At 56.6% G+C, this 490,077-nt stretch overlaps 15 protein-coding genes and 1 long non-coding RNA gene across 36 annotated transcripts; 9 read left to right on the plus strand and 7 right to left on the minus strand.

The window, feature by feature from the left end:
* Nucleotides 1-2,141: 2,141 nt before the first annotated feature.
* On the plus strand, nt 2,142-378,020 carry SHANK3 (SH3 and multiple ankyrin repeat domains 3). 8 transcript variants are annotated; one of them, XM_087764025.1, is made up of 25 exons: nt 2,142-2,217; nt 11,486-11,535; nt 26,768-27,094; nt 64,704-64,907; nt 68,685-68,756; nt 81,688-81,796; nt 98,417-98,568; nt 98,881-99,048; nt 100,125-100,241; nt 101,527-101,604; nt 125,083-125,149; nt 141,091-141,430; nt 184,324-184,517; nt 233,695-233,808; nt 258,788-258,863; nt 293,660-293,742; nt 305,055-305,179; nt 328,816-328,951; nt 331,804-331,884; nt 335,147-335,170; nt 339,399-339,526; nt 340,540-340,645; nt 349,926-352,251; nt 361,611-361,645; nt 376,413-376,561. In XM_087764025.1, exons 3-25 carry the CDS (start codon nt 26,837-26,839, stop codon nt 376,427-376,429), a joined length of 5,010 nt encoding a protein of 1,669 aa, XP_087620151.1. In that variant the 5' UTR covers nt 2,142-2,217; nt 11,486-11,535; nt 26,768-26,836; the 3' UTR covers nt 376,430-376,561. The 8 variants fall into 8 exon arrangements, with proteins under 8 accessions (XP_087620151.1, XP_087620153.1, XP_087620155.1 ...); XM_087764027.1 differs by lacking the exon at nt 361,611-361,645 and adding an exon at nt 357,003-357,055 and having other exon boundaries at nt 376,413-376,486; XM_087764029.1 differs by lacking the exon at nt 376,413-376,561 and adding an exon at nt 357,003-357,055 and having other exon boundaries at nt 361,611-361,626.
* A 9,041-nt stretch (nt 378,021-387,061) lies between these two features.
* On the minus strand, nt 387,062-400,951 carry MAPK8IP2 (mitogen-activated protein kinase 8 interacting protein 2). Of its 2 annotated transcripts, XM_087767488.1 has the most exons (13): nt 400,812-400,951; nt 395,766-395,871; nt 394,866-395,105; nt 392,897-392,999; nt 392,567-392,716; nt 390,263-392,443; nt 389,698-389,773; nt 389,391-389,563; nt 389,182-389,291; nt 388,974-389,093; nt 388,818-388,888; nt 388,478-388,576; nt 387,062-388,360 (listed from the first exon to the last, which is right to left on the minus strand). In XM_087767488.1, exons 1-13 carry the CDS (start codon nt 400,874-400,876, stop codon nt 388,288-388,290), a joined length of 3,567 nt encoding a protein of 1,188 aa, XP_087623614.1. In that variant the 5' UTR covers nt 400,877-400,951; the 3' UTR covers nt 387,062-388,287. The 2 variants fall into 2 exon arrangements, with proteins under 2 accessions (XP_087623614.1, XP_087623613.1); XM_087767487.1 differs by having other exon boundaries at nt 390,263-392,716.
* Nucleotides 400,952-405,651: 4,700 nt separating this feature from the next.
* LOC148054459 (uncharacterized) lies at nt 405,652-406,839 on the minus strand. The gene is made up of 4 exons (XM_087767351.1): nt 406,671-406,839; nt 406,346-406,447; nt 406,024-406,149; nt 405,652-405,951 (listed from the first exon to the last, which is right to left on the minus strand). The coding sequence occupies exons 1-4, from the start codon at nt 406,824-406,826 to the stop codon at nt 405,808-405,810; spliced, it is 528 nt and encodes a 175-aa protein (XP_087623477.1). The 5' UTR covers nt 406,827-406,839; the 3' UTR covers nt 405,652-405,807.
* A 109-nt stretch (nt 406,840-406,948) lies between these two features.
* On the plus strand, nt 406,949-411,173 carry CHKB (choline kinase beta). The gene is made up of 11 exons (XM_087767350.1): nt 406,949-407,104; nt 407,683-407,791; nt 407,901-408,014; nt 408,212-408,345; nt 408,588-408,692; nt 409,055-409,113; nt 409,302-409,389; nt 409,491-409,599; nt 409,780-409,886; nt 410,023-410,104; nt 410,242-411,173. The coding sequence occupies exons 1-11, from the start codon at nt 406,965-406,967 to the stop codon at nt 410,296-410,298; spliced, it is 1,104 nt and encodes a 367-aa protein (XP_087623476.1). The 5' UTR covers nt 406,949-406,964; the 3' UTR covers nt 410,299-411,173.
* Nucleotides 411,174-413,807: 2,634 nt separating this feature from the next.
* CPT1B (carnitine palmitoyltransferase 1B) lies at nt 413,808-423,808 on the plus strand. 3 transcript variants are annotated; one of them, XM_087764360.1, is made up of 19 exons: nt 413,808-413,934; nt 416,054-416,213; nt 416,296-416,435; nt 416,862-417,033; nt 417,562-417,663; nt 417,755-417,892; nt 418,168-418,245; nt 418,332-418,439; nt 418,653-418,737; nt 418,838-419,033; nt 419,514-419,699; nt 419,776-419,881; nt 420,472-420,588; nt 420,846-421,010; nt 421,393-421,527; nt 422,172-422,324; nt 422,891-423,004; nt 423,247-423,339; nt 423,682-423,808. In XM_087764360.1, the coding sequence occupies exons 2-19, from the start codon at nt 416,073-416,075 to the stop codon at nt 423,769-423,771; spliced, it is 2,319 nt and encodes a 772-aa protein (XP_087620486.1). In that variant the 5' UTR covers nt 413,808-413,934; nt 416,054-416,072; the 3' UTR covers nt 423,772-423,808. The 3 variants fall into 3 exon arrangements, with proteins under 3 accessions (XP_087620486.1, XP_087620487.1, XP_087620488.1); XM_087764361.1 differs by having other exon boundaries at nt 413,844-413,930; XM_087764362.1 differs by lacking the exon at nt 413,808-413,934 and adding an exon at nt 415,796-415,927.
* A 3,202-nt stretch (nt 423,809-427,010) lies between these two features.
* LOC148054460 (rheacalcin-1-like) lies at nt 427,011-428,226 on the plus strand. The gene is made up of 5 exons (XM_087766954.1): nt 427,011-427,144; nt 427,435-427,532; nt 427,617-427,775; nt 427,977-428,082; nt 428,159-428,226. Exons 1-5 carry the CDS (start codon nt 427,081-427,083, stop codon nt 428,224-428,226), a joined length of 495 nt encoding a protein of 164 aa, XP_087623080.1. The 5' UTR covers nt 427,011-427,080.
* Nucleotides 428,227-429,132: 906 nt separating this feature from the next.
* On the minus strand, nt 429,133-432,916 carry LOC148054461 (C-type lectin BpLec-like). Its single transcript, XM_087766639.1, has 7 exons — nt 432,763-432,916; nt 431,664-431,734; nt 431,289-431,365; nt 430,588-430,718; nt 430,226-430,363; nt 429,600-429,714; nt 429,133-429,342 (listed from the first exon to the last, which is right to left on the minus strand). Exons 2-7 carry the CDS (start codon nt 431,669-431,671, stop codon nt 429,275-429,277), a joined length of 537 nt encoding a protein of 178 aa, XP_087622765.1. The 5' UTR covers nt 431,672-431,734; nt 432,763-432,916; the 3' UTR covers nt 429,133-429,274.
* A 1,537-nt stretch (nt 432,917-434,453) lies between these two features.
* Nucleotides 434,454-445,772, minus strand: LOC148054462 (uncharacterized). The gene is made up of 2 exons (XR_015707079.1): nt 445,611-445,772; nt 434,454-434,672 (listed from the first exon to the last, which is right to left on the minus strand). It is a non-coding gene; the product is annotated as an uncharacterized LOC148054462 (long non-coding RNA).
* Nucleotides 439,016-440,856, plus strand: LOC148054463 (rheacalcin-2-like). Its single transcript, XM_087767457.1, has 5 exons — nt 439,016-439,082; nt 439,159-439,253; nt 439,702-439,866; nt 439,986-440,091; nt 440,789-440,856. The coding sequence occupies exons 1-5, from the start codon at nt 439,016-439,018 to the stop codon at nt 440,854-440,856; spliced, it is 501 nt and encodes a 166-aa protein (XP_087623583.1).
* Nucleotides 441,804-444,368, plus strand: CIMAP1B (ciliary microtubule associated protein 1B). Of its 2 annotated transcripts, none has more exons than XM_087766560.1 (7): nt 441,804-441,830; nt 442,590-442,706; nt 442,811-443,014; nt 443,101-443,202; nt 443,832-443,953; nt 444,024-444,164; nt 444,244-444,368. In XM_087766560.1, the coding sequence occupies exons 2-7, from the start codon at nt 442,598-442,600 to the stop codon at nt 444,322-444,324; spliced, it is 759 nt and encodes a 252-aa protein (XP_087622686.1). In that variant the 5' UTR covers nt 441,804-441,830; nt 442,590-442,597; the 3' UTR covers nt 444,325-444,368. The 2 variants fall into 2 exon arrangements, with proteins under 2 accessions (XP_087622686.1, XP_087622687.1); XM_087766561.1 differs by lacking the exon at nt 441,804-441,830 and adding an exon at nt 441,841-441,934.
* A 99-nt stretch (nt 445,773-445,871) lies between the features above and the next one.
* Nucleotides 445,872-451,076, plus strand: TYMP (thymidine phosphorylase). 2 transcript variants are annotated; one of them, XM_087767692.1, is made up of 9 exons: nt 445,872-446,050; nt 446,537-446,739; nt 446,821-446,919; nt 448,776-448,905; nt 449,013-449,131; nt 449,219-449,381; nt 449,690-449,920; nt 450,602-450,742; nt 450,819-451,067. In XM_087767692.1, exons 1-9 carry the CDS (start codon nt 445,924-445,926, stop codon nt 450,986-450,988), a joined length of 1,383 nt encoding a protein of 460 aa, XP_087623818.1. In that variant the 5' UTR covers nt 445,872-445,923; the 3' UTR covers nt 450,989-451,067. The 2 variants fall into 2 exon arrangements, with proteins under 2 accessions (XP_087623818.1, XP_087623817.1); XM_087767691.1 differs by having other exon boundaries at nt 446,537-446,919; nt 450,819-451,076.
* A 97-nt stretch (nt 451,077-451,173) lies between these two features.
* On the plus strand, nt 451,174-452,589 carry SCO2 (synthesis of cytochrome C oxidase 2). Its single transcript, XM_087767699.1, has 2 exons — nt 451,174-451,276; nt 451,801-452,589. The coding sequence occupies exon 2, from the start codon at nt 451,808-451,810 to the stop codon at nt 452,558-452,560; it is 753 nt and encodes a 250-aa protein (XP_087623825.1). The 5' UTR covers nt 451,174-451,276; nt 451,801-451,807; the 3' UTR covers nt 452,561-452,589.
* A 113-nt stretch (nt 452,590-452,702) lies between these two features.
* NCAPH2 (non-SMC condensin II complex subunit H2) lies at nt 452,703-462,279 on the minus strand. 4 transcript variants are annotated; one of them, XM_087767688.1, is made up of 21 exons: nt 462,217-462,279; nt 461,090-461,373; nt 460,782-460,883; nt 460,260-460,315; nt 458,817-458,895; nt 458,057-458,131; nt 457,829-457,908; nt 457,286-457,437; nt 456,804-456,893; nt 456,422-456,531; nt 456,226-456,297; nt 455,925-455,991; nt 455,500-455,607; nt 454,882-454,935; nt 454,212-454,282; nt 454,000-454,087; nt 453,819-453,887; nt 453,563-453,615; nt 453,229-453,330; nt 452,996-453,145; nt 452,703-452,903 (listed from the first exon to the last, which is right to left on the minus strand). In XM_087767688.1, exons 2-21 carry the CDS (start codon nt 461,195-461,197, stop codon nt 452,766-452,768), a joined length of 1,824 nt encoding a protein of 607 aa, XP_087623814.1. In that variant the 5' UTR covers nt 461,198-461,373; nt 462,217-462,279; the 3' UTR covers nt 452,703-452,765. The 4 variants fall into 4 exon arrangements, with proteins under 4 accessions (XP_087623814.1, XP_087623815.1, XP_087623813.1 ...); XM_087767689.1 differs by having other exon boundaries at nt 458,057-458,128; nt 462,217-462,278; XM_087767687.1 differs by having other exon boundaries at nt 456,422-456,543; nt 458,057-458,128; nt 462,217-462,278.
* A 25-nt stretch (nt 462,280-462,304) lies between these two features.
* LMF2 (lipase maturation factor 2) lies at nt 462,305-470,858 on the plus strand. The gene is made up of 14 exons (XM_087767685.1): nt 462,305-462,464; nt 463,264-463,517; nt 464,976-465,004; nt 465,203-465,399; nt 465,616-465,794; nt 466,023-466,161; nt 466,561-466,695; nt 466,824-466,929; nt 467,289-467,385; nt 467,529-467,711; nt 468,819-468,987; nt 469,266-469,377; nt 469,716-469,824; nt 469,909-470,858. Exons 1-14 carry the CDS (start codon nt 462,368-462,370, stop codon nt 470,257-470,259), a joined length of 2,157 nt encoding a protein of 718 aa, XP_087623811.1. The 5' UTR covers nt 462,305-462,367; the 3' UTR covers nt 470,260-470,858.
* Nucleotides 470,859-471,036: 178 nt separating this feature from the next.
* Nucleotides 471,037-474,357, minus strand: MIOX (myo-inositol oxygenase). 6 transcript variants are annotated; one of them, XM_087767693.1, is made up of 10 exons: nt 474,212-474,355; nt 473,029-473,091; nt 472,632-472,823; nt 472,367-472,529; nt 472,212-472,279; nt 472,026-472,135; nt 471,833-471,957; nt 471,570-471,619; nt 471,367-471,479; nt 471,037-471,281 (listed from the first exon to the last, which is right to left on the minus strand). In XM_087767693.1, the coding sequence occupies exons 1-10, from the start codon at nt 474,299-474,301 to the stop codon at nt 471,173-471,175; spliced, it is 1,083 nt and encodes a 360-aa protein (XP_087623819.1). In that variant the 5' UTR covers nt 474,302-474,355; the 3' UTR covers nt 471,037-471,172. The 6 variants fall into 6 exon arrangements, with proteins under 6 accessions (XP_087623819.1, XP_087623820.1, XP_087623821.1 ...); XM_087767694.1 differs by having other exon boundaries at nt 471,833-471,900; nt 474,212-474,352; XM_087767695.1 differs by having other exon boundaries at nt 472,632-472,712; nt 474,212-474,348.
* Nucleotides 474,358-475,530: 1,173 nt separating this feature from the next.
* On the minus strand, nt 475,531-481,686 carry ADM2 (adrenomedullin 2). The gene is made up of 3 exons (XM_087765807.1): nt 481,562-481,686; nt 481,294-481,429; nt 475,531-477,846 (listed from the first exon to the last, which is right to left on the minus strand). The coding sequence occupies exons 2-3, from the start codon at nt 481,398-481,400 to the stop codon at nt 477,300-477,302; spliced, it is 654 nt and encodes a 217-aa protein (XP_087621933.1). The 5' UTR covers nt 481,401-481,429; nt 481,562-481,686; the 3' UTR covers nt 475,531-477,299.
* Nucleotides 481,687-490,077: the final 8,391 nt, after the last annotated feature.

Below are 490,077 nucleotides of genomic sequence, written 5' to 3' on the forward strand. Positions count from 1 at the left end.
TGCAGCTCCCCTCAGGGAGTGGAGGAGGGATGTGCAGGAGCTCTGGCCAGCGCGGGCCCCAGGGGATGCTGGAAAGCTGTCCCATGGACGGAGAGAAGAGCCTCACGAGGTCCTGCAGCCGGCTGGACAGGTCCATCCCTCCTGCGGCTCCCCCGTCCTGGATGCGACTGCTGCAGGGTGACTCCCGCTGCCCAAAGGTGGGACAATTGTCAGGCAGGGACGGAGCTGCTGCCTGGGATGAAGCAGTAGCCTGTTCCTGGAGGGGGACATGGCATTCAGGGAGGCTGGCACATGGGGCCCTGCAGCTGCCAGGCGTGGGTCCCTGTGCAGCTCGATCAGGCTGTTGAAAGCACTCCTGACCTCCTTCCAGCTGAGCCCACTCAAGACATGCATCCCTGCCCTGCACCACAGCTGCATGCTGCTGCCGCGTGCATGGAGACCGTTGAGTGGAGCGGGGACCAGGGGCACACCAGGCTGGGCAGCCAGAGAGGGTATGGGGGCACGCCAGGGAGGGCAGTGGGGTGGGAGGGGGTGTCCCCACTGGGTGTGCAGATGGGCAGGGTCCCTCCTTCCCGCCACAGCCATGCCAAGGCTGCTGCTGCTGTGTACTGCACCGCTGTGACCTGGGCCCATGCTGGCTGGCTCTGCCCTGCACCCTGCCTTGGCTGTGCTGGCCCTGCCTGAGCCCATCCCACCCATGCCTGGCCAGGGCAGACTGTGTGCCCCAGCAAGCGCCCCAGGCCAGGGCGCCGTCTGTCCGTCCATCTTGTCTGTCTGTCCATCCGGCACTGCTGCCGGCAGTGCTGCCGGTGCTCAGCGCTCGGCCTTGCAGCGGGGTTTCCTCCTGGCCCGCAGTGCTCCCACAGGAAGGGAGAATCTCTGCTCTGGCAAGGTGTTTCCTGGCTCACCAGATAGGATGCAGAAGCACATTCTGACCCCTGCGGATGCGTGCAGACCCCAGAGCTGGGCATGCCACAGACCACTACGATGCACAGCACCCCAAACCCGTGCACATGCAGCCACGTGTGCACGCGGGACCCCGCGGCCAGGCCCTGACCCAGGACGTCCGTGCGTCCCGGGCCGTTGCCTCATCCTGGCTGCGGCAAGACGCAGGGTGCAGAGAGGGGCGGTAGCCTGGCCGGGGCCAGGGGTGTCCCCTTCCTGGCAGGAAAGGGGCTGAGCTGGCGGATGCGGGTTTCCTGTAGGCTCCAGCTCCGCGAGCCAGAGCAGCCTGTGCAGGAGCACACGGGCCTGTGCCAGGTAACAGCACTGGGGCTGGGCAGCGGGAGCCCGGCCACCCCCTGAGCAGTGTGGGGCTGGGGCTCCTCTGCTCCTCGCCGGGGCCGCGTGGCTGGGACAGCGCTGGGAAGGGCAACCTGGTAGCCCCGGTGGGGCCAGAGGGGCTGGGGCCCTTCTGGTACCTCGCCCCGAGGTCAGCGGGGTGGGCTGGCCCCGGTGCTTTGCCGTGGGCTCAGCGGGGCTGGACTGGCAGCGCAGGGCTGGCCCACGGGTCTCGGCCGGGGCTCGGGCCATGCATGGGGCAGGCCTGTGGGGCAGCACGAGGCAGGGCCGTGGGGCCGGGCCGGCAGGGTGAGGAGCCCTGCCCTCCGCTCGGGGCCTCCCGCCGACGCGGCCCGGTCCCGGGAGCGCAGGGCCCGCTTGCGCGGCCGTGGGGTGCCCCACGCTGGGGGCCAGCGCTGCCCCCGCCCGCAGGCCGCCGCCCGCCGGCTGCTCCCGGGGCTGCCGCTGGCGGGGCCGCCGGCGGGGGAAGGCCGAGCCGGGGCCGGGGCGGGCGCGGCGGGTGGAGGGTGCTGGAGGGCAGCGGGGAGCGGGGGGGACACACCAGGGTGCCGAAGCGCCGGGGAGCAGCGGGGGAGCGGAGATCCCGGGGCGCCGGCGGTCGCTGCAGGCGCGGGGCGGAGACCCCCGGGGGCGGGGGCGGGGGCCGGGGCCGGAGCAGCCGCCTCTGAAGTTTCCCTCTGCCCGCCCCTTCCCGCGCGCACCGGCTCCCCGTTGCCATGACAACTCCTTAAACTAACACCCGCTGCCGGCGGCGGGGGCCGAGTTCGCGGAGGATCCGCCGCGCGCGCCGCTCCCCGCCCCGGCCCCGCCGCCCCCGCCCGCCGCCCCGCGCCTCTCCCGCTGCCGGCGGCCGCCGCTGCCCCCGGCCGCGCCGCGGCTATGGTGGCTCGGGCCCCGCCGCCCGCCGCCCCGCAGGTAACGAGCGGCCCCGGGGCAGGGCCGGCGCCGGGCTGCCCCGCGCGGCGGGGGCGACGGCGGGGCCGGGGCGGGGAGCGCGGTGCGCGGAGCGGTGCGGAGCCGGGCGCCCGCCCGCGGCGGCGGGGGCAGCCCTGCGCGGGGGAGCGGGCGGCTGCGCTGCCCCGGGGATGGCGCCCGCGGGGGTCCGGCTCGGGGTCCGGCTCGGGGCGCGCGTTCGGGCGGAGGGAGGGCGGCTCGCCGGGGCACGGGCGGGAGGGCTCTGCCCGCCGGCGGGCTGCACCGGGGCGGCCGGGGTGGGTGCCACGGCGGCTGGGAGAGGGGCTGCAGCGGCCCCGCGGGCGGGGAGAGCCGCGGCTGGCGGGGGTTCGCCGGCCGGGGCCGGGGCCGTGCGCGGGGGGCCGCGGGGCAGCAGGGGCTGTGGTTTGCATTGGTGTGCTACCGGGTGCGGGCCGTGGTTTGCAGTGGGGCGTATTTGCTGGGCGCAGGCCCGTGGTGTGCCGTCTGGTGTGTTCCTGCTGGGGAATTTGGCCGTGGTTTGTGGCTGGGTGCCCATCCTGGGAGTTAGGGGCTGTGGCGAGCGGCTGGGTATGTGTTTTAGGGAATGGGGCTGTGGCTTGCGTTGGGAGGTTTACGTGGGGTGGCCGTAGCTGTGGCTTGCGTTGGGAGGTATACATGGGGTGGCCGTAGCTGTGGCTTGCGTTGGGAGGTATACATGGGGTGGCCGTAGCTGTGGCTTGCGTTGGGAGGTATACATGGGGTGGCCGTAGCTGTGGCTTGCGTTGGGATGTCTTGGGGGATAGGGGCCGTGGCTTGCGTTGGGATGTCCGCACTTCAGGATGGGAGCTATGGTTGGAACTGGGGTGCCTGTGCTGGGCAGTAAGGGCTGTCACGTGCTTTGGGGCACGTGGACTGGAGAGCAAGGGCTGTGGCTGTAGGGGGAGTCTGTTTTGTGGGATAAGGGCTGAGGTTTGCGGTGAGCTGAAGGTGCTTGGGGACAGACGCCGTGGTTTGCAGTGACACAAACATGCTGGGAAGTAGGGACCGTGGTTTGTGGTTGGGGTATGTGCTGGGGAACAAGAGCCCTGCTTTTGAGTAGCATGCACACAAGCAGAGCATGCATCAGAGGATGGGGACCATGACACCTGCGGTATGGTCCAGAAGCATTTAGGCAGGCAGGGGGACTTCTGGTGAAGGCATGGCATTGCTTTTGTAGTGTGTGCCATTGGTTTTGTAACTTATCTGTTTGTGGTCCTTGTGTATCTGTGCATAACGGGGTGTATCTACCCCGCAGGGCTTTGCAGATACCTATGCATGATGCTCAGCGCACCGTTTTTCTGTGTGCTCTGTTGTCTGCGTGTAAGCACGATCTGTGCAGTAAGTCATCTCCCCCCCAGGCTGTCATGGATAATGAGCTGTTCTCTGGGCTTGGGGTGTGCTGGACAGTCTTGGGTAAGGGATTTGTGTGGTTGTGTTCTTGTGTCTGGGCCTCAGCTTGCAATTTTGCCTGTCCCTGGTGTCTTGGGGAGCTGCTGGAAAGGTGAGAGTCTGCCGCTCTCCTACTCTTCCAAAACTGGGTCAAGGAAGCAGGAAACTCCAGAGCTGGGTTTGACTGCACAGGTATGGTTGGTACCCGTGAGTGCCTGCGGATGCCTGTGTAAATCAGGATGCTAGCATGAAGGGAGCAATGGATTTAAGCAAATAGGATTTAAACAGAAACCATACCTGCTGTTTGTTGCCTTGATGTGGCTTAGGGACATGGTTTAGTGGTGGACTTGGCAGTGCTGGGTTAATGGTTGGACTTGATGATCTTAAAGGTCTTTTCCAACCTAAATGATTCTATGATTCTATGACAGGGATCCTCGAAGCCTTCAGTGATGTAAGGGTTACATCTGTCAGGCTTCTGTGAGAAACAGTCAAGCATGAGGCTAGCTTTGCAACGGTACCTATAGCAAGGTATGGTGGGAAAATGTCCTGCTGTGTTAGCATACAAGGCGTTCTTTTAGCTGTTGTGTGTTTGTGCCAGAGTCTTGGGTTGTAAGGAGAGGAGCTGAGGACTTGGGCACTGACCTCTGCAGGGCTCTGGTCTCCTCTTGGTCTAGGTCTCCCAGGGGGTGCCGCTGCCCAGGATGTGCAGTTGCTCTTGGTCAGTGTCTGCTGGGCTGGCCAAGCGACGCTTGCTGCGGCCCTTGCAGATGTGGACCTTGCACAAGGCCCCACGCTCTGAGAGTGTGAGTGGGAGCTAGAGACCTTGGGACTGCGGGACTGGCGTGCGCATTGCCTGCGTGCCGGCGATGAGGCCTGGGGCTCGACTGGCCTGGGAACAGTGTGGGGGCAGGGAGGGCTCCAACCTGGGGCACGGTAGGGTCTTGTCCCCCCTCCCCCCTTTATAAACTTCACTAAAAACTTTCATTGTCATTCTGTCTCAATAGTGACATGCAAGTAATGGAGACAGAACATAACAAGTTTCCATCATTTCTTTTTATACTAACACTTAAATGCATTATAAAGTTCACGTGCATTTTGCACCTGCACAGTAGTCCTCTGTGGAAGTTTTGCTGACTATGCCAAACTTGCAAGGTATGTGGCAAAAAGGGCTGAGGGCAAAAAAGGGCAGAAAGGACAATATTACAAGGTCCTTTTTTCAGATAACTTTTTTTTCTGTTATACAGCATGTAACACCTAATATTCATATAACACCTAAGTATTCTTAATATTGTTATATTGATATGCATAATGCATATCTGTACTGTTTGTGTTTTGTACTGCATTGTTCACTGAAACCACTGTTGTGTTCTGGAGGTGCACACAAACAGACACACAAGCAGCCCACTACAGAATATTCTGTTGAGATTTCCACCAGCTAAAAATTATTACCGCTGCCTCCGCACAGGAGTGCGTAAGTGCATATGCAAACGGTGAGGCATGTGTGTGCAAGTGCTGAGGAGCAGAGCGCGCGGCGTGGGGCGTGTGTGAGGTGGGGAGGGGGCTGGGGCAGGCTGGGCTCCCCTTCCCGTCTCACAGAGCGCAGTAAAGCATGTGTGAAGCTGGGGCGTCCCAGTGAGGTGAGGCTCCCTGATGGAGGCACCCCAGGAGCCTGGGGGCGATGGCAAGCTGGTCCTGCCCTGGAGCACAGCACGGAGTGCGTGGCTGCAGTGGGGCTTTGCAGAGCTGGGCTGGAGGCTGCTGGTGGTGTTTGGGGTAGAGCTGCGCTCTCCCCTGAGAGCTGGGGCAGGGGCAGGTGTGCGGTGGGGACGTGGGAGCGGAGCTGCTCCTGGCAGCCGCTTTCAGGAGCGAGGAGTGTTCCAGGGATGGGCTGCAGCTGGGAGGTCGCCCGTCAGCGCTGCTGGCTCCTGCCCTGCTCTCCCTTTGCGCAGGAGACGAGGAGAAGCTGTGAGGGGAGCCGGAGAAGCTGAGGTGAGCAGAGCTGTGGGGCATGGAAAGGGTCCCCTCCCAGGCAGCAAGGGGGACCAGCTGTGCCCTGCCCCGCTCCAGCCTCCTCTGCCAGCCTCCTTCCCCAGCCCAGAGTCGACTGCTAGCCCGGGAGGTGGGATCTGGTGGTCCGGCTCTGCCCTTGGCACCAGGGACACAAGGAGCAGGAGCCGCGGGGTGCAGCGGGGGCTTGGCAGCCTCGTGGGGCTGGCAGTGCTGTGGGGTGGGAATCCCCTCTGCCATGGCAGACCTGGAGCAGGGGGAGGCCGTGCAGCTAAAACGAGTACAAAGAGTAAATTGCCATCCCACTCCTAAATGCAGCTGAGCTGCTGTAACTGTGACAACAGGCAAAAGCTCTGGTTCATGAAGTGTCTTGGCTCCTGTTGGCAGCGTGGGAAGGGGAGGCAGCGCTGGCTTTGTGGAAGTCTCTCAAGGATCAGCCCAAACTTTCAGGGGATGGGGTGTCTGTGCCACTACCAGCAGTCGGGCTGCCCATCTCGTTATGGGGAGCAGAACAAATGGGGACTTTCGTAACCCGAGAAGCAGGTCGATCAGGAGACTCTTCTATCATTAAATATTGAAAGAACTTCTCTGGCAGCAGCGCGTTCTCCCCTCACTGACAGCAGCTCTGTGAGTTTGTGATTCTGGATGTTGTATGGGCTCAGCTGTGACTGCACGGGTGACTTTGGGAGGGAATGGGGCTGTGCAGAGCCTGGGACAGTGCAGGGGGACCATCCGTGCCAGCTTCTCACCGCAGTGAGCCCCTCCCCAAGCAGAGCCAAGCCCCCAGGATGTGTGCAGGATGTGCGCTCCACAAACAGCCCCCTGCAGCCTCCGCTTGCCACGAGCCCGCTGTGGCGGGGCTGGGCGGTTGGGATCCAGCGCAGTCCCTGCTTTAAGGGGCTGCTCATTTGGAAGGAGCTGGTTCTTTGGGTTGCTGTTTCATGCCAACGTGGCTGACTTTGCCAGCTCCAGAACAGCAGAGAGACCTTGGTGGGCAGGGGTGGGTCTGGTGCTTGGCTGGGCCTTGTTTGCACTGAGAAACCCAAGAGTACAATTTGGTTCAGGGCTGTGCTTCTCCCCAGGACAGAACTGATGGGTCCTGGGCCATGTCCCACCTCCCTACAGCTGCTCCCCCCCTTGGGGACTGCGGGGCTCCCGCCCCCAGGAGAGGCTGGCATTCTTGGCTTATTTAAGGAGTGGTTTAGACTTCCAGGTCTGGATTCTTCTGCTTTTTATAGACGTCCTCAGGGGAGTGCAAAGAATGGCAGGAAACGCAGCGGCCCCGCAAGTTGCTCAGCCCTGGACACTATTGTTCAGCACTGGCGGAAGCTGGCCACAGGCAGGGCTGCCCGGGGGACCTTCCCCTGCTTGGAGGAAGCTCAGCGGCAGCTCAGTCATGTCCTTACAGCGTCATGTAATGTTTCCTGGCCTTGATAGAAGGGGACTACAGCTCCCGGCGTGCATGGGGATACAGGACATCGCATGCTGGGGCTTGGGGGCTGCAGGCTGTACCCCTTCCTCAATGTCTCCTGCTCCTCTGCAGGGTCGCAGATCCCTGGAGCTGTAACAGGAGCCTGCTGGGACATGATGGTCATACTTGAGCTCGCCCTGACTGTCTGCTCACCTCCAGCCTGAGCCCCACAGGCCCCTGGGGGCCATGTGGAGCAGTTGTGCTTGGCCAGGCTGTGCCAGGCAGTGCCGTGCTACAGGGGCAATTTGGCGGCGGTGTGGCCAGACCAGTGGCTGAGCTTGGTCTTGCGCAGGGATGTGCAGCGGTGTCTGCCCATGGCACCGCAGCCCTTGGCCTGGGTTTGTGGCTGCCCTATTGCCAGGGAAGGCTTCGTCTGCCTTTCTTGTCTGGAGCAGCTGGAATGGATTCCTTGGCGATGCTTGTGAGAGGGACCAAGTGGCATTGTCCCTTTGTGGGGTCAGGGCCCTGGGAGACCTCAGGAGGCAGAAATGGGTATGTCCCCTCTGTATGATCCCTGATCACAGGCATCTGTGTGTGTCCCATCTGCCCTATCATAACCCCATGGACGTCTCTCTGTGCGGCGGGGCGTTCCCACAACCCTCCTGAGACAGGAGTCTCCAGATGCTTCCCACCTCCCAGTTCTGTTTTGGGGACAGTTTTACTTCCACTGACTTGTCATTTCAGATCGTGTTGTGTTTGTTAGACTGCTGGGAACCAGCTGCTGTGGTTACTGCGAGTCTGCAGTCCTTGCCTCTTATCCTGGAAAGGGAAGAAGCTGAACGTAAAGCAGGGAATCTGGACATTAGTGATAAAAGAGTCAGGCTTACACAAGCAAAAGGCCGAATTGCCATTCATGAGAAAGAGGAATAACGGCCTCCCTGGAGCTCTCCCTGCTAGTCTGAACAAGGCCCCTCTGGCTCCACAGACAGCAGGGTCCTCAGGGACTGTGAGGGCTAGGATCCTGGTGGTGTGCAAGCTGCAGTCTAAATACATCACAGATCATCTGCATAATTTATTCTTCTGTGAAGAGTTTAATTTATCAGGTCCCATAATAAACTCATAAGTCTCCTTTGCCTGTTATCAGGGTTGGCAGAAGATGCTCATATTATAAGCACTTAATTTATCTCCTGAGCTGCTTCCCGTGCAGATCGGTGCCTTTGATGTTACTGGATGTATATTCCCATGGTTGATGTTCCACCGGCCCCTCATCACCTGAGGACAGGAAAGATGGTGCTCAAGAGGCCCCGCTCGGGAGGAGCCCAGGAGGTGGTTGTGCTGGCCCAGATCTGCTCTGGAGGTCAGGGTGGGGTGGAGACAGTGTGGACGAGAGCCAGGTGGAAGAGCCATCCTGCTGGAGATTGAGCAAGGCTGCTGCCAGTGCTGGGAGCCACCTCTGCAGTTCAGAGGCATCCTTTGGGACCGTCTTGCTGCCTGGCCCGCCTCTGGCACTGCCCCGGGGCCGCAGAGGGGCAGCGGGTGTTGCGGGAGCTGGGGAGCAGCTGCCTGCGCTGAGGGGTGATCCTGCTGGCTGTCAGCAGGCTGCAGCGGAGCCTGCAGGAGGGGGCTGCACAGCCATGCCAGATTGCCGCTGCTGGTAACTTTGGTTGGTATCCTCACGCACAGAAACCTCTAGATCTGCCCGGGAACTTGCACTGTTCTGGGCCTCAAGGGCTTCCTGTGGCAGTGAGCTACACCGTCAAGTTACAGGCGATGTGGAGAAGTATTTCCTTTTCTTAGTGCAAGATCCCATGACATTTTCCGCTGCCCTCATGCTGTGAGATGAAAAGAGCAGAAGCGTCGTCTCCTTTCTGCAGACTGTTCAGGATGTTACAGCCTTTTATCTGTGTCCCTTCTTATTTGCCTCCTTCTAAGGCAGCAATCTCCGCTCTTTCTCTTCTTATGACGGTTTTCTTGCCCTTTGGTCATTCTTGCCCCCTGTTTCTGAGTCCCCGTGGTTTTGCATTTTCCCAGGGAGCCCTGGTGCCCAGTCCTGCACTCGTTAGATGCGTGGGGCTGTGCCCAGGATGATGGCTGTGCAGGCACCTACTCCCCACGTGCTCTGTTGCCTGTTTCATTCCTGGTGCTGCCTGCGCTGCCCCAGCCCTCCCAGACCTGGGAGGACGGTGGTAAAGCGCAGCCAGGGGCTTGCAGCTCAGCTTCCCGGGGTTGTGCCATGGCTGTCCCAGCAGCCCGCACAACCTGGGGCCTTGGTGTGTATCTGGGGAAGGCTCCCACGTTCCAGATGACTGCTGCATGTGTGTGGTTTGGTTAGCTGTCCATCTGATGCCCATGCGGAAGCCCAGACAGCGTGGAGCTGGGCCACCAGGCACGATGGGGTGTTTGGGTCATGCTGACTTTGGGGACATGTAGCTGTAGCCATGCCGTATAGCTCCAGCCTAAACCCACCGCGTCCCTGGGCTGAGGCTGTCTGGAGGCGGCGGGGTGAGCTGGGAGCACGAGCTGCCCGAGACGCCTTTGGTGGACGGGGAGTTCCTGCTCTGCGGCGCCACACGACGCACCCCCTCATCCGAGCCTCCTCATTGCAGCAAACAAGTCCCCTGGCAGTGCTGACAGTGGTGGGGTGGGAGGGCTGGGGCTGGTCTGTGCCCTTGCCTGGCTTGGGACCATGCTCTGTGCTGCAGCAATGGATTCGGATGGTGCGTGGGTGGCAGGGAGGCTGTGTAGGTGTCCCAGCCTGTGCCACTCTGTCCCCAGGGGTGCTCCCCCTCAGCCCTAAGCTCTGCAAGGCTGTGCTCCTCGAAGTTTGATGTCTCTGCAGGCACAGCAGTTTCGTGCTCCACCTCCTGCACTGCTCAGTCTTTGTATTCCCAGTGCTAAGGGACAGGAGAGAGACCCAATTCACTACGGTCACTAAATGTCCAAGCAGGACACACAAATGCCCTGTACTATTTTGTTTAGGTCCTACATAAACAGCTGTGGTAGGTTTCCTCTGTTTTCATGGCACAGGTGTCCTGTGAGCTTTTTCTCAAGAGAGGAGTCAATGGGGCAGTGGCAGCTGTGTCCGGAGCATCGTGCTATGGCCCTGCTGGGACCTCAGCAGTGTCATTTTACAGAGAGGCACACAATAGCTGCTAAGTTTTCTAGGTGCATCACAGATTCTGTGATCCCTCTGCCAGTGGAAGCTGGAGTATATCTTATAAAATGTTTAAAGCCTGGTGGCACCCCAGCTGCCCACGTGGCACACCGCGAGCTCTCTGCAAAAGCGGGATCCTTGCCGCGGCCCCTTCCCCCCCGCAGCACCTTGCACTTGCTGACACCAGCTGCAGCACAACAGGCGTGCTCCAAGAAATCCCAAGTCATACATTTTTAATTTTCTACAACAGAGCAGCCATTTCAGCCACTCACCCAGAAAGGATCTTTAATGAGAAGTGAGGAGAGCGAGCATGCACATTTCCAGCACATAAGAGAGCAGAGACATTATGGATACACTTTTCTCTCTTCCTGGCTGCCCGTAGCTATTCCTGAATTTAGCCTGCGGCACTTGCCGTGTCATCTGCTGGAGATGGGCTCAGCTGGGCCTTGGTCCCCATCACTCGTCCCAAATAAGAGAACAAGAGGGTCGACCCTGTGGAGGAGCTGACCCTTAGCGTTGCTGGCATTTCAGCTCAAGCCTGCCTCTGCTCTCAGGCTGTGTCCTGCCCAGGACTCTGCCTGGGAGCGGCTGAGCCAGGGTGGGGGAGGCGCACGAGGACCCCCGCCGACCCCGGGTGGGAGAGGCGCACGAGGACCCCCGCCGACCCCGGGTGGGAGAGGCGCACGAGGACCCCCGCCGACCCCGGGTGGGAGAGGCGCACGAGGACCCCCGCTGACTCTGGGTGGGAGAGGTGCTCGAGGACCCCCGCTGACTCAGGGCGGCTGTGTCCGCCTTCCCTGGCGCTCGGGCCCGGACTGTTCCCTGGGGAAGCTGCATTGCCCTTGTCAGTGGTCTTGCTGAGCTGTGCTGCGGGGCCAGCAGGGGTAGGGGGCTGCCAGTCCTCCAGCCTGCCTGGGCAAGGGGCAGAGCCCTTGTAGCTCTCCTCGGGGGGCAGCAGACATACCTGTCCACGGGGTGAGGATGGGCAAGGAGGGCTTGGGGTGCAGTGCTTCTGCTTGTGCAGGCAGGCCGGGGACGCGCTGCTGTGGCGGGGTGGCAGGTGTTGGTGCAAGCCGTAGGCGACCTTGCCTCTCTCCCTGGTGTCCTGTAGGAGGTTTGCTCTGGGGCTGCTCTTGTTCCCAGCCGTGCGGGTTCCACACCTCCCTGCTGTCCTGAGACTGAATCTGCTGTCTACATGTGTGCAGCGTGCCTGGGGGGCAGGCATGCGGTGCACTGCACTGATGCTGTCCTTGCTCTGTTGTCCACAGGTTGATGAAGAGGGAGTGCTGTGACCCTGTGCCCGTGACAGTCATTTCAGGTAAGCATTGTTCAGTCCTTCCCTTTTCCGGGAGGTGGTGGGGAGAGAGCTCAGGCTGCTGAGGGCCCTGCAGCCTTGTCCCAGGAGGGGATGGCCTGTCTGGGGCAGTGGGGATGGGGACCCAGCTGTGGTGCTGAGGGGCAGCTGTGTGGAGAGCTGAGGGCAGAAACGGGGCTTGTGAGGGCTGGCAAAGGATGGCAGGGCTCAGGCTGCAGGGGACAGGACACATTCAGGCAGGCTGCAAGCGATGCAGAAGCAGTTATGAGTCAGGGGGTAGGTCATTACTACATGACGTGCTTTGAGGAGGCATCAAGAGGAAAGGTCCCGGGGGACACTGGCTAATCAGGTCTGCCTGGGCCCATCCAGCTGGGATCCAGGGTGTCCTCTCTGATGGGATCTCCCCAGGCCCATCCAGCTGGGATTCAGGATCTCCGTCTGGGACAAGTACCACTGGTCTCAGAGGACAAGAGGGTTCCTGGACATCACACTGGTGTGGGTGCTTCTTTCAGCCCTGGCTGTTCGGATGCTGCCTCATGCAATGGGACTTTTTACTGCTCTGCCTGAGGACACCGGACCCTTTGCAAGTGCTGCCTGTCCCCAGCACTGGTGTCACCCCACAGCTGTGCTCACAGATTGGGTGCTGCATGCACGCTGCTCTACAGACCAGGGCAAGGTCTTGATGGGAGCTGGGTGCGAATGTGCAGCATGTTGTGAAAGGCATTTTCTTTGGCCGCACTGAGTCATTTATGCTTTTGGTGCTGCCTCTGTGGCTGCTGTCAGGCTGGCATGAGGTGAATTGCAGTGCCATGGCGCGAGGCCAGCCAGCTCCGTATGTGCACAGTGAGCCCACAGCACCATTGCTGGCAGGTGCCAGAGCTTATGGCCCACAAAGGGAAGAAAAGCAACAGTGGGTGCCCCTAGCCCAGGATGTCAGGCCAAGGGCAGGGGCAGTGCGTGCTTCCTCGCAGGGCACCGAATCGATGTGGGCAGGGGAGGAATGCAGCAGCTGCTTGCTGTGACTGTAGTAGGGCCAGAGCCTGGCACAGAGGGAGGGAAGGGCAGCCAGAGCTACGCTGGGCACAGGGAAGCATGACGGACAACATGGGAGAGGGGAGCAGGGAATCTACTGCCCACAGCTGGTGGAGAAGCAGCTTAAGCTGTCAGACACAGCTGGGGAAAGGTAGAGGAGAGATGTTCTGTGGGAGTGGGAGATGGCGAATGACAAACGTCTGCCGTGATCTGGGGCTGGTCTGTCCCCTACCTGCCTTATGTTCTTTGCTTGGTGGTAGGCCCAGTCTCCTGCCCTGAGTCGTGCACTGCCCTGGCCTCTGCATGCTCCTCTGAACAGCCTTCTCTCTTCCCTCGCCGCAGGGGTTTCTTGGCGCCCAGCAAGGACCCCAGCCCCTACCTGGCATAGTACCGGCCAGTTCCTGCCAATGGAGGATCTGGCTGATGCTGTTGCTGCTCCAGGTGTGCACACCTGGACTGTGTCCCTGAGGGTGTGTTCCCACCTACCGCTTGCCGTGCACCAGTGCAACCAGTGCTGGGGCTTGCAGAGGAGCAGGACTCCAGCTTCTGCCCCTGTCCCCAGGCTGTGACCTGCCAACCCCATTCTCTGCAGCTGTTTGCCATGTCCCACCCCAGGGCAGGGACGAGCTGAGAAGCGAGGGACCCCCGTGCACATCCACACCATATGGACACCTCTGTGGGGCTGGGACTCAGAAAGTCACAGCCTCACCCAGCCCCTTCTGCCTGTGCACGAGGCAGGCTGGGCTGTGGCGTGCAGCAAGCAGTGTACGTCAAGCTTCAGGGTGAAGGCTTGGAAACCAGAGGATGAAACAAAGGAAGCGTAAAATGCTAATGCACAAGAATAGTGGGTGCTTTTTCTGGCTTCAGCAGGCTCTTTTCAGAGCCTGCAGCTTCGTTCCAGGACCCCTGAAATGCATTGCCACTTCGCCTTGTAAATCCTCCAGATAATTCAGGCTGCCCATGCAGGGCTGGCTGTGCTGCGTGGGCCGAGCCGCGTGGGCTGTGCTGCGTGTTTCCGTGCAGGGGCTGGCTGCGCTGTGTGGGCTGTGCTGCGTGGGCTCTGCTGCGTGTTTCCATACAGGGGAGTCGCTGTGCCGCGCCATGCCTTGCTGTGCCAGGCGGTTCAGGGCTGGGGAGCTGCTGCGCCGCGAGGGGTGCTTCCCTGCAGGGCTGTGCCAGTTGTCTAAGCACCGGCTGCCAATGCAGGGCAGGTGCAGTCTTGGAATATGTGCGGTGGGGATGAATTGTGTTTGTACTGAGATGTGGGCATTTATCCAAGCTATTCTACTGGCTTGTGTGTTCAATGAAGTCAGTCCTGCCTGGTCCCAGAGCACATCCATGACTTGCAGGGCCCAAATCTGATTGCTGTGGCAGCATCATTTCTGAACACTAGCAGCAGATTACTCCACAGAAGACCGTGCTCTGACCTGGTCCTCCTCGTTCTGCAGCAGAGCAGCAGAACCCAGTGGGAGCGGGGCCCCGCGGAGCTGGGCTTGGTGAAGGCAATCCCTGTTGCAGGGCTTTGTTCCTAGCCCTGAAGGGGAAAGACTGTCCTTCCCTGCTACAGCAGGAGCCCAAGTCTGTGGGACACAGGGAGGCTTCTTAGCATCTGTGGGAGGCTGTGGCTGAGCCAGGAGCCTGGCTCAGTCCTGCCCGACTCTGTCCCTGCCATGGCTGCCCAGCTGGCTGCTGCCTGGGACCTCTTCCCCAGCTCCTGCCAGTGCAGCAGCTCTGCCCTGTGTGGCCCTGTGCTGGCTCTGCAAGGTGGGACGGGGCTGGAGGCAGGGCTGGGCAGGGGTGCAGGGAGGGGAGGGGTGCCAGAGAGGCGATTAGCATCTCAGTCCCAGACAAACAGATGGAGGCAGCGTTATCCTATTACCTAAGGGCTAAGCAGGAGAAGCTGAGCGGTGCGTTCAGGCTGGCTGATCAGTGAGCGCTCTGGGCTCCTGCAGCGGCAGGATGTTTTTCTGGGGTGGCAGCCACCCCAACACCAGCTCTGGATAGTGTCTGCACCCGGGCAACACCGAGTCCCTGGGAACAGGTCAGATATACGCTCCTAGACATGGGGTCAGCACTGGCAGCCCTGGACCCTGTGCTCTGCTCCTGGGGCCTGGAGCTTTGGCAGGGAGGCCAGGGCGCCCGCAAGGCTGGGGTGCTGGGGCAGTGCAGGGGCTGTGCTGGGGCAGGGCCAAGGCCATCGCAGGTGAGGCTGAGCGAGGGGATGGTGATGGGACCTTGCTGGTGGCAATGATGAGGGGGCAGTAGGTCCTGGCAGCAGCAGGGCTGCCCAGGTTGCTTCACGGATTGTGTAATTCCTGGAGGTCCTTGGGTTTCTTGCTTCCTGCTGTGTTGTGCTCCTCCTAAGCCGGAGCCGGGAGGGCAGAGGAACGGTGCAGGATTGCAGGGGGTACAGGGCAGTCTTGAAGTCTGTGCAGCCCTACAGCTGTGCAGGATGGCAAGCTGGGTCAGCCTGGGCCATGGCATGGCCCACACGTTGAGGGGCTGGGTGTCTACCTGGCTGTGCTGCAGTGGGTCTGTGCCTGCTGCCCACTGTGCAGCAGGGACACAGAGGTGCTTGCTGAGATGAGGGTGGGAGACGTGGGAACCTAATGCTTGGATTTACTTGTCCTTGGGCTGTACCACCTTCCTGGGCTGTGCTTACCTGCAGTTGTGCCCAGCGGTGGTGTGGGGAGGTGGAGGGAGCAGATGTGCTTTCTGCCAGCCTGTCCATGGTGGAGCAGGCTCCAGGGTCTTGTTCCTCCTGGTTGTGTCCTCACACGTGTCTCACCCAGGCGTGCTCTTCTCCTGCATCGATGGACTGGGAGTGTGCGTGTGTGGGGTCCTTATGCTCCAGCTTCTCATGAGGACCTGATGGGGGTTCAGTGACTTGTGGGATGGGAGGAGATGCTAGTCCATCCAGCGCACACCTCCGGGCAGAGATGTCTGTGGCCAGGCTGGTCCACGGGGTGCTGGAAGGGTCTGACTCCCTGCTCTGGTCTTGGTGGTGAATTCCAGCTGCTCTCATGGTACTGTGGATGGTGCAGTGCCGCCAGTGAGGAGAGGTCTGTCTCTGTCCCCGTTGGTCCCGCACAGCAGCGTGGCCTGCTGACTGGGCAGGCAGAAGGCTGCAACGTGGGTGCAGGATTGGGGGACCCCGGCTGGGGGTGCACAGGGCCTCGCACGTGCTCCATGAGAGCGTGTAGCTGTGGTTACCAAGGTGACTGTGTTAAGTGATGTTCCTATGGCTACGCACCGCTTGCGCTCGGAGTTACTGTGGGGGGAGTGTGTGAAGCCCCCAGGATCCCCAGTGCCTCCCAGTGAGGCTGTTCTCATTGCAACCGTCCCCTGGCTCCCGCTCTGGAGACGCCTTCCTGGGGTGGGAGAGGCTGTATAGGCAGCTCTCGGTGCTGAGCTGCCCCACAGGCTGTGGTCACTGCTGGGCTCTGCAGACCCTGAGGGCCCGGGGCTGGACCAACCGGCCGTACACTGTCTCTGCCTGGGTCTCTGTGCCCAGCAGGGAAGGACCTGTGGTTTGCAGACACCCCTGCTGGGAAAGGCTTGGGGCAGGCCCTGCATCGTGATGGGGCTCTGGGGACACCCTCCCCACTAGAGCAGTAGTCACCATATCTGTGGAGCCCTGCATGAGTGGTGTCAGCTCCTGTGAGGTGCTCTCATGGCACACAGAGCCCATGGATCCCAGCTGCATCTCGGGGCAATAGTTCCTGCAAGCTTCAAAGTCTTCAGCCACCTCTGCCTTTCCCAGGCTCTGTTCCTCCCTTCAGCCAGGTGCACCCTGAAGTGGGGTCCTGGGGGGACAGGCTGGGGTGCTGCGTGGCCCGTGGGGCTGACTCCGAGAGCGTGCTGCACAAGGGAAGGGTTGAGGGCATCCCGGGAGGAAGGACCGTGGTCACAGATGCTTTGCTGAGATCCGGAACAGATAGGGGAGGGGGCTGCGGGGCAAGAAGCAACAGGTACTTGCCCCATCTCTGATGGAGAAGAGCTTGGGGAGGGCTGAGACGTAGTTCAGTTGGAGAGGGAGAGGGGATGTGTGGGAAGTGGCTCTCCACTCTGGATTTGTACTGGAATGAGCCCAGGCTGGAAGGCTCAAGAGACTGTCCTCACGTGGCCGGGGCAGCCGCTTGCATCTTGCTGCTGCTGTGGGAGCCTGGAGCCCCACGCAGAGATGTTCTCCCTGAGGGCAGTCAAGGATGCACAGAGCCCAAGAAATAAGGCTGGGATGCTACAAACCCAAAATTGCCTGAGAGTTAGCTGTTCCTGTGCAAGACCAGGAGCTGGCTGGCTCAAAGAGGGTGGGAAAGCAGCCAGAGTGCAAGCAGCAGACCCCGGAGAAGTGGGCGTGGGACAGAAACCTGGATTTAAGAGGCTACAGGTATGGCCAGGGCTGCGTGTGCAGTCTGATAGGGCTGGATTACAGACTTTCCACCCCAGCCCCTCATTCCTGATCTTGTGTCATTGTTCCTCGCCACTTCTGCTTTACAGGAACAGCTAGAGCTGTGAGCTGCTCCTGCTAAAAGCCATCACGACAAAATGGGCTTGGTTTTAACCTGGGCCAGCTCCCTGGGCCAGCTGGCAGCCTGGGCTACCTATATGTCTGCATGTCCAGCCCAGGGGTGGAAGTGACTGCACAGGGATGGGGGCAAGGACCAAACCACTGTGTCCCAACATTGCTGCTGAATGCCTGTGTGGTGCAGCCTCAGCATGCCCGTGCTGTCCTGCCCACCAGACCACTGTCCCACCTGCCCAGCTTGCCAAGGGAAGAGGGTACGTGGCCAAGCAGTGGGCAGGGCTGAGCCTGGCAGTGGCCATGCTGCCCGAAGCCACACTCAGGGCTGTGTGGCCAGTGCCTGGCACCGGATAGCACTATACCCTGTGTGGGGACCGCAGGGACAGAGAGGGTTTGCTGGCCTATGCTCCTTCCTCCTGGCTGGGACCTGCCAGTGGGTGCTGCTCTTCCACTGTGGGAGCTGGGGGTCCTGGCTGGGACTGTCGGGCTCCTGCTCTGCCGTGCGCAGGCTGGCAGGGAGCTCTGCTGCCCATCAGGCCACCTCCAAGGGGTCCGGCTCCTTCCCGCAAGGGGGGAGTCCTGCATCCCCCACGGGGCGATGGATGGGGCAGGCAGTGCGGCCGTGTCCTGGAGCTAGGCATGCACAACCCTGTGGGAGGCAGGCAGCCAGGAGTCTGTGCAGGGCTGTGACCTGCAGGAAGCATATGTGTTTTGGGCCAGGGATTACTGCTGTCTGTCCTGTTGACCTGAAGAGCTGGCTCCAGCTGGGACAGTGGCAGGAGTGAGCAGAAAGCCTTTGCTTTGGCCAAGTGGGGCTGCCCCGGAGCCAGGCTGGCGGGGAATCAGCTCCTGTGGTTTTGTGGTGCTACACTCGCTGGTGGCCGAGCACTGGGTTCCTCTCCTGTAGCAGTTTGCAGCAGACATAGGCAGGCAGTGAGGGACTGCAGGACAACTATTAAGGACAACTCTTGGGAACCCCTGTGCCTATTGCTCCAGAACTCTGCAGACAGGATCCCCTACAAGTCGCCACCAGCCATGCACTGCAGCTGCCTCCACATGTGCGTGTGCTAAGGGAGTTCAGGGGTGCCCCTGCCTCTTTGCTGGGCACTCAGAGACACAGATGAGCCCTGGTGTTCCCAGGCCTGCACTGCATGGGCGTAGGATGCTGCTCCTTACCGTGCTGCCCCTCACTGGGGTCAGCACTGCTCTGCTGTCACCCCAGGAGAGCCCAGCGCTGGTGCAGCGGGTTTGCTCCCAAGAGCAGTGCGTTGCGGGACTTGCCCTTTAATCATCCACACATCCCTAGTGACCCACTAACCCTGGCAAATGGAGACAGGGAAAATCAATTGGCAGGAGAATTACCCATCAGGGCCTGTAGGACGCTGCGGCCACATGCAGGCCGATCAATGAGCACTGCTCTCTCTCCCTCTCCCCATTAGCTCTGGGCATCCTGACGCTCAGTCTGGGGCCACAGTAAGCACGGTCCTGCCCCTGCCCGCATGGGTTCTGGAGGACATGGGCAGCGGTGGCAAAGGACAAGGTTGGGCTGGTACAGACTGCTTTGTGCTACCTGTCACGTGGAGCTGGGACGGAGCCATGGCAAACAGCAGGGCCGACTGACCTGCTTGTGCCCAGATAAGCAATGAGGACGGCTCCGGCATCGCGGAGCCCTAGCTCTGGGCAGGGCCCTGCCTGGCAGCCCCGGGCACAGAGCTGGCAGGATACCAAGGACCAGCCCTGGGTCGGTGGGAAGGTGGCCCGTGGGAGCCCCAGACTTCCGACACCCTGTGCGGGGCACTGAGCTCAGGCCCTGCGGTGGGGGCAGAGCAGCAGAGTCCCTCCCGCTCCCTGTCCCCCCTGCGGAGGCCACTGTGCCTGCAACCATCGACCGTGCGTTCCAGCTGCAGCCACAGCCGGCCCTGGTAAATCAGTAACGTCTGGCCTGTGCGAGAGGACGACTCTGCTTGTCCCATGGGCATTGCCAGCCAAGCGAAAGCGGACGCTCCCCGATCCTTTGAGGTGAGGGCTTGACTCCCTGCAGCGGTGTGGGAGGGCTGGGGGTTCCGGGCAGGGCTGTTAAACATGACCCAGGGCTCCCAGGTCCTGGGAGGACTCAGGGGTGACGAGGAGCTTGCATAGCACCTGCACACAGAGCCGGGGCCAGGCTCAGTGCTGTTGCAAGAGTGGAGCCTGGGGTGCCGTGGGAGCCGCTGGAGCAGGCGTCGGGTCTGGCCTCTGGAGGGGCAAGCATTGCCTGGGGCTCCATGGCCGTGTCTGCAGGGTCTGGCAGGGCAGGGGCGATGCTGGTGCAGGTGGGTGGACTTGCTGCCTTGTCCCTGGTGCAGCTGCCTCTCGTGCTGATCTGAAGTCAGGTGAAGTCTGTCCTAGTCAGTCCTTTCACTAGCAGTGAGGCAGAGACGGTACCCCAACAGCTTGTCCTGCTGCAACTGCGACAGCCCCAGCACATGGGGCTGTTCCCAGTGATCCCAGTAGTGACAGCCCCACGTGCTGCTCTCCATACCCACCCCGGCAGCGACACCGCCGCAGAATGCCGGATCTCCCCTTGGCTCCAACTTGTGACCCTGCTGTATCCACCCACAACCCCAGCGCGGCGCGAGGAGCCCTGGAGCGCAGGGACCTGGTGTGGTTTGTGGCTTGGCAGCGTGTGGCCATGGGGGAGAGCTGGGGTATGTGTGCTTCTCCCACACATAAGCATGACCCGAGTACCTGGTCCCTGCAGAGTCGGTGCTGCACTAGCTGTTGCTCCCTGCCATCTCTCCCAGGAAAGCAGCGCTTGTGCTAGAGAGCAGCTGCCTGCAGCCTCCTGTACCATGCCCGAAGCGCCAGCCCTTGCTGCGCAGGCACACCTGGGGACGTGGTCAGCCAGATGCTCCCTTGCTTGCGTGTCTCGGGAGACCCTTTGAGGAACAGGGAGTCACAGAGTCACTGGGCGTGTGAGTGGAGAGGTGAAGCCCAAGGCAGTGCCCCAGCAGGCTCGCTGTGCGTGGGAGGGCAGGTGCTGGAAAGGGGAGGGAATTTAACCCTGATTCAGACAGGGAAAACTGCCAGTCCCAGGCAGGCTGCGTTGCTTGCTGTAGTAGACTGGTGCTTGGAAGTTTCTGCAAGACAGTGTGGCTGGATGCGGGTTAACCCACTCAGGTGCTTGTGGCTATGATGCCTGGGTGGCCAACAGCCCCTGCAGAGGAAGATGCAGAGGGTATGCAGTTCTGCTTTGCCCCCACGCTAAGACTTGCAAGATCTCCCTTGATTCTGGAAAGATTGTTGCTGTTGCTGTTGAGGTGTTAGCTGCCATTGTCCTTGTTTCGTTTCCAATGCTCCCTAGCAGACTGTTAGCATCCGTGGGACTGCTGCTGGGGCGGGAGCTGATACCTGCCTGCGATGCGCACTCTGGGTGACAAGGGTTTTGAAGCCTGGAAAGGCACGACCCATGCACAGGACTCCTTTGGAAGTGCGTTATTTTGTGTCCCTACGTATGAATCCAACCTGCGACATGTCCCTGTGAGTGGGACCCCTCCCGAGTAAGCCAGTCCCTCCAACTGTGTCCCTGGGGGAAGGGGTCTGCCGTGCAAGAGGAGACCACCTAAGTGGCACTTGTTTAGCCTGCAAAGTGAAGTCTGAGTGTGGATCTAATTGCTGCCTGTGATATGTGTATAAATACTTACATAAACAAAGGAGAAGAGCTGCACAGGCTAACAGACAATGCTGACGCAAGAGTAGGGTAAACTAGCCGTGAATGTGTGGGCTAGAAATTAGGCCATTTCTAACCATCACAGCAAAGAAGGGTCTGAAACAGCTTTCCAGGAAGAGGAGAGCGAGTGAGAGGAGACCTGGAGGAAGGATTTGGGTAAGAGGATTTCGGATATGGCACCTGGGGTGCCAGCAGCCCTGCCCCTGAGGATGGAAAGAGCAACCTCCCACCCTCCCGCCGCCTGGCGCTGGCCTGCTCTGGCTCTGCACAGCACTGGGCTCTCACCCCAGGCTGCAGGACCTGGTGCCGATGCGGACAACAGCCGCCGGTCTTTGCGCCCCTCTCTGGGCTCCCTTTGGCTGCAGCAACCCGCTTTTCCCCCTGCCACAGGACGGAGTGGCAGCACCTTCCCTCCTCCCCAGCGAGGTGCCAGCTTCCCCTGTCTCAGGAGCAGTTCCAGCTGGCACCCCGCTGCAGAGTGCCTTGGTTTCTTCTTCCTGCTCTTATCGTGCCCTGGGGCTGCTTGTCGTCTTCAGATCTCACCTGTTGCACCTTTCTAGGTCCCACCACCGCAGTGCCAGCACTGCACGTTTCCCAGGATTCTCCCGGCCGGATGCCTTCCCTCCAGAGGAAGAGTAATTCAGTGATACACCGAGTGGGAGCCGGGGTTCTGCATTACCTCTTAACCCAGGGGGGACCTGGAGCCCCAGTGGAGAACTCTGAAGGTGCCAGAGCAGTGTTCAGCAGCGTAGCATGGGCTGATCCCCGTGGCATGGCTGCCCCTGTCGGGGGGCTTTGTGAGAGACGGCAGGGAAGGTGGCTTAGACTCTGTAGCACTGGGAATGGTGGAGAGTGGGGCAGGCCATCAGGGAACGCTGTTTCTCACAGCGTAAGAGGTAAAGGTGGCTAGACTTTACAATCTCTTGTGAGGGCTATTGCAAAGAGTATTTGGAAATCCAAATAAACTGCTCTACTCTGGGTTTCACTTATTGGTGCTCCTGGTGGCACGTGCAGGGAGCTCTACTAGGCTAGTGAGGCGTGACTTTCTTTGATAGAAGCATTACTGGTTTGTTCCTCTCGCTATAAAATCTTCTTGAAAGATTTTATAACTCTCTTTGATGATTTTTCATCCGTTTCTCCTGGTGTTAGAATAAGACTCATTGGATTATAATTTCTAAGATACTTGACTTGTATCTTTTTTCAAGATAAGTGATTTTTTTCCTCAGCAGAGAATTTGATTTAATAAGAGAAAATGAATGTGAATGACTCTGCAAGTCTGTAATGGAGTTCGGGGGTGGGGGTGGCCAGTGCATTTTTCCAACCGTTCACAGTTGTGTCTTTAACATTATTGGGAACTAATGAGGTACCAGAAGATTGGGAAAAAAAGCAAGAATAATCCTGACAATTGCCATCTGGAGCATTTAATTTCTCCCCCTAGTGAAATAACAAGACAGAAAAAAAAGGAAAGAAATAAAATCAATGAACGGCAATAGTTGAACAGAACTACAGGCAGCAGACTGCAGGCACGGGCTCAGATGGGTGCTGCTGCCAGGCTGGGTAGAGGGAGATTTGCCCCCGAGAGGCCACGAGCCGGAGCCACCTCTGCCTGCTGGGACACCCTGGTTGCAGGACTGGTTTAGGGGGTACCTCCTGGCCTGCTTGGTTTGTTGCTGCAGGGTGGTATCGGAGGGTGGCTGAAGCTGTGCTGACTGAGGCAGCACAAAGGGACGGTTGTGGCATTGCTCCCGCGTAATTCCTTGTGTGGCAGAGGGAGGAAGGCAGTGGGTAGGAGCCAGGCCCCTCTGCGGCAGTGCATGTTCAGAGGAAAGCTGTAGCATTTGGGGGGTCTTGTGCAGAATGGTGCCCGCTGTGAGCGAGGTGTGCCCCTGCCTGCACGGTGTGGCCTGCACGGCATGGGCATGGCTCCGGAGAGGTGATGGGCAGAGCTCGGGATCCTTCCCCAACGCCTTCGGGCAGATGGGCCCGCATCCAAAGTATTCCTCTGTGTTGGCTTCAGGCTTCCTGCAGCTCACGGGTCCTCGCCAGCTCCATGAAGGTGCAGGTGTGCGCATGTGCCCCAGCTGCAGGAGGTCTTCCTGCTCTGCTGCTTGCGAGGGCGTACACAAGTGTGCGTTGCCATTGTCCCATCTGTTCCAGGGTCTGCCCGCCTCTGTGTGGATGCATGCCCACGGGATGCAGTCAGACCACGTGTCACTTGTGTTTCTGATGATTTATCGTCTTACTACGTGCATTTTTCCAAGCAGAACTTTGTGTTCCTCCTGCTCTTGTTTCTAATCTCTTTAAGGCCTTTTCACTTGTCTACTCCCACTTTCACACTGCATCTCATTAAGGTGCTGTTTGATCCCTTCTTCTAAGTCACTAATAAAAATCAGGCCCAGTCCCAGTCCTCGCCTCGAGCCTGTGGCAGTAGCTGAAGAGCAGTGGTGACAGCTTGTTTTGCATCCAGCCTTCGGCTACTTTCAGGCCTGCCCGAGAGGCAGGCAGAGCCAGTCTCCCACACCGCCATGTCTGGTGAGGCTCTGCCCGTCCCACGGTGGCTGCCAGCCTCAGGGAGCAATCCCAGGCCAGGGACTTCTGACATGGGCCCTTCTTTGGCCCATCTCCCGCCCTTGCTGGGTGGCCAGTATGCACACAGCGTCCTCTGTACAGACCCAGCTTCCCTCTGTCCCGCTTCCTCTGCTGGAGCATCAGCTGTTGAGATTTGAGACCATGGGCTCTCAGGGTTCTGCATGGGTCGTGACGGGTCCTGCCAAGGGTCTGTTCGGTCCCTGTCCTGCCCTCAGCCCCTTCCTGCAGGGTGCTGCGCGCTCTTCAGGGCTCGGCCGTATGCTGTGCCTCCTGGTCTTGCTGTGTCTCGGTGCGTGTGCAACGACAGGCCACCCTCCCTGAACACTGTGCCACCCTCACCTGTCCCCCAGGACCCTGGTGTGCTGCCGGAGGCAGACTGGGAGAGGCCCTGTGGACCAGCACTCTCGTGACTTCAGATTTCTTCTCTTGGCCTCGAGCTGTTTGGTGTGACTCTGCCATGTGCAGGCCATGGCTGCTGGCTTCCCCGTTCAGACTTTCTGTGCTCCCCTCTCTGGCTCTTTGTTCGACAGATATTTTTGCCATCTCCCTTCCTGACCACTCTTACTCCTTTGTCTTTTGTGCTGTGAGAGACCTCAGCTGGCGGCTCCTTCTTGGCTGTTTGTGACTCATGCTCATTTCATCCACTTCTTCCTCGCACCAGCCCCACCTCGTCCCTGGTGTCCGACTCAAAGCCGCAGAGTCCAGCCTGTTCCCTGCAGCCCTCACTTTTGCCAGGTGGCCTTGTCTGCTTCGAAACCTGCATCCCTTCACCCGAGACCTGTGAGCTGCTCAGCCCCAGGATGTGCTTTGTGGAGCTGCAGTTCTGATGCACCTCTACCTGGGGCCTGGACAGACGCAGGATGGGGTACGCCGTGTGCTCTGTGGAGCAGGAGGCTTTCCAACGCCGCTGGTCTCATCTCCTCTCGCCCCAGTGCCCTGCTAGAGAGCTGTTCTCAGACCTCAGCGAGACTCATTCTTTGCTGCTAGGCAAGCATGTTTTGTCATACCTTAAAAAGGGACTGGTTGGGGATGACTGAAACTGCCATGGCACTGTGTCCTCCCGTCCGGGCACAAAGGCTTGACCCATGCCAGGGCGGCACTGAGAGACCAGGGGCGATGGGAGTCCAGGGTGCAGGGGAAGCTCCTTGCATCTGTGAAGCAGCAGCGGACAGGCAGGACCCGTGGCTCCCCGGTGCAGGAAAGGAGGAGCCCAGAGACCGGCCGGTTGCTCCTGGGCTGATCTCATTGTTTGTCATGATCGAGCCATGATTTCTGTTCTGGGGCTAGTGCCATGGAGTTGCAGTGCTTGTGCTCCAGGACCCATGGGACTCCTCCTGTGACCCCACACTTTCAGGTCTGTGGATGCAGCCTTCTCTGCCTGTCTCACCTGCTCTGCAACTGCAAGGCATTTGCAGCAGATACTGCTCCAGCTGGGAGAGTTGCTTGGGGCTGGCCACCCTGGCAGAGTCAGGTTCTCGCTGATGTGCGGTCCCTCAGCCTCACGGTGGGAGGGCCGAAGGAAGAGCCATTAGTCATTTCCTGGACAGATCCAGGCCATACTGTAAATCTCTCCAGCTCTCCGTGGTTTGGGGGCTATTTCTGTTTGAGGATTGTCACGTAGATTAAAGCCTTGAATCCCAGCCAGTGATGCACCGGACACAGTCCCATGCACAGTCCTGCAGGGCTCAGCCCAGCATCCCATCTGCTCTTGGCAGGGCAGTCGCTGGCCTGTCCCTGCCTGGGAGCAAGGGCTTGACCTGCTGGGCCGGCAGGGTCCTCCTGGCTTTAATTAGCCCTCGCTGGCAGGGGGACTGGCAGAAATAGCAGCTCGTGGTGGCGGCTGCTTGCGTCTCTGCTCTATGCTGGAGCTAACGGTAGCTGTGCCTGCCACCACTCCAGTGTGTGCGCACATGGTTTCTCTGACTGAGACAGGTCTCTGGGGTGGAAACACAGGTCAGCTGTCCTGCCACTCCCAAAACTTTGGCACAAGGGCACCGCTGCATCCTGTTGTCCAAGTACAAGCCGGTTTGGGAAACCCCTGGCAGACAGCCCCAGCTCCTGGCCCGATGGGCTGGTGGAGGTGCTGCTGGAGCCTGCAGCCCAGGGGCCAGTCTGACTGTTTGCGGGTGTGCACAAACACGTGCTGGGTGGTGACCGCCTCCAAGCAGGGGTATTGGGGACCTCACAGTGGGCAGCACTCCAGCAACTGCAGGATGAGCAGTTTACAGGGCCTGCTGAGCCCCCTGAGTCACACCTGCTTGTCCTGCTGATGTCCAGCCTCCCTCATGAGTCCCCCCTGGCAGATGCAGGAGCCAGGCAGGCCCTCCAAATGTGCTGGTGCAGATGTGGAGATGGAGGATCATGATTGCAGGTGGGGGACAGGGCCACTAGGAGAAACTGCAAGCATTGGTGGCGGTGTGGAGAAAAGACAGTTTTGATCAAAGGAGCAGAGAGGCCCCAGAAGCTGAGACAACCTGTCCTCTGCCCCAGGGCACTGTGTCCGGACCCTCTGTGATGGCTCTGGTGTGTGCACTGTGCTCTGAGCCCTCCCTGGGTGAGCAGAGGCTCTGGATGTCCATGCGCCTGGGATGGGGTAAACCTGGGGCAGGTCCATGCTTTGCTGCGAGGATGAGGAAGGGTCCCTTCTGGGTGGCCGGTGGGAGTCACTGCAATGGTCTGCGCCCACTGTGGGGGCTGAGGAGGGCATGCAGTGGCAGTTGGCCCTGGCAGGGGGCAGGGGCACTTGTGGGGATCCGTGCATGTTGTGGGGCTCCTCGGTGAGGGCTCTGACATGGGGATTCCCATGTAGGGTGGGGGTGGTCCTCTGCAAGGCCCTCAACACCAGGAGCCCTGGGGGGGTGTGTCCCCACAGGATCCCTGCCATGGGGAACCCTGTGGGGGTGCCTCTGCGAGATTCCTGCATGGTAGGTTCCTGAGTGAGGGCCCCGAGATAGGGGTCTCTGTGTGGGGCAGTCAGGGGTCCTGTACGAGGGGGTGGCCTGGGTGGAGTGCGGGGGTCCCCCACCGGACCCTGCTGGGGGTCCCTACCAGGTCCCCAAGTGGAGGCTGGGTGTCCTCCGTTGGGTCCCTGCTAGTGGATGGTCCTTGACGGGGTCCCCCCGTGGGGTCCCTGCGGCGGTGCCCGTGTGCAGTGTGGGGGTCCTCCGCCGGGCCCCCGCCAGTGGATGGTCCCTGCCGGGGGGGGTCCCGCGGGGTCCCTGCACGGATGCCCATGTGCAGTGTGGGGGTCCTCTGCCGGGCCCCTGCCGGGGGATGGTCCCTGCGGGGGATGGTCCCTGCGGGGTCCCCCCGTGGGGTCCCAGCCGCGGTGCCCCCGCGGGTCGCGGCGGCCGCGCTCACCGCCTCTCCTCACCCCGCAGGGCCCACGGGCGGGCTGTGAGCGCGGCCCCCGGAGCCGGTGCCGGCCGCCCCGCCGCGCCGCACGGAGCATGCCTCTGAGCCCCGCCGGCAGCAAACATGAGAGCCCGGAGTCGCCGCCGCCAGAGCCGCCGCCGCCGCCGGAGCGACAGCCCCGCGCCGCCGCCGCCGGGGAGCCGGGCGCCGGCCTGCGGGAGGAGACGCGGCTCGACCCGGCCCGGGGCCCCGCCGGCCCCCGCTCCCCCAAGCTGGCGGCCCCGGCGCGCATGGAGGAGCCCGCGCCCGGCGCCATCGTCGTCCGCATCGGCATCCCCGACCTCCAGCAGACGGTGAGTGCCCGCCCCGACCCGCACCCCGACCCGCACCCCGACCGGCCCCGCTCCCTGGCAGCTGCCGTCCCGGCACCGCCCTGCAAACTTCGCACCGCCGCGGGCGGGGGGGCGGCCGGCCACGGGCCCGGCAGGACGGCTCCCCGGTGCCCTGCTCCCCGGTGCTCCGCTCCCCATTGCCCCGCTCCCCGGTGCCCCGCTCTCCGGTGCCCCGGCTCCCCGGTGCCCCGCTCCCCATTGCCCCGCTCCCCTTTTCCCCGCAGAGCCCGGCGGGGACGCGGGCGGAGCGGCCCGGGCAGCCCCCGCTGCAGCGCTGCCTTTCCGGGGCACAGCCCGGCCCGGGCGCTCCGGGGCCCCCGTGCGGCCGCAGCCAGGGGCCGCTCCCGCCGCCGGGGGCCCGCACCGGCCCGGGACCGCGCCGCGCTCCGCCGGTGCCCCGAGCGCGGGGGACAGCAGGGCTGGGCGCGGGGAGCGGGCGCAGCTCAGGAGGCTCCAGCACCGGCATGGTACCGGTACCGGTACCGCTCCAGCACGGGCTCCGGCACCGCGATCGGCTCGGGCACCGGTACCGGCTGGGCCGGGCTGTGGGAGCACGGAGCCGCAGCGCAGCGCTGGGAACTGATGGCCGCCTGCTTGCTGGCGGTGTGGGCAGGCAAGACCAGGCAGGGTGTGAGGGCAGCAGGGCCGCGCCGAGCCGGGTGTGGGTGCGTGGGCTGTGCACGGACACCGATGTGACTGCAGCGGGTTCAAGGTGTCAGGCCTGGGCGCAGCGCAGCAGGTTGTGGTGTGTGCTGGGTGCGCCGCGGTGCTGGACAGCGGTACAGTGGGGTGTGCTGGTGCCACAGGTAGGGCTTGCGGGTGTGACCGGCTGGGAGCTGAGGTGTGACACAGGAAGGCAGGGGCATCATGGTGTGTGGGCTGGGGCGGCTGTGGCGTGGGGCAGCACATGTGGCACGGAGGGGCAGAGCGTGGCATGGTGGGTGGTTACCCCTGGCACAGCAGGTGTCTGGCAGGGCGCAGCGAACTGTGGTGGGTGTGGGGTGGCTGTTACAGACTGGGGCAGTGCTGGGGGTCACTTGGGGTATTGTGTGCTGGGGGGAGCAAGTGCTTGGAAACTGAGCCTGGTCAGTGCAGGGAACAAGTTCACTGAAGGCCTGCAGTAACTGCGGCCCGGACAAAGAGTGCTCCTTAGAGGTGGAGGGCTGGGGGCAGCGGCTGGCGTGGGGATGGGTGGGCTGTGAGGCACAGGGAACTTGTGCTCCAGGATGAGGTGTTGTGGGCAGGAGAGGGGGTGCCCCTTGGGGATGAGGGGAGGGGGGAGATGAGGAGACAGAGAGACTTGGGTCAAGCAGAGCATTGCTGGGGGTGGAGGGGACTAAAGGAAGCGAGGGCACTCCTCTTCGGTGGGGAAAGAGTTCTCTTTTGGAGGCTGGCGTGGGGGTCCTGCTCGGTGATGGAAGGGTAGTGGCTGAGGCCAGAGAGCTTGCTAGAGGATGGTGCCACTGGGGCTGAGGGCCAAGCACTTGGGGCTGAGGTGCTGGCACGTTAGCAGGCACAGCTCTGCAGGCTCAGCTGCTAAGCGCTGGGGAGCGGCAGAGGCAGGAGAGGCAGCACTGCCTTTGCTGTCGAAGAATCAGACAGACGCTCTGCTCTAGGGAGGACTGACCTTGTGCTGCAGGAAGGGCTTTACACCCGTTTGCTCCTGCCCCAGCCCCTGCTGGGGTTGTGAGCAAGGCCCTCGGGGACATGGTATCTGCTCTTTTTCTTCACTGCTGTATTTGCCCCGGCACATCAGCTCCTCCTCCCTCATGCCTGTGCACACCCATCCCTGAGACCCAGGTCTCATCCTGCTCCAGCCCTCACCCCGGATCCCATTGTGTGATGCAGCACGGGGCAGGGTCCAAGGACTGTCAGTGAGGACCCTTGCTCTGCACATTGCCATGGCATCCACCTCTGCTTTGCTGCTCCTTGGGCACTGCTCTGCACCACCCTTCCCTGTTTTAGTTTGTTTTGGGAGTGTGCATGGGCATTGGAGGAAACAGCAACACTGGAGTCAGTGTGATGTGTTGTAGCTCCCCACCCCCTGCCTCCTTACAAGTCCTCCATTGCAACCAGGGGATAATCCCAGAGTCGAGTGAAGCAGCTCAGCATTGCCAGACCGAAGATCATTGAGGCAGTGGAGGGAATGGGGCACTTCAGGCAAAGCAGAGCATCTTTGCATGTATAAAGTAGGAATTTCCCTCCCAGATCTCCCTTCCCCAAGGGGCAGATGCATATCAGAGAGCCGAAGAGTGGAAATGTTTCTGGTGCAGCCTCCGTGGGCTGGGGGTGGGAGCCAGCAGAGCAGGAGCCCCTGGGGAGGCCTGCGGGCTGCCTGGGGCTGGACGGCCGGGCCAGGCGGGCAGGCAGCGCTTCGGGTGCTGGCAAAGGTGCCAGGGGAGCGCTGGGGACGTGGGGCAGCGCTGCCGGCTGCAGAGGAGAGCACCACAGCGCTCGCATCCTGGCAAGCGCAGCCTGCGCACCGGGAGCCTGGGTGATGTGCAGAGGAATTGACTGCAGTCGCAGCTCAGGGCTCTGGCTTTGCGGTGCGAGTAGCGGGAGCTCCCGGGTGGTGCACGGCGCTCCTGGAGGGCCCGGCTGCCCGACCAGCCCTGTCCCTGCTGCCTGTCCCACGGGGCAGCATGCTCTGGATTTCATGGGATGCTGATGGGCGTCGGAGGCTGTGCTGTGGTACCTGCTGCTCCGGGCAGAGAGAGGCAGGATGAAAGCAGATCTGGGTGCAGGCTCCCTGCAAAGCAGTTTGCCCGGGGGAGCCGTGGGAGGCAGGACGGTGCATGGCTGCTCTGTCAGACCCTCTGCTGCCCCGCGAGCGGGGCAAGGGGAGCTAGACACCCCGTGCTGCTCCCTGCACAGTCTGGCCGCGCTGTCGCCAGCCCGCAGCCGTGCTCAGGCTGATGTCAGGGGCATCCCTTTCTTTCAAACCAAGGCAGTGCCTGCAGAGGGCTGTGGCATTTACAGCTCAGGTGGGGGCTGACTTCTCAAATAGAAACTGCCTGTTTTGCAAACTCCTCTTCTGTGCTAGCTGAGAACTCCTCTTCTGTGCTTCACTTAAATAAAAGGAGGCAGGAAAAACCCAGCTGGCTTAACAGTATGCATCCCTAAGAGCTGTATAGTGTCCCGTGACTGGCCCTGAACTTCCCTAGGCTCCTGTGCATCATCCCCATGCGTCAGCCCTCTGATCCGGGCACTCACAGTGCTCATTCCTCGTGTGGTGAGCAGACAGGCTTGGTCCCTGTCTGCAAGGTGACATCCAAGCAGGTGGGAGCCTGACCAGTGTGAAAGGGGACAAGGGGAAAACGAGCAATTGAGCCTGTCCCATCTGCCACGGCTGGGCTTGCTGCCGCACTCCCATCTCCTCCATGAGGCACTCTGGGATGTGTTGGAGGCTGTTTGCTGTGTTTTGGAGAAGCTCACAGGACAGATGCTCTAGAGCTGTGTGCGTTCCCTGCCTCCTCCTCCCCTCTTCCATGGCACGGGGTCCTTCGTCTGACCCAGCTGGAGAGCAGCGAGGATCCTAGACCTCTTCCCTGCCCCAGCTCCTGGCCTGTACAGGTCCTGCACCTCCCTGCAGTTAGTGGGCGTTGCGCTGGCACCCGTCTGACCGGAGCCAGGCTCTCCTTCCCAGGGCTGCTGTGGCTCAGCAGGGCTGTGGCACACTGTCTCTCAGGCCAGGTGGGGTCCCCTCTTCTGGTGTGGTCTCTTGCTGCTCAGACCCTTTTCCCTGGGCTGGGATAGGCCTTTGCACTTCAGAGGAGCTGCTGTCGAGCTGTTGTTCACCTGAGTCTGCATCTGCAGGGCAGGGAAGACCCTGAGGCACAGGGATCTTACTGGAGATGTCCTTCCCCTGCTTTTGCTGCTCTGCTCGTCTGGCTTTGCTGCAGTGGTGGTCCTCCCTGGAGGGTGGCCAGCAGGGAGGCTGACACTTTGGCCACTCTGTGGATCTGTGTGGGGCTCTCACTCCTGGCCAGGGCTAGCGTCTGCACCCCGGGAGGGATCTCGCAGCCTGCGGGTGCAGACTGGGGCTCAGGTGGGCTGAGGAAAGGGAAGGATGTCCGGTAGGCAGGGATAAGGCACAGGACCTGATGGCACCTGCAAGAGAGGCAATCAAATGCCTGCCTTGTAATGGGACCAATCCTCACCTCCTCTGACCTGGCTCTGCGTTTTCTTCCTGGACCTGTTGAGAGGCTGAGTTGCTCTGAGCGATGGGGCACCTGCATCAGGGATCATCCAAGAGAAGAGGCTTTCTTCCCTGCTTGCTCTAGGAAGGGCACAAACACAAGGGATGGGACCCCAACAGGGATTGCTGGCCTCTGCAGGACTGTGTGGTGCTGGCGAGGGCTTGGTGTGCCGAAGGGGTTTTGCTGACTGAGCTCCAGCCCTTACACAGCCTGAAGTGACCCCCTTCCCTCCTCCCACGGGTGCCTCTGGGGCTCTGGGTCTGGCTTGGCAGCTGCAGCACATGGCTGATGTGCCATGGGCTTTGCTATAGCAAGCTCTGCTTGAAGATGAGGATTGTCTCTTTGGGACCTTCAGGCACAGGGTGGACAGGTAGCTTTTCAGTAAGAAGTCAGACTCCATTAGCTGCCAGAGTTTCGGAGGTCAGGACTTCAGCTAGGCAAAGTTCAGTTTATTCAAGTTCAGGTCTTCGGTCGGGGTTGGAGCCTTCAGGTGGGTTTTTAGAACATGAAGCAGCTGACTTTTCAAGTCAAGTTTCCCAGCTCTCTTGGAGTTGTCTCCAAGCCTCTTTTAGGTTCCTTTGCAACTCTTCATCACTGTCTTTATTCAGCTGAAAGCCTTTGAATTCACTCTTAGTGGTTTCCATTGTTAGGAGCAAATCTCCACCCGAGGCCGTGACCTTGTCTCTGAAAAGGCAGTCCCTTCAGACACATCACTGTTTACATCCTAATGGTGGGCCAGCACTTTCAGGTTAAATAGTCTGAGCAATGTGCACTGACTCTGAGCTCAGGGAAGAGAAGCTAAGCTGCCCTGCACCCATACAAACAGCTTGAGAAATGGAACCTGGAGCGCAGGAGGAACGGGACATGTCCCTGCTCTGCACAGACACATGAGATGCAGAGAGGCAGGTGGAGATGGGACAGAAGGATGGGCCCTTCTGCAGTGCAGAAACCAGGGAGGGATGTGCTTGGATGGGAAGGGAGCACATCTTAATTACCAAAAGGAGACTCCCTTTCTCGCGGTGCAGAAGTAGCTGGTGGCATTCCCTGTTGTGTAGGTGAAGAGCTCTGCCGGTGACATAAACAGGCTATAAACCCCTCGGAGTACTGACCGACAGAGCTTGCAAATGGCCCTCCTTTCTGACAGGCAGAGTTGCCCCAGGGAGCTGCATGGTTTCCAAAGCCTATGGGCATGGGACAAGCCTTGCAGGAGATGGGGTCCACGGACTGTCCTGGGCAGGGGCAGAGGCTGGGGCTGTGGGAGACAAGCAGTGCTTGGCACGTGCTGGCACATGCTGCTCCTGTGCTGGGGAGTGCCTGGGACTGTGGTCAGGAGCCACACGATGCCCAACAGCCTGAAGGGTCCTCTGTTCTGTGTGGCCCCTGGCAGGCGACTCTACTACTTAGCTGGATATTCTTCATGGTGCCCAAAATTTTCTGTCCCCTATTGCCCTCTGTCAGCTCTCTGTGTGGCAGCTGAGGCACTCAAGGCAAGTGTTTGGGGAAAGGAAGGTGCCACAAGATGGGTACATCTTGTTGCTTCAGTTTTGGGTCCTTGCCTCCTCCCCTCCCTTCCCACTAGCAGTTTCCAAAGGACTCCAAGTAGCAGTGTCCTGTGTGTTTGGGGACTGAACTCTCTAGGAGGTACCTGGGCCTGCCCAGCCTGCCGTAGGGTCCACCACGATGGGACCCTGGCTCCTGCTCCTCCCACCCGGACTGCGGGCGCTGTGCTCCTGCAAGAAGGTTTTGGGGGACGGTGGGTGCAAGGGAGGTGGCCAGTCTGCTGGGAGCCCCGAGGTGGAGTGAAGTTGGGGCAGGTCATGTTGGTGGCCTGGCAGGAGGAGGAAGGACAATTCGTGCTGTAGTGGAGGGGAAGAGTGGTATTGAGAGCAAAGAAACCCTTTGAGGGGCAGATGCTAATTTGGGATGAGAAACAGAAAGCTGCTTGTGTTGGAGAGGCACCGAGCCATGGACGAGTTTCTTGCGACAGTGCCGTATAGGAATGTCTGGGCTGCGCAGGGAAGCTGGGTGCACGAGGACGCTGGCTGGAGGGACCATCCATCTATGGGAGGTGTGTGAGCATGGCTGCTTGGCGATGCCGGGAACGCGGGCGCTGCTCCTCAGCACCAGCAGAGTGGGCAGTGCCGAGAGGGAGCCGCCGTCTCTCGTGGCGTCTGTTTGGGTGCAGCCCTGTGGTGACAGCCTTGGCGGTTTCAGGCCAGATCGTCGGTTCCCAAGCTGGCAGGATCATAGTCAGTAAGGTGAATTTGCAGCCCTGGAGAGAATTTGGTCTCATCTGCAAAGGGGATCATGCTGAAGCACGGCCTGTTAGCTGTGTCACAGCCGGGAAAGCCCGGGTGATGCTGAAGGATCTTCATCCTGTGAAAGGATGTCCTGTGGTGTCCAGGCAGCGGGGTCTGACGTGTCTTTCCTCTGCTGGCACCTGTCCCGCAGGAGGGCTCCCCCCACGCAGGGCTTTGGTGATGTGTCAGGGACTGGCGAGGAAACGTCTCAGACCAAGGGCCTTGGAGGCGTGGGACCACCCAGCTCCATTTGAGAGAGGCTGTTTGAGGCCTCCGCTGAGGCCAGGGTCTCCCTTTGCTGCGGGATGGAGTTGCTCATTTCCCTCTGTGGCTGCAGAAAAGGCTCTGCCCTCATCCCTCTTCTCAGTCACCTGATACTTCAGGTTAATATTTTCTGGCTTGTTATCGCCTTAATGCAAATGAAAGAAGAGCCTGAAAACCAGTGCACAAAGCATTGATTTTTCGGGTAAGCTAAGGGAAGCAAAGAACTAAATTTTCCTATTACAAAAGAGAGATAGGCAAAGTTTTCCTGAACTTCCCCTCAGCCAGGACTGATGGTGGGAAGGCAGGCTGCTAATAGATGCCGTGCAGTGCCATTCATTTGGGATTTGATTTGAATTCATGGTGCCACAAGCCCAGGAGCGTGGCTGCGGTCCATCCTGCAAGTAGTACCAATGCTGTGTCTCTGCAGCCCGGTGAGGCAGGGATGTGGCGGCCGTGAGCCGTCGCGGAGCGAGCTGCGCACTGACGATGGAGGCACAGGGACCCCACGCAGCTTCGCCTCGGCTGGAGGGGAGGTGTGGTGCGGTCAGCGCGGGGCGGATGGGGAGGGGCTGTGGCACCTGTGCTGACGTGGCTCTGGGTGCTGCAGAGGGCCCGTGCGACAAGGGACACCAATTCTGACCAGGCACTTTGCAAAGGAGGGTGGTTGTGTCTGTAAATAAAAGGCCCTTTCTATAAAACACGCTACCTGCTGCACTGTTTCCTCTCCCTAAAAGAAAAGCACAGAAAAGACAGGGGGATGTAGGAAATACCAGTGGACACATCTCTTCTGAGCCAGGGAGTGCCAAAACCTCTTGCTCTGCTGCTGTGTGCTCTGTCCCCTGGTGATTGCCCGTGACACAGGACAGACTTCAACTATAAAAGCATGTGAAGAGGTACAGTCAGTTTGTCTGCACCGGCTTGGCAGCTGCAGATGCTTGGCAGCCTTGTGAAGCAGCTGGGAGGGCCACTGCAGCACCGCGCTGGCGGGCACGGCAGCAGACCTGCCCGCAGCCCGCTCTGCTTCCTGGACACGGTGCAGTCCCTCACACTGGCTGCGTTCCTGCAGCTACGGAGAGTTGATTCGGCACGGCTGTAACGTGATGCTGACTGTGGACACCTCAGCAGACAGAAATTATGAGCTCATGGAAGCAATTGATGTGAAAAGGATGAATGAAACTATTCTTAACATTTGTTGTGGCTTAAAAATCCAACAGTAAAAATTGTAGTGGAAATCTGCTGGCATGTATGCTGTATATAAATTGCTGTCCCAAATCCATGTTGCTCCCGGGGTGGCTTCAGGCGTTGGCAGAACGGGAGAGGCTTTCTGGGGCCGTGGTGGCAGCGGCCTGGGGCAGCACTGCGCTCTGGGGCGTCCTGGCTCCCCGCAGGACCCCCTGGCACCAGGGCTGATGTAGTTAACATGCAGACTTTGGGTAGATCTGCGTTACATACACTATATGTTGACAGAAATCAACACAGGGGAGCACTCAGTTGCACAGAATCCCTCCTCACCCTGAGCTGCTGCTGCACAGAAAAATAAGAGAGGCTGGTGTTGTATCAAAGGAGGAGGAAAAATTGTCTGGTCAGCGGAGAAGCGTTGGAGCAGCAGCATGTGATGGTGTAATTAAGGACGGCATGGTGCTGAGCTCAGGAGGGGGCAGAGCCGGTGTGCTCCGCGTCCAGCAACTGCCTGCAGACAGCACGCCTGGCAAGTGCCACTCTCCTCTCTGGCTCCAGGGATCATCTCCCACAGGATCTAACACTTGCTAGGAAACCCCGGACGCTCCTGGCTGCCCTCGTGTGTGTCAGTGCACTGCAGGGCTGAATTTGGGGAGTAGCCCTGCTCGATGGGCTGTGCAAACCAGAGTGGGTGGGCAGGGGTGAGCAGCGTGCTGTGACCAAACGGGGCTGAGCAGACCCCCCACAGAAGAGCAGGGCTTCAGCCCAGGGTCCGGCGTGCTGGCGATGCAGGGATCCCAAGCGTTTCACCCGTCCAGTGCAAGCCTCTGGCCACCGTCCGGCTCCCCGCTCAGCCGTGCGTGAAGCAGTGGCACAGGAGCTGGGCTTGTCGCTGGCGGCAGCAGTGTCCGGTGCGGAGCTCCACACGTCCGCTGTCAGTGCTGTGCTAGCGTTTTGCTCCACGGACCCATTCCATGCCATGGCTGTAGGGCAGGGAATTGATTTGTTTTGACGGCCCGGGCTCTGTAGCAACTCCCAAGATAGCAATTTATTTGGAGTTTGATAACCTGGGAACTTCCCCTCCTCCTTTAACCCTGGTCTGCGCGAGCTGCTGGTGCGCACTGGTGCTGGCCCTTGCACAAGGAGGGAGTGTGAGCCTTGGCAAAGGAAAGAGGAGGCCAATGTGCAAGGCCCCGAGGATCCTTCCTAATGCTGGTGGAGCTTCTCTGTCTTGCCCCCCTGCTCCTGCATTCGGCCCACGGCTACTTATCCTCCAGGAAGAGCCATTTCAGCTCCGCTTTTGGCTGTGCATTGCTCCGTGGGAGGGGGTGGTGGAGACCCAGGATAAAATTATCCAAAACACCCACAAGTTTTATGAGATTATAGTCTGTTTTTTAAGGAGACAGAAACATGGCCAAGCTAAGGTTTGTTTCTCTGAAATAGTTATGAATTGTGGGTCTGTATCATTAAAACACATTTGAAAACTGATTCCCAAAGTCTTGCGGTGGGCCTACTTTGGAAGTGAGTCACAAGCTCGTTTGGGGCCCGGTGGTAGGAAAAGGTGGCAGTACAGAAATCATCCTAGGAGAGTGAAAGAGGGCCTCCAGCAGTCATCAGAGTCCTCTCTGTCTGCAGTGTGCGCTGGCGGTAAAATCCTGCAAGGTGTCTGACCAAACCTGGGATATATCTCGTGGGAAAACACTTTCTGCAGCAGCCAGTGGGCAGCACTGGCTGCCCTCCACGTGGCCAGTTGCCACCATGGTTGTTATTACGGAGCAGCAAGGTGCAGGTTTTCTATTTACTTTTTCACTGGAAGCAGGGAAAACTTGTTCCAAGGAATCACGGCTCAGCACATCGCATAAAAAATGTATGTGTGGAGAGATAAGAGCCTCTTGCAGACGAGTGGTACTTAGGAAGCTGCTAACTATCGGAGAGCTGGAGCTTATTGAAATAGCTCAGAAAGATCTAGAGGAACAGTGATGTACAGCTGATGAGACTTCCTCCTGGAGATTTCCAAGGGCTTTTCTTCTCCATTGTGTGCTGGCAACTCTTTTTCTTTTCCCTTTTAAGTCATGTTAAAGCCAGACCGAGGAGCTGCTGTAGGTTAAAATAACATTTTTCTCCATTAGCTTTAACCTGCAGCAGCTCCCTGCGCCGGGTCAGCATGCACTGGTGGAGCCCAGGGTGGAGATGGGCCCCCTGCAGCAGCAGCAGCAGCAGCAGCAGCAGCAGCAACAGCAGCAGCAGCCTGACATTTCCGTGAGTGCCTTCTTCGTGGGGAACGCAGGCTTTTCTCCTCTTCTGGATTCTGTTAAGCTGGATCTGGTGTCAAATGGCGTCCACAGACATCACCGCTGGCAGAAACGGTGACTGCCCATTCCCGCCCTGCGCCGAGCCAGCACTGGCACTCGCGCTGCCCCGGGGCTGCGGGGTGGATCTGGTGGTGTCTAGCTTTGTTCCAGGTGTTTACAGCGAATGACACCAGGGATGTGGTGTGAGCTCCTGGCGGTGTGGATGGAGCCCGCGATTTAAATATACACCCACCCACGCTGTGCTCTACTTAGGTCCTTATCTGCTATCACAAATCAGGAATAAAAAGCTCAAAATCATGTTCTGGCATTTTATCTTCTCTGAGGTAATTTTCAACTCAAGGAGTGAAAAGCCTTGCTTTACCACAAAGGCCTTTCCCCAAGGGCTAAGGAGGACATCGCTCTGTGTCCCGAGGCCGCGCGGGAACGCCGCTTGCTGCGGCTTCCTTCAGGAGAAGGAAGAGGTGGGAGCCAGCCTGTCAGCCAGCTGTTTTCCATGCCCAGAGAGGGAAAGGAGCCCTGCAGAAGAAGAGGGGCAAGGAGAGCGGGGCTCGCGCTGTGGCCATGTGGCGTGGCGGCTTCCCGAGGGGCAGGAGCGTGGCCACCGGCCATGGCACCTGCCCTCCCCTCCTGGGCACGAGGGCTCCTCTCCTCTGTCCCAGGCTTTGCTTCTCACTGGTTTCCTAAAATCTCTTTTTCCAGGCTCTGTTTTGTCTCCGCTATGTGAGCAGTGAAAAAAAAAAAAAAGAAAATCAGCAGAACTTTATTGATGCAAAGGGAAGATCTGGAGGTCAGGGATTGACCTCTGAAATGGCCTAAACCTGTGCTGAAAACTTTGATCCTTGGCCAAAGCATCTGCTTTCTGCTGCTGTAAAAATCTCTAGCTGTCAATAGCTGTATTGGATTTTTCACCTCTTGTAGGGGAGAATCAAGCCACTTACGCACATGCTTTGAGATGCGTTTTGATTACAAGCTGCACATTGTTTTTCCATAGGAACCTGGCCTCTTTCAGATGAGATTAATAGTGCTCAATGAATGAGGCAGCTGTTCCACTTTTTTTTATCTTTCTTATTCACTGTGCAGCCTCATGCTTCATTACTGTATGCTGTTGAATGCAGCACCAAGAATGACATATTTTAAAGTCCCTTTGTAGCTTTTTTTGTGTCTGTTTTCCTAACGCAAATGTTTGAGCACTCTATCGGCATCCAGACGGCAGGATCCGTAGAAGAGTGGGCCGAGATCCTCAGTGTAACAAACCATTACATTTTATCCAGCATCCCTTACACCAGGGTCCGTAGGTTTGGGTTAGCTGCAGCGTAGCACCCGGCCAGCATGGTGTCCAGGTGCAGAGCTGGTGCGAGCTGAGGAGCCATGCACCCCCTGGGGAGCGCGTCTGCAGCAGCGTGTCAGTTTGCTCCTTGCACGAAGGGAGGTGAGGAGCAGAGAGGTGGTGGCCGACGTTAGCACACCAGTCGTTAATGTGGGTCACGTTCCTCAGCAAAGGCGCTGTGGTTTAGGCTGCAGTTTAACAGTTAATGCTAAACCCGTTGGCCGGGGTTGCTGGAGTTTACCCCTGAAGCCTACATGGGGAAAAGCATGGGGTAAAGCGTGGGGCCCCATGGCCACCCCTGCTTTGCCTGAGGTGTCAGAGCCCATGGGATGGTCGTGCCTGGCCGTGGGAGAGCTGCACAGTGCGAGGGGGATGCGGCATGAGGTGCTTGGAGGAGCCCCGGTGAGGGCCGGGCTGGGGGTGCTGCATCTGGTCACAAGGTGCAAAGCGCTGGTCCGGTGTTCAGGCGTGTGGTGGGCCGTACTGGCGGGCTCTGCAGCCCTGGGCTTTTTGCTGGCTCCGGCGCTGCCTGTCACCCAGGGATCACCAAAGACTGGCATGAGCTCTGGGCCGCGTGCCAAGAGCCGGTACTGGCACGGCTCGCCAGGCTCGCCGGGCACACAGGGCCCCTCGCCACGGGACGTCTGGGCAGCGGACCCGGGGCTGGCAGCTCCAAAGTCTGGTGTGGGGACTGAAGGCTGCGCCGCCACCTTGAGGGGCCGGGGCAGCGAAGGGCTGGGATGCTCTGCCCCTCCCTGACCTCGCCCGTGCAACGCTGCTGGTTCTTGCCTGCGGCGCGTCTGTCAGGTGTGCCATGCTGCGGACTGCGGGGACGGGCTGCGTTTGGAGTAATTCAGCTTCCCCCCAGTGACTTCAGCCGGAGGGTCCTGAGCAGGCACAGCCGGCAGGAGGGACTCGCGGAGCAGCCCCACAGTGCCGGCTCGGGGTGCCACGACCCATGGGGCCATCAGTCAGCACAAATCAAATGAGTTATCTCAAAGAATCCCTTGGTTAAGTGTGTGAAACTAGTTCAGATACTGACCCAACTGTTATCCATAAATCAGTGCGTTTCCTTCATTTCAGGCAGTTCATCTCACAGGTGAGCGGATCCAGAAGTGCGGAGCCAGGTGGAGGCTGAGGAAGCTGCAAAGAACTTGCTTTCCTCTTCCACCCCAGCCACAAAAGGGAATTTCAAGAGGGTGAGACCCACCAGCTCTAAGATCTTGATGGCTGTGCAGAAACAGTTAATTTAAGTAACTATCGATAAAAGTCCCTTTTTATGTCTGTTGCTTGTAGGTGCAAGAGGTATTTTGGTCGCTTACACGTTTCCTGTGAATCTAGCACAGGTAGTTTAGAGTAGTTGTATTTAATTTGTTAGTACTGAGAAATATTTTAACATGCTAAATGAACATAATGCCAATTTTTATCTTATTCCACTTTGACTTGAATCACAAGTCAAAAACTACTCATCCTCTGTTAAGTAAGAAATATGCTACTCACTCTTTTCTAAAATATTTGGGTAAAATTAAAAAATTGATTTTATATTTTGCATTATAATTGCTTAAATAGATGCATACAGTTACAGTGTATCTACTTAGGAAAAAGCATGTTTGGTTGTAAAGTCTATATTAAATTGCAAATTAATCTAATGTAATGGTTATGAATTGATCCGACTCAGCCTTCTTTAGGAAAATAGCTAAGGACTACCAATGCAAAACAACATCAGACTCGATTATTTATATCCAGATTTTCTGCCAGCTAATTTATCATGGTTAAAATTGGTGATCGCTTTGACTTAAATCAATCCACTTTGCTTTATTATGTGTGTGGAGGGAGGCTTTTGCCTGAAGCAGGAGAGCTGCGGGTCACTGCGCTGGATCTGTGGCTGTGGTTGATTATTTTGGGGACTGGGAAGTTTAGCTGCCAAGTGTTGTGCAACATCCTTTGGGACATTGTGGGTGAATTATTTAATGAGTTGTTTTGAATAAATGCAATTTATTTGCATAAAACTGTTCAAACTTGATTTAAAGAAAGCCACGTAAATCTGCATGTGTGCGCTAGCATAGCGGATTCAGCCCTCTGCTTATCAACAGGGCAAGGCAGGCAGCTCTGCCTAGGTCCTGCTCTGGAAGCATTTCACGGCCCTGATGGAGACTGGATGGGGAAAGGGGACTCCTTCTACACAGCAGAGAGGGTATTTCAGGATCTGAGGCCAGTTAGTTGCTGGCCCCTGATTATTGCGAAGGGTGGTGGCTGCAGTGCACAGGCTGGCTCCTGCAGCCGGGTCCTCTCCACAAGGAGGGCAGGAGGACCTCACTGTGAGGCATGATGTCGGGTTTCCTGCATTTTGTCCCCAGCAGCGGCGTGGCTGGTGTGGCTATTCGCGTATGGCGAGGGCTGGCTGGGCTCGGTCCCTGGAGCGAGAATGCCCGAGCTGGGGGTGCAGCTGCGGGTGCCCAAACCTTCCTCTGGTTTAGGGGCTGAAAAAGGACAGGCTGTCTCTGGCAGCAGGGTCTGTCTAGTCCTGGGGCAGTGGAGAGCTGAGGACCCTTCCTCAAGGTGTCTGAGACAGCTCGGGAGGAGCCTGTGGGTCCTGGGGGCTGGCTCAGGTGGCTCCCCAGCACCGTCCCTGCTGCGCACACAGGCACTGCTCTGAGCCCTCTTGCTCTCCAGTTAATTGCTTCCTCGTAGAATTGCTCTGAGAAGATTTGAACATGACACTGACTGATGAGACACGTGCCCCACCTTGTACATTTGTTCTGAGTTTGCATCCTTCCCTTTGGACAGAGCGGGACTCCCACGGGGGAACAGCACCACGGGGCCCTGGGCACCGCCATCCCAAGTGTGTTGGGCTGATGCACGGGCAGTCCTGGCGGGAGGGCGTGAGCGCGGCAGGGTGCAGGGCTGAGGAGGAGGGGGCAAAGGTGGGCGGTTGGAGCTCCCATAGCTGCACTGTTGATCAGTGCCGAGCATCGCAGGTCGTCGCGGCACCCTGTTTGTTGTGTTTTGCTGGGACAGGGTGCGGGAGCAGGAGTGAAATGTTTTCCTGGAGCTGAGCACTCACATCTCATTTCTGTTTTCAGTGATGCTGTTCAGCCTCGCAGAGAGCTTGTCTGTAAAGTGGGTCAATAGCAGTTACCTCACCCTCATGTTTAGGATGTGCCCTTCACTGTTTAAGGGCAGGTGGCAAAAGCAGCGCTGAGCATCATCAGTGCAAGAGCCGACGTGAAGAGTCACGGTTCCTCCTTGGAGGCTCAGAGACAGCGATGGTAGAGGTTTTAAGTGGTGGAGAGTAACATGAGAAGAAAGAGGTTTCACCCATGGTGACCACACATCTGAGCTAGAATTTTTCTCTCATTAACATGGGTTATGCTTTTGCTTTCCTGACTTCCAGCTGGACATGCTCATAAGTGCATTTAACATATAAATGGGACCTGCATTTCGTTCTTGCCTGTCAGGTTCACTCCAGGGCCTCCAGCATCCTTGGATAATTTGGTGATGTTTCTGTCCATCCCTGTCTGATGCCAGAGCCAGCTTTGTGGTAGGGCATGCTGGATGCGGCCTGCACGATGGACCTTGGGTCCCTGCGGGACCTTCCTCCTGCAGCATTTCTGTGTCCTGTGCTCTGGAGTAATTGTTCCTGTGCTTTCAGCTTCATGAGGTGAGCTGTAGGACACAGGGTTGTTTCTGTGGCTTCTCCTTTCCTGGCTGCCCGGCGCATGGGCTGTGAAAGCTTGCTCTCCTCAAGCCCGGCTGCAGGAAGGGAGGGTGCCTGCACGGCAGCACGAGGGGCTGGGGCGGCTGTCGGCGAGGGACTCTGCACGGGGTTGAGCTGTGCGCCTATCGCAGACTGGCTGCGCTGACCAAAGTGGAAATTTTCCTTGCTGTTGCTTTTTCTACTTAAAAAGAGAAAACCTCTTTTCTTGAGAAGTGTCTACCGCCAATCTGTCTGACGGTTGCTGCTTCTCTGGCTCCCCGTCCCACGGTCCAGCTTTCTGGGTGTCGTGGTTTAACCCCAGCCAGCAATTAAGCCCCACGCAGCCGCTCGCTCACTCCCCCCCGGTGGGATGGGGGAGAGAATCAGAAGAGTAAAAGTGAGAAAACTCATGGGTTGAGATAAAGACAGTTTAATAGGTAAAGCAAAAGCCGCGCGTGCAAGCAAAGCAAAGCGAGGAATTCATTCACTGCTTCCCATGGGCAGGCAGGTGTTCAGCCATCTCCAGGAAAGCAGGGCTCCATCACGTGTAACAGTGACTTGGGAAGACCAACACCATCACTCCAAACGTCCCCCCCTTCCTTCTTCTTCCCCCAGCTTATATACTGAGCATGGTGTCACACGGGAGGGAATAGCCCTGGGGCCGGTGTGGGCCGGCTGTCCTGGCTGTGCCCCCTCCCAGCTCCTTGTGCACCGGGCAGAGCACGGGAAGCTGAAAGGTCCTTGAGCGGTGTAAGCGCTACTTAGCGACAAACAAAATGTCAGTGCGTTACCAACATTGTTCTCATCCTAAGTCCAAACCGCAGCACTGTGCCAGCTACTAGGAAGAACCTTAACTCTCTGCCAGCCGAAAGCAGGACACTGGGCAGAAGGTGTTCAAAACAGGAGGTGCCACCACAGCCCTGTGGGGCGGCCCTGCCGTGAGGGAGGTGGTGGTGCTGGCGGTGGTGGGGCTGGGGGCCAGGAGACCGGGTGGCTCTGTGGGATGTGGGGAGTACGTAACTGCTAGTGAAATGGATGGAGGAAAACTTAGAGTGAACAAGGCATGAAGGATATAGTGGACACATTTTCTTCAGGCTAAATTGTCAAAATGGGCATTTCTGTCATCTTTCTGAGCTGTCCCCTAAGCACTTGCAGACCTGTAGTTGCCAGAGCTCTTGTAGCTCGGAGATTCAACTGTTGATCCGCTCCGGGAGCTGAAGGTTTGTTTGCTGCTGACACGGACAGCGCAGGGTGGATTTCACGGATCTTCGGAAGGAAAGCGCTCACAAAACGTACTGCACCGTGAGTGTGAGGTCCCGGTTGTGCGTGCAGTGAGGAGCTCAGGAGCAGGCACAAGCTTGTGCTATGCACTTAATTTTTTTTCGGAAAGAAGACATGAGGGCGGCCCTCCCTCTCTTTCCTTGCCTGTGCTTAGAGGGCAAAGTGAACATAATTGAGCCATAATTCACAGTTACTGGAAAGAAAGCATGGGCCACAGTATGAGAAGCAGTATTGGAGCTTTATATTACAGCTATCTCCAGGGGAGATTATTTTTATTAAAATCTGGGTTGGTGGAAAATTCTGAGATTAGTTCATTTTTAATGTATGGTGCTCTGTGGATCAGCCCAAAAAGGGGCTTCCTGCTGTCTCCAGCTGCCGAGCTGTTGGCATTCCTGTGCCTGGCAGCGCTGTGACACGACACCCGATGTGCTGAAGATGCCCAAATCGAAATAAACGTCCGAAGTTATTTCTCAGCATTTCCAAAAAAAAAGTGGATATGAAATCTTAGGTGAAAAAACCCACATAAATTATTGGAAATTTACAGTAAAAATGAACAGTGCTGCAGACCCACTTCTTCACAAAACCTCCGCCAACTCTATTTGCATGCAAGGAAATTGTGCGATGGCAGATCTGGAAGTGCGAGCAGAGGAAGGAGCATCTCTGCCTGTAGGGATTTGTTTCGATACTGTGGTGCAGTAACGAAGGTGAAAGCATTCTGCTGGACCAGCGTCATCACACACCGATGTCTGCACTCGTGCGGGCTGTGCGTGTCGTCCTGTTTGATACTTTGGTCTAAGGGGTGCTCTTTTAGTGAGATTGGTATGAACTGATGCACAAGTAAGGGCTGAAGCTGGTGCATTCCCCTGCCTGACAGCAGTGGGTTTTGGAAGAGCATCCCATGCCAGAGCTGGGGAGGGAGGAGGTCAGGGCTGGCTGCGCCACATGCTGTGGGAATAACAGCTCATGTTGATACAGCCTTGGAGGGCCAGTGCCAATGTCCTGTAATGTGATGGACGTCTGCCCCAGGGGACCCAGAGTCCCGCTGCAGGCTGCCAGCAGCGAGCTGGGCACGGTCTCCACACCCGCGAGCAGGTCTCAGTGGCTCCCCACCGCCGGGCTTCCTGGGGGGTGTGTGCTGACGATGAAGTCTGCTGACTGTCCTCGCCCTTGTCTGGCCAGGATGGAGACTTGCACCCCATCAAGGTACCGGCACTGTCCCTGAAACCTGTGCAGTGTTCTTCTGGCGGCTCCCAGGAGGAACCAGCAGTTGCACCCGTACCATGGAGCCCTTTGAGGTGCAACCACCCAGCAGCACCTGGGGACATGGTGCTCCTGGTCACACGTTGGGGTCAGGGCTGCGGCTCCGGTCCTGCCCCTGCCTTGCGTGGCTGACACGTGCTCTGGCGTGGCCGGGGCTCCCCAGCGCCCACATGGTGCCTGCAGGGACCTCAGGAGTGCCCCTGAATTTTTAAATTACGTCTGAAAAATTTCCTGATGTGCTTTCACACTTAGAGTTTTTCTCTGCTAATGGCAGAGGAGTGGATGGATCTGATCTGCTAATGTATCACTTCTGGGTTTATCTGAGTGTATGTCTGGAGTGATGGGGAGACTCTGGGGTTTGTTACTGTTGGACCAGTTCCCCGATCCCACTCATTGCCTGCAAACGCTGCGCTCGTGGGAGGAAGAAGGGGGATCGCTTCACTGATGCCGGGTTCAGCTCACCCCATAGCACAGCCTCAGCTCCCTCTGTGCTGTTCATCCCCTCCCTCAGTAAGTTAATTGAATTGTAATAATAAATTTACGAGGTAACCTTTCATAAAGTACACGCTGTTAGAGTTCTTTGTTGCCCACGTTTCGCAGAGACTCAGTGTAATACATTAGAGCGTGCTGTTCGTTTTCAGACTACAGTTCTATCAAGCATGGGTGAGGTGACTCATGATGTTTTCTCCCTGGGTTTTGGAGGAAGGCTGGGACCTGCGCATGCAGAGAGGGGCTGTCCGTGGGTTTGGTCCGAATTCACCACCCTGCCGCGCTATTCAGCATGCGCCTCGGGCTCTAAATTGTTTTTTTGCTGTCCCCAGCATTTCTCAACCTGCAGTTAGAGTTTGTGAATCATATACCTTCAAAATGAATATCTACACAAGTGCTGAAGAAACATAATTGAAATTATTTCTTTCTTAGTGTCATGCAGGGACCAAACAGTACAAAAAGTTAACAGAAAAAGGCTTTAAGGTGGAGGAACTGGAGTGTGTGTCGTGTACAGCTCTGGAGATGAGTTTGTTGCCCAACTCCACTCTGACTGTCTCTAGCTGTGTCAGGAAGTTTTTTATGCATTTAGTTAGAGAGTATATTTTTAAAAACTTGCAATGTTGTGCATGGGTGTGTGGATGAATGGGCTGCGCAAGCCAATCGTACGAAGGTCCTTCTTGCTGTAGTGGGTGATATTACCTCGAAGGTGAGAGTTTGACAGTAGGTTGTAATTGCAAATCTGAAGATGTTCAAACTTGGGCTCGCCAAATATCCCATAGAAGCTGGTTCTGCGATGGATTCCCTCCTTTTTTCCCATCTCTCATTATGTCTTGTCCCAGATATTCTTATGGGAACATGGGCTTTTTTCTAGAACTTTGGGCCACTTGTCTACTTGTCTGCCTCTTGTTGGAGACAGGAGAGGAGCAGCACTGTCCTTCGTTAGACATACCAACATATCTGGAAAAAGGGGACAAAGCTCTCCCAACCTGAGGAATGAGCGGTGGGCCTGAAACCTTGTCTGTTTTCGTTAGCTGCATCAACTGAGTTGACAGTAGACAGTACCTCTTGCTTTATACCTGGGCGGTCGTACAGCTGTAGATGGCAATGGCAGTGCTGCCTTTGCCAGAAGAGCGTGGGGTAGCAAGCCTTTGGGGAGACGTCTTTCCTCACCTTGGCCTATGGCACCTGGCCAGGATGAGGCAAGAGCTGTGGGGATCAAGCTGTGAGTGAGTTGGAAGTGTGAAAATCCAGTTTGTTTGTTAGTTATTGCCGCGGTGCAGCTGGGTGTTGGGACGGTGCCTGTGCACACCCGGGGCACACTGGCTGCCCATTCCTCGGTGGTCCTAGGTCTCCCATGATGTCTGCTGTGCCCCTGAGACCATGGGCCAGCTCGGGTGATCTCTGTACCTTGACAGCAAGCATTCCGCTGTTCCTGGGCTCCTAAATTTGCAGAGGCCCCAGAGGATTTGTTCTCAACATGGTTTATGGGGAGTCACCACTTATGAAAGAATAGAGTGGTTCTGGTTTGCCCAAATCCACTTTACACAGGAGGCAAGCTCAGAGTGAGAACATGAGCTTTACGCTAGGAAAAGGGAAAATGTTAAATCCCAGCTTACAAAGTCAGCAGTACAGTTACAAAAGAGGTAACAGAGCACACTTTTAGAATGTGTCTTGCATTTACGTTTTTTTCTTTCAGCTACAGGAAGCTGCGTTTTCTGCCTGGCAGCGTTCTGCATCCGTCGCTCATTTGGAGAAATTTCTGATGCAGAAATCTTGATCTCCAATTTATACTTTTAATTTTCAAATTAGCTTATATATACAAAATTTCAAAGCTTGTCCTACCGCCTACCCCCCCATTCTCTACCGCTGGTGGCACCTCTTGGTGTTGTGACCATGCATTTAGTTGCTTGTTTCTTTGAAGAGAAGCCCAGCAGAACATGTGAGCGTGTTTGAGAAAAAGCATTTCTTTGATATCAGAGATTCTCCCACTTTGTCTCCAGCCTGTTCATTTCTTCTTTCAAAAAGTAAATTGAATTAGATCCATAAACTTATATTGCAAACTACGTAGTAAAAAGTTTTTGCCATTGTTTTCTGTTTGGCTCTGGGCTTACTAGCAGCGTACGAAGATTTGGTATTACATGATGTTACATGCTGTTGGTCCCAGGGACAGTGCACACCATTGGCTTTGCCTCAGAGAAGTATTCCTTTCTCGGCCATTCACAAATTGAAATTTTATCTTTCATTTTCCTGCGTTTGGTCAATTGGTTGCCGGTAGGATGAGGAACGAGGCCTGCAGTGACTCTGCGGTGGTGGCTGCACTGGGAGATGGGCTGGCTGGTGGGCTGACAAGCCTGTGATGGCCTGGCCCTGGGGGAGGGATGCAGCTCACCTGTGCCCGTCACCCTGCCTGCGCCTGGGGCAAGGATCAAGGGAGTCCTGGCAGGGAGGAAAGCAGGATGGGTCACCACGAGCCGTGGGAACGGGGTTAAATACAAGTGGATGTGTGCTGTTTAGTCTCTGCTGCTGGCTCACAAACAGGATCTGGGAGTTCGCGTTGCTTTGGGATGGGGGCTGTGTACACTCGGTGTAAGTGGTTTTGTCTGGACTCCTGCGGAGCCGGCCGTGATCCCGGGGTCTCTGTGGTGGGGAGGCAGAGCTAATGGCTGCTCCAGTAGTGAATGATACATGGGACCGCGGAGTGCACACTTGCTGTTGGTAATTGAGTCCAGGGGACCGTACTAATTTTTCCTGTAGCTTTGCAACAATCTTAGTTGGTCATGGCTTATGGATTCATAACTGGTAGAGATACTGATACGTACTTATGGCAATACCCAGGTTCTCATTTGTGATTGCAGTGTCAGTATGCTAGGTGTTGTATAAGCACATACAAAGACAAATTTTCCAGCCTGCAAATGTTCTTATTTCTATTTCTGTTTTCCTGCTTAAAGTTACATTAGTATATGCTTTTTTTCCAGTTAATATGTTGCATAAAAAATGGTGTGCAGGAGCATAGATTTAGTTTTACTAACAACCATAAATTATTTGTCTGTCTTTATAACTGTACAACACTGTAGCGATCCATTAAAGTAATTGTTGTGTTTTAATATTTGTTTTACTAATCTTTCCTTCTGTCGGTTACTTCAGATTAACTATTAAGTATGAACTGTTTTCTGAATTCCGTTCATTCTTTTTGGTACTTTTCTGGTACCGAAGAGTCCTAACATTAATGCATTATCTTAAAAGCGTTTACTTCAGCCGTTCTGTGGTGTAATGCCTTTGCAATGTAGCTCCAAATCCAAGAACCAAAACAATGAAAAGATCCAGTAAGCATTTTCCCAGGTGATACTTGTCACCTTGTTACTTACTCTTCACCCAAATATCCCAAGAAAGCAGGTTATTTGCTTCTATGGGAGATGACAGCATGGTTTACTGTCCCTGGCTGTTGGGAAGACGTATTTTCTGATGCTGTCTTTTTCTCACCATCGGCTCTCTCTCTGTTTGAGGTTTTAGTGTGGTGCCAGTGACTGTGCTATGTTAGTAAGGGAAATTTGTACAGCGGTGGGTACGCAGCATTTCTCAGTCCAAGGACTGGCTAAGGAGTAGCCCCGGGATCTGGGCTCCCTGGTTCCAGCACAACAGACTGTGCAGAAATGAACTTCATTCACATCAGAGAGCATTAAGCATCATGGAGCTCAGTTTGTATTTCCTTCCAGCTCGTGTCCTTCCCTGTGATGACCTGGAAAAGCCTGTTGGCCCCGTTATCGCAATGGCTGGGACTGTGGGCGCTGAGCTGCCTTTGCCAGTGGGTAGGGTCTGCTGTCCCCCTGCCTGTCCCCGCTGGCTCGAGCCGCCCACGGTGGCCCTGGTGGGCCAGAGGCTTGGGCTGCAGACGGCGGTCCTGTGGCTGCCCGTGGAGAGCCGCTCATGGCAGTGCTGCGCCCGCAGCTCTTCAGAGAGGGCTCGCTGCGGTCTGCTCCTCCAGCTGCTGCAGTGACCTCGGGGTTGCTGCTGCAGAAGGGAGCCGTCCCGGTCCTCCAGTATTTTCTCTGGGCACTTGCAGTGTTCCTGTGGGAGAGCTGTTTCTCTCCTTGTGCGTGTGAAGTAGGGATGCTGGGCTGTGCTTGTTTATAAAAACCAACAAAGCAGAAGGAGCTGGGAAATGAGGAGCAAAAGGGCTCCATGCTACCTTCCCCCTCCTTAGGCTGCCTTGGCATCCAGACCATCCTGCAAGGCAGATTCGAGTAGCCCTGAATGTGCCCCTCTTTCCCTCTGCAGGAAAGCAGCACAGAGTAAGATCGCCAGTCCCAAGCTGTACGGGCTGGATCCCAGTCTTGGAGCCACTTATGGTTCCCGCTAGCACAGTGGTGCTTCCTGACAATGTTGGAGTGCATGTATAGAGATGTGCCTCTCTCTTGCATGCTCCGGCTCTGAGTGCCTCACGCCTCTTAGGCAGGGCAGGAGGCATGCCCTGCTCCCCTGCCCTTGGACAAAAAGGGAGCGGGGCACTTGGAAATGCCCCTTCCCTTTGATGATGCTGGGCAGGACGTTGCAGTACTGTGGTCACAGACTGCTGAGATCCTCAAGGCAGAACCTGCATGTTGACTTGTACCAGAACCAAGTGTCGTGTTGGTGGAGGGGATGAAGCAGCAGTGTCCGTTCTCCTGTGGATGTTGTCTCCCAGGGGATCATAAACCTGGAGCTGTGGTGGTGCTTTGTCTTCAAGCCTTTTGCCTTGCCCAGACCTGAGCTGGCTGCTTGTGCTCGCTGGGTTTTTCCCCGAGAACACTGCGGGTATTTACCAGCAACTAAAATTAAATGGTATTTCTTCCCACTGCTAGTGCTTGTTTATCAAGGCACAGACGAATTTAGGGACTGGTGCTCCAAATGAAGCTGAACTGGAGCTGGATAAAGGTAATTTCTCTTCCCTTTTCTGTGATCTGGCAGAGTGTATTTTTCCACAACATTTCTCCCCCCCCACGCTCCCCCCGCCCCCCCCCCCCCCTTGCTGGTAAATAAATTTCTAATTTGCTGTCTCATGTGCAGGTCATTATCAGGCACTGCAACTTGCATCGTTTCTCTCCTCTACTGAGTATGTGTGTAGGGGAAGTTGTACAAAACAGGATTAGTTTTTGCTGAGTCTCATCTCATTGTCTAGAAACATGTTGCATTTTGTGGTATAACTCACAATAGTATATACTCGATGGTATAACATCCTGCTCATTTAGGATCCAAACTTTTTTACTATCATCTTATTTCCTTTTAATAGCTTCGCTGTTTGACCCCAGATGCCATCCAACCTCATTCCTCCATTCAGGTCTGTCTTTGACATTATTTATTGTTGTTAGTATATGTTTCTTCAGCCCTCAGCTGGTATGATGGTGGCAGACCCATGACAATTTTGATTAATTAGAATCGTGCAAACCAGATGTCATGAAGCAATATTCAACAATGCCTCTAAAACATGGCATCTAGTCCATTCCCATGGTCCAGTAATTTTACAGTTCTCAATAGAAAGAAAACTTCTGTCAGTCTGTTAAAAGTCATGCTTTTCCTGATGGTGCTAGTTTTAATAGAACAGTCCATAACCACTTTTGGCTTATAGCTCAGTTTTGCTGTAGACCACTGTTTCTCTAAATGTGTCCTGACATTCACAGGTCATTGGCATCGTTAAAGGCTTGGCTGATTAATTAGACAGCCAGCTAACCTAACAAAATCCTCCTCCCTGCTTCTGATTGGCTTTTGGTTGTTACTGGTTAATCGATGGAAATTCATACTTTTTTTTTTTTTATACCCATTGTTTTACTAAATTGACTTTGTAACGAGCAGTGAGCTGTAGGAGCGGAGGAAGCCTCGAGTGGCGACCAGGGGAAGGCAGCAAGTGCCCGGAGGCAGAACGTGCCAGGCCGCAGCGCGTGCTCGGGACGGGCCGCAGCGCGTGCTCGAGCGGGCTGCGGGCTGTGGAGGGTGTCGGGAGGAGAGAGCTGATGCACGCTCGGAGACAGCGTGGGTGGGAAGGACCGGAGGGGAGAGGGTGCAGCATCCGCTGAGACGAGTGGGGTCGTAGCCCAAATGCAAAACGGGAGGTTGTTAGAGCAGCAGTGCCTGCTTCAGTACAGCAAAGGCATTTCCATTCTCTTCCTTTAGTAATGTCTTGGCGTTCATCTTCCATGTAATGAGGTGTTGTAGTTGCTGCAGGGAAAGCAGAGTCAAGGTTGTGCCACAAGCTGTCCTGGCAAACGTCAGGGTGAGCATGGCAGCTCTGGAGGCTGCGCCGGTAGCGCTTGGTGGGGTCTGGAGGCTGCGCCAGTAGCGCTTGGTGGGGTGTCCCCGGTGTGGTCGGAGGCTGAGGCCTCTGGAGTGAGGCACAGATGGTAAGTTGAACCGTGGCGGCTTAGATCACCTCCTTTTGGAGAGCACGTGTGCCTCTGCTACCACCTTTTCACTAAACTGTTTTCTCCTGGCCTAGCTCACCTGCCGGTACCACTAAGTATTTTGAGCAAAATGCTAGTATATACTAAGTAGCTGGAATTAAGGCACATGCTTCAGGATGGACTTGTCATTGTAAATCATTGATATGTGTTGCAATGTAAAATGATTTCTGAAATGTTTTATTTGATAACAAAAAACCTTAGAAATTAACTCATCTTTTTAATATTTTTTTTTCTCTGTGCTTGTTAATGTTCATACTTCTGTTGAAATCCTTCTTTTCCTTCTTAGTGATGTTGATGAAGGCTCTGCATCCTCTCCTTGGAGTTTCAACAGTGTTCACTTAATTGATATCCTTGGTTTAGTTTGCATTAGACCAAAGCGAATGCATGGATAAGATTTTTCATTGTTAGTGACCATTTTCTTCTTGCCGAGAAGCCTTTCTTAACACCAAGAAGTCGTCATTTTTATAGGATTGTTAGATCATTGTTAGTCTACCGTGTTTCCACAGATTCTTAGTGGAAGGACAGAGTCAATTGTTGTCTTTTTCTTCACTGGGTTGGTTTAGAGTTTTTCCTACTCTTTGTGCCGTTGTGACCAAAGTAATTGCATCCTGCCTCAGGGTCTTTGTTTTCTGTAGGAAGCGTGATATAAATTTCCATATAGACCCAAAGGAATCTGCAGTATTTAAATGCAGCAGCCTGCAAACTCTGCAGTTGCTAATAGCAGAAAAATGCTAATTTTTTAAACAGGGTAAAATATGGAAGTAAGGCAGTCAATATTGGCCCTCCTAATACTATTTAACTTACTATTAACTTTAGTTTATTTGACAACTTGAAATTCCTTTCTACGGCAGAATCTTTATTGAAAACACAGTGATATTGTAAAGTTGTCCTGTGTGAACCTGGAGGCTGTGGTTGCCTGGGAACAGTCAAGCTTTTGGGTTGCTGTTGGGAGGCTGCCAAGGCTCTGCCTGTTGGACAAATACTGGCTGAATTGATCATCAGAGGAGTGGTTAATAAATTTATCAACATTGTCATTATTTTTTTTTTTTAATTAAAAGCCACTGAGTAGAGGAGCATGCCTCTTCCAGCATCTCTCTTGGCTCGCCAGCTGGCACTGCTGCAGGCCTCGCTGCTCACCTGGCCCCTCTTTGTGAGGGGGGGGAAGGCAGCTGGGGGCAGCAGCCCCTTGACAGTGCAGCTCAGCCGAAGGGGTCGTGTGAGGGCACCTGCAGGGGCGCCGGCACTGGGAGCCCCGGCCACGACAGCCCCTCATCTGAGGCCTCGGTGGTGGCGGAGAGTGGGGATGTGCCAGCCTGAGCACCGCGCACCTCAGCCCGCGGGAGTACGGTCCCGTTCGAGCACCCGGAGCTCTGGGTAGAGCCACGCGAGGAGGCAGTAAGTGAGACAAAGAAACAAACCGAATTAACAGCGGGAAGTGGTGGGGAAGTTTCACAAAAGAATGGATCAGCAGGTGAGTGCTGAAGCAAACTGATTTAAAAAAACAAAACAGTAGGTAATTACTGAAGGAATTTCAAGTACGGAGCAGATGAGTAGGTAGTAATAATGTGCATTTTCTTTTCACTCAAAACAGTTATTATAACAGGGAAAAGAGATTAGCAAGAAGAAGCTGTTGAAATCATCTTTAGCAAAAGCCTTAGCGTCAATGTGGAGACCTAAAGACCAATGACCTTATATGTGGTGCAGTAGTTATACTGTTACTGGAAAGCAGGAATATTTATCAGCTGGAAAATAATTTCTGGTGAGATTTAGCCGTTGTGTTTTCAGAAGACCATGTCTCACTGGTTTATCTTAATTCTTTAATAAGAGAGAATGGATATAAGAAAGCTGACTGACGGGATTTATCAAAACTTCAAAACAGCTTGATGGAAACGCTTCTGAAGGGGCTGTAGAAGTTACGTATGGAGAGCAGAAGAGCGGCAATGCTCTGAGTGCCAGGCCAAGAGTTGGGCATGGGAAAGCATGAATAAATGAATTCCTGTCTCCAGAAGAGTTTGGCAGGGTGCTGAGGGGCGGGAGAAAAAACACCACAGAGTTTGTAACTTAGAGCATTAATAATTTTTGTAACTCAGACTATTAATAATTTGAAGAGGAACACATCAAGCAGGAAGATGTGAGTGCGGTGACACCAGGTCAGACCACGGGGGTCCAGCGGGGTCCTGTCGGGAGCGACAGGCAGAGCTGTTGCTCCTGGAGGGGGAAGGACAAACCCTGGAGGGGTGAGGCAAGGAATGGGCAGGCAGTGATGCCTCCCCAGGGAAGCCTTCCAGCCTAAATCAGCAGTTGGCTTAGGGGCATCGTGGGCTGGAGGTGGGTTACCTGATAACCTCCAACTGATGTCTTTTCCAGAAAATTGTAGTATTATATTTTGAATGTGCATCAGCTTAGTGCTTGCATCAAGGGGTGGAAAAAAGGAAGCTGCGGTGAGCTAGTGGCCTGTCAGCCTTACCTTGGTCCCTGGGAAGGTGATGGAGCAGATCCCCCTGGAAGCCCTGGCCAGGCTCATGAAAGACAGAAGGTGATTTGGAATAGCCAGCGTGGATCTATCAATCAAGGTTAAATGGTACCCAACCAACCTGATTGCTTTCTCCAGTGGGGCAGCTGGCTCTGAATGAGGGGAGCGCAGCAAAGGTTGTCTGCCCTGGTCTTGGGGAGGTGTTTGGTGTGGTCTCCCGTAGCATCCTTATTGCAAGACAGGACAGGGATGGCTTGGGCAGGTGGACGACAAGGTGGCTGGACCACCAGGCTCAAAGGGTGGCGATGGGCTGTACGAACCCAGCTGGTGGCTGGTTATGAGCCCATTCTTCAGGGATGGATATGGAGCCAGTCCCTTTTGGTACCTTCATTGACCACCAGGACGATGGTGAAGGAGATCCCTGTCACCAGCCTTGGGAGCAGGTGACAGGCAGGAGGGCAGGGCTGCTCGTCAGCATGACCTCCCCAGGCTGGAGAAATGGGCTGACGGGGGTTGGTGGGGCTCGGCTGGGACAAGCGCCAGGTCCTGCCCGTGGGCTGCAGCAGTCCCATGTGGCAAGACAAGATGAGGCGACCAGCTTCCCCAGAAAGGCCTGGGGGATCCTGGGGGCCCTCAGACCCAGCGTTGGCAGCGCCCTTGGGCAATGGAGGCCGAGCATCTCCTGGGTGGTGATGGTCCGAGGGCAGGGATTGCTGCCCTCCACTCAGCGCTAGTGAGACCTGTCGGGGTACTGGGGCCAGGCTGGGCTCACCAGCGCAGGACGGACATTGCAGTAGTGTGGTGGGTCCCACGGGGGCCTTGGGACAGTCAGGGCTGGAGCGCGGGAGGTCAGGGGAGGGGCTGAGCACGGGGTTTGCTCAGCCCGGAGAGGAGAAGGTGAAGGTGAAGGTGAAGGGGAGACCCTACTGCGGCCTGCGACTGCCTGGTGGGGTGGGGAGAGAAGACAGAGCCAGACTCCTCTCAGAGGTGCCATGACGGGCTGAGAGGCAGAAGCTGTGGCCAGGGACGTCCTCTTTCCGTGGCAGGAAAAGCCCTTCACTGGAGGGAGGTCGGACACTGACTGAGGGAGGTCGGACACTGACTGGGGCCCCCGAAAGGCCATGGGGTCTCTGGCCCTGGAGACGCTCAGCACTTGCCCAGCCGCAGCCCTGAGGAGCTGCCTGCCCGGAGCCAGACCAACTTTCTCTGGGAGCCTTCCCCTGGTGTGAGCCTGTGACTTGCTGGTGTGGAGCTCCACAGTGAACAGATGCCAGGCAGTAAGGAAATACCAATTCTTTGTCCTGCTTTGACTCTACTAGTTTCACTTAATACCCTCCCAAGTTTTGTTTTGAAAGAGACTTGATTGCTGGTGGGTAGGAGTTAGTGTAATTTAACAGAAACGATGTGATTGTAACAAGGTGTATGTGCAAAATCTTGGAGTCTTAAGTATGAAGAAAAAGGATCCAGCCACGAAATTAGACTGGTTGTTGAGACCTCGAGGCAGAAGGGCTGTAGGTTAATGTAAGATGGGAGAAGCTGTAGCTTTGAAGAAAAGAGTGGTAGTAAACTGTAACCCAAGAGTTATTGCTGCAATTAGAGTCGGATCTGGGTAGGGTGCTCTGACTGAGTTAAGCCAAATGCCCGATGATGCACACCGTGCTGATTTGTGGTTATGACTATGCAAGTGAAGGTACCTGGGAGACCAATTTGGAGCTGATTGCCAGAGCCCGGCAGCATGCTGTTGAGCAGATCAGTGCGAGTGTGTCTAATGAAGATGTCCTATCTGTCACCTTGTCTTGTGGTGTTTGCATCAGTTCCCAAGGAGATAATACCTGTTTATCTTCTCCGTGCCACTTTTGGTTTTGTCATATTCCTTCTCAGTCTTCTCTTTCCCAGACTGAAGAGTCTTGTCTATTTAGTTGAGCCTCGCATGGATGCCACTCCAGGCCACTGATCTTTTCTCCCTTGTCTGCACCTTTTCCACTTCTGGTATGGCCTTTCTGAAAGGGGAGCTGGGACTGCAGGTGGCCTTGAGGACACAGGCATACCAGGGGCTCACGCAGCGAAGGGGTGACGCTTTCTGTTCCTTTGGTCCCCGCTGTTCTGTCGGGCACCTGCTGAGCATTGCTGTGGTGGGGTCACAGGACTGCTGGCCACAGCCAGGCAGCAGCCAGCTCCGAGCCTCTCGCTGTTAGAATTTTACTTGTGTGGGGTTGATCTGCTGTACTCTTCAGCCGTTTGGCTCTGTGAGGTCCTTCTGCTGGGTTTTGCAGTTGGCTCTGAGTTTTACTATGCCAGGTACCTTAGTTGTTGGCTCACAGTACACCTCCCCTTCCCAGACCATCCCAGACCCGTGAGCAGCACGGGTGCTGGCATGAATCCTGTGGGACTCTGCCGTGAAAACTGCCCGGTTGTGCCAGCCTGTTCTCCGTGGCACAGCCCTTGATCAGCTGTCTGTGTGGGTGAGACCCTTCCCTCTCTTCCCTGGGCAGTAGAGCTACTCAGCTGCACAAAGCTGTCTGTAAGAGGTCAAGCTCAGAGAGGAGGTTCAGGGGGACCTAATCAATAACACAGGCATAAAAACCCCGATGGATAAGGAACAGTGTTGATGATGCAAAATAATGCACATTAAAGAAAGAAATATGAACTCCTTTAATGCCCGTGCAATAGGCTAAACTGAATGCACCAACACTGGAAAGGGACTCAGAGGTTAATGCAAGAAATTTAGTTCCTTATAGATCATTAGGACCATAAAGATCCATAAGGACCTAAACTTACATTAGCCCCTGAGTTCTCTCATTAACAACCTGGATCAATCCGTAAGATCTTTATGGATCAGGTTGTTAGGATGTGTTAGAAATGACTGCTTTGCAATATGCCGAGTGTAAAAATACAGAAGCAGAAGTAAATATACTACCTCTGTTGACAATTTTTTCACATAGCTAAAAGCAGTAGTGGAGTTATGAATAAAGATGTGAGCATAGGTGCCATAAATAAGAGCACAAAGAAGCCCCACTGGGCCAAAGCAGTGGCCTGTCTGACCCAGTGTCCATCTCTAGCAGTGGCCAAAGGACGTGCTGTTCAGGGAACGCTCAAAGCCTGGCCGCGTTCTGCAGTCCATTCCCCCCCTGCTACTCCCATTTCAACAACTGCTGGTTTAGGGTTGTTAGAGGCTGCATCCCCATCTTCTCTTTTTTTTTTATACACATGTAGAGCAAATTAGACCTGGGTCCATCAAAATAAATTATCTTTTAATTCATTCAAACGTGGAGTTTTGCAGGTAACTAACTAAGGACTAATGCCAGATGTAGAAAACAGGGAGCTGTATCCTGGGAAGGAGATGGCGTTTGGCCCTCTGAGAGGAATGGAGCGGTCAAAGTAAACTGAACCCGAACTGCCACATGCTTTAGTGAGAAGCGCTAATGTGATGCCTGGAGATGGAAGCAGGGGGATAGTGAGTTGAGGTGAGGACAATATTTTGTAGCTGAATATGACAGCTGGGAGACAGATGCTGGAATATTGCCTCTGGCTCTGATTCTGCACTTTAAAAAGTGTATTTAAAATTAAAGAGGGTGCTGAAAAGAGCAACAGAAATTATTTGAGATTTGGAGAAAATGCACTACAATTTATGAACATCAGCCTCTTCTACTTGCCCTAAAGGAGACTGAGAGGCGACAGTGTTAAATGGGGGCTACCAGCGTAGCAAGAAACTGAGTACGAAAGAGCTATTCAGTATCACGGAGAGAGATACAACAAGAAATAATGATTGCATTGGAACTTTAAACAAGGGAAATCAAATGAGAGCGAAGACATACCTTTTTTCATTGTGGATGAGTGTTTGCTTATTCATTTATCCAAGGAGGGAGTGTGGTTTCCGTCATGTGATGTTTTTAGGTTCAAGTTGGATGCTTTTCAGGAAACCGTTAGCCAAATTCAAGTGATTTAGTTCATTATGGGAGTTACTGGTAGGAACTTACAGGGCAGCGATACATTGCTCAGACGAGGTGATCTTACGGGCCCTCTTGGCTTTGAATTTGCTGAATCAGAGGGCATGCTGAATATCTGCTACGAAGGCAACCACAGTATGCTCTTTTCACTGGTTTCTTCCATTCTCTCGTCAAACTTGATTTCATTTCCTCCTTTGTACTGACAAGTTCTGTATCTCTTTTGCATGTGTTTATTAGGACCTAGCTATCCAACTAGCATGTCTCCGTCTTGATGCTGGATGAACAGAAGATTTTACTCCCTCTTCTCCAGAAGAAGCTTTACTCTATGTGGCTTTTTTTCAGCCCTAGCTAGAGCTAAAGCTTCCCAGGTCCTCATTTTCCAACTGATCACAAGTTAGACAGGTGGCTGTGGTTGTCGTGTTGCAATAAGCCAAGCAGAAAACATTCACAGGTCTCTGAAGGTAACAGTCATCTCTTTAACCTGTCTTGGGCTCTTTGGTGGGGTCAGCTTGATTCACAGGTCCAACACTTTTGCATTTCCCTCTGTGCTGTCTTTTCGGTATGAAGAGTTCAGCAGTTGGATGAAACTGGCTGGCGCTTTTGCTCTTCAGCAGCCCTTTCCATGCAGGTGGCTAATAATAAAGCTGTTGTAGCTCTGTGTAAAGAGGGAGGTTTTGCCTGAACCAGTCACTTAGATAATCAGGAGTTGAATCTCTTTAAACATTCATTTCAAGCTGTGTTTGTATCAGAGGCAGCTGCTCCTCTGAAAGTGCTGACTGGTGGGACGATAGGATGGGGTGAGTTGTCACTGTCAGTGCTACTGAAGAGTTGTAATAAGGGGACTCTTGGACTCTTATTTTTAAATAGAAGTAGCTGGATGGCTTCCTGTCTCAGGCAATGGATTCAGGGATGATACAACAGTCAGCAACATCCTTCCAGAGCGGCTCGTAAGCAGCAACTGGTTCACTGGAAAACCCATAGAGCCAAAATACTTTGTTATCTACAGCACGTAACTCTGCAAGAAGGGCTTGTGCACCGTGCGCTTTCCTGCTGGGAGCTGAGAACCTCCCTCCTGCTCTTTATCTTGTTTCCTTTTGGTGGAGGCAGCTTCTCCCAGTCTAGCATTGAGCACAGCGGATGGCAGGGCCAGAACTTTCCTCAGGAGATGATCTAAGCCCAGAAATTCCTGTTGTTTTGCAAGCATACACAACTAGCTGTCTAAGCTGGTCCCAGTTTACCTCTTGCCAGCATCCAATGCACAGAAAGCTTGTGCTGATTTCTCCTCCCCTTCACTAAAATGCAGAGTGGTGGTTGCTCTGCCCTGGTCCCTGCAGAGCCCAGCTCCTTCCCTGGACCATGGTCATGAAGGGAAACAAGCTGCAATGGTGATGTTCCGCCCGTCCCGTGGTCCCTGGCCAGGGGCTGTCTGCATGTGGGGGCTGCTGCTGGCTCTCCAGCCTCTGCCCCGCAGGGCTGGTGGTGGGTTTGAGGGGTTGCTGGTGGGAGTGCTCCGGGCGATTCCCAGTCAGGGCTGTCTTGTGACTCTGATCCCTTCTCCCGCCGGCGTGCGAGTGAGGCCAGGAGGATCCTGTGGGATTTCACACACTGCAGGTTCCAGTGACGTCTGCCCCACATCGCAGGAAGAGCTTGCTGCTGAAACTGCTGCTTAAGGGGATGGGCTTTTAACAAGTGATTGGGAAGAAAAAATGTATAATTGGAGACGGCCAAATATAATCTTTTAAGGAAAGGTGAAAAAGTTACCTGGGCTTGTTTGTTTTATACGTAGCGTCTGTTCCTGTAACTTCGTCCCAGTCCTGGTGTTGCAAGGAGCCGCTGCTCGCTCAGTGCAAGCACCTGGCGTGATGTTGCAGAGTGCTGCACGCTCCTCCGGGATACTCCGCTCCGGCTCCGAGTTCAGACGTGGTGCGTTTGTCCTCTGCAGACCGCTCTGTGCCTCTGGTCACCTTTGTCTGCTTTCCCTTTACCTTTTTCCTGTTTCTGTTGTTTCCTGAAAAGACAGTGCCACCAGACCTGCACGTGATATAGAAGATCTGGGTGTGCTGCCAATTCATGAGTGTCATAGCAGCCCTTTCCGCATCCCTTCAGCCCACATCCCAGCACGGGCCCCCCGTGACTCTGCTGATGAACTCCGGCATCAGGAAACCTGCCTGGCTGACCTTCACCTTTGTTGACTGTCTTCCTTGTTGGTTAGGGATTCAAAAGAGTGCTTTTCTTGCTTCTGGCACTTTAGTTTGTGGCATCAAGGGATCTTTTTGGAAATGTGCATGCGTATTGGTAAGCAGGCCAGCCTTATTCTCATAGGCGTGGGTTTCCTCCAGGCTCTCCTCATAGGTGTGAGGCATGGCTCCACAGAAAATAAGCAAATTTTTCAGCAACGTAAATGTCTGTCGCAGTTCCTGTCCATGTTCCTGGGGCAGAGGCCAGACCTTTGGGCCCAGAGCATGGCAGAATTGCAGAGCCCCTCCTGGGTGTCAGCGTCTCCTGCCTGTGCTCTGCTCCCGCGAGGGACTGCACGACGCGGTGCATGGGCAACTGGCACCGCGTGCAGCTGTGCTCTCAAATCTGCCATGCTCATGCATCTACTGGGGAGCTTTTATTTCTTGTCTGTGGGACCCTTTGCATTGGCATCTGTTGTGATGGCAACCAGTGAGGTGCCCATCCTGCAGCTGGTCCTCACCGGAGGAGCTCCAGGACTCCTCCTGGTATGACTCTCATGCCTCGGTTGCTTGCCGCCCTCACCCACTTTCCGTCAGGCTCCCCTCTTCCTCCGTGTTTGTTAGTTTTTATGACTTCAATACCACTGTCATTTTGCATGTAGCGTGGCAGGGCTGTGTTCTTTTCTGTTCCCATTCAGAGGCAGCTCCCATTTTCTAAAGGAAATCTTTTACTTTTGATAGATTCCTCTGCTCTGTTGGTTTGGCTGCTCCATCTTTCTGTAGGGGCCTCTTAGAGGCTGTTTTTTCATTTTCGCCATACATTTGCTCAGAGCTTCTAATGTGATATTATGAAATATACTCCCTGCTGCCTGCAAGCACATTACCTTTTCAGCTGCTTCTTTTAATTTCCTTTCAACTCTTTCTCATTTGTGTGTTCTTCGATGAAGAATTTTTGGCTTTTTTGCTCTTAAGGGATTGTTGAATGTAAGTTGCTTATTGTCATTATTGCAGGGTGGCTCTTGAATAGATCTTGTCTGTCATCCTGTGCATTGCCGAGGACTGAATCTGAAGCTCTGAGCTCTTTCTTCCTTCAGGAAGGAGTCATCTGTGCTGTCTAAAAGTTGAGAAGCTGTGCCATTTTCTTTCAGGAGTTCTTCCTAAGGCTTTGATTGTTGTGATCAGAGCTTATAATTGTATGGAAGAAATTATCGCTTGTAAGTGCAAACCAGAGTGAGCAACTTGTTCTAAAAGCTGCTCCCACCCTGCCCTCCTCGGAGCCTGCCTGTGGCTCTGGGACCTGCCCCGGCTGCAGGGTGGCCTCGGTGGGCGCTATGCCGTGCCTCGGTGGGCGCTATGCCGTGCAGGCCGGCACAAGGGACTGGCACTGCGGCAGTGTGCTCCCCACGCAGGTGCCTCCTTTGGCTCCCCAGGATCCTTCCTGGGTCTTCTGGGGACTGACACTGGGAACAGCGCTAAGCCTCTCGATTCAGGAGAGCATCAAGAGGAAGGGGCAGAGACCTTTCCTTCCCCAGCGGGCTTGAGACCGTACAAGGCAATTTGGTTCCTTTTAAAATTAATGTTGACTTCAGTGTCCGAACCCTCAGGGTTGGAAGTTATTCACACCCGCTGTGAGCTGCTGTGAAGTGCTGTCTCTGGGCTGGATCTCTCTGTGAAGTGGTGGCAGGTGCCCCATGCTGTCTGAGCTCAGCCCCTCTTCCTGATGGAGATGGGATCGGTGCCTGGCACGGCATCTGCAGCTCGGGCAGCCAAGCCCTGCTCTGCCCGGGATCAGCCTGGTGCCGGTGCGGGAGCTGCCGGGGCTGTCCCAGCCATGCGGGAGGCTGGAGGAGAGCAACCTGGCCCTCCGTGAGACGGGAAGCGGAGGAGCCCTCCGTGCTGTGGCCCCTGGAGCAAAGCAAGCCCGGTCCCCCTGCGCACAGAGCAGCTTTCTCCTGCACAAAGATATTCCTTGCAGCCCTTCTGGCAGCGGTTTGTGGGCTTACCCTCATGCTTTTGGATTGCTCTTGGAGTGGCTGTGCTGCATCATGGAGTGGAATAAGCAAGTTTAGTTGCAGGATCTCTGATATGAGAAAGTCATTCATATATGCGATGGTATTTGGAGAAGCAGAGCCATAAGAGTAGCTGGATTATGCCTGCAAAGGGCTGTGCAGCATTTTGACCTCATAGCTGAAGTAGACATTTTCTTCTTTCTGATTTCTGATGCAGGTTAAAGACAGAAAGAGACACACTGTGGGGTGGAAGTTGTTTTGTCTCTTAAATATGAAGTGTTAATACTTGCCAGAGTATGTCTCTGCAGTATAAAGTTTGGTGTAAAATTCAGGTTCTTTATGCCGGGACCTTCCTTCAGCCAGTGCTTGCGCTTGTGCACATGTGCATGCCTGTCAGTGCTTTTTTTCCTTTAGCCACATATTTTAATATTGAACAGCGTAATTTGACAGTGAGGAAGAGTCCTAGAGGCTAAATAAGCATGTAGGAAGGTACAGACATTTATTTTTTATTTATGGGTCCCTGAAAGAATGATGCATATTCTGCTTCTCTTTGGGGACAGAAAGAGAACAGAGCTGGTGTTTCTCAAAGGCTTTGAACTCCTGATTTCTCACACCAGCAACCGGCCGCCTCTTCCTCAGTACCTGCTGTAGGATAAGCCGTAGTTGGTAAGCATGCTGACTCACTAATACGGTCAGTGATGAAATGGATAACGCTGACCTCCGTTTGCAGTAGAAGTGCATGCTGCCAAGCGCAAGTTATCCGTGCCCGAGAAAAATGAGCTGTAACATCAGCTCGGTGGCTTTGTGTCTCACACGGTGACTTTTCTGGGTGGTGGTGCACAGGCGGGCAGGCTGGCACCGTGTGGGGCAGCACGGGTGCTCTGCTGGCTCCCGCCCTGTGCCCAGCAGGGTCATTTGCTTCTCTCTGGGCAAAGCTGTTTGATTTTTTTCAAAACAGTGCCTGTTTAATTCACAGAAGCAAAAAGATGCTATTAATGGGACAAGGGACCAAAACAGGCCCTGGGGTTAAATTTTGAAGTTGGAAGCGGGGCTGAAGGGGTGAGTCAGGACGTGCAGTTACTTCTGATGCCCCAAGTGAGTGTCCTTCTCCTGGTCCGGTGGGGACGCGGTGTGGCGGTGGCGGGAGCTCTGGTGGCTGCAGGTCCATTGCAGCTGCTGGAAGTGCTGCTGAGGACATGGAGAAGGTGGGGATCGGGTCGGTTTGTCTGTTTGGAAATCCAAATAGATGTCTGTGTTCAGGCCTCAACTCTCCAACACCTTCATGGACAAAACGTGCTTATGCTGCTGTGTGGATCCGTGCTGCGCCTATCCCTTGGGTGTGGGGACAAGTTGTTGCGAGACAGACCTCTGGTGCTGCCAGCGCAGCATCCTCTTGCCTTCCTGCTCTTTGCCCACAAGAGCGAAGAGCCCGCTGCCCCGCCACCGCGGTGGAGGGGATACGGCGACGGTGCCGCAGTGCCCACGCCGGGCTGTGCGGCTTGGCGGGCTCTGGCCGAGGCAGGTTCCTGTGACCGGCCTGCTTCTCCAGCACCACAGTCCCGGCCCCGCAGCCAGCTGGGAGTGCGGCAGCAGGGGCCGCAGCTGTAGGAAATACAGCCTGACGGTGATGGGCTATAAATATTTGATGACTTGGGTCGTGAGGAGGGAGGGAAACTGCTTACAGTACCAGAGAAACCCACTGCAGTCACGGGGTGAGATGGGGAAGTGTGACTGTCCATGCGGGGAGGCAGAGGGCTCTTCTCCCCTCCTCCCGCTGGGAAGACCTCGCTGGATGCCTCCAGCTCCTGGCAGGGCTCGCAGTGCTGCCGTTCATCCCTCCTTTGTTTGCACACCTATGAAGTCCATGGTGGAGAAGTCAATAGACTCTTTATACCCTCTTGGGGATTTTTAAGTGAGATTTTGCTATTATACTGTTATTAGGCCATAAAATATTCTTTGACACTTCTCATATTTTATAGGATGTTATAACGTACAGGGTTTGAGTCTGCCCTGAACCCCACACAATGTGTTAGGGGGGATCTGCTAAGTCTCATCCTTCTCCAATGCCTTTTTTCCCCTTCCCATAATCCACTGACACGGAAAAGATTGTGGCTTTCCCATTTTATTCTTCACCTTGTTCTTACTGTGACTGTTCCTGGGTGCAGCTGTGGGGTACAGGACCTTGGTGATGCTCAGCTCTAATCACCCTCTGTGTCTCTCCACAGAAGTGTCTACGGTTGAATCCAGATGTTCCCGTGTGGGTTTCCAAGCAGCGCATCCTCTGCACTTTGAACCACAGCCTGAAGGATGTCCTGAACTATGGGCTCTTCCAGCCTGCCTTCAATGGTAGGGCTGGGAAGTTTCTGGATGAGGAACGCCTGCTGAGGGAGTACCCCCTGAATCCAGACACTCCTGTCCCCTACTTGGAGGTAGCCATCTTCTTTTTTCTTTTTTTTTTTTTTTAAATGTGTGTATCTCTCCCCCCCCCCCCCCCCCCCTATAGATATATGTACATAACTGTAGGACTTCTTTGATCCCTTCCACTCTAGTCTCTGTAGGCACCACAGATATTAATGCCCCCTGTCCCCCTCCCCTTTTTTTTCCCATCTTCCTTCCAGGAGTGAAAGCATAGAAATTTGTGTGGGTGTATGTTTACTCATGGAGAATTCATTGAGGAAAAGCTGAGGCAAATGCCTCTGAGTTTTAATTGCTCGTGACTCCGTCTGCTCGAGAGCTCCATAACATTTGTCATAGCCCCGTGAAACAGCTTCCCTGTTTTCTGACCCTGTTGATCAAAATTTCTTTTTTTCTAGTGGCACATAACTTCCATGGTAAATTGCAGTAACAGAAGGAAAGCCAATCTCGTAGGTACAGAGCAAAAGTCATAGGGAGATCTTTGAATATGAGGCTGAAGGACCTGAGTTTGATATTTGATTTAATTTACAGTTACTACAGTAACTGTAGAGACTGGAACGCAACTGTGTGCTTTGACAGCAAATGACTGTCCCTGTATGGGCCTCATTTGTATGATGAGCGTGGAGGATAATCTATACTATTTTCTGTTCCAGAAAATTAACTAGAGCGGAAATTAACTGAATTGACTCCGTATTTACATTCACTATAAGTTTTGCCTTGGGCTGGGATTCAGGTGATCGCATGTAGGTGTTTATTCTATGGTGACCTGCAGCCTTTCTTGGGCTCCATTGACTGTCGCTGCGGACATCCCCCCGCCTGTAATGGGACTCTAGTTACCTGCACGTGGGCTTCTAAATTTAGGGATCTTGTGCTATATTTTACCCGCAAAGTCTATTTAGAAAGCATTACACGCTTAAGCTGCACGAACTCTTATAAATGCAAGTGTGAATGCTGTTATTATAACTAATCCTGACTAATTTGGAAAGAAAGTGCAGCACAATTTCTTAGCAAACTAACATTTAACGTAGACAAAAACATTTGGAACAACATTAAGAATGCTTGCAAATAAACCTATGAGGTAGTAAATTCCTTAATGTTCCTTATACAGGCTTTAATGCTTTGTTTTTGTATAATTTAGCATAATGTCCACGCTTAATGTCTTAGCACACACATCTAAATGCAGACTTGACATGGATATTTGTTGCGTGTCATTTCGATTCTTCGTAACTTGATACGAATGGCAGCTGAGCACTGGAGAATCCTATTGGAAAACCAAAAATCTGCAGTCTATTTACAAGGCATAAATCCTATGCTGATACCGCTGAGGTTTCTTGAACCCAAAAGATAAATTAGCCCTCAGGGCTACATATGAAGATAATCAGCTAAATGAGGGGTTTGTGCATATTAACAGAAAAATGACATTAAAAAGCAGGTATCTGCAGCAGTTCCCTGGAGCGGTGGGATGCCGGTTCTGTTCTATGCCAGGGAGAGCTGTAGGTACTCCAGAGTCCTTTATTGGGATACAATTGCAGCTGCAGTGCAGTCTCTTGGTGATCAAGCAATGTGCAGTGGGGTCTACCTGCCCATGTACCGAGATCCAGTTACCCTCACGTGCATTTGGGGGTATTGACTGTGTCCCATATTATCTTACTGGTTGTTAGCTACTGTCAGAAGCTTATTGTGTCCTTCTTAATGAGGCAGTTATTTTCTTTGCACGCCAAACACACCGTTGTATTCTCACCATTATTAATCATCACACATTCAGTTCATGCACCTTGTAAATTTGAATGAGATTTGGAAATTCTCGTTCCTGTTTGTCCTGCCCGGGCCAGTCCGGTCTGCGGGTGAGCTGTTGGAGCAAAACCCTTGGGATGTGACTGGCTTAGGGTCAGCTGCCCACTTCAGTTGCTTCTTCAGAAGTTTTGCTGCTCAGTTTTGAGCAGCTGACTACATGTTGTACAACTTAACTCTTCTCAGATGAGGTTTTTGCCTCGCGCCTGGGTGGCAGCGTGCATTGCTCTTGGATCAAAGCCGACGTAGCCTGGCTTCCCTCTCTGCGACCTGCCTCGCTGACGCACTGCCCTGGCCCCTGCCTGTGTCGCGTGGGGCAGCTGGGAGCCCTGCAGGACCTTCCCCAAGGTTGAGCGCTGGGAGCGCAGCAGTGGCCCATGTCCACCTGAGCCGGCCCGTTTGGGCAGGAAGCCAAAAGCGAGCGGTCCACAGAGCAGCGCTGCCCGGCTCATCCAGGGCGCTGCCCAGGGCTCGGAGGCGGAGGCCGGGAGCTGAGCTCCTTTGCAGATGCTCTAACGTGGTGCTGGGTGTGAAGAGGAGCCACTGAAGGATGCTTGCATGACTGCGTAGGGATGCACAGAGGATCCCTGACACTGGCAGCATCTGCAAAGGACCAACGTCTGTAAATCAGTGGGCAAGGCAATTTTTACCTTGGAATAATTAAAAAAGAAAAAAGTTGTGTGAGAAAACATCTGCCCAGTAGTACAAGTTTGTGATAGACTGAAAATGTGCTAATATTTTGCCAGTATTGAAAAGTAAGTGGGATGAGCTTAGTAGCTGCAGTCCAAAGATAACTTGGTGTCAGTTCCAGCTGAAATAATGAAATGTTGATGGAGGATTAAGTTCATAGCAATTCAAAATCTCAGAATACAATTCATGCATTGAAAAAAGATCTAGTCAAACAAATGCAATTTCATTCCTTAAGGAAATTGTAGTTCTGTATGATAAAGATAGCTGTACAAAGGTAGCAGCCACTTGGGGGTACTTGATTTTGTTCTACATGATATTCAGGTTCAGGATTAGCACTATAAAGCATCAACAGGACAAGTGCCACTGGCTAGCTAATCAATGATGAGAAGCAGTTGTCACTGCAGTCATCACTGCATAGATGTATTTCTAGTGGGGTGTCTTAGGGACCAGCGTCAAGCTTGATGTGATTACTCCAGGGATCTGGGTGCAAATGTAAAATCACTGCTGATAAAGTCTGATTACACAAAGTTTGGCAGAGAACATAACAATGTCAACTGCGCTGTCTCGATCATTTGGTAAGTCGGGGTCCCATCAAAGTGTGCTCTCAGTCAGCCAAATGACAAACATGCAGGGACAAGGACTGCTTGCAAAGGAAGGACTGTCAGTGTGGAAAACAAAGTTTCTGAAGAAAATTTTTGAGCCTTTTGGTCAAGAAACTGAACAGCAATTCCCAGTGTGATGCTGCGGCACAGCGTGACCCTGTAATCTTTCAGTGTGTACCCTGACAGGTAGTGAGCTGCTCTTAGGAGTGGTTGGGGTGGAAGTGGTTGGTATTGGAGCAGTGTGTGGGTGACAGTCACTGTACTTGAAAGGACATTGGAAAGAGGCACGGCACAGAAAAGAACGGCAGAAGTGATCTGAGAACAGAAGAGGAGATCCCTCGATGAGAGATTTAGAGCTCAGACTGCGTACAGGGAAGTCGGCTCTAGACCACCTATGTAACCGTCCTACCATTCTGTCGTTGGAGAGATCCTTAATTAATTGGGAAGAAGCAGAACAAAGCCCACACCGTCTGGAAGCTGAAGCCAGACAGATGCATATGAAAAACTGGTCAGAATTTCTTTAGTGAGGAAAGCAATTAACTATTAGAGCAAATTATGAAGGAGAACAGTGTATTCTGTATCTGTTGTTGTTTTCAGATCGAGACTGAATGTCTTCACGCAAGGTGACGTTTATTGGAGCTGCTTGAGAGCAGTTTGATGCTGAGTGGGTTTTGTTCATCTCATGTCTGACATTCTTCCCTCTTGCAGTTCCGGTACAAAAGGCGTGTGTACACCCAGACTTTGCTGGATGACAAGCAGTTTGCCAAGCTCCATACAAAGGTAAGGCTGGAGACTAGCTGGCAAGCTCAAAGCCCTGGTAGCATGTTCAGCACTGATGATGGCCTACCACAGAGAGGATGCCAGGTTTTGGGATGTTTCAGTCTTCCCTGCTTGCCAGACTGCAAAGCACTCAGGAGAAATGGATGGTGCTTGCCGAAGCCTGGGGTGGTTTAGGTGGGGGTCCAAGCTGAAGGAGTCCATCGAGCCATGGTGGGGTGCCCACACAGGGATAGACCTGTGCTGCTTACGTGTGCTGGCAGGCAGGTGTGTGGTTGGACTAGGCTCTGCGGGAGAACGTGGGGTCAGCTTTCCATGGGGTGGTGAGGCAGCGGAACACATGATGGGCTGGCTGAAGAGAAGCTTTATTCTCTGGCATGGAGGAGTCACTAAATGCCTGGAGAGCACAATGGTGCACATTGAGGAGCATGCCTTCCCTTCCCCCAGCAAGAGGCTGCAGCACACCTCCGCACTGCACGCAGGCTCATTGCTTTGCCTCTGGCTTTAACCCATGCATTTGGGTCAGGATTTCACTCTTAGGATCCACATGTGAAGTAGAAAGTGCTCTTGGTCTACTGCAGCCCTCACGCGTTGTGGACAGTGATCAAGGCACGTGTCAAGATTAACGATGCAGGCACTGAGCGGACTGTCTGGGTGTTTGGAGGACAGGGAGTGTGGCAGGAATGGTGCTTTTGCATGCATGGGTGTTTCCTGGGAGGAGCGATGCCCCACCAAAACCACTGGGCTCTGCGGCCAGGGATGCCCCAGTTGGCACAGACGGAGGGTCAGGGATGCTAATGGTGACCAGGCCTTGGACATGTGTTGGCTGGATGCCCTGTCACATTGCTTTTCCCCTGGACAGCTGCGGTGGTCCCATGATGTCACTTCTTGCCTAAGAAATTAAGAACAATAATTGTGGAGAGGTCTGGAACCATCAGAAGACTTCTGCTGCCACTAGTAATTGTGCCTTGAGATGGCATGTGGCCCCATGGGGACTTTGATGGTTCCTGGGAGGCTAGGGCTAGTGGCACGTGGGAACTGCGAGACAGGAGGAAGAAGGTGGACTCTGGCAGCACGGTGGCCATTGCACAGCATGGTGGCTCTAATGTACTGGGCAGCATTCGAACTGCTGGGTGGCATGAGGACACATGCGGCCCCCATCAAACTCACTTTCTGGGAGAGTCCGTGGGAAGGGCTGGGGCAGGTAGCAGTGGCGTGGAGAGGCTCCTGGGGATGGCCCATGTGTGGAGGGCACTGTGCTGGGGAAGGCCGTGCAAAGAGGCTTTGGGTGTCCTTGTTTAGGAAGGACGTGGGACTGGCCGGGACCCCAGGGCTTCCTGCTAGCTCCCTTGTTGCTGTGTATCACGAGCTCCCTCGGAAACCCCCTGTGCAGAGCGACCACTTCCCGCCAAGGGCTGGGCGGCCTCTTGGCTGTTTTCCTTTTGCCCTCTGATGAGATGCGTGCCATTGTCTGCCTTGATGCTTCTCAGCTGCTCGGCCTCTTGCCCGACAGCCAGTGGCTCCGAGACATGCGCAGGAGGTGTCCAGGGCCAGGCAACTGCGGAGGCGCACCCGGGCGCTGTGCCTCCTCCTCGGCCTCCTGGCAGCCCGCGTTGCTGCTGGCGCAGGGCGCCCGTGCCGGGCTCCTGCCATGGGTCTGCAGGGTGGTGCTTTGCTTCTGGTCACATCTGCTCTGTAAGAGACAGGCAGGCAAGGGCTGTAAACTTTCAGTAACAGGTACAACAGCAAGAGCTGAGCTAGGTGGAGCCACAGGCGTAAAGCAGAAGGGAAGAAAACTTTCTCCAAAAGGGCTTGACCTACCCCAAAGGTGAAAATCTTCTTCATGGGAAGAAGCAGGTCCTCTGTCTTCAGTTTGCAGAGCTGCGGAAACAAAACCCAAAATGCTGTTAGGGTTCAGGTTTGACTCACGAAGATTAAAGTCATGAGGCTTCTGTCTGGTGGCACAAGAATATCCAGGCAGCAAATCTGGAAAGCTCTCAGCATCTTCCTGACGCCAGGAAGCGTGAATCATGGTCCTCCTGAGCCTTGCCAGTAAAAGACCGTGCCTGCTGGAGGAAGGGCTGGAGGCGCCTGCCACAGGGAGACCCGGGCGGCCGCATCTGAGGACTTCCCCTGCAAGTGTGTAGTAGCCATAAATGCACTTTATTAAATATTCACTTAATCTCTGTGCTTTAATTTCTACTTTAAAAACAAATTTTCTTCACGTTGTTTCTTTATTTTTAAACCATCCCTTGCCGATAAACTATGGCATCTGAGCGAGATCCTGCATTTCTGCTCCCTTTTGCCTTCAGCAAGAGGATGCTGATAAGCGTTTCCTTTGGCTGGTGTTTTCCCAGAGCCCGTGGGCACTGTGGGCTGCGGTGCTTGTGGGGGCAGAAGTGGAGCCCTCACCCTGCCCCGGCGCTGCTCCTGCAGGGTAGGTGTGGGCAGCTGCAGGGGGTAGCGCCAGGTGTGAGTGAGAGGCATGCTCGTGCCGGCCAGTTGTTGGAGCGATGCTGGCGCTGAGAGCTGACGGCGGCGTGACTTACCCACCCGGCACAGATTGATGCTGTTTCGCTGAGAGAGGGTGAAAGCGGAGCATGTGTGTGCAGCCTCCCGGCAGCTGGCTTGAGGGTGAGAGGGGGATGGAGAGCAGAGGGACATGGGCTCCTCTCTGGGACGGTGGCTGGCTGAGCAGAGAGAAAACCGGCAAGCTGCTGGGGACCACAGGCCCCGAGCGAAGAGCACGGTACTGCCTGCTTCTGCCCCGTCTGCTGTGCCGCCTCTGCTGTGGCTGTGCCAGGCGCTGCTGGGTGAGGGGCCATGAGGGGACGGTCCTCCTGCCGTGCCACCGACCCCATGGAGGGATGCTGCAGGGGCTGGTGGCAGGGCAGGACCAGATGGGGGGTTCATTTCCCGCGTCGAATGCGCAGTGAGGAGGTGTCTCTGGGCCGACTTGGGGAACGGCTGGCTCCTCCACCACTGCAGGCTTGTACGGGCTTGTGCGTTGGGTCGGCTGCTGCGGGGGACTCTGCCTCTGTCTGTGCATTTAGGGGTTGGTGTTTTCTTCTGAGAAAGCAGATACACGGAGGTGATGCCTCTGTGGTGTGGTTCGGACTGTACGCGTCGCTCGAGGCGTGAGGCTTCCCTGTTATTTGTAGCAATGCTTAATTGCTCGGGCAGTGAAATACCATTTTTTCTGAGACGCAGTAATTTAAAGGGCTGTGAAGGATTAGCTTTAGGTCTAACTGGATGGTGGGACCGCTCCTGAGGCTGTGGTATGTGTGAAATCTTTAGGCCTGTGGCTAATGGTCTCATCTGGATGAGAGCAAAGTATGAAAATGTTCAGAGTTTAGAGTCTGACTTTTAGTGGCAGGATACACTACTTCAATCTTTTAATGACCTTGAAAGATGGTTCTTAACTGCCATTAAAAAAGAAAAAACAAGAAAAATAAAAATAACTCCTTTTTCTGAGTGCCAGTGGACTTGTTCTAAGAAGTGGGGAAACTGATTTCTTGTATTGCTAGCAATGACAGAGTGACTAGGGAAAATCAGTCAATCAGCCTCAGTCTCTTGCGCCTCTTGGGATCTGCAGGCAGTGACATTTCTTATAGATATTTTTCCCACTGAATTGCAGTAGACCAGTTAGAAATGGGAGTGCAAAAAAAATGCACGTTAGAAAAGGGCAATCCCATTGTGCTTATAAATGAAAATCTGTGCAGAAGAATCTTGGCATTTACCAAAATGTCCACAAGGGACATTTTGCTACCAAGAGATTTGGGATATTACCACCTTGAAGGGGAAAGAAGCAACACACTTAAAACCCACTTAAAGTAATTATTAAGAGCACGTATGCCATTATTGTTGTAGATGACTGGCGTTAGTGTAGAGCCAGGCCTGGCCACAGGCGGCAATCCTCTCGTGCTGCAAACTGTACAGCTACAGAAGAACAGCAGCCCTGGCACGGGGCTGGGGCGGGTGCGGGCAGGGGCTGCAGGCAGACTGAGGGTGACGAAGCAACGAGAAGGTGTCAGCTTGGTGGACAACACCCGCAGCAGGTCCGCAGCATGACTGTCACCACCTTTTCTGCGGGGGTTAGTGCGTGAGAGGGGTGGTTGTAGCAGGGAGGGGACAGTGGCACTGCTCTTCGGAGCAGCGGGACGCAGGGCACGTCTTCACCCGAGGCGCACCTGGCTGAGGGGAGCAAATGCCATGGCGATGCCGGGAGGAGACAGCAGAAAGGAGCCTGGGAAGGACCTCGGGAAGACGGGCCACTGGAGCTGGATGCAGGAGCGATCACGTGTGCTGGTGAGACGCGCGCCGGCAGAGGCAGCGTGGGGGGGGCTGCACCTGCCTTCGGGATGGAGGGCTTGCACTTGCCTGGGCCGGAGGAGGATTTTGCGTTAATATTGGCTGAGGGTGATCAAGGCTGGGGCAAGGATTCAAGACTTGAGGATGGAGAACAGGGTGGTGTCTTGCTGTTTTGCACTGCCATCAGTGCCATCTGCGTCCCGGGGCCCCCCTTTACAGCAAGAAACATGTTGGACCTCATTAACTGGCGTATTAAAGCTGGGCACAAACGAGGCCCATCCTGCCTCTCTGCTGCAGGAGACCTCTTGCTTGTCTCTGACTTCGCCTTCTCTGCCCAGACAAACTAATGAACGAAGGGCAGGACAGCAGGATCTAACGGCTGAGAGCATGCAAAGGCTGCCCTGGGTGACCACAGCCCATCTGCCCCACCATCCTCTTCTGGTAACAGCTGACCTGGATTTCAGTGTGTCTTTGGAGAAAAACAGAAGGGTAAAAGTGAAAAAAATGGTGGGTTGAAATAAAGGCAGTTTAACAGGTAAAGCAAAAGCTGTGCGTGCACACAAAGCAAAATGAGGAATTTCATTCCCTGCTTCCCATCGCAGGTAGGTGTTCAGCCATCCCCAGGCAGCAGGGCTCCATCACACGCGATGCTGACTTGGGAAGACAAACGCCATCACTCCACACGTCCCCCTTCCTCCTCCTTCCCCCAGCTTTTATTGCTGGGCACGACGTCCTATGGTCTGGGGCGTCCCTTGGGTTGGTGGGGTCAGCTGTCCCAGCTGTGTCCTCTCCCAGGTCCTTGTGCCCTCCCCAGCCTGCTCACTGGTGGGGCAGGGTGAGGAGCAGAAAAGCCCTTGGTGCTGTGCAAGCGCTGTGCAGCAGTGACTAACACATCCCTGCGTTATCATCACTGTTTTCAGCACAAATCCAAAACGTAGCCCCATACCAGCTACTATGAAGAAATTTAGCTCTCTCCCGGCCAAAGCCGGTATATCCCGGCAGTGTCCTGTGCAGAGGAGGTGTCCCCACTGGGCCGGCGCTGCCGGCAGGGGCTGCCCCCCGTCCTCTGCAAGGGCTCGGCCCCCTCCGCGCGTGGGCCTCTGCAGGGCCTCCGTCCTGCTCGCGTCGGGGGTGCTCCAGCCCGAGAGCCAGCCTCTGAGAGAGCTGTTAAACATTGTCGTGGTGTGTCATGAAATCGATTGTTTGACGTTTCTGTGGGAATCAATGAGGTGTCTATTTGCTGCTGCCTAATGGCCTGTGTGAGAGCTTGTCACACAGCCAGCGTGAGGGAGGAGGTCGGGCTTCTCCAGCCTCTTCCAGGGTCTGTGACCCCACGGCAGCCGCCGTGCTCTGGAAATTGGATGGTTTGTCTTAATTCCAGCTGCTGTTTGGAGCAAACTGGACCCCGAGAAAAGATTAGCCTTCCCTTGGTACTGAAATTGCTGGGAACATCAGCATGTGATTGGTGTGAAGGGGATGTGTTGTCTTTCTGCTCTTGCAGAGCACCCGAGCCGGGTGCCTGTGGTTGGCTTCCCCCAGCACCCAGCCCGCGGTGAATAGCGAGTGACAGAATAATTTCTCTGCAAGAAGAATATCTCATTTATTTTCTTTCATTTCGATTCAAGAGAGAAGCTTGTTCCCTCGCACCGGTTTCCTCTCAATGAGCTTTTCTTTTCTGGAGGGTGTTGATTTTTCTTGCGGTTTGGTGCTAACGAAGGATAATGGACTGCGGCACAGCGGCTGCCAGCTGGGTGGCTGGAGCTGCGCCCCATCCCCAGGCGCTCTCCCAGCGCGAACCTCCTTCTCGCCCTTGTAAGCAAACAAAGTGCCTCAAACTTGCTCAGGAGTCATCTGCTGAGGCGGGTGTTTCGGGTAACGATACACGAACCGAGCTGAAGCACCGGAGCCGCGGTTCGGGCAGTAGCGCAAGGGTAAGGGCAGACCCAGGCTTTGGTTCCTCTCTGTGCTTACGAGGATCCTCCTCGGGGAGCAGTGCAGCCTTACCCACAAGAAAGAAGATCCTAAAGACAAGGATTGCTTCCCAAAGGGTTTCCAGGTAGCAGGTGGGAGATACAGGACGTGTGAGCTCAGCTCTGTCGTAGTTTCCCTAAAGACCTCGTTGGTCCCGGTGTGGGGGCAAGAGGGGTCCCACCTGCCTGCAGCCCCTGGGCCCCGGCCCCTGCCCGGGCTGTGCCGCCTGCCGCTGCTTGTGCGAAGGCACCTGGGAAATCAGAGACTTCAAGCACCCCTTAAAAAAGCAAGGTGGAGCCTTACTCTGAGCTTTAATTTTATTTGCATGAGTTTTTTGCTGGGTCTTGGGGTTTTTTCCCTCCCCAGAGAAAGCTTGCTTCTCTCTGGTTAGCGTAGCCATTCAAACATATCGATTTGCAAATCACCATAATCTTCACGCTAAATACGGTCCTTTTGCCCACAGGAAGATCCGCTATGAGTGTTTGTTTAAGCACTTAGATGGCTCTATATAAATACATTTAGGTTTTAATTGTGGCATATAGGAAATGGGGTGCCATGCCTTTACTGGCTTCTGATTATTTTTTTATTCTTTTGATTTGTATCAAACTGCATTTGGATGAAAGTTGAAATTCAGTTAAAATTAAAGCAAAATAACATTTAAAATTGTGTCTTTATCACTTAAATAAATGTTGCTTGAATGTACTGGACACAGAATACGAAAAGTAAATTTATCAGTACATAGCTTTTGTATTTAAAGCTGACTGATCTTTTAAACAAAGGAAGATTTGGTTTGTACGAGTGGTTCTCATCACAAATTCTCAAAGGTATTTAAGTGCCAGAAAAAAAGCAAGTATCTAGTGAGATTTCAAAACTGCCTAAGCAGTTTAGGCATCTGCTTAGCTCCCCTTGATTTCAGTGAGAGTCTGACATTTGCTCTCCATGTCTAGTCACCTTAATACATTTGAAAACCTGGCCCCAAATCCCTCAAGTTCTTGGAATAATGAGATCTCATTCCTTTCCCACCAGGGTTTTATTCATAGATTGGGGGAGGAAAACAAGCTTCCTTACTTTCTCAGTTCTCAAATCTCCTTTCAGCTTTGAGTGAATCAGTCCAAATAATAAGGAAAATATTCTGTGTTTCTAGCTAAATTGAAATGGAAAACAATCAGATAGGAAAGCTTTTCTATGCAGCAGAAGCTGAAAAAACGACATGGAAGAATGTAAATATCAGCGTTCACTTCATTGCGAGAAGTGGATATAATGTGCCCAGCAAGGGACAAGGCTGTGGCATATTTGTAGTGTTTTCTGAGTTGATTGCAAAAGCTCAGTATGTTTTGCTTCTGATTCTGAATGAAAAAGCACACTTGAATTCATGACTGTTGGCAGAAGGGCCGTGTAACCAATACCTTTTTATAAATGCTTGTAAATACCGACATCCGCATCAGCTGTCACGCTGCAAACTCAGGTTAAGCAGGTGCTTTTTTAAGATGGGAGATACCTTTAGCGTAACTGAAATTTTACTTAAGTGAAAGCATTAAAGCTAGGATCAAATTGTTGTCAGTTTGGCAGTGCTCTGCGTGCTGCAGCGCCTGGGGCTGCTGCGATGACCACGGTCGCACCCGGGTGGGGAGTAGCTCCCCGAGAGCCCCTGTGTCCCCTCCGCGGGGAGGGGGCTGGCGGGGACGGCTGTGCCACGGGCAGGGATTGCCACGCGGCTTTGGCTGCACCGTGCAGAGCTGGTCTGATTTTGGTTAAGCTCTGTGGTCGGAGCCGTGCCCTGCCTTGGTGGTGGTGGTGGTTCAAACGCTGGGTGCCTCAGGTCTGGCTGCACCAGCTTGCTGGGAACGGGCCGCTTTGACCAAGCCAGCTGAAATGGCACCTGGGGGCTGCGGGCAGATGTCCGCGGGCAGTCGAGGGGGGACCGTGCACCCCGCCTGTTGGCAGATGCCTTGGCAGAGCTGGGGTTGCTCCGCGGAGGCTCCCCAGACCTGCCACAGCTTCTGTCCAGAGAGACGGACACCCAGGAGGTGCTGGGAGGGAGCAGGGAGCTTGATGGGGGTTTTCAGTTCTCCGGTTATTGGGCTGCAAAGGCAAGATGCACGAGAGGCCTCCAAGGAAGGGAGTCCGTGGATCTGATGCAATGGTTTCAAGTGTATAGTGACCAGGATGTCTCAATTAGCAATTTCCTCTTCTTTTACCTCACCCAGTTTCTGTTATTTCCCAAATCTGGCTATTGGTGTAGTGCCGTAGAGCTATCTGGGCAGCAGCAGACTGCCTCCCCAGAATCAGTCAATAGAAACGGTGGACTCTCATGTCTCTGTGGTCATAGAAATATTGAACTTGAATAAAAAAACATGTTTTTCTCTAACTTTATTCTGGAAAACAGCTTAATTGAGCTAATTATATACCTCTCTGTTGGTGTAGAATAAGAAACTGAAAAGTGTCTGGTAATGGGCGGCATTGGTACACGCCGCTGCTCCTGGTGCCCGCAGGCGAGTTGCTGCGGTCGCTCTGGTTGCTGCCGTGTTACCCAAACGTGTGGTTCCAAACCCACTGTCTTTCGGCAGTGAAACGCGTACGGTAACCCTGTTCCTGGCCGCTTGGCCGTGTCTCCCGCCACAGCTCACTGCCTCTGCTGTGCAAACACAGCTCTTCCTAAGGCCGGCCTGGAAGCCTGATCGGAGACACCATCTAGGTTGCGATCTTCTTTTTATTTTTCCCCTTTTTTGGGTCTCTTTCCTTCTTATGCCTTAATTCAGGCTTGTTTGTAAGTGGAGCAAGGCTGTCACCTAAATCCTGGACGTGGGACTCTTGTAATGCTGTAACATTACGCCTCTGGTGAATGGTCTTTTTGATAATCTATATTCTCGGTTTTCTTAGGCATTTTCCTTGTTCCCTGAGGTCTACGACCAAATTGGAGGAACAGAACCGGGCCAGGGAGGATCTGAAATCACTGTGCTGGTGTCCTACCCTCTCCCCATAGTGTTAAGTTTGTGAATTGCAGCAACCTCTTAACGTGGGCACCGAGCTGCATGTCTGGAGCATGCTGCAGAGCAGATAGGCAGCTACAAGCTGATGGGAAGAGAATATTTTTCTATGTAAAAATTAACAGATTAAGTCTCTGGACTTTATAAATTATTTTTGAGGCATTGCTGTGGATTTTGTCCAAGACCTTGGATAGATGAACCTTCTTTGTTCTTCATCTGGAAATGCAGGGTAGTAATTGATTTCCCCCGAAGGGAAATTCCATGCGTAGACCCATTAATGCCTGCGCAGTGCCCAGGACTGTGACGACGAACGAGCACCTGCCGCGGGAGAATGCAGACCCCAGAATCAAGTATGCCTCTCTCTGCATCCTCCTTTTGCTCATGCAGTTTCTCTTCCATTTCCTTTCTAAATATAAAAAGTACCATTAAAACTTGACATAGTGCATCAAATTCGTACTGTCAAAAAACGTTTTCAATTCCTGAACACCTAGCAAACTAGAAGTATAAACGAGCACACTGTTGCTGGGTGCTGGTGGTCTGGGTAGGATGCATTTCTGGAGTTGTAAATGAGAGTTGCTGGGAGAACCTCAGGAGCAGAACTTCAGGTTAGTGCCTGGGATGTGTCTGGTAGCAGCACAAAAGTGAAACTGCTGTGAGCTGCTATTGCATTCGCAGAGGTACGGTGTTTGCCTTGGCGGGGAGCGCACACAAGTGCCTCTGTCCCTGGAGGCCCCGGGAAGGCTGCTGCTGGTGCAGGGGCCTGCGTGGGCAGAGGCTGCCAGGGTCAAGGGGATGGGCCATGGCGGGGGGGGTCCTTTCCTCGGCTCGTGCCTCCACACGTCCCGTGACCACTGGCACGGTTCTTGGTGGGACTGGCAGTGCCTTCTTGGCCACAGGGCTTTAGTGGGGCCACACATGGAGCATCATCTGTTGGGTTAGGTTAGCATCGTCTGCTGAATGGCTGCTGGGGGGAGAAGAGGTGGACGGACAAATGGGAGTGGAAGGAAGAGGGTTAAATCTGCACCATCGGGTGATGGTTGGGAAGAGGCATTTTGGGATGGCATCCTGGAGGCGGTTGCTGGAGTTGTCAAGTCCCGTCTGTGCTATTGCTGGCAGGCAGCTGTGATTTCTTTCAGTGTTTCTGTACTTCTGCAGAAGCTGAAGGGATACTGAAGCAGGAGGTGGATTTTGCGTTCAGTTACTTGTGAGGCGAGAGGGGATCTGGGGGAGAAGTAACACCAAGCAGCGAGGGTCGGGGGAATGTCTTGCCACCCGACGAGGCAGTGCTTGTGCCCTGCTGCAGGTGATGCCAGTTGCCCTTTTGCCGCACTCATGATAAGAGTGTTGGTGCTGTGGGAATTGCTTATACTGCATGTAGACATTTCCCGCGCTTCCCGGTGCGGGTGACCCAACCCTTTTTTACCCTCCAAGTGGTTTCTCCTTGCTCGTGTGCACCGTCCCGCAGTTGCGTTGGATCTGTCCTGGAGGCCCTGCCTGGGCTGGTGCAGTCTTGAGGAATGTGAGGGAGCACCCAGGGATGGGCAAGGTGGTCGAGACAGGGACCAGGGCCGTGCTCCACACCAAGGGATCAGCTGCTGTCCCCAGTGAATCTCTGCTCTTCTTGGCTCTTGCCTTACTGCACTGTTGTCCCTGGGGCCCTAAGGGGACCGAACCTTGTAACTGAATTGCATGTTTGTGGCTTTGTGCATTATCTTGTGCGTTCCTGTGGCACTGGCATCTCTGCACGCATCTGCGTATTGCTGCAGACAGCCGGAGTGAGCAGGTCAAGTACTGGCACGGGTGCAGTGGAGCTGCGTTACCGTAGGGTTTTGCCTGAGCTAATTAGCTCTGCTGAGCTGGAGTGATGTTGCGGGGGGTAGTGCACTAAAATGACTATATAATTTTAAATATGTGACCTGGCTTGTTTATGGCATGGCTCCATGGTGCTGATTTTAAAAAAATTGTGCTATATGTTTTAGGCTTGGTTCTGCAGACTAGCCACATAGAGACTGAATTTCGTTTAAATCAGGTTCACAGCCCAGCATTAATTTGTCTCATCCTTGAAAAGGTTCATCTTGGTGATATTTTTCTGTCTGACTTCTTACCACGGTCTCCTCAGCATGTCAGAGAAATGGCACAAATGAACTTGTGGGTCCCAAGTTTTGGGATTTGCAGACTCCTTTGTAGAACTGGTTCTAAAAGTATAAAGTTTTCCCACTAGAAAATTAAATATTGACAAAATCAAAATATTATGCAAAATAGTGTGTGATGAAATTTTGTTTAGGAAGCCTTTGAAAAGAATTGGACATGTTTTTGCATCCTGTTTGGTATTTTCAGAATTTTTTTGATCTAGTTTCCAACTGGACATCTTCAAAAAGAAATTTGAAGTGAAGCACTTTGGAATGCATTTCGCTTCATAAAAGATACAATTTTTCTATATCAAATTATGGGAAAACGTTGAAGCTGGAGTCTTTTCACTGGGTGAAAAATCTGCTTTGCTCAGACGCGTTCAGCCAGCTGTGCCATGGTTCACAGGAGCAAGAGCAGTTCCCCGACCATTGGCTGCAGCTTGACCGGTTGGTTAGAGCTTTGCCCAAAGGCTTCCCTCAGCGAATTGCACGGTATTTCTGCTGTGTCAGGCACTTTCTAGAGTGCCTTTCCTAAAGCTGGCTACGGCAAGGTTTGATTAAAATAAACTCAAAAAACCCCAGCCAACCTGCAATCAAAGGTCTGAAAATCTGGAGTGGAAACATGTGTGAGATGGGTGTTTTCACACTGTAGTCTGTCCAAGTCTTGCCTGCCTGCCTGGCAGAGTTGCCATTTCTAGAGTCTAGAAATTTAATAAAATAATGTATTAATCAAATATAGCTATCCAAAAGAGAAAAAAAGGGAAAAAACCAACAACCCACGAACAACCAGGCAGACTTAAAGGAGAGTCTTTTGGACACTCGGTCCCCTGAAAAGAACAAGATTTAGTCTTTGGCCAAAGACAGAAAGTTACACCCGGAATAAAGCACAATTTCACAGCAGACTGGCAGCCGTACCTGTTGGGCCATACAATAATGGTCAGTGTTTGAGTGGCTTGGTCTTTCCTCCAAAGTGTTTTAAGTTCAGCGGGCAGATGGGTGATACGCCCTTAAAATGAGTTTGTGACGCAACACGATGTACACGGCATTGCAGTGAGACGTGGATGAAACCCCGGGCGGTACGGTTCACCGTTGGTGGGATGCTGCTTGGCTGGCACAGCACCTTCCATAGCCAGCGCCATGCTGCATCGTTGACAAATGCACGAAGTTACGTGTCTGTTGATGTGCCTGTGTCACAAGCACATGCAACGTGTGTGCCTGCCCTCACGGTGCGTACGAACAGAAAGTGCCTTAGCAGGGGACTTGCGGTGGGGGCAGAGGGTGGTGGCTGGCAGCCCCTGACGGTTTCCATGGGGTGATCCAGCAATCCCAGTCTTAAGGAGAGGGACGGAAAGACCATGTTCCGTGTAGATTAGCGGCATACCCTCATGTGCCCTGGCTTCTGGTGGGCGCAGCCCCAGTATTCTCGGTGGTTGCCTTGGGTCTCCTGAACGGGGATATTCCTCTGGTGGCTTCTTTCTTCATATTGGGGTGTTAACACTGTGTATTGTGTGTTTTCCTGGGGTGTCATGGCTGCAGGCAAATCTGAAGAAGTTCATGGAGTATGTGCAGATGCTAAATGCGGAGAAGGTCTGCAGACTGCTGGAGAAGGGACTGGACCCCAACTTTCATGATCCGGATACTGGAGGTGAGGCTGGCTTCTCCAGAGGGGGGGGGATGACAGAGCAGAGTTGGGGAACACAATGGGAATTTGGGGGAGTGGTTGTTTTTGAGGGGGTGTAGCAAATGATATATTGTCTGAAATGTAAGGTTTGGAACAGAGGGATGTAAGTTGAATTTCTCAGTAGTGTGTCTTCTTACGACGCTTGGGCCTTGGGAGCATGAAGTTACAGAAGGCTCTTGGGAGAAGACGGTGTGTGTGTGTGGGAAAGACACAGAGTCTGGGAATACAGCATAAAATGAAAGAGCTGGGGGGCCGTGCATCTTTCAGTGGTGTTCTGGGGAGGATGAGGTTGCCTCTGGGACCGGCTAGTTGGGTGAATGCAAATTGCTGCCTGAGGATCTCTTCATGAAGCAGTCAGAAGATTTAAGAAGTATTTTGGGGGTCAAGAAAATAAAATCTTGGCGTCTGGTTTCCTCGATTTTTTTTTTTTTGTCTCTTTTTTTCCTATCTATGTGAGCAAAATTCACCCCAGAGAAGTCTGGTCACTGGAGCGCTGGCTGTTGGGTTGTCTGCAGGCTCCTGGCTGTAAGAAGTGAGAATCAGACTCCAGCACGTTTTCCTTATTGATGGGGCAGTGAGGGAGGGCCTCTCCCCGTATCCCCTGCTGTGAAGCCTCGTAGTCTTGTTCCGAGAGAGGAGTTACTGCTTTTGTTGTTCCTGTTTTAAAGTAATGCAGCTTATTAGTGTTTATTATAGACTTGGACTTCTGTGTGTGAATCATGGGCACATTTCCAACCCATGAGCAGACTCCAATCTGATGATTAATTTTCTGTGTTTCTGGTTCAGTTGGATGGCTTTTCAGGTTGTTTCTGAAACACTGGCTACCTCTGTGCTTGGAAATTCAGTGTGTCCAAACCATTTTTCAGCACCGAGATCAGGTGGCAGAGCGTGGTGTCGTTCACACTATTAACCTCTCTTATCCTCTCAGATAACACAGCTGCATCCGAACTGCCCGTTGGGAATGGCCTCTGCCAGCTCCTGAACTGGGAAGGTGAAAGCTGGTGCAGCCAAACTCTGGCAAGAACCGTTTGAACAGCGCCCAGGAGTGTTTACGCTGTGTAATTTGGTGGTGTAACCACTCTGTCTGGACCTGCCACAGTGTCCTGATGAACAACTGCTCCCATGAGAAATAGCTGATAGCGTGCGAGCGCGATCACCGTCTGCTCTGGAGCATGTCCAAACAGCTCAGCTCCACGTGGTTTTCTTTTTTGCCGAAGACCTTACAAGCATTTTGAGGGATCTTTCCTTATAAAGAAAGTCCTCTGCTCTTCTAAAGCTGATTCAGCTTTCCAGAGTATATTCTATTGCAGAGTGCAGTGTGCTGCTTGAAAAGATGCTGTGAGAGTTTTGGATCTGATATGGTTTGAACCCAGATGTTACTTCACAGAAGGGTAGAGGCTTATAGGAGCAGGCTCTTGAGTACTGAAAAGGCTGTTAAATATAGAGGGGGAAGAAGGAAAAACACCCGACCCAAATAGTCATTTGGATCTGGTTCAGAACTGAGGGCAAAACCAGAGTGAATGCTATGAGATGCGAAAATAGATGGTTAGAGCAGAGGGAGTCTTGGACGCCTCACTTCTGGAGTCTAATTCTTGTGCAAAAACACTTCATTACTGCTTGCTTTACGATCTGTTTTGTGAACATGAAAGAGTGACATAAAACTGCTGTTCAGTATTCATGGGTTCCTGGAATGTAGGACCAGATGGAGCTATTGTACATCTGACCTGACCTCCTGTGTCTCGCAGGATGCTCCTCACCCTCCCCCTGTGTGTGTGCGTCTTCGCTAAGCAAAGCTTAAACATGTTTTCCAGAAAGTCATCAATCTTGATTCAGGGAACAGATCTGTGCCTTTCCTTCGTTATTTGGTTAATCACCCTCACGGTTTAAAATTCATCTCTCATTTAAATTTGTATGCTTCAGCTTCCAGCTGTCGTTATACTTTATCTTCTAGATTAAAGAGCACTTTAGTACCTGGTATGCCTTCACATGAAGGTATTTATACATGGTAATCAAGTCAACATTCAATCTTCCTTTCCTTAATTAAAGAGAGGCCAAACTCCTCCAGTCTTTCATTTGAAGGTATTTTCTCCAGTTTTCCTGTCATTTTTGTGGCTTATATGTCACTACTCCATTTTGTAGAGATTTTTAACAGCGCAGGTACCAGACGGCCTGCTGCCTGCCTGTGCCACTCGTCACGGGCAGGCACCGCTCTTCCTGCAGGTCCCGGCTCTCCAGCCTCCCAGGGCCGCGTTTGGGAGGAGAGGGGTGACCGTGTGTCTCTGGGATGGGACCCCACCTGATGTCCTGCGAGACGGAGGGGCCAGGGGGGTTTCCCTTCCCGTTCCTCCTCCTGCGCTGTGTCCTGGCCCCACCTTAACCTGGGGTTACGTGGCCCATGTTGGCTGAACGGAGTGGAAGCACTCAGCAGTTCCTTGCTTGGGAGCTTGCTTTGTTCTGGGGAGGTTGTTTTCCTTCCTGTTGACTTCCCACACAGCCCAGGCTGGATGATGGAAAGAGCACGGCGGCAGCGTGCTGCTCCTGCCCCGGGCTGCCGACTGCAGCAGCACGGCTGGGGAGGTCCGGCTTGGCCCCCTGGACAGGAGCGTTTTGCAGAGCCGTGACCGCAGGGTGCAGCTGCTGCAGCTGCCCAGGGCAGCACGTCTCCTCCCTGAGGTGTAGCGTCTCAGTCAGAGATTTGCATTTGCTTCAGGATAATTGATGAGGATCCAGAATAGAGTCAAGTCCAGCACCCTGAAGACCCTCTTCGGCACCCATGTGGTCAGCCACGTCGCCCAGTGACCGCTCTGACTGCTGCTCTTCAGCTGGATTTCTGTTCATTTGGAACGTGTCTGTCTGACATTTTATACCACTCATTTTTAATGTCATGTAGGACTCAGCCAAGCGTGAGTCTTACATCAGTACAACTATCTGCATCAATCAAACTTGTAATTTACCAAGGAAAGGAATTACGTTTGAGTGGGAAGACCTATTTACTGTAAAGCTTGATTGGGTGATATTAACAATACAGGTATTCTTTAATGCTGTGTCAATTAAATTCCAAATCAATTTTCCCAGCATTTTCCCAGGATCAGTGTTATTTCCCTGACTTGCAGTTTCACAGATCGTTTTACTTGCCCCTTTTTGAACATTGGCCTGACGCTACTTTTTCTTCTGGTCTTTTTGAACGTCCCAATATTTCAAAATGTATTAAAATGTAACTTTTTTTGGACCAGGAAGATCTTCAGGGAGAAGATAAGGAGGAGGATATACAACATTCACTAGATGTAAACAATTTATTTAGTATCAGGTAGCTCATGCCAAAAATCCTTATTTGGTAACGGAAAGGAAAAGAATGTATTTCCACAGCAGCAAAATAAAAAATAAATGATTGGTCATTTTGCTATCTGTGTTTATTAGCAATTATATGCTCTCTGCCTAGTGATGGACTGGCTTGCACCGGGGCTGGGAAGTCATTTCCATATTATCAAATTTAAACATCAACAGCAAAACCACTCTCTGATAGTCCTTTGCCAGGCCAAACGTGGATTTCTTTACTCCTGTCATTTGTTCTTGTTATTATTCTTCATTTTTTAATTTTCAGTTCATATTGACCACTATCTATTTCATCGTGTCCTGTTGTTAGAGGTGCCTGTTTGTAGCTGCCGCCGTCACTTTGCTGCTGACCTGGAGGGGCACGTGGCAGCGGTTCTCCTCTCTGATTTACGGAGTGGTAGTTCTGAGCCACACAAATTGTTCTTCAAGACTTCCCAGTCGCCTTTTACTTTCTCTTTTTAATTTTAAACCTCCCACATTTCCTGTGATTGATACCTAATCTAATTTCCCTTGGTTGATTCCCTTAGGAAGCATCAAATATTCACCTGGCTAGTTGGGACTTTCTTCTTTCCATGTCATCCCTAGTTGATTAGACAGCAGTCAAGTATTAAGCAGATTTTTCTTCATTACATTGAGATCCAAAGTAGCGTTCCCTTATGCTGGAGTGAAACAGTGTCTATAGAAAGTGATCAGTTTTCTCCTTTTTAGAAAATGAAATGATTTTTTATTGCTTGTTGGATGGGACACCCAGCATTTTCCTTCAAGTTGAAGTTGCCCTGATATAGTGCAAATGTTAATTTATACAACTTAGGGATAAACATTTAGAAGTTAATACAGTTTTCTTTAGTGATCTGTAACAAAATCTTATGAAGGACCTTTTAACTTACTACTTCAGATGCTAAGCCACGTGCATTTGAAGTCCTGTTCTGAATAATCAGTGGCCATAGAATAGATGATGGGATTTTAATGTAAACTCGTTCTCTGGTCCTCCTTGCCCTCCCAGTACGTTCTCATAACAATCCGTCATCCTTAATATTCTAAAATGGTGTAATTGTCTGTAGATTTCAGTACTGACAATTAGATCACAATCCTTCTTACCAGTAAAAGCAGTCCATATCCTTTTCTGTATTATCCAGCCTCCCAGCGTTTTGCAATGAGCAAAGAGGAAGAAAAAAAGCTTCCTCGCATTCTGTGTCAAATGGGTTTAATTACTTCTGACACAGTGCATTTGTGCTGTGTTTTCCTCTTTGGAATCATTTCACTTGTGTTCTTAGTTTAATGTCGTCCTAATTGCTCTACCTATTTCTCAGCCAAGATCATTATCTCACCTCTCGGTGAAGTGCTGGTGTCACTGAGAGTCCTCCAGAATGGGCCAGAACATCTCGGGTTTGCTCCCATCGTGTGGCTGGTGAGTCACTTCCAGTGTTTTTTGCCCGATGCCTTGTCTTGCTTGTAGGACTGAAGGGATCTCTGGGATGAGCACGTGGACTTTTCTGTCCTTCAGCTTTCCTTCCATGTCCTCGTGCCCCATTACTGGGAAATTTCTGCCCCTTAATTTCACAGGCTCATCCAGCACTAAAGGAAAATTGTGGGCTGTCCTCAGCTTCCGTGTTCAGACATGTAAATGCAAGTGCTGCTGCATGGTTCCCGTTCCCTTGGCAAGATTTCCAGATTGTGGTGAAGGGTACCCAGACACGTTTCAATCGCTGGCCCTGAGGCTGGAGTCGGTTGCCTGGACTGGTCACTTCACAACGGGGAGTCCAAGACATCAGCGTGGGCCTGGCAGGCTTGGTGTGGGGATGGCAGGAGAGCTGCCTCCGGCCATGGCTGGGAGGTTGGGTGGGATCGGCACTTGCGGTGCCGGACGGGGTCCTCGCTGGGGCGGCTGAGTCCCACCTGCGGGCTGCTGCAGGTGAGCTCAGCTGTGCTCCACCGAGTTGTCCGTCACGTCTCCATTAGCTGTGGTAGGAGCTTACGTACCCACGCTTACGCGTGCAGGCTGAACCCCATCCCTCTGGGTCTGGCTTGAGGAAGACAGTCTGCTGTTTTGGTCTCACCCTTAGTCTTTCTTGGTGATGCTTTTCGGGAACTGAGCCTCTCATGAATCTTTGTATAAAATAGGAGAAATATGAGCTGATGATCTTGCTGAAAGCAAATAGATATCATAGAAAATAAAATAAGTGTATCTTTTTTTTTTAACTGTTTCACTTCTGGCCATGATAGTAACGAATACAGAGTTAGCCTAGGAAAGAAAACAACATCTCAAACTCCCTTCTCCATCCCTCTTTGATGCACCCATTTTGCTTTGTTTTGGACGTGGGTGTTTCTGTAGTAACTGCTTGCTACTCCCAGCCGGGTTCCTCGCACAGGCACTGGTCGTGGTTGGTACTCCTGTTCTGTTGCCCATCTTGATGCTCTGCTCTCCTGCTTTCTCTGCCTTCCCAGTTCCCTCCCTGCAGATCCTTCTCCTTGGGCTGCCTCTAGGGCTGGCTCCTGAGTCTAGCTGTCCAGCTATCCTCCCATAAGTGTTGGTATTTCAGATGTTGCACAATGGTGCAATGTGCACTTCTAATCCATATCTTTCATTTGTCACCAGATCACACTTTATATGCAGGACTGGTTCTTCCCCTCTGTAGAAAGGAAAGCATAGTGCATCCAGCTTGGCACAGCTCTTCCACTCGTGCAGCTCCAATAGATCCATGCCCGAAAAGAAGAAACCATATTCCCTGTGAAATGCCTCTTTGGCAGTCCTGTTTTCAATGGACTTGTTTACTAAACTAGAATTTCCTGAATTGCTGGATGAAAGATGGAGAGGAGGCAGGGACCCTACGTGGCAGAGCGTGAGAGCATCATTATGGACCGTGTGGTCTCGTGGCAGTATCAGCAGTCAATCATGTTGGTACAGTTTGGTGCTGCATGTGTGTAGCATTGCGATGCTGCTATACTGCCAGTGCGTTGCCCAGCCCTGGGTGAAATGCAAGCAGCTTTGTTCTCTGTGGTCTCTTCATGGGTCTGCAGCTTGGTGGGTGTCACTGTTGTTGTTGCTTGCCACTTTTGCAGTGCTTGGGAGGAAATCATGCAAGTGGCCTTTCTGATAGAGGTAGGTAGGACCTCAGACTCCTTAAACAAGGACTGTTCCAGATAGACTCATCAAAGCATAGGGGCCCTGCTATAATGTGGTCATCTCTAGTTCTGTTTATTGTTTCATCACCTGTAGGGCTTCTTTGGATATATAGCTGAGACACTGAATTTGGAGGCATTGTGTGTGGTTGTACTGCCTTTCTGATGAGGTGGAGCTCAGGCAGAGAAGGCATATAGCAATTCCCATCAAGGAGAAGTTTCTGGAATTGATCGTGGGCTTCTGGTTCCAACCTGCCTCCCTTCTGTTCCTCTGCAAGAAGATAAATTAGTTCTCTCGAGTACCTAATCATTCAATTAACCCAAGTTTTGGAAAAAAAAGTGGCCCATTTTTACTGAAAAATGTTAGGCAAGACTCCTGTGAAGAGCTGAGCTAGCATGCCGGGATGGAGGCCCTCCAAGTGTTGGGTAGTGAACAAACAGTGGAGGAAGGCTGGGGGAGGCAGCATCTTCAACGAGCACAATTGCAGTTGGAAGAGGATATTTTAACAAGCCTTCAGACTGTTCCCATGTAAAATTGCACTGATGTAATTTATGGTATGAATTTTAAAGGCTGCACAAAGCAGCAAAGAGAGTTACTTTAATATGAATATCTTGAAGTTGGTTTGGAAGAGGCTTAACAAATAGCTCTTTTATCAAAATAAATATCTTTGGGCTATTTTTCTTTGGTTTAGCAATTTTTTTTCTTTTTTTAAAGTAAACATCTGCACCGTGGCAGCACATACGGAAGGAGCCTTACGTTAGAGTTCTGTGTGCAAACCCGTGTGGAAAAGCAAGATTAGAAAGGACACGTGCCTCTCTGCCTCCTGGTAAAGGTCTTAGTATTATCAGTGATACCTCTTTTGTAATGCTGATCATTACAAGAAGTCAACAGTGGTACGCTCAGTGTTAAAAACCCAACAGCAGTACATGGTGTACAAGTACGGCATCTTTGTGGTGTCTGACTCCTTTAACTAGAGGCCTCTCCCTGTTTCCTATCAGTGCTTTTTTGCTGTTGTTAAGAGCCCAATGCATTTTTATCTGAACTTTAGGGTATTGGGCAGAGAGGAAGCAAATTATTTTTCTCAGATTAATTGTTTTCTGCTACAAGTTTTCATACTGCCCTTTACGGGAGTATGTTAAGCGGTATGATTGATGTGTGTCAGTTGTGATCCTTTTTTGTACCATCTTGTCCTGGGAGAAAATAAATATACATATGTGCAGGATAGCGTTTTATTTTGGTGAATGGTAAAGTAAAAATGTAATTGTTCTGTGTCCTTCCTGCTCTGTCTTTATGTCAGCTAGTCAAGGGTGATGGATGGAAGAGTATTTTGTCTTGTAGTTTTATATTCAAGGGGCTTAACCAAGTAAGTCTTAGTCTGCAACACAGGAGGTCTGCTAAAATGAGCGTGTGCAGTCCCTGAGGTTGATCAAAGGAGGACGCTTTTGGCTTGCCCAAACTGGGAAGGACACTGGGACTTGCTGGACACAGGCACCTGGGAATGGAGGGAGTTGCTGAGGATGAAGCCAGTGAAGTCTCGTTGCAGGACCCCATCTCCTTGCCAGCCCCTGTGGAAGCAGAAAAAGGGTGCAGAGAGAAAGGAGAGCATTAATTTAATAGTTAATATCCCCTTCCAGAATGGGGAAGACCCTTGGTGATTTGGACTTCCATTATGCCAAGGCTGAGCTAGTTCAGGAACTGGCTTCTGTGCCTGCAGTTCTGGACAGAACCTGACTGGGTTGATAGGAGCTGCCTCTTTCATTATGTTTGCTTTTAAAGCTTGCTTGCACAGTGCGGGGAAGCCTCCCTGTTGAAGCACAGAAACCTTTGATACGGTTATTGCATCCAAACCCATCTGTGAATCTACAGGTGCCTGGGAATTACCCCATGTTCCCTCAAGCTGGCCAGGGAGATCACAGGTGTGGCCAAGCTTCCCATGGCAAAGCCGCGTGGCACGGGGGCCAGCGGTGTTGCAACCTGGTCTCCGAGTTGAGGAGTAATGCTGTGAATGTTGTTTTTTCCTCCTCTGTGGAGCAGGGAGCTGTTGCAGACCAGGCTGCCGAGCACCCCCTGCGTGCAGGGGAGAGCCCCGAGAGCCAGCGGGAGGCTGGACAGGCACCGTGCAACGGGGGTAAGAATCACTGCTTGACAGCCCTGCCTGCTGGCCAGCCAGCAATCGTGGAAACCATCTGTTCCCCACTGAATTCAGCACAAGCGTGCCAGGAGACATGCAGGGACAGAGGCGCAGGCTGTGCCGCCTGGCAGGCAGAGGCAGAAGAGCTCATAACGGTCCCTGGGGGGCTGGGAGGGCTCGGCAAAGCGCAGGGAGGCTGTTTGCCCCCGAAGCCTGTGGGGCAAGGAGGTCTGCTGCCTCTCTGAATGCCAGGTCAGATGATGATGTGGCCAGTGTTAAAAACTGAACTAACACTGGCTTTGCTCCATCCCTTCAGCCCATAGCCATATTTGAGCCTAACAGCCGAAGTGGCGACAGTGACCAGTAATAAATCCTCCTCTGGCTCTCCACTTTCCGACGGCAACAATGCCACAAACTTCCATACGTGTTCTCTATTCAGGAGCCATCCCTCATCGCACCATCTCCAGGAACCCAAAATCTTTTAGATCTTGTGGGTTTGTTTTTTGGCTTTGGCCTCCTTCAGCTTCTCAGGGACTTTTTGAACGTCCTTGTCCCAAGTCCTTTTGAAGAAGTGCTCCATCTTTGCCAGGAGATGCCCACTTGGCCCATCAGATGTGGGAATCTGGTAAAACCTGAAACTAGAGAGGATACAAATACAGGGAGGAAACACTCTCTTTCCAAAAGGTCTCAGAGTTTTCTTGTCTACTACTCTGTATCTGCTTTAAGGATCTGAAGGGATACTGTGCATGAAGAGAGAAAAGGCCACTTTGCTGCCAAGTCAAGCCTCCTCTCCCCTAGGTACTTTGAAAACCTTAGTCTTTCCTTAGGTCTTTTCCTTAAAAATTCTATACTGAATTTTTTTCCTTAAAAATTCTATACTGAATTTTTAACCTGGAGCTTTCAGGTTTATTGGTAAAGTGATGGGACCGTGGGCAGATGTCCAACTAAGATTTCAAGAGAAGGAATAAATAAATGATGGTATTTTCAGTGCTTGGTATTTAGCAAAGATAGGAAAAGCTGCAGTGCATAAGTGCTATTCTTAATTTCTCAGCCATCCTTTACAAAGTCACTGTAGTAAATCTACTCTCCTTCTAGGCAGAGCAGCATTGCTGTTAGCAATGCTCTTTTATCCACTGTGTCTCTAGGGATGAGTCTACCAGGGATATTGCAAATAGGCCCTGACACCAAATGCTCCTTTCTGTGTGGCAGGTCTTTGCCAACTTGGATAATTACAAACACCATTTATTTGCCTTCCTCATACAAAAGTGGAGGGGGGGAACCCAAACCCTTGAGGTTTTAGAAATTCAGCCCTTCAGCAGCTAAAGCTTTCTTTTTCATCCACTTCTGTGCAACACAAGTGTTCCCGTCATCCCCGTCCGAAGGCAGTTTGTAACTGCTGCTGATTTTTGAGGCAGCGAATGCAGTATTTCTGTCTCAAAGACTTTGCAGTATAGATCCCTAATAAAAATGATTCATCCTCTCTCAGTTTCTGTAACCTTTTCTTCTTTCCCTCTTGACCTGGGGAAAAAAATTTCCCTGCAGAAATTATCTGTGGGTCATTATCCATGATCGTATTCAACACAGGGAAATCAATAGTCTTATCTGCAGCTGGCTAGGTTTTCCAGAAAGCAGAGGTCTCCCCTTGCTCATGAACTATTTCTTTTAAAGGAGAGAAGTCATATAACCCTGCCCGAGCTTTAAATTCTAGCAGTTCAGAGAGGGATGTATCTGTGCTGTAGATGGGAAGGATGATGCACGTTTGCCCAGTTCATCTGGGCCACCAAAATACCTGCGCTTACTCTCGGTTTCTCTGTCCAGCATGTGCTGTTCCCAGCACATGTCCTCTTCCCAGGACACAAAGCAGCCACGGTCCGGGACTCGTCATCCAAGTTGTCCCCGTTAGGAGGGAAACATTTCCCTTCATCTGCTGTTAGCACAGCTCGTTTGTATTTCTAACGTCAGCGCTGGGTTTGCTGGAGAGACGGGGGGTTTGCAGCCTGGTCACAGCAGGGTCCCCTCCCGCCTCGCCTGGGCGGGTATTGCACGCTTGTCCCGTGCTGAATTCTTCTGAGCAGAGCGGTTCCCTTGCACGCAGGCGGTGTGCGTGGGGAGCCCCCAGGACGGGCTGGATGTCCCTGTTCGGAGCAGCGTTCTTCTGCAGAGTTAAATCCAGTTAATGGACTTCAAATGGCACTGGCTGCACCGTAAAATGCTCCGTGCTTTGTGGTGCCATCCTCAGAGCAGAGCCAACGGGAAGATACGGCGGCGTCCCAGCCTCTTCAGTGTGACGCCTGGTATCTTCATTGCAGCTGCTTTTGGGAGAGGTTTTAAGCTGCACCGAGGCAGCTGAAGCGCAGCACGTGTTCCGTTCCCCTGCCTGTGCTGGGGTGAGAGGGCAGGGAAGAGCCACGTCTTAAACCCTCACAGCCCAATTGGCCGTCGTTCAGGTTTCAGTGCTGCGGGATTCCTGGGAAGATAGGCTAGGAAAGACTAATGGTCTTTGGAAGAGATTAAAAGAAAAATTTCACAGTTGCTTCCTGTAGGTACATTTTAAGGGTGTAAAAAAATACTTGAGAAGTTACCATTATTCTAAAATTAGACCCAAGCCTGAGTGATAGTTTAGCACGTAGAAAAGAGAAAGGCAATCCTCAATATTTAGCATAGGATGGCAACTGGGGAACAGCGGGAGAATGAGAGGAAGTCATTGCATTTACAAAGAAGTATTCTTGACTGTGTGCAGCAATGTGGGCTGTGGCCCCAATACGATGTGGGGACAAACAGCAGCAGGAATAAGCAACTGGGGAGAAATACTTGCTGTGCGTGACAGTGCTTTCTCAACTTCTGCTTACTGTTAGGAAAAACCCTCCTGCCCGAGGCGGGAGCTTGCTCCTCTCCTGCTCTGGCTGCACCCGATCCAGACTGTGCTAGCTGGGGCATAGTGCATTCAAGGTACAATGCGCAATTACTTGATTATCAACCTGAATAACTCGCCTTCATACGTTATATATTTTCTGTTGCTTTCTATTTTAGTAGCTAAAAGTTACTCTTTGGTTCAGCCAGCAGTTGTGGTTAGCTGGGGGGAACACTGGGTGAAGCTCCAATGACTCGTGGTTTGTAAAGTTATTGTCCTCAGTTCAAAATCTGTTAATCTAGTTGCTTTAAACCTTTTTTTTTTTAAGCAAACTGGTAGCATCTCTTTGAATTGAATGTGCAACTGGAGATGAATGAAAAATGGTATGTTTGGAGATGAAATGTCACCTTGTAATGTTTTCACCTACAGCTGAAAACCACTACCATGAGGTCCTACTTATAGGTGGTATTTATCATATGCAGATATTTTCTTTTATTATGTACTCTAGGTCTGTGTAGGAACACTGTGTAGACAGTAACCCTCCTCTCCAGTAGCTTGCATGAAAACTTTTATATCAAGCCTGTTGTCATCTCAACTTGAACAGAGATCCTCCCTTTTCCTAAATCATAAATTAAGTCCTGGAGTAACACAGATTTTTAAAAAATTTTTGGTTTTGTTTTTTTAATTCTGGTATCAGAGTGGAGAGGTTGTTCCTGCTGGTGTTGGAGCCCTCTCTGGGGTTTCTCACCTTCGCTCGCCACGTGAATTCCCGTTCTCATGACACTCTCCAAATGCGAGGAGCCTCCGCAGTTTGTTTCTTCTGCGCGGCTGCGGAGGAGCACCCACGTCGTGGCACGGTGGCTGTCCTCTCCAGGTGTCTCTTTGCTGCCGGCTTCTGGGGGGTGTGTGGATAACACCTGATCCAGAGCGGAGACGGCTGCGGTCGGCAGGAACGGGGGTCTCGGTCCGGTTCTGGGTATGGGAGCTCAGACGTTTTATTCCACAACGCAGCCCTGTTTGGAGTCATTGCTTTCACAGAAGTGATCAGCTGAGGATTGCCAGAATTCCTTGTTGCCAATTAAAACATTAGCGATGCTTTTCATCCTAAGCTGCTTTTAGCAGAATGAAAACATAGCTACAAGACAAAAACACGGAGAAAACACTCCTTTAAGTGGAGCAGAAATGAAATCCTGCAAACTTTCCTGGACCTGAACCTGCTTCGTGCTCCAGCTGCCAGAGCCAAGTGCTGTCTGGGCAGCGTCCTGCCCCAGCGGTGCCCCAGTCCCGTGCTGCTCTCGCCAGTCAGGCTGCTGGATCACCAGGGTGCCCTTTGCACAAGGAAATCCTCGGAGAAGCTGTTCCAGTCCCCACCTTGGCTTCCCTACAACCCATTATTAAAGGAACAGTCCCACTAGCAGCTTTCTATACCCGGACCGTGTCGCCTGCTCCTGCCCCAGGCTCCTGTTCCTCCGAGCACAGGTGGTGCTCCCACGTACGGCTCTCATCTGCTGGCCCTGATTTGCCGCTGCAGATTTTGGCTGCAGAATTTAATCTCACCCCTGTCAGGGATCAGGTGCACTGGAGCAGCCATCATGTGCGGCTGGGTGCCGGCTTTGCCGTGCAAGCTCTTCCCATTAGAGCAGGTCAGGGGGTGTCAGAGGGAGCACTGGTGTCAAACCCACGCTGTGGAGCTCGGCTGCCGGACAGCCCACAGGCAGAATCCAACTTGCAGCTCCTTCTTACGGCCATTAATCAGCTGCTTACGCTATGCAACGTGCAATGCCTTGTGTCGCTGGTTCTCGTTTGCGGCAATGGATCTTGTGCACTTATTAGTTAATTACTTTAAGCGTATATTTGGATACGCACGTTTCCAAGAATTAGCAGAGTGTAATCACTAAAATCCTAGATTAGACAGTGATTAGACTAGGTTTAGTGAACAAATTGCTAGCTGCAGTTCATTCAGTGCACCTTGGAATGCCCTATTTGGACCTTTCTCAGTCTTTGGGATTCAAGAAAACGTGATAGATTTTTCAATTGAATTTGGCATATTAATAACTGAGACTGAAGGAATATTTGAAGCCCTGTTTTCTGTGTCTTTTGCCTCTTTGAAAAGTTTGTCTCATTTAAACTGAGATATTGAAAAAAGACTGGTGATTTAACTGCCTGTGGAAATGGAAATAGATGCCTGGAGCAGGGACTGGTGAGGATACTTCAGTTCATATGCACAACCTGAGGTTTGTAGCAGTCAGACTGCAAGGGCCAAATATGTGCTCTCAAAATAATTAAAACTAACCATAAATAAGGAAGAGATGTTATAGAAATTATGGTGAAAAAGCAGTAACTGAAAGTCAGTGACAACAACAGAAATTAAAGCAATGGTATTTGGCACAGAAGATAAGCGGTGGTCCTTAAGAGACCATACTTTCCCCAGACTCTCCTCTCGAGCTTCCCTTTGCCTTTGGCTGGCGGTGGCTCTGGCTAAAGAGCTGGGGTATGAGAGCTGGGGAGCGGCACTGCAGGTGGTTTTGGTGTTGGTGGAGAGGAGGAGAAAGGAGGGAGATGAAGAGCAGGTGACCGTGGGTGGGCTCCTGCCCAGGAGCTCACCCACGGTCACCTGCTCTTCATCTCCCTTGGTGTGCGGTGGGTGTGTGAATCAGGACTTCCCATCCCCATCTTGCTTCGGTGGAAGAGCGGACTGTGCTCCCACCATGGCTGCCCAGCTCTTCTGAACCACAGAAACCACAGCAGCGTCTCGGCGGATTCCACCGAGGTCTTCTGAGAACCGCCCCTGGCACCAGGTCAGCAGCGCATCCGTCTGTTGGTTGTGACAAGTGGTGGCGTTTTCCACCGTTTCTTGTGCTGCGTCTGGCGCTGCTCTCTCCCGGTGGCTGCACCCGGTGTGAGAAGGGTTGTAGACCGCTACCAATAACCCTCCATCAAACCTTTATCTTCACAGATACTGCTGAGCTAAGGAAATATTTCCACTGCTTTTTCTCGGGTGACGTTGCTAGTCGTGTGGCCACCATTACCTTCCCATGTAATATGTACGTTGTTACAATGGTAATGACCTTCATGCTTAAAATGCACCCTTATTTTGTAGCTATAAAGCATTGCACCTGTCCTCTGCTAAAGTTTGACATTGGGCAATGAATGCATGAAGCCATTTTATTTATTGTACCATTGACTTTGCCATACATAACAACATACTGTCTGTATGTGTGAAATTTCTTAGAGATTACTTCCTATTGTCTTCCAGATTGTTGTTAAAAATGATTGACAGTTTTGAGCTGAGGACAGGTCCTTAGAAGACCCAGCTGTAACATTCTTATTTACTGGTGATTCCTCTTATTGGCGAACCCATCTTTAATCCTCTTGACAACAGTCTTCAGTAATCTTCATTTTTTTTATATTGGTGTCTTGTAGCACAAAACCCAGAGAGCGTTAGCAAAGCCACAGAACTTCGTCTGACCTCTACCTAGCTCATCTAAAAATTTGGCTAATAGCAATGCTCTAAAATTAATATTCATATTCTTTTTTATGTGTATCTCAAACCATTTTATTAATCTCATTTAAATAGTTATTTCTACTAAATGGAGAGATTTTAATTTATGTGCAAATTAGGTACCTTTCTAAAAAATACACAACTGTATTTCTAGCTGATGGCATCTTATTTTGCTCCATTTGTGGTATGGGGGATTTTGTTGGAAAGACCTAGGGATTTGTTTGAGAAAGAAGGTGTACGTTTTTTTTTTGTAATATTGCACTTTGAAGGAAACAAATTTATTTCATTATAATCAAAATGTTCAGAAGAACATTCTGTCTCTTAAGGAGACTTTACTCATTTTATATCAAAGGTCATTCTTCTTCCTTCTTTGTGCTATCAAATCAGCCTGTGGATAGGCGAGCCCGGTCCGTTTGCAGCTCAGATCTCCCCAACGCCATCAGGGTAGGACAGAAACCCCCATCCTGTGTCAGCACCGTGGCCCCCGCCCAAGGAGAGGTCCTCCACGCTTGCCCATGCGAGGACCGCGGTGGGGACCTGGAGGTGCAGGTAGGCAAGCTGTATTGCTAGTTTGCAAATCTGTCAAGGTAGCATTCGGCCGACAGTTGGATGCTGAAATCTGGTCCTTGAGGGAAGGGTGTAGCAGCTCCTGTGGGAAGAGGCTTTGCCCGTCTGGCGCAGAGGCACCTTTCTGCATTTCGGAGCTGCACGCACCAACAGAGAGCAACAGATGTGCATCGGGGCTCCTGCTGCCACCTGCAAACCAAAAGCAGAGTGTGGCTGGGGGCCGGTGAGGGTGCACTTGGTGAGGGAGGACTGTTGAAGGGGATTTCCATAGCTCTTCTGTTGCCTGCTCAAATTATATCCCTAAGTGGAGCAAGTCCTACGTGCTGGGCAGTTCTGGGAGTCGGGACTGATCCTGGTCGGAGCTGGGACTGAACCAGCTGGCGAGTTTGTGCAGGCTCAGCTGTGCGACAAGGCAGGCTCCTCAGAGGCGAGGAGGGTGTTGCACAGATGCAGGGGCCTTCCTCCCTTTTGGGGTGAGTGTTTCATGTTTGGAGCTTGCTGCTGGTGACGTGAGGCGGTGAGGACCGGCTGCGGGACAGCCCTGTGTGGAGGAGCTCAGGACAGCTCTGCGGATGCTGGTGGTGGTGCTGGGTTGCATAGCTGTGCCTCTCCCCCCGAAACAGCAGCCCGTTCTCCATGCCTTGCTGCAGGGAGAAACTGCACGAGGATACTGATTTCCATCCCCTTCTCCCCTTTGTGTAAATGGTGTGTCCAGATATGTGCTTTCCTGCAGTGTAAGAGACAGCGACAGTCTTTCTGCCATTTGTTAAACTGCCAGTGCTTTCTTCTCCCCTCTCCTCTGCGAGGCTCTCATTCGCACCCAAGAGAAACCAATGGACAGCCTCTGACCCACTCAGACTGTGCTCGCACGGTGTTTGGGAAAACTGCCGACGTCTGAGCGGGGCTGGGAGCGGATGTGGGGTTTGGTGAAGCAACCTCGAGGGGAGTGGGGAGCACCCCGCCTTGCTGGGGCCCAGGCAGGAGACGTACCCGAGCCAGAGGCCAGCGGTTCTGCGGTGCCCATCGAGGAGGTGGGTGCCCCCGCGGTTCTCACCCCTCTCTCTCCTGGGGCTCTGCAGAGTGTCCCCTGACCGCCGCCGCTCAGCTGGAGCTCAGCGCCGAGATGATCAAGGCACTGCGCAACGGGGGAGCGCACCTGGATTTCCGGACGCGGGAGGGGATGACAGCTCTTCACAAGGCCGTCCGGTGCCGCAACCACACGGCGCTGCTGGTGAGTCGGGGGGAGCCGCCGCGGGGGCTCTCCCTCCCCTCTGCCCTGCGCCTCAGCACCGGCTCCTCGTCCCACCCTGTCTAGGCTGCCAGCAGGGTTGTGCCCTCCCTGGGCCAAAGCATCTCTCACATTGCTGTCGGGGAGCACAGCCCATTACAAAAGCGTGGCACTGATGACGCGAGCCCTGGGGGGAAGATGGGGTGAGCACTGCCTGCTGCCATGGCCAGAGCATCCCTGGACCCTCTGCGGGGCTGGTTTTCCTACTGGGAGGCCGCCTGAAGCCGCAGAGCGAGGCAGGCCCTTCTCTTGCAGACGCTGCTGGACCTGGGTGCCTCCCCGGACTACAAGGACAGCCGGGGGCTGACGCCCCTGTACCACAGTGCCATGGTGGGGGGGGATCCCTACTGCTGCGAGCTCCTGCTGCACGACTATGCCCGGCTCGGCTGCGTGGATGAGAACGGCTGGCAGGAGATCCACCAGGTGGGACGGACGGCAGGACAGGACCTGGCCGGGGTGACCACTGTCCTGCTGCTGATGGAGGGGGTCGTCCCATGCCCTTGGATGCCGCAGGCAGTGGTGGCACTGCTCGGCAGGGGTGGCAAGCATGGGGCCAGGCTCCTGTGTGGAGGACTTGCATGTGGTGTGCCAGCTCTGGCTCCCATCCTGGGCCAATGCTCAGGCTGTTTTCTTCTGGCCTTGGTCTGTAGTGTCTGGGATCTTCCCCAGATTGTGGCTGGCTCATAGGATAGTGCTTTGAGATCTCGGTCCAACACCTGAGGCATCCTGGTTCCAAACCACGGTTGTATCTGTCCCTGTTTTACACATTGACAAGTGGATTTGGCTAGGAAAGACATGCGCTAGGGGTTAGGGGACCTGAGCTGGCTTTGTGCTTCAAGACTGAGACCCTTTGGGAGAAGGGAGGATGCTCTGGCTCTGCCTAGAGTCCCCTTGTCTTGGACCATCAGGAGGACAGGTCGTCTTTGGGCCTGTGGCCTCCCGAAGCACCCAGCTCTCAGCCCCCTGCAAGGTGGACAAGTACTGGCACAGCTAAGGACGAGATTGAAAAAACAAGAGATGTGTCTTTGTGATCTCGATTTACTGGATACGACTGTCCTCCTTCCTGCCTCCATCTTACATTGCCTTGGCAGATCTTTGAGGACTGCTGGTCCCAGGATGGACCAGCCGTAGAGGAAAATACGATACCAGTTGACTAGAGATGCGGGGCCATTGTCCTCTTTGCCTGCTTGTGCTTCAGGGCTTCTTTTCACCAGATAATTATACTGAGATAGCAAACAGTCTGGAGGAGGCCCTGGTACCAGTATGATGGTGATCCAAAATTCACAATTGATCTAGAGGTAATTTGTCTGATAAGTATTCAGGTGTATATTGCTGTGTCTGCATGCACGTTAACGGGACTTTTCAAGTTACAGGTCCAGCCTGATTCAACTTCTCTAGCATGGATGAATCCAGCAGAGGATGTTATGGGATTTATCATCTTCCTGCTGCTCCCTAATTTTCTTTTTCTATTTCTTTTTTCCGTTTTGCGTTTTGAGCAGGCATGTCGCTATGGCCATGTTCAGCACCTGGAGCATCTCCTCTTCTATGGAGCTGATATGACTGCACAGAATGCCTCAGGAAACACCGCTCTTCACATTTGTGCTCTCTATAACCAGGTACATCTGTGTGATTCGGGACATGAGAACAAGAAAGTGTAGACGGGGCACCAGCCTGCCTGAAATAAAGAGAGCACAACATTGGGCTGGGGCACCTTCTCATTGCTATTACGGTTCCCAGACCCAGAAAGGTTCTTCTGAATTGTATCCACACCCTGTCCTGGGATGAGGCTGTTTCTGTTTGTAGCGCTAGCCTAATTTTGGATTTCTCAAGAGGCAGGTGGCCAGAGAAGAGTCCATGAATTAATCTGTTTCCATTCCTAAGATGTTTTTGCTGCTTTACTGCCTAATGTTCTGTGATTTTTCTTCTGGTTCCTATTCCTACTTCAGAGCAAGCCCCCGTTACTCATTGGGAGGGAGCAGTTTGCCTGGGTGGAGAGTGCTAATTTGGCCCAGGTGCTCACATTTAATTTGAGGCCGGCAGGTGGCCCAAGCAGGGCTTGTTGGGCACGTCCTGTGGCTTTCACCCTGCACTGGGGAAGGTATGCGGGCTGGGGTCCTGTCCTTCTTGCAAATGGCCCTAAATTCTTAGTACCAATCTCTGAATTTTGAAGAAGACTGTGTGGTCACTAACCTCAGTTCAGGAGAAACTGAGGGCGGTGGAAGGACCCTCTCTGATCTTACACACACCCGTTGCTCTCTTTCTGAGATGTGGAGGTCAGTAAGGATTTCTCCTGTAGGTTTTGTTCCTTCCTAGAGATTTTTGTACATTGTATTAAGTGGTTTTTAATTATAAAGGGAATTTTCAGTTTCTGAGGTGTCCATGCTTTAAAAATTGAACACTGTTGTGTTTCTCCATTGACAGTGGTACGTGGAGGCTGATTTGTGGCTTGTTAGGTGGTAGGTGCATTCTGCATATCAAGGACTCCTGTACCCAGGTGCCTGCCCGTTGGGATGGGTGGGTAGAGTGGCATTAAAGAGTACAGGGGCTCATAAACATGTTGAGTTAACATTATTTAGAAGTATAGAGCATTCAAAACCAATAAAAGGCTCTAGGAAATAGCAATACCTGGGAATGTGTGGTGGCCACTGTGCCTGTAGCTATGCTCTTGGGCTGATGCTTGGGCATGGCCATGGTGCCAGTGCCCCAGAGCCGCACACAGATGGGTGGACTTGGCCAGCTTGGGGTTGGGGATGACCAGTTCTTAGAGGTTGAGCATCTCTCCTTGCTCTTGCCAAAGGAGGCTTTCTGAGCGCAATGAAACCACGTGGTTTGCTTCTTCGTTGTCACCAGTCTGCACTGCTAATTGGTCTCTTCCCTTTTCCCCGTTGCTTGCTTTCACAGGAGAGCTGCGCTCGGGTTCTTCTCTTCCGCGGTGCGAGCAAAGAGATTCGCAACTACAACAGCCAGACAGCATTCCAGGTGAGGCAGCGAGCTCCGGGCCCCGTTCCTCCTGCAGAGCTCCTCGCGGCCCCTGACGAGGGCAGCCTCTGCAACGTGCCTTGGGCACACGTAGGGTAAAGCTTACGGGAACAAAACCATTGATTCAGGATGTCTGTTCTGACACCGGCTTAATTGCTGGAGCAGGAGGGAGGAAAGTGAACGTGTGGTACATGTGGGAAGGGCTGTGAAGGTGGTATCTTATGGTGGGAGACTGAAAGAGCTTGGCTTGTCCGGTCATGTGTAATGGAGGTGGAAAGGAGAAGCTATTGCTGTCCATAGGAATGTTGTAGTAAATGTTAGAGAAGGAGCAGAATCCTTAGAAAGAAATGAATGCACCTAAACTTGCTGTTGATAAACTTAAACTGGAAGTTAGAAGACCTCTAGCGACAAGAGGAGTGAAACTCTGGAATAGCTTTCTAGTAAATATGCTGGGTAACGCAGGTGGAAAAGGGAAACTTGGTCCTTTTGCAGTGTGACTCCTTCCATAAGTTTGCAAATTGTGGGATGTGACTGCCTGCAGGCTGTAGTCTGTGGTGTAGGAGGTCTCTTCCCATCCAAGGTCTGCTTTGCCCTTCTTTTTTAAAGTTTTTGAACCTGGAATAGCCATTCTGTCTGTGCTCTTATTGAAGCACAGTCATTTGCCTGAGGACCTTTCAGAAACATTGTGACTCAATGTCCAGCTAATACTAATCTTCAGGTGTCCCTTGAGAAGAGTTCTCTATCAGCATCTTACTCATATACCAGCTTGGGTGGCTGCAGATGAGCTCGCTAATTATTAGAAATGCTTTTTCTCGCTTCTTCAGTGTTGTTTATAGCAGCTTTAGGCCCCAGTCTCAAGTGTGACCACGATGATGTCATACAGTCCCTGCGAACATCATGCGTGGCCCCTGTGAGAAAGGAGTCTCATTACAGACACAGTCACTCTCGTTGCACTTGTGCAACTGCGGCCGCCGTTGGAGCGGCAGCACATCCTGGGGGAGGCGGGCAGGGAATTGCTGGGCAGATGCTCTGCACGTGCTGGACATCTGCCACACTGGGTCGTGCTGCACCAGCGTTGCCTCCCGTGCAGAAGAAGTGGGTATGTCTAGCAAGCCTCGTGTGTCCCGAGGGACTAACTTTACGGAAAGGCACCAAATGGCCGTGCAGTGTGTGTGCTGCGAGTGCACCGGGGAGGTGAAGCGCCCTCCGACCTGAGCCGACCGCTCACTGGCAGCCACGGTCAACTGGCTGTGGTGCTCCCTGAACCCCCTGCCGCAAGCTGCTGCAATGGTGCTCTGTTCTGCGTGAGGATATTTCATTTAAATTTTATGTATATTTTAATGCAAATTAAGCATACTGTCCTAAAAAGAGTACACAGAACTCGTGTGTATACCATGATTGTATATAGGAATCGGGCAGCCATGTGGAGATAATCAGTTATGAATCACTTGTGTGTACGGTGTGAGGAACTAGAAATGCTTATGTAGTCTCAGGAAATGAATACATAGCTTATAGTCTTGTTTAAAAGTAATTTCTTTATTAAGACTGAGACTGCGTTCCTTACAAGCTGTGCTACATGTTGGCTTGGATGCTGAGAGGAAAAAGGGCCCTGAAGGTCAAATTGAGCATCCTTATAGGTGCTCTGATATGTTGTCACGTGCAGGAACTTGAGATTTACGCCATGCAATTAATTTGCCTGTGAAGTGATGGTTGTCTGGTCGTAGCTGATGGAGCTCCGTAGCTGGGAGTACCATTTACGTGACGAAGCGTGGATACCTGTCTGCGGAGAAGGTGAGGCTTGTCCTCCCCTCCACGATGGCCTGGGGAGCACGAGGTGACGGGCTCTGGTGCGGCGCTCACGCACACGAGCGCGAGTGCCACCGCAGCTTTGCTCTGAGTGACTGGTGTGACCTTGCTAACCACAGCAAGTGCTGAAGGATGCCTGAGCTCAGGCCTTGGTGGGTAGCCCTGTTCTCCGTGAATCCACCTTAGCTCAGACCTTCCTCTCTCTGCTCCGTGTTATATCCCGCCTTGGGAGGTGGGTAGTGAAAGGGCTTGATGTGGCAAGGTCTGCTTTGCTCAGAGACTGCTGCTCTCCGGGGAGCTTTGCTCTGGGGATTGAGGATAGTCCCATCTGACTGCTCTCCGATTTAATGTAAAAATACTTATTTCCAGGGAAGGGCTTCTTGCAGGAAACTGCTGCCTCCTCTTTGAGATGAGCTGAACTTTTGGAATCAAGAGATGGAGAAAGGGCAATCTTTTTGCTTTGGGCATTTGTGGGACATGAGGTGGTGTAGCAGGTGGTGGAGGGAGGCAAATGGCTCCTGCTCTGATTTTGCTTGTGTCCTTCAGAGTCCTAGTGGGTCTTAACGAGGAAAAAACAGTGTTTGTCTTTTCCTTTTTGAAGTAGTGTGACTAATTTGAAGTTTCTGTTCCAGCGGATGAAAACTGTGCTTGGTAATCCAATCAGTTTGTTTATTGGCAGATCCAAACCAGAATTTGATATTAGTGTGATGTGCTCCCTTCAGTTCCTAGCTTTCAAAGAGAAACTCTCCAACTCCCTGCTTGGATTGCTTGCTCGAGACGTCAGCATGTCGTTAAGTCGCTGTCCAATGCAACGTCTGGCACTTTCTCCTGTGTCGTCTTTGCATGGCCATGGTAATGGGGTGCTAACTTTCTACGATGGAGTTTCAGCACAGCAGAGGAGAGCTGAGCCTGTACGAGGGAGCGTGCGCTACCCCGCAGTTCTGTGGCTGCTGGGAGCTCATGTAAATACCTCTGCTGCTGCATGGCTATTTAGTCAGTTTACTGCACATACCTCCTGTTAATTTGATTGCTACTGTTAATCAGATAGCTTGGTGTCAGTGGCCTGAGATGACTCGAGATAGCAGTGAGTAATTTAGAGGGTTTAGAAGTTGTAATCTGCTTGGTTGTCTTCCCTAAGGCAAATCAGCATGCTCACTGCCTGGGGTGGCACGCCACCTCTCGCCCTATTGCGTTCCCTGCTGCGAAGGGGCCTGGCTGCCGCTTGTGGGGTGCAGTGCACGGCCCGTGTGGCGGGGCAGGAGTGCGGGGAGCAGTCTCACCTCTTTGTGGCTGGTAGCAGGCTTCAGGGAGGAGTGCAAGAGCAGGGTGGGTTTAGTGTGAGAGTTTTCCCAGAGTTTCTTCCCAGCTTCTGGCAATCTGCATCTCTCTGTTTTCCTGGGCCGGGTTTGTACCTACATCTGTCTTCAATTGCTCTTAGCTGGCTTTTCATCCATAAATTGTCTAAGAGAGTCCCCTATGCAGATGCAGTCCTTCCCAAAGCTCCCCTGCCTCATCTAAATACATTCTTCTCACAGAAGGATGGAGACATCATTTTTCAGGTAGGTTATTGCATACTCAGAATGCACTGGATGAAAAGAAAGTTTCATTTTTTTTTTTTTTTTTTTTTTTCCCCCCTTCCTTCCAGCTGCTTTAGCAGTATCATTGATCAGGAACAAAGTGCTGCCAAAGCACTAGTTGTCTCTCAGACCTTCAGACCTCCTGTGTGCCTTGAGGTGCTCGCTGACTGGACTCGGGATGTTGGCCACTGGAGCATGCCGTGGGTCGGGAGCCTGCAACGGGAAGGTTGGGCACTCAGGCTGGGACTGTGAAAACCAGCAGTTGCTGTTGTTGATGTGGTGAACCCACCTTCTTATCTAAACAACAGAAAGGTACCCAGTACCCTGAAATCCTGTATTCATAAGTTGAAGTTCAGGATGGCAACATTAGGCAATGTTTTGTCTTTTAGAAGGGTGAAGACTTGTCTGTAAGTCTTGCTCTTCAAGAAGTGTTTTGGTTTTTGGTTTTTGGTTTTTGGTTTTTGGTTTTTGGTTTTTGGTTTTTGGTTTTTGGTTTTTTATATTGTGGTAAGGTTACCCACCCTCACTACTTCAGTCTTTTTCTTGCATGGGACTATTGATAGCTCAAAGTCCTCCAGGCCAGCCTGTCTACAGTTTCTTGTGGTTTTTTAAAAAGTATTAAGTGCTAGCTGCTGTTCAGCTGCAGTATTTTGGGTTTCTCTTTCCCTTTCCTTAATACCAGGTTGACAGATTGATTGTAAAGAGAAGACCTTTCAAATTCTGTGAATGACCATGTCCCTCTCTGAGCATGCAAATCATGAGATTTGACTTGGAAATGAAATCATGACCATAAGGTCAGGTCATCGCCTGCCTTGCACTGTGTTTTTCAGTGGCCTGTTAGAGATGCCAGCAGTTTCCTTCTAAGAAGCATCCAAGTTTTACCTTGTTCACAATGCTAAATTCCCAGTTTTCTTTCCCAAACCTCACATCTCTAACATGGAGTCTGAACTTTGTGTTCTCAATGTCAAGATGGATCTTTCTTGTCTGGAAAGTTTTGGAGGTTCCTTAATGCTGCCCCTGGAACATCTGTGGGTCAACCATGATGGCCATATGACAGACCTTGCTGTAATTGGCTGTAGTGAAGGCTCCAGCCCTAATCAGAGGAGTGCTTTCAGTGCCCAAGTGACTTCAGAATCACTTGTTGAATATCTCCACCCTTGCTATTTCTGGTGTGGACACCTGGAGCTTGGCCCCTGCCTTCCCTAGTACTGCTTACTGCGGCACCTCAGAGCTGAAGTGGTGTTGGTGGAGCAGCTTGCAGCTGGTGCGCGCAGGAAGGGCTTCAGGACCCCTCTGCAGCAAGGGTGCAGCTGCCTCAGCGTTATTCGCAGTGCGCAGGTACGTGCAGGCTGGGTGAGAAGCTGCAGTTTCTCAAGCAGCCTCATCCATGTGCTGGCTTGTTGTGCACCTGCCTTTCCCAGAGCCTGCTGAGGCACTGGCTTCTTCCTGCGGTGGAAGAGGATCTGAAATGATGATGGGCATGCTGTACCTTTGGTGTTCAGTCTTGGAAGGAGAGGGGCGATGGTGAGGAGCTTGAGCTCCTGTGGTAGTTCAAAGGGAAACGAATGCGGTATTGGGGTGTTTGTAGTTCACATCTGTGTTTACGTGGGTGTACAGTCACTGGTAAGTCATCTTTCTTTCTGCTTGTGTTCTTCCAATCCTTCTTTCCCAGCAGCGATGGAAGGTACTTTACCCCACCTTTGACATGCCTTTTCTGGATGGAGGTTTCTCATCTGTGTTTTCCAAAAACCGCATTGCTTGGCCAAAGTCAAAGGTGGCTTTTCCCTTGTCTCCTCAGCAACGTTTCTGATGTCCAGACGGTGCTGATCCATCTAAGGCCCCAGTGCCTGAGTGCTGCTTATAGTACCAAAATCATCCCATATAAGAAAAATTATCTGTAAAATGCGGCTTAGTTGTGTAGTGTAACCATACCTGTAAAACACAGCTTGGTTGTATGGTGTAACCATTTGCCTCTATTTGATTTCCACTCTGCTTTGGACCATTGACTTACCCAGGTACACACTGGAAAATTATGATAAATGTGTGAGCATGTTATAAATGTAGCTTTTACAGCCAATAAAGACGGCTATGAGGACCTATCAAAATGTGAACTCAGCACTGGAAGTTTTAATTATCAAGAGATAATAATTCAGTGTTATTTATTTGGAAAAAAAACCCAAACAACAAACTCATAGTTTTCTTTCATATCAATCTAAAGGTTTGCTTATGTATGTGAGCAGGTGACTCTGGTACCAAGCTGAAACTAAGCGTAGATCGTGATTTCTTTCCTGTCGAACTTGTATGCCAAAGGAGCTATGGGATCGCTTGTGTTAGCTCATCCCAAACATGTCTGATGTAGGTTTTAGAAGTGCAGACAAGTTTCTTAATGATCAGTAAATGTCAATTTTGTACAAATGTCTTTGTCCTCATGATACTTGTGGTTGAACTTTTCCTTTTATACATATACAGGATTATCATATGCAGACTATAAAAATAGTATGCAAGTAGTTGGTTCAAATTTCTTCTAATTTCACTGAAATTTAACAGTCAGAACTGCTACTTTCTGTCAAAAAGTTGTCTGTCCGTTCGATTGCTGCATTTTTGTGTGGTGTGGGTTGTTGTCCGTGTCCCCCCTGTGTCGTTGCCCCCACCCGGGGCTAAATTATTCTAAACCAGTTTGGGTTGGTTTTTTTGGTTTTTTTTTTTGGTAGGTAATCATGCTATAAGTAAACAAAGTTTCTTGTTATGATTAGTACAGGCTTTGTTGATGTAGAGCTGTTCTGGCTGTGGTGCACTCAGTCACTTGCGCTAGCCTCTGTAACTGGCAAGCCTGACCTTGGCCGTGAAACTCAAGCACATGACAGAGGTTTTAGTCAGCCTTTGACTTGACTATGAGCACTTCAGACAAACGTTTGGCTTGGCGTAAGGAAATAATTGCCTGAATCGGGGATACATGTAGGGAGATCGCCTCCCTGCAGAGCCGAGGTGGTGTTTGGGGTTGGTGATGGTCAGACAGGGCAGAGGATGTGCTGGCAGGCGGAGATGCCCACGGTGCCACTGGGCAGCAGCACAGGGATGGGCAGCAGCATCTCGCATGGGGAGCTGAGGTCCCCCTCTGGGCATGGGTGCAATTCATCCCTCGAATGCGTTGCAGAGCAGGATGTGTGTCTCGGTATCACAGCTTGATTCCTTTCCTGTCTCACGGGGAGTAAGGTAGCTATGATAGTTTCACATGCACAATGAACAGCACCATAAAACTGCAGAATCGGAGAGGTGGGGAGGGGCCGCCGAGGTGTCCAGTGCCAGCCCTGTGGGGAGCAGTGCCCGTCAGCACGGGCTGCTCAGGGCTGTGGCCGGACAAGTGCTGAGCATGTCCAAGGCCAGAGACCCCATGGCCTCTTGGGACCCCAAGTCGGTGTCCGACCTCCCTCCAGTGAAGGGCTTTTCCTGCCACGGAAAGAGGACGTCCCTGGCCACAGCTTCTGCCTCTCAGCCCGTCATGGCACCTCTGAGAGGAGTCTGGCTCTGTCTTCTCTCCCCACCCCACCAGGCAGTTGCAGGCCGCAGTAGGGTCTCCCCTTCACCTTCACCTTCTCCTCTCCGGGCTGAGCAAACCCCGTGCTCAGCCCCTCCCCTGACCTCCCGCGCTCCAGCCCTGACTGTCCCAAGGCCCCCGTGGGACCCACCACACTACTGCAATGTCCGTCCTGCGCTGGTGAGCCCAGCCTGGCCCCAGTACCCCGACAGGTCTCACTAGCGCTGAGTGGAGGGCAGCAATCCCTGCCCTCGGACCATCACCACCCAGGAGATGCTCGGCCTCCATTGCCCAAGGGCGCTGCCGACGCCGGGTCTGAGGGCCCCCAGGATCCCCCAGGCCTTTCTGGGGAAGCTGGTCGCCTCATCTTGTCTTGCCACATGGGACTGCTGCAGCCCACGGGCAGGACCTGGCGCTTGTCCCAGCCGAGCCCCACCAACCCCCGTCAGCCCATTTCTCCAGCCTGGGGAGGTCATGCTGACGAGCAGCCCTGCCCTCCTGCCTGTCACCTGCTCCCAAGGCTGGTGACAGGGATCTCCTTCACCATCGTCCTGGTGGTCAATGAAGGTACCAAAAGGGACTGGCTCCATATCCATCCCTGAAGAATGGGCTCGTAACCAGCCACCAGCTGGGTTCGTACAGCCCATCGCCACCCTTTGAGCCTGGTGGTCCAGCCACCTTGTCGTCCACCTGCCCAAGCCATCCCTGTCCTGTCTTGCAATAAGGATGCTACGGGAGACCACACCAAACACCTCCCCAAGACCAGGGCAGACAACCTTTGCTGCGCTCCCCTCATTCAGAGCCAGCTGCCCCACTGGAGAAGGCAGTAAGAAGCTAGGACTGAGAAGGAACCTGAAAGCTGCTTTTTTGGGCTCTTCTGCCCACATTCCAGGATCAGCTCTGTCTGAAATTTTTTTTGGCAAACTGGCATTTGCCAAAGCTGCTCGCGAGCCCCCCTGTGCTGGGTGCTGGCTGCAGCCTCCCCAGGCGGTCTGCTCCTGCGCTTACAGCTGCCTGCAGTCTCGGAAAGCGTTTTCTGACATCTAACCTGAATCCTTCTTACTGAATTTTAAGCCCATTACTTTTCCATGGTTATTGAGAACAGGTTATTTTTGTCCTCACTGCAGCTGCCTTCTTTCTGTTTTTACAGTCAGATCACCCCTTCCCCACCCAGTCTTCTGTTCTCCAGGCTGAATATCCCGGAGCGCACAGGCCTTCCTGCAGAGACCTTGAAAGCATTATCCAGTCATTACCATTGGTTTACTCTGGATTCTCCCCCTATCTTTTATTTAACTCTGCTCCTAAAGGTAGCCTTCCTCAGCTGAAACCCAACCTCTTCTGCAGTGAGTGGAGGGGTTACATCACGTGTGTTAGAGGTGAGGCTGCTAATTGTAAATCCTGGTATGCTTTCCCCTTTCTGCCACAGTGTGACTTTGTTGACTCATTTGCAGCTTGTGATCCTGCAATCCTCAGATCTTCTTCAGCAGGGCTGCTGCCTGCTGTCTCCTAGCTTGCATTTGTGCCTGGTGTTGCAGACTCGCTGAGCCATCTGGACTGGGGAGACGGGGGGGGACGTGTCTCCTCCAGCCCTCCTGCGCAGACGGGCCAGCCCCGCGCCTGCTGAGGGTGCTCAGGGCCTTTCGCGGCCAGGCCTGGAAAGCCCCCGTGCCTGGAGCACTCCCACCCTGGGCCTTGTTCCCATGCTCAGCTGTTCGCCTGGGGAAGAGCCTTTTCATTATGCCCAAAATTTCCCCCATTGCACCTTGTGCCCATTGACTCTTGTTCTTTATACACCTCGGAGAAGAGGCTGGCTTCATCTTCTGTAATCCCTGCACATAAACTGTCATTACATTTGTCTCTATTAACTAAGTCTTCCCCCCCCCCCCGCCGCCTATTTCTTGAGTTTCCAACAATCACTTCAATTCTAATCCTCTAAGGACTTTGCATCTCCTTCTAGCTTGGTCTCATCCAGGAATTTAATAAGCATATTCTGCACTCCATCATCCAGGTTGCTAATGAAAAAATTGAATACTGCTGAACCTGGGGTAGGGTCCTGTGAAATCCATTTAGCATACATTTTTAGTCTGGCAGTTAGTCACGAATTAGTTTTCTGATTAGTTTTTCATCACTTGGCAGGAGTTTCAGCTAGATTTAATTTCTGTTGTTTCTGAGAATATCACATAAGGCTGTCAAAATTTTTGCAAAGACGGCTATATGATCTTCAGTTTCTTTGCTCTTCACAAAGCCTGGCCTGCTACCCTCTCCTGGAACTGACTTAGATCCCTTAAATTTGGTTTGCTCTTTACAAATTGCTGTTGTCGGTCATCTCTGTTTACAAACTATCTGCTTTGCCCAGCGTTTTTCTGGACAATAAAATTAAGTTGCCTGGTCCATAGTGCAATGTTCCTCTCCCCGCGCTGCGTGTTTAAAGCTGGTTGTAACTTCCCTTTTTTCCCAGGTATCTGACGACCGTCACGGATGATCAGAGTTTACCACTAACGCCCGAGATTGCCCCTAGCAGGGTTTTGGCAGTGTGACTCAGCTCGTGGTCTGCAGATCTCTGGCGTTTTGTCGAAAAGTAAGGGCAATTCATAAATTGCTTGCGGAACCAGGCACAAAGACAGATAATGCCCCAAATACCGTCTGTCAGTTTTATGAGGCCCAACTGATCTGCTGATTTGGTGATATTTGCTGCATGATCGCAGCCAATTGTGGAGTAAAAAGCTCAAGCAAAAAGACAGCAAACCCTCCGGCGTTCACGGTGCTAAAGCTTTCCTGCCCCACCAACGCGCCGGTGCGCTCGGTCGGCTCTTGCTGAGAGCGCGTTGTAACGCCTTCCTGCGGCCCCGCTGTTCCTTGCACACCTTGCTGCTTGCATCCCATTTTGTACCTTGACCTTGCCCAACCTCTGTTGCATCTGTCACACGTATAATTGGGCCTTGTAACGCTTTGAATGGTCCTCCTTAAATCCTGAAAGATTTACACTTTGATGTTATCTTAACATACCATTTGTATCAGCTTTTTGGTACAATACAAACAGGTTGTTAGATGTATTTTCTTCAAAGATTTGTATCTTGTTGCTTTAAAATAGACATCGTGATCTGAACTCTGCAATTTGCAGTCATGTTGCCCGGGCAACAGAATATTCTCAAATGGAGTGATTTTGTTAAAGAATATCTTCAGTTAACTGTGATTTTTCTAATTTAAATTAAATTTTAGCTGACACTGTTTGGATTTCTAACTTATTAATGACATCATATCTTGTGATGTCAGAAATTAATAAATTTAATTCTACTTATGTAGATTATAAGTGTTCAGTGTTAAGAATACTTGGAAGGAAATGATTAAGCTGGTCGATATTTTACAGTTTAGTTAGCTTAGCTGCAAACTCTTGCTAGCTAGCTGCCATTGTTCATCAACTTGTGTAAAACACAGAAACAACATCTGCTGTTTGACGCGTTTTAAAGACTTAGTCCGAACTAATGCCAAAAATTTTACCTGATGTGAGAATGTCTATACCATTATTTTTATTAATAAGCGCCGTATTTTTCTTGTTGTCACTACAGTGGTAACCTTGTCCTCCTCCATCTGTTCTCTCTTGTCAAACGTTTGGATTGTAAGGGTTGTGGGTTTTCGTAAGTGTGCGCAGAGCCTACTGATTTTGCTTTCTAGCTCTACTGTAGTAGAAATTAAAATAATTTATAGAGGTGTGGAGTTCCTGTTGGCACTTGGAGTGGTTATCCAACCTGTCATGTATTAAAAATGCAGCACATCTTCCTCAAACTTACTGCATTTGCTATCTGAGTGGGAAAACTTCTTTTTTAGCGTTTAAAAGTATGTTTGTTAACTTTTAACGTTACAATTGTTTAAAGTTTGGGACCTCTGAGAAATCTATTACCTGTGCTTAGGCTCTTTGTCCTTAATGATTGGGTAACATAGTAACCCAGCTTCTTCTAGCCTTTCTTATACTCCAGATTAATTAAAAGCTTGCTCATAATCCAGATTTTAAAAGCGTAGTTTGTAGCAAAAATAAACTACTGGTGATCGCCATGCCTGTTCGCTCCTTTTAGACTGATGAGGTTTTCCACAGGTGAGACTGGCACCTCTGGGTTTGGCTGTGGAGCTGAGCTGGGCTCAGCACCTTTTGGGGTGCTCGGTGACTGTTCCCACCACCTTGCTTGCTTCTCCAGATACAGAAGAGGCATCGCCTCTGCAGTGCTCAGCTTTTCTGATGTGCCAAATATATAACAAGCCTTGCTTGTGTATGGGTGACTTCTCTCATTTTTTAATCGTCATGTCCCTTTAAGCCTATTGGGAATTATAGGTAAAGCAACCTCCTCCTCTTCCTCCTGAAAAGAAAAAATCATTAACCCTCTGGAATGCAAACTTGGTCTTGATTCAGGGCTGGAAATACCAACGGGGGGTGCAGGCAAGCCTGTCCCCCCGTCCCGGGGCTGGGACGCACGGCTGTGTGGGCTCAGCGGGGCTGCCGGGTGCGTGCCCCTTGCACGCACGCCGTGGTGTTTGCCACCTCTCTTTGTGAGCTGTTTAATTACCCTCACTGCTAGAGGTCATCTTTTACTTCAGTGTTACTCTGCCTAATTTAATCATCCCGTTACTAGCTCTTGTGTGTTGCAGTAATTGGAAAGCCTTGCAGTTGGACTTCTTGCCCGTACCTTAGCACCTACGCGCAGTGATCACCTCATCTCTGTTGAGAAGTAGGATAGTTTGTCCCCTAACATTCACGTTTTAAAGGCTTTTACAGCTGCTGGACCACTTCTGTGTCCATTGTGTGACTCTTCCTCTGTTCCTACGTTCTTCTTGACCTTCGCTCTAGGAGTGACCCGGTGCGTTAGCACAGGTCCCGCTACTGTGGCATACGGCTCATCACCGCATTCACGCATATTTCTACTTGATGCTTTCAATTAGTCTTTGTGGCTACAGTTATTATTCTGAAAGTTTATGCTGAAGTTTTTCCTTGCTTTCTGAGACTGTTTCACCTCCTGCAGCAGTGATCGCAGCCTGGCTGCCTCGGGCTCGGATTCTGCTGCAGCGGCGACGTGTCTGTTACCCCACCACACCTTGTGCACCTTCAGTTCTACCCTCAGCGTCGATACCTTAGGCTAGGTGGTCACGGCTTGCACACGATTGGTTTGGATCAAGAACCTGAGCAATACCATTGAGTAATGTCCTGCTTGACGATATCTCTATGTTAACAAATTTTGAGCAAGATAAATTATATGTAACGAATTGTACATACGCCCCCCACGCCCCACTGGACGCAATATAGATATACTGTCAGGGAGAAAGGTAAATGTGTCATATTGTACATTTCTGGGCACAAATGTCTTGAATGGAGGTAAGATACCACTTTTTCTACCTACCCTGAGTAGGCAATCAGCCCTGGAAACGTTTGTCAAACCCTGCATTCAGTCAAAGTAGATTTTTCTCAGTGTTCCTCTGTGCTGAGAAAGTCAGAAATTTGTTCTTAGGTTTTAATCAATTTTTTTTTTTTGGCGGAGTAAGCATATTTCTTTGTCCTTCCAACAGTGGGATAATTGATCACCAACCTTTTTGTAATACTCTTTTAAGATTTAAGGTGAGCAAACCCACTTCTGTCAGTCTTTACTCAGTGGTCAAGATTTCCAAGTATCTTTTCCAACTTACTGCTTTCCATTTGTTTACCTCATTCTTAAAGACCTTTGTCCCAAAACTGGACATATCAGTCCAGATGGATCATCGCCATCTTGTTAATACCTCCTAGAATTAAATTTGCCTTTGTGTAACGTCACCATTTTCTTGACTTGTGTTTAGTTTGGGGTTACCGCTGTTACCACACATTTTCTGCTTTACGATGCCCAGCCAGTTATTCTCCACCTTGTATTTATGCACTTGATTTCTCCAGTCCAAGTGTAACAGTTTGCACTAGACCTTACTGGATTTCATCTTTCCGATTTCAGACATCGCTGCTTCTGTCAGCCAGAGTCATAAACTTGTCAATCAAACTTCATGTATTGTGCTTTTTTCTTTTAACAAGATTTACTTTCCCCAAACTAGGAAATTATCAGTAAAACAAGAATAAAACCTAATTAGCATTGTATCGGGTTTGTGTGGCAAGGTTTTGGTAGCAGGGAGGGCTATAGGGGTGGCTTCTGTGAGAAGCTGCTAAAGCTTCTCCTATGTCCAATAGAGCCAATGCCAGCTGGCTCCAAGACGGACCCGCCGCTGGCTGAGGCCGAGCCCATCAGCAAGGCTGGTAGCACCTCTGTGGTAATATATTTAAGAAGGGGAAAAAGTTGCTGGGTGACAGCAGCCAGAGAGAGGAGTGAGAAAACGTGAGAGGCACAACCCTGCAGACACCAAGGTCAGTGAAGGAGGAGGGCAGGAGGCGCTCCAGGCACCGGAGCGGAGATTCCCCTGCAGCCCCTGGGGAAGGCCATGGTGAGGCAGGCTGTGCCCCTGCAGCCCATGGAGGTCGGCGGTGGAGCAGAGATCCACCCGCAGTCTGTGGAGGACCCCACGCCAGAGCAGGGGATGCCCGAAGGAGGCTGTGACCCCATGGGAAGCCCATGCTGGAGCAGGCTCCTGGCAGGACCTGTGGACCCATGGAGAGGGGAGCCCACACTGGAGCAGGTTTGCTGGCAGGACTGGTGACCCCGCGGGGGACCCACGCTGGAGCAGGCTGCTCCTGAAGGACTGCACCCCGTGGAAGGGACCCACGCTGGGGCAGTTCATGAAGCAGCTTGTGGGAAGGACTCACACTGGAGAAGTTTGTGGAGGACTGTCTGCCGTGGGAGGGACGCCGCGCTGGAGCAGGGAGGAGTGAGAGGAGTCCTCCCCGGCAGAGGAAGGAGCGGCAGAGACAGCGTGCGATGAACTGACCGCAACTCCCATTCCCCGTCCCCCTGCGCCGCTCAGCAGGAGAAGGCAGAGAAAATTGGGAGTAAAGTTGAGCCTGGGAAGAAGGGAGGGGTGGGGGGGAAGGTGTTCTAAGATTCAGTTTTTATTTCTCGTTAACCTACTCTGATTTGATTGGTAATAAGTTAAACTCATTTCCCCAAGTTGAGTCTGTTTTGCCCGTGATGGTAACTGGTGAGTGATCTGCCTGTCCTTATCTCGACCCACGAGCCTTTCGTTGTATTTTCCCTCCCCTGTCCAGCTGAGGAGGGGAGCGACGGAGCGGCTTTGGTGGGCACCTGCCTTCCAGCCGGGGTCCGTCACCCACAAGAGCCTATGGCGTCAGAACTGGTGTCAGGTACGCAGGTGGAGGTAACTCAGAAAAGCATTCTAAATGCTAAATATGCATCAGTATTCTTAATGGACCATACGTGGCCTCTGTGAAGACTTTACAAAACAAACTCGATATTGTGAGTATGGGTAGTGCTTCTTATGCTATATTACTTATAAAATATTGTGATACTTTTGAAAATGTTTCGAACAGCAAGAAAGCTAATCAGATGAGAAAAAGGTGCAGTAATGAATGAAAAAAATAGAAATATAAGCCCAGATGTGGGCAAACAAAGGAATTGTGAAGCAAAGAGAAGACAAGAAGACATATATGAAGACAAGTTCTGGCTTCTTGATAGAAAAAGAACCAGGAAAGAAATTAGAGGGAAACAGGAAGGGAAGAAAAAGGGGGATTCAGTTTTAACAAAGTGAAAATGGCTTTTTTTTTTTTTTTTTTTTTTTTTACAAATGAAATGAGAGCGCATGCTTTTTTCCTAGCAGTGTTTCCACTCTGTAATCTAGAATTTAGCCCTTTCTTGGATAGAATAAAACTTTTTTTTGTTTTAAGAAATAGTTTGGTGTGCTCAGGCGAAGCTGGGACACGCAGAGAAGTCCCTTCAGCGTGAGCGGCTGCCATCACGCGAGCCACGGTGCCAGAAGGACGAGCCTGGAGAGGCTGACCGTGCCGCTGAGCTGCCTCCGGAGGAGGGGCTGACCGCAACGTGCAGCCGGTGGTGGAGAAACGCTCATTTTTGTCTCCTGTCCCTGGGACTGATGCCAGGCAGCTCAGCCCTTGGTTTGTGAGGTCAATGCTTTTGATAATTTTAAGTGTTTAAAAGCATTGATGGTCCTCCTCTTCCCTGGAATTTGTCTAATTTTCCAAGACCCAATATTTTAATGGGTATGGAAAGTTCCTCTGCTCATTTTTTCAAGACTTTCTGTAACTTACCAGGACTTGCCTGTTTGAATATTACTTATGTTTAGCAAATGCTGTCTGCCATCTTCCTTTGTTATAGCTGGCAGATTTTCGCTCCATGTGCCCCATCGTTTGGGAAGGATGCGTTCCCCCATTCCTACTAAGCACCTGCCTTCTTGCCTACAGTTGTATCATCTGTGTCCGTGATGGACCAAGGACAGACCTGTGTCTCCTCTTCTTTGTGACAGATTTAAAACGTCTTCTCCTGGTAGATTACTGGTTCGTTTAGCTTCTCTTATCAATCATAATATAGTTGAACTGTGGGCTTCCCATTGCTGGAGTAAAAGATTGCAGGCTATGAGAAGGCTATCTGGCCACGAATGATTTTCTGTCATCGTGTAACGGGCTGCAAGTTGTTCCTTCTGAGAGGCCGAGTGTGGGCACGCTCACAGAGTGAGTGCGTGTGCCGAATGGGATGCATCCCAGCCTTGCCGCCCGGCACGGGACGCGCATCGCCTCTCCCACGTGCCGCCTCTGTGGGCATCGGGAGGTACCTGCCTGTGCGCTGCTCCCGGCACGGGGCAGTCTGCTTACCAAGGAGCAGCTTTCATTTCCCTGATGAATGTGTGTGTGTATGTATATATATTTTTTGTTTGTTTGTTTTTTAATGTACCTACTCTCTCAAGGCTTTCTTCTTATCCTCATTTTATTTTATTTGTTTTCTCTCTCTTTTTATTTGAAGTTTGTCTTATAAAAATTGATCAGGTTTCTGGCCTCCTGGCTCCCTCCCACTCCCCCTCCAGTCTTCAGTGTGAGACTGATCTAATTCTGAGTCAGATGCCATCTCAGCTTCGATTATCCAGATGCTGCTGCTGACTCGAAATCTTCCCTGACCCGCAGCAGTCACACTCCAGTTACAAATGTTACACAAAAGTCTCTGCTTTGCACAGGAGGCCCTGCGTTTCCCCATCCTTCAGGCTGAGTCTGGTAGCTCTGTCAGACCCACCTCTAATTCTGATGGTAAGGACTGTTCTGGACACAGACATACATGCTCTCCAGTCCCTTGAAAGCATCCTTCAGTGCTGGCTGGACCAGAGACCAGACTGACCAACTCTTCCCCGAGAAGACCAGCCTGTCCTCTCTGTCCTGTTCTGCCTGCTCTAGATAGCACCATCCATCATGACTCCATCTGAACAAGGCAGACAAGAAATATCCTCACTGATACGTCTCCCCTCTCTCCTGTGTCTGAGGTACTCTTTTCCCAGGCACTGACCACCCATGGACCTTGCATTCAGCTCCCTGTGACAAGTAACCATGACCTGATTTTTTTTTAAGGCATGCTTTGTGGCACCGGGAGGTTTCTGTGTGGATGCCATCATGGCTCTGGCCAAATCTGTCACTCTTCCCTTGTAGAATCTTTTTCTGAACTTTCAGGAGATGCCACCAACCCACCTTTGGTCTCTGCAGGAAACTGAAGCTCGTTTCCAGAGCCTTTCTGCAGCACAACAAGTTTATGGAAATTGCGACCTCCAGGACATGGCACTTGTCAGCCTGCATGGCTGCCCAGCACACCCCTGCCATGGCCTGCAAGTGTCACAGCAGGGTGTAGGGGAGGCGACGCTCCCGTGCCAAGGCTGCTGGTGGTGCTCGTACCAGTACTTCTTGGATAACACACCACTGTACTCCTTAGAGGCTGTACTGATGGTTATCAGCCCTGCTGGAAACGTCAGTCCCGAGAGAGGTGAGATTCACTCCTCATTTCTCCTCCAGTTCGAAGGCTTCCTGAGCATAATGGCTCCGAGGTGCCTTCCTAAGGTTTGTTCCTGCTTCCCAGAAGCATTCAGAGTTCACAACACCCTCTCCCCTTGATGGAGGAGATCACAGCATCGTCTGCCTCTCTTTAGGATAGTTTTGTGATGCATCTCATTAGGAGAATCATCTTGTTTTTCCAGTAGCTCCATCTGCCTCATCTGAAAAGACTGAGAAAGTTCTCTGTCTCACTTAGCCGAGAGCTGAATGGTTGCAGCTTGGGACATTTTTTGTTTCTCATATACGTTTACGTGTACCCGTTGTCTGATGCAGACCATTTGCAGGTTGTCCTTGTAGGCTTAGTGGCAGAGTGTTAGTCTAGCTGCCTGGCAAAAGTGCCCCTTCTAAATCAAGGGCTCGGGGTGTGGTCCATAGGAAAAAAGACATTCTCATTTGCTGTATAGACCATGGACTGCAAGTTGGGTGCTTGCAGGACGTATTGTATCTACTGTGCACGCCTTGCAGGCACAAAGGGCATTTGAGATGCATTTGTCCCAGATGAGCCGCGTAGCTCACGCGCAGGAGGTCTGTCTTGCTTCCAGAAAGTGTTGTGTCTACAGCGTAGTCATACAGTGCCTGACCCCAGCGACACCTCCTGAAAGCATCAGACTAGCTGCATCTGTGCAATGTAATGGCAGCACACGTTGCTGTGAACGGCTCTAGAGTTTCTGCTCATATGGCAGCCCAGATGGAGCTGCCATATGTGAGCAGTAGGATTGACCTAGTAGGACTGCCAGATTTCTGGAAATCTAGAACAAATATAGAACATGCTTGAAGTCTGCTTGGCCAAGTAAAGGTAGACAACTTTGAAAAAAAGTCCAGACATACAGCAGTGCTACCTGGTTGAATAAAGTGTGATGATTAAAAAGAATCATTCTGCTGTCTGTTATCTGGGATAACGAAGAGGTAGAAAACTATCAACAGTGGAAAGCCTCAATAATTGGAGAAGTCTTGGGTAAGGTGATACAAAAATAGTGGACAACAGAGTCTGGCATGTTTACAGATGCTTCTCAGGGTCTGAGGAGAGCTGAGTAGCTTGAATGTGTTATGACACTGATTTGGCTGCCTGCACCCCACCTAATAAGCCCTTTTACACTTCTCTTCCACAGAAGGTCTGCTCCCTTCTTGCCCAGCAGCACTGCTGATGATTGCTTCCTTCTCGCCCCATCATCTCCTAGAGCTGCTGCTGCATCTCACCTGCCTCCCTCATGGCTCTGCTCCTGCCTTTGCTCCCCACAGCCATCACTGCTCCTGTGCCTTTTGCACGCGTAGGATGATAGCAGTGATGTTCTGGACTTCTCTAATTGTTGCAGTCTGCAACTGAGAAATACCTCTGAGAGTATGGCGTGCTTTAATACGGAGCATTTGATTCAGAAAGAGTCTTTCACTTCTCAAGCTAGAGGTTCCAGTGGGTGGGTGTATGTACTTTTTCAGGTATGAAAATACCAGCGTTTTCAGAGCCACTCTGGCATCTACTCAGTGTTCTTCTGCCCTTCATCCAGGCAACTCCCTTTTTGAAGATATCATCAAAAATGTAAACTCCTGCCACTGAAGTTGATCTCTTTGCCTCCCTCTCTCCCTTTTTCCTCCCACTTCATGGAGATCCTTGTCAGCTTTTCTGTCAACTGGATGCTTCCCTCAACTCAGATGCATGTGGCTAGGAGTCTGTGACTCATGGCTAGTTGGTATGTTTTGCTACTCTTCTGTCTCCAATTCCCCAATCTCCTTCCCTTCGAGACCTTTACAAGGTGGTGTCTACAGTGGTGGCAGCCTGTCTGTGAGCTTTGCATGCCATAGGACCCGTCCCTTCCTCATCACAGGGGAACGGTGCTTTACCATGGATATTTTTAGGGATTGAAGAGCAGGTAATGGTGGAAACCCACCTTGGACCTAGCAGTGTCCATACTTGTGAGCACAAGTTCAAGGTGATTCTACCTGCTGTTGTACTATCATCGCACCAGGAAAGCGACTCCATTTTTTTTAGTCTTCAGGGTAGCTATTCTTCACATTTCCCATGTAAAATTCCGTGTTGCAGGTTGGCCAGCACTCTTGTCCCTGGAGATACTCCTACCTGAGCCCTCCACAGGACCACTGAGATCCTGGCCATGGCGGCAGGATCGTCAAAAGAGATTTCATATCCCTCTGTGCTGTGGATTTTCCTTCCTCAGAAAAACTGCAGGACTGGGAACCAGAGCTCCCGTCGGACTGTTTGAGCGAGCACGCTGGCCGGGACTTGCGTGGCGCCTGTCGAGCACAGGCAGCTGCAGGGTTTGTTACCCTTGCCAGAGAGCGCTGCCCGCCCGGGGCGGGAGCAAGCCGCGGTCTCTCCTGGAGGTGGTTTCCCTGCCTTGGGCCTCCGCAGATCCACGTCTGCGGCGTGTGGAGGGGACAGGCTGGCGATAGCAGGCGCAGAGGGGCCGCAGGGCTTGCTCTGCTCTGCAGGGCTCCTTTCCCGTCTGCTGGGAGCCCGGAGGTGCCTCCTCTGTGCTCCTGCTCTCACTGGATCAGTTTTTCATGTAATGTAAGCCGTCCTCTTCCTTGTCCGAGCACCCTACCGCTTTGAGAGCTGAAAACCGTGATGTCTTCCCATAGCAAAATACATCCATCCGAGATCCATCTTCCTTCTCCATCATACGTCACAACTTATTGCAAGGAGATAACAGCTCCTTTAATATGAATATACAGTGGCAATTCAGAACAAGAAAAATTAAATATTATTATAAAAGTAGGCCCAGGATGAAAACTCAGTTAAGGGCCATGGTTTAAAGTTGTTTAACCAGTCTCTGTGCATCTTCGATGTACGTTTGGTGGCAAACCAGTGATTGCACACCTCTCTGAGCAACCGGTGCAAGGTGGAGCGAGGAGGCAGCAGCCCTGGCCAGCTGTGCCAATGGCCTTCACAACGTGGAGATGAGTTCCTTCGGTTTCTCTTCCGTAGAGACTGGACACCCCCGTGTGGTTTGAGGGCTGGGTTCGTGGATAGCTGGTGCGATACTGCTTCCACTGACGCGGTGTGCAGCAGCAGTTTGCAGATGGCTCCTCTGTGCTATTGCGCCTTGGCACGCTGTTGCTGCGTTCATGGTGAATCCTCATCGGTTCATGGTGAATCCTCATCGGTTGTTACCCGAGCTCTGTGCCGGCCTGTGTCACCAAGAGGGCAGGAGGGGCTGGGGGACCTTCTCATGGTTTCATGCAGTGTAGTGGGCCTTTTTTTTTGGGGGGGGTGGTGTTGGTGTTTGCACAGTACTGTCATCTGTAGAACCTGGGTTAGACCTCAAAGCTATGACTCTTACCAGGAATATTTAAATGATCTTTGTGTTTTCTGCTGTTAACTTTTAAGACCTGATAAGCACACTGACATGACGTGCTGCACAACCTGTTCAGATGTCCCTCCTTCTTCTTTCTTTTAGAAATTACTGAGTTTGCCTAAAAAGATAAAAATAGGCAAATTGCTGTTAGATTAAAAAGCATTGTCACTTTGATATCATGCTATGGAATGACTCAAGGTGCTACAGCATTTCAGAAAATAACCCTGTGCCAGAGCCATGGTACGGTTGTATGTCTAGTGCAGCCTGAACGCGGATTTTCATTGTTCAGCCTGTGGTGTGCGGAAGGACAGAGCCTACATGCATTGGGGCAAGACATGATGATAAATGCCCTTTGCCCAATGTCTGCTATCTCTGGGACATCGCCAGGATAAGTAGCTTGGCTGTGATGTTAAGATGGCATTCCTATGTGGGACATCTGGCTTATTGCTTGAAATTAGATCGTTCATCTTCTGTGAGGAAGTCAGACTATTTTTTCTGATAGTCACCAATTCCTCCCACTTTTGCGTACAAGCACTGAAATTGCTAGCTGTGAAATATTTTTTTAAAAAAATCTGTTTTCTGGAGTTTCTGTCCTTGAGACTTTCTTTTCTTGTCTACCTGTCCTCAAAAAGCTATTGCTTTTAACTTAGAGGAGTTCACTGGTATGGTCTATCATGCAGTCTCTTAAACGGTTTCATCAGCACGATTGCATGCAGCAAAGTGGTGCTGGGGCAGGATCGAGCGGGCGGGCGCGGGAACGCTGTCAGTGGTTTCATAGCTGGGGAAGCCGGTGTGGCGGGAAGCACCAGCTGAGGTGGCAGTGCAAGACGTGAAATCCTTTCATCTCCTTTGCTTTTTCCAAGTTGGACTGAAAAACGTAACCAGCAGGGCTCTTCTCCCTGCCTAGGGATTTATGCAAGATTATATTCTTACCAGACTTCTTATCCAGCGTGTTTCTTCTCACCTTTCCTGGAAGTCATAATGCTTCCAAGGCAGGGAGAGAGGGAGCTTCTGTTGCCTGCAGCATCAGCTGTCCCGGCGCCGAGACCTCCGGCAGGGTGGTGGGCGCAGCGGTGGGAGACCCGCGCCTCCTGCAGCCAGACCGGGAGGGACGCCTGGGGTACGTGCAGTGGCAGAAGCTGCTCCTGGTGCAGCGCGTACGTTCACCATATGTTTTAGGAATTATTCCCGAGACATGCATCTAACGAGACTCATAATTTGTACTTTGAATTTGGATTTTTCACAGAGACAGTGGACCGTACGTTAATTGTTTGTTTGAGGAACTTCGAAGTTCAAATGCTTTTTCTAAAGTCTCCTTTCCAGTCTTCCGTCAGTTTGGTTATTTTTGCTTTCAAATTTCCGCAAATTCAGGTCATTTGCCTTGCTGTACAAAAGCTTTCTTTGCCTGCTCAAAGACTGTGACCTTTGGGAGAGCAGACCTTATAAATTTATATATATATATATATATATATATATAAGGAGAGACAGAAAAATCACAATCTGAAGCAAGCTTGGGGAAAAACAGAGATTCTTACTTGATTTTCTCTCCTACGGTGGCCTAATTTCCCGAACGCAGAAGGAAGGTTTCGTTTCTTCCAGCCATCGCTGATCGCTCGCTGCTCTGGCTGAGGAGGAGGAGCACGAATTCTGGGCCTCAGAAAACTAAAAAAATTCACATAAACATTGTTGAGCTGAGGATAGTAAGACTATTTCTGCTGATAAAGGATCATAGTAGAGAGGTGTGCATGCTGTACTGAGTCACCAAGTTAAATATATCCCTTCGTCACAAGTTAGTGGTAAAATGCAAATGAACCTCGTATTTCTAAAAGCTGTTCTTGTAGGAGGGCAGGGAAACGTTTAACAGCTGGAGCTGCCAGTATTGCTCTTGACTTTGTCAGTGTCTGGGAGGGTTTGGTTTCTACTGCCTGCCTGATCAAATATGTTCGTCTCAAATACCAACCCTAACTTAAAAAGACAAGAGGGCGCGGGGGGATGATGGTCCCAGCACGGACAGGCAAAACCAGCGGCTGTGTCTCAGCCTGTTCTCACGCACGTTTTCACGCTCTGAGCAGCAGCACTTTGTTTTCACCCAGAATCAACTTGATCTGGCTGCTTCTTGTTCCCAAGTCAGCTGTAGGTGCTGCTGAGTGAGGGCACCGTCTTAAGAGGCTCCGCAGTGACTGGGGGGACTGGGTGTGCTGGGAGGGGGGGAAGGGCAGAGGTGGCCATGGTTCACAGGGGCATCGAACACAGGACTCGAGCAGTTCAGTCCAGAGTGGTTCTTCCAGTTTATTTTCCTGAGGACCAGTGATGGAGTTCGTGTACTCCTACCCATCTCCCTGCGGTTCTTTCACATGTTAACAGAATACTTTTGGACCTTGTTCTGAAAATATTGGATTGTTCTGCCTTACTAGCTGTGATGCGGTGCTGTTCTGTTTGTTTTCCCAAATATGTAAGAAATCAGCAACGAGCTCCAGTGACGTCACTAGTCTGTTGGCTGAAGTCTTGCTTCAGGAGAGTAGTACTTCAGTCTCTCTCCTGGTACGCGTGTTAACCTCCCTTTGTACAGACTGCTGTTCTGCAGTTCCCCAGGACGTGAGCACCTGCAGAAGCAGTTGCTGGAGTAAGGCAGACCAGCTTTGTCTGTGTGTTTTGCTGGCAGACCCACGTTCAGCTTCCCTGCTTTCCTTGTTCCTTTGAATTCTCTACGATTCTTTCTGTGGAGAGAAACCACGGGATGGGTGGTGGGCAAAGCGATATTTAATGTTGGTCTAAAATGCAGCGGCCTTACTGGGGCAAGCTGCTGCTGCAGCTTTCTGAGTGGAAGCAGTTCCTCGGCCAGCGCAGCCTGGGGCAAGCACAGGTTAGTCCTGTGGACCGTTCAGGTGAGGCGTGCGGGGAGCTCGGTTGCTGGTAAGTCGCCTTTCGTCAGCTAACTAGGATTCACTGCAAAGCTTCAGGCTGGAGAACATCTTGTCAGTACCTGCAAGACCTAAAATGAATTCCTAGCTGGTGTTAGGCATATCACCACCAGACTCTGAGGAGAGGGGAACAGTTATCTCCGAGCTCTTCACCACCCTCTCGCTGCACAAGCCATCGACATACGCTCTCCCTGCGGTACTGAGAGCGTATTGTCACCTTGGGGTTACTGACTGGGTGAGCTGAGGCAGAACGATTGTTGGCTCTGCGTCCCCCACGGAAAGCAGCTGTTACTGGTCCATATGGCGTAATCCGTGCAAGCCAGCACAGGATCGGTGCTGTTCAGAGCCACTCAACTGTCTTCCCTCCCTCTCTTTTCAGGTGGCCATCATTGCAGGAAATTTTGAATTGGCTGAAATCATCAAAACCCACAAAGAGTCCGATGTTGGTGAGTTTGATCTTTCTTCTACCCCCTTTTCTCCCTTCTTAGTCTTGCTGTAGAGCCCGGGGCTGTGTTAGTGTGGGTGTGTTAACGGGGGGTTTCCTGGTGCTGCGTGCCGTGGTCGGTGGGAGCTGCAGCTTGCAGCCAGTTTTGGGTCTTGGGAGTGGCAGGACAGAGCTGCTTTCCTCCTGGGGCCATCAGTATCCAGTGTGTTTTTTCAGTCCGGCGTTTGCTTGTGACTGCTGAGATTGCCAAGCTAAAGAATTAGCCAAGCCATTAGTCTGGAGTATCTCTGAAAAGCTCTTCTGTAAAACCCCTTACCTTTTTCTCTCTCTTTGCATCCTTGAGGCTATTTCATACTAGATACCCTCTCCTGCTAAGGCTTAATAGCCACTGGGCTTGGTGCAAGGAGGAGACCACCTCTGTCTTAGCAGTGATAATGGTGGTTATGGAGCTGCCCCGCACTGAAGCTCCTGTAAGTAAAAGAAGTGAAGTAGCAGCCGTTCTGGTTGTACTTGCTTCTTTATGGAGGAATATTTTGGGATTTTTCTAGTCAGCCTTTTTCCTTGTGGCATCTCTTCTGTCCTTCTGTGGGGTAGATATTATCATGCGATATATTATATGCCACGCAAAACTGAGTTTTAGGTCAGATATAAAATCAACACTTATTGAGTTTTCTTGAATTATTCTGGGAAGTTTATTGGTCCAAAGCTCTCTAGAGCAATGGAGGAACCAGCGTGAAGAGTTAATTCTCAGCACGTGTGCCTCCACAGAAGGTACAGAGCCATCGGGTCAGCAGCTGAAAACAGACTTGTGGAGTTTGAAACAGGCAGCAAGTACTGGGCTTGGTTCTTGGAAGCGGCTGTGAATCTAGAAACCTGGGCCCCAAGACATCCTTTATCACGTCTTTTCTCAGCTAGCTGTCGCTGATGGTTACAAACAGCTGCTGAGAATTCGTAGGAAGAGTCAGAAGGGACGTGGGGAAAAGCCTGAAAATTGCTTACGGCTGTGCCAGTGAACAGTGCCCACAGGAAAGCCACCCTATTAATTCAAGAGGAAAGTGACTGCTGTGAGAGGGGGTTTGGACTAGATGACCTCCAAAGGTGTCTTCCAGCCTAAATTCTTCTATGATTGAATCTGAATCTGTGGCTGACTGGCTCAATTATTTTTATTGAAAAAGTGTAAGGAAAACGGGCATGAAAACATGTCAGGTAGAATGAATTGTTCATGTTTCAGATATGGCTCTTTGTGCGAAATAGGTCAGGTAACAGTTGCAAACTAATCACACGCAAACCAGCAGGTCCAGATGGTATCCACCTGGGGTCAAGGGAACTGCCAGATGAACTTCCCAAGCAAGGAGAAATTGGTTTTTGAAGTTCATTAAGAACGGAGGAGTGTCTGACCGGAGGAGAGCAGACTGGCATTACTTGGGATGAGGAAGGGCTAGTGCTTGGTCTGGCCTTCTCTCTGATAGTTCTGTCAGAACGGTTGAAGAAATACTGAAACCGAGAATCCGGTAGGAAAGGGCAGCGTAAGGCAGCATGGTAAGTGACAGCTCTTGGAGAAATCTTCTTCTCGAGTTCCTAATATTAGGCTGCACTTGTCTGGCTGTGAGACAAGAGTTGGTGGCCCCGCCATCAGAAATATTCGGAGAGGACCTGCTGTGTTCAGGCCGTGGGAGGGAGGACGGTTAGCAGTAGCTTTCGCTCCGTTCTGCAGGACAGCTCTTAGCATGTAGCTGTACTCCAGGCTCTCTGGATCCGGAGCGCTCTTCTGAGGTGGAGCTGGCTGTCCCCACTTGCTGTGCTTTGTCTCACAATGTGGAGCAAGCCCGGAGGGTGTGAACTGAATTTCTTTCAGGTGAAAATAAGCCAGAAACTGTGTTCCAGAAAAAAAAACTGATGTGCTCAATCTGCTGACAGGCATTCAGGTGTAGCCAGGGTCAGCACAGTTTGAAGTAGGATGCCCAGTGTGGACGCTGGGTGGTCAGTGACGGCTGTTTACAGCCCGCTGCGCTGCAGGACTTCTCGTGCAGGCTTTGCTGTGGTTCCCTGTGAGCAGGTCTCTCCCTCCAGTCGGTGCAGAGACAGAGAGCTGCTTAGTTCATCACGGCCACCAGCACTGGGGTCGAAGAAGGTCAGAGTGGAAGGCTGCAAATCTGGGGAGAGAGAACATGTTCTTACAAGTAGAAAATGTTTGCAGGGACTGTGGAATTGGGCTGTTCCATCATTTCTATTTTTTTCCTTATTCTCATGTTTTATGGATCTGCAGACAGAGAATGCCATGAATGGCAACTGCTGCGCTCTATTTTCTTTGTTGGACCTGAGAGGTTGGATCCCGAGGCTTTGCCAGTGCCACCACAGGCCTCTGTGGCATATCCTGGCGCTTGCTGGTCAGTGCAGCCTCTGCTGCTGCCCGTATGGGAATGGTTTCTGTGGAGCGGCGAGGGCAGCCCTAACCCTCTTCCTAAGCAGCGGGAGGGTCTCCTAGGGTATGGCTGCAGAGCCTTGTCTCCAACTGCTCCAGGCAGCTTTGGAGATGTTCTCAGTTGAGTGCATTTACTGGTAATGCCGTGGGGAAATACCTAGGCCACCTATTCTAGCAACCTTGAGTTGGTTTGCAGGGGCTGTAAAAGGAGAGCTTGCTCCAAGGTGGTCCTGAGCCGTGTGTCTAGTTCCCAGCACGGCCCCTGGAGATGGCAGTGGAAAAAGGCTGTGTGTTGAGCGGGAAAACCAGGAACTGGTCAACGGGAAACAATGCAAACGGGATGGTGTCTGAACCGCGGGGCCTCTCTGGAGCGCTGCTGCCAGCCTCCTGGAATGTCCATTTGCTTGTCCCGTTGGTGTTCAAGTCTTAAATCCACATCAACATTTATCAGTCAAATGTGTAATGCCACTCAATAACATCAGATGTGCACCACCTTACCTGTTTTTCATTAAAACATTTGCAGTGCTGTTAATTGCACATTGGTTTTTTATCAGTTGCATCCTGTACCAGCTGCTCAATAATTTTCATGATCCATCTTTTTGGTAAGTTTTCTTAGCCTGCAAGTTTTAAAGTATTTGTTTCAGCTAATTGGTAGCTCTCTCTGCTTTGTCATCATGATGACACAAATGCCTCTTCTCTTAGAGTATACTTCTGCATCTACAAAACAGCCCAAAAGCTTTTTCTGAAGTTTCCTCCATTCTACAAGCCACGTGTTTTTCTTAATTGTTTTTAGCTCCCCTTACTGATTTTCAGTGTACTGTAACTTCATATTGATTTCAATTATTTTTCATAATTGCAGAATAAATATATTCTGCAGTACCAATTGATGTCTTCATTTTGCCACTCTTGTTCAAACAGGCATTTAACCATAGTTGCTTTATTTCATACTTGTGGTTTTATAACTTTTCTTTGTTTGCTACTTTTCAAAAAAACTCTTAATTTTCATTCATATTTCCTTTCCCTACATGAAAGTAGATCTGGAGGAATAATACAACATTAGTCCAATACTGAGAAATTAGCTTTACGTGTTACGTATACGTAAGACTGGTTGGGGCTGTCTTCTCTTTTCTTACGCTGAACATAATCAGGTCGTGATTCATGGTCACTAAGCAACCACCAACTTCAAGTCAAAGGAATTAATTCATTGTCAGTCATAATGAGGCCAAAACCAGTTACCCCATATTACATGGAATACCTTTTTGTTGGAGAACGATGATCTGCAGCTCTGTATGAGATCACCAGCATTTGCTTGCCAAACTGAAGTGCACCATAACACTTGTTTTCCTTACGTGTACAGGCAGGGGTGGGGAGTAACTCATCCCTCAGTGACTCCACGATGGTCCCTGCTTTTGGGATGAGTTAGTCTCCTGGCCCACCTCTGCTCGAGATCCTACAGCCCTGGCGTACCATTAGCTCTGTATGGGCAGCGCTGGTGGCAGAACCTTCCTCTCTCCTGCTACTTCGGGGTGGATTTTTTTCGAGGTGTTTAGGCATATGAAGATTGGACATAGCAAAGATCAGAAAATGACCTGGTCACCGAACTCCTCACGAGGTGTTCATTCCAGGTGGAAAGATGATAAGCAGCGCATATCCAGATGCACATGGCCCCGTTCCCTAGTCCCTTCTCTGTGTGAGCTGACATCAGGGTATTAATTTAGAGCACGACATGCTAGGAAGATTACATGGGACGCTGGGCATTGAATTGTCAGTTGTTGCTGAGAAATCTCAGCTTTATGACATTTTATAGCTCAGACCAAAGAATAAGTTATTTCTCATTAATGAGGGTGTCCTGGAGCCAACCCAAGATCAGCGTCTCCTTGTCCTTCAGGTGCCCTCCTGATCTGAGGCCTGTCCCAGGTATGTCCATGCGCTGTGAAGCTATCTGTCAGAAACTGTGGGAGCTCAGTCTGGGACTACCCAGCGTGTGAAAAATCAAACACCTTCCAGTGCTACTGATTCTTCAAACTCTCCCCTGTAAAGAGGAGAAATCCTCTCCAAAGGATTTAAAAGACAGCATTTTGCTTCCTTAGGACTCTATGACTTCATATCGCTTGTTGCTAAGATCCAATAACTTGTTCATAATATTCACTGTCAGTGAAACATTTTTCCTTTTATGAGGGAAATGTGATGCCATTTCAGATCTTTGACCATCCATGTTGTCCTGGTCTGAACCTCTTTTGGCTCTACTATGTCTTTTTTTGAGATGGGGGATTTTTACAGTGGCATAAGGAGGTCTGCTTTGCTTCCTATGCTTTTGTAATGGTATCCTGTGTTTGAATAGTGTTTCTAACCACTACTAAGCTCAGAGAGAACTTTTTCTTGGAGCTATGCTGTAGAATGGCATAGAGCATCTCGGACAGATGTGTATGACAAGCAGAAGTAGAGGTTATGACAGTTCTTCTTCCTTTCTAACCTTTCCCCTTGATCCCTTCTCAGAGAAATTTTTGGAAAGTACTAAATGAGGTAGATGTTGAAAAACTTTGTATGGAAGCCATAAATGAGTTCTTGTACGATGGAAAGCTTTATTTCTTTTTGTCTATTTGTGTCCAGTTTCCTGCAGTGTGTAACAAATGTGGATGTTCTTGCAGAGCTTATTCTATCTATAAGGATAGTTGGAAATCTAAGCTGGCAGTGGCGAAGAGGTAAGATGGACAACGATAGCTTTCTATGTGCTTTTCTTTCCTGTGTGCCTTCTACAAAGACTTTTTTTGCTCACTGTTGTCAGACTGAATACTAAGCTATGTGAGGCCTTGGTCTGACCAGTCCAGCAGTTCCTAAGAAACGGTGTGGTTCTCTGCAAAAAATGCAGTAAAATATGGTGGGACAACTGTAACAGCTCCTGGGTCCTGCCAGAAGCTGGTCTTCAATTACAGCAGGGTAGAGACAGGTTTCATGCTCTTTTTGGCAGAGGAAACTCAGTGGTCTGGACTAGTGATGTTCCACAGCAGAAGTCATAGGATGGTTGTAGAACATATATATATTCTGCAGAAAATCACTGCTGGCTGGGAAGGCTGAGCTGAGTTGTGTTTGGTGGCAGTACTTGTTTGGAAACGGAGTTAGAATCTGAGCTGGGTAACCTCAAATTTTAGAGTTGATTTGTATGTTAGGCATGTAGTCGAGAACAGCAGCTCCTCAAGCTGTGGTTTCCCCTCTCTGAAGGGAAGGGACACCTGCACCTCATGGTGGTGCTCAGACATCTGCATCTCACTGGGGGACTTGTTTCTTCATGGTGAAATGCTGGCAGTTGTTGATCCTTCATTTTCACCCAAGGCTGGCCAGGGGACCTGTGCGGGGTGCTGTGAGCCTGCCCCCCAGGATGCTCCTCCTGTCCTCGTCTCTCTGAAAGCTCTTCGCCACCCCTTCTGCAGGGGACGCGGTCAGTCCACCAGTGACCGTAGGCCTGCGCAAGGGTGACCTCACAGGAGAAATCTACTTTTTTTTTCAACGTGAGTTTGAAAAATTCCTCAAAAAGCTACTGATGGAACAACAAATTTACAAAACCAGTGAAGCTTGCACAAGTCTATGCAAACTTTTGGATAAGAACTCTTTCCCACTGTACAAATATGACTGTGACTCTGTCACCTTGGCAAACCATGAATAGCTTCTGTTTCGTTATTTTCTTAATATAGATCAGGTCGACCAGCTTCTGAACCATTGCATGGCTTTATTTTGAACACTTTCTGGTTTTTAACGTTATTTTTAGAAAAGTAGATTGAATTTCGATGCATTTTTCCATAATAACCTTATGGATGAACAGACGATGCTATCCTTTCCAGGGGCTGATATATCTGTTGGTTATGCTCGCTCTTCTGCTCGCTGCGGTGGTCTTGGAGCCTCTCCTCAGGTGGTTTGCGTGAGGACTTACAGGCTCGTTTCAGTCTCACTGCTTTTCAAGGAATGGACCTATGTTGTACAACATCAATTCGTGTTTCCCAGATGCTTCATCTTGCATCAGGCTGTGATGAAGCACGTTGATATGATCCTGTCTTAACAAATGCCCGAGATTTCATTGTGTTGATACCCTTTCTTGAATCACAGAATGGTTTGGGTTGGAAGGGACCTTTAAAGATCATCTGGACCAAGGACCCTGCCATGAGCAGGGCCATCTTTCACTCGATCAGGTTGCTCAACCTTGAACACTTCCACAGCTTCTCTGGGCAACCTATTCCAGTGTCTCACCACCTTCATTGTAAAAAATTTCTTACTTATGTGCAATCTAAATCTACCCACTTTCATCAATGGTATTTGGCCGTTGTCATTGCACCAGTCCTTGAATCACCGATATTTTTATTGCTGATGATCTGTATTTTTTTTTAAGCCATTGGTAAAGACAAAAATACAAATACTGCTGTACCAAGAACTGACTTACTGGATAATATTGGAAATATTCCTGCCTGTTTTTCTCCATTAACAATTCATTATTGTGTCTGTTAAAATGTGCTCTGGTAACTTGTCCAGTGGTAGCATATAATCAGAATATCACAGGGTCAACAGTTTCACTTATGATGTCAGCAGGTATTTTTGTCAGTGAGATTTGAGCTCTTAAAGCCATCCTCACTCATATCCATTAAATTCTCATTCCTTTTTATTAATTGATAAGTGTCCTGTTTCAGTTTTTCCAAGCTTTTCCTAGAAATGATAAGAAGCTAAGCTCTTTACCGTTATCGGAATCATCCCACTGACCCTTTCAAAGCTGCCTCCCATCGCTGGAGCTTTTGAAGGAGTATTATAAATATAGGCCAGCAACTCAGTGAGCTGTAGTGCAAATTCTTTTGAACTTTGCTGCAGAAGCGTTCGACCTGCTAATTTGAATGTACATAACTGAACCAGCGTCAGTTACTGCTATCCTTGGAATTGTGGGGGAAGTTTTCAACGCTCCGTTTTGGTCTTGGGTGCATTTTTTTGCCAGTGCAGAGTATGTATGGGAGTTATTTTCAAAGACAGATCAGAAATACTCGTTAGATTTCTCCGATTTTCTGTTATCACCATTGTTAATTAATTGTGTGCTGCCTGTAACAGGCCTGAGCGGTTGTTAGGATCTCCTGGGGGGGGTTAGCAATGGCCTGATAGTCCAAGCAGGACCCTCGATGTGCTGAATGTGACAGGGTGACACAAAGGAATGAAGAATGCACCAAGCCTCTTGCAAGGGAAAATTTGCAGTGTTGAGATGCATCAGGCTGACGGATTTTATCTGAAGAGAAAGGCTGAAAAATCTCATATCAGAGTACTACTCACAGGTGAATTGTCAGCACATTTGAGAATTGCTTGTAGGGGAAAACTAGCGAGTTTAATTGACATGTATTTTTAGCAGTTTCAATTTAAGTTTTACAAATGCAGAGTAAAATCTGTTTCCAGCTCTGAAGGGCTGGCCCTGAGCAGGATGAGGCGAGAGACCTGCGTTCAGGTGAGGAGGGGTGGCTCCGAGGGGCTGTGTCCAGGGGTGCAGCATCAGCTGTGAAGATCGGTACCTGAGAGGCAAATGGAGATGGCTGGAGAAACGGTTGGAGGACGATTTTTTTTTTTTTTTAATTTAAAAAATATGATGAGGGTATAATTACTTTCGGTGGACTGCTTCTCAGTACCGAGGTAAATTGGCAGCTCCCTCTTTGGAGCCGAGAGGTTCTGGTCTGCCTCATCATCTCGTCCTTTTCCTTTAGTTTTCATTCCTAGAAAAAAAAATACCTGGAAGGTCTCTTGGAGTAGCCTCTCCCTCCTACCTGGGAGAGTAGCCTGGGCATAATCTGCCGCGTGCGGGGAGATGCTATGCACCTTCTCCAGTTTGCTTTGTAATTTTCCACTATTAAAATGTAAATGTGGCCTCTCAGCTTGGAACTGTGGAGACATTTGCACTCTGTGTGCTTTTGCTCTTTTACATGAATATTTAACATTGAGCCAGCAAATCTAAATAACCTCCGAGTGTTGATTACACTTTGGTTCATTAGACTGCAGCTCGGGGTTGTTTGGAGCGTGGTCCAGGTGCCGCCCAGGTGCCGGCGCAGCATCTCGGGGCTGGGAACTCCTTGGGGAGCCCTGGCTGCGTCCTGCTCCCACCACACCTGAGCGGTGAGAGGCGTTTGTGAGTCGAGAGCCATGCATTTCCCCTTCTGGAGGGCAGAAAGCAAACGCGAGAGCGTCAGATGAACGGGCTGACTGGGGCACAGTTGTGCTGCTTCGAGCAGCGCTGTCATGGTAACTGAAGTGATTCATTTTGCTGTGAGAAACCCAGTAAACATACTTTGATTAAACTCTTGAGAAGGTATAGAAAAGAATCTTCAAAGCTGATTGTATGAACTGCACAAAGTTTTTTTCTTTATTGCTCTCACTTCCCTCCCTTCCCCACTGGGGACAGTGGATTTGGGGGATGGGGAAACCTTCATCAGAATCGGCTACCTGGCAGCAGCCTGAAACGATCCTCTTTCTGGCCCACGGTGGCTGGGGTTCAGGCTCAACAGTTTATTGTTGTGATTACCAGCTTCTGGCAGGCTGAGAGCAGGGAGAAAGCCGGCTGTGCAGCCCACGAGGCCGGCCAAATTGTGCCTCGGGACTCGTTCTGTGGTTTGGGCCATCACGGCATGCCAGAGCACCTTGGAGGCTCCTGGTGAGGAGTTCACCTGCCAAGCCGAGGCAAATCGGCTCTTCCTGTTATAAACTGGTGTTGTGAGTAAACTGCCCGTACAAAGCCTGAGTCTCCACGCTGAGGTTTGGCACATCAGATCCTGGCTGGGGAGCAGCTCCTCGGGTCTCATGCCAGGTCCAAGGTCTCTTCCTGCTGCCCTGTGTCTGCTCCGAGGCTGGGGGAAGAGGAGCTGTGTCCTGGCTGGGCGCTCCGCTCCCCCAGCCTGTGGGGGACAGTGGCCATGTCCCCCTGCCTGCGCTGGGCTGGCTGCCCTGGTTCTGGTCGGGGACCGTGCTCCCCGCGGGGAAACCTGCCCTCTCCGAGCCTTGTTCGCAAACCTCTCGACTGCCTCTGCGAGGGGCCCGAGGGTGCAGGTAGCCAGACTGGGCCGCTTCCCTCTCTGCTGTTGGCTTGTGGGGGCTTCCTCGAACGCCCTGCTGTGCACGCCCTCTCTCGCTCTTTCCTGGCTGGCTCCTGCCCTGGTGGTCCCTGGCCCCGTGAGGATGGTGTAATGAAGCCGCTTCCCAGCCACTGCTGTAGCTCGGCCGGCTGGAGGCAGGCAGCCCTGGTGCTGCGGCCGGCTGCGGTTCCTCCTGCGCTTCCCTGGCACGAGGACAGGGCTGCGCTGGTCTCAGCTCCTGGCCTAAGGGGGGTCTTGTCCACCAGTCCACCTTGCTCCTGCGTGTTTTCCTGCCCCTAGCTCTTGCATGGTGCTGGTTTTTCACTGAGCCAGAAAACTACTGTTGCACAGTTATTCATTAGTTTTATTTTGCTGCGTGTGCTTCCCAGGCGGCTGATGAGTTGAGCTGGCGGGCTGGTCTGATGCCTGGGGCTGGCACCCAGTGCAGGTGGGAGCAGACGAGGGGGTGGGGACAGGGCAGGGGACCTCCGCCTTCTGCCGTTGGGAAGCTGTTGGATGAGACATGTCTCGTGTCCTACAGCAGATCCCCAGCCTGCCGGGAGCCCTCTCCAGCCTTCCCTTTCGGCTACCTTCTTTCTGGTGAGGAGCGTGATTTCAGTCCTTCGTACTGCTGTGACAATGGCCGGCAGGGGACAGGGCACGGTCCCATCTCAGTGACAAGCTGGGGCTCACACAGAGGATGAAGCAGGGAGAGCGGCATGAAGGAGCCTTGCTCAACGTCCTTCTGAACAGAAGAGGACTAAGCTCTCTCTAAAGCTGAGAGTGACCTAATTTTTGGCTGAATAAAGCCAGTCTGCTGTGCTGGAGGAGGACAGCCCTCAGTTAGAGCCAGCAGAGCACGTGGGACCACGGCATCCTCACTGGCACGGTGCAGGAGCTGAGCGCTGGCCGTCCTGCAGGACAGCGCGGGCAGAGGCAGGCGTTTTTAAGACATTAAATGGGCCTGGGACTGTTGCACGTTCTGGAGGCCTGGATGTAGCTACACAAATGTAATTCAGCTGTTGTGAGCACGTGGCTGGTCTGTGTGTTGTTCTCTGTCAGGGAGCCAGGGCCTCTGAAGCACGCTGCTCAAAACAAAGAGTTACGGTTAATTCAGCACTTCCAGCCCCAGTAGGAAGGTCTTGTCTTTCCCTCATCTCCCTCAGAACAGCAAAGGCTTTCCCCAAGACTTTTGCTGTTGAACACATGGTGCTCCCCCAGGGAGAGAAGTAAACAGCAAATCACGTGTTAGGGTTGTTGGACCCTTGCTTACCTCTCCTAGGAAAGGCCAATGTAAAAACAGCAATAAGAGGATGCCTAGAGGGCTTCAGCGCTGAGCCAGGCGCTGCTGTCAGAGCAGACTGCGGTCGTCCTTTGCCCGCATCACTGCCCTGTGTCTGCGGTGGCCTCGATTTTCTGGCTGCTGCAGCCCCCAGACATGTTCCTGGTGCCTTTGCTGTCCTTGTGACTGTGCCAAATGCTGATCTCCTGCCGGTCTGTCTTGTGCAAATAAGTGCATCCATCGCACCCTTCAACATCAAACTGCCTCCACCGGTTCCTCTTTTGCTTCAGGACCTGCTTTACGGATTTGCGCTAGCCCGCATCCCATGCAGTGTGGGTGTCTCCTGTCCCTTTTGCTATCTGGCTGTGGCACAGGCAATCTTCTCTTCCACATTTCTGCCATGTGCAACAGATTTTGTCTCCCTTGCTGTCTCCACCTTGTTGTGTATCATGGCCAAGAACATGGTTGTATCTCTTGAATATATCTAATTTCTCTCCAGAAAGACCCAGGCTTGCGCTGTATCTGCATGGCAGAGCTTCCAGACTGGCTGGACATAAGTCTGTGCTTAGATGAGGGCTTTGGAGCAGCTCTGGAGCATCTGGAGAGAGAAGTCCTATATCACTCACACAAGTGGTAGCTGTATTCCTCTGATTGCTCCCCTCCTGTGAAGCTGCCTGGATGTCTGCTCATCGGCGTTCTCGGTGAAAGCCAGGCTTTCCCAGGCACGTACTGTCATTTCTAGGTTTCTAACCTCTGTGTAGAAACATCTGGTCTTGGTCCAGTTGCCTTCCTGGCTGCACAGTGGCCCTGAAATGGGCCCCGAGGCAGTCCAGGTGCCAGAAATTAAGCACTGAAGTCAGGGCAGGTGAGGTTTCCATCATCTGGACCTCTGCTCTGAGGCTCCTGAGGGCTTTTCTGAGTCCCCCTGAGCTTTCGTCTGGGTGCCAGAGTAGGCAGCCTGGCTCCTTGGCTGCAGCTGCTTGGGTGAGAAGACATCAGAGCATGTTTGGACACCTGAGAGCCTAGGGAACTTTGCAATCTAAATGTATATCAGCTGAAAGCCTGTGCTCTTGTGATAGTGCTGGAGAGCAGGCTTTGCCACTCATTTTTCAGACTCGTGTGACTCCCTTGCTCCTAAATCCCACTTTGGCAAATGAAATAGTCTGTCTGAATCCCACCTCGCGTGCGGTTACTGTGCACTGGGGGCCAAATTAAAATTACACAGATTGTGCAGGTGCACCCTGTCTTTCAGGAGATTGCCTTTGCAGCTATAGTACTGTCATCTTAATATGCTTCTGGAATGGGAAAACTTTGGCTTTACAACCTGTTATGTGACCTGGATCCCTTCTCGTTTACTCCTGTAAATGCTATGTTAAGTTGTGCTTCAGGGACTCTCATACTTGATGTTATGATGAATGGATTAGCGAGTAGCAGAGCGGTCCTGGGCTGCTTTCTCCAGCCACTCTGCCCTTCCTCTCTGACGTGAATCTGAGACAGAGGTGGTGTTTTTCTTTGTTTTTAAGGCGGATGCTATAATTTTGGTGTTGGGAGGGAGCACTTTGAATATATGAGGTGATGACTGCTCTTGCATAGAGTGTGGAAATGCGTGACCAGGTGATTTATTTGACAGGCTAAATTAAAGCACTTGCCCTGACCTGTGTCAAGAATTATAAAGTACCCTCCCTTTTACCAGTCAGTCCTTGAGCAACCTGTTTGTGTCTCATTGCCCAATAATTGTTGCTTGCTGTGAACGTCTCGCCACGAACTGTGCTGATCTTCCGCCTCCAAACCTGGCCCCGACCCTTCAGCGTCTCCCTGGTGTGAAGTCTGTGCGGTGGGGAGAAGCAGGGACTGGAACAGGCTTCTGCTTTTCAGTTAAGCTAAGACAACCAGGAGCAGAGGAGATCTAGCACAGACCAAGAGCATCTCCTGCCTGGTGTGCTGCTTTCATCCCTTGCAAGACAAATCTCTGCTTTTTTTGTTTTCTCTTTCTTTTTTCTTTTTTTTCTTTTCTTTTGTCGATGTGGTAAAAGCAGCTTGCCAATAGGGTTATTTTACAGTAAGCTTGCATACGATTAGTTCAACATACAGTTATGATTTTTTCTAGGCAATTAATATCAAGAAACTAATTTATAAAACACACTAAAGCAAGCCCAGGCCAACTGCTGCTGTCTAAAGTTTTCATCATTGCACTCTTGTTTTTCTGTTTCTTTCTCTCTTGGTTTGGTGTCAAGACCACTGATGCTGAGCCCAGTCGCGCACGGAAGAACGATGAACCGGACCAGTACCTCAGCACGGGTCTGGCTCTGGTTCTGGTGCTCTGAGTGGCCCTTTTTGCCTCCTGCTGGCAATGGACGTGCACAGGGATCAGCGCAGCATGGACCCTGCCTGAGCAGCTGGTGTGGAGCACGGGTGGCACCGGTCATCTGCAAAGGGCTGACTGCTGCTCCCGCTTCTCCCAGGATGGGGGGAGGAATGGCCCAGGCAGATTTTTCTAGGTCTTCAATTTTTTCTTGCTGAATATTTCCTGTTTACCAAAATTCTCATATGGTGCGGATCCAAACCTGGCGTTTCTCCAGCTGTGACACTGCCTACTGGTGGAGCACTGCTGAGACCACCTCTCTGGGGCGTCGCTTTTCCCCACCTTAGGTGCAACAGGCTCAGATTGACGCTGTTCTGGCAGAAGGGCACTGAGCTGTGTTTGGTTGACTGACGCTGTGAGCTCATGGCCTTTCTCAGGTTACAGTCCCCTGATCATAGAATCACAGAATCATTAAGGTTGGAAAAGACCCTTAAGATCATCGAGTCCAACCGTTAACCTATCACTGCCAAGGCCATCTATACCATGTCCTCAAGCACCACGTCTGTCCGTCCTTTAAATACCTCCAGGGATGGAGACTCAACCGCTTCCCTGGGCAGCCTGTTCCAATGCTTGACCACCCTTTCGGTGAAGAAGTTTTTCCTAATATCCAACCTAAACTTCCCCAAAGATCACTCGGTTTCACCTGTGGTGGTGGTCCCTGGAAGTACACCATCTGTGTGCTCACTTGACCAGTCTGTGCCTTGGCCTTTGGTTCAAAAAGGTATTCAGGTACTGACTGATGTGCTTTTATCACCAGGCAGCGTTTGGCACTTTTACTAAAAGTAATTCTGTACTTTTTTCCAAGAGCCATGCTTAAAGTTACTGACTTGGCTTGGTTTGAAAACAGCTCTTTGGGACTAGCAAGAATCTTCCTTGCGTTTCCGGTGACTGTCTCCAATTTCTAATAATTTTTAGATCTGCCGGTTACCGTGACATGCATCCATTTAATGTTTGCTTCTCTGATTTTTTAAAGTGGTTTTCTATGAGAAGTGATGTAGTACAAAATTAAATGTCTCCTGGAGATCTGTCGTGTGTCTGGATGACACATGAACTTGGGTCGGCAGTCCTCGTCAACCAAACCTGTTCAGCATTGCCTGTGACATGATTGTAGTTAGCCCTGACTGTGCCTTCCTCTCCAGCGTGTTGTGTTGGTAGGAGAGGCATCAGCGTCCTGCGTGCTACAGTCCTGCAAGCTCCCAGGCATTGAATCCACAGCACATTTTGCCCCGGACTGCATCACATCCATGGCCCAGGCTTTGCTTCTTTCCCTCTGACATCCCTTCTTGTCTGTGGCCTCTGGGTGACCATTTTGACCCATTTTTCCTGTCGGGGTGGCCTGGACGTGGGGCGATGGCAGCACCGAGGCTGTGGGCAGGCAGCCGGCAGTAGAAGGCTGGGGAGCCGGGCTGAGCCGCTGCGGGGAGTACGGATGCTGCCGGCAGAAATTCCTCCACCGCGTGGCTGAAACTCATCAGGGAACAAATGCATTGCGTTGCTATGACAACAGGAAGATTTACAGGAGCCTGAAATCCTTGTACTTTGAATCTAAAATATTCCTTGGGAAAATATTCTGATTATGGCTGTGCAGCACAGCTGGGAAGTGCCTTCAAGGTGTTCAGTCGAGGGTGACAGGGGCCTGAGGCATCGCTCAACGTCGGGCAGCATCCTGCCCAGGCCCCTGGCTGCCCCCGTCCTCTGCAGCCCCGTGGCAGTGGCCATCGGAGCGTGTTCAGGGCTCACACGCTTTGTGCAAGTTGCAGTGGGAGAGGCGGCCTTGGAAGGACAAAGCCAGGGGAGTCTTGAATGTGGATGAGGCAGGAGGTCCCCTGTTAGCGGGATCACGCTGCTTCTGAGCATGCCTTTGCATAGGAGTGCAGGAGACCTCTGCGTGCTTTACCTGTCCCCTTGCTTTTGCCACTAGGTTTGCACCAGAAATGGGCTGGATATTGTCAACTCTGGGTTCCCCGCTGGACGTTGCCACACACGTCAGACAAACTTTAAGCATGTTAAGCTCCAGGATGGAAGTGTATTCATTAAACAAAATTTAGGAAAATATGTCTTTCCTGACCTGAGGTCTGCAGTGCTGTGGCTCCGCAGCAGAACCCTCCTCCCCTGTGACCAGGTCGGGTTCCCCGTTTCCACTCTTTCTTCCTCTGCAGAGCTGCAGGCAGAGGCAGGAGTTTGCATCTTCAGGTGGCTTTGTGAGGTCCGTTTCTTCCGCACGCTCCCGAGGGTTAGGTAGAGCGTCAGGCAGGGCAGGGAGTCGCTGGTGTTTTATTCTGTGCATTGTATTTTCCAGGCTTGCACTTGGCAAATGCCTGAAGCTATAGATTTAGGCCTTCCCTGCCTCTGAAACACAAGAGTAAGCGGTGGCTGGGGTTACTGCCAGCGTCAATGCCCTGTGCATGTGTCGCCGCCTCCAAACCGGGGTGGCAGGTGGAGATGGGCTGGCACCCTCCCTGGTTGCCCTTGCTGGTGCTGCCTTCCCCTCTGGCAGCGTTCCTCAATGCTTCCCAAGATGCCACCTCCAAATCCTCCCCACACCGGTGCGCCGTGGTCAGTCTCGCCTGCCCCGCGTGCTCCTGGGGCGGTTTCCCTGGGGTGGTGCAGGGAGAGCAGCTGGAAGCAGGCAGAGCTGTGTCCTTCTCTGTCCTGGCCATTCCTGCCCTCCCAGCCCCGCTCCGCGTGCTTTCCCAGCCCTCCTGCTTTGCCGCCACCTCCCAGCCAGCCATGGCTGGCTATCACCGGCTTCACGCTGCGCGCCCTGTAGCTAATGCTGCTCTCCCCGACTCTTTTGCAGTGCCTTTCAGAGAAACTCCTAGCTACACGAAGCGGAGACGGATCCTCGGTGCCGGCGGCCTGTCCTCCCCGCGCATCCTGCAGCGCTCGGCCAGCGACAACAACCTGAAGGCGGAGAGCCGGGCGTCCTACTCGCCGGTGCCCTCGCTCCGCAGCCTGCCCCCGCAGCTGCTGGCACAGATGCAGGAGGCGGCGGCGGGGGCCGGGGCAGGGGATGGCAGCTTGGCAAGCTCTGGCAGTGCCCGCAGTGCCCACAGCCGCTCCCCGTCCCTGCAGCGGGTGCAGGAGGAGAAGGAGGCCGACCTGCCCACGCTCCGGAGGAGCAGCCGCAGCAAGGCCAGGTAAGAGGCTGAGGGGAGGCAGAGCGAGGCTGCCCCGTGCCATGGCTGGCGCGTGCCTCGGCACCCACTGGAGCCCCCGTGCCTGCATGGGGCCAGGCACCCACAGAGACCCTGGGCGGCAGGTGGGGAGCGGGAAGGCCGGTGGAGCCCCATGCGGCCCTGTGTCTCCCTGTCCGCACGCCGCAGGGAGCAGGGCTGCCCAGGGCCCAGAGCAAGTGCCGAGGGGTTTTTTCCTCGATCTTCTCCACAGCCCTCGGTCTAATCTTGCGTCTCAGAAAAATGGTAAGTACATCAAAATGCCGCGTTGCGCTTGTCGTTGCTATGACAATGAATGCATCCTGAAAACTAATACTTTGAGGTGGCACATTGCAGATAAGCCAACACCTAATGCGTCCCAACCGACCTGTGGTTATTGCGGTTATCGGTATTCTGCTTACGGCCCGAGTGGTGGTGTTGCTCTCCTGAACCCACTGGGGCCGGGGAACGGCTGATGGACACCCTTGCCTGACCCTCTGAGTGCCGTGGGGAGGCCTTCCTCGTGCTTCGGGTGGTTTCCATGGCTCGTAGGCGTGGGAGCGACGTGGACCTGGCGTTCTCCCACTGCTCCCTGTCACTCGCTGGCCGTGTGCAATGCGAACGTTGGCTCTGCCACTGCTCGCCATAGCTGGTGCTTGTCTTCAGCTGGAAGCCAGGCGTGGGTGCCCGTTCTGATCCAGGAGGACGGCTGCTGCTCCCTTCAGACAGCAGAAGTGCTGCTGGAGAGCCTTCGTGGCTGAGGGTCCCTTTGGTGACCGCTGGGGTCAGGCTTTGCTTTCGGAAGCCCTCTGTTAGTGGAGAGGCGAGAGCGACCGCAGCCGTGGCTGATGTAAAGCAGCATCCGCTCGGAAAGGGCTGACGAGAAACTGATACCACGAGGCCAGAGCAGGAGTTTGAAGAGTGGGTACCAGGCCTGGGTTATAGCTGTGTTCACTAATGACCAAGAAATGGACTTGAGTGTTGAAGACCCAATCTGCAGATGGCAGCTATTTACGTTAACTCCATAGCAGAAACGGCTCTGAGGCCCTGTGAGGCAATCTGAAGAATCTGGGGAAAAAGAAACATGTCGGTGAATAAAAAATAATGAAAATAAATATAAAATAGCTACTAGAGGGGAAAAAGTTGAACCACTCAGGTACCAGCTAGGATTCTTAATTAATAGTTTAACTCAGGAGAAGTTGCAGGATGTTTTCTAAAGAGCTGCATGGAGGCCTCTGCTCAATGGCAACTTCAGTCCAAAATGCAGCAATATTAGATGACCTAACAGTGTGATGGCCGATCATATGGAAACCAGTCTAATGCTTTGGTCAAAATCAATGATGGCACCTCAGAGTGCCGCGTACCAGGCTGGGCACTACCGGTCAGCAAGAACAGTGCGAGTTAAAGGGTTTCGGAGATGCAGTGAAAATGATCAGGAATGAGAAAAAAAAAATCTCTACTTTGAAGAGAGATTTAGAAGAGCGGGATTGTTACCTTAGAAACGAGATGAATAGGAGGAAATATGTTAAAAATATTGAAAATACTGAATGGCTTATCAGAGGGAAATAGGGAACCTCTGCCTGTTTCACAGCACAAGGAGAAAGGAGCATGCAATGAAATTAAGGGCAAGCACACTCAAAGGCAGTACGGAACGGTGGCTTTTCTCCACCCTGCAGTTAGCTCAGGAATTCACTGCCTTGGGACTTGCTGAAGCCAGAAGCACAGTATGATTATAAAAGCATTAGGAGATTGGTGTGGATAAGAAAAATACTGTGGGCTTTTATAATCAATAAGCTTTTGAAAGTATTCTCAAAATTATCTGGAGCACCTGATGGCAAGGCAGGAGGAGGGCAGCTGGGGAAGAGTCGAGCCTTACCCAGCTGGGCAGTTCCCGGTGGGAGGAGAGCTGGGGCACGGCTGGGCTTGGAGGTGTCGGGGATTTGGGGTCTGCCGTGGGCAGCAGCGTGAGGGGGGCTTGCAAAAGCAGGTCTCTAGTGCTGCGGGAAGAGCCGGTGGCCAGCAGCTGGTGTGCTGTGCTGCCGGCTCCGACCTGCGTAGCTGCCGCCCCGTCCGGTGGCCCCGCGTTGGCCTGTTTGTTCCCTGCCGAGTGTGGGAGCGGTGGGATGCTGCCGCAGGCTTGGGGCTCCTCTTCAGCTTGGTGCACAGACCTCCGAAATACCTGCTGAGTGTTCGCACCTGGCTTCACCGGCTCTGGACTGAAGCCGGCGGGACGGCTGCTCGCTGTGCCATCCATTGCGGCTCTGCAAATGCCCGGAACGGGCAGAGGAAGGCAGCTGCCTCTTCATCCTGCTGCCAAGCGCTGCTGGAGGGAGTGTCTGCCCCATTTTCGTCTGTCTCCTGCTTGTGCAAACTTTTAAAGGATTGCTAGAGTTGACTTAATTATTCCTAGCTATATGCATTTTATAAAATGCATATAAAAGTACATTTTACTCCTTTATTTTCATATACTTGTATATTTTTGCAGGGATAGGAGGATTATGAAATCCATTACACCGAGTTTGGGGCAAGTGAAAGTCACATGCATGCAACCTGCGTGTTCAATGGCTGGTACGCACGAGCAAGTGCAGAGCTGTCAAGATTGTACAGAGGTGGTCTTAGTGATGTGAGAAAAACAGAGGTGATAATTCAGCACGGGGGAAAAGCAAAGGCTCTTGGCCAGGCAGCGAGGCTGGGGCCCGATAGCCGCTGTCCCGTGTCCCCTCCCGTCACCTGGGTGGTGGGCAGGGGTTGGCTGCCCCGGGCTGTGAGCAGGGCAGTACAAAAGGGACGTTCCAGTGTGGGGCTGGCCGTCACCAGGCAGTGCCTGTTGGAGAGCACTGCTGCGTGGGCGGCCGGGCACTCCTGGAGGAGCAGAGAGGGGCCAGAGGGCCTCCTGCCTGCCACCCCCCCGTCCTGGCCACGGGGGCTCCCAGTGGTGCCTGGGGAGGGTGTCAGCCCTTCCCGTGGCTGCCCCCGCGTCGCTGCAACCCCGTGGTGGCCGGGGGGGCTGGGTGGATGCCGCTCTCCAAGTCGCATGGGCTGATATTCTTTTAAATTACACAGATATATGCATGCACCATTGCTGTTCAGCATGAAGCTGTGTGCTAACAAGTGCTTAGAGCAGCTAATTAATAGTGGTATTTTGTTTGGCCCAGTATTTCTTTCACTTGTTGTTTGGCCTTGTTGCCCTCCCGGTCAGCTCCCAGTGTGTTTGTGTTGGTTTGACAGAGCTTTTATTTACTCCAGGGCTGGGGAAGAGTGGTGCAGTGATCCCTATCTCATCTGAATACTCAGTTCCCAGGGATGTTTTATTTTCAAACAAGAAAGCCTTCGCTTTGTGGTAAGTGACAAGGCATCCATACACATGCGGAGTCCTCTCGCATCTTCCTTGAAAAGTCTTGCAGAAGAATTTATTCTGGGTCAGATTTTTATTAGAGTAAATATCAAGAAAATTTAGTGTCTGCAATGTTTCCCCAAAATTCTTTATTCTGATTGTTTTGCAAATGTATTCAGGATGGCAAAGAGGATTTACATGAAAACTAGTTTAGCATTAGCGTTTCATTTTTCCCAGAAACGATGCGCAGAAGCACCTCGCGTGCCTGTGGGCTGGCCGGCGGTAGCCTCAGCGCTGGCGTTCGGCTGTCCTAACGGCAGGAGCAGTTGTTTGTCCGTGTTGCTCTCATGACTTCAGCCACGCCAGTGGTTCTGAGTCCTCCCGTGGTCTGCAGCTCTCCGACCTCCGCGGAGGCTGAGCAGCGGTTCCGGCTGGCCAGGAGGCTGGGCGTGGGAGCGCAGGTCTGACCCTGGAGCAGGGGTGGGGGGCGTGAGCCTGGGGTCGACCATCCCCGTGGCGAGGGATGGACCATGGCCAGGAGCCTCTCTTGAGTGGGATGGGCAGGGCTGCAAGGAGCCTGGAGCAAAGGACCTGGGTGATGCCGAAGGTTAATCCACCCTAGCGTGGCTTGGGTGAGCCTCGCGTGGCGTGTCCCCAAATGTCTTTTGGTGGTTGGCTGCATTTGTGCTAATAAACCGCTCCTGGGAGCGAGCCTGGGGGAGGCTACTGCCGATGCAGTTGGCTCTGAACCCCCCAGTTGTGCTGTGGATCGTCGGGGGTCCAGGGAGGACCAGTGGGAAGGGTCTAACCTACAGAACGCCGACTGTGCTCATCCTGCCTGTTCTTGGGAAGCCCCGGTGATGGATGTGCTCTGGCGTTTTCCTCACTCCTGCCTCCCTCCCTCCTCACCACTAGGAAGTTTTCTAATGTCTGATCTGAATATTTCTTCCACTGGTTTGTTATGCCATGTTTACTCTGAATAGGCACGGTGACGAGCTCGCTCGCTTCCCCCTCACCGCAGTCTTGCGCACGCTGAAGACTGCTTGCCGTGTTTTCCTCGGTGTCATCTCTTCTGTTGGCTGTTAGCCCCCATTGCCTTGCCCTTCCCAAAGGTCTTTTTTCTGCGAGCTCCTGCCGTGGCTCTTCTCCAGGCTCCCGCTGTCCCCCTCCTTCCCGGCGGAGCGGTGCCCGGCGCAGGCACACAGCAGCAGAGGAGTGCGGCAGCAGAACAGTGTTGCCTGTTTTTCAGGCTGTAGTTTTGATAGCTCATCATATTGCGTTTTATGAAATGGTGTGATGTGTGACTCACATTCAGCGTGTGATAGCCTCCACGTTTTTTCCCCCTCAAAACCCACTACATAACCAGTGTTTCCCTATCTGAATCCTTGTGCAGTTGATGATTCCTGCGTAGATTTAGTACCTTCAGTTTATCAGGATCCATTTAAACCCTAAGGCTGTTCTTTGGAGTATTTTGCAGCCCCTTTATACTGCCTGTAGATTTGGCAGGGATCTTCTCCAGTCCATCGTTCGTTTTGCTGAAGGAGACACTGGCCCAGGCCAGCCCCTGGGCACCTGCGCCCTTTGACGGGGAGGCTTTGGAGGGCCGTGCTCCCGCCCTGCCGTCGGGTGCTCGCGGGGCAGCCGTGAGGAGCCCAGCAAAGGCCAAGGTATGCGGCTGCTGCTCGGCAGCCAGCTCCTCTTGCGGTCTGTCCTTGACAAATCCCTTCTGACTGTTACCGCGTTGCTTCCTTCTAGGCAAGCACAAACACTTTGGCTTGTTATTTGTTCCAATGGTTTTTTTCCAAGAAGTGAAGTGACGGTATTTCTTTAGCTTTTCTTTTTCCCCCTTTTTGGCCATTTGCTATTTTCCACTCTTTTGGACACACTCTCTATATAACATGAGCCTTCAAAGATGACCTTAGGTGTTCTTAGATTGCTTCAATCTGTTCTTAAACTTCCTACCACATGTGTAGTCAGGCACATCCAAATATTCTTAATTAATTCCTGCTTTTGGTTTCCAGGTAGGATCTTAACTCTCTGCCTCTGAAATCTCATGGTTGATCTCTGATTTAAAGACAAACAAGTATTAAGCACATTGGTCTTTTTAGTTTCATCCATTGAAAGCTTTTCCTCTCTGCAGTGAGCCAAAGGAGCACCGACAGTTGCCAGCAATTCCTGGGATCTCTTTCTTGCTGTCAGTGTATTTACAGAATGAATACCTGCCTCTCGCCATGCTTGTGCTGTCCAGATGTTTGCTCCTGTTGGCTTGTGCTTTTCCTTTACATCTGTCCGTAGCAATCACTCCTGTTTTCCAGTTTATGTAGTGTGTTTGAAGTCAATGATTGTCTTAGGATTTAGCTGGTTTCTTACTTCGCTGCTTATGCATCCTCCATGTTGGGATAGGTCTGAAGTCTGTTTTCCTTCACCTTCCCTATCATGGGATCATGTAATAGTTTGGGTTAAAAGGGACCTCTGGAGGCCATGTCCCACCCTGGGCTGACCTCTCATGAAACCTTGCCTCCAGTATTCAAGAACGTATAGAGGTTGGCCCCAAAATGCACTGCTCATATTTTGCTGGTCTTTCTTGCTTTCTTCCTAAGACGTGCCAAACACTGATCATTTCAGGATCGTTCCTGCCAACATTACCTCTGCCTTCACATTTTCAGCCACTTGGAATCAAAGCGCTCAAAGAGCTTCTACGGCTGTTTTCTGCACCTTCTCTATAAAAATAAATTGTCATGAATGTAGTCCAAGAGCTTGCTGGACAGTCAGTGTCCTGATCCTTCCCCAGTAGATCTCTGGATAAATGCAATCTCGTATTATCCCTAAGTCCCATACGCTAGCATCGAGGGGCATAGCCTAAGACACTGCACTGGATCAGAATGGCTACCTGGCAAGCCCGGTGTCTTGTCTGATGCCTGCCCCTGGCGTGTGCCTACGGAGCAGGACACGTGCTGAGGAAAGCAGGGATTATCCTCCCCGCTCTCTGAAATACCTCCTCCTTTGGTCCTGTCCGTAGGCATCTCTGCAAAAGCGAATGTGAACCGCTGGTGCGTGGCTGAGTGGTGGAGCCCTGTTCAGCCGGATACTCGCCGTAAGAACTGCACTGAGCTCAGTGCTCTTCAGCGGCAAGTAAACACAGAGAGCCTCCTTTTCTAGCACCTCCCCAGAAGACTCTTGGCACTTTGCCACCTTGAACAAACATCCTTCTTCTGAAATTGCTAAAGCTGCAGTTATTGCATCAACTGGAACCTGGGGACTTTATTTCTAATATTCTTGACCTCTTCTTGGGGGGTTTAATAAAACAAATGCCTTGTCCCAATCTCTTTTTTAGTATTATTACTTTTAACAATATGAACTGATTCACTATTCCCAAGACCTTTCTTTCCTCGGCAATGTGAATGAGATCTTTGCCCTAAGTACTAAGTCACTGGTTTATTTATTTATTTATTAAAAGCTTTAGACAATTTGTTTTCCCTTCCTGGCTTTTGAAAGGGTTAGATCCATTTGATTTGTTCTACCTGCATCAGGGATTTGAGAAGAAATTACCACAATTTGTTTCATTCTCTCCTCTGTGCCTCGGTTTTATTTGACTCCCCTCTGCGTCTCAGCTGTAGCCTGAGCCCCGCTACAGCAGCTTCTCAAAAATAAATCCCCGGGGTGTGGGGGGGACCCTGAGGGTGGGTGATGCACAGGCTGCCCGCGTCTCTGGGTGCTCCTGGGTCACCAGGCTGCTTATGGTCCTTCTGCACTGAGCAGCACAGCAATGCCAGCGCCGTGCCCAGCACTTGGGGTACGATGTTTTATTTTAGGGTGGGATAGTGAAGAGCGTACGTAGGGGATCTCTTGCTCCTAGTGTGACACCATAGTCCCAGACAGCTCCACCGGTAAGCAATGAGATGGGCAGTGCTTTGTGGAGAAGGGCACAGTGAGGAGACAGAGTCCCCAGTTGTTGGACTTGGAGACCTTGTGCAGGAAATACGGGTGTTGGCAGAGGAGTTACAGACTTGCGGAGTAATTTAAGTTGGAAGGGACAGCTGGAGGTCATCTGGTCCAGCCCTCCCATCTAAAAGAGAAAAGTGGGCTCCAAAAACTTGTTGGTAAAGGAGCTGGAAGGGCCTCGTCTCCACCTCCCCCGGGTGTGCTCCTGCCCCTCACTGAGGGCTCCGGCTGCCCCAGCTGCAGCCGGGGTCAGGCTCTGGGATGGGGCCGAGTCAAGAGGGTGCGGGAAGCCTCGTCGGGGGCACCCCTTGGCTGCGGAGCTGCCTCTGAGCTCAGGTCCTGAGCTATGCCATGGGGTGCCTGTGCCTGGCAGGCTCTGGGACCCGCCTCATGCCAAAGGGCTTGCCTGGCATTCCCAGGATCACCATCCTGCCAGCCCATCGTCTTTGTCCTCCGGGACTGCAACCCTGTCCGCAGGGCCTGTGCCCTGCCCTCGCCCCAGGCTCCCGGCTTGCCAGCCCTTGTGGGGCGGCTGCTCCCGGCAGGGCCCCGCTGCAGACCCCGTATGAACCCCAAAGCCAGCTCCCCTCTGCCATCTGTCTGCTGCAGGAGAGAAACCTGCTTTGGCAGAACGTCTTCTCGGGACCAAGTCTCACCTTAAGCATGCGAGTAACCACCTGCACCACAAAACATCTCTGAGATGTGAGGCTCCCCTCAATGCACACCAAAACGCTCCTGAAGTAACTAGGACAAATACCTTTTAAGTTTTCATAAACCAAAAGGGAATCTGAGCAATATTCAAGTGAGATTACCTCCGTGCCAGGCGTGTTTGTCTCTGTAATAGCCTTTTCTGTTTGCCTCAAAGTTCCCATAAGAATATATGCTGTCAATTTGGGATACCAGCGAAGCTTCAGGAATATTTATTTCAGTTGGGCAAAATTAAAATGGGACTAGATCAGACAAGCGGAGACACCCAGCAGAGCACTCTTCTCTGCCGGGGTGCAGGTGCCTGCCCTGCCTCCAGGGCTGAAGGTCGCCCCTCATCACCGTAGTCCCAGCTTTCGGCTGGGCCGTTCTTACCAAATACGTGCAAAAATCTGCAGCTGTTCAAAGAGAGCAAGCGATGCACGCAGCTCTTACAATAAATATAACCTAACACCCAAATAAATAGCAGAGCATTTGGACAGGCTTTCACGTATTCTATTGGTTAAAACATTGACATTTTTGTCTGAAAGCTATACTGCAGGATTTCTGAAGTCTGGCAGAGTTTGCAGGACCCTCCTGGAGAGCTGTTTTGTCCTGGGTGAACTGGAGCACCTGGCAGCGGAGGAAGGTCTTGGCACGATGGTAGAGTGAGGAGACACAACGGGCTAGCATTAAATCTGATCTGACGTGTGGAAGAGGAGATGAGGTCCGGGGTGGTTGGAGCAGTATTTGGGAAGGATTGGCTGAGTCTGAGGAGTTGAAGTTCCAATGACTGATGCAGTCCAGAGCTGCTGTGGGGACAAACCGCGACGCCTGGGGTGCAGGAATGGGAGGGCTGCCAGCGCCCAGCGGTGGGGCGGCTCGCTGGTGGGGAAGGGCTGTGGTCGTGTGTCCCAGGCCAGGATCTCTGGGGGGGCTCGTGCTCCATCGGCGATCCCCGCCAGGGACCGCTGCCTCCGGAGTGCATCGGGGGAGCGGCTGTGCTGCATTTGTCTGCACATCGCACTGGCGCTGCCTGTGCGCAGTTACAGGAGTAGCCACCGTTCAGAAAATGTGGAGTAGTGAAGGACGACAGTTTACAGGGCTCAGCATCTTGAGGAAGGAGAGACACTGAAAACACTTGCTGTGCCAGCTTCAGAAGGGGAGTTTCAGAAAGATAACAGAAATTCATCAGAAAGGCCTGAAAAATCAAAAGCCGTAACAACATCCGTAAGGGCAGTATGGGAAGCGCTGGCGTGATCCAGGCAGAGCTGCACGAGGCAGGACCTTTGGAAGAGATCATCAGTAAGGCAGTGGAGCTGGTCTGGGAGACTGTCTGAGAGTAAAGGGACCACTGGGCGTGGGAATCTGGGTTTGGGGAAGATAGCGTGAGCCGCCAAGAGCAGAATGAAGCTGTCTTCCACAGGAGGAATTTGCGTGGGCTCTGGTGGGATGTGACATCTTCAGCCAAGGTGAGGTCCCAGTGCAACAGGCAGGAGAGAGTGTCCCGAAGGAGAATTCCTTTACTGCCCTCTCCCCCTGAGCTGGCAGGGAAAATCAGGGTCTGGGAAGAGAAACCGCGTCACCCCGAGCAGAGCGCTGTGATGGCAAGCGCCGATGGGATTACACAACGTATTTATGTCTAGCAGGTGGTGGCTACATGAGGGGAGAAGGGCTTAAACTCTAACAGGATCTTTTAGCAGGGGATTTCAGTTTCACCTGTCCAAAACGTTAAAACTTTACATTATAAATGTTAAGATGATGTACAAATAATGCATTAGAGTGTTTTTTTCCCCCCATATAGTGTTTTTATGTTTTTGATAGCACAGGGCTGGGAACAGCAGGATGAATGATGGAGATGAGGAGCAAAGGCAAAACAGGAGACGGGAGTGGGGAAACAGAGAGAGAGAGTAAAGCAAAGCGGACCACTGACTGGAGCTAACGCTCAAGGGTTTTGAGAGCTTTCATTAGGTTTCCCCTCGTGTGAGGTTAATATGGAAACTAGGCACTTAGGGTATGATGCAGAGCGATGCCCTGAACTTTATGCAGAGCAGCAGCTCTCCGTGTCTTCCAGAATCCTAATTCAGGACAGCCTGGGGCTCTGGGGCCCCTGCAAACCCTCCAGAGCTGGTCTGTGTGCCTCCCTCGCTCCGCGGCTCTGCATTGCTGGTCCCTGGCTTAGTTATTTTGTACTAGAGGAAACTGTGAGACTTCAAAGGCCGATGGAGTTTGTTGATAAATACAGGCAATGCGTACTGCAAGGAGGAAATTCAGACAGCTTCTACATTTTGCTGGATTTTAAATTAACTGCAGTCCCACAGGCTTCCTTGTCAGCACCGCCATGAAAAATCTCTGCTTTTTTATGAGGACTCACTCATTAAAATACAGAACAAAACATCAGAATGTATAAAACAAGATGGAAAATAATGTCAATAACGTGGTGATGCTATTCTGTCAGTCGGTGGGACACGGTTACCTGGCTGGAGTACAGCCCTGGTCGCCCCGGCTGAGCAGAGGGCACGGGCAGCAGCGCTGCTGAGGAGGGCTCTGCCAGCAGAGCAGCGATGGGCCGGGGGGGGCCAGGTTTGTCAGAGGAGGGGAAGTGTCAGTGACACCGGGAGGTGACATTTAAAGCTACCAGAAGGAAACGTGATTTCCTTCGCACCCAGCTGCACCACGCGGCTCCCATGGCTTCATTTCTCATAATTGGTACCTCATTGCAATCTATGCTTGTTGAGGTTTACTGCCTGTGATTTACACTTGTCAGCTTGCTGGTGAGGAGGATGTTTTCTCAAGACCAGCTTGCCCTTGTGGGCCTCTCCGGGGTGACCAGCCCCTCCTTGGCAGGGGGTAGCCGGTAGGGTCTGAGCGGAGGTGGCTGCATGTTGCCTGTGCCAGCCCACGGGCGGGTGAGTCCCACGGATGTCCTGGCTGTGCCGGAGGACCACTGGCGTCCTTCCCGCTGCACCAGTCCCGGTCGATCGCTGTGATGTTGCTCTCCCAGACGAGCTTTTCATTCCATGGAATATTTCTGCTTGGGGCTCTTTCTTTCCTCTTTTCATTTTTTAACCATTTTTTTAAGGGGTGTCTGCCTGCAGCTGCAGGCTCTCAGTATCAGTTTCTCATCCCTCACTTGCCAGGTGTGTGTCCTGCTAACGGAGCAGCCCCTGCTCCTCACCCCATGCCCGCGGGGCGCACTTGGGCATTCCTCTGTCCCTGTGCAGATTCGGGGAGGGGATGTCCTCAAAAGACCCGGGGCGAATTTTGGCGTGGCTGTGCATTCCTGGTAGGATGCGAGCGGCTGCGTGGCTCAGAGCAGCGGGCCGGGAGCGAAGGCAGTGTGGATCGAGCGGGTGGGCGATGCTGTCCCGAGTCACGGTTTGCCAGCAAGGAAACTGCGTTGCAGTAGATGGGTCAGATAGCAGGGCTGGTTCCAGTGATATATTTTCTGGATAGCGATGTGTCATGACTCTCAGCTTGTGGCTATCTCCATATTCTTTGCGCATCCAGCTGCTTTTTCCCGAATATGTTAGTAAAACAATTTTTTCCTCCTCTCAAGCATCATCCAGCTGTGATCTCCGAGTGCTTCACATCGGGGAGTGAGATCATACTCTTGTCTTCGGTCCTTGAGTTACAGGAGACAGCAGAATCGCTGTGCTTTGCTCCTGTCCCTGAGGAGCTGTAGGTGGTGTCCCTCGGCCCTGGTGCGGTAACTTCCCTCCTTCATCCTCAGCCTCCTGCTGCCTGTCTCTGTGTATTTACCTGCTGTGTTGCCCACCGCCCTTTGCGCCGTCTCTGTGCCATTTCAGCACTGTTTCTTGGTGCTCCACCTGCAAGCGCTGCCTGACGCTGTGCGAGTGCTGGGCAGGAGCCGAGATGTCATTGCAGCCACCTCGGGGAGGCTTTGCCTGCTGTGCAGGGACTGCCACAATTAAACAGGCAGTTTGGCAATGTAAGAGACGGCATAGTGAGTAGCAGCGAAGGTATCCCGGTGCCTTCGTATCCATCAGTGGCACAGTCTAGCCTGAATATTGTGAGCGTTATTGGGCAACCTGCATTGAACAGAGCTGTGCAGGGTGAAGGCAGAGACGAATGCTGCAAAACTAGTGGGGGCCTGGAGAAGCTCTCTTGTATGCAGAGATGTGGGAAAGAATGGGATCAAACAAGGAGGGTGGGATTTAACGTAACGGTTGGTTTGGAGGAGCCATAAAACTGGTAGTCTGTTCTGAGCAGGGTGGAGGCACCCATTCGTAATGATGCCCTCCCCGTAGTGATTCACTCGCGCTTCTCACAGCGTCGCTGTTTCTGTAAATGTGAGCAGGTACACGTTTATTTATAGATGATAGATGAGCAGGCAGGCAGAGCAGCGGCTGGTCAATACCGACTGCGCTCCTCAGCGGGGAGCATGCTCTGCTCCGGAGATGCCGCAGAGCCGGGTGCCCTGGCAAGGCACGAGGATGCTGTGGTGCAGGGAGTCGGTAGATGATTTCAGTTTTGCCAGTCCAGAGTATTTAAAATTGACATTGGCTGCGGGGCTGACTCACAGCAAAAAGAAGCAGGGACCAAGCAATGAAATGATGAACTGTAAAGGAAGTTATTACTGCCCACCAGGTAACGAACACGGGGACCTCCCTCTGCGGGTGCAGCACGTGCCCAGCACCCGGGGAGACGCAGAGGAGCGATGCTTCTGGCTAAGGCATGAGGACTGCTGCTCACAGGAGTCATGGCAGGGGTATTACAGCTCCTCTTAGGTGTTGTAGGGATTTCTGACTGGGAGTAGAAAACTACCTGTGTGGGGGCAGGTTATTCCTGCCTTGCTGCTACGGGTTTTTATACCTTCTGCCTTATGAATTAACCCTGCCTCCCACTGGTGCTTGTGCAGGCTGGACTGTAGTTGTGAATCCAGATTGCCATTTCTAGGGTTATACTGTTGTTTTGCTGTAAGCTGTCTCAGTTATGTAGGACGGCGCACGGCAGAGGCTGTCGTTCCTCGCCCTGTGGCTGTGCCAGCAGCGGGGCCAGGCTGGCAGCGCTGCCCCGCGGTCCCGAGGCACTGGGAAAGCAGCCGTCCCCTCAGAGCTTTTCAGCAGGCTCAGGGCTGAGTCCTCCTAAAGCTCAGTGCGGCAGCTTGAAACTTCCAGCCCTGGTGTCTGCCAGCAAACGCTGCTCTGGTCCGGTAAGAGCGTGGCCAGCTGCGGGGAGGTGACTTATGCTCCTGCAGGCAAAGATGGGTCCAGCGTGCTTAAACTCAGCCAAGCTGCGTGTACCAAAGTTCATAAAGGGCCTGCACGCTTGCCAGCGTGCTGTTGGTGCTTCGCTTCATCTGACGCTGCAGGAGTCGTGCTCGCCTTCAGCACAATTCCCTGCATCTCCAAAGTCTCAGAGCAGAAAACAGATGCTGGTGCCAGGGGTTTTCCTGAGCACGGGAGGGACTGCAATACCCCCAACACCGCATACCCCGGTGTGAGCCGCCTGCACCCTGCACGCCGTGCAGGTGGGCACAAGGCCAGAAGGAGAGGAGGGAGCGGTGCCATGGCACCTTGTTCAGTGGGGATTTTGGTTCCAGGACAGCCTTTAATTTCATCTAAAGACGGCCAATTTTGAAATACACACTAAATCTGGAAGGCTGGTCCGTAATCCCAGTTTTTACCTGCTTCTCTCAAACAAATGCCCTAATGCAAGGCCAGAATGATTAAGCACCTCCTCCTTTGTAGGCTCATTTTGGCATTACAATTCTTGTCTGCCTGCTTAGAGAGTGGCCCTGGTTTGGCAGGAGTTTGGCCCTGGTTTGGACAGTGCCATCTCTTGGATGACATGCTGTTTTGGGAGGGTCATTAGGCTACACCTCAAGGACATAAGGCTGCAGCTTCCCCGGACTGCCTGCTGCGCCAGGGCATGCGTGGCTGCCTTGCTGGGCTGGGAACGGGCGCTGGCGTTGTGCACCCATACCTCTAGGGCATCTCTGCTGCCTCCGTGGGAAATTCAGCCAGGGAGGCTCGCAGGAGGGACCAGGCGCCCGAGAGTGGTGAAGAGATGCCCCAATTATGAGGCTGGGCTTCAGCCCAAAATATCTGATATTTTAAGAATTTTATGTCTTGGTTTAATGTTTATGTGGCTCATAACCAGTGTGCAGAGGTCTCCCTGTAAGACTGCCAAAGGCACTCGGGACCCCCGGAGCTTTCTGGCGGGAGCCATATGGAGTGACCCTGTGCTGAAGCAATGAACGTATCATCGTTGCCATTTCAATGATGCGGTATTTATTACACATTTTTATAAGGCTCCCTAGCTATGGTAGCTGCACCCCAAATAAGAGCATGCTTTATGGCTTGGCATGAAATTACTAATAATGCCTAGAATTCAGCATTGCTGACACTGGGTAGCAATCTGGCTGTTGTAAAGTGGTGTTGTTTCCCACCAGTGGCATTTACTGAGCTAGACTGCTCGTAGAGAAGAATTTTTTTAGCAGTTTTAATCTTTCTGTTCAAATACCTTCCAATGTGAAATTTCCCAGGTTTTTCATTGCTTCTGGCTCAGTTTCAGTTAAAATGGACCATGATTTTTTAAATGAGGCAAGGTGAAGGAAAAATGGTTGCAATATATTCTTTGAGTAGACGTGATGCTTTTAAAAAAATCCAGCATGATAGAAAGCTAATATTTTACATGCGTGTTAGCAGTGAAGCAAATAGGTGACGGTTAGTGCTTCAGAGGAAATGAATTCTGATTTTGCATGGTAGTAGGGATGAGAAAAATCAGGTTTTGTAGTTGTATATTTAGTTATAAATGGCAGTTTACTAAATCAGGGTCCCATAAATGCTGTCGTGGTCTAGGCCGTCTCTCTACAGAGAGATTTACCTTGGCTTCGCTTCCCCTCTCCTGCAGTCACTTACTGATCCTTGCCCCAACAAACTACATGGACACCTAACAGAATGTGTGGATTAGAAAGCCAAGTGCAGGTCCTTGTCTCCCAGGTGTGCCATGAGACGGTGATGGACATTCATGCCTTCAACCGCACTAAGCACTTGAGCCAGCGATGACACTTTCGCTCAGAATCCTGAAATAGACCCTAAAATTCACAGCCCATATGAATATCTGCCTTAGAGCCGGGTGGGGAGCCCTTGCCTGCAGCACGTCACTCGCATTTCTCATAGCAGCGCTGTCTGTGTCAATGTGAAGAGGATGACAGATGAGCAGCCGGGCAGCGATCATTTGATGAGCACCGGAGAGGCCACCTCGGGCGTCGCTTGCCCTGGGGCATGCCATGGAGCCAGCCCTAGCGAGGGACCAGCGCGGCTGCGACGCAGGCAGGCGGCGAGGCATGCGGCTCAGCACTCTTTTCCTTCCGTGCCGGAGCTCCTTGGGATCCCCAGTGCTGGAGCAGGAGAGAGATGGCTGTGGCACTTGTGGCCTGAGGTGCTGGCATGCGCTCTGAGGTGCGGACATGCAGCCTCATCTTCTGGTGCTTCTGCAGGCGCCGGGGCAGGTTTTGTAAAAGCTGTCAACTTTAACTTGCATTCTCCTTTGAGGAGTGCCCCTTTAGGACGTTGCTGTTGTTCGCGCGTCAGTGCTCTGCGCAACGGTGAGAGTGAGCACTGTGCACAGACTCCGTGTGGAGCTGAGCGTTTGGCTTGCAAATGGTAGCAGTAACCTGAAGTTGCGATGGTTTCTCGCTCCCACCTCTGTGCCGCAGAGCTCCGGTCAGGAGGGCTTCGGCTGTTGCCTGCCCCCGCCGATGAGCAGGTGAGTTCAGGCGGCCGTGGGCAGCGTTGCCTTTTGAGCTGAGGTTTGCCCAGAAGTGCGATCGGACATTTGTGCCTAATGTGTGACTCTTGTGTCCTCCTCCATGCCTTCTTCTGTGTGAGCTTTCAAACCTCCTTTAATTCCAGGATCACTGGAGCAAAATGGCTCATCTTCAATCTGGAGTACTCGGCACCGTGCCAGTTTTCTGTGCAAAGCCTTCCCTAACGAACACAGCAGATGCAATGGTGTCTGCCCTCCTCGTTGCAAGCCATCGCCTTCTCAGATTCCGTTTGGGGTTCCCCTAATTATAAAATTACCCCTTGTAGCTGTTGGGAAAATGTTTCTTGCGTTGTTTGTGCCTCTGGACAGTTTTGGGTCCCCTTCTGGCTGCTTTAGAGCTGGGGGTGCTATTGAAATAGCTTGTTGCCCATATCAATTTTCCCCTCTGTAGAATAAGCATGGTTGCACTTGCTGCTCTCAAAGCAATGTAGTATCCTCCCTGACTTGATAACTTCATTAAAAATATGTGCAACTGGTCCACTGCTGTCATGTGCCAGCTCATTCAGAAATCTGAGGTGAAGAGTGTCCAGCGTCCTGTCGGAACACAACAAACGCTCTAGCGTTTGCCTGCACTTCGTACGTGTTGATTTCCATAGTCTCGTCTACGTTAGCCAGTCAACCTTTGCGTTACATTCTTATCAGAAACTAAGGCAAAGCATTAATTTAATTTTTATACTATCTTTATACCACTCTCACCGCATAGCACCTCACCTCTTTTGTCTGTGCTCTTTTTTCTGAGTGCCTGAAGAGCTTTTCCCTGTTTGCTTTAATTTCCTTTGCAAGGTTTTCCGACTGCTGCAGTTACACAATCCTCGTCTGTTCACTGCCTTCTCACACGGGAGCCTTTCCAGAATTTTACCTGTTTATTTCTGAACCCTCCCACTCCCAACTTGTTGCGTGTATTGAGAGAGAGAGCCCTGAACTGCCCTCCCAGCAGTGAATTAGGCACGTGGGTGCAGTAAATCGCTTGAGGTCTCAGACCGGAGTCATCCAGCAAGAAGAAGGAAGCTGCAGGTGAGTATATCCATAGATCTAGGAAGGGATTTGAAATGCCCTCTTTAAGCACAGACCAGCTGCTGTCTATGTGAAGTTAGATGAAACTTCCCTGATCCACCTGATGTTTTGTTCTGTTTTCCTGGAAGAAGCTGATACCAGTCACTACCAGGATTCGAAGGACTGCTAAGCTGGTGGGGACTGGGAGCTTGTGCTTCTGTCTTTGAACATCTGAGTGGGCTGTGAAATGATTTTGCATACAGAATGATCCCGAGTCTTGTGCTGAGAACAAGGATGGCTCTGAACTTCTCCTTAACGAGAAAGCAAGCTCTAGGTTAAACTGCGGTGGCACATTAGACTCGATGCCTGGCTCAGCGGAGGAGCCCCTGAGCTTGCAGAGCTCAGGACTGGCAGCAACAGGCTTGGGAGAAGACTCCTCTGGCCACACAGTTCAGAAAAGGGAGCCATCATCATTCACAGCATTCATAGCAAAACTCAACACCAACCCTCCTGAATATGATCCAGGCCTGCAAAAGCCAAGCGTGCTTTGTAAGGGAACAGCGAGCATGAGCAGCGTGGTTTCTGCGCAGAGCGCTGGTTGAGCATCGCTGACTTTTGTGTCCTGATGCGCTGTCCGCATTTTCAAGAGGAATTTGGAGACACGTTGGAAGGGAGATACAAGAGCGACTGCTGTTCTAGTCCATCTGTGTGGTGGGGGGCTAGCATAGGGATGACGGGGTGCCATGCTTTGGCTAGGGAGCATCATTCTGAAGGCAATTTCTGTGGTCTGTGTTAGAGGAAGGTTAGATTAGGTGACTGCTATGATCTTACCTGAAATTTTAGGAGCCGTTTTTAGCCATCACCTCAGCTTAGGCTCTCTGCTTCCTCTGGCATCGGACGCCCTTGTTACTGAAACACATGCGGGTGAGACGAGACTTCCCAGTGCAGGCCTGGGTTTTTGCTTACCCCACGCGCTGGCATCGTGTCTTCTCTTCTAGGTCATCTCTCGCCACTGAAGCTCTCCATTCTCTTCTCAGTTTTACCAGGCTTCTCTCAGCTGCAGCCTTTGCTTGTCGTTCTCCATGGTGTCCTGACAGACCTCGTCATCCTTTTCTAACAAGGTGGCGGGTGTCTGCACTGAAAGCAGCTGAAGGGAGTGTCCTCCAGCAGGAGAGTGTGTGGGCACGGTGTTACAGGGCTTCTGCTGTTTTCCTAGTATCGCAGAGGGACAAGGTTGCCCAAGAGCTTCCCACCAGCATTACTCTGGGTGAAATGACAGAGCCCGGGACATCGGTGGTGGCATCCCGGCCATGCTGCCCCTCGTGCATACAAGGCCGAGGGCAGGCGCGGGTCTGGCGTGTGGTCCATGGATCGTCGTGGTGCAGAGAGGGGGATTTGGGCATGGGGAGAATGGGGGAGCCTTTGGGGGCAGGAGGGACCTGGACAGGAGAGACAGAGCCAGCCTGCTGGTATGGAGAAGTGACAGGTCATGTAAACTAGCATTTACAGGAAAGCCTGAGGGAGTTAAAAAGTGAAATTGCAGAATTTCTGGCCGAGGTCTGAAACTTGTCGTTGCAAACTGCCACTGTGCCAGAGGACTGGGGTTGCCAACATGATCCCCATCCACCAGAAGGGCTGCAGAGGGGATCCAAGAAGCTGTTGAAGTCCTTTGTATGATGGTGGTGTCTGCAATCAGTAAAAGATAAGGTCACTGAGCATGTGGAGGATGGCCACATGCAGGAATCAGCATGGTTTTTGTGAAGGGACACTTGCCTTGCTGACCTAATAGAGGAGCCGTACAAGGTGTCAGCAGACCTCTGGATGGAGGGGATCTGGTGAAAAATATCTATTTGGATTTTCAGAAAAGTTTTAGATAAGTTTTCATATCAAGGCTATTGATGAAACTAAAAATGGAAAGACTTCCTTATGACTTGAAAGCTTGTTAAAGGGTAGAAGCAAAGAATGGAACTTAAATGACACTTTTCAGGATGGCAGACAGTCAGCAGTGGGGTACCCAGGGATGGTGTTGGGACCTGTTTCCTTCTCTGTTTTCATCGGTGAGCTGGAGAAGGGAGTGTGTGCCAAAGCTCTGAGTCTGTGGATAGAAAGTTTTCAGAGTAGCCAGATGATGCATCAATGCTGATGAGCTCCAGGAGGACTCCCAAACTGAGTGAGAGGGCAAAAGGTGGCAGGTGGGCCACCATGTAGAGACATGCAAAGTAATGCTTCTAGGGAAGAGCCACGATGCTGAACATGGACCTGGTGGGTACAGCTCCAGATAGGTCTTGGCACCGATACTGACAGCTCCCAAAATCATGGGTTCAGTGCACAACAGCAGCCAAAAAAGCCAACAAAATACGTCAGGGAAGAGATGGAAAGCAAGGTGGGCAATGTCATTTGGGGCTGTGCTGATCCTGCATATGCATGCCTTCAGCGCTGTGTGCAGGTCTTGTTCAGCATCTCCAGGAGGAAGCGGTGGAGCTAGAGAAGGGCCAGAAAAGGGCAACTAAAATGGTCAAGGGGATGGAGCAACTGCCCTGTGAAGACAGACCGAGAAGGCTGGGATTCTCCAGTTTGGAGAAGCGAAGGCTCAGGGAAATGCATGGCCAAGGCTTACAAAACTCCCCAAGGCAGTGGACACAGCCAAGGCAGAGCTGCTGTTCACCAAATCCTGCAGCATGAGGAGGAGAGGGCTCTCAAGGAGACTAGTGGCAGATGAGATAAAACCAGAGAAAAGCAAGACTTCTTTGTGCAGCAGGCAATGGTCGTCTGGAGCTGGCTGCCACGGGAGGCCGTGGAGGTGGACAGTATTGGCAGATTCAGAGGGAGATCAGACGAATTCCTGGAGAGCAGGTCCTGGCACAGATACCAGCGGGACCGAACAGGGTCATTCCTGCCAACATCCCCAGTGCGACGACCTTGGATGCTGGAAGGCACAAGGGGGGTGGACCACCCAAAATGGCCAGGCAGGTGTGCTCTCCTTAATTAGCAGTAGCTTGTAATGCCACTGTCAAGGACAGGGAACTGGGCTAATGGACCATCAGTCTGGTCCTGTGGAGTATGTCATGGAGTATTTAGCTGTTGGTTAATTAGCTTAGAGTGAGACTGTTACTGTTGTTGTGTTGTACTTCTTTGACCTGAAGTTTGTAGAGAGTGTTTCTGTTCCCACCCTAGATGTTGAAACTGTGATGGAAAGCTTTTGGCTTTTAGTATCTGCTGGAAGCTGCAAGCAGCACGCATGTCTAATTGAATTAGATGTGTCATTTGTAAGATCTGCTTAGGTTAGGTATGATTTCCATCCTCAGGCCTTATCTCCCTCGGTGTTAGAGCTGCCGCAGCTTTGCTCCACTGTTGCTGTAGTGTTTCTGCGTGTGGGAACCCTGCCTGGGGCAATGCGCCCGTTGATATTTCAGATGTGCTGGCAGACCCGCTGCTTGCTTTGCTGGGGCTAAGTCTGCGACTTCGGTGGAGTGGAACTTCTCAAAACACATCCCTGAAATTTCCTCTCTCTCATCTCAGTTGTGACAGTTCAGAGGATGCCTTAAAGAGGAAGCAGAGCTCTGAACAGGCTGTCCAGGTCCTGGCATGGACCTCGTTCCCGGGGCACTTGGCCGCTTCTGTCACGCTGGCTCTGATTGACGTGTCGCAGTGCAAGGTGGGAATGAATCACCTGAGGCTGGCTGAGATCTGGGCCCCGAGAAGCTGCCAGTCCAGGGGTCTTTGGGCGAGCTGGAAATCGAAGCTGGCCTTGGTGAGTGCCGGTACGGTGCCGTGCCACCCAGCCCTCCCGTTCTCCTGGCTCCCACCAAGTCATGTTTCTCCAGCAGCTGAAGCCTGCCGGGAGCAGAGGTTGGATCAGTGTCGGGCAGCCCTTTCCTAACCCATCTCTAGCAGGCTGGAGGTGTTCTGAAGCTCAAGCGCGCTGAGGGCATGTCCCTCCATGCAAGCTTGGAGACTCACGGAGAAGGGCAGTTACCTTTCCTGGTCAGGTCCTGCATGTCTCATGGCTTGCAGCTTGTGGTAATAGTGGCAATTCAGAAGTCAGTTTGTCCTGCAGAGTTCTTGCACAAAGTTGCTCGGATTGTATCGAGGGTCTGAGAATTGCGTGTTCAATGGACGAGCCAAAGACCGTCTCTATAAACGCTGCTGCGTCCTCGCGCTCGGCCTCTGCACCAGCGCTGTCTCCAGAGTGACTCCTGCTCGGTGCAGGGGACCGCTGGAGCTCTGTGGAAATGGCTCCTTGTGTCCTCTGGTGTGTTATGGTTTCTTCCACCCCTGTGACCAGAGTCTGCTCTTGTGCTGCTCCAGTATTTCCCTAGGCACGGCTCAGCTAAGTCCCTCTTCTAGGTGAAACATACCTTTGGCAGTTCACGGTCGTCTGGGGGTTGTTCTGGACTGCTTCAGAAGGAGGAAAATGAAAAGGAAACTCCACCAGTCCCCTTTGTCTTCCCCTAGGGTTTCATTTAAGGTATTTACATGCTCTAGGGATCCTCTGGCATGCTGACTACCAGGCACATCCCACTCTTTCCATCAGCTCTTCCTCCTAATCTGATTCACATATTCAAGAACCGGTTCTAAAATGCAATCAGATCCCCTTTCCAGTTGCCTAATATACTCCAGCAGATTTTTTATTACTGGAATATATTAAATTATGTTGTTCATTTCACATTTCTTAAAGGTGCAGTTCTAGTTTCCCTTTTTGCCCCTGAAACGAATAACCGTATATCCTGCAAAACCATGTACACACGACTGCAGCGAATGGAGCTCCGAGTGTTTTTTCATTCCCTGTCCCCACAGAGAGTAAGGTCTGACATGCTTTTTGGCTGAGGCTGTTCAGCAAAGTAATGTTTTGTGACATCCTTAAATCCAGTTATTTTGCTGCTGGCTAATTTGTCTGCTAGGGTGCAGGCATAATTCAGACAATATCAATTGCGTTGGCAGATAACTTGCTGGTACCTGTGGCGATTCCAGCGCTGCTCTGTAGATGCAGGCCTGGTCTGTCAGCCAGCTTCCCCAGTTTTGGGGGGGATCTTGTGGAGGGGAGAGGCCCAGAGGATGGCTGGGGCTGAAGTCATTTGTATACTCATAGTCCACGGTGTTCGGGCGAGGAAACAGCCTTGGCAGTTGCTGCTGCAGGACGATTTTATCAGCGTCAAAATCCGAAGGCTTAGCCAAAGACAAAGAATAGATACTATGGTGACAATCTACTTGAAGAATTACCGCTACTGATAAGCAATGTCTTCCCCTCAGTTAAATTCCAGTTTGTGTATTTATAATCTGCTTATCTAAATTCCCGATGTACTTTCAATCGAATATGGCATTCTGCTTCACTTCCTATATTAAACTGATCTGTAGCATTGCTGTGCACAGCAAACCAGCTCTCATAGTTCACCCTAGATGTGGTGAAATTTCCTTGATTGGTGAAATTATTGTCCCTCAGCCTTTACCTGGGAGGCATCGTGATCGCTTACTGTTGCAGAGGACCTAAAAGCGGTGCCTGAAGGAGTCGGTGCAAGCGCAGGTTACTGCCAGGTGCTGGACTACGGTGACTGCCGGCCCAGGAGGGCTCGCTGCGGTGGCACGGGCTGGCTGCAAGCAACGTGTGGGCTCCCCAAAGTCGTGCTGGTAACGTTGGGATGGGGATTACTGTGTTACGTCAGGGACCGCATCGCTCTGGGAGCTGTGGCTTCCCGTTCCTTGACTGATGTGCCTGAGGTCTTCTGGGGTGACACGTCTGTGCTACTGCAGCAAAGAGCTCTGCCGTGGCTGGGGGTGCCGGCAGCCGGACGGGGCGCAGGCAGTGGGGCCGCATTGTCGAGCGCCGGGGTCAGGCCAGACTGGCCCATGGCACCGTCCCAGAAGCCTTGGTTAGCCAGGCAGGCAGGTGGGCAGCTGGGAGGGGGTCCCAGGTGCCTTCTGCTACCCAGGGATGGCAAGCGTGGCAAGCAGGCTTGAGTTTTCCATGTTGCCTTTTGTCTCTTTGCGATTTGCAGTCGGTGGGAGAGACTGGCTGGCGTGGAGCCTTGGCAGAGATCCAGAGTAGGGGGGGGGGGTGTTGGGTGGTGGTGGAGATCACCCTTTCATGGGAGCTGCCGTAAATACGTTATCACACAGCCTCGTTTTGTATAGAAATTAGCACACAGCCTCTGCCCTGAGTGCGCTGCAGAGCCTGTGGCTGAGGACAGTGCAGGAGATGGTGATTGGCAGTGTTTGTGTTTGAGGGGGCCATGCCACATGTGAAAGGCACAGTGGTGAGGTCGTGGTTTGAGAGAAGGTGTGAAAGCTGTTAAGGAGCTCTCGAAGCGTGAAGGCACCTGGAGGGCGCTGGGAGCAGCAGGAGATGGGGAGGAAGGCTCTTCCAGGGAGACGGCCCGTTGTGTGCAGGGACAGAGCTGGGCTACGGGCACCCGCCGTGGGGTCCATCTCCTGCAGCTCGCCGAGGGCTGGGGTACCTGGGGGGCACCAGATCGTGTTTGTCTTTGGAGAAAAACAGTAGAAATAATTAATGAGAACTGAGTTTACTGTCAAAGGAGGCAGCTCTCCTGTCCGTGCTAGCTCCAAGAGGGGGGCCAGCTGGTGGGTTTGTGGTAGCAGGGCCATTGCCTGGGGCCAGACCACGGGGATCGGGGCTGTGCCAGCACCCAGTGTGTTTCTGCTGGTGCCACAGTGTTGTGAGAGTATCACCAGGGTGGGAGGACCGCTCGGGCGTTCTGGTCGGGGCTGGAGGCCGCTGAACCCCAGGGATCCAGTCCAATCTGGAAAAAGTGCCGTAGGGAAAGCTGTGGCAGTGACATGTGGATGTTGGAGGAGGGAGGTGGAGGGCCAAGGCAGCGGGGTGGGGAGGGGATGATGCCCTGCCCAACAGCAGGAGAAAACAAACTGCGGGAGAGCTGGACCTTTGGGAAGTGGCTCCGCAAAGGTTGAGGCAATGAGGGAAATTGCCGCACCCCATGGAGAAGTATTTCTGGGACACGTGCCCATGGGGGATGGTGTTAATTTGGGGAGCCTCGGGGTTACAGCAGCCTCCCCCCGGGCTGCGTTGGCTGCGTCACCACCCCACTGACACCAGCACTGACACCAGTGGTCTGGACTGGACAGGACAGGGTCCTCCTCTCAGAGCATCGCTGTTTCCATTGCCGGTGGTTCTCTGCAGCTGGAGCCTCAGAGCGGTGCAGGCAAGCCTCGCTCGCCCCCTCCGCAGAAGGCAGTTGTGGAAAACGGGGGCAGGAACTGGCCCACGATCACACAGGGGTTGAGGAGAGATGGAGTCTCCTCCTGCCTGGCCAGGGTACGCGGAGGCTGAATTCATGTTCTACAGCGCTGTGAAGATGCACACGCATTTATATATGCATATATAATGTACATAAATGATTTATTGTGGCTTGCCCTTTATCTCTACAACCCATGATTCAGGTTTTAGGGAGTGTGTGCATCTTTTTTTGTCATCATAAAATTGAGTACTTTTAGATTTATACTTGCTACATGTGCAGTTCCCCAGCAAAGGTGAACACAGCAGATCTAATCTGTCTGGGCAACAGTGGACATTTGATATAACGCCCTGTGTGAAATGGTTTGTTCTCATGGAGAACATGGCATAGTGCAGAGGTGTAATGTAAATAAGCAGTGATCTAAATGTGCAAGAGCAGTGGGTTGCTGAAAGGGAAGTGCTGGGGCGGAAGGAGGTTAGGAGGAAAAAGTCAAGCGTTGGCCTTGTGAATGGTCTTTAGTGTTTTCTCTAGTGTCCTTGACATGAGAAGCACGCTCTTGAACTTCACTGATGATATAAAGTCAGTGCTTAGGAGGCCTGGAATATTAGGAAGAATTTGAAGGATGGGAAAACTAGAAATAAGATAAAACAGTAAGCAAGCTGTATGTAAAAGATAACAACAAAAATTTCTACTATGAGTTCATTGTTGCCTTATCTGTTAGAAACAATAGAGGAAAATGTTTGGGAATATTAATCAGAAGATGATGGCCAGTGTCTGTTGTGACGTGAAGGCAAGTGCTGCCATAGTTGTACAACATCCCGTAAGACCTTATTTAAAGTACTGTGCACTGTTCGTTGTTACAAATGCTCAGAAAGAGATGAACAGAAGCTAGAGCAGAGGAGGGCTGCTGGTAGGGCCACGAGACACAGGGGCGACCATCCTGGGACCAGGCCTCCTTGTGCCCCGGATCCTGTCCCCAGTGACAGCGGGTATTGCGTGCGCAGGGAAAAGTCACAAAACAGAGCAAATGCCCAGGAGCGACTCCCACAACGTATTTGCCCATAACTGGTGATCAGCAGTCAGCGGGCTCCCTGAGACAAAGGCTGCCTATGGATTATCATTTTCATTAATCAGCGGTGGATTGTCCTTCATGAATTTGCCTAATCCCTTTTTGAAGTCGTCTCTGCTATTGGCATTCATAACGTCCTGCGACGCTTAGTCCCTTAGCTGAGCGAACAGCAGTGCCTTCTTGTGCTAAACTCCATGTCCCTGCCACAAGGTTAACTAATCCAAAAGCACTGGAAAATGGGCTTGTTTATCCTAAAGAACTGGAGACAGAAATGGGATTAAGCATCAAGAAAGGCCAAAATGGACAGAAGTGAGAGACAATGTTGGCATGGGAAGAAGTTGGTATAATTTTCCATACAACAGTGTGGATCTGGAAAGTAAAATATGACCCTGGGAGCTGCAAGGGGAGTTCTTCCAGCAGGAGCACCTCGAGTCAGGTGTTATCTTTTGAGTCCTCCTTGAATCAGACTTGGCATCTTTTGTACTTAATGCCTCTCAGTGGAGAGGTTTCTGCCTTGAGTTTGTTCTGTGGCTTTTTAAGCCCGTGTAAACTTCCCTTTACACAACATCAGACAGGGAGAATTTTGCAGCTTCCCTACCCATACGTGAGTAAGTGCCTCCTTGTCTCTGTTGTGGACGGACCCTCTCCCTGCTTCATCTTACACCATCCAGTTCCTGCAGTTGGAGAGCCTGCGAAAAGCAGATCCGTATCGATCCCTCTCAGTCCCACCCCTGGTTTCACAGATCTCTGCCATGTCCCCCCGGTTTTCTCCTCCCAGGCTGAGGAGGAGGATGCTTTGGTTTTGGAGTCGCTCCTGCTTGTGCAGAAGCCATCGTAGACCTTTTCTCATGCCAGTCACAGTTCCTTGGCCTCTCCCAGATCTGCAACAGCCTTTTGGAGGCAAGAGACCAGAACTGCACAGAGATTCACAAAGACGGGTTGAGTCTTCCCAGTTTGTCCATCTGTACAGTGGTCTTCATCTTTAAATAGCCTCTCCATTTGGACGGTAGAGATAGCAGATTTAATGGTGTGCTATTTCTCCCCCAGAAACTTTTTAGAAAATTGCTGGCCCATTTGCCGCGCTCCAGCACTGAAAGCAGATTTGAGGAAAAGGTTACGCACCACCGTTGGTAGGCCGGCTGTTTCAAAACTTGAGTTCCTGGTGATGTCTTAGTGCCTCTTTGCCGATCTGCTCTTCTGTTGACTCCTGTCAGGGCTGGGGCAGTCTCTGATGCGCCGCCAGTCAGGAAGAGAGCCAGCGTGGGGTCGTCGCCGGTCTCTGTCCAACCTCCTGAAAACAGAAATGGCAATTTTCATTTTGTTTCGCTACTATGGCTTTATTCTCTCTGAGCACTTCTTTTATGCCTTGGTTATCTATTGGTCTTTTAAGTCCCTGACAGGTTTTCTGCTCTCGATGTTTCTGAAAAATGACTTACGAGTTTTTAGGCTTTCTGCATGTTATTCTTCCAGCTCCGTATTTGCCTTTTTTCCCCCCACCCATTTAACAAAATAATGCATGATCCGTTCTGTTTTTTTCGCATTTGAGTACAACTTTGTCTTTTTGACTGGCATTCCTTGCTTCTTATAACCTTATGTGCCCTGCTGTTCTTTAGGTCTAAGTCCTTCTTGACAGGTAGTATGTGTCTGAGCATCCAATGATGTGTCTTGAAATAGTCTCCAGGACACCATCAAAGGCTTTGCTTTTAATGGTACCTTTTAGCTTCCATGGCTTCGGCAAGATTATGAATGTAGCTATATTGGGGTCACCGTTAAATAATGACTCTTAATGAATAAGGTTATGAGCTACAGCACGCTCACTGGTCAGTGCGAGGTCAGGAATGAATTTTCCTGTGGTCGATTCCCTGCCTGGTTGCTCCACTGGCCATGCCTAAAAATTTAATCTTGCCATCGTGCCCCGACATGGTGTTTGCTCAGTTTGTGCAGAGTTAACTCGTGTATCTTGTTCCCCGGCGTTCGCTGACCTCTCTGGCAGATTACACTCAGCATCACCATGCTGCCTGGGTGGCTGGGAGTGTAGCCTTCACCACGTATGTCTCCTGCTGGAGCATCAACCCATGGCAAGTCTATGTTCCTCGTTGGCACAGTTAACTTACTAATCTGATTTAGCTCTAAGCAGTCTTTGCAATGCCGCACCTTCTCCCCTGCCAGTGCTCGCTCTGCCTTTCCCGAGCGCTTAGTGTAACGCTTTCCTACTGTCTCTTTCTTCCACCCAGTTTCCAGTGCATTCATTGTATCAGCATTTTTATTAAAACTAGGCATTCTGGTTCTCCTGTCTTGGTTCTTAGGCTTCCAGCTCCTGTACAGAGGAACATATGCATTAGTTTGGGGTTTGTATTTTTTCATTCTGTTTGTGCAGCTGCTCTTCATGGCTTTGTACCTGACTTCTGCCAGCTTCTGTCCTCTCTCTTCATGGCTTCACCCCTACAGCATGAGTCCTCCCGAAGCAGGTGCTTTTCTGCATATGCCGGCTTTCCTATCCCTCTAGCTAAAAGCTCTCCTATAACATTCTTAATGTTAAATCCCAGCGGCTTGCTTCCACTGTGGTTTAGAAGTAGTATGCCTCTCCTGCACGGGTATCCTATTTTCAGAGTTTTCCCCAGTTTCTAATCAGTACACATCCTTCTTTTTTACACTGTTTTCTCAGTCATGCAGTGGGATTTTACCTCCCTGCTCCTCTGTCTGGCTTCTGCCTGGCGCTGAGGATATTTCAGAAAACTTTAACATGCAGGTCTTGATCTTCAGCTCCCTAAAAGTTGCCTCCAGCTGCTCTCTCCCACCCCTTCCCATTTCACAGATCCAGGGACCTCAAACATGGGATCCTCCCTGGCATGTCAGACATCCCACGAGGTCTGCGATCTTACCAGGTGGGACATTAGTCCCCATGAAGTCTGCTTGTCTTTCACAAACCTGGTCATCTCTGTGCTCGGTAACCAGATCGACCGCCCTGTAATTTGCCTTGTCAGGCAGCATTTCCCCCTTCTTGAGCTTTATTCTTTTCTACCATGAGACTTGCCCCCCTCTTCAGCAGCACCAAGACTGAAGTCAGAGGGGGGATGGCTCCACGCAGTGGGACTTCAGCTCTTCTAACTCTGTAGCCGTGGCTGGGCCACCACCTTAGCCAGACCTGCTTACTGATTCAGTGATTGGCCTTAACTGCTTACTCAGCATCTTAGATCTCTGCAGGGGTTCACTTTTTCAGCTGTCGCGTTGTCTTTGCTTTTGCAAACTTGCATGCTCATATCCTGCGCCTTTCACACCTCCGTGCAAAGCTATAAATCATGTGCGCAGCTTGTCGGCAGTCATCCTTATGGCATAAGTTTTAGGGTTAGACTTTCTGGACTCAGAGATATTAAGAGCAGTCGTACAGCACTCCATAATAAACTCACCCTGCGTGACTCCAACAGCTCTCATCAAGCGGCTCGTCTGCAGGACGAAGTTAGTGCTAAACAAGCTGAGGAGTGGCTTTGCAGCACAGAAGCCGGTTTGCGCCCGGTGCGGATGCTGCTCCTCGGGAGCTGCGCAGGGCTCCTGACACCCCGTCTGCGCAGGGGGCGAGTGCTCATGGCCCAGGGCACCGCAGCGCGTGTTTACACTTACTGTAATTCTACGCGCATAAAACCCTTGCAGTGCTCTTTGGTTGTTGCTGAGTTGGAAACAGCTACAATTATTTTAGTAAATAAAGCAGGGTCAGAGCACAGTCTGACCGGCGTGGCTGTGGTCGTGTTCCCAGGCAGGGCCAGCATCGTGTGGGGTGGTGGGGCTGGGGACCAGCTGCACCCGGTCACTCCGTGGTGAGGGGAGACGTGTGGATGTGAGCCGGCATCAGCCGCTTGGCTGCAGGGCCAGGGAACAGCTCTTGCCTGGTTTATTGGTACTGTGGGTCCAGCCGGTGGTGGTTGTGCTCGGGGAGTTGTTCTGCACCACCATCTCTCCTCCCTCAAATGTGAATCCTCAAGGTGCAATCATTTTTATTTTGAAAAGGCAGCCTGTCCATCGGAAGCTACAGATGCCCTAAGATCCACTTGGCCGTGGGAATCCTTGTCCTTGGCGTGCTTTGCCTGCTGTGGAGATGTTTGCCATCCACTCCTTATGGGGTGACTCCTGAGGGTGAGGAGGTGTTGGGGGTGTCTGGTCCATGACATCTGCCTTGTAGGAAAGAACTTGGTCTCCCACCTTGGTGCTGTGTGCCATTTCTCAAGCTGGGAGCCCAGAGTCCTCCAAGGGCAGAAACGCATCATACAGTCTTTATTCTGCCCTTTAACTCTCAGCCTGTGTCTCACGTTCCAGCACCTTCTCCAAGCGGGACCTCGTGCCTTGGCTTCTTAAAGCATCCCATCCTTCTCGCCTGAGCTTGCTTGCGAGTCGTCTCAAGCGTGCTAACAGCTGTCCCGTGGAGCTTCGGGCCATTGACCAAATGTAGTAACTGCAATGCTGAAGGGCTTGATTTTAGCTTGCTGGAACTCTTTTTACTGCTATTTTAATGAAGGTACAATTTATAAGTAATATATTTCCCAGGCACTGTCAGTGGGCTCTGCCAGAAGGACAGCGAGATGCGATCTCAGCCTCATGGCACTCAGCCAGTCCAGGGGTCCCAAACGGTCCTGCTGGTGCCGGTGCTGACCGGCACGGCCCGAAGCAGCGCGGCAGGGCTGGCGGTGGTGGCTCCTACCGCTCCTGCCCCGTCCTTGGCGTTATACTGTGTGGACGTGGCTTCGGCATACCCCTGCCACTGTTTGGAGGTACTTGCCTTAGTTAATCTTCCAGGCTTTAGTGGAATATTTTAAAGTTACGGGACAAACCTGCCGGCCTGCTTAAAGAGTAGTTTCTATTCAAAGGCCCCTGTAAAGATGGTGAAATTGCTTTGATGAGTAAGTGCGGTAGAGTCAGGCTCAAGCAAATGCCCTGAGTGTGCCATACCTGCTCTTCGCCGTGCAAGAGCTAAAGATAGTCACGTGCACTGCATGCTTTATGCAAAGCTGGCATAACTTTGAGTAGAATTAAAGCATCAATAACATAAAATAAAGCAGGTCTGGCTTTATTATTTCCTCAAACTGATGTACAGAGAGATTAAATACCAAGGAAAAACATTTTCTACAAGTATGAGAAGTTATTAGCAAAAGGATCACAATGTTCTGTAGACAGGAGGACTGTCGCAGAGTGAAAAAGCTACCCTTCAGGGACTCTATCGTATAGTTTATCCTGCAGGTTTGTTGTCCTAGATCCAAGCTGTATCATTTTAGACAAAAGGGGTCGTTGCTGTGTTTGCTACATATTCCCAAGCGGTCATTCCCCTGTTTTTTCTGGGGTGACACTTGCAAACTTGCGGTCCAGTCCCGAGTCATGATGCTGCATTATCCTGTGGGTGAAATGTGTTGTGCAGTCTGCGCTGACACCCCGAATACATCTGCTGTTCAGCCCTGCATTTGCAGAGCAGGGGCAGTAAGAAATGGGCCACACCACCCCCTGTCCTACAGGGGACCTGTTCTCGGTGGTTCCTCTTAGATGCTTCTTGTCAGTACCTTTGGTAGATCTCAGCTGGTCAGGGTTAGTGGTGGAAACCTCGGTGTTGTGTTCTGCAGTCACTGCCGCTCTGAGCACTGAGAGGTGAGGACAACCCAGTGGGTCCGTTTCCAGTGCCGCTGGGTCCCATTTCCACCTGCTGCAGCTGTCTTTGTTGGCAAGCCTTGTCTTTGCATCATTTTGCCAGAAGCCGAAGCTCCTGATCCTGAAAACGTTTGGAGCACCGGGCAAATGCCGTGGCTGGGGCTGAAGTCAGGTCCTGTGTGAAGGTGACCCCGCTGCCGTGGTGAGCTCTGGATGCCTCCTGCCTGATGCTGCCACATCTGCAAGAACTCTGTCACTGCTTGGATCCTGAATCAGACCTGGTGGTGGCAAAATATTTCTGGCAGCAGGGTAGACAATATGCCCCTTCCCAGGTGCCTGTCTGCGAGAGGCGTCATAACAAGCCGCTCTGCCCAGGCGCATGACTCACGCATGCTCCCTTTTTTAAGAAATACAGATGCGGAGTAAATGGGAATCAATTACACTTCCTACACAAAGAATCCCCTTGTTTTGGCATCTGACACAGACACATCCTTCCTTCCAAGGGAACAAAATTGAAAATTAATTTGAGTTCCAGGGAAATTTCAGTTATGAATACTCTTACTCAGCAGTCACTCTCCTTGGCCATGTCGCACAGGTGAGAGCCCTTGCAGCAGCAGCTACCGAGCGTCTCCCAGTGCCAGAGGGCCCCGTCCCGAGCGGACGCCCCCCAGGGCAGCACCGGCACGGCTGTGCTGTGCTCAGGGGCCGGTCCCCCTTTCCACCGCGGGGAAGGACCCGCTTCGCCCCGGCACCTTGCAGCCAGTGCGATGAAATCAGCTGCTGACCTGAGCAGCAGCCCCAGTACCGTGGCCTTCCTAGCACCAGTGAGTGCTTGGACGTGCCAGTCCCAAATGTTATGTACAAGAAGGCATCTATGTTTGCATGGCTGGGAATGACGAAGAAGAGCTGATTTAACTGCTGAGTACCAAGGCCCTGTGACTCAAGGGGCTGAGATATTCATCGCAGCCTTCACCCTGTTGCTCTGTCTCTCGGGCAGAGGCAGCGACCGGGGATGGGGCAAGGTGCACGAGCAGTCTCCAGGACATCAGTGACAGACCGGCTCCCTGCCGTCTGAGGGTGTCTGAAAACAGATCTGTTTGGAAAACAGCACAGGGCAAAATGCCTGAACTCCTGCTTTGGGGCTCAAACAGAAAGTTGCATTCGTGTCCAGCTGAGGAGTACATCTCCCCTATGCTCTTCCTTATTTTGCTTTAGCCAAACAATAATATGGAAAATAAAACAAGGAAAAGTAAACAAAAAGTTATTTCATATATCAAGCAGGGCCACAGTTGTTTCCAGATCTCTCTTATCTTTCTGGAGATGCACACTGGCAGCTCCCGGCAGCCGCAGACCTGGTCTCAGTGGGGCTGGTGTGCTCATGGTGCCTCCTCATCACCTCTGCTGGCTTGGGCTGCATCTCCAGCAGATCCCGCCCTCCTCGCTGGAGGTGCAGCATGAATTCCAGTAAGAAATTCTTCAGGACTGAGTGTCTTACAGTGTTACGGAAGAGAAAACATCAGTATTCCCAAACTGCCAGTCCTTTGAGAAGAAATCTCTTCCTTTGTGCCACGCAGGTCAGCAGTTGTCTTTGATCAGTCTTTGGGCAATGACAGTTTTAATGAAAGAGCAATTATAACAGAAGATCTGGATCTGAGTGACATGCAGACCACAAGGAGATGGGTGCAGCCACCCTGGAGGTCCTCTGGAGGCCATGTCCCCGGCTGGAGCTGGTTTTCATGTCTCAAACCCAGGATGGTTTGGCCCCAGCTTTACAGTAAAGCGCTTTACAGTCCAAGTTTCAAAGCTGCTCTTTTCTCAACAGAGCCAATGCCTGAGCAGGGACTTTGCTGTCAGGGGCTGTGACATTTCTGGGATGTGCTCAGCCAGGCGCTGCTCAGCGTGGTACCTCTGCGTCCTCTCTGGTGCCACAGCCCCACTCGCTGCCATGGATGCTCCCTCCGTCACCTCCTGGTCTCCCGGTGTCGCAGTAATGGCAGTAGCTCCTCTCTCAGCTGTACGAGGAGAGGACAACGAGCGCTACGGACCAGCCGAGAGGCAGTACGCTGCACACTCTGCCAATGCAGTGGGAATTTCGTGCAAAGTTGCTGTCTTCTCTGGATCTGAGGCGTGTCCCGTGTCCTCTCGCACCAAGGGCTGCTGCTGAAGTTTGGGTCAGGAGATGGTGCGGTTGCTGTGTGCCTGACCTTGCACGCTGCGCCGAGTGACAGCTGCCTTTCCTCCCTCTGGGGATATTCTGAACGGCGTTTTGGCAGCTTGGGGTACGCTTCTGTGCAAGTCCCTGTTCTTTGGCCTTATTTTAATCCTTTAACAGCTCCAAGCCGTTCCAGTAACTTCTAGATTCAACTGTGGCTGTCTCCCAGCCGCTGTTCCTGTGATTAAGGAACTATGTGGGCAGAATATCATTTGGTCAAATTATTTAAATTCGCCATTGAGAGAGAGTTGGAAAGTAACTTACAGCTACCGTCACAAAGATAGAAAATGACTGCTAGAGTCCGCGGGATCTGTGAGGGAAGGATCCGTTAGGAAACTCTGGATTTCCAACAGCAAGGACAAAGAGGGTAATGATCTATGGGCATTAGTCCAGGCAAGCCATGGCATCAGCCTAACAGAGCTCAGTAACGATGGTCGTGTTTGGAATAGAAATACTGGTATCTTTGTGCTGACTCTCGAAACAAACCCACAAGAGTTGGGATATTTAGCTTGACAAAGGCAGCTTCAGGGTCATCTTTGCTGGTTTCTCAGAGGTGTAGTGAGCTATGCATCTCTGGCTGAAGGGCGTGCAAGAAGGGTGCCTTACGTTGAAGAATCCGGTAAATGCAGAAAGGAGAACTTAAAAGTGGGCCAAGAAGGCTGTTCTTGGGTGAGTTGGCCAAGAGGCACCATCATTTTCCTGAGTGGGGAAAAGCTAATGTAATTCAAGGGGTTAGCGGCAGGCTTCTGATTAATAAAATCATAAAAATCGTAATGAGTTAAGCAAATAAAGAAGTCTTCTGCATTGCTAAGTTGGAAATCCGTAGATCTCTGCTGGTGTGTGCACGCACTTATCCTGGTGTTCTTGATGCACTGGGATGGGTTTGGAAGAGCTCTCTGTGTGCAGCCTGTTCATTGTGTCCATAACGTGTGGCGTATTCAAAGAGGCAGCATTACAGAAGTCGGTAGGCACTGCAACAACCAGCACTGTGGTACCAAATTTGAAGTGCGTGGCAAAACGAATGGCATCTAGTTGCCCACTGAGGTGTCCAGGCTCCTGACGTGAGGCGGTTGAGAGCCTACGAAGGTGGGAGCAGAGGGCTGCGCTATGCCACTGCAGGAGGGAACATCCTAATTACTTCAGCCGCCCTGCAGCTGCCTTGCTGCAAACTGGTTCCTCCTCCCATGACCTGGCAGTCTGAGCCCTGGCCCCTTCCTGGGCTGATGGGCTGGTCCTTACCGGTGGGGAGGGTAAGAGGTTGGGGGTGCCGTGTCCCCCCCTTTTATCCAGTAGCTCAGTGGCTTTGATGGAGAATTTGGATGGTTTAGTAAACTCTTGGTAAAAAGCACAGTCTGCGACTCCTGTCGTATCTGTTGTGTTTGGTGGGAGTTGCCAGGGCTCGCTAAGGGTTTGGATGTGCTGGCAAGTCAGGGGAAGGAGCAGTAGCTGATGACACCGGAGCAGCTCGTGTGCTGTGCACACAGTCCAGGCTGAGATATCCTGAGCAGCGCTTCGGGAGTCTGGGGATGCTACTGACGACGCTGGAGAAACGCTGTAGGTGTCAGTCTCTGAAGATGTGACAATAGCTGAATAATTTTGAGGACCAGCGTTTCAGACTACAGTGTCAAAGTCTCCACTCATTCTCCTTGTGGTTCTTGCTCCAGGTGCCTGTACGATCTAAACGGTTTTCCCAAGGTAATTTTAGTGAAGGCAGAAGGTGGGTTGCGGAGTCAGAAGGTGTTTACCAGTTGTGCTGGAGTAACCAGATCTATCTCAATCTTTGTCATGGTGCTCTGTGGAGCTGCCTGGGCACCTGGGGGGGACCTTCTAGAAAGGGTCCTTCTAGACCTCTAGGTCTGCTCAGTGTCTGGCCATGTACAGGGAGGTGGTGATGTGAACGTTTGTTTATGAGGAACAGAACGTGTACCCCAAAACCAGTTGCATGCAGCAGATGCTGAATGCCGTGTGTAGGGCACTGGGTTTTGACTGAGACACGCTATAAGAGCTTAGCAACCCAAACGTTAAAGGTTCCATAGTCATAGGCTTTGCAAATGATTTCCTTCTTTACAAAGTAGCTCCTGCCTTCTGCATGGCATGGGTTCTTCCACCTCTAGGAGCTGCAAAGCTGCAGACCTTCTGGGATTGGAAGGTTCATGGTGCCTAAAGGAGGGAGGGACTGATTAATCATCTCCTGTCACTCCTGGGTAACGCTGACCAGGAGACACTGCTGAAGCGATTCTTCTTTTTCCAAAATTTTTGAAATAGCTTGTCTTGATCAGCAGCAGCTTGCGAGGATCCACCTGGACCTTTGCCTCCATCCCCCAGCGCGGTGTGGGGTTTGGTAATCCTCTGGTCGCTCCCTTCAGTTACTATCTACCGTAAGCTTGTCGTGCACCTTTAACAGAACCAGGCTTTCTCTCACCTTTGGGAAGAGCATCTGCCAGAGAGTGAGGTGCATGTTAATTCACGGTAGTTGCCTGTTCCTGCATTTACTAGGCTTATCAGACAGGTTGTCCAAATTCCTGAGGACTGTGATCTTGCAGGATAGGTGGGATTAGAGGCATAATTTTCAGAAATCCGTTATCCTCTTTGTCAACTGATAAAACTATATTTTGTCTTTTCAGTAGGACTCTCTAAGATCTGATGGAGCTACCCAGTGATATAAAACACTTTCAGCTGTCAGGATGGAGAGGCACAAATCCAGCTACCACTGGGGACGTTTCACTGGCTGGGATGCACACCGAGTGCTTTAAAGAGTGAATCAATATCTGTGATTATATAAAGGGAGACAAAACCTTTTAATTAATTGTCTCTCTCGGGTTTCCAGTTCCGCTCCGTCTTCTCCAGACGCGTTTGTAAGGCTGCAGCCACAGCCAGGTGGAAGCGTTTATACTTCAGGGGAGCTGGTTCAACATCCAGACTGATCACTGCAGTGGAGGAAGGTGCCTGCAGCACCTCTCCCAGCTGTTGCTTTGGCCAGCTCTCGTGGCCATTGTCAGTGTGTCCTTGGCGGCAGACGCTCACACCAGGTTTCGGAAGCATCTTGTAGGTCACGATTGCTGGTGCTGCTTGGTTGAATGCTCCTCTTCTGAGGATTTTCACGTTCGGTCGCTGGCCGCATGGCTGACGTCGTCCCGCGCTGCGTTTCCCTTGCGCGGTGCAGCACCGTGCTCCGTCCTCACTGCGCGGCGGCGGGAGGAGCAGCCCCGCCGAGCTCCCGGCGGATGCCGTGGTCTGACCGAGGGCTCCACGACTCCGGCTTTACATCATTGCTCAGGCCCCCGTGCTAATTAGCTGGAGCGCTGGTCTGGCGGCCGTCTGAGGAGGAGCAGGGAAGGGAAGTGACTCCCGTTCTCCCATTGCCTCCCTTTTCCCAAACAGCGTGAATCTGCCACTAATTGGCTCTCGTTAGCAGGTGACTGTGCTATTCTCATTTCGTTGTGCAGAGATGATCTGAGACGAGAAGTTTCTCAGCAGACTGAACAGCAAGGTAAATGAGCCGTGCTCTAGGAACAGAAAGGAATAACGTCATTTTGTGCAAGAGCAGTAGCAGTCAGCCCCAGAATATGAGCCCAGGCCTGCTTCGTTACCCGGCTCGGAGGGTGCGTGGGGGGAGAGGGTGGGGGTCCTGCTCTGCTTCTGTGGCTGGAGGGAGCCCAGCAGTGAGGCATAAAGCTCTCGGTGTCAGAAACCGCCTCCTGAATTTTGGACAGAACCTGTGTCTTTTGGTTGTTATGTCAGGTCTGACCCAGGTGATACCCTAGGCAGAGTATCTCTGAAGATTTCTGCCATTTCTGAATTCAAGATTGCTCCCAAAATATCTAATTGACAGCCAAGGGAAATTCCCATTGACCCCAAATATATGCTGGGGGGGGCACCCAGCTGGAAAACAGCTTTGCAGAAAAGGCCCTGGGGGTCCTGGCTGACACCAAGTTGAACACAGGCCAGCAACATGCCCTTGCCACACAGATGGTGAATGGCATCCGGGGCTGCGTTAGGCAAAGCATCTGCAGCAGGTTGAGGGGGGGGTGATCTTTCCCCTCTGCTCAGCACTGGTGAGGCCACACCTGGAGTGCTGGGTCCAGTGCTGGGCTCCCCAGGACAAGAGAGAGATGGGCATACTGGAGAGAGTCCAGTGAAGGGCCATAAAGATGATGAAAGGACTGGAGCATCTCTCCTATGAGGAAAGGCTGGGAGAGCTGGGGCTGTTGAGCCTGGAGAAAAGAAGACTCAGGGGGATCTCATCAATGTGTGTAAATACCTGCAGGGAGGGTGCCAAGAGAGGACGGAGCCAGGCTTTCAGTGGTGCCCAGTGACAGGACCAGAGGCTGTGGGCACAAACTGAAACACAGGAGGTTCCCTCTGAACATCAGGAAACGCTTTTTCTACTGTGAGATTGACTGAGCACTGGCGCAGGCTGCCCAGAGAGGCTGTGGAGTCTCCCTCCTTGGAGATGTTCAGAAATCATCTGGACGTGGTCCTGGGCAACTGGCTGTAGGTGTCCCTGCTTGAGCAGGGGGTTGGACGGGAGGTCCCTGCCAGCCTCAACCATTCTGTTCGATTCTGTGAATCTGGGAAAGTTTTAGAAGCGACGAAGCTGCTATTTTCTTGCTGGAGCTGAAACCGTTTCCATCAAACCCAGTCTATTTCTGTATCTGTCAGCCACGCTTGTAGTAACAATTTGAAACTCCAGAACAGCAATAGCATTTCTTCCGAAGAACGCATAGTAAGAGCCATAATCGAGAAGCAATGTTTGGTTGTCAGTCAAATTCTGTCAAAGGGTACCAGGTTATAAGGAGCTGGTGGACTTCATACTGCTGCTTGGGTGATGGCAAAATCTCTTACCTGAACACTGCGAGTGCACCTCACAAAGGAGATCACTACAGCTCCCGCCGCTGGACAAAGCTGGAAGACCCGTGGCAGGGCATGCGTTGTGTGCTTCTTCCCACCAAGCTTTGGGTACAGATGTCTCCAGGAGGGCTCCTACAGAGAAATCATCTCCAGGTACTCCGTGGGTGCAGAGTATGTGTCAGAGCACGTAAATGTTCTCAGGGTGAGAGGAGCAGCTTACAAATCCTTCCTTCCCTGGCTGAAGTGAAAGGCAACTCCAGCACCACAGACAACTCATTTAAAAAGCAAAAAAGAAAAAGCATGCTCTTGTGGTCGGCGCCTTGTGGACAAGAACAATTTAAGAGCCATACAGTTCCTAGGAAAGGCTAACTGGTCACCTGCAAAGCTGCCAAATACATTTCATTCCTGAAGGGTTCAGTTTATAGCACATTTTGAAAGAGTAGGAAGTTCCCCCATGCAAAAACTTTTCTGTATCCTAAGGCAACAAAAAATCTGATATGCAGCTCTCAAGGGGGAAAAAAAAATCAGGATCTGTAATAGATACTTCTGTGATAATGTGCAAAGCACCTGAGTATGTTCTCTGCCTCCCAGAGATATGGGGAAATGTGGCAAGACAAAGCCTGAGTGATTCCGACAGCTCCGGCACAGCCTCGTTGGCTTGAATCTGCCACATCCCTGGCCCTACCTTCACGGCCGGCGCTGTGGCAGCAAACGCTGCAGTGCCCATGGATCATCGGCTGTGCTCTCCGAAAACCGGCGTGCCTGCACCTCGGCTGCAGGGGCTCCGCCAGGACGGTGGGGGGCAGGAATTGCCCAAAGAAGGGAGGAGGAGGAGGGTTGTTTAAACCTAAAATGAGAATCCTTCAGCCAGAACTCACCTGACACAGAGTGATTTTCTTCTGATCAGCCCCTTGAGAGCACGTGAAAATTAAAGCAACCGTCCTGGGTATTTGGGACTGCCTGATGTGTTTGAAGTAATTGTGGGGACTATTACGGTCCGTTAATTCACTTGCGGTGATTTGAACCTGCCACCAGGCCGTGGAAGGGAAGTCTGTCTTCCCTCAGAAGTGACTGTGGCTTGTTGAGGTGATCATTGTAAGTGTCCGCTCTCGTGAGGAAGCTCTTCTGTACCGGGACCCAACACTGTTTCTGATGGAGGCACCCTGTCAGATGCTCAGGTCTCCATCACCATCTCCAGGCACTATTGAGTCTGGATGCTTCCGGGGGCTAAAATGTCTGTAAGAAGCATGAGACATGGAGTCACACATCAAATCCATCTCAAATAGTTGTTTTCAACAGGCAGAGCAAGCGTGAGACCTCAGAAATTTTATACAAAGGCACGCTACCAGCTTTTCATACTGATGCACAGGCTTCCAACAGTGTTTCTTGAGCGCTCGTTTATCTGCAGGAGAACCAAACCTGGGCGCCTGGCCGGCGAGCAGCCCCTCCGCAGGACCTGACCTGAGGAACGCCGCGTGCAGGCTGCTCAGCTCCTCCTGGCTCCAGGCGGGGCACCCAAAGAAATCTGATTTCAGCTCGCCGGCTTCCAGAGCAGGTTGCTGGTTGAAGAGGCAGCAGGTGACATCAGGAGGACGAGCCCTCCATCTGCTATTGAGGCTCATTCAAACCAGACGTGTCCCTCTTGCCGGCACGCTTTAGTTGAACGACACCTACTGCTGGGCTAATGTACCCAACGTCGTTCTCCAGTTGCTGTGGTGAAACCTGATGTCCAGTTCGAACGGACGAGTTTCAGGTGAAGGGCCACCGCCATAAAGAGAAAAGCCCTGTGATGACCAAGGGCAGGATCTCCGTGCAGAAAAAGGAAGGGCTGCTGCTCTTTCGCAGTGACTGCGTTTTCCTTGAGCTGCCCCCGGTTCGCACCCCCGTGGGGAGCAGCCTCTGGCGCCCGGGCATCTCGGCCACGGCATCCTGCGTGTCTCGGGGGAGGAGGATGTGGGCGTCGCGCGCGGCGAAATCACGATTATACACTGGGGACATTAAGAAGCTCCTTAGCTACTTAATACACGCTGCCGCGGTAGTGTTTGTTTTATTCATAATATACAAGGCGTCCTGGCTGCTGTTCAGAAATAAGTTATGGATCCAGCAGCGATTAGCTACAGCTTACCTAGGCGGTACACAGGATGAAACCCGCTCCTGCAGGCCTCAAGGTGCCTTATGGCGCAGGGTGATAAAGTAGGTGAAGAAACACAGTGTCAGTTCATGTGGAAAGACGCCAAGGGATCCTCTGCTCTTGACTGACGGAAAACATAAAACCCATTCCAGGTAGTTTCTCTCACATTTTCCGGTTGGGAATATAGGTAGCAATGTTCCCAGAGCAGAGCCTGAACCTGGAGCAGCTGCACGACTGACACAGGTCTCTATCAAGCAGGCATTAACATGAAATATGATTAAACTAATTAACATCCTTTAATTGAAATTGAGCCTGCCAAAAGAACCCAAACAACAATGGTGGTATTCTTTGAAATTATTACAAAACTCGTTGTAAATGTACCTCTGATATGTAATAGATGTAGGCTTCTGAGACATTTTGACTTAATAACTCCTTAACGATTAAAAAATGAGTGTGCTACAAAATCAATATGGCAGATACGAACTGGATTGCAAGCCACATAATTAATGCTGCCCCAGTGCAACTGCTAAAGAGGAGCCATGGAGACTTCATGGCATCACAGGATGGTTTGGGTTGGGAGGGACCTTAAAGATCGTCTGGTTCCAGCCCCGTGCCGTGGGCAGGGACGCCTTCCGCTAGGCCGGGTTGCTCAGAGCCCCGTCCAACCTTGACACTCCCAGGGACGGGGCAAGAAAGAGAATTTGGGCTGTTGTTTTGATCTTCATGTCACTTGTGCAAGGACCGGCTCTTGGTCCAGCAGCTGTATTTTCCAAAATCACATGAAAGACGATGCAAGGTTGTTGCTGAGAAAACGCATGGGTGATGGTGCATAGAACTGCCGCAGTCCTGCTGGAGGGTGCCAGGGTGTGGGATCAGCAGCGGAGCTGCGGGTTCCTTGGTAGCTGGGGTAGCTGCACGTCGGCAGCAGAGTTGTTTGAGAACAGCATCGGGAACACTGCAAGGGGACGGTAGACTTGTAGTCAGTAGCTTGCGGAAGCGAAATGGCTGGAGCGGGATCCTGCTTGCTGACACGAAGGTCTGCGTGGGCACCCCTTGCAGCCAGCAGGGCTGGAGGGGGCTCACGGCCCCAGCGCTGCAGCGATCCCACCGTGCGCCAGCAGCCTGGCCGCCCCGCGCGCCTGCCCCCACCAGCGCGCCCAGCCCGAAGCGCAAGTGCCCGGCCCCGGGGGCTGAGCGTCCCCAGGCTGGCGCGAGCACGCAGCAGCGTGCAGAGCTGCAGTGTCGGCGAGGCGCGCTGCACTGAGCAGATATTTCTGTGAGCTCCCTGCAATACCTACATATTCTGCATGCTTCTCGTGACTGTTTCTAAAAACATGAAGGGGCCTTTTAGAGATCTGAGCTGGTCTTTAATATCTCTGCATTGACTAAAAATGATACTGGAGTGACATTTAGAAGTATTATAAGGAAAGGGTAGCTATTTATTTCTTATTAAGTGTTTTTTCCCTTGAGGGACTATAACTTAGCGCAGTACTGAAGCAGCAGGCTCCTGAGCTGAGGCTGGCGGGTTACCGGGCGCACATCCCCGGTGTGACAGTGCCTTCTACTGAAGCCTTGTGCCTGCGGATGGGAAGTCGGACGAGAGGGTTTGGGCAGCCTGCTGATGCCAAGAAGCTGTGCCTCTTGTGCCGGCCTGTGTGTTTCAGTGTTGGGTCGCCGTTCCCGGCTTTCTGCTGGTTTCCGTGCGGCGGGCGTCCGCCAGCAGAACTGCTCCGTGACGGCGGTGGTGCACCCGGGGGAAGCTCGGACTGTTCCAGGCTGACGGACGCCGTCCTTTCTCCGGGCTGCATCCCGCTCTCCGAGGAGCGGTGTACCCGTTTGGGTTACGGCCATTTCTGGGGGTGCGCGTACGGGACAGCTTTTCCTGCCGCAGCGTGTGTTCCCCTCCGCTTGCACCATCACCAGGCAGCGCCTCCGGCAGCAGGAGGGTCTGCGGAGGAGCCCCCCCTCCCGCTGCACCGCCGTGCCCCTGCCCCTCCCGAGGGCCCGGGGGGCAGCGGGAGGGTGGCTGGGGGCAGCCCCGCAGGGGCTGTGGATGCACGGCCCCACAGAGCTGGGGACGTGGGGGCTGCGGGTGCGGATGTATGCACCCAACAGGGGCTGCGAGTGCAGATGGGGGGGCTGCGAGCAGGGCGCTGCAGGGGCAGCAAGAGGGGCCGGCCCGCTGGCGCGGCGGCGGCCGGGGCGCTGGCGGAGAGGCCGCGGGCAGCCCCGAGCCCCCGCCCTGTGCTGGGGGGCTGCGGTGCGCGGCGGCGGCCGGCGGGGGGCAGGGGGGACCCCCCGGCACCGGCCCCTGCAGGAGGCACCGCTGTCACCGCCCGGGCGCTGCCCCCCGCCCCGGCAGCGGGCGCTGGGCACCCCGACACATCCCCCCGCCCGCGAACCGCTGCAACGCCGCACGGCCTCGCCGCGCATCGCCCCCCAACCTCTCCCCCGCCCCCCGGACACCGCTCCCCCGGGACCCCCCAACCCGCCGCCGGCGCTGCCCCCGCCCGCCCCCGGAGCCGCCCCCGGCACGGCTCCCCCCCCCCGCCCGGCGCCGGCCCCCGCTCCCCCGGCCCGGGGCAGCGCGGCGGCGGCGGCCGCCAGGGGGCGGCTCGGTGCGCGGCCCCGGCCCCGGCCCCGGCCCCGCGGCGGCGGCGGCGGCGGCGGCGGCGGCGGCGCGGCGCGGCGGGGGCGGCGGCCGGGGGCGGGAGGCGGCGGGGCCGGCGCCGTCCCCGCCCGCAGGGGGAGGAGCCGCCGGCGGCGGCACCTGCCCCGGGCCATGGTGAGCGCGGCGGCGGCGCGGCGCCGGAGGGAGCGGAGCGCCGCGCGGGGCGGGCGGCGCCGCGCCATGGAGCCGGCGGCGGGCGGCGGCCCCCCAGCCGCAGCCGGTGCCCGCGCCCGGGCGGCGCCGCGGCGGCCGGGGCTGCGCTGAGCCCCGCCGGCCCCGCCATGGCGCAGCCCGCGGGCCGCGGCGGGCCGAGCCGCGAGCTGCCGGGCATCAGCACCGTAACCTACGTCTTCGTTTACAGCCCCGGCGGCCCGGCGGGGCCCCCCGGGCCCGGCCCCGGCGCCGAGCCCGCGCCGCACGCCGCGCCCGCCCCGCTGCGCGGGCCCAAGCGGAAGCTGTACAGCGCCGTGCCCGGCCGCAAGTTCATCGTGGTGAAGAGCTACGCGCCGCAGGGCGAGGGCGAGATCCAGCTCAACCGGGGCGAAGCCGTCAAGGGTGAGTGCGGGCGGGCGGCGGCGGGCGGGGCCGGGGCCGGGGCGCGGGGTCGGGCGGGTGGGGGGCCGGGGATGGCGCCCACCGGGCGCGGGCTGCGGCCCGGGGGTCCCGCTCCGGCCCGGGGGTCCCGCTCTGGCCGGGGGCTGGGGGCCAGCAGCAGTGGTTGCCCTGTCCGTGGCCGTGCGGTCCCGAGCTGGCCGGGGGCTGCGGAGCCCTGGCCCAGCTGTGGGGCAGTGGAGCTGTGGGGACCCTGCTGGCTCCAGCCCTGGGTCCCTCGGGCAGGCCCTGGGGTGCTGGGCAGGCCCTGGGGCTGCGCAGTCAGGCCCCAGATGTGGGGCCGCGGCTCCTCAGCGTGGCTCTGGGGCTCTGGTCCTGCAGCCGGGCCCTGGGTCGTCAGTCCCGCCCTGCGACCCAGAGCTGTGGGTGCCATGCTCTGCTGGGACCCCCGGAGAAGTGTGTGGGGGGGTCTCTCTGAACCCTCTTCTCCCCAGCCCGGGGTTGACTGCATGCCCTGAGAGCCGCTCCTGCCTCGTGCCGTGGGCCGTCTGCAGGGCTCCCAGTTGCCAGCCCACCTCTTGCTGGGTGCCGGTGGCGCGGGCTGAGAGCGGCGAGGGGGAGGTGGGCAAGGAAGCGCTTCCTAAACAAAACTCCCAAGCATGCACGCTGAGGAGCCACGGCGGTGCAGAGCTCACGGGGAGGTGAGAGGCTTAGAGGGATAATGGCATTGGCCATTATGTTGGGCAGACTTCTTGAAAGGCGTGTAAACCCTGCGGTAGGTCCTAAGTCAGCTTCCAGCAGCCAGGGATAAGAAAAGGCTTCCTCTGCAAGCGGGCTAATTCCATGGTTTTTCACTGAAAGTTTAAGGATCTTCATTTCATCTTCCTGCCTCCACTTTTTTTGCTGATGCCTCTTACAGCACGGGCTGGAGCAGTTGCTAATGTGACTAGTTGCATTAGCTGTAATGTGGATCGGAGCTCGGGAGTGGGAGACAGGGCTTGCTGTTCCATGCTCTGAATTGCTGCTTGAAAAGCACATCGGACCTCCGAGTCCTGTGCTGTGGGTGCCGAAAGCCTCCCCTTGGAGGTGGCAGCCCGAGCAGACTTGCTCTTGCCCCCGCTGACGCATTTTTGTCCCCTGAGTGGAGGAGGAGACAGACACGAAGTGCCTGTGGCTCGGCTGAAGTGCCAGATGGTGAGGCTTCTGCAGCGGGGTGGCTGGAGCTAGCGGCCGTTTGGCGTGCGGAGCTACACGTTGTGTGGTCGCGGGTAAAGGTGTTTGCTTCCAGGAGGCTGGAAGGAATCAACAGATGGACAGGGCTTTTGGGTCAGAAGTGCTTTTCCCATCCCTTGTCTTCACCCGCTTACCCGGTGTTTTCTGTCACTCCCTTCTGCATCTCCTCGTGCATTTGCATTAAGTAGGTGGCCCTGATGCCATTCCTTAGTAATTGCAACAGAATCCTTAATTCACGTATTCACCTGTAATTGTTTGCATATCTTCTTCACGTGATCTCCGGAGGAAAGCAAGTTGTGGGAAGCACCACGGGGAGGAAGAGCGGACTCTGATGGGCAATGGCTCCTCGGAGCTGGAGGCACTCTCAGCTGGCTCTCTTAATGTGTGGCTGAGAAGGCTTAATAAGAGTTAAAAGAGAATCACTTCAGTGACTCGCTTATGAAGGATCTCCAGGCAGCGTAGATGGGCAGCGCTCAGTTATTTACTGCCTTGGAGATGCTGATTAATTTTCGCGAGGATAGGAATATTGACAGTTATTGGACAGGGCGCCCTGGCGTTGCAGACAGGTAGAGTGATGGGGGTAAATGGGACCCAGCCGTCTGAGCGGAACTGCTGCGGCTGGTGCTTTGTCATGTTTGGTGGACTCGTCACTCCTTTTGGAAACGGGGGGATCTTCAGTTGGTGGGAAGAACTCTCTCGCACCTGGCTTGTGGGAAATAGAAGTTGGTATAAGTGAAGGTCCCTGACTGAGGTGGTGCTGGGCTTCTGCTTCGAGCTAACAGGGGAGCCAGGGTGTCCGTAAACGGGCAGCAGCGGTGAGAGGCGTTGGCAGAATGCGGTTTGAGAGGGTGCCTTGCCATGGGCAGCTGGGAGGACTTCAGATCAGGGTCCTGAAAAGGATGTACCAGCCGAGTGGGGACTAACTAAGCTGCTCAGAAACCAGCGTTGGGGTGTTGGGGGTGGAGGGTCCTGGAGGGAGAAGGTGGCAGTTGGAGGAAGTGTTGAAGTGTGGTGGGTATGAGCAGAAGAGCTGTTTGGGGAGGGGTGGGAGCAGATGTGGGGAGTGTTGTCAGAGAATTGCTGGAGGCAGTTGCCTGATGAGATTACCTGCGTTTGGGGAGATGTGCAAGGGTGAGAGCCCTGCATGGAGGGAGCTCTCCGAGAGTGTGATGCTGGGGGAGAAGCGTGTCCGAAGATGCACGCCTGAGTGAAGAGCTGTCTACAGGCACGAGCGTGCTGTGGGAAGGGATCTCCACGGGGAGGGCAGCGCTGAGCAGGCGGAGGCTGGGGACGGGAGATCGTTGGCGTGGAAGCTGCGATAGGGCCAGTGTCTCATCTTAAGATGTGTTAGTGAGGGGACTTGACAGCCATCCCTTCGATGCGATGATGCTCATTGATTTCAGATGGCTGGGGCTGCAAGCAGTTACTGTCAGAGAGGAGAATGGCAAAACATGCAAGGGTTTGCATATGGCCCTGTTTGAAGCGGGACTGTGTTGTGAAGCAAATGCTGCTTGTTGGTGTGATGTCTTGAGAGAAAGCTGAGGATCCTTGAACGTTCACCCAGGCTTACATTTGGAGGTTGCGTTCCTTGTTGAACGCTGGGCTCCTGTGAAGGTTCTGCTGAATGCTGATGTTAAGCATGGGTCTTACGTACTGGATTTGGTGGAGCGAGAGGTGCGCTGAACCTTGTGTTGTGTGACAGGTTTCCTCGAGGTGTTTCAGTAGGAGTTGGTTTGGTTTCAAGAGCACGGTGAAAGTTAGGGTGTCTGACTTGACTGTGTACTGTAACTGTCCCGGTAGCTGTTGGATGACAAAGGGCAATAATCAATACAGTTATTGCATTCGTAAGATAGCTAAAGAATTCAAGCAGAGGAGAGCCTGTCCTTGATCTGCTTGCTACTGATAATGAGAAATGAAATGAGATGTGAGTGCCCCAAGCAAGGGGAGAACCAGTAGTCACCAGCACTGAAATCACAAGGTCACGGGGAGAAATGGTTCAGAGACAAGGCACAACGAGGACTGAATCTCCAGCCTTCCAACTAGGGAGAAATTAGGAACGCTATGAACATGCTGGCTTTGGAGTCTCATTTCTTTGCACTTTGTGATTAGGAGGAGTTATTCTCAAGCAACTGTTACCATGTGCATCCGACAGTAGGTTTCCCTCTCTAGCGTGGTTCCTTATTGACATTCCCTACTGCAGTATCTAAGCTAACCCTCTGTGAAATAAATGGCAAACTGAATTTCTGTTGGCTGTGGTTATGGTTTTCTTGAATTATTATTGTAGCAGTTCTCGGTTGTGCTGGAGGTTGTTTAGATAGAGGGGATGATTTTACTTGTGAATAAAGTTGTTATTGCACAGATAGGTTTTGTTGGTGGAAGGTTTTGCAGTTTCTGTTTGATGCTCAGCCAGCTAGTTTCCTCTGCACTTTCTTTATCCATCCAGAAACATTTAAGAGAGGCTGCTCACGCACAGTTCACTCTGGGCTGTAGGATCCCCACTGTGCCGCAGGAAGGCAGCTGTTCTGGCGGTTAGATGCAGCAGGTTAGAGACGGAGCCATTAATAACCTGGAAGGTTAAGCCAAAGCTTTAAACTTCCCCTTCAAACTATCTGTGCCCACGGTGATCTAGAGCAAAGGGGTGACACACAGCTGCCTCCTCCCCAGACTGCTGCTCCTGCGTTATTCCCGGTGTTGGAAGAACAGAGATGGAGGAGTCTCGTGGTCAGTGAGTCGAGACCTTGGCCCTGCACGGCTTTACGATCACCTGTGAACTGATCACGTTCCACGTTTAAAACCACTGACGCTTTCCTCCTGGTATTCTGGTGGGGAGGCTGCTCTAGAACCTTCCAGACTTCAGGCTTCATCTCTTCTGACTTCTGAAATAAGTGCTCATGGCTGGTTTAATCGTTTTTTGGTGTGTCTTTAGACACAACAGACTGCTGTGATCTGGCTGTGAGACATCAAAGGCACTGTGACCAGGTTCTTGTTTGGAAAAAATAGATTGATTTTTCCTTTCCTAACAAATGAAATGACTTGGTCAGGAGTACTACCTGCTAGCCTTATGGTAGTGATCCACCGAGCAGGGATCCCAGGGCTCACTGGCTCTGATGAGGGTTGGGTGAGTGAGAGCAGTATCCCACCTGATGCTGTAGAGCGTCTCCTGGTGCTCGTTGTCTCCATGGTCTCTTCAGCTCGAGCCACCCTGTCCTGTGGGCGCCGACTCCAGAGCATCCTCTGCAGCACCAGACAAAGCTGGGAGTCGTCGAGAGCCCGTTGTCCTCTGAGCTCGTGCTGCTTCACTCTCTCCGTTCTCTTGTAGCCCTCGGATGCTGACCGTTCTTGCTTTCCATCTGAGGAGCTCTTTAACTCTCCTGGGGACTGAAATGCAGTAAAAATACTGTCTTTGACCCCAACATCGTGAGTTTACCAAGAACTGGACTGTGAGAGTGGATGAATGCTGTTCCAGTTCTCTGCAGCCCTAAGTTCCTCGGAAATAATTAGGCACAAGTGTGGATTCTACCAGGCCTTTGGAGAACGGGAGTTGTTATCGCTCATCATGTGCTGGAGGGTTGATGGCAGACAGCAGCGCAGAGCTGTCCCCATCCACTGTTGTACGTTCCCGTGCCTGTCCTGTGCCATGGCTTTACCAAAGGTGCTCTGCCGTGAGCGTGGCAGTCTTGGACGCGCGCCCTGGAGTGACCTGAAGGATACCTTGTTTGGGAACCAAGCACAAGGCACCCTAGGTGGGTGGCTGAGGTTGTTAGGTGTTGTGGGAGCCTGGGAGCTATGCTTCTGGGCTGTTTGTCTGGCAGTCAGTGTTTGGAAGTTAAAAGATTTTTCAGGAATAACAAGAGCTTCTGGAGATGTGGATAAATTATTTCCTCTTGTTGTTGGAAACTTTGAAAAATGAGTCATGGAAGAGGAAGAAGAGAAGAATTGCTCATGGAAGACAAAAGATAATGAACTGAATAAAACTGAAATATCTTAGGGACGTGAAAATGTGTTTGGGAGAATTGGTTTTGCTGCTTATGACGTGTGCAAGTGCACGGCCAAGCCTGTGGTGGCCAGGTGACAGGGTACAATCCTGTTCCCTTTCAGGTCGGTGGGACATACAAGTAAGGCTTTTCCACCGTAGGCTTGTGTAATTTCTCTCCTAAATTTAAGCAAGGTCGTGTCCCTGCATGGTGATTAGTCTCTGATTAGCTAATGCCGGGGGCTCCTGGAAAGGGTATGGTAGTGCACTGACCCGCAGAAGTGGCCCTTGAGAGAGCCCAGTGGTCCTTGTCTGGCTCCTGCCCCCACACAGGAAGATCCATGGTCCCTACTTTTAGACTGTTCTCCTGAGGCAGGTGCCCATAAGCAATTGTTGTTTCTCTTCCCTTCTGATAGTTTCATACTCACTTTCAGGCCACTTAAACATTTTTCAACCAAATTTGTCCCATGTACGGTGGTTTCAAGGCCAAGTTGCTCGAGCCATGGCAGCTGAGGGTGGGGAAAGCAGCCAGTTGATGGCTCAGCAAGCCCGGTGGTCCTGGCCGCCGAGCCTGTGCAAGCTCCACGACAGCCATGACGTGATCTGCCGTGTTCTGGCCAAGCAGGAGGAAGGGGCTGGCTGGGAATGTTGCGGTGGGAGGAGGTGGTGGGGCTGTGTGGGGAGCAGGCAGTGTTGTGCTAGGGAGGGAGTGCGGCTGTGTGTGCGCAGGGAGCCGTGGACATGGGGGCGATGGGGTTTGTAGGACATGGGCTTCCCAGCTGTGGCTCAGCGGTGGGCTGCAGAGTCAGTGGACTTCGTTCTATCTTGCAGAGTGTATCTCTGGCCGTTCTTGTGTTCTGTATAAATATCTGACCTCTTTCTGATGCCTGCTGTGCTCTTTATGGCAGTTGTGTCATAAGACAGCTAATTATGCCTGATGTAGAAACGTATCTCATCTTGCTGGTTTATAAATTTGTTACTCTTCAGTTTGTGTTCTCTTGTTCAGATGCTCTGTGGAAGTTTTGGTTTTTTGAAATCCCACTCACCATTTTATATGCCTGTTTCGTATCTGCTTAAATACATGTTGCTTTGCCATTAATGTGCCCCATTCTTTAAATCTTCTCCTGCAATTAATTTTCTTATACCTCTGATTAACCCTTCTGCTCTTTAACCCAGTTTGGCTTCTATTACAAATAAATAGGTCTTTGTGATTGCAGTCTTGGGTGGTGTCCAGGTGGATCTTGCATCGCTTTGGATTAGTGATTTAAGATAAAGAGAACATAGAATTTATATGTCCTATTTTACTTTTTTGAAGCAAATAACTTTACGAAGTTTAGGAATATTAAGCTTAAGCTGTGAACCTCTTTCCTCTCCGTTTGCGTATTTATTCACTTGTTAAATGTCTATAACAGCCCAGGTAAGTCTCAAATAAAGGCGACTGTCCTTTATTTGGTGTTTCTTCAGGGGTGTTGCAACTTGGATTGCAGTTTATACAGTTGTTCCAAGACTATCCTATGACTGTACCCTCCCATTTATTGAGGAGGGGGCTGATGAGCTGGGTTACGTTGGGGAGTCACGGCATCGCGCTCCCTGGTGCTCGCCGTCACGGAGCCACGTAGCGCCAGCAGCTCCAGGGACTGCGTTGGGTTTCTCCAGGATTGCGTAGGAGGCCAGTTCTTGGTAGCTAGTGTTGAGGTGGGCCCTGGCACCTGAAATGTCACTTGCTGGTCGTTTGGTTGTTGGAACAGACCTGGACCACAGGGAGCAACGTGCTTTTTGGAGGGAAGTGCTATTTAGTAGGCAGACTCTTCCATTCAGAGCTGGCTGCAGGTTTGTGGTGATTTTGATTTATATCCACCACAGCAGCATAACCTAAAAAGAAAGGAAGAGACCAGAAGCCTGGGTAGGAGTGCAAGGGTTTCAGCTCTGAGGACCCTGCCTTCCTGATGAATGCAGGTAATCGGAAGCCTGCTGGATATGTGCATCCACCTGGACAGCCCCTAGCACCAGGGATATGTCTGGATGTTGGGGCTCTGAGCGTTTGCAAGAAACGGCCATCAGATCCCATGAGTCCATGAGGTCCGTTAGGACGCTGGGGAGGAGAGGAAAGAAGCTTGTTAGTCTTGCAAGCTTTCTGGAATGCTGTTTATGGTCTACTATCAATCAAGGATGAAGAAGGTCGGGTGGGATCTGATGAGCACAGTGCAATGGGAAGAAGTGTCAAAATCTACTTCAGTGCATAGAAGAGATGGAGATTCCCTGAGGACACACAGAACAAGTAATCCCTCTATGATTATTAAAGCTGCCACCAGTTGGCATTATAAACTCTATTTTTAGTATTCCTAAACTATGGCTAGAAAAATTGGTCTGGCCTAAAATTTTCTCACTCTGATTAAAGTTTAATTTTTGCCACAGATCAGACTGTGCACGTTCAGGCTGCTTAGTGTCATCTGAAGGGATAACACACTCGCTTGCCGAGGGGAGTGCTCCTGTGCCTTGTGCTCGTGCCCCGTGGCTCGAGAGCACTGAACTGACCTGGGACAGGCAACCCCAGCCCCTTCCCTGAACAAAGCAGATAACGTGCACACGCAAATATAGATAAACCGCATCCTGGCATCGGGGGTGAATCTCCAGAGTTGTTGTATTTGAAGACAGGGTTGGCCCCCAACACCTCTATCACTGCTGCGGGCTCTTCGGGTGGTTGGTTGGCTCAGGCTCCACTGGCTGTATGTGGCGTGTAGAAGGCCGTCTCTTGGCACGTGCTTAAGCTGAGTGGTTTTTATGATCGCTGGCAACAAAAGTTAACAAAACCCCCTTGATTCTGTGTTTCCCTTTCTAGCTTTGTTTCCGTGAATGAATTTATTACAGAGTGTCTCTGTGTCTACTTCAGGGCTGGGAGGGACTCGGAATTACTGGTGAAGCTTCTCCTTCATACCGGGGTCAGGAAACTCTCCCTCTGTTCCTTCTTGTTTTGTCTGCTGGGAAGGTCATTTTGAAAGAGATGGGAAGAAGCCAAGATGCGGCTAGTTGCTGTAGCCTGGTATGAGAATTATACAACCTCTTGGGACTGCTGTCTGTCATAAGTCCTGCTTTCTGCTGTGCTAAATTTCTTTACTTGAGGTTAGGACAGGATTTTTCCACTGAGATCTTATGTGTTGCAGGTCAATAGCATGGTTTCTGGATTGTTGGAGCTACTAAACTGAAAACATCCTGCTAAGGCCAAATAACCCTTCCAGAAATCAAGGTGTCATTGACAAGAAATGCTCTGCTTAAGAATTTGGAGAAAAAAAAAAAAATCACAAAACGTAGGGAGGATTTAGAGACTATGTCAGGCAGAACAGAGTCAGGATCTCGGTTTCTCTGCCGCACCTAGGAAGGACAAAACTGGCCTGAACTGTTGTGGTCCACTTGCCTCCAACTTTGTTTTCCATTCAGGTACACAAGTGAAGAGATTTTGCTCGCTTACGATAAAACAAATATCAAACTTTTTTGTGCTTTCTTTTTTCTTCAGCCTAAATTCCTCTGCTAGGGAATATTAGTCTTCAATACTTACGGGAACTTTCATCAGATGTCAGCTTTTTTAGTACCAGCTTTCTACGGAGATGCTCATTATACGTGTAACGCCATACTGGTGAGATAATTAGGTGCTGGAAGAACCACTGTATAAGATAACAGAGTTTGTATTAATGGCTATCGTGCAGGTATGCAGCCTGTTCTGTTGTGCCCGTTTCCCATGCAGGACTCAGCTCTGCTGCCTATGAGTATTCACACTGAAGCTTTAAAGTGTTTGAAAGCCTTTAGGTCAAGATGACTATTTTCTGCGATGTTCTGTATTTTTCATTCTTTCTTTGCCTGCGTGTTCTTAATGGAATTTCTTCTCTCCTTTTCTTAAGAGAAGGGTAATAAGCATTTCCTATGTCAACAACTTTGTGTTTGCGTGTTCGGCAATGAGTAACATTGCCCCAGTGTCTTTCTGAAATACACCAAAATGAGATTCTTTAGTATGTGGATCAAATACCAGTTGAAAGTCATATAGGTACCCAGTGTGAGGTCAGATTATTGTGTATTGCCATAAAAATGATAGCATTTGTACTTGGCGTCTGCGACGATAATGTTGAGAATTCTTATCAGCTTGTCATTGTAGGAGAGGAAACCTTGTTGACAAGTCAAAAGAACAAGATACCATCAAAACTCTTACTTCCATAGTAGAAATCCTCTGTCTCCTGCTTTCTTCTCGTCAGGTACCCAGTATCTATGGCTGCGTCCTGAGCCCAGCTGCACAGCGGGGAAACAGAAGGTTCCCAGCAGACTTTATTGGGGTGGTTGTGCTTGGCTTGTGTGCATCGCTTCAGTACCTTGACCCAAGTACAGAGAAAACATGTGCTTGAGATTGACTAGCACAGAAATTGTCCTTTCTTTTCAGTCTTATTTCCAACAGGTGGTTGGTGAATGGAGTCAAATCCAGTTGGCGGCCGGTCATGAGTGGTGTTCCCCACGGCTCAGTGTTGGGGCCAGTTCTGTTCAATATCTTTATAGATGATCTGGATGAGGGGATTGAGTACACCCTCAGTCAGTTTGCAGGGGACACCAAGCTGGGTGGAAGTGTCGATCTGCTGGAGGGCAGAAGGCCCTGCAGAGGGCCCTGGCCAGGCTGGAGCGATGGGTCAGGGCCAACTGGGTGAGATTCAACAAGGCTCAGTGCTGGGTCCTGCACTTGGGGCACAACAGCCCCAGGCACCGCTGCAGGCGTGGGGAGGAGCGGCTGGGAGCTGCCTGCTGGGAAAGGACCTGGGGGTGCTGGTTGACAGCTGCCTGAACATGAGCCAGCAGTGTGCCCAGGTGGCCAAGAGGGCCAATGGCATCCTGGCCTGTATCAGGAACAGTGTGGCCAGCAGGAGCAGGGAGGTGATGGTGCCCCTGTGCTGGGCACTGGTGAGGCCGCCCCTCGAATGCTGTGCTCAGCGCTGGGCCCCTCACCCCAAGGCGGCCATGGAGGGGCTGGAGCGTGGCCAGAGCAGGGCAGCGAGGCTGGGGCAGGGGCTGGAGCCCAAGGCTGGGGAGGAGCGGCTGGGGGAGCTGGGGGTGCTGAGCCTGGAGAAGAGGAGGCTGAGGGGGGACCTTATCGCTCTCTACAACTGCCTGAAAGGAGGCTGTAGTGAGGTGGGGGTCAGCCTCTTCTCCCCAGTAACGAGTGATAGGATGAGAGGGAACGGCCTCAAGCTGCGCCAGGGGAAGTTTAGGTTGGATATTAGGAAAAATTTCTTCACCGAAAGGGTGGTCAAGCATTGGAACAGGCTGCCCAGGGCAGTGGTTGAGTCTCCATCCCTGGAGGGATTTAAAGGACGGATAGATACGGTGCTTGGGGACATGGTATAGATGGACTTGGCAGTGATAGGTTAACGGTTGGACTCGATGATCTTAAGGGTCTTTTCCAACCTTAACAATTCTATGATTCTATGAATGCCTCTGTTTCTTTCTTGCATCTTGCTTTTGGATGGACTTTTTCCTTTGAAGAAAGGAAAGAAGAACCCCTCTTTTAATTTTTTTTTTTTTTTTTTTTTTTTTTTTTCCCAACCTATGATCCAATTTGTTCTTCATCCACTGGATGCTCTTCTAGCACTGCAGTGCTTACAGATGCAAGTTCTTGGGGAAAAATGTAAAATCAATCATCTTAATTTAACATTGAGAGTGTTTTTCAGAAGATGTGTTTGGGGAGGGCGGATTTATGCTCCTGAACTCTTTCTGAAGGTTTTTCTCCATTTCTTATACTTTGCCTATATCTGAATTCTATAGCAGAGAGAAGTTTGTCTGTAAATTGTGCACTGCTAAACAGTGTGTTTGAAAGCATAAAGAGTTTAAAAAGTATCCTCATGAGTGACTGCTGAACCAAGTCCTTGCCAAAATAATAGCCAAGGTTATTCCCTCCTCAGGTTTCTTCTAGCAAGGTAGAATTCTCCTTAACGCGATGACATTTTCTGCTTGTTGACACAGGAAGAGCAGGACAAATACAAATGTCTCATCTCGTCTACCACATGCTCTTCTACTTCCCACATCTGTCAGATGTGCTTTCAGGACAATCGGGTACTGACAGCTAGCATTGCCTCTCTGTCTTAAATCAAATTACAGCAAGGTTTGTTTTAGCTGCTGAATGCGTTCAGTCGAATTCCTGGCAGATGCTGTTGGGTGCTACCAAGCCATCTTCTTACGAGCACAGCCCATCCCATTCCCGGACCACGGCTGATCAATTAAACAGCTCTTCCTTCATTCCCTTCAGTTCAGTCCTGTCGTCAGCCCGTACCAGCTGTGGACCTGACGCCGGCTCCAGCTGTGTTAACCAAGCTGCATGCCCCTGGTAATCCCTGTCCTGCTGCCGCTCCGTACCAGAGTAGGCCTGCTCGTTTCTGCTATAACTTGCTTGTGGCTGCGCCTTTTTTTTTATTTTAAACATTGAATAGCTTGACATCTGTATTAGGTTATAACAGAAAATTTGCCTGTTAATCTCAGAATTTGATTTATTTATAGATGTGTGCGTGTCTCTGTTTCTCCCTCTAATTTCACATAATCCCACAGTCCCTTTCTGACATCCCATAATAAGTTTCACACAGTCCTACAAGCCCCCTGCATACCCCAAAACGTTCCTGCTTGCCACGTTTCCCCGTTCTTGTTGGTGACGGGGCCCGGGTCGCCCCCGCCAGCGCTGTGCCTGCCCGGTGGCCGCGCTGCCCGTCAGCGCAGACCCACGGCGGTTTGGTCCTCGCTGCTGTCTCCAGCGCGACCTGCTGTGAATGCTTGTGTGTCTGCGTTTGATGTGTGGCTTCCTCTGGTATTTGTGATGTCGGTTACACTTCAGCAGTTCTTAACCAGACACCGTACTGAATCGGGCGCTTTCCCGTTCCACATACCCTCGCAGCGAAAGCTGGCTGTCTTGGATGGATGGGTAGTCTCCAGGATCTCTCTTTGCACAGCAGTTTTTCACTATGAAGTGATTATTTTTTTCCTTCCTAGCTCTGGAAGTTTTTCTTGTGAAATTTCTTGTCCGTTGCACTTGAGCTATTTCTGTAAAGGGCAGAAAGTCTGATATTTCTCCCCCCCCCCCCCCCCCCGTCAGCTTTATGTAGGGTTTCTCTGGCTGATCTGGCGGCCTTAGAAAGGAGAGGCTTAGGTGGAAGGTGCGTTCTCCTGAAGTCTGGGGTCTTTAAAAGCTCCTTCTGAGGCAGTCATGGCTTCCTCAGGGCAAAGGCACCTCTGACCGAGCGTGTCCTTAGGGGCAGGAGGCAGCGAGCACAAACTAAAGCAATTGGGGTGGCTGTTGCTGGAGAGCCCCCGCCGAGGCCCTTGGCTGCAGCGGCCCTCGTGCAGACTCACTGGGGGGTTAGGGTCACCCCGTTACTGGCAGAGCTGCCATCGTGTTGGAAGACCAGCGTGAGCCTCCTCCCTGGTCCAGAGGGAAGTTTAAAGGCTGTCGGAGAGGAGAGGGGGTGGTGCACCTGTCTGTGTGTGGCTGGCTGATGTACACAGCTACACCTGAGGTAGTTGTCTAGACTCCTGTAGTCAGTGGTAAGAAATAGCTCTTCCACAGTGCAATTTATCTCATCCCAAGTTAGACATTTAAAATAAGTCTGATGAATCACGCTCTGAAATAGCCTATTTCTCTGTTGACTAGCTCAGATATAGATAGCCTTTTAGCTGTTTCTTTCATCTGACTTGGCCATTAGCAGTGGCTCTTGCAAGCCATAGCGAGGGTTTGTTTGACTTTAGCATCTACTTTCTGTCCAGAAAGTGTGCTCTGCTGTTGTCTTTAACATCCTGCTATGGAAGTTAATGAAAAGGGCAGTCATCAATCTGACACTGCTCACCTATCCCAAGTGGGCATTAACCGAAGTTATGGGTCTTCTCTTGGAACTGGCAAAACGTTCCCTAATGAATCATCATGCCTTCCCGGCGTTAAGGCTGCTTTTCATGTCGCCGAAGCATCGCTTTGCAAAGGGAGCGAGAGACGGATGTTCGTGGCTGCCTCGGCGTACACGGCTTCATTTAAATAGTGAATTCGTATCTTTAATCTTTTAAGGGTGAAGTTAATTAATGACTGAACAAACCTACCGGTGGGTGTCTTTTGCTTAAAGATCAGATGTGTTTCTATTCAAGGCTTTCCAACACAAGAGAGGTGAGACTGGCACTTTAGCAGTTTGCTCCCAAGGTGGAACTCTGTTGTTTGACTGTCTGGGACTCTGCTGGCACAGAGGCTTGCTAGATAATCTGAATCTTCAGCTTTGGGAAGAAGCATGCCAGCAGAAATCTCTGTGCCTGACAGTAACAGCTTGCTTCGAATCCAGCCACATGTTTGTGGATTAAATATGGACCTTGGGTCTAACACCTGTAAGACGCAGCAGGGGCTGCCTCTCTTGGGCTCTCCGAACGATGCGTCGCAGTCTCTTAAAACGAGAGGCGTTGCTGTCACGCCGGCTGGGAATAGCTGGTGGGCACGAGGGGTCATCCTTGGTGTGTTCGTTTCTTGTCTTGATTAAGAATTAGTAGTGATCCACGTGCTCTGCTCCTTGTTTAAAGCTTGCTGTCAAATCATAGCTGGGTATTACCATTTTCCTTTGATCCCCTGCTGCCTGTCAGAAGCAGCGTTTCCTTCTCAGCGGGCTCATGATTGATATAGTGGAGTGAAATGTTGGGACAGTTGTTAATATAGTCTGCCTACAGACTGGGCAAGAGATGCTGCTGCCTCCGTGTGCCCGAGTGCCAGCACGTCGGTTGCTAACTCATGGGGAGCCTTCGGGGAGGAAGGCTGGAGTCTCAACTGAGTCTTGGGAAGAGCTCAGCTCTGATGTAATGTAAAAGCTAAGCCCAGGATGCAGAGCTTGAATCCCATCCGTGGGAGGCACGGAGGGATGTCCCAGCAGATTTTTAGGAGGTTGACGAGGAGAAGCTATGTTATCTATTTCTGAAATAGAAGTAATGATAAGAATGATTTTCTGTAATTTCTGTGCATTATCTCTAAATACTGTTTGGTTAACTTTTAATTGTGAGAATAACTGCGGTTTCTTAGGAGCGCAAGGGTTCCAGTTCAAGGCAGTTGCTTTAGGCTGCTGTAGCCGGTAACTGGAGAGATGCCCTGGGCTCCGTACGAGTTCCTACGCCCAAAGGAGGAGGGGGACCCGCTCCACTGAAGTGCGGGGGATCGTCGGGGGCCGAGTGTGCGCCAGGAAGAGGCCTCGTCGGAGCCGCTTTTGGCCAGCGTACCGCGGATCTGTGGGGGGAGGCTTTAGCTTGGCATGGATCCACGAGGCACGCACCTAGTCAGATAAAGATTTTATGTGGCTTGCGGCTGTCAGCCCAGTGTCTGGCCCTGTTCCGATCTGCCCAGGGTTACTTCTTCAGTGCAGAAGCTGCTGGGTGAGGCTGGGGGCTGGCAGAGCTCGGACCGGCTGTAGCTGGCCGCCTGGCCTCACCCAGAGCGCTGCTGGCCTTTCGCTCGATGAGCGTTTCCTTTGCACTTCTGCTCGTCTCTGTTCTGTGGCCCTGACACCTAGATCTGCTGCTGGGTTTGGTGGCTTGTTTAGCTAAAACTTTCGATCATCATCATTTTTGAACCCAGGGATTTCTAGTTAATTGGCTGTCTGTAGTGAGCATCAGCACGGGCAGTACTGAGTGTTGAATGTCCGCTTACCAACAGCGTGGTCCTTTGAGACTTCTGTTTGTTAGATCCCACAATCCATTTTTTCCTTTATGGCTTGGCTAGATAGGGTAACCAAAAGAGCCGATCCATGCAGCCCTTTGTAACAGACCGGTTTACCCGCTTAAAGCAGTGGTGGCCTCTGACTTGGAACTAAAATAGTTCCTTTGGTTTAGTTCAGTTCACTCCCAAAGGTATAATTATGATAAAAGAAATTATATTCACTTTAATTCCGCATAAGAGCATCCACTTATAAATACGATCTATTGTGACTAATGCATTTCTGTTCAGATCCCTGATATAAATTATCTGATCTTTTGGCACATCAGAGCCTCGACATTGTAATAGGCTCTTTAATGGTGACAGGTAAAGGGGATGCACCTGGTGGTGTAACCTTGCTGCTCTGTACAAAGTGGTAAGGACGCACACGCATCTCCCACCCCAGCTGCTATTTACAAACTTTTGGACACACAAATAGTAATGTAGTAGCAAACTTACTGTAGTTTTAAAAAATAAACAAACCTCCCCCTCGTTCTTTTAATTATTTCTACATTTCCTGGCACTTACTTCTTACTGCATGTATAATCCTTCGTTTGGTCCCTGGGCATTGCTTTTCTCTGTCCGCTGGGACAAAGTTTCTTTGTACTCTGCCTTCCTCACTGAGATTTCTGTAGGCTATAAATTGGTTATTAGTCAGACTTACGGGCATTCCTACAAATGCACGTGAACAAGATAGGACCTGTGTTCTCCTTGGTCACGGAACGCTCTCTGGGTTTTGGGGCGGTTTTGGTAATCGCTGGCTAGACCGTCCTAGGCGTGCAAGAGAGGCTTGCCTCTTGCCTTGGCTGCAGGCAAAGCTGGTAACGTGGCAGAGGTGCGTCTTCCTGCCAGACGTATCGGCAAACAAATCTGAGGCTAAAATGTGTTTTGTGGATGACCTCTAAACATGACCTGCTGGAATTTGGGGATGCCATTTTAGCAATACATAGTCTGTCTTTCCTTGGAAACTACTTAAATTAGTAATACATTCAAGTCAAATGCATTTAGGTGTGCACTGAGCTGGCAGCTGCCCCTCTTTACCTTCCAGAATTAGAAAATGCTTCATTAATTCAAGTCAGCGTCTTCTGTATGCCTCAGCTTGACCTTAGTGGTGTCCCAGTTTTTGACTATGGGGGCACACAGACCTGTTATTAGAGGGAAGACTCAGGTGTGAGCTTGCCAGGCTTTAGTTGCTGTAGGAGTGGTGCGCACTAGGATAACTCAGCTTTCTGCTCGCTGACTGTGTTCACAGCAAGGTAGGGCTGTGCATATGAACAACCGCAGAGCAGCTGAACCACTGACTGTATGCTTGCGTGCTTTTATGTTCTTCAAGAGCCTGCTTATGTAGTCAAGTTCTCAGACACCCAGAGAACAGCCTTGTGAACCCCTGGCATCTCTCTTTATGGTGTATATTCTTTGTACCTGTTGATTTAATGGTAGTAACAGGTTTGAAAGGGCTGTGTAACAGTCTGAGTTGGGTATTCGACCTGATCTGGGGGTCTGTGTTGAGGATGCTGACCATTTGTGTCCAGCACGGTGTTTGAGCAAATTTCAATGTCCTTCATTCAACCAAGTCCAAGAGCTCGGAGCTGAACCTGGGAGCAGGCGGGCCTGAAAGCACCTGGAGGGCAGGGGCTGCTGGGGCAGTCAGGTGCGTGCAGTCTTGGTGGGCTTTGGTCTGGTGCCTTCAAATCCATGCTCGAGATGAATGCATGTTTAACATCCTCATGGTTTACCCAAGCATTGGTCTGAGGATCATATTAGTTGAGTGTATAGGACTGTTCACATCTCCTCTGCACAGCACCAAGGAGTAGCGAGGCATGCAAGGCCCTCTTCTGCCATTGTAGAGCGTTTATATACACGGATGGTTTCTTCAGGCCCTTTGTTTCAAGAAGCTGCTAGAAAACACACCAACTCCATTCCTCTTGCTTACTTCTGTGCTTCTAGAGTGATGTTCCCTGACCGCTTTTTGCAGCATTGCGGTAGCATGTTTCCCTGTAGGTGCAGTGGGAACCATCTCTGACAGCACCATAAGCCCAAGACCCAGAAAATCCCCAAAGGGCAGGGAGAGGCAGACGGTGAAGTGTGGAGCCAGCTTTACATTAGGATGCTCTGACCTGCAGCACCAGCCATCTTCTGCTTTGCACAGCGTGGCACGGGCGCCCTGCCGCTGAGCTGGAAGGGACTGTGCCCTCCCCACGCAGCTCCTCACCGCGTCCCGGCTTGGGCGATGCAGGAACTGGCACTCCAGCACGAAGTGGGAGAGGTTTCTGCCTGTTGTAAAGGAGTAAGGTTGGTCTTGATTTAACAGTGCCTGAGGGTTCAGCATCTTTTGGGAGGTGCTGTTGACTCTTGAGGGACAAGATGCCTTGCAGAGGGATCTAGATAGATTGGAGCATTGGGCAGTCATCAATAGCATGAAATTTAACCCAGATGTGTCCCGATGACTGAGCTGGAGACAGCTCCTGTGCTTCATTTCTGTGTTTTTCTGCTTTGCTCTCAGCTAGTGCATGTGTCCCATGATTTTTCTCTTTCATTTTCATTCATGCTTCGCAGTAGATGAGCAGCTTCGTGAACTAGGTAACTATGAATTTTTTTTTTTCCTCCACTCCACTGCATCCTTTTCCACTTTTCTCCTTGCCGTGTCCTCCGTGTGTGGGAGTTTACAAGGGCTTTTGGAGACCAGTCTTTCCTCTTCTTTCCTTGATTCCTGCTGTCTGTCCTGGATGGGGTTGGGGGGCAGAGTACAAGAGACCTTCCTTTCCCATCCTGATGGTTTTCCCACAGTCCCTGAAGTTTCTCCGTTCTTGTATCTCTTGTGACGTACACGGGAAGACCAGCTGAGGAGGTGCACACGCCTCCTAAGAAGATACTCCTGCGGTGACTGGTGCGAGCTGTGGAAAGGCGTGAGCTGCTGCCAGGAGAGTCTCTGCAGAAGTGCTAGCTGCCTGCCTGCTGCTCGCTGCTGAGGTGGCGCAGGACAGCAGGGAAGAGGCAGTACCAGACCCTGCTGCTTCCCCTCTTGCTTATGAACAAGGTGCCGAAGTTCGCACCCAGGTCACGTCAGGTCTTGGCGTATGTTGTTGGGATTTTTCAATGCCAGGATATAAGTATTTGAGCTTAGTCAAGAGGGACGGATACCATACTCCTCTTTGTGACACCAGTCCCCCCAGGCTGGGATCCAAACCCCTGATCCATGAGGATGTGACTGGGGAGCACCAGGTCCAGCAGCACTGCCCCCGGGAAGTGCTGTGCACCACCAGCGTCTCCATCTGCTCCCGTTGTCCTCTTCCGTGGGGGAGCCTTGAGCTGAGTCCCGCTGAAAACGCCATCTCGCTCCTGGGCCTGCAAAGCAAGCCCCGCTCACTCCAGATAGATGCCCTCTCACTGCCAGACAGGTCTCGCCCCTTGCTCCAGCACGGCGGGGCCAGGTAGGTTTAAACCCAGGGTCTGCCTCCTCCAGGCTGCTGTTATGATAAAGCCAGCTGCTAGTCGATGCAGGAAGGGTAGAGGAAACTCTGCATGAAAACAAAATTGTCTTCCTAATTCACAGTGAATAATAGTGGGCTTCTGCCTGTAAACACTGTTGTACTTTACAATTACAGGCAGGGCTGGCAGTTGAGATTGCGATGCACCTTCTGGGCTTTCCCAGGCTGGCTTCTCCCATCCCTGTTATCGGCTGTGGCCGTGGCACGGGAGGGCAGCTATCCACGCTGGAAAGCAGGAGGAGGAGGCGCAGCTTCACGGGAACGCTGTGGACAGCTAGGGTCTAGCTTCAGGGTAGGATGCAGCAGAGACAGCACAGGAAAGGCGAAAGGCAGAAGGCCAGGAACAGGTTTGGAAGCGTTTTTCCTCCTTAGGATGAAAGAGGACCTCTTAGCCTGTCAGAGCCGTGGGCGCTACGTGTTCTCGATGGGAATAGGCTTCAGAATTTATCTGCAGACTTGGAAAAGTGACACCAAGCATGTGTTCAGATGTGATTTTTTTTAAGCTTAAACTGCTCCCAAATGGGGTTGCTTTTGTGTGTTGGTGGCAGTAAGCACCTTGCAGAGACCTTTTGTGCCAGATTTAAGTCCGTTGTCTGGAGTGTCCCAGTGTCGTGGCTGACTGTGCAGAATTTGTCAGAGGTTTTTTTGTTTATGTTAGACCCTGTGAAAATGTTTTCTTTCAGCTGTAGTTCTGAACCACAACTGGGCTCTAGTTCAGTTCCAGGCTCAGCTGGAGCTTGTTGTTTAAAAGGTCATTGAGGCAAATAGCTGGTATAGGAAAAGTCATACTAAAGAGTTAACTTCAGGCACATTAAAGGTTGCTGAAAACCGAATGTTTTGATGAAAAAATGTGAGACGTCATAACGCACTGGCAGCTCCGCCATGACGATTTACCCTCTGGTAAACCGTTGCCAGTGTTTCCCTGAAACGCTATTACATCGGCAAGTGCTGATTCTGCTCGGGAGTGTTTTCCTGGGGCTCTGCTGACTCACGAGACCAGATCCGTGCCACAGCGCTGTCTGCGTGGCTTGCCTGGCCCCGTCGGGAGGAGGAACCGCGCTCTCCCGTGGTGCCACCCTGCCAGCCAGCACCAGGCAGACGCGGACGTGTGATGGGAGGACGCTGACCTCGTCAGTCTGCAGCCGGGGTCTGGCAGGCTGGTGAACGAAGCGTATCCCCCTTCTTCGGTATCCCAAGCCTTGTCTTGTATGTGAAGTGCAATTGTGAATTTGAGCGTTGCTGTAAAGGGATTCGCTGTTCTTTAAGGAACAGCGGTGCTTGCCAGTTTACCGTGAAGTGCTCTCGTTGCCGAGCACAGTGAAGTGCAGAATGAGGTGCTCTAGCAGAGAGTGGAAGCGCTGCTTCAAAAAGGAGAGAAAAAAAAAGGTGTTATCAATATCTGCTTCAAATGTAGCGGTATTTCTGCTGTTGCTGGGGCCCCTCTCCTGCCATTTTTACTGGGAACTTCCCACCAATGCTCCATGCTCAGTATTAATTTCTGGATCCAGTACCTTTCAGTAGCCTTTGACTCTTAATTAGGAAATGCAGTACCTCCTCTGCCTACATACTGGCTACTTGCTCTTCATCCTTGGCTTCCTTGAGCTGCTTCAGAACCGCTCCTTTAAGAACTTCCATAAAAATGGAGTATTTTTCTCTTCCTCCCTTGTAATTTTCTTTGCATTTTTCGTCCCTCGCCGTTGTTTGGTGTCAGGGATGCTGCTCCAGGTCTTAGGCGAAGCATGGCTGCGAAGGACGCAGAACTCCTTCCTATCTCTTTTCTTCTAGGCAGGAATTTCTCTCGCTTTCCTAGGCAGCTTCATTAATTAGCACATTTCTTTCCCCCGAAAGGTTTTCCTTCACTTTGCAGCACTTGCAACATGGATAGCATATGTTGTCAGCCATACGCCGTACCAAGTGTTTACTGCACATACGTCTTACTGGGTCGCTAACTTCTAGTCTCTGCTAAGAACCCGTGTGACGTCGGGATCATTGATGAGACTTTGTGCTAACACCTCTTTCTTAATATCAAAACTGACAAGCGTGTGCAGGGCGGTACCTAGGTTTCGTTATTATATTTCTTCATCGTTCTGCCCTTATTTTTTCTTCTTTACAAGTTCCCAGGATTTTCAGTCTTTTACCATAAAAAGCCCTTTCGTGGCTCTGGCCACGTCACTTGTTGGTCTGTAACTTTTCTGTAAAGTACTCTTGAAATGAAGTGGCCAGCGTTGCACTTGATGCACAGACGAGGTGGCCCACTCTACCGTGTCGTGTGTTTTGTTCTCCTGATTTTAAAAATGTTTTTTCTTGTAGTTATGGCAGCTATCCAGAAGTCTCAGCACCTGCTTGCCATGCTTCTGGCATCTCCTTGCTCTGGGGATGTATTTAGTTTGAACGCAATAAAGTGCGAGCTTCTCGGATTTTTCTTAACGTTCGCTGCATGGTGTGCACCATACAACTGCTGTCCACGGGCGTACGACACAATTACCCTCTGGGGCCATGATTTTTCATATTCCTTGCATAACCACCTTGCCCCAGTTAGCAGCAGTAGTTTTGTGTGATGTCGGTTCAGTGCAAGGGCACCTTCTCTTCTCCATGTTGTTGTCCTTTAATAGAAGAGTGTAAAAACGGTCGTGTTTGATCAGGACAAAGAACCACCCGGCTCCACTTGTTGTTGGTGAGAGTGGCCCAAAGCAGCAGTCTGTAGAAGACTTTGAGGAGAGGAAGGTGCGTGGTGGTGCGCGGCTGGCGGCTGGGAGGTTACACTTGGAATGACTCAAGGCTTAATTGATAGCTCTTGGTGATTTTTTTTTTTTCCTTCATTAATTTCTCCAGTGGCATATTGAACCTGTGATAACTTCTGCTGTCAGTAATGTCCTATGGCAAAGCGTTCCTCAGCTTAGTAAGCACTGTATGAAGAGTTACCTCCCCGGTTTTGTTTTAGACCTGCTGCCCAGCGTTTCGGTTGGTGCACCCCACCTCTAGTGCTAGGAGAAGCAATGAACAGCTGATGCGTGTCCATCTTTTCCTGACGTGTGCGATTCCACTGACCTCCCACTCCACTGGTCTCTTACAAGCTGAAGGGTCCTGTCTATGCATTATTTCGTGTGCAGATGCTATTCCAGACCTTTGCTCTCGTTGCCCTCCTCTGGAACTTCTCCCAGTTCCCTTCGTCCCTTTTGGAAGGGAGAGACTGGAGCCGTGCGTGCTCTTGAATAGGTGGGCACGCTCGGGATTACGCGGTGGCTCAGTGACAGCTTTGCTCACGCTTGATCGTACTGAACCTGCAGCAGCGAGGGAACAAAGCGTTTAGGGCCCCTCCTAACCTGAAGAGAAAGAAATAGTGCTAGGGAATGGTCTCGGGCCCAGCGAGAAGGAAGATACTGATGAAGCTGGTCTTCATCGTATAATAGTGTGCCAAAGGACGGCTAGTACCAGCTTATTCTTTTCACAGAAACTGGCTTTAAAAGGCCTTTTAACCTTGCATTAACTGTGGAAATTAAAGAAAAAATAACTTAAAAAATACAAAGCAGTTAATAAGACTTTCAATTTAACATTTCCTCTCCGTGTCTCAGGAGGGAGCAGTATTTGAAACCTCCATGCTTGATCTTTTTTTTTTTTTTTTTTTTTTTGTTGGTACCTGCTTTTTTGGGGAGGTAAAGTGAAAGTTAGCCGTGGTGATCTAGAGCAGTGGGGTGGAATCTAGGCCTTTTAAGACAGGATAAAATAAACAGTTTCTGCTCCTGATGCACCTTTGGGTATCTGCACTCAACTACCTTGTGCAGCATAAACACGTCCTTATTTTCAGACCTGCTGCTTGGAAAGCACGGCAATAGTGCAAAACGTGGTCAGCCCTTCAGAGACCTGATAAACTCATCTCACCTCAAGGCTCTCCAAGGCTCTGTTGTTTTCGGCTGCCACTGGTCATATGTTCAAAGTGACGTTGTATTCCTCATACGCTAACCCAGGCTTTTCACAAAAAAAGAAAAGGATAAGAAATAAAGCAGTAGCAGAGGGATGAAGTGGGAATGCAGAGAGGAGAAGGCAGGGAAGGAAAGCTGTGGGGATAAGCAGAACAAGGCAGCAGCTCGCTCCAGATGGAAGAGGTGGGAAGCCGCTGATGTCTGGCCACAGTCTCCAAGAGCTGTGGGCAAGCCCTCGGTGTTGTAGGGCTGGTTGGAAACGCCGGCACGCCGAGGTGAGTCACGAGCTGCTTTTGCTGCGCTGTCTGCAGGACTGGCTAACGCCGTGCCTGGCTGCGCCCGGCGGTGCCAGGAGGGTGGCTGCTGCTCAGGAGTGCCTTTCTCCCTGCCCAGGCTGGGGTCTGCGCGTCCCTCTCTGGTCTCTGCAGGAATGGGCTGCGGGGGCGGCTGCTAATCAGAAATGAATCCTTCCTTTCATCTGCTCCCTTCGTGTCTGTGTGGGTGTTTCTGTCTCAAGCAAATTGGATTGCAGGTTGATGAAGCAGCGCCTATGGGAAAAGTGGGGAGCGCAGCTCCAGCGCTCAGACTGGCGGCTAGAGGCGGCAGCCACGTTCAGCGAGGAGTGCCGGGGCAGCGGCAGCAGCTCGCTCCGGCTCCTGGCGCAGGCAGCGTGGCGGCCGTGCGCCCGCTGACCTGCAGCGAGGCTGGCTGAAGCCCCGGGGCCCTGGTTGCCCCCAGGCCGGTGAGCAGGAGGCAGTGCAGCGTGGGGACGGGCACAGCGGCCATGCCTTGCGGAGAGCTGATGGCCTCAGGGAATCTTCCAGCATCTGGTGCCCTGCTGCTCGATCAAATCCAGCCCCTGGAGTGGCCCTCGCAAAGTTGTTCGCTTGCCTGTCCATAACGGACTTGGGAAGAGAAAATTAAATACAGTATTAATGAATTTGGGAGCTTCCACAAGGACTGAGCAGTTTTTTAGTGCCTGCTGTTTATTTCACAAGGAATTTTAATGCTGACTCCAATCGCTCTGGTGTCCACTGCGGTTTGGACTCAGCCTGTCAGCACGTGGTCCTTTCCCCCCCTTGCTGGCTCCAAGTAGAGAACTTCCCAGCTTCGATTCTGCCCCCCTGGCTGTAGTTATTTCCTACATGGCTGTAAGGTTTTCATGTCGACTGTGAAGTCTTTTGATTGTACGTCCATAGGTGATGACACCAAATGTCGGCGTTAACTTGGGGAAGCACCTGGGGTGGCTCTCCCTGGCCCTTTCCCAGTATCTCGCTGGTGGCGGGGCTCCGTGGGGCCGTGCACCACCATATCCCAGTAGTGTCCCAGGGTAGGTCGCCTCCTTGGTCTCTTTGTACTCTGCCATCATGGGAGACAAAAGCCGGGGCAGTATCCCTCTGGAAGCTGAACTGATGAGCTGAGTGTCCCTAACAATGCTCTAGTTCTGTGCTTTGTACCTTTGTGTCAAATTCAGTGTATTTAATATCACAGAAGATGTTTAATTTTCAAAGTGCTTCACTTTTGTTTGGAAGAAGTGCAGTGTCATGCTGCAAAGCGCCTTGGACAGGAGGAGAGGTCTGTGCTGCTAATTACAGAGCAGCGAGCTCTTGGCATTTGAAATTGCAAAGGTGTCAGTGGGCTGCTCAGAAGTATATGAGCTGGTAATTTTTGTTTAAAAAAAAAAAAAAGCAGTAGTGAAATGGCTCCGAGTGTTAAAGGAAAAGGTGACATACTACCACTTGCAGTGCTGCAAGCTGTCTGTGGAGTCAGGCAGAGAACAGCCCCCCTTGTTCCCTCTCTCCGAGCAGTCTGCAGACAGCACAGCATCCGTGCCTACCAGGGCAGGCAGCTTGCAAGCTGGCTGCCGAGAGCTGTGGAGGGATACCGTGATGCAGAGTGAGTGAGCAATAAAATGTCTGTTGAAGTTCAGAGCTAACAAATGCAAATCATGCACATAGTGAAGAATAGCCAAATGATGCATATGCAGCAATGGGAGTCAATTAGCTATTGGCATTCAGACAGTAGATCTTGGAGTAGCAGTTTCTCTGTAGCATTGTCAATAATAATTATAAATAAAGAGATAACGAGCCATACTCTCTGTAAAATCAGTGCAGTGCTCCAGAACTGGTCAACCCCAGCCCAACTGATGGAAAGTTAGGAATTATTAGCAAAGCTCTTAAGACCAAAGCAAAACCCATCAAGGTGCATAGAGTAAATCCCTGACGTGCCTCAGCGGACAGCTGAAGCCCCCCTCTCCCTGCGGCATACGGCTGGGTTGGCAGAGCCAGAGCGGGTGCTGAGGGCGATCCGGAGCCTTCAGTGGCATCTGCAGAAGGAGATGCCCTCGTGCAGTTTAAGACTTATCTGTTTGGGAGATAAATGGTGTGACAGCAGTCTGTAATTTCATGAATAGTTTGGAGAAAGGCTGCTTACTAATCCTCTGATATGGGAACCTGGAGGTGCTCAAAGAAATATTGGCTCCAGCCTTAAGACAGAGCAGAGCACTTTGTTGTGCAGCGTGGTGTTAAACTGCAGAATTTATTGCTGCAGGACACTGTGGAGGCCAAGAATGTGAACGGATTTTAAAAAAGGAGTAGGTTCATTTATGGAAGACCGGTTTGTCAGCGTCTGTTAGGCAGTACAGCCGCTGCAGTCTCTGGCTCTGGAAAACCCCCTGGACTGTCTGCGGCTGGAAGCCGAGCGTGCTGTTCCTCGCAGCCCTTCTCAGGCAGCTGCCATCACCTGTGGGTGCTGGGGACAGGGTGGTGGGTGCTTAAGCCTTCGGCTGGGTTCACGAGGGCTAAGCTGGCGTTGCCCACGGCTCCTCCTTTGGACGTGGAACTAGGTTCTCTGTTTCAGGCAGCTGGCAAGCCCCTGAAAGAATTTGTCTGATCTCTATGGCTGTTGTTTTCGGTCCCAAACGGGGAATATGAGAAACGAGAATGATTTTGTCCGTTGTGCTGCGCTCAATGTGCAAAGGGAGGAGGGAGAAAGCGAGCATCGCGCAGGGCAAGGCGAGGCAGCGTGTGCTGAGCCCTTTGGGCTGCCTGGGCTCAGAGTGCTGAGTTTGGCTTAGCTCTGGTCTTGCAGAGAGCGTTTTGGACGGCAGCCTTCGCTCCAAGCTCTCGCGGCTGATGGATGGCTATTGACGCCTCCGCAGCGAGCCTGTGCTAGTCACTCTGCTTTCCTGCCCGCTTCTTCAGAGCGATGTGTCAGGGCGGGGATTCCTTCCCAAGAGGCCACCGAGTGCTTTACAGTTCAGGCTTTCCTCTTTATATGGCTCTTGAGTGGATCTGGGGGATTCCTAATCCTCCTGTCTTTAAGGACAAGCTTTCTCAGCTGCAGCAGTAAATTAAAATCGCAATTGCCAGTCCCTGCATAAGTATCTGATCCCGAAATGTTCCTCAGAGTGGGACTCATTCAGCGAGGGTTTAGAAAAATCACATCAGCCCGTAATAACCTCCAAGACGCTTTCTTGCCTTTCTTTGACAAGGCATTTTAGCTGCTTGAGTGGTGTTAATACGGCAAAGCACGTCACAGCACTTCAATGGAAAGAGGATTCAGGCAGCAGACAAAGGGATTTCCTGAACTCCGGGACTCTGACGGGACTCCTCCTCCAGGAAAACAGCTTGTCGGCGAGGAGCAGGGGGGAGACGAGCAAGCAGCGTGATGCAGCTTGGCAAGGTGGTTGTGCTTCTCCTGGATCTCTGTTCCTCCTGGCAACCCCGGCGCTAGTGCGTGGCTGCGAGTTTGTTCTGTGGGCAGCACGCTGAGCTCTGGGTGTGAGCCGGCTGAGAGAGTTCTCTGGCTGCTTTTCCGTGTTCAAGAGCTGGGGAAGCCTGTGCTGCTGCTTCCTTCACAACAGCAACGCCACTGAAGCTGCTGAAAGCCCGTGACCCCTGCAGACCAACGGCGTGCGTCCTGCTCTGCAGTGCTGATGGCCATGCCCAGCGTGGCAAGGCATCGGTATGCGCAGCAGGACCGTGGCAGTGCTGGGCTCTGCCGTTAGTGCTCTAACGGCCCCACTCTTCTCTCTGATCGCCCGCCAGAGGGTTGGAAATGAGATGGGCAAGGGCATGTAAGATGGTAATGAGGCAAAAGAAGCAAAATGTCTTGTGCTGAGGAGAAAACTGAGACAGGCATCAGCTGGCTGGGGGGGATGCGGTGTCTGTGTCACCCCTTTGTGCAGAAGACAGGGGTGATGCAAAGGGCCCCCCACTCAAGGGCTGCTGAGCCGTGGGCTCTGAATCCAGAAAGTCCTCCTGTAGCGGAGCTGCCAGGGCTGAACCTGCCAGCAGGGGAGCGGGGAGCAGCGCAGAGTGCCCTCCCCAGGGGCGCAGAGTGCCCTCCCCAGGGGCGTGCTCTGGTCCTAGGGGACGCGTTCCTTGGTGTAAGCTGGCCAGGAAGGCAGAACATGGACAACTGAGTGCTCTGTGCTGGGCAGCTGCTTCTTTTCCCTCTGCTGTCCTTACTGGAGAAGGGAGAGGCTGGCTGCTCTTCTGCCTTGCTCTTCAGACCATTGTCACCAGTGTGTCTGCTCGCCTTGTGTGCTGCCTGCAGCACTAGAAATGTGCAGTTCTCCTTCCTTCCTTCCCTGTGCTGGGAAATCAAGCAAGGATTATATGTAATTTTTAATGAATATGTTACACTTGTTCAGTGCTCTGTGTATATATTGGCAATAGAGGAGAAAAAAAAAAAAAAAACCAAACCACCAACATCCTAGGAGAAAGAAGAAAGAAAGGCTTTAGTGTTGCCTCTCCTGCAGCAAGAAATGTGCTGATGTCTAAGGAGCAGACAACGCCTTCTCTTGGGGTCTTCCTCCCAGGCCTTTTGGTCCTTTCACGTGCTCTGTGAGAAGCCAGTGCAGAAGTCGGCACGCAGGAGCCTGGCTCCCGTGTGGCTGGAGAGGCACGTGTGCTCTGGGTGGCCGGAGTCCCTGAGGCTTCGGGGGTTTGTTGTTTCTTGTATCTAGTAGTACCGTGTGTGTGAAAACAAGACCAGGCTATTGTCCTTCAGGATGATATTGAGCCTGCAGGTGCCCAGGCATCATGCAGGTGGTTTTTGTACATACTGCTCTGCAGTGCTCGAGATTGCAAGGAATCCAGGAGCCCTCTAAATTTTAACTGTGTAATTATATATTAAAAAAACTCTACAACAATGCATCTGCAAAGTCATGTCTTTCTCATAGTTAACTTCTAGCTGCTCTCTGTGAGTGTTTTGCCAAAGAGTGGGTCCTCTTGCTGCTGGTTGTGTGGATGGATGTGATGGAAGGTGGGCAGAGCTGTGTTAGGTGCACATAGCTCTTACTTCCATTTCTGTCATCCAGCCACTTCATCTCCTGGTTGCCTGCAGGTGTCAGTCGGACTAGGGAGATGTGATCCTTCCAAAATCTTGACATACGAGGGATCCAGCAGCAGGAATACAATTGCCTGCAACTCTTTTTGGGTACACCTTCTGAAGAGTTTCTTATGTTTGTGTCCTCCTGTCTCCTCCAGCAACACAGGAGTGTTTCATGAGCACTGCCTCTGCACAGATGGGAGGAGTGCTGGTCCTTCCCAGCCTCTGTGCCTGCTGCGTGCCCTTCCCTTGGCAGGAGATGTCTGAGGACCAGGAGATCTGCAGGGTGCAGATGGACTAGAGTTACATGGTCATCCAGAGATGACTCTGTTGGCTGTTAAAACTTTTATGTGCTGACAAGAGATTTCAGTGACCTTTAGTCCTTCTCATCTGGGCAACCCCTCTGTAATTCTGCGTCTGCTGATCGTACGTCCATCGCTGTCTCCTGAGTCTATCTGATGTCCGTACTTTGGGGGAGATGTTAGCAAATTAGAAGAAGTGTAGAGGAGATCGTAGGAAAGGGATCCGACTCTGGAAAGCTTACATGACAGCTTTATGGAAGGAGGCAGCTTATAGACAGGACTCCAACGTAGCGCAGAGGGAAACAGGATGGTAGAAGCTGAAATGAAAGCTTCAGGCTACAAGAGCTGAGTGTTGTGGGGTGGGGTTTTGGGGTTTTGGTTTTGGGTTTTTTGTTTGTTTGTTTTGTTTTAAATCTCAGGGCTGTGTAACCACTGAAGTAACTTACCAAGGGCTGAAGTGGGTTCCCTGCCTCAGGCGTCTGCTCTGGCCCTAGCGTCAGTGAATTGTTGGGGCACTGAAGATGGGATGTGGTGCATTTACCATCCCCTGAAGTTAAAGAAAGATTTGGTGTTTCTTTCTAAAACACTTGTTCTAATACAGAGTAATGGCAGGACACAGAGATTCTGGTGGCTGGCAAAGCAAGATTAATACAGCAGTTTCCTCCATCCTCAGAAAACACGAACTCGCAAAGCCCTGAATCTTTGAGCGTGTTGGGTTTGGCTTGCTGCGTGACCTGCCGGAGCAGAGTGCCCATGGCTGTGGGAGCTTCCTGGGGATGAGGGGAACGGACTGGATGAAACGTGGGACTCTTCCAGGCAGCGGTTCTTTGTGAAGTCCCTACTGGGACCTGCAGCCTGGAGACCCAGGCCCACGTGTGTCCTGAAACTAACTGTGGAGGGAGATGGGCGAAGAGGCAAGCATTTGGATTTTGCAGCTGAAACTTTTTGAGACCCCGGTGGTGAAGTCGAGGACAGTGAGCCTGGTGTGCCCACCAGCTGAGAGCTGTCACTGGGAGCTTCTCTCCAGCCCTCCCTGAGCGGTGGAAGCTGTGGTCAGCACGAATCCTGTCCAGCCTTGGCTCTGATTTCCTGCTGACTGGGGTTCATTTCCAGAGGCTCATCTTATTGGGACTGAGCTTAGTGTAGATGTTGAAATCCTTTACCTATGTTTACGCCTCCCTTCTGGGTCGGTGAGAGATTCCATAGCAGGGAGAGCAAAGGTGGCCAGGATGGGATCGCTGGAGTTGTGCTGCTGGTCCCTGTTCAGAAGCTGTCAGAAACTTCCTATTTAGTGAAACCCACGGACTCAGTGTTGCTTGTCATCTGTTCATCTCACTGTGAACAGCATCGGCTGTTGAGGCTTGGTTTCTGGTTTGTGCAGACAGGATGGTTTCAAAACAGAGAGGCTCCCACAGCCCTTATTGTCCCACCTTTTCTGGCCTGGTTTCCCTCTGAGTGAGCAGTCAGTGGCAGCGGGTACGTGCCCGACCTCCTGGAGGCTAACTGTGCCGTTACCAAATGCCGTGGATGGGACATCTGCCCGGTCCCTGGCAGAGCTGGCACGTGGGCTGCCCTGAGACCTTGAGCCAGCTCCTGGGCATGTGTGTCAGTGAGGACATTCCTGCAGCTCTCTGCCCAAGACAGAAGTCACGAGCATATAAAACTTCTGCTTCAGGTACAAACCAGCTCTTCTGACAGATTTGGGAAGACTCCCCCCATCCCCCTCCCCAAGGCAAGTGATTCTGTTCCAGTCTGTTAGAAGGAACCTTGCTCCTTCCCCCAGACATCTCCCTCTTTCTCCTTTCGCAGACAGGAGAGTAGGCTAGATGAAGTCCTGCTCAGGCAGCTGCATGATGCCCGTGTTCCTCCTCGCTTGCCAGCATCCTGCGCGGCGTCGTGTGGTGCTGTCGACTGCGAGCAGCGATCTCCGCTTCCGACGGCCCTGCCTCTGCAGAGAGGTTTAGCCCATGGAAGCTCTAGCTCGTGCCTGGGATGCTTCACCTGCTCCTCCCGCCTGTTCCCAGCCTGCCAGCACCACTCCCGGTGCTGCCTGTGGTTGCCTGACAGGCAGTCGAGGTGTGCACAGGCACTGTGCAGACTGTCCATAGGTGTGGTTCATGTTCAGTGGCTGGGGCCCAGCTGCACCTCCCGTTACTGTAGGCACTGAGCTGAATTGCCTGGCTCTGACCGCGCTTCCCAAGTTGGGGGGAGCGGGGAGGTGCCGGAGCATACGATGGCGCGCGGGCTGAGCTGCCCTTTGTCTCTCTCCATGTACCGCACTGGCACCACGGCTCCTAGCTGAGGCTCATCACCTAGCGCTTGCTCCAGTGGGTGCGTTGGTTGGGTAACCATGTTAGCCAAGATAAACGTGGGCTTTAGAGGGGCTGAGCTGGCCTTTTTGTGACCGACACGATGGGTGGACAGGTGAGAGCTTGGGCCAGCGTGAATTGGAGCACGCAGCATAGGGTCGAGGCTGCCCTGTGGTCCGGGTGGGGTGCGTTCACAGCAGGAGGAATTTCTGAGATTTAGGAATTGCAGACTGCCGTATTGGGTACCTAATCACCAGCAAAGGTGGAAGTAGCCTATTTTCTGGATTTTCTGTTTGCTGCTTTTAGTACCGTTTCTGACCAGGGATTATTGACTAGTTTCCACTTTATCCTTCTGAGGCAGACACTCCTGTGGCCTTCAGCTCATCCTCAGACATCATCTTTTTGATTGGTTTGTCCAGATCCGAAGACTGTCAGATATGACCGCTGCTGCGTTGTCATCTGTTGCTGGCAAATCGGAGGAAGAGGGAATGAGTGTGGGGTGTGTGCGTATTGTATATTACGCGAGGTGCACAACACTTCACCCTTTTTTTTTTTTTGTGTGCTTTGTATTTACCTGGAGTGCCTCTGTAGTCATTCCTTGGTAACGAAAAAAAGGAAAAGCAAGGAGAGAAGCATTACAAACAGCTGTCCGCACTGCTGCGTCACTCTGAGCATTGCTCTCCCTGTGCCTCTGAGGCTCGGGCAGTCCCCAGATGCTGCTTTTTATCACGGGTGATCTCTGAGCCCACCCGCTCACAGGTACCCCCGTACCTCACCTTCTGTCCAGCACACCAACAGCCAGTTGTTATGGGAGTGGATCTGTTGCTATCGAATTACCAACTTTGTGTTCTAATCAGGGCTCCTTAAAATCAACTTGTTTTGTGCTTTGCACATGTATTGACATCTTGGGTACAGAAGGTGCTGGGTGTGCCTGCTGCCTATACCTTTGTTTGCACACACGTGTGAACCCTCCCCCCGCTGCTCTTGGCACGTGTTGAACAGCTCTGCTGTGCCCGAGCTGCCTGGCTGTGCTCGCTGCCGACGTCTGTGCTTGCTGGCACGGGATAGCCCAGCGGCGCCTGCAACCTGCAGCTGGAGTTAGACGTACCTGAGGTGCCCGCCCGCTTTCCCAAAAGTCTTTCCCTGTTGTGGGGCAGATGCTGATGAGCACAGGGAAGGAAGAGATGGAGTGGAAGTGTTGCAGGCTGAACTGTGCATATTTCTGGGATGTGAAGTGAAGAGCATCGGTGGGACTGGTTTTCAGTTCAAACCAGCTTGCTTTGGGGCACTTTCAGAACCCAGAGGAATGGAGTCTGGGCTTCTCCCTGCTTTTCTCCGCCTCGATGCAGTCAGCCATGCAGGGAACGGGTGAGGAGCTGTGATGAATCCGATTGAAGTATGCAGCACCAGGAGAACTCCCAGAGGTTTTCCCGTCAGGTCTGTTATGCCACTTCCAAATGAAAGGGGGCTGAACACATGCAAACAAGAAGCTTTAGAGCCAGGAGAGGACACCAGGTGCCAGTTGCGCCCACTACAAGGGAGAAGCGTCTCTGTGGGAGTCTTAGGTCAGTCCTGGTGAGATCTCTTTGGGGGGTGAAGGAGTTTCTCTGGAGACCTAGGAAAGGGATGGATGGATGTGAGCAAGCTGGAAAGGCTGGATGTGTTGGTGCTCTGTGGAGGGAGGGAAGGAGCGAGTTGGCACTAGCTGGAGGGGAGATTGCGATGGGGGTTGCTGTGCTGGTGGTGCTTCCTCTGACCGGTTCTCTCCTACCTGCTTTTATCCAAAGTTTGCCCTTTCGGCTGGAGGCTCTGTTCTTCTGCGAGCGGGCATATCGGGGAGCCTTGGAGAAGCACAGGTGGGGGGCGCGTGTTACCTGCCTCTGCCTGTAAGGCACTGCATGCCCAGGGCTCTTCCTCCTGGGCCCACAGGGGAGAAGGGTCGCGTCATGAGCAGACTCCTCCAGCAGTGCTGTATACTCCTCCTTTGCTGGAAACTTGAAATACTTCCTAAAAAGTCTCCTCTGGCAGGTTGCTGTTTGTGGCTTTTGGAGAGACAGCCAGCCAACAGTCGGTTTGGCCCGTGCCGGGGTCCTGCAGCAGGAACACGGCTGCCTGCAGTTCTTCCATTCACCGGCGCTCATGGTCAGCGCCTCCGGCACCGGGGCAGCACCTGCTTGAACTCGTGCGTGATGTGCTGCAGCTACAAGCCACACAGTCACGAGGTCCACGCATTCACAAGGGACCAGAAGCTGCAGAACATCTTTAGAAGCAGCCTGTTAGTCCTTGGCATGATCCTGCCTGCTGGGAATGGGAATAGGAGCAGCCCCATCAGCCTCTCCTCAGCAGTGGCCAGCACCAGGTGCCTGGGGAAGAGAATGAGATTGGGAAGCATATGAGGCTCAGAGCTCTTCATCTGTGTTCATAGTCCCTAACAGTGCTTGTTGGGGGTTCTGTAGGGGTCTCCTCTCTTTGCTCCTTTAGCCCATACAAATTACGTGCAGCTATAGCAGCTTAACTGTGCATTGTGTGAAAAGCCATTTCTTTTGAGGCTTTTTTGGTCTGCTCTCTGCTGGTTTTGCTTGACGACCCCTAAATTTTTGCTGAAAGAAGCAGCAGGCAGGGAATCCCTGTTCATGCAGTGCTGCTCTTGACTTTGTACTCTTCTGTCTTAGCCCTTTGCTCCCAGGCCACATTCCTTGTCCGGGAGCCATTACTGCCCTGTCCTGGTCACCCTTTTCCGTATCTTTCCCAGTTGTGCTCTGACATCTCTGAGCTGGGGGAGCTGAACTGCACATGGTGTTCAAGATATTCTCTCTTTCCTGATCATCCCTAACACTTGATTGGGTTTTTGTTGCTGTCAGTCCCTGAGCTGTTCTCACACGAAGATCTAAATCAAAACCTCATTCCTGAGGGGCATCAGCTCAGAGCCCAGCATTGTACACGCGGTATGAGTTACTTCTGCTCATACGCAGCCAGGCACATTTGCCTGTATTTGATTTGACCTGTCGCTTCCTTGCCCCTTTGCTCGGTGTCGCACGCTGTAAGCATTAGGAGTGATGTCCGTGGTCTGGCTCTTCTCCCCTGGAGTGCTTCCAGCCGGGCACCTTCCCGGTCTCCTGGGGGTGCTGGTGAGTGCAGCTGCCTGCTTCAGACCTTCCCGAGCAGCTGAGCCCTGGCTGGTCCTGCTGCAGGAGCGGACAGGATCCTTCCCGTGTTCCCAGCTGTTGGCGGCAGCCGGCATCCTGGAAGGGGCCGCCCGCATCGTGGAGGCGTCGTGGGCCCAGCCGGGTCTTCATGATGGGTTTTTGTGAAAGCTCTCGCTTTTCCCCAGCAGCAGAGGGTTACCGTGCAGTACCAGACTCCCGTAGGGAAGCTCTGAGCGTGGGGGGGGAATTGAAGGTGCACGGGGCTCTGCTGCACGTCTCCCCGAGTGCCAGCCTGCTGCGTTGGTACCCCTGACTGGCTGCAGGGCTGTGTGAATATTCACAGCACGAGCGTGCGTGTGGAAGGGATGTCTGGAAGAAAGCCTGCTATGGCTCCCATCATCGCTGAAGACTGGATGTACTCTGTCTTCATGCTGCTCTGTTGTTCCCACGTGTGCTTTTGCAAGGCTTGAGAAGGAAGGGCATGGTCACAGACATAGCCTCTGGTTTCCCTACACCATGGCTGTAGCAGGAGCTGGAACTGGGGGAACCTCCCCTTGGTCCTGGCGAGTGCGAATGGCAGATTTTGACGGTGAGCCATGCCGGTTTGCCTGGCGCAGCAGAGCCCCTTCCAGTGGCCCACACGTGGTGGCCAGCAGAAACGTGCCCTCGGGACGGGTCTTTGGCTGCCAGTCCCATGGCCCCTGCCCTGCTGGGGCTGCCCCCTGGGAAGCTGGGATACCTCAGGGGTAAAGAGATCTCAGCTCCCTGAGACAGAAAACTGTTGTAACAGAAGTTGCTGGTGGTGCATGCGCTGGGATGCCGGGCACGGTAACTTGTGCTGTGATTCATGCGAGTTTTCCAGGGCAGACTTGGCTTTAGGGAAGCCTTGACAGGCCCAGCATCCTGAGACATCTCCCTGCAGACTGCTTGTCAGGCTGGCTGCTAATGCTGGGGGAGCTGCCGGGGCCGGGGCTCTGCAGCACCAGGCTGTCTGAAAGCCCGAGGAGTGGATGTGTGCCCCGGTTGGTCTGTGGCGGCCGTGGAAGGGGCACAAGGCCTGGGTCCCTGGGGAATCCACTCGCAGTGTGGAAATGCTGCTGCTGTGAGCAGCCTAGGTGGGATTAATGATCCCAGGAGGAAGGGAAAGGAAAGGGGAAAAGATCAGTCGGTGCGGGAAAAGAATGGGGGTAAGCATGGAGAGTGGAAGAGAACCGCAGCAGTTGCCTTTCAGCTCTGGCCATCTGGGTCACGGCCACCCTGCTCAAGCTTCCCATATCACGTTTTGAATCTGCTTACTGGGTACCAGATCCTGAAGCTCTGCTTAGGCTGAAAAGTCCTCATTAACATTTTGGGAATACGTTAATTCCCTTCCTTTCCTATTCCAACCTGCTGACTTTGATTGGCACTATTTTGTACAATAAATGCTTAATTAAAGGCATAATGACTGTATAATGATTGTATTAAAAGCAAGATGATTATAAAAATCAGCTTAGCAGCTGGAGACTGCAGGGCTGGAATAGCTCAGAGCAGAAATCAGTGCGGCGGTGCCGTGGAGGCTGTGCTCACAAGTTGATTATATGCAGCATCTCTGTTGCTGTTGCACTCACGGACCCCCAGCCCACGGCCCCCTCGTTCTGAGCACTGTGCAGGGATTCACTGCAGAAATACCTCCTGCCTTAAGGAATTTCAGCCTAAACCAGCAGAAGGTGGGGGAAAGGCAGATGTGCTGTTGCTGCCTACTACCAGGATGACTGCAGATGAGGGGCAGAGCTGTGGCATGAAGGAAGCTAAAAAACGTAAGGCGTTTCTGCATCGGCACCGGCTGCCGCCTCAGGTCTCTGCTGGGCTCCGAGTCCCACAGACAGGCAAGCCAAGTTCAAGGTCTGAGTCCTTATCTGCAGGGTGCACCGGTCCAGCACAAGGAGCCTGAAGCTCTGGGCTAAGGCCATGACTGACCGCGTTGCTCCTCGGGCACAACGGCACTGTCCCCAGCCAGGGTGAGACATGCCAGTTTAGGGACAGCTTGCCGAGAGCCTCTCCTGGCCTCACTGCCTCCTGCCCTGAGCACCGCCGCTCCTCGCTGGGCCACCTCTGCTAGTGTGCACACGCAGTCAGTGTACGACCAAACCAGGTCCTTCTCGACCCAGTCACCAGCTCTCTCCTTGCTCATGCAGATCTCGTCCCTGAGGAGTGGTGGGCATGAAACATGACGGTTGGGTGCATCGGCCGGCCTTTGTCATGTGTCCTTAAAGCACTGATGAGCATGACATGAAACTTGAACAGAGCAGAAATGACCCAGGAGAGGGAGCGTGGCAAACCCCTGCAGAGCCTGTGGCTTGTCTTCTGTTGGACCATGTGCTGTGCTACAGGACTGTGTGGGGCCAAGGGCGGTGTGTTCTGGTCTTATTGCTTCTGTATGGGCTCCTGCCCTTCCCTTCTAATGGCACTCAGGTGGATCCCATCTGCTCCTGGAGACTTTTCAGGTCCCCAGGCCTTGAGCTTAATTGCTTTTACCTACCTACATCTGAAGGTGCCAGGAAAGTTGCAATGTAGTCGGTGACAGATGGTGGAAGCAAGGGTGGTCTGAGCTTTCTCTCTACTGTGCCAGTTCCCTCTTTGTGCCCATTCTTCAGGTCATGTCCCCATTCATCCATAATGATCTCATTTCCTCCACTGCTATATTTGAGCTCTGTGCCACCTCAGATCTCGTTTGGACCCAGCTGTGCCTCTGGTCCTCTGTGGTAGCTGGAGCCCCAAACTTAACAAGGTACAGAAGAGGCAATTTAGAAAGTGCCCCTCGCCCCAGACTGTTACTTGTGCCGTGCCTGGGTCAGGGTAGTCTGCGTGAAAAGCTGAAGGTTGCAAGTTTAATAAAGCATAAACACTTAATATGATGTTCAAGGGCAGTTCTAAAAAAAAGTTGCAAGCTATTTAAGCGTGCACTGATGAAACAATGGTAGGAACAGACGTTGAGAGAAGTCCTTTTTGTTTCTCTTTGTTTAGAGCTGTGTGCCTCTAAAATAGGCTACATCCATCAAAGTGCAGGTATGTGTTTGTAGCAGATGTTCTAGTGGTCCTAGGTGGGAAGCACCGGGTCTCTGGCTGGAGGTGTTCAAGCACAGGTTGTGCCGGTGGGCAGGAGCTGCGAGGAGGGACTGGATGCAGTTGCTCAGTCATTGTCAGCACCACCGTGCTTCGCCGCCGCACAGAGGAGGCTGCAGGTCTGAAGAGCCGTTCTGCTTGGAGAGCGTCCCTTTTGTGGCCCCCTAGACAGAGGGAGGTGCAGAGCTGCCAAAGCAGACCTGTGCCTAGAATGTCCGATGTGAAAGGGAACCAGTATGTGCAAACCTCTGCCAGACCCATCAAGGCTTGTTTGGTTTGTGTTCTTCTGAACCGGGCTTAACAGCATGCTGGGGGCCTGAGCTCCTGGGAACACCATGAGTGGTGGTTTCTGCTCCTCCGGCGCACAGCATAGTCCCCAGCAAAGGCAGCGCTTCTCTTTACGTGGACAGAGCTGATCCAAGCTTGCAGAAGAAACTCTTGCAGCAAGAACCAAGCACAACCTTACTGTCCTCAGCTTCAAGCCCAGTTGCATGTACCACCAGTGCAGGTTGCTGCTGCAGCACTACTCAGCTGATTCTTTGAGCCACTGTAAAATTGAATTTTCCCCAGGATTTCTTCAGGAACAATGAGGAAACACACCCCATCCCTCTTCTTTTATTTGTAATACAGCAATGAAAGTTTTCCTTCCTTTTCATCCTTCGCTGTTTTAGAAATTGTTTAGACATAAAGTACCATGAGTGCAAAATGGTAGGGTACCAAAAAAGTCACGTCCATCATAGAATCATAGAATGGTTTGGGTTGGAAGAGACCTTAAAGATCATCTGGTTCCAACCCCCTGCCATGGGCAGGGACACCTTCCACCAGCCCAGGTTGCTCAGAGCCCCGTCCAACCTGGCCTTGAACACTGCCAGGGATGGGGCATCTACAGCTTCTCTGGGCAGCCCGTTCCAGGGCCTCCCCGCCCTCAGGGTGAAGAATTTCTTCCTTATATCTAATCTAAATCTACCCTCTTTCAGTTTAAAGCCATTACCCCTTGTCCTGTCACTATGTGCCCCTGTAACAAGTCCTTCTCCAGCTTGCTTGTAGGCCCCCTTCAGGCACTGGCAGGCTGCTGTAAGGTCTGCCTGGAGCCTTCTCTTCTCCAGGCTGAACAACCCCAACTCTCTTAGCCTGTCCTCAGAGCAGAGGTGCTCCAGCCCTCTGATCATCTTCGTGGCCTCCTCTGAACTTGCTCCAACAGGTCCATGTCCTTCTTATGTTGGGGCCCCCAGAGCTGGATGCAGTGCTCCAGGTGGGGTCTCACCAGAGCAGAGTAGAGGGGGAGAATCACCTCCCTCAACCTGCTGGCCATGCTTCTTGTTATGCAGCCCAGGATATGGTTGGCTTTCTGGACTCCAAGCACACGTTGCTGGCTTATGTCCAATTTTTCATCCACCGGTATCCCCAGGTCCTTCTCCACAGGGCTGCCCTCAATCAATTAATTCCCCAGTCTGCATTGGTACTGGGAATTGCCCCAACCCAGGCAATTTTATTACCTGGAAGTAATATAGGTAGGGGAGATAGCTGTGGTTGAAGGATGCCAAATGGCCCTTGTGGAGGAGAAGTCACACAAAGCCTGTTTGGATGGGAATGACTGGAGGCTGTTGTAGGAAGCTTCGTGTGCACTTACGTCCTGGTGTAACCCAGCAGTGACCCAGCTAACCAGATGCAGATGCGCCTGGGTTTGAGCTGCTGAATTGTTGGTGTGGTAAACTGCTCTGAACACCAAGTGTAGGATGCCCCGAGGGGAGGTGCAGAGGAAGAGTCTGGCTGTGGAAAGCAGGTTAGGTCAAGGGAAGACCTGTGTAGAAGTTCTTGCCGCAGTGGCGTACAGCCTCTAAGGCAGGTGACTCTTCTGCAGCAGACTTGCTAGGGTTTACAGCAAGGAGAAGCATGGAATGCCTTTGTTAGGGAGAATTATGTACATACGAAGGGCTGGGAGAGGGTCTAGCCTCAGGATACATGTAGAACTTCCCATTGGAGAACGAAATGCTTTCCTTGAACCAAAATTGCACTGGGGTGTGCTTCTGCTCATGGGCAACGTGGGAATGGATCGTTGTCCGTGCATAGTTCTGTAGTGTGTTTTGAGGTCTGTGTCAAGCAGGTGTATTCAGTGGGATGGTGGACGTGTCTTTGGAGCGGAAGACGTCTACATCCATGCCTGACTGACAGGAGGACTTCATTTCCATGTTGCATGCAGGCTCTGGCTTCTCATCTGTTGTCAATAAAGGAGCAAGTGGTGTCTAATGAAGGCTTGTTCAGCGTAACCAGGATCAAAAGCCTCCCCAGGGCATTTCACTGGGAGGTTATGAGGCTGGTGGACAAACTGTCTTTTCTGTTCATCTGGGAGTATGAGTCTTTCCTATTTTCCCTAATTTCTTTAACTGCCAACTTGTCTCTCCCTTGGTTTTTTATTAATAAACCCAAGTGAAATCTGTTGTTGCAATGAAAGGACCCTGCAACATCTGCCAGATGGATTGTACACAGTCAGTTTATTAATTTGATGGGGCATTTAAAATCAGCTTCTATAATTGCATTTTAGTTTCATAACAAATAAAGCAGCTATGCAGAGTGAAAAGTTGGGCTATTGTGGCAAATACTGGGGGCTCGCTGACTCTAGAAATGCCTTGTGTTTTACAGCTTGACCCTCCAGGGGTCTGTGAACTTCCTCAGGTAATGGGGTTTGAGAGTCCCCCAGTTCTGGGAGCGAGGAGGACTGTAGCCTCGTTGTGCTGGTACTGCACCTTCCCAGGTCTAATGTTCCCGAGACCTGCGTGGCTCAATGGGTGGGCTTCTTCTGGAAGGAGGATACTGCTGCAGGTGGTTCACAAACACTCCTGGGGTTTGGGTATCAAAAGTTTGAGTAACTGTGCACTTGAGGACATGCAGCCTGCGTGTGTGTAGGCTTCCTAGACTGTGTGCATACCCTTGGGCGGTGTGCTCGGGTGTTGAAGTTGAGCTGGGAGTTAACAGAGCTCAGAGCAAAGGATTTAAGGCCATGTGAAACTTTACAGTGCTCGGCTTACTTCCAGTTTTGACTATGTCTCAGTATAGACGCGGGCAAAATAAATGGGAAGGAGGAGAAACCTTTTCTAGTGTGGGAAAACAATAATAGGAAGAAACTCGGAGCCTGATAAGCTCTGGAACTAAGTGAAGGTCACAGCACAACGCTGCTGCTGAGATGAGGGACTTGACCAAAAAATGGGTCAGTTGCTGATGATTTTTCAGAGCTCAGCAACAGTAATTAACAGCTGACATTGAGCAAAACTCTGCTGTTGGCGTGGTTCTGGCAGCGTCCCTTTTTCTGGGTCCCTGGTACAGCAGTGGCGCAGAAGTGAGAAACGCAAAGGCGAAGAGTGTGGTTGAGAGGCCCTGTGATCTCCGTGTTGGCCTTTCAGACAGATTTGGGTGCTTTGTATAATACCCAGGTTACGTGAGAGGTTGTCCAGGGCACGGAGCTGTTGTACACGTTTGTAGTGGTGGTGTTTCCATGGCGTGATGTATATCTAGTCTTGGGGTGAGGTCGGGGTACCTGTTCAACTTTTTTCTATTTTGTAACCTCCTGGAGTTTGTCTTTGCTTGTAACACATCTTCCAGGGACCAGCTCTGCTGGGGTAGGGCTGGTTATAGACTGGAACAAGGTCTTAGCAACGCGGGCAAGTTTACAGGTCCCGCCACGCTTGGCAGCTGCGTATCCTAGCTAATCTGGAACCAGAGGTACTCCTGTGTGCCTGGGGATTTAGGAAGCCCTGAAGCCCTGTGGCATGTGGACAGCAATAGTGCTATTAGCGCGAGGGTCCCAGATGATCATCCTAATGGATTACCGAGCACTGCAGGTATGCCACTTGGAGTCGCGCATCAGGTTTGAGAGAAACACGAACACTGCGTCAGCCTTTCTCCCTCACCATTGAGGGCATCTTACACGGTCAGGGTGGCTTCAGGATGTCCTTTCCATCAGAGTGGTCAGGGAAGGTCTCTGAAACCCAGGTGTGATACCCCTCTCTGGGCATCAGTGCCTGTCTGTGCTGCCTGTCGCAGAGGTGCGGTGTGAGGCCTCTGGGTTTCTGAGGTGTGCCTTATCACAAGGCTTGAAAGTCTCTGGATTCAGATTCTATATCTGTCCCCCAGATGGCTCCCCGACAGTCATTTAATAGATAAAACAAGCAGAATGGCTTTGTCCCTTGTTTGTAGCTCAATATATAGGATGTGAATTATGATGTTTTCCTGCCCCTCAGGGGGCTGAAACTAAATTAGCCTGTTATCTAGCAATTTGGCCATGACAGCTCCCAAGGACTCGGAAAACCCACAAACAGGGCAGTGGGTGAGATGCAGGTCCAGTGCCTGAGCGAGGCTGACGGGGAGCTGCGGGGGGGAGGAATCGAAGGGGTCCTGTGTCTCGCAGTCCCCGGGTCAGCGAAGGAAAGGGCAAGTCTGAATGGTGCCGGAGTGGCCTAGAGAGAGCTGGGATAAGCAGGTTTGTGTTGGAGCATTGGGGAAGGTCACCGGGAGTACCAGGACTGTCCTCAAACGCTGCCTGTGCCACTTTGCAGAGGAATGCTGGAAAAAGCAAGGCCCCTCTCGGCACTGCTGAGGAGTCAGGATTTGACATCGTTAACATCGTTAGAGCAAGTGGGAAACCTTGGCAGTGAGTTAAGCATGAGGGACCTCAGCAGAGTTCAGTGTGGGAGTCCGAAGGGAAGATCAGCAGAGCTATGGGTAAGGATTGATACGAGGAAGGCTGTGAAAAATGAAGTTAAGGGTGTTACACACTGGGAAGCAGGGCCTGCAGAGCTTTCCTTGTTGCCCTCTAAGTTGCTCTCTATCTTCATGCATTAACTTGTCCCCAGCACAGCAGAATCTGAACTGGAAGGCACGTTTGCATGCTGCAGTAGCTGCGCTGGAATAGCTGGGGTCCTTTCAGCTTCTCCCCTCGTCAGGGACTTCGCAGCGCTGTGCGTGAGGACAGCGGTCATGTGTGCGTGGCTGTGAAATTGCTTGTTTGGTTTTTCATGTCCTGGAATAGAAGATGGGTGCAGTGTATTATGAACCTCTGAGTCTGTGTCATTAGCTCAGGGGTGACAAATGGCAAGAGCACAAATGGGACGTCCCGATGCGAGAGCTGGCCGGTACATGGAATTGGTCAGCAGCTCCGTTACACACCCATCTTGCATCTTCATCTGGGAACAGAGGTAATAAATTGATGGGTGTGCTGGAGAAGGCTACTGTGGCACCGGTGTTAGAAGTGTCGAGGCCCCCAGGGTGCGCTTGTGTCTCCCACAGCTGCCACTGGACCCTGCCTGACGGGAGGAGACCTTCACATATGGCTCGTGGTGACCACAGGTAGCCCCTGGGGGGAACCTTTCTGGGGCATGTTCCCTGCAGCACAGTGGATCCTAGTCTTCCAGCTCTCATCTCTCCTTGTAGTAATGGCTCTAGGCAGGAATAACAACCAAAACATGTCTTAAAAGATACCGCTGACTGCAAAGGCCAAAGGGGTCTGTTGGTAGCCCACGCTCAAGCAGAGTCCGTGCGGATGCAGGTGGCTGGGTCGTGCAGCTTCTCAAGCAAGACTTGGAATCGGAGAACTCTGCGGGCTGCGCAGGATTCACCACGGAGAAGCTAGGAGGGGGAATAGCGCGGTGCATCCCTTTTAGGGGAAAACCTCCGATGCTGAAGAGAGATCTTGTCTTCCTCAGAGCAAGATGGGGACCATGCCTCATGAGCAAACGCTATGGGAACTGGGCCAGCAGCTGCTGCGTCCCGAGCACGTGCCAGCGGGATCCCTGCACTGACGGAGCAGGAGAAGGAAATTGTCTTGCGAGGCGGAACAGAGGAGGGAGGTTCTGCCTGAGCAGTGAGTGAGACGAGGGTTGGCCTGAGCCCAGCCTCGGGAGTGAACGAGCAGCTTGGGTGCTAGGAGTGGCATTTGTAACAGGGAGGAAACGCTGACAAAGCAAAGCGGGGCAAGTCGGTATCTGAGATAAGATGCAACTTCTGGCATTACTCGGGAAAGGAGCAATCACATATCAGTGTGTAGGGGACTCAAGAAAGGGAAAACCCATGGCCACTATGGATGGGGGTTTTTCTTTCTTTTTTTTTTTTTTTTTCTTTTCTTTTCTTTTGGTCTTGGAACCTGTGGAACAAAGGAAAATGGGAGCTTCAAGAGGAACAGACTTTCCAGAGAACAAACTCAAGATGTGATGTTGCTAGCCCATGTGAAAGGCATATCTTGGTAGCATCTAGAGTCCTGTCGGGCTGGAGACCCGTGTTGCGCTGTGCAACGGAGAAGAGGCTGGACCAGATCCTGCACCTGCAGGTTGTAGAGTCAAACAGTAGAACAGCTGGCAATGAAAACATGGGGTGCAAAGAGGTGGTATTAAAGAGCTGATGCTGCTGAGCTGGTTCTATATGTAGGCTTTAAGGGTTAAACGGGATTGAAATGAATGGAAGGAACACAGTGGAAAAATGTAGTCTTTGGTCAAGACAACTGCCGTGTCATTTGCACCTGGCTGGGGTCCATAAACATTACTTCAGTAAGGAATTTTCCACAAGAGCTGAAGGACGCTACAGTGGATCTCAGGAGAAGTTTGCAGGTACAGTGGGGTGTGTAGCAGGCAGCATAAAAAGGTCTGAAAGACATGCTTGGAGATGAGTAAGGGCTGTGAATGGGGTGGGGGAAAAGTAGGGTCAGGGCCGTGTAGAACATCAGTGGAAGGTGGATTGGTGCCTCAAAGGGGAAGGTAGGAATGTCTGCATTTGGTATGAGAGTGGAGGGGGAGCCAGCAAGAGAATCCTCAGGAGTCACTGAGAGAAAGCCAAGATGATTTCAGCAGCTGCTGCAGGCTTTTCCTTCAGGGTCCTGCAGCAGCAGGTTAAAGGATCTTTGCAGGCAAACCCAGCTGGAGAATGTGGCAGTCACTTGGGCTTCGTTGTTCAGGCTGTGGAGCCAACAGCAGTATAGCACGACACTGGGAAATGGCAGTGGGGCTTGGCTGGCCGGGGCCTGGGATCCAGAGTTGATAAGCTAAAGAAATTTTTTCCCAGTATGTCTTGTTTGTTAACTTCTTCAAAGCATATTTAAGCATTTCATGTGCGCATCCCAACATGACTTAGTATATGCCTCATTACCATGTTTATAGCTATTCAAATTACCAGTGACCTTCAGAGCTAATGGCTGTGTGTATGAGTTGCCCAGCTTGCAGCAATGATTTGTAGGCCTCAGTGGACCATTTATTTCTCTTCTCCTGTCAGCGCCAGCTTTTTCTTGACCACTGTGGTATTGCCGGCTGGGTCCAGGGCCCCCGCAGGCGAGGAGGGCTCCCAGGGAGTTCTGAGCCTGGCGCTGAAGAAGGGCCTGACTTTGCAGACGAAAACGATGCGGGCTTTTGGAGTGACTTGTCGGGAGGGACTGCTGAGAGACGGCATCCACATGTCAAGTCAGTCCCTGCTGAAGTCCAGCTGAATCCAAGCTGCCGCTTTGAGTGCTGTCCTTTCAGTGGGCCAGGCATGAATTGCTGTAGCTTCAGAGCTTCTTGGCACCCATCTGCTCCTTTCCCTGCCAGCCCAAAGCTCATGCTCTCTGTACCTCATTTCTGAAGAAGTTGTGTGTTTATACAGCAAGAAAAGTTTGAATGAGCTGACTGAGGCAGAGGTACCTACCTCCTTCACCTCGACCTTCACTGGTAAGACCAGGCTTCAGCAATCCCAGGTCCCAGAGACCAGTGGGATGGTCCATGGCAAGGTAGGCATACCCTCAGTGGAGAAGGATCAGGTTAGGGAACATTCAAACAAACTGGACGTACGCAAGTCCCTGGGCCTGATGAGGTGCACCAGCGAGTGCTGTGGGAGCTGGCTGATGGCATTGCCAGGCCATCCTTGATCATCTTTGAAAGGTCACGGTGGTCAGGAGAGGTTCCTGATGACTGGAAGAAACCAAATGCCACTCCTGTCTTCAAGAAGAACAAGGCAGAGTGTGGGGAACTCCAGGCTGGTCAGTCTCATCTTGATCCCTGGGAAGGTGATGGAGCAACTACTGGAAACCATTTCCAAACACATGAAGGGCAAGATGGTGATTGGGAATAGCCAGCCTGGATTTGTGAAGGGGAAATCCTGCTTAACCAAGCTGACGGCCTTCTACAGTGAGGTGACTGCCTTGCTGGATGTTGTTTATCTTGACTTGAGCAAGGATTTTATATTGTCTCATGTAACATCCTCAGGGACAAACTGGTGAAATATGGACAACTTTAAATTTTTCCTTTCATTAGAATAGACTCAGTTTGCTTTTACCTTAAAAATCTGTGTTCAGCTTGATGCCAGACAGGCTGAAACTTCAGTCCTTCCAATCCTCAAGAAGCAGCAAATCTTAAAAAGGAGTACCATGCGATTGAAGAGCCAAGCGTAACAATACAAGAACAGAAGGTTCTGGAGAGCTGGATGAGCTGTCCTTCATGAAGGGCTGGTTTGGAAGCTGGAAATACAAAGTACTAGAAAAGGGAAATTTTCCCTTGGGAAGTGTTAGCAGAGTTCTAAAGCGTGGATGAGAGCAGTGGGAAATAAGGTACAGGATTTGGGTCTGTTCCAAATTGTGACAACATCATAACCTTTGGAGAGCAGGAGCATTTGCATCTCAAGAAAAGATCTAGAGAAGAGACTGAAATGAGTCTCCTGTTTGGCTTGTAAATCAGGCTTGCTTGTTTGTTTGTTTTTCCCTTGCTTCCTATAGGATTAATGCCTACAGGCGATTGTGAAGTTCCTCTTCTTTGGGGAATTTGCTTTGGCTGGCATGGAGCAGTACTTAATGTATTTATAACTCTGGTGTTTGGATTTAGCTGTGAGTGACACATGGGCACTATGGCGATGGGTGCAGGGGTGAATCTGATAGTGCCGTCTGTGAGGCGTTAGGAGGGAGCTGAACTGGAAAGGTAGCAGCACGGGTAGAATGTGGATGTGTCTGTGCCTTCTGCCAGTTGGGATATCAAATGCCATAGTAATTCAGGTTTTTATTTGTTAACGAATTTAAAAAAAAAAAAAAAAAAAAGAGTTGTCCACTCAGTTACCAGCAACAGAAATCCCAGCCTGGCTGTAGGACCGTGGTCCGTGTCAGGGAAGGTATGCTCCTGTGTGGGTAATCGCACCCTCTTTTCTTCCTGAGCTGAAAGTCCTGTAAATCTGCCAACTGGGAGTTAAGCCTTATGCTGTATTCCCACCACTGACGCCTGTCTGCCTTACCGGGGAAGGATGGCTTTCCCTTCCAGCCCTGCGCATCGCTCGGGGTGGGTGGTGAACACCCAGGAGCAGCAGGAGTGAGTTCCCCAGAGGTGCGACAGGACAAGGGGTAATGGTTTTAAACTAAAGGAGGGTAGATTTAGACTGAACACAAAGGAAAAAATTTTCACGATGAGGGTGGTGAAACACTGGAAGGGGTTGCCCAGAGAGGTGGGAGACGCCCCATCCTTGGAAACATTCAAGGCCAGGCTGGACGGGGCTCTGAGCAACCTGATATAGTTGAAGATGTCCCTGCCCATTGCAGGGGGTTGGACTGGATGGCCTGGAAAGGGCCCTTCCATCCCGAAGCCTCCTGTGATTCTATGATTCTGTGTTGGCCCCAGTGGACATACGAAGAGCACAAGGACGCCTGCATCGATGGGGTTGCTGGTATTTTGGATCAAGACAGGAAAAGAGAAAAGAAACCATTTTCCTCAGAGGTCTTTGACTTGGAAGGCACCACTGCACTAATTACACAGTGCTTTGTGCAGAGATTACCAGCTGGGGCAGAAAGCAGTGCAGCTAACACGCATGAAGCCTGAATGCTGCAGGAGGTGCAGGGAGGGACCCTGGGGGTGGTGGAGGCCGGCGAGATGACAGAGGTGACAGGCAGCAGTGTGGTCATTCGAACACAGTGCTCCTGCCTCCCCGTGCTGCGGTGAAGCAGAGACGTTCAGGAGAGAGGAGTCAAGCGTGCCAGCCTCCGCAGCCCTTTGTGGCCTTCAGGACAGATGCCTCGCTGCGTTTCAGCTGTCGGTGGAAGTGTCTTCATGGGGCGGTAATCTGAGAGGACGGCTTTTGGGGAGTGGGGGCTCACCCTTTCAAACTGGGCATTTTCGTGCGTTCTGCAGAGTGCCCAGCCCACTCTGAGGGGATAGGTAAAAAAGAGAGGAGCGATGGGATACTGGGAATTGTGCAGAATCCTTGTACTATGGAGAAGATGAGCAGTAACCACGTTTGTGTGGCTCTGGCACCACACGCAGCCGTAGGATACTTGCATACCCTTGTGGTACAAATTTTATTATTATCAAAGAGTTTATCTCGAGAGCTGTTCCTACTGAGGATCGAAGATCTGGTTGCTGGGAACCGTGTTGTACCAATGGTCTCATTTGCTTGGTGGTTTCTTGCATCTAGAGCTGAATAGCTGCGGATCGGCTCTGTGCATTCTGCGCGGTGCAGTGCAGCCCTAGGAGAACGAGACAGTAAGGTTTCCCCATGCTTGCTGGTTGCCTCATCGCTGTCCTCCCTTTGCCAAAGGGCCTTTTTGGTAATCAGCCACAGGAGGTTCCTCGTCTTTTATGGGGGCCTGCCTGATGGTTGGAGGGAGCATCCAGCAGCCTCCAAGGTCACTACTGCCTTTGGGCTGGGTCAGGTCCCGAGACTTGTCTGCAAACCTCCGGTCTCTGCCTTGGGGAGAAGCAGCCAAATTCACTTGCGTGTGTTCCAGATCATAGGCAAGCTCAAAATGAAGATGAGGTTTCTGCTATCAAAGTCACAAGATTACGTTACGATTACAAAGTTGGAGAAAATGCCATAGGAAGAAAGCATAAGAAAAAACGATGCAAGTTTAAGATAGACCCGGTGCCAGCCTTTTACTTCACCTGTTGTCCAGGGGTTTGTGCAGGAGCTTAAGAACCCAGTTTGGTGTCCCCCCTTTGTATGAGGGGGTTTTATAACGGCTCCTGAGGTTTCAAAGGAAGTCCCAATAAACCCCACGTCTCTGTGCTAATCAAGGAGATCTCTTGATGTGGTGGGCTTGTTTTTACGAACTTGCTATCCAGATAATGCTGAGGGAATACTTTCGAGATCGTTTGAGATTTCACTCCGACAGCAGGGACCCCAGGATGCTGACTCTTCTGTTTATTTTTTGTCTGGATGTCAAATGAATTGCCGTTACAAATGTTTTCCAAAGGATGTATCAAAAGCTTATCACTTTCGGGTGATGTGCAGCAGTTTCTCTTGATCTACAGCATTTTATAGACTACATCTAACACGTTAATTCACAATCTGTTCCAGAGACCACTGTGTTACAAAGAGTTAGGAAAGCATTGTGAGCCACAGTAACCTGAAAGCGTATGTAAGTGCTCTCCTCCACTCCCCTGGATCGGGATGGTGCAATTAATTGGCCTTGCAAGTGCTTGAATTCAAGTGAGAGGTGCACATCAGCCATTTTCTGGATAAAATAGGGGTAATATCTGGGCACTCTGGATACCGTATATAAACAGGGAACATCCAGGAAGATTAGTCACCATTCTTCTCTCTTGCCTTGTGCACGTTTTTGTTCTCTTGAGTGCTCTGGGAATGACAATCGTTTTCTCTGTGGCCATAGGAAATGTAATGGTCCCATCTGATGCATTTTTAAATGTCCCAAAACAATCCAGATCTTTCTTGCAGAGCCTGCCAGCATAAGGTGTGGGGGATCCAGTTGTAGGGAACTAGGAGATGATAGCTGACATCAAACGTACGTTTGCTGGCAATGGTTTTCATAGCAGAAACCTCAGACTGTTTTGTAACCTCGGACTGTGCTGGCTAGTCTGCTTTGGACCCCACTTCATTCTTAAGGTGTAATAAGAAATGCTGGTTTTGTCTGTGGCTCTTCGGGAGTTTGTACCCTGGCTACCTGAAAGCCATCCTCTTCAGCTGGCAGTTGGTGAGGAGTTCAAGCTGATAGTTCCCTGCTTTAATGAGGACGTTCCTGATGTGATTCTCCGTTAAAATCTCCTGGACTCTGAATTCATTTAATCTTCAGAGCACATTTCAAGACTTCCTTTCTGTTTCTCTAAGCTTTGAGCTAGTAAAAACAAGGCTTAATGGGCTGGGAGAATTTTGCTGTGACACTGAAGTGCTTTCCTGTTTGCTCTGTCGCTTGGAGTGAACCAGCTCTTGGTTTTTTGGGCACAGGCCAGTCCGGACACCCCAGTTCTCAGGGTGACTTGTATTGTCGCCTTGGCCAATTTCTTTCCCTCTCCCCGTCTCGTTTTCCTTACGGGGCTGTGATTCCTCTGTTGCTCTGAGGTGTCAGAAGTTACAGTAGGTAGCGTGTTTCCAGGGAATGGTTTTGTCAAAGCCGATGTTATGCCTGGGTCCCCCATCAACAGTCCTCGTTATAAAGATGGTGCTACCAGTTCGCTGTTTAATTTTCACAGCACATGGCTGCTTGAAGGCCGTTGTGTACCCTGTCTCTCTTCTGGACATGGGTGAAAGAAGCTTTTGAAGGCTTCTTGAGGTGCTTTCTTCCTCCAGACCACTCCTGACCCCAGACAAATTTTCTGTGCTCTGCCCTTCCGTGTTTCCGCTGTGGTAACGCTACACGATGGTCCTTCTGACCTTCCCTTTTTCTGGGAGCCCTGCTCATTCTCATGTACCTGTTTCTGTCTTCCCACAGTGCTGAGTATTGGTGAAGGTGGCTTTTGGGAAGGAACCGTGAAAGGAAGGACTGGCTGGTTCCCGGCAGAATGTGTTGAGGAGGTGCAGATGCGACAGTATGATCCACGGCAAGGTAAGCTGTTTTCTTAGATCTGAACGTCTTTCAGCAGACACGCTGAACAGCCCTGGGAATTCAGAAGTATTCATTTTAAATTTCCAGCCGTCTCTGAGTTTGCCCATTCTTTGCAGTGGGTGATGGATGCATCTGACAAATTGTGTTGCTCAAGGTGTTAGTTTATGTTACTGAGTGCGTTAGCATCCAGTTGTAGACACGCTGATCCACGGTAAGTGTGTGGTACTGTCAGGAGGAGAGCAATCGTCGGTCCTTTTGTGGAGATTACTGCAGTGGCAGGGTCTTCTGCAAGTGGGTAATGGAGCAAGAGAGTGTGACTGGTGATCTGAACCTCCAACCCCGCGTTGCATTGTAGGAGACTTCAAAAGAAAGCAGCAGATGGATCCTCAGTAATTCACATGTTTGTTCTAGTCCAACAGAAAATATTAAAATTGGCTGTGACTCAGGCCTGGCACTCCTGACCCTCCGTCCCCAGCGCCAGCCACCACTGAACAGGTATTTGCTGTTCCTGGGGGACAGCGGTGTCAGGAGGAGCTGCAGATTGCATGTGCCAAACAGTCCGGTCATCTCAGAGGTTACTGGGACTTAGTGGGTTTGTTGCGGGGCGTATCACCGCAGCTTACCCCTTGTCGCTGGCAGCTGCCCGGGCAGCGTTCCTCTCCCAGCCTCAGGACTGGGTGCACTTCTGGCGAGCCTGAACTTGTCCTGGTGTAAAGCAACTGAAGAGAACATCTGGATTTTTTTTTTTTTTCCCCAGAGTACTACTTAGGAGAGCGGAGAAGTGGTCCTGATTTGACAGATTCAGTGTAGGTCACTTTGCATATTAAATGAGCTTTAAAATTCACACAGATGGATTCTGGTAAGGGAGAGTTAAACCTTGATTGCAAAGTTGGAAACAAAGTTGTAGAAGAGAAAAGAAAATCAATAAAATAAGGTTCTCCATTTTGCACAACTAGTTTTAATTAGTTTCTGGAAGCCTAAACCCACTTATAAAGTCTTTTCTTTGCTCTAATCCCAGTCCTGCCTGAGAGTTTTAAATGTAGATGTTTGCACCCTCAGGCGTCTCCTTACCAGGATGCTTGGATTCCATAAGTGAGCCACTAACCCTGTGCTTGCTGTGACAAGTATGTGGCAGGTCACGCGTCCTCTGGGACACTTGCATGTCAGTCCCTGTGGATAAAGTATTAGGTGCCTTTGGGACCTGGTCTGGTGGCCGTGGAGGGCGTAGTGGGAGTGGAACTCCACCGGTAGCGCTATGAACCTGCACACCGCAGGGTCTAGTCAGCAAAGCTTTTCTCCCTCTGCCTCTGGTTTGGTTCAGCTGTTAGCTCTCCAGTCTGCAGTTCCAGCTTGTGTTCCCAATGCTCATTCGTATTCTTTCTTGAAATTATCTTTGTATGTGCTTCATCTTACTGCAGTGGTCACCCCTGCCTTTGGCCTCTCCTGGCCAGAGAAGGCTCCTGTCTGAGCACAGTGTCGTGAACTCAGCTGTGCTCTGGGCCCATTAGAAGTGAAGCAGATGTGTTTCTGTTGTGCTGATGGGAAACGCTTGATGACAGTGGAGACTTGGTTGGGATATTCCTCCTTTTTCAGGGGTGATTAGGGCTGATGAGTTGAGACTTCCACTGAAGAGGTTCCCCCTTCTGCCCTCTCGTGCTGCTTCGGAGCTCTACTCTGGAGCCATCTCAGTGTGCAGGAGCTGTTTGCCCTGTCCTTTTGTGATGCTCAATCAAAGAGAGTAGACTAATCGCAGTGGTTTATAAGCCCTTCCTGTATCTAGGAGTTCCTGTTTGCTGGGTGCTTTCTTGGAGAATGTTACGTGTTTGGGTTAAATTTAAATTGTGTAGTGAAATGTGAAAAACAGATGGTGTTTAGACACTAAAGCTGGAGCAGAGGTATGAGCATTTTCTTCCAGTTGTCCACACTGTTTAGTTGTTGGCATGTCCCCCAGCACGGTTTTGGCTTTTGCCAACTCCTACTTTTCCAGACAAAGCATGGGCACAGTTTTCAGGTACAGATTGTTTGCAGAAGGTAGTTTGGATAAGGCCATGATGTTTGTGCACAGAAGAAAGTTTAGCTGCATGGACATGATGTTGCTCTACCACTTGTCATCAAGATCAAAGAAAGAGAAGTGTCTGTCTGAGGAGTTTAAGTATAGCCTGGCAGCTGATTAGGCTGTGCACTGATGGAAGGGTTTTGGCCTGACTATACTTTGCTGGGGAACAAAGCCACATCAGACTTGCGGACATCTCCAACTGTGTTTATTGATTGAGGAAAGTAGCAGGGTTGCATGGCAGATACCTGACTACGCTCTTGTTGGAACAGATTGAAGATGACTGTGACAAGGATGAGAACAGCTCATTGTGATCTTCATTGAAATTCAGAGAGCACAACTTTCAGGGTTGACATTTTGGAGATGGTATTAGGATGTTCCTTTAACCTGCATGTATTTTCATGCTTTGAGGGAAAAGGCCATGAGCTGCATATTGATCTGCCTAAATGAGCCAAGTTCTTCTCTACGGGTGCCTCTGGGTCAGCACTTCCCTCCCAGGTCCCAGTTCATAGACGCTGCAGTGCGCTTGTTGACTCTGAAGGAATATGTCCCGTTGCCCACCTCTGTTACAGGCCGCAAGGCAGAAACTTAAGTTTCTCTCTTCCCAGTGAGGGTCTCCTTAGGTATCTCCTGTCTCTGGAACTGAAATCCTTTGGGGCCTAAACAGAGTTTTTTGGTAAATAACTCAAAGTTTCTGTATGTTCTAAATGTGTTTCTTCTGGCCCTACCGAGTCGGAGATCTCTGCTTTTGCCCGTCTTCCCATAGAGGTGATCCTTCGTGTATCACCCTGATGTCCCGAGAGGAGATCCAAGTTCTAATTATCGATCGCATCGCTTCATTACACGCTTTTATTCCTGTCTGCATCTGTCCTCTAACACCATGCCCTATATTCTACTTAAAGTGGTGTGACATTTCTCTTGGATTCAGGGAATTAATCTTTTTGTGCCTTCCATGTGGTTGAAACAGGCCTTGTCTTTCTGCCAATATAGGATCAAGCTCATCAGGTGGTCCTCACAGCTGTTGGTAGTCTGAGATCTGTGGGTGTAAGAACCCGCATGCAAGCATCAGCTAGTCACATCTCCCTGTCCCTGGATCTGTTATGAGGTTATGGTGTGCAGACCTGCCTTTGGGCAGTGGGAATGCCTCCCCTCAGATCTCAAGCTGCATCGTGTCATTCTGCACGGGAATGTCTTTGTCTCCCTGAGTGGAGGCACTGGTGGAGCTTGGGCCTGGAGGAACTGTGCTCCTGCTTGTCGAGCAGCCGCTTGGACCTTCGTTCACGCTTGCAGAGGTGCTGCGGAGCGTCACCAGGGGACGTGACAGGTACCGCGGGTGGGCAGCACTTGTACAAGTACCTGAGAGACTGCAGATCTATATCCAAATGATGTAGGAAGATGATCTTTCATGGTGCGAATGCGTGTTGGGCTCTGACTAAAATGAAACAGAAAAAGACGTTGTTTGTTAGTGACCATTTTTCAGCACGCCCAGCCCATATGTACATCTGCCTCTCATTCTCCTTCCTCTCCTCCTCAGCATGTCCCCAAGGACCACGTAGCTCAGGGTTTAGAGAGCACCAGGTCACTGAGCAGGAGTTGCCTGATGTGCATCATCAACGAGAGAAGGAGCCACGTGCCCCTGTGGCTTGTGCTAGAGCTAAAGCCGTTTGCCTGGAGTGGTGGTGCCCCAGGCACACGCTAGTGGTGGGTCCCAGTGCCGGTAAGTCACCTGCTGTTCAGCCACTGAAAGCATGGAGAGAAGGAGCACTCAGGGAAGGGACTCTACCTAAATGTCTGGTCCCTCAGAAATCAAAGTGGCTTTAAACCAAGAAATGAGGGGGGATGATTTGGACAGGCTGCTATCTGCGTTGCTCGTTTTAGTACAAGAGGAGGAACATCAGATAGAGGTTGACATTTCTTTGCCTAAAGGAACACAAGAGAGGAGGTGAGCAGACAGGTGAAAGCAACAGCAAAGCAGGCAGACTGCTCTGAGAAGTGGCTGTCTTCTCTGCGGTGGAGTTGATGGTGGCCAGTAAGATACGGCTGAGGTATTTAAAATACAAATGCCAGCTCATGAGTGCAGAGGGGAAGGAGCTGAGCCAAGCGATTCGGTCAGTACGACAGCTGTTATGGGCGAGAACAGGCCAGAGCAGCACATGTGTGCTTTAAAGAAAGGCAGAGGTGACGATAAAGCTGAGGGTAGGAAGCGTGTGTGATGCATGGACTGTGCAGGAAGAAAGATAGGACAAAAACATACGCCTTCACATTGCTTTGGAAAATGATGGTGTAAGATCCTGGTACTAAGGGTAGAGTCTAGATTTTTGTATTTGATAAAGAAGAAAAATGTAGTGAAGTAAGTGGAATTGACTGTCTTCAGTGAGTTAAAACAGAGGTGAAATTTTGAGTGAATATTTTAAGTCAAAGCTACAAAAACCTGCCCTAACGTATTCCTGGCAAAAGAGAAATCTTGCAGGTAGGGAATCCAAATGTGATTGTTCCTAGGGCTCTAGGAATAAGCAAAGCTCTTAAAGAACAAGGACTAAGATTCATCTGCAAAAAAGTCTGTATCAGGGGGATCTGAAATCATAAATGTAAGATGCAAGTTGCCAAAAACTCGGCTGAGCTAGACCTTGAGAATGTTCAGAGGAGTAATAGTAGATTCTTCAGCTGTACAAATAAGAGTACGGAAAGAGGATGTAGAGCTATTAAGTAATAAGAATGAGATAAGATCAAAGCTAATGAGATAAAGGTCCAAATCTACCAGAGCGGTTCCCTGTCAAAACAGGCACGATGTTGGATGGATGGTCTATGGTGGGACTGATATTGCCAGCTGGAGAGACCAATGTCAGGGCCCTGAGGGCACTAATATGTCTTAATGTCCCTGACCAGCTTCACCTGCGGTCTCCTCCCACACCACTGGTCCCAGGAATTCTATTTAAGCTCAGACTGTGGCTTTCAATCCCTGCCTGAACGATGTTGGAAGCGTCCTGGCCTCCAGCTCAGTCATAGTCATGCCCGTGGCTGGCCATGGACCCTCTTTGTCCAGACCCTGACCGATGGACTGATTTCCCAGCTTGACCTCAGACCTGCCTCATGACTGTGGACCTGTCCAGTGATCATTAGACCTGGCCTTAACCCTGACCTGCAGATTGGCTTCCTGGCTTGTCTTGGGACCTGCCCCATTGCTGTGCTGCCGCCTTATGAGCTGGACTCCTGGTTGGACCTGGCCACCATCTCTGGCTCTGTCCTGCTGGCCTTGCTCGAGTCGTGGCCAGCGAGGCCCCCTCTGTGCCGGCTATGGGGTCTGCTGGGTTCCTGGCCCACCTCCCTTTGGGGGCAGCTCTGCCCTTGCAGCCCCCAGCAAACAAATGACACCAGTATTCTGAAAAAATAATAGGGAAAATTACTGGCATGTTAGCGAAGATTTCAGTGAGGTGACAGTGAACCTTGTGTGTGGGAGCACTCTGGGCAACCCCGTTAAGGTGCCCTGGGGTCACTGGTACAGAACTGTTTAAAACAGATTTTGAAGAAGGAGAGAGATGGGGGAAGATGGGAAAAGGGGTAGGACAGAACGGCGTTTATCCAGGAACGTTTTTGTGCTAAAGGAGATTGATTGACTGTGTTGGCTAAGGAAATTGCGATGTTCCAGCTTGCTTGGATTTCAGTGTCGTGGGAAATTATTAGTAAAGTTGGAGGAAATGTGGGGGAGCACTGGAAATTTGTCATCTGTCACTCGCTGATTAACGATTTCACCTGTTAAATGCTTTCACTAATAGCTGTGGCCAAAAGAAAACTGAAATGTGCTGCTAATGTTTCCTTGTGACGTCTTATGAGGTGAGAACATCTTACTTTCAGAGCTGGATGAGTTGGCGTAACAGAAATAGGATGAAACGCACTTAACAGAATCTTCTCGGCAGTTACAAGCTAACATTTTACTTGAAACAAGAGGAGGTATATTAGTGGTCCAGGAGATGACTGTAGCGTCATGTGTCTGTGAACAAGGCAGCCGTGAGCCTGGGATGTCTCGTACGAGGCGTTTCCAGTATGTGGGAGGCGTTAGCGCTACGGCACGGGGAGCTGTTAGCAGCTGGTCTGGAACTGGTTGTCACTCGGATCGCTGTCCGCAGGAATCTGGATTCGCATCGGTCTTGTTCTCCTCGTGTACACACGCTTGCTGTTGGGGCTGTGCTGCTCTAATAAGAGAAATTCAAAATGTGGGCAGCCTCCGTGTGCTCGGCAAGGAGCAGAAGCCTCGACGGTGGGATCCTTCTTGGATGGGAATTGAGTAACAGCTCGTAGGGCTGGGGCTCTGTACATGCTAAGCTTGCACACACCAATCTCAGTAGTACCATTACGGAGTATTTGCAATATATGAAATTAAATAAAAGTATTAATTTTTCAGGACCTAGTTTGTCAATTGTTGGACAGCTTTCTGCTGCAGTTGGTGCTGGAACGGCTACGCCTCTGCTTTGAACACAACTCATTCTTGCTTTGGGTTAATTACAGAGCGGTCCTGAGTCTGTGGTCCAGGGAAATGTTGGGAGAAGAACCTGCAGCTTTGGTTAAAATTGCAGAGGAACATTTGGTAACTGTAGTTAAGACAAAATAGCTGTTTGGGATAGGTTGCAGGCACTGTAAAATGTGCATTTACTTATTATACCTTGAAATGTTGCAGTCCTGTGGTAGTGTCAGCATCCAGTTTGGGCTCATTTCACCCTGAACTATCGTCTCTCTCTCCCCTGACCCTCACTCCCTCGCGTTTTTCAAAATCCCTTTTGCGGCGCGTCCTGGCTGTCTCTCCCGCCTGGTTTCAGCGGTGGAGCAGACCTCGCCTGCCGTGCAGAGCTCGCTGATCTCTCGGGAAGTGACACCCAGAAATTAAAGGACAAGTTTGGGTGTGTGAAGCAGAATGTGCCAAATGCTTCGGCGCATATGTGCGAGCAGCCTGTTGTCGCAGTAACTCGTCCGTGGACTGAGAGAAGGTGTGAGAACGGAGCATAAGCTCCCCCATGCACTGCAAGCCTGGAACCTGGCCTTGGTAGAAATCCAAGACTGTTGGATATCACCTTGCTACTATTTGCCTCTCTCAAGTTGTGTTTGTTTGGAGAGATGCTGTACCGTCTCCTCTGGGAAACATTCTGTGCTGTTTATCTGCTTCGACGTACAAATCTGCCTTTGTGGACAGAAATGTAGAGAAGCTCTTTGCAAACTTAGGCTGCACCTGAACTGGTGGGCTGAAGAGCACTTGCAGACATACGGGGTCTGGGTTTTCCTGCAGCTGCTTCCCTGCTGGTCAGGGACGTGCAGCTGTCTCTTCCTTCGGAAGCAGCTGAGACCTGGGATGCTCTGGCAGTGCCCGGGTTCAGACGGTTACAGGCCCAGGAGGTGGGCATGCTGCAGATACGCCTGCTCTCCGGGACAAGGGTTCCTGAAGGACGGGCAGGTCTTCGGCACTGGGAGACGCAGGGGTGCAGCCACGCGGACTGGGGAGGTGCCGATGCTGGCTGTGGTTGGGGCTATGGAGGGCGTGTTGTGGGAGGCTGGGACCGACTAAGAGCTGCGGCTGATCCTGGGTGTGCAATGGCCATGGCACGAGTATCTTCTTTATCGGATCTTTTCCTTTTTTGTCTTGCGTTGATTCCTGTGGAAGGATGTGGGAGTCGGTTGTGTCCAGGGAACCATCTGTTTTGCATGGCAGAGACCTCTCTCCTTACTGCTCCTTGTCTGTCCGTCTGTTTGTGGCAAGATTTCCAGTTGTTTTCCATCATCATAGCATCTAAATTACTATTACATGAAACCATGTTAACCAAGTTCCTAGTGGACTTAGTCTTTGACATTTCTTCTTTTTCTGAGAAAAGAAAAATAATTTTAAGAGTGGAATACACCCCCCTCGTGTGACAGGGATGCGTTTGGTTACTTCCTTGGTACCTGTGGGTAGCAGTGGAGGTGATGGAAGTGTTACCACTTCTTCCCGTTGTGGAAAGGCTTTTTGAAGAAAGAATTGGGAGCTTGAACCACCTTTTGATCAAGAAATGAGTCTCTTATGTTTTGAAATGGAAATGTTTTGAAACTGAAATAACAATTATTGGGTACTTCAAATTACTTACAAGTCTAATAGTGAGAGCATCTTGCTGGCTGGGCCTGTCCCCTCACTGTCCCTCCTGGTGGCCAGCGTAGATACGGGAAGAGCAGATGGTGTAACAATGGGATGTAAAAAAAATGGTTAGTATTGTGTTTCTGAATCATCCATTGCTGTGCTGTGTAAGAGAGTCGGAAGTGTTTTCCAGTGTGGTACATCAGAGGCACCGGAGCACACCACCACTGAAGAAGATGAAGTGTTGGCGCACTGGCTTGGCCCCAGTGGTCTGAGCCCAGACTGTGTCGCCCAGAGCCCAGCCCGAGCCCGCCTTCCTTTGGAGAGCAGGGCTGTTTCTGTCCCGGCTGCTTGGGCTCGGGACAGGAGGTTGCAGAAGTCGTTGGCTGTTTCTTTTGGTAGAGGGCACTGTTGTTCTTCACTCGTCTCTGATGCCAACCTCAGGTGATGCAAATGCATAGGTTGCAGAGGAGGAGGAGGATTGTGGAGGATTTCGGTGCCTTAATGAAATACAGCTCCCTAATTTCCTGAAGTGAATTGATCGTCTCCCTCCTGGAGGTCTGCACTAGGCTTTGGGGAGGTCAGCTTGTTTTGTTATGGTATCCATTTTATAACTTTAGCTCTGTGTGTCCTGCATGTGAAGGAGCAAGTTCTCTCTTCCACCTTCTCTTTTGTTTTCTTGGTACATTATGGAGTCTGCCTCGACTGACGGTGATCCTCCTCTGGAGAACTTTATCCTAAAGAGAGACTGGGGCGGTATTGAACTAATGGGGGATATAGCCTCCTCCACAGGGAGCCTGGATGGTGTGTAGAGCAATGGCACGGAGTTGCAGTCCCGCAGCTGAGATGCTGTTGGTGTCCCCTGTGGCCATTTGTATGGGTTGGGTCTCACTGGTTGAAGGGGTTTGCACGTAGCACCCATGTACCTTGTTGTAACTTGACAATCATTGCTTTTGACAAATACTTTGCTTTTTGAAGAAAGACTACACTAGGAGGAAGTATGGACAGCAGGAAATGAAAAAATTCAGCCAGCTAAACTTTCCAGGGCTGGAAAGGAGAAGCCCTGGCTGAGCAGCGAACGCCGAGTCCGCACGCTGCGGCTTTTCTGAGCAGGTTTTTTGAGAGTCCCTGCATGGGGGGAAGGAGCCCCTAAGGAGGCATCTGCCTCGGAGCAGCAGGTGGGGAGTCAAAGCGGCGCAAGCCCAGCCTCAGGAGCTGGAGCACTGTCCTGAGAGCCCCTGCGGGAAGGAAGGTCCCTCTTTTACTTTTCCAGCTCTTCCATGTGGCGTTGCAGGATGATTAGTGAGAAGATGGATATGCAGGCACTCCCCTGCAGCCGCTCTGGGGAGCGGATCTGCACCTCGGTGCTGTGTGACGAGCGTGTGCGCTTGGTGACAAGCTCGGAGGCGGCTTTCTCGGAGGATACCAAGAGACAGCTCGCACGCCAGGCGCAGCCAGGGAGCAGCGCAAGTGCTGCAAACTGCCCTGCTGTGACTCTCTGCGTTTCACCTTTTGACTTTGAGTTCAGTCCCCTCCTTCAGTCTGTACACTTAACAGTCCTGGGGAAAGACTTCAGCATGAACTGTGCTGGAGCCCTGCTTGGCCTGCTGGCCGCTAAGTCACCGCATGACCCAGCCAGCGTGCACTCAGTGCTCAGACTTCGCCCAGGAAGACAGGCAACCTGAAGAAGTCTCCAAGCTTGGGACAGGAGGAGCGAGGGAAGCAGGGGAGCAAAAGCATGGAATGACTATGCCTGGCATGCCTGATGGCCTTCTGCACTGGGACAGCTGCACAAGGAGAGGCCAGTGGTTGTTGTACACCTTGGCTTTTATCAACGCCTTTGACACAATCTCCTGTACTATCCTTGTAGCCGTTTAGTTCCACACGGAGTGGCGGTAAGAGTAGATCTGCAGCCTAAAGTAGCTTCCTTGTTAGCAGTCAAAGAAATGTGTCTGCTTTTACCACGGTCTCTTGGCTGGAGAGAGATGACTCTTCCCATTTGGCCACTCCTAAGGTGACAATTCCCTGACAGAATGGGAAATCGGAATTTCCTCACCTGCAGCTAGAAAGCATGTGTTGAGCTTTCTGCAGCTGACTGCTGTCCCGGCTGGAGTTAGGCATGCAGCACATGAACTCGTGGGAGCATGTGCAGAAATGGCTGAAGACGTGATAGTGGTAGAGCTGTAGATTGAGGAGCATTGATGGACACAGCCAGCCAGCTGCCGCTGGAAAAGCATCCAAATTAAATCCATCTTCCAAGAGCGCAGATAACCTCTCATCTCCCCCGGGCCTGGTGCACTGTCCCGCCTTCCAGGCAGAGCTGCTTTCCCCTCCAACGTGCCTCACTTGTCATGCCCGAGGTGGGACCCAGTCCTCTGGCCACTTCTGTACCAGCATTCGAAAAATCCTCTTAATTGCTCTTTCACTTTTCTGACTTCCTTCCAAGCCTGATCCTGTCTCCATTATACTCCTGCTTATGTTAGGCTCCCTGGCTGGCTGTGCTGCCTTTAACCTTGATCCCCTTTGTTTCTCTGAACTTTCCTCCTGTCTCAGTTAATCTGCTGCTCTGCTGGCAGCTTCCTCTTGCGGTCAAGAATAAAGGTCAATGTTACGAATATCCCAAGGTGCTGCTGAGGTTTTAAAGCTAATATCCATTAGATTTGCTGATTTTTCCCCTTCTCAAAGTAGGAACTTAAAAGTTTTGACACTAGATTCTTTCCAGATTCGCTTTTCCTTAACATTTCTGATAACAGAACACTTCGTACTGTGTTGACCACTTAGCAACAAAAACCATACGTGCATCATGAGTAGTTTAGTGGTCAGGTTTAGGTACTACAAGTGTTCTGGGCAGGTTCTGAACATCCACGTTCCTTAAAGTGACGGATATAAGAGTATTAAGGTCAAGCAGGGTGTATCAAGGAACAGCACAAAGTACCGAGCTTTCCCGTGCCAGTTAGGTATGAACCTCTCATCAATGCCTTGGCACTCTTAGCCCATTTATCTCCCTTGCGCTATGTGTCCAAGGAGTAAGGATGTGGTGGTCTTAAAGCACTCTTAGGCTGATGTTTGAACTGTTCAGAATGCAAGGGAATTCGAAATACAAGAAAAGCAGTTGCTTAAAGTGGTTTCTCCTGGACTGATTTGTTTAGGTCTGCAAAAGAAAAAAAAAGTCTGTAGCATACTTAGTTTAAACAAACAAACAAAACCAAAAAAAACCAAACAAACAAAAAAACCACGTCATTGATATTTGGCTGACTGCAGAAAAAATTTGGGCTCAGCAGAAGAGTTGTATTGACTTTACAGAGCATAAAGAACAAGAGATTCCCTGAACAAAGATTTGCACTGCTGCTCCTTGCAGCCTGGGAGGAGAGGAGGTGCTGGCTGCAGGCTCTACAGGGAGTAATTCTGAGTTCTGCATCTCTCGTGCTTCAGCACAGCACTAGTCTGCCCGTGGTGGACTCGGGCTTATCTGTACCTTGTTCCGGAATTCTTGAAAGAAGTTAGTCCTTTTTATCGTCATCTGGATGCTTGATCGCTGGCTGGTTGGTGTTTCAGCTCTGGTATCTCTGCTGGTCTGTTGATGCTATGGAAGTTGCTGTAGTATAGTGTCTTCTGATCATTTTTGTTTCAGGCTGATTTATGTTTTATTCATTTCCAGCACTGTTTGATATTAGCTCAGACAGTGAGTTAGTATTTCTGTCTTCTTTTTAAGCAACTGTATCATTGGTAGGAGGACATGGTATAGTGATGGACTTGGCAGTGATAGGTTAACGGTTGGACTCGATGATCTTAAGGGTCTTTTCCAACCTTAACGATTCTTCTTTTAAGGGTCTTTTCCAACCTTAACGATTCTATGATTATTAGTTGCTAGTATCTTCTGGTACTCTTCATTTGTACTGTGCACTTCCCATTGTTTCAGTACTTCAACAGTCTTAAAAGAAATGGAGACAAATCCTTTCTATATCTAGTTCCCTGCTTTTCTCAGTTAACTTTTTCATTTCTTATCTTCTGGAGCTTGCAAGAAGTGTTTGTCCAGCTTCAGGCTGGTGGGCAGCTGGGGAACAGTAGATGCCTTGCTCTTCCTTAGGGGCCCGGCCTCAGAGCTGGCTGCGCAGTCTGAATCCCAACATGTGTGTATGTGAAAATGCCCGTCAAGTTTGCTCCAGGAAGCTTTTTGGTTCAGGCAGCTCAGGTTCAAATTAGAGGGGTCGGAGTCTGCAGGCCTTCAGTAGTGCTTGTCTTGCCATTGACCACGCTGGGAACCCGGGTGGCGTGGGTGGCCCTGCTGGGGCCGGTGTCTCACTGTTCAGCGTGGGGCATTGGTTAAGGTTAAGTTTCTCTTGGGCAACCTGGATCTGCTCTATAACTTCGTAATTGGTTTGGGATACATGCTCCGAGGGTAAAACATGGCACAGCATTGCTGTTATGTTCCAGGTGATCCATTTGAGTAACATCAAAATGAGTGATCTAATCAAATTGTTAAATGATCAAGTTCTTACTGGCTTTTACATGTACCTCGAGATCGGTGTCAATCTTTCATGCCATAACTACAAGAGTTGTCCCCACTCATCCTTTAAACACTTGCCACTGATGCGGCTTTCTTCTGCTCCTCAGTTACTTGCTCTGTGTTCCAGGACTTACTGAAAATGTTATTCCGGAGAGATCATCCGTGAGATCCTTAAAAGATCCTGGCTACGAACTCTTACCTAGAACTGCTAATTTTAAGGTACTCATCTCTCATAGAATCACAGATTCGTTAAGGTTGGAAAGGACCTCTGAGATCATCGAGTCCAACCGTTAACCTAACTGCCAGGTCCACCTCCAAACCCTGTCCCTAAGCACCGCATCCACACGTTTTTTGAGTACTTCCAGGGACTGTGGTTGCCCCACTGCCCTGGGCAGCCTGGGCCAGGGCCTGACCACTCTCTCCATGAAGGAATTTTTCCTAATATCTAATCTAAATCTCCCCGGCACAACTTGAGCCCATTTCCCCTTGTCCTATCACTTGTTACTTGGGAGAAGAGACCGACCCCCACCTCAATACAACCTCCTTTCAGGCAGTTGTAGAGAGCAATACATACTTGTTCAGCATCTCCTGTAGTTACCACTAGAATAAAACTACATAGTCAGTAGGCATCATCTTTTCTATGTGTGAGAGAAAAAAAGAAGTCTTGCTTAAAGGGTTTAGCCTTAACTGCATTATTTTTCATTATTATAATAGACAAGCACCGCTGCCAGGATATAAAGACCAGTAAGTCTGGGGTTTTTGGTTGGGTTTGTTTTGTTGGTTTGGTTTTTTTATCTTGCAAATTAGTGAAAACTAGAATAAAGCAATAATTTATTGACTCTTCCTCATTTTAGAACTTTTTTAGGGGCAAGTCCACTAGATGTCCTACAAGTCTTTGAAGTAGTCAACAACCACTGGGACGAGGATTGATACAGTGCACCAGCACTTTCAAAAAGCTGTTAAGTAGGCTTTCTCAAAGTCTGCTTTAAAAAAAAAACCAACTGGTTGAAAGATAAGAAGCAAAGGACAGAAATAAGCAGGCAGGTTCTACAGCAGGTGGAGATTGCCAGTGGTGGGCCACAAGACTGTTTCCAGATGAGGACAGACTGAACTGAAGAGAGGCAAGTGTGGGGAGGTTGTCAGGAGAATACAATGGGAGCCTGAGAAAGTATGGGGAAGTTCAGTGACTTATTGTTTGTCTAAACGTGACAATTAAGGGACAGGCAATGAAATTAAGCAGCAAGCTTAACTCCACCAAATGAACTCTTTCCACACAGCGTGCAGTTGTGGATCTCGTTGCCCCAGTTAGTGCAGATTAAAGGCTCCAAAAGGAGGTGAGGCAAACCCATGGAGGGGTTTAGGTTTAGGTTCCTCAGGTTTAGTAGAGCCATGATTCAGATACTCCTGCTGCTGAGGGGAAAAAAACGAAGCCTTTGCTAGCACACTCTTTGTTCAGAGCAGCTGCACTGACCGCTGCTGTTTGCCAGCATGCAAAGCCTCCCCAACACTGCACTCCTGAAAGGTCTTCCTCCAGAGCCTTCCCGTCTGGGAAGTCTTTTAAGTCACTGTGGAGAATGAGAGCACCCCAATCTTTGCTGCTGATCCCAAAGACAGCAGGTCTGGTGCCAAGGACTAAGCCAAAGAACAAGGGTCATAACTGTTCCAGGTCTTTATCAGCACCCTGAGCGAGGAGGCCTGATGAAACCTTTCCACTGACTTCCTTCTGCACCGTGTTCTTGGCACACAATGAAGCAGCAACGTGTTATTGATCGTTAGCAGGCTTAAGGTTCCCTCCACACCCACTTTTCGTATTACGACTTCAGTTGCCATATCATCAGTACTTTTGTTTCTTGCTGCTGAATCCTAGAGTAATGGCCAGTCTTTTGCTAAGCCAGATCTAGAAGAGGTCATTAATGATGGCTTTTTGGCCCCTCGGCTGTCATGCTTACAACTCAAGGACCTCTCTCTGTCCATTGCTCTCCTGCTCCTTCTGCAACAGGAGTGTAAAGTTTGAGGATCGACAGACAGAAACACAAACGATCCTCCCCAGACTTGCTCTGGTTGTAATTCCTGCACTGCTTGCAGTGTTGCCATGTTCAGTGGCCCCGTGGGTGCCCGTGTCTCCAGAATCGCCATTCTCTGTAGCTGGCACCAAGTTCCAGGTTGGTTGTGCTGTCAGTGGGTTTCCTAGCTTGGCAATGAGCTTTTGCAGGGGACAAGTCACACTTGCCAACTTCCTCTCTTTACTCTTCGTGATCCCCTCTCTTGGCTGGGTGTTGGGACAGCACCCTTCAAAGAGCAGCTTGTCACAGGGGCGTGATTTCCTCATGGGAAGACTGCTCTCCATTCTCTGTGGGGTCTACTGAATATCATTTCAGGGCCTCTTCAGCAGGATGTCAGATTTCTTGCATTTTTGCACACTCTGAGCAGTATGAACATATGTGCTCTTGGATGTCTGTCACCATATAGCTTCTGTTACAGTGACCCTGTCCATCAGTGAGGTCATAACAGACCCTGCTACGGCCATCTGGCACTTCCCTACCCCTGCTAAAGCCTCTAAAAATAGACCTAGAACCAGAATCCAAGAAAGATCTTGAATTCCCATTATGTACCTTACTTTGACTCTGATGGTCCTGACTGCCACTTGAAGGTCTAGTTAAGCTAAGCCTTTAGGTCAGAACTCAAGAAAATAAGATACTGTGGGCACAAGAGCATACTCCAGAGGCGTTCCTATTTTTCCATTTTGCCAGATGACCAGGCGCACTTCATTTATAAGGTATGCCACCCTCGGATAGCTTGGCCGTATCGGCATCCATGTACTCTGTGAACTCCAGAAAGGGCATTACAGGCTTTGGTTAAGGTCCAGCTCATAGCCAGAACTTCAGTGCAGCCTGCCCTGAGTGTTGTGGGCACTAAAATGTCCGCAGGCCTGGCCATTATCATATCTTCATTGTGATCCTTTTGACTCGAGAAACTTTACTCTACTAGAAACACCCAATTTTTGGTGTGACTGTTGCTCTCTGTGGTGTCTCCTCTCTGTAGAGGACAGATGCAAGGCTACATTCGTAGGAGGGCTGCAGTTCTGCCCATGTGCCCGGGGACAAAGAATTCAGCCTGTTGGTGTAGGTCAGCACCAGGCGTGCTTCGGTGAGCTGGATTGTCCATGTGAAAGGTTTGTGCAGGCAGCCTTCCCTGGACGACCTGGGGACATTGGTTCTGTCTGCAGAGGGCCAGGGTAAGAAGCATAAACATCAGAGAGTCATAGAATGTCCTGAGTTGGGAGGGACCCACAAGGATCATCGAGTCCAACTCCTGTCCCTGCATAGGACAACCCCAAAATTCACACCATGTGTCTGAGGGCGTTGTCCAAATGCTTCTTGAATGTTTTCAGGCTCGGCGCCATGACTGCCTCCCAGGGGAGCCTGTTCCAGTGCTCCACCACTCTCTGGGTGAAGAACCTTCTCCTAATGTCCAACTTAAACCTCCCGTGGCATATCTTCCTGCCATTCCCTCAGGTCCTATCCTTGGTCCTAGCCTTGTCCAGGCTGGACAGACCAAGTGACTTCAGCTGCTCCTCATACAGCTTCCCCTCTAAACCCTTCACCATCTTTGTGGCTCTCCTCTGGACACTCTGGTAGCTTCATATCCTTTTTGTCCTGTGGCACCCAAAACCGCACGCAGTACTTGAGATGAGGCCGCAGCAGTGCAGAGCAGAGTGGGACAATCCCCTTCCTCGACTGCCTGGCAATGCAGTGCTTGATGCACCCCGGGGCACGGTTGGCCCTCTTGGCTGCCAGGGCACACTGTTGGCTCCTCTTCAACTTGCTGTCGACCAGAACCCCCAGATCTCTCTCTGCGGAGCTGCTCTCCAGCCTCTCGTTCCCCAGTCTGTCTGTACATCCATGATGAAATATGACTGAAGTGCTTTTGTCCCATGACTGCTGCAGCTGGCAGGCATGGAGATGGTTGTGCATTTGGCATAAAAGGTTTCTGTGTAGGTTCAGTGGTGTAAAAGGGAGATGTTACGTCCCCTGGAGGGTAGCTCCTGTCATACACCTCGGTGCTCTGTCTTCTCAATAACCTTCTCATGTCCGGGGAGACAGCTGTTATGCCTCCTGAAGCTCTCTCCCCCTTGGCACTAGGCAAAGCCTGATGGCCAGCAGGGCCTTCTTGGTCTCGTGGCAGGTGGCTCCTCAGTGCTGTAAAGGATGGACACCTCTCCTCTGCTTCACCTGGCACGGGTTTTACTGGTCTCAGTGAGGATGCTTTTATTCTAGCTTGTTGTTCAGACGCAGGAGAAGGAAGCCCCTCTCTGTCTCGGTGCTGTCATATGCAGAACTTCGGGGCTTGTGCGACCCTTGGGCCACGTCACCCTGTTGTGCAGAGTGTTGAAGGCCGAGATGGTGAAAGGGTGAAGCAGCGTCAAGCACTGCCATGCCGTTTGCTGAACCCTAGAGATCTGGGAAGGTGGGAAAAACATGTGAACGTGTAAACAAAATGCTGCTCGGTGGCACCTCTGCGCAGTCCCATAGAGGCGCTGCAGCTGTGTTACTGGTGTAGTTGCCCTGGTTTCAGACTGCGCATCAGTGGGAGGGTAGCCCTCGATGGGAAGCTCTCCGCTGAAAACTGGTTCGTATTTTGCCCGTGTTGTGAACCGTGGAGAAGGAGCATACCGAGTGCGTGCCATGCCCACCCGCTGCTGCCTCTGAGCAGCTTTGCCCAGCTTCCATTGCTCAGAACAGCAGTGTCCCTGTAATGGTGGGACAGCAACTTGTGCAAGTGTCCAGAGCGAAAACGCCTGTCCTGGGCTGTGCTGAGGAATTCGGTCCTCTGCGGCGTCAGCAGAGCCGTGGTCCCCGTAACGGGGAGGTGGCTCCTGGGGCTTTGTGTGCCATGTGGATGGCTCCTGTCCCTGGAGGGGAAAGTGGTCTGGAGAGAGGTGACACGTGCTAGGCGGCAGGTGGAGACGTGGCCAAGTAACCCAGCCTGTCAGTACTAAAAGGGTAGGGTCCTTGTGCTTCCGAGTCCCCCGTTTGCTGTGTGTGGTCCGGGGTCAGGAACCCAAACCAACCCGCGCCAGGTTATGGCTCTGAGGCCTCCTGCTGCTGGCCTTCTGGGCAGCAAGGAGATGGCATTGCTCAGGTCCCCGTCTGTCCTAGCACGGAGGTGCTGGTGCAAGACTGGCAGGCATTACCCTAGGATTTGGCTGTGGAAACCATTGGCACAAATGATCTTCCCTGGAGCTAACTAGCAGCTTGTGGGAGTTCCTGATCCTCATAGACTTGCTTTATATCTATTTAAAAAAAAAACCAACCAAACAAAACAACAAACCAGAAGAAAATCCATACTGGGGTTGTGTTGTCGTGCTGCTGCGGAGGAGTTGTGGGCCTCTCCCGAGGGACATGTCCTGCTGGTGAGTTCATGGGGCAGCGTCTCCAGGGTGAGCGGTTTGCCTGGGGAGCTGCAGCTGGTGCTTCCCCCCGCCGCGAGGGAGGCTGCGGGTGAGGGCTGCCCGCCCCGGGCACCTCGGCACCGCGCGGGAGGAAGGCGAGGCTGGACGGAGTCCCCTCCCTGCGGGCTTAGGGCTTAGTCGGAAACAACTATAGCTGCCTGGATGGCGCTTCTGGAAATACCTTTGTTGCAGAAATGTGGGTAGATCCACATGGAATAGCTGTGGAGACCTTCTGCTGAACATAACCTCCCAGGTCCTGCTCTGCTACGTTTGCTGGTTTGGCGTTGTGGCTTTAACTGGTCTCCCCGTTCCTCTCGGGCTGACAGCCTGGCTGTTAAGTCCCCGTGAGAGGTAATGCACAGATGCTGCTCTCTGACTCATAGTTATTTGACAGTAGACTTTCATTTTATTTGCTTTTTTTTTTCAGTTACAGATAAGCTAAAAACTCTAACAAGCATAACTGCATTGCCAGTATAACTCATAAATTAAGGGCAAGAGGGACTGATAGAATCGCCTCTGTGCATTCACGTAACGCAGGCCAAAGTTTCACCAAATGTAATACATCTTGTATGTAAATTGGTGTATGAAACTAAGAATGATAGAGCAAGGCTTCTGAAAGTATTCACTCTCAGAGAAAAGTTGTATTTAAACTTCACAGGATAAAGACCAGTCATGGGGAAAGCATAAATTAGTTAACCATTCTGCATAAAATACAGTAATACCACAAATCACTAAGCAAATACATTCTTGGGCTTTTCTCTGTTTTCAGTCGGCAGATCCAGGTACCCCAGGGACATGAATTAGTTCATTCTCCTGGCAGCCCTGTGAGAAGGGAAGAGTCATACTTCAAGGGTTTCCATGCTTGCTTGCACTTGAAATAAGGCTCAGAGCTGCGGCACACAGAGCCCCTGCCTAAACTCCCACTCCCGTGCACTGAGCTCCCGCTGCTGCCCTGGGAGCACTGGGCAGTGGTCGCTGCCGCTGGCGACAGAGGTGATGCACTCCCGTGTCTTACCTGCTCTGGCTCCTTCTCTGTGTGGAGGAGTATCAGGCTTCTCAGGCACTGCGTGTCCATCTGTTGTCGTCACCCCAGCATAGTTCAGCATTTCTTCTGAAATAATTCCCTTTCTCTTCATCACCAGCGCTCTGAGGCCGCCCCAGCCAGATTGGCTGCCTGGCACAGAGCCTGGAAGAGGCTTTAATTGTGGTGGCATCTGCTCATCAGCCTACTCCGAGTCAGGTGCTCGAGAGCACGGTTTGGGACACGTGGGTGAAATCCGCAATGGGCAGCAGTGCTCTGGCTGCCCGCGCCGGGGGGGCTGCAGCGCTTCGCTTGCTCCAGGCCTGAGACGCTGCTTCTCGGACATGCTGTGGCACCACAGCTCTGCCACCGAAACCCTCCCCGGCTTTGGAGGGTTCTTCTGCCTGCCGTCAGAGCGCTGGCTCTACCTGCAGAGCAGCACAGCTCTCTCTCCCTTGGCACTGAGAATAGCGTCAGCCAGGCTTGCGGTCCAGCCGCTGCAAGAGGATGAGACTACCCACCACTTGTCTTCGCGGAGAGCATAAGCTGAATATGACGTCTCTTCCAGGGTGATGAGGCAGTTCCCAAAGCAATGAATCAGTACTCCCGTAAGGGATCGCTGAAACCGAGACAGGGCATCTGCGAGCCTCCCCCGTGGATGTGTTGGCACAAGAAGCGTCCATGTACTTGAGAAGGCACAAATATGGACCCCAGTCTTCTCCGTTCCTGAGACCACATCTCCTCTGATTCGCGTGTTACTGCTTTTAGTTGGCATTTCAACTTAGAATCTATTTTAAACCCTTTTTCTCGACTAGCACAGGTTCTAACTGGTATCTCCCTTCCTCAGTTCCGTCTCTGCCTGATGGCTCTATGGCTTGCTGTGACCTTGACCTCTCTGGTTTAATGTAGCTCTTGGGTGATAACTGTAACGTCCCTGCTGCTGCATCGAATGGTTAAAGAGATCGGTTTCCAACAAATGAGTTGTGATTCTCCGCCCAGTGCTGCGGTGCAGGCATCTGCGTTGCGCTGGCCCAAAGGGCGTGCAGCCCGTGACCATCAGGGAAGGTGCTTGTTGGGGCACGTTGGCAGCAAGGGCCGGTCCTGGCTGTGTCTGGCATGGAGTGCTTCTGCCTGCTCACCTCTGAGAGTGCCTGCTGTTAAGGTGCTGCTTGGGATGCAGGAGCAGTTGGTCAAAAACAGATGATGAAAGAGAAGTTGCTGCCAATAATTAGAGGCACATGAATCTTGCATTTAATAAGATTAAATTGAATTACATTAAATTCTAACTAGTATTCAGAAATGTAATTCCAACATTCTGTAGAAACAAAAAGGTATGTTTTCACATTCCAAAAGAGTTATTTTTTCTGCTTGCAACTCAGTGTGGGTGCCTGAGAGAAGAGAGGATGGGGACAATTCAGGTGCTGGAGGATGGATGGGAATGGCACCCAAGCTTCGTGTCAGCCCGCCCTGGCCCAGCAGGGCTCTCTGTCCCGTCAGTTTGCCTGAGAGCTGCTGCTTTCCCAGAACCTTTTCTCTGGCATGTCCAGGCTGCTCTTGGTCAGCCATGGGATGTTAGCATTCCTGTATTTTTATCTAATGTATTAGGCAGACTTACCTAGAAAGAATTGCATTTTAAAAACTTTACAAAAGCACTTTACGGACAGTGTGTATAGCAGCTTGAGTACATGCTGGTTTCCAGGCCGCAGTTTTCCGGCATTCTGTATTCCCTGTTCTTGTTTCCCTGCTTGCGCCTGTCCTTTGCGGGCTGCCTGTGCTGCTGCGCGCGCCTGGATGAGCCCCTGCCACCCCGTGGGCGCAGCCCGTCCCACCGGGCTGCCCTGCTGTCCTCTTGCTCCTTCTTCTCTAAATATAGAGCCTCCCTCTCCACACCTCTCTCCAAGTGATTCGCTCCTCTCCATCCATCAGCCTCAGTCCCTGGTGCCTCCGTGACGGCTCCATTAAACACGTGCTCGGCAGCAGCTATATTTAGGAGTCAGGAAGAGAACGAGCCTTTGGGCTGCGGACAGCCCATAAATCCAGCTCCCGTCACCAAATCACCACTCTTTTATCTGGAATGAGATCGATAGAGGTGTTTGCAGATGAGGTACACGTGTCCTACGTGCATGGAGGGAGGCAGGGGATGAAGAGGAGGAGGCAGAGTAGGGTGGAGAAGAGGGAGGAGAAGGGACTGAAGCACAGGCGCGTGGGGCTGGGGGAAGCGGGACTTCCTGAAGGCAGGAGCGAGGGGAGAAGCGAGGCAGGAGGAGGGGTGCCTGTCTGAACAGGGCTTGCTGTGCCGCAGCAGCAGCGCGCTCCCTCCCTCGCAGGGGTCTAAGGGGACGGGGGATGTCTCTCACTGAAGAGTGTCTTCGCGTGCCGTGAGGCGGAGAGGGTGGATGTGCTCACCGTCACTGTCGTGACCCGCTCGGGCTGTGCCATGCCAGCGCCTCCACAGGAGCCCCCCTTCCTTCCCTCTCCCACTTTGCCCCTCCCGTTTTTTGTACATCTGTGTCAAGTTGTAGAGAGTTGTGGGTGCCAGCTTGTTTACCGGCACAACACACAAGACTTGCCCTGATGATTTAGGTATATTTTAGGCCACTGCTGTCTCGCCTCGCTCCTCCGTGGAAAGCACGGTGGGATCCCAGCTGTGTGCGTGGCGTGCAGGCAAAAGCGGAGCGGGAGGTTGCTCCGTGCTGCCGTTGTCTGGGCGCTCCCGCAGCAGCGGGGAGGGAGCCGGTGCATGGTGCAGGTGCTTCCCCGGCAGCACGTCAGCCCCCCTTGAGAACACGTGGTGCCTGCTTTTCCTTATGGCTGCAGCGTGCTTCAGTTGTGCTGCCGCGGGTAGGGTCTGCTATCCCCGCCTGACTCCGCAGAGGATGCTGAGCAAGGTGAGGAGCTGCCTCAGATGATCCAGGCGAAAGGGTTATCTCCTTTAACTCTTTGCGGCATGTTGCTGTGCTGAGAAGTCCTTAACATCTCCGTTTCTTGGCGTAGCGTGTCTTTTTGCTAGTAAGATTAATTCCTTCGTTCTTTGAGACAGTCTTTCCCAGGACCACAGGCACGGGACTTGGTGGACGACCACCTAATCGGAAGATTCACGGGGAGCCATCAGCCCCCCTTGTATCATCAGGCTCCAAGAAACCTCCCTCTGGATTAGGTAAACACATTAGGTGATGCACAGTGGCGAGGCCGGAATAGCACGTTGGATCACCAGGGACTGCTCCCTGCGCGGTGACGTCCCCTAAATGCTCCTAAGCCACGGCTCCGCGTGGGCTGGGCCGCACCTCACCTCACCTAGTGCGCGTCACCCTTGTCCTCACCGTCTGCTTGGGCTTTCTGGGGGTTGCTGTGCACTTGCTTCTTTTTGGGGGGATTGCCAGAGCGCCTGCATTAATCTCTGGGATGGTGCATGTCCCGTGCCGTGGGGTCTCACCGTTTTGATCACGTGCCCCTCGGTAAAAATAATTTTTGAGCACGCACTCCCTGTACACATATATTTACTTATGAATTATATACCTGTACTACTCTGCTTATATACTATGTGCACTGTAAAGCACATGCAAAAATATAAAATAAAAATAGTGAGATAAAGATAGAATAAACACCGTTTTAAAATATTTTAAAATTTTATTAATGGTACCAAAAAAAAAAAAAATTTTTCTTTCCGCGCCCCAGTGGACTGCCTTGTGCCCCACTTTGGAGACCGCTGCCGCAGGAGGCTGCCTGAGGTGGCAAGGAGAGCCAGAACCGCGTCGTTCCAGGTGCCAGGATGCTAGGGCTGCTCTTCAGCGCTTCCAAGAAAAAAAGGAAAAAGCTAAATAAAAAACCCCAAACATGCAAGAGGAGCAGAAAAACAAGAATCGGGGGGGGGGGGGGGGGGGACGGGGACACGGACGGACGGACGGATGGACGGAACCAAAGCTGTGTTTTCAATAGTGTAAACAAGTACTGTATTTGGTGATTTTATTTGTAAACTTTGGTAAAGTTAATTGTTCTTTCAACCTTGCCAACAGTAAGCATGTTTTGCATGTGAAATGGAGGTGCGTGCCGAGGGTGAGGTTCCCCAAGAGCAGGACGCCTGTGCTGAAGTGCGTACCCATACCCCCCCAGAGGTGCCTTTGGGATCGGAGAGGCTACAGCCAGGTCTCTGGAAGTGGTGTCCGGCAGCGGAGGGCAGCCAGCGCCTGTTAGGGACGCGTGAGAGGCAGGACCGCGCGTTGGTGGGGTGACGTGGCTGCTGCTGCCACCTCAAGGGCTGTCGTCTGTCCCCAGGGTGGGAAACTGGTGTTGTGTCTGCTGTGGCAGCATTTCCCTCTGCCAGCAGCCATGGTTTCATGTGATCGTGAGACCGGGATGAAAGGTTTGAAAGTGCATCCTGTCCTGAGCTTAAAACGAAGTTCGTTGGCTCAACAGTGCTGTAATAACGGTCAACGCTGCCCCTCTGCTTTTGCAGCCCCTTCCCACGGGCTGGTGACGTTCTGAATTCCAACGCAGGTAAAAACAAATGTTTGGTTTGTGTTGTTACTGCTTTGGGTGCAAACAGTTTATGTCCCTACTCACCTACGTAGGTGAGTCTCATCTATACTTTGCTCTTTATTTCCTCTCTTATTCATCCCCTTGATTCGTTCCTTCTCCCTGACAGCCCTACTTAGCATGCTTAAAGACCAGCTGAATTTAAACCAGACCAACAGCCTCCCTGGTGCTGTAGCCAGTAGTGCAGGGAACGGCACCGAGGGCTTCACAGGGAAGTGGTGACAAGGTAGAGGAGTGGAGTTCCCTGGTTGCTTGGAGTCCCATCACCCTACTGTAGGCATGGCTGAGTTGGTTCGATGTAACGTACTCAGTCGGGTTAGTGCGAGGACCCAGTTGCTTTCTGCAGGGTGTCTTACGTGCTAAGCCTGGGTCATGCAATAAATTCATTTTTGGTAGTGATGCAAATTCCTTCTGTCTTAGGAGAAGGGTAGCTGAAATTCTTCTCCGTCTCCCTGTTATCTCCCTGTTATCTCCCGTCATCTCTTAAGCCATGAGCTGCAGACCATATTTTGGATGTCTGCAGTGGCATCTCTGTCCACTTTGCCATGAGTCAGGCTGCCTTCCTTCAGCATCCAGCAGCCTGGAGACCCTGGCATCTCTCTTGTTGTTGGCTTCACAGATCAGGCTGGCAGGTTCTCTGGCTTTTTCACGCTTCTGAGGCAGGCGAGTAGGCTCCTGGGTTGCTACACCCTAAAGGGGAGATTTGATCCAACAAGTACAGCCTGAAAAGCCTGCTGCCCTGACTTTGGCCAAAGCGCTGTTGGGGATGGTGCTGGAGTTAATAGGTGAGTGGTAGCAGAAGTCTCTCTGGGTTCCCGGCTTTCCTTCCTCATAACTCCTGTGCACCTGGAGAGCTCAGTGACCACCAGGTGAGAAGGAAGGCTATCCAGGACTATTACCATCTTTTCTGTGGGGACTACATCCTTCTGCCTTGAGACGTGCAAGACATGGCCAAACAGAAGAAGGGGAAGGAATCTGGCTGCTGCCTTGGGACGTGGAGTGTGTGTTTGCCTTACTGGCGGTGATTCTCCTCTTTGGCTCTGCCTTGGAGTCTTGGTGAAGTTGGACGCCTTGATGTGTTTAGAAGCTCTAGTGAAGAGGTCTTACATTCACAGAGCCGTTTGTGTGCATATGGGACTGTCCACAAGCATGCATGGGACTGATCACATTGACACATGTCTGCACACAGATTATTACTTGTTTGTTAATAAATGCTTGCATGAAAGCAGGATTCACTCTGTTCGTGTACATGTAGGGGAAGCAGAGACAACAGAGAAGTGTTCCTTTAACTCTCAGCTTTCATATGTCTTTTTTTCTTGTAGAAACCAGAGAAGACAGAACAAAGCGTCTCTTCCGACATTATACTGTGGGCTCTTACGACAATTTCACCTCTCACAGGTAAGCGTCGGCATCTTTGCTTTGTGATTACGAGGAGATTCATTTCCATGGAAGAAGTACCTCCTTTTCCTGACAGAGCAGTATACGTTGTTGTCATTTCACAGGAAGGAAGCTTTTCTGGTTGTTTTGGTCAATTCAGTTATAGTCTAAATCATAAGTCCTAGATCAGGCTTAGTTGGATAAAGCGTTGAAGCTGCAGGGCAGTCTGGCCCATGTGTCAGTTGAGGAACAAACGTTCTGGAGAATTTTTGGCGCGCTCCAGGAACTGAAGAACATGCGTTGGATGCAGATGCAGAGTTATAGCTTTGCTCTGGAGGGGAAAAGAGGAGGATGCTGCTGTGCAGGGGGTGGCATGAAGACAGCTGTCACTCCAGCCTGTCGGCAGTGCTGAGTGTGCTGCCTGGACTACAGGCGTGCTCACCACCGCCGTTCTGGTACACGTCAACTGAGCGTGCTCGCCTCGGTGTGGAGACTGACCTTTGGGAAGATGGTCAAACTCCACAGGGAATCAGTCCTGAAAGCAGGGGTGAGGTTGCTGGTTTGTGCTTGGTCTTGAGCGCGTGTGGCTGGCGGATGTGTTCGTGGGAGGCTGGGCTGTAGGAATGGGTCTGCTGGTTGGATTCAGGAATACGCTTGTGGCACTGGGTTTCTGTGTTTGAGGGATAAACGTAGGGTTGCGCTGTGGAATACAATCTCTGTTTGCAGTCAAGCTTTAGTGCTCTTAAAAACTATAGGTCATTAAAGTAATTAGATGGGCATTATTGCTTATGATGTGACAGGAGCCAATGGTGAGAATTCATTACACGAAACCGAAGGTATCCGCCAGTCGTGGAGCTTACCAACAAAGCAGCGAATGTGTTCTGGTTTACTGAGCTTCTTATCCCGAATCTGTTTCTGTGGGTCTGAGCACTTTTTACTCAAAGTTATGTGTGTAACTTGCTTTCATTTTCAAAAATCCTGTGACGTGCTTCTTCAGGGCTGTTTATAGTCTTAACTGATCATGGGACAAAAGAGAAAATGCTGCTAAGACTCAGAAAAGAGTAAAGAAATAAAACAGAGGAGGAAAACGTTCTGTTTCCACCATGGCCGAATGCTACAGGGGACCCCCAGAAGGTCTGTGCTGGGGTCACTGGTTGCTCTTGCTCTTAAAGGGCAGGAAATGGGTCAAAATTTGCAGATGAGTCAAAATTACATTCCTTAAGCAAAAGAAGAGTAGGTGGATGGGATTGCATCAAGCTGGGTTGATAAACAGTGTGATAGTAAAATAAATTTATTTTGGCACGTGCAAGGTAACACGTACCAGAAGAAACACTGTGAGGTGCTCTTGCCCATTAAAGATTTTTCAGCTCTTCATAACTGCTTAGGAATAAAGATCTGGCATCACTGTGACATCACAGTGAAAACGTCTTCTTCAGCACGGAGACATTCAACAAACCAGACAAAAGAGTAGGTCCGAAAATACAGCTAAAGCAGTTGTGAAGGAGGGTCAGGGATGACACTGGGTACTGGACGGTCAAACAGCAGCTGAACACCAGCTAATATTTCATATTCAGTGAAGGTGTTGGACTGACTTCTGCTCAGGAGCAAGATTTGGGGCTTACTTTGATTCTAGTCCAAACCTGAAAAAAAAAAATACTGAATTTTTTGAATTGTTAGGAAAGAAAAAAAGAACAAAATGGAAAACGTAATTTTTAATATCTTTGTATAAATCTGTACTATACCCACATCTTGAAACGTGCGTGCAGTTTTGGTCTTTCAGATTTAAAAAGTAATACTTGAAAAGTTGGCAGAGAAAACTAACAGGTGCTCAAAACTGTGAAACGTCTTCCATAAGAGGTGAGCAGGCTGGAGAAACGGGCAGAGAGGAACCTCATGAAGTTCAACCGAGGGAAATGCAAAGTCCTGCATCTGGGGAGCCTCCAGCTGTGGAGATGTTAGAACCTGGCTGGCCGTGGTCCTGGGCACGCTGCTTGAGCGAGGAGGTTGGACTGGATGATCTCAAGAGTCCAACCTCACCAGTTCTGTGAGCTTCCCGACCAGCAGATGTAGACAGATGCAGCTTTTAAGCCCTCTTTTCGAGCTACATCTCCACAGGACTAGACCTGCTGTTTGGATAGTTATTTCCAGAAGTGCACATTATGTGGCGCGTGCTCCCAGGATCCCTTGCCAACTCAGGCCCCTTGCTCAGACCCTTTCCTTCAGGCCAGTTTATTTTCCATGTAAGGCAAACCAAAAACCGTACTTAGAGAACGGTGCTCACCCTGTGGTCTGTGGGTCGTGTGCTGCTGCAGAGGAGCCCATCTTGGCTCTGGCTTGTTCCCGTTTTCCCCTCCAGTCTGAGGGAAATCCCCTCCACTGCCTCACGCGTGCCACAGCAGCATCTGGCTGTATGAAGAGCCTGTGTCGTGGAGGAGGGTGCTGGGAAGGGTGGCGGAATGGAGTCGTCTCCCACAGGTGAATAAGCAGCTGTCCCATACAACTTGGTCTCCAGGGACCGCCGTGAAGGAGGGCAGCCGGGAGCAAAGTGCCTGCATTGTTCTGGTGGGGGCAGTTTTGCTCATAGTGGCCCCGTTTCCCCAGAATCGACCAGAGGAGGAGGTCGTGTGTACGCGCATGCCTTTGGCTGCACCCTTAGGCGAGAGGAAGACCACGTCTTCCCACCCTGAGGTCCCCCAGGGCTATGTGTCAGGATGCCAGAATAGGCGTTCCGGACCCAGTCGTATATGGCTCCTTGCAGATCATAGTCCAGTTGGCGTTGGCATTCCTAGGCAGCTGATGCATGCAAATTACTGATAAATCAGGCTGCTCTGCTAGAGTATGACTGGGATCTGCTGGGATCACAGTAACACTGCTGATGCTGGCTGTGAAGGCTTGGCATTTTGACAGATTTTGGTGGTTGAATTGGAAAAGATGGGAGGATTTTAGCTGCATCCCCATAGTAGGGGGCATAGCCATGCAACATAAAAGCACGAGGACGGCCGCTCTGGAGCACGCTACAGGTCCTCCGGGCCAGTATTGTGTGTTGCATGGTGGCCAATGGCAGGTGCTTCATGCACTTATGAGAACAGAGTAAGCAACCCAAAATATTATTCCTGCCTGCAGCAATTTTCTGTTCAGAGTCTTCCTGAGCCAGAGGCAATGTCTTTGTGTTTGATAGCCTTTAATGGATCGTTATTGCGTTAATTTGCCCAATGACATGCAACTCGAGTGCTTTCACTCTCTCTCCATTTCACGGAGAGGAAGCTAGGGTTGGCTTGGGTGAAGACGGTGAGACAGTGGTGGTGCTGAACAGTGGGTGCCTGTGTCTTCTGCTCCTGCTGTGTCAAAACTGTTCCCGTGCGGTGGCAGGAAACGAGGAAGACGTTTCCGAAGGCACGTATATACGCTCCTCACTCATCCATGGGTTGCTCTGAGTGCAAAAGTGAGACATAGCCTCACCGCTCCGTGAGGGGAAACCGGTGCGAGGGAAAACAAGTGGCTGCCTTTGTTACCGTCCTTGAGACCACGCGCTGGCTTTCCAGAGCCCGTGCAGCACCCGCCGCCCTGTCTGCAGGGCTGGGTGATGTGAGCAGCGCTGCTGCAGCCATCAGCCATCCGACCAGCAAAAGCCATCCCGCGACAGAGGCACCAGGCGGCTGCAGAAGGACCATTTCAGCAGAAGCTCCTCTGCTCTGTTTGCCAGAGTTCAAAATGTGGCTGTGGCTGAAGCGGAGAGATGGCGTTGGTGGCGGGGCTTCCAGCACGGGGCTGAGCAGAGGGGAGCGGAGCGGGCGGCGTGCGAGCGTGCGTTTTGTCAGCATTACGGGATGGAAGTGGGGTTTGGACGCGATAGCAGGCAGCTTGTGGACATGGGGTGGCGGTCAGGAGTGCGGTAGGAGGATTCACATGGTGGTTTTAGGATCGCCTTAATAAATAGCATAAACAAAATGCATTTTTTCCCATTTTTTTAAATATTAAACATTTGGGCCAATAGATTCCTTGAGAGCAGAAATTAAGAACTAACTAAGGTGCTGTAAGATCACTGCAGCGGATCGATTAACGTGATTTGCAGGAGGGTGCTTATTCCATCATCGCTGACTTCACTGGAGGTCTCAAACGTGGGAGAAGATTAACATAATGACAATGTTTGAGGAACAACTTAAAAGTACTTGAGAAAATTACACACGAGTGACTTTAGATTTCAGGAAAAGCCTTTGAAATAGTTGCAGGTTTGAATGGATGCCCTGTGCAGCAGAGCAGGGAACAGCATTCCCACGGCTGAGCTGCGGATTTGGGTAAGGTATGCAATTTACTCTTTTTTGGCTTAATAAGGTGGAAAGAAAGCTCCGGCTATATGGAGGGGTACACACGAGAACATGAGACGATACTAGGCTGCATACTGAATAAAGATGTTTTCTGTTGTGGGGTCAGCCTCTGAGGAAGCAGTGTTCCCAGGGTGTAACTTCGCTGGCACGTTGCCAGTAACAGACGGCAGGGACGCAGGGGGTCTGCGCTGGCAGCGGGCGAGGGACCGTGCCGGGGCAGGTTCCCCACCTCTCGTTGGTGCCACGTTGAAGCGTAACTGTAGGTAAAGAGAGCAGAAAGCGCAAGGCTGCTCTGGAGTCGAGGCGTGCGGGGGGCACCCAAGGTCACCAGAGGGCAATGAGAGAGGATGAGGAGCGCGGGACAGGGCTCAGCAAACCTAATCTGGTCTGAAATAGGAATAAGGCAAACAGGAAGAGAAGTCTGAGCTTGGTCTTATCAGAAAGGGGCAATCACAAGGGGAATTGACTTCTCTGATGAACTATGTTAAGGGAAGAGATTAAAGAGATTTGAAATTAACTCTATAAAATTAAGAGCCCACATTCTACATGGCACAGCTGGGAAGGAAAAGAATTGGGAGCAATAGACAATTTAGGATTTTTTTTTTTTTTTATTACTATTCAATCACAAGGATTAGTTGACCAGGGAGAGAGATTACAGCCGTGAGTATTCACAAGCCATCTGGATGGGCCTCCCCTTAGAAGAGAGGAAAAACATGAAGAAGTCTCTAAGCAGGCATTTCTGTGCCCTTAGATGCTGTGACTGGCCAAATATGTCGATACACAGAATTACAGAATAATTTAGGTTGGAAGGGATGCCTGGAGGTTTCTAGCACAACCGGTTGCTCAGAGCAGGGCCAGCTAGGTCAGGTTGCTTTGCATGTCTCCAAGGTTGGAGGTCCCACAGCCCCCTCGGGCCCGTGTCCCAGTCTTTGTTTCCAGAGTGAAAACGTTTTCTGTACATCTCATTGTCATTTCTTGTGCTTCAGGTTGTGTCCAGTGCCTCTTGTCCCATCCCTGCGCACCTCCAAGAGCCTGTCTTTCCTGTGCAGCCTCCCGTGGGGTAGTTGCAGGTGGCAGGGAGGTGGCCACCATCTCTCCTCCAAGCTGAGAAAGCCTAGCGCTCTCAGCCTCCCCTCGTACGCTTTAGCCCCCACCTACTCAGGTGGACTGAGCGAGCAAATCGGCAGTATAAGTGATTGGTAAAATCACCTAGAAATCGTTGGGACTGCACCAATGACTTGCTGTTTCTCCTCCCCCCCGACACGCAGGAGAGCAGTACCCGTGTTCGCCCTGCGCGGATGCAGTTCAGTGGCTGCTGTTCGTTCTCTTCTGTAGGTCCTGTTCAGGGGTCATCCCTCTTGGCAGCGTGATCACGGCTCGTACTCCCCCATCGATACCGGCATCTTTGGCTATGTCAGGCACTGGGATCCCCCACCCCTGAGCACCTCCTCTGCACAGTGGTTTCCTAAGGCTGTACGTGGCTCCGGGGAGGCCAGGGTCCCGCAGGCAGCGGGGACGTACGAGCAAAGAGCTGGTTCCCATTCTTCCAGACAGGACCAAGTAAAAGGAGTCCCTCTGGATTTCCTCGAGCTGCTTCATGGCTGCGTGTGGCTCTGAGACAATTCCCTTTAGTCTTTTCCATTCTGCAGCTTATTTACGGGCTGTCCTTGCCTCATCAGTCCCCAGTGCACCGTTGGTTCAGGACTGGTATTAAAGCGTGCCGAGCGGGTGGAACCCTCCCTGGTTTCTGCTCCTGTGAGTTACCGTCTAGGAGGCAAGCAGCAGGCAGGGAGTCGGAAATTGCATCGGCGTTTCATGTCGTTCTGTCTAGTTGTGACTAATTAGCAAGCCCGGAGAGAAGCCGTGTTACAGGCAGGGCTCAGCAAGGAGCATGGAAGAGGCCGAGGTAACGACCTTGTAGGGCAGGGCATCGAAAATACCCCTGCAAAAGGAGTTTCATGCTTAGAAGCGCGGAGGGGGAATGAATCTTTGACAAATGTATTGTGCGGCTCGAGCTGCCGGTCAGGTGGCGGCAGCTGATCTGGAGACTTCCCTGCTTTTGGCGTATTGCAGAAAATGGGGTTTTATAGCGGCAAGCCCGTCTAGTTGGAAAAAGGTAATTTGCGCTGGGCTAGTGCAACCTTCATTTCTATAGCAACAAAAGTGTAGAGGGAGAAAATTAAATCTCTTCTTGAAAAGGCTTCTGTATAATCCCACTTGTCAAATTAATGTGCCTTCAAAATAGTCTTTTAAGATCTTTTGGTGAACAGTATCTTTTGGGACCACTTACCTCTTTCACAGAGACTTTCAAGAACATGAAATGGTAAAAAGCGAACTCCCCCGACGCCGTGCTTTCCCTCAGCAGTCCTCGTGCTTGGGTCCTGCGCCAGACTGCTCAGCTTTTTCTGAAATTTAGACTTTCAGAATTGCTGGGTAATACAAGGCTTTCTGGCCTGTTTTATACAAGAAATAGGAGCAGGTAATGCTATAATGAACTGATTGAGGCAGAGTGCCGCCAGCCAGCATGAGCTGTTCAGAAAGGTGCCCAAGCAGAACAGCTCCAGCCTTCAGAGCTGCTTATTAATGATTAAGGGAGCGTTGGGAAGGGGAACTGTTTAAAACCCATTCGTTCTCTTCTTTTAAAAACTATTCAGGAAAACTGGTTAGCAGTTTGAAAAGCAGGTCCTGGGAAACTGTACGAACAATCTGCCCCAAAATTATTTGCCAGGTGCAGAAACGCTAGTGGGGTTTCCCTTTAGTTTTTCTTTGTTTTTGCAGCTATGCGAAGGGTGCCGTGCCCAGCGTCGCTGCCGTGAACGTCGCTGTAGGTGAAATGCTGGAGCAACGGGCTTATGGTGGGGCAGTGGGAGGGACGGCACGCACCGGCCTCGGTGTTTCTCAGGAGACTTGGGCAAAGGAGTCCTCTTTTCTGCAGTACATTTGCAATAGTTTTGGTCAGGTAATAGAGAGAACACAACCAGCACTTGAAAGAGGTGACAACTGGTAGAGCTCGTCTTAAGACTAAAGTCTTTCTGGCTCCTGCTGTCTCTCGGATTGAAAGTCTTTGAAGCACCTACCTGCTTAGCGATGGATTCCTGTAAGGCGTTTTACTCCAAGAGGTGCTGGAGTCATGTGGGTAGTTGTCAGCAAGCATCAGCAGGGCAGCAGCTGATGACACATATAGGATGCTAGGAAATAGGAAAGAAATAGAAAGTCTACTAAAAATAGCGTTATACTTCTATGGAGATCCACGGTTTGACAGTCTCTGACTTGCAGGTGTAGTTTACCCATCTGAATAAGAAGAATTAGAAAAGGTTGAGAGGCAACCAGCACGGGTGACCCAAAGCACAGGCCACTTCTCATTTGAGGAAAGGTTAAATAGACTGGAGCTCTTCAGCGCAGGGAAGAGGTGCCCGAGGAAGATTGGAGAGAGTTTTATGAAATCATGAGTAGGCAAGGAGAAGGTGAATATGGAACAATAGTGATTTCTCAGTACAAAGGAATGAGGTGGCACTCTGTGGAATTAGCAAGCAGCGAGATTAAAATAAAACAAAGTACTTTGTCACACTGCAGGTGATTAAATTGTAGAATTTATTCCTACTGCATGTTGTGGAGGCCAAAAATATAAATGGATTCGAAATGAGAGTACAAAATTACTGACGAGTAAATTTGTGACCAAGAAACATTGTGACCTGTTCAGGGGCTTGAGATGAGGAATGCGGTTACTGGCTTTCAGAGGCAGGAAAGGTATCGCATGGGTGGATCACGGGTCTTTTATTCTGTTTCTTATACTCCTTCCTTTGCTGTTTGTTACCGACCGTTACTCACGGAAGGACGCGGGTGTCACCGAACCCCTGGTCTTCTGCAGTACCCCGTCCTTGTCGTCTGGTTTACAAAAGGACATCAGGTGGAAGGAATCAGCCTCCCTCTGTACTTCAACACGGAGTGCGATTGAACACTTGAGGTTAACTTTAAAAAAACCAGCAAACCAGCAACCACAAAAAGTCACAAATTCCATAGAGGGTATTTTCTTGTTCCTTCCTGCTAGGTGGAAGAGTAAAACAAGTCAGACCATGTCCAAGCCTTTTCATTTCTTCTCAGCCACCTTTAGAGATGAACGACTGACTTGGTTTTTTGAACGTTTTACCACATTAAACTTAGTTGTTTTTCTTCCACGGTGCAGTTCTTTGGTTGGCCTTTGAAAGCTTTATTTTCCTGCCAGTGATTTGGTGTCTTTGAGCAAGGCGTAGATCTTTTCTCTGATGCAGCACTTTGTCGCATGGTTTTCTCCAATCTACTGAATGGGAGAGAGGAGAGGCTTTTGTCATCTGTCGTTAGTGGAGAAACTCATCTTTTGTAACTTCAGACAGTTCAGTACCTGTCTACCTGACCTTTTTCTCACCATCCTCCTTATAGTATGCAGTAGCAAAAGGGGACTTGCAGGGTGCAATTAATTTCCATCTAAAACAATCGTTTACGTCAGGTGAATCATGACCTCGTTGTGCATCTTTTGCTCCATAGGTTATGAGGGAACCACGGGAGTACTAGCGCACATAGAGACGTGTACACCGTCACTGCCGAAACTTAGGCAAGATGCATCCTACTCTAGATGCTGGCAACAAAAGGTCTTAATTTAACTACCTGCTTAAACCCGGTGGTTTGGTGCGGAAAAATAGGGTCTTCCACAGCAGAATTTATCTGACTTCAGATACGTTCCTTACCACGACATGACGCGTCCCCTGCCATCACTGCCTTTCCCCTCGTTGCACCAAGACTTGCTACGGCCCTGGTCCCTTCCCTTGTGTTGTGCCCCAGTTACTGTTGTTACTGACTTGGAGACCTGAAGGAGCAGAAGAGAAACCCACAGCCCCTCTGTTAACTTCAGCTCCCCACAGTGTTTAAGCATTGGGGCAGGCATCATCCTCCCCTTTTCTGGACAAGAATACTTGCTTGATGAGGGAGAGAAGACATGGAAAATGCCCTCAGTGAGTCACTGCAAATACTGCAAATTTGTAGGCAGGAGGAGAATTCAGAATCCTCCTGACGGATAGAAACTATTGTCTGAAAACGCTTAGATGCAACTCAGTAAGGAGAAATGCAAATTAGCCCAGTTGCAGAAAAGTAATCAGCTGTGCAAATGCAGGAAAGAGAAGAATGGAGAAAAGGTTCAGAAGTTACAGTGAATCCTAAGCTGAACATCAGTTAGCAATATCAAAATGTTGTAAAACCCAAAGATAATGGAATATTTAGACAGAAGCTCAGCAAGCGTTCTCCTTAGCTTAGCACTGGTGCAGTATAAATTGAGGTGCTGTGCTGAGTGAGTGCATGGTAACAGTCTTCAGATGCATAATTTAAACTGCAGAGGTGGGAATAAACTCTGCACCATGCCTTTTCGAATAGGACAAGAGGTAATCAGCAACAATCACAGCAAACAAAATTTTAGCAAGGCAGTAGGAGAAAATTTCTAATTAGAAGGGTAGCATAGCATTAGAAAAGATTGTCTAGGTAGTTATTTAAAGGTCTCTCATTGGAAAATAAAGAACGTTTTAAACAAACATCTGTTAGGAATGCGTTGGTATAATTGATTCTGCACTGGAGCAAGCCTTCTTAAAATCACTCGCAGACTGGGCTTTCTGTGATTTTTGTTATCATTTCTTTGCTAAATGTCGACAGTCCATCAAGCGTCCCACTCCTGAGGGATGGGGCTTCGGGCTGCGTGCGGCACTGCACGCCGTGGTAGCTCTTTGTTGCGTGTCGTGAGGAAAGGGAAGCAAAAGGCTTTTCTCCACATGGCCAATTGTAAGTTACTTGTACTTATTTCCAGAAGGCAATTAAAAGCAGGTATTACAGGAGATTGTCATATTTCTCTGAGCTATATCATTATCTGCAGAAACTAGAATTATAAAAAATACCGCAGATTCTTACAGTCTCTTCTTAGTGAATTTTGGTGGATTTTTCTTTTGATTAGGGTCTGCTGGTTCTTGTTCTTCCAGGCAGAAGATAATCAGATCATTATAAACAAATGAAATTTAAAAAAATGGTGTCAAATGTTCTTTCCTCTAGCACTTCTTCAACTCACAGTAGTTCAATTAAATAGGTAAGAATTACCAAAAATCTCTTCTGTTTTGATAAAATATGAATGAGAAGGGGCAATTACGTTTAATTTTACTTCCTGTGTATAACAGCCCATTAAATTTTACCTAGATATTGTATTTGATTACAAAGACTTTAGGCAGACGAAAGCATTGGTGTGTTCACCAGGCTGCACTGGTCTTTGCCTGACAAGCCCTTCCGCAGCTGGGGGTTGAGCGGCGTTTTCCAGCAGAGGACTGGCGTCACCGGAGGGAAAAGAAGTGAAAACTCCCGGGCTTTTCACCAGTCTAATTTGGGAGATCATTTGTTCCCCTCTTCAAACACAGGAACTGTTTGACCCGGAGCATGCCAGCATCCTTGCACGACCTCAGGGAACTGGCTTGCCCCATCCGTTGTCATTTGTCCCGTTCTGACCAGTTTTTGCGTTTCACCTTTTCCTGAAGCAGCGTCCGCAAAGGGAGGGAGCGGAAAGGAGAAGGGGGGGGGGGCGGGGGGCGGCATTACAGATTTCAAGATCAGGAGCACTCTCGGCTTCCAAACAGCCTAGTCATACGTAATTTGGAGAAGCAAGAGTCCACCACTGTCTTGACACAGAGTTCAATGTTTAGTTGCCCTCTCTAGTGGGAATTCTGCCTTATTTCAAGGCTCTTGAGTCACATCTTGAAATCTGATCTTTTTTCTCAGCATTGTTTGAAGATTCTGAAATATTGGAAGTATTTTTCTTTCAGTATATACCTATGTATAGTGATCTAGATGCCTCTTGACCTTGTCTTTGACGGGAATAAATCAAGCTGAATTTCACATTGTAAGACTTCCTTTCCTGCTCCAGGGATTCTTTTTTCATTGCCTTGTCGTCTCAAATGTGTTCCTGTCATTCTTGAAGACAGCAGCTGGACCATTCTGGAAAAGTCATGTACAGAGGGAAGAGCATTTTGTTTCCACGGTATCATTTTTATAAGTCCAGAGATTGCCTTTCTTCACCTGATTGCAGTGAGAGCTAACGTTGTGGCAGTATATCCTTTTTGAATTGTTGCTTTCCAAGAATGTCTCATCTTGAAAACAGAGCCTGTATTTTTGATACTTTGCATTTACCTGTATTAAAAACTTTTTTTGTCCTGAGTATCTAATGATCCAGTCCAGATCACTCTGACAATCGCTTCTTATCTGTTCTTTGTATCCTCCTCAAACACAAAGATCTTGAGTTTCTAAATCAGGTGTTTACGTTGTTATTCACAAACTGGATATGGCTTATTCAAAGAGTCTGTCCAATCTCTAAAATTGTTTGGGATGTTTCCTGATAGCTGTGGGGTCGGCCCGGGGACTGCTGCCACGCTCGTGTGACCGCAGTGAAGTGGGACACAGCTCTGACGGTGCCAAGGTTGGACAGCTCTGGTATCGACAGCCGAATGCAGTACGGATTAGGACTGGTCCTTTTGGGGGTAACTGGAGACAGCTACCCACGTGGTGTCTGCATGCTTCTGATTACCTTTTTTGGCCTTTTGGGGAGTGCACTTTTAGGATAGTAGTATGTCCTATGAGGAGGTTGCAGTGTATGGAGTTAATCCACGTGCAGTGGTACCAAACCCTTAAGCCACAGTACTTGATCTCCTGTGGTTGCCGACATCAATTATATTGGGGTCTTGACAAGACGCTTGACAGGATCAACTTCACATTAACCACACCAATGAGATTTCCTATTCGATCTTCTAAATAAAACATTCTGTTAATTTACTTAGGACTGGAGTCAGGCTGATAGTTTATAGTTCTTGTGTCATTCCTGGCAGCCCTTCCAGGGTCTGGAATTTCCCACGTTTCCAGAATTTCTTAAATACTGACATTTGTTACTGAGATAGTGCCTTAGCTGATTTCTCTAAAGCTCTTCATGTAAAGCATTCTCGCTTCTGGATTTGAAAATGCTTTATTTTAACAGACGCTGCCTCACGCTCTCCGTAGAGGTGACAAGTCGTCTCTTCCACCCACATCGTTCCAGTAGATGATGACAGTGCCCTTCTCTGTTCCAAATTCAGCACCGAAGTATCTGCTGGACATTTCTGTCTTTCCTACGTTACAGCTCACGTTTCCTCACCCGCCTCAATGCTGGTCTTATACTTGAGCCACGTCTAACTTGTAGGCAATCTCTTCTTGCAATGGTGGTGCTGTAGGAGGTATGAAGAATACATGTTGAAACAGTAGTTGGTGTATACTACAGACTGTAAATGCTCTTGAAGGAGTAAGATGCCTCAAGAGAAATCATGAGTCTTGACACTCAGCAAGTGAACAAAATGTATTTTGCCCTATGGAATCCGTGCAGATTCCCCTCACTAGAGAGCTTTGTGAGACCAGATTATTTCAGCCGGACTCCTACTAACTTTCCAGCCAAAGCAGGATCTGCAGCTTCCCTTGTGCTCAGTTAAAGTAAGAGAGGTTTCTACTACAGGTTTGTTAGGTTGTTTGTTTTTAACAGTCCTTGGGCAAATGCTTGCCAAGATCATAAAATCATAGAATGGTTTGGGTTGGAAGAGGCCTTAAAGCTCATCTGGTTCCAGCCCCCTGCCATGGGCCATGGGCAGGGCCACCTTCCACCAGCCCAGGTTGCTCAGAGCCCCGTCCAACCTGACCTTGAACACTGCCAGGGACGGGGCATCCACAGCTTCTCTGGGCAGCCTGTGCCAGGGCCTCCCCGCCCTCAGGGTGAAGAATTTCTTCCTTATATCTAATCTAAATCTACCCTCTTTCAGTTTAAAGCCATTACCCCTTGTCCTGTCACTATGTGCCCCTGTAACAGGTCCCTCTCCAGCTTGCTTGTAGGCCCCCTTCAGGCACTGGCAGGCTGCTGTATGGTCTTTATGCCAGTGGTGTCCTGAAGATCAAATGCAGCACGTGCTCTTGGTTTGTGGTGGCGTTTTCTCTCGGATTGCGTGCCTGGAGCTCAGCTGCCTGTAACTCTTCCAGCAGAGTAACTCGTGACTTATGCTAAGATTGCAGAGAAGGGTAATTGAGACCCTTGTGATGCATCTGCTAGAAACAGGCTTTGTAAGAACAAGGACTAAAAACGTGATGCAAATCATCTAGTCAGAACAGAAATGCTGTGATCGCTGTTTTACTGCTCGCTTACCCGTGAGAGCTTGGTCTGATCACGACACGGGGGCTGTGTGGGCCCCGGAGATGCCCCTCGCGCCCGTGGGTCACGTTCAGGCTCCTGCAGCCGGCAGACGCAGACAGGCTGGAGTCTGCTGGCTGGGGGCCGAACACCGTCGCTTTGGCAATAATGCAAACACTTTTAACAGTAAGGGTACTTTATTGTCAAACAGGTGAAGAACACAGCGGGCTGCCCTCTGTGGGGTAACCTGTCAGCGCTGGGCAGACGTGCATCTGAGCAGGACTCACACAGCAAAAATCTGCAGCCTCTTCTTTACGGGAAGCTGTCCTTGATGAGGGCACTCTGATGAAAAGCCACCTTCCTCGAGGCAAGGGTTTGGGACCAACTAGTGAAGGGGACTGTCGCAGCAAGTGCCCGATGCCGGTCTCCGGACCTCATGCTGCCACTGGCCACGGGTGCCAGAGGCGAGTGCTGCTGTGCCCCCGGGGAGAGCACGGGGCGAGTGTGAGCACGGCCAGGACGTGTCAGGGCAGAGGGCTGCGGCCACCCGGCCGGCAGCAGACCACGTCAGTACTGAGTCCTCTGGTGCCAGGGGTGGTTGTTTCAGCGTAAGCTGGTGGGGCCAGGGGTGTCTGTGGCTGTGCAGCGCCTGCTGCGCTGGCTGCACCGCCAGGGCTCAACAGACCTGAAACGGGGTGGTGGGGGCAGCCAGGTGGGGCTGGAGGGGCCGTGGAGGAGCTGTGCTCTGCGGGAGGCTGCTGTGGCGGTGTGTGCAGAGCAGACCTGGGTTCCTGCCCCAGTGCCCGAGCTCCACCATCACCTCCCGAGCAGCAGGGGTGCCAGGAGCAGAGCAGGTCCCTGGTCACTGCCTGCCTGCAGGCAGCCCACCCCCAGCCCCTTCACTGTCACATCCATCCCTCCCTGCAGAGCCCACTGGTGAGGTCCAGGTGATGCATGCCCTGACCGGGGAGGGGGCAGGCCAGGGAGCTTGGGATTGGTGCGTGGCTGGCAGAGCTGCCCATGGAGGCTGCCCACGGAGGCTGCCGGGTGGGCTGGAGCTGGGCACTGCCGTGTCCTGGCTCCCAGGCATGCCCTAGCCTCCTCACCCTGCTGGTCATGGGCGCCCTGGCCAGGTGGAGGGCTCCTGCCAAGGGCCGTGACCCGCTCAGGGTGTAGGTACCCCTGGAGTTCAAACAACAGTAATAGCGGGTCTTTGTTTTGTGATTTGAATTTAATCCAGTTAGTACATTTAATATGCTGACATCAGTTATGGGGATCTGAAAGTAGCTCCTTGGCCCATCTTCTGTAGGAGATGCTGAAGAAGAGAAGATTCATTCCAGAGGAATGATTATAGCTGGTTCTGGCGCTACACATAAAGGCCAAGTAGGGTTTTGGTAGGGCGAGGGAAACTTCAATCACCAAATGAGAAACTGGATGTTTCAGTCAGAGATGTCATTTAATAATGGGTCCCGCTGGTGTTCTGGAAGAGCTGTTTTCATCCTCATGAAATTAAATAACTTGCTTTCTGCAGTGGGTTCTATAGATCTTGTGGCAAGAGGAGGTTGAACCGCAGATCTTGGAGGCAGCTGACTTGGGGAATCATGGAATCATTTAGATTGGAAAAGACTCTTAATGTCATCGAGTCCAGCCGTTAACGGAACCCTGCCAAGCCCACCACTAAACCATGTCCCTAAGCACCACATCTCCCCGGCTTTTAAATCCCTCCAGGGATGGGGACTCAGCCCCTGCCCTGGGCAGCCTGGGCCAGGGCCTGACCACTCTCTCCGTGAAGAAGTTTTTCCTAATACCCAACGCAAACCTGCCCTGGCGCAGCTTGAGGCCGTTCCCTCTTGTCCCATCGCTTGTTCCTGGGGAGAAGAGACCGACCCCCCCCAGCTCCAGCCTCCTTTCAGGCAGTTGCAGAGAGCGATGAGGGCTCCCCTCAGCCTCCTCTTCTCCAGGCTGAGCCCCCCCAGCTCCCCCAGCCGCTCCTCCCCAGCCTTGGGCTCCAGCCCCTGCCCCAGCCTCGCTGCCCTGCTCTGCCCACGCTCCAGCCCCTCCATGGCCGCCTTGGGGTGAGGGGCCCAGCGCTGAGCACAGCATTCGAGGGGTGGCCTCACCAGTGCCCAGTACAAATGAGGTGCTGCTGCTTTCCTAACTCTGCATGAGTGTTGAACTGCTGAAGTAGCCCCAGTGGTGGACAAAGCTTCATGTTACAGATGAAGGCAGAAGAAATAAGTGTGTGACAGTAACCTGCAGTGCTTTGCAGTCTAAAGAAAACCGTTTTGGTTGCGTATTAATCAGATTAGCTCTAGGGACATGAGTGAGATGCGCAACCGACTGCCCATTGGAGGCATTTTTGAGAACTGCTGTGAGCAGCAGCGTGCACAACGGACAGCACGTCCCTGGGAAGGGTGCGTCGGAAAAAGGCACAGAAACACCGCTGGGTGCAAACCATAGGTAGAGGTAATGGTGGCGAGCAGGAGAAGCCGTGGTGTGTTGTACTGGCACAACATAAGCATGGTTTGAGCAAGCAAAATCGACAATCTTAAAACTTCCTCTCCGCCCATCTTTCCGTCTCCGGGACGGCACTTGTCATGTGTTCCCGTCTATAAATAATGAGTTACGTCTGTCAGCAGCGGGCCTGAATGCTAATTATCTGCCAGTGTAATTATCAGCTTCAGCTTCCTAAGTGATGCTGTGGGGGGAAAAAGCCTTTACTTTGCCCTGCAGTCCCTTCTGCCCTGCTTGTGAAGGGCATCTGTAAATGGCATTATTAAGGCATGCAGAAGTTAAGTCTGTGCCCACTGCTGCCTGGCCAGGCACGAGTTACCTCCAGCTGTCATCTGTGGGGCACAGAGCCCGAGCAGGACCTTCGCGGTTTGCTAGAGCCGAGGCAGCCGCTTGCCCTCCTGCTGAGCGCGGGATCGCGGCATCCTCGGACAGGGAGTGCTCGCATCAGCCCAGAGGAGAGTGTGTGGAGCTACCCGTATGTGAGCTGCATATATTTGCATGTATGAATACTAACAGTCATGTGCATGGCAGGAGTAACATACTAACAAATCACAATAGGTTTTATAATTACTTTGCGTGGGTGTAAATTACTACTCGAGCCGCAGGGCAGAAGAGAATCAAACCATAAATCTGTCCCTCTTCCGCCGTACACTGCCTGCAGCGCTGGCTTTGGAGCAGTCGAGGGTGCTGGTACGCTGCTGCTGCTGCGGCCTGTGAATATTTTGTGAGGGTGATTTTCTTGTAATGTTTGCTTTGTTAGGAATGCTAATTAACTTTCAGGCTGATGATTACTTGGATCGCTTATCTTTTTTTAAAAAAATAGTGTTCTGTTTTCTTTCCTTAAGTTTCTGCTATATTTATGTTCTTTTCTGTCTTATCAGGAATAGTTATCAGGGTTGCTATACATCTTCCCATGGTGCAAGTATTAATTATCAAAGTATTTCTATTCCTGTTACTGTCTTGTGGTTTTTCATGTTATGGTCTTCATATAGAAATACTTTTTCATTTCCTCGTTGTTTAAACTGAAGTGGACTAATAAATACATAGTATAAAAAGTCAAGAAGTCAAAAGCATTACATCGCTAATGAATGTGATCTTTTTTCTACTTCACCATCCCCTGGTGTTAAGAGAAGCCTCTGGCACATTAATCCTGTGCTGTGAGTTCAGACTTGTTAAGGGTTTGAATGAGAGTAAGATGAAACTTTGGAGCCACCAAGGGCGAGGTGATGGTTGGTGTCTACGGAGCTGCTGGTGCGGTCCCTGTCGTGTCTGCTGCCTCGGAAGCTGCTCTGAGCAGTTTCCATGTTTTTCAGACAGCCACAGAAATGCAAGGTTTCAGATCCATATGTTTTTCTGCTTCCTTGAGTAGCAACCATGCCTGAAAGCTATTTTCCACATTTGGTTTTTCAGCAGATGATTACCTTCTCCCATACAATCCTTACCACGACATTACATGCCTATGTCATGGTCATATCGGCCTTTTCATTTTTTGAAGACTGCTTGTAAGCTTAATGCTGTGACAAACAGCTTACTTAGCAGCAAGGAAAGCTGGGCTAAGCACATTACGTATGCGCTGCATTGATTTCCCGTTCAGACCATCAGTGGTGAACAAGGCGCTCTCAAAAATTAGCGTGAACTCTTCCATAGTAAAGCTCAGCTGAGGGTTTTGGCTGCCAGGCCTCGGGAGGCGTTGGCGGAGCGTGGGAGCCTAGTGCCCCGAGGAGCGAGCCCTCGGCTGGGGAAGGGGCCCCGCTTGCTTTTCAGACGGGCTGTGTTTTGCTGTGGTCGCGTTCCTGTCCTGAGATGGGTCTAGGATGGTCTTGCATAGCAGTACGTGTTGTTTCTAGGTGCTTTTTTATGGGTGGGAGAACACTTGGGGCTCTGGACAACCAGCGTGTACTATTACCAGTACAAAATTGGAAGGAATAAATAAGTTTCTGGAAGAGGCTCCTGAAAGAGAGATTTGGGTTTTGTCTGCAGTCCATTTTATGGGTCTGTGACAGTAAGTACGAGAGGATGGGGGAGAAGGGGGAAGTGATTGATTATTAACTACAATTCAGTAACGTACGGAAAAGCGGCTCGTGCCAGACGGTGACAGACTCTTGATGATTCACATCTCCATCACTCTGTAAGGCTGCGAGGTTACTTTCCACATCTAGCAGGACTTGGAGCAAAGGAGCGCTCGTGTTGAATATTAGCAGCATTAGGGTTGTGCCAACAGAATTTCACTAACGCCACGTCTGGCTGTGTCAGTGGAATAGATGGCTTTGTCGCTAAAGTCAGTAGAAGTAGCTGATAAACACGGGAGGCGGCTCAGTGAATTAATTGTTTTTGACGTGATGTCTTTGCTGGTTGGAAACCCACTATAAGCACTGAATGTTAAAATACCAGCATAGAAGGTATAAAAAAGAGGTTTTGTTTCTGGGTGTTCACCTTCTAAACAGAGATGACAAAATATATTGTGAGAGCCAGAGTGTGTTAACTTAAGTTATTCTTAATTACAGTAAAAAGTTAATGATAATTATTACAGAGGAAATGTGTCAGACCCAAGGGAAACAGCCGTTGTATTAAAATGAGAATTGTACAAATTATTGGATATCGTGAGTACGACATGGAAGCGTGAGTCCGGGAAGAAAATACAGTGACGGAGGCTGCTGTGCGGGGATAACCCGGGAGGATATTCCGCCTGGCCTCTTCCCATCGCAGAACACTGCAGCGTGGTTTTGCGAAGTGGACCCTCCAGTATTGTGAGCTACGTTATTTTCGCGTGATGAGTACGTTTGTGAAATACCTTTGCATGATGGTGCCCCTTAAAAGGAGCCCGGAAGCCGAGCTAGGTCTGCGTGAGCTGTCAGCGGTCTCTCTCAGCCCAGCCGCTGTGAGAGGTGAAGATTTGGTCAGGGCTCTGCGTGCCGCCCTGGCTGGGGCGACGCACAGTCACGCTGCTCCTTGTAGAGGGACCGTCACGGGCCAGAGATGCTGCAGCTCCTACCTGGTGTGATTCATGAGAAAGCAGTTCAGCTAGACAACTGAAGACATAAAACCAAAAAACATCATTCAGGTTTTTCTCATTCTGAAGGTGCTAAGTCATTTATTAAAGAGACAGGAGCTGTCAGTTAAGACCATAAAGGATGTGTTGATCAACAGCGACTGCACTGCTTGTGCTGTGTCTGGAGCAGCTGCAGTTGCGTTGTACACCTGATCTGGACATGCCTACATGCTAAGGGTATGTCTTGGTGCGAACGTCACGGAAAGGCTCAGTGTATGCATGTGTGCAGCTGGGGGGAGAGCCTTACCTCAGAGCCAGCAGCTGCCGATGGTGGTGGGAGTGCTGTCCGGGGACACGTTTCGATGATTAGGACTGAGGCACGGGCATTTTGTATTCTGACACCTACAAAGCTGCTTCAGGGTGGGCACAGCCATTCGTGGCATCACCAAGAAATTATAAAGGTCCCCTCTGACTCATCTCATGAACCAGTCGATGACAAGAGCCTGCTGGCACTAGAAGTCATCCCTGTGGATTGCCAGAACAGCAAGGGAGCAGCTGTGGCGTAAGATGCTGCATAGATGACATCTGTCTTCTTGGAGAAATTAAATAATTGTTATCGAGCTCTTAGAGAATTAGGACTGAATTGGTCAAATCTTGAGCTGCAGCGGTACACCTGGTAAAATAAAATAATTTGTTAAACAGCACGGATAAAGTGATGCCTCACTGAGTACCACCTCCACTGATGAAGACTGCTGAAAATCAGTTCCAGCATATGACTCCCAAGCAGGTTACTGCATCAGTTGATGAGGTTTTGGTGTGCAGTCGTGGTCCTCGGAACAAGGCCCTCTGAGCTCCTGTGCTTATGCACTGGTATTTCCGCGGGAGTGGGAAACTCGGACACCCAGCAGCTGGGTGAAAGCCAGGCGCTGCTCCCGCAGGCTGCGGGGTGTTGAACTGCTCAGCAAACCGGGCCCCAGCGCGCGGTTGCCGCAAAAACTTTTTCTCATTGCGTTCACTATTCCCTTTAGGGGACAGGAGCTTCTTTTCTTACTGTTTTGAATATCCTGTGAAGCTAAGATCTTTCAGAAGGCAATAAGACAGTTCTCAGTGATTTCGGAACCTACCTCTGAGCTTCACAAGGATGATGTCAGAACGTATTGCAGCTATCACAAGGAGCTGCGTTTACCTTTAATGCAAACTGGTGCGACGTGAAGAAACAGTGCCCGTATCTTGGGCCACATAGCCATCAGTGCCATTAAGTATTTCAAAGAGAAAGGCTGGAGACATCTGCAGAGTGCAGCAGCTTCCAGTATTACAGGACCAAAGCACTGCCCGAGGATGATCAGCCCATTAGACAAGTGTGTGTCAAGAAAATCTGACATCTGGTGATCCTGGATGAGTTGCTGCCTGCCGGCACTGAGTATTTAATCAAAGCCAGCATGGCCAACTCCACAGATGGAGCTGGTAGGCATAACCACCCTGTGACAGGGGCCAGCATCACCGCCATGAGGACGGGACTCCCAGATACCGAGTGAGTCCTGGTGTGGAGACTTTGCAAGAGAATTACAAAGGGTGCTATGATTAAAATATCGGTGGAAATGTCTGTACGAGAAGGCACCACGAGGGACAGTAGATCAGGAATCACAGGCATGGCCTGTACTGATAACCCCAAACGCAATCAGCAGTAAAACCAGTCAGCACTGAAGGCTGTGCTGCTGACCTGGGCTGCCCCCAGTGCAGATGCTGGGTTAGACAGGAGTCCTGTGTGCTGATAATGCCACCCCACGGGTGGCTTGTCGGCGGACCACCTGCGCTCTGGTAACAGGAGGATGGCAACAACGTCACCGCACGCTGCGCGTACCATTCCTCGTCCTTTGGATCCAGCAGGAAGACAGACTGTAGCCACTACGTACCCCGAATGAGGAAAGAAAAGGTAGTTATGGGCAGCCTTGCTAGGATTGAACAGGGTGAAGCAAGAAAGATTCAGGACAAGGATCACGTCATAATAACTGTTGACTCCTACAGGGTCTAACAGATCTGTCCAAAGTATAAGTTTGGTTTTGTCAAACAAGGAAACCAGGAGACACGGTGGGAACTTAACAGCCACTGTCCCGTGTACTGTCACAGAAGTGGCCTCCATCCGAGTATTTGGTAGCTCGCACTTCGGCAGTACGTGGTTGTGGGAATGTGAGTGGACAGAGTCAGCTCACCAGGAGAAGTTAAATACAGTCCAGATCCCCTTCTTCAGGAAGGTCTTGTGCTGAGTTTCCTTGATTTAATGCTTACAATGATGATGCAGCAATGACCAAATCGGACAAAAGCCTCCGAGGGCAGGCTGTCAGTGAAGGACTGTGCTCTAGCCATTCTCCAGCTACTGAGGCTCCTGCTTCGTATCAGGTGCGATTAAATGCTTTGCTCTTTTTGAGCTTTAATCTTTTCTTTTATGGGTGAAGTTTTTTTTCCAGTGTTGCAGGTTAGGGTCTGAACAGAGCTATGAATGAATCAATGCGAATCACTTCAAATGTCCCAGGTGCCAGAGCATGAAGCAGGGCGGCCAGTCTGGTCACTGATGGTCCTGACGGGCCGAGGACGGCCAGCCTTCAGTGCTGTTTGTGGGGCTGATTCAGAAACCGCACGTTCCTGCATTCATTGTCAAAGCAACCAGGGAGCGCGGCGGGCGACTCCGGCTGTACGAGGAGTTCAGATGTGTCTGCTGCACAGCCTGCTGCTCCTGCCGTTTTTACCAGCAAGCTTTCAGGAGTGATTTAGGTGTGACGGGTTTGACTCCTTCAAGCCACGTTTCGTTTCAAACACTTAGGTGGGTTTTCTAGAAGAAAAGACTTTGAGCAGCGTGATGTGTACATGCTGCAGACGTGTCTCTTTTCAGCTCAGGTGTGTAGTTTGTGACCTGAGAAGAGCTTTTGCAGAACTTTTTAAGAGTGGTCGTACTGGCTTAGGCAAGAAGTCCACCTCTCCTTTCTCAGACAGAGGCCAGTTATGGGTGAGCAGGGAAGGATGTGGGAACAGGGCATATACGTGGTGATGCTTCCCCAGAAAGCTTTGTCCACGTCCAACAGCTTGTGGGTCAGAGATTCTCCATCCAAAGTGTGTCCTGTATGCAGTGATACTTAAGGGACTGCTCTTCCAGGAGCTTGTCCAGTTGCTTCTTGATTCCATGTAAATTTTTAGCACAATATCCTGCGGCAAGAAGAAACTTTATACCATGTCATGTGAAATCACAGTTTATTTGAAACATTAGCTTCTAGGTTCATTTGATGTGGCCTCGTCCTTGTGCTGGAGGAGGCAATAGGCAGGCCACCACCATTAGCCCCTCCGGAGCACTTGGGATTTGGTAGAACCGTTTCCCCTGGATTGTGTTTCTTCCAGGTTAAGTGGTACTAAGCAGCACCATTCCTTGTGCAGAAAACCTTTCCATACTTTGGACAGTCCATCTCATCTTTCTTTTTTTTTTCTGGTTTTGTTGTATTCTTTTCCAAAATGGGAGGATCAGAGTTACTGCAAGCATTGAAGATATGGGGGCACTTTGGCTGTGCCAGTTCTTCCATCTAACTCACTTCTCTTTGCTCATCGTTCCTGGCCACTGTAGGACATGAGGCTGACCCTCTTCATGAACTGTCTGTCATATCCCCAAGTTCTTAATCCTGGGAGTAATGGGCAGCTCAGAGCCTGTGAATTTATATATGAGGAGAGAATTATTTTTTCCCCTGTGCCTCAGTTTTTCTCCACCTTACATTTCATCTTACATTTTAAGATCTTTCTACAGTTCCTCACAGTTCTCCTCCTCTTTATTATCCTGAATAATATAGCATTATCAGCAAACCTTGTTACCTCTCTTTCATTCCTCTCTCATAAATGATCTAGGGCTGTGTTGAGCAGCGTAAGTCCTGGCACCGATCCCCGTGAGACTCCGCTGCTGACCTTTCTTCTGATGTGAAATCCAATCATTTACTTTTACTTTAAACCTTTTAACAAATTTCACATGTAAAAACCTTCCCTTTTATCCCATGGCTTCTTAGCTTCCTCAAGAGATTTTAATGAGAGACCTTGTCAAAAGCTTTTGGAAATCTAAGTAGGCTTTAGTTAAGTTTTTTTTGTGAAATAACTCGGATCTCTGCTTTTTTCCCCATCAGTTATTCCCTCTGGCTGTGTCCCAGTTCACCCCTTGCTCTGTTCTGGTGTTGGCCCATTGCATCCCTGGAACAAAACCTGGTTGTGGTTCAGGGAATATTTAATTCTAGCGAGCACTTGCTAAAGGTGCTACTGAAGAGGCTGTTGGGTTCGGCTGTCTCCTCCCCGCACGATCCTCCAGTGTAACCCCGGCAGGACCTGTGTCCTCAAACACCATTGCCGTGCTCGTGTAGTGCTCCCCCTTAGCACCATGTTGTGAAACGCTGCTTCATCAGGTGCTGCACAGTCCTCAGGTTGTTTGAGCATTTTGAACCAAAAACACATTAAAAAAAAAGGTGGTGTGTTCGTTCCCAGGGGACCCCCGAGGCAGCGCTGGGCGGTCTGGGCGCAGGTACTGCACTCGAAGGGAGAGTGCCCGAGCCATGTTGACACAAGCCCTTCTGCACTGGTTGGTTTTGGGGACCGAGAGCTTCCTGACGTGGCTGACGGTAGCGCTGTAGGTTGGGTGTTTCCCCACTGACTACAGAATCCCAGAATTGCTGGAGGTGGGGAGGGACCTCCTGTACCTGCATCCGTATGTGCTTTATCATAGAATCACAGGATGGTTTGGGTTGGAAGGGACCTTTAAAGGTCATCTAGTCCAACCCCCCTGCCATGGGCAGGGACATCTTTCACTAGATCAGGTTGCTCAGATCCCCATGCAACGTGACCTTGAACACTGCCAGGGATGGAGCATCCACAGCCTCTCTGGGCAGCCTGTTCCCATGCCTCACCACCCTCAGCGTAAAGCATTTCTTCCTTATATCCACTCTAAACCTACCCTCTTTCAGTTTAAAAACATTGCCCCTTCTCCTGTCGCTACAGGCCTTGGTAAAATGTCTTTCTCCATCTTTCCTATAAGCCTCCTTTAAGTATTGAAAGGACACTATAAGGTCTCCCCAGAGCCTTCTCTTCTCCAGGCTGAACACCCCCAGCTCTCTCAGCTTTTCTTCATGGGAGAGGTGCTCCATCCTTCTCGTCATTTCTGTGGCCCTCCTCTGGAGCTGCTCCAACAGGTCCACGTCCTTCTTGTACTGGGGGCCCCAGAGCTGGACGCAGGGCTCCAGGTGGGGTCTGAGTGGAGTGGAGCAGAGGGGGAGAATCCCCTCCCTCGCCCTGCTGGCCACGCTGCGGGGGATGCAGCCCAGGAGACAGTTGGCTTTCTGGACTCCAAGCGCACATTGCCAGCTCATGTCCAGCTCTTCATCTATCAGTACCCCCAAGTCCTTCTCCACAGGGCTGCTCTCAATCAATTCATCCCCCAGTCTGTACTGGTACTGGGGATTGCCCCGACCCAGGTGCAAGACCTTGCACTTGTCCTTGTTGAACTTAAAAGGTTTGCATGGGCCCACTCCTCCAGCCTGTCCGGGTCCCTCTGGATGGCATCCCTTCCCTCTAGCGAATCAACTGCACCACTCAGCTTGGTGTCATCTACAAGCTTGCTGAGGGTGCACTCAGTCCCACTGTGTTGTTGATGAAGATATTAAATAGTATTGGTCCCAATACGCACCCTTGAGGGACACCGCTCATTACTGGAGTTTATGAGGCAAGACATTCACTTAAAATGCCGTGTTAGCTTTCCCAAGTGTAATATTTATCCATGTGTTGGCTGGCTCTCGGCTTGTTCCAGTTGCTAGAGCCTTGCCCAGGGAGGTGTCAGGATGGTGGACCTGCAGCACCTTCCTTCTCTGCTGGCAGCCCTGTAAAAACAGGCGCCACACGCCCGCCGTCCCGGCCCTAGGTGCCACAGTGCTTCTCACCGCAGCCTACGCATCGTGAGTGGCACAGCTCTGTCACCCGCAAGGCACTCTAGAGGCTTAGCTGTCTACTCTCTGGTCTTGGTGGCTTGCGCCTCTCCTTTTTGTCCCGTAACCTCCTGTAGAGACGCTTCCATTTTGGATCTATCTGCCTACAAGTCTCTGCGCTTCTGAAGGGGAAACCTCCCCACAACAGGGAAGCAAAAATTGTGTTTAGTTTCTCTGTTAGGGCCTTACCCTCTCTGGGTGCTGCTTTGGCACGGTCTCTGACCCCCGGGGTGCCCCGGTAGGCTGCCTGCTCCGTGTGCACTTGAAAACTGATTTAGTATTGGTTTTGAGGTCTTTTGCAAATTGTTCCACAGATTCATATTTGGCATGTCATGCTGTGTTTTTACATTTAACCTGCAAGAGATCGCGATCCTTTCCATGTTCCTCATTTGGATATGGTTTCAGCTTTACGAAGGATGTTTTCTTGGGTTTAATAACCTCTATTTCCCTGCCGTTTAGCCATGCCAGCTTCTTTCTGTTCTTTCTCAATCTGTGGCATGTATTTGTACTGTGTCTCCAGCACAGTGCCCTTAAATGGTCTCCATCTGTCTCCTTTGCTGAGGATGGAATAAATCCACATTGCAGAATTTGGATTTTCTAGGACTTGTTCTTATTATTTATAGAAATATGTATTGTTCTTTCCCGGATGCATATCGGGCAAGAGGCAGACATAATGTTCTTTAATCTCCTTTCATTCAAGCAGGGGGAGATTTCAGGTGTCATCTGTCCTTTCCCAGTACACGTGACAACTGAAGGCAGTGGTGGGACTAACTCCTGTAACATCCCTCTCTTTGTGACCGTTTTCCCCTTTAAATATATGCAGTATGAATTTCGTGAGCTGGTGAGACACGCTAGGATTTGCGATGCTGTTGCGTGTTGCTTTATCTGTCTCTCTGTGCATCTGCACAGCCAAATGGCTCCGATGTCAGCTCTGAACAATGCTGTTCCTATGGAGCAGAATTCCCACAGGTGACATCGGTAATTTGGCAGCGCTAAGCGTGGATCAGTGTCTGCCTTTGCTCCTTTTTTAGTAGGCACCATTTTGCACCATTTGCTGAAGAAGTGATCATGGGAGGCTGTGAATGATGGACCTGAACTCCGCTCCCTGCAGACTGAGACCGCGGCTGCTCGCCTGCGGTCCATTGTCACTGTCGGCGCCGGGTTCAGCCTCTCTGGTGGAGAGCATACCCAGGGAGAAGGGGCTGGGTACATCACCTCTTCAGCTGCAGTGCCTCTTCTGGCGAGTGGGGATAAAAATCCAGGACAGCTAGCTTCCTTCTGCCAGTATACACGTAAGCCTGATTATTCCAAGGGCTTCTCTTCCGTGCGTCTCTGCGATGGCGTCTTTTCCTCCACTTGACTGGTGTTCACAGCGAGGTCTTAACAGCTTTCTCAGTACCACTGCTAGTTTGGAGTCCAGGCACAACATGCCTTGGACTTCCTTGGACTTCTTGTTCCCTTAATGAGCTGTCTTATTTTAATGTTTTGGTTGATGCCCTAGAAGTTACCAGCTTGGTGTGTTTAAATGAAATGAATCCACTACTGAAAATTTTCTGTGAAAACCGTCCGTGTTTGGATGGGGAAGATGCTGCTTTTCAGTGCCTTTCACTGACGGTCTTCCTCACTTTCTGCAATATCTGATCTCAGGATTTCTCTGGTACTCACAGCCCACATTTCATCTGGGACTGAGCAGCGCTGGCTTTGCGTTTTTAACTGGTATCTGAAACGCCTTTGACCAGTGCTGGCGGGAACGTGATCTCAAACAGCACATCCTTCCTGGGGGCTTGCTGCGCTTTCAAATCACGTGTGTGCTTGGAAGATGGTTTCTTCTGGAGTTAGAGTTGCTTTTCATCTGTTAGTTTGCTTTTGACGTAGTTCATAATCAGTGCCTTGATGAGCTGCCTCCTGACGGAATTAAACAGAAAATCTTGCTGATGATAATCAGTGCTTCAGGACCAGTTAGGAGCATAAACAGGCTGCTTTCTAGCCCCCTCCCTGTTGCCTGCTGTCCTTTGCTTTTGATACAGAAGCACCACTGTCACCTGCGTTCCCAGAGATTTCCTCGTCTACAGTGGAGATTTAACTGGTTTATTTTTCCATTCGCAATAGGGCTTTTCCCAGTTTCACTTCTGGTGGTGATGCTGAGGTCCCCTGGCTGCCAGTCTCTGGGCTGGGAGCTCTTCTGCGGCAGCAGCAGTGTGCTTCAGACCTGCTCCTTTCCTCTTCTCCAGGCTGCTGCTGTCAGTACACGTTCGAGACGGGACACCTGATCTGGCCCGCCGTGGTCATTCCTTTTCTCTGGTACTCAGATAGAGCCAAGGAATACAGCTGTGCCGCGCTCTGGCTAGCACCTGCGCTGCAGAAGAGCAGGACGGTGCGAGAGCAGCGCTGCAGAGCGCTCGGGTCTGGGTGGGTCCCTCCAGGCTCCGCTGCGGCGAGGGACGCTGTGCTCCGCAGACCCTTCAGTAGCGGTGTGCCCAGCTGATCCCAGGTCTCCAGGACATGCCTGTTCCCTGTTGATTTCTGCTAGAAGCTTAACCGTTTGGTATATAAATCCAAGGGCGACCTGTGATCTCTCTCCCTAAAGCTTCATCTGCTCTATGAAGTGAGATGGGGTAGGAAGGAGACATGTGTGCCGTCTCGTCATCGTCTGTGCTGTTTCATTGCTAGCTTGCTCCATGGGATAAATTTGATCCAGCTTGCGCTCCTGGACAAGCCCAGCCCTAGCGCAAGGCCAGCCCTAGCCAGATGCAATTTCTAGAATGCAGTTTGGACAGAGCTACCCTGTGTTATGGCTTCGATTTTGGGGGGGAGAGGAGAAAGTTTGTCCATAAGGACTCAGGCTGTACCACGTGCTTTTGGGGCCAGAGCATGGTCTGTGCCCCACTTGTTTGTTATTACTATAAATCATCCTTCTGTTGGGGGAGATGTTTTCTGCAGGAGGTGGCTGAGCAGAATTAAACTCCTCGCACAGCCTAGCTGTGGGTCTGGAACACCACGGTACGTGAGTGAGGTTTCTGCTGGGAGAGGCCTGAAACGGTCCATCCCTCCACCAACATCAGCTTCAGCTGAACTTAAACTTTTCTTGAGGGAGATTTATCCAAAAGTTCCCAGTAAGTGGCCCTCCATCACCACCCCATTCCCGTGCTGCAGCAATATTACTACTGAGAAGTTGTGTGACGCCTTTTAAGCATTTTCTCATGGAAATAATCAGCCCAGTCAATCAAACCAGGTCTGTTCTGCTGGGCCTCTTCTCTTCCAGGTGTCCTCCTTGGGCCTCTCTCCTCTTGACCCACATCCTTCTGGAAGCGTGGTGCTAACTGGGCAACTGGAGTGTTATCTAACTTCAGTAATGTGATTCACGTCACTGCGTTGTAGGTGTCTACCCTGTAGGTGTCTGAGCTCATCGCCCTGGCTCACCCTGGGAGTCGATACAGATGTGTGCAGTCAGTGGAGCCAGGGGTGCCATTCATTTGACAAAATGTAGGCGGTCATTTCAGCATGGGATGAATCACAGCTCCATTGACTTCGCTGAATAGCTCTCCATTGAGTCTAAAAGGAGCCCAGAGCGACTTGCTCACTGTAGGTGCTTGGGTTATATATGCCCACGTTTAACTAGATGAGTCCCAAGGTTATTGCAACATGGGGTAGGGCAGGATTATTTCAGGTCTTAGACAGCACTCTTGTTTATTTATCTCCAGTCAGTCCGTCATCTTTTTTTCACAGAAGTGCGACACTGCTGCTAATGCTTATGAGCCCAGGAAGGTATTCGTGGCCTCTCCTGCCAGCTGGCTGCCCAGCCAGTCCTCCTCCATCTTCTGTTTTTCTTTTCATAGCTCCTGACTGGGTACCTTGCACTTTTCCCTTTTCCTCTGGTATTTTTCAGACCATTTCTCCAGCGATAGTAGCATGTGAATCCAAGTCCTCTCTTCCAACGTGCTGCTGCCCTCCCAGATGGGATCTTCTGCAAATTTATTAAGTTTACTCTCTCTTACATCCTAGTCATTGGTGAAAACATTGAGCTTGTCCCAAGGCAGACCCCTGTGAAATCCCACTTGATACATCCTTCCAGTTCAACAGTGAAAAATGTGTCAAACCAGCTATTTACTCACCTTGCAGTAGTTTATGTTCCCCTTGTTTTTTATGAGGATGCCTTGTGAGAGCATTCAAGGTGCTTAACTGACATCAAGATACGTTTCACAGAACTGCCTTTCCCATGTTCATGAGACCTATTATGTTCAAACAGAAATTAGCTTCATTTAGCACAATCAGTTCTTTCAAATCCCTGCCACCTGGTATTTATTACCTTCTTTTCTTCTAGATGTTTTATTAAACTGTTGTGGTGTTTGTTAGAGGATTTTTCTGGGAATTAAAGATGAGTTGCTTCATTTTATATTTCCTTTGATCTTTCTACTGCCTGTTTTTAAAGATGAGCCTCATCCCTTTTTCAGATCTTTTGCAGTGTCATGCATCCCATGCAGGCTCTCGGAGACGGCCCGTCGCAGATGTCGGATACTTTCCGCTGGCTGCTTAGGCACCTTCAGTGAATTTCACCAGGCCCAGACAATTGAAAAAACCTCCAATTCTTCTAACTGCTGGTTTTTCACTTTAGGGTCAGAGCCAATCTTTGCTGTTACAGTGTGGCCAGGAGTTAACTGTAGATATTTAGTACAGCCATAACCATGCTAATTTTTTAGGTTTGTCCCTCTAAAGAGTCACGAAGTTACTAAAATAATTTGCCCCAGTCAAGCACCATGTGCATTAACTGTCTTGAATTTGGTTTCAACAAAAGACAAACCAGCAGAAGGTCTGGCGCTCAGCCCTGCAGAAACGAGACGGTCCAGGAGACCTTGTGTCATCTCGAGGAGCAGCTCTGAAGAACCATGCTCTGATGCCTCTGTACTGTTTCCTTAGCTCATAGAATCACAGGAGGCTTCGGGATGGAAGGGACCTTTAAAGGTCATCTGGTCCATCCCCCCTGCAGTGGGCAGGGACATCTTCACCTAGATCAGGGTGCTCAGAGCCCCGTCCAGCCTGGCCTTGAATGTTTCCAAGGATGGGGCATCTCCCACCTCTCTGGACAACCCGTTCCAGTGTTTCACCACCCTCATCGTGAAAAATTTCTTCCTTATATCTAGTCTGAATCTCCCCTCTTTTAGTTTAAAACCATCACCCCTTGTCCTGTCGCTACTGGCCCTGCTAACGAGGCTGTCCCCATCTTTCTTAAAAGCCGCCTTTAAGTACTGAAAGGCCGCAATAAGGTCTCCCCGCAGCCTTCTCTTCTCCAGGCTGAACACCCCCAGCTCTCTCAGCCTTTCCTCATAGCAGAGGTGCTCCAGCCCTCTGGACCCACTCCCAACAGGTCTATGCCCTTCTTGTACTGAGGACCCCAGAGCTGGATGCAGTGCTCCAGGTAGGGTCTCATGAGAGCGGAGTAGAGGGGGAGAATCATCTCCCTCAACCTGCTGCCCACGCTGCGGGTGATGCAGCCCAGGATACGGTTGGCTTTCTGGGCTGTGAGAGGATGTTGCCGGCTCATGTCCAGCTTTTTATCTACCAGTACCCCCAAGTCCTTCTCCACAGGGCTGCTCTCAATCCCTTCATCCCCCAGCCTGTACGGATACCGGGGGTTGCCCCAATCCAGGTGCAGGACCTTGCACTTGTCCTTGTTGAACCCCATGAGGTTCACACAGGCCCATTTCTCCAGCCTGCCCAGGTCCCTCTGGATGCCATCCCGTCCCTCAGGCGTGTCAGCTGCACCCCTCAGCTTGGTGTCACCTGCAAACTTCCTGAGGGTGCACTCGATCCCGCTGTCTGTGTCACTGATGAAGATATTGAACAGCACTGGCCCCAGAACGGACCATTGAGGGACACCACTTGTCACTGGTCTCCATCTGGATATCAAGCCATTGACCACCACCCTCTGGATGCAACCGTCCAGCCAGTTTGCCATCCACCGAACAGTCTGCCCATCAAATCCATCTCCTTCCGATTTAGAGAGGAGGATATTGTGGGGGACCGTGTCAAAGGCCTTACAGAAGTCCAGATAGCTGATGTCTGTAGCTCTGCCCTCGTCCACTGATGCAGTTACTCCATCATAGAAGGCCACTAGGTTGGTCAGGCATTTTGCTTAATCTTTCTTTGATACCTTAAAATAACTCCCTACTACATCTTATTTTTTGAAAGTTCCTATTTTTATTTAGACAAAAATAAAAAAAAATGAGTAATTCAGGCTATTTTTTAAGTATGACACTATCACAGGTCTTTGATTACACTGCTTCATCTCCTTCCCCAGGCTGTTTTTTATTGCTTTTTCCAGCCCTCGGAGCTCCAGCAGTGTGGATCAGTGGCATCTCGGGTGTCTCACTACTCCCCCACAATTCTAGTTCACAAAAATGTAGGGACTTTTTATTTCACTTTTTATATACATCTACCTATAGAACTGATGAGTGGGGTTGTATCCAAACGTGAAGGTGTCCAATGGACCTCACTGTAGTCAATTAAGAACCTGAGGGTTTTTAGGTGCCTGCAGAGCTGGATGGCAACAGGCAAAGGGTTTGCAGGTTCTGGAGGGACTTGACCTGGGAGTGCTCTTGCGAGATCCCTCTTGCAAGTCTAACTTCATAAATCCCTCTGTGGACGACGCAGTGGAAGAGAGTGAGCTACAACAAATAAATGTCCAACGTTTCTAAAAATCCCGCAGGTAGCTGTGCATACGTACTTTTGGAGTGTTCAGGGACAGAAGGCAGTGTGCTGGGGAGTTCTCCTATTGCTTCTGACAAGTTTAGGTTTTTGAATTAAGGTACTTCTTGCCAGTTTATTTGTAGGAGGAGGAATAATTCAGAGGTGGCGGAAAGAATCGAATATTCTTTATGCAGAATAACTTTGGGTAAGAGCAGCAGCAGGTTGAAGTTATTCAAAGGCTTACATTATTGCAGGAAATCTTGGCAGATGAGGCTTGGTGGGGGAGGCTGGGTGGAATTGTACTTGTACAGAGTACAAGCAGTTTTGTCAAGAGTTTCTTCAGTTTTTCATGTGGATGAAACAACCGCAGGTCCTATGGGAAGAATTAGAGGTACAGAGTTTTCTTTCATTGTGGATTCCTCATTTTCTCACTGACAAAGCAATCACAGCAGGACTAATTGGGCACTTCAGCCCACCACCAGGTAAACAGAAATCATGATTTTGTACATAAACATTTGTTTCCCTTTCCTTCTCTCTCCTTCTCTTGCATATACACATGCGCAAACACATTCTTGCAGAGGTGGCAGAATTTGCTCTTGGTATGGGGTTAAGATCTGGCACAGGTCATTGTCGTGGTTTAACCCATCTACAAGGGATTGGCGTGTCATACGGAAAAGCGGGGATATTCCTGTGGATGCGAAATGTGTTAGGTCTAGCTCTCCTCCTAAATGGTAAGTCATAGTTCTAATAGAAGGTAAAGGCTTATCGCAGAATCACAGGATGGCTTGGGTTGGAAGGGGCCTTCAAAGATCGTCCAGTTCAACCTCCTTGCCATGGGCAGGGACACCTTCCACCAGCCCAGGTTGCTCAAAGCCCCGTCCAGCCTGGCCTTGGACACTGCCAGGGAGGGGGCATCCACAACTACTTTGAGACAGGAGTCACAGTTTGTGGTTGTCCGGCTCTTGTTGCATGGACAGGAGGATTATGTTACCGTAATGACCTCTTCTGGGCATGGTAGTTAGGAATCTGTTTCCAGGAGGACACTCTATGCTTGGAAGAGAGGATTTCGTTGTAGAGGAGAGAGTTTTACCCATATTGAGGAACATATGCATAACCAGCTCTGCTTTAGAAAGACAGGCAATGTGTTGAAAATGTGACATAAAGGGATGACTGTATGACAGCAGCCGCCTCCTTTAAAGCGGTTCACATAATTTTGTTGAAGTTTATCCACGTCTAGGTACTTTGTTGCATGAAGTCACTGCTTTTATAGATACCCTATTTTTTCATGGATGATGCCTAAGCATGTCCAAAATTATAGTGCAAACTGAACTGCCAGGGAAGCCCAAGGAATTCAGGCTTGTGTCCTGCTTTAGGTTCCATGGACGATGTCTGCTGGAGCGGCTCGGTACCTGCAGCCGTTGTGTGTATTGACTTTTGTGATCACCTTCCCTTGGTCTGGAAAACAATATTTCTATCTGTCTTGCTAGGAGCTAGATACTATTGTGGTGTTAATGGCAGAATCGCAGAGCTACCTGCCCAAAAAGGGATCGTGATGCCTGTAAATGCAGCTCTGGCAGATGAGGCTACAGATGGACAGGATGCAGAGAGGTGTGTCCTGTCCCAGCGCTTGCCGGTCGCAGTCCATGGCTGCTAGAAGGTCCACACAAAAATGTGGATTGCCAACGCAGTCCACGCAGCAGCCCTGTGAGCCCATCGCCTTCCATCCAGAAACGCCCGACCCTGCAGGGTCCCGGGGGGTGACACGGGGTGGCACGGGGCACAGCCTGAGCCCCGGCAGGCGACCCCTTCCCTGCAGCAAGGGGCAGGAGGCAGCAGGCGCGGCGCGGCGTGGCGCGGGACGTGTGTGCCGGTGGGGCGTGTGCCTGCCTGCAGCGGCGGTACCGCGCATGTTGGGGCACCTCATACCGCAGTGTGCGAACCCAGCCTGCTCTGTGCCAGCGCCTGTCTACGGCCGTCTCCTCCCCCCTGCGAGCGTGCCTGCCTGTGCGCCCGCCGCTGTACCTGCTCCTTGGCAGCGTGTTTCTGTGCAGTGCGGTGGTGCGCGGGTCTTTGTTCCCCGCTGCGGCGCGCTGGGCAGACCCCATCGCTGGCTGCACGTGCCCACGGCTGGGGGCCGGCCTGTGCCATCGCTCCCTCTCTGCCTCTCCCGGTTTTGGCTTGGTGTGCAAAGCTCCTTCCCCGCGCTGCCGAGAAGGACCGAGGTCCCTGATTAATTCCACTCTGATGTCAGACATGCGGCTCTGCTGGGAGGGATTTGCAGGGCTGCATTTAAGCTCCCGTTTGCTGAGAGAATCCCTCTCCCGTCTCCCCTCCCCGCGCGCCCCCCGCCCCTCCCGGCACGCGTAGAGGTGGTTTGTTGGAAGGGTCGCTGGCGGCCGGGGTCCGCACAGAGCTGCGTGTCCGCTCCTCTCTCTCCACCACCGGATTTTCCCCATTCTTCTTGTCTGGCCGCGGCGGAGGGCAGGGAGAGCAGCTTTGTTAGACTAGGACAATGCAATGCATCCCCCCTCTGCTAATGACAGACCGTTACTTAGCAACGCGGGGGGGGATTTTAAGAGAAGATCAGAGCGCCGGGATGAGGATATAAACTCTGCCGTTCTCCCTCCCAGGGAACTTACCAAAGAGGCACCTCTCCTTTTGTCAAGCATCTAATTTTTTCATACGAGAGGCAACCGGAAAGTCTCAGAGAGCTGCTTCCCTGATGGATGGATGGCTGCCTCCCCCCGCACCTCCTCTGCTCAGGCGCTCCGCTCTTCAGTTACATGCTAAGGGCATCATTTAAAGGGAAGCCCAAAGTGGGATCAGTAAGCTCCCTGCATGCGTATGCAGGTGACTGAGAAGGGGACCGGTGGGCAGAAGGGTGATCCAGGCAGCCGGGGCTTTCCTCCACCTACACGTTGAGGGAAAGTAGCTCTCGTCTTTTTGTTCTGACTTTGGGCAAGGGAGGGAGGGAAGCAGATTGTGCCCAACTCCTTGCTGAGATGAAACGGTCGATGAGAAGAGGTCTCCTTGTCACAGGCACAAAGGCCACCTCCGCCTGGCAGCATGGTGCTGAAATCTAACCCTAGCATCATTCTCTTGTGCTCTTTCCTGCCCAGTGACTACATCATTGAGGAGAAGACGGCCGTGCTGCAGAAGAGGGAGCATGAGGGATTCGGGTTTGTGTTGCGAGGGGCCAAAGGTAAGGGCTGCTTCTTTCGCTCGGTCCTGGGGCTGGGAGGGAAAGCTCCTTCTCCTGACTTCGGCTGGTGCTCAGGACCCCATTACCCTGGCTGCACCGAGCAGCCTGCGAGCCCCTGTGCGTCGGGGTCTCTTCGGGGACTCTCTTCTCCTTCTCCGATGGCTAGGCAGCGTGAGTGCAGCTTGTCTCTGGCTACGTGCATTGTACAGAAAATGCCACTCATGGCAAATGTGCCTCTCGCACGTTCTGGGGTGTTTCTCTGGTACAGATGCTGGTATTCGTAGGAGTTTTCACTTCTGCCTATTTGCTGGGCGTATAAAGTGCATGTGCTCTGTTTCGGGTGCAGGTGTAAGCCCCGTGGGGCAGGGCCTGTGTCCTCTGTGGCTTTTTTTTTTTTTTATAATGCTTGAAGTATTTCACTATACTTTGGCTGTATAGAGTTGGGGTTCCTTCTCCTGGGAGCCCTGGCTGTGTTGGGGTTCAGCCCCAGCATGAGGGCAAACCAGTAGATGTCTGTCCTGCAGCTGCCACCATACCTTCAACCCTGTGCTGCCAGACAGCCTCTGCTCGCGCCTGGGGCACGCGTCCGCTGCGCAGCCCTGAAGCACCTGAGCTCGTGCAGCCGGTACCTTGGACCGGGTCGTTACTTTGGCTTCTCTTGCCAGAAACCGATCTTTTTGCTACAAAAAAAGAGTCCCTTGGGGACTGGTAATGAAGGTGCTCACATTCACATGGGAAACAAGCTTCAGCCCCTGTGCTCGGGAGGCAGGTCCACCTCCGGCTGGAAGGTCCCCTCTCCAGCAGTTCCAGACTGAAGGCTGGGGAGAGGCGAAGGGGTCTCAGAAACGCAGCTGCTGAAAGCAGGGGCACAGCAGTGCATGCTTCCATCCCTTCCTTGCATGTCGCGTGCAGGATGCAGGAGGGAAGGCTTGAACCAGTGCCTGCCAGCTCGTTCGGTGGTGTTGCTCCTCTCCTGGACCTCAGTGTAGCTGAAGATCATTGTGATTTGGGCTTTAATCTTGGGTGTGATTTTCTGTGGGGATTCCTGAATTGTCTTTGTTCTGTCCGTATCGTGAAAGGGCTCTGTGTGCCAGTGGGTGTGTTTGCGTTCCTGTCGGAATATGGTTGCTGTCTCTGCCTCCTCTCTCTCCCCCCTTCCCTATACATGTGACATACATGTCTGTCCGTGTGCTGCTCGCATCAGTCTGTGTAACGTGAAGTGAAACTTCAGGGCTCAAAATGGCATCCATTTTTTTGCCAGATCAGACTTGCAGCTATTGTGTTAGGAAAAATGGGATAAATTTTGTCCTGTTTCCTTTTTTCTTTCATTTTTCTTGTTTGCCCTCCTAACATTTGTAGGCTCTGTATTTTCCTTTGTCTGCTGAGGCGGAAAGAGAGGACTTGGAGCGGATTAAACAGTGGGCGTGAGGCTGTGTGGGACTCGGGTCTGGCTTACGGATTGGCAGCCTGGCACTGGTGCAGGGGGCAGGGAGCAGCGCGTGGCTGCGGGGGGTCGTGGCTTGGAAGCCCTCGCGGGGTGGGCATGGTCTGTCGTGCTGCCGTGTGGGACAGGGGTGCTGCTGAGTCTGCCGATGCCCCTTGGGGAGCAGCATCCTCTTGACTGAGAGGTGAACGTGGTGGCTCTGAGTCACCCGTATTTCCCAGCCACTCAGCCTGGTGCTTTGCGCTGCCGTGGGGTTTAAGCTGGAAAAAGCGCTGAGACTCTCTGTCTTGGCCCTGTCGGTGTCACCACCGCTCCCGCCTCATTGAGATACTCTGTGCGAAACAGTTCAGGCCTGGTGGGGTGAACCAGAGAAGGGGTCTGAAAACGGGAGGGACCGGAGCATCAGCAAAGTCCCTGCAGAGGGAGGGAGCTGGTTATTAAGTGACACTCAGCTGGATGATCCTCCAAGGAAGCTGCACTTCGTGCTGCGGAGGATGGTGAAAATCTTGCATGGCTTCTGCCAGTCTTGCTGAGGGTTGATTCCTTCCCAAGCCCAAATTTGCCCATCTGTGCGAGCTGCCCATCAGCTGCACCCCAGGCAGAGAACGCTGTCCCCCACCCCGGAGAGCCAGTCCTTCCCAGCCCGACCGGTCTCCACCTCTGTCCAGTACCAGGCGGACATGATGTCCCAGTCAAACCAACCGAGCATTTGGACAAAGGTTATTTTATCCTGGTCCCTGCAGGAGATGAGCTGCAGTTTTCAGACCTGGGACTTGCCTGCAGCCGTTGCCTCAGGGAGTCGTTTGGGGCAGATGGGAAGGGGTGTAGCAGCTCCTTTGCTCAGCACCGTGCTGGAAAGCGATGAGCAGGTGGATTCACTTCTTCAGTGCTTGGCCCGAAGAGACCATCCCTACCTTTCACATACACAAATGATAGACCTGTTCAGCGTTTCAAAATGCTGAAAAAGATGATATTTCTTGGCTTGTAATATCCTAAACTCAACCAGTCTTCTGTGCCTGGACTAGAGCAACCTCCCTCTTCCTGGCTAACCTGACCACAGATCAGGCCGTATCTGTTAATATGATTCATAAAATATTCATACATACTTCCCTGGGGCCATCCCTGTAAAGAGTGGTTGTTACAGCTGTAGCTGCACCTCGCATGGTCTCAGCAGATCCCTGCTACCAGTTCCCTGGGCAGAGGAGTATTGTTCCTGGGCCAGTTAATGCTCATTGGCATCTGGTTACGGTGGGTCCTGTGGAAGCGGTAAAGGGACACGCAGTCCCGGCTTGGGAATTTACTGTCCGAGAAAGGAGTAGATAATATGAATAGCAAGGATATTGCCAATAACACAAATGATGTGTTGAAAAAAGGAAAGGAGATGGCTGTAAGTCCTCGTTTCAGGGTGTGAGCTTTCTTTTGTCCACTTAGTCTGGGGAGAAGCCTCCAGGCGGGGCAGGTTCTTCACGAGGTTACCCGAGATGATTGCTTCCCGTGATTTGTGTATCTCCCGAAGCCACTGATCCTGTATCCCGTTGTGGAGACAATGCTGTGCTGATCCACTGTGGGGCTCGGTTTGCTCCTGCTTCTTTCCGAAATGCTGTTAATTTTTTATTCCCCCCACCCACCCCCCAGTTCTCCAGCCAACCAAGCACTTCACCTGCTTTACCACGTGCACCTGCCTCGGTGCAGAATGCAGACCTGCTTGCCAGGTTTCTGCCAGCTCACCTCACCTCCCAGCTCTCACTGCTCCCTGGAGCAAGTGCCCTTGCTGCTCTGCCTCCCCCGGCGCCGTGGCCTGCCCCGCAGCCCCGGACCCTCCTTCTCTCCTCTGCCCGCCATGGCCTCCCTGCAGCCCCGAGCACTCCTGGTGTTTGTCTGCCCGCCATGGCCTCCCTGGGCCCTCCTGCTCTCCTCTGCCCGCCATGGCCTCCCTGCAGCCCCAAGCACTCCTGGTGTTTGTCTGCCCGCCATGGCCTCCCCGCAGTCCCGGGCCCTCCTGCTCTCCTCTGCCTGCTGCAGCCTCTCTGCCCCTCAGTGCCCCTCCTGGTCCTTGCATCTGAGCGGGACCATCGAGGAGCACTTGTAAAACCAGCAGGTCACAGCTCGTGACCAAAGTGCCGATCCATGGGACTCGCCGACGGGGAGGGTCGGTCTGTACCCCAGCCCCATCTCTCCCGGCTGGGCTGCAGCAGGGCCCTGGGGAAGCCATTCCTGTCCCCAGCCCCGCGGTCGCTCCGGAGCACTCCCCGGGAGCGTCTTGTTATGTTCAGCATTGCAGGAACATCGGGCAGTGTGACCACGCAGCCTCCAGTCCTGCGCCTGGAAGCCCACGCAGCCATCGCCAACGCCCCTTTGCCTGCGCTTGGCCACGGGGCGAGCTCACGTGCGGCAGGCCGGGTTCCTCCTCCAGCGGCGCACGCACGCCGCTCGCCAGTGACTGGGTCCCACAGTTGAGACCGAGTTCTGGCTGCACGGGCTCTGCAGGGGAAAGCGCAGAGAGCTCAGGGCTCGGGTTAGGGGGGAACTCTGCGTGGATGTCATCTGCTCGCTTCACAAACTCCCACTTGTTTTTTGCTGCGTTTTCTCCGCAGGAAGGTTAAAGTTTGATGTTCAGCATCAGATGTTTGTGTTTGCATCTCTAAAGACCAGCCAGAGCAACTGGTATTGCAGTTACTGAGACAGATCTCCTTGGGTGAATTCAGTGATCCAGCCACCCAAGCGCAGAACTTGCCTGGATCCGTAGCAATCAGTGGATCGTTCGAGGGAGTTCAGTTTTGTTTCCTGTCCAGCACTTGGTGTGAAGACCTCCGGCGCAGAAGCCTCTGCAGGCTGAGCTGTGGTGCTGTGAAGTGCCTGGTGCTGGGTCTCGTTGACCTGATGGGGGTCTCTGACAGCCACAGCTCCTGCCCTGCACAGCCCTGGGGGCACGAGGAGGGCTACGGTGAGGGAAGTCCAGTCAAAGCTTGAGGATCTTGCTGTTGGTCTGTGGCAGAGGGGAGGTTGCCCTAAAGCCCTGCAGTGAGTTTTGGAACGCAGTGCTGGTATCATAAAGTTTCATGGCAATGGAACAGCTCACTGATGGTTTTCAGCACTTGGCTGTTGTGCAGAGGAGTGCTGTGACGCTTTGCGACCCTCAGGATGGACAGAAACTGGGACTGGAGATGTTCAGAGAGAGCACGTCAAACACCGCGTCTGTCATCTGTGCTGTTAAGGGTGGTGTCTCCATTATGGAGATCTAATGGAAAACTAGAAACAAGGCCCAGCAGAGTCTAGATATGGCAAATGCTACTTAGAGCACACCTTTTATAGTAGCACCCCTTCTCTCCCTGCCCCCACGTACACGTGCTCCCTTAGTGCCTGCTCTCCGTTGACCACCCAGCTGCAGCAGGTACCTGCTGCTCCGGTGCTCTCTTTGGGTGTCAGAGGAGTGGTGTGCGGCTTCCCGCCCTGGCCTTTGAACTGAGACGTGCCTTCAGGTGAGAAGTACCAAGGCAGCTACAATATTCTGCAGTAGATATAATGTAGAATCCCATTTTATTATTTTATTTTTCACTCTGTAAATGTGTTTCCGGTGAAGTAACTGGGATCTTAACAATTTGCTCTGCTTGGATTAACTTGTAATATTTTTCGCTGCTAAGCTTGGCTAGTAATGAAAGTAACTTGTCCAAGAAAAGCAATATTTGCAGAGAGTCCCAGGAAGCCCACATCTTGAAATGCCATCAACCGTGATGCCGCAAGAGTCAAAACCGGGGCTGGGGTTTACCGTATCAGGTCCTGGGGAGTAATTCCTCGTGAAGATGGGCAGCCCAGGGGAAGAGACAGCGCAGATGGGCAGGGGAAGAGAGAGCTCGCCGGTCTGGGCAGGCTTCTGGCCGTGGCAGGTACCACTGAACCAGCTTTGTGGCAGGGGTGTCCCTTTAGGATGCCGCCGTGTGCCAGCAGCGGTGCTGTCCTCCCAGCGGCGGTGGCACGGCAGAGGCAGAGCCAGCCCTTCTGGGGGACCCTCCCCTTGGCGTGGGGGGCTGTCAGCGTCCCTGTGCCGAAGGGCAGGACTGGGGTGCTGCCGGGCCTTCGCCCTCAGACCTGTGGTGTTGAGGGGGTCGTCAAAGCCACCCCGGGGCTTCCAGGCGACCTGGCTCTTCCAGGGCTTCTCCTGCCCGCTGGGCGCAGCTGGAGCTGGCGTCCCTGGTGCGAGACAGCCCCGACAGTGGATTTTTAAGACCAGGAAATGGCTGCAGTGATCAAACGGCCCAACCAAAGCTGTCGTGTTAACGTGAGGGTTCCTTGAGAGGTACGTGAGCTTTTGCTTCATGAGCTTTTGCAATGAACAGTAGACCTCCTTGTTAGGAAATTTCACCTCATTGCCAGCAAGAATTTCTGTAATTTAATTCCGAACCTTTTGATTTAGTTTTGCCTTTGCCAGTTGGATAAGAGAGCCTCCTTAGATTTTATTTCCTTCCTGGGTAGGCACTCAGAGATGAATTGCCACCGAATTGCATACTTCTGACCTAAAGCTTTCCCGCAGGCTCTGATCTGGGCACAGTATTGTTGGAGGGTCTGGTCCCCAGCTGGCTTTTGCGGTGGCTGGTCTGCTGCGCTCAGCCTTGGCTCGGGCCTCCGTGAGAGGCAGAGGTCAGGATTCCCAGGTTGCGTAAGGAGGGTCGGAGTCCTCCTCCTCCATCGCCGGGGCTACAACCAGCTCTGAACACTGTGGGTTGTTCTGGTCAGTATTTCTTGTTTCGTTGGTGTTGGGGCTGTAGGCAAATGGCTGGGCTGCTGACAAGGCTGAGGTTAAGCTAACTGAACGGGAGGCAGAGAAGGACGGGGCGTGACGTGAGAGGTTGGACGTGACAGCCAGCAGCGAGGGAGCTGACGAAGTCACAGGCAGTGCTGCGGCGGAATGGCTGGGTGCCGTCAGTGTGTGAGGGGGAGCAATGCTAGAAGTGGCCAAACTTCACCGATAACTGACAGGGAATACTGGAGCCCCTTGGGGGTGACCTCTCGGTGATGCCGATAAGGCCAAGATTACCTTGGTAATGGTATTGGAAGTACCAGATTTGAGTGCAGATGTAGCAGAACTGGGGTGAGCGGGGAAAAGCAGCTAGAGGCAGATTGTTCATTTGGGAGGAAGCTGGGGCAGCAAAAAGGAGTGTCAAGAACCAGGAAAAGGTTACCAGGTACGCGAATGGTGTGACTGGGGCTGTTTGGCAGGGTGTCTGCTGGGCAGCTCTGTGCTTGATCACCACAGCCCAGATCAGGGCAATAAACCAAATCTGTTCTTCTGATCGTCCCCGTGTGTCCAGCCTGCTCCTTGGTCTCTGGCTGTCAGCACAACAGCCCTACAGACGGATCGAGCATCTTGGTGCCAGGTTGGTGCGTGCTCCAGTCCTGGCAGCATCAGCATGTGCCCACCACCTCCGAACGGCTGGCTTTTAGGGAAGAGCAGGCGGGGAGTGCTCCTGAGGTCTGCTCTGAGCCATCACTTCACCGTGCCCAGTGCTGACTCCAGGGTGTTTCAAAGGGCGTGCTGTCTGCAGCCAGCGCATGGATGTCTGCGTACGGCGTGCCCGGGCAGCGTGTGCAGCAGCGCATCCCCTGCAGGGCTCCATCTCCCGTGACCCAGAGGAGTGTGGGTTTCCCACATCAGGCTTGTAGGCTGGACAGACTGCCATGGGGACGGAGGGGTGGCAGTCAGGGCTTGTCCCATACCGGTGGGTTTTCTGGTCACTCCTTGCCTTTGCCGGAGCAGTATTCTCCAGAGGTGCTTCTGCCCCTTTCAGCAGACTCTTGTGGTTGGAAGGAGATATCCCCACCACCACGGTCTCCTGCCCGTGCCGTGGTTTGCAGGTGCTCCACAGGGTTGCTGTCAACGTACGTTTCATTTAGTGCTGTTCTGTTCTGAGAAAACGATGTGCCCGGTATCCGTCAGCCTAGCAGGTAAGGCAGGGTTGGGCTTTCAGGTGGTAAGCTGGTGTTAGAACTTTTCTGGCACTTACCCAGGGAGCTTTAATTGCTGTGTACTGCAGGAGAATCTTCTCCCTTTACAGGTCCCTTGCGGTAAAGTACACAGCAGTTTCCGTACTGACCAGGTATAAGCACAGCACTGGTGTATTTGACTGAGTAATAACTAAACGCAGCCGTAAGGGACGGTCTGAAGCACGGAAGCACAGTTGCAGACTCCAGTAAACAGTAGGTTTCCCCTCTGTTGCCTGAGCCTCCGAGTTAATTGAGGCAGATGGGAAATCCAGTGCTGGATTGCGCCTATGCCTGGAGGTCACAGCTCCTGCCCGATGTGGCCGTTGGAGACGCCTGGAGCAGCTGGCCCTGCAGACCTCATTCTCTGCATGGCGAAGGGGTGGGTTAGTTTGTGTTTACTTGTCCATTACTAGAGCTTCGTTCTTGTTCCCTGTGACCGAGTGCTGGGACTTCAGGCAGTAGCAGGGGAGAGCTGGTGGCTTCCTCTGGCTACATTCCCCCCCCCCCATATTAAATTATGCTTCTAGTATTTGTTTCATAAGCGTGCAGTTCTGACTTCAGAATGCATTTTCTTGTTTACTGAATCTTTAAGACACTAGTGACACTTTACAAATGGTGTATCGCGGCGTGCGGTTACTGTAGATGTATGGCTTCCAGCCCACGGAAAATGGTGTGCCTGGAGTCCTCATGTAACACATCAATAACGCAGGTGACAAAATTGGCTATAAGGCTGGGTTTCCTAGGTTAATTTTATCTGTATTCCCTATCAGTTTATATCCTTGATTACCAATAAGAAAAATGCATCCTTGAACTACCCCTCAGATGACTCTTCTCTGAGCTATAATTTAGGATTTCTCCACCATCCACGGGCTGTCGTCAGCCCCATGGGGGGGAAACGCGGGGCAGCGCTTCTGAATTGCGCAACTGTGGGGTCGCAGCGCGGGTAAGCCCGATGGGACGGGTGTATCTGGAGCCGCTGTGATACCTGGTTTGCCCACGTCAGGCTCCTTCTCCTGGCTAGGAAACCAATTAAATTGTCATCTGTCCGGCTCTGTCCTCCCCAGGGATCAGGGCTTCCACTTAACCTTTTCATGACTTAATTATGATGCAGGTATGATGAGAGGGCAGTACTGGTATGTCATGCTGATGCTCCCGTTTTGTGAAGTACAGTGCTGATATTCTACAGAGACCTTACGTCTCATTAGCATTATATAAATAATTTACTTGACATTCAGAGAGCCCGAGTCTCCCCTTTTCTTGTTTTCAGAGGTTCAGGCAATACACAAGGTCTTTCTCACCTTAAACCCGATACCATTCTGGGCCTGCGCCTAGCACAAGTTAACGGGCACCTAGTTTTGCAGCTGCAGTCTGCAGCGAGGCCATGTTTGTGGTTCTTTGAACTTCAGACTATTGAAACAACTAGCTGGTCGTCACTGATCCGAAGAGTTGAATTTAAAACTGGGGAAGTCCTGAAGGATTTGGAGAAATGAAATGTTACATTGGCATTTCTAAAAATAGGTAGGATGACTTGTCAACTGTTTGCCACTTAAGCTAGTTTCCGTGAAAGGAAGAAGTCATGGGAAGCTGTTGATAAAAAGCATCTAAGCATAATCAGATCATTCAGCATATTAACATCTTAGGCAAACTTTGTATTGGTCTGGTGCTAGCTGAGGCTATCTGAGTTAGCAGAAAAGATCTTGCATAAAAATTGTAAATAAAGTAACAAAGAAGTAGTATGGTAAATGATGGAAATATTTCTCCCTGTAGAACATCAGTGTCTATGCATTTTACACAAATGGAAGAGAAAGTAGGTCACATTTACTGGAGTGACCTGACGTCAAAGGAGATGTATGCCCAAGATCATCCCCTGACTGCTATTAAATCTGCTTCATCAGGGTTTTGACACAGCTCTTAAAAAATATATTGTTTTGATAATAGCCTTACAGTGTGGATAACTTATCTAGGCCTGTTGATACAGTACATCTTTAGCTCTATGGCTAACAAAAATAAACCACGCTTTCTGCATACATCAGCTGAGGTGAGAGGCGGACCTGCAGGGACCTTTGTTGAAGGCTCTGGCCCTCGTCATGCATGATATCAGACTAGATAATCATGGCTTTTCCTGACTTGCTTGTTGCATGTCTCTAAGGCAAATGGTTTGTTCAAGCATCATCAGCCACTAAAGGAGACATTTGGTGTTTGATTTCTTAGAAAGTTAGCCTGGATCCTTCGGTGCATCCTGCTGAGAGCTGTCCCTACACTAGCAAAGAGTGTCTTTTCACCACTGGCTCTTCTGAATGAAGATGAGACAGTGAATCCTGCATGGACTAAGGATTCATGTGGGAAAAAGACACCTCCATCAGTCCGCTGAAAGGCCCTGAGCGAGAGCCTTCGGTTCACCTGGCCCCAAAACCGCCAGCCTGGCCCGGGTTTGAGGAACATGTCTCTGGTTTGAATTCCTAGGCTCTGCACATGTTTGAGCCAGCTGTTTCAGGCAACTGTGGCCTCGCTGTTGCATTTCTTACCAACCAGCGTTAGCTTCTCTCCTACACCTGTAAGAATTACTGTGCTCGAGGGGAGGACAGTATGAGCCATCACAGCCAAGCTCTGGGAGTCTTTTGTGCTGGTCTTAGTGCTGGTTTGCAAGCCCTGTATTAATTCATGTTCCTCTATTAATTACCCTTCAGAGAAAGTAATGCAAAGTAACTTCCTGCAACATCAAATAAGCCATCTGCCAGGACTCTGTATGCCCGCCAGTCAAGAGCACTAGACCGAAACTTCTGCTGCTTGTATAGAGCAGTGGACTGAGCTAATCTGCATCAACACCATCGGTGCCAGAAGCTGTGCATCACGCTTTTAAACTGACCCCGTGCAAGTGGCAGTGCCATGCTGTTGGCCAGCCACTGGTCAGCAGCCAAAACGTAGATGTTTCAGGCACAGTAATGTTTCAGGCACAATAATATCTTTTGGTGCCTGACATACGCTGCATCATTAGGCAAAACAACGGCTTGTTAGCCCCATCTCCTCCTGGTGATTTAAGTATGTTCAAGAGCTGCTCAGCAGAATGACTGCTGTACTGCTGTTGCAGGAGAGGACTTCTGCCGTACGACTGCGATCTGTTATTTGACAGCTAGCCTTGAGCAAAGCGTCTGTCCCGGGTGGAGAAGGAGCAAAACCCACTCGCTGACCCTCCAATGCGTATCACGCTTTCAGGGGAGCGCAGATCTGCCAGAGCGTGCCTGGGGTTTTCAGCCCCTTATTCTTAATGTGTCAATAATTTCCTCTGTCCATGACAGCCAGGTGATGTCAAACACCGTCCCCTGTTTCTGCAGGCAGGGAAGACAGAGTACCTGGGACAGGTGGATCCAATATTGCACCTTCACCCCCCGGCCCCCCACTTGCCGAGTACTCCTGTATCTGGTAGCCCGTCTTCAGCTTCATCTTTGAGGCTGCTGCTGGCTGCAAACAGCTCCAAACCCAGCGCAGCGCAGTTCACTGGAGGGGGCACAGTCCCCTCCCTAGTCCTGGGACTACCACTAAGTGGAGGCAGGGCTGCAGTGACCCTGTAGGTGCTGCTCCCTGGAAGGCTGTGCGAACAAGTGGCCAGGCGTCGTGGTGCCAAGAAGCAGCACTTTTCTTGGAAAGGTAGCTCCTCTCTTTCCTCATCGGTGGCACAGGCTATTGGGAGCGGCCGTCTGTCTGGTAACACATGAAAACCAGTAATGAGCGTTAGCTCTGGTTCCTGCATTGAAGTCAAGCTGAGCCTTGCATACGTGTTCTTTCTGAACTGATGTACAGAGATTTTCCTAGGCTCCTGGACATTCTTGTCCGCCTTCTGCTTGCTTTTTCCCACACTATCTCAGTCTCTCTCTCTCTTTGTGTTTTGTAGCTGAAACCCCAATTGAGGAGTTCACCCCAACCCCAGCCTTCCCAGCGCTCCAGTACCTGGAATCAGTGGATGTGGAAGGTGTCGCTTGGAGAGCAGGGCTTCGCACGGGAGACTTTCTGATTGAGGTGAGCCTGGATGCGGCAGGGAGAGGGACCGATGGCTGCCAGCGGCATCTTCCTCTGCAGGACAAGGGCCGATGTCTTGCATAAAGTTATTTTCCTTTATGAGGTGTTTTGAACACTGCGTAATAATTGTTACGGAAATGCCTGCTGCCAGGATGTCTTGATGAAAAAATGTACTTCAGGTACAATAATTCAAGCAGATTTGTGTTCTCTGTGCTGGAAGATGAGCTGGCAGGTTCCCTTCTGCTAACCGAAATTACGAGGAAAATGGAGGTTGGAGAAAAGACTCAGTAGGTGCCCTCTCTGGAGGCCAATCCGGGTTGTTCTGTACTGATATTTGTTACAGCTTTGCCCAACCTGGTACAAGAGTTGGGGTCTGTAGAGAAGAATTAGATTGACCAGGTATGTAGGGCTCTGCTCTTGTATCTCCCCCTTGGGCCTTTCCCTTTCTCGGGAAGGCGATGTTGGAGGCTGGGTACTGCCTTCGCTCCGCTCCGAGGCCACAGCCGACTGGATTTTCCTGATTACGTTTAACACAAAGGAAAGCAAGGATTAGAGTCACTGGCAACTTCACGTTAAACAAGTGGCTCGAGGGCGCGGCGAGGTGAAACGGGGGTGCAGGCTCCCCGGGCACAGGCAGGAGACTGAGGAGAAAACCGGGGTAGGGCTCCGAAGCTGGCTGGCAGTCTCCAGCAGTGACAGCACTTGCTCGCTCCCGCAGCTTGCCATTATTACTATTTCGTTATTGTTTGTATTAGTGTACGCCCAGAACCTCAGCGACAGGTCAGGAAAACCTCGTGGTAGGAGCTGTATGGTGTGCAGCATCTGCGCGGTACCGGCGGTGACAGCTGTGTCCCAGCGCGGGGGCGACGGGGCTGCTCCCGTGCCGGTGCGCGCCGTCTCTGGCCAGTGCGATGACACTGCAAGGAGCAGTCTGGGCACATGGGCTGCTTCATCTTGTAGTGAACGCAGCAGAGGATAGTTTTAAGGAGTGATTTAAAAGAGAGTGATAACATTAATTTGTTAATGTGTATAGGGACTCTCCTCGCTGCAGGAGACAGTACTGTGGCACTTGCAAGTGAAAATTGTGTTCAGAATCCATGCCAAATGGGTATGGTAGCAATAGGCCAAGTCTGCATTTCTTAAAGCCAGAGAAAAGGCTGTTACAATAAGGCAGCTGAGAAATTATTTACGTGTTTGTGAATCACTGAGTCGAGATGCCTTAATTCTAAAGGGATCCCAGAGAGTTTGTTTCAAGTAGAGATGTATACACTGTCAGTGCAGGAAGAGATGTGAGATGAATCCTGCCCCTTCCGAGGGAGCAACGGTGGCAGAAGAGGGGGAGTGAGGCCGAATTGATGCCGGGTCTGTGAAACAACGGTGCATTAGATGGGGTGGGAAGGGGAGCTTCGCGTGAAGGTTTGAGGTGGGTGGCGTGGTCAGGCTTCGCTGCCAGTCTCCTCAGTCAGTCCCTACAGTCAGGGGAAGGGCTGGCATCCCGTGGGATTTTGCTTTCTCGCATCTTCCCATGCAAAAATCATAAGGCTTTAAACCCAGTAATGCCGTGTATGAAATCTGCATTGGTCCAACGTGGTGGTGGTGTGGTGTAGGTGTGGTTGTGCGTGGTGTAAGGCAAGCGGAGCTGCACACTTCTGGCAGATGGACGTGTGAAGTTTTACTGGTTGTGGAAGCGTTCCTGGGATTGGGGAGGCGGGCGGGGAGGCTTTGCTCAGCTCAGCTGCTGCGATCCGCTCTGCAGTCTGAAGCTTACACTGAAAAATGCTCCCTTTTCCAGGGGTGGTCATCACCTCTGTCCCGGGCAGTTGGCACCCCGGAGCTCCTGTCAGTGCTTTGTGGGATCTAGCAATACTTTTTCCAGAGCGAGTACCTCAGACACAGTGATGGACTTGACGTTGAATGCGTAGTTGATGGAGACCCTGTGCCCGACGCAGGGACCGGCTGTGATGTGTCCGTGCCAAGGTGCTGTCCCTTTGTCTGAAACGGGGAGTCCCACGGGTGGTGCCGTGCCCGCGCGCGTGGCGCTGCCGCAGGGCGGGTGGGAGGACCGACAGCCAACGTGCGGGGACGCGGAGCTGCCTGCTGCTGGGAGCACAGGGACCCGCAGCTGGGGGACCACAGGGCGAAGGGGAGAGCGGAGCCAGGCTTGAGGACGTCTCAGCAGAGGTGCAGGCCGGCGCTTGGCCTTAATTCCAGTGGGAAGAGCACACCTCTCCTCTGTTCTCCTTCTGCTGTTAGCGGGGCCCAGATTTGCGCTCCATACTTGCACCAAACCTTCTGGAGAGCAGCTCCCCATGGGGCCGTTTGCTCTGTCCGTCCTGTGCGTGGGCACGGTTCTTGCAGCCAGAAAGTCCCCCGAAAGCTGCGGTCAGGAGAGTGCTGGCAAAGGCTGCGTGACCCAAATAGCCTGCTGCCAACAGTCGTCTGCGTTGTCGGTGTGTCCTCTGCAGCTTCTAAAGAGCGCCAGTGAAGTACCGATCGTCGTAAACCTGACACAGTCGTTATAGACCTGGTACTTTTTCTGGTACGTAGTATTAGAAACATTACAAAGCAAGGAAGAATTTCAAATGCATATAAAGCCACGTGGGGTGCGAGGAGGAGGTTAGTGCTGCAGTAGAGCAGCCTCGTCCCGGCTGAGGCTCGCAGTCCCTCTCCCCTCCCTGCTGGTTTGGACGTTCAGCTGCAGAATAAATGTATTTAGCTGGTAGCCTGCCCTCAGCGTGTGACCGTTTCCTTTGGCTCAGCTAGCTGAGCTGACTTCCCCTGTGGCTGTGCGATCATTAAATCTGTGGCAAGTGGGGCAATAAGCATGTGTGGTTTCCCTGGGAAGGGAAGCTGGAGGTGGGTTTAGAATGAGCACAGCAACTTTGCCGCAATGTAAAGCCACGTCCCGAGGGCAGCATTCAGAAAGGGAGATGTTGTGGTAAAGCTTGAAGCCTTGCACAGGTCTCTGGGGCCATCTTCATCAACCTGTCCAAGGGTATGGGTTAGAGATGTGTTAAATTTAGTTGGAAGGTGCATGGGCATTTTAAGTGTGAGACTTCATTTCTAGCCTTGTAACTTGTAGCCTGAGACCATCTCTTGCTGAAATTAATCTTTAGCCTTTTTGCTTTAAAGCTATCTTAGTACTGGAGATCAGTGCTAGACAGGCAGATACATGTAAGGTGCTTTCACGTTGGAGTTAGCAAATTCAAATAAAGAAGTGCAGGTGGGAAGTCCTGAGAGGTGTTTGCAGGCAGAGAAGTTTTGGTGGCAGCGACAGTCTCCACGTGAGAGCTGACCTTGCCCAGCGGTGGGGAACAGCTCCTCCGGTACCACAGAATGGCTCTTTCGTGCAAGGACCAGGTGGCAGGGACGCTGCTTACAGCTCCAAGCAAGCCCTGACTTGCCCTGGTCTTCCTCACACTAATTCAGGAATTAAGTCAGCTTCTGAAGCTGGGAGAGGGGTGGCTGGCCGTGGGTGCTGGAGGCAGTCCGGTGGATGCTCCAGCAGTTCCCGTTCCTCCGCCAGGCTCCCCTTTGCGGGGAGGAGTGAGGTGCATTTCTGTGGGGCCTTGGCGTGAGGAGCCAGCAGAGCTGCCCGAGAGGTCGTACCGGGGAGCCCAGCTGACGGTGACTTGAAAGAGGCGGCAAAGGCCATCCAGAGGAGGAGGTGGGCAGAGGGGAGTCCGCCCCTGAAGTGGGAGCAGAGCTTCGGGGAAATTCAACGTTTAGCATTGAGGCTTTCTGAACGTTTAACACCAACCTGCGACAACTGTAGTACAGGACCTGACTTACTTGTACCAGGTTTAAACTGCAATGTCCTAGCCCTTTGGTCAAGCCTGCTGTGCCACACTGCTTCCCCAGCCTTTTCAGCCTTTCGTTTCTCACCGGCACCTTCCATACGAATGGAGGGCCGGTAACGGCCTGGACCGACGCGACAGGCTGAAGCCTGTTTGGTTGGCAAGCGGGGGTACGTTGGTCCTGGCTTTGTCAGTGAGATCCATGGGGTGGCTGTATGGAGTTCAGGATACTCCTTTGACAAGCGTTGGTGCCCTCACCTGATACTTTCTTCAGCAAGACTGGTCTCTGTTCACATTTAACTAGGAAACCTCCGCCTAATTTTGTGAAGGTGGAAAATTTCACCAGAACCCTCCAGGAGGAGCAGACAGTCTTGAAGAAGGAAAGTGAGAGCTCCCTGGTAACTGTCAGGAGTTTCACATCCAGTCGCCCAACAGATGCAAGGCTGCTGCAGCCCCGTGTTCCCCGGTTCGGGCAGTAGCCAGGCTGAGCTGTGTTCCCGATGGGGACACGTACACACATATGCACGATATACAGGTAAGCACACAGCCCGCCACACGGATCAGAAAACGCACAGCGTCATGCAAACACCAGCAGCACAAATGGCCTGACCGTGTTCCTCCCCAGCTGATCAGAATGAAAGCCTGTCAGAAGAGAATATATACATATATGCCTATGTATATACAATATGGATCCCTCTGGTAGCTGGCCTTGGACCTCCACTCTGCCCAGCAGCGGGCCCCTAGCTCCCTCAGTCTCCCCAGTTGCTAGCACCTGAGCGTGTGAACCCCCAGGACCGCTTGCTGGTACTCGGATCTCTTGAGACGTGTCCACGCACATGGGCGCTGGATTCCCCAGACCTTGGGCACTTGGTCTGTCCAGCAGCTGGTCTCCAGGCCCCTGGTCTCCCCATCTGCCTGACGCGCAGGCACGCACAAACACAACCCAGTCTCCCTGGCAGCTGCTCCAAACACAGGGCCTTACGAGTAGCTGACTCTGAAACCCACTGGTCAGTCTGGTCCCTCCAATAGCAAATTCCCAGACCCCCGGTGTCTCCGTTATCTGCCCCATGTCTGTGGCCTCTCTCATCCCTGGCTCCAAGCCTCTTATCCTACTCACTGGGCGATTCAGCTTGACAATTCCTAGCAAACTAAATGCACCTACACGTGCATCGACATGCAATATGCATGCAGGCCGGTCTCTGGAGTTGCTGGCACCCCAGCACCTATGGGCCCTGCCGCCCATGGCCCCTTCCCCCGTTGCTGGCAGCTATACCTTCATGCGCACACACGCAGAGGTACACAATATGGAGCCCATCCTCACCAAGAAAAATGGTTAGAAGTAGTGCAGAGACAAAACGCGGCAGACTGGTGCCCAGGCGCAGGGCATGGCCAGACGAGCGTACTGACCAGCAACCTGGTACGCTCAACTGGCCTCTCCCACACCCTTCTCCCTTTGTTCTCCCATGCTTGTTCTTCCTGATCCACCATCATCCCTCCCTTTTCCTGCCTTTGGTCCTTTCACTGAGCATCTCAGTAGGTCTGGCACAATCCCAGAATGCTCTTCCTGGCATCCCATAATGAGTCCCATACCCCCGCAGGCACTGGTTCCCCTCTGTCCACAGGGTGACCTGGAGAGAGCCTCTCCCATCGACTCATCCCATGGGTCTTGGGCACAGAGCGGGGCTTAGCCTTCCCCTCTGGTGGCCCTGGGGGCTGAGCCGGGGTGCGCCGCTGACACCGATCGCGTCATTGGGGTTTCTCCAGCTGTCATTGTTCCTCTGCTCCGTTATGACTGTGGTGATGAGCCTTTGATCACGTAATCCAGCAGTAACAACCCATCATCCCGTCTGCAGCCTGTACGTAGTTATGTACGCTGCCTGCTCGCCCCTCTCCAGTGGAATTTATCTCCTGCTGATCCCAGTTTCAACAGAAGCATCTGCTGTGAGGCTGCCCAGCTCCCTTACGCTTCTCCACCTTGGATTGTCTTCTGGCTCTGAGCTGTGGCAGAGGGAGCCTGGAGCTGTGTGGCAAGACGTAACCTCAATCCTGCAATGCCACCTATCAACAGAAATTCAAGCATCAGAAGAAGCATGTTTAAAATTTTGCACTTAGAGCTTATGCCCTTATGCCAGCCGAGTTCCCAGTCTTGCAAATATTTGCAGCTCCAAAGTACCGTAATAGAGGGAAATATCTGGCCCTTGCTCTCCTTCCACAGGGAGATACTGTCTCTTTTTTCCTCGCCTCCCGGGCTTGTTGCTTCTTCTGCTTTCCTTTGTCGTGCTTCAAATCCTCTCTCTCAGGAGGTCTAGACGCTTAAGCCTTCTCTTCATATTGAAGTGAACAGGTTCATTTTTTAATCCCAGTAAGCCACGTTTACAGTTGGACTCGATGATCTTAAAGATCTTTTCCAACCTGAATGATTCTATGTGGAGTGGTCACTAGTGCTAAATCTCCTGGGTTTTGTGTTGACTCAGCCCCTGCTTGCTGCAATGTGTTTTGGGTGGGAATCTGATCCCAGTTTTATTACTACTTAAGATTTTGCCCGCTGTCTAAATGGTAAGCTTCCAGGGGCGCTGTCGGATACCTGGACCTGATTGTCCTGACCCGTTTAGTGCCGTGCTCCCAGGGAGGATTCTGCCTTGAGGAGAACAAAGCCTGCAAGACGGGGGATCACAGATCATGTTGCGTCTCACACAAGCGGGGCAGAGGGATGCATCACGCGCTGCCTTCCTCTGCGTGCCCGTCTCCGTTAGCCTGGACAGAGCCCGGCTGCTGTGCCTCAGGCTGGCTGGAGGCAGAAAATGGGCAGAACATTGGCAATCCCTCCAGTCTGCCAGGGGATCCAGCCAGGTGGCTTGCATTTGTCTTGCAGTCCTTCAGCATTTTCCCATGAGCTGCTGCTCAGTCCTGGTCTTAGTTTTTCATTTACCTCATAACCCCTTCGTTTACTTCATAAGCCCTGTCTCTCTGTTTCCTTTCCTTGCCCCCTCCACGGCTACTGTCAGGCTCAAACTGCACATCTGGTTGAGCTTTCCGATGGGCATGCTCACTGCTTCCTTCATTGACCTTCCTTCATTGACCTTCCTTCATTGACCTCCACAATGTGCATCTGCCCATGTTTCAAGAAAAGCAGTCCAGGTGAAACTCCGGCAGTAACTGCTCCGCAGCTGTGTTACCCGCTGATCCAGCAACCAAAGGATCCTATTTTGCAGATTCTTACACTAAAACAAATACATGAGTCAAGCCAAGTTATTTTGTATCATCAGGTCTTCTAAAGAAAGATTGTCAGTTCATCACCAATAAGAAGGCCGCCCTTTCCTCCTGGTGACTAACCTTCCCTATCTGCGATGAGTGATTCAGACCAGACCAGCCTGGTGTGCTGGTTGACATGGGCTGCGCCAGGAATGAGAAGGCACAGAAAATTCCCAGGGCTCCTGCTTGCTTAGGGCAGATGGATCAGAGGCATCAAGCTCTGCCCTTGATCTTCCAGCGCTGAGATCACCACCCCTCACCCTCTCTCCCACAGCATTTCTATGTATAGAAATAGCTAGATAGGTAACTTCAATGTTTACTCAGCATCTCTTAGCTTCACTTCCATCGTATGCTCTCCAAGTAGAGTGACTGGAGGACAGCTCTAACATGAAGCCAAGTGGCTGCTTTTCTCTGGTTGGTTTGGCTAACACCGACTTGTCAGTGTTCTTGTTCACATTTCAACATCCAGGTGCCAGCTATCCATGGGGAACTCTAATTTCCTAAATACCGCTGTGGTCCTACAACCCACAGGGCTGCTGCGACAACACGGACACAGGTTATCTCGGTATGTGGCCTTTGGTAGAGATCTATGGTGGGATTCATCTCACCTCACTTTGGGCTTCAGTTACCTGGGTGCCTGCAGCTGCCTGCCTCGCCTAGTTTGCCAGTTCTGCCTGTGGAGACCAAATAAATGTGGAGATGGAATTCAGGGAGTAATAAATTCATCTGACCTAGCCTGGAGTCTGCCTTAGGATGTGACAAATCGTACTCGGGATCTGGTGGATTCACTGACCAGCTCTCCCCTGACCAGACAGGGATCCCAGGGCAACTTTTTCCAGGGTAGGTGCCCGTTTTGTGGACAGCACATTCCGTCAGGTGACTCCCAGCGCTGCAGTCTCTTGGCAAAAAGCACATTATTCTGTAGCACTGCGGGTGAGAAATACCAAACGTGGAGCAGCTCCTTGGAGCGTTTGGGTTTTGTTCTCTGTGCCGTTGGGGGCTTCTCTCAGAGGAACTGCTGTCTGAGTGCTGTTGACGCTATGGATAGAGCTGGATGCGCAATTGCCACTGGTACTTCTCAGGTTTAGGACAACAAACCAGCGATGCCTTTCCAACGTGAAGTCAGAGCGTTTTGTGGCATCCGTATGCTCTGAGGTGCTGACCTCTCTGGAGACTCAGAAGTAACACTGAGACTGCTGTTAGTTTGTCCTGTTTGCCATCCTCTGGCAGCAGGCATAGAAGAAGGAAACCCTTCCCGGACACAGTGCTTTCATTTGGAGATTCAGTCTTTAAACATGATTCTGAGCGTGGTATTTCCATTGCCTCAAGAAGAGATCTGGTTCATTTCCCCCGTCTCCAGGGTGCTCACTTTCTCATTGCGGTCCATCTGTCTCACAGAAGTCATCTCCAGTTCATGGTGGGCCAAGAACTTCAATAGCACAAGATTCCATCACAGCTCTAAGGCTTTCCTCAAGTTCATCGCTGCAGAGGCATCATGTCTAAGTGTGTTGAGGCATATGGAGTAGGCAAGAGTGGTATACCATACCCCAGACCCTGTGCTACACGTGTAGGCCTGGGTTTGTTTATGTATAGTCCTGAAATCCATACTGTGGCCACATTGCTAGAGATGCTTCCATCAGCTGTACCTTCAATGGCGGCAGGATGTGACCGGTCTCCGCCAAGAATATGCATTTCTTGCATTCCCCTGTCACTGCAGCTACCTCTCTGTGGCTGCTGAGTGCACTTCTGCAGCATCTCCAGTCTACCAGATGTTTTTTCTTAGCTGTTTCTGGAAACTGGAGAGCTTTTCACTCAATGGCCGGGATGTCAGATGGCTCTGGAGACTGTTGCTTTCCTGTGAGAAATACGCCTTTCAATAACAGACAGACAATTAGCAGATGCATTTTCATGGCTTGGCGGACCGTATTTTCAGCCTGAGATATGGTCAAATCCTTATCCATTGTAGAAACTTGTGTCCCAGGTACACGAGTCTTTTTTACATCCTAAAATGGAGGGATTTTCCTTTAGTTCCCTGAGCATGTGTCTTAGTACAGTTTCCAAATATCTTTTAGTGGGAAAGTGAAGAGAATATTGTCCCATCGCTCTTTGTCGGGGCTCTCTGGGGATCTTGGAGGGTTTTTCCATCAATTAATTACTCTGTTTTACAGTGAAACCGTACGTTTGGGCTAATCTTCCTCCTGAGCCAGTGTTTGAACCCACAGCTGTATGTTCTCTCCTCTGTAGAGTCCTAGAGGTGCTGGCTGGAAGGGTTCTCTGAGATCCTGCTCCGAGAAGGACTGCGTTAGGTCAGCTGTGGCTCTGTCCAGCCAAGCCGTCAAAACCTTCTGCAGGAAACCATCTGCAGGACGGTGGTGCCGTAGTCTTTCTGGCGGCCTGTTCTGGGGCCGTACCGCCCTCCGGGGAAATTTTTTTTTGCCAAAGTCCAAGTCCAACCTGAACCTCCCAAGCCACAATCTGTGGCTGTTGGCCACGTTCATGACATCATCTTCTACTTCCAGGAAGAGTTTGGCTTAGTCATCTTTGTGGGTGCCCTGCGAGCAGTTGTAGGCTGCATTTTTTCATCATGCGATCTGGGTCTGGACCCTCTTCAGTTTTTCCCTGTCTCTCTTGAACTCAATGGCCAAAAACTGAACACAATATTACAGGTGCGGCCTCACCCGTGCTGAGTAAAAAGGGCAATATCTTCCCTCGGTCTGCTGGCCAGGCTGCTTGTTTTGTAGCCCAGGGTGCAGCTTGCCGTATTTCCTGTGAGCGTGCGTGAACGGGCTCAGGCTCAGCCTGGCGGTCATTGTAAATCCCTTTTCAGCCTCTTGAACAGAGCTGCTGCTCGGGCAGTCTCTCCTGAGCCGGGACCAGTGTGTTGGTTGGTCCACCCCAGATTCACACCTTTCTTCTTCCCATTGTTGAACTTCATGCGGTTTCTGTAGCCTGGTCCTCAAATTTCCCAGGGCCCCTCCGGTTTGAAGCTCTGCATTTCACTACGTCAGACGCTCCCCCTAGCTTAACAGCATCTGTACTTGGTTACCGAGGGTGTCCTCTGTCTCATCTGTGTTGTTGATGAGGCTGTTGAACAAGATGGGCCCCCGGACTGGCTCATACAGCACTGTGCTCGTTGCCAGCTGCCTAGTCGTTAATCACTACCTTTTCACGCGGTGGTGCACTCAGTTCTCAGCCCACCTAGCTGTCCGTGCATCTGGTCCGTAGCTCCTCAGTTTCCAAATGGGAATGCTGTGGGAGTCGGTGTCAGAAGCCTTGCTGGAGTCATGGTATGTCACGTCCACCACTGCCCCCTTGCCCACAGAAAACAGTCATATTATATTGGTTAAGCACAGTTTGCTGTTGGGAAATCCGTATTGACCGTTGCTGTTTGCCGTCTTGTCCTTCAAATGTTTGTGCATGAGGAGGACGTGCTCCGTGGCCTTCACAAGGCTGAGGAAGGGCTGACTCCCATTCTCAAAGGTGAGTGTCACATTCAGGACCTGCTGGCAGGGACCTTCCAAACCACCATGAATTCTCTTAGGAAAGAGCAGCCTCGCTACTGCTTCAGCAGCTCCCGCAGCCCCCGCTGCTGAATCCCACTGGGCCTGTGGACCTGGCTGCAGCAGCTCTTCTAAGAAGTCCCTAACCTGTTGCTTCCCCACTACTGGCTGCCCATCTTACATTGTCCGCTACACTCCAAGGCCTGGGAGCACGCTTTGTCCGTGAACACTGAGACCTAAAACAAAGTTAAGCACTTTGGTCATGTCTGCACTGTCCACGGCTGATTTTTCATCAGCAGACTCGCATTTTCCCCAAACTTCCTTTTGGTGCCAGTGTACTACTACAAGATGTCCTTGTTCTGCTTAATGTCTTTTCGTAGTCTTTGCTCCAGCTGGGCTTTGGCCTTCCTGATATTGTCACTAGTGCTTCAGCATTGTTTTTATTGTTTTGGTGCCTGTCACCGTTTCTCCTTCTTGCGTGTCTTTTTGCATTTTAGTTCATTAAGAAGCTTGCTACCTTATCAAGCAAGCCTTCTGCAAAAATATCGGGTCTTCCTAAATGACAGCATTGGTGGGTTGGTGCTGAGATCTCAAAAATTTTTCTTTGAAAACCAGCACCCCCTTCCCTTTGGGCTGCTTCTCAGGAAGCTGAAGTCTGCCCTGAACCTGAGGATCCTGGCTCTGCTACTCACCTTTCAAGCCTTCCTCCGGATGCTCAGCGCAGCCATCTCGCAGTTGCTGCAGCCCGAGCTGTCCTGTGACCACATTCAGTTTTTCCCTGTTGGTGAACAGCAAGTCAAGCAGAAGGCCACCTCCAGCAGCCCTCTCCGGTGTTTGTGTTAGGAAATTGTCACCAGCGGTCTGGGAGCCTCCTGGCTTCCCTGGCCAGTGATCCATTGCCTTCCCAGCAGATGTCTGGACAGTTGAAGTCCTGGAGAGGATGAGGGCTTGTGAGACGTCCACTAGTTATTTATGGACAACCTCACCCACCACCTCCTCTCAGGCAGTGGTTACAGACCCAGAGTCCCTCCTGCTCCTAGCCTAGATCCAGAGACTTTCAGAAGGCATGTCTGTGCAGCTGGGAGCTCCATCCCGTGGAGACACCTCCCTTCCCGGCCTGTCCTTCCTGAACAGCCTTCACAGCAGCAAGCATGGTCGCAGAGGTGTTCTTCCCTCTCCTAGTGACATAGGGTCTTTCTCTTCCTGGTGGTCTTCCACCATCTCCCAGTGAGGCACCAGGGTCGAGGAAGGAGAATTGTAGCTGGCAGCATCAGCTGCACAGCCAGGCATCAGTCTGGCAGATGTGTGCACTCCACAGCAGATCTTTCCTTCAGCCAGAAGAGTTCTGGGGACAGACTCTGTTGAGAACATAGCTGGAACGGACTCCTGCTGTGTCTCCATTGCCCTTAACCCCAAAGCCCTGCAGTCGCCTTTGAGCTGCTCAAGGTTTTCCTGGATGTATCACTGTTACCCACCGGCATGAGCAACAAGGGGTAGTAATCAGAAGGGCAGAGGAGTCCCAAAATCTTTGCACAACACCGCCAGTCCAGGCCCCGGGGCCCGCAGCAAACCTTCCAGGACAGTAGTTCTGGCTGGCACATGGTGTCTTCGTGCCACGTCTGGTGGCAGCCTTCCCTGTGACAATAACATGGCCTAGGGTAGAGAGCAAAAGCTCTAAATACAGTTCCTCACTTTTTTCCAGGACAGCCACCTGGCAGAGCCACTGAAGGTTTTTAGCTAAGGTGGCCTCTGAATTGTATCTGTTTTCTTTCCTGAGTTTTGTCCTTCCAAGGCCGAGCCCTCTCTCCATTTCAAATGCATTTTGTTCTTCTTTCTCTCTTTGACAAAATCTGTTAGGAAGACCCCTGCATCTCTTGCGTTCTGCAGCAGAGGTGTCGGAGGAGGCGGTGTCCGAGTGCAGAAGCTGCCTTACTGGGGAGCAGCGCAGGGCAAGACTGTGGTAGCTGAGGTGGAGCTGCCAGCAAGCCTCCAGGCCCGTTTCAGTAGGGCTCAGGTGTCTGCCAGGTTGCCTTTGGGAAGTGTCTCCGTTCTTGAGTTCAGCACGTACCACACTTAACGTCGTCACCAGTGCTGCGACCTTCAGGTGAGGTGCAGGGCTGGGCAGAGCAGTGCGGTCACCTCCCCGGATCGGTCCCTCAGTCTGCTGTTTCGCTGTGATGTTGCTGCGTGGCATGAACCGCTGAGAGAGGACGCACGTGGGTAAGGGAATTGAAAGAGAAAAGAAGGTGGCTGCTGGCCTGTTCCTAGGAATTCGGCATCCAGCGCACAGTCACGATGTCCTCTGGCCTCTCTCACTCAGCACTGAGAGGTTTGGCAGAACAATAGCGGTAGGTGGGCTTTGCCCTTTCGTACTACACTCGGACAGCCTGGGCCAGCAAATCCTGCAGGTACCGCTAAGGCAAAGCGTGTCTGCGCCCCAGTCCTGGGATCTGTACGCAGCCAGGGTTTGAAAGTGCTCGTGGGCAGTGCATCTGGAAGATGCTCCACTTACCGGTGGGCAGTCTTTCGAAGGCAGGGGAAGTGGATGTGACTGTTACAACGTCAGGTAGGTGGATGAAATGCAGTAGCACAAAGATGTGGTTTTTCTTGAGGGACGGTTTCAAACTGCCAAGATTAGGCAGTCGTGCGGAGTTCAGCAATGGGCTTTACTGAGATGCCGTTGAACAACGTGGGGTTTGAATCTGGTGGCTGCTGCAGAGGGTGCGCGGGTGACTGCCTCTCCGTGCCCAGCACCGGAGCAAAACACCCGCAGACAATTACACCATTGTGCGGTTGGTGCCCGCCCGGCTCGCTGGAGGCCGTGGGGCAGCGCCAGGCTGTGAACGTGCCACAGTTTAGGACTAGATCAGACCTGTCGGGGCACGGGATTTTTAAAATCCTACTTTAACGGACCAGAGCGTGGTCTGTAGTGTCCAGCCTTGTATCTTCCTCTGAGCCTGGCAGGTTTTAGATCCTTGATTTTTTTCCTTGAGGAGCCTGTGACTAGTGATGTAGATAAGAGCCCTTGTACGGACACTTCCCTTTTATACGTTCGTTGTGCGTGTGTGTATACACACAGGACTTATGGACAGTGAATACAAATATGGATATAAATTTGTGGATGTTTTCATTGTTTAGGTCTGTATGATATAGTTGTACAAAAGCATTGTTAGAAGAAAAGAAAACTGCAATTAGCAGTCGAGCTGGGATCTCCCTGCCAGAACAGTGGGGTGCAGGGCGGTGAGAAGGTTTCTGGGGCGGTGTCTGCGTTGGTACTGGAGACCCCACCAGTCCCCCTCCCCTGCGGGTAACGACAAAACCTGCTGTGGCAGAGGTTAGCTCACCAGGGGAGCGTGTTCTGGATGTGAACTATTGTTGCTGTGAGATAATGTAATCTAGTATTAATTTCATTTGACAGATTAAAAAAAAAAAAAGAATCGATGGCTCCAATAAAAACGTGCAGGTGTAGCAGCAGATCTGATGGCCGGGCTCTGGCGGTGCTTACCATGTGCAGAGCATGTCAGCAACCCGTGAGCGTCTCCTGGGGAGGAAAGAGTGCCGTTTTTCTGAACCTCAGAGTTTTTGATATTTGGGAGCATAAATTTTACGTAATTAACAAAAGCTCAGGGTTATTTGAGGACACGCTGCTAAATGCAGTCCAAAAATCAGGGGGAAAAAATCTGCTGGGCAAGACATCACCCACTTCAGTGAGATAACGAAGGAGCAGTTAAATATTACTTACAGACATGTATCCCCTTCTTACTGGAAAGGTTAGCAAGTAAAGGAGAAGGAAATGCGGTTAATTTGAGCTAAAGTGTGTGGGAGGTTGATAAGGGGAGCCAAAGGAAATATCAAAGGCCAATATGTAACGATAATAAGAAATTTTAGAGCATTAGAAGAAAAAAAAAAGTCTGGTAGAGATCCATTTCTATATGTAAATGATAAAATTGTATATTCTGGTGCAAAAAAAAAAAAAAAAAAAAGGCAGAAATGTTCTGTTCTGAGTTTGGAACAAATCAGGAGGATGTATCTATCCATATGATGCGCTTGGAACAGAAAGTTTCCCAGCTGTAACCAAGGAGAAAGTGAGATAGTATTTGCTAAAAATAAACATACTCAAATTAACAGGCTTGAATAACATATACCCAAGTGTCTAAAAGAGCCTAGCTGAGGAGTTGTCTGAACCACTGATGTGAATACCTCAAAGTCTTGCTCATCTATGAAATCTCAAAGAGTTGGTAGAGGGCTGTTGCTATTCTGATATTCTGAGGGTATAAAATAGGTGACTCGGGAAACTGTGGCTTGTTCAGCTCAGCACCAGTGCTGGGTAAAATAATGGAGCAATTAACCTGGAGCGCAATCAACAAAGACTTAGAGAATGAAAATCCAGTGAATATCAGACAGTGCGGTTCCATGGAAGGTGGGAACAAACCTGCTGTCTTTTCGTGACGGCGTCACAGGGCTGGTTAAAGCGAGGACCGTGTTCACGTAGTACGTTTTGACTCCCTTAATAACCGTGTGACTTGTGTATAAATAACCTTACAATAAATGGAATTAACAGACCGAACGTGGCTTTGAGGCGTTGCGAGGTCATGCGGGGCACGTTTCAGAAAGCAACTGCGAAGGGGAAGGTACCAGTGTGGGGGGCCATCGCCAGCAAGGTTTCTTTACGATTTTTGATCCTCGCAGCTCAACACTTCTATCAGTGTTTCAAAATAGTGACAAAACCCCGCATTAGTAAGGACCGCAGGTACCACAAACAGCAAAGCGCGTGCTGCGGAATGATCTGGCCGTCCTGCCGAAGCGGCCATGGTCCGGCAGACCGTGCAAGGCGACGTGTCTGCAAGCAAGGAATGGAGGTTACAGGATATGAAATTACCCTGGAAAAATGTAACTCAGCAAAGGACATGGGTTTCTCCAAGATAATTGTGTTAATGTTAGTTGATTGCGTAGGATGTGGCAGAGAGATTTCGTATATGTAAAGGACAAACTTCCAGAGTTATGTGAACTTGCATATTCTGGTTGCAGCTTTGGAAGATCACTGAAACATCACTTTGTGCAAGTCAGGCATTCGCACCGCGGGATGAATCTGGCGTTACTGAGTGCAGTTCTAAAAGGGCCTCAGAATGATTCACGAGCTGAAAAAAGGTTTGAGGCTTAAGGAGTCCATCTTGCTCAGCGTGGTGAAGCGGGGCTGATGAGGGCAATAGCTCTGGGCCTTGGGCAGTTAATTCCTTTGTCCGGCTTGGAGGGAGACGGCCCACTGCAGATCTCCGTGCATGTACAGAAGATCCCCTGGATAACAGCAGTCATGGATTTTAGTGAAATCCCATTTCAAACACTTCTGCACCAGTACGTCCTATGCTCAGAGAATGAGATTGCCCGGGAGAGGTGGGAAGGAGAGTTTAGAGCTCAAGTTCTCAGAAGGAGCATCTTAGGATCTGGATAATCTTGCAGCCTTTCTCCAGTTTGAGCGCTTTGAGATGCTGAAAGGGTGAAGTTGGCCCTCAGAAATCCAGAGAGCTCCACTCTCCAGAGTGACGTACGGGTTTGTTCCTGTTGGTGAAGATTTACCCCCAAAGCCCCCCCAGCGTTGCCTAGGGGTCTGTGCGCGTCCTGGTTGATGTCCCATTATTCTCCTGGTAGATGTCCATACAGAGCTCTGGAGCAGAACAAGCGTATTTCAGGCTTCAGAGCTTGCCTTCCTCTAAGTAACTTGTTATTCCTGGGAACGTGCGTGACTCAGGTGATTCATTGTCAGGTCAGGCTTCTTATGTACAGGCAGATAACATATAATGAAGGTACGGGCAGATGCCACATAACGCGCGGTTCTTTCAGTCTTTCCTCAGAACTCAGCCCTTCTAATTTTCTGGTAATACTGTGCATTTCTCAAAGCTGCTTCTCACTGGTTGACACCATTTGGGTAATGAAGTGTCCCGAACGGACCACAGCATGCTTGCTGAAGCTGCAGGGCTAGTACCTTCATCCTCCTTCAGCAATCAAACACTGCATTGTCGTAGCTTTGGATACCGGTCGCCATTAAAGGATTCCTTCCTTGCACGGGGACAGAGTTTTCTGTTCTCTTTTTTTCCCACAGCCTGACTTGAGCTGGGAACATTTTGTTTGTCCCAGCACCACTGGCACCGTGCTAGGGACTGCACGAATGCACCATTGATCTCCACACAGGTGCCATCTCCTTGCGGAGGAAGTTTTCTCAGGCCTTAGAAGAGCCCGATGTGCTGAACCCAGGTCACAGTCCCGTACTCTGACCAGCTGCTTTTACGTATTCCACACGTGGCGGGTTCAGTGGTCTACACCAAATTCACTTCTTTTAAGTTATTTGTCATCGCATGGGATTTGATTTAGCAGAGTGGTACAGTGGTACTTAAATGAAATGCAAATATAAATTACACTTAGCAGAGTATAGCAGATGCAATATCCAGCTGAATCACCATACAGATCTGAGTCTTGTTACCAGTCTCTATAGTCTGCTCACCATCACGACACGGGCTGTCTCCAGTCACCGCAAAGGCGTAAGTAGGTTGGCACCAGCTCAAGCCCGTTGCTGTCTTTCAGTTTGTTCTCTTTGTTGTTCTCTGTCGAGCTAATCCACCTGTACAGTCCCTCTCCCCATTCTGGTCTTGCTAACTCAGGAAGACTTTTGCGCTCTTCTCATTAATTCAAGGATGAAGTTACAGAGCCGGTTGACCCGCTCAGCTGGTGCAGCCGGTTCATCCTCTGACCTGACGCAGCTGGGTGATCCACTCAGCTGCTGTAGCCACTTGATCTAAAACAAAGACTGCCTCGGGCCCCCTTGGTGTTGAGATCGGTTCAGCTTCCATTGCAACAGCTCTGGTCAGTCTCTCCCTACCTTCTTCCCTGGGCTTCAAGAGCACGTAGCCCTTGCCTGTCTTTTCAGAGCTTTCTTCTGCTGTAGGGGTTCATTGGTCAGTCACAAGGGGGAAACATTAGTGCTATTACTCAAGTCACATGAGAACTCATCTGGAGTAGTATCCACCGCCCTAGAAATCTGGGTTCAGGAAAGATGAATTCAGGCTGGAACAGGAGCATAGAAAAGCTACTGAGATGATCAGGAGATTCGGGACGTTATCTCCTGGGACAACTACTAAAGCTTCATATCCTTATCAGTTTGCTGGGAGGGATCAGACTGGTCCCACCGGACCAGACTGATGGTCCATTAGCCCAGTTCCCTGTCCTTGACAGTGGCATTACAAGCTACTGCTAATTAAGGAGAGCACACCTGCCTGGCCATTTTGGGTGGTCCACTCCCTTTGTGCCTTCCAGCATCCAAGGTCGTCGCACTGGGGACGTTGGCAGGAATGACCCTGTTCGGTCCCGCTGGTATCTGTGCCAGGACCTGCTCTCCAGGAATTCGTCTGATCTCCCTCTGAATCTGCCAGTACTGTCCACCTCCACGGCCTCCCGTGGCAGCCAGCTCCAGACAACCATTGCCTGCTGCACAAAGAAGTCTTGCTTTTCTCTGGTTTTATCTCATCTGCCACTAGTCTCCTTGAGAGCCCTCTCCTCCTCATGCTGCAGGATTTGGTGAACAGCAGCTCTGCCTTGGCTGTGTCCACTGCCTTGGGGAGTTTTGTAAGCCTTGGCCATGCATTTCCCTGAGCCTTCGCTTCTCCAAACTGGAGAATCCCAGCCTTCTCGGTCTGTCTTCACAGGGCAGTTGCTCCATCCCCTTGACCATTTTAGTTGCCCTTTTCTGGCCCTTCTCTAGCTCCACCGCTTCCTCCTGGAGATGCTGAACGAGACCTGCACACAGCGCTGAAGGCATGCATATGCAGGATCAGCACAGCCCCAAATGACATTGCCCACCTTGCTTTCCATCTCTTCCCTGACGTATTTTGTTGGCTTTTTTGGCTGCTGTTGTGCACTGAACCCATGATTTTGGGAGCTGTCAGTATCGGTGCCAAGACCTATCTGGAGCTGTACCCACCAGGTCCATGTTCAGCATCGTGGCTCTTCCCTAGAAGCATTACTTTGCATGTCTCTACATGGTGGCCCACCTGCCACCTTTTGCCCTCTCACTCAGTTTGGGAGTCCTCCTGGAGCTCATCAGCATTGATGCATCATCTGGCTACTCTGAAGACAGTTGCAGCAGTTTATAATGCCCAGCCTTTGACACAGTGTCTTCATCTTTCTGTGTATGGTCTTTTATGTTTTGTAGACACTTTCTGCATGATTTCACTCTTGATCTATTGTCTTCTTCCAGGCCAAAAGCATATCTCTAAGAGCAGAGCATCCTCATCAGGCAGTTGTGTCCAAGAAACTGGAAGTTTTTCTTTATTGCTGGATCAAAACCAGTCACGTTTCCACCACTGCCTGCCTGATCTTTCTCATTCCAACACCTCCCCGTTTGAGGGCCAGCAATCGTTTGGAGTGTTTAATTCCCTGGGCAGGACTCCCAGCTGCTGGTCTTCTTGAAGATTCATCTCTGCACTTCATAGACTGGGACCAAAACCTGATTTTTGTGTGTGTGTCAGACAATTCCCCTGTGTCGCTCTAACGTCATCAGACAGCTCCAGGCTGTCTGCGTGACAGGGATCCTCCGTGCATGGGTCTGCTCAGAAAGATGAAACACTTTGCTTTGCTCATTTTGCTGCCTCCTCTCTTTATGTCTGAGCGCTTTTCTTCCTCCTGTGGGAGACGGCATTGTGCTCCTGAGAGCGCGGTTCTGACGTTGCGTTGCTGCTGAAGGTGGGGGCTGCCTTGGCTGAGATCCTCTCCCAGTTCGGTGGATCAGCAGCGGCATCGAACCGCAGCCCCCGTTCCCTCTCGGGCACCTGGCGCCCGGGGTCTCTGGCTGCTGCGGGTAGGCTGCGAGTGCTGGTGTTGGCTCTCCCTTCCCACTGTGGAACAGCGGCTTGAACCACTGGTTTGCTCACTGTTGATGGGAGCTCACCTCCCTGTAGGTATCAACGCAGGCTCGGCACCAGGCTCTGTGATCTCAGTATGCGCGGTTTATCATGCCATATTGACTCAGCGCTACTTTGAAGCTGAAAAAGAACTGAAAATCTTCATGCCTTCTTCTCGGTGAGCTAACCTGTGTATCAGATGTTCTTCTCTTTGTATTTTGAATTTTTCAAGAGCAACTGTTAGAGAAACTTCACTCAGATGAGTGTTCAGCCAAAGTTGTTTGCAGTTGCGGAGTTTGTAGTTCATCTTCTTGGGTATCACCAGGAACCAGGAGTGAATCAGGATTTCATATTTTTCAGAAACTGGTTTTTTTTTTTCCCTAGACATTCTTGCATAGTGCAAGCAACTGTCTGACCAGTCTCCCCTGCGGTCAGCTTTACTGTACAGCATTTATTCTTGACCTCCTGTATCGTTTCAGCCTCCTGACTGCTTTTCTTATCTGCTTTCTGCAAGACGCCGTTCTGGTTGGTCAGGTGGAGCTGCAGTTTCCTGGGGTTTGAGCTCCTGCTTGGTTTTACTCCATCTTTCACAGAAAAGGCCTGGCAATGTGGGACCGATACTTTGAGGTTGTCACTGAAAGACCTTTAATGTGCTCTTCCCTCTATTTTAAACTGCAGCAGGGATGTTATTTTTTTCCCATAGGATAAGTTCCATTCACACTCCAGTGACCAAGCTTTCCTTTGCAGGCTTTGTAACCTAACCCAGCTCTGGCACGTTTCTGGCTGGTTTGGTTGTGGCTTTGGGTCGAGGTCCTTCTGGCCAGGGGTGCTTCAGAGAGTCACAGGGTCAAGTCGGCAGTCCCAGGCAAGCGTGGCACTGAGACTTTACACTTGCTGGCCAGTGTCATGTTTTTCTTGTCTTTCACGGCTGGCCCTTAGCGTGCTTCGTGAAGCCGGTGTTGCTCTCACCGCTGCTGCTTTTTCGTGCTCCGGACGGTCAAGGAGTGCCCAGCGGTGGATGAAGTTGCACAATACAGGCTAAGCTGACGTCTTATGGCTTTTGTAGGAGTTGTCGATCTATGGGCACATTTGGAACACATTGGGCAAAAAGCTGTCTGACCACGTTGGTACCTTTTTCCTCATCCCTGATCTCACCAAGTTATAACCAATTGAAAAATCAACATTTTCCATCTGTTACTTGACTGTCGGCAAAAACGCCAACAGTCCGCCAGAACACCAACGGGATGCGGTGCTCGGGCCGTGCTTCTGCCAGGCAGTGCCACAGCAGCCGGTGCTCGCGCTCCTGGGGACCACGCGCCCTGGCTCGTGCCACCAGCGCTGCCCAGGATGGAGCAGAGGGAGCAGGTCCCATCTTGCCAGCCCGCAGGGTCAAACCTCCCACTCCTGCTGCTCTGCATTTGAGTAACCTAAAAAATCTGAACTGCTGCCCGTTTGGGTGGACAAGTTTGGATGATTAAAAATGAAACAGAAAGCACAGGCATCTTCCGTCGGTATTTCTGTTCTTTATTTGGAAGGGAGCAGGGTGGTGGTCATGTGTCACACGCAGATGATGAAACGCTTTCCAAGCCATTAGTAACTGAAGCGGTAAGCATCTGCCAGGTGGTAATTTTTCAGTATTTGCATTTTGTGATTGTATGATGCTGGGTAATGCCAGGAGACTGGCAGAGCGCTGACGTTCAGAAGGGGCAAGGGGACGATCCAATTAATTATAAACCTGTGAGTCTGATATCAGTTGCTGGCAAAAAATAAACAATCAGATACTGTAGGCAGTTGATAAAGAGTTAAAGAGTAGAATAAAATCACCAGCCGAAAGCCCCACCAAACAAATTTCATTTCATTCTTTGAGGTGTCGGATTTATTTGATAGAGGTAACTGTTAAGATGGAATAGATTTTGTTTACCACTGTATAACATCCCCATTACAAAAGCCGCAGTGCATGAAACCAGCGGAGCTCCTGGGAAGCGGTTCACAAATGTGCCGGGTGAGGGGTCCTGGCCGGTACCTGTCAGCGAGTTGCCCCGCGGGCCGGCCTTTCTGGTGGGTCTCTCCAGGACGTGGCTCAGGACCTGCTGCTGCTCGGTGCTTTCACGCGCGTTCTAGAAATGAACCTGAAATCACGGCTAATAAATACCAGGCGTGCAGGGGGCAGCGGGCCGCGGCGCTGGGGATGCGCCGCGCGGGCCGGGGCTCCGCTGTGCGACGGGGCTTTGGAAAACTAAAGGGCTTGCGAAGACAAACTGCTGAAGTGGTTTAGGATCAGGAGGAAAAACAGGATAGCCATGCTCCAGGATTCAATCCGTTCCATCCAGTTCGTCCAAAAAAAAGATTAAGAGGTGATTTAACTAGAGTAGGCTGGTAATTTCATCGAAATCAAATTTTCTGAGGAAAACGTGTGTTTCCATGCAAATTGAATAATTGTTGAATCCATTATAATCAAAATTGAATCGAGTAATTGAATATCTGAAATAAAATTATTATTTCAAAAGCTTCGCATCTTAGAAAACGTTGATGTGCCATTTCAGAATGTAGTTCAACCCTTTTTTCACTTACATTTTTTACAGTTTTTCATAGAAAACAGCACTACAGCTCATGTATTGCAAATGTTATAACTTACATACTTTTAATTATTTAAACAACAGTTCAGTCTGCCCTAAAGATGAAACATCTCCAGCTGGAGTTGAAACACATAAAACGCAAACGTTCTTGAAATGCTGAAGTTTCCAGCATCCAGGACAGTTCTGCGGTTCAGCCTGCTGTACTTGCGATCCCGCGCGCCCCGGTGCAGGGACGATGCCGGTAGCGAGGGAGGTGGGACTGCGCCTGAGGAAGGGTAGCACAAGGGCCTGGGTCTGAAAACAGATTTCTTGATAGTAATATGGGAATGGGTTTTGGATTTTTTTTTAAGCGGTGGGAATTACTAAGCATTTGCAGGAAACCTGCAGAGGAAAGGCTGAATTCTCCATCTCCTGGTGTCTTTGAGACCTGAAGCTGGTGGCATGCAACAGCTTAGCTATAATGCTTCTGGTCTTGAACTTAGGAAGACAAAATTAATGTTGCATGGACAACCTAAATCCTGTCATTACCTGTCTTTTGAGTGCTCCGCTTCTGGGAACAAAAATATTAACGTAAATATTAACGCAAGTGCTTCTATAGCTATTGCCCACAGATAATCACTTGTCTCTTATTTGCCGTCAGTGTTATCTTAGGCCTAGAGCAGCAGCAGTTCTGGAGCGCGCGGCACATCTCAGCAGTGACTGCCAAGTGTGCAAACACCTCTGGGTCCTTTACAAAGCGGGGAACTAAGCCACAAAAGTCGAAACCAGTTTTTCCAGCGGTGAAGCGTCTGAACTGTGGCATCCTCATCCCCGTTACACCTCAAGCTCAGTTACCCAAAGCGAGGGTCCAGCTGTTAATGCCCCATGGAGACCCTTGTGTTCGTTGCTGCTTGGTAGATGCCGAGTACTGAGGTTGCATTTCCCAGTTTATTTCTTGGTTTTGTGTCTTGGGGATGGCCTAGCCTGCCATCACAGCCCAGCGCTTGTTGTCCAGGAAGCTAATAGGTTACGCTAGCACTAAAAACGACGACAGGAATGAGCTTCAGCATGTGTCCCGTAGAGCCCTGGAAGGAGTCGATCAGCGTGTCGATAGCCAGGGGAGCAGATAAGCGTCTCCGTCCGTACGCCACGCGTGGCTGCTGGTGGGGACAGGGTGGCTGAGCTGTTCAGGGCAATCTCTGCACGCCGCTCCGCACGGGTGCCTGTGCTCTTCCAGCGCCTCTTGCGGACCTGCGGCACAACTGGAGATCTGCGGATCCAGGAGCCTCCCCTGCGGTTACCGAATACCCAGGCAGAACCAGGAACGGCTCAGTTTTTAGTGATCTGCCTTGATGGCCCAGTGGGAAGGGGGAGGTCCAGCTCTTGCCACCTGGCTGCAGCCCTGGTGTGCACTGGTTTGCACTGGCCTGTTGCAGGTTCCTCAGCTTCTCCAGAAGGTTGAGGTCACCAGTAGGTGACACCCCACAGGGACAGCTTAAATATGAAAATGTGCTAGGCTGTAAAAACAGACGCAGAGATGCAAAATCATCTGTTTTGTGGCTTGACATCCGTCAGTCTTGCCCTCTGCCTGCTCTCTTTGTGGCAGCCAGCCTTCTCACTGCTCTCTTTCTCTGTGTCCCCTAGGTGAATGGTGTCAACGTGGTGAAGGTGGGGCACAAGCAGGTGGTCTCCTTGATCCGGCAAGGGGGGAACCACCTGGTGATGAAAGTTGTTTCCGTCAGCCGCAAGCCAGAATCAGAAGAAGTTGTTCGGAAGAAGGGTAAGTGTGGAGTCTCGTGGTTCTCTGAACAGGGGGTTGCGTCGCCTCAATGTGAGCAGGCGTGCCGAAGCCTGAGGGTCTGCCAGGAGGAGCCCGGCACGGGTGGATGGCCATGAGGCTGCCGAGCTGCAGCTGGGGAGGAAGGAGGGCACCGCGAGGGGAAGACCTGCCCGTCCCGGCACAGAGCCCTCCGCACACACAGCACTGCCACACGAGGACGCGCCGGTGCCCGGCGGCTGCGGCTGGGAGCGGTGCAGGGAGGATGGGGACAGCGGTCAGGTGGAGGGGCTGCGGTAGGGCACTGACACTGACACTGACACTGGGGGAGCCGGGCGCAGCCAGCGGCTGCTGGCCAGGCCTCCTGCAGGTCCCATCCACGGCCAGGCTGCGGGACAGCTGTGTTCTCACACTGGAGCTGTGTGTGCTCAGCGAAGGTTGGAGCCGGCTCCTCCTCGGGAACAGAGCTGCTTCTGGCACCCGCAGCCCGTGGTGCCCGTGGCAGGCTGTGCTGGAGAGCAGAGACTCCCCCTGCCCTGCGCGGGGTCGCGGTGGGGGTCTGCCCCTGCTTCAGGGTGCATGGGGGTGTTATGGTGGGGAACTGGCCCCGCTGTGCGAGGCGGGCTGGGATGGAGAGCTGCCCCTGCTAATGTGGGGCTGTCAGGGTGGAGCACTGTCCCTGTGGGGAAGGGGGGAGTCGGGGCGGAGGATGGTGCCTACAGGAGCGCAGAGGGTGTCAGCATGGAGGATAGCCCCCATGGCAGTGGGGAGCGCCAGGGTGGAGCCTGTCCTCTCTCGGGAATTCCGTGGCTGGGAACAGCCCCATGGGCTGGGAGCTCCTAGGGGCACGGCCAGTCCTGGGGCTGCCGGCCGTGTGTGGGACTTGCCCTCACTCAGGGGCGGGCAGGCGGCCGTGGGGCCCCCAGAAGGCTCTGGGCCTTCACCCCGTTGTCCCTGGGCCCCGAGGGCAGAGCCAAGACCCTCGGCCAGAGGTGGGGCCTGGGGGAAGTTTGGCGGTGGGCTGATGCGCTGGTGGCCAGTGGGGCAGGGCAGCCCTCGGGGTAGGGGCAGCCAGCTGAGGAGGGCAGGGACACATCTGGAGGGCAGCTGGATGGGAGGCAGCCAGCTGTGTGCAGGGGGGGCGGATCATGTCATACAGCTGTGGAGGGCAGGGGCACATCTGAGGACAGCCAGCTAGGGAGGCTGGGGGCACATCTGGGAGCAGCTGGCTGTGGAGGGTAGGACCTCATCCAGGGGCAGCCAGAGGTGGAGGGCAGGGGCTGGCGGTGGAAGGCAGGGGCACATCTGGCAGCAGCTCTCTGTGGAGTATAGGACCTCATCCATAGGCACCCAGCTGCGGGAGGCAGGGGCAGACCTGGGAGCAGCCGGCAGCATGGGGCAGGCTGTGGGGCAGGAGCGTTTCCTGGGGGAGCGTGGCTGGGCGCCGGCGCGGGGGGACGGGAGCGGGGCGTGGGGGGACGGGAGCGGGGCGCTCCCAGTGCAGCACGCGGGGCGTGGGGGAGGGAGGCAGCTCTGCGCGCTGACACTAAGAGCTGTAATTATATTGTCACGGCACAAAAGCATGAGTCGTGGGAAAGGCTGAGGCTCGGGAATCAGTGCTGGGACCACTGCCAGTGCCGCTCGTCGCTTCTCCTGGTGCTTCCAGCCCTGCAGCCGGTGAGCAGCTGCCCGTTGCTGCCCATTACTGCCCGTTGCTGCCCGTCACTGCCTGCTGCCCGTGCCCTGAGCCCACAGAGCTGGGCAGCCGCTCTTCCAGCACGGGGTGCGGGGACTGGAGCTGAGTCCCCTCTGTGGGACCCTGGCTGCAGCACGGCCGGGGGGAGCCAAACCCCGTCCCCCCCGGCTGGGGCTTGCCTCTTCCTGGGGGCAATGGAGGCCTGTGTGGGTCTGGCGTTTTCTGGCTGAATCCGCCCCTGTTGGGGTCTCTGATGCAGGCAGCGCCAGCAAAGCCTGAAGCTCCGGTTGCCATGGCAATGCCTGAGCGTTGAATCCAGCATTGTCAGCGAGCAAGCGTGAGGAGGAGGAGGCACCCCAAGTGAAGAGGAAGAGCCTTCAACTCGTCCCCGCTCTGGTGGGCTCATGGCATGCAGCGCCTCCGGGGCAGCACCGCGGGCCGGCCTGGCTAGGCAGCCCCTCGGGGCAGCCCCGCACCCTGGCACAGCACCGCGCTGCCCCGTGCCGGCCATGTGCCTCCGCTGCCCGGTGCGGAGCCGGCCGCCTCCAGCGCTTCACTAGGGCCGCGGGAGCCTCACCCCGTCCTGGATACGGCCGAGCCGGCAGAGGAGGGTGGGTGGGCTGTGTTTTGCTGGGGGATGCGCCGCGCCGAGGCGGGAATGAGAGACTGAGATCAGGCCTGCTGGACTTGTTTCTCCCTCCTACCCTCCACCCATGGCGTGTGCGGAGGGGAAGCAGCCATCAAAGCTGTTTGCTGAGTCCCACAGGCAGGCAGCCAGCTGCCTGAGACAGATTTAATTCGCGAGAGGCTTTCATAGCCATAGCATCTCCGGTAGCTGCAGGGGGGCAGGCGCAGCCCGGGGACATGACTTGGACTCTCCTCCGCTGAGGGCTGTGGGAGCCTGGGCAGCCTGCACGTGCCTGCGGGAGCCACCAGCCCCTCCGCGCCGGGGCCTGCCCCGTGCCCTGGGACTGTGCTACCAAGACCATGAAGAAGTTTGCTTCCACACGCAGCCTCAATAAGATCCTGCAGCAGTGCGACTCCTCATCCCGCGAGTACGAGGAGATCCAGGCTGTGGAGAAGAAGTGGCATCTGCATCTGGCCACTCCTCGTAAGTTCCTGGACAAGAAATGCAAAATGCCGTCTCTCTTCCTTTCAGCTCCGCCGCCTCCCAAGAGAGCGCCCAGCACCACCCTGACGCTGCGTTCCAAGTCCATGACAGCCGAGCTGGAAGAGCTGGGTGAGTGGCGGCAGGGGCTCGCGTGTGCATGCAGGGGCGCATGAGGAGCATGCGGGGCCGTGGCCGGAGCAGGCAGCACACTCGCCCAACGTCCATTTTCCAGAGGGGTGCATGAGCACGAGCGCGAGGCGACGCGCGCACCTCCTGCGCTGAAGTTTCCGTCATGCTTAGCAGCGTGTGGGGCGCGGGGGGCTGAGAGCCCGCTGCCACCGCCACAGGGGCGCGGGAGCCCCCGGCAGGGCTGGTCCACCCCTCCGGTGCCGCCTCCCCAGAGAGGCGGCCTGGGGGAAGGATGCTGGGTGCCTCCGTGTGCTTGCGGAGAGGCTTGCCGCCCCCGTGCCCCGTCCGTCAGGCACCCTGCTTCTCCCGCACTCCGAACAGCCCCTTGTTTTTATTTTCCTCTACCTCCAGGCAGATACTGCACCCTGCCAGATTAGCTGGCATCCCCATGGGCTGCCCTCCCCCCTTACACACACACATACATAGCACACACGCTCACACGTTCTGCTGTCACTACAGAGCCTACCCACGTTTCCAGATGCTTTGGTATCCCAGCTTGCATCTACATGTTTTCCTATATTCTCTTAAAGCCTCTCCACCTCCACCCCGTCCTTGCTTCCAGGTACCCTGTGCTGAAGCCCCTCAGTCTTCCCATCTATTCCGGCCCACACCTTCCCGGTGCGCTGGGCTCCCCCCAGTAGCATCCTACCAGCGGAGGGCCGTAGGGGTGCCGGTGTTCCCACACCCTCCAAATGGCAGTCCCTTCTCTCTGCACAGAGCGATTTGCCCATTTTGCCACGCGTTGTCCCCCGCACGCTGCAGAGGCCGCAGGGCAGCTGAGCAGGGCTCTCTGCTGGCGGTGGCAGTGCCGGGGAGGCTGGCTAGCAGAACGGTGGCCATGCAGCCCTCGCAGCCTGCCGGGCAGAGGAGGTGCGGAGGGACCCTTCCTTCTGGGGGAGCCTTCGGGGCAGCCGCACTACGACACGCAGCTCTGGTGCACACGAGGTTGGCCCTGCCAGGACGGGCTGTTCAGGCCTGGCACAGGGCGGGAGTCAGATGTGCTGCGAGCCCCCCCCGAGAGCATCGGCAGAGCGAGAGGGAGCCGCTCTCGGCACTGCCCACTGCCGTGGATCGTGCTTCTGCTGGTTTTTTATTTGTATTTATATTTTTGCTGGGCAAAAATGTGGCGATGTGTACAGATGTGCTTGCCGGCCATGGTGCAGAGGCTGCACGTGGCAAACCCCTGTCCTGCCTGGGAGGAGACCCACCGGAGAGGCAGAAACCTAGGCAGAGACCACGCCAGCCCCTCTCTTTTTCAGGGTGTTGAAGGAAGGTCCGCGACCTTTCTCGCTCTGCTCTGCCCATTGTCCTACACGCATGTCCAGGCTCTACAGCCCCGCGGGGCTCTCCCGAAAGAAATAGACCTTGAGGGTTCGGGCTCACAAACAGAGGCTCGAAGGGACAAATCTCAGCATTTAAGGGTTTGCATCAACTCGCTGATGGCCACTGTGATTTATTTTGTGCTGAGCCCACTGCCTTGATTTTCACCCTAGCCTGTTCCCCGCTTCTCCAGACATTTATTACTAAACCTGAGGGCACCATGTTTGCTATTAGCCATTAGGAGAGGATTCAGAATAGCCCGTTTCTTCCACTTTTTGCTCTTCCCTTTGCACAGATACTGCACAGATCCCAGGGTTCATATTTTTCCTCTCGGTTGCTGGTCCTGAAAGCAGTTCCTAGGCAGTGTGATGGGTGCCTGCTTGCACGCACAGGCAGCATGTTGCCTCCGTGAGAACGTGTTCCCCAGCTGCATGTCCCCGTCTTTGGTGACCATCACGCCCGAGTCAAAGCCTGGTGCGCGTCGTGCAGGCGCCTTTGCAGAGGGACGGGCACCCCAACCGCGGCGCTTGGCCTTGCAAGTGCCAAGTGGGGCGTGGGACAGCACCACGGGATGCCCTGCGCCGGGAAAGCCGCAGCGTGTCAGGGCAGGGGGGTTGTGCATGTGTTTTGACAAGCAGAGCTGCTGGGCTCGAGGGGGAGGGGAGCAAGCTCGTGGAAAGGGAAGTCACGAAAAGCAGAGAAATAGCTCTGCCAGAGAATATATTAAAGATAAGTCCTCTAGGTCTCCCTGAGGAGTTTGCATCTAGACGCTGCCTCTCTTCTACCTGGAGAGGGACTAGGAGCAGCAGCTGCCTGTGTCTCCCGGGAGAGGGATTTGTAGCCGGTGATGGGTCTTAGTCCACATGTTTTCCATGCAACTGTAGCAGTTAGTCCCTACTTCACGTCCTGTGGGTCAGGGAGAGTGCCGTAGCCAGTCCCACCACACATCCCCAGGGAGCACGGCACAGGGAAAATGGGGGGCCGTTCCTCCTCCCGCATTTTGTCTTCTGGTGGTTGATCCTCCGGCTGTTGCTGGGAAGGGGGAGTTTTAGTGCAGGTCAGCATCCCTGCGCCTCAGCCGTGTGCCAGTTCAGAGCCCGGTCTCCTTTTCTGGGGGGACAGTGGTGGTAGTGAAAGGGACGTTTCTACCTGCAGCTTCTTAAAGGGAGCCTTGTCGCATGGTCCCTGCCCCTTTTCCCTTGGAGCCTGTCCCTGTCCTGCAGAACACCCCACATGCCCATAGCCATACCTTAACATTTTCTTGCTGCATGTTGTGCCAGTCCCCTTGGAAAAGCAGATTCCCAGCAAGCTGCTAACAAAGCACTCCTGCCCTGCAGTCCTGGCGGTTACTGGATGCAGAGGAAACTGGCTTTGGGAGTCATGCAGGCTGCTGGGTCTTCTCAGTGAGCAGGGAGGGATTAAAAGCTTTTAAAAGAGTTTCTCCATGGCTCGGGCATTAAATGCCATCCAGACCTCCTCCTGGTCTTACATCGCACCTTCCCTCTGCTTTCCTGGTCTGAGTGAAGAGGAGGAGGGCTCAGCGGAGGGCTGGTCCCAGCGGTGGGGCTGGCGGGAGCCGGCCTCTGTTGGTGCCTGCCCGCCCGCGGGGCCAGGACGGGCGCTGGCCTTCCCACAGAGGGGCAGCAGTGCCGAGGAGGGTGCACAAGGTGCTGCACCCCCTGCCCTGCCTGAGCCTTCGTCCCGAGAGCGCCCGGCGAGGCAGGCACACGCTCCACTGTCAGGGCCTGATCCTGTCAGCATGCTGGGAGGCAGGAGAGCGTGCGGGGAAGAGGCACAGCAGGCAGGCAGCGAGGCTGGAGCTGGGAATGAAAGCAGGAACTGTGCATGCCATTCATGTTGTCTTTTGTTTCTTGATTCCAAGCCTCCATGCGGAGAAGAAAAGGGGGTGAGTGAAACCGCACATCCTGGGGCTCCTCCCTTCCCCGTCAGCCTCCCAGCCAGCACCCAGTCGCACCACACAGGCACGCACGGTGCACCCCGAGGGACTGGCCCGGGTCACCGTCCCCTAGTTGTCACGGGAAGGCTCAGCCCAAAGGGAGCCAGGGCTCTGCAGGTCAGCCTCCCGCCCGGCACCGCCGCCACGGGAGCAGGCCCCACGTGCAGCTCTGGCGAGGCAGCAGAAAGGCCGGAATCGGCGCGGTCGTGTTGGGCTCCTGCTGGGCACAGGCAGGAATGCCCGTGTGCCAGCTGGGCCCCATGAATCCCCAGGTCTGCCTTTCCCGAAGGTTGTACTTGCTTTGTGTTTGCTCCACGGTGAAAATGCCTTCCACAGGAATGTCCCCCACATCTGGGGTCCTAAAGTACAGTCTCCTTCAGCCCCCGGGTCAGACCTTTGGAGCTCATCAGATGAAATGGCAGCCACGCTCGCTGCCGTGTCCAGCAGTGCAGGTGCTGCCTCTGCTTCTGCCCCGTGCAGGCTGTTCTGCTGCTCCCGGCGGTCCCGTGCCAAGGAAGCACCTGAGGAGGTACCTGCACTGCAGGCAGGGTTTGGTGGCAGCTCTGAGGGCACACCCAGGTTAGCTGGGGCAGAGCTAGTTTGGTTATTAATTGGCTGAGCTCCGGGTGGAGAGGGCCACCCACCATGAGGGCCATGATATCGGTGCCCGAGCTGGCTGGGGCAAAGCTGGTTGCAGCAGGGCCCCGTACACGACAGTTGCACCACGCAGTGTCTGCGTGGCCCTCGCATGAGAGATGCTACAAGGACAGCAGGTTCCTGCCAGGGCTGAGAGCCAGTAATGGACAATCCTGAATGCAGCGAGAAGGCTCATCCCATGCCAGCACACAGGTCTGCATTTCCCCAGCACAGGCACAGGGTAGAGGGAGGGAGCCTGGAGACCTGGCCACAGTTCTTAGCCTTTCAGAAGCAAAACTCTGTCCTGGTAATGTGAAGCTGGAGAACTGTTTCCCAAGGAACAGGAAATGTGAGGCGCTAAGTCTTCCACCGTAATGGTGATGACATAGGAAAGAAGCTGAGCAGGGCTTACAAGCGGGAGGTCTCTGAGGGACCTCCCCAGACCGCCTCTGTACCGAGCAGATCTGTCAGTACCCAGAGGTGGAGGCAATGCAGAGGTCCCAGGGATCAGAATGATCAGCTGAAGGTCACCAGGGATGTCCTGACATTGAAGACAGCCATCTCCAAGTGTGTGGTGGAGAGCACTTGACACTTTGGACAGCCAGAGCCATCTGCTCCCATTCCAGGGGCAGTCCCTCTTCTCAGGGCAGCTCCAGCACTGCCTCATCCCCCGGCCCAGCAGCCTGGAGGCAGGGTCCGCTCCAGGATGCTCTTCCATCTCCTGCAAAGGCATGGCAGATACACAGTGCAGTTTGTGGTGATTTGTCTCCCTGTGCTCTAATGGCATTACGAGATGGAAAGTGGAATAAAGCCAGAAGCAGAGGCAGGTGGAGAGGGCTGAGCATTGCCGTTACTCCTCTCACAGCTCTGGGGTCTCCAAACTAACGTCGCTACAGGGCTGCCCAGAGCAGCTTCCAGAGACACTGATGAGGCAGGTCTTCTTTAGAATCAGCCCGTGGCCCGTCCCCTCCTGAGGCTTGGCTGTTAGAGATCCACACGGTCACTCAGCAGCGTTTGGCCACGAGGAATGAGCCAGCTCCCCTCTGAGCAGGCTGAACCGCCCCGCGCCTCTTGCGGTGAGCGCAGTGTGTGAGTCACGTGGCAGTGAGGAAGAGGAACCATGAAGTCCCCCAGAGACAAGGATGGTTGGCTACTGGAGGTCTTGTGCCGAGGAAGTTCAGGAGCTGGCCTGCGCTGTTTCCTTGGGGCAGGTGCAGGTCCTTAGTCCCAGGGCCTTGTGGCCTTAGTCCCAGGACCTGCCACCAAGGGTGCTGGCCTCAGAGGACACCTGAGTCCCCTTGGCAAAGACCACTTGGGGTCTGTGTTGGTGCAGGGCTTGCTGCTTCATGGACTGGGCTTCTGAAATGTTTGGGACTCATTTTTAAATGTTTCTGTAACTCAGGAACGCTGGCTTACAAACTGCCACGTGGACGACTGCCGTGGCCACAGTGTGCGGCGGTACTGAAGCTGGCCCCTGACTCATATCCGCCCCAGGCAGGGTTTTGTAGGAATATGGGCCTGATTGATGGTCAGAGTGCTCCAGGTCGCTCGGGTCACAAAGATCAGCAGCTCCCACACCACAGCAGTGACATTTCGCAGTCCCAAGTTCAACAGCCAGGCTGGAAAGAGCCCAGAAGTCCACAAGCTTCACCTGAACACAAGAGAGCTTGTCAGCCTTATGGGATGAGCGCTGCACGTGTTCTCCCCTCTCCCTGGGCAATTTACTGGGACAGTGGATTGGTTGTGCCATGGAGGTAGAAGCATCCACTCTTGATGAATGCCAAGGCAGACCCATCCGCTGCAGCACAGCCCCATGCCAGCGTGATGGCCGCGCTCCCGTGCCAGCTGACACCATTTATGACATGGAGCCCACAGACTCAACCCTGCCCAGCCCAGGGAGCCATAGGAGCAGGGAGCAGCCACACCTGAACGGGCCCTGCCCAGGCTGAGCACCAGCCCAGCAGCTTTCGTTAGCTGGGCTCTGCTGGACCCTGTCAGGCTCCACATGGGGGGAGCTCAGGAGGGGTCAGTGGTGACGGGGGCCAGCATCTGCCTGCTGCCCTTTCCGATGTCCTGAGTTTCAGGCTGTTTTATGGCCCCAGACAAAACCCCAGCGGCAGCCGGGGCTGGTGCCGTGTCCGAGTGGGTGCATCCTCCTGGCACGAGTGGTGTGAGCGCTGCAGAGCGGGGCTGCTCTGCAGGCTGGGGGAGCAGCGAGCGCTGGCCGCTCCCCAAAGGACAGACATGGTCGCACGGCTGGGGACCTGACAGGCCCCACTGCCCTGAGCACCATGGGCAGGGCAGACGGAGGTCTGCCACCTTCAACCGTGAGTCCAGCCCGTCAGGCAGGTCTGTAGTGATGAGGCAGGGCTGAGGTCAGGCCGGGAGCCGGCCCAGGATCTGCCCTGGTGAGGCTAACCAAGGTCGAGCGTAGCCCAGAGATCTGCAGGCAGGCCCGCGGTGGCGAGGCAGGGCTGAGGTCAAGCCCGGGAGTTGGTGTGGGGGTCACCATGGTGGCACAGGCATGGCTGTGCCAGCTCTGCAGATGGTGCTGCTGCACCACAGCCCGGGCGGGCACTGACGCCACCGGCCTACGCTTACCAGGGCTCCTGGGCCCACGGACACAGGGGTACGTGGGGGCCCGGTGACTCCCGTCAGGGCTGTTGGGGCACATGAGTCCACTCGGGGAGGAAACGTCCCAGTTTGTCCCAAACAGACACTGGAGTGACACTGGTTGTGCTGGAGACAGACTGAGTCCCGTGGAGTCCCGTGGACTTCTACGTCACTTGTGGTCCCGGCGGCACCTAGGTTCCCCTTACCTGCCGCAGCGCAGCCACTGCCCACACCCCGCTTCGCCCAGTGAGAATCACAGAATCGTTTAGGTTGGAAAAAAGACCTTTAAGATCATCGAGTCCAACCATTAACCCAACACTGCCAAGTCCACCACTAAACCATGGTCCTAAGTGCCACATCTACCCATTTTTTAAATACCTTCAGGATGGGGACTCAGCAGGGGGTGGGTCTTGGTCTCATTCTGACTATCAAAAATATACCTGGGCAAAAATTTGCTTTTAATGTAAGGATTGAAGCTTCCTCAAAGCACAGCGCAGCTGGGAGCAGGCCCCCCGCCTCGGGAGCTGGCAGGTCAGACCCCGAAGGTCAGGCAGGCTGGTCAGGGGTTCCCGGGCGGCACGGATGGGCCTGGTGCAGCCGGGGTGGGAGAGCAGCACGGCGCGGTGCCGCTGCACCGGGCTGTCGTCTGCAGGTCCCCCAGCTGAGCCAAGCCAGTGCCTGGTTGTGCATCGTGGCGGGTGGGCAGCTCCAGAAACACCTCCAAAATCTTCGTTAGCCGCTGGCTGGGGAGGAGATGACTGAGCGGCCGCTTCCTCAACTCCGTGCTCAACGGGCCTACGAGCTGCTCTCCCCGCGGGGACGTTCGCTCCCTGCTTAGCCGCACTGCAGGGGACGGGCCTGTCGTAGGGGAGCTGCCTCAGTACGGCGGCCCTTGCTAACCTGTTTGCTTTTATGTTTGGATTTTCAGAGAAACTGGATGAGATTTTGGCAGCAGCCGAGCCCGCGCTGAGAGCAGACATTGTCGAAGCAGATTCTAGGGCAGCCACTGTGAAGCAGCGACCAACAAGCCGGCGCATCACGCCAGCAGAAATCAGTGTGAGAGAGGAGGGCTCGCGGTGGGAGAGGGAAGGGCGCGTGGTGCTGTGACAGGCGCTGGCTGCCAGCCCCAAGGCTCGCGTTGGGCAGCGGGTTTCCCCAGGGGAGTGGAAGGAGAGAGTCTGGGGGGAGATGGAGACACAGAGCAGGAGGCCGGGCAGGTGGTGGAGGAGCTGACCTGGGCTGTTTGGCACTCGCTTGCCGGTACGGGATTGCCACAGGGAGGATGAAAGAGCTGATCTGAAGGAGTGTGGAAAGCTGAGCTGGAGAGCTTAGTCTGGCTGCAATTTTCTGGATGTGAAGCTGGAAATTAGGAGGAATCAAAGAAGAGAAAAATGCCGTCTCTGAGGGGAAGCATGGATGGAGTAGGAGGGGGGCTGCCAGCTCCAGGCTGTCTGGATTGTGAAAGTGCTGCAGGCGGTGGGAGGCAGCTTCTGGAGCGGGAGGTAAAATGGGACAGGCTGCTTCTGAGCAGAGACTGGCCTGAGCGAAGCCTTCCCACGGGAGGAAGGCTGCTGCTGCCGGAGTCGGCATCGCTGTGCCACCCCACCCTGGGCACAAAGTGCCAGAGAGCCGGCAGGGGGGAGCAGGCAGGGAGGAGAGAGCAAGCAGGCAGGGGGAACAGGCAGGCAAGGGAGAGAGGGCAGGCAGGGGGGAGCAGGCAGGGAGGAGCGGGCAAACTGGAGAGAGGGAGGGAGGGAGGGTTAACCCTTCAGAGGGTTTGGAGACACGCTGGATGGGGCAGCACGGAAGATGGACTGCTGAAGGCAGAGGTGAGGAAGGGGTCCGTCCCTGTCCCCAGGGAAGCCTCCCCTCCCGGGGCTGCGGCAGTCCCGGTGGCAGGGCCAGGGCCAGGGCGGCAGGGCCGGGGTCTGGCCTGCAGGCTGAGGTGGGGGTAGAGCCCCAGCCTCGGCCGCGGTCAGAAGGATCAGGTGGCCTGCGATGAAGTGGTGTGTCCTTCCAGCTGAGCCTCGCTGACGTCCAGAATGGAAATTTCCTTTTTTCTCTTCCAGTCACTCTTTGAACGCCAGGGTATGGCAGCACACTCGGGGGTCCTTGCGGGAGCTGAGAAGCCCCATGTTTCACTGCGCAAAGGAATTCCACGGACAAAATCTGTAGGTAAGGCAAAATGGGGGGAAATCCCTTCCTAAAGAGGAAAGGTTGTCCCCGTGGAGCTTTCATGCTTGCATGGGAACCAGGAGGAAAGAAAGACTCAGCCCTCTCTACTGGCTTGTAACTAAAAGTCTTCGAAGAGGGGATGTTTAATGTGATTTCTCCTTTGAAGGCTGCACATGTCCTGAGAAACCTGTTCTAACGCTGGCACTGGTCCTGCTCTGAGCAGAAGGTTGGACTGGAGACCTCCAGAGGCCCCCTGCTCTCAGTCTCTTCACGGCACTGCCAGGGACAGGGGAGTTTCTCCCACCCTCCGTGCTGGCAAATGAGGGTTGGTGGGTGGTTTTCTGTCAGAACATAGCGGCTGGGCTGGGGTGTGGTGTGCTGAACGCATGGGTTGAGAGTAAAACCATGAGCTGTAGCAAACTGAGACGGTGGAGCAGCTAACTGGGGTTTTTTCTAAGGAAAACCAGGACAGGGCCTGGAACAGGCACGCGTCTATGGGCTATGTTGGGATCTTTAGACCCTGTCCCAAATGGTTTGCAGTGCAGCTAAAACCAAAAATATGCTGGAGGAGGGAGATGGGAGGACGAGGCAGAGTGAACAAGGGCTGGTGGCACAATGACAGCATGGGGGTCTCATTTGCTTCCCGTGATTTTGTGTGTCGGTGGGTTTCATCGGCGTGGTGTGGCCACGCCACGGCGTTGGCGAGGGCTGCGCAGGCTGGAGCTGGGGCGAGCGCGTTACCACTTACGTAGAGAAGCTGAGGGGCAGGAGGCGAGGGGGCCGAGAGAAAGGCGGTGTGCTGTGTGGCAGGCGCTCCTTTTAAGTAACCCCAAGGCATCGTTTGATAGTCATGGTGATGCCAAAACGGACTGTACGTTTAACACGCAAAATAAGTGAAGAGAAAGTAGGTTCTGCTTCAAGCTGCAGCTGAGAGCAGCACAATCCCAGCAAGAATGTAAAAATTAGTTGAAAAACGCAAGGGTTAGTATTCAAAATGTACTTTTTAAAAGACAAAGCCGCAGAACTGCTGTGCATACGTGCCTCACATTTGTGTTTGTATGAGAGCGGCTGGTACCTGTAGTCCCACTTGAGAGTGGTCTGAGAGTAGTAGATAGCTAGGGATAATCAAATGTGTTTGATTCATCTGAAAAACAAACTAGGACAGAGAATCTTAAAAAAAAAAGAGTGGGTGTTTAATGGACTGCCCTGGCGTGTACTTATACATCATGTTGATAACGCCGCTGTCCTGCCATGAAATCTGCAGGCGGAAAGCTCCCGTAACTCTGAAGATGAACTAGAGCCTGGGCCGAGCAGATGCTGAGCTGCAGCCTTGGGAGCGAATGCAGGCATTAATTAGCTGCTCATACGTTGCAGTTCTGTTAATGTACGTGGTAGAAAGGGAGCAGAGCTGACTGCTTCGGTGCCTGGGCTCACCGCAGCACCGACCCACGGACTTGCTAGAGTAGAAGTAACCAGTGAATTTTCTTCTGAAGGTAAAAATGATCGGTAGCACATGCAGGATGGGATTCACCTCTTCCAGCCTTACAGGTTAACAATGCAGAAATTTCCACCCAAGTAAGGTGCCCAGGAACCCTCTGTAGTGACCAGAGGGAAATAGGCACTTTTAACGTGATTCATCTGATGTCTCGGTCTTAGAGGTGACTCCTGCACAAGTGCCCATCGACTGGAAGGGGGCACGGCTCCCTGGCAGGCACGCATGCAGTGGCCGGTGGTGTCCAAAGTGCATCTGTATTTGCAAACTGTATGCTAGATGTTTGGTTTATGTGTGAGAATGTTTGTGAAAGTGCTTCTAAGCAGAAGTTGTTCAAGGTTCAATCAAGCCACAAGCAGCTGGAAATCATATTAAAGGGGATCTATTGTGTAAAACAGCATCTTAACCCAGTAATAGATCATAAACTGGAAAAGTATTCATTAAATACGAAATACTTGCCCATAAGGAGCTCCTTTTTGCTTGTGAAAGCAGAGTCAATGACTCGGGAAGTCCCTCTAAAGCCTCACCTCGTTGTGCGACGCTCGTTGTGCGACGCTCGTTGTGCAGGTCTGCTGTCAAGGGTCTCTGTGTGCAGAGAACCGCGAGAAAAGGGATCTGAAGTTTGCAGGTTTATACAGCTGTGAGGTTGGTTGGGCTGTGTGTAGGGTTTGTATGCTCATGAGCATAGAGTGTAGTGTCCCGTGTACGTCTTTTTTGTTCGGCACCTAGAGCGTTGAGGCCCTGATCCTTGCACGGGATTCACAGCCATTACAGCCACACTGTGCAACAAGGGGATTAGAAGCGCTAGATTTAATCTGCTTCAGGGAAGATTAAAAGCAGCCCTTGAGGTGCCCTGTTTCTGAGCAGGAATGGCTGCAGCTGTCACAGCACAGCATCCAAGCCCAACCCGACAATGAAGGCAGGAAAAAATCTCACGTGGCTCTTAATTATGCTCGATCCAAGAGCAGCATGCGTCTGCACCGAAAGGGAACAATTCCTGTTAAGGAGGGGACAGCAGCTTCTTGTTTCCAGTTTGCCTGCCACAATACACACCCAAAGCAGTGCCTCTTAGAAACCGGCTAATTTTTCTGGAATTCCAGATAAGCTAAAATAGAAAAGAGCCAAACAGTAGAAATTGGGTTGCAATTGGCTTGTTTTAGAAGTCCTTCTTGAGCTGTCATTTCACACCCACAATGACAGGCTCATACGCGGTACAGTCAGTTGACTTCATGATAAAAATCACTACTAAAAGCAAGGAACTAGATGAAAAATAAGCACGGGTTGCTTGGTTGGTTTGGTTTTTTGATGAAGAGATGCACTGAGTTATTTGCATGTTACACAGCTGGTTTGGATTCCCAGGGACTTGTGATAAAAGATCAAAGCATTTCATGTTTGCATCTAAAAATTTCTTGAGACAAAGGTAGTTAACCCGTGACTGGCTACAAAGAAAGCAGAACGGAAGAAATATTTCAACAAAAATGTGAAGAAAATAAATGCATTGCAGTGGGGAGGCTGATAGAACAGAAAATCTCTGTCAGACTTCCAAGATAGCTACCACGCCATCTGCTCCAGCATCAGAAGTTAAAAACACTTGAAAGTCTGCAGAACCATCATGGTGCTCGCTAAGTCTCTCCCCTGAGCAAATGCAGGGTGATGTAGACAGAGGTTTTGCATGGGCAGAAGGAGCGCGTGTCCCCGTGTCAGAAGCACGATGGGCTGCGGGCGCTGGCTGGAGGCGGCAGATGGACCTTACTGACTAAGCGCTGGCACTGCTGAAGAAATAAGGGGGGGCCTTGGTCTTCAAAAAGGCATTGAGGACGCCGGGCTCCTCCTGCTCCGCCAGCTCGGGGGTGAGCGCGCATCTCGTGGCTGCCCAAAGGTCCGGCAGGGCGGGGGCAGCTCTGCCGCCAGGGCTGGCAGCCCTCCCCACTCCCGATCCAGGACCGTCCTTCCCTCTACGGATCCTGGGTGAACTCCCAGCGCTTTCCCCTCTTCTAAACATGTTCTCAGGTTCACCCCAGCTGCGATTTAAGCTTTGTGCTGTAGCAGCCAGCACAGTGCTGTTATTTCACCACTCTGACGGGCAGCGGGCTTTCCTCCTCCTCCTGTCAGTCCTGTTGTTGCCTGGAGCTGACGCCAGCCCCGCGCATCCGAGGACGGTGATGCTCACCGGCTTTCCGCCTCTGGACATGAGTGACGCTGCGGCACTTGGCACCTTTCTGCTGTAGCTCAGGGGTGGCTTTGGGAGCTGCTCTGCCATCCCTGCACGGGGAAAGCAAGGCTGGGAATGGTGGGGTGTGCTCTGGAGAGAGCCACCTCGTTAGCCCAAATTAATGCACAGAGTTAGATTCTCACAGGGATTTAGGCTGTTATGGCAACAGGCCCAAAAGCATTGTGGAGAGTTTTTGTGTTTTCCTTGGAGACTAATAATGCATTGAGCATGCTGTGAATTGCAGAGAGGCGTTGCCGTGAGGCTCGTGGCAGTGCCAAGCTGCGCTCGGGGCATGCACCTGGGAGCGTGATTCTCATTTCAGACCAGTTACTCTGGGTGCTCGGGGACAGGGTTCTTTGCTGGTCCTTGCTGGTCGCTGGAGGCTCCGTTTTGACTCACGCTCTTTATTCCTGCATGCACCGACCTCTGTAGTTTCATCCTGGTGATGTCTTGTTGCTCTTTGTAGGAAGCATATATGCCCCTCCACACACGATAAAGAGACAGTACATGCTGTTTGAAGAGAACTGAGAGACAAAATCTCAACAGCAGTTAGCAAAGGGAGAGGTTTGTTTATTTGTCACTGAAGTTCAGTCTTCCAGTTAGGCACGTGGAAGATGGACCAGGCACAGAGGAGGTCACGGGCAGCACCCAAAGGGCCGTGCCATTTGCGACAGACCAGCGCTCTCTTTTCTCAGCGGTCAGCCCCACCTCCGCCATCCCTCTGGAGAACCAAGGTTTCGGTTCATCTGGCAGCCCATCGGTGTGTGGTAGAGGGATGAGGTCTGGAGGAGGTAGGAGCGGTCGGTCGCTGGCAGCGGAGTGTGCCGGGAAGCAGAGCTCAGGCGCCACGCGTGACCCTGCAACACGAGGTAATAGCAAATGGCAAGTCCATAATTGCTAGGTTGAGATCCGATAGAACGAAAGGACAATCTACTTCAGGTGCTACAGATTTAGAGGAACTGCCTTCCCTCAGTGTCGTGCCGTGTGTCAGAGTCTGGCTGAGGCTCATCACTGGAGACTTTCCGCATCGGCTGATGGCCTGTTCTGTGGGCGTGCACGTTGGTGGGGAGATGCTCTGCTCTTTCTTGGGTACCGCTGAGTTGTGTAGAAGGGCTCCAAGTGCTGCAGGAGCTGGTCGGGCTCCTTCTGCAGACTGCCCGTCCCCCGGGCCGAGGTCTGCCCATTGCCTGCTGCAGCATTTCGCAACAGGCAAGCGTTAAAGATAAAAGTCAAAAATGAACATATTTATGACAAGTAATTAACTGTTAACATTGCAGTCAATAGGAGTGGAGTTGGATAAAAGAGAGCCATGCTTTCAGCTACCGGTATTTTAGATAAACTCAAATAGAATCTCTCTCCATTTCAAGTTAAAAACTGCCAGGATGGTTTCACTGGTTTTGCAGCTGGTCCCTCACCTTTTAGGGGACCCTTGTCCTCCGCGCTGCTTTCTCCAGGGGATTTCTGTTTGGCTGTGTGCTCGTTATCTCCGCAGGGGTCTGTGCAGGGTCCAGCCTGCTCTGCAAGGATTGAACGCAAGTCATAAATTCAATACTTAATCAAGACATCAGGTTTCAAGCCTGCTCCCAGGGGATTACTGGTTCCTTTGTTCAACTTCGGAGATTCCCTGAGCAGAGCTATATCCTGCATAGACAGTAAATAAAACTCAGCAATGATTAGTCTCATGCTTAACTATAAACAGATGCTTCTCCGTGTTAAGGGAGAGGTTTCATTTTGCCCGTGTGATCGCATTTAAACATCAGTGAGGAGTGAGTTTCTATCATGAAGACTGTGTTTTACAAAATTTGCTATCACAGTAGGAATGGGTAGTGAAAGATTGCCATAAGAGAGCATAATAACACAGCAACACAATTCAAAGAAAGCCTTGTAAAAGGTCTTTACAGACCAGATGGGCATCAAATTAAGCTGATAGGTGGGGTTTCAGAAGAAATAAAAGGAGGCGATTCTGCACGCGGTGCTGGTAAGCTGCAGAGCTCGCTGCTGCAGGATATCGAGAGCGTGAGAAATTTGCACGAGTTCAAAGAGCACGGCCAAGTGCCTGGCAGAAGAAAGTCCGCCAAGGGTTAAACACAAAGGCAGTCTGACTCAGCCAGCTCTTGATCAGCAAATTGCTGGAAGCTGACAGAGTATTTGGGAGGGGCGAAGCAGCGCTGCATGCTTGCTGTGTTCCTATATGCTTCCTCAGGCAATTATTCTTGGCCGCTGCCAGGCAGCACGCTGGGCTAGATGTGCCTTTCATCTGCAAGACTGGAGCGGAGCTGGAGAAGGGGAGTATCGAGGCAGTGTCGTCAGCAGAATACGGGGAGTGAGCAGGCTGCACAGAGAGGAGGAGAGGCAGATGAGTAAATGGATGTTGTTGTTTATGCAGGACTCGGGTGGCAAGCACGCAGATACAGGGAGCAGAGGAGCTGTGTCAGAATGGCGAGTTGCAGGTAGTGAAGAAAGCGCCTGCCAAGAATTTGCTTTCCTCCCACCTCTCCCATCAGTGATCGCTCCTCAGTGTGGATTTTCTTGCTGAGGAGCAATAGGAGACATTCGTTTTCATGGGGAACAGACATTATTCCCACTACTCCAAGGAGCGGGGTTGTAGAGAAAGTCAGCTTGGGAACCAGAACTGGAATGAAGCCACTCTTCTTCTGTCATAGGATAAAGGATCATGCAAGTTGGAAGGAGGAGGTCTCCAGTCCAACCTCCAGCTCAAAGCAGGGTCAGCTGTGAGATCAGATCACGTTGCTCAGGGTTTTATCCAGTCTGGTCTCAAAAACCTGCAAGGGTGGAGGCTGCACAGCCTTTCTGGGCAGCCTGTTCCGCTGATGGGCTGTCCTCATCATAGAATTCGCCTTTCATCCACCCAGAACCTCTCAGTTCAGTTTTGCCCATTGCCTCTTGTCCTCCCACCATGTACCACTGCAGAAAGCCTGGCTTTATCTTCTTGATACCCCCCCCGTAGGTACCAGAAGGCTGCTCTTAGGTCCCCCCAAAAGCCATTCCTTCTGCAGGCTGCACACGTTCAGCTCGCTCAGCCTCTCCAGACAGAGCAGGAGCTCCAGCCCTGACCGTCTTGGTGGCTCTCCAGTGTCCCCAGACGGGATGCAGTGCTGTAGGTGTTCTCCCATCAGGGGGAGTGCGAGGGATAACCTCTTTGCTCTGTCCGCTGCCTTTGCTCCTGTTCACGCAGCCCAGGACGCTGTTGGCCTTTGCTGCTGGGGCACGGGGCCAGCCCACGGTCACCTCCCTGCATACCGAGCCCCCCACGTTCTTTCCCACAGAGTTTTTCCCCGCCAGCCAGGCCTCAGCCTGTCCGGTTGCGAGGGGTTCTTCCTCCTCAGGTGTGGGACTTTGCGGCTGTCCTTGATGAAATTCATGGAGTTCTGCCGGCCCATTCCTCTATAGCCTGTCGAGGTCCTTTTGAGATGTCTCGCGGGTCATTGAACTTGGTAGTGCTTCAGATACCATTTTCCATAGTGCTCCCCTCATTTAAGAAAAAAAATGGAGGAGAGATGCTTATGGCACAGAAAAATAACAAGTGGGGAACAGAGAGAATAAAATGAGTAATGGTAGAAGCAGGTATGTAAAATAAAACAAAAACTAATACCCACACCATGAATATGTTTAGGTTATCTAACTGTCCCCTTCACCCTTCCTTCACTCGAAATACTTTGCTTTTAACCTATTAAAAGCTCTTCCCAGCAGGGACTGTGAGCTCACCGGTGGAATGGGGGCTGCCGCACCTACAGCTGCTCATGGCCGACAGCCGAGAATTTGCAGCAGCCCGTGACGGCTGGTGGTCAGTGTCTCCTCTGGCCTGGCAGCCCCCGGGCCCGGCAGCTCTTTGCAGGGCAGGCGATTTGGGAAAGACGAGCCAGCTCTCCAGTTTTATCTCCTGAAATAGCTCTGCACTTGCCGCAGTAGTACCTACCTACAGGGTGGTCAGCACACCCCTAAGACAAGCTCTAATGGCGCTAGGCCGTGTTCGGTAACAGTCTGGGCGTGGCAACAGAGCTCAGCGCTGCATAAAGTTCCTTGTTTCAACTCTTGGCCGTTCCCAGGTGAGAAGTAGAAATAAGCATAAAGGCAGGACTTTTTTTGTGGATCTTCACGCTGTTAAGAACGTCACAATGTCTATGCTGAGTCAAACCATGGCTCCATCTAGTGCAGGATCCTGTCTTAAGCACTGCTCTTAAGCAGATGCCCGGGGAAGAGTGAAAACAGGGCAAGGATATGATATTTCTCCTGAATACTCACCCAGGCCGCTACTGTCTTCAGTTCAGAGGTTTCTGTGCACATAATAGCCCACAAAAAGTGCATCTTCCATGGCTTTGTCCAGTCTCTCTTTGAACTTGTTTCGTGCTTCCAGGTCATTGTGCTACCGTGGTATTAAAAATCCCCAAAGTGTGTTCAGCAAAAATAGCATGACTTTGAACACAGCGATAGCCTGATCAATGTGATGAGATGTAAAGTTCAATGCTTACTGGCCAAAATACTCCCTTTTTCCCCAGCGGACTCTGCATCTGCAGGCATTTGGTGAAATTGCTAATGTAATACGAGGCACAGTTGCCAGAGCACTTTGAATGCTGGTGGACATTACAGAAAAAGCATTAGAGCCAAAAAAGCAGGTGGTCCCCCTGCTGCTGTGCCAAGACGTGGCTTTCTGCCATCGTGAGCATTCTCTCAAGAGCAATTTGAAACCTTGAAAACAGCTGAACTGTGACCGAAAAGAAAGAGGCATGGCAAGCAAGGGATGAGCATGGCAAAGCAGGACTTGGTGAAGAGGGCCAGGCTCGTGCAGGGGGCTGGGGCGAGCTAGGCTGGTTAACTAGCATCCGTGCAAGTACTGACACCGTACGCGCTGTATTAATGGATTTCTTCTCCTATTACTTTACTTGGTGAGATTCTCATACTCTTTCACTGAGTATTAGGAGCACCTGAAAAAGCTCTTGCCATGCACCCAGGTAGTAAGTTAATAGTAAGAATGGCAGAATCTGGCTTCCTTGGGCACTTCCAATCCTTGAAAGACATAACCGAAGTTTCTGCTAGACCCTGCTTCTGAATTCAGTCTAGCACATTGCGGCATATGTAACCCCTCGGGGGAAAGGGGGGAAGTGCGACAGGAGGAGAGCGAGCGGGAGAGCGCGAGAACCCGCACATGGGAGACGGCAGTGTTTGCTGTGAGTTGCACAACCTGGTCGCACTCAGCTGTCTCGCACATTGGCAGTTGGGTGTCGGGAGGTTTGATCGAGCAAGTGTTCAATTCTGTCGCTGTTGTGTTGGTCTGGAGAGTGTCCAACCTGGTTCGGAGGTGTTGGGCACAACTGTCTGATGGATTTAAAACAATGTAAGACATTGTGAGAGTCTGTGGCCGCGCTTCTGTGCCAAGCAGAGGGCCAGACTGCAAGTGCTTGCACCAAGCAAATGAAAGATGAAGTGAAGAGTCACCTCAGAAAGCAAGTGGGGTGGGGGGAGGAAAGGGATGTCATATATCCAATTTGCAGCAACTGTCGCGCTCTGGATTCTCTAGTGGCGTCCTCTCTGACTTCACTGTTGTTCTTGCTTTCCAGGTGAAGACGAGAAACTTGCTGCTTCTTTGCTAGATGGAAAGTTTCCCCGGAGCACATCGATGCAAGACACTGTTAGGGAAGGACATGGGATTCCACCACCGCCTCAGACAGCCCCACCCCCACCTCCTTCTCCATATTACTTCGACACAGGCCCCCCTCCATCCTTCTCGCCACCTCCACCCCCAGGAAGAGCTTATGATACCATAAGATCAAGCTTTAAGCCAAGCCTGGAGGCTAAACTCCATGGACTCCCCCAGGTCATTAGCGCAGCTGAGATGTACGATCAGGCGAGGACTTCCATTCCTTACCCTGAAAGGCAGAAGAGGGCCCGATCCATGATAATCCTACAGGATTCCTCTCATCTTCCCGTGGAGCCAACAGAGATCCCCCGGCCTGGCCCATCTGCAACCCCTCCGGAGAAGCTGAAGAGGAAGGGGAGAGTGATTGACAACCCTTATGCCAACATGGGTCAGTTCAACGTCAGCTTGTTTGCTCCCACCAAGCCACAGAGGAAGAAGAGTCCTCTTGTTAAGCAGTTACAAGTGGAGGATGCGCAGGAGAGAGCAGCACTGTCCATCACCGGAGGCTTTACAAGGGAGCCCTCTCCCACCCGCAGGAGCCATCGCCTGAGCGGAGTGGAATATCAGCACCACACCGGCATTGCTCAGGTTGAAGCCACAAGCATCCCCTTTGCCACTGCCATCGCTGGAGTCATGAAGGACAGAGACCGTCGTCTGGATGAGAGGCGGAAATCCACTGTCTTCCTCTCGGTCGGGGCCATTGAGGGAAGCCCCCCCAGCAGCGACATGCCATCCTTGCAGCAGTCCAGGTCTATTGATGAGCGGTTGTTAGGAAGCCGAGATGTACTACTGCCTTCCCCTGTCTCAGCTTTAAAGCCATTAATTAGCAGCTCATCCTCAACGTTCATTCACCCTCTAACAGGAAAGCCCTTGGATCCGAACTCACCACTAGCGCTTGCGCTGGCCGCAAGGGAACGGGCCCTCTCAACTCAAGTCCCATCCCGGTCGCCCACCCCGATCCACAGCCCAGACTCAGACAGAGCAGCACCCCTGTTTGTGGACATCCAAACCAAAGAACCAGAGAGGGGGGAGTTGGAGAGCTTGGTGTCCCCTGTGTACTCACCTGGAGGCAAAGCAGCAATCGGAACAGACTCTGGGACTTTGGCCCCTACCAAGAGCCAGTGGGGGACTCCGTCCACACTGAGAAAAGAAACCGAGGCAAGAGCAGAAACACCTGGGAAGGAGGAGAAGAAACAAGAAGACAAGAAGTCCATGATTATTAGCATAGTGGATACATCACAGCAGAAGACCGCTGGCCTCATCATGGTTCATGCCACAAGTAATGGCCAAGACGAGATAGGACTTGAGATAAAAGAGGAGAAACCAGCTGTCCCTGAAGCATGCACAGAGCCAGCAGAGTCCCCCAAAGCAGAGACCCAGCCCAGTCCCGTGGGAAAGCCTCCAGTCAGTCCAGCCTCTGACAAGACGCTGGGACAAGGGAGTTCGGAGGAAGAAGTGGAGCCCTACACGGTTACCCTCCCACCAGCTCAGTTGTCTTCAAGTGACGAAGAGACCAGGGAGGAGCTGGCCAAGATAGGGCTGGTGCCTCCACCAGATGAGTTTGCAAACGGGGTACTGGTCACCACCCCTGGCACACCAGTCAGCCACCTGGCTACGCCTAGCACGCCATCCATACCAGCGGCAGCAGTAGCACCTTCTACCACTGGCGGAACACCCTCAGGGAAGCCCTCTGATGCCCCCGTAGCCCCAGAGTCTGCTGCAGACTCGGGAGTGGAAGAGGTGGACACCAGAAGTTCAAGTGACCATCACCTGGAGACCACAAGCACCATCTCTACGGTCTCCAGCATGTCTACGTTGTCCTCAGAAAGCGGGGAGCCTACTGACACATACACTTCCTTTGCGGATGGACAAACTTTTATACTCGAGAAGCCACCAGTGCCTCCAAAGCCAAAACTCAAGTCCCAGCTCAGCAAGGGGCCAGTTACTTTCAGGGACCCACTTTTGAAGCAGTCTTCGGACAGCGAGCTCATCTCCCAGCAACATGCGGCCACTCTGGCATCAGCCAGCATTGGCCGGCCACGCTACCTCTTTCAGAGAAGATCCAAGCTATGGGGGGACCCCATGGAGAGCAGGCCCATCCATGGGGCTGATGATGACAAGCCAACTGTGATCAGCGAGCTAAGTTCCCGACTACAGCAACTGAATAAGGATACACGATCACTGGGGGAGGAACCAGCCGGGTCCACGTTAGATCCCGGGAAGAAGTCACCTGTGGTCGCAGCACGGTAAGATGCTGGTCGCTGGCCAGGGGAGGGGGCGGGTGCAGGGCTTAGGCACCCAGGGGGACAGGGAGGTGCATAAGCAGAGTGTAACTGTGCCGAGTAATCCAGGCTGTGTTTTGAGGGGCATTTCAGAGATGTCAGGACTTCTCAGCTGCACGGGGAGAGACAAGGCTGAGATATGCTTTCCAGAAGTTGGTGTGATTTGTTCATGGCTCCTCTCTATGCACCGCACACGTAGCGAGCTCGCACTGTTGCTTTTTCCCTTTAAATTGCCTTCCTGTTGTTTCATGTTCCTCCTCTGTCTCGATGCTATTGTGAAGCTGCTGTATTTAGTCGTGGGTTTCACTTCTAAATGTTTGCTCCTGAACAATTAATAACAATGTGTGTTTCTCTAGTGCTTTTCATTTCAAAGGATCTCCAAATGTTGTCAGACTACGTATTAGAGCTCTGGTCAGTCCCTGCTGAGCGGGAGCCATCGCGGGGGTGGTCTGTGACGGCCCTTAGAAAGGACACAGCAGCACCGCCCCGACCTTTGTGGGCTGAGGCAGAGCTCGGCACCGTTTCTGGAACGAGCCAGCTCTGGTGACCTGCAGGGAGGTGTTTTGGCAGGGCGCAGCTGCGGGGTGCTACACGTGGCTCCGGGCAGGGGGTGCAGCCGGGCATCCCTCCCGTGGGCGCTGGCGGCGGCCGTATCCTGCTGAGTGCAGTGCTGTGTCACGCAGGTCTCTGTGCCAGCGGGCCAGTGAATTAAGCTGCTGGCTCAGAGGTACCTACGCAACGCCTAAGTGTGGTAGATCCTCACCCCTGATTCTCCTCCTTCACGCACAGACCTGTGCAGAGCCCGGCTGGCCCAGGAGATCTGAAAGGTCACAGCAGAGGGACCCCAGGACACACAGGAGCCTCTTTCTCTTACAAAGTCCTACTTGGGTTCCCTCGTCCCTCACGGCACTCAGGAGACACCGGTTCTCTCTCCTGTGCCGGAGCTGTGACCATCACGCTCCCCGAAGAGTGTGGACCTCTCTGTGTCCCTCACGCTGCCCCGTGCTGGTCTCCTGCCCGGCGTGTCCGCCGTGCCAGGCCACCCACCGACCTGCCGGCACCCGGCGTCTGTTCTGACCTGCTGCCCCCATGGCAGCAGAGGCCCCTTTGCTTTCACCCCAACATCCCCACCTAACTGTAAAACTAAACCAAACCAAAAAACTCTACATTAGAGCCCGAGATTTGAGAGCGAAGCCTTACAAGGCTTTGAAATTTGAAGTTACAGCAGGAAGTGACCCAAAATCTCTGGTGTCACTCTGCCCTGTCAGGATGCAGCCACACAACACCTCCCACAGTAGCAAAGCCCCAGTAAGCCGGTCCCATCGGCGTCACCGGTGGGTGGTTGCTGGGGGTCAGCGAGGCGCCAGTTCAGCAGGGAGCTCTGAGCTAAAGGGAACCCTTCTTTTGGAAAGGTTTTTCTAACCCGATCATCACAGTGATGGGTTGCAAGTCCACACGGTGCTAGCACAGCTGGTGACATTTCAAGCTGTAGCCTGGGGGACAAAATGTCCTCTCCTGACATGCCCCCAGGGGAGCGTTGGGGTAGCTCCATCCTTCAGCTGGCCCACGTCTCCCTGCCAGTGCCTGTGTTGGCACTGCCAGCCTGGCTGCACTGGCGATCCACCTCTCCTAGGTGCCCAACTTGTAGTTACCACCGCAGTGTGGAATAAAATCTCTGGATCTTGCCCCGCTACGCTGTTCTGTCTCTCTGGATTCGGCGCCAAATGCACATTACGGCCATTCCCAGGAGGCCAGTGTCTCACACGTGGTCCCTTCTCCCTGCACTGCTCAGTCGGGAACCGCAGGGTCCTGTGCTGAACGCACTTAGTTTAAATGCATTTGGGGACCCTTCTGAAATCAGGCACGCCATGCCTCATATTCCTAAAAAGTGCTGACCGTGCATATCTTCACTGACGCTAGAGAACCTGGACGGTACCAGCTTTTAATGGCAACCAGGCATGGTATCTCAAACAGCTTACCCTTGCCAGGCATTGGCCCTTTGCTGAAGCCTGGTTTGGGGCCCAGCTGGCCCTCGCTCACCCGGGGCTGGTGGAGGGGCTGCTGGGTCGCCTGCCTTCAGCCACCCCGCTGCCTGGCCTCTTGCCTTCCCTGGTCTCCCGTGCCCATGCAGGTCACCACGTACGGCTGATCTGCTGTTCCTCATGCAGCCTCCTGGCAGAGATGTGCAAGTACCCTCCATTTCTAGGGGATACCCCTTGTCCATCCTCTCTTTAACCCCTCCTGTCCTCCACCGCTGCTCCCCTTTGATTCCTGTGCTTCCCGCGGGCAGTGTCCTTCCCTCGCCCCCGTCGCTCCCAGGAGCAGCAGACCCTGCCTAAGCTCCCAGCCCGTGACATGGTACTGCTGCATGTCACCTTCCGTAGGGAGGCTGGCCTCCTGCGCCGGGGAAGTGCGGTCCATCCTCCTCTCCTTACCCACCCCACCACCGAATGTTTGGCACCTTCAGCTGTCCTGCAGAGTTAAATGCTCTCATTCCTTTTTCTGGAAGTCATGGCCTTTCATCTCTGAAATTTTTGTGCTCCTGGTTGATGGCAAAGACTCGAAATATTTCCCAGGAAGTCAGCTGTAAACAGAATATTTAATGCTGTCAGCTACTCTCCTTCATTGTGAAAATTCCTCTCTTTTATGAAATTGCTGTAAATTCAGAAAATAATGTAAAGAGCAGTTAGATAAGCTTAGATGACCCATTTCAGGACACGTTTTCCAGCCCCTGGGCCTGTCCTGAGAACGACAGTATTCCCTAAACCTCCCACTCCAGCCACCCCTACGCACAGCAGTGCTGCTAAGGAGGAGCTGCCGCTGCCCCCAGGGCTGGCCCTTGAGCCCCCGCAGGGGCTGAAGGGTGCCGTACCCCTTGGCCAGGCTTCGTGAAAGCCCAGGTGATGCTGCAGCCGGAGCCCATTTGAGCCCCTCCACAGGGCATTTGGAGGCCTAAAGGGCTGTGGCCTGACTTGTGCTGCGGCTTTTTCTGTCATTCTTAGGTTTAGCTCTGCTCCAGAAAGGGTCGTGAGCCAAACCGGAGCTCTCACCTAGAGCCAGAGGTGCCCTGTAGTTCCACAGGACTCGGGGACGATGCGGTGCCCTTGCAGGAGCCACCCACAAGCTGCCAGTGCCCCTCCAGGGGCTGCAGGAGCTGCTGAAGCAGGCGGAGCAGCTTGCCTGCGGTGGCAGGTTTCATTGCTGGAGTTTCTTTCTAAGCACATTAAATTCTGGATTTACAGTAGTTGCATCAAAGAGCAGGTCACTTCTCTTTGCACGTGGTGGCTGTAGAGCAGGCCCTGGTGCGTTTCTCTTGCAGAGGTCTGTGAGGGTCCTGGCTGGGGACCCTGGGAACAGAAGACACAAACTGCTTTCTCCGTAACTCTAACTCTGGCTCTGTCTCCTTCCAAGACGGTCTTCCACAGGAGGACGTTTGACAAGAGGGACTGAGAAAGAGGCCAAGAAATACTGAGAATGAGAACATAAGGTCAGAGTTAAGGCAATCGATAGAGACGATCTTTATTCCATCCTCCCCGCTCCTGGGGCCCTGTGTGACGGGCCAGGGCTGAGCGTGGCGAGGGGAGCTGTGCCCGAGCACTGCGTGCTGCAGAGGACGGTTCTGCTCCCGCAGCAGCAGTGTGCCCGCTTGCTGAGATACGGCCTTCTGCACAGCCCTCACCGAGGCGCCGTAGTTCGGCGGTGACAGTGACAGCAGAGCAGAGCGACAGCTTGCATTCGTACTGTCCCATGGGAGTAAGCGATGACCCTTGAGCTGGGGACCCAGGAACTTTGCTCTGCCCGGAGCGGCCCTGACCGTTACTTTGCCGTAGCATGCCTCTGAAGGCTGCCGTGAGGCCAGCAGCAGCTATCTTCTTGTTAAACATGAATGGATCCTTGAAGATCCGGTGTCCCAACACGCAGTAGCCTTTGCTAAGCTGAGCTGCAGGAGAGCGACCAGGCGTCTTGGCGTCTCTCTGACTTGAACTTCCCAGCCGCCCCCGGACAGAGCTCACGCAGCAGCAGATGCCGAGCAGTCGTTCCACTGAGCAGGAGCAGTGCGAGGACCCCGCAGCTCAGAGCTGCTGCTGAACGCTGAAATGGATTCATTGTCTGACATCCATTACCGCAATAAAGCTGACGCTAACTAATGAGAGGTGTACGTTTCTGATTAGTGATCCAGTGAGTCATAGCTAGCGATGCAAATGCCAGCTGAAGAACCGCATTAGTACCAGAGGCTGAACTCATGCGCTTCAGGGTGACTCACGCGTTAAATGTGCAACATTAAGCCCTGTGTTGAGGTGGCATTTTTGTGCAGTGTCCCCTTGTCCTGTGAGTGGCCGTGGCCATCCAGCCTCATCAGGCTCGTGTCATTCCTCATTGTGCGTAGTCACACTCAGCTCCCAAGCTCCCCCCTCTGCCGCCGGGGCCGGTGGGATGCTGATCGGCCGGCCCGTGAAGCTAAGTGTGAGCTCATGTTGACTCAAGCCAGAAGCATCTGAAGTGTCAACACGGTTCCAGTTTGGGGCTCCAGCTAATGCAGCCAAGAACCTGGGTTAGAGGGTGCTTTGCAAAGGGTTTTGTTTGTTTGCTTGTCTGTTTATCTTTAAGCAACAGCCAAACATGCCAAATGTATCATGTGAAGCAGAATTTTAGATGCAAAACTGAGTTTTTCAGGTGCTGTTCTGGAAACCCACAACTGCTTTGTATTTCTACAGATCTGAAAGAGAGAGAGAAGAAAAATAAGCCCTTTAGGCATTTAGCTCCTAGGGTAAAGCTACCTCTTTCTATATAAACTCATCAATTAATTCTGTTTCAGTTAAATGGTGTAACATTTCTGGTGCAAGCTTTCAGCCGCTGCAGATACAACCCCCTGTTTCCTTGTAGGCTTTTGGTCTCTTCATGGTGTCTAAACTCCTGCACAAAGCGGAGCTGAGCTTCCTTTCCGCAGCCAAGGGAATTGTCGGTGGAGAGCTGATGAAAAGCTGGAGATTGGCATTGACGAGGCCAGCTGAGATCTGCGCTTCTCAGCGCCTTCCCTAGAGGGAGTTTGGGGCACCCGGGCGGTTATTAGTACTGCACCCAGGTCTGGGGAGGAGGTGGCCTTCCAGCCGAGCAGCAGAGTCCCGGGCAGGGTGCCGGCGGCAGCCCCCGGCCTCGCTGTGCCGGCGGGCTGCTAACAGCCACAAAGCCTGCAGCTTCTGGAGACACGAGTCCCAGCTGGCGCTCGCAGCAGCATGCTGTCCTGCCAGCCCCCGAGCTCCCCCGAGCACCCCGCCTTTCCTCACGTGTCGGGTGCAGCCACCGAAGAGGAAGGCAAACCTGCAGTCCCGTGACAGAGGCTTGGCAGGTCTCCATCTGCTTTCCTGCAGCAGCTGAACTTCAAGATGCTTAATGCATCTCTGTAGGGAACTGTGAAAATGCATCCTTCGCTCCGTGGACTCCCCTTCCCGTGGGAGGAGGCTTCTGCTCGTGGAGGTGTACTGCAGCAGGGCCACCGGCACTGCGGCGGGGGGCTCCCGGGCGGCGGGGGGGCTCGCCACGCGAGCTGCTGGCAGCGCAGAGCATGCCGGAGGATGCTCTTCCCTCCTGGTTGCCATGGCATTTTCCCAGCGTTCACCGCAGGATGTCAGGCTGAGGATGGGGCCCTCCTGAGCCCGGGCCACCTCTGCGGCTTTTCCACATAGACATGGCTCTGCAGACAGCAAGGGAGTGAGAAAGCACAGGCCGTTTAGAGACAAGCTGACGGAGGTTGGGCATTTGGAAAACATGGCAAGAGTTTCTAGAGGGTGCTGTGAAAATGTCGTAATTGAGAGAGCACCTACCGCAGCAAAGCGCTCCCCTCTATCCGAGGTGACGCTGATCTGACACCAGCTCAATGCTTCCTGCCACTGGTGGCCAGGGGGGTCTGTTTTTGACGTTGACGTGCATTGCCTACAAGGAGACAGGGGCATTGTGGGTAGCAAGTCTCAGCATGTGTCCATGTCACAGCAAGCACAGCTGGCTTCACCTCATCTGGTCACTAACATCTACTAATCACAGCTCATCCACTCATCCCTCCGAGTGAGTAGAAGAGCAAACTGTGACTCTGCTTCATGCTTGTCCAGAGCGAGACTTGGGAAGAGCAGGGAGGGGTTGTCCGTACCTCGGTGAGAAGAGCTCTGGGTCCCACCAGACTGTGTCAATGCCGACGTGGCCCAAAAGAGGGAAGAGTTAAAGCCTGAAGGGTTCGCTCATATAGAATCATAGACTCACAGAATCGTTAAGGTTGGAAAAGACCCTTAAGATCATCGAGTCCAACCATTAACCCAACACTTCCAAGGCCACCACTAAACCATGTCCCTAAGCACCACATCTCCCCGGCTTCTAAATACCTCCAGGGATGGGGACTCAGCCCCTGCCCTGGGCAGCCTGGGCCAGGGCCTGACAGCCCTTTCCGTGAAGAAGTTTTTCCTAATACCCAACGCAAACCTGCCCTGGCGCAGCTTGAGGCCGTTCCCTCTCGTCCCATCGCTTGTTCCTGGGGAGAAGAGACCGACCCCCCCGGCTCCAGCCTCCTTTCAGGCAGTTGCAGAGAGCGATGAGGGCTCCCCTCAGCCTCCTCTTCTCCAGGCTGAGCCCCCCCAGCTCCCCCAGCCGCTCCTCCCCAGCCTTGGGCTCCAGCCCCTGCCCCAGCCTCGCTGCCCTGCTCTGGCCACGCTCCAGCCCCTCCATGGCCGCCTTGGGGTGAGGGGCCCAGCGCTGAGCACAGCATTCGAGGGGCGGCCTCACCAGTGCCCAGCACAGGGGCACCATCACCTCCCTGCTCCTGCTGGCCACACTGTTCCTGATACAAGCCAGGATGCCATTGGCCACCTGGGCACACTGCTGGCTCATGTTCAGTGGCTGTCAACCACCACCCCCAGGTCCTTTCCCGCCGGGCAGCTCCCAGCCGCTCCTCCCCACGCCTGCAGCGGTGCCTGGGGTTGTTGTGCCCCCAGTGCAGGACCCGGCCCTGAGCCTTGTTGAATCTCCTACAGTTATTGCCGAGTCCGGCTCTGGGAAGGTCTCACAATGCAGTTGCTTTGTCACCCAAGCACAGGAGAGGAGCTGTAAGGGCTGTTCCTTTCAGGGCTTTCGCGGGCTACAAGCAGAAGTCACAGAAAAAGGGCTTTTCCTCTTGTGTGGAGAAATATGAAGGGCCCCATTCAAATTTCAGTTCTTTTGTCAACAACCAGAAGGCAAAGCAACCGCATGGGAAGAGGCCTGCCTGCTGCCTTGGAGCAGCTCTGCGGGCGATCTGCCACGGTTGCGCACGCTCTCCAGTGAGAGCTTAAGAAGAGATTGGCTTGGAGAGTCCCAGGGGCAGCACACGAGGAGACAAAGTCTCCTGTGGATACTAGCCCTAAATTCCCCTTTCCTACAAAGAAGAGATCAGAGGAGGACAAAACAGGGTTGCTGCAATGAGAGGTGTAATGTTTAGTTAAGGCGTAAGCAGCTCTTACGGCCGTAATGCTCTGACCCTGCCAGAACCTCACTGTTGTAAATGTTTACTGACACCCGGGTTTGCTCCCAATTCTCCCTGTTCCACAGCGGAGCACAGGCAGGCGAGAGCTCATGGCTGGAAGATTTGCAGTCCAGTTACAGCACCATCTGCAAAATTGCCCAAGAAAAACCATAGCTGGAGGCTGAGACCCTCTTGTCTGGAGAAGCACGAGAGGGAGAGCGTTCAAAGTGCGTTTAGAAGTCCTCTTGCTCTTCTACATCACTCCTCGAGCGTAGCGGGTTGGTCATCGTGACACAGCCAGGACACTGGCCCTGGAGGTGCCTGGCGTTCCCAGGGGATAACCACACATCCCTCGGCCGGCCAGCCTGCCCTGGGGCTGCCCAAGTGCCTCCACTGCGAGCTGCGCAGCACTGAGCTAGGTCCTCTAGCTGAAACAGCGCAGTCTTCACTTGACCCTGCTGTTAGTGACCTGCAGCAGCTTCCCAGCAGTGCTTTCCACCTGTTTGGCCAAGGAAACCTGCCGGGAGCAGTACAGCCCCCGACCGAGGCGGCCGTGCTCTCTGCACGGCTCCTGGCCATTTCTTCCCATTCTGTGTGCAGCCACTTCACCTGCAGAAAAGGGATAAAAGTCTGAACGAAAGCAGCGATCACCTGATGTTTGTGGCCGCCGTGCCAAACGGAGCCGCTGCTGACAGCCCCTGATACAGCACTGCGGAGCAGGGAGGCGAGGAGTCTCTGCTTGGAGGAGGGGGCCATGTCATCTAGGTGAGACGAGGCCTCTTGCTTCCTCCCGATAGCCACACTTGAGGGATTTTGTGATGCACAAGAAGAAGGTTTAGAAAGCCCAGTAGAGTGTCCCAGCGCCCAGGCAGTGGGTGCAAGGTCTCTCTTGCCCCTGCGAGGAGCTGCGGCCTGTCCCTCCTGCTCGCTGGAAAGCAAATGTGGAATTTTCCCCTGCCAGCCCAGGGAAAGTCCTTGGGCACAGCACAGACCTCAGCAAGGGATTCAAGCAAACTCCTGTACCAGAGGAACTGTGATTATCCCCTCTGGGAAGCGCTAACTCACTTGCAAGGCCCTAATAATATTCCATTGACCTTTAGCTGTAGCTGTTATTCTCACAGTCATGGAAGCAAATCACTTAACACAGCTACGGGGTAAAGTCAGAAAAGATGTTGAACTGTATTTGCCGCTCTTTCTTGTTCTTGCTGTGGGGCATTTTTTCTCATGCATATGTTGTTTCCTTCCCCTCCCTCTTCTGCCCTTCCCCAGTCTCCGTCCTGTCCCTTCCCTGTCTCTTCCCCTCCTCCTCCCTCTCCTCCCAGCTGTTACAAATAGCACTGTCGAATCCTTCAGGCTTTGGCTGTCGAATCCATGCAATTATGAATGTCCCATTTCCTGTAGTAAACACATGGACGTAACCGCAGCCGCTGTGGAGCATCCTGACCTTCACTGGCCCCAAAAGCCCTGTGGTGGCCGTTTCCTGGGTCCTCTTGCTGCCCCCGAGATTGCCCCACCCCAGATGGCGAAGACTTTCTGCCCGGCGCTCCTGGCGCTGCGGGGCCTGCCCCATCCCTGGCACGGGGCACCGCTGTGCCGTGCACGCCGCCGCCGGAGCCCCCAGGCCTGCACGGCACAGGAGGCCCTGCCGAGGCGCCCGGGCCTCGCGGCGTGGCCGGGCTCCTGTGGTGCCGCTCGGCCTCGTCTCCGTGCTGGCCTCGGGCCGCGTGATGAAGTCCGTTCGCTCTTCTCCGTCTTGTTGCTGCCCCGGACTGGAGCTAACATTCTCTCTCATTGCCTCTCTTCCTGCTCTCCATCTGCATGTCCGCGCTGCTCTGTCTAGAACCGCCTCTGGCCTCCGGAGGGTGGGCGAGTTGTGTAAGTGAGCATGTTCTCATCCCATAGCAAACTCACCTTGTCTCCCTGCGCCCGTGCCGGTCCCGCTCCCCGCTCTCCTGCCGCCCCAGCTGGCTGAGAGCGGGCAGTGGCGCTTGCTCTGGCATGTGAGTGTCCCCTCCTGCCCTGGTGTGCCCCAGTAGCATGTCCGTGTCCCTGTGCTGTGATGTCGTGTGCTGCTGCTCGTAGGTGACAACTGAGGAAATTCCCTTGGGCTTCCAGGGGATTCGTACCGTGACCTGGACGAGGCCGTGTGCCCCCGTCGCGGCTGCGCGGGGGACATCCAGCAAGGGCTGTGCAGGGGCAGGGCCCCCTTGGCGCAGCTCAGCCCCATGGGGAGGGACCCCAGCCCCGGTAGGGCTGTACCGGCTGCTGCCCCGGGAGGCAACATCCCCCTCCTGAGCCCCAGCAGCTCCCCCCGTGCAACTGATGCCCAGGGCTCCCCTTCCCTGCCGGTTCGTGACTTCCCAGTCGTGGGGTGTCCCTAGGTCACCTTCTGGAGCAAAAGTCCCATGAGACAGAGGAGGCAGCATCTGACGCTCTTGCTTCCCTGGGATCCTGCAGCCGTCCCAGGCTGGGGTTCAGCTGGCCAGCGGGGAGGGGGCCTGGGCGGGACCAGCAGAGCAGAGCTGCCTTCCAGCAGGCACCCCCGCGCCGCAGCAGCTCCAGCCTGGTGACCCACAGCGGGTGACGTACGGCGTCCCCAGGGAAGTCACTGTTGGCACAAACTTAAACCATGGGTAAGTGTTTACCTGAGGCAGCTGTAGGGAAATCAGGGTACAGAAAACTGACCCTCTTCTCCCCAACTGGTTAATGACTGCCGCTGGAGGAGTCCTTGCTGGCAGAGCTCCTTGGCCGTGTCCCCAGCAGGTCTCTGTGTCCTTGCTGGCAGAGCTCCTTGGCCATGTCCCCAGCAGGTCTCAGTTGCTACCAGAGCTGCTGGAATCCCTTCGCAAGCCCGTGGCTGATGAGCTGTGTGCGGTCAGCAGGCCGGACCAGGCAGTGGGACCCTGGGGGAGGCCATTCCTGTCTGCACGAGGTCCCTCGGGCTGAGCGGCAGGATCCCTCTCCCTCACAGAAGGTGACCTGCAGGCCTGGGTGGGCACTGGAGGGTTTGAGCTGTGGCACGTGCCCCTGATCCGGGTGCCCACCGGGTGAATTTCCCCAGTGTGCATGGCCAGCTGTGTGGTCTTGGTTGTGCTTCTTCCATGTTTGTCTGTCTGTCCTGGTTTTTTTACCTGTAGTGTGTACGAAACTAGCTGCCTACATCTGTGTTGCTTCCACGTGTGAACGCAACCCCAGAGCCTATGCAGAGCTCTGGGCAGTCTCATGTTTGATTTTACTTGTCATTTTCTGCCAAGTGCTGAATTTCCGAGTCTGCATCCCCTTCCCGGTGCCCGGCTGGACAGGGCCAGTCCCGGGAGAGCAGAGCGGCGGCACTAGGAAACTCCTCTTGCCAGAGGCCCCGCACCACCGCTGGGCTGGCGGTGGCTGCCGTACCGCTTCCCAGACAGCCACGCGGATGCCTTCCCCAGGGATCAGCTCTGCTCCAGTCCCAGGCCGTAACACATGGCTGGATTAAGCAGAGGTGTGGGAGACTCGGAAGCCATCTGGCTGACTTCAGTCCTTCTGGTGGAGCAAAACATTGTAGAGCCCCTAGGTCTGGCCGGAGGTGGAGCGCTGCTCTGGCTAGAGCTGGGCGGAGAGATTCGTGCCTCAGGTTCTTGCCTCGTTGCGTGTGGTCAGCAGTGGGAGGGTCCTCATGTCATCGCATATGCCCATGTCTTCATGCATTCAGTCCTGTTGCTGGTGTCGCAGAGCATCTGAGTGTTCAGGGTTGCACCCAGGGGAGATCTGCCCGTGTTAGCACTGCGGACGCTTGGCTCAGCTTTGTGCTGCCTGGTGTAGGACAGGGCGAATTTAGCCTGCTCAGCCTGTCTTGTGCCCTCATGTCGTCAGGACGCTGCCCAGCAGCCCCATTGGCAGCACAGCTGGTCAGAAAGTGTTCAGGGATGATGGCTGGCTGCGCTGAATGGGAGCCGGCTCGTCCCCGTTCCGCTGAGCCAGCGTTTCAGACAATGGCAGTGCCTGCTCCCGTCCAGCACCATCTGACTGACCGTGATTGTCAGCTGATGTTTCCTCTCTGTTGCACAGCCCTGTTTGTGTCAAAGCTTTGGATATTGTTTCGCCCGCGCCCGGCATCCCTGCCCAACTCTGAGTGTGAGCTGCAGCCGCCCAGTCCGGCCCCGCGAGCCCTGAGCACAGCCCTGACGAGGGGCCCGCGGCAGCAGGCGGCTGTGGCTCAGCTCCAGCGGGGCGAGCGTGAATGCATCAGAGCCTGGGCTGGTGCTTTCCTGCGGGCTGCAGCCCCGTGCCCGGGCTCAGGGTGCTGCAGCGGCTGCGTGCCCCCCACGCTCCCCACTGCTCCCCACACCCGCCCGTGCTGCCTCTGCCCAGGGCCCGTCACGAGTGGCATTATTCCCATTTGCTGCCCAAAGAGCTTAGGGTTAAGGTTAGCTGCTGCCTTGGTCCGACAGGATCAGCGATGAACCTGGACAGGCAATCCATGCTGCCTTGCACAGGTGCCTGCTTAGCTGAGCACCTTTAACATTGTCTTAGCCCAGGTTTTTGCAGTTAATTCCCTGGAAGGAGGGGTGCTGTAAACCCCGGCTATTTGTAGGGTGCACAAGAAAGGAGGCTCAATTCTACAACAGATCTAAGGCACCATCAGTTCAGCTGCACGAGTGCTTCCTGCTGGCTGGAGGCATGGGGTTAGCGCTGTGTACACAATTAGCTGTCTTCTGGCCCTGTAAATTAACCTTCTGTGTCATCCCAGTTAAAACACTGATGGGCCAACGTCCCCTCTCATTAGCTGCACAAAGGGTCAGGCGTTCACTGCAGACTGTGGTCTTTTTCCCCTGCAACAAAATTTGTCACCTGTAATGTAAAACTTGAGACCTGCTTTCCGCCGCGCGTGGTGGAGCTCAGGCTCTGGGACTGGGGCGGCGCCGCCCTGCACGAGCCACGGCACCGGGGTGCCCAGCCCCGTGCCCAGCCCGGCACGGGCACCGGGCAGAAAGCAGAGCCTGTAACCCAGGCTCAGGTTTTAGTTGTTGGTGGGATTCACAAGGCGAGCTGGATCTGAAGGAAAGCAATGAAACGGCTCAACTGAACCCTCCATGTGTGGCCAGCCATGGTGCCGCTGCCCGGCCCAAGGCTCGGGACCATTCCAGGGCTCCAGCACAGCAAGAGGCAAGGCCAGGGTTTCTGAAGCAGCACACACTGCTCTCTTCCTGCCCGTAGCGCTCGCAGTAAGCACCGTGCAAGCCTCGTGTTCCCCCGCTCTCCCACGCACGCTCCAGCGCCAGGCACGCAGTGGTGTCCCAGGGCTTCACGTGGCCAGCGCGGTGCCCACCGCCGGGGAGGGCGGGAGAAGGGATGCTCCCTCTTCGCTCTCAGAGCTCAGTGCTGGAAATTGGAAATGGAAAAACAAACACAAACATGCCTCCCCCCAGCTCCTCTGAGACCAGCAAGGAACAAGACATAGGAAGAGTCCCGAGTTCTTATTTTCTGGGCACTTTTTGGACTAGGACTTAAGTTCTGAGCCTTTAGGTGCTACCAGGGGCCCATTAAGTGACAACTGGGCATCAAATGCCACAGCTCTGCCAGCAGCTTTCACCGTCCCGTCATCCTCTGTGCAGAGGCTGCTGAGCCCAGGGCAGTCTGCTCCAGGTCAGACGCCTGTGACTGTGAGCCAGGAGCTGAGGAGCAGACGGGACAGGCTGTTCTGACCCCAAAGACAGGTCCTGCTGAAGTTTGTAGGACAGTGCGGTGAGCTGGGAAGGTCAATTAGTCTTCTGAGGTCAGGGGAGAACACTCTAACAGGGAACAGCAAGAATGACTGCTGTTCTAGCTGCCAAAGTGTGATCAGAGAGAAGAGGGAACCGATGGGGGGGGGGGGGAAGGCAGTTTTGAAACAGGAAGGAACTGAGAAGCCACAAAAGGGACTATGCCTCCAGGGTTTTCACGGCTGGCTTTTTCCCAAATCCATCCTCTGTATTTTATTGGGATAATGTCTTATACACAGTTTGGGAGAGCAAAAAAATAAACAAACCCAGCAAAAGTGCAGTTTGCTCTCCTCTGACCATGACAGGCTGATACGGGACCTCTCCGTAAGAAAGGCACTGCGTTCGTAGGAGGACCTGGGGCAGCGGACGGTTCATAGGTGGATGTCGTCCTTTCAGCATCATGCCAGTTCAGGACTTGGTCTTCGGTTGCACCTCGCACTGCAACAAACCCCGAAGCCTCCAAGCAGCAGCTTCAGCCGTCCGTTATCCAGGCACCAGCCAGGGTTCCCCGTCTTGTCGTCCCCCGTCCCCGCCATGCGCGCACGCACTGCTTCCCACGTCAGCTCAAGGAAAAGTCAAAAGTCCTTGGCTCCTTTTCCACCAGTGGTGGGCCCTATTCCCATGGAGGAATTTATATAGAGCGAAGAAGAGAAAATCTGTTATTTGTTATGAAATGGTAAATGAATAGTAGCAGGAGCGACGGTTTCATCAGGGATACCATCCTGTCGCTTAGATCTTCAGCTTTGTCCCTCCATAATGAAGTAAAACAGTGACAATTGCCACAGCTTTCTGGAGTGGATTTTCATACTCTGCTTAAAGTGATTAGACAAGAATCCAGAAAATCATTCGTTAAACCTAGTCCAGCTTCCTCCAGGTCAGTCTGAGACGCTCCTCAGGCGAGAAGAGCTTCAGCCCCGCTGTTTGTCTCTTCAGGCATTTCCCAGAAGCGCAGCCAGAGCTGACTGCTGTGCTTTGAGGGCAGCCAGAGCTGGAAGGGACGGGTCTGCCCCTGTTGCTTTAGTCGGGTCCACATCATCTTCCAACCTGACACACGTGCCCTGTTTTCCATCCGTGTCTGCTTGCCTTTGGCTTCCGCAGATTTGTTCATTTTCCTGCCCCCGCTGGGCTGCGCAGGATGTCTCATAGTTGGTGTTTTCTGTGCGTGGTGGTGTTCCCTGACCACGGGCAAGTCCCTTCCTAACCGTCCTCCATGGTGTGCCAGGCCAGCTGAGCCGGCTGTGCAGGTCAGACCGGGGTTCGGGATCTGCTGTGGTGGGTCGTGGCTCTCCTGACAGCTGGCCATAACACAGGTACAGCTTCCAGCGCCCACCCCAGCCAGAAAGCTGGCCTGGCACTGCCCGTGCAGCGTGGCCGTAGCAGCTCAGCCTAGCAGCAGTTCAGGAGTTACTGCCCTGCGCTGTGGCGTGTAGGAAGTCACGGCTTAAGTGACTTTATATGTTACTTGTTTTTCAAAAGTAATTGTCTACAGCTGTACCGTAAAGCATTCTCCCACTTGTAGCTCCTGTGCTCATGGCCACATCACTGCACTACTGTCCTGCAGTCCTAAGTGTCATCTACAGACTTTGCTGGTCCTGCATGATCCGGCATTAGGGTTTATTAAAAACATGCATTGGTAAGTGAGGGTCTCTTGCTGAACATCCAAATAGCAGCATAGAGCTGGCCTGATTCACGCGGTTGGTTGCTACGTGTTCACTGCTTGCTGCTTAAGCTGTAGGAATCAGCTTTCCCATCTCTTTGGCATCCCCAGTGTCAAGGAAGATGCTGAGTCTGTGCTAGTTCTAGGACTTCTTCCCTTGTCTGCTCTTGAAATAAGCAGAATGACGTCAGATCCCAAGCAGACTGAGGAAATCTAGAAGAACTTCACTTCTTAGATGTAGAAATGAAAATCTCTCCCCTCCTTTTTCTGCAAAAATAAGAGGTTTGCACTGTAGCACGGTGTGACATGGATGCTGGAGACACTGGCTCCAGCCAGTCCCCAGTGCAGAGGTGTGCCAGTGCCTTCAGGCAGGGAGCTTTGTCCTCTGTAGGCGGTTTCGCTGTATCTTCCACTTCTTCAGCGTTGGCAGGTCTGCGCTCAGCTGGGGTCCGAAGTCTTGGTGTGCTGCCCGCATGGTGGCTGAGCACCTCCAGCGATGCGCGAGGGATGCTTTGGGTGCCTTTGCCTTCCCCTTGCCAGACAGAAAATTACCAGTGGCTTGTTTGCGGTTTGTTGTCTTACCAGTGGTTACTTGAGCTGAACGCAGCGTGCTCTCGCCCCAAAGATGCTTGGCTCGAGGGAGCTGTGTTTGTCCCGCACTCGACGCTCCTCGGGAAGGCCGCTGCTGGCCAGGCAAGCTTGTGCTCTCCTGCCAGCAGCCCCTGTCTCAGGAGCAAAGTCAGCAGCCCTTGTTCCAGACTGCGGTTCAGGAGCTGGGCGTTGGAGGCGTAGGAGAGGGATTAGTAATATTGAGGAATTCTTTCAGAGGAAGAAGTAATACTTTGGTCTGGACGCGTTTTGCAGAGAAAAAATACCAGCAATGACGAGCAGAAGTAGAGGTTTTCATTGTGAAAAAGGGTTAATAGCAGGCAGTCAGGTATTTTGTAGTAAGGTCCCATTTCATTAAATAGATTTATTAATTGTATGAAGACCACCGTGATTAATGAGAATTCATGATTTGCAGAAAACATGAAGTTTCGAGGGACGTTGAACTTGGAGAGGACAGTGAAGAGCTAGAGGGAAACTGGCCAAGCTAAATGAGCGACCTGCGTGATAGCAGAGAACGTTCAGTGTTAATAAATGTAAAGAGATGGGCAGCTGAGGGCAAAAGCTAAATTCTGCGGGCCAAAGAGCAGAGTCCCCATCAATTGTGGCCATCCGACGCTGGCAATGTTCCCGATGCCTCCAGTGCTCTCTGCAGCATAGGCAGTGAGGAGTGAAAGCTGATACTGAAGCGGTGGGGGCTGGCAGGGAACGTCAGGCACTGGTGGTGCTGCAGGAATGCGTTGCTGTTTGCTTGCTGCACGGGCACCGGCGAAGGTTGAGGACTCTGGCTGCAAGGTCTGGAGGAAGGTCCATAGGAAGGTCTATCAGTTCAAGCACTCTGCGTAAAGCTCTGCCACTGGGCAGCTCCAGCAAAAAGGAATGGCCCATGGTAATGGGCGTACACAAGTCCTTGCTTTCTCACCAGGGCGTTTGCTGTTGGCTGATTGCAGGTCTGTGCTGGTCCCCCGCCGTCGGAATTCACAAAATGGTTGAGGTGGGAAGGGACCTTTGGAGATCATCCCGTCCTCCCCCCTGCTCAAGCAGGGCCACCTGGACCAGCATGCCGAGGACATTGTCCAGTCAGGTTTTCAGTATCTCTGAGGATGGGGTCTCCGCCACCTCTCTGGGCAACCTGTGCCGGTGCTCGGTCACCCTCACAGCGAACGAGGGATTGCGTTATGTTCAGACGGAAATTCCCGTGTTTCAGTCAGTGCCTGTTGCCTCGCATCCTGTCATGGGCACCACTGAGAAGAGTCCGGCTCCATCTTCTTTACTCCCCCATCAGGTATTTATACACGCTGATGAGGTGCCCTTGAACCTTCTCTTCTCCAGGCTGAACAGCCCCAGCTCTCTCAGTCTCTGCCCCTGTGTCAGATGCTGCAATACCTTAATCATCTGTGTGACCTTCACTGGCCTCTCTCCAGTAAGTCCCTGTTTTTCTTGTACTGGGGAGCCCAGTATGGGACACTATTCCAGGTGCGCTCCATCAGTGCTGGGCAGAGAGGAAGGATCACCTTCCTCGACCTGCTGGCCACGCTGTCCCCAATGCAGCCCAGGACACCGACAGCCTTTCTTACTGCAGGGGCACGTTGGAGGCTCCTGTTCGACGTGGTGTCTGTCAGCACCCCCAGGGCCGCCTCTGCAGAGCTGCTTTCCAGCTGGTCAGCCCCCAGCATGTACTGGTGGGTGGGGTTGTTCCCACCTTCTCAGGTGCAGGACTTGGCATTTCCCTTTGTTGAACTTAACGAGATGGCTCCGGGCCTATTCCTCCAGTCGGGGACGCTCTGCGGCGCAGCACACCCATTGGTGTGTCAGCCGCGCCTCCATTTTGTGCCATCTGCACACTTGCCGAGGAGACCCTCTGCCCCATCGTCCTGGTAGTTAATGAAGACATTAAGAGGCATTGGCCCCGATAGCAGCCCCGGGGGGCTGCGTACACCACAAGTCACTCGCCTCCAGCTGGACTTCGTGCCGCTGCCACAGCCCTTGGAGCCCGGCAGTTCAGCCAGTTCCCAGTCAACCTCACCTTCCACTTGTCCTGCGCGTCCTTCGCCAGTTTGTCAGTGAGGGTATGACGGGAGACGCTTTTGAAAGCCTTGCTAAGTCAAGCTAAACAAAATCCATTGCTCACCCCTTACCCACCAACCTACTCATTTGGTCGTAGAAGGCTGCCAGCTTGGTCAGGAGATTTCCCCTTCCTAAAGCCGTGCTGTCTCCTCCCAGTCACTTTCTTGTCCTCAGTATGTTTGGAAATGGTTTCCAGGACGATTTGCTCCATTATCTTCCTGGGGACTGATGGAGGCTGGCCAGCCTGCCGTTCCCGGGGTCCTCCTCCTTGGAGACAGGAGTTCCTGGGGTGGTAGGGCGACTGCTTTGCTGAGCACCCGGACAGTGGCTGCAAACCAAGACAGGCGTCAAGACTGGGCTGCCACTTGCCAACTATTAGGCTCAGACTAAGCGTGTTGGTTGCCACAGCAACTCAAGAGGAAGGAGAAGAAGAGGGATTGCCTTCCGGATGCTGAGCTTCCTCCTCGTTGATGGCCGAGGTGCAGCTGCTTTGCTGCAGGGCCAGTGCGAGGTGAAGCCCCTGCAGATACCCCCGTTAGCCTCTTCTGCCCGAGTGCCTTGCGCACCGCAGGGTGTCTGGAAGCCTTTCCAGCCTGGTGCCCTACGAGCTGTTTTCCCAAACAGCAAGTTAACAGGTTATCCACTTGATCTCTTTTGGCCCTCTTACTGGCCACCTTCCTGAAGGGAGCAGGCCTGCAGTCTGGTCCAGAGGAGCCATCCTTCTCAGAAAAGGGGTGTAGAGGTGGCCTACTTCTGAGTTCTCCCCAAAATGCGTACCTCGCCAATGGAAATGTCATTGGGGCAGAATCTGGAGATTTGAAAAGTTTACCCAGGCTTCCTGGGCAGGTGGCCCGCTAGGCTGAACTGCTGCACCACCGTCGCAGCGGAGCTGTTTCACGCGTGGAGGTACAAGTTGATTATACTGTGCTTGTGCAGTACATAGGTTGCTTTGGGAAAACATCAGCTTTACTGCTCATGCACAATGCGGTTGCTGTGCCCCTTCATAAAGTCTCTGACCCCTGTGAAAGCTCTTTCGGGAAACATTAGGCCAGTTGCACATGTTCAACACTGCTGAGCTGTCTCTGCATTGTAAGTCCGACATGAGCCAAGAACAGGAGAGCTGTGCCTGAGCTGTGCCAAGAGCTACGCCTGAGGAAACCGATCTTTGCAGGCCATAGGACCAAGCTGCCCAATTGTAGGATTTCATGCATAAGCGCTGCCCATAGGTTCTGCATTTATTTCTGCTCAGGAGACTCCATACAGAAGTGTAGCAGCCCTTAGCGTTATAAAATGTAACAGTTCTCTCCTGGTTTGCTTGTTCTTGTGTTCATCTGAAGAGGAACTCTTCCAGTGCTTCGCCAGTATCATCAGGCCCTCCAGATGCTGGTGGAGTTGCTGCCTTGCCTTCAGGAGAGGCAGTACATTGGGTACGATTAACCCACTCGTTTGTACCAGGTTTGCGGGTGTTCCTTCTCAGCATCCCTTTGCTTGCTTGCTCTGAAAGAGAAGAATTCAGGAGTGCCGGGTTTATCTTCCCTAATGAAAGTGCTGGCTGCACTAGTAGAGCCCTGAGAAAAACGACAGCAGGAAATGAGATCGCCTGCAGTAAAAAACCTTGTTCCCAGTAGTTCTTCAGATAAGCCTCACGCGCTGTTGGGCGCCCTTTTCCCTGTGGGCTTTCTGTATGGGGACGAGCTTAGCCTCGCTTCGGATTCTTTTGCTGAGAGTCAGGAACAAACTTCTTGCTGAAATTCAGTAGTTGAGGAGGAGCAGCGGGTCGGCAAACGGTCCCTGAGAACAGCTCATCAGTCTCCCAGCAATGCAGCCCTGTCTGCCGCTGGTGCCGCGCATGCTGGTGGAGCGGGGTGGCTGCAGTGCTGCCTCTCGTCCTGAGCGCTCGCTGCCTGGGCAGAGCATCCAGCTCCGGGGAGAGAGGGGCTTTCTGGCTCCCTCGTGAGGAGGCTGGGCTTGGCCCTCTGGTAATGGGGCTTCCTCAAGGTCCTGTGAAGAAGCCTATTTCCTTCCAGCTTTTGAAAGAGGCCCGTACCCCTTCACCAGCCGTCCACCAAAAGGAAACTCATCTGAAGAGAGCCTGCCAGCACGAGCGGGGGCGCAGGCAGGGGATGGGACGTGCCTCTTTCCCCTGGGCACCGTCCTCACTCGCAGAGCGGCGTGCGAGAGCGTCCAGCTCCTGCCAGTGAGTTCGCGTCCTGTTTGGCGGTTGTGTTATTTCCATGGGGACACGTGGCACAAGTGCTTCTGTGGTTTGTTTTGGGGCTATCCAGAGAGGCTTCCTTTCCTTTCTGTACTCCTCCCCTGTGGCCTCCCTTTTCAGGGACAGTTCTCATGAGACGATTCTGGAAGACAAAGTCCTTTTGCAGTGGGAACTGTAGAGGTGTCATGTCGTCTGGGCATGCGCCATTCTAGGCAGGAAGCCTCACAGTGTCCGTCTGCATTTCAAGCAAAGAGAGGGAGGGTTAGCCTCCAACCCTGGCCCTAAAGTCCTTCATGCAGTCCTAGTGAAAAGCAATGGAGATGCTTTTGAAGGCCAGTATGAAAACACCTGGAAGCCAAGAGCAGCAACGCAAAAGACTTGCGGAGCAAAAGCAAAGCATTTCTCTTTGGAGTGATTAGAAGTGAGTTGCTGAATGTGTCCTCGCCTTTGTTACTCTCGAAGAAATTTGGACTGCGATACGGAGTTCAAAGGAAGAATCCTCATCCATTAGTGATTCATTCAAGAAATCTGCTTTTTAATACCTTCAGTAAAAGAAGTAGTCCCAGAAGGCTTAATTAGCTATCCTACAAATGCATAATCCTTCTTTCTTTGGTTAGAACTTCCTTTTTCATCAAGCTGGTGTTTCTTTGCTTGTGGGACTGCTTCCCGTGAGACCTGTTCTCCCTCTTTGCGGATTCCGGTGGGTTCCACGCATGTGCTGTGGTGCACGAATCAGGCCTTGTCTTCTGCATCTCAAACGACTAGTTTTTCTGGCTACGCTGAAGAAGCAATCCAGGCAACCGATCTAGTGCTACTGCTGGTGCTGACGGACTGCCACCGCTGAGCTCTGCAGGACAGGGTTGAGAGCTGCTGGAACCTGGTTTTCATGTGTTCAGAGAAGACAGGCTTGAAGGCAGCCGTGTGACGGTGATTAGAGCTGCCACGTCCTAACTCAGAGAGAAAGATGTGGCCACCAGCAATCCCACCACCTCTGGGCTGCTGGTCTTCCAACGCCCAGCTGGAGCACCACCAGAAGTGGAAAGTGAAGCATTTCTTTTTCCTTCTTAAGCTCCCCGGTTACATTGACTTGATGTTGCCTAAAGCAGAAGCGGACAACACCATAGTGCTCATGAAACCTGGCAAAGCTGAAGTCCTCGATAGCAGCATCCTAAAACTAGCAGGGCTTGGCCTCAGCCTGGCTGCAGCTGGCTGGTGCACGTCTCTGTCAGTGTGTATTCCTCTGGCAAAATGCATGATATGCCAACACGAACCTGCAATGAAGAAGAGCAGTGATCCAGGAAAAAACCCTCTAAGCAGGTGTTGTCGCTGTGCATAATGTACGAGTCCTTGGAAGGGATACTGTGCTGAGGTGCCACTTCTGAATGATCACATCCAGAAAAGCTTACCTGGCTTCGGAGCAGAGCGAAGTGCCTGTGACCAAAGAACTGGACTGATGGCCCGTAATGAAGTCATCTTCCAGAGCTGGACAGGACATCAGAGACTGGTGGGCTGTCTGCAGACAACGCGTGGTTGGCAGAACGGCGCTGCTGAAGGCGTTGAGAGCCAACAGTATATTGCCAGCAGTGCATTGCACCGACCAAGCCAGTGCTCTGCAGAGGGGAACAGACCTACAGATGACATCTGCTGACCAGCCGTGCCCAGAAAGGTCTGCCGTGGCACCACTATCTCGTCGTTGCAAGGACATGCCAGCCGTGAAAGCTTGGGCACACAGCTGATTTCTCATGTGTGGCTCCAGCCATCCCATTCCCGGGAGGAGGAATAGCCAACTTCCCAGGCCCTGTAAGCCACCAAACAAAAAAGAAACTGTGCCGAGAGCCAGGGAGGCCTTGCAGCGCAGCCTGCCACGAGATGTGGGTCTCAGCACTGCTGGCAAGGCCCGTGCTGCCAGCCAGCCATCGGGAATCCACCCCTTCGGCGAGGAGTGCGCTTGCACAGGGCTGCCGCAGGTCTCGGTACCCTCCACCTTAAATCTATCTTCTCCTTTACCAGACTCTGACAGCAATTTCGCCCTCTGTCCCCCCTTGGGCAGGTTAAACAAGCCTTCGGCGCACCAGCTGCTGGGTCTGCAGCCATTCCTGTTCGCATTTACCTTTCTTGAACATGAGTGACCAGAACTGTGCTCAGAATTTCAGATGAGAGCGTAGCGGTGTCTCCTGTGGTGACATGCAGGCATCCTTATGTCTGTGAGAAATACACGCCTTAGATCTTGCGGTGTTTCTTTTGCCTTTCCATGGCCGTGCTACGTTGGTGCCTCCCAGTCACCCCCTCCGGGCTCTGTCAGTAGACCCAGAACTTTCTCTTCTCCTTCATCACTTCCAGTAGAGAGCAGAGATCCTGTGCCAGCCCTCTGAGCAGGGCGCCGGGTTTTGTACTGTCACTTTTCGTTCTGTTTCTTGTACCGCAGCCCTCAAGGTCGTTTGGCTCTTTCTCTTCTGTATTGACGGAGCTTCCCCAAATGTGATTCATCGTCATGCTTCTTTATAACTCTCTTGCTTTCTGTGCCAAGGTGGCAGGAAAATAAGAAGAGGAGGAAGTGTGCCTAAGCCCACAGACCTTCATATTCGTGTTCAGCTAATCTTCTCAGAGCCATCCCTGCAAAAACAGGTTTCCAGAGTGTCCGTCTGTTCCAGGAGGGACCTGGGATGGGAGGGCAGAGCTTGGCGGGAGGCAGGGAAGCAGAAGCACTGGGCTGCACGCAGGGCACATGCAGGCAGCCCGCGGGACTGCTGGTTTGTTAACCAGCGTCACATCCAGGCACCAGGGAGCTGCAGTTCTGTTGCATTTTATCGGTTAGTTTGGAGGACAAGCAGACTGACATTGCTTGACCCAAATGAGTCGTCATGGACTGTTTAGCGAAGAGGTAACCAACCCAGCCCCGGCAGCGCTGTGCCTCTTGACCCAGGGCTGCACAGCCCCGAAGCAGCGGACCCTTCCTCCCCACTCGCGCTCGGTCGGGGCTGCAGCACTTCTGCTGCGGGAGCATCCAGGCCCCTGAGCTGCCGCAGGACACGGGCCTCTCTTGAGAGCCCTCCTCAGAGCTGAGGCCACGCCAGACTCAATCCAAGGCTGCCACAGAGCAGTGACCAGAGCCCTGGGGTGGGTTCAGGGTGCTGTGTTCGCTTTCATTGCCAGGACAGAGAGGCCGTGCGGGAGCCCCAGGTCCCTCCTGCTCAGAGCCCCGTCCCCAGCCGCAGTCAGCAGTGGGTGCTTATGGAAGGAGACCCCACGGCAGGGCGTGAACAGAGACAGGCCCAGCAGCGTGCCTTCCCGAGGCCTCCCAGGCAGAGGCACTCCCTCAGCTCATTGCCCTCGAAGGCCTCATCCTCCGTGATCTTGCCCTGTCAGGTTTTAGATCCATTTCTTTTTGCATACCCAGAGTAACTTGTTACGGCAGGGGAGGCAGTAAAGGCAAGAGGCGCGGGCAGAAGGAAGGCATGCTTGCAGCCTGGCTTGTCCCCCATCAGAGGCTCTTGCAGTGGCGAGCGGGTAGAGCTGAGTGCTGCAGGAGGGGCTGCCCCCTGCCCAGCTCCACGGCCTGTGCCCACCACGACGCAGGGTGCAGGCAGGGAGGGGACATGGCACGGTGCAAGGGGAAGACCAGTCCAGACGCCCCTGGGCTGCCTCAGCCCACACTAACGAGCTGACCGCCGTCAGGTGACGATCAGACCCTGCTGCCTCCATCCTTGGGGTGGCATGACGGTCCTCCCGTCCCCACACCGCTCTCTGGGGAGGTGCCCGAAGGTTTCCTCTTGTCCCGGGAAGGGGCTCTGCCCCGACTGGCCGGTGTGTTCGGGAGCGCTGGTTTGCTCCGAGCCCGTGGCGGGACCCAAGAGCATGCCGACGGTAGTGTGGTCAGCCAGGGGAGACGGGGGGGCCCCGGTGGGAGTGGGGCCGGTGGGCTTTGGTGCAGCTCTGCCGCAGCTTCTCGATGACTAGCCGAGGCAGGGCGAGGTGCAGGGTCTTCAGCTGCAGCAAGTCTTTGTGTGCACCCAGCGGGCTGCAGGGCCACGTTCCTCCCTGGTAGGTCTCGATGGGCTTCAGAGCCGTGGCAGCTAGTGCAGGTTTGGCCAGGAACTGGAGATACTGGAGATACTTGCTCGAACCTCTTCTACCTCCTCTGGAAGAGCCCTGGCAGGGCTTGCAAGAAAGTCTTGGCTGATGTGCTCCGAGCCATGTCCCCCGAGCGCTTCAGAGCCCCCTCCCGTCTCAGGCTGGCCCAGCCCTCCAGCGGCCCCCGTGTATATTGTGTGTGTGCTCCTGTGTCTGGGGACCTCCGCCTCACCCCTGCCCTCTGCTCTCTCTCCTCTCTCTCTCGCTGTACCGTTCTTTCTGCAGACTTTTCAGTAGTTTAGGAGAACTCAGCACCATTTCCCAGCGGAGCTCCGGGACCACCTACACAGTCCGACCTGGCAGTCGCTACCCTGTAACCCGACGTACCCCCAGCCCCGTGAAGCCGGCTCTGGATCGGACAGAGCCCCTCAGCACCGTCCGGCCCTACGGTCTGACCCCTCCCACCATCCTCAAATCTTCCAGCCTCTCCATCCCACATGAGCCCAAGGAGGTGCGCTTTGTGGTGAGGAGCGTGAGCGCCCGGAGCCGCTCCCCGTCCCCGTCCCCCTCTCCAGGGCCACCCCTGCACACCCTCCACCCGCCTCGGCCCTTCATGCAGAAACCCCTCCACCTGTGGAACAAGTACGACGTCGGGGACTGGCTGGAAAGCATCAATTTGGTGGAGCACCGAGACAAGTTTGAGGACCATGAAATAGAGGGCACGCACCTGCCCGCCCTCACCAAGGAGGACTTTGTGGAGTTGGGGGTGACCCGGGTCGGGCACCGGATGAACATTGAGCGGGCACTCAAGCAGCTGGTAGACAGCTGACCATCCCAGGCAGCGCTGGCCTCTTCCAGAGCCACCACGGGGGGGGGGGGGGGAGGGGCGTTTCTACTAGACTAATAAAACCCACTTTGATTCTCTTTCTATTCTGAGCACTGCACTGAAGGGCGCGGAGCCAAGGGGCTCCCGCCCGCTCCCCCACCGCCCCGGCGTGCCACGCACACACAGACCCCCGCTCGGCCCCGCCAGCCCCGCGACGCCTTCGGGACAAGGAATGTTGCATGAAATACATCCTCGTTTCTGTTCCTCCCAGAGAGTCTGGCCTGTATATCGCTTGATGTGCTGTTCCCCAGGGGCGTCGCTGGTGGCCGGAGGGGCCGAGGCACCACGTGCTGCCGAGCCCGGGCTCCCCGTGGTCAAAGGGCAACACCTGGTTGGGGTGGGGAGCGGGACAGGGCCAGCGGTGCAGTGAGGAGCCGAGCCCTGGCTAGGGAGAGGGCTTCTGCTGTAGGCCAAGTGCTGGCCACGTTGCCCAGGTGTGACAGGCAGGGAGACGCCAGTTGGAGCGCGGCAGAGGTGAGCGGGCTGGGCGCGTGCCGCCAGGCCGCAGCTCGGGCAGGTTGGAGCGGCTCGTGGCATGGAGACCCCGAGCTGCTCCGAGCCGGCAGGTGTGGTGGGAGCGCGGCAGGGCAGGGGCTGCTGCAGGAGGCAGGCAGGGCCGGCACCGGTGCCGGCACTCAGCCCGCGTTGGGAAGAGCAGGCAGGAGGCACCACGGCCACGGCGGTGGCCCCGGCCCCGTGCAGGCTCTCCCTGCCAGGGTCGGAGGTGGCCGACCGAGCCGGGTCGTCCTGCTGGTGCTCGGAGGGAAAGGTCTCCAGCACGCAGAGGTCTCTGTGGAAGGGCAGTCCCAGCGCGGTGGCCAGGTGGACGCCTGCGGTGACGCCCAGACCTGCTCCCTCCCGCGCAGAGCTGACCCAGGGAGCAGCCAGCCTTGCCGTGCAAGCCAGAAGAGCGATTCCCGCGAGAGAGACTAGCCCTGGACTCTGTGCTGCTGCTCTGCCTGTCGCCCTCGGTTGCCCTGGTGAGAGAGGGACTGAAACCGCATGGATAGAAGCATGTTTGGGGATGGCGGAGGGAGGCTGGTGGGGAATCCAGCAGAAAATGCTTTGCCAACATTCAATGGGGGTGGGGGGAGGGAGGGGGATGTTTTATTTCCTCTTGGTTTGGGGTCTTGTTTCCAAGGGGGACACGTTGATGGATAATATATAATCTCTGTGCATTTATATAGAGAGCAGCTGATGACCTACAAGAGATGATATTGAACTACAGGATTCCCACTCCGTCCTAGTCATCCTTATTTTGCATCTTTTTAATCAGCTATATATTTGAAAAGAGAGAACAAATATCTATATATCTATATCTATAGTTATAGCCACCTGATTTTGTTATAATTTTACTAAATCTATATATCTCTAGACTTGTTGAGATGCTGGCGAGGCGGTGCCTGCACCCCTCCCCTGGGACGCCCATGGCTCATGGGAGTTTTTAGCGACTGACTGAATGAATGTTAAAGTCTTTTTAAAAAAAAAAACACAACCCAACAGCTCCTTTCAGACACTCTGGATTTTAAAGATTTAGAAACACAAAACAAAACTTGGTTTTTGGGACACACCGAGTCTTCCACCCCCGCCAGGCAGAGAGGCACGGAGCTGGCGCTTCCACCACCCCGCAGAACCCGGCGCCTCTGGCAGGCGCGGGCCCCACGGCATCAGGTCCTCCTCCCGCCTCCGCTCCCGGGGAGCAATCGCCACCATCACGCCCAGCACTCGCACCACGCTGTCGCCGGCACAGCCCTGCACGGGCCGCGAGAGTCCCAGTGGGGCTGCTCCTCTGGAGCGGCCATTGGGAGCGGGAGGAGGCCGGTGTGCTGGTCCAGTGGCCGGGCTGGCTCCCGCTGCGCCACTGGGGAGCCCGGGGGCTGGCGGTGCTGTGGTGGCATGGTCACGGAGGCACTGGGGCAGCAGGGCTTGGCGGGAGTTGCTCCCTCGCCCAGCAGCTTTGGGGGAGCCGGAGTGACCCAGGCCAGCCCCAGCACTGGAGGAGATGGCGTCGCCGTCCCCCAGCGCGGTGCCCGGTGCCCCGCGCACCCCATCCTCACCGCACCGTCCCCCGGCCTCGCCCTTCCCTGGCTCAGGGGTGGCCAGGGCTCGGCCAGCTCGGGAGGGGATGGCTTGGTGACCGGTGTTCCCAAAAAGCTGAGTCCCCCACGAAGGCATTAACTCTTCTGGTGCTAGAGGGAAGGACAAGGAGGTTCCTTCTGACCCTCACACTTCTCCGAACCTTTACAACCTTCAGCCAGGGAAAAAGCCCAGGCCCGGGGCAGGGGCGGCAGCACCTCCTGCACACCAGGCCCTCCCCGGGACGGATCCTGCCCTGTGCCGGTGCACCAGGCCATCCTTGGGACGGATCCTGTCCTGTGCCGGCGCACCAGGCCGTCCCCAGGATGGATCCTGACGCGCTGTGGTGCCATCTCCTTTTCCTTGAGCTCTTGCTGGGTGCGTGCCCAAGCGGCTCCATCCAGAGCTCTCTGGAAACTGCCGGGCCCTGGGGGTTCACAGCCTCTCCCCCTCCCCGGGTGCTGTCCCGCTGTTCCCAGCCAGGGCAGGCACCCGTGGACGGCATGAGGGGCCTCAAGCTGGACCTGCAAGCAAACAGCCGGCGCTCTGTGCCCCAGGGTACCCTGGGCCTCACGCCCCATAACCTGGTGAGCCAAGAGGCATCCGAATCACGATAGCAGCCATTGTGTCTGCCTGAACCCTCCGCCTGCTTTACCAGGCATGCCATCGCACCCCGTCAGGTGTCCCCCAGCCCCGTCTGTGCCAATGCTCCCACTGTCTTGTGTGACCTGGAGCGGGACACCGCAGACCGGGTCCTGCCCCTTCCGCCTCCCTGCCCCACGGTCACAGCCTGGCCATCGCCCCTCTGCCGCTGCGCACCCCACCCCTCTCCATTCGCCCCGCTGGGCCCCCTGCCACGCACCCTCCCGCGTCCCTGGCACCTTCACCCATCCTGTGCACCTCCCGCCTTCACCCGCCCTGCATACCTCCCGCCTTCACCCCTCGAATCCGCCCTGCTGGCCCCTGCACGCCTCGCCCGCAGCCAGCAGCATGTGCAGCCGCACGCACCCAGCTATCGCCCTGCGCCCCAGCTCAGCAGCCCTCCATCCCCCGCACCCTCCATTGCCCAGGCTCCAGCTCCTTCGCCCGCGCTGGCATTACTTGGCACCCTCCAATCGCCAGGGCTTGCTGGCACACACCTGCACAGGCGGGGATGGTCCCGCACCAGAGACATCCTGTGCCACCGGTGCGGTTGCGCCTCACCTGCCAGCACAGCCGCTGCCACCGCCGCTCTCGCATCCCCTGGCCCCGCACTCGCTCCCTCCCCTGCCATCCAGAGCTCCCAGCTCCGGCCATGCCCTCGCCTCGTCCCTCCGCCACCTCCCGCACGCTTTGCAGTACCTGAACCCACAGCGCTCACAGACGCCCAGCCATGAACCAAACTCGCCACTGGTCCCCTGGGACCGGAGGCCGGCTCTCCAGGCTGATGCTGCTTCTCCAGCTCCGTGCCTGGGGAAGCAGCATCAGCACGTCCCGGGATGCCAGTGAGCACCCAGCTCCTCTGCATCCCTGTGGAGATGCCGCATACCCGGCCTGCCACCACGCAGCCCCCCAGGGAGGCCCCACCGCGCACACAGGCCTGGGCACGTCCCCGGGTCAGTGTCGCGCAGCCTCTTTCCCAAACTGTAGAGCGTCAGGATTTCCTAGGAATTCGTTTGGCTGTTTGTTCCTCGTACTGATTTTAGGAGGCTGCTCTGGAGCCTCCGACTGATGCGCAAATGCTCATTTGCCACGGGGGACCTGGGCCTGTTGGCTGGCTGGCTTTGGCCCCTGCTGCCGCATGCTTGCAGAGCCCCCGGCCGTCCCCGCTCAGGCTTCATCCCCTGGGTCCCCTGGGGCCGGCTCCTGCTGCGGGGGCACGGTGCGCATGAGTGGCCCCGCAGAGCAGCATCCGCCAGAGCACGCTGGGTGTCCGCACGCCGCAGCTCAGCCAAGCTTCTGCACCGCTGCTGGCTCATCCCCGGCTGCGTGGCCCCCGCCCCGCTTTGTGCTGCCAGCACCCCACAGCCCCTCCGCATGCCCCAGCCCTGCCCAGCGCTGCCCACCCCTGCCTGCCAGCCCTGCCCGCCCGGCCAGCCCGTCCCACAGCCGCCCCTTTCACCTCTTCCCCTGCTGTGCCTCATTCCCATCGTGCTTCTGGCTCCTTCCCCGCCTCACCCACAGGTATCGGAGACCCCGGCAGCCCTTGGAGACCCCATGGCCCTCGGAGACCCTGGCGGCCCTTGGAGCCGCCATGGCCCCTCGGCGCGACCTTCCCTCCAGCCCCGCGTGAGCCCCCCAGGGCAGCCAGCGGGCGCTGCTGGTGGAAGTGTGACGGTGTGTTAGCCTGAGTGCAGGCTGCCCGGCGGGTTCACGCCGGGCGAACCCGGGGTCTCTGCCCCTTCTGCAGCTGTTTCTGGGGCAACCGAGAGAGACCCGCCTGCACCCGCCTCTTGTCGCAAGAGGCCAGAAGTCTGCAGAGCGCAACTTTTCTGCAGAAAGTTTGGTCTGGGACCAGGAAAGCTGGACGCCTTCTTGCCATTTCTGAGGAGCCCTCCTCCTCCTCCCCCCGCAATTCCCCCCACTGTCCCCAATCCTCTTGCGAGGGCTGGAAATGGTGGATGCACCGCTCTGCCCTGGCGGAGCCGGCGGCCATGCCGCCCTGCCGTGCATCCCAGCTTCCACCACAAAGCAGCTGCAGCCGTACCTGTGTTGGCAAACACTGCGTGATCCCTCCTGCAGGACGGCGGCCGCGGCCGTCGCTCCCCGGGACACCACGGCTCGTCCCAGTCAGGCGTAACACGAAAGAAGGCGACTTCCAACCACGCTGCCGCGCCATCGTCCCCATCCCAGGGGCTGCCCGGGTCTGCCGCAAACCTGCTCCCCTGCCCCAGCAGCGACACCTTCATCCTCCTCATCGCCCTCCCCGCCAGAGCTGCGCCCTCCCTGTCGCCCCGCACCCGCCACAGACACGCGCACGTGGCAGAGCCCAACAAGCACGGGCTCGGGGCTTTGGAGACGGCACCATCCCTGGGCAGCACCAGGGCCACCAGGCGAATGTGCTTCGCTTCAGGGCAGCGCCTGGGGGGCCGCGGGTGCAGGCTGGTGCCGAGGCCCCTTCAACTGACCTGCTCGTTCCTCCCCAGCTGCAGACAGCCCCTTCCCACCCGGTGCCCACTGCGCCCCCCGAGCCCGCCCGGCTGGGGCGGCAGCGAGGGCGCTGGGTGGCCACATCCCACGCACCCCGCCGGCTGCGCAGCCAGTGCTTCGTGGTCCCCCCGGCTCCCGGGGCGGCCACGTCCCCCATGCCCCCAGCACCCGCAGCGCCCGACCAGGGTCAGGTTGCTCACCCTGGCGGCGCGGTGCCCGGCGCTGCCGTCACCAGGGCAGCCGGGTCGCCCAGTGGCCGAGGGCCAAGGTCTTGTCCCGTGGCCATCCCCAGCCCCCCAGCAGAACCGTAACCCTCCGCTAACACAGCTGCTGCTACTTTACTTTTATTTTCTCAGCTGAAGCAAAGAGGATTTTCCCCAGGTGTAGATAGCACTTTCCTGACTCTCTATCTATTCTGGCTGCATTGGCATCTCTGCTCCAAACATCTCCAGACCCAGTGAGACATTTCATTTTGAAAAGCCATCCAGGAGAAGGCAGAGCGGTAGCGGGCAAGGATCCAACCCCACGAGCCTGTGGTGCGGCCGGCAGCGAGCGCCGCACCCCTCGGCCGCGCCGTCCCGGTGGCGCCGGGACCGGCCGCGCGCGGCGGTTACTGTGATTCTCATGGCTTCTCAATGACTTGGGTTATCTTCTGTAAAAAGGGAGACACTTTTTTTTTTGCTTTGAAGGGTTTTTTTTTTAAAAAGTTGTTGGTATTTTTCCTTTGTCCAGACTAACGTCATCAATCCCTGTTCTCCATCAGCTCCTGTCTGTAATTCTGACTGTAAAAGAAGAGAAAACAAAACCCAAAGCACTTTGTTCCTGGTGGTGAAGAGCTTCACCAGCCAAAACCACTTCCAAGCGGCGACAAAGTGCGGCGCGGTTTTCTTTCTGTCCGCCCGTGGGCAGCCCTCACTGCCGCATGCATGTGTCACCCGCGGAGACACCCCCGCACGCCCCCGGGCGCGCGCTCACACCCACTGCATGTGCATATACCGGCTCCCGCCCTCGCATGCACACGTGCGACCACGCGCGCGCGCACGCGGCTCCAACATCCACACTCTTGTTTCTTACCCAGACGGACTCACCTGTGGGTTTTTGTTCCGTTCTTAATTTTACAGGGTCAGTTTGACTTCACCCTTATTTTGTATGGATTTTCGGAGATTTCTCCAGAGTCATGGAGGTGTGGCCATTCGCCTCCCGCCCTTGACGTTGTGATACACATACCCCACAGAGATCTATGTTTCTTATATTATATTATTATTATTATTAATTATTATTATTATTATTATGTAATAAATTTATAAGAAAGCTCTGCTTTGTCCCATGGTGTCTCTCAGCTCCAGCAGCCCCCAGACCATGGCTGCCGTCCAGGGCCCCTCTGCTCCCCCTCCACTGGGGATGCACCGGCACCCCCAGCACCCGAGCCGTGGGCAGCCGTGGGCAGCCGTGGGCAGCTGTGGGCAGCCTGCCTTCCTGCCCGCTGGGGCTCCTGTGCTCCCCCGGCCCGAGCCAGCAGCAGGGATGGCGGGGGGGAGCGGGGCTGGGCAGGGGCGATGTCCCGCTGCACTCAGGGGGGCTGCTGCTCCCCGGGGCTGCTGCTCTGTGCAGGGTGGTGCGGGACAGACCTGCACCCATCGCCCCGGTGCCCCGGGGCTCCCTGGCTGAGGCGGGGGGCAACTTCCCAGGGCTGGTGCCCCGCTGCAGGGAGCAGGGCTCTCCCAGGGCTGCCATACTGGGCTCGGCTTTGCAGGAGGAGGCGGCGCTGGAGCTGGTGCAGCGCTGCGGGCACCCTCGTGTCCCCAGCCCTGCAGTGACCTGTGTGACCAACGTCCCCTCCCGTGCTGGCCTGTCCCGTGCACTGCCCCAGGCCTGGCATCGGGCTCACCCCACAGGACCGGGGCCAAGCGGGAGCCCAGAGGGACAGACATGCTCAGGGCACGGTCTGGCCACAGGGCAGGGAACCCACAGCCACGGGGCTGGCAAGCGGCACCGTGAAGCCAGCTGTGGTGGTCTGCAGGGGAGCGTGCCAGCAGCTACAGCCCCGCGGGCTCCTGCCCATCCCGCCCCGCTCACGGGGCCCCACCACCCCGGGGCACCGCAGCCACCCCACCCCGCCACCTGTGCCCGCGTCCCTCCCCAGCGCCAAGCCCTCTGCTGTGCCCTGCCCCGGGGCGCCCGGCCAAGCTATGGCCAGGCCCCATTCCCGGGACGGGTGGGCTGCTGAGGGGCTGGGAGCCCTCGCTGTCTGCGAAGACACTGCAGGACTTGACTTACCCAGGCAAAAGGGTTGCCACGAGCTGTGCCGCTGCAGGGCTGGGGCCACGCCAGCTCTCGGGAGCGGTGATGCTGGTGCGGGCCCTGCGGCACCTCACGCTAAGCACTGGGTGTCCTTGGGGACGCTCATTCCTGCCTCCTCCCTGGCGCTGTCTCTTGCAGCTCCTCCTGCAGCGGCACCAGAGCCACGAGTGGGACGAGCCAGGACCCCGCAGAGCCGCTGCCGGTGCCCATCTCTGCCCACGCTGCCCGTGTCTGGCTGCCTGCCCCGGGGGCAGCGACTGCGTTTGGGGATGGCCCCAGCTCCCACCAGCCTCCGGGCTGGGTGCTGGGGACTGCGCTGGGGCCGCCTGTGCCAGACAGAGACATCCACCCAGCCGCAGCCCCACTGGGGCCCCGGCAAAGCCACCAGCGCCGCGCGGTGCCTCTCCCCAGGCCGGGGCACGGTGCCACCACCTGCGGCCGGAGTGGGGCACGGCGGCGCTGCCAGGCCGGCACTGGGGGCAGAGGCACGGGGCAGTTACAGCAGCTCCCGGGTCCCGGCCACGCGGCACGGGGGTTCCCGGGTGCTGGGTGCCAAGAGCTGAGGTGGGGTGGACACACACGAGGCCTCATTCAGTGTCTGCAGCTGCCGGCGAACCTGGACATCGCAGTTGCCTTGGGGAAAAAACAGGGGCCGAGGGAGAACGACCGGAGGGGAGGAGGGCAGGAGAGGTGCGCAGGGTCCTGGGGGGCCCCAGCTGAGCACCCCTGCCCCGGGCAGCCTCTCCAGCACAGGAGGCATCATGGTCACCCCAATGAGCCCCCAGTTTTCCCCAGGACCATCAACCCTCCACTGGCACATGCTTGAGCTGCTCAGCAGTGGTCTGGGTTTGGTGGCGTTATTGGCACTGATTGGAATACGCTTAATTAGATGCAAATGTTGCACAACGGTTGGCTGCTGTGCCTGGTGCACAGCTGTTACCTGGTGGGATTCATCGGCCGATAGGGACCATCATTCCCCATCCCCGCTGGCAGCAGCAGCCGAGGGGCTGCGGGGCGAGGGGGGTTCAGGAGGGAGCTGCCACCCCAGCTGGGAGCAGCGAGCGCGGGGGTGGAGGAGAAGGGGGTGATCCAGGCGCTGGGGGCTGCACCACGAGGGCGAGAGCCCGGCCACGGCGCTGCTGCAGCAGCCTCCAGGAATGCGCCAGGGCTGGGCCTCCAGCAGCAGCCCCGGTGGCAGCATGGGAGGGGGGGGGACGTGCTGCTGAGCCCCAGGGCCACGGTGCCGCCCGTCCCAGTGCCATGGGGCTGAGGACAGCCATGCTCACCTCCTGTGGCAGTGGCTCCGCTCCAGACCCCAGGGCCCGGGAAGGTGCCGGGAGCTCACGGCACCTCAGCCTCGTGCCCAGGCACCTTCTCTAGGGCCTGTCCTGCTTCGCTGGGACGCGTTTGGGGAGCCCAGCGCGGCTCCCGCCCCCACCTCGCTGCTGCTCCTACGCCCCGCGGCCCTGAGCCAGGCTCAGCCCAGGCTGGGGTTGCTCCCACCCGAGGGAGCCCTCCTCCCACGCAGCCGTGGAGCTGGGCACCGCGGATGGGGCTTTGGGGCCGGGGGCTCAGTGCCTCTCAGCAGCCCCCAGCAGCCATTCCCACTGTCGCCTCTGCAGCCGACACGGGGACGTGATGGGTCTGCCGCCACGTCCCACCCACCACATCCCACCCACCACACCGGCCCCGTGTACCCCGTGGCCTTGCTGCCAGCCCAGCCACACCGTGCCCACACCCCAAGGTCCCGGTACCCAGCTGTCCCCACAGCCGTCCCTCCTGAGCCTGGCGGCCCCTGTGCCACTCCATCCCCGAGCCCAGCTGGCCCCATGCCTGATGCTCCTGTCTCTGTGCCGCTGCCCGTTTCGGTGACACTGATGCCTTCTCTCCTCGTAGCCGCAGGCACAGGCCAGGACCCAGCGCGTGTCCGTGGGGCTTCTGTGCCACCGGGTGCCACAGGCTGACACGCAAGGGCTGGGTCCTGCTGCTCTGGGGCAATGGCTCGCTGCCCCCAGACTGCTGTGCCCCCCCGAGCTGGGAGGCTGCACCCCAAACCTCGGGGCACCGCAGCGCGGAGGTGACGCTCAAGCAGAAACGGGCTGCAAGAGACCACGGGGAGTGGGGATGGCTGTGCACCCCGCAGCACCCCGAACACCCAGCTGGGCACCCCGCACGTGCACACCCATGCACCCCGCACACCCTGCACCTCCTGCACATGCACACCCACGCACCCCGCACACCCATGCACCCCACATGCTCTGCTCCCCCTGCGTGACACCCACACACCACCCACCCTGTGCACCCCGCACACCCCGCCGTGCCGCACACCCCGCTGCAGCCTGGGCCCTGGCCGCAGCCCGCGTGCACGCTCGCGCGCCCCCCTCCCCTGACTGCGACGTGCCCTCCCCGCGCGCGCCGGTGCCCCCCGCTCTCCGGGGCGCAGTGCCCCCAGCCCGCACCCCACGGGGGCCCAGCCCCTCTGCCCTGCCCCGGGGGGCCCGGCTGCCCCCGCGGCCCCAACAGAGCACCCCGGGCCTCGCAGTCACACCAAGCATATATTTTATTGAAAGACCAAGTGGATGACAAGGCAGTGAGGGGAGAACCTTTAACCAGGGTTTGTACAAGTGTCAGTTGCTCAGGACTCCTCTTGTTGTTCGAGTTACGAGATAAATATTGGTACATAGAGCGGAGTGGAGTTATAGTCACTAAACTAGCACTGGTCGGATATACGGGGCCGGCAAGCAAAATAAATCACCAGGCACAGCAGTGAGGAGCAGGGGCGGCCGCCTGCCCGGTGCCACGCTCGGGCCGGACCCGGCAGCCGCCCCGGCCGCGGGTTTTCCTCTCGCAGGGCAAATACATTCAGGCCGGGGGGGCTCCCGTGGGGCCGGCAGCGTCACCCCCTGCCCTGGGGGGAGCCCCCCAGCCTGAGCACCGGTCCTGCGCCCCACGGCTGGCAGGGCCCCGCGGGGGGCTCGGCCCCCGGGGAGGGAGGGGATGGCAGAGCAGCAGTGGGACAGGGGCTGGGGACATGGATGGAGGCGAAGGGGCCGGGGGCAGGAGGGGCCGTGCCGCGCTCCCCGGGGGGCTGCAGCGCTGGGGCGGTGGAGGGGAGGGGGCCGAGGCGGCTGCACTGGGGTGCAGGGCCATTCCTGGGGCCTACAGCTGTGGGGGAGCCCCCGGGGGCTGCGCGGGTGGTGCTGCCGCTGCGCAGGGGGGCAGCATGGACTCGGGGGCTTCGCGGCTGGAGATGCTCAACCCAGCACCCCCACCTCCTCGTGCCCCATCAGCCCCCCACAGCCTCCCCCCAGCCCCATTCACCCCCCTGAGCCCCCCCCACTGCCCCCACAAGCATTTGCCCACACACACACCCCCTTCACCCCCCGACATCTCCATCCCCTGCGGCAGCGGCCGGCCAGGGGCACGGCTGGTCCCCGCTCCTGCGGCCCCCGGGCTGGCTTTGCTCATGCAGGGGGGCAGCCTCTCCCCCAGCCCCCAGGCTCGGCTGCGTCACCCCGTGGCTGGGGTCCCCAGGGCACAGGGCCGGGGCGGTGCTGGGCACACCCCGGATACCCACCCGTGGTCCACAGCTGCGGCCTGGCCCCCGGCCCCCCGAGAAGCGGTGAGGATGTGCGGGGAGTCCACGGGGCGTGGGCTGGAGCATGTGCAGGGGGGGCCAAGCCGGCTGGTTGTGGGGTCAGACAGAGTCTCTGGCCGTCTGTGGGGCTGGAGGGGGGTGCGGAAGCAGGAGACACCGTGACTGCCCCCCTACTCCAGGTAAATGTCCTCTGTGGGGCAGGCGTACTCCAGGTGCTCCTGGTAATATTCCTGAAACGCTCGTCTGCAAGGAAGGGCACAACGGGGCGGCTCAGGGCTGGGCTGGGCCCCGGACCCCAGCACCACAACCCCCTGCACCCCCAGCCCCACCGTGCCACCCCCGTCCCCATCCCCATCTTACCCGACGCACTCGGCGACGTGCCGCATGGATTCCTGGGAGACGAAGACGTGGCAGGCGAAGCGGCTCAGCACCGGGTGCTTGGTGATGAACCCGAAGTAGCTGGAGGAGGAGGGCAGGGTGAGGGGGGGACACCCCACTCCTGCCCCGTGGGGCCGTCCGGCAGCCGGGGGGGGCTCTGCGGAGCGGACACCCACCAGGGCCCTGGGGCTGGGGCAGCCGCACTGGGATGGGGACCGAGCAGGGGGAGCTGGTGCAGCACCGCAGGGGTGTGGGTGCCCCCGGGCAGGGGATGGAGGGGGGTCCCTTGGGGCTGGGCGGCTGTGGGAGGAGGGGGTCTCACCAGCTGTTCCGGGGGTGGCACCCGCAGAAGGAGATGTTCTTCATCTGGAAGAAGTGGCTGCAGCGCTCAAACTGGAAGAGAACAGGCGGCCGAGGTGTGGGCGCCCGGCTCGCGGCAGGGCAGGCGCCCGGCCCCCCGCCCACCTGCGCCCCTCACCTCCTCGTCCCGGCTGTACTCGGTGACGGTCAGGATGAGCTTGATGCCCTGCAGCGTGATCTCCAGGTCGCAGCTGGCCGGCGGGCGCAGGTGCACCGTCAGCTTCCTGGTGGTGGCAATCTGGGGGCAGGGCGGGGGCGTGAGGGTGGAGCTGATGGCGGCGAGGGGAGGAGGGGGCCACGCCGCCGCCCCCCTCCCGCGGGCTCACCTTCTGCATGGCGGCGCAGAGGATGCCGTTGCCCTGGTGGTACGGCACCTCCACCGAGCCCAGGAACTGCACGTTGAACCGCTCCACCCAGCACGGGTTCCTCTTCAGGCCTGTGCAGGGAGAGGGGACGAGGAGACGGTGCCCCGAGCCCCCTGTGCCCCGCGGCCCCCGCCACCCCCCACGGCCCCGGGGACCCCGCAGGCTCCTACCGATGGCATCCCTGGCTTGGCCGACAACCTCGTGGGCGTAGAAAGCGGGGAAGATGCCCCTCTCCCCCGTCCGCATGTTGTAGCCCCGGTACCAGTAGTCATCCTCCTCCAGCTCCACCAGGATGGGGTCGTCCACATCCAGCTCCAACTCATCCTCGTGGCGGGGGATGAACCTGGGGGGGACAGCCAGAAGGAGGGCGTGGGCAGGGAGGGGCAGAGCCGCGGGAGAGGGGGTCCTGTGAGACCCCCCCGAGGTGCCTGTGACCGTGGCCGTGGCTGGCACGGCGCGGCCGGGCTCGCTGCTCACCTGAAGACAGCCCGGTGGGTTTGCTCCCGCTCCTCCCCGTTCACCATGCAGGAGAACAGCCCGAAGGACTCTGTGCCTGCGGAGGAGGAGGCTGTGTGGGGTCGGGGTCAGCTCCCACCCCTCCGTTGTGGGGGGCACCCCCGCCTCTGCCCACCCAGGGGGTTGCGGGACGCGAGGGGAGCGGGGAGCAGCCAGCCATCACCCACGGGTTCAGGCCCCTCCTCGGGGGGTCCCACCAGAGCGCCTGGCCCTGCGCCCCCCACCCGGCAGCCCGGGGCCGAGGACCCCGCGGGGCGCTGGTGCGAAGGCGCGTTGGGGATCGGCCACCCAGCGAAACCTCGTGGCCCCACCGGAGAGAGCCCACGGCCTTCGGGTCCGGCCCCACGCCCCCTGCAGCCGCCCTGCCCCTGCCCCACCTCCCGTGCCATGCCGCACCGTGCCGCGCCATGCAGGGACGATGCCATGGCTGGGATGGCTGAGGCGGGACGGCGGAGGGCAGCCAGCCTGCTGATAGCAGGCAGAGCAGCCTGGGACGGCACGGCACGGCACGGCGCAGGTCACTTACTGGAGGAGCGGGAGGTGCTGTTGACAAAGACGTTGAGGAACTTCTTGGAGAACTGCAGGTCGGCCTCGGGGGACGAGTCCTCGGAGGAGCTGTGGGCGTCGGGGGCCACCAGCCCATCCCCGAAGGCCGCCTCGTCCTCCAGGTCACAGCGGTCACAGGCACGGAGCAGGTCGCTGTCGTCGCTCAGCACCGAGGTGCAGCGCCGCAGGCTCACCAGCTCCAGCTGCGTGTGCTCGTCCACCACCAGCGTGTACTTCACCGAGTCGTAGGCCAGGGACTCGTCCAGCGCCCGCGGCTCCAGCGTCCCGGGGGCGGGCGGCAGCTCCCCCCCAAAGCTTCCCCGCAGCGGGTCCTCGGGGAAGGGGGAGCCCTTCAGGTAGGGCGCCTCGTCCTCGTCCGTGGAGTAGGCCATGGTGAAGCCGCGGTTGGTCTTGGCGGTGGAGACATCCAGGGTGGGTGGGCTGGTGTCGGGGCTCTGCCCCCCAGGCGCTAACCGGACGTCGTCGATCATGTCGTCGGCCTCCAGGATGCCCGAGTCCAGGTCCCTGTCAACAGCCCAGTCCTCTGGGCCGGCGGCCAGCGGTGCCGTGGCGGTGCGGGGCTCCCCGCTGGCGGCCTCGGTCCTGGGGGAGGTGCGTGGGGGGGTACGGGGCGGCCCGGGGTGGCAGCCAAAGGTGGCCAAGACCTCGGAGGCGCCCAGCCTGTCGAGGGCGACGGGGCGGCCCGGGAAGACGGGCGCGATGGTGTCGTTGGTGGGGTTGCTCAGGAAGAGGAAGGGGCCCGGCTCGTCGGTGGGCAGCTCCGGCACGGGCTCCGTCCCAGCACCCAGGGCCTGTTCATTCTCGGCGCGCTGGAGGGAGCTGCGCAGCGTCTCCATGTCCACCAGCTCGATGGTGCGCTGGCAGTGGGGCAGGGCGGCCGGCTCCCCCGTGCCCACCGGGGAGTCCCGCGAGCCGGGCTCCCCATCCAGCGCCTCACTCAGGATCTCGGGCTCCAGGTCGGAGGCCGGGGAGATGGTGTCGCAGAGCGAGTGGGTCTGCTGGAAGCACTCGTCCGGGCACTTGATGGGGTAGGAGCCCTCCGAGATCATCTTGTTGACGAGGTTGCTGAGCAGCCAGGGTGAGTCCGAGTCCTCGCTCAGGTCGGGCTCCGACTCCGAGTCGGAGTCATACTCGCTGTTGTCCTCCTCGTCAGCCTCGGGCATCAGCTTGGGCCCCACGGGCAGGTAGAAGGAGCGCCGGATGCTCTCCAGGCTGTGGTCCGGGTCGATCTTCAGGTCCAGGGGGCTGGAGGCAGGGATGTCCGTCTGGCCCGCGGGCGCGGAGGAGTCCGCTGGGTTCAGGCTGTCATAGTAGCCCTCCATCTTCAGCTCCGCCAGGCTCTCCCGCCTCACCACACCGCGCTCCGGGAGCTCCCTCTCCAGGGTCTCCTCCTCCTCCTCCTTGCCCTTGTCCAGCAGCAGGGAGTCCTTGATGCCCATCAGGCCGGGCGCTTCCAGCTCTGTCTCCAGTTCGGCCTCCGAGGTGGGCGAGCTGGCCTCCTCGATGGAGTTGGTGAGGTGGGAGGACCTGCCGCTGCTGCTGTCACTGCTCAGGTCCAGCTCCGTCTCTGAGATGGAGGAGATCATGTTGCTGACCAGGCGCCCACCGGCGAAGGCCGCCTCAATCTCCCCCTCCACGTCCGAATCAGAGCCGGGCGAGCTGAGATCTTCGCCGTGCCGGCTGCCGGGCAGGAAGGGTTTGGTGGTCCTGCTGGTGAGGTCGGCCTCGATGCCGGGGTCCGAGGAGGGCGAGGTGGTCTCCGAGGAGCCCGAGGGGTGCCCGCGCACGCTGGCCGCCCGGCCGTGCTGGGGGCCCTCCCCATCAGAGCTGAGTGGCTCTGCTGGCCCCGTGGGGCACGTGTAGGCGCCCGGCAGCCGGGCCCCCTGCCCATCGCACCGCTCAGCGACAGCCCCGGCCGCCAGCTCCTCCCGGGGCCGCGGGGAGCTGGGCTGCTCACGGGGGGCCGCAGGGGACCCCGGGCTCCCAGACCCCAGGCCACCCCCTTTGCCGGGCGCTGGCCTCTCCCGGCCGCCAGCCACCTCCTGCTTTGGTGGGGCACGGCGACCATCAGCGGCCACGGGGGCCTGGGGCGGCGAGCCTGTGTCGGGGCCCGTGGTGGGGCCAGGAGGAGCCGCAGGCCCTGTTGGAGAGAGAGACGGTTCAGGGGGTGGCTGGCGGAGGTGCGACGGGGAATGCGGTGCTCGGAGCGCAGAGATGATATTCATGTTATAATCTTCCCCGGCTCTCGGGGGCGATGGGTTACCATGTGCCAGGGACTCGTGGCTGTTGCCTTGCGAGTCAAAGGGGGAGGGCTGCAGCGAGGCGGGGGCCTGCCCGGCCCCCCCGGAGCTCGGCCCCTTCGGGCTCTCCAGGCAGGGTCCGTCTTGGATGCAGGCGTGGGGAGACAAGTGTCCTGCAAGGGAAGGCAGAGCCCCGCGTCAGCCCTCTGCCCCCCGCGCCGGGGCGAAAATCCCGCCAGGCTTTAGCCAAAGCGGGATGGCCGTGGGACCCCCGGGCCGGAGCCCACCCCGGCACCAGCCCCTGCCCCACGGCCCCGCTCCGGACCAGGACCCCATCCCCAACCCGCGCTCACCGATGTGTGAGGAAGAGGAGGAGGAGGAGGAGTGGAGAAGGGCTTCCTGCCAGGTGGTGCGGTGAGCCGGTGGCGGGAAGCTGCCGTTGTTGTTCAGGGAGTCCTGGGGGAAGAGCAGAGCCAGGGTGGGTGGGTGGGCGAGCCCCGGGGAGGGGACACGGGCGGCCGAGCCCAGGGACAGCGCCCACGGGGCATTTGGGGACCCAGCAAGAGGGGCTTAGCCAGGGCGCCTGGCAGGGGCTGCGCAGGGACAGGGGGGCACCAGATGAGGCTGGGCCGGTGCGGGAATGCTCCTCAGCACCGCTCGGTGCCCCTTGGGAGCGCCCAGACCACGTGCCCAGGGGCTTATCCGGATTAGGGCCACGACGTCCCCAGCTCCCCTGCCCGGCCAGACTCAGGCCAGGGCAGTGCCTGTCACAGAGCAGGACCGAGGGACAGCACGCCACCCGTCCTGCACCGCCCCAGGGACACCACCACGCAGGGGACGCGCTGGCACCGGGGCTCTCCCCACGGGACCCCCGGCACGAGGCCCTGCTGCGACCTGTCCCCCCGAGAGCAGAGCCCGACCCCAGCGTGCGGGACCCCACCGCCTCCCCCAAAGAGCTGCCAGCCCCACAGCATGGGCAGGAGCTGGCAGAGCCTCGGCTGCCCCGGCCGGTGCGGCGGCAGCTGCAGATTAGTCCCGGCGGGAAGCACAGGCAGCGATAATCCCGCCGAGCGGGAGATTAGCGAGCGGGACCGGTGCCACGTGCCGTGGGGCACGCACGAGCGCGGCGGGAGGGAGGGTGGCAGGGACCTGGCGCGGTGGGGGGGGTCGGGCATCGCACGGGCTGTGCTGCAGCCCTGGGGATGGGTTCTGGGGCGGATGGGAACGGGCACTGGGGGGGATGGCGCCCCAGGACCAGGGTCTTGCCTCCTCCTGGGGCTGGTGCAAATGGGTCAGAGCAGAGATTACTGGGATTTGCACCCCAGGCACACCAATGAGGGCCGGATCCGGCCACCACCGGGGGCTCTGCTCACACCCCGAGGGACGATGGATCAGGGCAGCCGGAGTGATCCAGCTTTGCCAGTGCATCCCCCCGGGGTGCAGCGGGTCAGGGCTGGCGGGCTCTGGGGGAGAGCCCTGGGGCTTTGTCACCTTCCAGTGCCGGCCTGGCCAGGACCCCCAGCCCCCCGACAGCCCCCCAGCGCCAGCAGCGTGTGGTGCCCTCCCGGGAGGGGGCCGAGAATCCTGAAAGCCCCCCGGCACCATGGCAACGCAGCCGGATGCAGGCAGCACCGCATGCGGCTTCCCACACACTGCGGTGGCGTGGCAGCTCAGGGCCGGCACCGCACATGCGTGCGCGCGGGGACGCGGGGACACGGGGACACCCCCGCAGCGCCACGCCTGCGGGGACCCCCCCCACCCCACCCGCCCCGGGGGAGCCCCTGAGCCCAGCTCCGGGGACGGAAAAGGAGGGATGTGGTGTGCACGAGTATCCGTGCACACGCAGCCGTGCACACACGTGTGACGCACAGGGCCGGCACGCGACACCCGCGGTGCCCGCAGCCAGCAACCACCTGCAGCACCTTGCAGCCCTCTGCCACACGGAGACGTCCCGGACCCCCTGCTCACCCCAGCGCCCTGCACATGGGGATGGGGCCCGTGGGACCCCCCAGACGCCTGGGCCAGGGCCCGGCAGGGAACGTGCAGGGGCCCCGCTGGCATCGCACAGACCCATCCCCAACGTCTCCAGCTCAGCCCCGCCACTGCGGAGCTGGAGCCAGCACCATCTTTGCCCTTCTCTGCCCTCCTGGCGCTCCTGGTGCCTGGGACCCCCAGGGCGGGCGCAGCCCTCAGCCCACCCCCGGGCAGAGCCCTGGGGGGCCCCTTCCCACACCACAGCCCACAGAACCCCTGCTCCTCCTCCTCCACCAGCCCTGGGGTGCGGGGGGCAGAGAGACCCCTCCCAGCCACCCCCACCCTCACCTGGGTGCCCGGGGCCGTCAGGTTGAGGGTGGTGGGCCGGTGCTTCTGCGTCTCCTCCAGGGCAGGCGAGGGGATGGGTGAGGCTGAAGGGGACGGTGGAGCTTCCAGCTCGTTGCCCTCCTCCTCCTCCTCTTCCTCCTCCTCCTCCTCGTTGTCGTCGATCATCTCGAACTCCTGGAAGTCATCCTGGAAGGTGCAGACGGGGTGCGGCTGCTCGCCGCGCTCCAGCACCAGGCAGTCCTGGGGATGCGGCACCGGGTTAGCGGCCACGGTGCTTGCGCTCACCCCGCCACGGCCCCACTCCCCGGCACGGCACAGCCGCCGCACCGCGACCCTCCCCAGAGGCTCTGCCAGCACCAGGCTGGCAGCGCCTCCGCTCCCGCCCCCATGGGATGGGGGTCTCCGAGCAGAGGGAAGCCTCTGCGCCAGGGACCAGCGATCCCCCTGGCTCCGCCGGCTCCCTGCCTGTCCCTCCCTGCCTGTCCTGGCCCCAACACTCAGCAATTCATCCCACCCACATGCCTGCCCGGACCCTGCCCGTTTCCCCAGCACGGTCCACCCCAGTGCCAGGTAGAGCTGGGGATGAGCTGCGTAAGTGGAAGCCATGGGAGCTACAGGCGGGCACCCGGCTGCTGAGCCACCCACGTTCCCTGCAGCCACCTCATGGGGCTCGGCCAGAGGCAGTGAGAGGCCCCGGGGTGCCTGGCCATGCCGGCGGGGTCCCTGGGCTCTGAAACCCGGCTGCACTCTGCGGTGCATCCCCTCCGCGCCCTGGCACAGGGGCCCCTGCACCCTCCACTCCAGGAGGGGCCCTGCCAGGCCAATGGCCCCCCAGTCCTCGGCACAGCCCCTCACAGACACCATATCCCCAGGGGGACTCGGCACGCTCAGCTCCTGCACCTTCTCGTAGTGGTCCGAGTCGTAGTTCAGCCCGATGCCGCAGTCGTCCGTGATCTCCGAGAGGTCCTCGTCATCAAACTCCTCCAGGCTGATGTCCTGGGGGGGCCTGGGGAGAGGGGCCGGGGACGTCAGGGCTGGGGGCGACACGCCGACAGACCTCAGGGAAGTGCCTCCCGCTCCCCCCACAGCACCATCAGGGCCTGGAGAGCCGACTGGCACCGCAGGCACGTGCTGGCATCGTACCGCCATCACCCCAGGGTGCCAGCATGGGAGCACCAACCAGGCAATGCCACAGGGACATGCTGGCGTGGCACCATCGCCCCACGGTGCCGGCACAGGAGCACCAGCCAAGCCGACATGGCACGCTCCTGGGGGTCGCCCCGAGCTGGGAGCCAGGCAAGGCCAGCGGTGCCCGGGGTGGCTGCTCTCAGCACCACGCTCCCTCCCGCCCAGCTCGCCACAAACTGCCCAGATTCACCACTGGCCTCATGCCGGGGCGGTGAGAGCCCAGCGCGGCTCAGGGCCACGCAGCCACGGGTTGCCCCCGGCCGGGCAGAGGTGCCAAGGCCACCGCCATAGCGGGCAGCGCGTCTCCCAGATTCCCAGCCCAGAAAAATTCCTTGAGCCAAACCCAAGGCACATCGGAGCCGAGGCGGGGACGGCTGCCGCCACCACTGGCTTCAGGGTGACCTGTGCCACAGGGCTGCTTTCCTCGGGGGTTTACTTTAGGTTTAACCTGAAGCAGAGCCGTGCGCCATCCCGCAGCGCTGCCCCGGCGCAGGCCCTGCCCGCGCAGGCAGGGATGGCGGGCGGCGAGGGAGGATCAATGCCCCGACACCCCAGCCTTGCCCGCGCTGCCTGCCTCCTGCCTGCCCCACAGGCAGGGCTGGGGCTGCCCCTGCCCGAGTAAGGGCAGTCAGAGAAACCAAGCGGAGCCGTTCCCGTCAGGAACAGGGGTGTCATGGAAACCAGCGGTTCTGCAGGGAAAGGGGAAAAAAAAAAAGGAAAAAGACGACAACTCTTGGCAGGATTTGGTGTCAGGAAACGGAAATGAAACGTTTCTGGCGGCTCTGTAGGGTGGGAGGTGCGGGAGCACCCGGGTGCCGGCGAGGACCCTCTGCCCACCCGTACCCTGCTGGGGTCCGGGGACGCCCAGGGCCCCCCATGGCCCAGCCTGAGGGAGCGCGGCAGCCCCCGGGTGGGGTCAGGGAACATGGGGCTCCTCCGGCACGGATGGGTCTGGGGCCTTGCTGGGGTCTCATTGGGGTCTCACTGGGTCTCGGTCCCAGGACCCGGCTGGCAGCGGGAGCAGACCCCCACGCAGCGGGAGTCACAGCCCCCACAGCCACAGCTGCCTCCTGAGCCACCTCCGCTGCTTTGGCCCCTGCTTTTGCCCCAAACTCCCCTTTTCCAGCCCCTCACCCCAGCACGGAGGCCAGTGCTTACTGCCATTTCACAGAGAGAGAGATTTCCCCAAATCACATAATTCCCAGAAGTAGGCCATTGAGACAGCACCAAATACTCGCAGATCTGTGGCGAAAGCATCAGAGCTGGCAGTGGGACCACAGCCTCGGCCTGCAGTGGGGCACGGGGCTGGGCCAGACCCCGGACCCCAGACCCCGGCCAGGGGTGGGGGAGCCCCGGGGCAGCGGGGAGCAGAGCCCTGAGGACGGTGGGGCGGCGGTGGCAGAGCGCCGGGGTGGTGGGGAGCAGGCCTGTCTCCCCAGCCCCAGGGGACATTGGTGGCTGCTCTCCCGCAGGCAGCAGGGTGGGGGGCAGAACCCTCTTGCTGCCAGAGTGGCTGCTGGGACCCGCTGCGCTCCCTGGGGGCAAGCAGGGGCCTCAGGGATCCCTAAGGGGGGAGGCAGGTGGGAGGGCAGGGAGAGCACGGCCGTGAGTCCTCCTGGGATGGAGACCTGCCGTGGTCCTGCAAAACCCTGGCCAGGCTCCGCTCCCGCACCCCTGGACCCTCCTCACCCAGGGGACCAACTCCACCAGCCCTCGTCCTGGCTGCGGGGACACGCACACCAAGCTGGCACGGCACGGCACGGCTGCCCTGCACAAGCAGGGCTGGGGCCCCTGCCCCACACAGGGCTCCTGCCCACCCGCGGCGGGGTGCTGGCCACCCGGGGAGGCCGTCCCCCCTCAGCGGGGAGCGACTGCCGTGACAAACCACGGCTGAAATTTCTAGGTCACGGCGCTCCCGAGCTGGGGCAGGCACGGCAGGATGGGGCTGCGAGAGCCGGCCCGGCCCCACAGCCTCCCCGAGGGGACCCTGACCCCGCTACAGCCAGAGAAGGGGCAACACCATCGCTGCGGGTGCTGGGACGCAGCAAGGGGTGCCTCGGACACACCGGTGATGAGCAGCAGGCGGGAAGGACGGTGCCCGTCCCTGCGATGACTGCACAGGACACCGCGGCCAGCCGGGAGCACCCGAGCGAGGGTCCAGAGCTGAAGCGGAGCCGAGGCAGCGGTTTGGGGAGAGGGGAGCTCGCCCCAGCCCCACACATGGAGAGGGGGTCGGGAAGGGCAGGAGGCAGCAGGACACCCCACCGCAGGGTGTGCAGGGACCCGGCACCCCACCGCATGCGCCAGGCCGGCCTCGCCGCCGCCGCTTTGCCACGTCCTGAGCTGGGCCTGGCTGGTGGAGGGGAGCAGGAGGCTGGGGCAGCACCAGGCGAGGGCCGGGAGCCGGACCCCAAAGGGGCCCAGCATCACCCGCCCCTGGGGCACGGGGCATGGGGCCGTGCAGGGACGGGGAGCAGGGTGCACACCGGGGCGCATGCAGGCACGCACACCGGTGTTTGCACCGGAGCTGCCGGGGGCCGGGCTTCCCGAGGAGGGAGTGACGACGGAGCAGGCCACGGGAAGATTGAATTTCCTCATTATTTTCAGACCAGCTCCCTGGACAGTTCGCCCTGGCAGTGGTTCTCCTGCAACGGCTTCTCCCCCGGGGACAGGCCAGGGACCGGGATGGCAGATGCGCCCCCACCCCTCTCCACACCCACCGGCCCCCGCTGCTCCCAGGGCAGGGAAGGGGCTGCAGGGAGGTCGGTGCTGACCCTTGGGGGCCTAACCCCGCCAGCATCCCCCACCCCAAACCCCGGCACCCAGAGCTCCCATGGCCCGACCTGCGGCCGCCCCTACCGGGTGCACCGCGGCCTTTCCACACCCATCCCTCCCCACCGTGTCGCCTTTACCGGCTTCTTCCCCTCCCATCAGGGCATCCCACCCCACCAGCCCCACCGAGCCCCGGGCGGGGTGCAGCCTCCCCAGGGACCTCCTTGGAAAGGGCACAATCCGGATTCGGCCCTTGCAGGGCCCAGCTGAACCGGCACAGGCCAATCCCATTGCCCGGTGCTGCCGGGCCAGGGCACACCGGGGCTGCGCCCCTGGTGCGGGCGATAGCCATGGCCTCGCCGTCCTTACCAGGCCCTGCCAGGCTCTAGGGACTCGCGGGTGCTCAGCGGGACCCGGGTGCACTCGCTGCCACAGCATCCCCAGGGATTCGAGCCGGTCCTCAGAGACCGGGTGCTCCTGGGGAGCTGGAGGGGCAGTGGTTGGTCCGTGGCTGGGGGGCAGCGGACACGGCCAGCGCGGGGCCAGGCTGCCGCCATCCCTCCCTCGCAGGGCGCAAGGGCAGAGGGAGACATGGAGCAGCAGCGAGCTCGGTCCCAGTGGGATCGAACTCCCTGGGGGAGAGGAGGGGGCCTGGGCCGGGCTGGGGGGGCCCTGGGGGGCTCTGGCCTCGCCTCCCCCTCACAGCCCCGGCCGGGACACGGCCCTGGCCCAGGCCTCACCGCAGCAAAGGGGAGGGAGCTGCCGGGGCCGTCTCTGACCCCGCACGGCAGGGCGCAGGGGCTGCCCGGGAGCACAGCGAGCAGGACACAGCCGAGACCCCCCGAGTGTTGCTCGGGGCCCAGATCCCGGGCGAGAGGCAGGACGGAGCCGCGCAGCCACAGCAGAGGCCGTGTCCTCGCCTCCCTGCACCACGGCAAGCGGGGACGCCCTGGGGTCCCGCTGTGCGGCGTGGCTGGGGAAGGGGATGCCCGGGGAGGGGGACAGAGCCCGGGGAGCAGCCGCGAGACCCGCCCGGCGCAGGCCAGAACCAACCAACGGCGCATCCCACGTCCCCACTGGATTCCCTCCGTCCGCAGCTTCCGCACCCCAAGAGCTCCCCGGGTGCCCCCCGCCGCCGTCTCCCACCCTTCTGCATCCCGGGGTCCCCATCCTGCACCCAGCTCCTGCCCAGCCCCGTGCCGCTCGCCCGGGGACCCCAGCCCCGAGGGGTCCCGCCAAGGTCAGGCGAGTGCGGGGCAGGGGCCGAGGGCTCGGCCGCGTCCCCCTGCCCGCTGGGCGAGGGACCCCCACGCACCGCGGCCCTGCGGGAAGGTGACCCGCCACGGGCGCGGCGGACGGGGGGTCCCGGCCTTCGGCACCCACCGCCTTTCGCCCGCGTTTGACCTCGGGAGCGCCGAGCCTCGGCGGGGAGCGGGGCGGCTGCCGACCCCCCGCCGAGCCCCGCGCCCCCCGGCTCCGGGGGCTCCCGCCACCCCGGGCCGAGCCCCCCCTTCGCCCGGGCCCGGCCCCGAGCATCCCCGGCCGCCTCCGGGGCCGCTGCGGCGCGGCGGGAGAGACAAAGAGGCGGCGGCGGCGGCGGCGGCTCCCCCCGCAGCGGCGGGATGCGGCGGCACCGGGCCCAGCCGAGCCGGGGGGGGGGGGGGGGGGGGTGCTCCGGCCCGCCGGGGCCGGGGGGGGGCTCGGCGGGGCCCCCCGAGCCCCAGCACCCCCCGGGCGGGGGGGAGCGGCCGGGGATGCTCCGGGGCGGGGGGACCCGGCGCGGCGGTAACCCCGGTGGGGGCCGCAGCGGGCCGCGGCCCGGCGGCCCAAGGTGAACGGGCGGGGGAGCCCGGGCCCGCCGTGCCCCCGCCGGGCCCCGCGGCCAAGGGCGGTGCGGCGGGAAGGGCAGCCCCCGCGCCGCAGTGCCCCGGCCCCGCCGGCCCCCCTGCACCGCCCCGCACCGCCCGCGGCCCGGGCCGGGCTCACCTGCAGCCGGGCGGGGAGAGCGAGTGGAAGGTGGAGAGCGAGAACATCTCGGCGCGATCCGCCATCTTCTCCCGGCCGGGGCTGCGCCGGACTGCGGAGCTGCGCGGGGAGCGCGGGGAGCGCGGCCGGGCGGGGCGCGGGGGCGGGAGCGCGCTATGGCGGGGGGGGGGGGGCCTCTATAGCGAGGGAGGAGCCGGGAGGGGCGGGGGATGCCGCGGGGGGGGCAGGGGGCGGGGGTGGAATGGGGAGGGGGGCGGGGGGTGGCATAGGCGGGGGATCGGGGAGGAGCTGGGGGCTGTATAGGGAGGGGGGCTGCTTAGGGAGGGGCTGGGGGCTGTATAGGGAGGGGTTGGGGGGTATAGGGAGGTATAGGGAGGGGAGCGGGGGATGGTATAGGTGGGGGGGCTGTCTAGAGGGGAGCGGGGAGGAGCTGGGGGCTGCTTAGAGAGGGGACGGAGGCTGTATAGGGAGGGGGGCTGCTTAGAGGGGGGCTGGGGGCTGTATGGGGGGGAGCAGGGAGGGGCTGGGGGCTGTATAGGGAGGGGCTGGGGACTGTATGGGGGGAGCAGAAAGGGGCTGGAGGCTGTATAGAGAGGAGGAGCTGTATAGAGAGGGGCTGGGGGCTGTAGGGGGGAGCAGAAAGGGGCTGGAGGCTGTATAGAGAGGAGGAGCTGTATAGAGAGGGGCTGGAGGCTGTATGGGGGGAGCAGGGAGGGGCTGGGGATTGTATAGGGAGGGGGCCTGTATAGAGAGGGGCTGGGGGCTGTATGGTGCGGAGGAGGGAGGGGCTGGGGGCTGTATAGGGAGGGGGGCCCAGGGGAGGCTGTATAGAGGGGGAGCAGGCAGGTGCTGGCGGTTCCCTATGGAGGGGAGCGGGGGCTCTATAGGGGGGAGCAGGGCAGCACAGAGGCGCGGGAGCTGTATAAGGGGGGCCAGGACGGGATGGTATATGGGGGTACTGTGCGGGGGGCTGTGCGGGGGACCCTATGGGGGAATGGAGGGGGGCGTATAGGAGGGGCTCGGGGGGCTGTACAGGGACGGGCAGGGGGGCAGAGGGGGGCATGGGGACGGGCAGGGGCTCTATAGGGAGGTGCGGGGCTGTATGGGGAGGTGCAGGGGCTGTATAGGGAGGGGCGGGGGGTCTATAGGGAGGGGCAGGGGGTCTGTAGGGAGGTGCGGAGCTGTATGGGGAGGTGCAGGGGCTCTATAGGGAGGTGCGGGGCTGTATGGGGAGGGGCAGGGGCTGTATAGGGAGGGGCGGGGGAGGTGCAGGGGCTGTATAGGGAGGGGCGGGGGGGTCTATAGGGAGGTGCAGGGGCTGTATAGGGAGGTGCGGGGGGTCTGTAGGGAGGGGCAGGGGCTGTATGGGGAGGGGCGGGGGGTCTATAGGGAGGTGCAGGGGCTGTATAGGGAGGTGCGGGGGGTCTGTAGGGAGGGGCAGGGGCTGTATGGGGAAGTGCGGGGGGTCTATGGGGAGGGGCAAGGAGTCTATAGGGAGGTGCGGGGGGTCTATAGGGCGCTGTAAGGGGGGCAGGGAGCCGTACAGGGAGGCGGAGGCGGTGCAAGCCCGGCCGGGGCGGGCGGTGGCGGCCCCGGGGCCGCGCGGCGGGAGCTGTCCGGGGCCCGGTGCTGAAGGACCGGCACTGGCGGCCCGCGGCTGCCCGCGGCCCGGAGCTGCCCGGGGCCCGGTGCTGACGGCCCGGGGCTGCCCGGGGCTGAAGGACCAGAGCTGCCCGGGGCCCGGGGCTGAAGGACCCGAGCTGCCCGGGGCTGACGGCCCGGGGCTGCCCGGGGCCCGGGGCTGCCCGGGGCCCGGTGCCGAAGGCAGCCGGGGGCGGCGGGGGATGCAGGAGGTCCCGGCGGTTTCTGCTGTGGGGGCAGCGAGGGGCGGTGGAGGCCAACGGGGAGGTGGGGGCATTGGGGGGACACAGCGGGGGTCCAGGGGAGGGGAGGGCCCCGCTTTGGGCAGCGGGGCGCAGGAGGCGGCGGGGGGCCGCGCACGGGGCGGGCGGTGCGGGGGGTGCTCGGGGGGGTTGGGGGTCTGCGCCTTGGGGGGGGGCAGCGGGGGGCAAGAGGGGGGGGGGGGGTGGTGGAGGCTGGGGGGGGCCCGGCAGGGCTTGGGGGGTCCTTGCACTGGGGAGCAGGGGGGCACGGGGGGGCAGCGAGGGCAAGCTGCACCGGGGGCCTGGAAAGTGGGGGGCACAGGGGGAGGGGGACAGGGAGGGTGGGGGGCACCGGGGGCCGTAGGGGACCGTAGGCCAGCGTGTTTGGGGGGGCGTGCGGTGGGCGGCAGGACGCGGGGGGGCAGGAGCTGCTGGGGGCACTGGGGTGGCGGGGTCCAAGAGGCAGCGGGGGTCCGTGCAGTGGGAGCAGGTGACACTGGGGGGCCCAAGGGGAACGGGGGGCCGGGGCCCCTCTCCGCGGCTCCTTGGCCTCTGCCGGGGACCGTCTCACGGCAGGGCTGGGCCGTGCTCCCCTCGGCCGGCCACGCCACGGCCCCGCACCGGACCCCTCGTACCGGACCCCTCCCACCGCTCCCCGCAGCCCCGGGCAGCTCGGAGGGGCGCTGGCCCTGCCCCTCCACCTGCTCGGCCCATCCCAGGGGAGGCTTGGGGGCGCGGAGGACGCGGCCTCCCCAGTATCCGTACAGGCCGAGCGGACCCACTCGGGCCACGGCTCCCGCTCGGGGGCTGGCCGAATCCCGGGGGGGTTTTTGATCCATTCCCAGCTGCAGGCAGCAGCTGCCTGTAGGGCGCTGCCCATCCTGCGGGACAGCACCAGGGCAGCAGCAGGACACCGGGCAGCCACCACCCGTCCTTCCACCACCAACAGGCAATGTCCGCACCAGCTCCCGTCCCACCGGCCTCCCGCGGTGCTCCGCACCGGGTCCCTGGTCAGGGGTGGGTGCCCCTTCCCAGCCCCACAGGGCTCGGGGACTACCAGAAGGTGCTGGTGGGGCTGCACCCCCAGGATGGCTGCAGCGAGCCCCCCACGACCCCGCTCCCCGCCTGCGGCTTCCCTGGGGAGACGGGCAGAGAGGGGAGACGCTTTCCCAGGACAGGGCTGTCACCTCCCGGGAGCAGCGCGTGGTCTGCGGCTGGGGAAGGGCTGACCCCGCGGCATGGCAGGGCCCTCCCCGCACCCCGCAGCGGGGGCTCCTGGGGAGGAGGCTCTCAGAGGGGACGCCCCACAATCACAGTCCCTGGAAGGGATGGTGCCCCTGTGCTGGGCACTGGGGAGGCCGCCCCTCGAATGCTGTGCTCAGCGCTGGGCCCCTCACCCCAAGGCGGCCATGGAGGGGCTGGAGCGTGGCCAGAGCAGGGCAGCGAGGCTGGGGCAGGGGCTGGAGCCCAAGGCTGGGGAGGAGCGGCTGGGGGAGCTGGGGGGGCTCAGCCTGGAGAAGAGGAGGCTGAGGGGAGCCCTCATCGCTCTCTGCCACTGCCTGAAAGGAGGCTGGAGCCGTGGGGGTCGGTCTCTTCTCCCCAGGAACAAGCGATGGGACGAGAGGGAACGGCCTCAAGCTGCGCCAGGGCAGGTTTGGGTTGGGTATTAGGAAAAACTCCTTCCCCCAAAGGGCTGTCAGGCCCTGGCCCAGGCTGCCCAGGGCAGGGGCTGAGTCCCCATCCCTGGAGGTATTTAAAAGCCGGGGAGATGTGGTGCTTAGGGACATGGTTTAGTGGTGGCCTTGGCAGTGCTGGGTTAACGGTTGGACTCAATGATCTTAAGGGTCTTTTCCAACCTAAACGATTCTGTGATTCTATAAGTGATCAAAAAACGTGTGGATGTGGCGCTTGGGGACAGGGTTTAGAGGTGGACCAGGCAGTTCGGTGAACGGTTGGACTCGATGATCTCAGAGGTTCTTTCCGACCTTAACGATTCTATGATTCTTTGATTCTCCCCTGGGAAAGGCAGCCAGCAAACGAGGGGCTCCGCAGCACGGGGTGGGTCTGGGGACAGGGGCACAGAGTCCGGGCAGAGCAGGGGCTGTGGCCGTTCCCCTTCTGGCAGTCACCAGGCACAGCCTTGCTGCCGGCTCCTGCCCACGGCTCCCCACGAGCCTCTTCTCCCCTGGCGTCCCTTGCCGTGGGGCTCTGGCACCGCAGGCAGGGGCTACGGCGCACAGGGATAGACTCGGCATGAGCAGCCGCTGCTGGGTGTGTGGGGCCGGGCAGGGCCCCCCAGCCCCGTCTCTGACGGGCTCCTAGCTCCCAGCTTCGGGGAGGGCAGCAGAGCAGCACGGGCAGCAGCCCCTGCCCATGGGCCCTCTGGCCCCAGGCCCGCATTGGCCCCACGGGCGAGCCCTGTCCCTGCCCAGGCCTCAGCCGTGCCGCCCCACAGACCCCCCCAGCGCCCGCCCAGCCCCCTGGCCCTGCCCGGCCTCCCGCCTTGGGCAGGATCAGGCAGCCACGGCAGCAGGCAGATGGCACAGCAGCACAGATGCCCCCAGACCCCCCCGCAGACCCATCTGCTGCCGCAGCAGCCCAGAGCCCCCCCTCGGCCCGCGGCACCGCCGAGCTCTGCTCCCGGCACAGCCCGTGGCCCTGGCTGGTGCCGAGTGAGGGGAGAGGACTTAATCCCGGCTCAGGGCTGAGTGCTGCTGCCCCTCACAAACCTCTCCCTCCCCTCGCAGCCAAGCCGGCCCCTCCTGCGCCCCTTCCCCAGGGCCCCGCGCCCCGCAGGAGGGCAGCTCGGGCCGCCCCAGGGCTGGCACCCCTCTCCCTGCTGCAGCCCAGCCTCTCTGCCGGCACAGGGCGGGCGGCAAGGGCCGGCCGTGGGTGCCCTGACCTCAGCACCGAGGCCCCAGCGCCTGCCGGAGCGACCAGTCCCGGGCACAGACACCATCGGTCCCCAGCTTTTATTGTGTAGCAAAGGGCTCAGAGCAGCAACCGTCCATGAGGCGGGCTGGCCCCCTCCCCGCCGCGCTCAGCTGTCACAGCCCGGGTGAGGGGTGGCGGCAAGGGGGCTCTGCCCCTGGCGCGGGGACACCAGCGAGCCCTCACGAGCCCAACTCCCCCTTGGCCAGGAGAAGGTCCAGGTAGGCCCCGGAGATCAGGTCCTCCTCCTCGACTCCCAGCTCCTTCATCAGCCGGCGGGCCACGCACTCGCCGTCCTCCACAGTCTGCTCCTCGGTCAGCACCACCTGCGGACATGGGGAGGGTGAGTCCTGGGCGCCCCGGGGCCAGCACCCGCGCCCCAGTGGTGCCCCGCTCACCTCCAGCTCCAAGAAGTCCCCCAGCCCCTCCACGCTGTCCAGGTGCACCCGGGTCTGGCCCACGAGGTAGAGGAGGCGCTCCTTCCTCACCACGCCCAGCACGCCCAGCGCCTGTCCCAGCACCGCCTGCACACCGGGAGAGGAGCTGCCCGCCGCTGGCAGCCACCCCGGGAAGGGGCAGCCGCAGCGCCGGGCCGTGCCAGGCGGCAAAGCCGAGGGTACGAGCCCCCGGCGAGGCCCTGGACAGGCCATGAGGGCCGGGCGCCCCACGCAGCCCCTCGCTGGGGAGCAGCTGGGGCAGGGGGGGGCCCCCAGCGCTTACCTCCAGGCCGTCGGGGTCGTCCGTGGGGGTGACGCTGAAGCAGGAGAGCTTGGGGCCGAGGGCGTCAGGGCGCTCGTAGAAGATCAGCTCCCCCCGTCCGTCCTGGGAAGGTGGCGGGTCAGGGTCAGGGTCAGGGTCAGGCAAAGGCAGGGTCAGGGTCAGGCAGGAGAGGCAGGGGCAGGGTCAGGCTCAGGGTCAGACAGGGTCAGGGTCAGGCTCAGGGCCACGCCGGTCCCCCGGCCGCCCCTCCCCGAGCCCCCCCGCCTGCCGCCCGCGGACCCGCGCCCCGAGGCCCGCCACCCCCCGCCCCAGGCCCCGCACTCACCGGGGTTCGCCGCAGCTTGAGGCGGCCCCGCGGGACGCGGAAGAAGGTGTCGGCCTGGCCCAGGACTTGGGCCTGGGCTTGGGCTCGGGCCTGGGCTTGAGCCCGGGCCTGGGCCGGCGCCCTCAGCCGCGCCTTCACCTCCACGTTCCGCCGCATCCCCGCCGCTCAAGCCCATTGGCTACGCTTGGCTGCGTCATGGCCGAGCGCGCTTTGCCATTGGCTCAGCCAGCGCCAAGCCCCGCCCCGCTGGGCCGTGACGGGCGTCGCGGCCCAGCGGGGCGGGGCTTGGCGGCCATGGCGGCGGCGGGACGGGGCAGCGGGGCCGGGACCGTGCCCGCCGCCACCCGCCTGCAGGCCTACGCCTGGTGCCGGGAGTTCCTCGCCGGTTCCTGGAAGCTCATCGGGCCGGAGGAGTTCGGGATCGGGCCCGTCAGGTAGGAGGCGGAAGCGGGAGGCCGGAGCGCGGGGTGCGGTCACCCGGCCCCGCCCGGCCCCGGCTCCTCGGCACCGGTCTCCCTGTCCGACGTGGCCCCGTCGTGTCCCTCCCGACCGGTGACCCTGTCCTGCGCGGCCCGGTTGTCCCCCCCAGCCGGTGGCCCAGTCCCCACCCCCAGCCAGTGGCCCTGTCTTACGTGGCCCAGTTGCCCCTACAACCAGTGGCCCAGTCCCCGCCCCGGTGTCCGCGAGTTGCCCCCCCCCCTGCAACTGGTGGCCCTGTCCTACGTGGCCCAGTTGCCCCCACAACCGGTGGCCCAGTCCCCCAACCGGTGGCCCTGTCCTATGTGGCCCAGTCCCCCCCAGCCGGTGGCCTTGTCGTGTGTCCCCCCCAGTTGCCCCCCAACCGGTGGCCCTGTCCTGCATGGCCCGCTCGTCCCCCCAGCCGGTGGCCCAGTCCCCTGCCGGGTGCCCCAGTCCCCCTGACCCTCCCGCAGTTGCATCCCCCTCCCTGTGCCCCCGTTGCCCCCCCGCCCCGGCGAGCCCCCCGCAGCCCCTGACCAGGCTGTGCCCACAGCGGGGGGCTCAGCAACCTGCTCTTCAAGTGCGCGCTGCCGGAGCACATCCTCAGCGTGGGGGACGAGCCCAGGCAGGTGCTGCTGCGCGTCTACGGGGCCATCCTGCAGGTGAGCGCGGGCGGCGCCGGGACCCCCCCGGGCAGCTGCGGGGCTCAGGGCTCGGCCGGCATCTTCCCCCCGGCCCGGGCCTGGCAGCCGCCCCGCATCTCCTGCGCAGGGCGTCGACTCGCTGGTGCTGGAGAGCGTCATGTTCGCCATCCTGGCCGAGCGGGCGCTGGGGCCGCGGCTCTACGGGGTCTTCCCCCAGGGGCGGCTGGAGCAGTACATTCCGGTACGGGACGGGCTCTCCCCCCGGCCCCATCCTGCGGGAGCCCGCCTCGGGGGGCTCCTTGCCGCGGGGGGCTCCTCGCCCCGGCTGCGGCCAGCTGCCGCAGGAGGAGACGCCCCACGGCGCTCCTCGTGCCGCCGAGGGCAGAGCCGGCTCCCCGGGGCGGGCAGGCTGCTCACATCGCTGCTGTGTCCCCCCAGAGCCGGCGCCTGCGGACCGAGGACCTGCGGGACCCCGACATCTCCAAGGAGATCGCGGTGAAGATGTCCCGGTTCCACGGCATGGTGATGCCCTTCAACAAGGAGCCCAAGTGGCTGTTTGGGACCATGGAGTGGTGAGGGCAGCTGCTGTCCTGCGCGGGCGCAGGCTCCCAGATCACCTCAGCCCCTGAAATCCCGTGGGGTCTGGAGCACAGGGAGGTTTCCCAGCTGGCTGCTGGCAGGGCCCACGGGGACGGGGCGCAGAGCAGCTCCGCGGCAGCTCCGGCTCTGCGCTGGGCTGGGGAGAGGGGCGATGTGGTGGGGTGGCAGCGCCCAGGGGTGTCTGTCCCACGCGGGGCTGTCTCCTGCACTCCAGGTACCTGAAGCAGATTTCGGAGCTCACCTTCCCCGAGGAAGGGCAGCTGAAGAAGTTCAACCACCTCAAGACTTATAACCTGCAGGAAGAGATGAAGAGCCTCAGGTGAGCCGGACCTGCCTGCCGGCATGGCGCAGTGCCGGGGCTGCCCTGTTTCATTGCCAGCCTCCTCGCGGGCAGCCCAGGGCGGCTCAGCTTCTCTGGAAACCGATCTCTTCTGTCCCGTGTCCTTGGAGGGTGCCCTCCACCCGCGGGCCCTGCGTGGGCGCTGGGGGACAGCTCTCGGAGCGGTCCTTGCATCCCTGGGGCAGGGTTCCTGCCGGGTTCCTTGCGCTCTGGATCCCAGCTGCGTCCGTAGCTCTGTCCGCCCACGCGCAGTGGCAGCAGCGGCCCCCGCGTCCCTGCGGCTGGTGGGCGAGGGCCGGCGGGTCCTGCCCCTGCTGAGGCCGCTCTCCCCTGAACTGCAGGGAGCTGCTGGAGTCCACCCCCTCACCGGTGGTCTTCTGCCACAACGACGTCCAGGAGGGTGAGTGCGGTGGGCGGGCGGCTGCTGCCCCTCGCGGAGGCCTGGTCCTGCAGCCGGTCTCTCTGCCTGGGCTGCCCAGCGGAGCCTGCCCGCCCCTGGGCACGGGCTCGGCTCCTGCCCCTGCCCGCAGCCGCCCCCGGCGCCGGGGCAGCTGGTGGGGCCCCCGAGCCAGCCCCGTCTCTGCGCAGGGAACATCCTGCTGCTGGCTGGCCAGGAGGCTTCCTCCTCTGACAAGCTCATGCTCATCGACTTCGAGTACAGCAGCTACAACTACCGGTGGGTCTGGGGGCTGCGGGGGGCTGGGCTGGGCCCCGCGCAGGGGTCCGGTCTCCCGCTCATGAGAGGCCGGGGCTCTGCTCACCCTCCCCTTTCCCCAGGGGCTTCGACATCGCCAACCACTTCTGCGAGTGGGTTTACAACTACACCCACGATTCCTGGCCCTTCTTCAAGGCTTCCCTGGAGAACTACCCCAGCCGGCAGCAGCAGGTAGGGCTGCCCTGTCCCTCGGCAGCGGGCAAGGGCTGCTCCCAGCGAGGGGGTCGAGGCAGGGGGGCCCTTGCGGAGGCTGGCAGGGGTGTGCCAGACGTGGTGGTGCCGGGGCGGTGCAGGCAGCCAGCCCCCTGCCCGGTGTCGGCAGCGTCCCTGCCTGCTCTGTTCCCCTTCCAGCTGCATTTCATTCGGCATTACCTCTCGGAGGACTCGGGGCGACGCGGGGACACTACGCACGAGGAGCAGGCCCGCATCGAGGAGGAGATGCTGACGGAGATCAACCGGTGAGGGGCACGCCGGGGCGGAGCGGGGTCCCTGCGGCTGCGGGGGCCATCCTGGGGGCATGTCCCCCGGTCCCCGCTGCACAGAGAGGGCAGCATCCCCAAAACCCTGGCGGGGCTGACGGCTGCTCTCCATCAGGTTCGCTTTGGCCTCTCACTTCTTCTGGGGCCTGTGGTCCATCGTGCAGGCAAAGATCTCCACCATCGAGTTCGGGTACCTGGTGAGCGCTGCCCGTGGGTGCCTTGTTCAAGGCTTGCCCGGGGATCCCTTGCACATCGCCCCTCCCCTGACGCGGGGTGACGGGGCTGGGGGTGGTGGGGGGCACGGGCAGTCCCCAACTCCCCTTTTCCGCCCCAGGACTATGCACAGAGCCGTTTCGAGGCCTACTTCCAGCACAAGGCGCAGTGCTCCTGAGAGCGGCCATGCCAGCCCTGCCTGCGCCCGCCTCGACTCCGCAGCCTCCCCCTGCCTGCCCCGGCAGCGCCCGTGCCGCGGGGCATCCCAGGGACGTGGCGTCCTCTCCTGGGTGGGCTCCCCCCGTGCTGCGAGGGGGGCTGCTGCCCAGAGCGGGACTGTAACGGTTCAGGGAGTGGGTCTGCCCAGGCGCGTGCCCCTGGAAAAGGGGACGCCCTGCTTGGAGAGGTGGCACACCAGCCGTGAGGCCGTGTCTGTGCCGCCGCTCCTGCAGAGATGGCCCCTGGCAGAGGGGGGAGGCAGTTGCCCCAGCCCTGCCTGCCCCTCTGGTGCTGCCTGCGGCTGCCCTCCTGCCCCTGGCACATCCTCCTGTGGCAGTGCGTCCCTTGCCTCTGCGCCGCTGGCATGGAGCGGGGCTTGAGCTGCGGGTCCTGGCCGGTGGGAGCCCTCTGCCCCAGCCAGCAGCGGGAAGGCTGGTGCCGCCTGGACCAGGGGGAACGGCTGTCCTGGCTGTCCTGGCTGCCCCTTGCACGGTCCTGCCCGCAGCTGTGGTCCTGCCCGCGGAGGGGCGTCCAGGCAGGGGTGCTGAGAGGTCCCAGGGTGCTGCTGGGGGCAGGGGGGTGCAGGGGACCTACACTCGCATCTCATTCCCCCCCGCACCCCTCCCAGAGCTCTGGGGCTGGGGCAGCACCTGAGAGCGGCTCTGCCAGCCCCCGCGCCCCGGCCTGGCTTCCCTGCGGCTCGTGGCTGCGTGGCGTCACTGCTCGGCTGGGCTGGGGCCCGGGGGCCGGGGGCTGCTCCTCCCTTCCCCTCCCCTCCCGACAGCAGAATGTAAACTGTCCTCAGACCAATAAACGCTGCGGTGGTGCACGGTGCCTGCTTGCTCTCCATGGCCCCATGGCCACCACCTCCTCCCTGCTCGCCCCCAGCCCCGGGCTCTCCCGGGCCATCCTGCCTCCCGCTGCTGGGCTGTTGCAGCGGCCGGGGGGCCACCCCACAGCAGCATGTGCCAACCCGCTCCCCACATCCCTCTCCGCAGAGCCACCAGCCCGCGCTGGGGGGGTCGGCAGGGGCTGTGGCTTGGGACAGGCAGCGGGTGCTGCAGCTTACGCCTGCCCGGGGCCGGGCTGGAGGGGACAGCGGGGGGCACGGGCTGCGATGGAGACACGGGAGGCCCAGGCCGTGTCCCCCACCTCGCCCTGGAGGGTCTCGCCCATCATAGCTGCTCCGGTTTGTGCTGTGGCAGAGGAGATGCTGCCCCATCTCCTCCCGCCCGCGCTGCTCCAGGGCCTTCGGTTACTGGGTGCGTCCCCGGGGGCTGCCTGCTGCTGTCCTGACCCCTGCAGCCCCACCGCCGAGGGACAACGCTCCGCGGGCACTCGTGGGGAGCAGGCAAGCGTGCCCCTGCCCCATGGTCTCTGATTCCCCCAGAGCCGGGGTGCTGGGTGGCTCGTGTCCGCCCTGCTCCAGGTCGCCCCAGCCCCCCAGGACCTTCCTGGCCCGTGGTGCAGCCAGCAGAGCCCCAGGGCCGTGAGCTGACCGGGGCACACAGGGCCCGGCCGTGTGTGCCCAGCCGTGGCTCTGGGGTGTCTACGGCTGCCTGGCCCCACGGGGAGCCGGGCTCGCCCCAGACCTCAGCCCCACACCCCCAGTGCAGCCCCGGGGCTTCGGGCCCTGGTCCTGACCCAGCCCGTGCTGCTGGTGCTGGGGGCTCAGCTCCGCTCCCCGGTGCTGCCGGTGGGGCTGGCCTGGCGGGCGCAGGGAGCGGGTGCGTTGGGGTGCTGGTGCCCCAGGGGGTGCAGGAGGCTGCGGCGGCAGCTCTGCACCCCCTGCAAGGAGAGCCTGGCCCCCCCGGCACACAGCCCCCATGGGGCTCTGCCAGCTCCCGGCCGGACCTGGCAGCGGGTCATGGCACTGCCCGTCCACGCCGATGAGCACAGCTTCGGCACGGTGCAGCTCTTCGACAACATCTTCCTCATCAGCAGCTCCCAGGGGCGGCAGGGGCTTGTGGCTTCGCCTTCCTGTTGGCCACCTTCCCTGCACCCCCCAGCCGGGGCTGCGCTGCCATCTGCCCGGCCCCGGCTGCCCCGGCCCGGAGCTGCCCGCCGGCACACATGGAGCCAAGCATGGGGCGGCGTGGGGGGCCGGGGCCTGGTGCTCCCTCTCAGCGCTCGCCCAGCTCCTCTTTCACCCGCACAGTGGCTATTTATAGCCCCACGGCCGGCAGGCAGCTCGGCAGGGCATGGGCCAGCGGCTCCTTCCCCACCGGCCACCCAGCCCCGGAGCCGGGAGCGGGGCAGAGGCCTGCGGGTCTTCCCGGGGCTGGGCAGGGGCTGAGCCCCGGCCGTGGCGGGCACCAGGCATGCGCCTGAGCGGACGGGCAGTCCCAGCAGCGTGCAGGGGGCACGCACACACGTGTGCCCCACATGCACCCCTGCCATCGCCAGGGCAGCAGCCCTTCTGCCGGGCCGGGGTCCGGGGGGCCATGGCCGGGGGCTGTGCTGCTGCTGCGCCGGAGCCCCCGCCAGAGCCCTTCAGCTGCGGCCGGGCAGCGCAGGCAGCACGGGCAGCTGCCCGCGGCCTGCTCCGGGGCGAGCGGGAAGGAAAGGCCGGGGCCTCCCGGGCACGGCGGGCAGCGGCCTCTCTGCCTGCCCTTGCCCGGCGCTGCCCCGCTCCGCAGCCGTGGCACGGCAGGATCTGGCCCTGCAGCCCTGTACGGCCCAGGGAGCGGGACAGGCCCTGCGCAGCCCTGCCCGCGCACGGAGCCCCGCGACAGCCCACGGCCACGCTGCCCACGGCGGGGCCGGGACGGGGAACCGGCTGGCAGCGGTGTGGGGACCTGCCTGTGCGGGCAGGGACCTGCCCAGGGGAGCCCGTCTGTGCTTGGGGTGCGGGGCCAGGGTGCCGGCTGGTTCCCAGGGCGCGGGTGCCTTCTTGGGGGAGACGGTCCCTGCCCGGGGACGGCAGTCCCTGCCCAGGGGTGCAGGTCCCTTCCTGGGGTGTCGGTCCTTTCCTGGGGTATCAGTCCCTGCCCAGGGTGCGGATCCCTTCCCGGGGGTGTCAGTCCCTGCACAGGGATGTGGGACCCTTCCCACGGTGTTGGTCCCTGCCTGGGGTGCTGGGTCCCCTCCCGGGGTGCAGGTCCCTTCCCGGGGTGCAGGTCCCTTCCCGGGGTGCGGATCCCCTTCCTGGGGTGCCGGTCCCCTCCCGGGTTGCGGGTCCCTGCCCAGGGTTGTGGGTCTCTTCCCGGGGTGCTGGTCCCCTCCAGGGGTGCGGGTCCCCTCCCAGGGTGCCGGTCCCTGCCTAGGGTGTGGATCCCCTTCCCGGGCCGTCGGTCCCCTCCCGGGATGCCGGTCCCCTCCCGGGGTGCAGGTCCCTGCCCAGGGGTGCGGGTCCCCTCCCGGGGTGCCAATCCCCTCCCGGGCTGTCTGTCCCCTCCCGGGGTGCGGGTCCCCTCCGGGGGAGGCCGGGGGCCGCGGGCGGCGCGGGGGAGGAGCGGGGCGGCCGCCGCTGCCATTTCGGGCCATGGAGCGGGTCCCGCCCGCCGCCGGTGTCCGGTTACCGGCTCCGGGGCGCAGCGGGCGCAGGGAGCCGCCGTCCCCGGGGCCGCCGCCCGCCGTCCGCGCCCCCGAGCAGGTACCGGGCACCGGGGCGGGCGGGGGGAGCCCCGGGGGCGGCGGCGGCGGCGGCGGCGGCGGGCGGGACCCCGCCGGCGCCGGGGGACCCCGCACCCGCCCCGCCCGGCGCCGGCCCCCACCCGCGTCCGCGGGGCCCCGGGCGGCGGGGGGGCTCGGGGGGGCTCCGGGGGCCGGCGGCGGCTGCTGGGGGGCCGCCCCCGAGGGGCTCCGGCCCGGCCCCGGTGACCTTGCGGCGCTCGCTGCGGGGCGGGGGCCCACGGCGGCCTCGGCCCACCCGCGGACAGGGCCCCTGCGTGTCCCCGTCCCACCGCGGTCACGGGCCCTGCGTGTCCCCCTCCCACCCATGGACATGGCCCCTGCGTGTCCCCGTCCCACCCGTGGTCACGGGCCCTGCGTGTCCCCCTCCCACCCATGGACATGGCCCCTGCGTGTCCCCCTCCCACCCACGGACACGGGCCCCTGCGTGTCCCCCTCCCACCCATGGACATGGCCCCTGCGTGTCCCCGTCCCACCCATGGACAGGGCCCCTGTGTGTCCCCGTCCCACCCGCGGTCACCGCCCCTGCGTGTCCCCCTCCCACCCATGGACACGGGCCCTGCGTGTCCCCCTCCCACCCGTGGTCATGGGCCCTACGTGTCCCCCTCCCACCGCGGTCACGGCCCCTGCGGGGTCCCCGGGAGCCTGTAGTGACACTGCCAGGCCGTGCCATGCGGTGCCATGCAGCGCGGTGCCAGGCTGTGCTGTGCTGTGTGGTGCCATGCAGTGCCACGCATGGTTCTGTGCAGCGCCGTGCCCCGCTGTGCCGTGCCATGCCATGCAGTGCCGTGCCGTACTGCGCCGTGCAGTGCAGCGCTGCATGATTGCCTGCGGCGGGGTGCGGTGCAGCGCAGCCTGCAGCCATGCTATGCCATTCGGTGCAGTGCTGTGCCATGCCGCGCAGTGCTGCGCTGTGCCGCGCAGTGCCGCGCAGTGCAGGTGATTGCCTGCAGCGGGGTGCGGTGCGGTGTGGTGCAGTGCAGCTTGCAGCTGGGCAGTGCCACACAGCGCAGTGCACTTTAGTGCAGGGCGATGCGGTTTAATGCAGTGCCGCGCAGGCGCCATGTGCTGCAGTGCCGCAGCATGGCGCAGCACAGCGCGGAGCAATGCAGGACAGGGCAGCGTAGCCATGCGGTGCAGCGCAGTGCGGGACAGTGCAGTGTAGCCGTGCGGTGCGGTGCAGCGCAGTGCGGTGTAGCCATGGGGTGCAGCGTGGTGCGGTGCAGTGCGGTGTAGCCATGGGGTGCAGCGCGGTGCGGTGCAGTGTGGTGTAGCCGTGCGGTGCAGCAGTAGCATTGTGACTTGGCTCTCGCCGTGCTGCTGCTGTTTGCCCTCGGCCCAAGGACGCCCTTGTGGAAGGGCACCCTTTGCCCGCCCGCACCGGGGGCTCCCCTGGGCTCCAGCAGCACCCGTGGGCCCAGCAGCCCTCGGGCTGAGCCGCGGGCCAGCACCGGCTGTGCCGTCACCAGGGGGTCCCCGGGGACCCCGCGGGAGCCTGGCTGTGCCCGCAGAGGGGTCCCTGCTCGCCCCACAGCTCCTGCTGCTGCCTCGGCCGGCGGCATTCCCGGCACAGCCGTGGCTGCCTGCGCAGGGGCGGCGTGTGCCCTGTGCCGGCGCAGGGGCAGGTGCTGCCCCATCCTCCGAGGGTTTCGCCGCGGGCAGGGGCCAGGCAGCTGCCCGTGAGCAGGGGTGTGTCCCCACCGCCATCCCCTCTCCCCGGGCGCTGGGGATGGTGCCGGGGCCGGAGGCGGCACTGACCCTTCCCTCAGTGGGCGCCCGGCCAGCGCCGCGTGACCGGAACGGGGCCGCGGCAGGCAGCACGCGCACCGAGCTGGCGGGCTCCCATGGGACGTGGCCGTCCTGGCACTGCTGCAGGCACGCCACCTCCCAGGCCGCTCCGGTGCCCGTGCGCCGCGCTGGCCCGGGCAGCGCCGCGGTGGAACCCCCCTCCACAGGCAGGGGCACCCGCTGCCCCCGCCATGGCTTCGGTCCCCGAGCTGGGGCGCTGGGGCCGGGCAGGGGTCCCCCCTCCATCCCGGGCAGCGGGTGCCAGGGGTGATCATCCCCGTGCCCCCCCGCAGGTGCCGGCAGACCCCCAGGATGGCGGAGGCTCACCAGGCCGTGGCCTTCCAGTTCACCGTCACCCCCGAGGGGTTGGACTTCCACCTCAGCCGCGAGGCCGTCAAGCAGTTCTACCTCACCGGCATCTCCTCCTGGAAGAAGCGCTTGGTCCGCGCCAAGGTGGGCCCAGCCGGGGGCTGCCGGACGGTCGGACCCCCCCATCCCCACCGTCCCCGCCGCCCTGACCCCCCTGTGCCCACAGAACAGCTTCCTGACCGGCGTCTACCCCGCCTCCCCCTCCAGCTGGATGGTGGTCGTGATGGCCACCGCCGGCTCCTTCTACTGCCAGGTCGACCCCTCCCTGGGGATGATCGCCCGCATCCGCCACTGCCTGCCTGAGAGGTGAGCGCGGGCAGCTCGGCCGGGGGGACCCCCTCCCCCCCAGCCCACGGGCCCCCAGCCCCATCCCTCAGTGGGGACCACCGCCCATGTCCCACCCAAGGGCATGGTCCCACCTGCCATGCCCCTCGGTGGGGACCTCCCCACACATCCCCCAACCCATGGGCACGGCCCCACCTGCCCTGTCTCCCAGCGGCACCCACCCACACGTCCCCAGCCCCCCCGGCATGGCCGTGGTGAGCTGCGGCATCCCCAGGGGGTCCCACCCCACACATCCCTACCCCATGGGCACAGCCCCGCGTGGGGACCTCCCCCAGGTCCCGCTACGCGTCCCTCAGCACCACGGGCATGGGGCACGGCCCTCCGTGGGGACGTCCCCTCATGTCCCCCAGCCCATCGTGTCCCCCCTCACCCCCTCTGCCCCCGCAGCCGCCTCCTGACCTACGAGAGCCGGACGATGGTGAGCGCCGCGCTCTTCTCCACCGGCGTCTGGCTCTCTGCCGTCCTGCTCTTCCGGCAGGCGCTGAAGCTGCTCCTCTCCTACCACGGCTGGATGTTTGAGCCCCACGGCAAGATGAGCCGCAGCACCAAGATCTGGGTGGTGAGCGGCGCCTGCAGCTGGCACCAGCACCAGCGCTGGCACTGGCCCGGCCGGGCAGGGCAAGTGGTGCCGAGTGGGGTGCTGCCAGCGCGGCTGCAGGAGGATGCTGCGGCGTGGGTGCAGAGTGCCTGTGTCTGCATGCATGGGTGTGCATGGGTGCATGTGCACACGTGTGTGTGTGTGGGCACATGCAGCATGGTGGGTGCCAGGGTGCTGCGAAGCTGCTGACGGCGGGGATGAGCTGAGCCTGCTCCGTGGCACGGAGACGGTGGGTGCCGGGGGCGCAGGGGAGCCGCAGGAACTGGGCAGCGAGGCCGGGAGCCCCGTGCAGCTCTGCCCCGGGTGGGCACAGGCAGGAGCGGCCGCCCAGGCCGGGGTGTCAGGGCAGCGGGCAGGGCCGGGACCCGGCTGCGGTGCAGCAGGCACATGCAGGACTCCCAGTGCCAGCAGCAGGAGCTGGTGTGCGGGTGATGCACGGCCACGCCGTGGTCCTGCAGCTCTGCTCCATCCTCTCCGCGTGTCCGGCAGGCGCTGATGAAGGTGCTGTCTATCCGCAAACCCCTGCTCTACAGCTTCCAGACCTCTTTGCCCAAGCTCCCCGTGCCCCCCGTGGAGGCCACCATCACTCGGGTAAGGGGCTGGGATGGGATGGGATGGGGACAGGGGGTCCGCCCGCGATGGGACGGGGATGGGGGGGTCACACCGAGCCTCCTCCCTGCAGTACCTGGAGTCGGTGCGCCCGCTCATGGATGATGAGAAGTACAGTAAGATGGAGGTTCTGGCCAAGGAGTTCAAGGAGAAGACGGCTCCACGGCTGCAGAAGTACCTGATCCTCAAGTCCTGGTGGACAACCAACTACGTGAGTACCCTGGGCTTCACCGGTGCTGGAGACGGGGACCACCGCCACGTCCCACCCCCCGACGGCCGTACGGCCGTCGGGGGGTGGGACGTGGCGGTGGTCCCCCTGCCTCCAGCACCAGGGATGATGACCCCAACCCAAGCCCACGGTCCTGCCGTCCCCCCATGATCATGGGAAGGGGGAACTTGGGTCCTCCTGGCTGCCCCAGCTGGGTGATTAGGGGCAGGGGGTATTGCGCCACGTCCCCATCCCTGTCCCCATCGCTGTCCCTGCAGGTGAGCGACTGGTGGGAGCAGTACGTCTACCTGCGCAGCCGCAGCCCGCTCATGGTCAACAGCAACTACTACGCCATGGTAAGGGGGGGGCAACCACCAGCATGACAGAAACCCTCACCAGGTGCCCCCCGGCATCGTCACCGAGCCCTGTCCCTCGTCCCCAGGATTTCCTCTACGTGACCCCCAGCCACATCCAGGCTGCCCGGGCGGGTAACGTGGTGCACGCCATCCTGCTGTACCGCCGCAAGCTGGACCGCGGGGAGATCCCCCCCGTGAGCACCCGTGGGGCTGGGGGGGTCCGGCGGGGCTGGGGGGGCGGTGGGGAGAGCAGGGGAGGCTGTGGGGCAGGGCCAGGGGGAGTCGCCGTGGGGCTGGCACGGGGTCCCGGGGCTGCTGGGGGGCTCAGGGGGGTCGGGTTGGGGGGTGCAGGGGGTGGAGGTGGGGGCGCAGGCGCCCCGGCCCCCCCTCACCGCTGCCCTGCACAGATGATGGCGCTGGGCATCGTGCCCATGTGCTCCTACCAGTCGGAACGGATGTTCAACACCACCCGCATCCCCGGCAAGGAGACAGGTACGGGGGGCCGGGGGCACCCCATCCCCCATGCGGGGTCCGTCCCGGGCAGGGTCCCGGGGCCGCGGGGTGGCCGTGACACCGGTGTCCCCCCGCCCAGACACGCTGCTGCACCTGATGGACAGCAAGCACTTGGCCGTCTACCACAAGGGCCGCTTCTACAAGGTCTGGCTCTACTACGGGGGGCAAGTGCTGCGGCCCCGCGACCTGGAGCTGCAGTTCCAGCGCATCCTGGATGACCCCTCGCCCCCCCAGCCCGGCGAGGAGCGGCTGGCGGCACTCACCGCCGGCGAGAGGTGCCGGCACCGCCACGGGGTCCCCGCGCTCCGGGCAGGCTGCGGATGCTGCACGCGCTGCCTGGGGCGGCGGGAGCAGGGCACGGCGGGGTGGAGGGGATGCTCCAGGATGGGGACCCTGGGGCCACCCACGGGTGGGGGCTGTGGTGTGGGTTGGGGCATGGGAACGGTGGGCTCAGGAGCCTCAGCGGGACGGCGGGCATCGCCAGTCCCGCACCCTCACGGCTCCTGGTGCTGGACCCTGGGGCCACCCCTGGGTGGGGGCTGTGGCGTGCGTTGGGGTGGTGGGCTCGGGGGGCTTTGCAGGACGGTGGGCGTCACCAGCCCCACACTCTCACACTCATGGTGCCGGACCCTGGGGCCACCCCTGGGTGGGGGCTGCGGTGTGGGGCACGGCAGTGGGCTCGAGGGGGCTCGGCGGATGGTGGTGGATCTGGGCATCGCCAGCCCCCCACGCCCTGATGCCGGCGGTGCCGGCAGGGTGCCCTGGGCCGAGGCTCGAGCCCGGTTCTTCAGCCACGGGAAGAACAAGGCATCGCTGGACGCCATCGAGCGGGCAGCCTTCTTCCTGACGCTGGATGAAGAGGAGCACGGCTACAGCCCGGGCCAGGAGGGCTGCATGGACGCCTACGCCAAGTCCCTGCTGCATGGCCAGTGCTACGACCGGTGGGCACCTCCCCAGCCCCCTGCCCCAGCCCCCCGCCAGGGCGCCCGCCCTGCCCTCACCGCCCCCTCCCCGCAGCTGGTTCGACAAGTCCTTCACCCTGGTGGTCTACAAGAACGGGAAGCTGGGGGCCAACGCCGAGCACTCCTGGGCCGACGCGCCCATCATCGGGCACCTCTGGGAGGTAACGGGGGGCGGGGGGGACACCCCTATGGGGCTCCCCAAGGATGGGAGCCCCCATTGGGCACGCCCAGCTGGCACCCAGGGGCTGGGAACCCCCAGTTGGGTACCCCCAGAGGTGGGCACCCCCAGTGCTGGGCACCCCTGTTTGGCATCCCCAGGGTGGGTACCCCCAGGCTGAGCACCCCCGGCTGGGCACCCCAGTTGGGTACCCCCCGGCTGGGTACCCCAGTTGGGCACCCCCAGTGCTGGGCACCCCTGTAGGGCATCCCCAGGGTGGGTACCCCCAGGCTGAGCACCCCTGGCAGGGCACCCCAGGGCAGAGGACCCCCAGTTGGGCACCCCCAGGGCTGGGCACCCCTGTAGGGCACCCCCAAGCTGGGCATCCCCCTCCTAGGGGCAGTGGGGTCCCAGGGGCTGCCCGGGGGAGCTGGGACAAGCTGGGGTGAGTGGCGCTGCGGTGGGGGGGGGGTGTGGGGCAGCCCTGGGGTGAGTGGGGCAGCCGGGGGGTGGATGGGGGGGATGGGGCGATGCTGGCAGGCTTGGGGGTCCGCAGGGCCAGTGGCCCAGGCTCAGGGATGCCTCTCCCCCCAGTACATGCTGGCGACAGACAAATTCCAGCTGGGCTACACCGAGGGGGGGCACTGCCTGGGCGAGCCCGACACCCTGCTGGCCCCCCCCCAGCGCCTGCAGTGGGACATCCCCCAGGAGGTGGGTCTGACCCCCAAGTGCCAGGCAGGCTCTCGGGGTCCTCCTGCGCCCCAGGGCAGCGGGGTGGGCTCTCTGCACCCCAGCCACCCCCTGCGCCCTACAGCATCCGTGCACCGGGGTCCTGTTGGCCCTCCAGTGTCCCAGTGCCCCTGGCTGTGCCCACCGCAGCTGAGCGCCGGTGCCCCCCCGCCCCGGGCGATGGGGGGCCGGGGGCTGGTGCCGTGCACCCCGTCCGCCACGGCTGCGCCTCTCTGCAGTGCCGTGCCACCATCGAGAGCTCGTACCGCCTGGCCAAGGCGCTGGCCGACGACGTGGACTTCTGCTGCTTCCAGTTCTCTGACTTTGGGAAGGGGCTGATCAAGAAGTGCCGGACCAGCCCCGACGCCTTCATCCAGATCTCCCTGCAGCTCGCCCACTTCCGCGTGAGCTGCCCTGGACGGGACGGGGACGGGGATGGGGACAGGGATGGGATGGGATGGGATGGGATGGGATGGGATGGGATAGGATGGGGATGGGGTGGGGTGGGATGGGGACGGGGACAGGGATGGGGACAGGGATGGGGACGGGGATGGGGACAGGGATGGGATGGGGATGGGGATGGGGACTGGGATGGGATGGGGATGGGGATGGGGATGGGGATGGGGATGGGGACGGGGATGGGGACAGGGATGGGATGGGGATGGGGATGGGGATGGGGATGGGGACAGGGATGGGATGGGGTGGGATGGGATGGGGACGGGGACGGGGATGGGGACAGGAGAGCATCCCCCGGGCACACCCCGGTCTGACCCGGCCTCTCCGCAGGACAAGGGCTGCTTCTGTCTCACCTACGAGGCCTCCATGACGCGGCTGTTCCGCGAGGGCCGGACGGAGACAGTGAGGTCCTGCACCGCCGAATCCACCGCCTTCGTGCGCAGCATGGGGGACGCCCGGCAGACCGTGAGCAATGTGCCGGGGTCCGGGTCTCCGGCCCCCCGCCCCTCCTCCCCGCATCTCCCCTCCGAGCCCTCGGCTCCGTCCTGCTGTCCCCGGGCGGGTCGGGGCTGTCCCTGCACAGCCTGGCTCAGGCAGCACCTCCCCTCTCTCCGGTGGTCCCATCCCCTGGGGAGGTCCCCATCCCTCAGAGGTCCCTGTCACTAGGGGAGGTCCCCATGCCTCACAGTGGTCCTCATCCCTTGGGGAGGTCCCCACCTCTGGAAGATGTTCCTATTCCTTGGGAATGACCCTGTCCCTGGAGAAAGTGCCCATCCCTCAGGGAGGTCCCCATCCCTGGAGGAGGTCCCCATCCCTCATGGAGGTCCCCATCTCTGGGAGAGGTCCCTGTTCCTTGGGGATGTCCCCATCCCTAGAGAAAGTGCCCATCTCTGGAGGGGGTCCCTGTGGAGGTCCCCATCCCTTGGGGACATCCCTGTCCCTGGGAGAGGTCCCCATCCCTCCAGACCGTCTCCCCCGGAGCTGCACAGCCGTTGCCTCCCCCAGGCAGGACCGGGGAGGACTCATGCTGTGCAGAGCACCCGGGGTGGCCGGGCTGGGGACAACGGGACCCCAGCCTGCCCTGGCCCTGAGCCTGGCTCTCCCCGCAGCGAGCCGAGCGCCAGCGGCTCTTCAAGCTGGCGGCCGACAAGCACCAGCACATGTACCGCATGGCCATGACCGGGGCCGGCATCGACCGGCACCTCTTCTGCCTCTACGTGGTGTCCCGCTACCTGGGGGTGGAGTCCCCCTTCCTGGCCCAGGTGAGCCCGGGCGGGCGCGGGAGCACACAGCACCACGCAGCGCCGCACAGCACCGCGCCGTGATGGCGACGCATGCGGAATGCGGGACGCTGCATGGGCACGCAGGGGAAAAGCCGCCCCTCTTACACGTGTCACCAGCACATGTGTGTGCAAGGGCTGCAGGCACTGCACGTGGCCTGGGTGCACGCGTGCAGCTGCCATCGCCGGCGTGTCACAGCAACGGCACCCTCTGCCTGTCACCCGCTGCCGGGCTGTGCATGGGCAGTGGGGTGCAGCAGGGTGCAGTGGGGTGCAGAGGTGTGCAGTAGGGCGCAGCAGGGCACAGCAGGGCGCAGCGGGGTGCAGTGGGGTGCAGAGGGGTGCAGCAGGGCGCAGAGGGGTGCAGCGGGGTGCAGCAGGGCTCAGAGGGGTGCAGCAGGCTGCAGTGGGGCGCAGCAGGGCACAGAGGGGGTCAGCAGAGTGCAGTGGGGTGCAGCAGGGTGCAGCGGGGTGCAGTGGGGCACAGTGGGGCGCAGAGGGGTGCAGCAGGGCACTTGGCCGGAGGCACTGATGCCCGGGCTGGGCAGGTGCTGTCGGAGCCCTGGCGCCTCTCCACCAGCCAGACGCCGCAGCAGCAGCTGAAGCTGTGCGACCTGAACAAGCACCCCGACCACGTCTCCACCGGCGGCGGCTTTGGCCCCGTGAGCATCCCGGGGGCGTGATGGGGCCTGGAGGGGGCTCAGCAGGGGTGGGGGTGTGCAAGGGGCAGGGGAGCAGGTGGGCGAGGAGTGTGGTCTGTAGCACATACCCCTCCGTGGCTCCGGGTCAGGCGCGTGCCCACAGTGGGTGCCCCCTGCCCCAGCCCCACAGCCCAGGTGGGTGCCCCGGGTGGGTGCCCGCTGCCCCTGGGGGTGCCGTGGCCTCACTCATCACCCCCCCGCAGGTGGCAGATGACGGCTACGGTGTCTCCTACATCATCGCGGGCGAGAACCTCATCAACTTCCACGTCTCCAGCAAGTTCTCCAGCTCCGAGACGGTGAGAGCCCCGGGGCTGGGGCCGGGGGGCTCCCCCGAGCAGGGGGCTGGGGCTCCCCAGGCAGGGCAGGGCAGGGCTGGCAGCGGTGGCTTCCCCCGTGCTGCAGTTGCTGTCCATGCTGTAGGGTCTGTGGGGTCCCCGTGGGCCTGGGGCAGCCCCCGACCCTGACCCTGACCCCGACCCCAACCCTGACCCTGACCCTGACCCCGCTGCATCCCAGCCCCTCTCCTGTGGGGGTCCCACAGGCCTGTGCTGCCTATGCGGGACCTGCTGGGGGTCCCGGGGCGCAGGGGGTGCCCCAGGGCCAGCGGGGGCTGGGGGTTCATGGCTGCTGCCCCGCAGGACTCGAAGCGCTTTGGGAGGAACATCCGCCAGGCCATGCTGGACATCGCCGAGCTCTTCGACAAGCCGGCCGAGAAGGCGAGGAAGTGAGGGGGGGTGGGCTCAGACCCCAGCCCGGGGGGGGACGCGGAGCTGGGGCTGGCGGGGGCTGCTCCGAGCCCCGGTGCTGGGCGAGGTGGGTGGGGGGCAGCGAGGGTGGTGTTGCTCTGTACATGCTTCCAATAAAGGCTGTTGGTGTGAGCCCCCGGCCAGCTCTGCGCCCGCCGTCGGGCTGGGGACCCCCGCCTCGGGCCCGCGCACCCCGCGCTGGGGACCCCTGCACCCGCCGCGTCCCCACGGGGGTCCTGGCAGCGTGCCGGCAGCCGGCGGGCACTGGTGTGGGCAGCGGGTGCGTCAGCAGCTCCTCGGGCAGAGGATGAAAGGCACCGTGGGGCGGTGAGCGGCGAGCCGGTGAGCGGTGAGCCATGCCTGCCGCCAAGCCGTGCCCGCCGGCCGCCTGCGTAGCAGTGACGGAGAGTGTGCAGCGGGGCACGGCGGCAGGGACGCGTGCTGCGCAGAGCCCCTCGACCGTGTCCGGCATGGCGGGGCGCCTTGTCCCGTGCAACGCCCGACGTTGGAGGCGGCCAGCGCCCTGCTCCCGCCGGTGGCCAGCAGCCGTCGAGCTTGCAGAGCTTGGGCACAGCCCGGCCAGCACCCGCAGGGTGTCTGCTGGGGGTGCGGAGTCCTGCCAGCGCTGGAGCCCCCCTGCTGTGGGTACCTCCTTGTCCCAGGATGCTCCGGCTCCGGGACACAGGCTGAGAGTCCACCCAGCACCCACACCCTGCCTGTACATCCCTGCCTTCACATCCCTGCCTGCACCCCCTGCCTGCACCCACACCCTGCCTGCACACTCTCCCTGCACATCCCTGCCTGCACACCCTCCCTGCACATCCCTACCTTCACACCTTGCCTTCACATCCCTGCCTGCACACCCTGCCTGCACATCCTTGCCTGCACATCCTTGCCTTCACACCTTGCCTTCACATCCCTGCCTGCACACCCTGCCTGCACATCCTTGCCTGCACATCCTTGCCTGCACATCCCTGCCTTCACATCCCTGCCTTCACACCCTGCCTGCACACCCTGCCTTACCCCCCCCTTTCTGCGCCCTGCCTGCTGCCAGAGCTGCCTGATGTCCCCACGCAGAGGGACGCAGTGAGGGGTGACAGGGAGGTGGCACCGCAGCGGCATCCCCGGAGCAGGCGCGGATGCTGCGCCCACCATGGGCTCCGAGCCGGGGTCCCTCCTGCAGCCAGGCGCGGGGGCCACCCTCACCCCCAAGGAGGGGGGATGCGACCCCAGCCGCGCACCCCAGCTCAGCCAAGGAGGGGCCCAAGTGCCGTGGGGACACCGGGCGGGAGCTGCCCCCTGCCCATGCCAGCGCCAGTCCCCTCGTTTGAGCACCTGCCAGCCCCTGCCCTGGGCCCACTGCTGGGCCGCATCCTGAACCTGGGCCCCACAGCCCAGCCCCACAGCCAGGGGTCACCCGGTTTGGACCTGGAGCCCCCTGAGTGCAGTGGGGACCCTGGACGCCACAGGCAGGTGCCTCTGCCAGGTGGCTGTGCCGGGTCCCCGGCGGGCAGCAGGAGCTGCCGGTGCGTGTCTGGAGCCACGAAGAGTGGCTGGAGCCACGGCTGGAGCCGCGCCGGGAGTCACGGGTCCCTGCTCCCTTATCTGATCCCGGGCCGCGGGCAGCGAGCCCAGCCCTGGCCCTGGTCCTGTCCCTGACACTGCAGTGCCTGGGGGGGCTGCGTGCCGGGGGACAGCACTCTGTTCCCCCGCAGGTCCCTCCCCATCACCCCGCTCTCTCTGCGGCTCCGTGTCCACCACCCAGCACTGCTTGGCCCTTGTGTCGTGTCGTGCTGTGGTGCGGCGCTGCCTGGGGGTCAGCCCCACAGTGGGGCAGCGACCCGGCCCCCACGCCTGCCAGTGCTCACGCCGGAGCCGTGCATGCCACAGCGGAGCAGTGGGTGCTCACACCGGACTCGTGTGTGCCATGCCAGTGCGGTGGGCGCTCACGCTGGTGAGGTGCGTTCTCATGCTGGAGCTGTGTGTGCTCACACTGGAGCCGTGGGTGCTCACACCGGAGCTGCGTGTGCTCACACTGGAGTGCTGGGTGCTCACACCGGAGCTGTGGGTGCTCACACCGGAGCCGTGGGTGCTCACACCGGAGCTGTGGGTGCTCACACCGGAGCCGTGGGTGCTCACGCTGGCGCGGTGCACACTCACACCAGCCTGGTGCATGCTGCAGGAGGCCAGGGCCGAGGCTGGGCGCTGCCCAGCACAGAGGAGACAGCCCGGCGAGGCGCAACCCAGGGCCCGGCACCACGGTTGGGGTGAACACCAGAAGCTGCCCCAGAAGCACCAACACGGGCAGGGCTGTGCCGGGACGGGACGGTCCCTGTGACCCGTGAGCGGGGCTGGGGCCGGTCGTGCTGCCGGACTGACGCTGCACCCCAGCACAGCCCAGCTCCCCCGTGCCGGGTCAGCGGGGGGGCAGCACCCACCAGCGCCCGGGGGCTCCGGTGGTGGGGCCGGGACTGTGGGGCTCAGCTGGGCACGGGGGCTCCCGGTGCGTGAGCCCACGGCTGGTGCCAGCAGCACTTGCCGCTGGGGTGCAGAGGTGGCCCTGGGACGAGGGGCTCTGCCTGGGTGGCACTGGCTGCCGGCACCGACGGGGACCACGGGCACGTCCATCCAGGGACCGGTGCCTCTGGGGGAGCTGGGGCGAGCGGAGACCCAGGGTGGGGGCCCTCCGCAGGGGCTGTGCCCGCTCGGGGGCTCCTGCCCGCGCACGGCAAGCCGGAGCCGTGGGGCGGCTGCCTCTCCCCTTTGATCTGGCTGCCAGCGGGACCGGCCAGCTCCCAGGAGCGGGTGCCACCCGCCCGCCTGCTGCGCTGCCCGACGCCCCACACCCCGGCTGCCGTGCCTATAAAGGCGTCGGGGCAGCTGCGTCCTGCTCCAGCCGGGCTCACCTCCACGTCGCGCCTGCAGGTGGGTGTGTGGGTGCTGGGGAGGCGGTGGGTGCTGGGGAGGCGGTGGGTGCTGGGGCAGGCAGTGGGTGCCAGGGAGGCGATGGGGCAGTGGGTGCCGGGGCAGGCGGTGGGTGCTGGGGCAGGCGGTGGGTGCCGGGGCAGGCAGTGGGTGCTGGGGCAGGCAGTGGGTGCCAGGGAGGTGATGGGGCAGTAGGTGCCGGGGCAAGCGGTGGGTGCCAGGGCGGGCAGTGGGTGCCGGGGCAGGCGGTGGGTGCCGGGGCAGGCGGTGGGTACCAGGGCAGGCAATGGGGCGGCGGCTGCCAGGGTGGGCAGCGGGTGCCCAGCCCGGCTCCAGCCACCCCTCTCTTTGCAGGGAAGGGGAAGGATGGGACCAGCCGCCTTCCTGGGGCTCTGCCTGCTGGGCTGCCTGGCGCTGCACCCCTCGCTGCGCGGTGAGCCCTGCACCCTGCCCACCCCCCAGCCCCCACTCCCTGCCCGGCCCTCGCCCACGTTACCCATCCCCGGCGCCCCCCTGCACCCTGCCCTCCGCCGCTGCCTGCGTGGCCCGGGACGGGCAGCGCTCCCCCCCGGGCAGGGACGGGCACCGGGGGCTCCCCAAAATGTGGGGGCTTGGGAGCAGCCCCCCCAGACGGAGGCCGGGGGTGCCCCGAGCCTCCCGGGGCTGCGGGCAGGTGCCGCCGGGGGGTCGGGGTGAAGGCCCTGACCCCCCCGCCCCGAGCAGGGGTGCGGGCCAACAAGTGCCCCCAGGGCTGGCTGGACTTCGGGGGCCACTGCTACGGCTACTTCGGCCAGGAGCTCACCTGGAGGAAGGCAGAGGTGGGTGCTGGGGGGGGGGTGCCCCCGGCGCCCCCTGTGCAGGCAGTGCTGCCGGGCCCCCCCCGACCTGCCTGTCCCTGCCAGGCCCGGTGCAGGGCCACCGGCGGGGGGGGGCACCTGGCCTCGCTGCACACCCCCGAGGAGCACCGCGCCCTCGCCGCCTTCATCGCCCAGCGCCAGCGCCGGGAGGAGGAGGAGGAGGAGGAGGAGAACGTCTGGATCGGCCTCTACCACGGGGTGAGCGTCCCCTGCCTGCACCCCTGCCTGCACCGCTGCCCGCAGCCGCGGGGAGCTCCCCAGCGTGCGCTCCCCCCCACGCGTGTCCCTCCGGTGCCCGCGTCCGTCTGTCCGTCCTGGCCCCGCCTGGCCGCCGTTTGCCCACCCGGGCCAGCCCCCCCCCCCCGCCCCCGCTGCCTAACCCTGCCTTGCCTCCTGCCCGCCCAGAGCCAAGCCTGGACGTGGGTGGACGGCTCGCAGGCGCCCTATTCCGCGTGGGAGGGGGACGAGGCCCCCGCGGGGCAGCGCTGCGCCGCGCTGGAGGATTCCTCGGGTGAGAGGGGGCCCCGGGGAGGGGGCCCGGGGGGGGGGGGTCCCCGCCCCCAGCGCTCGCTCCTCTTCCCCCGCAGGTTTCATGTCCTGGGAGGACGACGCCTGCAGCGAGAGGAAACCCTTCGTCTGCAAACACCCGGCCTAGGAGGGGCCCCGCGCCCCAAACCCTGCACCCCCCGCCCCATTGCCCCCGCACCCCCAAACCCCGCACCCCCCGCCCCATTGCCCCCCAACCCCCGTACCCCGCACCCCCCGCCCCATTGCCCCCGCATCCCCAAACCCCGCACCCCCTCGCCTCATTGCATCGAGCATCATCACAGCCCGCACCCCCAAACCCCACACCCCCCCGCCCCATTGTCCCCGCACCCCCAAACTCCGCACACCCTCGCCCCATTGCCCCCCAACCCCCGTACCCCGCACCCCCCGCCCCATTGCCCCCGCACCCCCAAACCCCGCACCCCCTCGCCCCATTGCCCCCCAACCCCCGTACCCCGCACCCCCCCTGCCCCCCGACATCCGCCCCCCCCTTGCCGCCCGCCCCCTCAGCCCCCCCTCGCCGCCGCGGCCGCCCGCCCCCCCGTGCCCCGACGGCGGGGGGCCCCCACAATAAAGTGGCCGCAGCACCCGTGGCCCCGCGTGTTCCTCCGCCGTGTCCGCGGCCCCGGCTCTGCCCACCCTGCCCGGCCCTGGCAGGGCACGGCCGCCCCCCGGGTGGCACCCACGGGGGACGGGGACCCGGCAGCACCGCGCCTCCCCCGAGCTCCCCCTGGGGCTGGTGGGGAAACGGCACTGCGGCTGGACCCCAGCCCCGCAGAAGGACATGTCCCCAGGGCAGGAGGTGTCCCCAGGGCAGGGGTGTCCCCAAGGCAGGGGGTGTCCCCAGCAGGACATGTCCCCAGGGCAGGACATGTCCCCAAGGAAGGAGGTGTCCCCAGGACAGGGGGTGTCCCCGGCCACGGGGCTGGGCACCGGCTGCGTGGGGCCTGAGTGGCTTTGGCGGTGGCACTGCCCGTGCCCACGCGCGCGGGGAAGGACGACAGGCGCCACTGGGTGCTCAAGCCAAGGTTTATTGCCCGCCGGGCGCGCGGGGCGCCGGTGGGGCGGGAGGCCATCAGGGCCGGGGGGCCCAGCGGGGCAGCGGGCAGGGAGGGGGCGTGGGGGCACCCCCAGACCCCAGCGGGACCAGCCACCCCTCAGAGCCGGTACTGGCAGAGGAAGGGGAAGTGGCAGTCGCAGGGGTAGTCGTGCCAGAGGTCGAAACCTGGGCGGGGAGGCAGCGAGTCACCCCATGGCACACCCCCCTTCACCTCCGTCACCCCATCTCCATCACCCCCCACCTCCGTCACCCCTTTCACCCCCATCACCCCCCATCGCCCTCCCTTCCGTCACCCCCCCATCACCCTCCACCTCCATCACCCCTCCCCTCCATCTCCCCCCTTTAGCACCAGACACCTCAACTCTCCCGCAGCGGCCGGGGGTCCCGGTCCCCCAGCCCCCCGACCCCGGGACCTGGCTCACTTGAGAACTTGTCCAGCACCACGCAGTCCTCCTTGTTCCAAAGGTTGTTGGGCTGCCCGGGCGCCCAGCGCTTGTAGTCGAAGACAGAGTTATCGGACCACTTCCACTGCCTGGTCTGTGGGTGCCGGGGTGGGGGGTCAGTGGGCATCCACGGCGGGGGCCGGGGGTCAGAGGGTGCCCGGGGTGGGGGGCCGGGGTCAGTGGGCACCCAGAGTAGGGAGATGGGGTCAGTGGGCACCCAGAGAAGGGAGACGGGGTCGGTGGCCACCCATGGTGGGGGACAGGGATCAGTAGTGCCCGGGGTGTGGGACGGGGGCCAGTGGGTGCCCGGGGTGGGGGGCTGGGGTCAGTGGCCATCCAGAGCAGGGAGACGGGGTCACTCGCCACCCAGAGCAGGGAGGTGGGGTCAGTGGCCACCCATGGCGGGGGACAGGGATCAGTAGTGCCTGGGGTGAGGGGCCGGGGTCAGTGGGCACCCAGAGCAGGGAGACGGGGTCAGTGGGCACCCATGGCAGAGGACTGGGATCAGGGGGTGCCCAGGGTGGGGGATGGGGGTCAGTGGGCGCCCGGGGAGGGGGCCAGTGGGCACCCGGGGTGGGGGGCCAGGGCAGCCCCCTGACACTGACGTGCTCCTCATCCTGCAGCCCGATCCAGGTGTTGGCCCCATCCTCCTGCTTGGAGACGTAGCGGGCGAGGACCCTGCTGGCCCCCCGGCTGTGGATGGAGGCCAGCCGCCCCATGGAGCCGTACCGAGTGCACTCGGCCTGGGGGGACATGGGCGGGCTGCTCAGCACCCAGCGCCTGCAGCCACCTGGGCGCTGGGTGCTGGGGACCCACAGAGTCTGGGGCGCATAGGGCAGAGCCCTCCCCGGCTGCAGCCCCCCTGCGCTGGGGTCCGGCTCCTGGCTGGGGCGGTGCCCCCCCCCTCCCCGACCCGCCACCCCTCCCCAGGGACCCCCCAGCGTCCCCCAGCGGTGCCAGCACCCACCTCGGCCTTGGCCCAGGTCTTCCTCTCGGTGAAGTACCCATAGCAGTACCCCCGGTAGTACAGCCAGTTCTGGGGGCACTTGGATGCCCATGTCCTCGTTGGGGCACGGCTGGAGGGGCTGGCGAGGGCACCTTCGAAGCGCAGACAGAGCCTCCGCTGTCCCACGGGACGGGGGCACCCACCACCGCCCCACGGCCCGTGCCCCCCGCCGCCGTGGGGAGGGAGCCGCGGTGTGTGCCGTGGGTGTGGGGCCAGAGGGGTGCTGGCCCCCCGACCTCACCCAGGGACACCCCCGCCCAGGGACACCCCACACAGGGACACCCCGCCCAGGGACACCCCCGCCCAGGGGCACCCCCACCCAGGGGCACCATGACCCAGGGACACCCCCACCCAGGGACACCCCCCAGGCTCTGCCGCACACCCAGCCCTTGGGGCGCCCGGGGCAGGGTGCGGGGAGGGGTCCCACAAACTGGGGGATGCCACGGGATGGGGATGGGGAGCGAGGAGTGGGGATGGGGGATGAGGGATTGGGAATCAGGGAGCGGGGGGTCATGGATCAGGGAGCAGGAATTAGGGAGCAGGAATTGGGGATCAGGGGATCAGGGAGTGGGGATCAGGGTGCGCTTGCTCGGATGCTGGTGTCTTGGGGGGGGGATTGCACCCATGTCCTGTGGGGACCCATGGCCCGGGCAGGGAATCACCTCCCACGAAGGCCAGGAGGAGCAGGCAGCCGAGCAGGCAGGGGAGGAGAGCATGGGCCCTGCACTCGACTCTTCTGCTGCAGAGAGAGCAGAGGCAGGGCCGTGAGGGGGGGCCCAGCATGGAGAGAAGCACCCAGAGCTCCCTCGCACCACGTACCCCCTGGGGCGGAGGGCAGGGGGTGCCCGGCTCCATCCCGGGACAGAGGGCAGGGGGTGCTCAGCTCCATCCCGGGATGGAGGGCAGGGGATGCTCGGCTCCATCCCGGGATGGAGGGTAGGGGTTCCCCAGCTCAGCACCCCGAGGAGCGGAGCTGGGGTGCAGCAGGAGCCTGCACCCATCAGGGTGAGGAAGAGCCAGGCTGAGGATGGACTCACCAGAGCATGGTGCCGGCTGGGCAGGCGGGAAGGTCAGGGACGGCCTTTGCGGACCAGCGGCGGTGGCTGCCCTGGGGAGAGGTTACAGGTTCCTCCGAGGGTGGCTGATGGTCACTCAGGAGCCCAGAGGGCAAATGCCACTCTTGGGCTTTACAGCCACCAGAGGGGAGGGCAGCGGCAGCTCCAGTTCCCTGGAAGCGGGGACTGGCGGGGGACGCGCTTGAGGTGCTGCTGCTGCCCGCGCGCCCGTGAAGGCACCCGGGGTCCCGCCGCGACCCACCCAGAGGGCAGGTTTAGGTTGGGCAGGGGGAGGAAAGGTTTTAGGCTGAGGGCGGTGAGGCACGGGAACAGGCTGCCCAGGGAAGCTGTGGATGCCCCATCATTGGAAGGGTTCAAGGCCAGGCTGGACGGGGCTTTGGTCACCCTGACCTAGCGGGAGATGTCCCTGCCTGTGGCAGGGGGTGGCTGGGTGGTCTCTGAAGGTCCCTTTGACCCCAGTCTGGGTCTATGGTGCAGCCTCCCCAGGAACGGGGACAGGGACGGAGCGGGTTTGATGTGACCGCAGCAGCCCGTGGTCCCGGGGAGTGGGCACACAGGGACGGGGTGCAGGCGTCCCTGTCCCACGTTGAGGGCTCTGCAGGGACGGGCGGGCTCGGACCACGGGGGGCTGGGGGTGCCGAGGGCGGCCGTGCTGCCTTTGCCCCGCTGCCCTCGCTGCCTCCCGCGCCTCCACCACCCCACGGGGGTTGTTCAACCCTCCCAGGCAAATGGGGAGCGACAGAGCCCTGCCCACCCCCACGCAGCCCTCTCGCAGACCCCTCCACCGGGTGCTGGACCCCCTGGTTGGGTGCTGGATCCCCTGGCTGGGTGCTGGACCCCATGCCAGGCACCTGTAATGTCTCCCCTGTGGGGTGACCCCCTGCGCGGCTGTGTAGGGATGATGACATTCGGGGACATGGGACGCCGTAGCGCAGGGCAGGAGGCTGCTGGTTCCCGATGTCTCTGGTGCAGCACGCTACCAGCGAGCAAGTACGTTATCGGGAATTGCTGAGGTGGCCCGTGAAGAGGCTGCGGGAGGCATTCGCGATACGGCACTCACCAGGCGGCTCCCGGGAGCGGGGCTGGCCGGTGGCTCACACGTCTCTGGGTGGGTGACCCGCGTCCCGGGGCAGCTGGTCCCCCAGGGTCCGTCCGTCCGTCTGTCGGGGCGAGGGCCAGGTCAGGTGCGCCCTGCTTTTATGGCTGCGGCGCGGGGAGGGCGTGGGGCAGGGCAGCCCTCCTGCAACAGCCAGGCCACTTCTGCTTTCCTGGAAGGTGGGTTCGTTATTGCAGCTTCTCTGCTCTGCCCTTAATGAGGGTGTCCCAGGCTCCCAGCGCCCCCAGTGAGACCAGTTCAGCTTCCTGGGTGCTCCCACACCACCCGCTGCTTGGCCTATGGACACCTGGGGGGCACCAGCATCCCTGGGGTCACTGGGAGCGAGACCACAGCGTCCCCAGGGTCACCGGGAGCGAGACCAGTGTCCCCGGGGTCACCGGGAGCAAGACCACAGTGTCCCCGGGGTCACCGGGAGCGAGACCAGTGTCCCCGGGGTCACCGGGAGCGAGACCACAGTGTCCCCGGGGTCACCGGGAGCGAGACCAGTGTCCCCGGGGTCACCGGGAGCGAGACCACAGTGTCCCCGGGGTCACCGGGAGCGAGACCAGTGTCCCCGGGGTCACCGGGAGCGAGACCACAGTGTCCCCGGGGTCACCGGGAGCGAGACCAGTGTCCCCGGGGTCACCGGGAGCGAGACCACAGCGTCCCCGGGGTCACCGGGAGCGAGACCACAGCGTCCCCAGGGTGTCTCTGTATGAGGTGGAGACCCGTACCCACGCCAAGCCCGGTGACTGTGACTCCCGCGAGGTCCCACCAGTTGACCCACGAGGATGCAGCACCCGTTCAGACAAAAGTGCTGCAGGCGGTGATTCGACGCGAGCCGTAACACTGCCGAGCACCATCCCACAGCTCGAACGAGCGCTCACCCCACCGAACCATGGCGTGCCCGTGCGCCCAGGTCTGGCAGCCACCACCACGGCCATGACCAGGCAGCTGCCGGACCCCAGGCAGGGACCGTCACGGGCCATTTGGTGGGAGGCATGGGCCTGCTGCTGGCTGGCGCATGCACCCTATGGCCTTTGGTGAGATCCGCTAGCACGAGCCCAGCGGGCATTAACACCAACACCCCTTGACGGTCCAAGGCCAGCGACGCGGGTGAGCTGGCCCTGGGAGGGAATGGGTTTCAGGCTGTGGGTCCTTCAGAGGACCTGGGGAGCAGTTTGGGTCCTTCCTGGGCAGCTGAAACGCCAACAGCAGCTGGCTTGCACACAGTGACACCCAGGGCTGGGGGCATCACAGGGACACGCTGGTGGGACCTCCTGGTCCTTCTGCTGGGGGCTGGGTGCTCCGTGCTCATCACGTCAACGGTCATGTAAGAAATTAAACATGAAGTTTCCAGACTGAGATGCAGAGGGAGCAAGATGTGCCAGGGTACAGGCGGCTGCCCGGCACCGGGGTGCCCAAGCCAGTGCCGGCCGGGTCCGTGGCTGGGGGGACAGCAGCTTTGCCGGGGGTCATCACCGCGTCGGCCAAGTCAGCACCGCAGGCTGGAAGAGCAACGGAATTGCCCTGGGCGCTCAATCCCATTGACTGGCGGGCCGTGATCTGCAGTCAGGCACGTTGCTGCGCGCGCCCCAATTGCCGTTGGCGCTCGCCAACCGTTATGCTGTAAACAGCAGCCTGTAGAGTTAGGACCAGTGAAATTACGGTGTCTTTGGCGATTCGTGTTGTTCACACCCTGCAGCAGAGGCCAGAGCTCTGTCAAAACCACCATCGCTGGTAACTGGGGAGGTCCCCAGTTACAGAGGTCCATGGGGCGTCCAGGCCGGCACCGGTGCAGGCTGCTGCTTGGGGCTCACGGAGCCGCACCTGGGCAACAGGGAGTGAGCGTCACTGCAGTCGTTACACACCACCTGGTCATATATATAAAAAATAATAATTACGAGAGGGAAAGGCAACTGAAGGAGTTTTCCCCCAAAACCCGTCTTAGCTCTGGTGCTCCCGGCTGCCCGTGACGTTGTCTGACTTCGTGATGAGCGAGGCGGGAGCGAGGAGCCGGGGCAGCCCCTGGGCTCCGGCTGCTGCTGCGGCGGGGTGACCTGGGGAAGCACAGGACAGCCGCCTCGCTCCGGCGGGGCGCGGGATAACAGGGGTCCCGGCGCGGGGAGACGAGGGGTCGTTGAGCGCCTGCCTCGGCCATCCCTGCCCCTCCAGCACGGCAGCCACGGAGCAGCCCCGGCCCGCACCGCGTAGGAGTGGTATATGCTGTGTGCGGACCCGTATCTGCTGTGTGGGGACCCATATATGTTGAGTAGGGGCCTATATATGCTGTGTAGGCACCCATATATGCTTCGTAGGAGCCCATAAGTGTTGTGTAGGAGCCAATATATGCTGTGTAGGAGCCTGTCTATGTTATGCAGACGCCCATATATGCTGTGTAGGAGCCCATACCTGCTGCGTAGGAGCCCATATACATTGTGTAGGAGCCTGTGTGTGTTGTGTAGGAGCCCATATATGCTGTGTAGGGACCTGTATATGCTGTGTAGGAGCTCGTATACGCTGTGTAGACACCTATGTATGTTGTGTAGGAGCCCGTATATGTTGTGTAGGAGCCCGTATATGTTGTGTAGGGGCCCATATATACTGTGTAGGAATCCATATGTGTTGTGTAGATGCTCATATATGTTGTGTAGACACCTGCGTATGTTGCGTAGGAGCCCATACGTGTTGTGTAGGCGCCCGTCTGGCAGCCAGCATGGCTTGGCCACGCTGCTCCCTCTGCCTCTCCTGTTTCGGGGCAGGGGGGGCATTCTGCAGTAGTTCTGACCCCCCGTTGCCACCGTGGCCATCTCGTCCCGGGTCCAGCACCCTGCCCGCGGAGGCTCCAGCAGTGGCGTGGCCAGGGACACAGGGGCCCATCATCGCAACCGAAAGCAGGGTCCTCCCCCCGCCAGCTCCGGGCGCGTTTATCGCCTCCATCATCTCCCCTCGAGACCGGCCGCGCTCGCCCATGCTCCTGCTTTCGCAAGGCCGGGGCTGAGGCGGGTTTCTGACCGTTGCGGTTGCTGGCTCTTGACACAACTGAGACCCAAAGGCGGCCGCTCGCCCTCCGCATCCCTACCTCCCCCTCCATATCCCTCACTCTCCCCTCCGCCACCACTCTCCGTGACCCCATGCCAGCCCCCCCGGGGGTGTTTTCCACCCCGCCACCACGTGTCCTCCCCCTGCCTCTCCCACGCGTCCCCTGTGCGTGCAGCGTCGCACTCCCGTCACCGGCTAACGTCGGACCCGGGAAGGGTCGCTGGCTGCTGGCACGGCCGTTACTGACTTCTGCTTTCCTGGAAGGGCCGTTCCTTATCGCTGTTTCTTTCCGCTGCCCTTATCAAGGATGCCGCGGGCTCCAGGCAAGTGGAGATCCTTCCCTGCCAGTATGTTTCCATTACAACCGGGTTGCCCTTCGGCTGCTCCAGCAGAGCCAAAGGCTGGGTGCCAAACCCCGCAGCTGGGTGCTGAGCCCTGCAGCTGGGTGCCAAACCCCACAGCTGGGTGCTGAGCCCTGCAGCTGGGTGCTGAGCCCCGCAGCTGGGTGCTGAGCCCTGCAGCTGGGTGCCAAACCCCACAGTTGGGTGCTGAGCCCTGCAGCTGGGTGCCAAACCCCACAGCTGGGTGCTGAGCCCCGCAGCTGGGTGCTGAGCCCTGCAGCTGGGTGCCAAACCCCACAGCTGGGTGCTGAGCCCTGCAGCTGGGTGCTGAACACTGCAGCTGGGTGCTGAGCCACATGGTCAGGTGACAGACCTCACGGCTGGGTGCTGAGCCCTGTGGCTGGGTGCTAAACTCCACAGATGAGCGCAAACCCCACGGCCTGGTGATGAGCCCCACAGCCGGGTGCTGAACCTCATAGCCAGGTGCAGAGCCCCATAGCCGGGTGCTGAGCCCCATAGCCAGGTGCTGAGCCTCATAGCCGGGTGCAGAGCCTCATAGCCGGGTGCAGAGCCCCATAGCCGGGTGCTGAGCCTCATAGCCGGGTGCTGAGCCCCATAGCCGGGTGCTGAGCCTCATAGCCGGGTGATGAACACCACAGTTGGGTGCCGAAGCCCCTGGCTGGGTCCTGAACCCCCCGGGCAGGCGCTGGAGCCCCCTGAGCCCGGCTGCACCGGCGCTTTCCCTGCCATGCCGGCCGGCTTGGCGCGGGCCCTGCGGCCGGTTTGATGCCGGGTGGAGGCGTTTGATCTCGGGGCGTGAAGGGCTGCAGGGGTTTTCGCACAGGCCGGCGCCTCGGGGGTTGGCCTCAGTGCCAGGCGGCCGGAGGAGCCCCCGGACGCATCGCTGGGGCGAGGGGCCAGGGCTGCAGCCAGGCTGAGGGGGACCCCCTGCACCCCCCCATCCATGGAGCATCCTCTGCCCTCTGTCCCGGGATGCAGCCGAGCATCCCCTGCCTTTGTCCTGGGATGGAGCCGGGCACCCCCTACCCTCCGTCCCGGGATGGAGCCGGGCATCCTCTACCCTCTGTCCCGGGATGGAGCCGAGCATCCCCTGCCCTCCGTCCCGGGATGGAGCTGGGCACCCCCTGCCCTCCGCCCCAGGGGGTACGTGGTGCGAGGGAGCCCGATGAGCCCTGTTGCCCAGCTGGGCACGGACCCCCCGAGCCGCCCTGGCAGCCCGAGCTCTGGGTGCTTCTCCCTGTGCTGGGGAAGCCTGTGCTGGGGAAGCCCGCACTGGGGAACGGCACCACACCAGCACCCTTCTCTGGGCGTGCGGAGGCCGGGGCACTGCTGCCGCCCGAGTGCCAGCACGGGGCGAGGGGGACATGTGGCAGCGGTGGCGTCGGGCCGCGTGAGCAGACGCTGGAGGACACACTGCTCCTGCTGCTCACGAGCGAAAGCGGGATGCGCGGGGCCGGGGAAGCTCTTTTCATCTCAGCCGGACTTGCCCCCGGCTCCGGTGCTGGCACCCAAGCGCGGCCGCCCCTTCGCGGGGTGACGACGACAGCAAAGCCGGGGCCTCCCCGCCGCGGGCGCCCCATCAAAGGGAGCAGCGGGGGCCACGCGCTGCTGAGCCGCCCGCGTGCGTCGGTGGAGCCCGGCTGCGTCGGCCCTGTTTGCTTTGGGGCAGGGGTGACATTTTGAGTGGCTCACGGTGCGCATCACCACCCACCCCTCCCCACCTGCGCGGGGATAAAATCCCCCGGGGCTGCTGCCCGGCTCCCTGGAGGGTCCGAGCCAGCGCCCGCTGCCGTGCCGAGCTCCCGAGGGGACACAGGTGAGTCCCTGCCGCTTCGCAGGGAGGGGGCTGTGCTCCTGTCTCGGGCTGCCCTGGCCGCAGGGCATCCCCTGCCCCAGCCTGCAGCCCCTGCAGCCCCTGCAGCCCCTGCACCCCTTGCCCTGCACCCCTGCAACCCTCCAGCCCGCACCCTGCAAGCCTGGATGCTTGCACCCTGCATCCCTGCACATAACAGCCTGCACCCTGCATCCCTGCACATAACAGCCTGCATCCTGCACCCCTGCACATAACAGCCTGCATCCTGCACCCCTGCAACCCTCCAGCCCACACCCCTGCAACCTGACTCCCTGCCTCCACACACCCTGCATCCCGCACCCTGCACCCCTGCACCCCTGCATCCCACACCCTGTGTCTCTGCACCCTGCACCTTGCACCCCTGTACCCTGCATTCCTGCACCCCAGGACCGCTACACTGCACATCATGCGCCCTGCATCCCTGTACCCCACACCCCTGCATCTCACACTCTGCATCCTGCACCCCTGCACCCCTGCATCCCGCACTCCTGCACCCTGACTCCCTGCACCCACATGCCCTGTTCCGCCCCCCACACCCTTGCACCCCTGTAACCCTGCTCCCCTGCACGTTGAATCCCACTCACTGCGCCCCTGCTCACTGCATCCCTGCACCCCTGCACCCCCGCACCCCTGCACCCCCACACGCCGCACCCACACACCCCACCACCCTGCACCTCCCCCTGCCTGCACCCTGCTCCCATCGCACTGACGCGCCCTTGCGCGCTGTGGGAGCACCCTGACCCCCTCCAGCCGCACCCTACGGGCTCCCCTGCACCCACTGCTGCAACCACAACAGCGCCAGGTTGGAGGGGGTCCCCATGCACCCCTGTCGAGCCCCCTGCCCCTCCGCCTGGCATCAGGAGGGCCGGGCAGGGGGCTGGGGCACCCATGGGGTGGCGGAGCTCAGCAGGCAGCTGAGCACCCCCTGTCCTGCCGCCGTCCCTCCCCAGGGAAGGGACAGATGGGACCGACGAGGACGCTGAGGCTGGGCCTGCTGGGCTGCCTGCTGCTCGTCCCCTGGCTGCGCGGTGAGTGCCGGGGTGGGGGGGACCCCGCGCTGCCCCCCGCCCCTCCCCGCTGCCTGACCCCCTGCCTTCCCCGCAGGGCAGGAGCCCGCTGCCTGCCCCTGGGGCTGGGTGCCCTTCGAGGAGGGGTGCTACGGCTTCTTCCCCCGGCAGCTGAGCTGGAGAAGGGCGGAGGTGAGAGGGTCGGGGGGACGCGGGTTTGGGGGTGACCCCCCACAGGACACCCTATCCAGTGCCCCGTGGCAGTGCCCCGCGGCGCTCGGCAGGGAGCTGGGCTTTGCTGGTCCCTGCCGAGGCCGCGCATCGGGGTGCCGGGGCCACCCGGGATGGGGATGCTCCTCTCCGAGGAGGTCCTGGCCCCGTGCCGGCTGCCACCACCGTGGCACCACGGCCACCCTGTGCCAAGGGAGAGCATTCAGCTGTGCCGGGCACCACGTGCGCCCACGTGCCCACAGCACCGGTCCCGCCACCCTCATCCTTAGGGGAGCTGGGGGTCGGGGACCGCGGGTTGGGATCAGGGAGCAGGGGTTGGGGTTGACAACTGAGGCCGGGGCTGAAATTTGGGGTCGGGGACCAGGGGTTGGGGTCGGGATCCAGCATCACCCTCCCATCCTCGCCGCAGGCCTTTTGCCAGCGCTTCGGCGCAGGCACCCACCTGGCCTCGGTGCACAGCGCGGCGGAGCACCGGGCCATCGCCGCCCTGCTCTCCTCCTCCCACTCCAGCGAGGACAGCGAGGAGGAGGACAGGGACGACGACATCTGGATCGGCCTCCACCGTCCCCTGGGGGTGAGTGCGGCCCCGGGGCAGAGCCGGGACCCCCCCGGGACCCCCGAGACCGGCTCCTGGCAGCCCTGAGCAGGGCCGGTGGCGCCAGCCGGGGGTCACGGCATCATTCCACCCCGCAGAGCCGCCGCTGGCAGTGGTCGGACAGCTCGAAGGTGGACTACGGCTTCTGGCACCGGCAGCCAGGTCCCAGGAGGAGAGCCTGCGCTGCGCTGCGGGACTCCGCCGGTGAGCACGGCCCTGCTGGTGGCACCAGGGACCCGGCCATCAGGTGGCCCTGGCCACCAGCATCCCCAGCATTGGGGTCTCCAGTCACTGGCATCCCTGGCCATCAGGGTGCCCAGCCACCAGTGTCCCTGGCCACCAGCATCCCCAGCATCGGGGTCTCCAGTCACCGGCATCCCTGGCCATCAGGGTGCCCAGCCACCAGTGTCCCTGGCCACCAGCATCCCTAGCCATCAGGGTCCCTGGCCACCAGAATCCCTGGCCACTGGCATCCCTGACCACCAGCGGCCCTGCCCACCAGCATCCCCAGCCACCAATGTCCTCGGCCACCAGTGGTCCTGGCCACCCACAGTGCAGGCTGACCCCCACGGCGCCTGCCAGCTTGCGGCTGGGGCAGCCCTCGGTGACGGGTGGCACCTGGGTGTGCACGCACACACGGACACGTGCACACACACACACGTACACCTGCACAGGCACAGGCATGCTGTGCAGGAGCAAACACACCCGCACGCACAGGCACCCTGTGCACATGCACGGGCACTCGCTGTGCACACACGCGCTCTGCACGCACACGCACACGCACACGCACACGCGCAGTGTGTGTGCCCCGGGCTGTGCCCCCCGGCAGCAGGGCCGCAGCGGGGCCGTGCCGCGGGGGCCGCGGGGGTCCTGGGGGGCTCACGGCCTCTTTCCCTTCCAGATTTCATGACGTGGTACAGCGATGCCTGCGCCGGCAGAAAACCCTTCGTCTGCAAGTCCAGCGCCTAGAGCCACGGGCAGCCCCCCGGCGCTGGCCCCGCCGCCCCTGCCCGCCGCCCCTGCCTGCCACCCCTGCCCGCCGCCCCTCCCCGCCACGGCGCAGCCCAGCCACCAGCCACAGTAAAGGTCCCTGAGCCCAGCCTGGTCTGTGCATACTTCATCCCGTGCACCCCGGGCCTCGCTGCCCGGATCGGGATCCCACGCTGCCCCGCAGCGCCGTGGGGCTGGGGAGGGAGGGACCCAGCCAGGGGCTGGTGTGCATGGGGTGCCGGGGTCACCTGGCCACCGGCCACCATGGGCTGCAGGGATGGGGATGAGGATGGGGACAGGGATGGGGACAGAGATGGTGGCCAGGCGACCCAGGGCAGGGAGAACTTCTGCTGGAGGAATGGCCGGGGCTGGGGGAGCGAGCCCTGCAGCACACCCCATGGGACCCCCGGAGCCCCCACGGGTCCCCCACAGCCTCTGGGAGACCCCTGCCACCCCAGCGGGGCCCCTGTGGTCCCAGAGGGATCCCTTGGCCCACGTGGGACCCCTGTGATCCCCGTGGTCTTAGCAACAACTTGTGACCTGGGTGGGACCCCCATGGACCCAAGAGGATCGCCATGGTCGCAGTGGGATCCCATGGCCCCTGTGGGATCCCCCACGGCTCTTGTGGAACCCCGGTGGCTCCTCTAGGACCCCCATGGCCCATGTGGGACCCCCGTGGCCCCCAGCAAACCCCCCCAACCCCACAGACCCCCTATGGCCCTGTGGGACCCCCACGTCCCCAGGACCAGTATCTCCTACAGATGGCTCCTGCAGTGGGGCAGCCCCATGGCCATGGCTGCCTGCGTCCCCTGCGTGCCCATGCCCTGCCTGCGCGTCCCTGTCCCCGTCCCCATGTCCCCATCCCCGTCCCCAGGCTGCCCAGCGCAGTTTGTTGTGCAGGTGCCATAGTAACTGGGAGAGCAGAGCCCGGCCAGAGCTCAGCACTGCTGAGGGTAAGGGGCCTCCACCCCGCCAGGACCCCCACCCCGCAGGCTGGGGGAGCATCCCGGCGGTCCCAGGGGCGCATCCCGGGGGTCCCAGGGGCTGCATCCATGCGGTATTGGGGGCTGTAGCCATGGGGTGCTGGGGACTGTATCTTTGGGGTGCCAAGGGCTGCATCCATGGGGTACTGGGGGCTGTAGCCATGGGGTGCTGGGGGCTGCCTCCATGGGGTGCTGAGGGCTGTATATATGGGGTGCTGGGGGCTGCATCCATGGGGTGCTGGGGGCTGTATCCATGGGGTGCTGGGGGCTGCCTCCATGGGGTGCTGGGGGCTGTATCCATGGGGTGCTGGGGGCTGCCTCCATGGGGTGCCAGTGGCTGTATCCATGGGGTGCTGGGGGCTGCCTCCATGGGGTGCTGGGGGCTGCTTCCATGGGGTGCTGGGGGCTGTATCCATGGGGTGCTGGGGGCTGCTTCCATGGGGTGCTGGGGGCTGCATCCCCGGGGTGCTGGGGTTTCTCCCCTGGGGCTGTCAGTCCCCGGGGAGCTGAGCAGGGGGTGCCGGGGTGCAGGGGGGCAGGGGGTGCCGGGGTTCCCCAGCCATTGTGACACTGGTGCCGCCACGTTGCCGGCTGCTCGCCCGTGGATGGCCGCTGGCGCCCAGGCTGCGGACCTGCGCCCCTCTCCGAGGGGACCCCGCGGCTGGCACCGGAGGGCGGCGGGGCCGGGGCGAGGGGTGAGGGGCTGAGGGGCCGCGCTCGCTCTGGCAGGGCACGCCATGTCGGCTAACGCCTGGGTGGGCAGCTGGAGGCCCCACCGCCCCCGCGGCCCCATCGCGGCTCTTTACAGCAGCCCTGGGCCCAAGTACGGGCTCCCCACCAACGTCGGTGAGTCGGGGCAGCGGGGGGCCAGGGTGGCCGTGGTGCCGGCGGGGCACCGGGGAGCGGGGGGCCGGGGGTCCCGCGGCCCACCGAGCCCCCTGCCCACGCAGGCTACCGTCTGCACGACCCCTCCCGCAGCCGCGCCCCTGCCTACAGCTTCGGGGTGCGGGTGGGGGGGCGGCTGGAGGACCGCTCCCCGGGACCCGCCTACCTGCTGCCCCCCGGGACCACCGCCAAGGGCAAGGACGGGACCCCCGCTTTCTCCATCTACGGCCGCCCCCGCGACCTGCCGCCCATCCGCACCCCCGGGCCAGGTGAGGGGGGGCCGGGAGCCCCGGGGGGCGGCAGGGCCGGGGACCCCCCAGCCGTGCCCATGGCCCCGACCCCCCGCTGCCCCCAGGCTGCTACTCCCCGGAGAGGGCCGGCAGGGTGGCCTTCCCCTCCGCGCCCGCCTGCTCCCTCCGCTCCCGCACCCGCCACAGCGCCAGCCACCAGACGCCGGGTAGGAGAGACGGGGGCCGGGCTGGGCCCCCCATCATCCCCCCTGGGCTGGGCTGGGCCCCCCATCGTCCCTGGGCTGAGCTCCCCATCATCCCTGGGCTGAGCCCCCCATTTTCCTCAGGATAAGCCCCCCCATCATCCCAGGGCTGAGCCCCCCATCGTCCCAGCGCCGAACCGCCATCATCCCCAGGCTGAGCCCCTCCGTCATGCCCAGGATGAGCCCTCCATCATCCATGGAATGAGCCCCCCATTTTCCCCAGGACTGAACCCCCCCATCATCCCAGGGCTGGCCCCCCCATCATTCCCAGGATGAGCCCCCCATTTTCCCCAGGATGAGCCCCCCATCATCCCCAAGCTGAGCCCCCCATCATCCCAGGGCTGAGCCGCCATCATCCCCAGGCTGAGCCCCTCCATCATCCCCAGGCTGAGCCCCCCATCATCCCTGGGCTGACTCCCCCTATCATCCCCAGGATGAGCCCCCCGTCATCCCAGGGTCGAGCCCCCCATCATCCCCAGGCTGGGCCCTCCATAATCCCTGGGCTGATCCCCCCCTCCCCAAGGGGGGTAACCCCCCCCGCCCCACCGCACCGCAGCCGCCGGCAGGGCCCGGCTGAGCGCCATTGCCCCCAGGCCCCGCTGCCTACCGGCTGCCCCCCATGCTGGGGCCCCGCGTGGTGAGCAAGAGCTCGGCCCCCAACTACTCCATACCGGGGCGCAGCAACGTGGGCGCCTTCTACGAGGACCTGTGCAAGGTGAGGGGCGGGGGGCCAGGGGCCGGGGGGCCACGGGGCCGGGGCCGCGTCACCGCAACTCTGCCCGCAGACGCCGGGGCCCTGCAGCTACCGCGTGGTGGACGCCGACGTCTATAAGCGGCGGGCGCCGCAGTACAGCATGCTGACGCGCAACCCCCTCCCTGGGGACACCACCATCAAGCCCGGACCCGGCGCCTACAGCCCTGAGCAGGTGAGGGGGCAAGGGGGGTCCCGCCGGCGCGGGCAGCCACGAGACCCCCGGCCCTCACCGCCGCTGTCCCTCCGCCCAGCTGGGCCGGCAGCAGGGGCCGACGTTCGGGATCCGGCACTCGAACTACCTGGCTCCCCTCATCGTGGACGTGCCCGACTAGGGGGGTTGTGGGGCTGCCGCGGGGCTGCGGGCGATGGAGACAACCGATGCCAAAAGATTGGTGCCTTCAGCCAGTGTCGCTCTCCTGCTCTCCTCGTGTCCCACCGCGTCGCCCGGCCGGGGCTGCCCCGTCCCGCTCCGCCCTGGGTTTGGCAGCACCACCCAGACACCGCAGCCATGCCGGGGGGGTCGGGGAGCACCGGCCCCCGCCAGCTGCCCTTTTCCCAGCCCGCGCCCTTCCCTCCTGGAGGAGACCCCGGGCCGGTGCGTGCTGGGGCGGAGGATGCGCTGCCCACACGGCTACCAGCCCTCTCCCTGCTCCAGCCCCATCCCCGCCGCCTGCCCAGCGTGTCCAGCTGACACTGGCTGGCTGGTCATGCTATCCCATCCTGCCCCATTCCATCCCATCCCATCCCCATCCCCATCCCATCCCATCCCATCCCCATCCCCATCCCCATCCCCATCCCCATCCCACCCCACCCCACCCCACCCCATCCCATCCCGTCCTGTCCCGCTGTCCAAGGGGCTCCCGCCCGCCCCGGCTCCAGGTGCAGCCAGGGGCACTGGGGGCTGGAGGGCAGAGCCGGGGCAAAGGGGGCAGGGAGGTCCTGGGACTTTCTGTGCCCTCGGGGCCACCGAGTCCCCAGCCTCCCCAGCCCAGGGCCCTGCTTCCCTCATCCTGCCCTTTGCCACCGACGTTCCTGCAAAACCCCATCCCACCCCATCCCACCCCATCCCATCCCCATCCCACCTCCGTCCCCTCCCCGTCCCCTCCCCGCCTGCCCGGCCGTGACCCCCTGAGCAGCGGGGTTCTGCCACGGGCGCTCCCTGTCCCAGCCGGGCAAAGGACAGAGGATGGCAGCCTCCGCTGGGGCACGGCCGGTGCCACCGGCTCCCCGTGCTGCTGGTGCTGGCGCTCTGCCCGCCGTGCCACGGCCCCGCGGCTGTGCTGGGACCCCTGCTGTGCCCATCCTGCTGCCACCTGGGCCCGAGTCTGGCCACGGGTCCCCATGCCGGGTCCCCACGCTGGGTCCCCATGCCAGGCACTCACCTCCCTCCCCATGGCACCTCGACCCCTCAGCAGGCACCCACCTGGCCCCCTGCCCCGTCCCCCCGGGGCCAGGGCCACCCCAGTGGCTGGGGGGAGACACACGGGGCCACCCGGACCCCACGCAGGACCTCAGGGTGTGGGGTGGCACTGGGGGCACCGGTCAGGGAGGGGGCACTCATCAGCAAAGTGCTGTGGGACACCCCCCATGCTGAGGGCACCGTGGGTGCTGCACGTACCGTGGGTGCCGTGGGTGCTGCAGGTACCATGAGTGCCATGGGTGCTGCAGGAACCGTGGGTGCTGTGGGTGCTGCGGGTGGGGATGCCGAGAACCGTGGGGGTCCGAGGCAGGGCTGGCCGTGCCATGCTACCCTGTGGGGAATGGGGGGCCCAGCCCTGCCACCCACCCGCTCCGACCTCTCCCCGCCTGGCCCGACCCTCGCTCGCTGCCCCGGGGACAGAGTCCAGCGCTGGAGACGCCTCCTTGCCACGGGCACGGGGCCAGGCTGGGCAGGAGCTGCGGGAGTGGGTGCCGACTGTGGGGAACTGGGGATGGCTGCCCAGGCCTCCCTCCCGACCCTCATCCGCAAGAAGCGGGATGGCGAGCAGCTGGAGGAGGAGGAGATCCAGAGCTTCGTGCACGGCGTGACGGAGGGCACCGCGCAGCAGGGCCAGATTGGTGGGCGCACGGCAGGGTGGGGGACACGGCCCGGGGTTGTGCCGGGGCGACGGGGCTGGGAGGAGGCAGAAGGGGGTCATGGCGGTGGGACGTGGCAGGGGACACGGCAGGGGCCGTGGCACGGGGACGTGGTGGGGAACGTCGAGGAGACACGGCCTCTGGGGGGACAGCGCCGGGGACCTGGCACAGGGACAGGGCGAGGGCCGGCGCAGTGGGACATGCAGGGGGACATGGCCAGGGCAACGTGGGTGGGGGTCCCAGCGGAGGGCAGCGGGTGGGACAGGATGGCCAGCCCTGGGACGCGGCCAGGGGTCGTGGCCAGGGGACACAGCTTGGGACCACCCCGGGGGGACGAGGGAGCCCCTCGGGGTGGGACGGGATGGGACGGGACGGGACGGGGATGCCGGAGCCAGGGGCTGCAGGGCCCGGGGTGGGGGTCCTGGGGCAGGGAGCGGGGTCCGGCCCTGCCCACCCCTGTGTCCCCAGGCGCCATGCTGATGGCCATCCGGCTGCGGGGCATGGACACGGCAGAGACGCTGGCCCTGACGCGGGCCATGGCGGCCTCGGGCCGGGCGCTGGCCTGGCCCCCGGCCTGGCAGGGGCTGCTGGTGGACAAGCACTCGACGGGCGGCGTGGGGGACAAGGTCAGCCTGGCCCTGGCCCCTGCCCTGGCCGCCTGTGGCTGCAAGGTGAGCGGGGGGCCGGGACGGGCCGACAGGGCCAGGCGAGGGTCCCCGTGCCCCCCGCGCCCACCCGCCCCGTGCCCGCAGGTGCCCATGATCAGCGGAAGGGGCCTGGGCCACACCGGGGGCACGCTGGACAAGCTGGAGGCCATCCCTGGCTTCCGCGTCTCCCAGAGCCCTGAGCAGGTGAGGGACGGGGACGCAGCTGCCATCACGCCAGCACCCTGCAGGCACACCGGGCCGGGGGGTGGGGGATGACGGGACAGGGGGCTCTGGTGGGAACTGGGATGCAATGGGACATGGGATGAGATGGGATGTAGGATGCGAGGCAGGATGCCGATGGGACGCGGGATGCTGATGGGATAGAATCATAGAATCACAGAATCGTTTAGGTTGGAAAAGACCCTTAAGATCATCGAGTCCAACCATTAACCCAGCACTGCCAAGCCCACCACTAAACCATGTCCCTAAGCACCACATCTCCCCGGCTTTGAAATACCTCCAGGGATGGGGACTCAGCCCCTGCCCTGGGCAGCCTGGGCCAGGGCCTGACCACTCTCTCCGGGAAGGAATTTTCCCTAATACCCAACCCAAACCTGCCCTGGCGCAGCTTGAGGCCGTTCCCTCTCGTCCCATCGCTTGTTCCTGGGGAGAAGAGACCGACCCCCCCGGCTCCAGCCTCCTTTCAGGCAGTTGCAGAGAGCGATGAGGGCTCCCCTCAGCCTCCTCTTCTCCAGGCTGAGCCCCCCCAGCCGCTCCTCCCCAGCCTTGGGCTCCAGCCCCTGCCCCAGCCTCGCTGCCCTGCTCTGGATGCACTCTTGGATGCAGGATGCCAATGGGACATGGGATGCCGATGGGATGCGGGATGCCGATGGGATATGGGATGCTGCTGGGGAGCAGGATGGCTGAGCCCAAAGAGTGGTGGTGAATGGAGTCACATCCAGTTGGTGGCCGGTCACCACTGGTGTTCCCCAGGGCTCCATACTGGGGTCAGTTCTGTTTAACATTTTTATTGATGGTCTGGACGAGGGGATGGAGGGCACCCTCAGTCAGTTTGCAGGGGACACCCAGTTGGGCGGGAGCGTTGATCTGCTGGAGGGTAGGAAAGGCCCTGCAGAGGGCCCTGGCCAGGCTGGGGCGATGGGCCCAGGCACTGGGTGAGGGTCAGCAAGGCTCAGGGCCGGGTCCTGCACTGGGGGCACAACAGCCCCAGGCACCGCTGCAGGCGTGGGGAGGAGCGGCTGGGAGCTGCCCGGCGGGAAAGGGCCTGGGGGTGGTGGTCGACAGCCGCTGAACATGAGCCAGCATTGTGCCCAGGTGGCCAAGAGGGCCAGTGGCATCCTGGCCTGTATCAGGAATAGTGTGGCCAGCAGGAGCAGGGAGGTGATGGTGCCCCTGTGCTGGGCACTGGTGAGGCCGCCCCTCGAATGCTGTGCTCAGCGCTGGGCCCCTCACCCCAAGGCGGCCATGGAGGGGCTGGAGCGTGGGCAGAGCAGGGCAGCGAGGCTGGGGCAGGGGCTGGAGCCCAAGGCTGGGGAGGAGCGGCTGGGGGAGCTGGGGGGGCTCAGCCTGGAGAAGAGGAGGCTGAGGGGAGCCCTCATCGCTCTCTGCAACTGCCTGAAAGGAGGCTGGAGCCGGGGGGGTCGGTCTCTTCTCCCCAGGAACAAGCGATGGGACGAGAGGGAACGGCCTCAAGCTGCGCCAGGGCAGGGTTAGGTTGGATATTAGGGAAAATTCCTTCCCGGAGAGAGTGGTCAGGCCCTGGCCCAGGCTGCCCAGGGCAGGGGGGCAACCACAGTCCCTGGAAGTATTCAAAAAATGTGTGGGTGTGGTGCTGAGGGACAGGGTTCGGAGGTGGACCTGGCGGTTTGGTTAACGGTTGGACTCGATGATCTGAGTCCTTTCCAACCTTAACGATTCTGTGATTCTATGATTCCATGCCAATGGGGTGTGGGATGCCAATGGGACACAGGATGCCGATGGGATGTGGGGATGTGGGGTGCGGATGGGATGCGGGATGCAGCGTGCCAATGCTCCCGCAGATGCAGAGCATCCTGGAGCGCGTGGGCTGCTGCATCGTGGGGCAGAGCGAGGAGCTGGCGCCGGCCGACCGGGTGCTGTACGCCCTGCGGGATGTCACCGCCACCGTTGACAGCCTGCCCCTCATCACAGGTACGGGGGGCCAGGGTGGGCGCCCCGCTCCCTGCAGGGGACGAGGGCGGGGGGACGAGGGCGGGGGGACGAGGGCAGCGGCCCCAGCTAGGCTGCCCCGGCCCCAGCCTCCATCCTGAGCAAGAAGGCGGCGGAGCGGCTCTCGGCGCTGGTGCTGGATGTCAAGTTCGGGAGCGCGGCCCTGTACCCCACGCAGGAGAGCGCGCGGGAGCTGGCCCAGAGCCTGGTGAGCCCCCGGCCCCCCACGAGCCCCTTTGCCCCGGGACGGCGGCCGCCGGGGCCACCTCCTGCCCTGCCCGCTGTCCCCGCGCAGGTGGCGGCGGGCGAGCAGCTGGGCATCCGCACGGCGGCCGTGCTGAGCTGCATGGATGAGCCGCTGGGCCGCTGCGTGGGCAACTCGCTGGAGGTGCTGGAGGCCCTGGAGTGCCTGGAGGGGGGTGGCCCCCCCGACCTGCGGGAGCTGGTCACCGCCTTGGGTCAGCCACGGGGACGGGGACGGGGTGGGAATGGCCCGGGGCCCCCACACGAGCCCCCTGCCCTGGCCCTGCACCCCCCAGCCCCGGGGTCCATCCCTGCGTCCCTGCCCCTGTCCCCCTGCCCGCACACCCTGGGGTCCTGTCCCGCGTCCCCGTCCCCAGATCCACCTCTGTCCCCCTCGCCACCCTGCCCCCCCATCGCCCCCAGCCCCCTGCCCAGGTGGGAGGTGGGGAGGGGAGCAGGGCTGGGGGCAGCGGTGGGGTAGGGGTCCCTGCCGGTTCCAGGGGTGCCAGCCCGCGTCCCGCAGGCGGGCTGCTGCTGTGGCAGTGCGGGCTGGCCGGGACGGCGGAGCAGGGCCGGGAGCGGCTGGGCCGGGCGCTGGACGACGGCTCGGCGCTGCGCACCTTCGAGGCCATGCTGGGGGCGCAGGGGGTGCCCCCCGCCACCGCCCAACGCCTCTGCACCGGGACCCCCGCCCAGCGCTGCCAGGTCCTGGGGCAGGCCAGCGTCCGCGAGGAGCTGCCCGCGCCCTGTGCAGGTGAGCGAGGACGGGGGCAGTGCCCAACCACCCCCTGCCCCCAAACACCCCACCCCCTGACCCCCTCACCCTCTGGGATGCTCAGGGCTCCCCTGGCTTATTCCCCCCACCCCGGGGTCCCTGCCTGCACCCCCTGCCCCACACCCCCTGTGCCTGGGGCTCCCCACACCCTGCCCCCCTGGGGGTCCTGGGGCTCCCCCACAGCCCGGGGTCCCTGCCTGCACCCCACACCCCCTGTGCCTGGGGCTCCCCACACCCCCCAGCCTCCGGGTCCCTGCCTGCACCCCCTGCCCCCACCCCCTATACCTGGGGCTCCCCACCTGCCCCAGCCCCTGCCCCCCTGGGGCTCCTCAACACCCCGGGGGCCCTGCCCGCACCCCCCCGCCCCACATCGCCCATGCCTGGGGCTCCCCACACCCCTCAGGGTCCCTGACTCCCACCCCCCCCGGGTCCCTGCCTGCACCCCCTGTGCCGGGGGCTCCCCACACCCTGCTCCCCTGGGGGTCCTGGGGCTCCCCCACAGCCCGGGGTCCCTGCCTGCACCCCCTACCCTACACCCCCTGTGCCTGGGGCTCCCCACACCCTGCACCCCTCAGGGTCCTGACCCGCAGCCCCCTGCCCGCACCCCCACCCCACACCCCCTGCGCCTGGGGCTCCCCAACACCCCCTGCCCCGGGCCAGGCTGGGTGCAGCGGGTGGAGGCCCTGCCGCTGGCCCACGTCCTGCAGGAGCTGGGGGCCGGCCGGGCCCGGGCCGGGGACGCCATCAACCCCCGCGTGGGCGCCGAGCTGCTGGTGGCCGCGGGGCAGCGCCTGCGGGAAGGTAACGGGGGGCCGGGGGCGGCCGGGGGGGCCGGGGGGCCGGCGGAGCCCCTGCCCACCGCCGGCCCTGCCCGCAGGCCAGCCCTGGCTGCGGCTGCACCACGAGGGGGCCCTGGGGGCCGGGGCGCGCCGGGCCCTGCAGGCCGCCCTGCGCCTGGGCCCGGGCCCGCCCGGCCCCGCCCCGCCCCGCCTGGCCGAGGCGCTGCTGCCGCCCGGGAGCCCCCCCCGCCGCGGGGACGGGCAATAGAGGTGCGTCCTGCCCGCCCCTGCCCGCGCCTCCCTGCGCCTGCCCGCCCCTGCCCGCTCCTGCCTGCGCCTGCCCGGGTCAGGGCCGGGGTCAGGGCCCCGCAGGGCGCCCCCTGGCGGATGGGCGGGTACGCGCATGCGCAGAACGGCGGTGCCGGCGGCGGGAGGCGCAGTGCGCATGCGCCCTCCCCGTTCCGCCCCCGCCGCCACTTCCGCTTCCGGGGGCCTCGGCGGCGCGGCGCGCATCGGGCGGTGCGGGCGGGACGCGGCTCGGGGTCAGAGGGCAAAGGTCAGTGGGGGGGCAGGAGGCACCGGGGGTCGGAGGCTGGCGGGGGGAGGTGGGAGGACAGAGAACGGCAGGAGGGGCGGGGTCAGGGGTCAAAGGGCAGCAGGAGGGGCGGGGCTCGGGGGTCAAAAGACGCTTTGGGGTGGGGCTGAGAGGTCAAAGGGCAGCAAAAAGTGGGGGGGCAGAGGGCGGCGGGAAGTGGGGGTTGGGGGTCAAAGGGCAGGGCTGGGGTCAGGGCAGCAGGACAGCTGGGGTTGGGGTCAAAGGGCACTGGGGGAGCAGTGCTGAGGGGGGTCAAAGGGCAGCAGGAGGGGTGGGCTGAGGGGTCAAAGGGCAGCAGGAGGGGTAAGAGTGAGGGGTCAAAGGGCAGAGGACAGCTGGGCTGGGGGTCAAAGGGCATGGGGGAAGGGGTCAAAGGGGGGCAGGGTGGGGGTCAAGGGGGGCAGGGCTGGGGGTCAGAGGGCAAGGGTGAGGGGTCAAAGGGCGGCAGGGCGGGAGCTGCCCCCCATCACAGCCCCTCCCCGCAGCCCCGCCATGTTCCGGGCCCTGCTGCCCGCCCGCTGCCTGACCCGCTGCCCGCCGCCCCACCCGCCGCCCCGCCCGCCCCCACCCTGGCGAGGCTTCCGCTCCCGGGCGGGTGCCGGGGCGCTGCCGCTGTGGGGACGGGTGGCGGTGGCGGCAGGGGTGGCGGCGGCGGCGGGGGCGGGCTGGCTGTACCTGCGGGAGGAGCGGGAGCGGCGGCGGCGGGCGCGGCGGCGGGCGGAGCTGCGGGCGCTGGCGCTGGGGCAGGGCGACTTCGGGCTGCTGGACCAGGAGGGGCGGCGGCGGAGCAAGGCCGACTTCCGCGGGCAGTGGGTGCTGCTCTACTTCGGCTTCACCCACTGCCCCGACATTTGCCCCGAGGAGCTGGGCAAGCTGAGCCGGGCCGTGGCCCTGCTGGAGCGGGAGCCGGGCCTGCCTCCCGTCCAGCCCCTCTTCATCACCGTCGACCCCGAGCGCGACGACGTGGCGGCCCTGGGGCGTTACGTCCGCGACTTCCACCCCCGGCTGCTGGGGCTGACCGGCAGCCCCGAGGAGGTGCGGGCGGCCGGCAGCGCCTACCGCGTCTACGCCAGCGCCGGCCCCAAGGACGAGGACGGCGACTACCTGGTGGACCACACCGTCGCCATCTACCTGCTGGGCCCCGACGGCCTCTTCCTCGACTACTACGGCCGCAGCAAGACCGATGTCCAGATCGCCCAGAGCGTCCGCCGGCACATGGAGACGTACGAGCCGCTCCTCGACTGAGGGCAATAAAGGCCTCTGCACCCCAAAAACGCCTCCCACAGGCCAGGGTAGGACCCCCCGCCGCCATCCCGGGAGAGGGGAAGCGGCTTCTCCCTCCCTGGGCTCCGCGGAGCGCCCCTGCCTGCCCCTCAACAGCAGAGCCTTTACCGAAGGAGGGGTTTATTCCCGGGGGGCTGCGGGGGGACGCGCGGGGGGGGGCGCCGGCTCAGGGGCAGGCGGAGGGGGGCTGGAAGGCGTGGAAGCGGTCCTGCGGCCGCCGGCGGGTGAGGAGCCGCAGCCGCATGGTGTCCAGCGCCTCCTCCAGCCCCGGCTCCTGCCCCAGCTCCACCACGTAGTCGTTGGCCTGGGGAGAGGGAGGGAGGGAAGGGGGAGCGGTGGGTGGGCTGGGGGGGTCCCAGGAGGTCCCGGGGTCCCCCCGCCGCCCCCCGCGCTTACCAGCTGGAGCGAGGCCAGCATGTAGCGGCAGACCTCAAAGGCGGGCTGCCCGGCCACCAGGCTGGCGAAAGACCGCCACTCGCCCAGGTCCCCGCAGCCGCTCGCCAGCGTGTCCCCGTAGCCGTGGATGTCGAAGGTGGCTCGCTCCTCCTGCGGGCAGAGCTGGCTCAGCTGAGGGCAGGGGGCTACCGGCCCCCCGCCCGCCCCGGCCCCCTGCCCGTGCCGCTGCCTGCCTGTTCCTGCAGCAGCGGCCCCATCCGCTCCTCCCAGCGGCGGACGTGCTGCGACAGCTCCGTCTCCTGCGCGTACTTCTGGGAGTTGGCGATGAACAGCTCCTGCGGGGAGAGGGGAGAGGGGAGAGGGGGCACCCAAACCCTCCAGCCGCCACCCCCTCCTCGCGCCCACCCTGGGCCGGAGCCCCCCGCCACCACCAGCACGCCCCTGCGCCGTCCCCATGCCCCCGCGCTGTCACCACGCCATCCCCACGCCCTCGCACCGTCCCCATGCCCCCGCGCCGTCCCCACGCCCCCGCGCCGTCCCCATGCCATCCCCACCGCAGGCACCTACCACGTTCCTGCGCACCAGCTCCTCGTAGCCCAGCGAGCCCAGGTCACCGGGGCCTGGGGGGGGCAGAGCGTCACCAGTAGCCACACCGCGCTGCGAACCCCTCACACTCCCGAGGACGGACAGACAGATGGGGCAGGGGTGTTTGGGATGGAGTACTGCAGCAGCCCCCCACCTGCAGCACACCCTGGCCTGGCCCCAAGGCCGTGGGGCTTGTGCTGAGGGGAGCACGCTTGCCCACCCGGCCACCAGCACTCACCCAGGGCTTCTTCCCCCAGCTCCTCCAGGCCCTCGGGCTGGATGTCCTCGTGCTCCGCAAAGTCGTTGCCTGCCAGGAGGGGAGCCCCACTCAGTGCCCCCCTGGGGTCCCCAGCCGCCGCCGCGGGAGGGGCAGGACAGGACCCCGGCTGGGGACAGGGGGGGCTGGGGCGCAGAAGTACCGGCTCCTTCGTGGCAGTCGGCCCCTCGTTCCTCCTCCAGCAGGTCCAGCTCCTCCTCGCACGGCGGCGGCAGCGTCCACAGCGGCCCCTGGTAGGGAGCAGCCCTGAGCCCCCTGCCCTGGCCCCCCGCAAGGGGCTCCCCTGCCCACCGGTGCCCACGAGGGCGGGCAGGGTCCCGCTGAGCTCAGCTCCCCCCGGCGCTGCCCGCTCACCGCCCGGCTCTGCAGCTTCCTCTGCGCCGCCAGCCGCTCCTTCAGCTGCTTCCAGTACAGCACCTCCAGATCTGCCGAGAGACGGGGTACCAGGCCCGGGCAGCGCGCCCTCCCCTCCGCTCCCCCAGCCCCAGGGAAGCCCTCCCAGGCTCCCCCCGCACGGTTCGGGGGCTTCCCCCTGTGCCCCACCACCCCTGCAGAAGCCGGGCCCCCGGCACAGGAGGGGCTTTGCAGCCACAGAGTCACGGGACGGTGGGTGGCTCTGCAGCCAGCGAGGCGAGGTTTAGCTCGGCCAGGTTTAGCTCGGCCAGGTTTTGGGTTTGCTTTTTGAAAGAGGGACAGCTGCAAGGCCTCGAAATCCCCCGTGATTCCTAAATTAGGACATCCTCCTCCGGCCCCGGCAGCGGGGCTCTGCTGGTGCTGCCCGCGAGCTCCCCCGGCACAGCCCTGCTGCAGCGGCTCTGGCTCCGCAGCCGCAGGGAGCCCCTTCCCGCCCTTCGCCTCGGACTCGGCTCCCCACCAAGGCTCCTTGCTGCTCTGCAGCCCCAGCCCACCCAGGGAGGCCGCACGGCGCGGGGCATGGCAGTGGTGTGGCACACGGCAGCGGCACAGGGCACAGGCTGGGAGCAAAACGGCCCCTCTCCCATCCACCCCACTGCGTCCCAGTCACCTGCGAACGTCGGCCCTTTCCTCCTGGTTTTCCTGCCATCGGCAACGTTGTTGTCTAGGGGAACCGGAGAGGATCAAAGTTACGACCGGCCAAAGGTGTCGACCCCCTGAGGGCTCCTGGGTAAGGCGGCAGGGAGAGCAGGCGCGCGAGGGCTGGCAGCGGCAGGCAGCGCCCCGGTGACAGCACCACCGCTTCCGCTACCATCACCGCATGCAGCGAGCCGGTTGTCACCTCCAGGGCCACCTCCTTCCCCCAAAGGCGCCCTGGCCGAACCCAGGACAGCCACCACCAGCTCCAGGTGAGAGCTTTGGCAGCCGCTTCTCCCTCAGATAATCCGCCCCCCTTTCCCCTCGGTGGAGGTACGGCCCGGGTGAGGGGCTCCTGGGCCGACGAGAGCAATTTGCATCCCGCACGGTAAATGGGAGGGAGCTGCCTGGGCAGCGCCAGCGAGGCCAGGGCCAGAGCAGGGACGCGAGCTGCAGGACCGCAGCCGCTGCCGAACGGGGCCGGCCAGGACCGGCGCACCCACGGCGCACGGGTTTGGGCAGGGCGTTTCCTGGCGGAGAAGGCCGGATCACGGCAGGATCCTGCGGGAAACACCACGGCCATGATACTCACAGGCTGCAGAGAACCACGCCATGAAGTCCTGGAGCTTCCTCGGTCCCTTCCTCTTCCGCTTGCCACCGACCATGTCGTCCAGGCCGTGCGGCACCAGGAAGGGCCTCCCTGGAGGCAGGTAGGGATCAGCGGCCCCGCGGGGCTGGGGCAGGCGCAAGCGGCACTGGGTGCCACGGGGAGTCCCGTGCCGCTGCTCTGAGCGCAGCCCAGCTGCCCCCAAGGGCCCGGGATGGGGCAGCTGCCCTGCTCCTGGGCCCCTCTGCCCACCGCAGGGCTGGGAAGGACCCGCCGTGGCTCTGGGGATGCCGAGAGACAAGCGGCTGGGGAACTGAGCCGTGCTGCCCCTGCGCAGCTGGGCCCCGGCCTGTCCGGGGCAAACCGAAAGCCGGGGAGCAGCCCCTCTGCCCCAGCTCCACCTCAAATACCTTTCTTGAACGGCTTGTCCTCGGAGTCACCGAAGGGGTCGAGGCTTTGCCATGGATCCAGCATCTCCTGGCGGAGGAGCGAGCACAGATGAAGCCGGCACAGCTCCGGGCCGCTCTGCTCCCAGCCAAGGTCCCTGTGGCAACTCAGGGTGGGCGCACGGGAGCCACCTGGCTCAGCAGGTCATCCCACCATCGGCACCGGCACGGCACAGAGCGCAGCGGGGAGGGCAGGGGCGTCCCAGGGCTTCCCGCAGCATCCCACACGGACTCAGAGAGGCTCCCCGGCTCTGGGCCCCCCTACCTTGATGTGGGCCTTGGGGTCCTCGGCAGGGGCTGGCTCCCGCAGCACGTACCCCTTTGCCCGGGGCGCGCTCTGGCAGACACAGAATGAGCCAGTGAGTTTCCCGCGGCACCAGGCAGCAAAGTGCAGGGCAGCCGGGCTCCGGGGAACGAGCGAGGCAGTGGCACTGCCCCCACGAGCCCCTGCCCACACCTACCCTCTGCGCCTCGACGCGTTCGTTAGCAGCCGGAGCCATTTCCACAGTGTCCTCTGGTGCTCCGGGCACGTCGTCCCCTCTGCTGTCATCATCATCTGCTCCTGCGGCACCTGGCGGGGGAACTAAATGGCCAAACGCCGTAAAAGCCTCTGGGATCCCCCATTTCCACCCCATCTACCAGAGTTCCCCTGGAAATTTCCCTTGCCATGGCCCAGGGGCCAGCTGAAGCTGCCGAGAGGCCCAGACTGCCTCGATGTTACCAAGGGCAGGAGCATCCCGTGCAGCAGCAGCTGCCTGAACACACGCAGCTCTGCCCAGACACGCAGGCAGGAAGGACAAACGGACAGATCTCCCCTCAGCCTGCCAACCGCACGCATCTCACCTCCGTCTTCAGAGAAGCTCAGCGCCTGGATGGGAGCCCTGCCGGCGCCAATGTGCTCCCTCCCGCTGCCGAGGACGCAGGACAGCGCTCCTGCCGAGGTGACAGAGGCGAGAGGTCAGCGGCCACCCCGGCAGGCGAGGCCCCACGCCACCCCTGCCCGCGGGAGCCCCGGCTGCCGGCGCTGACGCAGAGCAGCCTCGCTGCTGCCCCTTCCCACCGGCCCTGGTGAGGCTGACGGACACGGGCAGCCTCCCCCCCACAGCCAGGGAGCAGGCAGCCCCCTGCCCTTGCCCGGCACCCGGCAACGAGGGGCCCTGCTGTTCGGGCAGGCAGCGGGGTTTTGCCGGCAGCAGAGGAAAGCCGCAGTCACGTCTCCCCCGCCCCAGGGAGCTGGGCTCAGGGTGCTGAGCCCCAGGGTGCTCCCCCCGTGCTGCCTCCCGGCCGGCAGCCCCACAGCGATCGGCGCCCCGAGCCCCCCGTACCTGCCGCTCTGCCGGGGCTCCCTACGCGCTGCCGCTCCTGCAGGCAGGTGGGGGAGAGGCCCGCCAGCTCCAGCAGGAAGGCTCCAGTGGCGTGAGGGGTGCACGTGTTCATCCGGAAATCCTTCCGGCTGGCGAGGATCTCCCCTTTCCGGCTGAGGGCAAAAACCCGTCAGGGGACCCCCGAGACCAGGCGCTGCCCTGTCCCCAAAGCCAAAGCCCCCCTGCTCGGGGGGATCAGCCCCAGCCCTCCCGCCAGCCATTCCCAGCACCTCTGGCCCAGCAGAGTCCGGGCCGGATTTCCCAGCGCAGCCCCAGCTCATCCCGCCCCTGGGGACCCTCCTGCCCTGCCTTCACTAGAGGACTCCAGGCCTCGCAGCTCTCCGGGCCATGGGATTATCCCACCTTCCTGCCGTCCAGTTGTAACTGGGAAAGCGCTGCTTCCTCGGCTACGGTGATGGGGAGAGCCCGACCCTACTACAGCACCGGGGGGGCCCAGCTAAACCCACGGGGGCGGCCGAGGGGCGCGGCGAGGGGGGCTCTCACCTGAACAGAGGGTTGTCTCTCTTCTCAGCCTCTTCCGGGGGGACCAAAGACATCGGAGTCAAGGGAACAATGTTCACAGCCTGCGAAGGCGAGGCGGCAGGGCAGGACCAACCCCGGGGAAGGCGGCCAGCACGGCACAGCGCTGCCCGGGTGGCACCAGCCCCAGATTCATCCGGGGAAGCCCCGACACGGGGCAAAACAGAAAAGGAGGAGAAAGGCTTCTCTTACGTTGGGCTGGTGATCCTTCTTCATGTCCACGTTCTCCTGGCTGCTGTCCCTGATGTCGTCCAGGGAAAGGAACTGCTGAGAGACCCCCACCGGCAGTCACCCCGGCTCGGCCTGCCGGGCCGCACCACCACCGAGGGACCCTAACCGGAGCGGCAGGGCGGACACGGGGCGATCCCACGGCCGCACCACGCGGGTGGGACAGACCCAGCGGCAGAGACCGAGCTAGTGAGCTGCTGCGGCAGGACGGGAGCGGGGCTGGAGCGCGCAGCGCTGTGAGGGCAGCACCCGATGGGCAGGAGGACAGCGAGGAAGGAATGAAGGTGCCCGCCACCACGGGAAGGGTCCAACCCAGAGACACAGCCCGAGTTAAGGCAGGCCAAGCCCCGGGGTGGACGGAGGTCCACACACGCAGCACGGGGGCTAGCTCTTCTCTGGGAGGGCTACCAGGTGGTAGGTCGTGTCCCTTGGAGGCCAGCACGGCGGCGGCGTGACAAAAAGCCCACCGAGTGCTCCTGTCGTGCCCGGGGCAGAGCAGGGAGATGTGGGGCTCAACAGCCCCTGCGAGGGGAGAGCAGGAGAGTGTACACAGGAGAGAGCACGCAGAGGGGACGGCAGCCACGGCGCCAGTCAGAAAGGGGGGAGCGCTAGGGACGCCCCCGCTGCCTACAGCCCCAGCAGCCAAAACCAGCTCTGCCCACGCACACAAGCCGCCAAGCGCTCCGCTCCCCGCGCCGCCCCAGGGCACAGACGCCCCTCTCACCTCCTCCTCCTCCTCCTCCCCAAAGGTCGCATCAGCATCTTTGCCGTCCTGCCCCACGGAGCTGGGCTGTTTTTCCCGCCTGAGTCAGGGAGCAAAATGCGCGGTCAGGACCTGCCCGGGGCAGCGGCGAAGGGCTGGAGGTGAAGCGGCGGCAGGCTCCCTCCAACCCCACTGCGGCGTCTCTAAGCGGGAGCATCCCACAGCGCTACGAGCGGCACGGAGAGGTGACGGCGCGACCGTCAGCGCCGCCGGACAGTCGTGCCGTCAGCACGCTCCCCTGACGAGAGCGAGCTAAGGCACTCGTAGTGCTCCTCTCTGCCTGCCCAGGAAGGTGGTGGGGGGCTGCAAAGGAACTGGGGCTTTTGGGAAGGGGGGATCCAGCCTGCCCAACAAATCCCATCTGGAACAAAAACACCGATTCCAGCTCGGAAACTCTGTTACTGAAACAGGAGGGAAAGTTTCACTTCAATCCCACAGCATGGAAATTATCGCTGGAGCCTTTTGGAAACCTCTGTGGCAGCTCCACGTTGCTCCAGCCCAAGCAGAGGAGCTTTCAGGTCCTCTGCCTCGACCTCCCCGAACAACCGGCAATATCTCCTACGAGTGGGGCCCGCGGCTGGGCAAAGCGGAGGCAGGGCGGTTCCCTCAGAAAGCTCGTTTGCATGGCTGGAGCCAAGCCGCCCTCGCTCGGAGCAAGGTGCAGCGCAAAAACCTCGTCTTTCCCCAGATCCCCAGTCTGAGCGCAGACGGGAGGGCGCCGATAGCTGACCTCTCCTCGGCTGGGGACAGGCCAGTTGCACAAGGGAGCTTGGGAACTGCAGCTGCGAGGGCAGAGCCCCGCTTTCAGCAATAAGGGGGAAAATAAATCACAAGCTGCTTTGCCACACGGGACGGTTTCTTGCCCGCTAAGATTTACCCTCTCCTTACGCAACAGCAAAGTGCTGTGGCAAGAAAACCACAGGACGATGCCACTGGAAGATGCACGGGGATGAGCACCGCCCCAGGCCCTCTGGGCTGAAGCAAGTCACACCAGGGGACTTCCCTGCAGCCACAAAAATCCTTCTGCTTCAAAGAACTCCTTACGGGGCTAGAAACTGATGCTGCAACAGGTTTGTTTAGTTTTTTTTTAAAGAGACAATTGCCTAGGGCCTAGGGGCGGAGCAGTCAGGAGCAGCAGAAGCCGGATCACAGATCTTCCCACAGGCTCCCGCTGCAGGCGGGGCAAGTCCCAGCCTTGTGTCCAAAAGAGGACGCACAGCCCCCTCGCTCTCCGGCAGGAGCCACCGAATCTTGGCAGGAAAGAGAGCAGGGAAGGGCTGGGGCCTTACCGCAACACAGAGGGCAAGGGCAGCGAGGCAAGAAGCACGCGGCAGCATTTTCTGCCGAGGCAGCGAGGGCGCGGTGGAGGACGGCAGCCTCCCCGGGGTGGAGATGAAAACTTACTTTTTATTGGAGATGAAGTCAAGCGTCTGGTAGACCAGCGAGTAGAGATACTCCACCTGCAAGACAGGGGCCAGGCTCTTGGAGAAGGAGAAAGCAGCTCCCAGAAAAGCTACTCTGGCTGAGGCCGGGATGAACCACAGCCCTCCCCTTATCTCCGGGCAGTGAGAGTTCAATTCCTTGATAACCTCATCGTCCTTTTCACCGTTTGAGCCATTCTGAGTCCAGATTTGGGGAAGCAGGTTTTTGTATTCCACTCTCTAGAGAAGAAAAGTGCTGAGCAGCAAAATTCTTGCTCTTTTCCAGGCTGCCAACCCCAATGCATATAAAGTGATTAAATTTAGGAATTATAAATCTATGTCCTTTCGCATCAATTAGTCATTATTACGTTCAAGTCGTTCAAAACCAGTTCCCCTGAGCAGCCCCCATGACGCTCGGCCTCAGGACCCCCGGCTGAGGGATCGCGGGACGGGCAGGGCGACAGGACCAGGGCCACGACGCGGCGGTCGCCACCGGCTTCCTCACCTTCCTGCTGTAGATGCAGGCAGAGCCCTGGATCAACAGGGCCGCTTCTATGAAGTTCATGGTGGTTTTCCCGTTGTCAAAGGAAATACAGATTTGATCCAGCTGCAAAACACGCAAAAGAAGGAAAGTGAAAGGCTGATTTGCAGACCGGATTTGAGGGCAGCACAGCCAGAGGGACAAGTCAAGAGCACCGGCAGCGTGCCGGGGGCCGCGGGGCGCAGACAGAAAGCCCTCCCCACGCAGGCGGGGCCGAAGGGGTCGCCCCCAACCTCCCCAACCCCGCGCCGGGGCCGCAGGGCCCCCCTTACCTCCTCCAGGTACTCCCCGAGCTGGGCGGCCACATCCACCTCCCAGTTCTTGGTGAGGTCGCGGATGGGCTGCAGGAGGTGCAGGAAGCGCGACTCCACCTCCTCCATGGCGGCCGCTCCCAGCAGCGTTTAAACAGGCTTAAAGCACCCGTTCCGCGACAGATGATCTGGCAGGTAACATCTGAGGGCGGCAGGTCACCTACAGCTGGGCACAGCTGGTGCCTTGCGATAGCCGGCTGGTGTAGAAACCTGAAGTCAACTGGATTTCAACAAATACAAGTTCTCTGTAAACACAGAAGCACGGAATTGTTTACGTTGGAAAAGACCCTTAAGATGACCAAGTCCAACCGTTAACCCAGCACTGCCAAGGCCACCACTAAACCATGTCCCTCAGCACCACATCTCCCCGGCTTTGAAATCCCCCCAGGGATGGGGACTCAGCCCCTGCCCTGGGCAGCCTGGGCCAGGGCCTGACAGCCCTTTCGGTGAAGAAGTTTTTCCCAATATCCAACCTAACCCTGCCCTGGCGCAGCTTGAGGCCGTTCCCTCTCGTCCCATCGCTTGTTCCTGGGGAGAAGAGACCGACCCCCCCGGCTCCAGCCTCCTTTCAGGCAGTTGCAGAGAGCGATGAGGGCTCCCCTCAGCCCCACAGAAAAGCAGAATCCCACCCGCCCAGCACCTACGGACCCAGAACCAGGAAAATAACGTCATCTTTCGCCTCATAAGGCAGCCGTAGCAAAGCTGGACACAAAACCACCGGGACAGATGAGCTGCTCCAAGACAAACGCCACCAGCACCACCAGAAGCAGCACCAGCGCCACCACCACCAGCAGCAGCACCACCACCGCCACCAGCACGACCACCACCACCAGAAGCACCACCACCAGAAGCACCAGCACCAGAAGCACCACCACCAGAAGCACCACCACCAGAAGCACCACCACCAGAAGCACCAGCACCAGAAGCACCAGCACCCCCAGCACCAGCACCCCCAGCACCAGCACCCCCAGCACCAGCACCCCCAGCACCAGCACGCCTGCCCCAGGAGACGCTGCCCGCAGCCGCGGGCTCCCCAAGGGCAGCGGGGGACGCAGTCCGAGCCCGATCCCCCCGGCCCCGGCGCTCACCAGGCCCCGGCCCCGCTGCCCGCCGCCATTTCGCACTTCCCGCCCGACGTGACGCGCGGGGCGGGGCGCGCTGACGTCTGTGCGTGCTGACGCAGCGTACGCGCTGAAGCCGCCCGCGGCGGGCGCGGGGCCGTGCGGGGCCGGGGCCGCCATGGGGGAGCCGCCGCGCCGGCCGCGGTCGCTGTTCCTGGCCGGGCTGGCCGCCGCCTACCTCGCCGCCTTCGCCTCGCTCTACGTCCAGATCCCCGGTACGGCGGCGGCGGGGGGACGCGGGGGGGTGCCGGGGTCCGCCGGGCCCCGGGCTGCGGGGGGCTGGAGGGCGGGTGGGCCCCGCCGGGGTAGGCCCCGCCGGGTAGGCCCCGCCGGCGGCAGCGAGGTCAGCGGAGCCCGGGCTGCGGCAGGCGCTTGGGGCTAGTCCCGGGGGGACGTGGAGGGGGCCGGGCTGAGCTGGAGCCGCCATCCCGCTCTGGGGCCGCGGGCCCTGGCTGGGTGCCCGGTCACCCCCTGCTGTGTGCGGGGCAGGGGGCTGCGGAGCCCCCGGGGACGCGGGGCTGACCCTGCCTGCTATCCCTGCCGCTGTCCCGGGCACCCGGGGGGTTCAGCATCCCGCTGCCGGGCTTGGCATGGCCTCCAGCTTCCCCTTCTCCTGCCCCGGGGGGCAGCGAGCTGTGCCCCGCCGTGAGCCCCGGGGAGAGCGTGAGCTGCCCAGGCCAGCCCTCTTCCACTGGGGTCCTCTCCCTCCCCACCCCCCGGGGGTCTCAGGGCTGCTCCAGACCCTTGCACGCCCCCCCGGAGCACCACAGCAGAGATCTGCCCGCAGGCAGGGCGTTCGTCTCCCTTCCACGTCGCCAGGCTGGGTCTGGCAGCCTTTTCCTGGCAGCCGCTGGGCTCCACGTGGGCTCTTCCCATTGCTGTTCCGTTTCCGTAGGGAAAAATAGCTGGAGCCCCCCTTGCTCATCGAGGCGCTGGCAGGGGGGCTCCCAACTTTTCTGCCCCACATATGGGGCTGGGGAGGCTTTGTCCCCACTGTCACCATCCCCTTTCCAGGGCTCTACGGAAGAGATGGCATCCTGCCGGCCCGCAAAGTGCTACGCCTCAGCGGGAAGGGGCTGTGGGAACAACTACGGGATTTTCCCACCCTCTTGTGGCTCAGTCCCCGTTTGGGTTTGGATACGGAGCTGGGGATGGAGCTGATCTGCCTCCTCGGTGTGCTCGCCTCCTTCGGCGCCTTGGTGTTCGAGCCCCTGCGGGACAGCCTGCTGTTCGCCCTGCTCAGGGTGCTCTATCTCTCGCTTTACCAGGTATGGGATCGGTGGGACGGCTCACCTGTAGGGGTTGGAGCTGAGACTGAGGCAGGGGAGGGATGATATCTTTCTGTTAATATCATCCTGCAAGCTCCTGGTACGCTCAGCTTCCCTCATGGAGCTTGGGGGAGTTGCTGGCAGCTCCCTGGTTCACATGGGAACATCCTGCCCTGTCTCTGCTCTGGTTCTGGGTGCCTTCCCTGGGATAAAACCCTCCCAGGCTTGCCTGTGAAGCCAATTCCCGCACTGCCGTGGGGGCAACTCTGTCCCCTGCCCACGCATGGCCTCCCCGAGCCCTCCCTGGGCCCTTTCCCCATGTCCCTGCCTGGCTGCAGGAGAGCTCTCTGCCCCCCCAGCCGCAGATCCGCCCTCCCGAGCCGTTTGTGCTTGCTGTCGGGGCTGGCGGCTTCGTGCGGAGGAGCTCGGGTGAGTCAGAGTCCGCTAGCGCTGGCAGTGGGGGGAGGAGGGTTTCTCTTCCCTTTGAAACCAGGGGAATTAAAGAGGAAAAAACCGCCTGTGCTTGGAAATCCCTCCCGGGCTGGGTGGCTGTCGCCCCGCGGGGGAGCTCTCCTGCCCTGCCGGAAGGCAGCCGGGGCAGCTGGCGGTGCTGAGAGCCCTCACCGGGGCTCCGGCCGCGTCCAGCACCGGTGGCTGCAGGGAATGGCGTTGGGAGGCCAGGAAAGCGAGGCGCCAGCCACAGGAGCAGGGTTTCCTCCGTGCTGGGGGGCTGCCCTGCAGCACTGTTATCCCGTCCCCTCCGAAGGGCTCGGGGCCTCCCCGGCAGACGGCTGTGCCCTGTGGGGAGCGTCTCTGCTCACACGGGCAGCGCTGCCAAGCTGCGCGGCCCGTGATTCGGGCCTGAGGGGAGGCAGGGCGGGAGCCGGGGCTCCCGAGTGACTCCTTGCCTTGGCAGGGGGAGGAAGCGGCACCCGTGGCTGTGCAGGGCCGGGAAGCGCCGGGTGACTCCCGTCTGTGGGGACTCTGTCTCCCGGCGTGACTGTGAGGGTGCCGTGCCACAGCATGGCGTGCACGGTTCCTGACCCCGTGTGCCGGCCAGGCCTTCCTCCTTCCTCTCCTCGCTCCCTTTTAAGGTGATGCTGGAGAGAAAGTCCCTGCCCCTCCCCGGTGCCAGCCTCCCTTCCCACCACCCCTTTGCACCCGCCGGGTCTGCAGCCTGCTCCGCTGCCGAGCGTGGCTCCGGGCCTGGCTGCGGGCAGGAGGGGCAGCGCCCCAGGGCTGGGAGCACCCGGGCAGCACAGAGGTACCTGGCACTACCGCTCTCGGCAGCGAGTTGAGGCCGCTGCTCTGCTCTTTGGCTTTGGCCAGTGGTGGGAAAGGAGCCGGGAGGGATCTGTGGCCGCCCCTCAGCCCTTCTACCCCCTCTCTGTGGGGTGGGGGGGCCAAACCTGCGCCTCTGGCCCACCCTGCTCACCACTCTGCTCCCTCTCTCCGCAGGTGGGGCAGGTCTTCCTCTATTTCCAGTGGTAAGTCAGCCCCTCCTCGGCCCTTCCAGCAAGCCCCAGGGCGGGGAGGGTTGTGACCCTGCGGGCAGCGGTGACCCGGCTCACCGCGGCAAGCCGGCCAGCCGCTCAGCACCCCGGGATTTCTGTGCCAGCCCAGCGGGGCAGAGCTGGGGTCTGCGGCCCCGGGGCAGTGGTGGGTGACAGTGGCCTTCCCCACAGGGACAGCCTCCTGCTGGAAGCGGGTTTCCTGGCGGTGCTGGTGGCCCCCCTGCGCCTGCTGAAGTGGCGGTCCACGGCCTGGCGCGCCCACGACGGCGTCACCTTCTGGCTGGTGCGCTGGCTCCTCTTCCGGCTGATGTTCGCCTCCGGCGTGGTGAAGCTGACCAGCCGCTGCCCCACCTGGTGGGGGCTCACAGGTGAGGGGTGCTGCAGGGTGTCACGGGCTTTGGGGCACCCTGGGGAGGCGGGGGCATTGCCCCAAGCTTCAGGCTGTGCCTCCTGTGCCCCGTAGGAAGCTGCGGGGCTCCAGGCAGCTGCTGCCAGCACCTCTCCCATGTCGGGCACAGCTCCGCCTGCTCCAAGCTGTCTCCCCGTGCCCCCCTCTGCACCCCTGACCCCTCCTGTCCTCCCAGCTCTCACCTATCACTACGAGACCCAGTGCATCCCCACGCCAGGTGCCTGGTTCGCCCACCAGCTCCCCGTCTGGTTCCAGAAGTTCAGCGTGGTGGCCACCTACGTCATCGAGATCGCCATCCCGCTCCTCTTCTTTGCGCCCATCCGCCGTCTCCGACTCTTCGCCTTCTACAGCCAGGTGGGTGGGCAGAGCCGGCTCCCCGCTCCTGCGCCTCCTGCCGCCCGGAGCCGGGGGCTCCCCAGGGGCCGTCCGCAGGTAGGGGGGCTGCAGGCAGGACAGGATCCTCGCTCTGTGGGTCCTTGCGGGCAGAGCTGCCCCGGGTGCTGGGAGTTGAGGCGGCTGTGCTGCTGGTGGTGGGGTGCCCGATGCCCTCTGCCCCCCAGCACTGCCTTCGCTCCTCCCCAGGTCCTGCTGCAGGTCCTCATCATCCTCACGGGTAACTACAACTTCTTCAACATGCTCACCATCGTCCTGGCCTTCTCCCTGCTGGATGAGGAGCACGTGGGGCGCTGGCTGGGGCGCAGCAAGAGGAGGCACGCCAGCAGTGAGTCCCTGGGTGCCCTGTTTGGGGAGGTGGGGGTCCCCTCTCTGCCACGCCTGGGGTGGGGAAGGAACAGGCCACCATCACAGGCCAGCCCTGTCTGGGTGTGACAGCAAGAGGCTGTTACGGCTGCCCACGGCTGCCCTCCGGCTTGGTGTGGTGAGAGCTGCTGCCAGCATGGTCGTCTCGCCCGCTCCTGGGGCGGGGGTCTGTGCCTGTGGGGCGCTCGAGCCAGGGCCACCATGAAGCCGCGGGTTGGCTGCTGGTGCAGGGATGTGCTCTGAGCGCTGCCCGCTTGCCCTCTCCCTGCCTGGGCTCTCGGGGCACGGTTCGCACCCCTCCGTGCAGCGGTGGGTCGGGCTTGCCGAGCCGCCAGCATTCAGCGGCCCCACTCTGCCGCAGCCTGGCCCCCCAGCCTGCGGGCCGTCCTCTCCACCCTGCTGGAGCTGAGTGCCTATGGCTTCCTGCTCTACTGGAGCATCCAGCGCTTCGGCCTGGAGATCAACTGGGAGAAGAGGCTGCTGGACTCTAAAGTGGGTACGTCACGGGGGCTGTCTGCCCATTGTCCCCACGGCAGAGCGGCAGCGCCTGGGCCCCTGCACCCCCTGTGACTCCCGACGCAGGAGAGGGTCCTCCCTGACCCCGTGGCTTTTCCTTTGCTCCAGCCTTCACCTATCACGAGTTCACGACGTGGCTGCGGGCGGTGACCCTGCCGTTGGTGGGGCTGGGCTTCCTCTCGCTCTCCTGGGAGATCCTCTCTGCCATGTACAGGTGGGTGACGGGGGGCGCCGGGGTCCCCCCGGGCCTCGCAGCTCTGCAGTAAGAGCTGAGCAGGAACGGGGTGGCCGGTGCCACCCCTGAGGGGGCCACTCCCGCGCGGAGGGACGCTCGGATCTCCCAGGCGCTGGTGCGAGGTGCTTGGAGCCAGGTGGAGGGCTGGACCCTGGGGCTGTGTGGGGTGGGGGCCTGGCTCAGGGGGAGTTAGGAGGGATTTCCCTCTGCAGCGTCGGAGCGGGGCTGACCCCTCCACCGCTTCGGGCACAGCATGGGCAGCTCTGAGCCCCGCAGCTCGCAGCCGGAGCCCTGGGCTGTGGGGCTGCGCGGCTCTGACCCATCTCCTCCCCCCGTAGGTGTGCCTGCGTCCGCGGCTGCTTCTGGAAGCTCTGGGCCACGCTGCAGTGGGCCGTCTTCGCCACGGCAACCATGGGGATGTTCGCCATCAGCTTGGTGAGCGGGTGGGAAGCGCCTGGGGAGGGCAGGGGACAGCGGAGCATACGTTTGTCTTGGGGTACGGGGAGCGGGAGACTCGGCCTGGGCCCCCCAAGCTGCTCCTAGCCGTGGTGATGGAGCCTCTCTCTGCCGCTCCCCAGGTGCCCTTCACCTACATCGACTACGAGTCCAACGGCAAGCTGTGGCCCGGCATCCACCAGATGTTCAATGCGGTCGAACGCTTCCAGCTGGTGAACTCCTACGGGCTCTTCCGCAGGATGACGGGCGTCGGGGGGCGGCCCGAGGTGGTGCTGGAGGGCAGCTATGACAAGCAGACGTGGACGGTGAGCTGCCGTTTTGTAGAGTCGCAGAGTCATTTAGGTTGGAAAAGACCCTTAGGATCATCGAGTCCAACCGTTAACCCAGCACTGCCAAGGCCATCACTAAACCATGTCCCCAAGCACCACATCTCCCCGGCTTTGAAATACCCCCAGGGATGGGGACTCAGCCCCTGCCCTGGGCAGCCTGGGCCAGGGCCTGACAGCCCTTTCAGGGAAGAAGTTTTTCCCAATATCCAACCCAACCCTGCCCTGGCGCAGCTTGAGGCCGTTCCCTCTCGTCCCATCGCTTGTTCCTGGGGAGAAGAGACCGACCCCCCCGGCTCCAGCCTCCTTTCAGGCAGTGGCAGAGAGCGATGAGGGCTCCCCTCAGCCTCCTCTTCTCCAGGCTGAGCCCCCCCAGCTCCCCCAGCCACTCCTCCCCAGCCTTGGGCTCCAGCCCCTGCCCCAGCCTCGCTGCCCTGCTCTGGCCACGCTCCAGCCCTTCCATGGCCGCCTTGGGGTGAGGGGCCCAGCGCTGAGCACAGCACTCGAGGGGCGGCCTCACCAGTGCCCAGCGCAGGGGCACCATCACCTCCCTGCTCCTGCTGGCCACACTATTCCTGATACAGGCCAGGATGCCATTGTCCCTCTTGGCCACCTGGGCACACTGCTGGCTCATGTTCAGTGGCTGTCGACCACCACCTCCAGGCCCTTTTCTGCCAGGCAGCTCCCAGCCGCTCCTCCCCCAGCCTGCAGCGGTGCCTGGGGTTGTTGTGACCCAAGTGCAGGACCCGGCACTCAGCGTGGTTGAATCAAGTTCAACAGTCACGTTTGGCGCCGAAGGGGCTGCGGGGCAGAAGGGCTGAACTTCGGGTGGGGTGGCTGGGGATAGGTGCTGAGGAACAAACTCCAGTGGAGCCAAGCATCCCTGTCCCACTGGCTTGCTCCCTTCTGGGGCACCCGGCCGTCCCCTGTGGGCTTTGTCCCTCTGGAAGGAGTGGGCAACCCCAGGAGGAGAGGGAGGTGAGTCTGGGGAAGCTCTGCCCCAGGGACAGCGGAGCTAGGGGAGGGTCCACGCGCACTGATCCCCGCTGCTGGAGGCCCCCCAGCCCACTCTGCCCCTGCCTGCAGGAGATCGAGTTCATGTACAAGCCTGGGAACGTCAGCGCGCCCCCCCCCGTGGTCGCCCCGCACCAGCCCCGCCTCGACTGGCAGATGTGGTTCGCGGCCCTGGCCCACCATAGCAGCAGCCCCTGGTTCACCAGCTTCGTCTACCGCCTGCTACAGGGCAAGAAGGATGGTGAGTGGGGCTGGGGGCCGTGGGTCAGGGCCTGCCAGGGGCTCCCCAGGCCTGGCACCGCAGCAGAGGCAGCCCAAGGGCCTGCACCCGGCAGCTGCGCTGCAGCAGGGACCCCCATCCTGCACGGTGGCAGGGACGGAGCAGGGGCTGTCGCTGGCCCCCTGCGGTGGCTCTGTGCCCCAGGCCCTGCCCTGGGGATTCGGGGCCGCTGGGCTCCTGCCCTGCAGCGGTTTGGGGTGTCCCCGCAGCGAGGGGGGCTAACGCTGTGTCTCTGGCAGTGATCCGCCTGGTGCAGGTCGACGAGTCGCGGTACCCCTTCAGCACCCAGCCCCCCGTCTACATCCGCGCCCAGCTCTACAAGTACTGGTTCACCAGCAGCGCCGAGGGCAGGTGAGCAGGGCCGCGCCGGGGCTCTGAGCCACGCTCTGCTCCTCAGAGCTGATGCGATGCCGCATCGACATGCAGACGGTGCCGTCGCGTGTGCTGGCTGTGCTGGGGGGCAGCTCGGGAGCGGGGAGGCCTGAATTTAGGAGCTGTTTCTCCCCTGGCTAATTGCCTCATTACCTCGGCCGGCACCTGCAGCTCGTCAGTGCCCTGAGCTCGGCTTTGGCAAGGCTGGGTGGCTGCCTGGGCCGCACAGGGCTGCGTGGGGGAGGCGGGAGCCTGCTCTGCTTCTGCCGGCGCTGCGGGGCCGAGGGCCGGGTGCTGAGGTCTCCCATGTCCCGCAGCGAGGGCCCCGCGCCATGGTGGCGGCGGCAGCATGTGCAGGAGTTCTTCCCCACCGTCTCCCTGGGCGACCCGACGCTGGAGAGCCTGCTCAGCCAGCACGGGCTGAAGGTAAGGCCTCGCGCCGCAGCCGTGCCGCGCTCCCCGCCGCCGGCAGGGCCTGGGGCAGCCCTGACGCCCTCCCTCGCCCCACAGGACAAGACGGCGCTGAAGCGCTCGGCAGATGCCTTCCTGCCCCGGCTGCTGCAGTCCCTCCGCCAGCTCAGCCGCCCCTTCTCCGGCCCCGCCGTCCTCTGGTCCCTGTACCTCGTGGCGGCCACCATCTGCCTCCTGCGAGCCCTGGGCCGCCGGCCCCGAGGGGGCGCGCCCCCCCCCCGCCACAAAGGCCCCAGGCGGGGGGAGCCTGCAGACCGAGGGGGCGGCGAGAAGAACGGGCAGGTGCGGAGGAAGGAGGCCAAAGAGGCAGAGGAGAGAGGCGAGGGCCGGGGCCGGGGGGCGGCCGATGGCCACGGCGATGGCCTCCGCGCCACAAAGAAGAAGAAGTAGCGCCTGGAGCCGCCGGCCCAGGCCCCGTCTTCCACCCACTGACTCACGGCGCTGCCTGCGGGCCCCGCTGCCTCCCCCCTTCCTGGCTGCCTGCCCCTGCCTGCCTCCCCCGGGTGGGGATCCCCGGCTGGGGCGCAGGCAGGCCCCCACCTCTGCCGTAACGCTGCCCGCCCCAGGGCGAGCTCCCTGCTCTCCCCTGCCAGTGCCTTCGCGCACAGCGCGGTCGTCGCTCGCGGACGGCAGCGCCAGGCAGAGCGGGGCAGCTCCCTCGCCTCTGCCCGCCTCCCCTGGGCCGGAGCTGCCCCTCTGTCCCCCTCGCCCTGTCCTGGGCCGTGCCGGGCTGCGGCGGGGTGCTCTGCGCTGGTGGGGTGACGCTCTGCGCTGGCGGGAGCAGCTTTGGGCGGCCGCAGTGAGGCAGCACAAGCCCTCCCAGTTATCCTGCCCAGCCCCCGCGGCTGCCCCTGGACCAGTGCTCGGGGCGGTTTGGGGGTGCTGCCCCCCATGCCCGGGAGGGCTCTGGCTGTAACGTGCTTCCCACGGGCTCCTCGGGGAGCACAGAGGTTTCCTATAATTTTCTAAATAAAGCCTTTGACATTCCAGCCCCGCGGCTCTCCCTGGGGCCCAATGGGCCCGGAGCGGAGGTCCTGCCCTGGTCCTTGCCCTCATCCCCCTGGGGAGAGGTGACAGGGACAGCACTGGCCCCCACCTCTCCCCTGTAGGTGCGATCCCCACCCTAGCGGGGCTGGGGGCTGCCCGGGGCGCGACTGGCACTGGGGGTGCATGACGAGTGGGTTTATTGTAGGGCCCCGGTGCCCCCTGTGGTGCGGTGGCTGCTCCGGCCGGGGCTGTGCCGCGGGGCTGGGGTTGAGCGTGGGGTGCTGGCTGCGGCGGTGGGGCGGGCGGGGGTCCCTGCTCACCAGCAGAGCTGCCCAGGGCAGTACTTGTCGATCAGGGACTGGTAGTAGCCCCGGAGCTGCTGCACGTCGGGCAGCTCCTCCTGCTTGGTGTAGAGGTCGAACTTGCTGCGGGAGCGAGGGCTGGTCAGGGCTGGGGGCTGCAGCCCCCCACCCCTCCCCGGGGCCTCGGCCGAGCCCCCCGGCCACGCACTTGAGCTCCCGGACCCAGGGCAGCATGCGGAGGTCCTCCTCGGTGCAGAGGTGCCGGTAGTCCCCGTGCGTGTGCCAGGGGTAGAAGGAGTGGAAGCGAACCATGTAGAAAGCCTGGGGGGCCGGGGACGTGCCAGCCTGGCTCGGGGCGCCCGCCCTCCCCGCGGCCCTGGGGGGCCGCCCCACGTCTCCCCCAGCCCTTACCTCCTTGGGCAGGGTGAAGTTGTTGAACTTCATGACTCTGTACATGTACTCTGGGAAGAGAGGGGACGTGCGGGGACGGCGCTGGACCCCTGTGCGGGACGGGTGCCCCGAGAGCCCCCGTGGCCCCTCTGCCCCATGCGAAGGGCTCCAGGCCTGAATCCCCCAGCAAAGGGGGCCGGGGGGGCCAGGCGCAGCCACCCCAGGGTCTCAGGTGAAGGGTCCTGCCCCGAGGAGGGGACCCCGGCCGGCCCCCCCGGCCTTACCGTCGTGTCCCCAGGACATGAGGACGTTCTCCAGGCCGCAGCGGGGCTGGTACATCCCGTACTCAGTGCTGGGGACGGAGCCGGGTCGGGGGCTCGGGGCTGGACCCCTTGCCGCAGCCCGGCCCCTTCCCTGGCTGTGAGGTGGCTGGGGGGGCACGGCCCCCCAGGGCGCCCCGCGGGGGTCCCGCCTCACCTGTACCGGGGGTCTCTGGTGTCGGGGTTGTCATGGAAGGTGGAGTCCCTGAAGACCACGGACTTCTGCACCTTGCAGCCCACGGGGAAGGTGTCCCCCACCACGGCCCACTGCAGAGGGGTGCGACAGGCGTCCCACCGGCGTCCCCCGTGCCCCGGCCTGCCCCCTCCCCGCCGTCCCGCTCACCTGGGGCTCCCCGAACAGCGCCAGGACCTTCCCCAGGTCGTGCAGCAACCCCACCAGGTGGAACCAGTCTGGGGGCGAGCAGGGCCGTCACCCCCCCTCGGGACGTGGCCCCGCAGGGGCTCCCCGTCGGCGGGGGGGGGGGTCGGTAGCCCTGCCTTTGTCGGGGTGGGCCCGGCGGATGCCCTCGGCGGTTTGGTAGGCGTGGTACGAGTTGGGGAAGTCCACGTCCGGGTCCGACTCGTCCACCAGCTGGTCCAGCAGCTCCAGTGCCTCCATGGCGCCCATCTTGCGCAGGGAGCAGGTCCCGTACTCGGCGCTCTGGGGACACAGCAGCCGTTGGGGACGGAGCCGCAGGGGCAGCGGGTGCCCCCGGAGCCGGCTGGGCCCTGGGGGGCCGGGATGGCCTGGGGGGGCTCGCACCTTCTTCCGGACGAAGTCAACGGTCTGGTGGGTGTGCATCAGCAGGTAGGTGCTGTAGACGCGGTCCAGCAGTTTCCCCTCCTGCGGCGCAGCGTCAGGCTCGGGGGCTGCGGGGGGCTCCGGCGGGGTGGGGGGAGCCTCCCCACGTCCCTCCCGGCTGGGGGCAGCCGAGCTCCCGCTGGGCTCCTCTGGCTGCTCCCAGCGGCAGGATGAGACTCCCAGCGCGGGCGGTGCTGCGCGGCTGGGCCCCCTGGCGCGCGTGGCCTCATGCCACGAGGGCCCAGCACCCCGCCTCGTGCTGCGGGGCTCCCCAACGCCCCGCCTGCTGCAGGGGACCCCCCTGCCTCGGGGTCACCCCCCGCCCCGATGGCCGCACCACCTGCCCCACCGCGCTCACCGTGTAGTTTCGGTACTCGGACTTGGCCTTGCCGGACTCAGGCCCCTCGGAGGGGTCGGCGCCCTGCGGCGAGAAAAGCCAGGCTGGGGCAGCGGGGCCGCATCCTGCACCCGGCCTGGCAGCCGTGGGGCGGGAGCGAAAACACCCGGGGACAGCGCCTCTCTTGAAGGTCGAGGGGACGCCGTTGCCAAAGGAAGGCCCTGAATGCACGGCACCGCGCAGCATTGCGTGGTGTCACGCAGCATCGCGCAGCGTTGCAGGGAGCTGCACAGCAGCGCGTAGCATCGTACAGCGTTGCAGAGCACTGCACAGCATTGCATGGTGCTGTACAGTGTTGCACAGCGTTGCAGTGCTGCGCAGCATCACACCGCGTTGCACAGCGCTGCGTGGCATCGCGCAGCGTCGCACCATGCTGCTCCGCTGCCCCATTGCGGTGCGGAGCCGGGGCGGTCCTGCCGGGGTGCAGAGCAGGGGTCCTGGCCCGGGCACGGCTGGTTTAGGGCAGCAGCTCCCTGGCGTCTCTGCCTCGGCGAGGCCTGCGGGTGCAGCTGAGCCCGCGGGTGTCGCCGGGGACGGGCGCTGCCTGCCTGCCTGTCCCTGGGGGTGAGGGCAGCCCCCCGGCTCGCTGGGGCAGCGGGGCCTCCCCGCCACGGCGCGTCGCCCGCCGAGGGGCGAGCGTTGGCTCACTCCCCGTGGGGCTGGGATGGACGTGGGGCACGGAGGGGCTGGGACCCGCTTGGGGTGGTGTCCCCGTGGGGCTGGGTCCCCCATGGGGCTGGCACCCCCACGGCAGGGAGGGCATCACCGAGGGTCCTGGGGGATCTCCTCCACCCCCCAAAAGGCGACAGCCCCCGTGCTGAGCTGCGCGGCCCCCACCCTGTGCAGAGCTTGGGGGGGTCCCCGAGGGCTGCTGTCTGTCGGCACGGACCCCACGGAGGGCGATGCTTGTGGGGCTGTGCCCCACGGCCCCGGGGACGGGGGCGCTGCGGGTGCCGTCTGTGTGTACCTAGGAGGACCTGTGCCTCCACGCGTGGGGTCTGGCCCCGAGGCGCGGGGCGATGCGTGTGGGGGCCCACCCTGAGGCGTGGGGTGCCGTGCAGGGCCCTGACCCTGACGTGTGGGGCGATGCCGATGGGTCTGACCACGAGGTGTGGGGCGCTGGGTCCCGCCTGCCCGTACTCACCGCCCGGAGGCTCCTCATGCCGGCCGTGGCGAGGGGCGGTGGGCGCACGGGCTCTGGGGCAGCCACCGGGACCCCTGGCTTTATCCCCATGGGGGGCGGCACAGGGGCGGCCCAGCCTGCGCCGGCCGGCGCGGGGGCAATCGGTCACCAGTTAACCTGCCCCCGGTTAATGTTTGAGCCCGCGGTACTGGGCTCGGGGGGCTGCTGCTCCCCGAGGGTGGGCAGGGGCTGATGGGTGGCCTGGCCTGGCCCAGCCCGTGCGCTGGGCACCCCACGCTGCAGCCCCCCGAGCTGGGGACCCCTGACCCCTGAGCTGGGGAGCCCTGTCCCCCCGTCGGGACACGGGGAGCGGGGCCGGACCTGGCGCCCCGACGGCACAGCGAGGGGCCATGGCAGCAGCGCAGGAGTGAGTGAAGGGGCGCCGGGGCCGGGAGGGGCCATGGGCAGGCGGTGCAGAGGGGCTGCGGGGCCAGGGGCCACGAGAAGCAGCTTGGGGATCACTACCCTGGCACGGCAATCGCCATCCGGCCACTGACGGCCCTGGGGCCATGAGCACTCCTGCGGGATCCGCGTCCCGCTGGGACAGGCACCGGCTGCCCGCGCGCCTTGCAGAGCAGTGAATTTAGCAACTGCCGATGTTGAAAGCGTGCGGAGCAAGGCCCTGGCAGCGGGCTGCCCCGGGCTGGCAGGGCGTCCTGGGATGGCCGGGCACGTCCCTTCCCGGGAGCCGCGGGGCTGCGGGGTCCTGCCGGGGGTGCGGGGGTGATGTGCGCTGTGGGCACTGAAGCAGTGCCGTGCCGTGCCGTGCCGTGCTGCGGCCGGGTCACTCTTGCTCCCCTGTGGTTCCTGCCTGCCAGGGCAGAGGCCGGAGTGGGCAGCAGCGGGCACGGTGCCCGCGGGCAGGGGCCCTGGGCAGCCCTGCTGTGCCCAGCAGCCGCTGGCACCAGGGGTGCAGCCCCCTGGCACGGTGCCTGCACCCTCCCAGGGGAGCCCCCGACATGTCTCCCCTTTAGCTTCCTCCTCCTCCTCACCCTCCTCCTCCTCCAGCCCCAGGCAGCGGTGGGTGCTGGCTGGGCACGGCTGCCACCCCCGCGCTCGCTGCCATCCCCGCTGCACGGCTGCCCCTGCCGCGCTGGGGGAAGCAGCTGGTGCCGGTCGCCCTCTGTCACCAGTGGCCATGGGACCCAGTTGCCAGTCGCCCTCTGTTACCGGTGGCCATGGGACCTGGGTGCCTGCGCCCTGCCCAAGGCCGCCCCTCGCTCCCCCTGCCCATTCCATGCCCATTCCCGTGGGAACACCGCCCGTCCCAGCACCAGACATGACCCCTCCTCGCACACTTTATTCTGCACAAAAATCAGATTTTCACTTGAAGGGAGAAGGGGATTCCGTGCTGCAATGACCGCCTGGCCCAGCTCCGGTGCTGCTGCGGGGCAGGATCCGGCCCGGGCACCCACGGGGCTCAGCGTGGCCCCTCTGCAGCCTGGGGGGGCACCCAAGGGATGGGGGGGTGAAGGCCTGGGGTCCCCATGTGTCCCACGGCAGCACCACGCCGGGCTGTGGCTGCCCGTCCCCATGGGCCAGCACTCGGTCCCTCACCCCTTTGCCGCACCGGCAGCACCAGGCCGGCAGCCGCTCCCGCGACGGCCACAGGACACCCCATCCCGGTCCCGTCCCCATCCTCCCCATCAGCTGGCTCGAGCGAGGGCCGGGACCCCCAGGAAGGAGGCGAGGGGCCAGGAGCAGCACCCCTGGGTGCTCCCCCACCCTCACCCAGTGCTGCTGCAGGCTGGGTGCTCCCGGCACGGGGGTGTTCTGGAGGCTGGGGTGCTCCCAGCAGGGATGCGGGTGCTCCAGGGGAGTGAGGGGGCACAAGGATGCTCCTGGGGTGGGGGCTGCACCTAGGGGGATGTGGGTGCTCATGGGAAGGATGAGGGTGCTCCCGGGATGGAGGAGGGTGCTCCTGGCAGGATCAACGTGCCGACAGGCTGGGGTCCCTGCCCTCCCCATGGCGGGCTGGCTCCGTGTCCCCCCACCCGCCTGTCCCTGCCACAGGGCTGAGGGGCAGCCGGGGATGGGGTGGGGGGACCGGGCACCCTCACAGGCCGGTGCCAGGCCGGTGACTGGAGCCGCACATCCCCATCCCGCCAGGCCACAGCGGTGACAGCTCCACCGGGGTGACACCGGCACTCCTGGAGTGTCACGGCATGGGGTGACAGGGATCGCTGGGGTCCCCTCGTGTCCGTGGGCTGCCATCCCATCCCGGCCCCCACTGAGCCCACGGGGCCCTTCCCGTCCGTGCATCTCTGTCCCCGGCTCACCGCGGGGCTGTGGGCAGAGCGGGGAGGGTGGCAGGGAAGGGGACGCAGCCTCTCCAGGGAGGATGGGATCCCCAAGGCACCCCCGCCTCTGCCCTGGGCAGGGACCCCCCGAGGCGCCGAGCCCGACCTGGGACGCCTGAGCGGGGAAGGCGCAAGGGGCTGCCCCGTGCCCCCGCCGCGGCTGGGGGAGCCAGGCCACAGCGGGGTCCCCACGCCCTGGCCGTGCAGGACCCCCACCCACATAGCCATGCCACCCAGGGCGGGCACAGGAGGGGTCTGGGGGGCAAGGGGGGTGCTGTGGGGGTGCTGCAGCAGGGCTCGCCCCACCCGTGGCTGTGCGTGCCGCGGCGGGGTGCCGAGCTGCTGAGTCAGGCGGGAGCGCGGCCAGGGGCTTGGCCCCGTGCTCTTGCACAAGGTGCCGGCGCCGCTGTGGTCAGCAGGATCCCCCGCTGCCCCTTGGACCCACCGTCAACAGGCCCGGCCGGACGGGCCACCACAGGCCACCGGCTCCCTGGCCCGCGGTCCTCTCCGCTCCATGGGGCTCTGGCCACCAATGGGGTGGGAGCCCCTCCGTGGGGATGCTCCCACAGGCCCCATGTCCCTGGTGGGACCGCAGCCGGAGCCGGGCTCTGCCCGGGGGGCACCAAGCACCCCCAGAAAGGTGCAGAGGGAGCCCAGCCACGTCCGACTCCGGAAGCGCTTTAGTGGGGGGTCCCGCGGGGCAGGGCGGGGGGGCACAGGGCCGGGCAGTCCAGTGCAGCGACCCCCCCTCACCCGTAGCTGTGGGGGCTGTTGGGGTTCATGGGAGACGAGTCCTGGCGGCCCGACTGGCCCATCAGCTGCCAGAGGCGGTGGCTCAGGTTCTGCACCTGGCAGGTGCCCAGCACGCAGCCCACCCGCAGCAGCTGTGCATGCTGCAGCCGCCCTGACGCGTGCCGGCGGCCCCGCGCGTGCTGGGGGTCGTGTGGCAGGACGAGGCGGCGGCCGTGCCGGGGGGCCAGGCGGGCACCGTGCCGGGGGGCGAGCTTCGGGTGCTGCCGGGGGATGAGGAGTCTGTGCCGGGGGGCCAGGCGGGCACCGTGCCGGGGGATGAGCTTTGGGTGGTGCCGGGGGATGAGCAGTCTGTGCCGGGGGGCCAGGCGGGCACCGTGCCGGGGGGCGAGCCGGGGTCCGTGGCGTGGGACGAGGTTGGGGCCATGCTGTGGGACGAGCGGTCTGTGCCGAGGGCTGCCGGCAGGCTGCAGCAGGGCAGGGGACTGCGGTCCTGGGTGGTCCCCGAGGAGTGGGGCCGGGGAGGGTCTCCGGTCCGGGGGCTCCCTGCAAGAGAGCAGCAGCGGGGTCAGCGGGAGGGGGCAACGCTCGGCGGGCAGAGCTGTGGCACCCCGGGCAGGGGCAGGGGGGCTGCGTGGCACCGTGACAGCGGGGGTAAAGGGTTGGCTGTGCCGTGCCGTGCCAGGGGTGCCATGGTGGGCCGGGGGGAGGCAGCCCCCCAGCCCAGCCAGGGGCCGGGGCACCTCGCCTGCCGCTCCCGGCCGCTCTGCCCAGCTCTGCCCAGGGCCCCGGGCTGGGAGGAGGAGGAGGAGGAGGAGGCGGCAGCCAGGGAAGGGGAGCCGCTACCTGCAGCTGCACACGTACTCCATGCTCCGGCGTTACGTCGCGGTGGCAGGAGCTGCCTGCCGCAGCCAGGGCTGCAGCCCTGGGCGGGCCCCTTCCCACCCCAAACCAGTGGGGCTGGGACACTGCCCCCCGTCCCACAGGGCCCCCCACAGCACCGTGTGACCGCTGCCAGCAGCCCCGCCATGCGCCGCTGCCAGCCCCACGCCAACCCCCAAGCACAGGCACTGCCGGGGCCACGCGGGGCTCTGGGGGGCACTGACCCTGCTGCCCCCCCCCGGGGTGCACAGACAGGGACCCCCCGGTGCCGCCAGCTCCGGCACAGCCCAGGTCGGCCTCCCCCAGCAGAGGAGCCGGTGACTGTGCACCGGCGAGAGGCACCCACCATGGCAGCCCCGGGACGCTGCCACTCGCAGCCGCCCCGGGTCACTGCCCGGGAGGAATCCACGGCAGCCGGGGGGCTGCGGGGGTGGCACATGGCTGCGGGGGTGGCACATGGCCGGGGCAGCGCTGCCCAGGAGCCCCTCCGCTGCCCACGCACAGGCACGCACGGTGGCACCCGAGCCCCCTGCACACCCCCCCCCCTTCGCTACCCCGTACACCCGCGGGCACACGCGTGCCCCAGCGTGCGCTCACGCACGCACGCTGCCTCCCTCACCCCTGCACACACGCAGTACAGCCACGGCCCGGGGTGCGTGCAGACACACACACTGGCGGTGAGCCCGGTACACACGTAGGCACACGCGTGTCCCAGCACGCACACGCCTGCACACACACTCTATAATCCCTGTACACATGCAGGCACACGCGTGCCCAGCACACACACACGCTCTGTAGCCCCGGCACCCACGCAGGTACGCCCACCCACGCTCGCAGCACGCACCCCAGCCCGGCGCGCGTGCACGCCCACAGTGTGACCCCAGTGCAGGCGCGGGCGTCCCGGGGTGCACACGCAGCCCTGGACTCACACGGCGCCGACCCCCCGGCCCCCCACTGCCACGGAACGCTGGGTGCCGGAGCGCTCATCCCGGCACGGCATGGCCAGGTCGAGGCCGGACGCCGCTTGGCTGCCAGCCGCGGGAGCGGGGACAGAGGCCAAATTCCTCCAGCTCTGCAGAGACGGGAAGCACTGGGGGGGGCGGCGAGTGCCCGTTGCCCCTTCCCCTCCCGGGACGTGTTTACAGGACGCAGCCAGTGCCCGGAAACACCGGCAGCCTCGGCCTTCCCGTCCCGGCACTGCCCGGCCTGCGGCACGCGGGACTTTCCTGGTCAGCTCTCTTCCAGGCAGCTCCGGCACTGCCGGCCCCCCCGGCCAAGAAGCCCCCTGTGCTGGTATCCCACAGGATGACTGCCGGCTGCGGAGTTCCCCTCCTTCCCTGCACTTGGCTTCTGCCCCGGCTTCACCCCAGCTGGCCCCGGCACGGCGTGCGCCTGCCCCGGCTGAGCTCCTGGCGCGTCCGGCTGTGCGCGGGGCTCCGTGGGATCGCTGCCACTCCAGCTTCGGTGCCTGGTCCTGGGGCTTTGCGAGCCTCGCCGGACACGCCGCAGGGCACCCGCTGACCCCGGGGCTGCCGCAGGCTGCACCGGCACCTCCCCGCAGCCCCCCCAGCTCCCAGAAGCGGTTCCTGCACAGCTCCCAGCCCCCGCCAGCTTCCCCCCTCTGCTGCCCACCCCATTCCCACGGCCTTTGCACTGGCGCAGAGCTGGCACCCACGCTCCCCGGCTGCGGGCACCCACACCTGGGCCCCGGGCGCCCGTGTGGCGGGGTCCGGCCTGAGGACACGCCCCGCAGCGGCACAGAGCTCCCCCCTGGGACCCCCATGCCTCAGGGCGCCCATCCCGGGGACACCCACGCCCCGGCCCATGGCAGACACAGCTGTGGCCGCGCCGTCCCGCAGCCGCAGCAGGAGCTGCCCAGCCCGTGCCCAGGGTCGGGGTGCCCAGGCCCCCCGTCCACCCCCGCAGCAGGACATGGCCCCGGGCAGGGGCCCCCCTCCCACACCCCCCGGAGCTGCTGAGGGCTGCCTGCGGCGCCAGGCAGGCAGGCAGGCAGGAGCCACTCGCAGATCCCTCCGGAGCCAGACGCAGGCTTCCCACGGCGCTGGGCACAGCCCAAACCCGCTCCTCAAGCAGCAACATGCACACCCGGAGAGCCCGTGCACGCACGCACGCGTGCACACATGCACGCGCCGCGCCCGCGGGGGGTTCGCTCCCGACCCGAGGCGCCCCCTCCAGCAGGGGACCCAGAGGGGAGACCCTGGCACCCCGCAGCCCCGCGGGCACCCGCAGCCCCCGGCCGCCCCCCGCCTTGCACACGCGCGCAGGCACACGCACGCCACGAGCTCTTGCACGCGCACGCTCTCCATCACGGCGTCTCCCAAAGCCTCGTCCAGCCTGGCACGCCCGCGCACCCCGCCCGCCCCGCGCACGCACGGGGGCCCACCCTGGCCCCTGTGCCCCCCCAAACCCAGCCGCGCCGACCCCGCAGCCCCGGCCGCATCCTGCCCCCTCCCAGCACCGTTCCCCCATTCCCAGATGCAGCGGGGGGGGCGGGGACCCCTCACCCCGCTCCCACCACCTCGGGTCCCCGCCGGCGCCGCAGGGACAAGCGCGGGGCACGCAGCGCAGACGGGGTTGGGGGCCGGGTGGGAGATGGTGCCAGGGGACCCCGCGCAGCCCCCGGCGCACCCGTCTGCCCCCCTCTCCAGGGCATCGCCCCCCGGAGCCTGCCCGCAGCCTGCCGCCAGCACAGGGGGCTGCGGTGCGGGGCCCCGCGTCCCTCCCGCCGCGGGGGCGGCAGGACACACGGACGTGCTGCCAGGCTGGGCCCTGCCTGAACCCCGAGGGAGCCGGGGCGGCCGGCGGGACAGACGGACAGGGGCTGGGGCCGGGGCCAGCGTCCCGGGCAGGGCCGAGCGGCGGGCACGGAGCCCCCCGAGGGGGAGCGGGCTGCGGGGCCGGGGGCGGCCGGGCCCCGTCGGGGGGTGCGGGCAGGGGTGCGGGCAGGGGGCACAGAGCCGCCCGGTACGGGGGTGCGGGCAGGGGGCACAGAGCTGCCCCGCGCAGGGTGCGGGCAGGGGGCACAGAGCTGCCCCGCGCAGGGTGCGGGCAGGGGTGCGGGCAGGGGCGCAGGCGGGGGCGCGGGCTCACCTGCGCTTGGGCGCGCGGCCGGCGGGCAGGGGCAGGCAGGCGGGCAGCTCCAGCAGACACAGCACCAAGCTGATGCAACCCAGCGCAACCGGCGGCGGGGCTCTCATGGCGGGGCCGGGCCGGGGCAGGGCAGCGGCTGCGGGGAGAAGAGAAGGGCCCGGGGCCGGGCTCGGGGCTCGGCTCGGCTCCAGCCCGCCCGCTGCCCGCTGCCCCCCGCCCGGCCCGGCCCGTCCCGTCCCGCAGCCCGGTGCGGGGTCCCCGGCCGAACCTGAGCTGGGTCCGGGGCTCGGGGCCGGGTCCGGGGCTCGGGGCTGGGGGCTGGGGCTGGGTCCGGGTCGGTGCCTCTCTCGGCGCTGCCGCTCCCCGCCCCGGCCCAGGTTAAATATCGCCGGGCTCGGCGCGGCGCGGGCGGGCGAGGAGGAGCCGAGCGGCCGCGGGAGGAGCCACGGGCGGGGGCGGCCCCGCACCGGCCCCCCCGGACCCGCACCGGGTCCGCACCGGCCCCCCCGGACCCGCACCGGTGCCCCCCGCCCCGCCCCAGCCCCGCATCGGCCCCCCCGGCCCCGCACCGTCCCCAGCGCCGGCCCCGGGACCCGCCCGGAGCGGAGCCGGGATGGGGCTGGGGGAGCTGGGATGGGATGGGATGGGGACCCATCCGGCAGAATGGGATGGAGCTGGGATGCAGCCATCCAGGGAATCCGGGCTGGGGCTGATGCTGGGGGTCGGGGTACCCCCCCTCCCAGCCCCCTCCCCAGCACCCGGACCCCGGTGCCCGGTGCCGGTGGTGGCAGCAAGGCCAGGCCGGGCGATGCTGGGCCCTGCCAGGCCGCGGGAGCCACGCTGCGCCACGTCGCGCCACGCTCAGCCCTGCCAAGCCCCGCTGCCTGCCTCCTGCCTGCTGCCGCGCAGCGCCCCGGGGAGTGGGGCCCGTCCCCAGGGCACCCCGACACCCCCTGCACCCCGCTGCCTGGCCGAGGAGCTCGGGGGGGGCAGAGCCCCCCAGCTCCGCTCGCTGCTCCCCGTGCTCGGGGGGCAAACCCAGGCTGGAGGGCCAGGGCCGCATCCTGCCTCCCTTCCCTTCCCTTCCCCGGGCTGTGCGGGGAAGCCCAGTGCAGCCCAGTGCCCCCAGTTTGGCCAGCCCCCCCTGCCCCACGCTGCCCGGAGCCCCATCCCCTCGGGGGGCAGCACCCCGGCAGCCCCCGGTGCTGCAGCCGCTCTCTGGGACGTGCGCCTGCACGCACCTTCTCCCAGGGCTAATTTGGGTTCGTGTTTTTAAACATCACATGGGGCCTTTTAAAACAATTGAGGAATGTAATCCGCGGAGGTCAGACCAGTCCCGCGTTCCCCCGCCGGGAAGCAGCTCACGGGAACCGGGGGCGGTGGGGAGCCGCTGCCAGCGGTGCCCGGGGGGCACGGGGGCGGCGGGCGCTGGGGCTCAGGGTGCTCCTGGGGCGCTGCTCCTCGAGCCGGGCAGCCCGAGCTCAGCAGGGGAGGGGTCCCCACCAGACCCCCTCGCCGGGACCCCCCTCCTCCCGCCCCGGGACGGGGGTCTGGGTGCCCGTGGTGCCCGTGCCACTGGGACAGGGACGGGGCGAGGAGCCCCCAGCACCCCAGGGCATCCGAGCTGGGGTCCAGGCCGTGGGGCGGGGGTGCCCGTGCCCCCTCCCCTGCCCGCTCCCCCCGCTGCGGCCTCCCCAGGCCGAGGGGCCGGGGGCCTCCGCGTGCTCCGAATCGCTGGGATTCTTCCACGTTATCAGGACACAAAGGCTTCAAACACCCGGTCCCCATGCAGGGGGATTTGCGGCAGCACCTGATCGTGGGGTGCGGGGACGGGGCGGGGGGCGGCAGGGACAGACCCCCCCAAGCGGGGCTGCGGCTCCAGGTCCGGCCCAAAGCGGCACAGCCTTCCCCCAGCACTGCGGCCCCCTGCTCTCCGCACGTCTCCCAGGGGGAATTTTTGCGGTGTGCCGGGCTCTTCCGCTTGTTTGTTGCTGGATTATCCCAGGGAGAGAGAAACCCGGCACGAAAACAACGCGGCAGAGCTGCGGGCAGGGGCACACAGGGCCCAGCACCTGGCACGGCCCCGGCACGGTGCATGCTGCCGTGGGCCACCGATGGACCGAACCCCTGCCCAGAGCTCACCGCCACCGCAGCATCCCCACAGGCCGTGCCCCGGTGGGATGTCACCCTGCGGTCTCCGGGGCTGAGTCCCGGCACGGCGCTGGCATGGTGCCAGCACTCTGAAGCAAACCCCAGGCAGTGCTGTGCCGTGCCGTGCCAGGGGTCTGGGCTGGGGCTCACCCCCAGGTGCCTCCCGGGACCCTGCGCAGGTCCCCGTCCGGACCCCATGCGCGGCAGTGCCAGCCACTGCCGCCCCGGGGACAAACCCAGGTCACCGGTGCCAGCTGCGCCGGCATGAGCCTGGGCGGGAGGAGGGGGCTCTGGGTAGTGAGCGTTTGCTTAATGCAGGTTACTGGGGGGAAGCAGCCCTCGCTGGCCGGTCGCCCCTTCCCACGCCAGGGGGTGGGGAGCGCGGGGCAGGGGGTGAGCGGGAGGCTGGGGCTCAGCTGGGACCCCCGGCACACCTCGGCTCTGCAGCCCCGGCTGGGACCCCCAGCACGCCTCGGCTCTGCAGCTCCAGGCACTGCTGCGGAGCAGAGGAGCAGCAGGAACAGGAGCAGAACAGGAACGGGAGCAGTGGCAGCAGCAGGAGCAGCAGCAGCAGGAGCAGGTCTCTCCGCCAGCCCCTGCGCCAGGCGTGCGCGCTGCCCCGGGCGCAGGGCAGAGGCACGGCTGAGGCCCTGGGCTCTGCAGCGAGGGCAGAACCCGTCTCCCTGCACTCCTCAGGGGATCACTGCTCCTGGGCGCTGGGAAGGACCCCAGGTCCTGCTTCGCCACCTGGCTGTGCTGGATCCAGCCGCTGGCCTGCAGCCGTCCCGGCAGAGCTCACCACTGCTGCTGTGTCGGGTAGCCCGGTGCCCAGGCTCACCCGCACCCAGGGCTGTGCCATGGCCAGACCCGCACCGGGAGCTGCCATCGCCCCGGCCACCCTGGCTCACCGCTGGGAATGGGCAACGCTTGCCCTCTCCCGCTCTCCTCCTCCGAGGTGGCCTGGCTTCCAGCCATGGGAATCAATTGCTAAGTTTCAATTAGCTTAATTGCCTCCTGGCTGAGGCCCCGGGGGAGGGCGGGGGCTGAGAGCAGCGGCCTCAGCCCCGCTCCGCTCTCCTGCTCGCCAAAAAGCGCTTTTGGGGGCAGGTGTGGGGAAAAGGAGCGGGGTGGGCTGCACCCCCGGCACGGCCCAGGGGCACCCGCTGCGTCCCAGGAGGGACGGGGGGCAGAGGCAGAGCCAGGTCCCTGCACCCTCCCCGCCCCACAGTCCCGGGGCAGGGGCCGCACACCGAGGGGCCGGTACCCCATCCCCGAGCCCCGCTGGGACCCTTGTGGCCATGTCCCCCAGGCCTCCCGGTTCTCCAGGGCAGCAGCATCACCGGGGGGTCGGCAGAGTGTGGGGTGATGGGGGCTGCCCAGGGCGGGGGGCCGGAGCCACAGAGCCCCGGAGCCACAGAGCCCTGGCCTGGGCCGGCAGCACCGCGGCCGCGCGTGACGCAGGTGAGCAGGAAGGCAAACACGCCTTTACCGCAGCTGCGATGGGTGCGGGAACAGGCGGCACCCTGCCACGGCTGTGCTGAATCACCCGCGCTCGCGCCGGGGCACCCAGGGCTTCTCCCGGTCCTCACCTGGGCGCTGTGCTTCGCCCCATGTCATGGCTTCACCCCTCGTCACGGCGAGCTCCCCTATCATGGCAAAGCCCCCCCATCAGAGCAGAGCCTCTCTATCATGGCAGAGCCCCCTGCGCAGTGGCTGACCCCCGCATGTGGGGCAATGGAGGGGAGCCGTGCGGGCACGGGGGGGTGCGCCAGGGAGGGCTTGCTGGGGAATTCCCCTCCGAGCTGGGAATTTGGGGAGTTCTCCCGAGGAGCCACGTGGAAGCCTGTCAGCAGCCTCTGCCAGGGCAGGAACCGGTGCTCGGCACGTTGCCCGGCTCAGATGGAGGTGTCCCGGGGTGAGGGCTCTGCCACCCGAAACGTGCCCACCCCGAGAGCCCACCACCCCTGAGCACCCCGAGCACCCACCTCACCACACACAGCATCCCAGCCCCGCTCCCAACTCCATCCCCACCGCCCTGCCTGCTCCCGCTGCCCGCACCCTCCCGGCCCCCTGCCTGCATCCCCCCTCCGTCTGGTGGCCGCAGGGCCAAGCAGCAGCCGGGCAGAGCCGGCCAGCGGGGCGTGCATGCCCGGGACCCCCGGCCCCGTCAATCCCCCCCAGTAGGGCTGGGTGCGGCGCTGAGCCCCCCGAGGATGCCTGGCCCCAAGGTGGCCAGGGTTTGCTGTGTCCCCACAGCGCTTCCAGAGCTCTCCCTGCCTGGCGCGGCACGGACGGGGACGCACGGGGCTCCTCTGCCTGCAGCCCCCGCTGCGGGGGGCACAGTGGATGCCCATCACCGGGCCCCCCCAGGCAGCGGCCCCAGCTCCCCCCGACCCAGCTCCTCTGGCCACTCGGGGCTGGGAGCAGCAGAGCCAGGGCACAGGGACGGCCAAACCCACCATCGCTCCGCTCTTCCCAAGGGGTTTAAACCCAAACGAAGGTTTCGGGTGCTGGTGGGTGACAAGGGGGCGCAGGGCAGAGCCCCCCCGCTCGTCCCAGGGAGAGGGGTCAGCCTGGGCTGCGACGGAGCAGCCCTGCCCTGCTGCTGGCTGAGCCGGGGAGCGGGCTGGAAAGCGAGGTGAGGGGGTTGCTGATGGCGTGGGGATGCGGGGAGCGGCAGGAGGAGTGCGGGGTGCCGGGGACGAGCAATACCGTCAGACTGAATCCCTGCTAGTGCCTGCTGAGGGATGGGCCGGGGGAACGCTGCCCGCACACAGCCACGGCTCCGGGTCCGCGCGCCCGGCCACGAAAACGGCAGCAGAGCCACTCTGACGGCACTTGGTGCTGCGTTGTGGCTGCGGGAAATAACTGGGAGAGGGGAGAAACGCGTCCTCCGGCCCTGCAAACACAGGGAGCCTCCCTAATGGCCCCAGCATCCCCAGGGTCCCCAGGGTCCTCAGGCCCGAGGCTGCCCTGAGTGGCAGACTGCCAGGGACGGGGGCTGTGGGCAGGATCCGTCCCTCTCACAGCACCCGCTCCCGGCTTTGCCCTTCCCCATGGGGGAGCTGGGGGGGGGCAGCTCTGGGACCCAGGCCCCCGGGCAGGGGTGCAGCCTGGGGGCACCCTGCCCTCTGCCCCAGGGATGGGGACCCCAGCACAGCCCCTGGCCCCGTGTCACTCACTCCAGGTGGGGCTGGGCCTCTCTCGAGCGGCAGTGGCCGTGGGGCCACAGGTTGCCCGCGGCCACGTGGCACCCATGGGTGCAGCGGGGCTGGGGCCCATGGCACGGCAGGGAAGACACGGGCCCGGCATCACCCGCACTGAGGTGCTCCCCCAGCACCCTCGCCCAGCTGGGTGTGCCCCACTGGAGGACCCGGCCCCACAGCAGCAGCTGGAGGCATTGGGGCGTCGGGGAAGGTTGGCTGCGGGGCTGCTCCTGCCCTGCCGAGCCGGGACCATGGCGTCCCCGGGGCACCGCGGGCAGGGAGCCCAGACCACAGCCGTCCCCAGGGGCACCGCAGGCAGGGAGCTTGGGGCTGTGTCCAGAGCCTCCAGGAGTCACAGCCGTGCTGGAAGCAGCTCACAGCCCGACCCCAGGAGGGTCCCGGGCATGCAGCCGTGGCTGGGGTCTGCACGTGCCTTGGGTCCCCTGTGCACGTGCCCCCGTGCCTGTCCCCGCACCCATGCTCTGTGCCGCAGGGCTCCCTGCGCCCGCTGCTGCCGCTGCCACCATGGGTCCCACACAGCCCCTGCTCCCGTGCCACCCGCTGCCACCGCGGCCCTGCGGGCAGGCAAGACCGTGGCCCACTCAGCCGGCACCGATCCCTGCCAGTGCCGATCCCTGCCAGTGCCGATCACCACTGGTGCCAATCCCTGCCAGTGCCAATCGCCACCGGCAGCCCCGTGCCCCTTCCACCCTGGCACAGGGCAAGATGCACCCCATGCACGTCCCACCTTTGGGTGCTTCCAGGGCAGCTCAGCCCGATTTCCCCGTTCCCACCCTCCGGCACCGCTCTGATCACACATCCCCCCCATTGCCCTCCGCAGGGAGCTTCTTGCTGCCCGTCCCAGGGCCGGCCTGTCCCCAGGCTGCCACCCTGCCGGTGGTCAGTCGGCCACCTTGGCGCATCCCCCGGCCCCTCGGTGCAATCCCACAGGATCGCACCCGGAGCCCTGTGCCCACCGGGTCTCCCCTGACCTGCCTCCCCCTTGCCTGCCGGCTGCGCAGGGGTGGCCTCGCTGCCTCCGAGCTGGGGCTGGGCTGAGCTCTGGCCGTGGCTCCAGCGCCAGCGGGTTCCCACCAGCCCCGCAGCCCCGGTAGGGCTGGCACCGCCATCGGAGCAGGAGGGTTCGCCTGCGGCAGCAACCGGCCCCGTGCCTGGGGACACAGGGATGCAGGGGCATGGGGATGTGGGGACGTGGCAACAGCCGCCCCAGTGCCAGACCCGCGCCCGGCCCCATGCGTCGGGGAGGCAGCTCTGGGCACGGTGATGTTGGAGCGCTGGGAGAGCCGCGGCAGGCTGGGGCTGGGGCTCACCGCCCTGGGCCAGGACCAGGGTGCCCAGCTGGGGCAGCCCGCCGGGGCTGCGGGGCAGCGGGGCACGGGGAGCAGCAGCGATCTGGCAACACCGGAAAGCAAAGCCAACGGGGGACCTGTAGAGGAGAAAAACACGGACACCCCCGTTATAAACTGGGGTTCATCCCGATTTGCCCTTGGGAAGGGTGCCCCCCGCCGCTGCCCTGCACACCGTGACTGGCAGCACTTGTCACCAGTGTGGCACAAGCCCTGGCAGGAGCAGCGGGGGTGCCGGGGATTGTCGAGCCGGCGCGGTGCCTGTCCTGGCAGCAGGGCTCTGGTGGGACCCCGCAGCGGTGCCGGGGTGGGGAGGCGGGGACCGGGAGGGTGCCCATGGCACGGAGCTGCACATGCCCTGGCACGCGGGTGACGCCGGGGCGCGGGAGGTGCAAGGGCCGTGCAGGATTGCATCATGCCCGTGCCAGCCGGGGAGCGGGGGTGTGGAGGGGACCTCGCTCCATGGGGGGCTGCCAGGGCCGCTGTGCCCTGCACCCCAGGCACCCTCCCAGCCCCGGGGGACCCCAGGGACGCTGGGGAGGGGGAGAGGCCATCTGCCGAAGTCTGCCCAGCCCCTGCACCCCCTGCCCACGGGGACCTGCAGGATCCGGCCCCCCCTGCACCCCCTGCCTGCAGGGACCCACGGGATGCAGCTCAGCCCCCACACCCCCGGTCCACGGGGACCTGCAGGATCGGGCCCAGCCCCAGCATCCCCTGGCCCAAAGGGATCAGCTGGATATTTTTCCAGCATCCCTGTTCTACCCCCACATTGCTCTGTCCCCTCTGCCTTTGCTCTGTCCCCTCTGCCCTCGGATGCTCCCCGGACCCTGCTGCCGCTGCTCCCCTAAGCGGTGGGCGCACGGGGGTCCGGCCAAGGGGCGAGGGGAGCCCTGAGGGGCCAGGGGGGCTGGGGAGCTCCCGGGGCCACTGCTGCCCGCCGCGTTTGGCAGAGCCGGACTCTGCCGGCCTGGCAGCTGCCTGCCTGCGGGGCTGACCCGCTCCTGCCTTCCCTCCGCCGGTGCCCGACGGCGAGGCCGGGCGGTGCCGAGCTGCCCCCCCATCCCGCACGCACCCCACGTCCCGCTCCCGCGTGGGAGTGGGAATGGGGATTTTCTCTGATGAATCATCTCCCGCTCTGGCAGCGGCCGTGACGCAGCGTGCGCCCGCCGACCCCGCTCACCGCAGGAGGGTCACGGCCGTGGGCAGCCCGGGGACCCCCGGCCACGGTGGGGCACGGTGGTGGCTGCTGCCACGGGACGAGACGGGACAGGACGGGATGGGACGGCCACGCTGCAAGTAGGGGCTGCTGCTGCGGCCAGCGCTTCGGCTCTCGGGCAGGTGGCACCGCGGGGCTGTGCCGGGGCACGCTGCTGCTGGCACCCGGGCACGCTGCGTCCCCTCGGCCCTGTCCCTGCAGCCGGGCTTGGCCAGGGCGGCCAGGAAAGGACGTGGGCCCCGGGTGCCGGTGGGAGCTGCCAGGGCCAGGGGTGGCCAGGATGGACTCAGCGCCCCAGGAAGGGCTGGCACCAGCACCGGCACCGGGGCCCCGCTGCCAGACAGGCGCTGCCGCATGCCTGGGGGCTGCTCCCCGGCCCCCCAAAGGCCTGATCCTAGTCTTGGCCGCCGTGCGCCCCAGCACCCCGCGGGTGGCTGCGAGGGACAGGGTCACCACGCCCCGGGGTCCCGTCCCTCCCGGGGGATGCTCTCCCGTGGGGTGCACACCCGTGGGGGCTGTGCACACTTGGGAGACCGTGTGCGGGGGGCTGTGCATGCTCAGGGGCCGTGCACACCTGGAGGGCCGTGCACACCCAGGCACCCTGGGGGTGGGTGCACCCCTGGGGGCTGTGCACACTGGGCGGGGAGCAAAATGGGGGGTGCATGCGCATGGGGGGGCGTGCACACCAGAGGGTTGTGTATATATGGGGTCAGTGCACACTGGAGGGTCGCACACACATGGAGGGGTGGCCGTGCACACTGGGGTCGGTGCACAGGGGTGGCTGTGCACACCGGGGGGCCATGCACACTTCGGGGGGGCCATGCACGCACACTGGGGGGAGGCC

The sequence above is a fragment of the Nipponia nippon genome, unplaced genomic scaffold (assembly GCF_047370975.1).
Source record: "Nipponia nippon isolate SJK-2023a ecotype South Korea unplaced genomic scaffold, ASM4737097v1 scaffold_3, whole genome shotgun sequence".
In the NCBI taxonomy this organism is placed as follows: Eukaryota; Metazoa; Chordata; class Aves; order Pelecaniformes; family Threskiornithidae; genus Nipponia; species Nipponia nippon.

Bases quoted from the DNA above. Each gene is read 5' to 3' on its own strand.
- LOC148054460 (XM_087766954.1), top strand. From the start codon at position 427,081: ATGGGACCAGCCGCCTTCCTGGGGCTCTGCCTGCTGGGCTGCCTGGCG. The intron at 427,145-427,434 runs GCGGTGAGCCCT...CCCCGCCCCGAG, and splicing joins GGCGCTGCACCCCTCGCTGC to CAGGGGTGCGGGCCAACAAG. The intron at 428,083-428,158 runs GTGAGAGGGGGC...CTTCCCCCGCAG, and splicing joins CGCGCTGGAGGATTCCTCGG to GTTTCATGTCCTGGGAGGAC.
- LMF2 (XM_087767685.1), top strand. From the start codon at position 462,368: ATGGGGGAGCCGCCGCGCCGGCCGCGGTCGCTGTTCCTGGCCGGGCTG. The intron at 466,162-466,560 runs GTGAGTCCCTGG...ACTCTGCCGCAG, and splicing joins CAAGAGGAGGCACGCCAGCA to CCTGGCCCCCCAGCCTGCGG. The intron at 467,386-467,528 runs GTGAGCGGGTGG...GCCGCTCCCCAG, and splicing joins GGATGTTCGCCATCAGCTTG to GTGCCCTTCACCTACATCGA.
- NCAPH2 (XM_087767686.1), bottom strand. From the start codon at position 461,197: ATGGAGGAGGTGGAGTCGCGCTTCCTGCACCTCCTGCAGCCCATCCGC. The intron at 454,936-455,499 runs GTGAGTATCATG...CGGTTCCCCTAG, and splicing joins GGCGTGGTTCTCTGCAGCCT to ACAACAACGTTGCCGATGGC. The intron at 453,888-453,999 runs GTACTTCTGCGC...CCCTCCTGGCAG, and splicing joins CGACTGCCACGAAGGAGCCG to GCAACGACTTTGCGGAGCAC.
- SCO2 (XM_087767699.1), top strand. From the start codon at position 451,808: ATGTTCCGGGCCCTGCTGCCCGCCCGCTGCCTGACCCGCTGCCCGCCG.
- ADM2 (XM_087765807.1), bottom strand. From the start codon at position 481,400: ATGAGAGCCCCGCCGCCGGTTGCGCTGGGTTGCATCAGCTTGGTGCTG. The intron at 477,847-481,293 runs GTGAGCCCGCGC...GCTCTCTTGCAG, and splicing joins GGCCGCGCGCCCAAGCGCAG to GGAGCCCCCGGACCGGAGAC.
- LOC148054461 (XM_087766639.1), bottom strand. The intron at 430,719-431,288 runs GTGATTCCCTGC...TGCGCTTCGAAG, and splicing joins CCTCCTGGCCTTCGTGGGAG to GTGCCCTCGCCAGCCCCTCC. The intron at 429,715-430,225 runs GTCAGTGTCAGG...CGGCACCCACAG, and splicing joins GGCTGCAGGATGAGGAGCAC to ACCAGGCAGTGGAAGTGGTC.
- MAPK8IP2 (XM_087767487.1), bottom strand. From the start codon at position 400,876: ATGGCGGATCGCGCCGAGATGTTCTCGCTCTCCACCTTCCACTCGCTC. The intron at 392,717-392,896 runs GTGAGCGCGGGT...CTTCCCTTGCAG, and splicing joins CTCCTCTTCCTCACACATCG to GACACTTGTCTCCCCACGCC. The intron at 388,577-388,817 runs GTGAGACCCCCT...CTCCTCCTCCAG, and splicing joins TGCCACCCCCGGAACAGCTG to CTACTTCGGGTTCATCACCA.
- CIMAP1B (XM_087766560.1), top strand. From the start codon at position 442,598: ATGTCGGCTAACGCCTGGGTGGGCAGCTGGAGGCCCCACCGCCCCCGC. The intron at 443,015-443,100 runs GTGAGGGGGGGC...CGCTGCCCCCAG, and splicing joins CATCCGCACCCCCGGGCCAG to GCTGCTACTCCCCGGAGAGG. The intron at 443,203-443,831 runs GTAGGAGAGACG...CATTGCCCCCAG, and splicing joins CGCCAGCCACCAGACGCCGG to GCCCCGCTGCCTACCGGCTG.
- TYMP (XM_087767691.1), top strand. From the start codon at position 445,924: ATGGCTGCCCAGGCCTCCCTCCCGACCCTCATCCGCAAGAAGCGGGAT. The intron at 449,382-449,689 runs GTCAGCCACGGG...CGCGTCCCGCAG, and splicing joins GGAGCTGGTCACCGCCTTGG to GCGGGCTGCTGCTGTGGCAG. The intron at 449,921-450,601 runs GTGAGCGAGGAC...GCCCCGGGCCAG, and splicing joins GCTGCCCGCGCCCTGTGCAG to GCTGGGTGCAGCGGGTGGAG.
- CPT1B (XM_087764360.1), top strand. From the start codon at position 416,073: ATGGCGGAGGCTCACCAGGCCGTGGCCTTCCAGTTCACCGTCACCCCC. The intron at 416,436-416,861 runs GTGAGCGCGGGC...CTGCCCCCGCAG, and splicing joins CGCCACTGCCTGCCTGAGAG to CCGCCTCCTGACCTACGAGA. The intron at 421,528-422,171 runs GTGAGCAATGTG...CTCTCCCCGCAG, and splicing joins TGGGGGACGCCCGGCAGACC to CGAGCCGAGCGCCAGCGGCT.
- LOC148054459 (XM_087767351.1), bottom strand. From the start codon at position 406,826: ATGCGGCGGAACGTGGAGGTGAAGGCGCGGCTGAGGGCGCCGGCCCAG. The intron at 406,448-406,670 runs GTGAGTGCGGGG...CCACCTTCCCAG, and splicing joins TCAAGCTGCGGCGAACCCCG to GACGGACGGGGGGAGCTGAT. The intron at 405,952-406,023 runs GTGAGCGGGGCA...CCATGTCCGCAG, and splicing joins GGGACTTCTTGGAGCTGGAG to GTGGTGCTGACCGAGGAGCA.
- MIOX (XM_087767693.1), bottom strand. From the start codon at position 474,301: ATGGGGATAAAGCCAGGGGTCCCGGTGGCTGCCCCAGAGCCCGTGCGC. The intron at 472,824-473,028 runs GTGAGCGCGGTG...CGCTGGGAGCAG, and splicing joins CCGAGTACCGAAACTACACG to CCAGAGGAGCCCAGCGGGAG. The intron at 471,620-471,832 runs GTAAGGCCGGGG...CTCTCTTCCCAG, and splicing joins CATGTCCTGGGGACACGACG to AGTACATGTACAGAGTCATG.
- SHANK3 (XM_087764022.1), top strand. From the start codon at position 26,837: ATGCCTCTGAGCCCCGCCGGCAGCAAACATGAGAGCCCGGAGTCGCCG. The intron at 100,242-101,526 runs GTACATCTGTGT...TTGCTTTCACAG, and splicing joins TTTGTGCTCTCTATAACCAG to GAGAGCTGCGCTCGGGTTCT. The intron at 125,150-141,090 runs GTGAGTTTGATC...ACTCTTTTGCAG, and splicing joins CCACAAAGAGTCCGATGTTG to TGCCTTTCAGAGAAACTCCT.
- CHKB (XM_087767350.1), top strand. From the start codon at position 406,965: ATGGCGGCGGCGGGACGGGGCAGCGGGGCCGGGACCGTGCCCGCCGCC. The intron at 408,693-409,054 runs GTGAGCCGGACC...CCTGAACTGCAG, and splicing joins GAAGAGATGAAGAGCCTCAG to GGAGCTGCTGGAGTCCACCC. The intron at 410,105-410,241 runs GTGAGCGCTGCC...TTTCCGCCCCAG, and splicing joins CCATCGAGTTCGGGTACCTG to GACTATGCACAGAGCCGTTT.
- LOC148054463 (XM_087767457.1), top strand. From the start codon at position 439,016: ATGGGACCGACGAGGACGCTGAGGCTGGGCCTGCTGGGCTGCCTGCTG. The intron at 439,254-439,701 runs GTGAGAGGGTCG...TCCTCGCCGCAG, and splicing joins TGAGCTGGAGAAGGGCGGAG to GCCTTTTGCCAGCGCTTCGG. The intron at 439,867-439,985 runs GTGAGTGCGGCC...TCCACCCCGCAG, and splicing joins GCCTCCACCGTCCCCTGGGG to AGCCGCCGCTGGCAGTGGTC.